This window comes from Mesoplodon mirus (genome assembly GCF_964341445.2).
Source record: "Mesoplodon mirus genome assembly, chromosome: 19".
Taxonomy (NCBI): domain Eukaryota; kingdom Metazoa; phylum Chordata; class Mammalia; order Artiodactyla; family Ziphiidae; genus Mesoplodon; species Mesoplodon mirus.
The window spans coordinates 350,615-913,232 of record NC_138995.1 but is presented as its reverse complement, the minus strand read 5'-3'; the positions used below and the strand labels follow the sequence as shown (position 1 = coordinate 913,232).

At 54.8% G+C, this 562,618-nt stretch overlaps 14 protein-coding genes and 1 pseudogene across 31 annotated transcripts; 7 read left to right on the top strand and 8 right to left on the bottom strand.

Moving 5' to 3' along the window:
* Positions 1–35,213: 35,213 nt before the first annotated feature.
* LOC309795378 (uncharacterized protein) lies at positions 35,214–42,271 on the bottom strand. Of its 3 annotated transcripts, XM_082607659.1 has the most exons (7): positions 42,177–42,271; positions 41,781–41,876; positions 41,311–41,387; positions 40,130–40,278; positions 38,905–39,110; positions 38,412–38,598; positions 35,214–36,903 (listed from the first exon to the last, which is right to left on the bottom strand). In XM_082607659.1, the coding sequence occupies exons 2-7, from the start codon at positions 41,846–41,848 to the stop codon at positions 36,832–36,834; spliced, it is 759 nt and encodes a 252-aa protein (XP_082463785.1). In that variant the 5' UTR covers positions 41,849–41,876; positions 42,177–42,271; the 3' UTR covers positions 35,214–36,831. The 3 variants fall into 3 exon arrangements, 1 of the variants encoding a protein (XP_082463785.1); XR_014292244.1 differs by having other exon boundaries at positions 35,214–38,598; positions 38,905–39,153; positions 41,311–41,876; XR_014292245.1 differs by lacking the exons at positions 35,214–36,903; positions 38,412–38,598; positions 38,905–39,110; positions 40,130–40,278 and adding an exon at positions 40,286–40,360 and having other exon boundaries at positions 41,311–41,876.
* A 345-nt stretch (positions 42,272–42,616) lies between these two features.
* Positions 42,617–102,416, top strand: ACSF3 (acyl-CoA synthetase family member 3; the record flags this gene model as incomplete). Its single annotated transcript, XM_082607658.1, is given in 11 exon segments — positions 42,617–42,816; positions 48,862–49,561; positions 50,769–50,924; positions 63,951–64,105; positions 65,681–65,826; positions 73,220–73,332; positions 89,516–89,642; positions 97,117–97,251; positions 97,693–97,804; positions 101,115–101,238; positions 101,240–102,416. Coding segments are annotated over 11 exon segments (2,166 nt in total). The 3' UTR covers positions 101,438–102,416.
* Positions 102,417–115,181: 12,765 nt separating this feature from the next.
* Positions 115,182–135,386, top strand: CDH15 (cadherin 15; the record flags this gene model as incomplete). The annotated part of the gene is made up of 14 exons (XM_082607230.1): positions 115,182–115,223; positions 121,952–122,110; positions 122,274–122,429; positions 123,683–123,827; positions 130,026–130,186; positions 130,895–131,023; positions 131,431–131,616; positions 132,583–132,836; positions 133,472–133,614; positions 133,775–134,011; positions 134,238–134,477; positions 134,596–134,732; positions 134,831–134,998; positions 135,155–135,386. 14 exons carry the CDS (start codon positions 115,182–115,184, stop codon positions 135,353–135,355), a joined length of 2,358 nt encoding a protein of 785 aa, XP_082463356.1. The 3' UTR covers positions 135,356–135,386.
* Positions 135,387–136,057: 671 nt separating this feature from the next.
* On the bottom strand, positions 136,058–161,366 carry SLC22A31 (solute carrier family 22 member 31; the record flags this gene model as incomplete). The annotated part of the gene is given in 14 exon segments (XM_082608212.1): positions 136,058–136,237; positions 136,241–136,334; positions 136,705–136,822; positions 137,163–137,377; positions 137,493–137,846; positions 138,032–138,096; positions 138,098–138,153; positions 138,156–138,200; positions 138,477–138,640; positions 138,729–138,795; positions 138,798–138,831; positions 140,163–141,023; positions 141,251–141,372; positions 161,321–161,366. Coding segments are annotated over 14 exon segments (2,421 nt in total).
* An 18,500-nt stretch (positions 161,367–179,866) lies between these two features.
* LOC309794936 (small ribosomal subunit protein eS6-like) lies at positions 179,867–181,245 on the bottom strand (annotated as a pseudogene). Its single transcript has 2 exons — positions 180,764–181,245; positions 179,867–180,188 (listed from the first exon to the last, which is right to left on the bottom strand). The product of its transcript is annotated as a small ribosomal subunit protein eS6-like (transcript).
* A 4,893-nt stretch (positions 181,246–186,138) lies between these two features.
* Positions 186,139–351,768, bottom strand: ANKRD11 (ankyrin repeat domain containing 11). 9 transcript variants are annotated; one of them, XM_082606350.1, is made up of 16 exons: positions 351,469–351,767; positions 284,269–284,350; positions 272,767–273,988; positions 270,092–270,386; positions 217,181–217,322; positions 211,137–211,275; positions 204,133–204,229; positions 203,510–203,680; positions 203,194–203,397; positions 202,411–202,553; positions 199,654–199,801; positions 192,932–199,335; positions 190,718–190,816; positions 190,503–190,646; positions 189,052–189,144; positions 186,139–187,090 (listed from the first exon to the last, which is right to left on the bottom strand). In XM_082606350.1, exons 6-16 carry the CDS (start codon positions 211,161–211,163, stop codon positions 186,905–186,907), a joined length of 7,716 nt encoding a protein of 2,571 aa, XP_082462476.1. In that variant the 5' UTR covers positions 211,164–211,275; positions 217,181–217,322; positions 270,092–270,386; positions 272,767–273,988; positions 284,269–284,350; positions 351,469–351,767; the 3' UTR covers positions 186,139–186,904. The 9 variants fall into 9 exon arrangements, with proteins under 9 accessions (XP_082462476.1, XP_082462473.1, XP_082462472.1 ...); XM_082606347.1 differs by lacking the exon at positions 204,133–204,229 and having other exon boundaries at positions 217,181–217,325; XM_082606346.1 differs by lacking the exon at positions 204,133–204,229.
* A 13,640-nt stretch (positions 351,769–365,408) lies between these two features.
* Positions 365,409–395,180, top strand: SPG7 (SPG7 matrix AAA peptidase subunit, paraplegin). The gene is given in 18 exon segments (XM_082608213.1): positions 365,409–365,607; positions 367,783–367,885; positions 369,286–369,375; positions 375,625–375,866; positions 378,059–378,198; positions 379,200–379,302; positions 380,406–380,531; positions 380,786–380,948; positions 381,182–381,355; positions 387,380–387,504; positions 388,626–388,728; positions 389,321–389,431; positions 390,673–390,788; positions 391,918–392,074; positions 392,599–392,765; positions 393,300–393,377; positions 394,853–395,003; positions 395,006–395,180. Coding segments are annotated over 18 exon segments (2,385 nt in total). The 5' UTR covers positions 365,409–365,418; the 3' UTR covers positions 395,053–395,180.
* Positions 395,181–400,624: 5,444 nt separating this feature from the next.
* RPL13 (ribosomal protein L13) lies at positions 400,625–402,892 on the top strand. The gene is made up of 6 exons (XM_082606956.1): positions 400,625–400,728; positions 400,905–401,025; positions 401,151–401,292; positions 401,493–401,666; positions 402,136–402,192; positions 402,709–402,892. The coding sequence occupies exons 2-6, from the start codon at positions 400,922–400,924 to the stop codon at positions 402,865–402,867; spliced, it is 636 nt and encodes a 211-aa protein (XP_082463082.1). The 5' UTR covers positions 400,625–400,728; positions 400,905–400,921; the 3' UTR covers positions 402,868–402,892.
* A 27,527-nt stretch (positions 402,893–430,419) lies between these two features.
* On the top strand, positions 430,420–436,541 carry DPEP1 (dipeptidase 1). The gene is made up of 10 exons (XM_082607894.1): positions 430,420–430,565; positions 434,094–434,226; positions 434,441–434,573; positions 434,724–434,874; positions 435,010–435,079; positions 435,398–435,574; positions 435,664–435,748; positions 435,822–435,897; positions 436,028–436,163; positions 436,241–436,541. Exons 1-10 carry the CDS (start codon positions 430,462–430,464, stop codon positions 436,406–436,408), a joined length of 1,233 nt encoding a protein of 410 aa, XP_082464020.1. The 5' UTR covers positions 430,420–430,461; the 3' UTR covers positions 436,409–436,541.
* A 2,522-nt stretch (positions 436,542–439,063) lies between these two features.
* CHMP1A (charged multivesicular body protein 1A) lies at positions 439,064–445,989 on the bottom strand. The gene is made up of 8 exons (XM_082607904.1): positions 445,854–445,989; positions 444,091–444,110; positions 442,352–442,429; positions 441,601–441,747; positions 441,216–441,344; positions 440,756–440,943; positions 439,225–440,505; positions 439,064–439,193 (listed from the first exon to the last, which is right to left on the bottom strand). Exons 1-7 carry the CDS (start codon positions 445,858–445,860, stop codon positions 440,484–440,486), a joined length of 591 nt encoding a protein of 196 aa, XP_082464030.1. The 5' UTR covers positions 445,861–445,989; the 3' UTR covers positions 439,064–439,193; positions 439,225–440,483.
* Positions 445,990–457,263: 11,274 nt separating this feature from the next.
* CDK10 (cyclin dependent kinase 10) lies at positions 457,264–465,964 on the top strand. 4 transcript variants are annotated; one of them, XM_082607898.1, is made up of 13 exons: positions 457,264–457,352; positions 459,606–459,678; positions 460,324–460,395; positions 461,553–461,655; positions 461,795–461,876; positions 461,968–462,035; positions 463,118–463,170; positions 463,328–463,397; positions 464,014–464,073; positions 464,445–464,568; positions 464,643–464,782; positions 465,020–465,072; positions 465,274–465,964. In XM_082607898.1, exons 3-13 carry the CDS (start codon positions 460,377–460,379, stop codon positions 465,378–465,380), a joined length of 879 nt encoding a protein of 292 aa, XP_082464024.1. In that variant the 5' UTR covers positions 457,264–457,352; positions 459,606–459,678; positions 460,324–460,376; the 3' UTR covers positions 465,381–465,964. The 4 variants fall into 4 exon arrangements, with proteins under 4 accessions (XP_082464024.1, XP_082464022.1, XP_082464023.1 ...); XM_082607896.1 differs by having other exon boundaries at positions 457,276–457,390; XM_082607899.1 differs by lacking the exon at positions 457,264–457,352 and adding an exon at positions 457,427–457,875.
* Positions 465,965–466,035: 71 nt separating this feature from the next.
* Positions 466,036–470,262, bottom strand: SPATA2L (spermatogenesis associated 2 like). The gene is made up of 3 exons (XM_082607895.1): positions 470,170–470,262; positions 469,647–469,950; positions 466,036–467,803 (listed from the first exon to the last, which is right to left on the bottom strand). Exons 2-3 carry the CDS (start codon positions 469,947–469,949, stop codon positions 466,889–466,891), a joined length of 1,218 nt encoding a protein of 405 aa, XP_082464021.1. The 5' UTR covers position 469,950; positions 470,170–470,262; the 3' UTR covers positions 466,036–466,888.
* Positions 470,263–472,908: 2,646 nt separating this feature from the next.
* VPS9D1 (VPS9 domain containing 1) lies at positions 472,909–485,030 on the bottom strand. 4 transcript variants are annotated; one of them, XM_082607873.1, is made up of 16 exons: positions 484,495–484,719; positions 483,139–483,214; positions 481,641–481,733; positions 481,092–481,254; positions 479,669–479,780; positions 479,532–479,594; positions 479,100–479,152; positions 478,909–478,996; positions 478,713–478,798; positions 477,790–478,298; positions 476,623–476,752; positions 476,226–476,434; positions 475,876–475,960; positions 474,533–474,637; positions 474,161–474,246; positions 472,909–472,998 (listed from the first exon to the last, which is right to left on the bottom strand). In XM_082607873.1, exons 1-16 carry the CDS (start codon positions 484,591–484,593, stop codon positions 472,970–472,972), a joined length of 1,986 nt encoding a protein of 661 aa, XP_082463999.1. In that variant the 5' UTR covers positions 484,594–484,719; the 3' UTR covers positions 472,909–472,969. The 4 variants fall into 4 exon arrangements, with proteins under 4 accessions (XP_082463999.1, XP_082463996.1, XP_082463998.1 ...); XM_082607870.1 differs by lacking the exon at positions 483,139–483,214 and having other exon boundaries at positions 484,495–485,030; XM_082607872.1 differs by lacking the exons at positions 474,533–474,637; positions 483,139–483,214 and having other exon boundaries at positions 484,495–485,030.
* On the top strand, positions 484,790–500,173 carry ZNF276 (zinc finger protein 276). Its single transcript, XM_082607879.1, has 12 exons — positions 484,790–484,838; positions 485,112–485,596; positions 490,028–490,331; positions 490,589–490,635; positions 490,739–491,191; positions 492,136–492,214; positions 493,408–493,491; positions 497,763–497,873; positions 497,954–498,029; positions 498,194–498,311; positions 499,456–499,555; positions 499,629–500,173. Exons 2-12 carry the CDS (start codon positions 485,380–485,382, stop codon positions 499,867–499,869), a joined length of 1,830 nt encoding a protein of 609 aa, XP_082464005.1. The 5' UTR covers positions 484,790–484,838; positions 485,112–485,379; the 3' UTR covers positions 499,870–500,173.
* Positions 500,174–500,179: 6 nt separating this feature from the next.
* FANCA (FA complementation group A) lies at positions 500,180–552,795 on the bottom strand (the record flags this gene model as incomplete). Its single annotated transcript, XM_082607864.1, is given in 44 exon segments — positions 500,180–500,308; positions 500,488–500,580; positions 500,708–500,861; positions 501,000–501,075; positions 501,464–501,566; positions 501,849–501,911; positions 502,815–502,953; positions 503,648–503,760; positions 504,439–504,543; positions 504,676–504,732; positions 505,628–505,733; positions 506,220–506,383; positions 507,650–507,734; positions 510,156–510,284; positions 511,642–511,715; positions 512,802–512,978; positions 513,893–513,989; positions 515,284–515,471; positions 515,776–515,872; positions 516,218–516,288; positions 516,624–516,760; positions 518,392–518,505; positions 519,817–519,893; positions 528,444–528,493; positions 528,584–528,644; positions 529,266–529,354; positions 530,133–530,192; positions 530,286–530,381; positions 531,229–531,339; positions 532,597–532,730; positions 533,040–533,181; positions 533,448–533,524; positions 534,286–534,398; positions 535,768–535,834; positions 536,278–536,311; positions 536,635–536,717; positions 538,007–538,119; positions 543,410–543,483; positions 544,771–544,866; positions 544,957–545,099; positions 551,226–551,319; positions 551,678–551,787; positions 552,634–552,780; positions 552,783–552,795. Coding segments are annotated over 44 exon segments (4,434 nt in total). The 3' UTR covers positions 500,180–500,200.
* Between the last annotated feature and the right edge of the window lie 9,823 nt (positions 552,796–562,618).

Genomic DNA, 562,618 nt, shown 5'->3' with positions numbered 1-562,618 from the left:
CAAGAGCAGTGGAAGTCAGGCTCTTCTCTTGGCGATAATTATTGAAAAGTTCAGCGTAGACCGAGCGATGCTGTGAGGGGGAGAGGAGGGAGAATATTAAAATGCATGTGCACAGCTTGGCTTTGCAGCAGATGTTGGCATAATTAGAGAGGAAAAAATTATGAAATTAATTTGTGGTTCAATGTAAATTTCAGCGATGGGGGAAAGCTGGGCTCCAGTCACCTCATGTGCACGGATAGACACGCGCGCGTGCACGCACACATGCGCGCGTGCAGTGCGCCCCAGCTGCCAGGGAAGTGGTAATTGTCAGAACCCATCTAGGGGGGGAGACACGGGCATGAGCAACAGGGAGGGGGCTGAGGGTGGGATTTCGTCCTCTTAAAGGCGCAGCGGCTCACCTGCTCGATGGGCACAGGGCAACGCCCCTCCCCCCAGGAGGAGGCGGGAACTTGGTGGGGACCTTCTGGCTGGTCAGGCTCTGAGCTCAGGCCCTCTGACATCACAGCGGCCCAAGGAGGACCCTGCGGCCCTCAGCTGAGGATAGATACACCGGGCCCTAGCCCTGTGGGTGTCCCTGCTCCCATGTGTGGCCCATCCTCCCACCGCGGGAGGCGAGGTTGGGTGACACGGTCACACGGGGCCATCAGGGGATCAGAAGAGAGATGGTCCCTGCTTGGGGCGGGTGTAGCAGTAGAGCTGGTTCTGGGGGTTCAGTCAGGCAGGTGCAGGGACCCCTTGAGCAAAGGCAGGGATGCCAGCTCCAGTGCTGTTGAGGAGGCCCTGGGGAGCCATGGAGAGTTGCTGAGCAGGGGAGGGGCCCCTCCCGCCCAGCCTCCCAGCCTCTCTCTCTCCTTTACTCTCTGCCTGCCGCCTTCCCGGTTCCCTCTCACTTGTCAGCTCATCTCCGAACCTCTGACACTGGGTGGCACCCCCTTGCAAGGAGACTGGGGGAGAGGCATGTCCCTGGGGCAGGTGAAGGTGACAGAGACCCATCTCCCACTGCACCACGGCCAGCATGGGCAGCCTGGCCCTCCATCCCTCCACCTGCCAGACCAGCTGAGTGAGCCCCTGGCCTCGGTTTCCCAGTGAGGGCTGCCCGGGGCTCTCCACCTGTGCCCTGGGCGACTCTGCCCTCCCTCTGGCTGCCACCATTCCCCCCACACCTCCCGCAGCCTGCCAGTAATGACAAATGATTTGTAACTGCGGCCCCTGCCGCCTGCTCACTGCATCCCGCACGCTGAGGAACCACTCCCAGCCCAACTGGGAGGCTCCAGCCAGAGCCTCAGACCCCCAGCGCCTGCGTCCCCGCCTCCCATGGACCCTGAGCCCTCCCGTCTCCCCACCCGGCTGGGGCACATCCCTTGCAGGTGCTCTGGTGTGTGTCCCGGGGACATCGTGCCCTGTGCCCCTCATGAGCCATTCGTGCCTGCAGCGTGCCTCCCCATGGGGCCCCCATCACCCCCTCTGCCACCTCGTACACTGGCCTGGGTCACTGGCCTGATGTTCCCCAGGCGAGCCCTCTTTGAGGAAGCCCTCCTTGATCACCCTTTGTAGGCGTTGTCAGCGATGTCTGTGCCCCTCCCCTCAGGGCCACAAGCCTATTCAAACACCTCCAGGATGGGCTTCCCTGGTGGCGCAGTGGTTGAGAGTCCGCCTGCCGATGCAGGGGACACGGGTTCGTGCCCCGGTCTGGGAAGATCCCACATGCCGCGGAGCGGCTGGACCCGTGAGCCATGGCCGCTGAGCCTGTGCGTCCGGAGCCTGTGCTCCGCAACGGGACAGGCCACAACAGTGAGAAGCCCGTGTACCACAAAAAACAAACAAACCAAACAAAAAACACCTCCAGGTGCACTGCAGACCCAGAGCACCTGCCCACGGGCTCCTAGGCATGCTCCATCCTCCTGGGAGCTGTGTCCACACGTCCTAGATTCATCATCAACCTCACTGGCTCTCCTTTGACCCTTCTGGGACCTGAGGAGAAGGTTGGCCTCCCCAAGACTCAAGCATTGGCATCAGTGTGGGCTCTGGCCCACAGGCATCCAAGCTGTGTTTCCACGGGGCATCCGGCAGTGGCTCTCACCCGTTCCATGGGTGGTCACTGGTAGCAAAGTTGCCCAGTGGCAGCTTTGTCACAGTGCAGGGCAGAGGTCAAATGTGGCTCCAGGGAGCCCCCAGCCCCGGGTGGGTGTAGAGGAGACAGCTGGGTGGCCAGGGGGCCCTGTGGTTTGTCCAGGGCCATCAAGGCTGGAACCGATGTTTGATCCCACATCTGTGTGGACCCAGCGTCCATGTGTCTGCTGCCTCCTCTGGATGGGGACAGACCTTGCACAGGACTCTGGTCAGAGGCCACAGCCTCTCCTGAGATCGCTGCTGACTGCAGCCCTGCCCGGGACCAGGGCTCAGAACCCGGGGGCCAGGCTGGTCTCCAGCCCTCTCCAAAGTGCTGAATGACTGCCTGGCCAGCTGGTCAGCACAAGGCTGATGCCACCTCCACATCCTCAAAGGGCGAGGAGATAAAGGCAGGCAGACCAACCCCCGTGCTGCCCTCGCAGGACTGAGCCCTGTGCCCTGGGCTGACTGTGGCGCCCTTGTCTGCGGCCCTCTGAGATGCCGAGAGGAGGAGGGATGATGATGGGTTTGGACTCCTGGGGCCCAGGCGGAGGGGGTGACTCCCCCCCGCCAGCGCTCCCTGAAGTCACAGGGCAGGGGAGCGGCCCAGCCTCTTTGTTGCTCTGATTCTCTTCCTTTGTTTCAACGTCTAAACTCACATCCTTATTTATAAGGTGAGTAAGAAGCAGCAGCGAGGCTGAGGCTTGGCGAGAAATGTCTGTGTCCATCAGGAGCGGGGTAGATCCTGTAACGTGTGGAGGGGGCCCTGCGTGTGGAGGGCACGCGTGCGGCGGCCCCGGTCTGCGCACCCGTCCCGTGTGTCTGTGCAGCATGGGGACGTGCCTGTTCTGGGTTATTCCCACTAGCGCCACCCCCCACCCCAGCTCATTAGGGCTCTCCCATTATTCTGACATTTGTGCGCATCACGTACTGGCAAGAAGTAATTTACTTAGAAGAAATTAAAAGTTCATTTTAATTGAGCGCACACTGCACTATGCAAATGAGCACATTATGCACCCCAAGCAGAAGAAGTAGAATCAGCGCTTAACCCTCTGCGCGCCAGGCTCCTCAGCTCAATGCTGGGGTGGTCCCCGCCTTTCCGAGGTCTCCCCAGCCCCAGGTGGGAGAGGCGTGCATCCCTCCTGAGCCCTCCGTGAACTTTTTCCAGATGTAACAGCCATGTGAGGCCGGCACCCTGGGGGAGACCCTGGGCTCTCTGGGGGGCCAGCCTCACCCAGGCTCCCAGAGGCCCCCAAACCAGGGTGAGTGCAGCGGCAGAGAATCCCCAAGGCCCGACACCCCATCCCACTGCAGGAGAGCCCCAGGGTGGTGGGAGATCTCGGACTCCCCAGATCTGTGACCTGGGGCTGTTGTCCAGCATGTGCTCCGACCCTGTGAGCTGAGACCCCAAGAGCTGGTGCTTCGCCGCAGCCCAGGGCGTGGTCAGACAGGCCGAAGGCCAGTCCCCCAAGACGGGCCCTTCCCTGTGCCCGGATGGGATGCACCCACCCACCTATCGCCATTTATGGTTGTGGCTTCAGAGGTTCAGAAGGGGTGAGTGGCTCGTCCGAGTGATGAAGAATCTCCAAGAACAGGGCTGATGTCCATCCATGGTGCCTGCTGAGTGCCCACGGGGCTGTGTCTCCCGGTTGGGGTACTGGGGCCGCCTGTAGTGCCCTGGGAGAGGGGCGTCGGCTCCTTCCCAGGGCCCTGGGGACTGCCAACAGGCGCACGTCTCCCACCCAGAAGGGCAGGGAGGCCTCAAGTCTCAAGGACAGTCTCTGGCCAGAGGGCCTCTCCCAGGAGGCCCAGTGGAGGTCAGGGGCGGGTGTCGGGTTCCATCTGTGTGCCTGTGGCATGTGGCACCTCATTTGTAGATGGGGCGGTGTCGGGTCACCGCGGTGTCCGGCGTCCCACAAGGCGTGTACGTGTGGCCCAGGGCCGGTCTCTTTGCCCCCATTGGTGTGCCTTCCTCCTCCATTCCCTCCTTCTGCCTCTCTGCACCCTCTTGTCCTACCCTAACCCACCCCAGAACAGTGGGGGCAGGGCGGACTCCCCACCCTGGTTCCCAGAGGGCCCTGGCCTCTGGCCCGGGAGCTGGGCTTCCGCCGGAGCTGCGGTTGGTCCCTGGGGTGTTTTTACATTGGATTTTCCCTACCTGTCAGACCTGGGATTTTTAACGACAGTGAGGATGAGGCTGGTTCACAGACGCGTGCCGACAGCAGCTGCGGGAGGCACACAGCACCTCCAGACCCAGGCCGCGACGTCCACAGGTGCAAACAAAGGCGCCGTCGTGGCTCACGTGGACGCGCGGGGACGGCAGGGCCGAGCAGGCTGTTCCCAGCCTCCTAGGGTGTCCGGACGACCGCAGCCTGGCTGCAGCCCCTCCTGCCCTGCTGCTCGGCGTCCGCACACGCGGGTGCCTGTGCTCCCCGGGTGACAGCCCCTCACCTCTGCCGTGGCTCCGCCTCTCGAGTCCCTTGCTGTTTCACCTCACAGGTTCCCTGAAGGAAGAGAGCAGGAGGGGGAGGCTGTCGCCCCCATGTGAGGCTGGAGGGCACTGGGCTCGTGGACCCTGCGTGGCCAGTGACCCTGGGAGGACCGCAACAGTCAGGCAGTGGGACCCTGGAGGGTGGGTTGGATTCACTGGGCCAGGGCGTGCCAGGGAATCTGCATTCTCAGCAGCTGCCTTGGGAGCAGGTGAGGCTCGCTGGGACCACCCTGAGAAGGATGATGGGCCACTGGCCTGGGGTCCCCGGGCGAGCCCTGCACCAGCTCTCAGCCCCTGGGCCTCGTGGCCACCTTTTGTTGGAGGCACAGGGAGAGGGAGAGGGGGCTCAGCCTTGGGGCTTCTTCCCTCCTGGCTACCAGACGCAGCACTGAATTCCATCCTCCCAAATTATCTGGAGCAGCTGTCTCCGGGCCCCACGTTATGGGGGGCAGCTAGTTTCTCTGGAGCCGCAGGGCGACCCCGAGGGGCTGGGGGCAGGCAGCCCGCCGCTCGGTGCCGGCTGTGCTCGGGAGGCTCCTGCACCCGCAGTACCTGCATCTCCCACGCACAGACGCTGGTCTCGGCCGCTTGTCTGAGCGGAGTAGGCTCCGTGGAGGCCCACGGTGAGGGGCCCGAGGACTTGTCGGGGGGCCCAGATCCCCTGCGCTGGCTCTGGGTGCCTCGTTGCTGCGTGTGGCCGCCCCCTCCTATGAGCCAGCAGCTCCAGGAGCGGGGCGGCCTCTAGCCTGTTGGTGCGCGCCCACCACCCTCCCTCCCTGACCTTGGCCATGTCCTGTGTCCTCGGGCCTCCCGAACTGGGAGGTGCGCAGCCCTGTGTCCATCGTCGTGGCCGATGCCCTGCAGCTCTCGGCACTGTCAGCTTCACGTGTGGGCGTGTGTCGGTGCTTTACCGAGCACGTGCAGTGTGCCCCACGGAGGCATATCATCTGTGGCCCCATGGTCTGTGTTCTTGGTCACAGTGCGCAGCTCAGCAGGGACGGAGGCAGCGTTTGGCTGCGGAGATTCCCGGGGTAGAGTGCTGGGCAGGCCTCGCATTCACGCACCACTCACCAGCTGCTGGTGGGTCTGGCGGCTGCGAGGGAGCTTGGCGGGAGCAGGATGTTCACGGGTCTGTGCCAGGTCTCCACTGTGCTGGCTGCCACATGGGGCAGAGATTTACCCTGAATGGTCATCTTGGAGCTCATGCAATCCAGGTGGCAAACAGCTGGTGGATAGCGGCTTCCTGGAATTCCCGTGGGTTGTGGGAGAGGCTCTGTGATTGATTAGTGATGTCTGCCCTGGCTCAGTATGGCACCAGACCTCTCGACACAGACGGAGAAACTGGGTCTCCAGTGGGGGACGTAGCTGCCCTGACCCGAGCTCTCCCTGTGGGCGCCGGTTTGTATCTCTGAGGTCAGCCCTCCACCCGGGTCTCCCAGGTCTTGTGGCTCACAGGGGCCGTGGCAGCTGCCCTCAAGTCCCCTGCCTGCCCACTGCCTGACATGGGCACCCTGTCCCAGTTCTGCAGATGATGAAATCCTGCATGGCCAGCTGTGGTTTGGGTGGTGCCTACACACTTTACGGGTTGCTTCGTGTCGCCCCACACGCGGCCTGAGCTCCTGGTTGCCATCAGGTGCGTGACGGGGTCCGCTCTTGTCCCGCTCCCTGTGCGTGGTGGGCCGACCGGCGTCTGCAGTGCACACTAGGCCCGGGGATGTGTCCTCGGGCCTCTGACGAGGCAAAGAGCAGGCCTTCTGCGAGAGGTACACAGCCAGCCCCCCAGTAAACATCGTCTCTGGGGAACTGGAGCTGCCCGCACGGCTCTGAAGCATCACGCCCTTCCAAGCGGACGCGCTGCTGTCCATCTGAGTGGGAAACGTGACCACAGCTCAGGGCAGCTCAGGGCAGCGTCGCCGGAAGACACCAGCCGTACCACCTGTGCTGAGTGCTCACAGCACCTCATTCTACCCTGCAACAACCCTCGGAAGTATTATTATCCCCTACAGACCAGGTCCATCACCGGGGGCCCTGCACAATCCCTTCCAGCTTCTAAGACCTCACAACCCAGCTCTCCAAACGTCTCCCTCCCAGGTGCCCCCTGCCCCAAGGCCCTTCCTCTCGCCAGCTCCCTCCTACAGGGCCCAGGGCAAACGCCACCTCCACCTGGAAGCCTGTCCTCCCCTCTGAAGTCGGAGGACTCCCTACAGAGTCCCACCCCTCTGTGGGTACCAGCTTCTGGCTCCAGTGCGGGGCAGGGCCACCGGCCCCAGCACTGGGCGGAGACTGGATGCGGGGTGCCGTGAAGGTTATGGAGTAAATAAATAGGCGAAGGTGGCGAGGTGGCTCTGGGGACCTGGGATCTGCAGTCCCGGCAAACCACAGGTGAGGGTCAGTGAGGAGGGGAACTCGGGGTCACCAGCAGACTCCCAGAAACACCAGTTTCTGTGTTGTCTGGCCCCCGAGGAGCCCCATGTGGGCCCTGCAAAGAGAGGAAGCTGCAGCCTGGCACGTGCAGGGGCCGCCAGGGTGGGACACAGAGGGAGGCCTGGGGCGGGGGTGGGGGTGGGGGTGTGGGTGGGAGTTTGGGACGCTGGCCTCACCCCAGGCATGCCCTCCGGGTGAGGCTCCAGACAGCAAGCAGGAAAGAGTTAAGTCCTCTGTGAGCGACTGGGAGAAAGAAGTGGTAAACAATTTTTCTCTCCCTGGGCTAAATTAATATGCAAATTCCTAACCCCCCTCCACTCCCTTCCCCAGCCTTGAAATTAGTGAGGTAGGATGCTCAGGCTAATTATGCATTCAAGCAAGCGGGCTGCGCTGGGGCGCTAAGAGGATGCTGAAATGATTGTGAGAAGATGGGATGACATTCGAGCCTGCCCCCCTGCTGCATCTGGAGCCGCTCTCCTGTGCCGGCAGATGCGACCCAGCAGTGGCCACGGCCCCCAGGCTTAGGCAGGGCCTCAGGAGTAGCGTCCTCCACACCCTCGCCCCAGGCGAGGGGAGGGGCCGAGGGGAGACCCCATGCACTGTCCCTGTTCCCCTCTCTCCCGAGCCAAACCCCACATTCCCACCTGCAGGCAGCATCCCCCCGAGACCCCTGTGGGGCAGGTGCCCAGGGTCAGGACCGTGGGCTGGGGGGCTGCAGTGATGGCTGCCACACGACGGCTGGAGTGGACAGGGCAGTCAGTTCCGCTGGTGGACGAGGCCTCCGAGCAGGGCGAGCAGGGGTAGCTGAGCAAGCGGGACCCTCACCTCCAGCCCCCTCTCTACAGAGCTCTCACAAGCTGCTTTATATATACTGTGGCTGTAGGTTCAACTTCACCCCCAAAAGGTGTTTCTCTGCAACGTGGGTGTCTGGACAACAGGGGAGAACAGGGGACAGGCACCAGCGGTTTCCTGTCATCTGACAGTGTCAGCAGGAAGCGGACAGGCCCAGGAGCTGAAGATGGACCAGACCCCGGCCCCTCTCCTGGTCCTTCCTCTACTCTCGAGGCCCGGCGCTCTGCCCATCAGCCCCAGCCCTCCCGACCCACCCCTGCAGCCTCCTCCACACACTGCCCCTCCCTTTCGGGTGCTCACACGAGACCCCTCCTGCCTGCCTCCTCCCGGCCTCCACCTCGGTTACCCGCCAGGGCCCAGCTCCAGGTCGAGTGCCCGAGCCCCCACTCCCTGGGCCACTTCTCCTGAGAAGCCTCGCAAAGTCTGAGAGGTTCTCCCAGCTCGCCTCCGGGTCCCTGCAGGACAACACCTTGTGCTGGGCTCTGTGGCTCTCCTGGCACCTGGCCCTCGGCTCAGGGCTTGAAGATCTGCCCGGGGGAAGCGGTGAACGGGCTGAGCGGGTGCCCTGCTCCGCCAGACACACTGGAAGCACAGGGCAGGGAGCACCCATGTGGGGGTTTAGCGACTGCAGGAGGTTGGGAGACTAGAGTGGGCAGATGGGTGGGTGGGCACCGGCACCCTTGCCAGGCAGGCAGGACAGGGATACCCCAGGGCCCGGGGCTGTCCTGGGTTGGAGAGGGGTGCAGACCCCCGCTCTCCCCCACCTGGAAGCAGATGTGTGGGCCGGGCTCTGAAGGGCACAGGAGTGGGCAGTGGACAGAGCCTGTGGGTCATAGTCCTGGGGCTGTGACGTGGGTCAGGTCACACCCACTGTGCAGGCCTCAGTTTCCCCATATGGACCATTGGCTTAGATGCCCTCCCAACATCCTTCCTCGTGTACAGTTCCGAGTCCAGGACCTTGTCGTCCCACCTGTCCATCTGTCCTTTCATCCATCACCCCTTAAGTACTCACTGAAGCCCTCTGGGTGCCCAGCGCCTACCTCAGCAGCAGACGCACAGTTCCAGGGTGGCCCTCTTCCCCACAGAGGAGAGAAAACAAGTCGGGAGGGCAGAGGGGACCAGCAGGCAGGCAGACACCCCCGCCCTCCACACCTGCCCTCTCCCTGCCCAGCCCGGGGGCAGCCCAGGTGTCTGGAGTTAGAGGGTCAAGAAGGCAGGAGCACAGGCGGCAGGGAGGGATGGATGGATGGGTGGGTGGGTGGGTGACGTCAAACACTGATCAGATGCGACCAGGGATGTGGAGTGTGGTCCAGCTTTCCCTGACCCTGGAGGTGGGCACTCGCCAATCAGAGGGCCGTGGCGGCTGAGGAAGACAGATCCCCCGGGGGAGGCAGCGCGTCTCGGAGCCTCCAGTGTCGCTATGTCAATAGGAAGCTACAGCTCTGAGCAGCCGCAGCGGTGATAGAGCAAATGGACAGGGGCTAATTAGGCCAGGGTGGAGCGGACCCCCGGTGAGGGAGAGCCAGGAGGTGGGGTGTCCTCGAGGCTGCCAGGGAGAGGGGCCCAAGAGCACAGGATCCAAGGCAGGACTGGCTGCCTGCCCCACCAGGTGTGACCTGGGTTCCTGCAGGAGGGGGTCCAGATGGCCAGCCACACCTGACCACCCCCGGACCCCACTCCTGACCCAGTGGTGGGTGCTGGCTGCTCTGGGCAGGGATGTCCAGGACGGGGGAGGGTCTGAAAAGCCGATCCTCTCGCTTCCCAAGCCGGCCTCTCCTGGAAGTGAGGGCTGCCCCCGTCAGGGTTGGGGCTTTGTCCCTCTGACGGTGATGCATGGCCCCAGTAATTCACTGTGTGCGCGCGCGGCTGTGCGTTCTGGTGCAGCTGTTGCCCCCCCACCCTCAAGCGATCGGCAGGGCCAGGCTGCGGTGCAAATTAACACCATTTGTTCTGCAGAACATGCTTTATTTCTATGCTCCACACAGAGCTCATTACCTCGCGGCAGCTCCAGGAGGGGCGCTGGCCCCTCCAGCTCCTCCATCCCCAATCCACTGCCTGCACTGGGGAGGGCGCTGGTGCCAGATCCTTGGACCGTGAACTTGGAAGGCTCCTGGGCTCTGGGAATCGTTTCTGAGGGAGGGTCGGGTGACAACGCTCAGGGCTCTGGGCCTGACACTCCTGGCAACTTCATTCCTGCACCGCCCAGCTGTGTGGCCTCAGGGAGGTGATTTGAACTCTCTGAGTCCCCGAACCGGGCTCCCAGACAGTCAGACAAACCAGTTGGTGAAGCTGGAGCTCACCTCTCAGTAAAAGGCACCGAGTCTATTTTGTTACTGTAGGTGATGGTTGTCAAGGTCACAGCAGGCATTTAAGACAAAGACTCCACCCAGAGGCCAGGACAGGCGGGCGAGGCCTCATGCAGATTCAGGGGGAGCTGGGCGGCCCTGGAGCCCCTGGGTGTGGCTCAGGGGTGGGCCGCCTGGCTCTGATCCAGGGCAGAGTCTCCAGGACTGGATGCTGAGAGCATGGGGGAAGGGTGGGGGGGTGAGCGTGTGACACCCAGGGAAGGCCTGGGGGGTAGGACTCAAGCCCTGGGGGGCACAGCCACCCTGTGGCCACAGCCTGCCACCGGAGCCTGGGGTCTCACAGACCCCTCACAGGGCCACTCTTGCCATGATCCCCGCCTCCATGGGGTCTCAGGGGCAGCCACTTGCCCCACCAGCCCTCCCTCCAGACCTGGGAGACCCAGCTAAGCAGAGGAACCCAGCACAGGGAGGGTTTCGTTAAAGACCTGCCACGCGCCGGCTTCCCAGCTTAGACCTGGGGCCACGGGCCCCCCTCCCGTGGGACGCACGTGCTGGCCTCTCCCCACCCCCCACGAGCTTCCCTGGCCGCCTGCTCTGCCCCTCGGGGGCTGGAGTCCCAGGGAGGTGCGCCTGGGGAGCTCACGCTGCGTGGAGAAGCCGCTGGTCCCCCAGACCAGCCCCGCCCCCCGATTAGGGGAAACGCCATCGGTGTCTCCTCAGGGAAGGATCGTTGAGTCCAGAGTTCCGGAGGTTCTGAGCCCCTTTGCCTGCCAGTAGCACCTTCCTTCATGGAGGCTGCTGGACCAGAAGGTTCCATAGGGCTCCCCTGGTCCACCATGAGGATGGTCCCTGGGGGAAGAGGTGGCAGAGGGGTTGCGTAGACCCAGAGTGGCCAATGGCAGCGGCTGGCCTTGGCCGACTGGATCCTGGTCACTGCCAGCTGGCTTTTCCTGGGGGCAGTTGGGGCCAAGCACCATCCTTCCGTGAACTCGCATGTGGCTAGGACCGTCATCCCATTTTACAGATGAGGAAGTGGAGGCCCAGAGAGGACAAAGGTCACGCAGCAAGGTCGCAGCTGGGCTCAGCATCTGGCACCGCCACCTGCACCCCCCACTCCATCCCCCGCTCCTGATGAGCAGAGCGCCAGGCCACACAGGCACCAGCCACCCACCTCCCCCTCCTCTCCTCTCTGTCCAGCCCCTGCCTCTCACCCAACGACCCAGCCTCGAGGACCAGCGGAGCCTTGGCTTCGAGCTCAGACCCACACCCCGTGTATCCAAGGGTCAGGAGGAGTGCTGTACCGCCTGGGAGCGCGAGTCAGACCGGGGAGCAGGGGAGGGATGCCGCAGGGGTGGTCGCTGCCCAAGCAGAGCCGCAGAGGTGCAGGCTGAGGGGCCGGGCACAGGCAGCCAACCTCAGAGCTGTGTGGATGCACCTGGCACCATCGCAGAGCATCTGCCCAGGGCTCAGCCGGCAGGCGGCTTTTGGGGGGCGCCCGCTGGCACTGACAGTAGGGTGGTCCGCAGCCATCCCAAGGGGCTTGGCCGGGTCGGTTGGTTCTCCCATTTCGTGGAACGCTACAGGGGGCAGGGGGCCAGGATCCATGTGCGTGGAGTGCCTGGCCCACCTGTGTGAGCAGTGGCTGAGGCCACTCAGTGCCAGGCCCCGGTCTGGGACCCCCCCCGCCGTCCTGTACTTGCTCGCACCAGGCATGGCTGGGAAGGGGGCACGGCGACCGTGACGTTCTCCATTGCATCTCAGGCACCTGATGGGGAGACCTGGGGCCCCTTGCAGGCTGCAGACCGTAGTTGGGGTTCTCTACAGACTTTGCAAGGGTCTGGGGGTGCCCAGCGTGGCCAGCGTGGGTGATGTCAGTGTGTGTGGCCCAGAGCAGGGGGTTGGGTCTGTTTTGCTCCGTTATGAAGCCGCATCTCCACGCATAGAAACCACACATAGGTTTTCAACTGATACAGAATGGGCAAGAGGATAGGGGGATGGCAGATGACCAGAGTGTGGCCACCACACAGCCGGTGAGACTTTGTGGGCTGTGGATTGGTCTTGTTGGCATGGGGTCGGGGGGCCATCAGACACCAGAGCAAGTCTTCAAAGGAAGCTATAGATCCCTTTCCATCTGGGGCTGCAAAACAGCACAGCTTGTCCCCATGGGGCAGCTGGTGCCCACGAAAGGTGGCCAAGGTTTGATGCGGGGGAGGGGGGTACCCTGGCAGTCACCCGCTCATTCCCGGGACTTCTCTGGGAGGCTGGGTGCCGAGGCTCAGTTTCCGAGGTGTGGGCAGCTGCAGAGGCTTTTCTGTCAAGAAGCAGAAAGACTCCGTGAATATTTCATTAGGGGAGCGCCGTGCCGACCGCGAGGAACGTCTTGCAGGGTCTGCAGGGCGCTGGGAGCCGGTGTGGGAAGCAGGACTGTGAAATGTGGGGGAATGGGTTGGGGGGCTCGGAGGCAGTGGGTGGGATGCCAGCCTCTGCCACCAAGGGTGGCTCTCGCGTCCAGCCGCCCGAGGTCCCTCGTGCTCTGTCTGTCACCACGCTGGCTTGGGCCACCACCCCATTTCTGTGGACAAAGACCTGCTGGCATGGGGGTGGACGTCCTGGGCCAGCTTCCTCGTTTCCCCCCAGCACAGCTCCCATGGCCCATGCTGCTCCACTCGGGCCCGTGGCCAGGTCAGAGCTTCTTAAGGGGCAGGGGACTCCAGAGGGAGGCTAGACCTGGGGTTGGAACCTCTAGATGAAGCCACAGAGCTGGGGCAGCATGGGACTAGGGACGCCCAGGGAGGCAGAGAGTGCCCACCTGGAGCTTGAGGGGGAGGTGAGCTGTGGTGGGGCGGGGGTCCCTGCACCCTTCACTGGGGGCACAGTGGACAGGCACGGTTGCCCAAAGCCCCTGGGGTTCCTAAATCTGCTGAGAGCTGAGACCGGGGCTCACCTGGGCCAGGCCAGCACCTGCCCTGCTGGTGAGAGTGTCAGGGCCAGAGATGGAGAGGCCTGGGGGCTGGGACGGAGTGACACCTCCGGCCTCCAAGACCAGGGCAAACCCACCCCAGGGCTAGGGCGCGGCCCTGGCAGGGCGGGGAAGGCTCTCCACAGGCCCCCCGACCCCGGTCCCACTGGCCGCACACCGAGGGGCCGCCCACTGAGGCCGGGAGACCTTGTTCTCCCGCTGCTTCCGGGGGCCCCCGGGTGATGCCCACCCAGTGCTCGAGGCTGCGCACTGCTGGCCCAGTTCCCGGAGATGGGGATTGGGCTGGGTGCCCTCTTCAGAGCCCCCATTACCTGCCTGGTGAGGTGGGTGGCCCGCCGCTGGGACCCCTTCCCCCTGCCCGAGTGACTGCCCAGAGCCCAGACCCCTCTCTGCCTCCCAAGGCCAGGCATCCCCAGCCCAGCCAGACCCTGCACTTGGCTTTTCAGGCTCCTCCCGACTCGGCAACACTGGGACCGGCCACTGCCTGGGGCTCAGGCGCTGCTGGGGAACTGCCACACCCTGTTGGGCCACGCGCCCCATACGCTTTCTTTCTGGGTCTGTACTGGGAGCTCCAACCGTCAAAGTGGACAGTGTCCAGCCTCGGGCCCCTGGGGTGGCAGTGGCATCCCGTCTGCTCCTGTGCCCCCGGCCGAGGTGCTCAGAGGCTTTCCTCCCCCGGAAACATGGTTCTCACCCAGGGAGGGGTGGCTAGGCGCCTGCCGGCTGGCCTGGCCCTTTCTGCCCAGGAGGACTTTGTCCAGTGAGCCCCTGGCACGGGTCCTCCGCAGCCAGGCAGCTTGCCCCCACCCTGTGCCCTTGACAGCTGGCACCGCCGTCTGAGCTCCTCTGACGGGCACACTTGGCTGTGCTCCCGCGGGTCTGCACACGGCACTGCCAGGCCAGGCAGGCTGTGGGGCTCCGCGCAGACGGGAGGGAGGGAAGATCTTGGGATCTCCCAGCCCCTCCAGGTCTTGCCCTCCAGCCCCGCTTCCCAACCCAGTCCCCAGGTTGGTCTGCGAGAAGAAACAGACATTCAAGGACGGTTTGGGGACACATTCCAAAACAGGGGGCAAGAGGACCCAGCCCTGAGAGCCAGCAGGGCTTTGCAGGGTGGAGATGCCACAGCCACAAGACCCTGGAGGGAGGGCTCCAGCACCAGAGCCAGAGGCGCCACCGTGCAGAGCCAGGGACCCTGGGCGTGGCTGCTGGCATCTCTGTTCTCCGGTGCAGGAATGATTCCTGTGCCACCTGGACAGACAGGGCCCAGGGTGGCGGACCCTCGCCTGCACCCAGGGCAGTGCTCGGGGAACCGGGGAATGAGAGGGCCAACTGCGCTGGCCTGGACGTGGGAGGGTCCAGACCCGCGCTGGACGCAGCTGTTCCCCTGAAGCTGCGTGCCATGTCACCCGCGCCCAGGCCAAGACCCAGCCGCCTGCCCGGTGAGCCCCACGCGGCTGTTACCTGTGCCGCGCTGGCTGCCCGCTTCCAGCCGGTCCTCCGTGGCTTCTCTAACGAGCGGCTGGCGCCTTCGGGACAGGCTGCCAGCAATTTGCCGCGGGTTTTGTTTGTGAATTTTGGCCCCGAGCGCCCGCTGGCACCCGGGAGGCGCCAGCCCTACCGCTTGGCCATGGCAGGCGTCCATCTCCCCTCCGCAGCATCCGCTAGCCTCGCCCTCCTCCTGTCCCCGCGGCGCCAGCTCACACGGAGCTGGCCAGCCTCTCACAGCTGAGTGCAGCCACGCTTCCTTCTTCCACGTTTTGAACGCACACACATACTCTGGCACACGCGCATGCGCACGCGCCAGGCCCCCTCTCCTGACGACACGCAGCCCGTCTGTCGGGAGCACTTCCAGCCGAGGCAGCCCGGTGGTGGGCGCTGGAGACCCAGCCTCTGCATGGCTGCCTCTGCCATCGCCTCTCTCTTACGTCAACCTCGGGGAAGGAGACGGGCTCAGAGTCACACACGCTTCAGAGCCTCCAGATGGGTCCACGTCGTCCCCGGCCTGGCCTGTTCACGGCGTCCGTCCCACTGGCGCGGTGACTACAGCCACTCCCCGCCCTTCCCTGAGGGATGCTCCCTCGCGGAGGGCTGACCACGGCCTCGTGCTGGGCAGCCAGCCGGGCGAGTGCGGGGCGGCCTCCTGGAGCCCGCAGCGTAGCAGACGTGAGGTCTCAGGACGTGTGAGGGCAGCCAAGTCCGCCTGAGGGGCCAGAGCGGGGCCCCACGTGGCCGTGAGTGTCCAGGCCGACCTCAGCCCAGGACCAGGGATGCAGGACGAGGGGCCTCACCCCAGGGAGAGGGCGGCGGGGCGGACGCAGCTCTGAGCCCGCCGGCATCGCTAACGGAACCCGATGTGGTCGGCGCGCAGCTGCTTCTGACCCAGGAGACAGAGGCGGCCGACCCGGGGGTGTGAGCTGTGGACAGGTGCAGCTCCAGCCCCAACGGGGCTGCTCTGGAGGGTGGGGAGCAAGGAGCCGAGCCTCAGTGACGCCCAAGTGACCCTTCCACCCCCCGGACCTCCCACCTCCCCCTTCCCATCAGCAGGAAAACAACCCCTGCTGGGCCAAGCCCGCGGCCGACGCCTCCGGGAGCCCACAGAGACCGCTGCCCCCCAGATGCAGGTGGGAGGCCGGCAGCTCTCGGGACTCTCCTGCCCCTCTCAGGGACCTGGTCTGGCCGTCTGGCTGGGGGTCCGTTTGGGTCAAAGGTCACCCAGGCCAACCACCTGCCCTCCCCTGAGCGGCTGACCTCGGCAGGAGCCTCTCTGACCTTCCGTCTCTAGGCCTTGCTTTGCTCTTCTCTGTGTGAATTCTTTTCCTACCAATTATTCTAAGCACTTGACAACCGTAATTGGCTTGAAAAACTCCTTGAAGTGCCCCAGGTGGACAAGAAGGAAAAGTCGCCACTGGTCAGTCCTGCTCTGCGGGGCTGAGGCCCAGCGGCCCCTCTCCTCCACCTGGGCCTGGCCCTACGCACCATCCAGGTGGCTCTGAGGTGACCTCCAGGGCAACCTCTGACCTCGAGGCCACTGGGTCTCCCTCTCTGGAGGCTGAGCCAGGACCGCACGCCTCCATATCCTCCTCACTGCTCTGGAACATTCCGGAAGCTCCTGCAGAGGTACTGCTGTCCCCTCCCTTCCTGAGAGGCCCACGTGCCCCCTCCTCAGGGGGTCTTCCCTGACCATGCCTTTTTAAAAAATATATTTATTTATTTATTTCGCTGGGCCCGGTCCTCAGTTGAAGCACGTGGGATCTTTGTTGTGGTGTGCGGAATCTTTAGTTGCGTCATGCGGGATCTAGTTCCCCGACCAGGGATCGAACCTGTGTCCCCTGCATTGGCAGGCAGATTCTCAACCACTGTGCCACCAGGGAAGCCTTTTTAAAGTGTGTTCAAATACACATAAGGGTCACCATTGGAACCACCTGGGAGAGCAGAGGTCAGTGACATCCAGCACGTCCAGCACATCCACAGGCTGTGCGGCCACCACCTCTGTCCAGTTCCAGGATGTTTCTGTCCCCAGCCCGGCCACCACCTCCGCCTTCCGCCCGGGCCCCTGGCTGCTCTGGCTGTCACATGTGGCTCCGCCCGCACGCGGCTCCTCTCTGTGATGGCGCTTCGAGGCTGCTCCAGGCTGTGGCCCGCGGCAAGGCTGCCCTCCTCTGGGGGCTGATTTGGCTCCTTCTTCAATGGCCCTGCCTCCCCCTACGCGCGGTGGCTCCGTCCATGGTGACCGCAGGGTGCGACCGGGTGGGGCCAGACTCGCTTTGACGAGAATGAAGCTTTTTAGTGACTCAGGATGGTGTGGGACAGGAGGACACACAATTCCCCTAAACACAAGCCGGGTCCCCATCTCGGTTGGGCTGGGGGTCATCCTGCCCTGGCCCCCCACCCCGTGGACAGGACCACGCCACCACCCACTACGCTCTAAGCCCTGCTGGGCGCACCTGGGGCTGCAGGGCCCAAGGCCCACAGACACCCTAGCAGCTGCCGCAGCACCCAGTAAGGTGACACTTGCCATCCGGGCGTGGTTGTCGGAGCTGGGCCACGCAGAAGTCGGGGAAGGAAGGCTCCAGCTGTCCCACTAAAACGCAGCAGTCAGCTGGCTGACCTGAGCTGGGGAGGGCAGGTGTGGCCGAGGGACGATGAACGACCAGGTGTCCCCTGTGGGCCTGGACTGGCGTACTTAGGGCACGGTCAGCGGGAGCGCAGCCCATCAGGAAGGTGGACCCGCGGCCACGGTCTGACTGCCCAGCTGCACCAGGCAGAGTGACTCCAAGCCCTGTCCTCCTGGGGATGCCCACGTGTACAGCTGCTGGAGGCTCAGCCTCCCCCAACCTTCCCTGGGGCTCCACCTGTCACGCTGATGGATGGGCCAAGCCAGGGGACCCCCAGCTGGGGTCAGCACCCCACTGCCTGTGGGACTCATGCCTCATCCATCACTGGGGGCTGCCGGCAGGCCAGGCGCGACAGCTGCACGAGTGCCTAGTACGTGCCTTCAGAGGCTGCCGAGTGGATGCTAAGTGCCTCTCGCCCCCGGGCCCTCCCCAGCCAGGGCAGGTGGGTGGGTGGCCATGCCACACCCACCTCCCTCAGCCCCCGGAACCCTGGCCAGGTGCCACCTGGTGCTGCCTGCTGTGGCAGAGGGGCTTCTGGTGGTCCGGCTGCAGGAGGGGCGTTCTTGGGGGCTGTGCAGGGGGCAGAACCAGGCGCAAGGGGGAGGGCCACCTGCAGCTGCGTCTGGTGACCACACACGCAGAGACACGCTGACCAGCAGCCTCGGTCCAGAGCCAGCTCCCTGGGGTGCGGCCTTGCAGTGCTGTACCTTCTGTGACCTTCCGTGCCTTGGCCTCCTGGCGGATATGGCAGTGCTGCTCACAGGTCCCTGAGGCCTCGGCGGAGCTTGGACATAAAGGGGGGAGCGGGTGTAGGTGCGTGTCTGACCGCCCGCGAGTGCTGTGGACCCACGTGAGCACGTGTGCTGCGGGTGTGTGTGGACCCATGGGGCGCGTCTGGGGGTAGGCGAGTGGGAGAGGGGTCTTGAGTCCTCCTTCCACGGCCCCCTTTCCACCATTGGGGCCCCAGGGGTTGGAAGAGATCTCGGGGTCAGCCCTGCAGCTCATTGTGAGTCCTGCGGCCCCCGCGGCCCTCCCAGCTTTGCAGGGCTGACCAGCAGCATGTGGATAAGACACTGTCCCAAGCGCCTTGGTGCGTCCCGGTCTCTCCCACCCCAGACAGTTCAAGTCGGCCTGACTGTGTGGTCTTGTGTCCATTCCCGTCCTGATTTGCCCTCGACTTGAAACGTCTAGCACAGTAAGTCCTGGAGATGAATGGCAGGTGTTTCCTCTCCTTTCCTGCCTTCTCCCTCCGGCCCCTCTGGCCTCCATGCTCTTCCTGGAACCCACGCTGGCTCCTGCCCCAGGACCTTTGCACTTGCTGCTCCATCAGCTTGGAGGACGCTTCCTGCAGGTCTCTGTTCATACGCCAGCTTCGCAGCAACCGCTTCCCAGGGGGAGCCTTCGAGCACTTCTCACAGGCCCACCCCCACTTTCTTTTTCTCTGAAGTGCTGCAGCTAACGGAGTGCTGTGTTACTGACCCCCAGGAGACCAGCAGCTTGGTGAGGGCAGGTCCACGGTTGGAGAAGGAGCCGCAGGTGGTGGTTGAAGGAAGCAGTGGCGGCGAGAGAGCTCCCCGCCCTTCCCTGCCCATCCATCCATCAGCTGCCCTCTGATGGTGGAGGCCTCTGGTGCCCACTGGGGCTGCCCTGACGCTGGCCGGGGTGAGGCCCACAGGTTACCCCTTGGGGCCTGCTCTGAGGCCTGCTTGGCGAGCCCCGGGACTGACCAGAGGCGTAGGGCGGGCCTCCAGCGCCAGCTCCTGGGTGGCAGTTACCACCTGGGGTGCTCTCTGTGCGCCAGGCCCCTCAGGTGGTCGGTCGTTGCCTGCAGTCACTTCCCCAACAGCCCAGCGACGCCCACACTGCCGTCTCCACTTAAACAGACGAGGAAACCGAGCTACGGACACAAGGTGCCTGCAACTCAAACCCCGGGGGGCCTGACTACGACACGCCCCACGCCCCGCCTCCGTGGTGGGTGGGGCCACGCGGTCAGGTGCGCTGTGTCGGAGAGCGCGCAGGTTGGCCGGCCTCCGAGGACCACCAGGTGCTGCTTGGCGGTGCCTGCCAGGTTCCGAGGCCTCAGTCCCCCCACCTGGCAGGTGTCCGGCTGCACGTGAGGTCAGTGAACTCGGGGAGGGGAGAATGAACGCCACCCTTTCCGGAGCAGCTCGGAGTGTGATTGTCACCGTGCACACAAAGGTGGGATCGCCTCTTCTGGAATCTGGGTGTGAGTCTCTCGACCTTATTTTATGCCCGTCGGGAACGTTTTGTGGCTTTACCCTGGGCTGGTTCTGCAGTCATGCCGGTGCTGGGAGTTTAAGTTGTTGATTTTCATTAAGAAAGGGGGTGACGTAGAAGTATTTAGGGGTAAGGAGGCATCATGTCTGCAACGTAATGTAGAAGAGAACGACAAGCAAATGTCATCGAATATTAACAATTGAGGGAAGTGGGAAGAAGGTGTGTGCACGTTCTTCCTACGATTCCCCCAAATTTTCTGTCAGTTTGAAATTATTTCAAAATAAAAAGTTACAAAGTAACACACAAACACACTCTGCCCCTAGAAGAAGTAATGGATGATAATGCTGTTGAGTGGGATTTTCTCTTTTGGTGTGTTGATGTGAGGAATTCCAAAAATGGATCTTCTCACATGGAACTATCCTTGGATTCTGAATGAACCATACTTGGTCAGAGTGCAGTGTTCTTTCTTATACTGTGAGATTCAATCTCTAGTATTTGTTTCCAGTTGGTTGCTTTCAAAGCCATAGTAAGAGCCGTCTGTATTTCCTCTTCTTTTTTGTGTTATCTTTGGTTTTGCTATCAGGGTCAAGCTATCCTTGTAAAATAAATTGGGAATCGAGTTTCCTTGACTGTTTGGAAGAACTTGACTATAAAACCTTCTGAGCCTAGGGCCCTCCTTGGAAACTTTTAAATTATTTTTGCAGTTCCTTCTTTGGTTGTGTTTATTGGTTTGTTTGGATTTTCTACTTGTTTTTTATTTTTATTTATTTACTTATTTTGGCTGCGTTCGGTCTCCATTGCTGCGCAGGGGCTTCTCTCTCGTTGCCGCGAGCGAGGGCTACCCTTCGTTGTGATGCACGGGCTTAGCTGCTCCGCACCATGTGGGATCTTCCCAGATCAGGGCTCAAACCCGTGTCGCCTGCATTGGCAGGCAGATTCTTAACCACTGTGCCAGCAGGGAAGTCCTGGATTTTCTACTTCTTTAGGTCAATTTTGATCACATATATTTCTAGAAAATTACGTATTTCAATAATATTTAGAATATATTAGTATAGGATTATGCCTCTTGTCTTGTAATTTTTAAAGTCTTCTCATTGGTCATTATACCCCCTTTCTTATGCTTCACTCTATGTCCCAGTTTCTTATTTTCTGGATTAGATTAACTAGAAGTTAAGATATTTTATTGTTTGCTTGTTTAATCAAGAAGTATCGGGCTTCCCTGGTGGCGCAGTGGATGAGAGTCCGCCTGCCGATGCAGGGGACACGGGTTCGTGCCCCGGTCCGGGAAGATCTCACATGCCGCGGAGCGGCTGGGCCCGTGAGCCATGGCCGCTGAGCCTGCGCGTCCGGAGCAACGGGAGAGGCCACAACAGTGAGAGGCTGGCGTACCGCAAAAAAAAAAAAAAAAAAGAAGTATCTCTCAGGACTTCTCTGGTGGTCCAGTGGTTAAGAATCTGCCTGCCAGTGCAGGGGACACAGGTTCAATCCCTGGTCCGGGAAGATCCCACATGCCGCGGAGCAACTAAGCCCGTGCGCCACAACTACTGAGCCTGCACTCTAGAGCCGGTGAGCCACAACTACTGAGCCCACATGCCGCAACTACTGAAGCCTGCGCATCTAGAGCCCACACTCCGCAACAAAAGAAGCCACCGCAAGGAGAAGTCAGCACACCTCAACGAAGAGTAACCCCTGCTTGCCACAACTAGAGAAAACTGCGCGCAGCAATGAAGACCCAATGCAGCCATAAATAAATAAATAAATAAATAAATAAAAATTTTTAAAATAAGATATTTTTTTAAAAAGTATCTCTTAGCTGAATCTATCAATATGCATTTTTCTGTCTCCTAATTTATTTTTTTCAGCTTTATCTTTCATTCTTCTACTTTCTTTGGGGTTTTTTTCTCTTTTCCAACTTTTGATTAGAATGCCTTATACCCCACGTTTAATAATGAAAATATTTCAGGCCATGCGTATGCCTTTTAGTTCAGCTTGAACTGTATCCCATAGGTATAAAAATCTAGGAATTTCATTATGTTATTTTCTAGATACCTTGTAATTACAGTTTTGGTTTTCTTTTTGTTAAAGTAGTCAATTAGGTTATGTTTTAAATTCCAATTGGGAATTGTAACAGACTTTTAATTATTAATTTTAATGTGTTGTGGTTTCTGGATTCTGCCTGGATAGTGTCTGGGTGTCCAACCATCCTGGTTTTTCTGGCACTGAGGGGCTTCTCAAGACTCAAGTCCTTTGATGCCAGGCAAACCAGCACAAGTAGGTAACCCCAGTCACCGAGGCTTTCTTTGTCACCTAAAGTGTGACTTGTTTTAGCACTTGCTACAAAGGAACTTGAAAAAGGATATGTTTCCGGGTGCAGAATTTAAATTTAGATTTACTTAATTAACTTAATAATATTTCTCAGTTCCTCAATATCTATCTATTTGCTAATTTGATTAGTCAAAAATTGAGATAAGTACGATAAAGTATGTCACCACTGTTTTGTCTGTCAATTTTTTCAAACAGATTTTGCCTTACGTATTTCATTGCTTTTATTTTTCACATAAAAGTTTATCATTGTAAAATTGATAAACCCCTAGCAAGACTGATGAAACTAAAGTGAAAGAAAACTCAGATCACCAATATCAGGAATGAATCAGGTACCACCACATATGCTGTAGCCATTAAAAAGATAATCCAGGGACTTCCTTGGTGGTCCAGTGGTAAAGAATCCACCTTACAATGCAGGGGACGCAGGTTCGATCCCTGCTCAGGGAACTAAGATCCCACATGCCACAACTACTGAGCTCCTGTGCCTCAACTAGAGCCTGCGTGCCGCAAACTACAGAGCCCATGCGCCCTGGAGTCTGAGCATCACAACTAGAGAGAAGCCCACATGCCACAGCGAAGAGCCTGCATGCCTTAATGAAGACCCCACATGCCGCAACTAAGACCCGACGCAGCCAAAGATAAATAAAATAAATAAATAAATAAATCTTAAAAAATAATAAAATGCAAAGGCAAATAATAATAATAAATTTAAATTTTTTAAAAAAGGTAATCCAAGAATACTAGCAAGAACTTTACATGCACACGTTTGCCAACTTGGAAGAAATGGACACCACCAGAACTCAGCCAAGGTGAAGCAGATAATCTGAACAGCCCTATAACCATTCAAGAAATCAAAATCATAACCTAAAAACTCCCCAACAATAAATTTCCAAGTCTAGATGTTTCACTGGAGAATTGTATCAAGTATTTAAAGAAGAATTAACATCAATCCTTCTCAAACTCTTTCAGCAAATAGAAGAAGGAATACTCTCCCTCATATATTATAAGGCCAGAATTACCTGGTTACCAAAACCAAAGACAGTACAAAAACAAAAGCAAACAAACAAAAAAACTCTACAGACCAATATATCTCATGAACTTAGATCCAGAAATCCTTAACAAAATATTAGCAAATCAAATCCAACAATGTATAAAAATAATTAAGCATCATAACCAAATAGAACTTATTCCATAAGCAAGGCTGGTTCAACATAAAAAAATCAGTCAACAGGCTAAAGAAAAGGTTGTGTGATTATATCAGTAGATGCAGAAAAAGCATTTGACACTATCCAACACTCATTCATGTTAAAAAAAAAAAAACCTCTCAGCAAAACAGGATTAATGGGGGAACTACCTCAGTGGGATAAAGAGCATCTGTAAAAACCCTACAACTAAAGTCATACCTAACGGTGAAGAATGAATCTTTTTCTCTAAGATCAAGGACAAGGCAAGGATTCCACTCTTACCAATCTTGTTCAACATAGTACTGGAAATTCTAGCCAGTGAGATAAGACAAGAAAAAGAAAGAAAGGGCATATCGATTAGAAAGGAAGAATTAGAAGTGTCCATATTTACAAATGACATGATTGTCTGTGTAAAAAATATTCTACAAAATACAATTAAAACTAATAAGTGAGTTCAGCAGGATGCAAGACCAACATACAAAAATTAATTATATATACCATATATATATAAAAGCTTCATATCTTATATAAAAATTAACTCAAAATGTATCCAGAATAGGCAAATCCACAGAGACAGAAGTGGGTTTGTGGCTGCCAGGGACTGGGGTGGGGCGGGGGGGGATAGGAGGAATGGGGAGTGACTGCTTAATGGGTACGGAGTTTACGTTTGGGATGAGGAAAAAGAATTAGTTGGTGGTGATGGTTGCAGAACATTGTGAATGGATTTAATGCCACTGATTTGTGTGCTTTAATATGGTAAATTTTATATTATGTGCACTTTTCCAGAATAAAAAATATACCCAAAATGGATCACAGACTTAAGTGTAAAATTATAAAACTTTTAGAAGAAAACATGGGAGAAAATCTCTCAGGGCCTACATGAGAGTTTTTGCTGTTAGAGTTGCCACCAAAAGCACAATCTATAAATGGAAAAAATTGATAACTTGAACCTCATCAAAATTGAAAGTTTTCCCTCTATGAAATACCTTGTTAAGAGGATGGAAGGACAAGCTTCACACTGGACAAGGTATTTGCAAACCACAGCTCTAACAAAGGACTAGTATGTAAGATATACAGACAACGCTCAAAGCTCAACACTACAAGCACGATGCAGTTAGAAACTGGGAAAAAGACGTGAACAGACATTTCGCTGCAGAGGAAATGGCAAATAAGCACATGAGAAGATGTTCAAATCGTTAGTCTTAGGGAAATGAAAATTAGAACCACTGTACATGTATATGTCACGTATATATCAGAATGGTTAAAATAAATAGCAGCCGCACGGAACGCTGGTGAGGATGTAGAAAACCTGCGTCTCTCAGATGTCGCTGCTGGGAGCAGACACAGTGCAGCCTCTCAGGAGGGCAGTTTGGCAGTCCACTGTGAAACAATAAAATGAAACACGTGGCTTCCACAAGACCCAGCAACTGCACTCTCCAGCATTTATTCCAGAGAAGTGAAGACTTACATTCACACTAAAACCTGTGCGTGAATATTCACAGCAGCTTTATTTGCAACAGCCAAAAACAGAACTATCCAGATGTCCATCAGCAGGCGCATGGTGAAACCAACTGTGGTACGTCCACACCGAGGAATGCCACCTGGCAATGAAAGTCACAAACTATGGTGCACGCAGCACTGCGGATGGACGGTGAGGGAGTCCCCAAAGGTTACATACTGCACGGTCCATTGGTGCCTCACCCCTGAAATGAGAGACAGTGGAGATCAGACTCGCGGTTGCCAGGGGTCATGGAGAAAGTGGGGGCGGGAAGGAGGCTACAAAGGGCAACAGGAGGACCCCCCGCTGGGGTGGGGATGTTCTGGGTCCTGAGTGCATTGATGCCGGCATCCCAGTTGTGACGTTTTACCGTAGTTTTGCACATTGGGATAAAGGCCACACAGGATCTCTGTGTCATTTCTTACAGCTGCATGTGAAGCTACAATGATCTCAAAAACAAAAATGTTCATTTAGGTAAACAATGGCCTTAAGGACTAGAGAACCTCGAGAACAGTCCATTTGGGATGGTCTGGGGGCTCTGCTGTCAGGACTGTTAGACACAGGTGTGTGGTCCATGCAGCTCGTTTGTCCATTTGATATATATCAGTGAGCACCTTTGAAAGGGTTACTGTTGTAGATTATATGCTTCATCAATAAGAAGCGGTCTTTCTTATCCTGTGCGTGGAATTCCACTCTTAACACCGGAACTTTTATCTCCTGTGCTCTGCACTTCCTGGCCTGTCTTGTCTCACTTAAATTTTAACCTTTCTGATTTCCTTTCTTTTTTTTTTCCTCTAAATATTTATTTATTTTGGCTGCGCCAGGTCTTAGTTGGCAGCACACAGGATCTTTAGTTGCAGCATGCAGGATCGTTTTGGGGTTTTTTGTTTGTTTGTTTTTTTAGTTGCGGCATGTGGGCTTCTTAGTTGTGGCATGCGGGATCTAGTTGCCGGACCAGGGATTGAACCCGGGCCCCTTGCATCGGGAGCACGGAATCTTACCCACTGGACCACCAGAGAAGTCCTTGATTTCCTTTCTTTTAGGTGTTTTCTTACAGATTACAGTTAGATATTGATGTGTTTTTTTGTTTTTACCAAATCTAAGAGCCTTTGTCTTTTTAAAAAAGGATCAGATCTATTTCTAGTTATTGATATACAAACCAGTGATATGTTTGTCATTTCTCCTTCATCTCATCTTGGGGTAGTTGTTCTGGTTTTGTTTTCGCCACGTGTGTATGAGTGTGTGTGTTTGCTTATTTTCTTTATTTTCTAACTATTGGTAGGTTGACTATATTTTATTCAATTTCACTAGTTGCTTGAGAGATTTTCTTCCTGTTCTTAACGTTCTTGCGGTTACTGTATTTTAAAAAACGTATCTGACCTCCTGGGTTTCTGATTCGCTGCATCGGTTGTGAATCCTCTCCAGGTGATTTGAGGAAATTCACCCACGTCGCCACCTGCTCCTGCCCCCTCCCAGCCCCACCCTTCCTTGTTTTTATGGGCACACTAGGCAAAGGAAGGCCCCGTTGGTTGACATTATTTGTTTTAGCATATTAAATTTGCTTTTTAAGTTATTTATGGCCGTTGTATCCTGTTTTCTTAACCCCATCTTAATGGTTGTTTTGATTTGCCTCTAAGTGTAGATTTTGTCTGTCTTCAGCTCTCCCACTTCCTTATTCCTATGGGTACAACCTCTCGTTGGACTGGGGTCACCTGGGGCGTAATCTCAGAGCTTTTGCGTAAGTGGGAAAGTCTTCCTGCTGCTGCTACACAGGAGAACACCTTGGTTTTACATAAAATCTTGGACCAGAATCATTTTCTCTCAGAGCTCTCAGAGTGTACTGCCTATTCTCAGAATTTATTATTTTAAGGAAGTGATGAATTTAATGTAAATTTTTTCTTTCTGGAAGTTAATAGAATTATTTCTTTAGTCTCCAGATTGAAAATATTTTTTTCCTCTGAGAATCATCTAAGGTTTTTTTCCTTTCGTTAATTTCACCAGCTGCAACATGAGGGGTTTCACCTTGATGGGAAGTTTCCCCTGTCACCTGACAGACTCGCTTCTGCCCTTGCTCTTGACCCTTTCCGGGATGGCAGCCGCCCCACCCCGGACCTGCCCACCACCCGAGCTCCTCCGTCTCCTCCCTCACCGTTCTCCTGGCATCCCAGTTGCCTCCCCTTTGCTGTCCATTTTTAAAACAGCTTTATTGAGACATAAGTGACACAGGATAGACTTCACGTATTTAAAATGTGCGATTTAAGTTTTGACGTTTGCATTCAGTCATGAAACCATCACCACAACCAAGATACCAGACATGCCCGTCACCCACCAAGCTTCCTGTGCACCTTTGGGACCCCTCCCCCCACCCCCGGGGCGGGGGGAGAGGAGGCTGTGGAGGGGACGAGGAGAGAGTCCCGGGAGTCCAGGGCGCAGAGAGTCCAGGGTCCTGGGAGTCCATTCCCAGAGATGGGCACCACGGGGGGTGCCGTGGACACAGCCAGGTGGGACTAGCAGGACAAAAGTGGCCCCTGTGTATGGGCGTTGGGCCCATAGTGACCGAGTGGCCCCAGGAAGTCCAGGGAAGGAGTGAGCCTGGTGGAAGCTAGAGAGGGAGGGTCCGGAGGGCTCTGCAGGAAGGCACGGCCCGTGGGCGACCCAGGGCCCCTTGGTCTTCCCACCAGGCCCCTAAGTGGGCCCTGGGCAGGGTGGGGCTCAGCTGGGCAGGTGATCACTGGAGTCCAAGATCTGCGGCCTGCTGGCTGCCTGTGTTCCTCTCTGAACCTCAGTCTCTTCATCTGCGGGCTGGGAGTGGAGGTCCCTAACACAGCTGGTCCACCGGAGGTGCCCCTGTGCTGGTTCCTGTTCCGTCGCTGCCCCGAACAGGCTTCACTTCAGGGGCACGGGACGCTGTCCCTTCTCTCCCCGCCAGAGTGAACAGCCCCTTGGGGGGCCACGTGGTGATTCGAGGAGAAAGCATTTATGAAGCAGGCGTCCCCTCTGGGCCCATTACGTCTGACCCTCTCAGCTTTACAGACCTTCGAGTGTCACTGCCATGCAGTGTCACCAGTGTTATTCCTGAGACACCCACTCAGAGCCCTTTCAGTGGCCCCCTTTGCCAAGATCCCGCTGGCCTCTGCAGGGTTGGGGTCCCAAGGCCTGGGCGAGTTGACCTCTGGGTGGACGCTCAGCTCTGGGCGTCCCTGATCCTGTGGGAACAGCAAAGTCACAGCCTGGCCCAGGGGCCCCACCACTGCCCCCGGTGAGTCCAGGACCAAGGCAGCCAGCCTCCAGGGAGCCAGGCCTCTGCTGCCCCTCCCTGGTGACCGAGAGAGGGTGAGTGCTTGTCCCCGTCCCCAGCAGATCTCTGGCCACACCTGGCTAGGACCCAGCTTCCCTCTCACACAACGGTTTCCCTCTGGCTGGTGAGGCCCTCCTTCCAGTGGCCAGGAGGGCCTAGAGGATGCAGGAGTTTGCAGGAGTTACCCTGAACAGCCCGGAGGTGGCCAAGGCAGAGACCGGTGAGAGGGCTCACTTCAGGCCACGTTGCTCGGCCACTGCTTCTGGAAATTTCCATGAACTTGACGGCCTGTTCAGATGAGCCATTTGCCTTTCTGATCACACACTGAGCCTGCCCAGTGGTCCGAGGAGGGTGTCCCAGGCCCAGGGCCGCCCCTCCCCCAGTACGGCCGTTCTGCAGCTCGTCCGGGCCCTGGGGAGTGACCACCTGTGCGGCCGCAGCCCAGGCCTGTAAGAGCGGAGAGCGGCGCCCCGGCCCACGTGCTGGCAGCCGCTCCATCAGGCGCGGTGGGCTCCGAGGCCTGCGGCCCAGCTGCACCTGAGCGGATGCGGACTCTGCGTGGGCGCAGCGATGTTCCGCCCGCCGCGCCCCGCCCACCGGGACTGGGAAGTGAAATTGCTGGGCGGATGGGCGAGGGGCGGGAGGGTCCACGGGCGGGGCTGTCGAGGGCACCGTGGGGGCTGGTCTTCTGCCCAGGCACCGGGGTGGACGCTGGTGTCCTCGTCACGGGATCTGGAGGCTCGGACCTGCCAAGAGACCCCCATGCCACTGACCGCCTGCTCGCCGGCCAGGAGGAAGAGGTGACTCTGCAGCCGGATCAGTGGCGCCCGTGCACGAGCGTCCCCTACCGGTCGGGCCTCTTGCGTGGTGGGTCTAAGGGAGAGGGTCCACCTGGCCAGAGCCTACCTCGGTACGCAGCGCCCAGCACGTGACACTCATCACAGCCCCGCAGCGGCATCATTCCCCCACCTCTTCTGCAGATGAGGAAACAGAGGCTCAGAGCCGGGGCCAGCTACCTCGCTGTGCGGCCCACAGAAAATGAGCATTCGGGCACTTATTTAAAAAGTATGAAGCATTTCAGGACGTTGACAGCCGAGCATTAACCAAGGGCGGGCGCCACTGAGCCTTGCGGAGCCCTCAGTGCCCAGGGGCGAGACCCACTGCCAGGGACTCCCAGGCCAAACTGGAAGGGTCTGAAGTGGCCCAGTCCAGACATTCTCAGACTGGGTTCCCTAGAGAAGCAGGTTCCATGGGCCTCGCAGAGGCTGCCCTGGGGGGTGGCCAAGCAAAACCCCCAGGCTTCCCCACCCGACCCCCAGGAACTGCAATTCTAGTTTACATACTCGTGGTCAATATCGTTTGAAAAAGTGAATATTGAGGTTCCATGCTTAAAAAAATGTTTTTTGGAGTAAAGATGGTTCAAAGAGTTATATGTGTTGAAAATGCAAACCATGGGTTTCATCCAACCCCATATTTCAACATAAGGGAAACAGGCCCCAAGAGCAAGTGGGAGCTCCTGCAGGGCCGACCGGGAGTCCAAGTCCCCCGCCTGTCACTCAGAGCCTGGCTGGACAGGTTTGGAGCTGGTCCCGGAGCTGGGTTTAGGGGGCTCCCTGCAGGCCGGAGGCTCTTCAGGACTCACCCTCCAGCTCACAGCTGTAGCCCGACACCGGTCGGCCTTTGTGGCACTTCTACATCTGCACATGTGACTGCTGACGAAGGTCCCCTCCAGTGGGAGGGGACTGTCACTGTGTCTCGAGGTGCTGGTCACATTTAGGGGAGCAGGACCCGTGTGTGGAATTGCCCAGGTCGGGGAGGGGCAGGTGACAGGAGTCCAGCCCGTCCCTCACACCTGGCCGCTGTCTCCGTACCTGCCAGCCAAGGACCAGGAGCAGTGAGCGTGGAGGGGGCATGGCCAGGTGCAGACCAGGAGGTAAGTGGAGGTGGGGGCAACAGGAGGGCACACCCTACCAAAGAGATCAAACTTTACAGATGTCATTGTGTGCTGGCCAAGTAGCGGGTGTGGCCCGATCTGCAGCTCAGGCCTGCTCCTGCCTTGGAGGCCCTCCTTCCACTGCACGGGGACATGGGCATACCCCACCCACCTCTTCGCTGCCGTCAGCAAATATCTGCTGGGCAGCTGTGGGCAGCTGCCTTGAGGGTCTAAGCTTGGATCCCGCTCTGCCATGGGCTTGCTGTGTGCCCCTGGGCAAGCTGCTGGACCCCTCTGAGCCTCTGTGTCCCCACCTGTAAAATGGGGGCAGCATGCTCAGTGAAAGTAAGTGGATCACACGTGTGAAAGGCTGGCCCAGGGGAGGCTCATTCAAGGGGCATTTTGTTTTGTTTTTTGGGAGGAAGTGTCTCTCCATGAGCCTTGTGGCTAAAGCAAGGTGAGGAGGTGGTTAGGGGACAGCCTCTGGGGGAGCCCTGGGGGCTGACAGGCCATGCTAACGATGCGAAAGCAGTGCCCAGGCCCTGGAACTGCAGCTGCCGTGGAGGCTGTCACCTGGTGTGCATCCCCAGTGCCAGGGGGCCTGGCCATGCTGCTGCGGCGCCATCCAGGCAGACGTGGAAGGCAGCCGCCCAGCACTGACCCACGGCTGTGGCTCTTGTTTGCAGAGCGTGTTGCCCAGAGCAGTTGGGCCTCAGTGTGGCAGCCCTGCTCCCGATGGCCCTGGGCTGGAGGCTGAGCTTTAGTGGGCAGCTCAGCCCTTACCCACTGTGTTCTCTACTGGGGCTGCCAGGCCACCTCCCACACAGGAATTGCCAGCTGCTTACACAGCCCAACGTGCTGGCCAGTGAGGGGCGGTCACCGAGTTCCAGGTACGTGGGCGACCCAGGGAGGGGTCCGGGTGGCCCAGTTCCAAACCTGAGCTCGTGCGGGGCTCTCAGCACAGCCGGTGCACTTGAGAAGCACCGATGCCCAGGCCCAGCCAGAGCAGCCCCATCAGAACCCTTGTCACCGAGCACCCAGGCCCAGGGACATGCACTCAGAGCTGAGAATCACCAACAAGAAGAGTCAGGAAGGGGCACAAGCAAGTCCAGCTCTGGCCAGTCCCAGGGTGGTCTCCCGGCTCCACCACCCACTAGCTCCAGGGCTTTGGCAGATCTCTGCCTTCCCCCATCCTCAGTTTCCCCATCTGTAAAATAGGGATAGGAGTACTTCCACCCTCCTCGGTCCTTGAGAAGATCAGATGAGAAGACGGCCACCCAATATGTGTATGGTGTCATCGGCAGAGGTCAGGAGCTTTGATCCTCAGAGGCACCTGGGAATGGGTGTTGTTACTGCCACTTACGGGAGAGGGGACAGCACAGAGGTTCAGCAGTTCACCTGAGGCCATGCAGCCAGCAGAAAAGGGAGCTGGAGATTCGACTAGGATGGTGACGGTAGTGGTGACGGTGGTGGTGATGACGGTGATAGTGATGGTCATGGTGGGGGTGGGGGTGGGGGTGGTGACGGTGGTGGTGACGATATCTGACACTGAGATAGCACGTACTGCGTGCCAGGCACTGTTCTATCAGTTTATACATACTAACTCTTTTAATTCTCACAATCGGCCAATGATCATTTCCAGTTTACAGATGAGGACAGGGAGGCATAAAGAGAGAGAGTAACTTCCTTAAAGCTACGCAGCCAGGCAGTGGCGGAGCAGGGATTCAGAGTGACAGAGTTGGTTGGAGTCTGTGCCCCTAGCTGCCCCATGAAGCCATCCTGCCTCCCACAAGGGTACCTGGTGAGATGGGCACAGGGCTGAGCCCGGAGGAGACAGTGAGACCCCCGTGGAGGGCCTGCGGTGGCGCAGGAGGTGAGGTTTGAGCTGTGTCTTGAAGGACGCGTATAGGGGCCAGGTGGGAGGGTCTGACTGGTACGGGACGGGATCTCTGACTGACTGTCATGGAGGGAGTCCTGCTCCAGGGAGCTTCAGCGCCCCCTCCGCGACTTGTCCTGCTGACCCACGAGGTTCCCTCCTGGGCTTGGGCCTTAGGGCCTCTCTGCTTCAACCCTCCTATCTACCAAGAGTCTCGTCTTCAGGACTGAGCAGGGCTACACCTGGTGCCAGATGCACCAGATGCTATAGGACTCGGGGCGGAAAGCTAGGCCTCCTGAGGGGACACGGCCGGCTGGTGGGAGAGGGGCCCTGGGTCGGCAGCAGGGGCGGGGCCTGGAGCCCCTGCCTCGCCAGAGCCCTCGCTTGCCGCCTCCGCCCCGCATCCCCACTGCTCCCCCGGCCGCGCTGCAGGATGTGGCCAGGAAAGTCCAGACTTGGGAACGCCCAGACTCAAGCAAGCTGCACACCAACCCCGCCGTGGTTCCTTTCCTGGATATACCCCTGCATGCGGCAGACACCACTGGCTGTCCCTTTGTCCCTCACCAACGGGACCCAGACCTGCCCCCCTGGAGTGACCTGCCCTGGTTCAGATGGCAGTGTGGCCGCCGGCCCACCTGGCTGCTGTTAGGACTGGGGGGCGGCAAGGCCTAGGGGTGTCCACCGGGGGCTTCTGTCTCTCTGCTTCTGCAGGGAACAGTCCGGGGAGACCAGCTGCCCCGGGTGGAGGGGGGAACAGTCTCCCGGCCCTTGGCTCTTAGACCAGTGAGTCAGGCGTTCAGCTACTTGCACCCATGGTCACTCACGCCATCACTTTCTTGTCCTGAGGACCAGCTGAGACAGGAGTGGGACACCTATGTCATCTGCTCTGGGAGGCTGGGCCCTGCTGGCTTCTTCCCGGAGCTCCTCTTTTCCAGTGTGTCTCTGCTTGAGAGACAGAAGGAAAGACAGAGATGACGTTTGTCGGCCAAGCCTGCCTCTTCAGATGTTCTCATTCGATCCTCCCACCCCCGTGAGGCTGGTGCCATCACCGGACCCATTTCACAGTTGAGCAGACTGAGGCTCGGTAAGGCATCAGCGGTGAGTGATGGAGCCGGGACCCCAGCACTTGTGTTTCTCCGCTGCTGCCCCTCCCAGTTCCTGGGGCTGCTTTCCCTTCTCTGGACCCCAAGGGAGTCTGGGGCCACGGCTGCGGCTACTCCTGTCCAGCAGGGCTCCCTCCCTCCCTTCCCCCACCCACAGGGCCTGTCTGTGCTTGAGTACATTGGTACCCACGTGTCTCCCCATGCTTCCCTTACAAAGAGCGTCCACTGCCCATCACTCACCACGTGTGGCCCCCACCCCCGCTCCACTTCCTCCACTGTAAAAGCTCCTTCCATGGGCTTGAGAGGTCTGCCCTGGGCAGTTTTGTGGCATTGCTTGGCCCTGCTGACCCCGAGACAGAGCTCAGTGACTTACTGTTGTCACCACTGTTACTCCCACATCGTTGTCACCTTGCCTTGCCTTGCTTCTGCAGGCCCCCGAGGGCCCAGTCCATAGTGCCCTGGACCGTCATATGACGGCCTCCTGGGCCAAGAGTCGGCCTGACCCTGTGGCCTCTCCCAAGCGCAGGTGCCCGGGGGGCAGCTCCCGTCTGAGGGGACAGGACAGGGTCCTGGAGAGGAACCTGGGCCCACCTCCTGCTCTGCAGGCCGGGAGACACAGGCACCGAGGGGCCGGTGGGGCGGCGGGAAGGGGCATGAGGACAGGACGGCTGTGCTGCAGACTGGCTGGCACCGAGGCCGCTCAGGAACGCCCGGAGTGGGGGGCCCAGGCCGCTCAGCTGTCATTCTGATTAGACCCCGACGCCCCTCCTACCGGGGCAGATGTGCCCTGGGAGCATTTAAATGAAAAGCGCAAGGATGGGAGAAGAGTTCCCGGAAGCCTGCTTCGTGGGGAGAGCGGGCTGTGGAGTCCCCCGCTGCTCGCCCATGGCCAGTGGCCCCGTGCAGCGAGGGCCCTCCAGCCTCTGCCTGCTGGGAATGGGCCCACCTTGCCCTGCCCCAGGCTGCCTGGGTGATGCCTGGGTGGAGGCCGACCCCTGTCTTCTGAGGACTCTGCCCTGGGTCTGGAAGTGGGGCGTTGAGCCCAAAGCGACCTGAATTCGAATTTCATTCCGACAGAGAACAGCAGAGGAGACCAGGAGCGGAGGCCGAGTCCAGGCGCCAGGATGGGGACGGGAGACTAGGCCCCAGCAGGAGCGGCCGAATGGCCGAATGGACTACGGGGAGAGCTCGCACCTGTTTTTCTCAGGGCCTGCGCTCCCTGAGGGGTGGGGCGGGGCCAGGCCTCGGGGCAGGGCCTGGGTGGGAGGGGACGGGCCTGCCGGGCTGAGGCTGGGCTCAGTGGACCTCCTGCTCCAGGCCGATGCGGACGTGAGCCAAGCAGGACCCCCTCCAGGGCCAGCTGCTGGGTCCAGACTATGGCAGAGCTGGGCCCTGGACAGGTCCAGAACCTTGCCAGGCCTCTGGTTTTCCCGACAGTAAGCTGCTCTGAGGAGCTGGGACGAGCCTGGGGCCCAAGAGACACACCAGCCCCCCAGCCCCATGGCTGTGCCCTGGGCAACCCGAGATCTTGCTGGACCTGGGGGCACCGTGGCCTCGAGGACGAATCCCTCGGCTGCCAGCCTCAGGCACGAGCTCTCAGCTCGCGCTTGATGGCGGAGAAAGGCCCCCGCAGGCGTCCACATGCATTGTCTGGCTCACCTGCCTCGCTCCTCCTCCCCGCTCCGTCCTCCACAGGCGCCCGGCACCACTCACCCTGCTGACACCTGCCACCTCCGTCCCTGCAGGTTCCCGGCCTCCACACCCTGCTGGAGAAAGGGCTGGGCGCTGTGCACCCTGACGGCTCGCGTACCCTCTCTGATCTGACCTCAGGGTGATTTTTCCTACAAGATGGGGGGAGATAGGACATCTCCTGTTAAAAGACGGGACCTAAGGATGATCCCACCGGTGGGCCTGGCTCGTGGCCTTGGTGCCCTGTCCTCAGGGGCCCAACGCAGCAGGAGGAAAGGCTACAGGACAACTGAGGATGGAGCTGACTGGCTGGAAGCCTACCTCGCAGGCTCCCGCGCACCCACGTCCCGGCCAGCAGAGTCCTTCGGCTTCCCGGGACTCCTGGCTCACGCCTTTCTGTGCTGAGGCCTTCGGGAGACGTCTGATCGATCACAGGTGAGAGAAGGCAGGGGATCAGCAAGGCTGTGCACAGCCTGCCCCTTGCACCTGGGCTTGGGATCAGGGCCTGCACTGAGCTGCTCAAGTCTAGCTGGCTCTTGGGGGGTCTTGGGCTCCTTGACAGCCTTAAAAATCATCAGGGACCCCAAAAAACTTTAGTTTATGTAGCATTAGCTATCGATACATACATACCATATTAAAAATTTAAATGAAAAAGTTAAATATTTACTTACCAATTTACTAAAAATCACCATCAATAAATGTAATATAAATTACATTTTAATGAAAATAACTATATTTTCAAACACAATTCTAGACATTTTTACATTTATTTTAAATTATTGTTATATATTTTTATATTTCTATTTATTATTATGTATGTTTCACTATTATACATTGTTGGCATTATTTTACATTTCTGCACATTTCTGTAATGCCTGGCTTAATAGGAGACAGCTGGATTCTCACATCTGCTTCTGCATTCAGTCTCTGTGATACACTGTTCTGGTTGAAATATGTGAAGAAAATTCGGCCTCACACAGGTGTGGAGTATTTTATTAACAGAGAATGTTGGATATTTTATTCTTTGATGCTACACCCAAACTCAACAAGTAGTATTTTCTTAAAGGTTAGCTGTAACGTGGAGTCTGACACCAAATCAGTGACCCTTTTCTACTCTGTTCCATGAAAATCTACGGGTGTGTTTTGCACTCTGAGTGGATCACTCCCCGAGGAATGATTTCATAACATCCCACATGGGTCATTGGAAAATACTGGTTCATTGAGTTATGCATCCAAATACTGACACTTTTTAATGTAAAAGTTCACATTTATTAATATTATCCCTGCTCTCAGAAATGTCCTTAAGTGTTGGAAAGCTGTTAAGATTAAAGAAGCAGCACAATTTTTCCAAAATTAGAATTTTCTCTTGTGAGTTCAAATGTTACCATTTTTTTTCCTGGTAAATATCTTATTTTTTCCAGTAATAATTCTTTTTTTTAAAATTGGAGTATAGTTGATTTACAGTGTTGTGTTAGTCTCAGGTGTACAGTTAAGTGATTCAGTTCCATACATATATATATATATACCTCTGTCTATTTCTGTATAGATATTTTTTCAAATTCTTTTCCATTATGTTACAAGACAATGAACATAGTGCCCTGTGCTATACAGTAGGTACTTGTTGGTTATCTATTTTATACATCGCGTTGTGTGTGTGTTAAACCGAACCTCCTAATTTATCCCTCCCCCACCTTTTCCCTTTGGTAACCATGTTTGTTTTCTATGTTTATGAGTCTATTTCTGTTTTGTATATAAGTTCATTTGTATCATTTTTTAATATTCTACATATAAGTGATATCATATATTTGTCTTTCTCTTTCTTACTTCACTCAGTATGATAATCTGTAGGTCCATCCATGTTGCTGCAAATAGTATTATTTCATTCTTTTTTATGGCTGAGTAGTGTTCCACGGTATATATATATATATATATATATATATATATATACACCACACCTTCTTTATCCATTCCTCTGTTAATGGACGCTCAGGTTGTGTCCATGTCTTGTCAACAGTGCTGCAGTGAACACTGGGGTGCATGTATCTTTTTGATTTATGGTTTTCTCCAGATATATGCACAGGAGTGGGATTGCAGGACAAATTGCTACCATTTAAACAAATACTGTCAGGTGTTTTTCTTGAACTGGCAGGTTTACTTCATTCATTTTCAGGGAACTGTCTGCCAGGTGCCTGAGTCTGCGTGACGACGGGCCATCTGTGTCATTCTTTCCCATTAAAAAGGTGTCCCGGGAGAAGCTTCCCTGAGACCACCCTGTGCTCAGTCAGGGTTCCCCAGAGAGACAGACCAGTAGGGTACATATAGATACACGTGAGAAGAGATTTGTTATGGGAAGTAACACCGTGGTCACAGAGGCCGAGGGGCCCCACCATGTGCTGTCCGCACGGGTGATTCAGTCCAAAGCAGCACCTGAGAACCAGGAGCCCCAGCGTCCAAGGGCAGCAGAAGATGGATGTCCATCCAGCTGAAGAAGAGAGAGAATGTGACCTTCCTCCCTTTTTGTCCATTTGGGCCCCCAGCATGCTGGATGATGGCCGCCCACCTTGGTGACGGTGACCTTCTTCACTCGATTCCAACGCTGATCTCTTCCAGAAACACCTTCACAGACACACCCAGGAATAATGTGCTACCAGCCACCTGGGCCTCCCTGAACCCAGTCACGTTGACACACAAAATCAAACCCCAGAGCAAGACAAGTGGCTTATGTGGACTTCCCGCTTTGCTCCTGTGTGCGGGGGGGCCACGCCTGGGGTTCTCGCCACCTTCCCAGGGCTGACTCAGAACCAGTGGCTTCACTTCCCGCCAGCACCCCGGTCTGACCCCAGCCAGCCTTCACGGTCCCACCGCCTGTTGCCCGAGGTTACGCCGAGCGTGAACTGCCCGCGGCGGACCCTCCTCCCTTTCCCACCGTCTCCCCGGGTCCAGATCCTGCTTCTCCTTCGGGGGCCAAGTCAGACATTACTTTCCCACGAAGCCTCCCTTGAACCCACCTGTTTGAAGTGAGGTCTTCCTGAGCCCTTCGCATCTTGTGACATATTTATGTAAATATTTCATAAGAATGATGACAGCTAGTTTTTCAGCATTTGCTGTATCCCAGGCCCAATGCCAAGAGCTTATTTAATTTTTCTAACATCCATTGCAGGTAGGCATTCTCATTCTCGGGTGAGAAGCTGAGACTCAGAGATACTAATTTGCCCGCTGTCACACAACTGTAGCTAGCAGAAGCGGGGTCATGGCTCCCTGTTGCTATGTTCAAATCACCCCAAACTTAGCAGCTACAACAACACGTTTATTATCTCACAGTTTCTGTGGGTCCCGAACCCAGAAGTGGCTCGGCCCGGTGGCCCTGGCTCCGACTCGAGTGAGGCTGCAGCTGGAGTGTCGGCAGGGCTCCCGTTTCACCTGGAGGCTCCACCCGCCTCCAAGGAGGCTCCTCCCCCGGCTGTGGGCAGGAGGCCTCAGCTCCTCCCGTGCGGCCTCTCCCCGGGGCTCCCCCCAGGGTGAGCGATCCGAGAGCCAGGAGGAAGCTCAGTGCTGGTCACGACTTTGCCCAGAGTCACTCACATTCCTGCCCAGGTCAGCCCTCTTCGGCTGGGATGGGACTATGTGGGCACGGACACCAGGAGGCGGGCCCAGTGGGGCTGGACCTCCGTCGTGGAGGCTGGTGGCCAAAGGCAGGGCGGAACCCAAGTGCTGCCTGACCCTAACCCCAGCTCTGACCGGCACATCCTCCATAAGTGCATCCGGGGCCGACTCGGTGCCCTCGAGCCCCTTCTTTGTGTAACAGCCGTCCCTGTGAGGCGGGAAGCTCCGTGCTCACAGTCTGCAGAAGTTCCGCTCCTGACCACACTGCTGCCAGCGCATCTGTGTTTTGCTTTAATCAAGTGAAAGGGTGTGACCCAGACGCCCCCAGCACTTTGGGCTCATTAAGCCAGAGGTGTGAACAGAATCGGTGGAGGGAAAGATTCCTACCTGGTCTCCTGCGGCTCCTGGCTGCTCCAGCTGGAAGGGTTTCCCCTGGGAAAGGCTGGGGGTTGGGAGTGGACAGGGGTCCTCGGGGCACGTTGTCAGGTGGGGAGGCCACCGTGCTCTCATCTGCCTTCTGGAGAAGCCGTCCCATTCATTCCACTTCCACTGGCCGAGCACCTGCTCAGGGTCTCTGTTGAGGGACGGGCGATAAAGATGCTGATGATGACGGTAGTGATCACAGCTAATATTTATGAACAGCTTTAAGCGTCCCAGCTCTTTGACCTTCCCAGTGGGATTAAGCTGGGAACCGTGGTGGGAGCTACTGCCCATTTCATAGACAGGAGCACGTGGACCCCAGCGTCCCACAGCCCTGCCGAGGCCACCCCCCCAGACCCCCTCCCGGGGACGGCTCTCCTCCCAGGGTCAGATCCAAGGGCAGCTGAGGTCCGGAATGGCAGGGCTCCCCCGGGTGCCCCAGGAGCAGGGAGGCACTCACCTCCTGTGGCCTCCTGGCTCTAGGGCCTGCCGTGCCAGGCAGCCCCAGCACTTTACATGCAGGGCCGCTCCCTCCTGGCCGTACACGTGGCCGTGGGAGACCAAAGCGGCGGTGATCCCAGGAGCCCGTCTCTTCAGAAGACAGTTGCCTCCCTCCTTCAAGCTGTCGCATCCTTCTGAGCTTGTCTGAGTACACGGCGGGAAATCCTAGTGCACGTGGTTTTGAGTTCCAATTTTTCAAAGGTAGGATCTAGGAACTTATTTTATGCTATTTTTATTCAAGCACAGACCGCTGCGAGCACTTCTAGCGTGTCTGTACAGCTTCACTATCGTACCTCGCGGGGCCCTGTGGTCTCGCTATTTCCTCGGTCCTAACAGCCCCCGCGGAGCAGCGCTCAGGTTGCTTCCCGGCTACAGCAGTGCGCAGCACTGCTGGGGACGCCTCTGAGGACGTCGCCGTGGAGACCATTCGTTCTTGTCGGGAGGAGCTGTCTGGCTTTGTGTGGGGGGAGTTTTGGCCTTAAGCACAAGGACACACGTGTCTGCTTGTTCGCTCAAGAATCTCAGAGCCATGAAGAGGCGAGGGCACGAGGCGGGGAGCAGGGACCAGAGCTCCGGGTTCACACCCTGTGGCTCCGTCACTTTGTCAGAGCGACAGGCACTCGGAGCCTCAGTCTCCTCATTTCCTGTGGGCCCGCTGCCCAGCCAGCCTCGGACACCAGCTCTGCGCACCCCTCTGAGGGCCCCCGTCACCTGGCCTGGCTTGATTTTCCTCCAGACCACTTGTCTGTCTCGGCTTGGACAGCTTGAACGACACATGGCTCTTTCTCACACGCCTGGAGGCTGGATGTGTCTGATGAGAGCCCACTGCCTGGCCTGTAGACAGCCGTCCTCTCACTGTGTCCTCACCGGCCGGAGAGCAGAGAGGGGAGCAGGCTCTCTCGTGACTCTCGTAAGGGCACTAACCCCATCCTGGGGACTCCACCCTCATCACCTCATATAACCCCGATTGTCTCACCAGACCCCACTTCTTTACACCATCACATTAAGGGGCAGGGTTTCAACATGTGAATTTGGTGGTGGGGGGGGGCGGGACAAAAACTTCAGTCTATAATGCCATCGATGGCATATGACTTGTCTAACTATTCCCTTTCCTTCTCCCCTACGAGCACATAAGTGACCAGAGGGCAGGGGCTGTGTTTACATCTCCGGTGCCTGGAACACACCTGGGGACACGTCAGCACCTGCACAAACACCCAGCTGCCTGCCGTGAGCTGCAGGAGGCTGTGGGGTCCTGGGTTATTCAGCAGAGGTGGTGGCGCGATGATAAGGATTTGCCACGGCTGCTGATCAGGCTCCTTTTCCCATTGTGTGCCTGGTGGAAAGCAAACCCCTTGGAGTGTTCGGGGCCAGAGGCGAGAGAGCAGCCAAGGAGACTCAGTGATGGGCAGGGGCTCCTGCAGGTGGAGAGGAGCCACGTCCGCGTGGACATCCTCGAGGTGTTTCCTGTCCCCTCCCCCTTTAAAACTTACTTTATAGTCTAACTTTTATCTGTATCGCAGGTACACACAGTTATCCAGCCACACAGTTTAAGGAACCCCCCTTCCCTTTCCAATCACCAGAGACACGGCTTTCAATTCCTTTGATATTTACCTCCACGTGTCCACCCTGGCACTCTTTGCTCCTGTGATGGACACCCGGCCTCAGTGTCTCTCTCCACCCCACACCCTTCCTGTGCCCCCATCCCTGCCCCAGAGAGGGGGAGAGGGGGAGAGGGAGGGAGAGGGAGGGAGGAGTGGGGAGGGGGAGAGAGAAGGAGAGAGGGGGAGAGGGAGAGAGAGGGAGGGGGGAGAGGGAGGGAGGGGGAGGGAGAGTGGGGGAGAGGGAGAGGGAGTGGGAGAGAGGGAAGGATGGGGAGAGAGACGGAGGTAGAGGGGGAGGGAGGAGAAGGAGAGGGAGACTGCCTAAATTCGTTAGACCAACATCAATGTCTGCATTATAAGTGTTTACATTATTGCAATTCTGTAAATGCTTGTCTGAGCCAAGTCTCCTAGAGCCACACGATACTCTGCCTTTGCTGCTGTTCTTCCAGTATTTAACTATCGCCTATTTTTCTCTTTTTAAAAATATTTACGTATTTATTTAGGCTGCGGAGGGTCTTAGTTGCAGCACGTGGGATCTTTAGTCACAGCATACAAACCCTTAGTTGCAGCATGTGGGATCTAGTTCCCCAACCAAGGATGGAACCTGGGCCCCCTGCGTTGGGAGCGTGGAGTCTTACCCACTGGACCATGAGGGAAGTCCCTCACCTATTTTCCTCTTGATCAGTTTTCTAGGTATTTATCCTTCTTCTAGCCCCAAACTCTCCCTCAGTGGTTCAAATCTCCTCTCAATAGAGCAAACACACCAGTTATTCCCCCCGTTTCATCTTCCTCAGGATGACTGCTCCTGTCTGCCAGGTGGGGGACCCCAGAGTCCAGGATGCTAGGATGTGACAAGAGTGGTCACTGGGACACCCAGCTGCTGGGCTGGGGACAGACTGACGGGGCAGGGAGGTGCAAGCAGGGAAGCCTGGAGGAGGCTATTTTAGTAATCAGGGTGTGAGACCAGGGTTTCCCAGCACCCTCCCCACCGCCCGCTGGTTGCAGTGGTGATGGTGGGAAGTGGCTGGTTTCTGAAAGATGCTGAAGGAGAAACCAGCAGGACTGGATGTGAGGTAAGGCAGGAAGCAAGGAGGGGAGTCTGCACGACTGAGCCCAGGAATGAGGGATGGGATGGGAGCGCTGACGGACGACCTCAGGGGCGAGACGGAGTCCAGCTGGGCTGCTGTGACACGTGCCACAGACGGGGGGGGGGGGGGGGGGCTTGAGTTCTCACAGCTCTGGAGGCTGGAAATCCAAGATCAGCGGAGTCGATGTCTGCTGAGGGCCCCCGTTCTGGTTCATGGACCGCGTCTTCTCGCTGTGTCCTCACCTGGAGGAGGGGAGGGGGGGAGCCTTGTGGGGTCTCTTTTCTAAGAACACTAATCCCATTCATGGAATCTCTGCCCTCGTGACCTCATCACCTCCGAAGGCCCACCTTCTAACACCATCATATTGGCGGAGTCAGGGCTTCAACAAGGAATTTTTGGAGGACACAGGTACTCAGACCATAGCAGAGAAGAGCCCACGTTCAGGTGGATGTCTGGTCAGGTGGGCGATTAGGATCGTCCCCACACCCACGCTCGGGAACAACCCCGCTGCTTGCCAGGTGCTGTGGGCCCCTGCCACTCACTCCAACAGGGAAGTTCTGCTGATTTTCTTGAATTTCTTCGATGATTCTCCCCCTCTGTCTTGTCTGCGGTCCCTTCCTGAAACTATTACACTTTTCTTACTGGACCGAACGGAGGGCCCTGGGATCTTCTCATCTTTTTTCCATCTCAGTCGTTTTGCTGCTCCTCGGATATTCCCGGCCCCTGTTCCCTCGGGCGCCGCGTCCTCAGCCCCCAGGAGGTTCACGGCCGACACCGGGGGGGGGGGGCGGCCCAGCTCGGGTTCGGCCCAGCCCGCGGCGCCCCGGGAGGCGGGCGGGAAACGCGCTGGCCCGACCCGTGTGTCCGTGGTTGGTTTGTTACTTCAGAGAAATCTCACGTTTCGGCCGAGTGGACTTGTGCCCGGCTCCGCCCAACAGGGAGTTAGAACACCTGAGGCGCCCGGTTCCCAACCCGCTTCGGGATGGGAGCGGTTAACACGCAGCCGCCCGTGCCCCGGGGCCGCGACGACCGGCCGTGGGGAACGTTCGCGCCCGGAACCCAGGGCGCGGTGTCGCGCCGGGGGACGCGCTTGGGCGCCGGACGCGGGGTGCGCGCGCAGCCGCGGTTCCGGTTCCGGTTCCGACCCGGCAAGGAGGAGGAGCGCGAGCCCGGCCTGCGGAGGTAGAGCCCGCCCCCTCACCCCTCACCCCAGCTCCTCCACCCCGCGTCCCGCCCCGCCCCCTCCCTCGCAGGGGCTGCGTCAAGTGGGGACCCTGCCTGCCCTTCGCGGAGCTGGCGGCGACATCCAGGCCCCCGGGGTGTGGGAGTGAGTCAAGTCCACGTTCAGCCATCGTTGGAGGGAACTTGATCTGTCTTGTCGGAAACAAATCCATTTCCGGCCTCATTGGGCTGCAGGAATCCTCCTTGAAGCACCACCCCCCTCCCCCCAACTTTCTTTGTTCGCTTTGTGCACTAAAGAGGAGGTGATACTCAGCCGGGCTTTGAAGGATGATTAGGAGTTTGCCAAAAGGGGGAAGGATGACAATTAGAAGTGGGAGCAGGAGTCCCGTGTTTGGGGAGTTTGTGGGCTTCCATCCCGAGGAGGGGCATGTTTGTCTGGAGACCTAGGCAGGGACAGTTGGGGGTAGGGGGCACCGGTGCTGGGCCCAGGAGCACAGACATCCCCAGCAGGCTTCAGGGGCCCCCCGGAGGTTCTGATGTGAAACGTGAAAGCCCAGCGAGTCTAGTGAGCTTTCCTCAGTCCCTGCTGTGCCCCCACCCCATGTCCCAGACCACTCTTCAAGGCAGACGGCATCTGTGGATTAAGCCACGGCCCGAGATTGTAAGCTTCATCTCTCCAGATGGCATCTTTAAAATAGTATTTTACGTCCTAATATGGATATGGGTTTAAGCGTTTGTTTTTCCCTTTTGGTTTTTTTGATTTGAATGCAGTGTGAATGTCTGTTACTTAAAAATGTAACTTTGAAAACAGCTCCCCAAACCGCAGGCAGCATGCTGAAACAAGTGTCCAGCACAGAGGGAGAGTGTGGTCCCCTTGCCCACTGCGCACCTTCACCAAGCCTGTAGACAGTGGGCAGGGTTGAGGGCAGGTGGCGCTGATCCATCAGGTGCCATTTTATTCATTTCGAAACCAGCCGCCTTCATTTGAATGCAAGTATCATTCTTATCGAGTAATTTTTGTCACATGGCTCCGTGGTGAGCATGGTGCTGAGGATGGCTGGGCCGTTTGCTTCCCACCATGTGTGCTGGGCGGTTCTCACAGGAACCGAAGGCTTAGACGGCTGAGGAAAACTCGGAAAAACCAGTGAATGTTCCAGTCTGGGTCTGTTTTGACTCTAGAATCTGTGCTCTCAACCAGCACCCTGGTTAGGACGTGAGAGATGTCATCTTCCTCGTGTTGGGTGTATGTCCTGAGAGGGCCGTGCACCTAAGTGGTCTGACCTGGGAACCTGATGGTCAGAGCACTGAGTGGCTTCTGCTGGGTCTCTGCCTGGGCTCTGGCCTCGGAGGGAGCTGAGCGCGGCGTGGCCTTCCCCGGAGAAGGCGTCTGGTTCACTGGAATTCAGGTTTCCGTGCTCTTGGCTGGGATTTTGTCACCTTGCTGCACGGTGATGCTGACCTCATGACATTGGTTAATCGAGACAGGGAAAAATCCGTGGCCAAATTGCATTTATTGGGTGGCAACATCACTCCAGGCTGTGCCACCGGCAGTGATGGGGGGCCCCGTGACCAAGGGGGCCGGTGGTTGGAAGGCGTGGCCTCTTTTCCTGAGGTAGCTGTTGGTCTTTCTGCACCTGGACCTGCTCAGGAAACAGTCATCTGACCTGACCTGATTCTTTCTGCTTGTTCACGGCAGGGCCTTGCTCCCCTTGTTCTGAAGGGGTGGCCCCATGTTCCCACATGTTTGGTGGGAGAAAAAATGAGTGCAGCTTCTCTGGAGGCCACTCTGGCAGTATTTACCCAATAAAAAGCCATTTGGGTGGTGAGGCTCCGTGGTGAGCAGGCAGGGCCCCTTCTCAGCATCTGTTCTACAGACGCCCCCGTGTGAGCACAGCTACGTGTCCCTGAGCCTCCTTCCCTGCAGGTCACCTGGCAGGCTCCCCATCCCCCGAGCTCCAGCCACCTGCCCCACCCTGCCTCGGGACCCCCGTCCCCACGCGGAGCCGGGCGGTCTTGCCACCTCCCAGCACCGGGACACTGGGGCCAGGTCACTGCTGCGGGACGCCAGCCCTGCGGTGCTCTGAGTGCCAGCGCAGCGGGCGTGCCAGCTGCTTCTGTGAGAACTTCTTCATTGTCCCCATGAGGCTTCCGTGAACCACTAGGTTTAACTGAGAGAAGAAGGCGATCTCATTGTTATTTGCCTCTGTCATTTTGAGAAATTAAAGAGCTATAGAAAATTACAGACACCCTGTAGATCCACCATCCAGAACAAATAATTTTAATATTTTCCTCTTTTTTTCTATTATTTTTCCTTTTTCTTTTTTGTACCAAAGAAAATGTTAATGCTGAGGTTGAAATATCTCCATTTGTAAATATAAATGTCATTTATTAGACTTTTAAAATCTGATTACAAAAGTCATACGTGCTTATTGCAGAAAATCTGGAGAAAATTGAGAAGCGCTAAGAAGAAAACAAAAGCCACCTGTGGCCCCGCTGCCTTGTGTCCACCTGGAGGTTCACCTTCCTGTCTCTGGAGGGACGTCCCTCCCCTGAGCAGCGCTGCAGGGGCTTGTGCAGTCAGGCCGTGGCCCAGCCCCACACACGTGTGTGTGCCCTGGCCTCCTCAGACCTTCCGGACCACCTGGCTTAGCCCCGGTTTTTCAATATCAGAAATGGCCCTGCAGTGAACACCCCACAGTGAAGCTTTATGTACATCGCTGATTATTTCCTTAGGATACAATTAAAAAACAAAACCGTGGGAACAGAGGGCTTGCATTTCCTATTTTCATGTCGCATCTAGAAGGGACTGCTGAGTGTCCTCTTGGACGGCTGAGCCGTCACTAGGCTGGGGGTGCCGCCCAGTTAACGTGTGGTGTCTCTTGGGGCAGCTCCCAGCACGGACTTGGCCTTCACTGCCCAGGACCTGCCTCACCACCTGTGGTGTCTCAGAGTGGGTCGGTGTGCTGCAGCCAGCCGGGCCTGGGTCTGGATGCTGTTTCTCCAGTTGCTCTGCGGCCTTGGGCAGGTGGCTTCACCTCTCTGTTTTCTTGGAGGTGCTGCTCTGACTGCCTGCCCCCGGCATCCGTCCCCAGCCCACTGTGGATTTGCTGCTATGGAGTCAGAAGTCAGCTAGCCCTCCCACCCCCGGCCAGGAAGGGAGGGAAAGTGGGGGTCAGCCTGTCCTCCAGTTTTCCGTTTCAAGTTCTCAGACCCCAGCTTCTCGCTGACTGACCCCCCTCAGTGTGGTACAGTCCCTGGGGCCCCAGGGGGAGCAGGCAGAAAGCTTGCCCTTCCTAGGCCCCTCATGGGGCGTCTGGACAGAGGAAGGCTGAGCCGGTGGGTCTCGCTGGCAGCAGCCGTGACATTGCCTGCGAAGCCCTGTGAGGCCTGCCAGGCAGAGGGGTGGGAGCAGCAGCCACTCCTGGCTGTCCGTCTGTCCTCTGCGGCACCCAGTGCCTGAGTGCTGTGCTCCTCAGCACCCCAGAAAATGCCGTCACTTCAGCGGGCACCCCCGAACAGCTCTCTTGCGTGGTCACCAACAAGAGTCAGGCCTCGGGCCGTAACCCAGAAACGTTGTGCGGTAGGTTTTCTGTTTATAGATTCTCTTTGTTTTAGTCTCTCCTGCCTGTAAAGCAAATAGAGAAAAATTTGCTAGAAGTGAGAAGAGGAAGCACTTAAAGCCCCCTGGTTTGCTTTTCACTAGCTCATTTTCTTTCTGAAACTGGCGCATCTCACATGTTTATCACATTTCTTATTTTCTCTGGTCAAGCCCAGCTGTTTTCTTACAATTTGTCAGGTTTCTTTATAGTAAGAGAAATCCAGAGGTGTGCAACCAACTGCGAGCCCGCCTCTGAACCTTGCGTAGAGGGCAGAGCCCAGGACGTCACAAGACACCGGCCTCCTTCATCTGGAAGGGGTGTGGGCCACGTGTCCTGGAGAGCCCGCCGGTGGTGGAGGCCCGGAGCTTTTGGGAGCATTTCCACAGGACCTCGGAGCAGCCGCTGGGGAGGAGATGGGGCTGCCGAGGCCCCTGCAGGCAAGAGGGTCGGGCAGGCGGGCATCTCCCTGGTGCCAGGTTTCCGCCTGCTGGGCCGGGAGGCTGGGAGACCTTGTGTCAGAGCCCTTGCCACCCAGGGCAGCTAGCGCGTGGAGGATCTCAGGACAGAGGAGAGCTCGGTCCCGACCGTCACTGCTGTGGGCTGTTTGTTTTGTTGGGTAATTATAGAGTGTTGTGTGTAGTCTGTTTTTTAAATTAACAACAGAGAACAAAACTGTTTGGTACATGTAACAAACAGCACATTTGTTTTCCCCTGTAGCAAGTTAATGAAGGAGGCGGAAAAGTGAGGCTTGTCAGGGAGAGGATGCGCTGAGCCCGGGAGAAGCAGCCTCCTGGCGGCAGGTGTGGGGCTGCCCGCCCACCAGTCCCCACCTTCCCTGCTTTGCTGGGCCCGTTGGAACGGGAACGAGAGTTACAAGGTTTATTTTATGATGTTGTTGGACAGCCTCTTGGAGGCGTCCTCGTCAGCCTCTGACACTCAGAAGTGCCCTCTAGGGTCCCTGTGACGTCTGCCCACCGCCCCCGGCCCCCACCCCAGTAACAGGGAGAGACACGCCCCCCCGCCACGGCATAGCCAGCATCAGGCCATTTCCTTGTGCTGTCGTGGGCCAGGGTGGCCGTGGGCGTCTGGCGTGATGACTCGTGGGGAGCAATGGCTGGGGGTGGGAAGGCTCCGGCTGGGCTCCTGGCTGTGATCGGGGGGGGGACTTTGAATTTTCTCCTGGGTGAGGTAGGGTTAGCAATGCTTGCCTTGCTTTTTGAACAGGGGTCGAAGGTGAGAACACACCGTAATATATTAAGTGTGTTATCAAATAATACGCATTAAAAATCCTTCAGGAACAACCGGGACAGCTGGTCCATCCATCAGCTCGCCATCAGGGACGCTGCTCTGGCTGAGAGCGCCCAGGCGGAGCAGAGGCAGCAGAGGCTGCGGTGGGGAGGGCACGGCAGTGGGGACGCCGAGCCAGGGCAGGTGGTGGTCCGTGGACCTTGCTGGCCGCCCTGGCACTGGGAAGGAACCATCTTCCGTGGTCCTGGGGGTCAGGAGGGCTCCTGACCTCTCGAGTGGAGGGGCGGCAGCGTGGAGAGGGTGCGCCCGGCCACCCTTTCCCAGGCCGCCTCCTCTTGAGCACGCTGGAGAATTCCAGGTGCGTGTCGTGGGTCACGGCCTTTCTGGGGAGCCCTCCTTCTGGCGGACTGTTTTGGTCATTGTTTAGTAGTTAGGCTGTGGGGAAGAGAGGGAAGAGTTCTGTTTTAGCTTAAAAACCAGAGTGACGCTTTGCAGACGTGTGAACCTGCCCTGTTGGAGCGTCTGCTCTATTTTAGACAAGTTCCTAAGAGTCCGTGGCTTGGCACGTGTTCCAGAGCAGAAGTGAGCCCAGTGTCTGTGCTCTGCTCGCTGGAATCTCCAGGCCCTGCTGCTGGCGGGGAGGGAACACAGTCGACCCTTGAACCAGGCGGGGGTCGGGTGGGCGTTAGGGGCGACCCCAGAGCTGAAAATCCGAGTGACTTCACAGCCGGCCCTTCCTGCACATCCCCGCCCTCCGTGTTCACACTCGTGTAAGTGCCGCAGTGCAGATCAGTGAAAACAACCCACGCGTAAGTGGACCCGCGTCGTGCAAACGGTGCTGTTCAAGGGCCCTCGGTACTTACTTCTCTCGGCTAGTATTTCTCCGGGTTCAGGTTTTTGAAAACCGTTATTCAGAATTTACCTGAAATGCATTGAGTTCTGTTTGTTTCTCCTTGGCTTCACCTAGTTTAGTTCATTGTTTTAGAATCTTGCATGTTGTTAAAACCTTTAAAGCAATGAGATTGAATAAAAAGCTGAAACTTGGGCCATTTAAGTTCCAAAGGTGTGTGTTGTGAGATCGTTAGCGTTTCCGGTCTCGGGATGTCCCCCCATGATTGGAAGTGAGGCCGCCTCTCCTGGCCGCCGTGGGGGTCCAGCAGGACAGGGCAGTGACCGTGGTGCCCTCTCTTCCTGCCAGGTACCAGCAGCTGGCGTCTGCTGCTGCGACGCTGCCCCGCGTGGGGATGTCCCTCCGGCGCCTGGCCTGGGCCTGGCCTGGGCCGTGTTGGTGGCCAGCCCCCCGGAGGTGCCGAGGACGCGGCGCCCTGCACACGGCCCCGGCCGCGCGCTCCGACAGCAGCGCGCTGGGCTTCCGCCGCGCCCTGGGCTTCGGGGACAGGATCGGCCTCATCGACCAGCACGGCAGCCACACGTACAAGGAACTCTACTCCCGCAGCCTCTGCCTGTCCCGGGAGATCTGCCGGCTCCGTGGGCGTGCCGACGGGGACCTCCGGGAGGAGAGGGTCTCCCTCCTGTGCGGCAATGACGTCTCCTTCGTGGTGGCGCAGTGGGCCACGTGGATGAGCGGCGGCATCGCCGTCCCCCTCTACAGGAAGCACCCCCGGGCCCAGCTGGAGTATTTCATCCAGGACTCGCGCAGCTCCGTGGTCCTCGCCGGCCCGGAGCACGTGGAGCTCCTGAGCCCGGTGGTCCAGAAGCTGGGGGTCCCGCTCCTGCCTCTCCCGCCCGCAGTCTACCACGGGTCAGCCAAGGACCCCGGGGAGGACCAGGTGCCAGAGTGGAACTGGAGAGACCGGGGCGCCATGATCATCTACACCAGCGGGACCACGGGGAGACCCAAGGGCGTCCTGAGCACCCATCACAACATCAGGGCCGTGGTGAGTGCTCTTGGGGCCGCCACAGTCGGGAGGTGTATGCTGTGTCCCAGCAGGCCAGTCCCGGTAGCAGTCACGGCAGGTATAAGTGCCTTCCCAGGTGGCCTTCTGTTCATTCTGTAGGGCCAGTCACAGCTCTCACCATCCCACCCCCGGGGCCGTGTGACCAGCAGCCCCACTGGCCGTGTAGGGGGGTGCAGTGCCCAGGTGCCGGGGGGTTTACAGGCCCCCTCGGGCTCCTCCAGAACCGTGGCGTGTGGAGCATAGAACGGGCCACTATATGTGACGCTGAGGTTTTAAAAGAAACCAGCCACAAAGCGAATATCCAGAATGTGCCCTCAGCAGCTAGAATTGCGGCTTATTTTGGAAACAAGAAAGCAGGAACTCACGTGTGCCACGTCTTAGGTGTTACTTTGTGTTCTGTGGCCTCAGTTACCGTTTTTGTGAAACTCGCCGGCCGCTGTGTTTATCTGCAGTGGATACTTTTCTTGCTTCCCAAAAGCATTTGCACGTACAATGAAGACTCTTACGCAGCAGGAGTGGGAAAATAAGAGACAAGTTCAAACCCACAAAGAGAGAGGTCAGAGGTCAACGCCATCGACTCAGGCTAATTCAGTCCATAAATCAGCATGAGCTGAGTTGGGCCGGCTGCAGGCAAGGCATGATTATACGTTGTCTCTGTCTCCGAGGAGGAGACGTGCTTTTTGTCTGGAGAGGCCACCTCTGGACCAGTATCTCTGCGGGGTGGGCATCTCACTTGTGTTCGCGCATGGCCGTCACTGCGGCACGCGCCAGGACAAGCTCGGCCATGATGGGGGATTTTTTGGCTAAGCCGGGGCGAGGGTGATGCCAGAATAGGCGTGGCTCAGACAGACAGCCGGATTCAAGCCTGGACTCTGGTGAGGCCAGAGTCCCAGGGCCTGTTGGAGCCACCTGAAGGGAGAGCCGCCCAGAGGCTGCAGAGGCCTTTGACCCCAAATCAAAGGCCCTTTCAAACTGGCTGAAGCCCCTGACTGCATGCGGCCCTGATCTCTAGCAGGAGGGTAAGTGGTGGACAGACGGCCCCCCGGTCAGACCCCAGGTCATTTTGTTAGCATCTCCTCGCCGCGCCATCAAGGGCGGGGCCGCAGCCGTCTCCTCCTCCTCTTCTCGGCTGGGGCGCCCGGCTGTGTGCACCCTGCTGTTCTGAGTCTGTGCTGCCGTCCTACAGGTGACGGGGCTGGTCCGCAAGTGGGCCTGGACGAAGGACGACGTGATCCTCCACATCCTCCCGCTGCACCACGTCCACGGCGTGGTCAACAAGCTGCTGTGTCCGCTCTGGGTGGGCGCCACCTGCGTGATGCTGCCCGAGTTCAGCGCTCAGCTGGTGAGTCGGGGCCGGGCTCTCGGCGTCGCGGGCTCTGGGCCTCCCCGGGCTAGGTCCCTTCTCTGGGGTGCAGAGTCCCAGCGGCGAGTTTCCTGTTACTGCTGGAGCGGAGGGTCCCCGCTGGGGCTTCGCACAGCATGAGTGTGTACTCTCAGTTCCGGAAGCCCAAGTCCAGGATGAGGCTCGCGGGGCTAAGGGCCAGGCGCCGCAGGCCTGATTCCATCTGGAGGCTGCGGGGCAGAATCTGCTCCTGCCTCTTCCAGCTGCTGCAGGCGCCTGTGTGCCCTGCCTTGTGGCTGCATGGCCCCAACCTCTGCTTCTGTGTTCTCGTGACCGCCGCCTCTTCTGTGGCCAGATCTCCCTCTACATAAGGACCCTGTGACCATGTCAGGCCCGCCCAGTGTCCAGGGCAACCGCACCATCTCCAGACCCTTGATTTCATAACACCTGCAGAGTCCCCTTTGCCACGTGAGGTGGCACATCCACGGGGATGAGCACGTGGATGTCTTGGGGCTGCTATTCAGCTGACTGCTGGCTTTCAAGGTCCCAAGTGGATGGCCCAGCTGGGGGCTCCGTGTCAGTCTCCCCACCGGTCCCTCTTTTCAGCAGGTGGTTCTTTCCCAGCACTGCTGTCCGGTCAGCGGGGGAGGGAGGCCGAGTGGATACGAGGTGGGGCAGGGCGGGCACTGCAGAGCAGAGTGCAGAAGGAGGGGAGAGACCTGGCCAGACGCTGCCCCTGCCCCCGGCACGTGGTGAGCTGCTGTGCAGCAGTCCCATCCCAGCCTCCGTGTCCCATGTACTGGTGGGGACAGGTGCCCGGGGCAGGTGAAGGCAGGGCTCTGAGGTGGTGATGGGCTGACTGCACGGAGAGGCTGCCGAAGTGACACATCCCCGTGGGGCCGCCAGGAAGCACAGGGCTTGAACGAGACCCTACCCTGTCACTGACTCATGCTATAACCTATACAGCACGGGAATGCGAAGTGGGAGAGCCCAGGAAGCACCTAGGCTGGGCTCCTGTGGGCGGTGGACTTCAGACGGGGGCTGGGCGCCAGGTGGGGGCTGGGCTCCTGTGGGGGCGGGGCTCTGGTGGGGGATGGGCTCCAGGTGGGGCGGGGCTCCTGTGGGGGTGGGCTCCTGTGGGGGCGGGGCTCCTGTGCTGGCTGCTGTCCCGCAGGTGTGCAGACCCAGGAGAGGAGTGGCTTGGAGACCTCTGCGCAGCAGGGCCGCCGAGTGAGGTCTCTGGAGAAGCGCCCAGGCTCGCCCTGCAGCACAGAGCTTGTTGTTTAGTCACTTTATTCCAGGGTGAATTTCCTCACGAGGGGTCCCTGAGGCCTGGGCTCCCTGGTCTGCAGAATCCACCGTTCACTGAACTCGGCCTCCTCTGTCTCCACCAGAAAGAGGCAGCTCTAGATAGATCGTCTCCGGCCCGTCCTCACGTCACGCCTGGAGCCTTAATCCACATCGGTGCTGGTGCCAGGTCAGAGTGAGAGGACGAGGTGCTACAGACAGGCTGGTCCCGGGCGAGCCCCGCACCTCCCTGACCTTCCGTCTCGTCCTCTAACGGAGGAGTGATGAGCCTGGCGCAGGGTGGGCACTGAGCCCAATCCCAGCAACGCAAAGCAGGGAGAAGCAGGGACCCTTTCTCCTCCTGTTTGCAAGGGTGCTGCGTGCAGACCAGCATCAGGGAAGCTGGGGAGCCTGTGTGCTGACAGGTGATGCTGTTGGCTTTGGAGGACATAGCTTAAAACCCGGCGTGAGCGCTGTGGACAGACCGGCGAGCCGAACAGTAGAGGTGGCAGCCCGAGGGCCAGGGCAGCCCGTTCAGACCCTGCCCAGCCAGCCAGCCCCCTTCTCCGCCCACTACCGCAGCTCCGCCCCCATCCTGCCGTTTGTTTTTCAGCTGCAGGGCCTCAGGATTTAGACAGTGGGGTCTACAGAGGGCTGTCTGCCTCTTAATACAAGTCCCAGTGACTCTCCAAAGGGGTCGGTCCGGCCCGGCACACATGGCTTCCTGAGGGGGCTCTGACTGAACTGACTGGGCAGTGGGGAGGGGGAGAAAGGGGGGCCCTGAGGCTATCGGGAGTGACTGCTAAGGGCAAGTGGGGACAGCCAGCTCCTCCCCTGGTCCCCGGGGAGGTTTTGTGACTGTCTGGGCTTGTGCAGCAGGAATGCAGGAGTGCCCTGGGGTCTCCAAAGAATGCAAGTTGCCCTCCCCCGCAATTCTTCATTCACTTGGAGGGCCTCCCTGCAGGGCACCGCAAAGACAGGCGGAGGGAGAGGTGCCCCACCCTGAGCTTAGATCAGGGACCCAGACAGGCTGAGCCGCAGTGGCTGACCAGCCGGCTACAGTCCCAGCTTCCTGATTTCCTTGTTCCTGATCCATGTGAGTGCCTGGTGGGCGAGGCAGGGGTGCAGACAGGCTGCTGGCCTGCAGACTGAGCAGGCCTTTCCTTCCCCAAAGCACAGACCCAGGAAGGTAAAGAAAGAGCAGGAAGTGTGGCCGCCTCGTCCAGGAGGGGAGCCCCGCCCCTGCTGGCCTCTTCCACCGCCACCTTCTCCTCCCCACCTACCTCCATCACCCTGGGCCTGCAGGCTCAGTCTCTGTGCATCTTGGCCCCCGTCCTGGCCTAATCTGCGCTACTGTTCAGTGTAGCACTTACCACCTCCAAGCCACGTAGACTCTGCTGTGGGTCCTCATTCTCTCCCCGTAACATGTCACCTCCGAGAGCATAGTTTTCCTCCTGTTTAGGGCCTGTCCCCAGGGCCTAGAGCACGTGGCTCAGAGCTGTTGTAGATGAATGGACGGTTATCACTTACGGGCCCCACGGGCCACGAGGGAACGCTGGCTCCTTGAACCCTCTCCACAGCGTCCCCCTTGGCTTTTGTCATCGTGACCGTCTGGACTTGTGAACAGGCCTCTGGGGGGAGCGTCCCTGAAAGTCACTTAGGGGCGTGGTTTTTTGTTTAATGAAAACTTTACTGTATCAGCTCCTCAGGGATCAGAGCATAAGCAGATAAACATAACAACATTCCACTGAAAAACCCACCACAAGGTTCCCTTAAAGGGATAGACTTCTCTGCACACTTTGGGTTTGTAGACGTGTATAAAGACCAGGACGGGGACTTCCCCTATGGGGTAGTGGTTAAGAATCCGCCTGCCAATACAGGGGACCACGGGTTCGAGCCCTGATCCAGGAAGATCCCACATGTCATGGAGCAACTAAGCCAGTGCGCCACAACTACTGAGCCTGCGCTCTAGAGCCTGTGAGCCACAACTACTGAGCCCATGCACTGCAACTACTGAACTCCATGCGCCTAGAGCCCGTGCTCCACAACAAGGGAAGCCACTGCAGTGAGAAGCCCATGCACTGCAACAAAGAGTAGCCCCCGCTCGCCGCAACTAGAGAAAGCCTGCGCGCAGCAACAAAGACCCAACGTGGCCAAAAATTAAAAAAAAAAAAGACCAGGACGGCGGATGGGGCCTCTTGTGCTCACAGCTCAGCTCCATCTGCCACTGCCCGTGGCCGCAGGTGGCCGGTTACGTGGGCGGGCTTGTCAGTGTCCGTGAGCCAGGGGTTCCATGTGGAATATCATCCTCGGGTGTGGGCAGCTCCACCTGTCGGCCTTGGTGTTCACCCTCCCGAGAGGTCTTGCTGGTGTAAAGCTTAATGGGATTAGCTCTGTTCCACATGTACCTGTGTAGCTTAGATACTGTGAAAACGAGAGCGGATTTTGGACAAGGAAGTGCTCAACAGGGAAACAAACGTCAGGGATTCCCACCTGCTCCCAGGCCACCAGGTCCCGTTTATTTTCTTTGGCCTCCAGCTCTCTCCCGTCACTCCAGTGGCCCCTCGCTGTCACTACTCAGCCTGCACCTCTGACAGCGAGACCCTGGGATGCTGCCTGTCTCCTGCCCGGGGGCTGGAGACCAGAGGCTGCAGGGTGGCTTGCCGGGACAGTCAGCTCAGACCTTCCCCAAACTAGGCGCTGACTTGGGGTTTCTCAGAACCATGCAGCGGGGCTGAAGAGTCAAACACACTTGCTGTGGTTGATAAAAGACGCAGCCCTGAGTTTCAGAGTTTTGTGAATCTACTTATACTATTGATAGGAAAACCCCGCCTTTAGCATTATTAAATATCGGGGCTTGTCTAAGCTTGTTTTTGAGAAATGCGCGTAGGGACTTCCCTGGTGGTCCAGCGGCTAAGACTCCTCGCTCCCAATGCAGGGGGCCTGGGTTCGATCCCTGGTCGGGAAACTAGATCCCACATACCACAAGTAAAGATCCCACGCGGGGCAACGAAGATCCCGCCTGCCGCAACTAAGACCCAGGGCAGCCAAATGCGTAAATATATTTAAAAAGAAAAAAAAAAAAAAGAGTGTTACCATTCATTGAACACAAAAAACGAAGAAATGAATGTAAAGAGGTGTGGGGCCCAGAAACCTGCACTGGTGTTGACACGGTCTCAGCTCCTGGCGGCTTCAGGCCCTTCTGTGAACAGTGGGGTGAGGGGCTGTCTGCGTCCCGAGAGGCTGACTGATGAGGTGGCGGTGACTCGGGGACGGCAGGAAGACTGAGGGCGGGCTGTCCGCCGTCAGCCCCGCAGAGTGAAGTCTGCTTGGTGATTAGGCTGCCTGGCCGCGATCGATTCCTTGTCGCAGATAACGTGCTCCGGTGACTTCTCGGTGGCTCTCGGTGACTTCTCGGTGGCTCTCGGTGACTTCTCGGTGGCTCTCGGAGAGGCACTGAGTCAGGGTGGGGCCCGGCCGTTGAGGCAGGAGGGCGCAGACCCCGGCACGTGGCGCTGCTTTCGGCTCGGCGGTGCAGGCCGCTGGGGCCACTGCCAGGGCACTCTGTAGAGACCAGCGCTCTGCTCGGGACTCCGGTGCCCATGTGAAGCCTGCTGCCTGGCACACCTGTGGCCGCAGAGGTCGCTCATTCTGGGCTTTGAGAAATCTGCGTCTTGTTGAAGTGGGTGGAGGTGTTTGCAGGCGGAGTTGGGGGAGGGAAGCAGAGCTCTTAAGCTCAAGTGCGTCTCGGATCTGACCCACAGCCTGGGGCCACTAGGGCGGGGCCGCGCACACAGGCCCCAGGAACGGGACAAACAGGCATCTGTTCTCCTGTCTCCAGCCTTTCGTTGTGGAGTGTCCTCTGTCTTTGCCAGATTTTGGCCAGAGCACCTTAAAAACAGAATAAGAGCCCTCCCGTGTGTTGTCAGAATTGCCAGAAACGGGTGATGGCTTAGCCCCTGGCCATGGCTTCAAGCTGAGGAGGCGTCCATGGCAGCTGTGCTCCAACCCTGTCCTGGCTTTTGCTGGGCAGGGCAGTCCTGCCGGGGGTCTAGCCCCAGGTTCCAGTCCCGGATGCTCTGTAGGATCACGTCGGGGAGCTGGTGCGTGAAAAGGCCCCGGACCCTCGCTCTGCTGCATCTGGTGTGGGTCCCTGTGTGCAGCCCGGTTGGGAGCTGCTCACGTCCGTTCTGGGCTCTGCAGTCTGGCCGCCGCAGGAGTGTTTTCACTGGTAGAGTGCAGGCCCTAGAGCGGCTGTTGAGAGGACCCCCCGACCTCCACCCTCTGGCGTGCGTGGATGTGTTGCAGCGACGGGGGCGCGGCACGGTGGTGGTGCTGCTGTCGCCCCTGCCAGTGTGGGTGAGCTCTCACAATGGCCAGGCCTTGGCAGCTGCAGGCAGTTCTCAGGAGGCAGCCCTGGGCAGACGCCGTCTGCGTGCCAGGGGTCAAGTGTCTGAGTTGATGACCTCAGGGCCGGTCCTCCCCCTCCGCTCGGCGGAGTGTGAGCGCTGTCCTCCCTCCAGCCTCCGGTGGGAAGCCTGGGCGGGGACCGCATGTGCGTCCGCCAGAGGCCTGGCCAGGACCATAGGTTCCCAGGGTGACGGCCACCTCACCCAGCCTGTCCCCGCTTCCTCTCGAGCCAGTGCCCTGCACCTCACCTTGGACGTGGTACGGTCTGTGCTGTTTTGTGTCTTCTTGTCCTAGTGCTCGTGGTGACGGGCAAGCCCTGGCGAGCAGGCTGAGGACCGGGCTCCCGTGAGGGTGTTGTCGGGATTTGCCAGGCTGGGTAGTGGCGGGGTCTGCACACCAGTGGAAACACAGGCGCTAACCTGTAAATGCTGCCTCCGTGAGTGAGAAGGAACGGGCTCGAGGCTGTTCCTGGTTAGCCACAGCGGGATACCCACGCTCCCGGGAGATGCCCGAGTGGTGTCCGGTGTGTCCTCCAAGGACCCATGCCTTCCCTGGTGCCAGGTGGCAGCGAGGGCACTGCCCTCCACCTCGGGGAGCGGCCCGGCCAGGCCAGCACGGACTTGGTGGACAGAGTTTCTTTAACAAGCCAGTGGGAAGTAGGATGCCCCGCAGGATTTCCAGCCAATCTGCATGTCAGAGCTTGGGAGGGACCTGAGGGGTTCTGTCCAGATTAACACAGTGGTGTGAGAAGACAGCAAGAAAGCTGCAGGGCCTGCTCAAGGTCACAGCCACAGCTGGGCGGGGAGGCCTATCAGGAGGTCTCTGTCCCCCGGGGATTCTCGCACGCACTTTGCTCTCAGCAGCTGGACCACTGCTCGTGCACATGGTTTTACTTCCTCAGTTTCTCCTCTGTCTTTTCCTCGCAGTTTTTGTTTATGAAATTAGGCTGTGTGTCCTGTAGACTTTCCCACAGTCTGATCTTGTGGATTACATCCCTGTGGTGTCGTTTAACATGTTTCGCTGTCCCTTATACTTCTTGGAAATCGGTAGTTAGGTCTAGAGGTGGGATGAGGTTCAGGGTTTTGTTGTGCTGTGGCAGGGAGGGGACTTCACAGGTAGCGTGTGTGTCTGTCCAGCGGGGCACGTAACGCCCAGTTGTCCCTCTCTTTCTGATGTCAGCATTGCTGAGGCTCATAGCCTAGAGCTGTCAACTCACCGGGGTTTGTAAAGTGGGGAATGTTGTCACGCTTCTTCTGTTTAATTGAGGCATAAATTACATACAGTGAAATGTATGTAAACTGAGTATGCATCTATGTGACAGTCACCACGCAGATAAAGACAGAGCACGTTTACGTGGCCCACAATGTTCTCTCCTAGTCAGGCTGAGTTTCACATGTTCTTCATATACGTGGACCCGATAGTATGTGTCCCTTTGTGCTTTTTAGTTAATCGTACTATTTTAAGATTTATTCCTGAGTTCCATCAATTGTAATTTGTTCTTTCTGTGTTGCCGTGTTGCATTCCTTTGTATGAAAGTGCCACAGTTTATCCATTCTTCTGCTGAAGGAGGTTGGATTGTTTCAAGTTTGGGATATTTTGAATAAAGCTGCTATAAACATTTGCATAAAGCTCTTTCTGTGGACATTTCTCTTGGATCTGTACCTGCTGGTGCTGGACACCCACTGGGCTGGATGTATATTTAATTACGATTGAAACTGCCAAAGAGTTCTGCGCGTGGGTGCATGTTTTATACTCCCAGCAGCGACGTGTGAGAGTCCTACTTACTCCAGATCGTTACCCACACTTACTGTGGTCAGGCTTGTTAATTCTAGCCATCTCAGTGAGTGTGCTTTTGTTCCCTTTTATTGAGTTTTAGTTTCCATGAAGTGAAATGCACAGATCGAAGTGTACAGTTTAGTATGCTTTGATGACTACACTTGTAGAACCCACACCAGGCTGGGAAAGAAAACATTCCCCTTGCCCAGAAGTTCTTTCATGACAACCCCCAGTCACCCCCCTGCAGGCAACCACCTCTTCTGATCTTTGTTACTATAAGTTAGCTGACCTGTTCTTGAAATTTGCATGTCATGGGGTCAGCGTTTGTAGGCTTTGTGTTTCCCTTCTTCCACTGGGCGTCCTTTGAGGTTTATCTTTGCTGCGCGTGTAAGCGGCGAGTTCCTTCCATCACCAAGGACCCACAGTTGTCATCCCTCCTCCTGCTGATGGGCATCTGGCTTTTCCCAGTTTTGGCTTTTATGAATGAAGCTGCTGGGAACATTCTCATATGCCTTTTTGCAGATGTACATTTTCATTTCTTCTGGGTAAATACCCAGGGTTAGAATTAGTGGGTCACAGGATCACGTATGTGACATGTTTTAAGAAACTCCCAACCCTTTCCCAAGTGCCTTTCCGTTTATGCTCCTGTGTGCAGCGTGCCCCACCCTTTAGCAACTGGGTCGGGCTGTCTAGGTTTCAGCCATCCTAGTGGGTGTGTAATGCTGCACCTCACTGGCCTTATAAGATTTGCGGTTCTCTGACGAGTGGTCGTGTTGAGCACTTTTCATACGCTTACTGGTCATTCAGGGATTTTCTTTTTATGAAATGCCTCTTCAAGGCTTTTGTCCATTTTTAAATTGAGTTGTCTTTTTATAACTAATCAGTAGGTGTTCTGTATATATTATGGATAAAAGGCCTTTGTCAGAAATACGTGTTGTGAATCTTTTCCCCCGTCTCTGGTTTCTCATTTCACTTTTTAAATAGTCTTTTGATAAAGAGAATTTTAAATTTTGATGAGTCTAATTTGGACGTGGTAATGGTGGACATCATTGACTTATTCTCAATCTTGGAGAAACATTAATATTTCACTATTAAGTATGATGTTACTTATAGTATTTTGCAGATACCGTATATTAGCTTGAGGACATTCCTATCCCTTGTTTTCTGAGAGTTTAATTATATGGTGGGTTGGATATTATCAAATGGGTTTTCTTTACCTCTTGAATTGATTGTATGGAGTTACCCCCTTTATTTGTCTCCCTCTTTATTCTGTTAATGTGGTTAGTTATACTGATTAAAGTTTTTAATATTTCTAATTTCCTAATCTTACAGTCCTTTAGTAAACTTTCTCGGCCATGGTGTATTACCCTTTTCATATACTGCTAGGTTTGGTTTGCTAATACTTTGTTAAGGGTTTTGCTTCTGTGTTTACAAGGAACGCAGGTCTGTAGTTTTCTTGTGACATCCTTGTTAGGCTTCCGTATGGGAGTTTTGCTCATTTGTGAAAGGAGTGTGGCAGCCACCCCTCCCCCCATCTGTTCTTTGGAGTTTATGTGTGGCTGAAAGTATTCTTTCCTTCAGCGTTTGATACAATTCCATTGAAGCCATCTGGGCCAACCTTTCTGGAAAGGTTTTTAATTAAGGATTCAGTTTCTTTAATAGATATAGGACTTCGAATATTTTCTATTTTGTTTCTCGTGTCGGTTTTGGTACTTTAAAAAAAAATAATTGTGCATTTCATCAGAATTGTCAAATTTATTGGCATAGGGTAGTTTATAATTTCTCTTCATTATCCTTTTAATATCTTTAGGATCCGTAGTGATGTCTCCTTTAAGTGCCTGATATTGGTAGTTTGTTTTCATGCTTTTTTCTCGATCACTCTTGTTTTAGAGGCCTATCAACTTTATTATCTTTTCTAAGAACCAACGGTGTTGATTTTTCTCTAATGCACCTCTGCTTTATACTCCTGTTCCTTCTGTTTTTATTATTCCCTTCCTTCATCTTCATGATACACTGCTACTATTGTGGCTTTAAACAGTCAGGGGTCCTTAAAATTTTTTTAAATTACCCATATATTTCCTTTTCTGGCACTCTTCATTTCTTCCGTCAGATCTGTGTTTCCCTCTTGGATCGTTTCCCTTAATCCTAAAGAATTCTTTTGATAGTTCTTATAGTGCAGCTTTAAAAATTTTTTTATTTATTTTATTTTATTTATTTTTGGCTGCATTGGGCCCTCGTTGCTGCGAGCGGGCTTTCTCTAGTTGTGGCGAGCGGGGGCTACTCTTCGTTGTGGTGCGCGGGCTTCTCATTGCGGTGGCTTCTCTTGTTGAGGAGCACGGGCTCTAGGCACACAGGCTCAGTAGTTGTGGCTCGTGGGCTCAGTAGCTGTGGTGCACGGGCTCAGTTGCTCTGCGGCATGTGGGATCTTCCTGGACCAGGGTTTGAACCTGTGTCCCCTGCATTGGCAGGTGGATTCTTAACCACTGCATCACCAGGGAAGCCCTGTAGTGCAGCTTTGCTGAAGACAAATTCTCTCAGCTTTGTCTCACTGAAAATGTTTTCATCGCATTGTCCTTTTTTAAAAATAGCTCTATTGAGATGTAATTCACACACCATAAAATTCACCTATCGCGAACGATGTAGTGATTTTACATAAATTTTTAGGATTTGTTCAACTATCACCTCAGTCCCTATTCCCACGCCCAGCCCCTGGCAACCACTGTCTGTCCTCCGTCTCTACAGTTTCCTTTTCTGGGCTTTGCATATAAATGGAATCATAGAACATGTGGTCTTTTGGGTCTGGATTCTTTCACTCTGTAGAACGTCTTTTTTTTTTTTTTTTGCGGTACACGGGCCTCTCACTGCTGTGGCCTCTCCCGTTGCGGAGCACAGGCTCCGGACGCGCAGGCTCAGCGGCCGTGGCTCACGGGCCCAGCTGCTCCGCGGCATGTGGGATCTTCCCGGACCGGGGCACGAACCCATGTCCCCTGCATCGGCAGGCAGACTCTCAACCACTGCGCCACCAGGGAAGCCCTGTAGAACGTCTTTGAGTTCTGTCCATGTTGTAGCATGTGTATTAGTAGTTTGTCACTTTGGAACCTGGGTAGTGCTTCATCACGTGGCCGGGCCACATTTGGTTCACCCATTTATCATTTATTGGGCATTTGGGTCAGTTCCAGTTTTTGCTGTGGACATTTACGTACAAATCCTGGGGTGGACACTTTTCATTTACCTTGTGTAGATAAGTAGGATTAGAATTGCTGGGGTGTATGGTAAGTTTATTGTTAACATTTTAAGAAACTGCCCAACTTTCCCACAGTGGCTATTCTGTCCCCGTTCTCATCAGCAGTGCATGAGGGCTCGTTTCCCCACACCCTCACCAACATTTGTTTTTGTTGGTTTTTAAAAGCATTATTATGGTCATTGTAGTGGATATGACATGGTATCTCATTGTGGTTTAAATTTGCATTTCCCTAATCACTGAGGACGGTGAGTGTTTTTTCTTGGTCTTATTTGCGTCCATGTATCTTCTTTGGTGAACTATCTATTGGGATGTTTTGCCCATTTTTAAATTGGGTTATTTGTCTTCTTATTATTGAGTCTATATATTCTGGATACTAGTCCTTTATCACATAGATGGTTTGCAGATATTTTCTCCCATTTTGGCTTGTCTTTTCATTTTCTTAATGATATCTTTTGAAGCACGCATGCTTTAAATTTTGATGAAGTCCATTTTATCACTTTTTAAATTTCATAGATGTTTTTGCTGTTGTATCTAAGAAATCTTTGCCTAACCAAAGGTCACGAAGATTTTCACCTATGTTTTTTCCTGAAAGTTTTTTAGTTTTAGCTGATACGTTTAGGTCTCTGATCCACTTTGGATTAATTCTTAGGTAAGGGTCGAAAAGTCATCCTTTCGGATGTGGATATTCAGTTGTCCCAGCGCTGTTTGTTGAAAAGATTATCCTATGGAAGTGACTTGGCTCCTCTGTGAAACTCGATTGGCCATCATCATATTGATTTGTTTCTGGGCATCTGCTCCGTTCGTCTGTGTGTCTGATCTTACACCAGCCTCACACGGCGTTGAATGCTGGTGCTTTGGAGTAAGTTTTGGGCCAGGAAGTGTGCGTCCTCCACCTTCCTCCCTCCTTCTCACATTTGTTCTGACTCTTCGGAGTCCTCTGCCTTTCCCTGTAAACTGTAGGGTCAGCTTGTCAATTTCCGGAAAACAGAGCTTGCTGGGGTTTGGGGAGAGCTGCCATCTTAGCAACACTGAGTCTTCCCACGTGTGGACGTGGATGTGTCTCCACTGACCGAGCACTTCTGTCTTTCCTGACAGGTAAGAGTGTGTCACCTTGTCCCACACGTGGTGACACTCTTCTCTTTCTCCTCTTTCCTGTCTGTACTTCGGTTTAGATCATTTCCATTGACTTCTGTCTTTGCTGCATCTAGTCTGTTCAGTGTATCCAGTGAATTCCTAGTTTCACGTAATGTACTTCCCAGCTTATAGTGGTTCTCTTGCAGTTCCACTTCTCTGATGAAATCCTTGATCATCCCCCATTTCATTCATCTTTTCTGAATTTCTTAACCTATTTATTAATTTAAATTCCTTGTATGATAATTCCAACATCCGTATTGAGGGTTTGCTTCTATTGACTTTTTTCTTAGTTATGGGTCACATTTTTCTCTTTTCATACATGCTTTATAATGGGGGTGGGGTTGTCTTTAAAAGAACGATGTAATTTTCTCCCCAGAGAGGAGTGCCTTTGCTCTGTCAAGCAGCTAAGGCGAGGAGCTAATTACAAGTATGCGATCAGGGACTGGGCCAGGCTGGGGCTGGCTGCAGCGTTTTGGATGCCTTCAGGGGGAAGGCTGTCTGTGTGGGGTGTGCTGAGCACGCAGCACGCCGCGCTCCCCGTCCCGCCCTGACCATGGGCTCATGCGGTGGCTGCACAGAGAGAGCCCCTTCTCCTGAAGATGAGGGCTAACACACGAGCACGTTCTCAGCATGAGCTGAGAAACTTGAAGCATCTTTATATTAAAACGCGAAACATCTGTTACAGAGTAAGATACAAAATTCACATGACTTCTTCGGATAGAACAGCAGGCGCCGTCCGTTCCCCATGTGTGCTTACCCGTCTGCCAGACGCTGTGCTGTGCTCAGGCCTGCCTGGCCCCTCGTGCAGCTTTGTCCACCCTCGCCCACGTGGCTGGAAAAGTCTGAGGTGCCACCTCTCCCCTGATGGCAGATCCGAGGCCAGTCCCCAGGCCCAGGGCCCACTCCTGCCCCTGATCCTCTTCCGCCTCACAGGCCACCCCTGAGGCCAGACGCCAGTGTCCCCTGCACAGTGACTCCATGGAAGGTCCAGGAGCTTGTGTCACCCTGTCAAAGTGAGACCCCCTTTGAGACAGGAGCTGCTCACAGACTCTCTGATGCTTAAGAAAAGGGGGGTCCTCTGCTGAGAGCACTGGTCCTGGAACCGAGGGTCCGTACATGTCTGTGCACGCGTGTCTTCTAATCTCTTTGCTGTGTGCTTCCTTTTTTCTTTTTAGGTTTGGGAAAAGTTCTTAAGCTCTGAAACTCCACGGATTAATGTATTTATGGCAGTGCCTACCATATACAGCAAGTTGATGGATTATTACGACAAACATTTTACCCACCCTCATGTCCAGGATTTCGTGCGTGCAGTTTGTGAAGAAAAAATCAGGTAAATGAAAATAGTCCACCTTCCATCCAGAAAGTCAAATATAACTTATTTTTAGTGAGTCAGTTCTACTAAGTTTTAGGAAGCAGTATTTTTTCTTTGCTTTAAAATGTGTATCTACATCTCTCTCTCTACGTATCTGTGCTCCCGACACAGCTGCCTGTATTCTGTATCCGTGTCTCTGTTCTATCTCTGGGTCTCTCCGTCCCTCTGTCTGTCTGTCCGCCTGTCTTCCGGTAGAGTCTGAAGGACGAGGATGGGGAAGTCCTTTCTGACCCCACACCTGCTGGCTCTCAGCCCTGCCCCCTCCCCGACCGCGTGCAGACACCCTCCCTGACAGACGTGTGGCTGTCTGGCCCCTTCGGTGGCATGGGGTTTGCTTTGCGTGTTCCCACGAGCCTGCCAACTGCAGCGCCTCTCTGCTCGTGGTCAAGCGGCTCATCTGCAAAGCACACGGAAGTGAGCAGTTTGGCGGGTCTTCACAGACATGATGACACGTGCGCCCAAGAGGTGTGACACGTGTGTCTGTGGCAGACACAGCCTTTAACAGGGCAGTGAGTTGGCGCTGGACAGCCACGAGCTTCATGGCCTCTGTGCATCTGATTCCTGGTCCTTAAGAGGAGCTCAGGACAGCCCTTCGTTTCCTGCAGGGAACTTCCAGTTGCCCAGGATGAGCATTTCATCGTTTTCTTCTCCCGTTCACCCGCTCTTTGCACCTTTTCTGTAGAGACGTTTTGATGGAACTAGAGCCCTTTTCTGAGGGTGCCACTGCCGGCACCTCCCTGGATCGGCCTCCCACGAGGCGCCATGGTGGGGCTGGGGTCCAAAGCCCAACCACCAGGACAAGAGTGGGACTGGTAGCACGATGTACCCAGATCTCAGGAGCCAAGGGCAAGAATGAGATCAGAGAGGGGAGGTCAGGGTGACTCTAGGTGACAGGCCTTCAGACCTCAGCAGCGGGCTCCTGGTGGGAAGGGTCCTTGTGCCTGCACCTCCGTGGGGGGAGCGCAGGGGTGGTCGTCGCTCCGGCCCCCACTAGAAGCAGAAACAGCTTCCTTCACGCACACAGTGCTTTCGGGACATGGTGCACGCCGAGGCTCTCAGATATCAGATCAATGTCATTGTCAGTGAGCCGTCAGCACCAGGCAGTGTTTGTGGAGGAGCCCCCGTGCGCCCCTCCCTGGAGACTGACTGCTTCCGCCTCCCCCTCCTCCTCCTCAGACCCGGTGGTGTTTTGTCCCTAAACCAGATAAACTGTCGTCACCTTACTCTTATCACTGCTCTTTTTGGGGGCTGTTTGTGGACAGCACGTTGATTGTTTGCAGAGCGTGCCACCAGGGACCCTCAAATCACTTTTCCTTTTACTGTGATTACCCCTTCCTTGTGAAGACCTATTTGCATTCTAAAACATACCCAAGATTCTTTCCAAAGAACAGAGTTAAATTTCAGCCCGAACTGCAGTTTTAGCCGTGAGTTAAAGGGTGATGTTGACTGGGGTGCTGGGCGCGTGTGGCTCTCACCGGGCTGAAGAAGCCATGTGCTCCCGAGAGCTCAGGAGCCTGTGGTTGTGCCGGGCAGGTTGATGGTCTCGGGCTCGGCCGCCCTGCCCCTGCCTGTGCTGGAGAAGTGGAAGCGCATCACCGGCCACACTCTGCTGGAGAGGTACGGGATGACGGAGATCGGCATGGCCCTGTCCAACCCCCTGACCGCAGCTCGCCTGCCAGGTACGAGTGGCGCCCGCCAGCTGTGTCCTCCCCCTGCTCTGGGTCCTCGGGTAGGCCATTCTGTGGAGGATGCTCCCCTGCTGGGCCACGGTCACGCTCTCAGGGTGGCAGTGTCCTTCCCAGGTGACCCAGACGCCGTGTGCTTGGCAGGGCGCCCCCTCCCCACCTCCCGGGCTGAGGGCTGCTTTCGTCCACACCAGGTCCCCCACGGCCCAGAGTCTCCCATGCAGGTGCCCTGAGCCACACAGGCCGGTGGCAGCGGGAGAGACAGCAGGTGTCGGGGGCAAGGGAGGAGGGACACCCCGCCTGTGCTCGGGGACCTGCATGCGTCTGGATGGCCTGCTGCTCTAGACGGGTTCCTGCCCTTTGGTCTTCCTGTCCTGCCTTCTCTAGGCCATTCCACATAAACAGCCTTCACGTCCCGGGTCCCTGACAGGGAACCTGCAGGCGGAGCCTGAGGCCTGAGACGTGAGCCTGTTATGTCCCGGGCCCTTTTCCAGCCCTCCCGGTCAGTCCCCTCCAGCTTGTCCAAAACATAGTAGGCGTCTGGAAATAAACGTTAAGTCATCGTGTGCCTGTACTTGCCTCGGTGCATCCACTTGTCTCGCACGACAGTAAAAGGTACCCTTCTGGTGGGCAGGTCTGTGAGTTTTCAGCGTGTCTGCCGTCATACTCAGGTAGATGAAGTTGAATCACCTCCAGACCTTCCCCCTTTCGTGGTCAGCACTTCCTGTCCCAGGCCGGCGAGCACGTCCCTGGTTCCTCTCCCTGTAGCTGTGCGTTTCCTGGAACGACACAGAGGCACAGCCTCCAGGACCTGCCTTTGGGTCTGGCTTCTCTCACTTGGCAGGACAAGTGTGAGACACATCCTGTGCCGAGCAGCATCTTCGGTGTTAACCTGTCCGCCACCGAAGGACGCTGGGTTGTGTCTGGTCTTGGACGGTTCCCAGTCGGGCCGTCGTGAAGGTCTGTGTGCAGGGTTTTGTGTGAATGCGTCTTTACATCTCGTGGGCAGATGCCTCAGAGTACGACTGCTGGGTCAGAAGGGGGTGTGAGCTTGACTTTCTAAGAAGCTGCAAACTGTCCACACGACAGCCCCGATACTGGGCTGATCTTATCCCTCTGATGGCCTTGGAGAAGTCACACAGACGGAGCAGGTGTTCACACTGTCGGACGAGGACACCCTCTGTCGGGCGGGGGCAAAGGCCCCAGGACAGAGGGACCTGCGCCCGTGCCCTAAACCCGAGGCTTCTGGGCACTAATTTTCGAATCTTAATTGGCTGCAGCTCTTCAGCCTCAGGGTTCTGCTGTGGCTGTGCGTGGTCTCTTCTCGACACCGGAACCAAGCGTCCGGGGTCTTTTCTCGCCCGTGAAGCAGGCGGCTCACAGTGGGTGCACGACCGGCTTTTTGGTTTAGAAACAGTGAAGGAACTAGCCCTCAACCTTAAATCCAGGAGTGAGTCCCTGAGCGCCGCTTCCGGAGCAATCAGGCTGTGTCCTCTGTGCCCCTGACTCCCGGGCCGGGCTCCTTCCAGCCGGGACTCTGGGCTGCTCCGGGGACACATCCTGCCAGCCTGGCCCATCACAGGTTCCCTGGCGGCCCGGAGGGACGTGTGGCCTGAAGGAGACTTTTTGCTCGGCTGAGGCCCCGGGTGGTGACCTGAACTGATGGGCCTGACATGCGCTGATAGGAGGTTGCTATCAGATGCAGGGCTTGCCGGACAGGCGCTCCAGGACGCAGTGAGGCACAGTCACCCGCCCCAGAGGCCAGACAGAGCCACAGGACAATTAAAGTCACCTGGCCACAGCTGACACCTGTTCTAAAGGGAGGCGGAAGGATAGCCTGCCCTTCTGACTGCAGCCAGCCTGTTGCCCAATGGACACCAGGAGGACACTCCGTCCCTGCGGGTGTGGCAGGGGCCCGTCCCGTGATGTGGGAGGGCCCGCGTCCACGTGGTCTGGGCGGGGCTGCATCACGCGGTGTGGGCGGGGCCGCGTCACTCAGTGTGGGAGGGGCAGCGTGTACGCGGCGTGGGCGGGGCAGCGTGCACGCAGTGTGGGAGGGGCTGCGTCACGCAGTGTGGGGGCAGCGTGTACGTGGCATGGGCGGGGCAGCGTCACGCGGTTTGGGAGGGGCTGCGTCACGTGATGTGGGAGGGGCAGCGTCACGTGGTGTCGGGGGGAACGCGTCCAACAGTCTGGGAGGGGCAGTTTCACGAGGCATTGGTGGGGCAGCGTGCACGCAGTGTGGGAGGTGCCGCGTCACGCGTTGTGGGCGAGGCAGCGTGTACGTGGCGTGGGCGGGGCAGCGTCACGCGGTGTGGGCGGGGCCGCGTTCACGTAGCGTGGGAGGGGCCGCGTCACGTGGTGTGGGCGGGGCAGCGTGTACGTGGCGTGGGTGGGGCAGCGTGCACGCAGTGTGGGAGGAGCAGCGTGTACGTGGGGTGGGCGGGGCAGCGTCACGCGGTGTGGGTGGGGCCGCGTTCACGTAGCGTGGGAGGGGCCGCGTCACGCAGTGTGGGCGGGGCAGCGTCACGCGGTGTGGGCGGGGCCGCGTTCACGTAGCGTGGGAGGGGCCGCGTCACGCGGTGTGGGCGGGGCAGCGTGTACGTGGCGTGGGTGGGGCAGTGTGCACGCGGTGTGGAAGGAGCAGCGTGTACGTGGGGTGGGCGGGGCAGCGTCACGCGGTGTGGGTGGGGCCGCGTTCACGTAGCGTGGGAGGGGCCGCGTCACGCAGTGTGGGCGGGGCAGCGTCACGCGGTGTGGGCGGGGCAGCGTGTACGTGGCGTGGGTGGGGCAGTGTGCACGCGGTGTGGAAGGAGCAGCGTGTACGTGGGGTGGGCGGGGCAGCGTCACGCAGTGTGGGTGGGGCCGCGTTCACGTAGCGTGGGAGGGGCCGCGTCACGCGGTGTGGGCGGGGCAGCGTCACGCCGTGTGGGTGGGGCAGCGTGTACGTGGCTGGGTGGGGCAGCGTCACGCGTTGTGGGCGGGGCCGCGTTCACGTAGCGTGGGAGGGGCCGCGTCACGCGGTGTGGGCGGGGCAGCGTCACGCCGTGTGGGCGGGGCAGCGTCACGCAGTGTCTGGGGGAACGGGGAACGCGCCCAGTGGTCTGGGAACCCGCGGCGTGGGCGGGGCAGCCTTACGCGGCCTGGGCGGGGCCATGTCCACGCGGTGTGGGCAGGACCCCATCTAGGTGGGTGTAGGAGGCTGGCCCTGCCTGGTTGACCCTGCTCTGTTCCACCCACTGGGGTAGGGGTGGGGGTTTCTGGGGTCTGAGCAGCTGCCCTGCCTTAACACAAAAGTCGCTGCCGTTTGTAGACCTCACTTTAACAAATCATAGGCGTTTCTGTGGAGATTTTTTTTTTTTTTTTGCGGTACGCGGGCCTCTCACTGCTGTGGCCTCTCCCGTTGCGGAGCACAGGCTCCAGACGCGCAGGCTCAGCGGCCATGGCTCACGGGCCCAGCCGCTCCGCGGCATGTGGGATCTTCCCCGACCGGGGCCCGAACCCGTGTCCCCTGCATCGGCAGGCGGACTCTCAACCACTGCGCCACCAGGGAAGCCCCTGTGGAGATTTTAATGCCACCGTTGTGGTAGAGGTGCTGTAATTCTGTCAGCGTTTTCTTTTTTTTTAAATAAATTTATTTTTTGGCTGTGTTGGGTCTTAGTTGCTGTGCGCAGGCTTTCTTTAGTTGCAGCGAGCAGGGGCTACTCTTCGCTGTGGTGCGCAGGCTTCTCATTGCGGTGGCTTCTTTTGTTGCAGAGCATCGGCTCTAGGCGTGTGGGCTTCAGTAGTTGCGGTGCACGGGCTTAGTTGCTTTGCTGCATGTGGGATCTTCCCGGACCAGGGCTGGAACCTGTGTCCCCTGCATTGGCAGGCGGATTCCCACTGCGCCACCAGGGAAGCCCTGTCAGTATTTTCTTTATAGACATTCTTAGCAGTTCAGGTTTCATTGAATAGGGTGGACAGTCCTGACTTCCTTAGGATGGGAGAGGGGCTGGAGGTTGAATCAAGCCAATGGCCAATGATTTAATTAATTGTACCTGCATAATAGAACTTTCATAAAAACCCCAAACAAGGCTGGTGAACACGGGTTGGTGTTAGAGTGTGATGTGCCTGGAGAGTGTGCAAGTTTAGAGACTCCCACCCACCCACATACTTGCTAGAGGCGTCTCTTCCATCTGGCTGTTCCCACCTTGTATCCTTTGTAATGAACTGGTATTCTAGGAAGTGACCTGTTTTCTTGGGCTCTGAGAGCCGCTCTAGCAAACCGTTTAATCCCAGGAGGGGCCCAGGGAACCCCCAGTTTGCAGCCGAGTTGTACAGAAGTTGTGGGTAAGTGGGGACATGCCCCTGTGACTGTCAGTCCCGTGGGACTGAGGGCAGCCACTCACCTCCCTGGAGGCCACAGCAGATCCCGTAGGGTTCCCTTCTCTACAGCATCTGCCCGCATCTCCCTGTGTTCCCAGCGCCTGGATGGAGCCGCTGCTTCCTCCTTTCTGTAAGTGTTACTGAACTGAGCCAATTTACTGACACTGGGTTGTGGTGAAGGAAAGTGCAGGATCCAAGCAAGGAGAACAAGCGGCTGGTGCTCAAAGGACCCAGACGCCTTATGGCTTTCAGGGGAGGGCTATTAAAGGCGACATTTGCGGGGAGGGCTGCAGGATGTGTGACATTCTTCTGATTGGTTGGTGGTGAGGTAACAGGGTGGTGTCCCAGGAATATCAGTCATCAGCCTTCTGGTTCCAACTAGTCTGGGGGTCTCAGCATGTAGTCACCATCCTCCACCCGGGTGGGGGCCTTAGTTCATGCAGAACAACTCCAAGATGTGCATCAGATTAGTGTGTACGTCTCTTGACGAGGAGGTACGACTTTGTCTTATTACCGATTTATTGTTTGAGCTCTGAGGTAACTGCTTTCTCTTTGTCTTTGTGTTCCTCTATTTCTCTAATTAGTAACTGCCTCAGTCTGCTCTCTGGATCTCAGGGAAGGTTTAGGAGACTAAAGTGTCTTTTTACAAACACAAAACGAGGGACATGGAGGGGCTTTCGTACTCCGAGGATCCCCAGGGCTCACACTTCAGGAGGCGTCGCTGTCTGGAGGGCTTGGGCCTGAGCAGGCGTCACAACCACTGCGGGGACGAGAGCTCAGAAGAAAGGGGAAGAAGAGCAGATTTCACTCCTGAGCAAGGTGGTTGCTCATGCTTAAGATTCTGTACTTAGTTTAATGAAGTGCCTTCTGATGAATCATCACATTCTGCCTGATGGCTCAAGGTGTGTTCATGGAACTCTTTGCTTCTGGCACATACTAAAGAAATCATCCTAACCAGTCTCAGAAAGTGATAAATCAATTCACAGTACATCTCCTTCACACAGCAAGAAATCCACTTACTGCCTGGGAACCCAGGAAGGAGGACCATCAGCCCAGTGGGCCCGACCGATGTCCTCTTACACATGGCCTTTCTCTTCTGCACTTTATCAACCCATTTCTTCCCTTAAACCTTTTGTTCTGTGGCTTTTACACACACACTGAGGACTAAAACCTAGGTCAGCCTGCTGACATTTGGCCATAAAATGGGAGCAGTTGGGAGTGATCTGAAGACCTTGGAAAAAATCTCCAAGATGCCTGGGCCTGGTCTATAACGAAGCAGTCAGAGCTGTGGCCCCGCCGGTCCTTACAGACCATGAGGTCCAAGGAGGAGCAATGCAGACGACGGGGCTAAGGCAGACTCTTCACTGGAGACAGATCCAGAGGGAAGCTACGGCGCTGAGGTCTGCCGGGAAACATCCCGAGTGTCGGGACTATGGCCGCCTTGGCCCCGGGTCCTGCAGAGCCTGCAGGAGGGCAGGGCTTGGACCCAGCTCATGTTCACAGCCTAGGTCTTGTCTCTGGTCCTCGTGTCTTGTCTGCAGCTGAGATGGAACACCTCCTTTTCCAGGCTGTCTCCGGTCTTGAGTATCCTGGCACTCGTGCAGCCACTGGCCCCAAGTAGATGACCAGCAGGAAGAGAGAAGGTTACATGCCTGGTGGTTCCTTTCATACACAACATCCAGGGGGCAAGTCCAGAGCGTGGGTTAGTGGTTGCTGGGGTGGGGGGAAGATACGACAGCTGACGGGGACAGGTTGCCTTCTGGGCTGATGGAAAGTTCTGGAGCTAGATGGAGGTGATACTGCAACAATGTTGTGAATGTGCTGAATGCCCCTGAATCCTAGGCTTTATAATGAATAGCTGCATCATATATGGATTTCACTGTAGTTTTTAAATCTTTGGAAGCAAAAGAGAAGGAGGGGAGGAAGGAGGAGGAAGACGCGGTGGGGGCGGCCCCCAGGACCTCAGACAGAAGACAGGCTGAGGAGGACAGGGCGGCGCCATCTAGCAGACAGAGCCCCGTGTCACAGACTCTTCCAGGCGTGTGGGTCCCAGAGTACTAAGCAGCTCGTGGAGTTTGCCAAGTGGGCTTCCCGGGACTTTTCTCCTGTGACAAGTCCTCATCGATAACAGTTAAAATAAAGGGCCTGAGGGGCTTCCCTGGTGGCGCAGTGGTTGAGAGTCCGCCTGCCAATGCAGGGGACACGGGTTTGTGCCCCGGTCCAGGAGGATCCCACATGCCGTGGAGCGGCTGGGCCCGTGAGCCATGGCCGCTGAGCCTGCGCGTCCGGAGCCTGTGCTCCGCAACGGGAGAGGCCACAGCAGTGAGGGGCCCGCGTACCGCAAAAAAAAAAAAAGGCCTGAGACCTTGAAGTGAAGCATTTGGCCCTGGAATCTCTGCCCCGCCTCAGCTATTCAGTGGCCACGGGGACTCCACTGCGGCCACCACCTGCCCTAACCTTTGCAGGTTCAAAAGCTGATTATAACCACACAGGGTTGAAGCCACTGAGCCAACAACAGGCACCTAACAACTGAGCCAGGACGCTGGCTACATCACCCCTGCCATGAGGACCCGCTCACCCTCTGGCATCTGTCCCACTCCAGTCCCTCACCAGCGACAAACTGCAGTCATCTGTGCCCTGACCGCTCAGCCAGGTGCTCCAGTGAGATAGAAGCGCCCTTGCATCTTGCCCTGGGTGCCGGGCGGCCCTCCCGAAGTGACCTGAAGGCCCTGTAGGGAGTTTGGAGCCCTGGCGGCTGCTCTGCGTGTCCTGCCTAAGGCTGTGCTCTTGGCTGCTGGGGCTTCGCCCCTCTGTGTGCACGTGACAACGGGGCAGGACCCCTGTGTGCGCACACCACGTCCATGCGGGATTCCCATGTGTGTGCACGTGACACCCACGCGGGATCCCCCCACCTCCGTGTGTGCACGTGACGTCAGGCAGGTCCGGGCACCGCAGTGTGCAGCTCTCTCCTTCAGAACCCCGCTGACCGCCTCTTTCCCTCGTGCCTCCCCGCCCCTTGCAGGCTCCGTGGGGACCCCGCTGCCCGGCGTCGAGGTGCGCATTGTGTCAGAGAACCTGCAGAAGGACGGCTACCCCTACGTTGTCCACGCAGAGGGAAATGAGGAGGACACCAAGGTGAGCGCCTGTGTTCTCTCCGGCGGCACGTGGGCATCACACGGCCACGACCACCCAGCAGGCCGACGGCAGAGGTTGAGTCCCCACCGCTCGGGGACGGCCCCTGAACTGCGGCGCCGCTGGCTGGCCTCGACTCAGGGTGCTGCTGGTGTTTTGGGCGTTGCCTGCCATGTGGACGGTGCAGAGCAGAGTGAGGCCCGGCAGGGCTCCCCGCGCTCAGCCGGGCTCCTCCCGGGCTCCGTCCTCTGGGCCACGTTGAGATGGGTCCTGATCGCCTCAGCTAGGAGAGCCCGAGTTAAAGCAGAGAACATTGTCGACAGGATCTTGTTAAAACTTCTGCGCTGGCGGGACGCCGGCGACCGCTCGGGGCGGACGCCGCCAGTGTAAGCGGCCCCCAGCCTTGCAGTCGCCCATTCGGACAAATTCACGGAAGCTGTAAATTGAGGTTCCCCACTTGGGAAGTCACTGTTGCCTGCTTTCTGTGTTGTTCTAAGATCCGGAGCGCAAGGGGAAGAGAGGACTGTTGTCTTGTTCCAGTGGGGACTTTCACAGCCCCAGGTCTGCTGGTCATAAGTGATCAGGGCCATAGCAGAGGTTCGGTTTTGGTAGGAAGTGGAATTTTGATTTAAGAGATTGTTTCCTCCACAGCGGATGTGCATTCTCTTGACTTCTGTCACGCTGAGAAGTTTTAAAACCTGAAAGTAGCAGCGATACTGCCTCTCACGTGTGCCAGGAGGGGCGGCGGACAGGCCCTGCCCCTGTGGGCCTCGGTCTGCAGTGGGAAATGGCAGCGTTCAAGAGATGGTTGTTGAATGTCTTAGCTCAAGACGTAGGTGGAACTTGGGTGGTTTTTACTGTAATTTTATGAAAAATGACATCAAGAAGTATGTGTTGGGCTTCCCTGGTGGCGCAGTGGTTGAGAGTCCGCCTGCCGATGCAGGGGACACGGGTTCGTGCCCCGGTCCGGGAGGATCCCACATGCCGCAGAGCGGCTGGACCCGTGAGCCATGGCCGCTGGGCCTGTGCGTCCGGAGCCTGTGCTCCGCAACGGGAGGGGCCACAGCAGTGAGAGGCCCGCGTACCGCAAAAAAAAAAAAAAAAAAGAAAAAGAAAAAAGAAGTATGTGTTTCGTTTACCCAACAACCTCTCACCCGGATCCTCGTTGCTGGGCTCGTGCCTCTCGGCCTCTCCTCCCAGATGTGATGGTCCTCGCTCCCGTCCACGTGTGTGGGCAGCTTTCAGGGTGGCCTCAAGGTCCCCAGCCATGGCTCTCGCTCCCTGGCTGCCTGCTGTCTGGGCTCTTGCATCAACCCAGCTGGTCCACGGCCGTCAGCCACGCCCATGGCTTAGGGCCCTTTTCTGGCTCTTGGCCTGTGCCCTGCGGTCCTCTCTCCTCGTGGACTTCTGCTCACACCCGAGTCACCTGTCCCAGCGTCCAGCCCTCCTGGCAGGAATGGGGCTGCTTCCCTCTGCTGGATGCTCAGTCCGCCGGTTCTCGGTGTCGTTCCAGGGACCCCGCTTGGGAGGAGGTTCCCAGCAGAGGAGTGTCGGGGGCATGTGGGTCCATCAGGCAGTAGCAGCACAGATGGCGGGGGGCCCCTGCACCGCCCTGCCTGAGCACCTGTAATGCTGGGTGTGGCAGGGATGCTGCCAGAGAGGAGGTGCGGGTGGACAGCGTCTCCCTCCTCAGGCACACTGAAGTTTAACAACTTGGGGCAAGCAGGCGCCCCCTCACCTGGCTCCTGCTCGGGTCTGTAGGGGTTTCCTCACTGAAACGCGCTCGGAACAGGAGGTGGCAGCCTGGCCCTGAGCATCTTGACAGTCAGAGAAGGAAGCGCGTGGTCCACGGTGTGGGGGCTCGGGGGCAGTGGAAACAGAGCAGGGATGACGATCCACTGGCCACAAGCCAGGCCCCATAAACGTGAAGGTAAGGAGACCTGGAGCTCGCGGCAGCGTGTTCTAGAACGTTTCCAACTCAGTCGAGGGGTCAGTGAGACACACGGTCCAGAAGGGAGCCATCTCCATGGCCGATGATGGCCCGGGGCGGAGAGCGCAATCACAGGCCGGTTGCCCCAGGGGGCTGGGGTGGGCCTGGGCCTGGGCTCGCTCCCCGGACTGGTGAGAGGCCACCGCCGTCCTCCCCCTCCCTGCTGCCGGGAGCGCGACAGGGGCACTCCCCCCCTCCCGTGCGCTTTCCCCAGGAGCTGCCTCCGGCTGGGGGTATTGCTCACCGCCCCGCCCCCGGGACTCTTAGAGGGGAACAAGGCCAGATTCCACGCTCAGGCGGGCGAGACCTCCGTGGAGCCTCCGCCTGGGTCCCCGTGCTGCGCAGGACGGGCCGGGATGGGGTGCGCCCCAAAGGCAGGAGAACCGGGCTCAGGCCTTGCTGAGGAAGCGCCTGCTCCCGGCTTCTGAGACCTCACAGGCACTCCCCATTGCTGAGGGTGGCCGTGAGGAGGACGCTGGCTGCTCGCCTGGCCTGGAAGGTGCTGGCTGTGTCCCTGACGGGACTCGCAGCCAAAACCCGCCCGCTCTCTTCTGATCGCCGCCCGCGCTCGGCAGGTCCGGACGCGGGGACTCTTTCATGTTCTGAAACCAGCGGGGCTGCGGGCGATGTGGTTCAAGGTTTTTGTTAACATTTAATTGGAAATCACTTCAAACTTACAGGAAAGTTGAAAAAATACCAGTGTGAAGAAAGCCCGCTCGCCCTCTCCCGGTGCACTTGTCCTCTGCCAGGGCACCTCGCGGGCCAGCATGGGCTTCCGCAGCGCCCTCCTCTCACTGCCTGGCGCTCCGCCCTCTGCCGCTATGCCCGCCCCCCCACCCCCACCCCCCATGACGCCGCGTGGCGACTCCCTCCACTGCAGGCTCTCTGGGGTCAGGGTCCTCTTTGCTTGTCATGAGGGCACATCTTGAACTTGGAAGTACCCCCTAAGCCTGATGGTCACAGGCCCTTTGATCCGAGTGGCAGGCGCAAGGTCAGCGCAGGCGCATTGACCAAGGAGACGTGTGCAGCGTAGCAGGCGTGCGCGCTGAGCCCACGGCGGGGCGGCAGGACTGGCGGTGGGCCAAGCCGTCTCTGGGCCCGACCTCTCTGTGGGGCCTGTGGCTGGGGCCTCTCCATCCTCCCTTCCTTACTTCTCTCCTCCAGCCAGCACGTGGGGAGCCCCCCTGGGCTGGAGCCTGGGGTAGGAAACGCAGCAGCGGTGATGGCGCCCACCAGGCGGTGCAGTGCTGCGGTCAGGGTCCTCCCGCCTCCGAAGCCTGAGAGCTCTTGCTTCTCTGGCAGGAACTGACCGCCGAGAATCAGGAGTAGTGACCAGGGGGCTCTCGGGCCTGTGTCTACCCCGCAAAGCGGAGGCCCAAGGGAGGACGGGAGCCCTGCGAAGGCACAGGGTACCTGGGCCAAGGGGTGCTCCCAGGCAGCAGGGAGAATCCGGTCCACTCCTGCCGGCCCAGAGCAAGGGCAGAGGGAGACTGTGGAGGCCGATGCCAGACGCTCAGGGGATGCTCCCTCGTCCTGGGTACGGTCAGGGTCACCTGCCCACCCTGCAGAGCACGGCTGCGCTCCTGCTGTGGAACCCCGTCTGTGTCTCCCAGTGTGCGGGTGCCCTGGCCGCGCTGGGTGGTCCGTGGTCGGCGGCCTGGGGGCTCTCCGGTGCCCCAGCCTCCACGGCTCTGCAGCCATCGCTTCCTGAGTCTTGCGCTTTGTCTGGCGGGACGTCAGGGGCTGGAAGAGCGGGCAGCCTCCCCACAACGTGAGGGTCCCCTGGCCCCGGTGAGGTGGTTCCAGCTTCACGGTGTCCTCTGCCGTCTCCCGTGAGGCCCTGGGGATGGGGTAGGGGGCTTTGTTTGCTGCGATGCTTCTTTTTGTGTGTCCCTCCTCCCAGCTGGCAAACTCTGCAAGCACGTGGTGTGGTCTCTCTTTTTTTTAATTTAGTTATTGAGGTGTAGTTGTCTCTTTATTTATTGTTTCAATTTGCTCGCTTACGTAAGAGCCAATGCCAGCCAGCAGAGACGGGTCCATTGACAGATACAGGCCACACTGCCATGTAACGCAGAGGTGGCCAGGCCTTACGTGGAAACCTCTTGTCTGGCAGAGGATGCAGACACCCACGTGGGGTGTGGGACAAGCTGGGGCAGGAGGACAGCGGCAGCGAGCGCCGCTTCCCTTTATCCCCTTAAAATCAGTTACTTCGTGTGGCCCACGTGCAAGCTGCCGCCCTGGACAGTGGGCTGATCTGTGGGTGCCTGTGCTCCCCCCACCACCCGCCTATTCCGTGCTCCCTCTCGCCACTTCCCCTGTCGCTGCCATGGACCATGGATTGCTGCACGGACCATGGAGGTGGGGACGGGGACAGGGGCCCTGTGAGGCCTGGGCACGCTCTGCTCTGCGATGAGTGGTGGGGTGCTGTCCCCACAAAGGCACTCACTTCAGACAAGCAGCTGACCATCGTCAGCCGTGTGCTTCTGCGTCTTAGGGTGAGGTGGGTCCACTACCTCTTTTCCAAGGGCCTGCTAGGAGGTGGCAGGACCCTAAATGAGGACTTTCACACGGGAAAGCGGGTCCAGTTGGCCCCCTGACGTGCCAGGTGAGCATCTGGAGCGCTTAGCCCCCCTGTGCCGCTTGCCTGCCCCCAAATGTGCTTTTAATGTCCCCCTGGAGCCACCCCGCCTCCTCTGTTGGCTTCATCCTCCGTGTTGTGAGGACCGGCTCCTGTCCTGGGGCTGGGCAGTGGGCAGTGAGCTACACAGCCCTCCCATCAGGACACATTGGGAGCGGGGCCCACGGCCCAAGAGGCACCAGGCCTTTGGGGACAGGCCCTGCGGTGTGTCCGGTCCCGCCCCTGCCCCGGTCCTGCCCCCTCACCTGGGCTCCCACACCTTCCGCCAGCTCAACTCCTCCTCCTTGGAGCTTGTGTCATGGTTCCACCGGGGACTTTACAGCAACTCCTGCCTCTGAGATGCTTTCAGATGAGGAAGCATGTGTTCTCACGCCGGCAGCTCTCGGGCACGACCCTGGCTGCCCAACGACAGAGTGGCCCTCGAACGAGGAGTACACGTGTCAGGTGCGGGTGCCCTGGGTCAACACGTTCCTATGCGCCCGAACGGGGTCCCCTGTGAGGACAGCCAGACTTTTCACTGCAGGGTGGATGGCAGGTGTGGTCTGAAGCCATGCAGTCGCTGGGAGTCCGGGTTCTGGATGCGTGCCTCGCCCCCTGCACCCAAGCTGGGTCCCCAGAGTACGGGGACTGCCCGCCCAGTCCCATGGACGGGTAGTGTAACTCCAAGTGGTTCTGAGGCATGGCAGCAGAAACCTGCAGCACCCTGGCTCTGCCTGTGACCTGGTGATACGCAGGACGGATTTTAGTCGAAGGCAGCGTTTATGGTTACGCACTGTTTAGGTTGTTTGTTATCAGAACTTCGAATCGGTGGTTCACGCTCCCCCTCCCCGAAGAAATGGAAAAGTGCCCTGTCTTTCTCTGGCATAAAGAAAATGGCGACGTGTCTTAGTTTCTTTATTTTAAAGATTTTTTTTTGAAGTGGACCATTTTTTTAAGTCTTTATTGCATTTGTTACAATATTGCTTCTGTTTTGGTTTTTTGGCTGTGAGGCATGTGGGATCTTAGCTCCCAGACCAGGGAACCTGCACCCCCTGTATTGCAAGGTGAAGTCCTAACCACTGGACCGCCAGGCAAGTCCCATGTCTTAGTTTCTTGATACTTGCTTTCTGTAGACCAGAGACTCCCTGGCAGATCTGTACAAAAATTAGAATTGGTGGGTGGGTGTGTCTTTCTGGCATTGAACCCATGATGGGTGTGTTAGATGAACCTAAGAACACGCTCAGGTGGAGTGTTGAGTGGGATTGTGCTGAGTAGGTGAGGGGTCTTGAGGGGATTCAGTTCAAAGAGTTGGTTTCGGTTCCAGAAGACCCTGACTGCTCTGCGTGTCTGTGGCCACAGAGCCTGCATGCCAGCAGCTCCTGTGCTCGGGGGCTGGTCTGTGTGCCACGGGAAGTGGCAGAGCAGTGTCCGTGGACAGTGGTCATCCTTGTCCACCAAATCCACGTCCCATCTGTAGTGAGGCACAGCCCGATTTCAGAGATGCTAAACGTGAAAAAATGTTCCGTGGGGTTCAAAAGTTCGTATCTTGCATTTCATGCAACTTGCCTGGAAGAAGATTGTGAATATCTTTTCTTACTGTATGAAATCAGAAATCTAGGACTCAGTGCTGGGGGTGGGCAGGAAGTCCTCTCTGACTGGATGAGCTATGGTCCCTGCTTCTTGCCCACCATACAGGCCTGCTCGCATGCGGTCAGCACGCACCTGGCTGTGGGTCCAGCATGATGGAGGAATAAAGGGAGGGTCCACAGACGACAGGAGGTGGAGTGAACGCAGCACGGGGTTGGGTGATCGTGTCTGTAGATTAGCACACAGTAGGTATCGTCAGGACGCAAGCACAAAATGATTTGAACAGGTGATGTGCAATACCAAGAATACCTGCCCTGAGACAGAAGAGTGACTGTGATAAGAGGTCTCTGTAGGGCACCCAGTGCTGGGGAGTGCTGAGGAAGGGGACACAGGGATGTGGATTTCTAAGGTGGAATGGAACTCAGTTAGAACTGCCCATTTCTCCCTTCAGTTCTGTCAGTTTTTTTGCTTCATATAGTTTGATGGTTTGTCCTTAGGTGTGTGAATAAAGTCTATTTTCTCTGATATTAGTACAGCCACCCTGGTCTGTTTGGGTCGGTTGCTATTTGCAGGAATATCTTGATCCATCCTTTTACTTTCCATCCACCTGTGTCTCCGGATCTCAAGTGAGTTTCTTTTTTTTTTTTTAAAGAAGATGTTGGGGGTAGGAGTTTATTGCTGTGTTGGGTCTTCGTTTCTGTGCGAGGGCTTTCTCTAGTTGTGGCAAGCGGGGGCCACTCTTCATCGCGGTGCACAGGCCTCTCACTATCGCGGCCTCTCTTTTTGCGGAGCACAGGCTCCAGATGCGCAGGCTCAGTAGTTGTGGCTCACGGGCCTAGTTGCTCCGTGGCATGTGGGATCTTCCCAGACCAGGGCTCGAACCCGTGTCCCCTGCATTAGCAGGCAGATTCTCAACCACTGCGCCACCAGGGAAGCCCCCTCAAGTGAGTTTCTTGTAGGCAGGCTATACAACTGACCCTTGAACAACATGGGTTTGCACAGGTCTACTTATATGTGGGGTTTTTTTCCAGTAAACATGCACTACCGTATTACACGATCCACAGCTGGTTGAATCCATGAATGTGGAGCCACAGACACAGAGGGCTGACTGTAAAGTTATATGCAGATTTTCAAGTGTGTGGTGAGTCTCTGCCCACAACCCCCACGTTGCTCAAGGGTCTTCTGTTGGTGGGTCATGGCTTTCTATCCATTCCACCAATCTGGCTTTAGACTGGAGAATTTAATCCATTCACGTTTAAAGTAATTACTGATAAGGATGGGCTGACTTCTGCTATTTGTGGTCTGTGTGCCATGTAGCTTTTTTTGGTCCCTAATTTCCTGCATTACTGTCTTCTTTTGTGTTCAGTTGATTTTTTGTAGTGAAATGTTTAAATTCCTTTCTCATTTCCTCTTGTGTATTTTCTCCCGCTAATTTCTTTGTGGTTGCCCCAAGGATGACATTTATCATTCTAAACATGTTAACCCTAATTTGGATTTACACCAGCTTAACTTTAATAACATGCAAAAACCTGCTCCTTTACAGTTCCGTCTTTACCCCTTTCAGCTGTTGATGTCACAAGATTACCTCTTTATACATTCTGTGCCCTAAAACATAAATTAATTCTTTTCAATGTATTAGTCTCCTAAATTATGTAGAAAACAAGATTTGGAGTTACAAACCAGAGTTTGTAATACTAGTTTTTACACTGATAATTTTTTAAATGTGTTAGTCTCCTAAATCATGTAGAAAACAATGTGTAATAGTGCATGTATGTACTTCTGTTGAGATCTTTCTTTCTCCATACAGCTTCAGTATACTGACTAGGTGCTTTCTTTTAACCTGCAGGACTCATTTGAGCATTTCTTGCAGGGCAGGTCTAGTGGTCACAGACTTCCTCAGCTTTTGTTTATCTGGAAGTGTCTTAATTTCTCCCTCACTTTTGAAGAACATTTCTAGTGGATATCGGATTCTTTGCTAACCTTTTTTTTCTTTTAGCACTTTGAATATATGGGTGCACTGCTTCTGGCTTCCAAAGTTCTGATGAGAAATCTGCTGACATAATCTTATTGAAGATCTGCGTCCATTTTGCCCACCCTGGCTTCCAAAGTCTGTGTGCAAGCTGCTCTAGGAATACATGCACAGCTGCCTGCGGGGGCAGGGGGAGTGGTAGCTGCTACAGTGCTAAGAGCTGAAAATGACCAAAATTAACCACAGTTTACCTTCCAAGCCTTCCCCTGGAAGTTGCAAGCCTTCAACAGACTCCAGGTTTCAAGAATAGTTACATCAGACAGACCCTGCCTGTGCAGTTGCTGTCCAGGTGGGAGCTGGATTCCTGGTGTTTCTTGCTCTCCCCACTTCCCCTCCGGTTCCTTTCTTACTGTTGGGTTTCAAGAGTTCTTTGTCGGATATGTGATTTGCCAATGTTTCCTCCCAGTTTGTGGCTTGTCTTTACATTGTCTTGTATTTCATAAAGCAGAAGTTTTTAATTTTCATGAGGTCTAATTTCTCTCTTTCTCTTACTTTTATGGATCATGCTTTTGGTGTTATCTCTAACTCCAGGTTACAAAGGTTTTCTCCCGAAAGTTTTATACTTTTACAGTTTACATTTATATCTATTGTGCATTTTGGTGAATTTTTGCATTATATATGAAATTTAGTTGGAGCTTATTTTTTTCCATATCCAGTTGTTCAAATACTGTTTGCTGAAAAGACTACCCTTTCTTCTTTGCAATTTTGTCAAAAATCAATTTTACATATTTCAGCAGGTTCACATATAGATGATATATTCTCTTCCACTGATACGTGTGTCTGTTCCTTTGCAATACAGCAGTCTTGACTACTGTGGCTTTATAGTAAGCCTCAGAATTGTAGTGTTTATTCTACGGACTTTATTCTTGTTCAGTTTTTTTTTTTTCTTTTGGTTATTCTAGTTCTTTTGCTTGCTCATACCAATTTTAGAAATAGCTTGTCTGTCTCTACAAAAACTCCTTTGGGTTCTTGGTCAAAGTTGCATTAAACCTATAGATCAATTTGGGAAGAATTAACGTCTTTACCTTGATGAATCTTTCCATCCATGAACATGGTGCCCCTCTCCATTTACTTAGGTCTGCTTTGGGGCGGGGTGTGGGGGAGTGTATGTGTGAGATTTTCAGCATGCTGATCCTGAACATGTTCTGCTAGGTTTATACCTAAGTATTTCTTCTTTTCTCCATCTCTTTCTCCTCCTCTTCCTCTTTTTTTTCAACGATTGTAAATGTAGAATTTTTTGGTTTTTTGTTTCTAATTGTTTATCACTAGTGTATAGGAATACAGTTGATTCTAGTGTATTGACTTTGTATCCTGTAGTAATCCTGGTAAATTTGTTTTTCAGTTTTAGGAGGATTTTTTTTAATTCCTTGAGATTTTCTACATACACAATTTTTTTTCTGCAAATAGAACAGATTTATTTATTCTTTTCCAATCTGTATGCCTTTTATTTCTTTTTCTTGCCTAATTGTCCTGACTAGGATTGCCAGTATGATTCCAAATAGGAATAGTGACAGTGGATGTCCTTGTCCTATTTCCAATTTATGAGGAAAGTATTTGGTCTTTCACTATTAAGCATGACAGTAGCTATAGGCTTTTTGTAGATTCCATTCTATTTTTGATATGCTGAGAGGTTTTTTTTAACATATAAATTTCTTTATTTATTTATATTTTATTTTTGGCTGCATTGGGTCTTCGTTGCTGCGTGGGCTTTCTCTAGTTGTGGCGAGCGGGGGCTACTCTTTGTTGCGGTGCATGGGCTTCTCACTGTGGTGGCTTCTCTTTTTGCACAGCACAGGCACTAGGCATGTGGGCTGCAGTAGTTGTGGCACATGGGCTCAGTAGTTGTGGCTCGCGGGCAAAGAGCACAGGCTCAGTAGTTGTAGCACACTGGCTTAGTTGCTCCATCTGTGGCATGTGGGCTCTTCCCGGACCAGGGCTTGAACCCATGTCCCCTGCATTGGTAGGCGGATTCTTAACCACTGTGCCACAAGGGAAGTCCGAGAGTGTTTTTTATCATGAATGGATTTTGGATATTTTCAGATGTCTTTTTTGCATTAATTGGGTTTTCTTCATTAGGCTGATGATACGGTGGACTGCACAGATGATTTCCCTAGTGTTTCCAGGACAGACCCCACTTGGCTGTGGTGGGTCATTCTTTTTATTCAGTACTGGATTTGCTTTACTAACATTTTGTTGAGGATCTTTGCATCTCTGTTCATGAGGGATTTTGGTCTGTAGTTTTCTTTTCTTGCAAATTCTTTCTGATTTGGGCATCAAGGTAATGTAAGCATCATAAAGTTAGTTGGGAGGTATTCCCTCCTCTTTTACTTTCTGGAAGAGATTGTATATAATTGGTGTTATGTATTTTATAGAATTTCCACTGAAACCATCTGGGCCTGGAGGTTTCTCCTTTTGGGAGGTTTTAACTATGAATTCAGTTTCTTTAATAGTTAAAGAACTATTCAGGTCATCTATTGCATCTTGGGTGAGTTTTGGTAGATTGTGGTTTTTGAGAAATTGAATACTTTATGCGCATAGAGTTTTTCACAGTATTATTCCCTTATTGACCTTTTAATGTCTGCATAGTCGGAAGTGATACGCTTCCCACAACTCATGTTGATAATTTGTGTCTTCTATTTATTTTTTCTTTGTTATTCTTGCTAGAAGATTATCCCTTTTTAAAGTCTTTTTTCAAAGAATTCACTTCAGGATTCATTGAATTTTCTCCATTATTTTTCTCTTTTCAATTTTTTTTCTTTTTTTAATTTTTGGCCGCAACCCGCAGCATGTGGGATCTTAGCTCCCTGGCCAGGGACCGAACCTGCACCGCTGCATTGGAAGGTGGAGTCTTAACCACTGGACCTCCGGGGATGTCCCTCTTTTCAATTTTTACTTGTTTTAGTTTTTATCTTAATTGTTTCTTCTCTTCTGCTTGCTTTTGGCTTATTTTTCTCTTTTTCTAGTTTCTTAAGGTAAAACTTTAGGTTATTGATTTGAGATTTTTTTCTTTTTTTCTAATATATGCATTTAATGATATAAACTTCCCTCTAAACATTGCTTGAGCTTTACCCCTGAAATTTTGATATGTTGTTTTTTAATTTCATTCAGTTCAAAATATTTTCTAATTTTCTGATTTTCCTTAAGACTTCTTCTTGACTCATGGATAATTTAGAAGTGTGTTGTTCAATTTTTCTGTTATTGATTTCCAGTTTAATTCCACTACGGTCAGAAAACATACTTGATATTATTTCAATTTTTTAATATTTGTTAAGCTGTGTTTTTTTGTTTTTTGTTTTTTTTGCATTACTCAGGCCTCGCACTGCTGTGGCCTCTCCCGTCGCGGAGCACAGGCTCCGGACACGCAGGCCCAGCGGCCACCGCCCACGGGCCCAGCCGCTCCGCGGCACGCGGGATCCTCCCAGACCGGGGCACGAACCTGTGTCCCCCGCATCAGCAGGCGGACTCTCAACCACTGCGCCACCAGGGAAGCCCATGTTAAGCTGTGTTTTATGGCCCAGAATGTGATCTTTCCTGGTGACTGTTCTAGTGCACTTGAACAGAGTGTGTATTCTGCTAGTTTTGGTTGGGGTGTAAATGTCAGTTAGATGAAGAAGGTTGATGGTGGTGTTCAGGTCTCTCAAAGCCATGCTGGTTTTCTGACTACTAGTTCAAGCACCAAGTGAGGAGTGCTGAATTCTCCAGTTATAATTATCTGTCTATTTCTCCTATCAGTTTGTTTTTTATAAATTTATTTATTTATTTATTTATGGCTGCGTTGGGCCTTTGTTGTTGCATGCAGGCTTGTCTCTAGCTGTGGCGAGCGGGGGCTACTCTTCATTGCGGTGCGTGGGCTTCTCACTGCGGTGACTTCTCTTGTTGTGGAGCACGGGCTCTAGGTGCACGGGCTTCAGTAGTTGTGGCACACGGGCTTAGTTGCTCTGCGGCATGTGGGATCCTCCTGGACCCCGGCTCCAACCCATGTCCCCTGCATTGGCAGGTGGATTCTTAATCACTGCACCACCAGGGAGGCCCCCTCCTATCAGTTTTTTGTTTCATGAATTTTGAAAGTCTGTTGGTTGGTGAACACACACTTATAATTACTATGCCTTCTTGGTGAATTGACTTTTATCATCATGTAATGCTGCTGCTAACAGTCTGCTGTTAAGTTTATTTAGTTTGGTACTAATGTAGCCACTTCCATTTCTTTTGACTGATGTTTGTATGGTATATATTGTTCCATCCCTTTGCTTCTAAGCTACCATGTAACTGTATTTGAAATGAGGTTCTTACAGACAGCACATAGTTGGATCATGTATGTTTTTTAATCTGATCTGAAGTTTGTCTTCTAATTGGCAAGTTTAGGCCGTGTGCATTTAATGTGACTATTGATATGTTTGAATTTAAGCCTCTCATTTGTTATTGGCTTACTGTTCAGTCCCTTGGTTTCTCATTGCTTGGCTTCCCTCTAACTGCCCTCTTTGGGGTCCATTTTTTAGTATTCCATTTTAATTTATCTGTTGAGGTTTTGAACACGTCTTCTAGTTTTTTAGTAGTTGTTCTAGGGACTACAAAATACATACTTCACTTTTTGAAATCTACTTAGACTCAACATTTTGACACTTCCAGAAGAACACAGAACTCCTACTACTTGTACTGTCAAAGAAAAATTAATCATCACTCATGTTAAAGATGATGAGGCCGACTCAGGACCATCACGATGGGTGTAGGAGCCACTGCAGTGGGATTTGCAGAAGGGGAGAGAGATTGAGCTCAACTTCAGATACAGCGTTGGCAAGTGTGGGTTCACAGCCAAGGAGCAGGTGGAGTCATTGGATGGAAATTTGCTAAGAGGAAACATCAAAGGTCAGGGGGATTCTGGCTAAACCGACCTAACAGGATCTTTGAAAGCCAGGTGGTCAGACATCAACTGCGAGATGGTGGGGGATGAGGAACCCGGCCAGATATGAGGGTGAGCAGATATCAGGGCGGAGGGGCTCTCACTACACTGACTTAGCCGAGTTCTTGCTAAAACTGGAGGTTTTTTTAAAGGTTTCTTTTTTTTTTGCTTGTCTTTATGGAAATGAGGTTAGTGGGTTTTTTTTTAATGTTTTATTTATTTTATTTATTTATTTTTGGCTGCGTTTCTGTGCACGGGCTTTCTTCTAGTTGCCACTAGTGGGGGCTGCTCTTCGTGGCAGTGTGTGGGCTTCTCATTGCTATGTCTTCTCTTGTTGCAGAGCATGGGCTCTAGGTGTGTGGGCTTCAGTAGTTGTGGCACACGGGCTCAGTAGTTGTGACTCGCGGGCTCTAGAGTGCAGGCTCAGTAGTTGTGCGCATGGGCTTAGTTGCTCCGCAGCATGTGGGATCTTCCCGGACCAGGGCTTGAACCCGTGTCCCCTGCATTGGCAGGCGGATTCTCAATCACTGCGCCACCAGGGAAGTCCCCTAAAACTGGATTTTATAGTAAGTGCACACATGGGCCTAGAGGAGGTTCAGGAGCCTCACTACAGTTGGGTGGAGCAAAGGACCTTTGTCACCACTCTGTGGGTCACTTTGCCCTCTCCCTTTTAGGTTGTTGTTGTCATACATAATGTCTATGTATACGGTAAGCTCCATTAAACAATGTTATAATTTTTGCTTTCAATGGTCAAAAATATTTTTAAAGTACTCATGAGGAAAAGAATAGTCAGTTTTATTCAACCAGATATTTACCAGTTCTGTTGCTTTTTCTTCACTTCTGATCTTCCAGGTTCATTCTGGTGTCATTTCTGTTCTGACTGAACATTCTGTAGTAATTGTTTTAGGTCAGATCTGCTGACAACAAATTCTCTTTTTTCTTCATCTAAGGATGTCCTTACTTTATCTTCATTCCTGAAGGTTATTTTCACTAGATTTGGAATTCTGGGTTGACAGGTATTTCAACACTTAAAAAATATATATTATTCCACTTTTTTCTGGCCTCCATTGTTTCTGCTGAGAAGTCAGTAGTCGTTTGAATGCCTCTAAGTTATGCTCTGCTGTCAAGATTTTTGTCTTTCTTTTTAGTTTTCAGTGATTGGATTATGATGTGTCTGGACTTGTATTTCTTTGGGCTTGTCCTGTTTGGGGTTCATGGAGCTTCTTGAATCTGTACATTAATGTATTTCACCAAACTTGAAGAGTTTTAAGCCAAATTTTATCAAATATCTTTCTGCCCCTAGCTTCTCTTCTGGGAATCCAGTAGCATGACTGTTAGCCCTTGTGGTATTGGTGTAGGCTTCTGAGACTCTGTTTATTTTTTCCAATAGTTTTTTCTCTGTTGTTCAGATTGGGTAATTTCTATTATTCTGTCTTCAAATTCTCAGATTCTTTCCTTTGTAATCTCCATTTTGCTATTGAGCCCATCCAGCAAATTTTTCTTATTTCTGTTGTTGTGTTTTTCAGTTCTAAAATTTCCATTTGGTTCTGCTCTATGTCTTTTATTTCTCTGCTGAGGCTTTATATTGCCACTTATTCGCAGTGTTTTTGCCCTTACTTGTTGGAGCACATTGATAATATGTGCTTTAACATCTTTCTTAGGCACTCCCAACATCTGTGCCATCTGATGGTGTCCTGCACTGATGGCCTTTTTCCATAAGAGTTGACGCTTTCTTGGCTTTTCATGTGCTGAGCAATTTCGTATTGTGTCCTAGACATTTTGAATATTGTGTTATGAGACTCTGGATCTTGTTCACATCCAGTGGAGGATGTTGGTATTTTTGTTTTCCTATTATCTAGTTGACTTAAGTCTGCCAGTTCCAACCTGCCATCTCTGGGGCTGGTTTCCATGTCAGATTATTTTCACAGCCTTTGCCTTGCCATGTATACCTGCCCTGCAGGTGTGCCACCCCATGGCCAGGCTGACCTTGGCAGTGGAGGAGATAAAGGATGGCAGTGGAAAAAAATGGTGAAATACAAATAAAGCCTGCAATTTAGTTGAAAAAACAAACACCTCCTCTGAGCAGGCTGATGGCAGGAACTCGGCTGGGTCCAGAACCTGCAGCCCGGTCCCCTTGGGTGACATCACTCCTGTGTGAGAACCAGGCTGATGAGTCGACAGCAAGGCTTGGGAACAGAGCTGCTGTGGGGCAGACTCTCCTCACCCTCTGCCTGCAGTGTCGGCCCCGGGGGCGTTCAGCTTGCCGTCCAGGCCTCAGACAAACAACTCAGACGATTTTACAGCACATTTCAAAGGGGCTCTGATTTTTTTAAAAAGAGGGGGTTATTCTTTCCCCAGAAAAGTTTCTCCCAGGTGGGTGCTGATGAGCTGAACAGGCCTGTACGGTGCTTGATTTCGTGGGTCACAGTTACTGTCACTGTCAGCCAACCTTGTGAGCACGGAGCCAGCGCGGGTGCACCTGGGGGCCTCGCTGGGCCCCGCAGCGTGTGGTGCTGCCCCGCCGTATCCTTTCCTGGCATCACAGACATCGACTCTGTGTCCTCTGACACGCAGCCCCCTTCCCGCCCTCGCTGTGCTCCCAGCAGGGGAAACGCTGAGATCCCTGCTTCTTGACCACCTTGCTCTCCTAGGTGCCCGGCTCTCCCTCCTTAACGGGCTGCCCTGTGGGCTCCCTTCCTACCCCGAGCTTCTCCAGCAGCCACGGCAGGTGTGGGCAGCTTGCCCTCTCCTCCCGTGTCCGCAGTCGGTCCAAGAAACACCCTGAAGACAGAGTTTCACGGGAGCGTGGCCCTTAGAGGTGGACAGGCAGGCAAATGGGGCCCAGCAGCGAGCTCTGGGGAAGGGAGGTGGACAGCCCCCCGGGCGGGGCAGGCGCGGAGGTGGCGGCCGGCGTGACCGAGGTGGGCATGGAAAGCTGCGTTTGCCGTCTTTCCCACCCAAGTGTCTAACTTCAGGAGAGCATGTGGGCCTCAGGAGGGGCGGGGGCAGGTGGAGACGTGCCCTGGAGGGGCGAGCTCTGACGCCCTCCTCTCTCTCCCGTTGCAGGTGACCCCAGGGTTTGAGGAGAAGGAGGGGGAACTCCTGGTCAGGGGGCCCTCTGTGTTCCGGGAATACTGGGACAAGCCGGAGGAAACAAAAACCGCCTTCACCTCGGACGGCTGGTTCAAAACAGGTAGGAGGGAGGGTCCAGAGGGGACGGGAGGGTCACCCGCGTGCCACCGCACCGGGACGTCCCCAGAATCCTCCCTAGCGGGCAGAGATGGGGTGGGGTACACTTTGTGCTCCCGTCTTAAAGGCTGCACCTCCCACACTGCACCCCAGCCCCCCTGAGGCCTCTAGAAGGAAGGTCCTGAGGCCATGACCCTCAGGGGGACTAGCAGCCCCCAGCCCTGTGGCCAGGCTCCCGTCCTGTCCCTTGGCCCAGCAGCCCTGCACGAGGTGGTCCCTCTGCCCCTCGTGGGTCAGGACTCCCCTTCCCAAGTGACCACTGCACTCCGCCTCCGAGACCCTCCTCGGTGCCCCGCCCTCCCCGCCGCTGCCCCCTGCTTTGTAGCCCCGCCCCCGTTTTCATAGAAGGAGGTTGGTTTGCACTTTGGTTTGGGTCCCTCGTTACTTGCCCTCTCCTCCCGTGTCCGCAGTCAGTCCAAGAAACACCCTGAAGACAGAGTTTCAGGTTACTACCTGCCCTGAAGCCTGCGCTGTCACCTGCTAGAGCGGCACGTGGAGCCAGAGCCCAGGGTCTGTGCGGGGGCAGGCAGGCGCCCACCCCCCAACCTCGGAGCCCTCTCACTGGACACGCTCCCAGGGCCCGCTCTGAGGAGCCCCACCCCTTCTGTCCCCCACACCCCCCTCCTCCTTGGTCCCAGCGGTCCCGTCGATGTGGACGATTCGGCAGGTACTGGGTGTATTCACGGTTGCAGCTGCATTGATTCACTGGTTTGTGTTCACACAGGACACACCGGAACAGCAGCTCGTGACAGCCGGAAGGTGGGGTTCTGGGGTTTCTCTTTTTCTTATTGCCTGTCTGTATTTCTAAAACTTTCGTACTGAAAATGCATTATTTCATAATAATAATCTTAAAGCAATATTTTCTGAAGAGGAAGGCCTGTTCCCCCGTCGTCCTGTGCTGGCCTCATAATTAGAAACGCACCTCTTGCCAGGTCTTCTGTGGACCACAGAGCTGAAGAGAAAGGCAGTGTGAGGGGGGCGGCCGTGACGGGGTGCCGGGCGCACCTGGGAGTGGGAAAGGAGGTGAGCGGTGGGTGTGTCCTCGGCCTGGTAACCCCTTGGGGAGCTGCTCCAGGCCGTTACCACACGCGTGTCTTCTCCACGGGCTCAGGCAGCACGGGTTAGTAAGGGCAGAAATCACCTCCAATCTGCTGCCGTCGTGGGCCTGAGGTCACCAGGTGACAGAGGCCACGTACAGACCCCCCAGCAGTCTCGGGGTGCTGGGGCTCCGCTGGGTGGGGCTTGAGGGGGAAGGGGCACATGAGGGGTTCTCCTGGGGGACCTCGGGGCTCCATTTCGGGCCCCCCCAGAGCAGAGGCCTGTGCCAGGAGCCCTGGCCAGCGCCAGCAGAGGGCTCTGTGGTTGAGGCCCAGGAGCCCGGGCCACCTGTCCGTGCGGCATATTCACACGCGCCCCGGCTTCCCTTTGTAAACTTCGCGTTCATAGGGGCCAGCCTGGTGGCAGCCAACCACTATTATTATCCTTCAAATGCAGTATTTAAGAAATACTACTTTTGAGCTAATCTTGCTTTTTTGTGGGTCCGTCCTGTAGCCCTCCGAGTGTCCTGACTTGGACATCTGACTTCTTTGTGGCCATCCTGTTTCATTTTAAAATTCAGCTAAAGAGCTGCAACTTATTTTTTTAAAGCACAGGAACCAAAGCCCTGTGGATTTTGCAGATAGCAGGGCTCGCGAAGTGCAGGGCAGGCAGCGGTACAACATTTCAGTCCCTGGTCGTGAGGAATATTTCAGTTGAAAGGAAGAGCTGCATTAATTATCGTAAAGAGATGTCTTTAGGAGAAAATGATTTTGAAATTCAGTTTAATTTCATTGTAATGCGCAGCAAACAGGAAGGGAGTCTGTGTGTTTAATTGGCTCTCGGGGGTGAGGCCTGGAAGCCGCGTGCCTTTGTCACAGGCCATTAGCGATACAGGCTGCATAATGAGCGCAGCAATCAGCTCACAGCTGCCGCTCCTGCGGGGCGAGCGTGGTATTAAATAGAAATCAGGATGAATTAAACTTAACCCTTTCCCTGGCCAGGCCTTCCTGCCACACAGACTGTGGCCCGGGCTGGGGAGGGGCCGCACCCCTCTGGCTTCTCCTCAGAGGCCTCCTCTGTGTCTGGACGAGGGGAAAGAGGCCTCCCTCGGCCATGCCAGCCATGGCCGCCCTCCCTGCCCTGCATGAAGCCTGGTTTCCGTCGCCAGGGAGCTCCTTGCCAGCCCCAGGGGTCCTGGCTGCAGCTCAGGCAGGAAACCAAAGCTCTCTATCCAGAAGCACCTCCAGCGGCGACCCTGGCCATTTTCCCCCTGAGCCCGCCAAGCTGGGGAGAATCCTCCACACGCACGTCGGCCAGCGCCGGCCGGGTGGGGAGAGGGCAGTGCCAGGACCCTCCCTGCTCAGGGCTTCACCTTGACCCTGCGCACGGAGCTGAGGACACAGGGAGCTGCGCTACAGCTCCTCCTGCCCTCTGGATATGGTAGAAAGACCGTAACTGAACACGAGGAAACAGAAATGGTATCTCTGCCTTATTCTAAAGAAGATCTCCTTACACCGTTTACTGTTAGAAAGTGACGTAGTAAACTGCACACACCTAAGGACAAATCAACGCACTTGTAGAAGAAATTTAGGAAACTGGGGAGAAGGGCTGTGCGAAAATCCCGCAGAACGTTAACGGGGTATCTTGGTGCTGAGTTTACTCCCTTTTCTTTCTTCTCTAAAGAGCACATGACCGTTATCAGGGGAAAACATAAAAGGCTATTTACGTAAGAAAAAAAGACTCACGAGCAGGAAACAGGAGAGCCCTGGGCGCACACGTGGCCGAGCTCTGCAGCCTCGGTGGGACGTGGAGTCCACTGAGAAGTCGGTGAGCGCACGACGTGAGGGCCACCTGGGGCCGAGGGAGGGGGTCCCTGAGCCCAGTCGCCCCAGTAGGAAAAACGAGCCATGGCCACGGGCGAATCAAGAGGAAGTGCAATTGGCCATAAAAATACGGAAAACGTTTTACTTCCTGGTGGTGAAAGAGCAAGTATGGAAACAGCCTCCTTCCACCAAATTGGCAGAGATTCTTCCGAAGTTGACACTTGGTGCTGTGAGGCAGGTGCTTGGCACCCGCGGGCGGGTTGTGTGTCAGGAGGGCTCCTGGGAATCCGTTCAAAGGACACGGGGTGCGGGGGGACGCGTATGATGTTTATAAAGTGGGAAATTGGAGTCCGTTGTTCTGCGCTGGGCTTGTGGCTGCCTCGTGGTGCGTCCAGACCACAGAGGATCGTGAGCCTTTTGCAGCCACGACTCGCGTGATCCTGGCCTGAGGGAGCCCCTGCTGGCGTGCACCACACATGTGTTTGTGGGGGGGCCGTCATGCGGGTTTGCACTGCCAAGCACAGACGCTAGCTGCTGTCTCTGTGTGATTGTCACCTGTTTCTTTGTTTTCTCTCTGCCAGTGTTTCCTCAGTAAGCTTCGTTCCCTTATAGACACAGAGAAGTATACAATCTTTCCAGTTCTCACGTGATGAAGGCCCCAGGGTGGACCCAGGCCTGAGCCCCGTCCTCTTGCCCAGCCTCTCACTCGGAGCCGCGCTGAGTTCTGATGTGGTTCTCCCGAAAGCAGTGCTTTTATTTTGACCAACAATAGTTAGGAATCAGGCAGCGTGTTGAAAGGAGGGGGCCCAGTGCTTCGTGTCAGGCGTGTGACAGCACGTGTAGCTGGAGGTGGCCGGCCCCTTCACGTCTGCTGACCGCGTACGACCAGAGCCCGGGGCAGGGCTCCCCAGGCCCCCAGGACGTGTGGTGTCGTCAAGCTGCCAAGTCCGCAGGCCCCTGCCTCCCCGCGGGGCTTGGGCTCTCTGTGGAGACGCCTTGTGAGCAGGAGGCCGGGGCTGCGTCGCGGTCCTGTCTGGTGGTCGTCCCTTTGTGTGTGTTTTACCCTTTGTTCCCCAGCGGTCGTCAAGAGCTGTTCCTCCATGTTCTTCTGAAACACCCGGCTTTGTTGGAGTTAAGTCTCCGAGGCACCTGGAACGGCTTCTGTGCGGACGGCGTGTCCCCATCCTGCGCGCTCCTGCTGGGCCTCTGCGCTGCCCTTTGTTTTTTGGTGTTGTTTGTTTTTCTGGGGTTTTTGTATTTTGGGTTTTTTTTTTTTTTTTTTTTTTTGGCTGCACCAGGTCTTAGTTGTGGCGTGCAGGATCTTTAGTTGCGGCCTGTGGGATCTAGTCCCCAACCAGGGATCGAATCTGGGCCCCCGCATTGGGAGCTCAGAGTCGTAACTACCAGACTACCAGGGAAGTCCCTACGCTGCCTTTTGGCCGCTGCGTCTGCCCTGGTCGGCCTCAAACCTCTGGGCAGAAGGTCTTTGTTTTTATCAAGGTCCCACGTGCGCAGCTGGAAGACTCCACGTGCGCAGCTGGAAGACTCCAGCGGTCTGTCTGGTTTGGGAAGAAGGACGCGTGGCCCTCTTACCCCAGCCGTGCCCATCTTGGCCACCTGGAGGCTGCCAGACGCCTGTGGACACACCGTCCAGGGTTGAGCCGCGTGGGAGCCGCAGTGTTTCCCGAGGCGGGAGGGCTCATCTGTTCTGGCCTCCAGTCCTCCTGGGAGGCCCCCCTGTGCTTGCCACCCATACCAGCGCACAGCTCCCGCCGGCCTCCTTTCTCCTCGTCGGCCGCATTCCCCAGGAGCCTGCTGAGGCTGGGCGGGTGGGAGGTGAGCTCTGGAGAGCTCGTGTCTGCCAGTGTCTTTGTCCTGGCTGGGCCGGGTACAGGAGTCTGGACTAGAAATCGTCTTTACTGGTGTCAGGCTTCCACGTGTGCTGCCGGCTGCAGCTGCGTTATTCCTGGCGCATCGTGACCTTTCCTCTCTTGAGGTCCTAGAGAATCTTCCCTTTGCCCTGGGAGCCCTGAAGTCGACAGGCCACGCACCCTGGGGGGCTCTGGAGACCACGTCTTGTAATTCCGGGGGTTGATGGCTGATTTTCTCCCCTCTGATGCCCAGCAGGGGTCCGGGGGCTGAGAGCAGGAAGTGGGGGTGGGGGGCCCAGCCACCGCTGCTCAGGGCCCGTGGGCTCCCGTGTCGCCGTCCACCCTCCTCCGTCCGCAGAGAAGGACCGGCGGCCGTGCACTGAGGGCCGGTGCCCCTGCTCCGCGCTCGGCCCATCCTCGCCACCTCCTGCGGGGCGCCTGCCACCCTGGCCGCAACCCGCCTCACACAGCCTCCCTCCAGCCCGCGGGGTCTGTCCGCTTGCTTTCCAGCTGCCAGTTTTCTCACCATCATGCCCTCTCCTGTCTCCCTGTGCACGGCTTTGTGCCTTGAAAACGACAGTTGCTGTTGATTTTATTTCGAGAGGGAGAGAACCAAGCTGTGTGCTCCGGCGAGGCTTCCGCTCTGGGAAGTTGTCGTGTCTTCGTCTTCCTTCTAGTGTCTTCCTTGGCCTTCTGCACAGCCATGTGTGAGGGGCACAGACCCGCTGGGGCCTTCTCCCTCCGTCTTCACGGGGCCTCTCCTGGGTCTTCCGTGACTCGAACATCCCTCTGCGCCCCTCTTACGAGGGCGTGTGTGATCACACTGAGGCCACTGGGTAGTCCAGGGCGGTGCTGACATCTGTCGGCACGCCCTGCCTGATGGTGGTCCCGGGAAGCAGCAGGGCTCTCCCACGGGGCTTTTCCTCACTCGGCACACAGACCCCCAGACCTCCCCCGGGACGATGTCCGTGTGTCCTCAGCACCATCCCTACCACTGCGGTGCCGGCTTTTCTCAGAGAAGATCCTAAGTCTCGCTGCTCTTCATCAGGCTGGATGAGGGTCAGTATAAGAGCTGGTGACAGGAGACAGTGCAAGGAAGCCGCCGTAACTGTGAGCTGGTGCGCGGGGAGGGGGCACCTGGAGATGCCACAGAAGTGATGTCTGAGCAGAGGGACAGCGAAGGGGGTTGGGCAGATGGAGAACCAGATGCCGCAGATGGGGTAGCGGGTGTGAGCACCCTGGGGTGAGGGCCGTGCCTGGGGGGCCTGCCGTCGGGCGTGTGGGTGCAGCTGTGGGAAACTCTCACCCTGACTTAAGTTGGTGTCACACAGAGCAAAGAGGGTGCAGCCGACATGGCCAGAGGCCCCGAAGCCATGTCGGCCTTGGTGTGGGCAATGGGGGCGTCCCTGGCAGGACCAGGGCACAGGGCAGTGACCCCCACCCCCAACACCGCTGGGTCTCTGGCCGGCAGAGGCCTGGCTGGGCCATGGGTGCATTTAAGGGGCTGGTGTCCGGTGGTTGGGAAGCCGTCGGGAGACCCAGTGGCTGTCCACTGTGGAGGGGACATGGCCGGAGCCAGGGCTGCACAGCAGGAATGGGAGAGGGGCCCCGGCGGGCCTCATGGCATGGGGGCAGACTGCGTCCTGTCCCTGCGGCCTGCCTTGTATTCCACGCCTGCGTCCTTTCCCGCCAGCCGGCCACCTGCCCCAACACTCTGTCCGGAGACCACAGAGCCTCTCCTTCCTTCTGCTTCCCATCAGGCAGGAGGCCCCGCACCTGCAGGAGCCCAGCTCCTGCTGCATCATAGCCCACCGCAGCCAGCCAGGCAGTGCCATCCGTCTTGTTTAATAGGCTGGGGCGCCCCGCGTGGCAGGTCGCCAAGAGTGCGAGCTGACGGATGGGCCTCCTGCGTTGGACGGTGTGACGCATCATGGAGTATTGATGATTTATTCCAGCTAATCACCCGTGTGCAGCGTGGGGTGTGTGAGAGCAGACGGTGAACCATCAGTGCAGCTCTCAGAGTGCGCAGTGGGCGTCCCCGCGTGCACAGGCTCACGTGTCCGTGCACACGTGTGTGTGTGCGCTCACACTCAGCCCCACCCCCCCGACCGCAATGCCCTGTCTGGCATGCGGCCCCGGCCCTCGCTGACCTCGTCGCCCCCCCTCAGGTCTCTAGCGCCTCCTGAGGTGGGACCGCATGGGTCCTTAGCTGGGCAGGGCTCCCACCAGGACCACGTCCAGGAGAAGTGGGTGGGGAAGCCCCGGCGCTGAGCATGGCGGGTCGGGGTGGGGGGGTCCCTCCCTCCTGCCAGACCCCCATGTGACACTGCGTATGGCCCGGAGCCCCGTTGGGAAAGGGCCTGCTGTGGCCCTGCTGTGGCCAGGACCCAAGGGAGGCCCTGATGCTCTTGTTTCCTGCCTCCGTGGTCCTGGGCTGTTTCACGGGGGTCCTGCCCGTCCCTGTGAGACGCCGCCACCTGCCTAGGGGCAGGGCGATGGAGGCGTCTGGCGTTGGCATCACGCGAGGTCCCAGCCGTCCGCCTGGTGCTTGCTGCCTTGTCCCAGAAAGGTGTTGACGCTCCCAGACGCGGGGCCCACACGTGCCGGGGAGGGCGGCACTCACTGCGTGTGCAGCGCCGACTGCGGCCGAGCCAGGTGCCTCCCACTGACCGGAGCCTCTCCCCAGGTGACACGGCCGTGTTCAAGGACGGCAGCTACTGGATCCGCGGCCGCACCTCCGTGGACATCATCAAGAGTGGCGGCTACAAGGTCAGCGCCCTGGAGGTGGAGCGGCATCTGCTGGCCCATCCCAGCATCACGGGTGAGCGGCCAGGTGCCCGGACCGTGACCTTTGGCTGACACAGCTGCACTCGGCCTCCCGGGCTGTCTCGGGACCGGTCCAGATGTGTCTTCCTGTGTGTGTGTTGTTGACAAAACAGGGACCAGGCACCCAAGGGGGGGCACAGCACCAGGGCCTACCTCCCATCCCCTCCCCGCCCCTCCCCACAGTCAGCCTGCTCCCCCTCCTCCCACATGGGTCCAGGCTGGCCAGGTGTAGGCCGGGACCCCGTGCTCAGGAGTGGTGGTGTCCTGGGCCGTCCTGGCCCCTCAGAGACTCCGTATCCCCTGTCTCTGGCCACTAGGCGGGCTTCTCTGGGGGCGGCGGGTCCCAGGTGTTTCCCGCACGTGCCCGCTGCCCTGCAGCCTGCGGTGCTCGTCCTCCTGTGCTTCTGAGGTCCCCCACCCTCTTCTTTCTCCACAGACGTGGCTGTGATCGGAGTTCCAGACGTGACATGGGGCCAGCGGGTCACCGCAGTGGTGACCCTTCAAGAGGGACACTCGCTGTCCCACAGGGAGCTCAAAGAGTGGGCCAGGTGAGGGCCGGGCAGGTGGGCGGGGTCTCGGGCTGGGGGCTGAGGGCCAGGTGATGTGGTCCTGTAGGAGCTGTGCCCCCCGCACCACTCACACACACACACACACACACACACGCACACACGTGAGCACATTCACAACACACACTCATACGCGTGTGCAAAGGGCCCCAGGGAAGCTGTGTCGTGACGATGGGAGCAGATGTAGGACCCCGACCCCTGACTCAGGTGTAAGCTTCCGAGGCCGGGTCAGAGGTGGACGGGGTCCCATGGTGAGTGAGTGCGTCCCCTCCTGGGTGTAAGAGGAACCTTGTCAAGGAAGGTCCGTTCCCAGGAGCTGAGCTCAGAGCCATCCCGACAGGACCCTGGGGCGTGGGCTGAGCAGGCTCGGGGCGCTGCTGAGCCGGAAGCACGTGCTGAGCGCAGGGCATCACACGGGCCCCTGGGTGCTCGCTGCTGGCCCCAGGCCAGAGCTCAGAAAGGAGCTGTTAGTTACATCCCCAAGGCCTTTATTTTAGATCCAAGAGGTCCCTCCTTCTGGCCCTCTCTCCCCACACCCCCTGCCCGGCTTGCCTCCTTCTCCTCTGCACTGAAGATATTTGTGGCTCATCCACCGTGATTTCACAAACAGGAGGAATCCTTGTTTATCAGGGCAGCACAGCTGGGCGATTAGATTCCCCTGGATTTGCAAAATCACAGTTGGAACTTTGCAGTTTCACAAAGGCACGAAGAAGATTCTAGTCGGCTTTGCCGCTTTGGTTAAACAGTTGCTTTGTTAAAAGAAAGAACCTGCCATCCTGTGCTGAGAGCAGGTCTCTCGGCCCTCAAACCTGCTCCTTCACGCCCGGGGCTCCCGTTGTCCCCTCACCGCAGGGGCCCGTGCTGCCGGCTGAGGGCCTGAGACCCCGGCTGGGGCGGCGCTGTGCTGTGTGCTGAGGCTTTGGGTCCCTGGGGAGATGCTCCCAGCAGGGCGGGCCTGGGGTGGGTGGTCAGCCTGCAGTCTCCATGCGACCGGTTCCCCGGGCTTTGTGTCCTCCCATGGGGCGGTCACTGGACAGTGACCCCGCGGCTGCCCACCCCCTGGAGGGAGGACAGGGACCTTCCTTTCAGAGCGCAGGGCTGGCTCCGCCCCCGCATGGGGGGGAGTGGGGGAGGGGCCTCACTCCGAGTTTTCCAGACGTTGGCTCAGTGAAGCTGCTCTTTCTTTCTGTGTCCTGTTCGTTGCCATTTGGGGGTCTTTTTTAAAGGTTTTTTTTTTTTTTTAAATAATGTCTTCCCTTTCACTGCCGTTTTTTTCATTTCTGAAGATTCTTGAATCTTACAAGACCCCCAAGCAAAAGTCTGTCCTGCGTCCTCCTGCAGACCCTGCGCTGTGCTCCTAGTGGAGTTGGGAGAGGCTGGCACCCCCGCCCCAGCTCAGGCACCGCGACACTTGGAGGGGCCGGCGTGGCCTCTGGGCTCCGTGGCAGCACCACGTTCCCGGTCTGGGACGTGGCCCGCCCACCAAACTGTCCAGTTGCAGTGGCCCACGTGGGGCTTACACCCCACGGGGATAATTCAGAAATCCGGTGTCCAGATGGAGCAGGCGCTGCCGTCCGATCAGACCGTGGAGGGGAGACGCTGCTGGGCCCCCGGGGCCACCTCCCTTCCCCACGGGGCTGAGCGGTGGAGCTGAGGCCACCGCTGTCCACGGGGCTTTTCCCACAGGGAAGCTGGCTCTGTAACAAACCACTCAGCCCTGCTGTGTTCCTGCTCAGGGCCTCAGTTTGCCTGGGAGCTGCTCTGACAGTTTCCTATGAGACCAGCTGCTAAGTTGACGCCCCTCATAGGAGAACAGCGTTTGTTCTCAGAATCTGCGGGTCTGCAGGCTTTAGAGCGCGTCCCTGCACGTCTGCAGCTTCTGCTTCTTCGTGGTGGCCGTGAGTTAGGCTTCCGGCTGTGTGTCCTGCCTTTGCTGTGACCCCACCCTCCCTGTGCACTGTCGTCCTACCTTTTACTTCTATGTCGTTACAAGCCCCACGCTACGTTCTTGAACACTTTTTGTTCAAACGGTTCTCTCTTAAGGAGGCTTCGCTAGTAAGGAAGATGACACGTGTCCTGTGTCTGGCACTCGCCCCCCATGGCGGCCCCTCCCACACAGACCCTCAAGTGTGGGGAGTGGGTCAGCTGCTGGGGACCCCAAGCTCCTGTGTCTGAAGCCTTTAATTTCATCTTCATCCTTGAAAGAGACCTTCTCGGGGTTTGGGATTCTAGACAGACGGGGCTTCCTTTTCCTTCGTGCTCCACTCCTGCCTCACCTACTCTTCACGCAGGGCCCTGCATCCTTGCGGCTGCCCCTTGACCTGCTCCACGCTGGCGGGCGGAGAGAGGGTGGGTGCCGCCTGGGAGGTGGTGCTGTGCAGTGGGGGGCGGGGAACGGGTGTCCCTGGTGGAACCTCCGTGACCTTTGGCCCAGAGCAGGCGATTTGCGCCAGAGCTGCCCCGAGGTAACAGCATTTCTCGCCACCTGTGGGCAGATGGACGTAGGCACCAGCTACTGAGGCCAAGGGATGGGGTTTCTCTGCCTGCCCTCGCCGGCCCCTTGCTGCACACGTCCTGAGAGGCCACGGCTGTCCCTACTCCTGCGGGCCCCGAGCAGACTTCGCGGTGCCGCTGTCCGGAGCCCCACTACCCGATGCCCCGCTGTCTGTGTCACTGGCAGCAGCCACAGAGCGTGGAGCCTTTGTGGGCCAGGAGGCCACGATGGGTGGCCCCTCTCCCCACCACCCCAGGCAGCATCCTGTGCACCTGCTGGTTCCTTACTGAAGGGCCCCGTGTGCAGCCCTCGAGCAAGGAGCAGGCAGCTCTGCTCAGGAGAAGCCTGGGCGTGGTGTGCACAGCTGCCTGGGGCTGGGCCCACCACGTGCCAGTTCACGGGGGGAGCGTTGTCTAATGGTGCTCCTCTTGGGGTGCAGCTACAGGCCAGCTGCTGGACCCAGACGGCCACTCCCACTGCTTGGGCACCAGGCTCTGGGTGGGAGGGGTGGCTCCAGCCGGCGTGTGTGGTCATGGCACCCAGGGGTCTGTGAGGTGTCCACCCACCTCCCCCGGCCGTCCACCCAGGGATGCAGTGAATGGGCCGTGAGGGCGGACCAGTTCTTTCCAGCTCAGGGGCTCCGGGGCGGGGTCTCGGGAGGCCTGGCCCTGGGTGAGGCTCCCCCTCTCCCCCAGTGGGCAGAGGGGCGTCTCCATGCCCAGGACCGGGCCCCGACCTGCTGCGGAGGCGCCACTCACGCCCGCAGCTCCTGCACTCAGGCCTGGCCTGTCTCTGCAGAGGTGTCCTGGCCCCGTACGCGGTGCCCTCAGAGCTCCTGCTGGTGGAGGAGATCCCACGGAACCACATGGGGAAGGTGAACAAGCAAGACCTTGTCAGGCAGCTCTACCCGCACGACTGGGGTGCCCCCGAGGCCGGGCGCCAGTGAGCCGGCTTCCCGCCTGGCCACACCTCACCAGAAGGAAACCGCTTCGTGCCCTCCGCCCCGGCCTCGTGGCCACGGCACGCCACACAGCTCCGTGTGCTCTGCAGTCCCCGCCCCCCAGGTCCCTGCGGGTCTGGAGGTGTCACAGGGGAAGCAGGTTTCCCTGGAAACTCAATAAAGGCTCCACAGAGAAGCAGACACCTGTCCTGCGCTCCTTCCCAGGGCCTGCGTGGTCCCCGCCCACGGCACAGAGAAGGTCCGGTCTGCCCGCATGTGCATGGTGTGCAGGGCGGGGGTCTCTCTGGTGGACTCGGACGATGGTCCTGGGCGTCCAGGGGAGGGTGTTTCCCACCACACGAGTGCCTTGCTGGGGTGTCCGGCACCCGTGGCCCTGGCAGAGGCTCTCTAGGCCTTCAGGGCCAGGGACACAGCTCATGTGACCAGAGGACCCTCGGCCCCCAGAGGGCACCTCCTGGACCAGGGGTCGGCACACTCTGGGACGGGCCAGGGGGCCAGCACTGGGCTCTGGGGCCAGTGTTTCTTGTCGAGGCCGCAGCCCGGGTCCCACGGACCTCATACAGAGTCCAAGGTGCTCAGTAGCCAGAGGCCGACCACGAATGGCCCCGCAGCTGCCCTCCTTGACCCCCATCCCCTCCCCTGTGCTGCTCCCTCCACGACACCCCCTGCCCCCTTTGGTCTTTGGATGTCTCCCTCTCCTTCCCAGACCCCCCCCACATGCCCCTGCTGCCCGGCCCCCAGGTTCCCTGCCCTCCCCAGCCAAGGGCAGAGTTGCCCTTGGAGGCCCAGGTGTCGTGGGGAGGATGGGCAGGAGCCAGGACACAGCCGAGGACCTGGTGGGCAGCACGTGGGGGCCAGGGCTGCTCCCCCACCCTGTGCACGTGGCCTGTGACTCCGCGAGGCCGGCCCCGGGCACGGCGTTTGCTCGGAGGAACGTCCACCCCAGCGCCCTCCTGCCTGAGCCCTGGACACGCACTGGTCACCCGCCTGTGCAGCGGGCCAGCCTTCCGGGCTCGGCGCTGGCCCGCAGCCCAGAACTCTCAGGGCAGCGCTGGACACTCTGGCTCCTGCTGTCCTCGTGTCCTGGGACCTGGGGACCACGAGCTCCTGGCAAGAATCAGCTCCCACGTCCCCAGATCTTTACTTCATCCCACTGGTTTGACTCTGTGTCTGTCTTAATACTGAAAATTTGATTCCTGAAAACGTTCACGTCATCATCTGCTTTCTGCTAGCGTCTGTACAAAATACTTTCCGAAAAATAATGGTCATCTTTGACCAAGAACAAGACCGGGCTGGGACGCTGACAGGCTCTTAGACCATGTCCCTCAGGACGCAGAACGTGGCCTGGCCCCTGCCCGCCCCACCTCCTCGGCACCCTCGGGCCAGGTTCATCCTCCACTGCTCCTCACGTCGGTCCAGCCCAGCCTGGCGGGGGCCCTGGTCTGGCCCTGGAGACAGGCAGAGCCCCACTTGCTAAGCCAGCATGGCTGAAGGTCCCGAGGCTTTGGGAAAGTTCCCATGGCTGGAAATGCCTCAGCCTGGCGGCTCCGTGTTGCCCTGCACTCAACTCCCAAACCAAAGCTGGGGGTGGGCACCCTGGGCTCTGTCAAACCCGTAGTGCTTGGATCTCGCTTGGAGGGGCTCCTGGGCACAGCGGGAGTGCACTTGTTGAGAGGCAGCGGGAAGATAAGGGCACCTGGCAGCGGCTGCCCCTCGGACGCCGCTCCCTCGGGGGCAGGGGGAGGGCCGGCGGTGGAGGGTCCGCACCTGCCACGTCCCTCCCTCCGGACATAAACCTGCCGAGCGTTCAGGGCTCTGCTGCCGTCTGCCTGCATTTATTCACCAGAGCTCAGCATCCACGTGGGATGCGCAGGGGGCCCGCTGAGGAGAGACCCCGGGGGACGGGCGGGCTTGAAACGGCCACAGAAATGTCAGGGCTGACACCGCGACACCTCAAGGCCCACGCGCCCCCTGCGCGCCCCCCCCCGTGACGTAAGGCTGCTGCCCCCTCAGGGCTCCGACCAAGGACGGAGGCCTGAGCTCCCCGTGGGAGCCAAGGTGAGCAGCTGCCGGCAGGACCCTGTGCTGTGAGGGGGCGGAGCCTAGGGAGGGCGTGGCGCGGAGAAGGGGGCAGCCCAGGCCCCACGGGCAACGACTACCCATCTCAGGGAGGCCCGGACCAGTGTCCCCGGACAGAGAGCCCACCCCAGGGCTGGTCAGGAGCGTGGACACCACAACAGCTGGGCTGTCCCAAAGGAGCCGGGCCTGCCTCTGCCAGTGCCTAAGGCCCCCCAGACGCCCTCGGATGCTGGGACCACCCGTGAGACCCCCAGAGTTGTCCACGTCCTGGCCCCCCACGCAGGCCCTGTGTCACCCCCGTGGAGAGGGGCAGGAGTGCAATAATGCGCAGCCCTTAGCACGCGGCCACTGCTGCGCACCTTTACCGCGCAACCCTAGTTACTAAGCAACAGTTACCGCGAGACCGCTAACGCGGGCTGTTCAGAGCCGCGGTTAGAGGTCCAGCTAGGCCGGCGGTCGGCGGGCGGTGGTCCTCCAGTGGAGAGCGAGGTAAGAGGCGGATGGCGGCCTTCTCCCCGGGGCTCTCCAGGCCCTCCGGCCTCGGGCTGGCGGCTGGCGGGTGAGCTGAGGGCCTGGGAACAGGCTGGGGGTGTGCCCTGCAGGGCTCCAGAGCTCTCGCCAAGGCTGCCCACTGGCGGGGCGGAGGCCTTGAGGCGGCCGTGAACCTCTCCGCCATCCCCGCCTCTGCGACCTAATGGCAGCGGCGGTCTGCATGGGTCTCAGCCCGTGGGACCTGGCACCCTCCCCCCCCGACTCCCATTTGGGCGGCCTGAGGAGCCTGAGGTCCGGCTGGGTCCTGGGCGCCTGGCTCCCTCAGTGATGAAGGCTGGGCAGGGTCTGGGGACCCGGCCCTGAGGGTGCCGCCAGCTGAGATCGGCCTCTTCAGCCTGGGCACTGGCGGGAGGACCCAGGCTGGGTGCTGGACGGACGCTCTGGGGCAGGGTAACCGCACCCCTTATGGACCCCCTTCTCTTAGCCCAGACCTGGACCTCGGAGGGTGAAAGTCGTGCCTTGGGACCTTCCCTTTTTCTTGTCAGAACAGGGAGTAGCATTTGTCTGGTGGAGATTTACAGGATCATCGTGACCTGACTGACCTAACCTCAAGAACAAAGGATCTGCAAATCAGAACTACAATGAGGTGTCACCTCACACCAGTCAGAATGGGCATCATCAAAAAATCTAGAAACAATAAATGCTGGAGAGGGTGTGGAGAAAAGGAAACCCTCTTGCACTGTTGGTGGGAATGTAAATTGATACAGCCACTATGGAGAACAGTATGGAGGTTCCTTAAAAAACTACAAATAGAATTACCATATGATCCAGCAATCCCACTACTGGGCATATACCCTGAGAAAACCATAATTCAAAAAGAGACATGTACCAAAATGTTCATTGCAGCTCTATTCACAATAGCCCGGAGCTGGAAACAACCTAAGTGTCCATCATCGGATGAATGGATAAAGAAGATGTGGCACATATATACAATGGAATATTACTCAGCCATAAAAAGAAATGAAACTGAGCTATTTGTAATGAGGTGGATAGACCTAGAGTCTGTCATACAGAGTGAAGTAAGTCAGAAAGAGAAAGACAAATACCGTATGCTAACACATATATATGGAATGTAAGAAAAAAAATGGTCATGAAGAACCTAGGGGTAAGACGGGAATAAAGACACAGACCCACTAGAGAATGGACTTGAGAATATGGGGAGGGGGAAGGGTAAGCTGGGACAAAGTGAGAGAGTGGCGTGGACATATATACACTACCAAATGTAAAATAGATAACTAGTGGGAAGCAGCCGCATAGCACAAGGAGATCAGCTTGGTGGTTTGTGACCACCTAGAGGGGTGGGATAGGGAGGGTGGGAGGGAGGGAGACGCAAGAGGGAAGAGATATGGGGACATATGTATATGTATAACTGCTTCACTCTGTTATAAAGCAGAAACTAACACACCATTGTAAAGCAATTATACTCCAATAAAGATGTTAAAAAAACAAAAAACAAAACAAAAAGAACAAAGGATCTGACACCAAGAAGTCTGCAACAACTACCCACGCCCCTCTCTCACCTTTCCCATAAGAGGGCTTTGCTGAAAGCTTTCCAGGAGTTGGAGGCCTTTTAGGGCTTGAGCCACCCACCGGCCCTGCAGCAAACCTTTCTCTGCTCCAAACTCCGACCGTTTGGTATTGTCACTGTGTGTCAGGCACATGGACTGGCGTTCGGTAACGGGGGTGGAGTCAGAGTGACGGGGTGACTGAGGTTGGCTCTGCCTGCTTCTCCATTGCGAGCAGGCTGGCTGACGCGTCACATGTTCTCTTGCCCGTGTGGTCTCCTGCAGGATTGCTAAGGGGGCTGCTGGGGTAGAGAGCTGGTCATTCTTCAACTGCTTACTTCTTCATTCTTCTTTTCTTTTCATCTAGGAAAGGAATCCGCGCGGTGGACAAGGCGAGGTGTGCGCTCAGGAGAGCACAGGTCAGGAGTTAGTTTCAGTTGCCTGGTGATCTCATTCCTATAACTAGGTTCTTTGAAGGGTAGAAGTGGGCAAACAGGAAAGGGGGAGAAGGGCTGCTTTCCATGTGCCAAACATCTGGAACACTCTGAATCCCAACACGCTTCTCGCGGGGGCGTTTGGATGTGGGACTGGGCCCATCTTACTTAGGGCTCGGAAGGAGGTGGAGACGGGCCCTGGGACCCTCAGGGCCGGCAGCTTCCTCGGGCCGGGCTGTCTTTGGTGACCAGTTTGGGCTCTTCACTGGTTACTGGTTTATTCAAACTCGTTACTTCCATTTGATGACCTGGGATCTTCTGTAAAACCGTGCACTCCATCCAGGTTTCAGGTTTATTTGCACAGTCCCTTATCAATCCTGCCTGTGCGTCTGGTTAAATTACCCTTTTGTTTAGCTTCTCCTTTCCTGGTGGCTGGCTGGACCCGCCCTCACGGGCCTCCACCTAGCTGTTCTCCTAACGCCCACCTGGGCATCCCCGTCCTCACCCAGCTCCAAACTCTGGGTCCTTTCTTCTTTGACTTAATCTCTTAAGCCAGGGGTGATTGGAGCACGTTGTCTGCTCCCTGTTTCCCCACTGGTCTCTGCTACTACCCCGAGAACACGGGCCAAGGGGTTCCAGAGCTTTGAAATTTGGGGCCCTCCTGTGCCCCTACACAGCGGCTTTTCTTTCCTCAGAAGGCAGCTCTTCCTTTGATATTCCAGTGCTAGGTGCCCAGGCCCCGGTTATACCTTATTATTATCTATTCTGATGGATTGTTATTTGCGTTTTCCTGTTAAATCACATGTTCTCTGAGATCAGTACTGCTATCCAGCTTCTGGGGTTGGTATTTATTTATTTATTTGTTTATTTATAATTATTTTATTTATTTATCTTTGGCTGCGTTGGGTCTTTGTTGCTGCACCCGGGCTTTCTCTAGTTGCAGCGAGCGGGAGCTACTCTTCGTTGCGGTGCGCGGGCTTCTCATTGCGGTGGCTTCTCGTTGTGGAGCATAGGCTCTAGGTGCATGGGCTTCAGTAGTTGCAGCACACAGGCTCAGTGGTTGTGGCTCGTGGGCTCTAGAGCGCAGACTCAGTAGTTGTGGTGCACGGGCTTAGTTGCTCCGCGGCATGTGGGATCTTCCTGGACCAGGGCTCAAACCCATGTCCCCTGCATTGGCAGGCAGATTCTTATCCACTGTGCCACCAGGGAAGTCCCTCTGTCTCTCCTTTAGTGAGCAAATGTAGTGCATTTATTGTGATTGTTGATGTCTTCGGACTTCTTTCTACAATCCCCATTTATTGTGATTGTTGATGTCTTCGGACTTCTTTCTACAATCCCCATTTACTGTGATTGTTGATGTCTTCGGACTTCTTTCTACAATCCCCATTTATTGTGATTGTTGATGTCTTCGGACTTCTTTCTACAATCCCCATTTATTGTGATTGTTGATGTCTTCGGACTTCTTTCTACAATCCCCATTTATTGTGATTGTTGATGTCTTCGGACTTCTTTCTACAATCCCCATTTATTGTGATTGTTGATGTCTTCGGACTTCTTTCTACAATCCCCATTTATTGTGATTGTTGATGTCTTCGGACTTCTTTCTACAATCCCCATTTATTGTGATTGTTGATGTCTTCGGACTTCTTTCTACAATCCCCATTTATTGTGATTGTTGATGTCTTCGGACTTCTTTCTACAATCCCCATTTATTGTGATTGTTGATGTCTTCGGACTTCTTTCTACAATCCCCATTTATTGTGATTGTTGATGTCTTTGGACTTCTTTCTACAATCCCCATTTATTGTGATTGTTGATGTCTTCGGACTTCTTTCTACAATCCCCATGTGCATTTTCTGCCACCACCTTAGGGATATGGTGTTTGTTGTTTTACCTTCTCTTCCATTGTATTGATAAACTTCTCGGGACTTTCCTAGCGGCCAGTGGTTAAGACTTCACCATCCAATGCAGGGGGTGCGGGTTCGATCCCCGGTTGGGGAGCTAAGATCCCACATGCCTCATGGCCCAAAACCCAAAACATAAAACAGAAGCAATATTGTAACAAATTCAATAAAGACTTTAAAATTTTTTTTTTAATTCTCTACTCTTTTCTCTTTGCTTATTTGGAAATTATAAACTAAATTTCTGTTCTTTGAGTGCCTTAAAATGTTTAGATACGTGCTATAAAGTCTAAGTCATTCACAGGAATGCAGCACGGGGCTCCCCTACGGCTGGGATGAGGCTCCCAATGCCTGCCCCTCTGCCATCTTTTTTTTTTATCTTTAATTATTTATTTTTTGGTCATGCTGTGCAGCATGTCGGATCTTAGTTCCCCGACCAAGTATCGACCCAGCGGCCCCTGCAATGAGAGCTTGGAGTCTTAACCACTGGACCGCCAGGGAAGTCCCTCCTCCGCCGTCTTGATGTTTCTGTAGCATTTCAGTTTTGTTTTGTTTTGGACACAAAAATTAATAGGCTTTGTTTTCACAGTCAATCATTAAATTTACTGACATTTGATCAACTTCTTGGCTCCACGGATTTCATTTTAATGAATAATTCTCTGCAGTAGTTGTTTCAGTAACCGCCGCTGTGTGTGTATCCGAGTCTCTACTTTTTCTCACTCGAATGACAGGCTTTCTGGGCATAAGATGCGGCGCTGCTCCTCCAGGCCGGAAAGGTTTTCTTTGTCCTCGACACCAGTAAGTGTCTGCCTCACTCCCATGCCCCCAGGACAGAGCCCCTAGGGCCTGGGGCAGGGGCAGGGCCGGAGCACTTCTGGAAAGGTCGCAGGACCGGGGAGAGGACTGGCCAGAGGGGGAGCCAGAGTGCACTCGAGTCTGCAAGGTCGGGGTTCCAGCTCAGCAGCCTGGATGGAGAGCATGGGGGGAGGAGCGGGGGCTCGGGGGCACCTGCCAGGTGCGCACAAGCTCCCAGCGTTCAGGAGAGAGCCGGGCATTAGGACCAAGGAGAGTGGCTGAAACGTGCGATTCTCCCCAAAGAAGCGTGGAGGTCGCAGGCTGGGCGAGGCCCGGCCCTCCAGCCCCCGGCCTGTGCAGGCCTCTCCCTGGCCGTCCTGCCCAGGTCCTCTGTCTGGAGGAGAAAGGCTGGCAGGGAGGGCCCAGGCTCCTGAGCCCACCAGCCCACCCAGCCCGCATCTTCCTCCTCAGCCCGTCCCTGGAGAGGGACGCACAGCGGGCCCAGGAAAGCCTGCGCGTGGGCAGTGCCTGCTGAGTGCGCTTCCCCTGCCCACAGTGGGTGGAGGGGACGTAGATGCAGCAGCGTGTCTGTTACAGCGCCTGATCTAATTTGAACGGTCATTAATGTGATTTATGCGGCTGTTTCGGATTCTTTGCTCCCAAATTTGTCGCCAGCTCCCTTGATGTTGATTGAGAGACAGTGGTGCTGGTGCCCAGCGGGGCTCCTGGGGAATGGGCGGGGGCTGTGCTGCCTGGGCGGGCTTGGGGACACGTTCCTCCTGGAGCCCCCCTGGGGCCCCACATGTCCCCCTCCCCTGCCAGCACCCCTCCACCCCTCCCAGCTCTCACCCACTCTGCTTGGGGAGGTGCCAAGGAGCAGCTGTGCTGGCGGCATCTCTGGGCCACATGGGAAGAACCATGAGGCAGATGAGGGGGGCGGTTGTCCTGCAGCCCCCAGGAGCCAGCAGTGCCGGGAGCCAGCCCCCCGCCTTCCCTCCCCTCCCCTCCCCCCAGGCCAGGAAGGACCAGCCGCTGGGCGGCCTCATTTGCCCGGAGCCCATCCCCCCAGCTTCTTCCAGACAAGGACCCTCCCCAGCCCGGGCTGTGCACCAGGGTGCAGTTGTGCCTTGGCACATGAGGGCTGTGACATGACATGTGTGCGGGACACAGGCTCACTGAGGCCTCTTCTACGGCCGCAGGAGCCCCACATCCAAACCGAGAGCTGCCAGGTACCAGGCAGCTCCGCGGGTCTCCCCGACGGCATTCCCGCATGCCCTGCTCCACCAGTCACTGCCGGCGCCCACGGGCACAGGCTGCCTGTCAGGCCAGCTGGGAGTGAAGACGCTGGTGACCGCGTGAGGATGGAGGCCCAGGCTGGTGTGCACGCCCCGCGGGGGTCTCACACTCACCAGCTCAGGGGCAGCCGACACAGCCTCCTCTCCTGGTCCTCAGCACCCTGAGACTCTTGAGTGAGCAGGACGGGGGCCTACATCCCTGCCCTGGAGTCTTGGGGTGCGTGCGTGCCTGGGCGCCCTGGCCCCGGCCCATGCTGGTGAAGGTTTTTACTGGAGTGGGTTTTCCCACGAAAGCCACCCTCTGGGAGTGACAGTTACGCTTACAAATTGCCTTAAAGCTTGACTCTGAGCCCGGAGACCTCTGATTTCTGCCCTGCCTGAACCCCCGTCAGTGGGGCCAGGCCTGCGCCCCTGAGCCTCGCGGGTCCTCGCCGTGGCCCGGGGCCTGGACGGACCTCAGGAACCCGGGATTCCGGCGGGGCAGCCTGGCTCAGCCAATGAAGGTGCCACCTGGCCGAGGCCATGCCCCCAGACCTCAGGGCCAGCACGTGGGAGGACCAGACCACTGTCTCTGCCCGGCCTTCGCTGGAGCCACACTGCCCTCTGCTGGTGCCGCCGGGCGTGACGAGAGCCGCTAGGACCCCTGGTCTCCTGCTGCTCCGGTGCCTGGTGGGACCCTCCATACCCCGTGTCAGGGCTGCTGGGCAGGAAGGGACCCCGCCCCAGCACGTGGGGGCTTGGAGCTCAGGGACAGCCCTGGGGGAGGCTGGGACAGAGTCTGCCGCCCCAGGGCCTCCCAGTTCTCATGGCCGCAGGGCCGGTGGGAGCTGCCGGGAGCCCCAGCTTCTCTTCTGTCTCTGTCCATCTGTCTGTCTGTCGGTCCATATTTTTGAGCACCCAAGACTTTAGAAGTGTAGTTTGAGAATGACTGTTCCGTGTGTGTGGTTGGGGGGGCATCACTGGGCTGCTGAACAGGCAAGGCCCCCAAACCTGACGGCAGCTGCCCAGACCTCTGCTGTCCTGGGAGGCCCTGCCTGGCTATGTCCTAGCCACTAGAGGACCCAGGCAGTGCCGCTCTGCACTCCCCCCCGCTCCAGCCCATCCCGCCATCCCCTCTGACCCTGGGACCCATTTAAGGGACAGGAAGCCCTCTGCAGGGCCCCACTGCTCCATCCAAGCCATGGGGGCCAGGCGGGGATTCAGGGCCCCTCCAGATCCGCCCCACATTTGCATGCCTCCACGGAGGACCCCCGCTCGTGCCGCTTCATCACGTTAGGGTGTGTTGGTGCCTGACTCCCGTGGGAGGGCAGACTTATGAAGGCTGATGCCCCAGGGCCTGGCAGGGGCCTGGCAGGGGCCTGGCACAGGGGAACTGTGGAAGGGGGGAGGGAGGGGAGGGGGGAGGAGGGGAGGGAGAGGTTGTGGGGGGAGTGTCTGCCTCCACCCAGCCTCTCTCCTGACCTCCAGACCAGGCTTGAACTTGGAAAGGGCGTGGGCCCTGCAGCCGCTTGCCCAGGCTCCTGGCCAGGCCTCACCTGTATTGGCGGTGTCACCTTGGCCTCTGGGTCCTTGCCTGGTAAAATGAGGCCCCAGAGGGACGGGCCACGTGTCGGGTGAGATCAGTGCCTGGGCCTCCCGGAGCACACTGCTACCCTTGACTGTGGTTACCTGCGGCTGCCCACTGGGCATCTCCACCTGGATGAGCACAGGCACCCAGTTCATATCTACGAGGAACCTGTGCTCCGCCCAGGCCAATGCCTCGTGTCCGGGTCACGTCCTTCCTGTCCAGTCCTCCTGAACCCCCAGGCGTTCTGCTCCCTCCCTTCTGTGTCCCATCCTGGACACGGGAGCCTGAACCCCGGGTGGGCAGGCGGACACCCCTTCGTGCAGCCCGAGAAGCTGCGTTCACCTTGCCGTCCCCTGGCCACACGACGCTAGCTGACCCTCGCTTGCACAATGGACATGTGCATGGGAGCCCCGGGCGGGCTGTGCTGGGGTGTGGGGTCATGCGATTATCCCAGTGAGCCCAGTGAGCAAATGCCTGCTGAATACCAGCCGTACGGCCCCGGTGCACACCCGGCTACACCGCCAAAACAGCTACTGCAGACTTAGCGGCTGAAACAACACGACTTTATCTCACTGTTTCTTTGTTTTGGCTGCGTTGGGTCTTTATTGCGGTGAGCGGGCTTCTCATTGTGGTGGCTTCTCGTTGCGGAGCACAGGCTCTAGGCGCGTGGGCTTCAGTAGTTGTGGCGCACGGGCTTAGTTGCTCCGCGGCACGTGGGATCTTCCAGGACCAGGGCTCGAACCTGTGTCCCCTGCATTGGCAGGTGGATTCTTAACCACTGCGCCACCAGGGAGGCCCCTCACTGTTTCATAGGTCAGTCGTCTAAGTGGGCTCCATCGAGTCTTCTGTTCCCGGTCACATGGGGTGAAGGCTCTGGGTCGGCCGGGCCGGCTCTTACCTGGAGCTCAGGGGACAACTTTCTTCAAACTCCTCCAGGTCCTTGGCAGACTCAGGCTCCTCGGGGTTGTAGGACTGAGGGCCCCATTTCAGCTGGCTGTGGGCCTCCCGCCCCTGCACCCACGTGTCTCTCTGCCTGGCACCTGAAATCTCTCTGGTTTCCTCTCTTGCTGCATTTCTCTGGCTCCAGCTGACCATTTAAGGGACAGGACGTTCTCTGCTCTTAAGGGCTCCTGTGAATAGACGAGGCTAGTCCAGACAATCCAGGACCCCCTCCCCACCTCAGGGCCCTCTGTCAAGGAACGTGACATTTCCACAGGTTCAGGGAGGCCATCTCTGCCACGCCTGCTAGGCCACAGTGTCCTCACGTGCACATGGAGAGAGGCCCCTACGTCATAGGACTGTGGGGACTAAACACCGGGCCTTATTGGGGGTGTGTTTGTGTGCAAGTTTATATAAACCTGCATACTTTTACACATCATTCTTTTTTTAATATTTATTTATTTTTGGCTGTGTTAGGTCTTAGTTGTGGCACGCGGGCTTCTCTCTCGTTGTGGTGCAGGGGCTCAGTTACCCCACAGCATGTGGGATCTTAGTTCCCCGACCAGGGATCGAACCCATGTCCCCTGCATTGGAAGGCAGATTCTTAACCACTGGACTGCCAGGGAAGTCCCCATAATGATTCTTATTACACTATAATTATGGTATTGTTCTAATGTAACTGCATTTTTTTTCTAAAGTTATAGCAGCTTCACTTCTCTGCTGAAAGCCTCGGTGCCCCCCTTTTATCAAGAGAAGGTTGAAAATCCCTAGATGGGTGGATGAACCTCCAGGGCTGGAATGCCCCTCCCCTCCCTTCCCCCACCCTCCCCACCCTCCCCCACCCCTCCCTCCCCCTCCCCCAACACTCCTTCACAACCCTACCCAGGTCCAGTGGAGCCGCTGCCCTCCTCCCAGCTCACAGGTGCCCAACGTGTCCCACCAGAGACAGAGGAGGTCACCCAGGGAGGGGCGGTCATGGCCCCACTGGGCTGGGTGGCGGGACCCGCACCTCAGGCCCCTCCCACTCGCACAGGACCCGAGGGAGGGTCCGCTGGTGGTGAAGGGTTGAACCCTGGGGTTTGTGGCCTGGTAAGGGGAGGGGGCACCTGGAGGGTCGGTCACCCTGAGTCCACCAGGAAAAAGGGCTCTTCTGGAGGAGCCGGTCCAAAGGCAAGGCAGGCCAACTGGCCCTTGCAGCCGGGGGTGGACCAGCGCTGGACGGGACCTCAGGGCTCAGACACAAGAGGTCAGCGGAGACAACTTCCTGTGCAGGGTCCAGAGCCAGACTGGACCCCAGGCTTCTGCGTCCCCAGCCCCAGCTGCCCGGGCACGAGGCCGGGGGGCTGGGCCATGGGGGAGTTCTAACCAGCCTGGGGACCACGCCCCTCCCCCAGGGACCCCTCTTGCTCTCTGGGCTCCCCCATGACCAGACCCAGCTTACCCTCCCCCTTGGAGCACCCCCGCACCCGGGAGGTTGTTGAGGGGGACACAGATGGCTGAGAGGAGGGATGGCCTAGCGGGAGGAGAGAGTGCCTGAGGTTGGCCAGGGGGACTCGCACGCTGAGCCCCCGCCCCCGTCTACTTCACCCCCTACCCGTTCAGGGGGCAGAAACCCAAAAACATTCAGAGGGCTCCTCCATCCGGGTTTGGGGTCTGACCTCAGAGGCAGGACGGTGGCCTCCAGGAGCTGCTCAGCCCCAGGGCCTCAGAGCCTGCAGCTGGAAGGGTCTCCCGCCCTCCACCCCCACCTTGGAGCGGTGAGTGCCAGGGACACAGTCACTGCCGGAGCCCCTGCCCTCACCCCTACCCCCGGCAGCCTGGCCTCCTTCCAAGCAGGCCTAGGACACAGATGGCGCCGCACCTGCTCAGCTGCCCTGCGATCTGGAGAGGAGAGCAGAGGCCCCCGTGCCTGCTCCCGCTGCAGAGAAGACCGGCTCTCAGAGAGGACGCTCCCCACTCCTCTGCCCAGAAGACGGCTGAGGTCCGCAGGGCGCCCCCCTCCCCGCCCTCCCCTGGTTCTGAGCCACAGGCTGCCCAGGAGCACAGGGGCTCGGAGGGGAGAGATAGCCTCCCCCTTCCACCAGGTAGTTACCAACCAAGTAACTGCCAACCGAGGAGGAAGGAAGGGGCGGGTAGAGCTGGGCACGGGGCCAGGTCTGTGCCTGTCCTTCCTGTGTGCTAGCCCTGGGGGTCAGCAGTGGACAACCTGCCCTGGGGGGCTCCACCCCAGAGCGGGAGACAGTAAAGGAACACAGCAAATGTGATCCAAGCCCTCAAGGCAGCGAGCGGCAGTCCTGGCGAGGGCACGGCCGGCCGGTGCAAAGGCACTGAGGCAGGAGTGAGCCTGGTGCTCAGAATGAATGAGGGAATCCACCCTGCTCCCCAGCCCCCACCCACCGCTGCCTTTCTGACAGCTTCCTTCCTGGAGCCCCGCATCCAGCCTGGGACACTGCCCGACCCCTGCTCCGCCCCGGGACACATGCTGTCTGTCAGCCCCAGGCCCTGCCCCTCACATGTGCTGTCACTCAGCCCCCCGCGCCCCGCCCCGCCCCGCCCATGTGCTGTCACTCAGCCGCCCCCACGCCCCGCCCCGCACACGTGCTGTCACTCAGCCCCAGGCCCCGCCCTGCACACGTGCTGTCACTCAGCCCCAGGCCCCGTCCCGCCCACGTGCTGTAACTCAGCCCCACGCCCCGCCCAGCCTCGCCCCCGCACACGTTATCACTCCCTTACCAGGCTCGCCCCGCACACTTGTGCTGTCACTCAGCCGGGTCCTGTCCCAGCAGAAGGCGTCGCTCCCGCCTCCGGACACTCGGCCCGCTGCCCGCCGCCGGGCCATGGACGCCGCGCTCCTCCTCGCCCTCGGGCTGCTGGCCCAGGTAAGGCACGGGCGCTGCGCGGGCGTCTCTGGCCCCTGCACTGAGCGCCGGCGTCTTAGAGTGGGGCGTCCCGGCCTCGGGGACCGCTGGCCCTGGCCGCCTGGTGAGCGTCCCCCCTCACTCCCGCAGTCCCCCAGCTCCGGCTCGCCAGCTCGGGTTTCAGCCCCTGGCCCGAGAGCCGAGGGTTCTGCGTGGGGCAGCCCTGTCCAGGGGGGAGTGTAACCGCCTCCGCTGGGCCAGACGGGGAGCCAAGTTCGGGGACAGCCGGGAGAGCACCCAGAAGGCGGGCCCTCACTCCGGAGGTGCGCCCCTCAGCCCTGCTGGGGTCTGGGAGTGTTCAGTCTCGCGGGAGGCGAGGGAGAGGGGGCGGCAGGAGCACCCCCAGCTGGGAAAGCCTGGAGGCCTGGTCCCTAGGGACCCCCGCGAGCTGGCAGGTGATTCTTCTTAGTCTAGTTGGGTGGAGTCCAAGCCCCCGTGTGTCCGGCCGGCAGGGGCAGCTGTGGGCTCTGCCCTCCAGAAACCGCCTATCCCTGGGGAGCCCTGTGCCCGGCACGCACGGCGGCCGCCCTCCGCACCTCCCCGTGAGCCCTGGTCTCCCTGGTGGGAGCAGGACGGGTGGCAGGAAACACAGGCTGCCCCACTCGCCACACGGGCACCCCTGGGTGGGTGGGACCACATCCTCTCGGCCCTTGGCTGCTGGGCAGGTGCTAGGCTGGGGCCAGGAGTGGAGCGTGTGGCCTCAGTGGTCTCCGGGCTTCGGGGGACCGGGCTGAGCCGTGGTCACTGGTGAGGGCCGGGGGCCAGGAGGACGGCCTCAGGCCTCTTACACCTGACAGGAGATGAGCACAGGGCCTTGCCCTGCACCCACGAATCACTCACTGTTACACTTCCAGACCCATCACGCAGCGCTGGACGCTGGTGAGCGTCCCCCCTCACTCCCGCAGCGCCCCCAGCTCCGGCTTGCCAGCTCGGGTTTCAGCCCCTGGCAGCTGACTAGGTGCCACCAGCCCCCCACCCCAGCTACCCACACCCCTGCCTCTGGGCCTTCATTCACTGACCCCCATGGAGACAGTGCCGGCCGCTCCCCACTGCCATGTCCAACTGACCCAGAGTGAGGCCGTGGTCACCCTTGCCCGGCACAGCTTGGCTGCCCACGGCCTGTGCCCCTCGGCCCGCTGCTGGGAGCCCACCCGGGGCAGCGGGCTCTCTGCCCCCACCCCAGGGCCTGGATGCCCCCATGCGCTCCAGAAGGCTCCAGGCTGCAGCGCCCCCTCCCCACTCTTCCTGCCCCTGCCCCGCATCAGGCGGCATGTCCTCGGAGGCCCACTCCTGGGTCTGGGGGTGTCATCCTTTGACTGGGCCCAAGGGGGACTCTGCTGCGGGGGAGGGGACTAGATCCCTCTCAGATGCCTCTCCCCTCCCCCAGGGTCATGCCCAATGCACCCGCTCCCAGACAGCTGGGCACTGCGGGAATTCTGGTGGCGCTGGGAGACCAGCCAACGGGCCTGGCCACTCATGTTCCCGCACTCCCCGCGGCTCAAATTAGCTCCGGTGTGAGGGGAGCGACTTCGGGATTGGCCGACATGTGTCTGCGTCAGGACCTCGCACGGCCCTCCCCCATCCAGCTCAGCTTTCAGACTTTTGTCCTCCTGTCCAGCCACACGGGTCCTGCGGCCGCTTCCCGGACACACCTTCCTCCACCTCCGGGAGCCCCCCAGCAGGGCTGTCTCGGGTGGGCCCCTGGGGTGGGAGCCTGTTGACCAGACTCCGCACAGGCCCGTCATCTACTTGGTGGCCTTGGATGAGTCTCACCCTTCCCTTGTGTTGCGTGAAATCTCAGCCAGGGGGCTTAGCGTGTGTCTTTTCGGAACTGGCCTCTATCGGCCCCTCACCTGTGCCCGTGGTGTCCCCAGTAGCTGGGCCTTCACTGGGACCCCACCCTGCCTGGGGGTGGGGAGCCCAGATGGAAGACCCACGTGCTGCTGGAAGGGGCCCCAAGGCTGTGTCCGGCTCCGCTGAGACACGTCGCTGCCCGTGCACTCACGTGCAGGGACACCCCTCCAACGTCACTTCCGGGCCTGGGTCCCTCAGATTCCTGGAAGCAGGTGGGAGGCCTGGAGCCTGGGGGAACGTGGGTGGGGTTTGCTTGGGCTGAGGGAGAGGCCCCACAAGCTCCCCAGGCCTGAGCCCCTTCCCCACCTCCCGGCTGGAATCCAGGCCACCCTGTTCCTGGACGGCCTGGCAGGCATCAGGCATGCCAGGAATGGACCCAGCTGTCTGCCTGGCCCAGAGAGGCCCCTGGGGCTCTCCCTTGAGCCCCCCTCCAGCTGTTGTGGGCTTCAGAGGAGGGACGAGGATGTCGAGGCGGAGGGACAGCTGTTTTCTCCAGCCTCCCCACCCGCACCCCCACCGACTGGGGCAGGCGCCATGCTCCCGGCCGTCCTGCCCACCTTGAAAGGACAGCGCCCCGATCTGGCTTCCCTCCGCGGCCCTGGTTACTGTCACACCGATGTGGGGCTGACTCCCCTGCCCGTTCTGGAGAAGACCATGTGTGTCTGCCCTGGGGACTGTCCTGTTCCAGGACTTTCCCGTTGCCTCAGGGGGTCTTCACGGTTTGCAAAGCCCCCAGGAGTGTGGCTGAGGCTTCCTCCCAGAGGCCACGTGGCTCAGCAGAGCCCCAGAGCCCCTTCCCCAGCCGTGGCAGCCTCCGAGTTGTGTAAGGGTTGCCCAACTGCAGGGAGATGGAAGATGCTCAGCCTTCAGTCAACCAAGATGCACCCGGGTCTCCTGCCTGCCACTCACAGGGGCCACTAGAGGCCGTAGTGCCAGGAGCTGAAGCAGGCTCTCCTTGCTGTCCCCCTGGCCGCCCTGGTCACCAGCCTGTCTACCCAGGGCAGATGAGCGATCAGCTTTCTTCCCAGGAGACGGGCCGTACCTCGGGATTCTTTGTTCCGAACCCACCGAGGGCTGGTGAGAGAAGCAAAGAGCTCTGCAGGCTGCCCCCAGGCGCCCAGGCTGGACAGACCCCTGCAGAGGGCAAGGGCGGCAGGCATTCCCTCCAGGGCTCAGGCACTTGATCGCTTCTGAACAGTTGATGGCGGGGTGCATGCACACGCAGAGCCTCCGAGGGGTGGGGCGGGAGCCAGGTCAGGGCTGTGTGACCATCAAGTCCCGCGTCTCAGCCCTGTGCCTGCCTTGATTCCCAGATGTTCCCAAGAATCACCTGGGGGCTCCGGGACCCCCTGGGAGTTCTAACTCAGTGGGCCTGGGGTAAACTGGTGGAATCCGTATTTTTTACTGACCTTGGTTGGGTCTGATGATGAGTCAAGTGTGGAAGCCCCAGCCGGTGGTGAAGGAGCCCAGCCCCACTGCGGGGGCCGGAAGGGGAGGAGACGCCATCACAGATCCCAGGGGACGGGAACCATTCAGAGGCCAGAGAGGCATCCGGAAGGAGGTGGCCAGCTGCTCTCGGGCACAGGGCCTTGCCCACCGTGGCCTGCAGCTAGACAGTATCACCCACTCTGGCCCTTGCCTGGGTCTGGGGTGGGTGAGGCCACTCCTGCCCCTGCAGTGGGTTTGTAGAGTGCTCACCGCGCAGCTGGGCCCCACGAGCTCCGAACCAGACGGGGAGCTCTCTTACTCTGCAGCCGTGGGGCTGGGACTACAGGGAGGGGGCAGTGGCCCGGCATCTCTAGGGCTTCCAGGCTGTTCTCTCAGGCTCTTGGCTAAGGGAGCGGCGGAGGGTGAGCATGGGGGTGCCACCGGGCACCCGCTGGGAGAAGTGGGTCCCTGATGCCTGTTGGTTCTGTGTGGTGCGGGGGCCGTGAGGGTGACAGCCTTTGTGAGCCATGTGCGCTCAACGTCCACGGCTCTGTGCACGTGGCTTCGTCCCGGCTCCAATGTCCTGTGATTCCCAGGCGGCTCCCAGGCCTTCCCCGGCCACCTGCATCTTCTGGGAAGGGGCTGGCGGGAGGACAAAGGACAAACTGAGAAGCGGCCCCAGGGCCGGAAGTCGGCTGCAGCCCAGTCTGGCCACGCCACCTACTGCAGCCTCTGATCTGGGCGAGGGGCCCCTGCCACGGCTCTGCGGCCTCTGCTGACCTCATGACCTTGGGCCGTGGAGCGTCTGGGGCCCAGGACTCGCAGACTCTGCCCCGGCCACATGCCCTGTGCCAAGCCGGTGGGCGTCCTGGAGTGTCAGCAAGGCTGCCGGGAGGGAGGGGGCAGCCGGAGGCTCAGTGGGGGGCTGCAGGGGCGGAGGGGCCAGCCCGGCTATGGACAGGGCAGTGTGTGTCCCCCAGTGCCTCTCCAAGAGCCTGAGGCCCGGGAGCACCTGCAGGCTGTCCCTCACCCCCTGCGCAGCCCCAGGCTCCCCCCCTGCTGAGGTCAGGGCGGTGCCTCTGTGTCCCTGGGCATCACAGAAATGCTCCCTGCGATGGAGGTTTGGTGCTGCTGCTCCCTGAGGGCTGAGAGGGGCTGGGGAGGGGCGGGGGGAGGGGGCGGGGAGCGGCGAGGGTGGGGGCAAGGGAGCTGCTGCCCCAAGATGCCCAGGAAACAGACGCTATCCCACCGAGCCTGTGACAAAGGCCGGCGGGTCTCCGCCTGGCGGGAACACCACGCGGGCCTGTGCTGGGCCGTCTTGATGAGAAGCCAGCTGCCCGGGAGGCTCGGAGGCAGTGCTGCCATCTGTCGGGCCACGGGGAGCTTGGGGGCCTGGTGAACCGCCCGGCCCTTTCTCCAAGCCGGGTGTGCTGCTACCTGGACCCCAGGCCCCTGGCATTTCAAGTGCGGTGGCAGGATGAGGACTGGGAGCCAGGGAGGTGGCCCGGGGACCTCCAGGGAGGCTGACTTTAGTTTGGATGTCAGTGCCGTTCTGTCAGCAAAGTGTACAAGGACCCAGGGGGGCAGAACAGGGAGGCCATGCAGGGGGGCACAGGCCAGAGGTTGCCCAGGAGAGCAGCCTCCTGGCTGAGGGGCATCTCCTCCCTCCCCTGCCTCCCAAGTCCCCCCACTCACCAGTCACCATGCCCCCCTTCCCTGAGGCCACCAGCCCAGGCCCGGTCCCTCTACCGACTGCGATGGGGAAAGGGATGGAAACCTCAGGACCCGGCGGCCGGGGGCGGGGTCGAGGGGTCGAGGAGGGGAAGGGCCGTGGGGGGGGGGAAGCCCCCTCCCAAAGGGCCCAGGGCCAATCCCGCAGCACAGAGAGCTGGGGAAGGGCCTGGCAGGAGCAGCTCCACTGCATCTCCCGCCGCCGCCCTCCTTGGATTTGGAGGGGGGCTGGGCAGGGGGCAGCTGCAAACGAAGGGGGATTGGGGGGTCATAACAGCCGTGGAAGGTGCGTTGCTCACGTTCTCCTATAGCCAAGCTGAACTGGGTCCCAGTAGCATCCCTGCCCCCGCCCTGGGCCCTGACAGCCCTTATCCAAGTCCAGCCAGGCTCTGTGCCCTCCAAGGGTGCCCCAGCGTCGGCCCCACTCATGGCTCGGGGAGCACAGAAGGCCCCCAGTGCCCGAGCCCACGCTCAGACCAGCCACTGCCCGATCAAGGCGCGGGATACAGAGACCACGTGTTTGAAGCAGGGCTGTCCCAGGAGACTCTGGGTGTTCACTGGGGCTGCTGCCAGCTCTGCCCTCCCCCCGCCAGGTGGCTTTCTTCTCTGGGCCTCAGTTTCCCTGTCTGAGGGGTGGTGGGGGGGACGAGCTGACGGTGGGTCTGGGGAGGGTTTCGGCACCGCGGGCGCCCTGCCCCCTGCCTGGTTCCTGACTAGCCTCAGTGCTGAGCCCAGAGCTCAGCGGCTGGTGGCAGGGCGGTGGGTGCATATCCCTGGCCCCGCCTGTGGGGTAGCGTCGGGGGACACGGCTGCCCCCCACTCCGTCCTGCCTCTGCAGCCCCACAGGCCCCGAGCGCTGGGTTTCGGGGACATTGCACACCGGGTACCCCTGTCCTCTGGGCATGCGGAGCCGGAGACAGCGTCCCGGGTTCCAGGTACTAAAGTGTTGGTCAGACGGTCACCCCTGGTTCCACGGTTCTGGGAGGAAAACAGTACGGGCTGGGTATGGGCCTTGGGGGATCGGGGTCCGGAACACTCCGGCTGCCCGCCCTCCCCGCCAGCCCCTCAGCCTTACAGCTGCACACGCCCCACCCCACCGGTCCCTAGAGGCAGGGGCAGCGGGCCGGCCGTCCCAGGGGGCGGGGAGCTGGGAGCTTAGCTACGTTTCATCTCCACAAAGCAGCCCTGGGACAGACAGCCCCACTGCCTGATTCCCAGAGGCGTGTGGAGTGTCCCTCTTCCCAGCCTGGCAGAGGAGACCTGCCGTGTGAACAGCTGCCCTGGGTGCGGGAGGGGTGGGCGCTCTGGCCCCCCAGGTGGCCCCCCTCTCTGGGCCTCTTAGGACAAAAGTGCTGGCCTGGTCAACCTCGACCAGCCCTCAAGAGTTCAGGTCATGAGGAGGCCTGGGATGGCCGCGTGTTCCCCGCCACGGCCCCAGCCCAGCTGTCCTTCCTCTTCAACCCACCTTCCCCTGGGCCTCGCCTCCCACCCCTGGGCTCCCGGGAGCCAGGCTGCCTTCTGTCTCCCTGAGCACCCCATGCCCCCCAAGTCCTGGCACCCGAACCTCCCCGGGCCACACAACGGAGGGCTTGGCAGTCAGGGAGGGGACGTCCCGGCCCCGGTGGGGGAGCTCTGGGCGCTGCTGTGGTGGTGATGGAGGTTTTTCTTTGTTGCAGAGCCTGTGCCTGTCAGTGGGGGTCCCCGGGCTGAGGAGGCCCCGCACCCTGTACCCCTGGCGCCGGGTGCCGGCACCGGGCCGCGTGCGGAGGGCCTGGGTCATCCCGCCCATCAGCGTGTCCGAGAACCACAAGCGCCTGCCATTCCCCCTGGTACAGGTGAGGGGCCGAGAGGGGCCCCACAGCCGTGTGCTTCAGGACGGGGACACCCCTGGGGCCACAGGCTGAGCGACCCCCTCCCAGCTGGGGGAGGGACCGAGGGCTGCAGAGAGGGGAGACCCCTCCCCTGGGGCACCTCCCCAGCCCATTACCTGTCCCACAGATCAAGTCGGACAAGCAGCAGCTGGGCAGCATCATCTACAGCATCCAGGGGCCCGGTGTGGACGAGGAGCCCCGGGGGGTCTTCTCCATAGACAAGTTCACAGGGAAGGTGTCCCTGAATGCCATGCTGGACCGAGAGAAGACAGACCGCTTCAGGGTGGGCCCCTCCCCCTCCCCCTCCCCTCCCCCTCCCCTCCCCTCCCCCTTCCCCCTCCCCCTCCCCTTCCCTTCCCCCTCCCCTTCCCCTTCCCCCTCCCCCCTCCCCTTCCCTTCCCTTCCCCCTCCCCTTCCCCTTCCCCCTCCCCCCTCCCCTTCCCTTCCCCTTCCCCCTCCCCCTCCCCTTCCCTTCCCCTTCCCCCTCCCCCCTCCCCTTCCCTTCCCCGTCCCCCTCCCCCTCCCCTCCCCATGGGGGCCATGGCCACACCTCCACCAGCAAAACCCAGCATCTTTAATTGGGGGGCAGGGGTGGGGTTTGGGACTGGCTGCCCAAGGAAGCAGGTGTTCAGGATTGCAGGCTCCCTCAGCAGGTGGGTGAGCAGACTGAACGCTGGGCCCTGCCCAGGAGGACTGGGCAGCCAGCATCGGGGTGGGCGGCAGCCTTCCCAGGAAGGCAACACCAGACACTGGTGTGGCCGCTTCTCCCCCGAGCCTGCTACGTGTGGTGAGGACGGGGTGCCGTGAGGAATCCCACGGAACTGGCCGCCCCCAGCGGCAGCTGCCCCGTGACTGTCAGGGTGGGGGTGTCAGGGGAGGTGGGATGGGATCTGCCCATCGGAGGCCTTGGGGTTGTCGGGTCTGGAGGCAGGGCAGTGGGGAGGGGGTGCGCAAGGGGCCGCGGAGGGGAGCCTGGAGCTCGCCTGAGCCCCCTGCAGACAGATGATCAGCCACCAGCCTGGCCTCCCTAAGGTGATGTTCAAACTTGCCCCGGGGGCGGGGGGGGGCTTCAGCCTTTGCCTTTCCTGTGCCCTGAGCCTCCCTCAGACTTTGAGAACGAGCTCTTGGTTCCCTGACGCAGACAGAGGGTGTGTTTCCCCTGGAAGTTGTACCAAGTCTGTTCTCCAAAGGGGCAGGAGATGGTTGAAGTTAAAATTTCACGTGTGGAGAGGAAACTTCAAAAGCAGCCAAAACCGTTCACAGAAAAAGGGAGAGAGACCAGGAGCGCTAGGGAGAGAGTCGCTTCAGGCACGCTCGAAACATAGCTGTGGGCTTCCTGGTGGCCCAGGCAAGAGGGGAGCGTGGTGGCCACCCTGCCTGCCGGGAGAACCCAGGCTCCCCTCGAGGGAAGCCCCACCTGCCCGGCACTGCCCCCTCCCACTTCTCACCTGTTTCCAGCAGGACACAGTCCGAACTCACTGCCGCGCTTGCCCTGGTGGGGGCCGCAGTGCCAGCCCCTGCTCTCTGCTTGACTAGCTCAGGGCCTTTGCTCTGGACCTGGGGGGGTCCACCCTGGAGGAGCCCACGGACCTGGAGATCGTGGTTGTGGACCAGAACGACAACCGGCCTGTCTTCAGGCAGGAGGTGTTCACTGGCCAGGTGCTGGAGGGCGCTGTCCCAGGTGAGCCGGGTGGGTTCCTGGTGGGGGAGGGAGCTTCGCGAAGGGCTCTGGGCGGGTCAGAAGTCCAGGATTTCCCTTCAGCAAGGACTTCAGAGGTTCTTGAGAGAGTCTAAAAACATGGAAACAGTCTCCAGGACGGAGGGAGTTTCCACAAGTCGACTCAAGCCTCTTCCCGTTGCAATATAAACGTCAACCCCCAAATCTTGCAAAGTTCAGGGAGGATTCCTGGATGGCGAAGCTCCGGTGGTTTCTGTTGCTCTCCCCCTCCTCCCCCCTCCTGCCCCCTCCTCCCCCCTCCTGCCCCCTCCTCCCCCCTCCTCCCCCCTCCTCCCCCCTCCTCCTTCTAAATAGAGGTGACATTCACGTAACATAAAATTAACCGTTTTGAAACGGACTTTTCAGTGGCATTTAGCACATTCACAGTGTCGTGCAGCCAACACCTCTGTCTCCTCCATCCCCCCGAGAGGCGACCCCCCCCCCCGCCCGTCATCAGCCGCTGCCTCTCACCGCTTGTTAGTTCTGCACTGGGTGCACACACCGCTGACCCTCCATCCGTTCTGCGTCCTCACAGGGCAGACCCGCTGGCCCGATTCTGTTCCAGGCAGGACAGACATTCCACACAGCCATGTGCTCCCTCCCTCCCCACCTGGTCCCTGGGGCTCTGGTCAAATCCCGGGCTGGTTGCAGACCAGAGGCCTTCAGAGCACACCCGTGACTCGGTGTAACTTCAGAGTCAGGGGGTTAACACTTAACACATAGGAACGTCTCACCTGCACACCTGTTCAGCCTCAGCTGCCCAATCAAGCCTCTTAGAGCAAAGAAGGTCCCGCCTCTGTCCACAGTCCCTGCCTCTTGTCTGAGCCTTGTCCGTTCCTGCATGCCGTCCACCTTTTCCTTTAGGGCCTTTTGCACACGAGCGTGGTTGCTTCCGTTCTGTCAGGTGAAAGCCCAAGTGTCTGGTTGGCCGTACATCTGGTTCTGTTGGCTGTTTAATCACTAGGGTGGAATTTTTCCCTCTTCCTCTGTGTGTAAGAGCACAGCAGAGGTGGGGGCCAGCCCGCTGTGGGGAGAGGGGACGGGCCTGGCCTCTGCCACCGCTTGAGCTCAGCTCCCGGGGCCTCTCTGCGTTCTCGCCACGGCAGCGCAGCCCTGCATACAGAGGGGCCCCTAGCAGGGTGACAACCCTTGTGTGCTACCTGGCAGGGCTCCTGGGGTGCTGGGGGGTGGGGGTCTCAGTCGTAGGTGGTCCCTGAGCCCCAGGGGTGGGGCTCCTTCAGGGTCCCTGCTCGTCCCCCAAAGGCGAAGCACCATCCCTCCAGCCCAGCAGCCCCATCCTCACCCTGTGATCGTGGACCACCAATGGCCTTCCCCATCCCCTGGGCCACCCTGTGGCCTGAGCCGAGGGGCCCTCCCGGGTCTCCTCCCGCCCCGCCTTCCCTGGGGGCACTCAGTGGGCGCGTGGGAAAGGGCACAGACCCCCGTGTGGGCTCCCAGGGACCGCCAGCAGCTGTGCCAATCTCGGCCCCTCTTCCTGCTGCCATGGGGTCACTGTACCTGCTGCACCAGGGGAGCCCCAGTGTGTGCACCTCCTGGGGGGTCACAGCCTGGACTCTGGGGTGTCAGGTCGCCTGTGCGTCTCCATCTGACGGGCTCACACAGGTGTGATCTTGATTCCCCTTTTTTCTCGTCGTGGTGGCAGGACTGAAGCCCCCACCCGCTCACGCTCCCTCACTGGGGTTCATGGCACTGACTTCTGTTCTGCCAAATTTCATTGTGGCAAAATACATATAACAGAATTTAGCATCTTGACCATTTTTAAGTGTACGGGTCGGTGGTTTTAAGCCCATTCACGTCGTTGTGCGACCACCAGCAGCATCCGTGGAATTTTCTCATTTCCCCAAGCTGAACCTCTGTCCCCATTAAACACTGACTCCCCACTTCCCCATCCAGTGCCTGGCACTCACTGTCTACTTTTTGTCTCTCTGATTTGACTGCGTATGAGTGGAATCATGCAGTACTTGTCCTCCTGTGTCTGGCTGATTTCCCTGAGCATCCTGTCCTCAGGGCTCGTCAACACGGTCGCCAGGGTCAGAATCACCTTCCTTTTCAAGGCTGAATAATACTCTATTGGATGTTTATACCACATTTTGTTTATCTGTTTATTCTTTAGTGGACCCTTGGATTGCTTTCACTTTTTAGCTGTTGTGAATAGTGCCGCAGCGAACATGGGTGTACAAATGTGTCTTTGAGACCCTGCTTTCAATTCCTTTGGGTATGTACCCAGAAGTGGGGCTGCTAGATCAAATGGTAGTTCTTTTTTAATTTTTAAAAATAAATTTATTTATTTATTTATTTATGGCTGTGTTGGGTCTTCGTTGCTGCGCGTGGGCTTTCTCTAGTTGTGGCGAGCGGGGGCTACCCTTTGTTGTAGTGTGCGGGCTTCTCATTGCAGTGGCTTCTCTTGTGGTGGAGCATGGGCTCTAGGTGCGCGGGCTTCAGTAGGTGTGGCGCACGGGCTTAGTTGCTCTGTGGCATGTGGGATCTTCCCGGACCAGGGCTCGAACCCGTGTCCCCTGCATCGGCAGGCGGACTCTCTACCACTGCGCCACCAGGGAAGCCCCCTTTGCCCATTTTTGAATTGAGTTGCTTGTTGGTTTTATTTCTGGTTGAGTTTTACGGGTTCTCTGTATATCCTGGATATTAGTCCCTTGTCAGATATATGATTTGCAAATATTCTCTCCCATTTCGTGGGTTGTCTTTTTACTCTGTTGATGGTGTCTTTCGATGCATTTTTAAATGTTCGTGAAGTCCGGTTTGTCTGTTTTTGTTGTTGTGGCCTGTGCCTTCGGTGTCATATCCAAGAAATCATTTCCTTCGTGACGTCACCAGTGTCGTGAAGCTTTTGCCCTGTGTTTTCTTCTAAGAGTTTATAGTTTTACGTTGTACACTTAGGTCTGATCCATTTTGAGTTGACTTTTGTATATGCTGTTAAGTAATTACGGGTCCGGCTCCATCCTTTTGCATGTGGATGTCTTTCCCAGCACCATCTGCTGAGGAGACTCCCCTCTCCACGTTGAACGGTCCTGGCGTCCTGTGTAAAATCACCTGCCCGTGGACGTGAGGTGAGGTTTATTCTTGGGCTCTCTGTTCGGCTCCATCGGTCTATGTGTCTATCTTGAGGGCAGGTGCACACTGATTACTGTACTTTTGCAGAAAGTTTCTTTTTTTTTTTTTTGGACTGTTATTATTTCCAGTTTTTTTTTTTTTTTTTTTTTTTTTAAACCCACATTTGTTTATTTATTTATTTTTGGCTATGTTGGTTCTTCACTTCTGTGCGAGGGCTTTCTCTAGTTGTGGCAAGCGGGGGGTCACTCTTCATCGCGGTGCGCGGGCCTCTCACTATCGAGGCCTCTTTTGTTGCTGGAGCACAGGCTCCAGATGCGCAGGCTCAGTAGCTGTGGCTCACGGGCCCAGTTGTTCCGCGGCATGTGGGATCTTCCCAGACCAGGGCTCGAACCCGTGTCCCCTGCATTAGCAGGCAGATTCTCAACCACTGCGCCACCAGGGAAGCCCTTGCAGAAAGTTTTGAAATCAGGAAGTGTGTCCTCCAGCTTTGTTGTTTTCCAGGATTGTTTTGGCTATTCAGGGTCCCTTGAGATCTTATAGGAATTTTAGAATGATTTTTCTGTTTATGTAAAGAAACTGTCCGTAAGATTTTGACAGGGATTGCACTGAATCTGTAGGTTGCTCTGGGTGGTACTGACATCTTAGCGACAAGTCTTCCAAGCCATGAACATGGTCTGTCCATTTATTTGTGTTTTCTCAGTTTCTTTCACTGATCTTTTGTAGTTTTCGTTGTGAAAGCCTTTCACGTCCTTGGTCACGACGCTGACATCCTGAGGCTTTTAGGCAGTTGTTGTGATGATTGTCCCTGCGTGAGTCTGTGTGGCTGGAGCCCCCCCAGGAGGCAGGCACATCCCGTTCCTGGGGATGCCGATTTGGGTCTATAGTTCGGGGGTGTCCACCAAGCTTCTCCACTCTGGTTTTTCTCCTTTCCCCTTTGTAATTAATAGGTGTCTTGTGGGAGACCCTTGGAGACCGTGCAGGTACCCTGCTACCCCTCAAGCTGCCACCCAGCAGCGTTAGCATCCCTCCCTGGCGGCTCTTGCCTGCATCAGGTGTTGTTCTAATTCACTGTTTCTTCTTCGTCATCGCTTGGCTCTCTATTATATGATAGGACTTTCAGTACCCCTATATATGAATATACGTGTGTATGTGTTACCCACCAGGGTTCTTGGCCTCCTTAATCAATAGAAATTGATCAAAGGCCAGACAAGAAATTCAGGCAAGGCTTTGTTGGGGCCCCTGCTGCAGCAGTGGGGAGTGAGAACAAGAAACAGCTTCCCTTGCTAGCTTGCTCCCTGAGCGGGGGCGAGCTTGTTCCTTATATGGGGTGTGTCCAGGGGTCACGGGTGTGTCCAGGGGTCACGGGTGTGTCCAGGGGTCAGGCCGGGGGGGTTGGCTTAGGGGGTTTGCTGTAAACAGAAAACTCATTCTAAAATTCCTATAAAATCTCAAGGAACCCTGAATAGCGAAAACCATCCTGGAAAAGAACAAAGCTGGGGGACACACTTCCTGATTTCAAAACTTTCTCCAAAGGTACAGTAATCAGTGTGCACCTGCCTTCAAGACAGACACATAGACCATAGACCAATGGAACCGAATAGAGAGCCCAAGAACAAGCCTCACAACCATGGGCAGGTGATTTTACACAGGACGCCAGGACCGTTCAACGTGGAGAGGGCAGTCTCCTCAGCAGATGGTGCTGGGAAAGACATCCACATGCACCACCTTAGGTGGTGTGTGCACGGGGCACGCACAAGTGCCCTGCTTTTGCTCCCGGCCGGTTTTTTGCTCTTCAGAAGTGGCAGTTGGGCTTTTAGAGTCTCTTTGTATCTCGTCCAGAATTTGCTCTAACTGCCACGTACATAGTTATGTTTAGTCCCTTGTAGTTTCTTTGTATTCTGTAGCTCGAAGAGATGTGTGTCCAGGCGCAAGCCCTGCAGCAAAGGGTCCCAGGTTCCAGCCTGTCTCGTATGTGTTTTGTTCACATGGATCTGGACTTACGGAGTCTTGCTTCATTCAGTGGGTTATGATTCTTTGCACCGTAGTTTTGAAGCTCAAATCGTCCCAGATATGGCTGATCAGAAGCTCATCAAACCGGCCCAGGCCCTTTCAGCAGCCGGAGCTGGGAAATAAGCTCACACATATACAGACGTGTGTGTGTGCGTGTGTGTGTGTGCGTGCTCTCCACAGCTGTGTTAACGTGTCTCTACCTTCATCACAAGTCACGAGTCCTCTCTGGCACCTCCACTTCTGATCCAGCTCTGCAGGGTTCCTTTGGGGTCCTCTTCTCTGATGGCGAGAAGCCGGGCTCCAGTCACCCCAGGAGTCTGCGCACTTGCTCAGTCATAGAGAGCCTGGCAGGTGCCTTTGGAAGCGCTTGCCTGCACCCCGGTGGCACGGTGCCTATTCTAAACATTGTTTTTGGCTTTAGCCTGGGGTCCAGCATCATGCCAGGAGTTACCTGCTAAGGTAGCTTCCCACCTTCTAAGGCTGGGTCAGTGGCCGGGTCACTACCGTTCATCAGACACCAGCATGACACTCAGCTGACCCGTCAGGGCCCAGGAGGGGCTGGGATGAGCCCAGTCACAGGTGAGGGGGCGGCCAGCTCCTCGGGTGGCCTGAGGCTGGTCCACCTCACCAGGATAACTTTTAGTACACCTCATCTGGGCCGGTGCGGGGAGGGGTGGTCAGACCTGAATTGCTCCAGAAAATAGGTGGGCACAGGTGCTGAGGCGCCTCCAGGACCCCTGCGGAGGTCCTTACTCTCCTGAGATTCAGGGCCTTGTTTGCCCCAGAGCGCAGGTGCAGCCCTGGGCACTGCTTCGCTCCGCCTGGGGCTGGTTCCCCAGTGGGCTCGCCTGGTCTGTCTCGGGGTTCTGTAGGAGACAGGTGTCAGCTGTGTGCACCGGACACCCAACCTCATCCCCACAAGCAACACAAGCCAGGACGCCGGCACGCTTGCACGTGCAAGGCTGATCGGGGGCCTGGACCTGGTGCGGCGGGCCGCAGGGGAGCGGGTGACACGCCCTGGCGTCCGTGGGTGTCACCCCCACATGTCCCCGCCCTTCCCAGGCACCTATGTGACCAGGGCTGAGGCCACGGATGCAGACGACCCAGAGACGGACAACGCGGCCCTGCGATACTCCATTCTGGAGCAGGGCGGCCCCCAGCTCTTCAGCATCGACCCGTACACGGGGGAGATCCGCACGGTGCAAGTGGGCCTGGACCGCGAGGTGAGGCCGTGCAGCTGCACCCTGACGGCTGAAGCAGGGCAGCCCCCAGACGGGACAAGGGGTCCGGGTGCGGCGGACGCTGTCCGTGGCCCTGCGGGTAGTTGTGCAGTTCGGTCCAGAGGTGGTGTGAGGGGCCCTCAGCGTGTTTTCTGCCGGAGACCTCCCCCACCCTGTTGCCTGCAGAGCAGTAGGGCTCCTCGGCCTGGGGTGGGCCCACAGCAACCACGCATGCTGCAGAGAAACAGTCGCCCTCCAGCCGGCCGTGCCCGCTCTTCCCCTGTGGGGCCCCTGCAGCCCCTGGCTGCTGGGCTTCTGTGTGGCATTGGCACCTCACCTCCAGGAAGCCCTCCTTGGTTTCCCCAGGGCACTCACTGTGTTAGTTGATCTGTGTCCCCTGTCTCGGCAGCTGCACCTGGCTCCCCAGGGCAGGGACCCCACACCCCAGTGCAGCAGGTGCCCCGTAAGTGCTTATCTGACTCGGCAACTGACCTCTTGCCCACTCACAGGCTGGGGCAGAGTCTGGGGTCGACAGTGGTGCCATCGGACCTTGAGAGGCTAGGCAGCCTGTTTTGCCCCAGAGCTTGGGGGCAGGGCAGGTGCTGGAGCCTCCTGGGGTCTGCCTGCCCTGCCCCCAGGCCCTAAGGTGGCTGACCAGCCCCGCCCTGCGCTCCACCTGGGTCTCCTGACCCCATGTCACTGTGCTCCTAGGTGGTCGCCGTGTACAATCTGACCTTGCAGGTGGCGGACATGTCTGGAGACGGCCTCACCGCCACTGCCTCGGCCATCATCACACTGGAGGATGTCAATGACAACGCCCCCGAGTTCACCAGGGCTCAGGTGCTGCACCGTCCTCACCTCCACCGGCCGCTGCTCAGGGCTGACCTCCCCCGCCATCCTGGGGCTTCTGGTGGGTGGGAGGCTAGGTGCTCCACAGAGGAGGCATCCTGTGTGGATCGTGCAGGATACCCTGCCAGAGGCCAGCATGGGGGGACTGTGAGCATGTCAGGAGCTGGAGGGCCCTGGGGGGAGGCCACCAAGACCCTGGGGTGTGACCTGTCCCCAGGCTTCCTGGGTGGGAGGGAGCAGCAGCCCTGCCCTCTGGGGAGGATGTGCCCAGCACGTGGCTGAGCCTGGGAGGGGGCTCCTGGGGTGCCCTGGACTCCTCGTGGGTGGGCAGTGGGAGGGTGACCCTGCAGGGGACTGTCCCCCACCCACCCGTGGGTAACGGGGCCGAGTTCCCACAGTTCTTCCTGGAGGCCACAGAGGCCGTCAGTGGAGTGGACGTGGGGCGGCTTGAGGTAGAGGACCGGGACCTGCCCGGCTCCCCCAACTGGGTGGCCAGGTTCACCATCCTGGAGGGCGACCCTGACGGGCAGTTTGCCATCCGCACCGACCCCAGGACCAACGAGGGCGTGCTGTCTGCGGTGAAGGTGAGCTGAGGAGGGTGCCCCTCCCCACACCCTGGGACCCCGTTTGGATCCTCTGTGCATCCTTAGGAGGGGAGCCAAGGGGACCAAGAACGCTAGGACTGTGGGCTTGGGCCACGCTGACCACAGGGGGACAGGGCTGGAAGGAGGGGGCAAGCCCACGTGTGACTTCCAGTGTCTTTGCCGCTTAAAGCATATGATCAACACGCACAAATACAGACCTCACGTGTTGGCCAACCTGAGACCAGAGACAAAACCAGCAGGAGATACGTGTGCACACATACGTGTGCACGCACACAGGTGCACACACACATCTGTGTATACACGTGCAGAGAGATGCAGATGAGCTGTCAACACAGGAAGAGCTTTATTGCCAGAGACTGGCTCACGCCAGCCGTCGTGCAGGCGGCTGGCGAGGCCGGAGGCTGTGGGGCTGCGACAGGCTGCACAGTCAGGAGCTGAGGCTGCACCTGGAGGTGGGGCTGCACAGTCAGGAGCCGAGGCTGCACCTGGAGGTGGGACCCCTTCTTCCCCGGGGCAACCTCAGGTTTGCTCTCAGAGACTCTCACCCACAGATGAGACCCACCCAGGTTCTCCAGGACCATCTTCTTTATTTAACGTCAGCTGATTGTACAGGTCAGTTCAACCACGTCCACCAAATACCTTCTTAGCGAGACCCAGGTGAGTGTCTGCTTGAGGCACTGAGGAGGGTGCCCGGCCAGGGGAAACTGACCTCACGACGCCCGACAAAATACGTTTGCGTGATGCGTAGCCGTGATTTCCACGTTATTTTTTGTGCCTTCTTGTCCTGCATGATTTTTGTTTTTCTGAGGCTATAAAGCGGAAGGAAAGAAGGGGCTCTGAGGACAGACCAGAGGAGGCCCCTCCGGCCCGCAGCCGCCTCTGGGTTCCCTGAGTGGGGGGGAGGGTCCGGAGTCCTGACGGGTGGCCGCCCCGCTTCCCCTGCAGCCCCTGGACTATGAGAGTCGGGAGCGCTATGACCTCACGGTGGCGGTGCAGAACGAGGCTCCCCTGCAGGCGGCTGCCCCCAGGGCTGAGCGGGGCCAGGCCAGCGTCAGCGTGCAGGTGCGGGACGTCAACGAGGCGCCCGTGTTCCAGGAGAACCCGCTGCGGACCAGCCTGGCCGAGGGGGCGGCCCCAGGAACCCCCGTGGCCACCTTCTCTGCCCGAGACCCTGACACACAGCAGCCGCAGAGGCTCAGGTGGGGGCCCCGGGGTGAGCAGGGGGAACTCACAGCCCCAGTCCACCTCCCAGCCAGGGTAGAAGCACAGCTGAGGGTGCTGAGCCCTGTGTCCCGAGGTTCCCATCAGGGCCCCGGTCAGAGGGCAGAGAGCTCATCTGTGTGCATCACCGAGAGCCTAGGGGCTCTCAAGTACCGTGCGTGTGCGCGTGCGTGTGTGTGTGTTCACATGACCTCGTCCTGTAGGCAGGACTGGGCTGCGTCTGGCACACACTGACACGGCCCATCTGTGTTGGCTAGCCTCCGAGCGTCCGGCCCTGTCCGTTCCAGGGAGCCGTTGCTCCCCTAGGACTGGCTGTTACTGTCTTGGATTTCACCCCCTGCCCTGGTCCTATGTACCCTTGTCTGTCAACGTGGTGCCCACCGTTGAATCCTGGCTGTCACTCTGGCCACGGGGCCCTGGGTGGCTCACCTGCCCTCCCCGAGCCTCAGTTTTTTCATCTGTTGATTGGGATGGAAAACACCAGCTTAGGACTATCCTTAAAAGCCTGTGTGTGTGTGTGTGTGTGTGTGTGTGCGCGCGCACATCCACACGTGACCACACCTCTGGGGTCCGGCTCAGGCTCAGGGCCACCCTGTACCCTCCTCGCCAACAGCTACTCCAAGGACTATGACCCTGAAGACTGGCTGCAAGTGGACGGGGCCACCGGCCGGGTCCAGACCCAGCGCGTGCTCAGCCCTGCATCTCCCTTCCTCAAGGACGGCTGGTACAGGGCCATCATCCTGGCCCGAGATGATGGTGAGCGTGGAGCTCGGCCTGGGTTCCAGGGCTCCCTAACCCTGGCTGGGGCCCCTGCTGCCGCCCAAGGGCTGAGAGCGGGCGCTCCACCGAGTAGACTTAAGGGGTGGGCGGGGGCTCTGCAGGGGCAAGGGGCCCACCAGGCCTCTCCTGCTTGCAGCCTCCCCACCCAGCACAGCCACAGGGACCCTGTCCGTTGAGATCCTGGAGGTCAATGACCACGCCCCTGAACTGTCCCCACCGTGGGGCAGCCTGTGCAGCACGCCAGAGCAGGGCTCCGGCCTTCTCTTGGGGGCCACGGATGAGGACCTGCCCCCCCACGGGGCCCCCTTCCACTTCCAGCTGAGCCCCAGGCTCCCAGAGCTGGCCCGGAACTGGAGCCTCAGCCAGGTTAACGGTGAGCTTGCCCCACGCCCCCTGGGGGTCCAGAGCCTGGGGCAGGTCCCCACTGGTTCCCACCTCAGTGCACTGCATCTTCAGGCCCGCAGGGATCGGTTATCATACACAGGGGACAGGTGGGGAACCGAGGCCTAGTCTCTCAGGATGCCCGCCCAGCCAGCTGCCGCCGGAAGCACAGGCGCAGAGGGGCGTGGCCGCCCGCTGACCGCCAGCACCCTCCGCAGTGAGCCACGCGCGCCTGCGGCCCAGGCTCCAGGTCCCGGAGGGGCTGCACCGCCTTAGCCTGCTGCTCCAGGACTCCGGACAGCCGCCCCAGCAGCGCGAGCAGCCCCTGAACGTGACCGTGTGCCGCTGCGGCCTGGATGGCACCTGCCTGCCCGGGGCCGCTGCGCTGCGGGCGGGTGGCGCGGGCATCAGCCTGGGTGCCCTGGTCATCGTACTGGCCAGTGTCATCCTGCTGCTCTGTGAGTGCCCGCGCCTGCGGATCCCTGCCCCCGCCCCGTGCCACCTGGCAGCCCCGCCCGCCTTGCCCCGCCCCCACCCCACACCGACCTCCGCTGCCCCCCCTCCCCCCGCCCCCAGTGCTCGCCCTGCTGGTGGCCCTCCTGGTGCGGTGCCGGCAGCAGTCGTGTGACAAGAGGCTTCTGCACGGGCTGCAGGACGACCTTCGGGACAACATCCTCAACTACGACGAGCAGGGGGGTGGGGAGGAGGACCAGGTGAGGGGGCGGGGGGTGCTGACGAGTGCTGGGGGGACGCCCCAGGGGCCCGCGACGGCTGCGGCTCACCCCCACGTGCTCCGTCCGTCCCGCCTTAGGATGCCTACGACATGGACCAGCTGCGCCACCCGGCAGAGCTGGCGGCCCTGGGCGCCCCCCTGGGACGGCCTTCTCTGCGCAGAGACGCCCCGTTCAGCCGATCGCACCCCCAGGCCCCCCGTGTGCTGCCCACCAGCCCCTCTGACATCGCTGACTTCATCAACGAGGTAGGTGCCCCAGGGGGGCCCCGTTCCCCCACCCCACAAGCCTGAGGCATCGCTCTGGGGCCGGACAGAGGGGTGGTGGTTCTTGCCAAGGAAGGAGAGTCGCCCAGAGAGAACCTTGCTTCCAGCCCGTCTCCTGAGCCCCAGGCCTCTCCACAGGGCTTAGAGGCTGTGGACAGTGACCCCACCGTCCCACCCTACGACACGGCTCTCATCTATGACTACGAGGGGGACGGTTCCGTGGCGGGGACACTGAGCTCCATCCTGTCCAGCCTGGATGATGAGGACCAGGACTACAGCTGCCTCTGGGACTGGGGGCCCCGCTTTGCCCGGCTGGCCGACTTGTACGGGCCCCCGTGAGGACACCAGGGAAGAGGCTTTCTGATGGGGACCTGCACCCACCCTGCTGAGGGCACGGCCTCCCGGACGCAGAGGGCAGACCACGGGGGCCTGAGCGGACACGCCGGACTTGGCTGTGTGTCGAGATGGACAGAGGGCCCTGCGCCCCGCCCTGGGGTCTTGGCCAGCCTGGTCTCCGCCAGGGGAAGTCAGGGCCCAAAGCCTGGAGTGGAGTGGCCAGAAGGAGGCGCTCCTCCTGCCCCGTCAGTCGCCTCCAATGGGGTCAGAGGCCCCATTCCCAGCTCGGCTTCCCACCCACGCTGATTTCATCTCTGTATGAAAGGAAGCAGGTCTCGGGCAAACATGAATTAAACACGTGCTCATCTCCGATGCACAGTTGGCACGGCGACTTGCAGGGCCTTTCTGCACCTCAGTCACCCCAGAGCCGCAGCAGTGGGCTGGCCCCCGAGGGGGTGGGGGCAGTGGGAGAGGCTGCGGAAGCCTGGTTGTGAGGGGGAGGTGGACACCAGAAGCCCCCTTCAGCCAAGGGTGCAGCCTGAGGGAAGAACCAGCGAGGGTGCCAAGTTCCACGGACGCCTTTCTGCTCCCCACGTGGAGGGGGAACCAGGGCCCCCGGCAAAGAGGCCCACTTCCCACTGCCCTCCCGTTCCTTCCCAAGACCCGTCTGCCCGTACTGGAGGGTGGCGTGTCTCGGCAGCCTGGTCACCCCTCCTGCACCAGCTGTGTCCCGGCCCTGGGGAGGGAGGCTGGCAGCAGGGGCAGGTGGTCCTGGCGGGGGCCGTCGGCGTCCTGCAACGACTGGGGCAGCGCGTGGCCACAGCTCTCGGGCAGCAGCAGGACGCAAAGCAGGGCGAGGACGGCAAAGAACGTGAAGACCATGTGTTACAGGAAGAAGCCGTGCCGGCCACGCGTGTCGGTGAGCGGGGCGGCCGCCTGGCCCAGGAACCCAGCTCCCAGCACCAGGCCCAGCCCGGCACCCCTGCCAGAGGGGGCGGTGGGACACGGCCCAGCGGGGCACCCCACGCTCCTGGGTGGGTGGCCCTTAGCGGGCCCAGGAAGACACCTGCAAAGGCTGGGGGGGAAGCTGCCCCGGATCAAGCGTTGTCCTTTTCATTAGAAAACTGAAAGTCGATTTTTGCCCTGGACTCCTACCCTCTCTGGGGTCTCTCACTTCCGGCCACCCCCTCCTCCACTCCTGAGCTGATACGCAGACCCTTCTGCGGCCATTGTCCCCCTCGCCACCCAGGAAGAGACACCTGAACTCTGGTCCCGATGGCACGGACCTGGGGATGTGGGGAGCGCGGGGTGCACGGGCAGGGCCCTGCCCTCCAACCCTGCATCCTGCTCACCTGCTCACCGTGAGGAAGACCTCGGCTGAAAAGAGGCTGCTGAGGGCGGACGCTGCCTGGGAGGCCAGGAGCCCCGGGACAGAGACGGACAGCACCGTCCAGCCAGGCAGGTCCCACGCTGCCCACACTTCCTCCCTCCCCTCACCAGGGTCTCAGGGATCCGGGCCTCCCCAGCCTTCCACCTCTGCTCCTGCACTTGGGGTCAGTGGTTGCAGGCTGCCCCCCGTCCAACCCAAGCCCTTATATTAAGCTGCTTCACGTAGAATCTTTTTGGCCCTCACCTCTTTGGGCCTCAGTTTCCCCGGGTGCACACTGGGGAGGTGGGTGGGGAGAGAAGAACAGCAACCTCATCTGAATGCCTCATGCCCTGTGCCTGCCTCTCCGGGATCCCCACCACCACTGGGCAAACCCCCAGCCACACATGACAACTCTGCCAGCCTGCAGGGCCCTGCACTCACACTGGGCCCCTGCAAGGAGCAGCAGGGGTGCCAGGCCCAGGACCAAGGTGCCCAGCAGCAGGACTGGGCGGCGCCCCCAGAGGTCTGCTGTCAGGAGCTGGAAGACGGCGGCCGCTGCCTCCAGGCTGGCCTCCAGGAAGTAGGGCCAACAGAAGGCGGGGTCACGTGTGGCCAGGTTGCGCAGGAAGCTGGCTCTGATACCCGCGCCGATCAGCCTGGGAGGCACGGCAAAGCTGCAGGCCCAGCCAGAGTCAGGGACTCTCACCCCATGGGGAAGGCCAAGATCCCTCCCTCCCCTTCACCCACCCACACCCTCCCTACCCTCCTCACGAACTGAAGCCCAGGATGAGTCCATTTCTCCAGGCGACGCGGGTATGCTGGAGTACCAGGACCGAGTGGTGCCGGGGCTGGGGGCTCCCTGCACACAGCACGTCCAGCTCTGTGGCCCCGGGGACATAATGGGGCATGGATGAGGGGATGACACCTCTCCTCCCTCCTCCAGCACCCAGGTCTCCCTTCTCCCTGACTGGTCCATTATCCATAGCAAGGGAGCGTTCCTCCTCTGAACTGTCTTTGGGGTCCACACCGCTGGCTTCTGCAAAGCGCCACAAGATCTTCCTGGCTCGGGCCAGCTGCCCTGTGGCCAGCAGCCAGCAGGGAGACTCGGGGAACAGGGCTGGAAACCTGCGGGTTTTGGGTGAGGATGCCAAGGGACCTCCCGGTACAGAAGGACACAGTGGCGAAGCACAGTGCATGGCTCTTTGTGTCCCTGTGTCCCTGTCCCATGCCCATCTTCCTGGTGCTCCATGGAGGTCAGAGGGAAGCAACACACGTGGCCTCCACAGAGGATGTGAACCCCTCTCACTCACCCCCAAAACAGCAGCAGGAGTCCCGTTGCCAGGGCGCTCAGCCCCTGCAGAAGGCGCCAGTCCTCCTAGGAGCAGGGCCAGGCCGGGCAGCAGCAGCATGCCCGCCACAGAGAAGAGGCCGCCCCCATGGAGAATGCCAGGCGGTGCGGGGCGTCACACAGCTCCAGGCCTGGGCAGACACAGACGGCCTGAGGCCCAGGCCTCTCGGGAGGGCTGCTCTGTCCAGGGCTGTGGTGATCAGTCGCTGGCCTGCCCAGGACCTGGACATCTGAGGCCAACGCGCTGCTCGCTCTGGCACCCGGGCCTGCCCACAAAAAGCAGAGCCCACAGAGCAAACAGTTCCCCGCTCACCATCTGGAGAAGGGCCCTCAACTGGAGTGCCAGAAAGGCACCTTCCAGCGGGTCAGAGGCCTAGCCTGAGTGGGCACCCCCCAGAGCCCCCCACGGTACTCATGAGCCACACAGAGGGCGAGGGAGGCCCCTGCTGAGGCCCCCCCACGAAGCAGCCGCAAAACCAGCAGGGCGGGAAAGCCAGTGGCCAGGGCCTTGCTGGTCCCCAGGCCCATGGCCAGCACCAGGGAGCCCACAAACACAGCCCGGCGGCCAAACCTAGTGGGCAGCAGGGGACACACGTGGATTTGGGTCAGGAGGGCTCAGGGGCGGGCTGCCAGGGCAGAAGGCAGGGGCAGCACCTCACCGGTCACAGCCTGGGCCCAGGAGGACACAGCCCAGCAACCAGCCCAGGAGGTAGTCCACCTGCTCCGGGGCACCTTCCAGCTGTCCTCACACGCGAGGTTCCACTGTAGGGGACACCAGTCACCTGTCAGCTAGCCAGGACCCCTACCCCGCTGGAGTTCCCAGAACGTCACGCTGGAAGGGACCCTAGGTATCCTGTTCCGATTCCTCCCTGGAGACACGGGGAAAGAGGTAGAGAGAGACAAGGGACTTGCTCAGGGTCACACAGCGTGGCCTCCTGACCCTGGTGGTCTTCACGTGGAACTGGACAGTTCCTGGTCTGAGCCCCCAGCGGGTAGAGGCCTGGGGTCCCCAGGACACCCGCATGGAGCCCCACGTCTGGTTTCTCCTTTGCTCTGGACGGGGTTGCACCTGCCTTTCTCCGGCCATCACGTTGCTGCCAGGCTGGCCCCAGGGCCTCTCCCGCCCTCCCCTCGCCTGTGCACTTCCGGAACAGGCTGCAGGGCCATGCCCACCGGCTTTTCCCGGCCAAGGGCCCTTGACCTCAGCTTTGCACCTCCCGGCCTACTCTGTGTCTTCTCCTCAAGCTTCACACACCCTTTTGGGTCACACTACGTCAGAGTTTTTATTTTAAAATCCGACTGCTTGTGAAAGCTGGTGGGCGAGGATCCATCACTACACCAAACAGGTGGCCAGAAGGAGGAAGCCCAGCCGGTTCAGGGCCCCAGATGGGCCTGGCAGGGATGTGGCAACCCTGTCCAAGTTTCCACCCGGGGCCCTTCCTCCCAGGGGCAGAGGGTGGGGCTGCGGGGCAGAGGCTGCCAAGAGGAAGGCAGGGTGGGCTGGCCTAGCCAGAGGGTGGGGAGGGAGGCCCCGTTACCCTCTCCGCTCCTGGAGCCCTGGGACAAGCCCTTGGCGTCCCTGCCCCTAGGCCAGCCTGCACACACCTTACAGGTGGGAGGTCTGCTCTTCAAAAATGGAAGTGACTCAATCACTCTCTTGATTCAAAGTCTTGGGAGCCCAGTCTGAACACCTGCATAGCCCAAAGCCACAGGTTGCTAGAATGTTCATGGCACCGAAGGGAACTCCAGGCCCTGCTGACCGCTGGGCACCTACCTGCTCAAACCTTCAGCTTACCGCTTCCCTCCCGGACTGCCTGCCCACGTTGGCAGCCCCCAGCCTCGGACTCTGCCTTTAGGCCCGGCACCCTGCCTACTTGGACACCTGCTGCACCGTCAGACAGGAGGGGGCTGGGCCCCCCGCAATCGAAAGCCCCAGTGCCACAGCCCTGGTCGATCAAGGGCCGAAGACGGAGGCGGGACTGGAGGAGGGGGAACAGAGGAAGGGCGCTGAGGGCAGGGGGACGGCGGGAGGGGGAGACAGAGCAGGGAAGCAGAGGACGAGGGAGGGGGACGGAGGGGCAGGTGCAGAAGACCTGGGTGACCGGGCTGCGCAGCAGGCCGGCGGCGGGCATCGCGTAGCGCCAGCCGCGCGTGCAGGACCGCGTGCCGTTGGGGCGGACGCGGGGCGCGGGCTCGTGGTAGCTCAGCGGCAGGCAGGGGCCGGGGGCGAGCGCGAGGTCCGGCCCGCAGGGGTTCGCGGGCAGCGCGATGAGCAGCAGCTCCGAGCCCAGCGGCAACCCCAGCGCCACACACGGCAGCCACGAGGTGGCGGCCAGCAGGCACCGGGACCGGCCGAAGCCGCCCGCCGCGCGCAGCAACCCCGCCTCCAGCTCCACCCCAAGGCTCTGCACTCCGGATGCCGGCGGGGCGGGGCCTGAGAGAGCGAGGCCCCATAGGGGCGGTGTCTGCGCTCTGGAGCCGGCGGAGCGGGGCCCGGCCGGGGCCCGGAGAGAGGCGGGGCCGGAGAGGGGCGGTGTCGGCTGGGCGGAGCCCTGGAAGGCAAAGCAGGCCGATGGGCGGGGCCTGGGCCGATGGGCGGGGCTGGTGTGTGGCCTGGAGCGGGCGGGGGCGGGGCCATCGAGGGCCGGGCAGGTGAGGGGCCTGTACGTGGACGCGGGGGCGTGGTCAGCGAGACGTCCTAGCACGGAGCGTGGCCTGGGGGCGCGGCCTCCGGGGCGCTTTGGAGCGCGCGAGTTCCGAGCGGCGTCGGAGCAGGAAGGAGGTCGGGAGGCAGCGCCTCGGTCGCCCCCGCGGACCCCGGGCTGACGCTCCCTCAGGCGGCTCGGGGCCTGGAGAGGTCGGGGAACGCCGGATACTTGCAGGACCCCGTGCCGGCCTCGGGCCAGGCCTGCGGAGCGCGGGCCACCACTGCTCCCCGGCGGCCGGCCGCGGCGCTGCAGCCAGGGAGGGAGCGCCTCCGGCCGTCCAGCTCGGACCGTCCAGCTCGAACCCTAACCCGTCCAGCTCCCGTCGTCCTCCGGGGACCGTCCTGCGTGGCCACCGGTCTGCAACCCCGGCGGAGCGTGGTGTCCGAAAAGGAGAGGCCCCATTCGGTGCTGCGCGTCCTCAGAAGTTTGAGGGTTATCGTAGGGTAATTCGGCAAAACGAGCTTCCAAGTTACTTTATCCCGCGCTGGTCCTCCTGTGAGCTTGGCTCGGAATACGCTGCCCTTCTGCTTGGCCGACACCGTCACCCTGGAGGGTCTTCCATCCCAGGAACAAGGTAAGTCGCGTTTGTTTTTCACTTTTTTCGCAGGGAGGAAAGTTAAAATAGGTCCTGTAGATTATGCTTAATTTTTTTTTTCTCCAATTCGCGCTGTCTCGGCGCACGTACGTGTCACCGGCTCTTTTTTTTTTAATTTTTTTTAATTTATGGCTGTGTTGGGTCTTCGTTTCTGTGCGAGGGCTTTCTCTAGTTGTGGCAAGTGGGGGCCACTCCTCATCGCGGTGCGCGGGCCTCTCACTATCGCGGCCTCTCGTTGCGGAGCACAGGCTCCAGACGCCCAGGCTCAGTAATTGTGGCTCACGGGGCCAGCTGCTCCGTGGCATGTGGGATCTTCCCAGACCAGGGCTCGAACCCGTGTGTCCTACATTGGCAGGCGGACTCTCAACCACTGCGCCACCAGGGAAGCCCCTTAATTTTTTTTTAATTGAAGAAAAATTCACATAACATGAAACTAACCATTTAAGGTACCACCACCACCTGTATCAAGTTCCAGTATTTTATCATCACCACGGAAGAAAACCTGGTACCCATTAAGTAATGATTAAGTGATCACTCCCTAGTCCGCCTCCTTCAGCCACCTGGCAACCGCCAGCCATACAACACGTGGCCTTTGGGATCTGGCTTCTTTCACTAAGAATAATGTTTTCAAGGTTCATCCACATTGTAGCAGGTGTCAGGACTTCATTCTCTTTTATGGCTGAATAATGTTCCATTATATAGGTATGTCACATTTTGCTTATCCATTCTTCTGCTGATGGACATTTGGGTTGCTTCCACTACTTGCCTTTTGTGACTTGTGTACAAGTGTTTGACTCCCTATTTTCAGTTCTTTTGGGTGTATACCTAGCAGTGGAATTGCTGGGTCATGTGGTGAGTCTGTTTGATTTTTTGAGGACTCACCAAGCCATTTTCCACAGTGGTTGCCTATTTTGCATTCCCACTAGCAATATATGAGGGTTCCAGTTTCTCCACCTCCTCGCCAACACCTGTTTTCTCTTAAAAAAACAAAAACCAAAAAAAAACCAAAACAGAACTAGCCCCATCCTGGTTGGTGTGAAATATCTCACTGAGGTGTGTGTTTGTTTTTTTGTTTTTTGCCACTCAGAAAGGCTTGTGGGATTACAGTTCCCCTAACAGGGATCGAACCCGGGCCCTAGCAGTGAAAGCTTACTCAGGTTTTGATTTGCATTTTCCTAATGGCTAGTGATGTTGGGCATCTTTTCATGTGCTTGTTGGATGTGTGTTTGTCTTTGGAGAAATCACTGTTCGAATCCTTTGCCCATTTTTTACTTGGGTTGCATGCATTTCTGTTGTTCAGTTGTAAGAATTCTTTAGGTATGCTGGATACTAGACATCATTAGATACATGATGTGCAAATATTTTCTCCCATCCTATAAGCAGTCTTTTCATTTCTTTTTTTTTTTTTTTTTTTTTTTTCGGTACGCGGGCCTCTCACTGCTGCGGCCTCTCCCGTTGCGGAGCACAGGCTCCGGACGCGCAGGCTCAGCGGCCATGGCTCACGGGCCCAGCCGCTCCACGGCATGTGGGATCTTCCCGGACCAGGGCACGAACCCGTGTCCCCTGCATCGGCAGGCGGACTCTCAACCACTGCGCCACCAGGGAAGCCCACACAAAAAAAAGTTTTTAACGCTGATGAGTTTCAATTAATTTCTTCTTTATGCTCATGCTTGTAGTGTCATATGTAAGAAGCCATTACCAAATTCAAGATCATGAAGATTTACACCTATGTTCCTTATAATCGTTTTATAGTTTCAGCTCTTAGATGTAAGGCTTTGATCCAATTTGAGTTAATTTTTATATGGTATGTGATAAGGGTTCAACGTCATTGTTTTGCATGTGGATATCCAGATTTCCCAGCACCGTTTGTTGAAAGGCCTGTTTTTTCCCCATTGAATTGTGTTGGCACCCTTGATGAAACCAGTTGTATGGTTAATATCTGGACTCTCAATTTTATTCCAATGATCCCTATATCTGACCTCATGCCAGAAGCATAATGTCTTGAAAACTGGAGCTTTGTAGTATGTTTTGAAATTGAGAGGTGTGAGTCCTCCACCTCCGTTCTTTTTAAAGATTGTTTCGACTATTTGACTATTTTTCACTAGCAACTCCATAGGAATTTTAGGATCACTTTTTCTATTTCTGCAAAAAAGAATGTTGGGATTTTAGTAGGGATTGTGTTGAATCTATAGAATGCTTGGGGAATATTGCCGTCTTAACAATATTAAGTTTCACAAGATGTCTTTCCATTTATTTAAGCCATCTTTAATGTCTTTCAGAAGGGTTTTGGGGTTTGGGATATACAGATCTTGGACTTGATTGAATTTATTCCTAAGTATTTTATTATTTTTGATGCTATTGTAAGTGAGGTTAACTTATAAATTTCCTTTGCAGATTGTTCATTGCTAGTGTATAGAAGTACAAGTCATTAAAAAATACTGGTCTGGTATCCGACAATTTTGCTGAATTTCTTTATTAGGACTTTCTACATATGACATCAAGTCATCTGCAAATAGAGATAGTTTTACTTCTTCCTGTCTAATTTGAATGCCTTTTATTTCTTTCTCTGACTAGAACTTTTACTATAATATTGAATAGAAGTGGTGAAAATGGACATCCTTGTCTTGTTCCAGATTTTAGAGGAAGAATTTTCAGCCTTTCATCACTGATTATTATATTAGCTTTGGGTATTTGGGATATTAGCTTGGGGCCTGCTGAGGTATTCTCCTTCTATTCCTTTTTTTTAAAGATTTATTATTTATTTATTAATTTTTGGTTGCGTCTATTCTTAGTTGCGGCACGTGGGATCTTCGTTGAGGCATGCGGGACCTTTCGTTGTGGCGCGTGGGCTCTTCATTGCGGTGCGCGGGCTTCTCTCTAGTTGTGCTGTGCGGATTTTGTCTCCTCTGGTTGTGGCGCCTGGGCACCAGGGTACATGGGCTCTATAGTTTGTGGCACACAGGCTCTCTAGTTGGTGCTTGAGCTCAGTAGTTGTGGCGCGCGGGCTTGGTTGACCTGCAGCATGTGGGATATTAGTTCCCTGACTAGGGATCAAACCTGCGTCCCCTGCATTGGAAGGCGGATTCTTTACCACTGGACACCAGGGAAGTCCCTATTCCTGGTTTTAAAATGTTTTATCATGAAATTATGCTGAATATTATCGAATGCTTTTTCTGCATTAATTGAGATGATCATGTGGTACTTTTTCCCTTCCTTCTATTCATGTGGTGTATTACATTGATTGACTTTTGTGTGTGGAACCACCCTTCTAATTCCTCAGATAAATCCCGCATGATCATGGTGTATAATCATTTTAATGTGCTGCTGGATTCAGCGTATTCAGTATTTTCTTTCTTTTTTTTTTTTTTTTTTTTTTTTTTTTGCGGTACGCGGGCCTCTCACCGTTGTGGCCTCTCCCGCTGCGGAGCACAGGCTCCGGACGCACAGGCCCAGCGGCCATGGCTCACGGGCCCAGCCGCTCCGTGGCATGTGGGATCCTCCCCGACCGGGGCACGAACCCGCACCCCTTGCATCGGCAGGCGGACTCTCAACCACTGGGCCACCAGGGAAGTCCCCTTTCTTTTTTAAAAAATATTTTATTGATTTATAGCTGATTTACAATGTTGTGTTAGTTTCGGGTGTACAGCAAAGTGATTCAGTTATACATATACATATATCCACTCTTTTCCAAATTCTTTTCTCATAGAGATTATCACAGAATACTGAGTAGTGGTCCCTGTGCTATACAGTAGGTTCTTGTTGGTTATTTAATATATAGTAGTGTGTGTATGTTAATCCTAAGCTCCTGATTTATCCCCCCGCCCCGTTTCCCCGTTGGTAACCATAAATTTGTTTCCAATATCTGTAAGTCCATTTCTGTTTTGTAAATAAGTTCATTTGTATCATTTTTAAAAATTAGATTCCACATATGAGTGATATTTGCTAGTATTTTCTTGAGGATATTTGCATCTGTATTCATAAGATACGGGTCTATAGTTTTTTTCTTTGGTGTGTTTGTCTGACTTTGGAATCAGGATTATGCTGTCCTCATAACTTAGGGCATGTCCAATAACTTCAGAGGTGTTCCTTCCTCTTCTGCTTTTTGCAAGAGTTGGGAGTGGATTAGTGTTAATTCCTTAATGTTTGGTGGAATTCACCTGTGAAGCCATCTGTTCCTGGGCTTGCTTGCTTGGGATGTTTTTGATTACTGACTCAGTCTCTTTATTTCTTACAGATCTATTCTTATTTCTTCTTGGGTCAGTTTGGGTAATTTGTGTGTTTCTAGGTATTTGTCCATTTCATATAGGTTTTCTAATATACTGCCGTTGTTGATTGTATAACCTTTCCTTATTTCTGCAAAACCCATAGTAATGTCCCCTTGTTCACTACTGATGATAGTAATTTGACTCTTCTGTTTTTTCTTAGCCTCCATAAAGAACTGTCCACTTAATTGATCTTTTCAAAGAACCAGCTCGTTTTGCTGATTCTGTTGATTATTTCATGTATCTCCACTCCAATCTTTATCCTTTAAACTAAACCCAAAGCCTCACTTCTACTGGCTTTGGGTTTAGTTTTCTCTTCTTTTTCTTGTTCCTCAAGGTGTGAAGTTGGGTTACTGATTTCATTGTTTTTTGTGTAACAGGCGTTTACAGCTATAAGATTCCCTTGGAGTACTGTATTCACTGCACCCTATAAGGTTTTCATTTTCTATAGTCTCCAAGAATTTCCAAAATTTCCTTTGCGACTTCTTCTTTGACTCATTGATTATTTAAGAGTGTGTTCTTTAATTTCCACGTGTTTGGAATTTTCCACTTTCCTTTCTGTTACTGATTTCTAACTTCATTCCAGTGTGGTCAGAGAAGATCATTTGTGTTATTTCAGTCTTTTCAAATTTACTGGGATTTGTTTCATGGCCTAGTGAGTTATCTATTCTTGAGAATGTTCCATGTACACATGAGAAGAATGTTTATTCTGCTGTTGTTGGGTGAAATGTTCTGTGTATGTCTGTGAGATCTAACTAGTTTATAGTGTTCAAGTCCTCCATTTCCTTACTGAATTTTTGTCCAGTTGTTTCATCCATTATGAAAGTGGGGAATTGATGTTTCCAACTATTGTAGAACTATCTATTTCTCCCGTCAGTTCTGTCAGTTTTTAGATCGTATGTTTTGGGGCTCTGTAATTTGGTGTGTATATGTTTATGATTTTTATATCTCCTTGACGGAGATATATATATATATATATAATCTTAAAAATCAATATATAATGTTTTTCATTTATTCTTATAACAAATCAATATATAATGTCTTTCACTGATTCTTGTAACAATTTTTAAATCATCAATATATAATGTCTTTTTAAAAATCAATATATAGGGCTTCCCTGGTGGCGCAGTGGTTGAGAGTCCGCCTGCTGATGCAGGGGACACGGGTTCGTGCCCCGGTCCGGGAAGAACCCACATGCCACGGAGCGGCTGGGCCTGTGAGCCATGGCCGCTGAGCCTGCACGTCCAGAGCCTGTGCTCCTCAACGGGAGAGGCCACAACAGTGAGAGGCCCGCGTACCACAAAAAAAAAAAAAAAAAAAAAAAAATCAATATATAATGTCTTTCATTGATTCTTGTAACAATTTTTAAGTTACGTTCTATTTTGTCTGATAATAGTATAGCTGCCCCAGCTCTCTTTTGGATTTACTTCTACGTTCCTTTGTTTTGTGTATGTCTTCTGTGTGTGGGATTCCTTCTTGTTGTCGTTCCTTAGTTCTTCCATTACTGTCTGCTTTTGTATTTAGTTAATTTTTTTAAGCATGCCATCTTGATTCCACTTTCTTTTTCCATATGCTTTTTAGTTATTTGTTTGTGGTTACTTTGGGGATTACAGTTAACATCTTACAACAACCTAGGTTAAACTTATTTAAATAATACCATTTAAATGGCATTTAACAATACCATTTTTGTATTATATAAATAATACCAATTAGTTTCAATAATATACAAATACCCTGTTCCTGTATATTTCTGTCCCTCCTTTATTTTATTTTTTAAATTATTTTTTAATTAATTAATTTGTTTGTTTCTTTTTGGCTGTGTTGGGTCTTTGTTACTGTGTGCGTGGGCTCTCTCTAGTTGCAGTGAGCGGGGGCTACTCTTTGTTGCGGTGCCTGGGCTTCTCATTGTTGTGGCTTCTCTTGTTGCAGAACACGGGCTCTAGGTGCGTGGGCTTCAGTAGTTGTGGCATGGAGGCTTTAGTAGTTGTGGCTCGCGGGCTCTATAGCTCAGGCTTAGTAGTTGTGGTGCACGGGCTTAGTTGCTCCACGGCATGTGGGATCTTCCTGGGCCAGGGATTGAACCCGTGTCCCCTGCATTGGCAGGCGGATTCTTAACCACTGAGCCACCAGGGAAGCCCCTCTGTCCCTCCTTTAGTTTGTTATTTGCACAGATTACATCTTTATATATTGTGTTCAAAGATTTACAATGATTATTGTGTGCATTTGTCTATTAAATAATATTAGAAACAGTGGAGTTATAAACCAAAGTTCAATAATAGTGGCTTTTATGCTTACCTATGTATTTACCTTTACTATTTGCTATTGGCTGATTTGTGTCCCCCAAAATTCATGTGTTGAAGCCCCAACTCGCAATGGGATGGTATTTGGAGGTAGAGCCTTTGGGGATGATTAGGTATTGAGGGTAGAGCTCTCAGGATGTGATCAGTGGTCTTAATAAGAGGAGACACAAGAGAGAGCTCTTCCTCTCGCTCCACCATGTGAGCACACAACAAGAAATGGACCTTTTGCAAGCCTGGAATAGGACCCCCACCAATCTGCCAGCACTTTGATCTCAGGCTTCCCAGCCTCCAGAACCGAGAGGAGTAAATGTTGTTTAAGCCCCTCAGCCTGTGATAAAATGTTGTGGCATCCGAGTTGACTAAGACACTGATGTTCCTTATTTTACTTATGGCTTTGAATCGCAGTCTAGCATCCTTTCATTTCACCGTGAAGGACTCCTTTAACATTTCTGTAGAGCAGGTCTGGTGGCAGTGAACTATTCCAGATTTTGTTTATCTGGAAGTGTCTTAATTTCTCTTTCATTCTTTTTTTATTGGTTTATCTATCTATCTATCTATCTATCTATCTATCTATTTTTTTGGTATGTGGGCCTCTCACTGCTGTGGCCTCTCCCGTTGCGGAGCACAGGCTCCGGACGCGCAGGCCCAGCGGCCATGGCTCACGGGCCCAGCCGCTCCGTGGCATGTGGGATCTTCCCGGACCGGGGCACGAACCCGTGTCCCCTGCATCAGCAGGTGGACTCTCAACCACTACTCCACCAGGGAAGCCCTATCAATATATTTTTTGTTGAAGTATAGTTGACTTACAGTGTTGTGTTAATTTCTGCTGTATGGCAAAGTGATTCAGTTATATATATATACGCACACACGTTTTTTAATATTCTTTTGCACTGTGGTTTATCACAGGATGTTGAGTATAGTTCTCTGTGCTCTACAGTAGGAACATGTTGCTTATCCATTCTACATATAGAAGCTGACATCTGCTCACCCCAACCTCCCACTCCATCCCTCCCCTAAACCCCTCCCCTTTAGCAAACACCAGTCTGTTCTCTGTGTCCGTGATTCTGTTTCTGTTTCATAGATAGGTTCATTTGTGTCATACTTTAGATTCCATATATAAGTGATATCACATGGTATATGTCTTTCTCTTTCTGACCTACTTCACTTAGTATGATCATCTTTAGTTGCATCCATGTTGCTGCAAATGGCATTATTTTGTTGTTTTTTTACAGCTGAGTAATATTCCATTGTACAGATGTACCACATCTTCTGTTCATCTGTTGGTGGACATTTTGGTTGTTTCTGTGTCTTGGCTGTTGTAACTATGCTGCAGTGAACGTTGGGGTGCATATATATTTTCAAATTATAGTTTTCTCTGGATATATGGCCAGGAGTGGGATTGCTGGATCCTATGGTAATTCTATTTTTAGTTTTGTGAGGAACCTTCATACTGTTTTCCACAGTGGCTGCACCAGCTTACATTCCCACCAACAGTGTAGGAGGGTTCACTTTCCTCCACACGGTCTCCAGCATTTGTTGTTTGTAGACTTTTTAATGGTGGCCATTCTGACTGGTGTGAGGTGGTACCTCGAAGTTTTGATTTGCATTTCTGTAATCATTAGCAATGTTGAGCATCTTTTCACGTGCCTGTTGGCCGTCTGTATTTCTTCTTTGGAGAAATGTCTATTTAGGTCTTCTGCCCGTTTTCCAATTGGGCTGTTTTGTTGTTGTTGTTGAGTTGTATGAGCTGTTTGTATCTTTTGTAAATGAAGGTCTTGGCGGTCACATCATTTGTAAATATTTTCACACATTCTGTAGGTTTTTTTTTTGTTTTATTTATGGTTTCCTTTGCTGTACAAAAGCTTGTAAGTTTGATTGGGTCTCATTTGTTTTTATTTCTATTGCCTCGGGAGACTGACTTAAGAAAACATTGGTACGATTTATGTCAGAGAATGTTTTGCCTGTGATCTCTTCTAGGAGCTTTGTGGTGTTAGGTCTTATGTTGAAGTCTTTAAGCCATTTTGAGTTCATTTTTGTGCATGGTGTGAGGGTGTGTTCTAACTTCATTCTCCAGCTTTCCCAACACCACTTGCCGAAGAGCCTGTCTTTCTCCCATTGTATATTCTTGCCTCTTTTGTCAAAGATTAATTGACTGTAGGTGTGTAGGTTTATTTCTGGGCTCTAATTCTATTCCCTTGACCCATATATCTGCTTTTGTGCCAATGCTGTTTTGATTACTGTAGCTTTGTAGTATTGTCTGAAGGCTGGGAGGGTTATACCTCCTGCTTTGTTCTTTTCCTTCAGGATTGCTTTGGCAACTCTGGGACTTTTATAGTTGCATATGAATTTTAGGATTACCTGTTCTAGTTCTGTGAAACATGTCATGGGTAATTTGATAGGGATCACATTAAATCTGTAGATTACTTTGGGTAGTATGGCCATTTTAAGAATATTAATTCTTCCAGTCCAAGAGCATGGGATATCTTTCCATTTCTTTGAATCATCTTCAATTTCTTTTATTAATGTTTCATAGTTCTCAGTATATAAGTTTTTCACCTCCTTGGTCAGGTTTATTCCTAAGTATTTTATTTTTGGAGGTGCTATTTTTAAAATAAATTTATTTTATTTATTTATTTTTGGCTGCATTGGGTCTTTGTTGCTGCGTGTGGGCTTTCTCTAGTTGCGGCGAGCGGGGGCTACTCTTCATTATGTTGCAAGTGCTTCTCATTGCGGTGGTTTCTCTTGTTGCGGAGCACGGGCTCTAGGTGCACGGGCTTCAGTAGTTGTGGCACGAGGGCTCAGTAGTTGTGGCTCACGGGCTTAGTTGCTCTGTGGCATGTGGGATCTTCCCAGGCCAGGAACCAAACCTGTGTACCCTGCATTGGCAGGTGGATTTTTAACCACTGCACCACCGGTGAAGTCCCTGGGGGTGAGATTTTAAATGGTGTATATTTTTTTACATTCCCTTTCTGATATTTTATTGTTGGTGTAAAGAAATGCAACCAATTTCTGTATGTAGGCTTGTATCCTGGTACCTTGCTGAATTCACTTATTAGTTCTGGTAGTTTTTGTGTGGAGTCTTAAGGGTTTTCTATATATAGTATCACATCATCTGCATATAATGACAGTTTTACCTCTTCCTTTCCAATTTGAATATCTTCTGTTTCTTTTCTTATCTCATAACTGTGGCTAGGATTTCCAATACTATGTTGGATAGAAGAGGTGAGAGTGGGCATCCTTGTCTTGTTCCAGATTTTTGTGGGAAAGCTTTCAGCTTTTCACCATTGAGTATTATATTGGCTGTGGGTGAGACTTCCCTGGCGGTTCAGTGGTTAAGACTCTGCGCTTCCAAGGCAGGGGGCATGGGCTCGATCCCTGGCCGGGGAACTAAGATCCCGCATGCTGCCTGGAGCAGCCAAAAAAAAAAGTCATCATATATTGGCTGTGGGTTTGTCATGAAGAGCTTTTATTATGTTATGTTCCTTTTTTACCCACTTTAGTGAGAGTTTTAATCATGAATGGATGTTGAATTTTGTCAAATGCTTTTTTTGCATCTATTGAGATGATCGTGTGGTTTTTGTCTTTTCTTTTATTTATGTGGTGTATCACATTGATTTGCATATGCTGAACCATCCTTGTGAACTTGTGATGAATCTCACTTGTCCTTGGTGTATCTTTTTTTATGTGTTGCTGGATTTGGTTTGCTAATATTTTGTTGAGAATTTTTGCATCTATATTCATCAGAGATATTGCCCTGTAATTTTCTTTTTTGGTGGTGTCTTTGTCTGGTTTTGGTATCAGGGTGATGGTGGCTTCATAGTATGTCTTTGATAGTGTTCCCTTCTCTTCCATTTTTTTTGGAAGCGCTGGAGAAGGATCGGTAGAAGTTCTTTTTTATATATTTACTAGAATCCCCTGGGGAGCCATCTGGTCCTGGACTTGTGTTTGTAGGGAGTTTTTAATTTTAATTTTTAATTTTTATTTATTTTGTTTATTCGGTTGTACTGGATCTAAGTTGTGGCACGTGGGCTCCTTGGTTGCGGTACGTGGGGTCCTTAGTTGTGGCAGGCAGGCTCCTTAGTTGTAGCTCAAGGGCTCCTTAGTTGCAGCTCGTCAGCTCCTTAGTTGCGGCACACGGGCTCTCTAGTTGTGGCATGTGAACTCTTAGTTGCAGCATGCATGTGAGCTCTAGTTCCTGGACCAGGAATTGAACCCAGACCCCCTGCATTGGGAGTGTGGAGTCTTAACCACTGCATCACCAGGGAAGTCCCTGTAGGGAGTTTTTTAAAATTACAGATTCTAGGGAATTCCCTAGCGGTCCAGTGGTTAGGATTCCATGCATCCACTGCAGGGGGCACAGGTTCAGTCCCTGGTTGGGGAACTAAGATCCCGCATGCTGCATGGTGAGGCCAATAAAGAAAGAAAGAAAGAAAGGGAAGAAAATTACAGATTCTGTTTCTCTTTTAGTGATCAGTCTGTTCACATTCTCTGTTTCTTCTTGATGCAATTTTGGTGGGCTGTATGTTTCTAGAAACTTGTCCATTTTTTCTAGGTTGTTGAATTTGTTGGCATATAATTGTTCATAGTATTCCCTTATGTTTTTTTGTATTTCTGCAGTATCAGTTGTTATGTTTCCTTTTTCATTTCTTATTTTATTTGGGTTCTCTCTCTTTTCTTTTTGGTGAGCGTGGCCAGAGGTTTGTCAATCTTGTTTATCCTGCCAAAGAACCAGCTCTTGGTTTTATTGATTTTTTTTTTTTTTTTTTTTTTTTTTTTTTTGTGGTACGCGGGCCTCTCCCTGTTGTGGCCTCTCCCATTGCGGAGCACAGGCTCCGGACGTGCAGGCTCAGCAGCCATGGCTCGCGCTCAGCCACTGCGCGGCATGTGGGATCCTCCCGGACTGGGGCACGAACCCACATCCCCTGCATCAGCAGGTGGACTCCCAACCACTGCGCCACCAGGGAAGCCATCTATTGTTTTTTAAATCTCTATTTTATTTATTTCCTCTCTGATCTTTATTATTTCCTCTTTTCTGCTGAATTTAGGTATGTTTGTTTTTCTTTTTCTAATTCTTTTTAGTAGTAGATTAGGTTATTTGAGTTTTCTTGCTGTTTGAGGAAGGCCTGTATTGCTCTGAACTTCCCTCTAAGAACTGCTTTTGCCGCATCCCATAGATTTGGTATGGTTGTGTTTTCATTGTCATTTGTCTCAAGGTATTTTAAAATTTCCTCTTTGATTTCATCATTGACCCATTGGTTTTTTAGTAACATGTTTTTTAGCCTCCATGTAATCATTATTTTCTCATTTCTTTTTCTGCGGTTAATTTCTAGTTTCATGCTGTTGTGGTCAGAAAAAATAATTGTGATAATTTCCATAGTCTTACATTTGTTGAGGCTTGATTTGCACCCTAGTGTGTGGTAATGTTCTATATGCATTTGAAAAAAATGTGTATTCTGGTTTTTTGGATGTAATGTCAGTTGAGTGTAACTGCTCTCTTGTATCACTTGGGATCTCTCTTGCCTTACTGATTCTCTGTCTAGAGGCCCTGAGTGGGGTGTTAAAGTCTCCTCCTCCTACTATTGTATTCCTGTCAGTTCCTCTCTTTATGTCTGTTATTTGTTTTATGTATTTGAGTGCTCTTATATAAGGAGCATATATGTTGACGAGTGTAATATCCTTTCCTTGTGTTCATCCTTTATTAGTATATAGCGTCCTTCTTTACCTTGCTTTATGGGCTTTGTTTTAAAGTTTATTTTGTTTGATATGAGTATTGTGACCCCTGCTTTCTTGTCATTTCTGTTTGCGTGAAATATCTTTTTCCATCCCCTCACTTTCACTCTGTGTGTGTCCTTTGCCCTAAAGTGGGTCTCTTGTAGGCAACACATTGTAGGCTCGTTTTTTTTTTTTTTTTTGCGGTACACAGGCCTCTCACTGTTGTGGCCTCTTCCATTGCGGAGCTCAGGCTCTGGACGCGCAGGCTCCGGACACGCAGACTCAGCGGCCGTGGCTCATGGGCCTAGCTGCTCCGCGGCATGTGGGATCTTCCTGGACCGGGACACGAACCCGTGTCCCCTGCATCGGCAGGCGGACTCTCAACCGCTGCGCCACCAGGGAAGCCCTCTTCTTTTGTTTTGTTTTGTTTTTATCCAATCTGCCACTCTGTGTCTTTTGATTGGAGCATGTAGTCCATTGACATTTAAGGAAATTATTGACAGATATGTATTTATTGCCATTTTAAATTTTGTTTTCCCATTGATTTTATATTTCGTCTTTGTCTCTTTCTTTTTCTTTTTCCTTTTGTGGTTTGATGATTTTCTTTTGTATTATACTTGTGTTCTCTTCTTTTTGGTTTTTCTGAATCTGTTGTATGTTTTTGATTTGTGGTTACCTTGTTTTTCAAGTATGGTACCCTCTTCCTACATCTACTTGCCTTAGACTGGTAGTCATGATACTGACCAGGGTTCTTAGCCTGCTTAATCAATAGAAATTGATGTGAGGCTAGACAAGAAATTCAGCAAGGCTTTTCTGGGGCCCTGCACCGGCTGCAGGGGGGAGTGAGAACAAGAAACAGGTTCCCTTTCTCACTCCTTACAGGGGTGCGAGCTGGTTCCTTATATGGGGTGAGGGCAGGGGTGTGTCCAGGGGTCGGGCTGGAGGGGTGGCTTAGGTGATTTGCCCACTTCTTTGTGGTGCTGAGTGCAGGGGGGCATGCACAGTACTGGGCTTTTGCTCCCAACACCCAGTTTTTGCTCCCGGCTCTTCAGAAATGGCAGTTGGGGTTGGGTTTTTTTTGTCTTTTATATCTTTTGGGTCCAGAATTTGCCCCAACTGCACATGCACCCAGTTATTTTTAGTCCCATATGGTTTCTTTGTATTCTGTAGCTTGAGGAGAGGTGTGTCTAGGTGCAAGCGCTGCAGCAAAGGGTCCCAGGCCCCAGGCCTGTCTCATTCCTCCCAAGAGACTCTACACCCTTATTCTTAAGGAGTAAGGGCCTCAAGGTCTCTTCTTCTAAACTTCTTCCTGCTGGACAGGGGCCACAGAACGTAGCCTACCCTAGAGGTGTAGCAGTCCCTCGCTGACTGTCCCAAGGACCTGTAGGGACCTAGGCCACCCTCCGCTGTAATGGGCTGAATTCCTTGAGCCATCGTGAGCCTCACTTGAAACCGTTGGAGCCTAGAAGACACAAACTTAGCCAGAAGGTTAAACAAACAAGGGCTTAAAAGGAGAAGAACAGGGCTTCCCTGGTGGCTCAGTGGTTGAGAGTCCGCCTGCCGATGCAGGGGACACGGGTTCGTGCCCTGGTCCGGGAGGATCCCACATGCCGCGCAGCGGCTGGGCCCGTGAGCCATGGCCGCTGGGCCTGTGTGTCCGGAGCCTGTGCTCCGCAACGGGAGAGGCCGCAGCAGTGAGAGGCCTGCGTACCGAAAAAAAAAAAAAAAAAAAGGAGAAGAACAACAGTAGCCATTAAAGGGCCTAGAAAGGGAAGGAACCAGGTTAGCTTTGGGAGGGCTTCCTTAACTGTTGACCAGACAGGGGGTGATGTTGCCCCGGCCAAGAAGCCATTCTGCTTGGGTGTGTATTTTTGTTAATCTCGGGGTTAAAGTTTAACATGTTTCTCTATTTATAGAATAGAAGGTCTGGACCTCTTGGTCCCAGGTCTCCTTCCTGGGCTTCAAAGTCTTAGTCACAGTTTTAGAACAGTAGGGAAGACAGTAGAGCGCTAGATGAAATATAGCATAAATCAGCATGGCTGAAAAGGGTTATGGGAAAATGAAAACCTCCTGCTGGAAAGTTTTTTACACCTTGTGAGAGCCAAGAGAACAGACTAGAGAACCAGTTTTCAGTTTCTCCGCTCATATTAAATAGCAAGGATTGTTGGTTAACTGTCTGCTGAAGACACGTGGCTTGTTGTCGAATTTTCTCAGCATTGGTTTCTACCTGGGAAGAGGTGTTGACATATGTGCCCCAAGAAGTAATGGGAATGGGGACTGCCCTGGTGGCGCGGTGGTTAAAAATCCGCCTGCCAATGCAGGGGACACGGGTTTGAGGTCTGGTCCGGGAAGATCCCCCTTGCTGTGGAGCAACTAATCCCGTGCGCCACAACTACTGAGCCTGCGCTCTAGAGCCCGCGAGCCGCAACTACTGAAGCCCGCACACCACAACTGCTGAGCCCGTGCGCCTAGAGCCCGTGCTCCACAGCAGGAGAAGCCACCGCAATGAGAAGCCCGTGCATCTCAACAAAGAGTAGCCTCTGCTTGACACAACTAGAGAAAGCTCGCGTGCAACAGCAAAGACCCAAAGCAGCCAGAAATTAATTAATTAATTAAAAATAAATAAAAGAAGTGTCAGGGATGGCGCAAACCCTTCCTTGTTCTGCCAATAGATAATCCAGGGCCAGTCAGTTGTCAAGTGCCACCTTGGCCAAGGAACCTAGAGACTCTTGTAAAGTAGTAAGAGATTTAGCAGTCTCATTGGCTAGGATGGTGAGGGTGCGAGACAAGTTTCAAAGGACATGTTGGTGGGCAGCTACCCCCCACCATGGTAGCAATGTGTACCCGAGGAAATAGGTATCTCCATCTGGAATGTTTCCGGGTAAAAATGTCGAGTTAATTGGGTGCACAGTTTTAATGAACTAGCCCGATGCTTGGGCTCCTTTAAGGAAGGAATCAAGAAAGGGAAGGGGTAATTAAAGTTCCCAGCATACATTGCGTGGGTGTGGAATAATTGTGTTAGGCAATTAGTAGCCCACAGTTGTTTATCTACCTGGCATACAAAAACATGTCCTGGCGGGGCACAGTAGACCAGCGGGCCCAAGGTTTTAAGTCCTAGCCACCTAATCCTGTTGTGGCAGTATTCTCCCGCGTGCACCCAACACGTTCCATCCATGTCCGGTCTGTCAGTGTCCCCTCCCTCCGTCAGGGAGCGGGCTGGGGTTTGAGTGCAAATGGGCAGCTGGAGCTCCGACTTGGGAGGGGCCCCTGTAGCATGTTGGGGTGCTGTAATGCCAGTTCTTTATCCCCACATTTTGACTTCATACTTTGCTTCTCTTGCTAAGGGAAGAGTTAAGCAAGAGATAGTAGAATTTTCTTCAGCAGGAAAAAAACAATTCTGACTGTGTACGTTACCGCACTGACCCTTGGGTTTTCAGTGGAAAACCATTTTCCCTCAGAAACTTGGCTCAAATCTTTTACAGGATGGACAAAGGGGTCTCTGTGGTCAATGACAGACTTAGCTCGAGGCAAGCAAACCCAGCGTTCAGTCGGCCGAGTGGAAGAAGCGTGAGTTTGAGCAGTGCGAACCAGGGACTTACCCGTCCATCCTGCAGATGAGGGAAAGAGGTAGAGAAAGGGGAGAGTAGCTAATAGCTTCGAAGTTGCACCAGTCAGAGTTTTGATCTTGAGAGATAACCAGAGAGCAGGTAGCAAAATAGTATTAAGAGAAATGCTAGAGTGACTTAAAACGCAGTGCTAAGTATGGGGTCCTGAGGTTTTAAGGTGACTCACATTAAACCACCCAGCGTGGGCAAAGAAGTTCCCTCTGGGGTATACGTGCCGGACTGTAGTGACACTCATGGAAAATCCCGAGAGCAAGGAAGACAGTAATTACCCAGATCCGCCAGAGCCTGTTAATTATTTTGCGAGTGGGCTGGAGTATTGGCAGGCGGAAAAGAAAATAGTGGTTATGGGTGCTCAGCCTTGGGTTTGTGAAGTTTCTTGGTCTGTCCCGAACAAGAGCTTCAGGTCTTGAAGAGCTTCACTTGTCCACCTGGGTTTTTCAAGTTGCCCAGGGTCCTCTGTGTCTTGTGCGGACGCAGAGGGGGGCAGGTTCGTAGGGACAGCTGGGACGGGTGCCTCTGGGTTCCTGGGACATACTGGTGGAGACAGGTTTAGGCCTGGACACGTGTACCCAGCTCGTGAGTCCCTGGAGTTCAGGTGCTCCGGGGTGCTCAGCAGACTTGGTAAGGGCCCCTCCATTTTGGGAGCAGCTGGTCCCCGGGGGACTCGTCTTTCCAGGTCTTTAAGCGCACCCAGTCCCCAGGTTTACAGTGGAGTGACTGGGGTTGTTACCTGGGGGAGGCCTGGACTCTTGCTGTATTCCTGTATAGCCCTCAGGATTTGGCGTAGGTGCGTGATGTATTCACGATGGGCTTGGGTTTCCAGGTCAGTCAGCACGTCCAGAGTGAGAAATGGCCTTCCGTATGTCATTTCAAAGGGACTCAACTTACTAGTTGTTCCAGGGGCTGCCCTGATGCTTAAGAGAGCTGTTGGCAGCGGCGATACCACTGCTCACGTTTCCTGACAGTTTGCTCCAGGTTTTCTTTAGAATCTGACTGGCCTGGTCTGTCTTTCCTGAGGACTGAGGTCTCCAGGACGAATGGAAGTGGTGTTGAATTCCTAAAGCCTGCAGAAACTGTTGAGTGACCTTGGCTACAAGTGGAGGTCCATTGTCGCTCTGGAGACGGCGGGGCAACCTGAACCTTTGAATAATTTCTTTTAAAAGCACCTTCACCACTTCAGTTGCCTTCTCTGTCCCAGTGGGAAAGCCCACTATCCATCCAGTAAAAGTGTTTCTAAAGACTAGTACGTATTTGAAGCCCTGGAAAGAGGGCGTCTCAGTGAAATCTACTTGCCAGCCCTCTCCTGGGTAAGTCCCACGTCACTGGACTGGGCTAGCAGGAAGGCGAGGCTTGAGGTTGCCCCCTGGATTATGGGTGTCGCAAAGGGCACAGGCTCGAGTAACTCTTTTAATTGTCTCTGGGAGCCCTTTTCCTGTAAAAAGCCGGAAAACGATGGTAGACATTGCATCGCTCCCCACATGGAGAGAATCATGTAGCCCTTTAATAATTTTCCATTGGTCAGAGAGACGTATGAGCAGTTTCGGATCTGTGTGCCACCAGCCATCCGTTCCCTGAGTTCCCCCTCTGTTTCGTGCCCAGTTCTCTTTGGAAGTCGAGTACCTGGGTGTAACGTTAGAAGAGGTGGGTATGGGATTAATGCCATTTCTGGGATGGGCGTCAGGGCTGCTTTCTTTGCCTCCCGATCTGCCCTGTTGTTCCCTCAGGTAATTTGAGAAGTTTCCTTTCGGCCCCCACGGCGGTGGATGACCGCTACTAGTTTTGGTTTTTGAGCCACTTCTATGACATGTGACATCTCAGCCCCATGTTTTACAGGGGAGTTTACTGCATTCAGAAGTCCTTTCTTTCCAGATAGCCGCGTGGGCATGTGAAATAAGGAAGGCATATTTCAAGTCTGTATATATTTATAATTTCTCCTTCCCCAAGGTTGGGGCTCAGGTTAGGGCTGTTAGTTGAGCTCTCTGGGCTGAAGTGTCAGGTGGCAACGGTTCCGTGAGTGCTCGTGATAGCCTGCCCTGCCCTCCCGTCCCCATCTTTAACGAAGCTACTGCCGTCAGGAAACCAGTCTTCCTCGGGGTTTTCTGTAGCCTGGTCTGTTAGGTCAGGCCTACAGGCATAAACCCGGTCAAGGGTTTCAAGGCAGGGATGTGTTAGTTCTGGGCCTTCAGCAGGCGTCCGTGTAGCCGGGTTGAGGGTGTAGCAGGTTTTGAGGGTTACCTCTGGGGGGTCAAGGAGTAAAGCCTGGTACTTAGTAAGGTGGCCTCCAGTTAGCCGGTGGTGGCCTTTTATCTCCAGAATCCCTTGCACTTGATAAGGAGCCTGGACTTCCAGTGGCTGTCCAAGGGTGAGCTTGTCAGCTTCTTCCACTAATAAAGCAGTGGCAGCTATCCTTCCCCAGAGGCCGCCAGGCCAGCCTCGGGCCACGGAGTCTAGTTGTTTGGAAAAATAGCCTATAGGTGGAGGAACTTCTCTTAGCTTTGTACAAGGACTCCCAGAGTTGTCCCCTGCTTTTCAGCTACGTACAAGATAAATGGTTTTATTTTCAATTAGGGAGACCAGAGCAGGATCTCTGGTGAGGGCCTGTCTGATATTATTAAAAGCCGTTTCTTGTTCCCCTGTCCAAAGTAATGGTTCTGTATCTGGGCCTTTAGTGGCTTCATATAGGGGCTTAGCCATTAGCCTGAATCCTGGAATCCAAATACTGCAAAATCCGGCCATAACTAAGAAAGTGTGAAGATTTTTTTTTTGTCTTTGGGGTGCTTAGGCCTAAGGTAGCTTGTTTTCTATCTGGAGATAACTGTCTACTTCCAGTGTTTATAATATATCCCAGATATTTAACTTGTCGCTTTGAGATTTGTGCCTTTTTCTGGGAGTCCCTGTAGCCCCGGGCCCCAAGGAAATTAAGGACTTCAATGGTATTTTGATCTGAGGGCTCCATGGTGGGGCTACATATTAATATATCATCCACATACTGTAGAATGGCCCCCCCCTTTTTTTTTTTTTGGTGGTACACGGGCCTCTCACTGCTGTGGCCTCTCCCGTTGCGGAGCACAGGCTCCGGACGTGCAGGCTCAGCGGCCGTGGCTCACGGGCCCAGCCGCTCCGCGGCATGTGGGATCTTCCCGGACCGGGGCACGAACCCGCATCCCCTGAATCTGCAGGCGGACTCCCAACCACTGCGCCACCAGGGAAGCCCTGCCCCTTTTTCTTAGGTGTATTTCCCTTAGTGCTTTTCCTAGGGCCTGGGAGAACAAGTGTGGGCTGTCCCGAAACCCCCGAGGCAATACCCTCCAGGTATACTGTTGCATTTGGCCTGAGTGGGAGTTAGTCCACTTGAAGGCAGACAGGGCTGAGAGGAGGGGTGAACTGGGATACAAAAGAAGGCATCCTTGAGGTCAAGCCATCTCCAGGAACCTGGACTAATATAAGGATTGGCCACGAGGCGACGTATAGGGACGGCCTCAGTTCCTGATCTGAGGGCTGTACCGTTCGATATTCCCCACTTGGTTTAACGACTGCATGAAGACTGACAGGGCACTAAGAGGCCATGTTTTAAGAATTTATGGGGTTGCAAACGTTTTCTTGCTCCCACCTTTATGGGGTACTGTCTCTTGTTAGGATAAGTGACTTTTGGCTTAAGGCTAATTTTTACAAATTGGGCACTTACAGCCTTCCCAGGGATTCCTTTGTCCCAAACTGCAGGGTTTACTGCGTGTAGAATGTGGTTGGGAATAGGCCCGTGTTCTTCCAGCTGATTTGTCTTAGAGTCAAGAAAAGGGGCTGCTTGGGGCCTCCCAACTGTAATATGGCCCCGAGGAAGCCCAGAAGGTCTCTCCCCAGTAGTGGGGTAAGACAGTCAGGCACAACCAAAAAGCCACGTGAGATCAAACCCTGTTCAACAGTGAAGAAGCGGGTGTGAGGCTTTGCATTGACACCAGTCACTGTGCAGCTTTTGAAGGAAAGAGGTCCAGTGTGAGAGATCAGGACAGAGGAAGTGGCTCCCGTATTAATTAAAAAATGATTTTCTTACCTGCCGCATCAGGGACCACCCGGGGCTCCTTGATGGAGACAGACATCTTGTTGCGGGGAGCCGCCGGAATCCCCAGGCCACCTCAGTCGTCCAGCACGGCCGTCTCGGGGGCGGGAGCCCCCCTTCCCCTTCGGGACTGGGGACAGTCCCACTTCCAATGACCTGTTCGCTTGCAGACCGGGCGTGGACCAGGGGGTTCTTTTTGGCACTTTTGGGCCCAGTGGCTGGTTGGCTTGCGTTTGAAGCATTCCCCCTTGCTGGGTTATACCTCTGGGCGGGTGGTGAAGCTTCCTTGGCCCCCTTGGGTTGTCCTAAGGTTGCAAGGCACGGCTGACAGCCACGGCTGTCAGTTTAGCTTGAGCCCTGCCTGCCTGTTTTCACGTTGGGTTCTCACTTCCTCCTCAGCTTGATCTCGATTATTAAATACCCCAAAGGCCACCTCTAGGAGTTAGAACATAGGTGCTTGTGGGCCTAACTGTAATTTTTGGGGTTTCTGCCTAATATCAGGGGTGGATTCGCTGATAAAATGTTGTCCCAGAAGGGATTTACCCTCGGGAGTGGAGGCATCAATGTTAGTAAATTTTCTAAAAACCTCCACAAGCCGTCCCTGAAAGAGGGCCGGATGTTCTTTTTCTTCTTGCGTCACTCCTTTAACCTCTTAATAGTTAACTGGCTTTTTGATACTCTCTCATCCCTTCCAGTATACGTTGGATCACGTGCTTCCTGGCTTCTGTTCCCTCACGGGAATTGTAATTTCAGCGGGGCTCCTGACTGGGGACTGCGTCTCCACCCACAACAGAATGTTCGGGTTGGTCCCTGGCAAGCTGGTCAGCGTGCCCCTGCGCTGCTCCCCAGTTCTCTGTTTTTCCTCAGGGGTACAGCAACTAGACAGGACTATCTGGACATCCTCCCAAGTTGAATCAGAGGCCAGAGTTACGGCCTGAAACCCTTCAGTGGACTCGCTAGGGTCTTACGAAAACCGGCCCAGTCTCTGTTTGCATTGGGCTAAGCTGGTTAAAGAGAACGGCACACGTACTCTGATTGTCCCTTCGCCATTGCCACTTCCCTAAGGGGGCATAATTTCCCTGATCCTGGGTGATGGGAGGTTCTACCGCGAGCTACCCCGGAGGGACTAGTGTCACCCTCCTGGGGTAACGGAGGGTATAAAGGAACATAGGGAGGTGGAGTGTAGATTGCTCAGAGGCATCTGAAGAAGGAGGTGGCTCCGGAGGCCTGGCTTCCCCCCTGAGAATTGGGGAAGGTTAAAAGGGGATCATCTAAAATGTCGGAAGTGTTTTCTGATTCCCCTGGCTTTTGATTACAGGAGCAGCATACAGTGGGGTTTTGGTAAAGGACCATGAAGGCTTGAAGACAGGGAACCTCAGTCCATTTTCCCATCTTGCGACAGTGAAGATCCAATTGCAAGATGGTATTGTAATTTAGAGACCCGTTTGCAGGCCATTTTTCTCCGTCCCCCAACCTATATAAAGGCCAGGCAGTGTTACAGTAAAGTTTAAGTTTTTCCCTTTTCAGCCCACTTATTTTAAAAAATTTCCAGTTTTTAAGGATACATTCCAGAGGTGTTTCTTCTGGCTTAGAGGATCCTCCCATGTTGAGTAACCTGCAACTTAGAAAGAGTGCTTCTAGAAATAAAGTCCACCGTCTCAGAGACATTTACGAGGAGGCTTTTGTCGGAAGGGGGTCGGAGTGTCCTCCGAATTCCCTCCTGACTTAATGGGATTTTGAGCATCCTGTACCATTGCCTAACCAGGCGTCTCTGGTCAACCCCGTCTCTCGCTCGAGGGGTCCCCAATAGGGGACGTTTGAACCAGTGTCAGAGCGTTGCCAGGACTCTCCCTGAGGGGGATCCGTGGTCTATGAAGTTTCCCTGTGCTGGGGTGTATTCCTCGAGATGGAGCATCTATAAAGCCTGGGATGTGGGCTGCTTGGAAGCGGCCGGTCCAGTAGGTAGTCTGGAACAGTGGATGGGCTGCCAAGGCCCATACCCCCTGTGAAGGGGGTCCTAGAGGTACAAAGAGAAACTCCTGGAGGAATTGGAGTGGGGAGCAGTGGAAGACGCCACAGGGGTCAGGACATAGAGTAAGGTGAGAGACTAGACAGCGGAAGAACCCCAAACCCTTTCCCCTACCTGTTTGGTGTCTGTGATAAAATTGGGGAGAGCCTGATGGTTCCATCTGACACAGGCAACAGCGAGTTTGGACAGTGTTTCCCATGTAATTTAACATACCAACCCAGTTAGTTTAGGATCTTTCTTTGGGATGCTCCAGGGGCTTTTGAAGCACCCCAAAGTTAGCTGGAGATCAAAAGAACTTTAGTTAGAATTTGATATTTGGGAAGTCTGTCAAAAGTTTTAAAACACCTGGTCAGACAGAATCGTAGGTCGCTGTGAAACAATTATGCCTTGAGCTAAGTAAGGTGAAAAAAAGATTCCAGACGTTAATACAGATCACTTAAAGGCACAGAAACTCACACAATCTGTTATCAAAAACGGCATTCCAGGAAAATTTTGTTCTGAGAGAGAGGAACCAAATCCAACCTTGCATCAGCCTACTCATAAAATCCATTTACCTAAAGAAACTTAATCCAGCCTTAGAAAATCCTGACCACATACAAAAGTCTTTTCCCAGTGGTCCTTTTCTGCAAACCTTCTGCAACTTTCTGTAACCATATTTTGTCCCTTATTTTTTTCCATTCAGAAATAACCAGTTTTAGTACAAAAATCATCCTTTTCCTTTCAACAGAATATATTTCCGTTCCTCATACCTCTTCTGGACACACATGTCCTACTTCCCTTATGCAACTGTGGACTGTCTTCTGCACTGGCATTCTGCAGATGGGTAGAGAACATCTCAAGGTGGCTCCAAACATCTTTGGTTTCTCTCTTGCAAGAAGACAGAAGTGGGTAAATTTAGACCCGTTTAGCAATTAATGTTCCAATATTTCATCTTATTTGAAATAGCCTGAATAGTCAGGGAATTCCTATCATTTAACTTAATTTAGTTTCAAGTTACCAACATTTGAGGGACTGTTCTATTATTTATTTATTCATTTAGGCTGTGCTGGGTCTTAGCTTCGGCACGCAGGATCTTTTTTTAGTCGTGGCATGCAGACTTCTTAGTTGCGGCATGTGCATTCTTAGTTGTGGCATGCATGTGGGATCTAGTGCCCCGACCAGGGATGGAACCCAGGCCACCTGCACTGGGAGCGTGGAGTCTTGCCCAGTGGACCACCAGGGAAGCCCCTGGAGGGACTGTCTAGATGGACACTTCCAAAACATAATTATTCCTATAGCGTTTACCAAAAAGCACTCATCTCAGTTACATTTAGTTAAAAATTTAATTATATCAAGTTATTTTCCTTCTTGACAGATTTTATAACAGAAACAGTACGCTCTTGTTGACTTCCAGTAACTGTAGGTACGATAAATGCACTATACTTAACGTCGATGACTCTAAAAACAGGTCTGTATTGGGAATTCCCAAATGAGGACTCGGCGCTTTCACTGCCAGGGGCCCGGGTTCAATCCCTGGTCGGGGAACTGAGATCCTGCAAGCCACGCAGCACAGCCAAAACAAAAACAAAAACAAAAACAAACAAAAACAGGTCTGTATTAATTAAACCCACAAGCTTAAGCTAGCTCTAATACCAGATATTAATTTAATATTGAATATTTCCCAGATCACATGAACCTGAAGTGTATTCTGGTGAGTTTTCTTTTATATTTCTGAGAATGTTTATAAGTGCTCACTTTCCTTTAAGCCAATTAAATACAGCTCATTTATAAGTTAATTTTTACATAAAGACAGAATCGGAGATCTCAGTTTTCCCACTTGGATTTAGAAAGGCCTCTTTTTTGTCCTCAGTCTGGGGAACTACAGATGGATCGGGTAGTTCCTGAGAGTCCAGGCAGGATAGTTGCATTGCAAAGGCAGAGGAGAGAGATGCAAGCTCCTCTCCCTTTTTTTCTTTCTCTTTAAAATCCCACTAAGTAACCCAAGGCTGGAGTCTCAGGCCATGTGGGCTGCGTTTCAAGGCTTCAATGCTCCATAGTGCCCACAACGTCAGCAGAGGCTTGTAGGAGCAGTTGGACAGACAAAATTACATAAAACAAAAACACCAGTGACAAAAACTTAAAGACACAAATAAGAAGTTATCAGGGTAAAGGGGACAGGAGTGCAGGTATAAGGGTCAAGGGAGAGGTACAGGGAGGAGGGACAGAAAAGACTGGAAGGGAGAGACAGCAGGAGACTAAAGGTGAGAACGCTGGGATGAGTGGACGTGCAGCCACCGCACGATATGAAGTTGGAGCCTCTGTCACTCTCACGGATCTCCGGTCGGGGGAGCCCGCTGGACCAGGGTCTGCACAGGGTACGGCGAGCCTCTGGCCGCTCTGCTTGTCACCCGTCAAAGTGAGCCGTGGCTGGCCAGAGGGGAGCAGGTCTCACAAGCTGAGAGGAGTGATACTGTAGCTGCCGGCTGTCCACTGTCTCGGAAGGAGAGGACACAACTACGAGAGGACAGAGACAGCAGGAGAGGGAAGAAGAAAAGCGGGCGGGGCTTCCCTGGTGGCGCAGTGGTTGAGAGTCCGCCTGCCGATGCAGGGGACACGGGTTCGTGCCCCGGTCCGGGAGGATCCCACACACCGCAGAGCGGCTGGGCCCGTGAGCCATGGCCGCTGAGCCTGCGCGTCCAGAGCCTGTGCTCCGCGGCGGGAGAGGCCGCGGCAGTGAGAGGCCCGTGCACCGCAAAAAAAAAAAGGGGGGGTGGGAGGGGAAAGCGTTGCCTGGATGAGGGTCCTGAGGCCCCCAGAGGCCAGGAAGTCAGACTTACCAAACGTGGTGATGCTGAAGCAGGAGATTCAGGTGGCCATTTGTCAGCCACAGGGAAGCTGCATTCGGTGGTCCCCGAGGTGCCCAGATCCTCTCCCCAGAAGGGGACAACTGCCCCACGATGGGCACCACTAAGTCTGATACCGACCAGGGTTCTTGGCCTCCTTATCAATAGAAACTGATCAGGGGCCACAGAAAAAATTCAGGCAAGGCTCCAACGGGGTCCCTGCCACAGAAGGGGGTGGGGAGACGCAGTAGTAACAGGTTCCCTGGCTCTCTCCCCGGGGAGGGGCAAGCTGGTTCCTTCTGTGGGGTGAGGGCAGGGGTGTGTCGGGGGGGGCCACAGGCGTGCCTTAGGTGGTCTGCCCACCCCTTTGTGGTGCTGAGTGCAGGGGGCACGTGCAGTACCCCGCTTTTGCGCCCGACCTCCTGCTTTTGCTCTGGGATCTGTAGATGTAGCAGTTGGGTTTTTTGGTCTTTTTGTATCTAGTTCATAATTTGCCCCAACTGCGCATGCACGCCGTTATTTTTAGTCCCTTGTAATTTCTTTGTATTTGTTGCTGGAGGAGACGGGTGTCCAGGTGCAGGCCCTGCAGCAGAGGCTGCGGGTCCCAGCCTGTCCCAATTCCACCTTTAAGTACGTTACTGTAGCTCACTTCCATTTCTCCCACACTTTTCTTGATCTGTTGTTGTTAACAGTTTATGTTTCTTGTGCTGTAATCAATAAGTGCATTGTTGTTACTTTTTAAACAGGCAGTTATGTTTTAAAGGAATACATGAGCTATATCTTATCTGTTTAGCCATGTAGTTAACAGTTCTAAAAATCTTTGTTTCTTTGCGTAGATGCAGAATTCTCTGATATTATTTGACTTTTGTCTGTAGGACTTCTTTTAAGACTTCTTGTAGTGTGGGTCTGTTTGAGACTAATTATTTTTACTTTTGTATTACATGAATGTCTTTATTTCACTTGAGGTTTTCTTTTTTTTTCTTATTGTGTTAAAATACACATAACATAAATTTACCGTCTTCACCGTTTTTTAGTGTACAAGTTCAGTGCTGTTAAATACTTTCACATCATTGTGCAGCCGTCCATCACCACCATCCACCCACATGACTCTCTTCATCTTGTAAAACTGAAGCTCTATACCTGTTAAATAACTCCGGATTCTCCCCCCGCCCGGGTGACCACTGTTATATTTTCTGTCTCTCTGACTTTGACTACTCACAGTACCTCCTATAAGTGGAATCGCGCAGTATTTGTCTTGTTTCATTTAGCATAACGTCCTTAAGGTTCATCCATGCTCTAGCGTCTGACAGTGTATATCAGGTATATGTGCCACCTTTTCTTTATCCATTCATCCGCCAGTGGATAGCTGGGTGTGTTCCATGTTTTAGCTGTTGTGGATAGTGCTGCAATGAACATGGGTGTACAGGTATGTCTTGGAGACCCTGGTTTCAATTCCTTTGGGTATGTACCCAGAAGTGGGATTGCTGGATCATATGGTGAGTATATTTCTAATTTTTTGCAGAACCTCCATATTGTTTCCACAGTGGCCGCACCATCTTACATCCCCACCAACAGTGTAGGAGGGTCCCAGTTTCTCCACATCCTCACCAGCACCTGTTGTTTTCTGTTTTGTTTTGTTCTTGTTGTTAGCAGCCATCCTAATGAGTGTCAGGGGGTATCTTGTGGTTCTCATCTGCATTTCCCTAATGATGAGTCATGTTGAGCATTTGTTCATGTGCTTATTGACCATTTGTATATCTTCTTTGGAGAAAGGACTATTCGAGTCCTTTGCCCATTTTTTTTGTTTCATTTTGGCCATGCTGCACGGCATGTGGGGTCTTAGTTCCTCGACCAGGGGTCAAACCCGTGCCCCCTGCAGTGGAAGCTCAGAGTCCTAACCACTGGACCTCCAGGGGATTCCCTCCTTTGCCAGTCTTTTTAAAAATATTTATTTATTTATTATTTATTTATTTTGGCTGCGCCAGGTCTTAGTTGCAGCACGCGAGATCTTCATCGTGCCATGGGGGATCTTTAGTTGTGGCATGGGAATTCTTGTGTACTTCTTACTTGTGGCCTGCGGACTCTTAGTTGCGATATGCATGCGGGATCTAGTTCCCAGACCAGGGATCGAACCCCGGGCCCCCTGCATTGGGAGCACGGAGTCTTACCCACTGGACCACCGGGGAAGTCTCCCTTTGCCCATTTTTTTTTTTTTTTTTTTTTTTGCGGTACGCGGGCCTCTCACTGTTGTGGCCTCTCCCGTTGCGGAGCACAGGCTCCGGACGCGCAGGCTCAGCGGCCATGGCTCACGGGCCCAGCCGCTCCGCGGCATGTGGGATCCTCCCGGACCGGGGCACGAACCTGTGTCCCCTGCATCGGCAGGTGGACTCTTAACCAGTGCGCCACCAGGGAAGCCCCCTTTGCCCATTTTTGAATTGAGTTGCTTGTTGGTTTTATTTCTGGTTGAGTTTTACGGGTTCTCTGTATATCCTGGATATTAGTCCCTTATCAGATATATGATTTGCAAATATTCTCTCCCATTTCGTGGGTTGTCTTTTTACTCTGTTGATGGTGTCTTTCGATGCATTTTTAAATGTTCGTGAAGTCCGGTTTGTCTGTTTTGGTTGTTGTGGCCTGTGCCTTCGGTGTCATATCCAAGAAATCATTTCCTTCGTGACGTCACCAGTGTCGTGAAGCTTTTGCCCTGTGTTTTCTTCTAAGAGTTTATAGTTTTACGTTGTACACTTAGGTCTGATCCATTTTGAGTTGACTTTTGTATATGCTGTTAAGTAATTACGGGTCCGGCTCCATCCTTCTGCGTGTGGATGTCTTTCCCAGCACCGTCTGCTGAGGAGACTCCCCTCTTCACGTTGAACGGTCCTGGCGTCCTGTGTAAAATCACCTGCCCGTGGACGTGAGGTTTATTCTTGGGCTCTCTATTTGGTTCCATCGGTCTATGTATCTGTCTTGAAGGCAGGTGCACACTGATTACTGTACCTTTGGAGAAAGTTTTGAAATCAGGAAGTGTGTCCTCCAGTTTTGTTCTTTTTCAGGATTGTTTTGGCTGTTTGGGGTCCCTTGAGATTTTATAGGAATTTTAGAATGCGTTTTCTGTTTATGTAAAGAAACTGTCCTTACGATTTTGGTAGAGATTGCACTGAACCTCTAGATCGCTGTGGGTGGTAGTGACATCTTAGCAACATGAAATCTTCCAACTCATGATCATGGGATGTGTGTCCATTTATTTATGTTTTCTTTCATTTCTTTCAGCAGTCTTTTATAGTCTTCACTGCGTAATTCTTTCACCTTCTCGGTTAAGCTAATTCCTAAAAATTTTATTCTTTGCGAAGCTTTTGTAAAAGAAAATTTTTAGTAATTTTCTTTTCAGATTTTCTTTTTCTTTAGTTTTCACTAGTTTGATTATGATTGGTTTAGGTATGGCTTTCTTTCGGTTTATCTTCTTTAGGGTTTTCTTGCTTCTTGAATCTGTAAGTTTATATCTTTTGCCCAGCTTGGAATGTTTTTCAGCCTTTTATTTCCTCAATTTTTCAGCACCATCTTCTTTCTCTTCTCCTTCTGGTGCTCCGGTCACATGAATGTTAGACTTTTTGTTTATGTCCCCCAGGTATCTGAGGATCTGTTCATTTTTAAAATTTAATTTTTCTCTTTGTAGTTCAAATTGAATAATGTCTATTGATCTCTCTTCAAGTTCACTGAATCTTTCCATTCTGCTGTTAAGTCTATACAGTGAGTTTATTGTGCTTACTTTATTTTTCAGTTCTGAAATTTCAAGTTGGGTTTTCTTGATATCTTTTCTTTCTTTTATGAGATGTTCTATTTTTAGCCTTTGTTTGAAGAACGTTCGTGATTGCTTCTTGAGAGTATTTGCATAATAAACATCATATTTGTCAGATAATTCCAACATCTTTGCCATTTTGGCACTGGTATCTGTTGATTGTCTTTTCCTATGTGAATTGAATTTTTGTGGTTTTCATATGCTGAAGAATTTTTAAACTGTATCCCAGATGTGTGAGACCCTGGGTCTTATTTAAAAACTATGGAGACAGGTACTTATGTTTTATCAGGCAGCCCACCTAGATAGATTCAAGCAGTAAGTTCCAACCTGCTTCCGTGAGTGGTAGTTCCACTGTCAACTCAGTTCAGAGTCTTTGTGGTTTTCTTCTGAACTGTCCCAGGTGTGCATCACGTAATGACAGTTTGTGATCTGGGTGTGCATGGTCTGTGTGTTCCCAGAGTTTGCGTGCTAATTAGAAACAAATCCATGCATGTATGAGTGGGGCTGAGCCCTGGAGTAAAAAAAGACATTTTATGGGATCACTTTCCCGAGCTGCTGTCTATCCACGATCGCCTGGTGCTTTCTGCGCCACCCCTTTTTTGATCCTCTGGGCAGAAACTTGGGCCTCTAGTTACCCTGCTCTGCTTGAACTATGTTTGGGTCCACATCCAGGCCCACGTAGTGGGAGGAGAGAGAGGGAAAAACGCAGTGGGAGTTGACCCCGCCCTCTTGGTCTGAGAGCAGCTCCTCTGATCGGGAAGAAGTTTTCCTTCCTCAGAACACTGACCCGCCCCCGCCCGTGCACCCGCTGCAGCCAGTTCTGCCACAGAATTGCCTGGACCTGGCACCTGAGAGGATGGAGGGGGAAAGGAACAGAGGGATTTCCACGCTCACTCTGAGCAGTAGGAACCCCCTTTTCACTCCTCCAGCCGGAAGTGAAAGTTTTCTCCTGGATCTCTGTCTGCGCCACTTACTGCCTTCTGGATTTCGGACTGTATGAAGTTGAGGCTGGATGACACTGGAAGAGAAGACGGTTGTGAACTCAGTGCTGGGTCAGCAGGACCGCAGAGTTTGGTGTCTCCCAGTTGCACTTGGTGCTGTTTACTTCCCCATCCTTAACTAGCTGTACTGTCTTTCTCCTCAGGCTCAGTGCTGTATTCAGCTGCAGAGACGGGTACAGTGTGTCTGCTCCATCTCATGGGACTGGAAGCCTCTGTTCACCGTGCTGGCCCCAAGGACGTCCTCCAGCCCGGGTCCTGCTCTGGCTGCCTTGTTAGCTCAGGGGTCTCAGTGGGCACCCCGCCCACATACTTCTTTTGCTACTTATGTGGTGAATTAGCTCAATTTTTTTTCTGTCAAATTACCTCGAAGTATTTTCTAATTTCCCTTGTAGTTTCTTCTATGAATATTTATGAGTGTGATGTCTAATTTCCACATATGTTTTGAATTTCCCAAATTCCCTCCTTGATTGATTTCTGATTTTATTCCATTGTGGTTGGAGAACATACTTTGTATTATATTATCTCAGTCCTTTTACATTTACACAGCCTTGACTTATGGCCTAGCATACGGTCCTTCCTGGCACGCATTCCATGTGCACTTGAGAAGCCTGTATACCTGGCTGCTGTGGGTGGGGTGTTCTGTAGACGTCTAGTTGGTCTATGGTGTTCAGTCCTCTGTTTCCTCGTTGATCTTCTGCCTGCTTACTCCAGCCATTATGAAAAACGAGAGGAATGAAGTCTCCAGCTATGACTGTTGTCTGTCTGGTTCTCCTTTCTAGACTGCCAATTTTTGCTGACTCTCTTGTAGGTAGCATAGAGTTGAGTCATATTCTTTTTTAAATCAATTCTGTCAATCTCTACCTTTTAATTAGAGAGTTTAATTCACGTACATTTAAAGTAAGTCCTGATAAGACTTCTGACATTTTGCTCTTTCTATGTGTTGTCTGTTTTCTTTGTCAGTTCCTCCACCACTGCCTTGTTTTGTTAGATATTTTCTAGTACTCCATGTAAATTCCCATTTCTTTTACTATATGTTAAAAAAAATTGGTGTGGGGCTTGCAATTAACATCTTAACTAAAATAACCTAGTTTAACTGAACAGTAAGGGAATTTCAATAGTATCCAAAAACTTTGTTCCAACATAGCTATCTCCTTCCTACCTTTGTGCTGCAGATGACATACAGATTACATCTTTATACATTGTAAATGCATCAACAGTTTTATAATTATTGCTTTATGTGGTTTTCTTTTAAGTAGAACAGAAGAGTTTAAAACAAAAAGGCATTTACACTGTCTTTTGGTTACCTGTATAGTTGTCTTTAGCAGTGTTTTTTATTTCTTCATGTGAATTCAAGTTTTTATTTGGTGATTTTCATTTGAGCCTGAGCGGCTCTTTTTAGTATTTCTTGAAGGGCAGGCATGCTAGCAGTAAGTTCTCTGGTTTTGTTTATCTGGAAATGTCCTACTTTCTCCTTCATTTTTTGAAGGATGGTTTCACCAGGTAGAGAATTCCTGGTTGACAGTGTTTCAGCACCTTGAATACGTCATCCCACTGTCTTCTAGCCTCCATGGTTTCTTCTTTTTTTTTTTTCAGTTTTCTTTTTTGTTATGTGGACCGTTATTTTTAAAAAGTCTTTATTGAATTTGTTACAATATTGCTTCTGTTTTACGTTTTGGTTTTTTGGCCGCGAGGCATGCATGTGGGATCTTAGCTCCCCGACCAGGGATCGAACCCACACCCCCTGCACTAGAAGGCGAAATCTTAACCACTGGACCTGCAGCGAAGCCCCTGGCCTCCACAGTTTCTGACGAGAAGTCAACTGTTAATCCTACTGAGTGTCCATCCGGTCGCCTGAACTGATTTCTCTTGCTACTTTCAATATTCTTTGTTTTTTGCTTTTGACAATAAGATTCTGATGCATCTAGGTGTGGAGCTCTTTGAATTTATCTCCTTGTAGTTTATTGAGCTTCTTGGAGAGAGATGAATGTTTTTCATTAAACTTGGGTAACTTTTGGCCATTATTTCTTCCAATAATCTTTCTGCCCCATTCTCTCTCTCCATCTAGGATTCCCACAATGCATAAGTTGGTACACTTGAGAGCAACCAACAGATCTCTGAGGCTCTGTTCACTTTTACTGTTTTTCTTTCTTTTCCTCAACTTAGACTATACTAATTGATCTGTCTCCAAATCTGCTGATTGTCTCTTCTACCAACTCAAATTTAGCTTTTCTACTTTTCAATTATGGAATTTCCCCTTGTGTCTTTAAAAATTTTTGTTCTCTCTCTTTATTGGTGCCGTCTTTGGTGAGATACTGTTCTCTTAACTGTCATATTAATTCTTTAGACATGATTTCCCTTAGTTATTTGTACATATAAAAGCTGATTTTGTCTTTGTCTGATGTATTAGGGTTCTCCAAGGAAACAGAATCATTAGAAGATATATAGCTGGATGGATAGCTCGATTGTTAGGGCTTAGTTTCTCTGATTGTGGAGGCTGGCAAGTCCAAAATCCACAGGTTAGGCTGGCAGGCTGAACCCAGGGCCAGGGGATGCTGCACTTGAGTCTCCAAGCAGTCTGGCTGGCAGAATTCCCTCCTCACTGGGGGACATCAGTCATTTTTTGTTAAGGCCTCCAAATGATTGGATGAGGCCTTCACGTGACCTCCATAATATGGAGGATAGTCTGCTTTACTCAACTTCTAGTGATTTAGATGTTAACCACATCTACAAAATACCCTCACAGAAACAGCTAGAGTAATATTTGACTGAAATTCTGTGTACTGTGGCCCGGCCAAACTGACATAAAATTAACCATCTTTCTTCCCGTTTCTCTCTCTCTTTCTAGGGCTCCGTTTAAGCATCACTGGTGCCCTTGATCATACCCTGCTGGTCTCCGAAACTGTTCATTTTCCTTCATTCTTTTTTTCCCCCGTTCCTCACACATGATCATCTCAATTGACGTATCTTCAAGTTTGCTGGTTCTTCGGCACACTCAAATTCATTTAATATACTTTTCAACCACGGAATTTCCATTTTCTTTTTGAAATAATTTTTTTCTTTACTGGTATTCTGTATTTGGTGAGAACCATTTTGTCATATTAATTCCTTAGACATAATTTCATTTAGTTCTTTGAACATGATTTATGAAAACTGCCTTATCTCGTATGTTTAACATCTGGGCCTACTCAGAGATAGTACCTATTAGTTGATTTAAAAAAAATAATAAATTTACACACACACACACACACACACACACACACACACACACTTATTTATTTATTTATTTATTGTTGGCTGCGTTGGGTCTTCGTTGCTGTGTGTGGGCTTTCTCTAGTTTCAGCGAGCAGGGGCTACTGTTTGTTGCCGCGTGTGGACTTCTCATTGTGGTGGCTTCTCTTGTTGCGGAGCACGGGCTCTAGGCACGCGGGCTTCAGTCGTTGTGGCTCGTGGGCTCTAGAGCGCAGGCTCAGTAGTTGTGGCTCGTGGGCTCTAGAGCGCAGGCTCAGTAGTTGTGGCACACGGGCTAAGTTGCTCTGCTGCATGTGGGATCTTCCCGGACCAGGCCTCAAACCCATGTCCCCTGCATTGGCAGGCAGATTCTTAACCACTGCACCATGAGGGAAGTCCCCTATTAGTTGATTTGTTAAAACGTTCCCCAGTTTCTGGGTCATACTTTGTTACTTTGCATGTCTCCTAATTTTCTGTCCAAAAGTAGACATTTTCTTTTTTCTCTTTTTTTGGGGGGGCCGTGCTGTGTGGCATCTTAGTTCCCTGACCAGAGATTGAACCCATGCCCCCTGCACTGGAAGTGTGGAGTCTTAACCACTGGACCACCAAGGAAGTCCCCAAAGTGGACATTTTAAATAATCTAATGTGGTGACTCAAGAAGTCAGTTTCCTACTCCCCAGACTTTCTGCTCTTGCTGTTGTTGGTTGCTCTTGCTGCTGTGGTTAGTGACTTTCCTGAACTAATTCTGTAAAGTCTGAGCTCCCTGTTGTGTGTGGGTTGTGAAGTCTCTGTGCTCTTAGCTTGTTACTCAACTAATGATTAGACAGATTTCCTTAAAAACCATGATCCAGTAAGTCATCTACCCTTTACCCAAAGGCTCTTCAGTATCCCAGCAGGTTACAGCTCTGCCTTGGCCTTTACTTCCTGCTTCCACAAGGCCTCACGGTTAACCAAAAATGAGAAAATAGGATGTTCTCAGTTATTTCCTACGCATGCACACAGACCTGCACGTGTGCATGGACTTCTGTGTCCCCAGAAGTATGTCAGAGCACTTAGGAGTATTCATGGGCATTTTATTCTGCAGGTCTTCCTTTTTTCCCCCACTTTATGTGTGTATGTATTTTAATTGAAGTATAGTTGATTTACAATGTTGTGTTAATAACTGCTGTACAGCAAAGTGTTTCAGTCATACATACACATACATATTCTTTTTTATATATTCTTTTCCATTATGGTTTATCATACGACACTGAATGTAGTTCTCTGTGCTGTACAGTAGGACCACGTTGTTTATCCGTTCTGTATATAGAAGCTGACATCTGCTCACCCCAACCTCCCACTCCATCCCTCCCCCAGCCCGTCCCCCTTGGCAAACAGCAGTCTGTTCTCTATGTCCATGAGTCTGTTTCTGTTTCATAGATAGGTTCATTTGTGTCATATTTTAGATTCCACATATAGGTGATAACATATGGTATTTGTCTTTCTCTTTCTGACCTACTTCACTTAGTATGATCATCTCTAGTTGCATCCGTGTTGCTGCAGACCGCATTACTTCATCCTCTTTATGGCTGAGTAGTATTCCATTGTACAGATGTACCACATCTTCTTTTCTGTTCATCTGTCAGTGGACCTTTTGGTTGTTTCTGTGTCTTGGCTATTGTAACTATGCTGCAGTGAATGTTGGGGTGCATATATATTTTCAAATTATAGTTTTCTCTGGACATATGCCCAGGAGTGGGATTGCTGGATCCTATGGCAACTCTATTTTTAGTTTTGTGAGGAACCTCCATACTTTTTTCCATAGTGGCTGCACCAATTTACATTCCCACCAACAGTGCAGAGGGGTTCCCTTTACCTCACACCCTCTCCAGCATTTGTTATTGTAGACTTTTTAATGATGGCCGTTCTGACCGGTGTGAGGTGGTACCTCATTGTAGTTTTGATTTGCGTTTGTCTAATCATTAGCAATGTTGAACATCTTTTCATGTGCCTATTGGCCGTCTGTATTTCTTCTTTGGAGAAATGTCTATTTAGGTCTTCTGCCCATTTTTGCAATTGGGTGGTTTTTTTGTTGTTGAGTTGTATGAACTGTTTGTAACTTTTAGAAATTAAGCCCTTGTCGATTGCATCACGTGCAAATATTTTTTCCCATTCTGTAGGTTGTGTTTTCATTTTGTTTATCGTTTTCTTTGCTGTGCAAAAGCTTGTAAGTTTGATTAGGTCTCATTTGTTTATTTTTGTTTTTATTTCTATTGCCTTGGGAGATTAACCTAAGAAAACAATAATACGATTTATGTCAGAGAATGTTTTGCCTGTGATCTCTTCTAGGAGTTTTATGGTGTCATGTCTTATGTTGAAGTCTTTAAGCCATTTTGAGTTTATATTTGTGCATGGTGTGAGAGTGTGTTCTGATTTCACTGATTACATGCGGTTGTCCAACTTTCCCTGCACCACGTGCTGAAGAGCCTGTCTTTTTCCCATTGTATATTCTTGCCTTCTTTGTCGAAGATTAATTGACCTTAGGTGTGTGGGTTTATTTCTGGGCTCTCTATTCTGTTCCATTGATCCATGTGTCTATTTTTATGCCAGTACCATGCTGTTTTGATTACTGTAGCTTTGTAATATTGTCTGAAGTCTGGGAGGGATATGGCTTTTGCTTTGTTCCTTTTCTTCAGGATTGCTTTGGCAATTCTGGGTCTTTTATGGTTCCATATGAATTTTAGAATTGCTCATTCTAGTTCTGTGAAAAATGTTATGGGTAATTTGATAGGGATCACATTAAATCTGTAGATTGCTTTGGGTAGTATGGCCATTCTAACAATATAATTCTTCCAGTCCAAGAGCATGGGATATCTTTACATTTCTTTGAATCAGCTCCACTTTCCTTTATTAATGTTTTATAGTTTGCAGTGTATAAGTCTTTCACCTCCTTGGTCAGGTTTATTCCTAAGTATTTTATTTTGGGGGGGTGCAGTTTTAAAAGGTATTGTTGGACTTCCCTGGCAGCCCAGTGGTTACAACTCCACGCTTCCACTGAAGGGGGCACGGGTTCAACCCCTTGTTGGGGAACTAAGATCCTGCATGCCAGATGGCGCAGCCAAAAAAAAAGTTTTGTTTATTTAAATTCCCTTTCTGATATCTCACTGCTGGTGTACAGAAATGTGACCCATTTCTGTGTGTTAATGTTGCATCTTGCTACCTTGCTGAATTCCTTTATCAGTTCTAGAAGTTTTTGTGTGGAGTCTTCAGGGTTTTCTATATATAGTGTCATATCATCTTCATATAATGACAATTTTACCTCTTCCCTTCCAATTTGTTTACATTTTATTTCTTTTTCTTGTCTGGTGGCTGTGGCTAGGACTCCAATCCTATGTTAAATAGAAGAGGTGAGACTGGGCATCCTTGTTTTGTTCCAGATTTTTAGCGGGAGAGCTTTCAGCTTTTCACCATTGAGTATTATGTTGGCTATGGGCTTGTCATAAATAGCTTTTATTATATTGAGATATGATCCTTCTATATACCCACTTTGGTAAGAATTTTTATCATGAATGGATTTGAATCTTGTTAAATGCTTTTTCCGCATCTGTCGAGATGATCATGTGGTTCTGTTTATGTGGTGTATCGCAATGATTTCCATTACGTTGAACCATCCTTGTGAACTTGCGATGAATCACACTTGGTCATGGTGTATGATCTTTTTTATGTGTTGTTGGATTCGGTTTGCTAATATTTTGAGAATTTTTGCATCTATATTCTTCAGAGATACTGGCCTGTAACTTTCCTTTTTGGTGGTGTCTTTGGTTTTGTTATCAGGGTGATGGTGGCTTCATAGCATGTCTTTGGAAGTGTTCCCTCCTCTTCCATTTTTTTGGCAAGAGTTTTAGAAGGATCGGAATAAGTTCTTTTTTGCATGTTTGGTATAATTCACCTGTGAGGCCATCTGGTCCTGGACTTGTGTTTGTAGGGAGTTTTTTAAAATTACAGATTCTATTTCACTTCTAGTGATCAGTCTGTTCAAATTATCTATTTTTTCCTAATACAGTTTTGGTGGGCTGTATGTTTCTAGAAACTTGTCAATTTCTTCTAGGTTGTTGAATTTGTTGGTATACACTTGTTCATAGTAGTTTCCCTTACAGTTTTTTATATTTCTGTGGCATCAGTTGTTATGTTTCCTTTTTCATTTCTTATTTTATTTGGGTTCTCTCTCTTTTCTTCTTGGTGAGCCTGGCCAGAGGTTTGTCCATCGTGTTTATCCTTCCAAAGAACCAACTCTTAGTTTTATTGATTTATTTCTTTTTTTTTTTTTTTCTTTTTGCGGTATGCGGGCCTCTCACTGTTGTGGCCTCTCCCGTTGCGGAGCACAGGCTCCGGATGCGCAGGCCCAGTGGCCATGGCTCACGGGCCCAGCCGCTCCGCGGCATATGGGATCCTCTCAGACCGGGGCACGAACCCGTATCCCCTGCATCGGCAGGCGGACTCTCAACCACTGCGCCACCAGGGAGGCCCTATTTCTATTTTTTTTAATCTCTATTTTATTTCTTTCTTCTCTGATCTTTATTATTTCCTTCCTTCTGCTGAATTTAGGTTTTGCTTGTTCTTCTTTTTCTAATTATTTTAAGTGGTAGGTTAGGTTGTTTGAGATTTTTCTTGTTTATAGAGGAAGACCTGTACTGTTATGAACTTCCCTGTAACAACTGCTTTTGCTGCATCCCATAGCTTTTGATGGTTCTGTTTTCTTTTTTCTTTTTTTTTTTGATTTTGTATGGTTGTATTTTCATTTTTTCAAGGTATTTTTAAATTTCCTCTTTGATTTCATCGTTAACCCATTGGTTTTTTAGTAGCAGGTTGTTATCGTTTTTTTTCCCCATTTCTTTTTTTTTCTAATGTCTGATCTTATTTGTTAGAACATCTCATTTTTAAAAAAATTTGGTTAGTTTCATGTTACATAATGAATATTTTCTCAGTTTTATTTCTTTTAAAAAATTTTTATTTTATTTATTTGGCTGCATCAGGTCTTGGTTGTGGCATGCGGGATCTTTGTTGCAGCGCACGGGCTTCTCTCTAGTGGCATGAGGGCTCTCTAATCGTGGCGCATGGGCTGCAGAATGCACAGGCTCGGTAGCTGTGGTGTGTGGGCTCTCTAGTTGTGGCGCACAGGCTCCAGAGCATGTGGGCTTAGTAGTTGTGGCATGTGGGCTTAGTTGCTCTGTGGCATGTGGGACCTTAGTTCCCCAACCAGGGATTGAACCTGCATCTCCTGCATTGGAAGGCGGATTCTTTACCACTGTGCCACCAGTGAACTCCTAGAACATCTCATTTTTTAAAAAATAAATTTATTTATTCACTTTATTTTTGGCTGTGTTGGGTCTGCATTGCTGCACACAGGCTTTCTCTAGTTGTGGTGAGCAGGGGCTACTCTTTGTTGCAGTGCGTGCGCGGGCTTCTCATTGCAGTGGCTTCTCTTGTTGCAGAGCACAGGCTCTAGGCATGCGGGCTTCAGTAGTTATGGCACGTGGGCTCTAGAGCACGGGCTCAGTAGTTGTGGTGCATGGGCTTAGTTGCTCCACGGCACGTGGGATCTTCCTGGACCAGGGCTCAAACCCGTGTCCCCTGCATTGGCAGGCGGATTCTTAACCACTGCACCACCAGGGAAGTCCGAACATCTCATTTTTGACTGGACTCAGAGGTAGAAGCTCTCAGAGAGGACAGCCTCCACCTCTTGACAATCTGTTCCCAGCATTTTTCTTTGGCCTTCTTCGTTCTCTTGGCCAAGAGTTTAGCATATTCTGCAGTCTCTGCCTTAGTTTTCCTAGAAAGTTGTTTCTTCAGAGCAATACACCGACATTTGTGTTGCAGAACACATGTAGTAAAAAGACACTGAATCTTGTGTGCTTTGGTCCTAGATTTCTTACCTTTGTTTAGGGGGTTTCTCACAGCATACTGGTGGACGTCATCTTCTTTAGAGAGACTGAAAAGTTTATGGATTCTGCTCGCTCTTTTTATTGACTGATTGATTGATTTTTTATTTTTTGGCTGTGTTGGGTCTTTGTTGCTGCACGCAGGCTTTCTCTAGTTGTGGCGAGCGGGGGCTACTCTTCGTTGTGGTGCGCGGGCTTCTCATTGAGGTGGCTTCTCTTGTTGTGGAGCACGGGCTCTAGGCGCATGGGCTTCAGTAGTTGTAGCACGCGGGCTCAGTAGTTGTGGCTCGTGGGCTCTAGAGCACAGGCTCAGTAGTTGTGGTGCCCAGGCTTAGTTGCTCCGTGGCATGTGGGATCTTCCTGGCCCAGGGCTCGAACCTGTGTCCCATGCATTGGCGGGCGGATTCTTTTTTTTTTTTTTTTTTTTTGCGGTACGTGGGCCTCTCACCATTGTGGCCTCTCCCGTCGCGGAGCACAGGCTCCAGACGCGCAGGCTCAGCGGCCATGGCTCACGGGCCCAGCTGCTCCGCAGCATGTGGGATCCTCCTAGACCAGGGCACAAACCCGCGTCCCCTGCATCGGCAGGCGGACTCCCAACCACTGTGCCACCAGGGAAGCCCCAGGCAGGCGGATTCTTAACCACTGAGCCACCAGGGAAGGCCCTCTGCCAGCTCTTTTGGGTCCCAGGCGATGAGGCACAGTAGTATCAGTGAGTCCAGTAATATTTTTCTCCCTTTTTTTTTACGAAGACCAAATTGAGACCACTCAGATTGGCATCCACAGTGCAACCCCATACAGATTTGTGAATTCTTTCTCCAGTCCTCCTTGGTCTGTAACAGGACTATCCCTCATTCAGCAGCAGGCGTCCACGGCCGTGGGTCCAGACACCCTGCTTCATGGGGAAACCCTGCTTGTCGTTCCCACCACTGATTCGGATCACATGACCCTTCCATTCTTCACCCAGAGTGTCAGCAGCAACTTCTTCGGCCGTACGATTCTCATAAATGGTATGAAGTTTTCATTCATCATCCACTTCAATGAGTTTCTGGCAGCCAATGGCCAGGAAAGAAATGTTCAGCTTCATCCTTAAGTGACCAGCTGCATCCAAGGCACCACGTAAAAGAGCTCTCATTTTTTCTTCTGTGGTTAATTTCTAGTTTCATGCCATTGTGGTCAGAAAAGATACTTGATATAATTTCTCTACTCTGAAATTTGTTGAGGCTTATTATGTGGTCAGTCCTATATAATGTGCCATGTGCCCTTGAAAGGAATGTATATTCTGGTTGTTTTGGGTGTAATGTCAGTTAAGTCTTACTGCTCTCTTGTATCACTTGGGATCTCTCTTGCCTTACTGATTCTCTGTCTAGAGGCTCTGAGTGGGGTGTTAAAGTCTCCTCCTCCTACTATTATTGTATTCCTGTCAGTTTCTCTCTTTATGTCTGTTATTTGTTTTACGTATTTGAGTGCTCCTATATAAGGAGCATATATGTTGAGAAGTGTAATATCCTCCCCTTGTATTGATCCTTTTATCATTATATAGTGCCCTTCTTTATCTTTCTTTATGGCTTTTGTTTTGAAGTCTATTTTGTCTGATATGAGTATTGCGACCCCCACTCTCTTGTCGTTTGTTTGCATGAAATATCTTTTTCCATCCCCTTACTTTCAATCTGTGTGTGTCCTTTGCCCTAAAGTGGGCCTCCTGTAGGCAGCATATTGTAGGCTCTTTTTTTTGTTTTTAATCCAATCTGCCACTCTGTGTCTTTTGACTGGAGCATTTAGTCCATTGACATTTTAAGGTAATTATTGACAACTTTTTGTTTCTCCTTTTGTGGTTTGATGATTTTTTTTTGGCCATGCCACGCGGCTTGAGGGATCTTAGTTCCCCTACCAGGGATTGAACCCGGGCCCTTGGCAGTGAGAGCTCGGAGTCCTAAGCACTGGACCGCCAGGGAATTCCCCGATGATTTTCTCTTGAATTATACTTATGTCCTCTTCTTTTTGGTTTTTGTGAGTCTATTGTATGTTTTTGATTTGTGGTTGCCCTGGTTTTCGAGTATGTTAACCCCTTCCTATATCTGCTTGCCCTAGACTGGGAGTCATATGGGCTCAAACACATCCTAGGAAATGAAAGAAAGGTCTACATTCTCTTACTCTCCTCCCCCCACATGTTAGGATGCTGACATCCCTTCTTACATCTTCATGTTCATCCTTTTGCTCTTCACTCTGGTTATCATTCAGTTTCACAGAAATTTTTTGATGTTTAAAAAATCTGTGTACTGGCTTATTTAAGTGATTTATTTTCCAATTGTGATTTTTCTCTTTCCTATAGATTCTTAGTTCTATTTAGAGAAGTCCTTTCAGTATTTCCTTTAGGATAGGTTACGTATTGCTGTATTCTTTTAGTTTTTGCTTGTCTGAGAAATCCTTTCTCTCTCCTTTATTCTAAGTGAGAACCTTGCGGGGCGGAGTGTCCTGGTTGTAGATTTTTCCCTTCCAGGACTTTGACTCTGTCCTGCCACTCCCTCTGGCCCGCAGTGTTTCTGTAGAGAAATCAGCTGATAGCCTAATGTGGGTCCCCTTGTCACTATTTGTTTTTCTCTTGCTGCCTTTAGAATCCTCTCTTAATCTTTAACTTTTGCCATTTTTATTATAATATGTCTTGGTGTAGGTTTGTGTGGTTTGGGACCCCCTGTGCTTCCTCTACCTGGATATGTTTCCTTCTTTAGATTTGGAAAGTTTTCAGCCGTAATTTCTTCGGATACATTTGTGGTGCCCTTTTCCCTTTCTTTCCATTCTGGAATCCCTATAATGTGTAGATGGGCACGCTTTATATTCTCCCATAGGCCTCTTATATTGCTTTTTTTTTTTTTTCATTTGGCTTTCTCTCTGCTTTTCTGATTGGGTCATTTCCTCATTTCCATTGGTCTACCTTCACTTATTCATTCTTCTGCATTATTCATTCTGCTATTCATTGCCTTTAGCTCAGCTTTTGTCTCTGCAAATGAGTTTTCTAATTGTTTTTGGTACCCTTCAGAGTTTGTTTCTTTTTTTATAGTACTCTGCATTTCTGTCGATAGCCTTTCTTTTTTAAAATTAATTAATTAACTAATTAATTAATTAATTTATGGCTGTGTTGGGTCTTTGTTGCTGTGCACGGGCTTTCTCTAGTTGCGGTGAGCGGGGGCTACTCTTCGTTGCAGTGCACAGGCTTCTCATTGCGGTGGCTTCCCTTGTTGCAGAGCATGGACTCTAGGCACGCGGGCTTCAGTAGTTGTGGTGCATGGGCTCAGCAGTTGTGGCTTGCAGGCTCTAGCGCGCAGGCTCAGTAGTTGTCGCGCACAGGCTTAGTTGCTCCGTGGCATGTGCAATCTTCCCGGACCAGGGCTTGAACCTGTGTCCACTGCATTGGCAGGAGGATTCTTAACCACTGCACCATCAGGGAAGTCCCCGATAGCCTTTCTTAATTCCTTAATTTCCTTTTTGAACTCAGTGTCTGTTGGAGTGAAGAGGTCTGTGTTATTGTTTCTTTCAGCAGAATTCTCTTGGTCTTTTAACTGAGAGTGGTTCCTCTTCTTATTTCTCTTACTCTGTGTGTTTAGGAGAAGCAATTATCAACTGTGGCTTTGGAGGGCTGTTTACATGTGGGGGCATCCCTGTGTAGCTCTCGTGGGTGTAATATATTTGGTACCAGGGCTGTTTTTCGTGTGGATGCTTGTCAGCTCTTTCCTCCGTGTGTGCTGGTTGTCGTCCCCTTGCTCGGGGTGTGCAGATGTGGCAGCTGCTGACCGGTCCTGGGTTTCTCGGCAGTGGTGGCAGCTTAGGCACACCCCTGAAGGATGCGGCGGACTGGAGGTGGCTCGCGGCCACTCCTGGAGCCCGTGCGGTTGGTGTCCCACTCTCTGCGATCACACACGCCAGGGAAAAGGCTACAATTGCAGGTCCCGCTCCTCCTCTCACGCACCCCCCAAACAATGGTGCCCGGCCTCCAAGGCACCCCAGGCTTCCTCTGCGTACACCCTCAGTTGCAGTTGCACCAGATTCCAGCCCCACCCCCCAGGCTGTTTTCCGCACAATCAACCCAAGTTTCCTCCCCAGGTCTGACCTCCGAGGCCCGAATTTCAGCACCCATCCCCCCCCGCCCGGGTGACCACGACCACTGTTATATTTTCTGTCTCTCTGACTTTGACTACTCACAGTACCTCCTATAAGTGGAATCGCGCAGTATTTGTCTTGTTTCATTTAGCATAACGTCCTTAAGGTTCATCCATGCTCTAGCGTCTGACAGTGTATATCAGGTATATGTGCCACCTTTTCTTTATCCATTCATCCGCCAGTGGATAGCTGGGTGTGTTCCATGTTTTAGCTGTTGTGAATAAGTGCTGTGATGAACGTGGGTGTACAGGTATGTCTTGGAGACCCTGGTTTCAGTTCCTCTGGGTATGTACCCAGAAGTGGGATTGCTGGATCACATGGTAAGTATAGTTGATGGACCTCCATACTGTCCTCCACAGTGGCCGCACCATTTTCCACTCCCACCAGCAGTGCACAAGGGTTCCAGTTTCTCCACGTCCTCACCGAGTGCTTGTTGTTTTCTGTTGCTGTTAGCAGCCATCCTAATGAGTGTCAGGGGGTATCTTACTGTGGTTCTCATCTGCATTTCCCTAGTGATGAGTGATGGTGAGCATTTGTTCATGAGCTTATTGACCGTTTGTATATCTTCTTTGGGGAAAGGACTATTCAAGTTCTTTGCCCATTTTTGAATTTTTTTTTTTTTTTTTGCAGTTGAGTTTTACGGGTTCTCTATTTACATCCTGGATATGAATCCCTTTTTGTTCTCTGGGGCCCACCCCTGCACAGCCATGTGACGAGAGCATCCGTGCCGTTGTCTCTCATGGCAGGAAGTCACACGCAGAGCCAGGAAAGGGACGTCCTGATGTCACAATGTCATTGTGGTGTAGACGCGCCAGAGCATGGGGTACACCTCCAGACGCGCTTGGTGCAGCGGGACCAGCACCTACAACGGGTGGGACCTCTCTGAGTGCGGGGTCTCTGCCGGGTGGCCTGAAGTTGCTGATGCTAGGATGTGCCAGATGAACAGGTGCGACCTAATTCATGCTGCTTAGAAAGATGCTGGGCAGTGAAGGCTCTGGCCCCGCCCCAGGGTCACTCGAGGTGGGACCGGCTGGGGCTGGGGGGCGGGGGTTCGCACAAAGGGGAATGCGGAGTCGGGGCGTCTCTGAGGCAGAAACCGAGAGCCTGGGTCGGGCCAGGCAGCCCAGAAAGAGGAAACCACCTCCAGCTGGTCTGGGGCACCGTCAGGGCCGTTCTGTGGGGCCTGCTGGTGGCACAGGGCTGGGCTGTCCCTCCCAGGTGGGGTCACGTCTGCAGCTCCCACCCCCACCAGGCACAGGAATCACGGGGGGGCGGGGAGCAAGGTGCCCGAGGACTCGGGCCAGGGCCAGGGCCACCCCAGACCCCCTGCCTGGCCCCGCAGCCTCCACCCCTTGCCGTCCGGCTTGAGCCACAGCCGTTGGGCGGGAATTGTGGATGGAGCGGGCAGGACGGATGCCTCTGCTCAGAAGGGGCCCCCGGCCTCGCCCTGTGCGTGCCCTCCTTGGAGAGGAGCACAGACCCCACGTCACGCTGGGCTCAGATCTCCGACGCCTGCCCCGCGAGCTGGTTTTCAGGTGCAACACACGGCCCAGGGGGGGACTCCCACGTGGCAGCCCCACGGGGAGTCGGGAGACCGTGGTCCGTCCACAGCCGCCACCCAGGGGACCTGCTGCCCCAGCGCATGCCCCCCCTGGTCTCCTGCCCACTCGGACGGGCGCTGGGAAAGAGCCTCTGGGTAACCCCTGCCGTCCCGGCCAGCAGCCCCAGTCGTTTGTTGAGTGGAGGGCAGGAAAGGGGGCGGGGCGGGGGGAGTATGTTTGTTTCAAAATTAATTTCCAGGGCGGGAACCCTCCCCTCACAGCCACGTCTACCCTCCTGAGGGGCCTGTGGTGTACAAAGAGCATTTAATTAATTTATTTGTTTCTTTACACATAACTGAAGTGACGTTCGTTACAGTACATAAGTTATTTACAACTGTGCAGTAATGTGTTGCAAAATAAATTATCTAGAAGGCAGCAAAAGTACATTGTGAACGTGTATAAAACTGTACAGCGTTTACGGGTACACTTTTTATATGATTATTGGCTCTGTAGTGTTTCAAGTTATGTTCTCAGAAAGAGAAACAAAATGCCCAAGATTAAAGGAAAAAATATACAAACCACGTGGATTTGACTCCATTAAAAACACAACCCGGAGTCCTGCCTGCGTGTCCCTGTGAGGTGGGCGGGCGGCACAGCCAGGCCCTCACCCGGCCCGGCGTCCCAGCCCAGGTCTCGGGCCGGCACCGTCGGCAGCTTCGTGGCGACAGGACGGCAGCCGGCCCGAAGCTCTCCCCACCCTCCGACCCGGAGGCCGCTGTTGCTGAGGGGTGGTCGCCTTAACTTTATTCTCTTTAGTCGATCAGAAATGGAACGAGGAATTTTAAAAAGACGCTCTCCATCCTGCAGCTCCTGAGATGCCCGTGCAGCCGCCGGACGAGCCCGAGGCTGCCGTGTCCGTGTATCCGGCTCCGCGTCCTCCTGCGGCGGTGGCTGTGAGAGCGCCGCGTGCCAGCGGCCCAGCGCGGGCTTCTCCCTGGGTGTCCCCACCGGGGACGTGGTCTCCTTCCACCGCCCGGACTCGGTGGCGGACCGGGGGGCTCGCCTGTGAGCCGGGCGGCTGTGCCAGCGCGTCAGGCCGGGAGCAGCACGAAGTCGTCGTTGACGTCGACCATGGGTACGTAGAAGGAGGGCACCTCGTTCACGCACAGGGCCTTGTGCGCGGCGGGGTCCAGCTCCTGCGCCTTCAGCTGCCACTCCATCCTCTGCACGGCGTTCAGGGCCGCGGCCTCGTGTTGCTGCCGCATCAGGAGACACGTCTGCGCGGGAAACGCAGCGGGTGAGGGGGGCAGGCGAGACCCCGGCCGCCCCCGCACCCACGCCCCCGCCGCAGCGCCTCCCGGGACGTCGGGGCGGGGGACCCGGCCGCGCTCTGGCCTCAGCACGACCTCTCGCGCCTGGGCCTCGTCCTGCGCGGTGAGTGGCTTTGCGGACCACACGGGGGTCTGTCCATCATCCCTGCTCTGTGCCCCCACCCTGGGGGTTTCACCACAGCCTCTAGTCGGGATATGTAATAGCTTTGCTCTTCTGTTCTCAGTTTCCATTTATCTTATTTATGGTGGGTGACATTGGCTCCATGTGCATTCACAGTGGAAGTTATGCCTTTTAGAAATTCACGTGTTTACTCTTAGGTGGGTGCTAAGTAAGGTAAACAGTTACACGACTAAAGGCGTACTCTGTATTTCATGTTAAGGGAGAATGTTGAAACTGAAATAATGATGGTACCTGGGTTACCAACAGCACGTGTGGGGGGGTGGCGTTTGGGGTACAAGGCGGGCGACACAGAGCACAGTGGGCGGAAGACCAGCCTTCAGGGGAACAGAGTTAGCCGCGTGGCAGTGTGCAGGAAGATCATCTTATTTTCTTCGATGTGCACACAAGCATGTAGGGCCAGGTATCACAATGTCTGATCTGCTTAAAATAGTTCAGTTTAAAAAAGTGTTCTGGAAACAAGCCCCACGTGCTCCATGGCCAGCCGTGTCCTCCTCGGCGTGCCTGGGCTGCTCGTCATCCTCAGGGAGACTTCAGCAAAAAGCGTGACAGCTCAGACACCCTCAGGAGTCCGGCTGCTTTCACCTAATTTAAAGTGTTACACCATGTTTCCATCTCTTGACTAGAACTGTACTTACCCCTGAGCTTTCAGTTACTAAAATGAAATTGTTTGTTAGGCTAAACCCCGTGAAACATGCAGCATGTCCGGAGAGTTGTCCCAGGGCTGCAGGAACAGAGAGAGGGCAGCCTGTCTCCTGAATAGGACCTCGTCCACCCTGTGCTCTGAGACCAGTGGCCACGCGGGTGGCCGTTTCGTGCCCCTGCACTCTCCGTACTTCACCAATTCCTTTTTCTATCCGTTTTTCTTATTGGTTTGTAAGTTCTTGGCACATTAAGGAAACGGGACTTACGTTGTCTTTGTAATGTACCAAATCTAACTTTTACTTGGGTCAGAAATTATTTCTCTCTTTATAGGAAAGTTTCCCGTGCAGCTCCCTTCAGGCTGGCTGGTGGTGGGAGGAGTGACCGTGGGACCCCCCGAGCGGTCACCCTGGAGCTTGTTAGAAATGCGGCCTGCGCCCGGCCTCAGCTGGGCCTGAACGCCCTGTAGGCTGGTTCCTCTCTGCTCTGGCCTCCTGGCCGCCCCTCTGGGTGCGCTGCCGCAGTGCCGGAGGCAGGGTCACTGAGGCAAGGGGTGAGGCTGGCAGCCCAGCGCGGGAGCCTGGGTCACGGCTCCATCAGCTCCACGCAGCGGGCCCTGCCTCCTGGGGCTTCCCGGTGGTGCCGGCTTCTAGGTGTTAATTCTGTAACGGGCACGTCACTGCCGGTCAGTGTTCACGGGGGACCCCGGGTGCAACCCTCGCACCCCTGCAGACAAGGACTTGCTTCTTACTTGCTAATCTCTCTCTATCTCCCCCCCGTCCTCTGCCCGCTGCACTGGTCAGCACAGCCAGGGCAGGGGTGATGGGTGGATGCTGTGACCTTTGAGGAGGGCTCAAGGTGGGGTCCCACAGAGGTCTGACCGCCAGCTGGTGACAGGAGCTGCTCCCCGCACACCTGGACAGGAGGGAAGACACTCTAAGAGGCAACATGGGGGCGGGGAGGCCTCGGCTCCCTCACTGCCAGCTGGGCTCAGAGCGAGTCTGAAGCTGCCTCCTCCGAACACGGCCCTGCCGCCCCCGCCCAGAAGAGCCCTGGCCCCGCCGCCGCCGCCGGGGCCGGGGCTCACCTTCATGCGGTCGTACTTGTCGTCCACGTCCTGCAGCCAGGAGATGAACTGGCGGGCGTTGAACCGGTCCCGCACCGACTTGTTCTCATCGCCCTGGCGGGAGAGTGAAGCATGTGTGGGCGTCCGGGAGGGGTGGGCCTGCCTGGCATGTCAAGCCCCGTGTCCCCCGGTCAAGGGCCGACCAGCAGGGCCCTCCCTCCCCCACCAGCTCTCCACGCTGTCCGTGGGGGGAGCTGCCCTGTGGTGACTCGGGACCCCGGCAGCGCCTTCAGGCTCCCCTCCGTCTCCTGGGGAGGCCCCAGGGCAAGCCGGCGAGGGTAAAAAGCGACAGTGACTTTTTCTTTGAAAGGACGTCTGCGAGGCCTGGGGTGGCTGCAAGGCTGCCCACGGTGGACTGTGGTTTACAAGCAAGGCAGCCTCGGGAACAGTAGGTCCCCACAGGCTCCTGCCAGCTGGGTTTGCAGGGCCTCCCGGGTCTCAGGGCAGTAAAGTCTCTCTCTCGCCCACAGGCAACCACTTGCCTGGGGGAAGCCCAGGCCCCACTACGAAGGGGCTTGAGGGGAGGAGGCTGCAGCCTGAGAGTCCTGTCTCCTTGACATTCAGAGGAAACCCAGCAATCCCTTGAAGGTGAGCAGATTCTTTTTTCTTTCAGATGCAAAAAGCAAAACTTCCACCCAATCCCTAAAATACTTTGTGGACAAATGTTTTTGCTTTAGGGAAAACTCGTTGCTATGCATACGCATAGTATGTTAAACGTAGACACTTTTAAAGATGTATCCTTAAAGGTTATTTGTAAGGACTCTTTTTTAACGCACTAAAAAGAAATAAGGTTTAACTGAACCACCGTACGTCACCACGCGGCCAACCTGGGAATGCTGCTCAGACACCCAGGGGTCCATGTGATCCACCTGTGGGCCTGGGGTCACTAGGGGCCTCTGTCAGGAGGGAACTCAGCACCGAGGCCTGGCCCAGAAGGACACGCTCTGGGCTGAGAGTCACAGTGGCTGCGGGGGAGGAGAGAACATCAGGGAGGACGGGAATCGACTTGCTTTCTGCACATTTTAGATTTTCTGCACATTTTAGATCTCCCGTGTGTCAGCGGCGGGTGGGGCCCTTAGGGGCACAGGTACCACGGGGACAGGGGTCGGCTGGGGAAGGGTGTGACCTCATGGGACAAACACAGCCCTGGGGGTGGAGGGAGGCGGGCTGGACTCTGGAGTGGACAGACGAGGCACACTGTGTGTTCCAGCTGCTGGGTGTGCCCTGGGCCCGCATGCCCGTCAGGGGCAGCAGCACCGTGGTCCCCGGCGTGACAGCCTGTCTGGGGCCTTTGTTGAGTTAGCCCTGCTGCGCGTGCAGGTCGCACGTGAGTTTCAGGGGGAACCCTCAGTAGAGGCCCAGCCCGTGACCCCGGCGCCGCTCCGGTGCCGAGCCGTCCCCCGGACACCCACCTGGCTCTCGAGCGGCATGTTGTACACCTCCGAGTCCAGCAGCATGGTGCAGGCGCTGAACGGCACCGCCTGGTTCGCGATGGTCCTCGCCGCCCGGCAGTGAACCCGCAGGATCTCCTGTTCGCAGGAGACGATCAGCTTTTCCTGGAGGAGAGGGGCTGGTGAGCTGAGCCCCACCCGGGCCGGGCGCCCTGGGCCCGCGGCTGCCCGCTTACCCGCTCGATGCTGTGCTGCAGGCGCAGCTTCCCGCGCACGGCCTCCTGCTGCTTGAATAGCTCCTTCAGGGGCTCCGCCAGGGAGGGAGGGGGCGCGATCTGCAGTCACAGGGGAGATGGGGGTCAGCGGGGACCGTGAATCACCCCGGAGACCACGGGCCCGTGAAGACGCGGATGCGCTAGGTGATGCCTTTCCCCAAGAGTAGGTGAGTGAGCGCCTGCCCCCCCGCGTGGCTGGTCCTCCCAGAACCCCCATCGGCAGAGATGGGGGAGGCGAGGGAAGCTAAGAACAGAGGGCATCTGCACCGCGGCCCTTGCGCGGCCAAGAGGGAATGGAGGAGGGGCAGGGTGTCCCTCTGTTTGCCGCGGGCTTCACGCACCCTGAGTAACCATGAGGCCCACTGGGACACAGCTGCCCAGAGGCCACACGAATAGGACAACTGGGCCTGCCCATCTTCCCAGGGCGTCAGCGAGGGAGAGGGCTCGCCCGGGCACTACCATCCTTGAACCCGGGAGAAGCCGCCGGTGCTTCCGACGAAACACACAGGAAACGTGTCACGTGTCACAACAGCACCAGATGGGCTGGAGCCTCTCATGGGGCCAGGAAGCACGGGACTGCCGAGGAGCCCCTCCCTGGTGACCGAGGCCAAGTAGGGTGCGGTGGCTCGTGTGGCCACGACCTCGGGCTGGAGGGGAGGAATAAATAGCCCACGGTACAGTGGCCGCCACAGACAAGACCCTCTGAGGGGCTGGACTCGAGGCCCAAGCTCAAGGTACATGCTGTCTTCCAACTTTTCGGTCCAAAATCTCAAAACCCGAGATGAAACCACCCAGCCGGGTCTCTCTGGCCGCACGTCCTGCCCATCACGGCCCCGGGGCCCAGGGCACCTTGCCTCTTGGGTGCCTGCGGTGGTCTCTGTGCAGGGGTCTTGTCTGGGGCTGTTGTGGGTGTGAGGTCACCTCCGTTTTGCCCTCCCCAGCTCTGGAGGGTGTGGGAATGAGGCCTGGGCCTGGCTGCGGGGTGACAGGCTGTGAGCCAGAACCCCGCCGCTAGAGAGGGCTGAGCTCCAGGAGACACGCAAGCTGCTGCGGGGTGAACTCGGGTGGCGGGGGTCCAGGGGGAGGCAGGAGCACAGCTTTCTCTCTAGTTTGCTAATGTTCTACGGTGTTCTACGGTGGCCACGGTGCTGTTTGTCTAAATTTCAGTTACTGAAACCAAACAGCAAACAAGTCTCACTGACCAGGGATCCCAGGCCAGGTTCACCCTGAATCCAGTGCCTCGGGCTCCCCCCTCAGCCCTACTTCCTGCCTGGGAACGGGCAGTGCAGGCCGAGGCCTGACCGCAGGACCCACGCGTGACAGTAGCCCCACGGAGGGGGCCCGTCCCGGGCAGCACTGACAGCTGTTACAGGGGCCTCTCCCGGGCCCGAGAGGCGGAACAAGCAGAAAGCTGGGCTTTTTTCCTCACGGGGGTGGGGTGGGGGTGGGGTGGGCTGGTCAAAAAATGAGGCAAGTCCGCCACACGGGTGTGGACGGGCAGCACCTGGGCGGCTCTGGCCACCACTGAGCACAGGTGGCTGCAGGCAGCTTTACTGGCCGCGACACCTGTGCCTGCTGCCGGGGGGCCCGCGGGCAGCAGCCCGTGGAGGATGCGCTCTCCCCGCGTGGCTCCGCGTGGCTCCGCATGGCTCCGCGTGGCAGGACCTGCCAACGGCCCGCATCTGGCCGTGAAAGAGGGGTGGGGTGTGCGTGGTGGGGCTCGGACAGGTCACATCTGCACAGACGTGGGGCGAACCACCCAGTGGAGGGGGCACGCGAACAGACGGCCGAAAGGCGGGGCGTGGGCCTGACTGGGCAGGTGGGAAAGCCCGGAAACCCAAGGAAGGGCCTGTTCTGAGGAGGCAGGAGAGGTGCCCTCAGGCCTCTGGGGGAAAAGGACTGGGCTCTGGCCTTGGGTTGGCACCGTCGGGCCGCTGGGGGCCAGGGGTGGAGTCTGGGGAGCCCTCAGGCTGTTGAAGGGGGTGGAGGGGGCACTGAGCCAGAGAGGGGGCCAGGCGTGCCCCACGTGGGTGGAGCCTGGGTCAGCCGAGGTCCAAGCACGCGGACTGGGTGGCAACCGACACGGGGCAGACGGGGAATGACAGGGAGGACAGCGCAGCGGGTCCCGGGTGCTGGGCCTGGGGGGCGCCCCCCCCACGCCGGGCAGGCACTCACCACGGGGATGTGCAACTTGCTGAGCGGCTTGCCGTCCAAGAGGTAGGAGCCGGTGTAAGTGACGTACTCGGCGTAGCACTGGGGCGCCTGCGGGCTGATGTAGCAGAGGATCTTGCGCTTCTCCTCAATCTTCTTCCTGATCTGCAGGTACTCGAAGTACGGGTTGGACCTGTCGCTGTGGTAAGGCTCAATGGCGTCCAGCTTGATGGCGTCCACGATGGCAGCCAGCGTCTGCTGGATCACCTCCCGCGTCTGACGTGTGGACGTGTGCATCTGCTGGGCCAGCTGCTGGCTGGAGCGCTGGAAGCGGCGTTTGCGTGGGTGCTGGGCCTGGGGGTCGTCATCCTCAGAGCCCCGGCACTTGGCTCTGGGCGTGGGCGCGGCCGCAGGCTCCTTCTCGGTGGGCGGCGAGCTCTGCTTGTGCTGGTTGGCCAGCATCTGGGCCCGGGTCCTGGTCATGCGCTGGGGCATCTCCTCCACCTTGGGTGCCTTTGGGGCTTCGGCTGTCGGTTTGGGTTCTGGTTCGGGGGCTTCAGGCTGGACGCCGTCCGGAGGCTCCTCGAGCCCGGCACTGTCCTGGGGGCCGGCCCCATCCACCGCGCGGGCCTGGGCCGAGCCGTCCCCGGGGGCTTCGGGAGCACTGTGGGGCGTGGCCGAGGGGTCTGGGCCCTCGGCCTGCTCGTCCCCACTCCCCGGTGGATGCTGCTCTGAGGGGGCTGGCGTGGGCCCAGAGCCAGGGTCGGAGTCCTCGGGGGCCCTCCCCTCCGGCCCGGCCTCCACTGTGGCCTCGGGCAGCGCGACCGGCTTCGGCTCCTCTGGGGGCTCAGGCGCAGGCTCGGTTGTGAGCCGGGCGGCCACCTGGTCAGGAGGCAGCACCAGCTGTTCGTCAGCAGCTGCCACAGGGACATCCCCGCCGCTCGGGAGCGCGGCGGCGTTGTCCAGAGGAACGAGAGGACTCTCCTCCACAGGCTCTGCTTCGACGTCGGAAACATCCTTCGTCTGGAGAGGAAGCTCCGGCAGCGAGAAAGGTCCCAGGTCGAGGTCATCCTCGGTGGCGGGGAAGGCACCGGGCCAGGGCACCGGCTCCACCTGGCCGAGGGCAGACAGGTTGTGACCACTTTCCAGGAAGTTATTCTCCAGGGGACCCAGGGCCTCCACCTGAGCCACGGCCGTCACACACGCAGGCTCAGGGGGCGCGTCGGGGGGTGCCTCCGGAAGGGACTTGCAGTTACTGAAGAAGGACTCCAGCCTAGAGGGAGGGGCAAACGCGGCTGGGTCTTCTGAAGCAGAGACCGCGGCCGGGACCGCTTCCCCGGCCTCGTCCTTGACTTCCAGTCCTGGCTCGGGGACTGACAGAGGGTATGAGACGGGGGACACCGGGTAAGGGGGCTCCGGGTGGAGAGACTCGGCAGGGCAGAAATGTTTCGGGGACTCCGGGAATCTCTGTGGGGACTTCAGCAGGAGGTCCGACCCCACGGGCCAGCTGGCGGGGTTTTCGGGGGTGCCCCCGAGGAGGCCAGAGGGGAGGCCCTGCTCCACAGTGGCGGGGTGCGCCCACTCGACCGGCTCCTCTGTGATGACGGTGCTGAAAGGGCCCTCGTCCAGGGGCTCCAGGAAGCTGGGCTCCGGGGGGATGATGGCCGCGGTGGCCTGCTGGTCCTCCGTGGCATCCAGGGGAATGCCAAGGTCAGGGGGAAGGGCCCCCTCCATGGACGGGGCCAAGAGCTCGTCTCTGTGTGAAGGGGGGGACTTTGTCGGTAAGCCGGAGAAGGCGCCCTCTGGGGACGGGGTGATGTTGGCTGCGGCCGCAGGCGGGCAGTGCAAGGCATCCGCTTTGGGGGAGGGGATGCCATAGTCCGGGGAGTAATACCCCGGAGACAGGCAGGCGAACTTCTCGGTGGGTGCTGGGGGCCCCGGGGCCTTGTCCTCCGGGTGCCGCCCCGGCGAGCTGTAGCTGGGCGCCGCGGGGACGCTCTGCTGTCTGAACAGCTTGTCCCCGAGTCCGAACTCTTCCTCAGGGGTCCTCCTGATGTCCACGGACACCGAGCGGTAAAGGTTCGTGCACAGCGGCCTCGTAGGCGTCTGGCCCGGGGTTTCTGAAATCCCCCCGCCGGCGGCCACAGAGAACCTGTCGAAAAAGGAGGGCGAGCAGGCGCTGGCGGACGTGCTGGACACGGGCTGGGGGTCTGTGCAGTCGAACATGAGGTCGGGGTAGTCGTCGGCGCTGCAGGACGGGGTCCGGGGCGTGTGCATGGCCTCCTCGTAGCTGGGGCAGGACACCACCGAGGCAGGGGTGGGGACCCCGGTGGGCCGGCCGTGGTCCGGCCTGGGGGAAGCGGGCAAGACCTCTTTCATGTGGGGGCCTGCCAGCCAGTCTCGGGGGTCCACCGCGGGTCCCGGGTGGGGCTTGTTCTCGGCAGCAGGGGCAGCAGGGGCTGACTCCTTGAGCTTCCTGTCCTTCGGGGCAGGGTCCAGCCCCAGCGGCTTCTTCAGCGGGCCGTCCAGGCCCTTCTTCCTCCCGTCCTCGGCGGGCCTAGCCTTCTCCTTGAGCTTGGGGTCACCGGAGCGGTGGCGCAGCTTCTCCATCTGCTTCATCCTCTCCTTGTGCCGTTTGTGGCGCTCCTCGATCTCCAGGTCTTTCTGGGAGAGCATCCGCTCGAAGCTCGTCATCATCAGGTCCCCGTCGCCCAGGAGCTTCTCCCGGGGCCGGACGTCTTTCTTCCCTGGGTCCCTGACCGGGAGGAGCTTGTCATTCCCGTTGCTGAGCTTCACGGGGTCGCCCTTCTCTTTGTCCAGGTTCTCCTTGAGCTTCTCCTTCAGCTTGGCCTCGCCAAGCTTCCCGCCCTCGTCCTTGGGCCTGTCTCGGAAGCAGCCGGGAGGGTTGTCCTTGTCCCGGGCCGTGGACTTGAGCTCCTCCCGGTGCTGCCGCGGGGGCCCGTCCCCGTGCCGGTCCCGGTGCCGCTCCTTCTCGTCCCGCCACCGCTCCCGGTGCTTCTCCCGCCGCCTCTTCTCCTTCAGGAGGCTCACGCTGCTAGAGCCGTAAGGCCTCAGTTCCTTCTCTACCTTCTTGGGAGGTTCTCTTTCAGGATCATTTTTCTCCTTCTTTTCAGCAGAAAACAACTCGATGGTTTTCTCCAGCTCGTCCTCTGCGTCGGCCTTGAGGCTGTAGGAGAGGCCGTAAGCGTCGGCCTCCAGGACCTCCTTCTCGTACTGGCCGCTGTCCTTCCGGCCGCCCGCGTCCTTGCAGTCGTCGCTCTTCTCCTTCTTCTCGGGCTTGTCCTTCCTGACCCGCTCTCGGTCGTGGCTCTTCTTGGAGGAGGACGAGGCGTGCCGGTGCCGCTCCCTCTCCCGCGCCCGCTCCTCCAGGGGCTCCGGGAAGGGCACATCCAGGAGGGCGCTGAGGCCCGGGTCGTGGCCGCGGTCGGGGAAGCCGTCCGACGACGCGTCGCTGGCCTTGTCGTTGGAGTCCTCGCGCACGTCCTGCAGCGCCGCCTCCTCCAGCCGCTCCAGCAGGCTCTTGTCCGCGTCGGTGCCCTTGCTCGCCTTCCGCTCGCGGTGCCTGCTCCTGGCCTTGTCCTCCGCGGGGGCCCTCCTCTCGCCCTTCTCGGGCGGCCTCTGCCGGCCCCTCCTGTCCGGGGGGGGGTCCGCCGGCGCGCGGTCCCTCCTGTCCTTCTTGTCCCTGGGCCTCTCCGCGGGCTTCTCCTTCCTGTCCTTCCCCCCGTCCGCGGCGCCCTTCTCCTTCTTCTTCTCTCGCATCTCTCGGTCCTTCTGCTTCTCCGCGTGCTGCCTGTCAGCCGAGTGCTTCCGGTGCCTGTCGGGGGGGTGCGGCTCCCGCCCGTCCTCCCTCTCGGGGGGGCCGTCCCCCCGCCCCTCGCTGGCCTCCCCGACTTTGAAGCCGCTCGCCGTGTAATCATCCTTTTCATCTTCGCTTTCATCAGTGAATATATCTGCAATGTACCAGCTTTTCTCTTTACCCTTCTTTTCATCTTTTTTTTCAGAGAAGTCCTCGGAGAGAATTCCGGGGAAACTCTTCTCCCGTTTGTCTTTGCCTTGGTCGAGAGATGCCTTTCTCTCTCTGTCTTTGCTATGCACGTCTTTATGCTTCTCCTTGGCGTCCTTTTTCTCTTTAAAACACTTATCAAATTCTCTGTCCTTCTGACACTTTTCAAGGATCAGTTTTTCGTTTCTGTCCTTGTCACTGGACTTGTCTCTGTACTTCTCTAGCTTGAGCCTCTCCTTCTTCTCCTTCTCTCTCGCCGGGTGGTGCCTCTCCCAGGGCTCCAGGCTCTTCCCGAAGTCACACTCGGGCCTGTCCTTGAAGACGCCCTCGCAGCCGCACTCCTTCAGGTCCTCCCTGTGCGCCTCCTCGGGCTTTGCACGGCCATCTCTCCGCTCCTTGGCGGCCTCGGGGGGCTCCTTCCTGTCCCGGCCGCCTTCCGTGCACTCCCGCCTCCTCCTGTCCTTCTCACATAGGTAGCCGGGCACGGCCCTGTGCCTGTCGGCGGCGTGCTCCCTCCTCCGCTCCGAGCCCCGCTCCAGGCAGTCCCTGTCCTTCTTCCGAGAGAAGATGTCCTTGTCCGCACGCTTCTCCCGGGCCTTGTTCTCGCGCCTCTTCTCCTTACTCTCCTCTTTCACCGTCTCCAGGATCAGCCTGGCCACAGACTCGCTCTTCAGGTCCCTATAGTCCGTCACGGGAGAGTCCCAGCTGTCCTCCCCTTTGAAATCGAAGGATGAATCTGACAAGTCAGAGAACCACCGATCCTGATCATCAGAAAGACTGAACTTAGTGTCCTCGCTCTCCAGGAACTGGCCTCTGTTACAACACTCGTCCAGGGCAGAGCCCTCCCTGTGCGCTTTTCTGAGCTTGTCTTTATCCTCTCTGAAGGTTTTCTCCTTAGAAATTTTATCCTCTTTAAAGTCATTCTTTTTCTCTAATTTTGAGGGCCTGTCTTTGGACTTCTTCTTCCTTTCCTCTTTGTAGAGCCTCAGCTTCTCCTCTTTCGGAGACTTTTCCTTCAGCAGTTTCTCCTTGTCGGCTTTGCTGGAACGGTCCTTCTCCTCCCGGAAGGCCCTGCCCCCGTCCTTGTTCAGGTCCCTGATTCTCTTGAGTGACTTGTCCTCTCTGGAGACTTTGATCATCTCGTCCTTAAAGAGCCACTCCTTCTCCTCCGACTTCATTTTGCCGAGTTTCTCCTCTTTCTTACAGTGGTCTCGCTCGTGCTTCAGGCCTTTCAGCTTGCTCTCAGCCGGCACGTCATCCAGGAGGATCGCCTTGTCTGCCCTCTGCTTGGAATCCTCGTACTCGTAGGTGAAGCTCTTCAGCTTCAGCTCCTGGCTGACGGAGCACAGCCCCTTCTCCTTGCTTTTGTGTTTATGTTTCGTCTTGTGTTTCTTGACGACTTTGCCCTCCTTGTCCAGCTTGGGGATGGCGCCATCCCCGCCAGGATGGAAGGAGTTCTTCCTATCAGGCAGCGTGCCCTGCAGGCTGGCCCTCTTCCTGTGCTCCTGCCTCTTCCTGACCGGCTTCAGCGACTCCACGCTGGAGCCCTCGGAGGAGCCATCAGACTCGCTGCTCAGTCTCGTCCTCGTGGAGTCTGATAAGGAGCTGACCTCGGACCAGGCTGGAGAGGAGACGGTTTTCCAATTGTCTGTCCGCCAGTGCTTGGTGTGCGGGTCCGCGTGGCTGGGGTTATGCTTCTGGGGGGCGGAGCTGCCGTGGGATGAGGTGGAGGAGGCGGACAGGGAGCTGAACAGGGCAGGGTCCTTCAGCACCAGCGGGGACTCCTTGAGGCAGCCGGTGCTCCCCGCCGAGTCCCCGCCATCCTCGCCGCTCTCCGAAGACTCGCTCTCGGACTCGGAGGAGCAGAACTTGTCGCTCCTCTTCCCAAACCGCACTTCTTTGCCCTTGATTTCTTTCTTCCGCTTCTTTTTCACTTTATTTTTCTCCTTCTGCTGCTTGGAGTTGGAAGGCTCCCGTGTCTTGTTGCCAGGCAGCAGCGTGTGAGCCGAGAGCCTCAGCTTCTCCCCGGTCCCCACGGCGACACTGACGTCCTCCTCGTCGGACGTGTCCGACACGACGCGATGCGACGCCTTCTTTGGTGCAATCGAGCTGTTTTTAGTGTAACTTTTCACTTCCATTTTGGGTATAGAAATGAAACTACTGGACTTGGCTTCCTTCCTGTAATCCTTCTTCAGCAAGTGCTTGTCGTCCACGGGAGGGACCCGGTCCTGCTCGTCGTCCTCGTCAAACTCGTACTCGTCCTTGACGGGGGTCACAGCTTTCTGGGGCTCCGCGTTCTTAGCCTTGTGCTTCAGGCCTTTCTCAAACTCGGAGTCCGTGTTATTGCCGTCGACGGAGCTGGAAGGTGCGAATGATGGGGCGTCGTCCTCCTCCTCGGAGCTCTCTGCGGGGACAGGGGGAGGAGGTCAGAGGTGCTTCAGGCAGGGGCTGCGGGTGCCTGGGGAGGGGAGGGCGGCCGCCGAACAAGCGCGTCACCTGGCTTAGTGCAGGTTGGGGCCGGCCCTGGGCAGAGGGGTACAGAGAGGTCTGCACAGACACGGGGCTGGAGGCCCTGCACGGAAGCCCCCCATCCCGGCTCGGCGGGGGGACTCCTCACAGTCCAGAAGCTCCCATCAGCAGCAGGTGTCCAAGCAGGCTGCCAAGAGAGCCCTGCTGACTGCGGTGACGCCACCTGCCCCGCCCGCACCCCCGCAGCACTGACCGGCCGAGCTCTCCTCGCTGGACGTGTAGGTGCCCTTGCCCAGCAGCAGGTTCACCATGGTCGGGGAGCTGGCCACCTTCAGCGGCGTCTCGCCCTTCCTGTTGCTCTGCTGAGGGTTCCCTCCATACCGGAGCAGCAGCTTCACCACCTGCGGAGCAGTGAGAGGCCCGTCAGGGACCCTGAGAAACACTGAGCGGCCACCGCGCCGACGCCCAACTGTGGCCCCTTCGCAGGGCCTGAGCACGACCAGGCCAAGGGCTGGAGGCTGTTCGCGCTGCCTGCGAGGCCTCTCCGACCACAGACCCACCACTCCCACAGGCTGCTCCCCTTGCGCCACCAGGTTCCTGCAACTTGGGGGGAAGGCTTTTATGGGGGGTGGGGGTGGGGGAGGCGGGGGCGTGTTACACAGTAGAGAAAACAAAGACCAAACTTGTGGAAGCAGGTGTATTGCATGTTTTCGTTTATTGCAGGAAAGTAAGATCACCTGTCTCTAATCCATGCCCAGGACCCAGTGAACAAAAGGACAGCAGACCTCACTTTACTGCGCTTCAGATGCCGTGTTGTCTACAGACTGAAGGTCTGTGGCGACCCTGCACCCAGCAAGTCTACTGGCGCCATTTGCTCACTTGGTGTCTCTGTGTCACATTTTGGTAGTTCTCGCAGTATTTCAGACCCTCCACCAGCAAAAAGATCACGACTCCTGGAGCTTCAGGTGACAGTTACAATTTTTTAGCAATAATGTATTTTATTTATTATTTTTTTTTAAGGCCGCATGGCACGGCGTGCAGGATCTTAGTTCTCTAACCCGGGATTGAACCCATGTCCCCTACAGTGGAGGTGTGGAGTCTTAACCACTGGACCGCCAGGGAGGTCCTGCAATGATGTATTTCTTAACGAAGGAGTGCAAACTGTTCACAGATACTGCTATTGCACACCTAACGGCAACTGTCCAGTGCAGACGACGTTCAGATGCACCAGGAAACCAAAGAGTTCCGTGTGACTCACTCCATCTCGAGCCTCGCTTCACTCGGGTGGCCAGGGCGGAACCCACAGCCTCCCCCAGGTGCCTGGCAAACGGGACGGCGGCCTCCACTTCAGCCTGGGCTGCACACAGCTGTACCTGGGTCTGCATGGCAGGAGGACACTGCTTCCTGGGCAGGCGCTCCCCTGCCCTCCGACAAATCACCACGGTGTTGGACAATCCTGGGGCCAGAGTCAGGGCTCTGGTCCCGTGTCCTTGCTGTCTGCCAGCCGAAGAACACCCCAACTGCTTGAGGCCACCACGTTCCCTGGCTACGGCCCCTCCCTCTGAGACCAGCAACACAGGTTAAGTCCCCTCAACGCTGTCCTCCCTCCGGCCGAGAAAGGGTCTCTGCCGTATGCAGCCCTGAAGGCCACCAGCCCGCCCAGACACTCCCAGGTCATCTCCCGTCTCCCGGCCCTTGGCCCTCTCCCCACTGCAGAGCCCACGCCTGAGGCCCCGTGTCCCCTCTGCAGAGCCCGCCCCTGAGGCCCCGTGTCGCCCCTGCAGAGCCCGCCCCTGAGGCCCCATGTGCACGCCTCTCACTGCTCCCTAATAACAAGGTAAAGACAGTTACACAAGCGGACATTCAGGCAGCGGCCCTCCCCCCCGCAGCTCCATCACCTACCAGCCAGCCAGCCTCATTTCACCCACACCCCATACCTGCCCACTGCCCCGGGTATCTTTTTTTTTTTTTTTTAATTTTTGGCTGTGTTGTGTCTTAGCTGTGGCAGGCGGGACCTTTTTGTTGCGGCGTGTGGGCTCTTTGTTGCGGTGCGTGGGCTTCTCTCTAGTTGCGGCACACGGGCTTAGTTGCCCCATGGCATGTGGGATCTTAGTTCCTTGACCAGGGATCAAACCTGCATCCCCTGCGTTGGAAGGCGGATTCTTAAGCACTAACCACCAGGGAAGTCCCTGCCTGCCCCGGTTGTTTTTAGCAAATCCCAGGTATTTCATAAAGTTTTTCAGCTACTTCTCTAAACGGTTCATAAGAAACGGTAACAACAAAAACCCCATAATGCCATCGTCTTCCCTAAAACGTTAACTGATTCCTGACGTCAGCTCTGTCATCAGCGCTCAGGGGTCCCAGGTGTCTCGGCATCCTGAGCTCAGAGCACCCCTCCCCATCTCTCCCTGTGCCGACGTGTCATTTTCACACTGGCCACGCCGCCGGTTCCCTGACACCTGCCTACAGTGACCAGCGGGGCCGCCATGACAGACCACACGCACTCAAACAGCTGCCACGTGTCCTCATCACGCGCGCCATCCCATCTCTGGCCAGGGGCCTCTTGGACAGTGTGGTGATGACCGTGGCCAGAGCCTCACCTACACGTGCAGCTCCTGCATTGGACCTAAGCGGCCGTGCCCCAGCTGCTCGCGGCTCCTGGGCTGCACACCCCATGTTGTCCACCCCCGTCCAGGCTGCCGGCTCTGGCAGCAGCACAGGGACGAGGACAGACAGAGCTCCCCTTGCTCTGGGTATGACCACTCACCTCCTAAGGGCCGACCACACCTGAGTGGCCAGAGCAGGGCCCTGACACACAAGCCACAGCCGGCACGAGAGGCCATCCAGGTGCTGACCCAGGATGAGAAAGCTGGGCTGGGGGGAGGCGGGGCCTCTCAAAGATTCACTTCCTGGTCCCCCCGCAAACAGGAAGGACAGAGAAACAGGTGGCTACGGACCAGTGCACAGCCTAATGGCAGGCCTGCCGTGGGGTCTGTGGGGAGGCGCCCACCTTGTAGTGCCCATTGTTGGCGGCGTCGTGCAAGGGCGTGTCGTCATCCAGGCCCTTGGTGTTCACCTCGGCGCCGGCGGCCAGCAGCTGCTTCGCGACATCGTAGTAGCCCCGGTTACAGGCCTCGTGCAGCGCAGTCCAGCCTGGAAACAGACACTCAGCACGTACGTGATTTAACCCTCAGGAAGGTCACTCCCGCCTCTGGGTGGCACTCAGGAAGCGCTAAGGACAGGACAGAGGCCTGGTGGGCACCCAGCCTAGAAATGCCGAGTGGTCTTTACTTGGGCGCCTCTGGGTTGCTTGTGACCTCTAGCGGTTACCCCTACAGACTAAGAATCTGCGAGGGTGACGCGGCCCACCGAGCTGACAAGGATACAGGATCAATGAGAACACAGGGTCACAAGGGGCAGCCTCAGCCCAAGTCACCTGTCAACACACAGGGAGGGTGTGCCCTGTCTGCAGACAGGGAAGCAGGCAGAGCGTGGCCGCGGGTCTGGAAGGGCCTCTGTGAGCGTGCGCTGAGGCCTCTCGGGGAGCAGCTGCACACGTCGGCAGGCACACAGAGCTGCCCCGTGGACAGATCCCAGGGCTTTGGAAAAATGCAACTTAGGAAAATTGCTTTAAAAAAAAAAAAAAAAAGGTGCTAAACTAGGTTGGGGTCCAACACCCAGGGCCGTGGGAAACCCTAGGACTCCACACGGGAGGGCCTGCCGGTCTCTCAGGGCACAGCTCTGGACACACACATGTAAGAGGCCCGCCCCGCGGCCTGCCCTCCGAGCTCACCTGCGAAGTCCTTGACGTTGACGTCCGCCCCCTCGCTGATGAGCTCCTTGATACGCCGGGCGTCCCCCCGGATGGCTGCCCGGTGTAGGCGGGTCTCTCCACGCTCATTTCTCTTGTTCACTTTATCTTTGGTTTTTGAGGCAGAATTGGGCGTCCCCTTCTGACACACTGTCGATTGGGAGGGGTGCTTTGGTGTCGTGTCCACTGCAGGCCGAGGAGAGGATGGGCGGAGGTTACTGGGAGGGACCCGCGGGGCTGGGCCACCGTCCCGAAGGAGGGCCTCCCAGGCCCCGGGCCCACCCGCGCCAGGGCTCACCCGGGCTGTTGGCAGACTCCTCGGCCGTCATCTGCATGAGGAGAGCCACCTGCTGGCGCTCCGAGAGCGGGTAGCCGGCGCGGATCCCGGGCAGCCCCATGCCGAACAGCAGCCCGGCCTTGCGGGTGACAGGCTCCTTCTTAACCCTCTTCCGCTCAGGACCCTGCTTCTCTGTGAGGCGTGGAGGAGAGAGGGGAGACTTCATGCCACGGAGCCCTCCGACTCCGGAGCCTCACCTGGCAGCATGGGGGCCCCCGCCTCACAGCCTGCGGGGGAGGGGAGGGACAGCTGGCCGCACACACGCCGCCCGTCATCACCTCTTCCGGCAGTAGCTGTGCTGGGGACACGATTCCGACACCTCGTCACCAGCCACTGAAGCCAAGCCTGGCCCCCACCGACCATCCACTGCTCCAGGTGCCTCCCCAGACTGTGCCCTGCACGCCAGGCGGCGGGACAGACGCCCCCGAGGCCCGGCTCACACAGGACGGGCCTCGGTCTAGCAACTCCGAGTGTCTGTGATCCAGGTCCTCCTCCCCACCCCGCCTCCAAAGAGTTCAGATGTAAAATGCAAACACAGCTTAGAGACCCGCGGAGAGGTCAAGGCTGACTGGGCGGTACTGTACCTTTCTTCTTGCTTCTAGGAGCCTCCATCTCATGCCATGGCGCTTCGAGGAGCGAACCAGCCTTGCAGTACCACGGCGTGGACTGAGCTGGAGGCATCTAAAGGCATCAACACAGAGCACTAACGAGATACGGGGCCGGCCCGGCGCCCCTCAGCCTCCGCACGACCGGCGTACTGTGCTCCTCTGGGCCCTCACCTAACACCCTGCCGGCCTCAGGCAGAGACGCTGCGCCGTTCCTTTCACAGGGGCAGGGGGGACGGAGAGGAAAGACACCCCGACTCCACCATCAGGAGCCAAGAGCTCACTGTGCTCCACACTCACCCTCCTGCTCACAGGAACGGGGACTCCGTCGAGCCTCAGACCCCTCCCCGGCTGCCCTGTGCGTCCTGGGGAGCCCGGGGATGGGGGGGGGCTCCTAGGTCACGGGTGCGGACCACGGGGAGGGCAGCTGGGTCGCCACGGGGCCCGGGGCTCCGAGGGGCCCTCCGTGTCCCGGCGCTGGGGCGGCCTCTCCACTCCCACAGCTACACCCCTGGGCTGCTCCCACCTCGGGCCCCACAAGCGCGTCACGCTGTCCATTTTCTTACAAAGCGTTTTCTGTAAACTGTTATTTCCTTAAAAAGTACCTTAAACTGCCTGTTTAAAAACTAAAGTTGTGATCTGCTGACAGTGGTGACCTGTGCATCTTAGGTGATAACCCCCAAGCACCACAGGCCACCCCGCCAGCAACAACTGGTTTTTAACCTACGCACGAGGCATAGGCCCAAGCAAGGAGGAAATTCAGAAAGGACGCTCCTCAGGGGTGACGAAGGACCCTGCTCGTCTTTGCCCCCGCCCCCAATTCCCCCACGACCCGGCAAAAGCAGTGAGGAAATGGCGGCACATGGCCCCGGCTCTTCGAGGAGGCCTCTGCACAGGGCACAGCCGGCACCCAGCAGCTTCAAGGAGCCCCGAGAAACAAAGCCACGCTGGGGCAGTGGCCGGACCTGGGCAGGGGCCTGTCTCAGAAGCTCTCCCACAGCTGAGCGCCACGTGGACGGGTCTGGGCGTCGGGGCAGGGGGAGGCCATGTGGCCCTGCCTGTGGGCCCTGCTCTGCCCAACTTCCCGGGAAGCACAGCCTGGCCTCAGACAATTGGGATGTCTGGCCTCCCAGGGGCTCCCCACTCACCCCTGCCCAGGGGCGGTGGAGACACAAAGCCCCCAGAGGACGGAAGAAGAACCTCAGCGAAGCGCATGACCCCGCGGCCTCCCACCGGGCTGTGGGTGGCATCTGCTGAGTACACTGGGTCACCTCAGGGGTGGAAGCAAGCAGACCAGCCCCCCTCTCCGCGGTGCATGGGTCTTCAGGACAGACGCTCCCGTGATTTAAGATGCCGGAGGAACCGGGCAGAGGGCCACAGCCACCTCTGTCTTCAAGTGACCGTGCAGGAAGTGGACGCCCAGGGCCAGGGAGGTGCCTTGAGGGTCTTGGCTGCGCTGCTGTTGAGTGGCAGCGAAGAGGCAACTTCTACCCAGAGACTCTGACGCCAGCGGCAGAGCTGGGCCCTGTGGCACTGGCCTGTGGTCTCAGGAAGGGGCTGGGAGAGCTGTAAGGCTCAGGCAACCCCAGCACGAGTCCACACCTGCCCAGGGGCCCTGCTCACCCCATACGTGGAGGAGAACAGACTAACCCTCTGGTCTCCCCAGGCTTAACCCAGGAAAAAACCCCAAATGTAATCCCAGCTCCTGAGATGCCAACTGCTCGGTGGTGGAGTGTACTCTTCTACAGGTGCCGCGGCTGCCGGGATCTGGAGAGCCCACGTCTGGCCGGGCTGGGAGTCATGGGTGGAGCGGGTGCCCACGAAACCCTGGCCACAGAGGAGCGGAGGCCAGGGCGCTGGTGCTGCAGAAGGGCCCTCCTGCCCAGCCACTGTGTCCTGTCGGCAAAGGCCAACACAGGGGTCAACCCAGGTGAGACCTGCAGAACCTCCTTCTTGCCCTGCCCTGAGGTGGGCAACGGCCCCACCGGCTAGCGCAGGGATGGGGACACGGCAGAGGAGGTGCCCGGGCAATGGCCCAGCTCCCTCCGTGCTCTGCGAAGGTTTTGTTTCTCACTTCCAACTGGAAGAACAGAAGTTACACAAAGCCCAGGCGGCATGTGTCAAGTTGTAGACTAGAAAACTGGCAGGTCCGTGTGAGTGGCGAGTGAGGCCAAACGGTGTTGTGGAGGCGCAGGGGCTGGAGCACACCCTGCCCCCTCGTTGCCCGGGGATGCCAGCCATGCCGTCTTCCCAGGGTAATGGGGGGAAGGCAGTCTCATGAGCCTGGACAGTCCCTCACCATGAGGAAAGCAAAGCACAGCCGTGTGATTCGGCCTGTATGTCCACGGCGCCTTGATTCTCGTGCTTGGTCACCTCGCTGGTCCTCTGTGAAATCGGGGCCACGTTTATCATCTCTTCCTGGGACACGGTCACCCAGCTAGCAGATGCAAGGGTCCCCAGCCCCCAGGCCATCCCTGGGTTTCCCCCTAAATGCCGTTCCTGTCGCCCCGGGAACACGCCTCTGCTCTCCTCCCACAGCCCCCGTGGCCTCTGCTGGGGCTGGGCCTGCGGTGGGTGCAGCCCTGAGGGCCTCTGTTTCAGGACCCAGCATCCAGAGTCCACTCCCCAGCAAAACTGACGGCATCCAGTGGAGAACTTCCCCGAGTCACGGCGAATCCTGGCAGCAAAGACACAGAGTGAGCTTCTGGGAGAAGGTCTCCTCTGGCTTCCGGGACGTGGTCTGCAGACACCCTCCCGGCCGCCTTCTGTGATCCCTTGGGCGGTCCCGTGGTTCCACACGACGCTCTGCGTGGAGCCTGCACCCTGCACAGACACCGGCGGCCCCGTGTGCTCCTCCTGGACCCCGGTCGGCAACTCTCCTGCTTCCTCCTGTGCCTCAGCCAAGGCGGCGTCTTTAGGTTCAGCAGCTTCCAGCTCGCTCATCCCGCTTGGTGGACCCGGTAAGCGCTAGAACCCGGCCCCTGAATGCTTCGTTTCAGCAGTCATTTCTGCTGCCTTATGCTCTGTTTTACGTTGTAAAAACCCTGCCCGATCTTCTGGACGCTGTTCTGTGTCTGCTCGGATGTCTCCCTCCCGCCGCGGCCATCTCTGGGTCCAATCCTCGTCTCCGCTCTGGGGCCTAGGAAGGCGCACAGAGACCCAGGGAGGGCCAGCCCCACGGGGGCAGGACGGCGTGAGCCTGGGGAGCCCTCTCGGCCCCGAGGCTGGAGGACGTCATCTTCCAGCCGGAGGTGTCGGCGGGCATGGCTGCCCTCAGTCCGTCCACTGCCACCAGAAGCCCCGTGGCTGACAGCCAGGGCATAATACCACGTTGCCGAAAGTGGGAAATCTATGACTCTCCTCAGATGTCAGCATCATCAGGGCTCCGCCCTGTGGTGGGGACAGGGCGGAGGAGGTCCTTGGTCTCCCATGAAGTTGCAGGGCTCGGCCCACGGCAGGCTGATGGGAGGTGGGTGGTCAGCACTGGGACCTGCTGTCCCAAGCGCGTCCCGTCCCTTGGCCTCAGAGCACACCTTCCACACCACACAGGGCCTGCCCTCCACGATCAGTCACAAACACAGGCTTCTGACCAAGAAGCCGGCCCAGGCACAGTGCACGTGTGACAGATACCCCGTCAGGTGACGGGCTGCACGGGGTCCTTCCCGCATTACACTCCGACCCTCCAAGCACCACTGGACCCACATGGGCACCATCATTCAGGCTGTGGTGACAACCGGCTTCACTTCTGGTTTCCTGCTCTGTTTCTCCTGCTCTGTTTCTCCTCCTTTTCCTTTTTAAAAAAATTTCCAGCGTTGATCATTTAAAGAAAGAGCGGTCTGTGTGGCCTTCAGCAAGTCCCTGGCCTGAGAGGGACAGGCTGGACCCCCCCCGCCGTGGCTGCTCCAGCTCCAGGTAAGGGCGACCACAGAGCCGTCCCACAGGTGACCGTGATCAGGAGGCCAGAATCTACGGAGGTGAGGTTGGCATAAAGGGCCTGGACAACAGGGGTTCCCAACCACTGACCCCAACTTTCACTACAGCAGTAAATCAAAGCCAGTAAATCATAATCTAGACCGCCAGCAACGCACGAACAGCACCATTCATCCCGCTGGTCCCAGCCTGCCTGGGGGCCTCCGACCACCCCTCGAGCTCCCCACACCCGGGAGTTCATCTGGTGGAGCAGCCACCCTGACCCAGACCAGAGAGAAGTGGGCCCAGCCACGGCCTCCCGACTTGGCCTGGGATGGAGGTGGCCAGCGTCCTACACCAGTCCTGCCCGCTCTGGGGTCCCGAGAGCTCCAGGGTCACAGTGTGGGTGGCTTGTGCCCTCCCAACCAGCGACTCACAGTGTGTCACGCCTGGCAGGTGGCCAAGCCCCTGCATAGTCACCCACGTGACCTCCAGCACTTGGCAGGGGGTGTGCTCAGAGCCCAGCGCCAGTGAATCCCTGCACACAGGGCAGCCTTGAGCAGGAGTCCCGACAGGCCCTGCCCACCAGGGAAGCTGCGTGCCCACCGCCTCCGTCCCCAAATCCCAGCCCTAGATGGGTGAGCTGCTCACATATCCTCACTGCAGAGCCAGCACAAAGCACAAGCAAAGAAACGTTGGGAGCTGAGAACAGGCCCCTCTCTGAAGGGCCCTGGGGGCCCCAGGTGGGAGGCGGGAGGGCTGCTGTCAGACTGAGCAAGAAGCCTGCAGGGCTTCATCCACACGGACCTCGGCAGTAGGTGTGTGTACATTTATGTTGCGGGGAAATTAAACACATAAGAAGCAGACAGCAGAGTATAATTTGAAGCAGGTCCTGGTCCCACCAAGACTGGCACCGGGCAGGAGGGCCCCCTCTCCCTGCCCACAGGCGCCCGCCCGCTGGTGGCCTGAGCTCCAGGGAGGACGCCCCAGCCCTGACTAAGCGCTGCGGGCCTCCTGGGGACCAGGAAACAGGAGGATGCTCCTAGGGAGCCCAGGGGTCTCTGGGGGATGCTCACCAGCCTCCCCCTCTCAGGGAGCACAGCCGGAGAAACTACTGGCCACTTGGAACCGTCGTGTGAGCGCCAGGCTGCATCTGCCCAGCAGGGGGCGCTGGAGGGACACGGCAGGAGCCAGCAGGCAGGGAGGGAGGGGACGTGGGAAACACAGGGACCTTCAGCCTCCCTAGCTCGGCGCTCACCTGAGTTGGCACTTCTGTACAAGAGCCTCCCCATCTGCCCTGGGGCGGGCGGGCAGGCGGCACCTGGTGGAAGCATGGCCTCTCAGAGGAAGAGCTTCACTCCGCCCGGCCAGGCGGCCGCTCACCAGGAAGGGCAGGGAGGGGTCAGTGACCAGGGCTGCAGGCGAGGTGCCCAGTCCTGGCCCGAAGGATGAGACGCTCCCAGTTACTGGAGACCGGTTCTGCCACATGACCAAAGCAGATGTGCAAGAAGGCTGCACGGTCAGCCCCTGAACCCCGGGGGTGGGGGGGCGTGGGCAGGACACGGTCGCCCCGTCGAAGGCTCCCCTCCTCCCACACTGTGCGCTACTGCAAACACCGGCACATAAGCGGAGCCACGCAGCTCACACCTGTGCTGTTCAAGGTCAATGGTACAGTAAAACCGGCCCCCGAGGGATAAACAATAAACAGGAAGAGGACAAATGCTGTACTTTCCATGTATTCAGACTCTGTCCCTGCCTGGAAAAATCCACTTGCAAAACATTCTTCAGTTTCCCACCTGCCTGGAGCCTCGTGCTGAGATGCCAACTGTCCCCCAGGCCTGCTGGAGGCCGCCTTCACGGCCAGCACACCGCAGACACGCACGAGGACGCCCCGCCCGCCTGTGCTCAGGCAGCAGTCTCCCAGGAGCGGGCAGGAACATCCCAGAGGAGGACACTGACCTGCAGACCCCCAGCATCCAGGAAGCCCGCAACCAAACAGCGATGCCACACCCTCCAGTACCAGAACTGGCTCGGGCACCCAAGCCTGAGCTTGGCCTGTCTCTTCTGCACCCAGAGCCCGAGGCACAGGGTCCCTGGGAGGACTCCCACCTCCTCTGCCCTCCTCCCTGGCCCACCCCCTCCCCTTGCGAAGGACCCTGTGGAGGTTGAGCCGCCTGCCCCGGACCCCAGTCATATCCCAGCCGGCACCACCAACCCCGCCAACCTGCTTCACCAGCCTGCAACTACCCCAGGTCTCTGCTCAGTGGCTGCGGGCCCGGGGCGCACCCGCCTGGGGGGCGCCCTGTGCAGGAGGCGTTGTGAGTGAAGACGTTCATTCCAGGCTGTTCCCCCTGCCATTTCTCCCAATTCTCTCACATTTATCTCATTCCTGTACCTGCCATTTTCCTGAGACCTGACACAAACCCTCACGTGCAGCGAAGCCCCCGCCCTCCGCCCGATCCTGGCAGGACCGCTGCTCCTTCCCCCGTGGCTGCATCCTGGGGGACCCAGGCCCCCTCGCTGCTCTGCGGGTCCACCCCACACCTGCCCCTGGCTTAGGGGGTCTGCAGTCAGGTGACCGGCAGGCGGGGAAAGCCCAGGACACCAGGACCAAGAGGAGGAGTGTGAGCCGGCTGGCAAAGGGGCCGGGTCCTTGCCTGGACCCAGCATGTGTCCCTCCCTGCAGGCAGCTCAGGTGGAACCCACGTGCAAGTGCGCACACCACGCGGTGGTGACCGGCACACCGCAGTGCACGCGCAGGGGGACTGCACGCCTCCTGCTCGTTCTCACAGCTCCCTTTGGCCTCCGTTTCAAACAACCGAGTTTAATTTATGTGCTTCTGTAGCCCTGAGGGGACACTTGTTTATCCTCCATGTAAAGCTCTCCAGAGGCTCTCCGTGAAGGAGAGGAGCCCGTGGTCACACGCACGGGAGGCCCCTGGGCGGCTGGGCTGGGGGAACACGGCTGCTCTGCACGCTTGCGGGAATTCTCTGCCCGGGAATCTTCCCTGGCGGCTCTGAGTCACCCGGCCCGGGTCTGCGCGGCAGGCCTGGGGTGCGGGGCGGGGCGGGTACCTGTGTCCGAGTCCTTCTGCTCTCCATTGGCGCCCACGGTGAACGGCAGCTTCCGCTTGGTCGCTCGCTCTCTCACCTCCTTCCCGCCATCGCTGCGCTCCAGCTTTGGGGTCTTGGTTAGAGAAACTTTATCTTTATCCTGGAAAAGAGAGGGACGCTTTCAGACGTTGGCCCCAAGTTAGACTCTCAAAGTCCTCAGGTCTACCAGGACTTCACGTGCCAGGAAAGCAGGTCTCTTATTTGCGCAGTGGAGACCCCTCCTGCCCACCACCAGCTCAGAGGCACCCACGGCCCTGCCCCCTCGCTGCCTCCTGCCTCGTGTTCCCAGAGAGGGACTCAGTAACGGGGAAAACGCACCTTCAGAGGGGCCCGCTGACAGACGGAGCCCGCCCTCCACTGGAAACTCTCCCCGTGACCGTGAACGAAGGGGCCCGGCCTCGCACCGAACGGGAGAGTAGGTCTGCCCTGAGACGCCGGCTCCCCTCCAGCGTGTCGTCCCTCACCTGCCCTGTGCCTGAGCCACCTCTGGCCACCACAGGCCTGTGACGCTGCGGGGCCGTCTTTGGGACGGATCCTGCAGCCGCAGCAGCCCCAGAGCAGAGCCCAGTGCGGGCAGCCCGGCCCAGAGCAGGAGCTGGCTGGAGGGCGGCCGGGTGTGGCCATCGCTCCCGGCCCTGCTGACCTGTAAGGACCCAGGAGCCCAAACTCCTGCCTCAACCTGGGAGGTCCGGCCGGGCGTCTGCCTCGCCTGCCACCGTCTGCAGAACCGGGGGAAGCGCCACCTTTGGGGGGTGGGGGGCTCAGGATGTGACACGCCCCACCCAGAAAGGGCACCACGCAGAGCCCTGAGGGTGGGGTGGGGGCGCTCAGCGGAGCCTCAGGCTAACCAGCGCCCCGGCTCCTCTGCCCGCAGCGCACCGCACGGGCCAGCCAATTTGCGTTGCTGACATGGAGGACGGCACTGCTACCGCCAGGCGGCCCCTTCTCCAGAGGCAGGCTTTCTTTCTGGAATCCACCCCAGGGAGGCGGAGGCAAACACACGGCCCTCACAGCAGCCCTCACGGCACTGGGGCGTCGGGTGCTCCTGGGAGGGGACGCCCAACCCTGAGTGGCGCGAGTCCTGTCTCCCGGGGCCCTGAGAGTCCTCCGCTTGACTGCCACGCCGTGCCCTCCAGTCTCAGCAGGCAACGAGACACCCTTGGGTGACCAGGGGGACCCCGCCACAACACACCGCCAGCTCAGAGGGCACCTGGATCGCGAAGAGGGACCAGCAGGCAGAGCCCGAGCCTCGGCCGAGCCGGTGCCAGGGGCACCAGGACACAGGCCCGCTTGTCACCACCTGCATGCACCTCCCCCACCCCGCCGCCCCTGCCAGGAGAACAGCACCCACCAGTGAAAGCCCCAAGCTGTAAGAAGCAACTTGCCACCAAAAAAACTCCTGGCCCAGTTGGTTAATCTGATCGACAGACACAGAAAAAGACAACACAAATCACAGTAACAACGTATTCAGAAATGCAAGAAATAAAAAATCAACGTAATTCACCACACTAAGGAAATAAAGGACGGGGACTTCCCTGGCAGTCCAGTGGCTAAGACTCCACGCTCCCAATGCAGGGGGCCCAGGTTCGATGCTTGGTCAGGGAACTAGATCCCACGTGCCGCAACTAAGAGTTCGCATGCCGCAACTAAAGATCCTGCATGCTGCAACTAAGAGCCGGCACAGCCAAATAAATAAATACTTAAAAAATGCTTTTTTTAAAAAAAAGGATGGAAAATTATGATCATCTCCACAGCTGTAGGAAAGGCCTGAGGTCCTGAGGCCAACTCCCGGCACACTGGGGAGGGACGTCCCCACCGACACAGGTTTGGTGCAGAAGACAGGGTGCTGCCCCTGAGGGGGGGTTCAAGGCAGGAATGCCTGCCTATACTCACCACATCTACTGAAAAACTAAACCTTTTTTTTAATGAGGAGAAGATCTGAACACGCACTTGTCAGAAGAAAACATCCATACAGCCAGTTAACGTTTGGAAAACGCAAATCAAAACCAGGAGGCAACAGCAGTACTCCCACGAGAATGGCGGACTGGACCGGCAGAGCAGTGGGCCTCGGATGCTGCCTGGGGCCACTCAGAGCTCCTAACAAAGTCTGGGGAGTGAGTGACGTGCCACACAAACTCACAGTTTTGTTCCTAACAGTAAAAGAAAGAGCGAGCAACCGCCCATCAGAAGGCAAATGGGTGCATCCACTCCAGTGCAGCCGTAGACGGAACATTCCACAGCTGTGGGAAGATGCCGGCGGGCTGCGCCCCACCGCAACAGCACGCCTCAGGAGGGCGGTCTCCTCCACGGTCAGACCGGGCCAGCCCCGCCCCCCTCTTCTTCCTGAGGGATAACAAGGAGTATTCATCTTACGATGCTGTGATTTTACACAGGAAAAAAACCCAGAGGAATTTATAATTAAACTCTTCAAATTAGTAAGTGCATGAGAAGCTCAATCACACAGAAAGTGATTGGTTTCTATATACTATAAACCATTAGGAAATCATGCTGAAATATGACATATTAATACCAAAAGACATGAAATACATAGGAATGAATCTTACAAAAGGTGTTCAAGCCCTCTACATGGACAATTACAAACATTACTGAGGAAACAGAAATTAGACTGATAAAGATGGAGGCCCACTTACGGGACACTGTGCAATAGTTAGCACAGCAAATCTCCCCAAACTCATCTTTACGTTCAAAGCAATCCAAGCTAAACCCAGCAGGCCTTTCGTGGAGATCAACCAGCTTTTTCCAAAATGTACATGGAAATGCAAAGGGTCAAAAGTAGCAAGGACAATTCTGAAGAACAATGAAGATGGGCAAATTAAACTGCCAGGTATCAAGATTGTACAATTATAGAGTCACAACAGGTGGTCCTGGACCCAAGGGCCAAAGGTTCAGAGCAAAGAGCGGAAGCTGAGCCCCACCTGACTGGTGACAAGGGCTCCAATACAACCCAGCAGGAAAGGACAGTCTTCCCAGTGACAATGACCATGTGGACATCCACAGGGAAGAAAAGAAACCCTGACCCTCTCTTACAGCACAAAACAAAAAATGAGTCCAGCTGGATCACAGACGGAGAGCTTGTAGAGGACGGTACAGGAGACCAGTAGACGACAGAAAAAAGCAAATTAAACTGACGTCACCAAGTGTGAGCACGGGTGGGTCCACCTGACCCAGGCTGTAGGGGTGCAGAACTGTGCAGTCACTTTGACGAACTATTAAACCCTACCTGCTGCCTCCATAGAAAACCCCCAATGTATGTATGTTCACACCACACCTGGACTGGAAAGAACCCAGGTATGTGTCAGCACAGGAATCGGCAGAGAAGCTGCCTGAGCGTCCATCCGATGGACACCACACAGCCACAGAGGAAGAGCCTCCTTCCAACAGCAAGGGCCTGTCCATGGGAAGGAAGCAGAGATCCCCGCCATGAGTCCGCATCCCCTGTGGGTGGGGGCGGGGTGTTACCGCGGGGGCTGCTTGCGGGGGAGGGGAGTGTCCCGAGAACCTGATCTGGATCATCGTGATCCCAGGTTCTAGAAAGGAAATGTGCATTTCTCCTTCACTAAAAGTGCTCACAGAAAGCTTTTAACCCTCAGCCAGAGAGAGTAGGGCAGACATGGCTGAGCCTCCCTCACTAGTACCCAGGCACCGTCACAGGGACCACCGTACACACTCCACAGTGTGTTTATTTCCTCAATGCTAAAAGGATATCTAGACGTCAAGTTCAACCTCTATCACTTCAACCTCCGTGTCAGACCCTGGCACACCCTGACAACTGCCGGGGCGGGGACACAGGTGCAGCCTGCGGCCCAGCAACCAGTGTCCCCCACGGATGCTCCGTCAGCTCCCACACACACGTACAGGGAGAGGAGGGCTGGCTCTTACCCGCACCCCACACACCTGCCCTGGACCCACCTCGACTATGATGAACTGAGTCTTATCTGTAAACGACCAAGGACGACAGAAGCCAGGAGGAACGAGGACTCCATCACCACCAAAAACAGCACAGATAGGCTGATCCGACTGTCCCACCTTCGTTTGCTGAAAAGATGATCCTTTCCCAGTGGAGCAGCCTCAGCGTCTTGGAGACAAGCAGCTGAGCACACACGTGGGTGCCTGTGGGGACCCTGCTCCCCAGGACAGGTGTGCACCTGTCCCCACCGCCCCGCAGCTTCACAGCCAAGGCTGAGGGCCTCCGACTCCCTCCTGCCTTTTCAAGGTGGCTGTGGTTGTGCCATGTCCTTTGAATTTCCATACACACTTTGGAAGCAGCTTATCAGTTTCTCCCCGAAAGCCCTCAGGGCCTGGACCCGCATCTCGCATCTCGACGGCTCTATGAGACTGGCTTGGGGAGCGCTGGTGTCTGAACACTATGGAGCCGCCCATGGCCCGCGAGCCCTGCTCCTCTCCAGCGGCTCGGATCTGCCTGAATTCCCCACAGCAAAGTTCTGCAGGTTTCAGGGTGCACATCTTTCATCAAATTAATCCCTGAAGAGTCTGTAGCTTTGATGCCACTCTACCACACATGTGTTTTTTAAACTTCCACGCCCGACCGCTGGCTAACAGCGCTCAGAAAAGGCACTCTGCACGCTGCTCCGGCCACAGCCTCGCTGCGCAGGCCTCGCGCCCCGCGGCTTCCGTGAACACCTCCTGGGCCTCCTGCACAGACGGCCCTGTCGTCTGGGGGAACGCAGCTGCCCTCTCCGCCCCAGTCAGGGCGCTCCTCTCTCTCAAGGCCTGACCTGTCCCTCCTCTGCAAAACCTGCGTGGACACCTGCCGTGTCACACAGCCATGCCCGGGAGCGCCCAGGGTGGGCAGCACTGCCCTGTGGAGGGGAGGGGGTCGCAGCGGGTGGCGCGTGCTTCAGCCGGCGTCCCGCAGAGAGTGGGGCGTGGTGCGGGGCTGGCTCCTCGGCCAGGCACAGCTTGCTCCTTGGGCCTTTTTCTCCATCTCCCTCTCTGCAATCCCCAGCGTCACCGGGACCACAGGAGTCCACCTGGGACGGCAATACCCCGACCCCTTCGCTGCCACCAGAAGGCTTGTCTGGAGCCCCAAGAGGAGCCGGGGCTCCCAGGGGCTTTGGATCCATGGACCCCTGCCACCCTTCCTGTGAATTCAGCATCTGGACGCGGCCTCCTGCTCTCTCCTCGGTGAATTCCTCTGGGATTCCGGGAACCGGCGCTCCCAGAGTTTCCCAGCCCTGGGAGGAGCAGGGAGCCCAGGGCCTCTTCCCAGACCTGCTCGTAAAACCACGGGACAAGGCAGCAACGAGCCACATCCAGCTTCCACACTGAGGGCTTCTCTGAACCTCCTCCTCCTGGATCAAGGGGGACCGGGCACGGGCCACAGCACCCCACACAGAGCACAGGCAAGGCCACCTTTGCAGGTGGGCCCTCCTTCAGGAAGCCTGTGAGTCTGTAACTCCTGCAGACCAGCCTGGGGGTCCCTCTAAGAACAGTCTGGAGGGAACACTGGGTGTCACAGCTTGTGGAGCACGCAGCACACACCCCTGAGCCCAGGGCACCAGCACATTAACAGGACACAATGATGCAGATTTACAACCCATTTTCCTATTCACATTGGCAACAAGCAGACGGGGAGTACAATTACCCAGCAGCATTTCAAGTCAGCACCACTCGCACGGCTACCGTCAGATTCGGTCTGCCAGCAACCATATGGCAGGAACCCATGGTCCTGAGGGACAGACCGTGGGGCCGAACTGGGGTTCTCTCAGACAGCAATTTCTGTCCACGGACCTAGTGGTTAAAGCTCCACTTTGACCCCCAAATAACAAACATCCTTAAAAAAAGCCAGACGTGTCCTCCACTGGACAGCCACCCAGACCACAGCAGTTCCTCCACTGCCACCCGAAGAGGGTCTCCCGGCACAGACATCGCCCACTGCAGAGGAACAAGCGACAATGACACCCCCAGCCCTCCCCCGGGCCCGGACGAGGTCCACGCGGAGTGGTGGGGGAGGACGAGCTCACCTTTTTCCCGGGCTGCTTCTCCACCATGTCGCTGCTCAGGGAACGCTCTTCCTGCTGTGGGGTTCTAGAACACCCACCCTTGGGCATCGTTTCCTCCTCACCAGGACTTCATTCACGCCGCCATCGCTTCATCGTCAACCGTCTGCTTCAAAACAGAGGACACGGGGTTAAGGTCCGGTGACCCCACATGAAACCCAGGGGCCACCAGTCGGCGATGCACAATGCATGGACGTAGCAGCCTTCCGAAGGGGCCGCTCCTGATGCGCCGGCCCAGCAGGCAGCCCCGGCAGCGGCCCGTCTACCTTCCACGATGGAGAACAGCAGAACCCTGGGGTGCACGCGGGGCCCTGCTCCGGGGGTCGGGCGCCAAAAAGGCCCGGCGGCAGCCCCCCCCCCCGCCCAGCACAGGGTGGTGGTCACACCTCGAGGGCCAGGGGTCACGCCCACCACCTGCTCGGCCACCTGCTGTCACCTGCGCAACAGCCCCCTGGCCCCACCCCCAACAGGAGATCAGGATGAGGGCTCCTCTGTCACTCAGAAAGCACCCAGCACCCCGAACTCCCCAACTCCCGCAAGTAAAATGTCCAGAAGGTAGGCAAGTGACACCGCTGGGGAACGCCCGGAGGAGGTCAGGCAGCTTTGGCGCCCAGTCCTGCACGTGGCCTGAGGCCTTGGCCCCTGCAGTTCCCAGGACACACGCCGTGGTTATCATGTTTTCTGTATTTTATGATGTTTTGGCATCTTCAGTTTGCTTTCTGGGGACAGACCGCCTTCCCACCAGGGCCAGCCCTTTCTTGGCAATGGCTAAGAGCCCCCCACAAAACCACCCACCACCCCACCTACCTCTCACACACAAGCCGGCGACTCCCCCGAACAGAACGCAACCCAGCTACCACGTAACCAGAGACCACCCCACAGCCCGCAGAACTGTCCACTCTGCCCACCGCCTTCCCCATGGAGACCCCAGCGGAGACTCGGGCCGACTCGCTTCTCAACCCCGTCCGCTGCTCCTGACAAGTCTGGTGCTTCCCTGGCGGCCGTGCCGGCACAGCCAGGCTCTCTGCACCTGTACGTGGAGTCTTCTCTGCCTGTGGCCACACTGACCCGCCCCTGCCTGACGTGGACAGCTCTCCCCGCCCCCTGTCCTCCTGTGCTTGCTCCACGCATCACATCCGGGGTGCGTGTGCGCTCAGCAGAGGAACAGGGAAAAGCGTGTCTGCTCCGTCCTCCTGAAAGCCTTCCTCGCAGGCATCCTCCTCAGAGTCAGGGTCAGAGAGCAGTTCACACAGACCGAATCACACCTCTGGCGCCTCGCCGTGTTGGACGAGGTGTTTTGTAAATAGCTCACCCGGAATTAAACAGTCTCTACTCTGTGTGGTTTTGGAAACACACTGTCCAGAAGCGTTCTGGAGTGGCAGCTCCGACCCGCCCTTCACCAGCCTCCGGAGAACCTGTCTCCTTTTCCACGTTAACGGATAAAAGGTTCCCAGAGTGTCCCCTTGGTTCTTCACTGGCCAACACACATCTAACTGTAGGCAGTGGAGGGACCGCGCCACCTCCTGACACCGCCTCCGTGGCACACCACACAGGTGGGCCGGGCTCGGCCTCCACACGTCCCCCACGGCTGCGGCCGGAAATGATGGCTCCTATCTGTGCTTGAAACTGTGAACGCCAAGCTCTCTTCCAGCTTTCCACTACCAGACTGGGCTGTCTCAGCCTGAGGAATGGCATGTCAGAGCCTGACTCAGGACAGCTGCTGAATCTCAGGGCTACCTGGGAACTCATCAGCAATGTTTCCACAGAAATTCAAAGATTATCCGGAAGCGAATGTTTTAAAAACCTCCTGACTGCCTGCTCCCAAGATGGAGACTCAAGCCAAGGAGCCATGGGACGCGCGACCCTCCCGCTCCCAGACGTGAATGCCCCGAGTCTGTTGAGCCCAGGCAGTGGGCACCGAGCTGACCCACGAGTCCTGGACCCTGACCTTGCCGCGTCCAAACCAGGAGGGTGAGTGGAGGGCCGGTCCAGGCCTCAAAAGCTGATGTCACCAAGTGCCCCGTGTCGGCTCTGGCCTCTCCTGGGAAGCCCTGCACGAGCTGCCCAGAGGCTGGGGGCAAGAGGGGGGCCCACTCCTCCAGGGCCTCGGTACCCACGGCGGCCCCCCGAGGCGCACCCCCAGCTTCTGGAAACACCGGCAGACCCTGCGGCTCCTCTAGAGCCTCCTGCTCCACTGCTGTCGTCGGCGTGAAATTTCAACACTACACCCACGTGCACATCTCTGACCCGGGCTCTGGCACATCCCTGCCACCAGGAGACACTCACCACTGCCGTCATTTTGGGTGCAATCCACCAGATGACGGAGGAGGCCCACGCCTCAGCAGGACGTCCGTGTTGGCAGCTGGCCCCGAGTGCCAGGTCTCCACTCTCCGGGGGAGGGACGGCTCGACGGGCCCAGGTCCGCCCCAGCTGTGTCCCAGTCTCACGGGCACACTTCTGGCCTCTCCCCTACGTGCCCAGCAGGACCCTCCCTGAGGCTGCCCAGTCCCTCGGGCTCTACACCACCCTGCGCCCCTCCGCTGGGCAGCCTCTCCTTCCCGCCTGCCTGTCCTGGGCCCGGGGAGACGTCCATTCAGAGGGGCTGTCGGGACAGACAATCTTGTCAAGAGGCCTCCTGTCACAGCGAGGCATGTCCCTCCCCAAAGGCGCTCTGAGCGCCACGGGCACACCCAGCCCCGCGGGCACCGCAACAGGCGACTGCCCCGACCACGGCACCCTCCTCCTTCCCGACACAGCACGGCCCTGCGAGTCCCTCTCCGTGGGCAAGAGGCGCATCTCTCGGGGAAGAGGCTCCTTCCAAACTAACCCTGAGGAAGGTGGGTGGCTGCACACCCGCCGTTCAGCAAACTCCTGCCTTTGCGAGTGACAAGCTAAAAGCAAGACATGAGGAGGAACCTGAAGGCAACTTTACTGGCCTCGTGGGGATCAAAGCTGGAACCTGAGTGGAAAAGGCCACGGCACCGTGGGCCCCAAATCCACGGACAGGGAGAGCCCGGCCCAGCAGCTCCAGGAGGGAAGGCGCAATGGGGCGGGACGAGGGCCCACCGCCTGCCGACCTGTGCCAGCCACCCCCACCCCTCCACCCCCTACCCCAGCGGCCTCGTGCCCGCAAGCTGCAACCACAGGGGCAAAGGAGGCAGCCGGGAGGGAGGCCGAGAGTGCGACCCACAGCAGGAACCACCACCCCGGCCTGCCCGCTCACAGCGGGACAGAGACTGCACCCAGAGCACTATCCTGGGCTCCACAAGGGACACTGGGGCCTACCGGTGTCACCCGAGGGTCCCAGGACGCCCCAAGCCCTCTCCGGCCGGCGTGGCCCAGCACCCGCTGTCACGTGGCCGCGGTGAGCCAGCCGGCGTCCCTAGCGCTGCCTCAATAAAGCAGCAAATGTCGTCCACTGTCGCTCTGCAAACCCTACTCCCTGCCCTCCTGACACTCTGAGCAGATGGACGGTGGGGCTGGCGGGACCACACTAGGCTCTGGAAAAGCCCCTGCAGCAGGGCTGTGGCCACACCGGCTGCGTTTCCATGGGGCACAACTGCTACTTGAAAGACTCTCTCAGACAAGCTATGATTATTAAGGACTGGTAGGTGTTTTCTCAAAAATGAACAAACGGAGGCCATCGCTTCAAGGAAAACTAACAGTAGTTGTGGCCAGCAATAACATTTGAGCTTTCACATGAATTCTGGGAAACTTGTATCCCTTCCATTAGCTTCCTAGCACCCAGCCTGAAGACGGGTCAAACCAGGTTGGTGGTGATCATGAACGGTCCACATTTGGGAAACCCACACACCTCAGGGGACCAATGCTTCACAAGGGAGCCCCCAGGGTCTTCAGATCCCCCAAGTCCAGTCGGAGGAGAACCCACCCCTCAAGTGGAGGCTCCCAGGAGACTCCTGTTCCCTATACATGTCTGTGAGAGGCTGGATCGTTTTCACAGACTTTAAGGAAAACTGCAGAAGAAAACTGCAACAGACGGAGTAAAGGTGCCAGGTATTAGAAAGAGCTGCAGCTATATGAGACAATGCCACTCTTCTCACTAAACTTGTTTTCTTTTATGAGATAGTTACTTTTCAGTAAAAGTTCAGTAAAGTTTACTGTGGGGTCCTCACTGCAAACCCCCAGGTATGTAAGGGACTCAGGGCCCAGCAGCTGAGCACCAGTACAGAGGCTCCCGGGCAGAGGGAACCCAGCTGGAAGTACTTGCTGTCAGGAAACAATGAGTGCAAACCAGGAGCAGGGGCTGGGAAACCATAAAATGATTCCTGTACAGAAGCCCAAATTGGCATAAGAAAAAAAAAGAAAAGGTCTTTAGAAAAGAAAGAACTTGGAACTTCCCTGGTGGTGCAGTGGTTAGGAATCCGCCTGCCAACGCAGGGGACACGGGTTCGAGCCCTGGTCCGGGAAGATCCCACATGCTTCAGAGCAACTAAGCCCGTGTGCCACAATTGCTGAGCCTGCACGCTAGAGCCCGCGAGCCACAACCACTGAGCTCGGGAGCCACAACCACTGAGCCCACGTGCCACAACTACTGAGACTCTGCTCTACAGCTCATGTGCCACAAACTACTGAAGCCCACGCGCCTAGAGCCTGTGATCCACAACAAGAAGCCACCGCGATGAGAAGCCCGCGCACTGCAACAAAGACCCAACGCAGCCAAAAACAAACAAATAAATCAATCTTCCTTCCAAAAAAACAAAGAAAAAAAGAACTCATGCTAATAAACTTAAAATGAAAAGGAAAGGACCTCAAATTGCATAAATATTAATTTAAAAACTTAAAGTCAAAGTTAAAAAGCTGAAGAACAGTACTGGCACAGCCTGATGCTGACAAGGGCCGACCGACAGGCCAAGCGCATGTGCACGGTGACCCATGTTCCGACCACGGAGCCCCCAACCTGCGCCCCTGGCAGAGTCCATGCAGAGAAAGGAAGGTGATTCCCACTCACCCCCACACAGAACCCAAGTACAGACACCGCAGACCAGAGGAGAACAGGCTGCTGGACAACAGGGTGGAGAACACCTTCACAGCCACAGCCTCAAGGTAAAGAAAGAGCCCGCACAACCGGAAACACTGACCATAACGGCAAAGTCTGAAAATTCTGACACTTTATTTTTAAATTTTATTTATTTACTTATTTTTGGCTGCGTTGGGTCTTCGTTGCTGGGCGCAGGCTTTCTCTAGTTGTGGCGAGCGGGGGCTACTCTTCATTGTGATGCGCAGGCTTCTCATTGCGGTGGCTTCTCTTGTTGCAGAGCACGGGCTGTAGCCGTGTGGGCTTCAGTAGTTGTGGCACGTGGGCTCTGTAGTTGTGGCTCGCGGGCTCTAGAGCACAGGCTCAGTAGTTGTAGCTCACGGGCTTCATTGCTCCGTGGCATGTGGGATCTTCCCGAACCAGGGCTCGAACCCGTGTCCCCTGCGTTGGTAGGTGGATTCTTAACCACTGCGCCACCAGGGAAGCCCAGATTCTAACACTTTAAAAACAACAAGTTTTGTTCATTAAAGGTCACCTTCCCACAAAAGAGAGTATTTTCTACACACGTAACTGACAGAAATCTCTTATCCAGCATCTATAAACAGCTCCCACAAATCAGGAAGGAAAAGAGAAAATGTCCACTACAAAAAAATGGAAGTGAGACTCAGGCCTTTCACAAAAGAGGAAATCCAGATGAAAAAATGATCAGCTTCTTTAACCAACAGGAAAATGCAAACAAAAACCAAAATAAGCTATAGAGCATCAGCGAAGATGCAGAACAGAGGAAACGACGCATCCTGATGGGAGCGCGAGCGGAGCCACAGGACCTACCGCGCACGCGCGCCCAACAGCCCACAGCTCCTGGGGCGACACCCAGAGGCCACGCCAGCGCAGGACGCAGGCCAGTACCGCATGCGCCAGCAGCCCCTGTGGGAGCCTGCAACAACCCAACCATCTCACAAGTCAAGGCAAAAAAAAGTTACATTGTATGTTTCCCTAAGTTTCTGAAAACAGTGCTGAGGGATGCTCGCTCAGCTGACAAGACTATTAAAAACATCAAGCAGTGACTATTGTAAAAGTCTGGAGGAGGGTGGGATGGGCAGTCATGCCTGGGAGTGTGACCTGGAGTTTTCTACACCAAGGTCACATGCGTGTATTCTTTGTGAGAATGAAATTGTACATTTTTATTTTGCAGACTTTTGGATATTATGTTACCTTTCACAATAGTAAAGTTTAAAACGCGGGGTATGGACCTGCTACACCCTGGCAGGCGCTCAGGAAGTGGACGGCTAGTTACCAGACCCTGTCCCAGGACGGTCTCCCTGCACGGGGCCCCATGCCCTGTGCAGAACTGCAGCTCCCTGGACACAATGGCGCAGCAGCTCAAGGCTCCCAGCCTGTGGCGAGACCCCCCTCCCTTGCACAGAGCACACAAGCCACTGTAACTGCGCAGTCAGAATGGAAATGAAAACCCGATCAATTAACGGTGAACTAGGAAGGTTGGGGGTGGGGGTTAAAACAGAGGAGGAAAAAGATGTCTTACAGAGAAGGGACCAAGCTGCAGAATAAATGGGAGAAGACAGGGACAGGCCGGCACCCCGAGAGCCCCACAACCTGGTGACCAAGAGCACAGCAGGGGACGAGTCCACACGCCTCCACGGCCGCTCCACGGAGACAAAAGCACAAGCCAGAGAAAGAGCAGACTGAGAACCCAGAGGAGGACAGCCCTGGGGAGGGACAGGATGGGAAAAGTGGCCCTGGGCGGGCACTACACCCACACACCAGGCGGCTGCAGGACAAAAGGGGGAAAGATCCAGCACTGGGACCAGAGGGGGCCCCACAGGGTCACCACATGGAGCAGGCAACTAGAGAGGCCGGTGCAGCTATGCTTGTGTCAGAAACATGCAAACCTGGCTCTGTGTTTGAAAACCGATCCACGCAACCCACCACATTAACAGGTCAAAGAAGAAGAATCACACAATCCTAACAACTGGTGCAGGAAAAGTATTTAACAAATATCAAGGCTCACGATGGAGACTCTCGGCACAACACGGGTCCAGGGAGCCCCTCAGGGTGAGCAGGAGGGTGGACAGCGTCGTCGGCCAGCACCATCCCTAACAGTGAGGCACGGGACACGGCTGCCCTCCCACCACGGCTTCTGGACACGTTACTGGAAGCACTGGCCAGTGAACGAGGAAGAAAGGAAATAAAAGGCAAACAGACTGGAAGGGAAGAAATAACACTTTCTATGTGATAACAATGTGACTGTCTATCTAAAAAATTGCAAGGAATCTACCAAACTCCTGGAAACAGTGAGCTCAACAAGGTTGCCGAATACCAGATCAACACACGAAAATACACCACGTGTCTACGAATTAGCAAGAACATGTGGAAATAGAAATAAAACACAATACCATTTACAAGTGCGTCAAATAAAAATGAAGTGCTCAGGTATAAATCTAAAAAAAAAAAAGTATGAAAACCTGTACAAATTGTAGGAAAAGAAAAAAGAAGAAGAAAATCTTTAAGACCTCGGGCTAGGCAAACAGTTCTTAGACACGACACCAGAAGTACCATCCATTCACAAAGGGAAAAACTGGTCAACTGTATCTCAGCAAAATTAAAACCTTCTGCTCAGTGAAAGACCTAGTTCACAGGATGAAAAGGTAAACTGCAAATCACAAGTCAAAGGACTTGTATGAATAAAAAATAAACAACAATCAAAACAACTGTGAACAACAAACATCCAATTAGAAAAGGGACAAAAGACGTGAAGAGACATTTCATCAAAGGAGAAACATGAGAGTGAGAGCAACTCTGGGAACGTGCCCTGCAGACACAGCTCACCTCCTGGGGGTTTCCAAAACCACACTCAGTCCCACAATTGTTTTAGCATGTTCAACAGCCACTTGTTGGAAAGTGAAATAACACAGAACAGAAAATATCAGGAGGCATCACACACATCATCTCATGAAGAGTTATTCTGTGAACATGTTTCCAGGGTGTGTTAAGGGCAAAGACAGAAATAGACTGTTTTCCTAAATGATGAGAAGCTGTCAGGACACTTCAGAAACAATGGCCTAAGTAGTTAAGGACACAAATCTGTTGCTTTTCTATACTAATAATGAACTATCAGAAAGAGAAAGCAAAAAAAAAAAAAAATCCCATTTTGAATTGCATCAAAGAGAATAAAATACTGGGTTGGCCAAGAAGTTCATTCAGGTTTTTCCATAACATCTTACAGAAAAACCCGAACAAACTTTTTTGCCAATCCAATACCTAGGCATAAACTTAACTATGGAGGTGAAAGATCTATACTCTGAAAACTATAGAACACTGATAAAGGAAATTTGAAGATGACGCAAAGAAATGGAAGGATATCCCATGCTCTTGGGTTGGAAGAATTAATACTGTTAAAATGGCCATATTACCCAAAGCAATCTACAGATTCAATGCAATCCCTGTCAAAATATGTCTGACATTTTTCACAGAACTAAAACAAATAATCCAATCCTAAAATTTACATGGAACCACAAATCTTGCCTAATTGCCAAAGCAATCTTGAGGGAAAAAAGAACAAAGTGGGAGGTATCATGCTCCCTGACTTGAGACCATACTATAAAGCTCCAATAATCAAAACAGTATGGTACTGACACATAAACAGACACTTAGGGACTTCCCTGGTGGCGCAGTGGTTAAGGATCTGCCAGCCAATGCAGGGGACACAAGTTTGAATCCTGGTCTGGGAAGATCCCACATACCGCAGAGCAACTAAGCACGTGCACCACAACTACTGAGCCTGTGCTCTAGAGCCCGCATGCCACAACTACTGAAGCCTGCTCACCTAGAGCCAGTGCTCCACAACAAGAGAAGCCACTGCGATGAGAAGCCCACGCACAACAATGAAGAGTAGCCCCTGCTCACCACAACTACAGAAAGCCCGTGCGCAGCAACAAAGACCCAACACAGACAAAAATAAACTAATTAATTGATTTTTAAAGAATAGACACTTAGATCAATGGAACAGGATAGAGACCCATGCACCTGTGGTCAATTAATCTACCACAAAGGGGCAAGAATATAAATGGAGAAAGGACAGTCTCTTCAATAAATGGTGCTAGGGCTTCCCTGGTGGCGCAGTGGTTGGGAGTCCACCTGCCAACGCAGGGGACACGGGTTCGTGCCCCGGTCCGGGAGGATCCCACATGCCACGGGGCGGCTGGGCCCGTGAGCCATGGCCTCTGAGCCTGCGCGTCCAGAGCCTGTGTTCCGCAACGGGAGAGGCCGCAGCAGTGAGAGGCCCGCGTACCGCAAATAAATAAATAAATAAATAAATAAACGGTGCTAGAAAAACTGGACAGCTACATATAAAAGATGAAAGATTAGAACATTTCCCCACACCATATACAAAAATAAACTAAATATGGATTAAAAGATCTAAGCATAAGACCATAAACCATAAAACTCCTGGAAGAAAACACAGACAGAACTTTCTTTCACATAAATCACAGCAATATTTTTTTTGGATCTGTCTCTAAAGGCAAACGAAATAAAAGCAAAATAAAGGGGATCTAATTAAACTTAAAACCTTTGCATAACAAAAGAAACCATTAAAAAGACAACCTACAGAGTGGGAGAAAACACTTGCAAATGATACAACTGAAAAGAGGTTAATATCCAAAATACATAAACATGAACTCCCTCGCAGTCCAGTGGTTAGGACTCTGCGCTTTCACTGCTGAGAGCACGGGTTCAATCCCTGGTCGGGAAACTAAGATCCCACAAGCCTCGTGGCGCGGCAAAAAAAAAATACGTGTCTGTGTGTGTGTGTATATATATGCGCACACACACACACACACACACACACCATGTAGATACAGCTCACACACTTAAATATCAAAAAACAAACCAACCCAATCAAAAAATGAGCAAAAGACCTGAATAGACATTTTTCCAAAGAAGACACATAGATAGCCAACAGGCACATGAAAAGATGTTCAACATCGCTAATTATTAGAGAAATGCAAATCAAAACCACAATGAGGTATCTCCTCACACCGGTCAGAATGGCCGTCACCAAAGCCTACAAATTACAAACGCTGGAGATGGTGTGGAGAAAAGGGAACCTTCTTTACACCGTTGGTGGGAATGTAAATTGGTGCAGCCACTATGGAGGACAGTATGAAGGTTCCTTAAAAAACTAAGAATAGAGCTACCATATGATCCAGCAATTCCACTCCTGGGTATATATCTGGAAAAAAATGAAAACTCTAATTTGAAAAGATACATGCACCCCAGTGTTCACAGCAGCACTATTTACAATACCCAAGACATGGAAGCAACCTAAGTGTCCATCAATAGATGAATGGATAAAGAAGATGTGGTGTTTATACACACAATGGAGTATTACTCAGTCATTAAAAAGAATGCAATTTTGCCATGTGCAGCAACATGGATGGATTTGGAGGGCATTATGCTAAGTGAAATAAGTCAGACAGACAAAAACACACACTGTATGAGATCACTTATATGTGGAATCTAAAAAATACAACAAACTAGTGACTATAACAAAAAAGAAGCAGACTCACAGATACAGAGAACAAACCAGTGATTACCAGTTGGGAGGGGGAAGGGAGAGGGGAAAGATAGGGAGAGGGGATTAAGAAACACAAACTACTATGTATAAGATAAAGAAGCTACAAGGATATATTGTACGGCACAGGAAATTATAGCCAATATCTTATAATAAATTTAATTGGAGTGTAATCTGCAAAAATACTGAATCACCTGAAACTTATATAACATGGCAAGTCAACTATAGTACTTCAATGAAGAAACAAAAGAGCCCTGGGCTTGTGGTTGGATATATCTGTTTCTCTATCTATAATATATGGAAGTAAACCTTCCTCATGTTAAGAGCTCAGGATGATACCTGACACCTGCCCAGGGCTCTATCAGTGACCGCTGAGTCTCTCAGGCTGGGGAGGTGGGGGCTGAGGATGGAGCCCTTGAAGCCAGTGTTCCTCCAGGGCACTTCCAGATGCTTCTCCTGAAGGAACACCTGGTTATGGGCTTCTGCCTGAGAGCCAAGGTGTGCCCCCCTCTCCTCCTGCCATCACCTCCCTGCCCCCAAAGGGTGAGGTCCTGCCACTTCCGGCGAAGAGCCACAGCCACGGCAGTGACAAGGGGTGGCAGGCACAGGCTCCGCCCACTGTCCTCTCGGTGGTTTATCGCCCACGTCTGCCCCAGGCCTGCACGTGCAGATGGTGGGGAGCAGACACGCAGCGGCGGGTGGCTGGACGCTGCCTCTGCCGTGCATCTCTGTGAACGCAACCGTGGACGTGTTTCCCTCTGCCTGATGACACCGTGGGTAGATCTTTTATCAGTTTCTAAATTAAGAAGCGATGGCGACGTCACAGGAAACTCGACACATTTCCTGCCAGTTGGTTCGAAAAAGCCTTAATTGTTACTTCGATAATGGGTTTCTGGCCACGTGACCATGCAGCCAGGAGGCTTGAAGACTCAGAACCGCCATCCTCAGGGGCGGTGAAGGCCCAGGCCAAGGACACTGCCTCCACCAGAGCCTAAAGCAGCCTGGCTGAATACACACACACGCAAGAGCACACAGCGCACTCACCCCTGAAGGCTGGACGGCCAGGCCCCGTGTGAAAATGCTACCCCCTCCCCACTTCCTGGCACCGTCCCGCAGGGCTCAAATAATAGCCACCACCACCGTGGGAACCCAAACTTCCACGAGGCTGGAGGCACCCTGCCTACAAAGGTGCCTTCCCAGGAAAGGGAGGGGGCTGTGGCTGACGTGGCCCTGGGGGTCCTCCCACTCTGCACAACCCTCAGCACCTCCGTGTCCCCCGAGGATGGTCTATGTGGCCAGAAAAACCAAAGGACCGGTGACAAAAGGATTTCATACAAGTGTAACGTTTTGCATATAAAGGGACATCTTCCCATCAGGAAACCGGACAAATGGGTGGAGACACCAAGCAGAGCATCAAGGTCAAAGTCGAGGGGCTCGCACACCTCCTGCTGCGCAGATGCATCCAGGAGAGGGACCCCAGCTGTCTCCTCCCTCCTGCGGTCTCGGCCCAGTGCCCACACACGGGCAACTCTGAGCAGGGGCTCGTGTCAGGAGACCGGGGCGCCCCATGTCCCATCCTGCAGCCCACACCCTGCAGTGTGCCCCACAGCACATCCTCACCGAGGACGGGAGGCGCCCAGGCCCCGCTCCTCCGAAACTGCTTTTTAAAAAAGCTTGTTGGGCTTCCCTGGTGGCGCAGTGGTTGAGGGTCCACCTGCCAGTGCAGGGGACGCAGGTTCGTGCCCCCGGTCCGGGAAGATCCCACATGCCGCGGAGCGGCTGGGCCCGTGAGCCATGGCCGCTGAGCCTGCGCGTCCGGAGCCTGTGCTCCGCAGCGGGAGAGGCCACAACAGTGAGAGGCCCGCGTGCAGCAAAAATAAATAAACAAACAAATAAATAAATAATAAAAAAGCTTGTTCACATCAGCCTGCTGGGCCACACGCTCTTACGGACACACGTGGCCCGTGTGGCTGGCGGCCCCGCAGCTGGTTATCGGCTCCGCACGTGCAGGCGCGGGTGTGTGCGCGCACTCGCAGCGTCTTAGGAAGGACTGCAGCTCGGCCTCTGAGCCAGCCCAGGAGGGCGCCCTGGCCGGCCGCCAGAGCCGGAGAAGGCCTCCTCCCCTCCCCTCTGTTCTCAGCCCACAGCACAAGCCCGGGCCCAGCGACTGCAGCCTCCGAGGCGCACCTGCCGCCGGACATGCTCAGTGCAGCAGCACCACAACGTGGCCCCACGGTGTCACAGGACCAGCACCAGCACCTGCCACAGGGTGGGCGGTGTCCCCAGATGCGTCCTCCGCTGGGCCCCATGACACACTGTCCCCTGTAGCCCTGCACGTGCACCTGTCCAGGCCGGGCACCGCCGAGGCTGCTCACCCCATCGTGTGCTGCTGAGGTTTCCCCGGGACACAGCCCACCCCAGCCCGGTCATCTGTCACAGGGGACACAGCGGCTAAACTCACACAGCAGCCTGGAACAGAGCTGTCCGTGCTGGCAACACCGTGTCCACCCTACTCTCTGGTTCCTGAAACAGTCTTTTGCAGAAAAAGGCGACCAGAAGAACGATCCTCTCTGCTTCCCTTACGTTTAAATAATCGGCTGGTAATTTCACTCTTTGAATGGCAAGCTTGCCAAGGGGATGCTTGGAGCAAAACAAGCCTGATGAGTAACAACCAAGTCATCCAGAAATAAACCCATAATGAAGCCACCTCCTCTGCCCCAGAAGTCACCATCACCTGGCCTGTGCCCGAAGTCTCATCAGACTTGGGAATGAAAAACCAGGGAGGGACGCGTGTCCACGGTTCCCGACGCTTCACCCTGGAACTTGAGCAGAGGGACGTTCCAGTAACTGCTTGGGTCAACTACACGCACTGCGACCTTCTTCTAAACAGGTTTCCCCGCACCAGACACAAGTAACTCTAAACACACACCCCAGTCGCAAGTCCTGTTTGTAGCGATGGTCGGCCACGTTTCACGTGCTGTTGCTGGGTACCTTTGTGACAACGGGGAGCGCGGGCCCCGTGGCGGGCAGGTGGAGGTCATGGCCTGCCGCCTCCAGGGTCCTGGGAGCACAGGGCACCACTCCCAGGTCTCCCAGCCCTTCCTGGGCACTGGCACCGCCCACTTGGAGCGCAACACACGCTAACACTCGCCCTGGACCCGCCTCCTCCCTGGACCCGCCTCCTCCCTGGACTGCTCACTTTGGCAAAACCCAACAAAAAGCCTCTCCTGGATGGAGCAGCGGGGCTCCTGGAGAAACTGAGCGTTTTTTTCCTTAGTAAGAGGGCACTGAGAGAATATATTGAAAATGCATTTACCCAGACACCCTACTTCCTGTGGGAGGGAGCCTTGTGCACGACAGCCGCCAACTGCAAAGCACGTGTCCACGAGCGAGCGGCGCCGGGTGCACCGTGCCCGCAGGGCAGCGCTGCTCAGGGGAAGGCCCCCCACAGGGGGTTCCCCGCCGCGTCACAGAAGTGCCCTCTCAGTGGCGCTGAGAGTCCCAGGGGTGGGCACACTTACACTGTACACCTAAGACCTGTGCATTTGTTCACGTCTACATTACATCTGAAAGAGGAAAGAGAAAAGCTACACAGTTACCTCACGGCAATACCAGCGGAGGGCTGAACGGCGGGCCCACTCCCAAAGACCCTGCCACGCAGCACCTGTGTGACCTTATTTGGGATAAGGTAACTAAGTGAAGGACCTCAAGGTGAGACCTTCCTGGATGCTCGGGGCAGACCCTCACCCCAACGGCAAGCGTCCTCGTGTCAGAAGGGAGACAGTGCCGCGGCCACGCGCCGAGGAAGGCGTGGGCCGCCAGGAGCTGGAGGAAACGGCGGTGCTGCCCAGGGGTCTGGGGAGGGAGTGTCCTGCCAGCACTGCAACCTAAAATTCTGGCCTCTAGAACTGTGAGGATGCACTTCTGCTGCCTACACCACCCAGTGCGTGGTGACTATTACAGCAGCCGTAGGAACCAACACAACATCTACGCAAGATAAACTCGTGGAGTGCCCTACGACTGGCCACTTGCTCCCCGAAGCCAAGATAAACGACCTCCCCCTGTGTCCTGCAGACCAAGAGAGGCTGCACCCCGCTCTCCACCCTGCTTGGTGTGACCCCTCGGACCCCTAAGGGAAGGCGGCACACCAGCTTCAGGGGTCACCTCCACCCCGAGGAAGGGCCCCAGGCCTGGATCGCTGGCTGCTCCCCTCACCCAGGGAAATGGACTCTGAGCATGGTGGCTCCATGCCAGGGAATGCTCACCACAGAAACCGGGACTTGTTCACAGTAAACTCAACAAGGGCTCAGTTGAGCCGAAGGCAAAAAGCTGATGGGCACTTGCTGCCCCTCCCTGGAGAGGAAGATGGCTGGGATGGGACCCAGAGGGGCCCTCCTCACAGTCCTCACATTGCCGGCGCAGGCTTTCCTCCCTGCTGGGCCCACCCCGGAGCCACCGACAGTGCTAAGACCTGTAAACGGCGATACAAGTACCCACGTGACACCCTCAACACTGCCCCTTAGGTTGCGATGCCTGAAATATGTATTCTCTGGCCCTTTGAGAAAAAGACAGCCAACCCTGTGCTAAACCAAGGCACTGACAGACACAGTAAAAAGCAGGTCACATCAGCAGTCACAGAGAAAAAGCCTGTTTCCACACAACAGCTCTGAGGTCTGAAATGGAAAGGTAAAACCAGTTACAAGATAGGAGGATCTCATTTTTGCTAAAATATAACATGTAATAATAAAATACAATTAATCCACGAAACAAGACTCCAGAAGCTAGTAACACAGGGACCCCCGCGGGAATGTGCTTTCAGTCTTCTTTGTATTTTATGATTTTCCACCATGCATATACACTGCCTCTATCATCTGATTATAGAATCAAACATATGGAACTGCAAACTGCATCCTCAAACCTTATTTAACATTTCATGTTTTACTAATCATTTTACCTACATGATCTGGAAAAACCCTACGAGTTTTGTCCTAGGACAGATATTTTACAGGGTGAAAAACGAAATCCGCACGGTGGGAACAACACGCCCAGAACTAGCAAGCAGGATGCTCGGAGAGTCCAGGGCAGAACCCACGTCCCACCTAGAAACTCCCTCCAGGGCCACCGTCACAAGTCCCGTTCACTCAGGATCAGAACAGAAGGTGACGTCTGACCACTGTGGTGAAAGCCTGGACTGGATCATGAAAGGACCCGGTGGCCTTCCCCTGGACACAGCCAAAGGCATGCCAAGTGGCCAGCTCGGTTCAAACCCTACCATCTGCCAATTAAACACAAAAAACAGTCACAAACAAAAAACCTCACCTATGAAACTGTAATAAAAAAATTACAGACTGGGCAGGCCAGTCAACAGCAGCAAACTGAGGTTAAATTCTAAATTCCCAAAGCCCACGGCACACATTGTTTGAGTCACATTTTCACAGTGTTGAGGGTAAAAGCAGTTCTTTTTCAAACCATTCCAGGAATCCGGAGGCCCCTAAATATGTTTAAAATGGGTTATTACATTTTATGATTTCCTCACAGCAAATATTTTCTATCCTTGGCATTTTATAACAAAGTAACAATGGCTAATAATTTCATTAAAATGTAGAAACATACAGAAAAGTATGAGAAATAACGTAAGAAACATTCATGTATCCATCGTCTGTTCATTTTGCCATATTTGGTTTGGAATTTTTTTATATAAAAATATTACATACATAGTTGGAGCCCCTATGAATCCTGCTATCATTCCTCCTCCTCCTCCTCTCCAAAGATTTTGGATTTTGATGCTAATCATTACCATACATGTTTTCACACTCGTGCTACATGCTACACTGTAAACCTATAAACATGATATGTGATATCTTTACAAGAAACATGTTGCACGGATCTTCATACACCGTTTCCCCTCCAGATTACGCTTTGGGGATTTATCTATGCTTCTGTTAAATATAGTTCTACTTTATTATAACTGCAGCGTGGTATTCATTGTGTGAAAGGAAAAAAAAAAAACCTCTTATTGACGGGCATTTACTTTGTTCCAGCTCTTTGGCAGTACAAACTGCTGCAATGAACATTCGTCTTTACGCTTCTGTACATGTGTACCTAAGAGTTTCTTTTAGGGTTCACAGCTAGAAATGGAGCTGCAAGAAACTAACTAAATTCTTTTAAAACACCTGATGCAGCTTCACACTGCACAGTCATTCACACCATGCCCTCTGTTACTTCTGATGCTGGCATACGTCTTCAGTTGTAAAATTATCAAGAGATCTTGACAGAGAAAGGGGGAAAGGTATTTTGCATGTGACAGAGTTCTTTGTGGAACGCGAGTAGGTTCTACCCCAAAAGTCAATAACCAGGAACTTTCATCTAAATAGAAATTGTAAATTCGAGTGATGATATGAGGCTCTCCCTGGGCCAAACCTCTGAGACGCAGTTCAGGGACAGCTGAGGTGAGGGGACAAGGGTCTGGAGAGCCCTGAGGCTCCAGAAACCGTGCAGGGAAAGTGAGAGGACCCACAGCTTGTAACCCGACACCCAGGGAGTCCATGACCCAAAGAAGGTTGACAGTTTTCTCTTCCTGGAAGTGCACAGTGACATGGCAGGTGAATAGAAGGCGGCCCCAAATGAAACACGAGGACGCTTCACTGTACAAATTCAACCTTCAGAGAGACGGAAAAGTCACCAACACACCCGGAGGAGCATCACTATAATATACATGACTTCAGACTTCTTTAACCCAGGGGAAAAAACCCATAAATCATAACCCAGATCATATGACTAAAATTATTTATATGCAATATTGTAAAAACGTTTAAATGGATATTTCCACTGACAAACATATGAAGCTGAAGTCGGTCATTGTATCTCTAAGGAGGTCGGCTGAAAACAACCACAGAAACGAAGCGGGTCCCCTTCTCTCCATGGGAAACACACTGCAGGGACAGCAACCAGGCAATCAAGCTACAAGGGGGCAGACAACGTGACTGCAACGGGACAGCCTGGGGACCCTTGTGTGAACAGACCCCGCCAGGCGTCCCCCGCCCGGAAGGACTGTGTGGGCAGCGAGACGAGGCTCGTCACCTTGGCAACAGCTCTAAACATATGTGCAGTGATACCAGATGATTCCTGAAAGCTGTAAATAGAGGATAATGGCATAAGAATTCCAGATTAAAGCAAGGACCACCCACCCCCTCCCCTCACTACCCTGCCCACAGCTTAAACCCCACTGGTACCACTCAGAGCAATTCCATGTATGCAAACGTGCTTTTAATTCCCGGATATACCAAACACTGCAAAATTATGTACCTACAGAAGCAAAATATAAGGTCCCCGGATTAATCAGCTTTGCGCAAACTCGTGTACGGACATGAAGTGGCCACGAGAGGCAGCGTCTACAGCAGAGGGCGTGAGCCCACAGCGGCTGCAGTCACTTCAGGGATCTCTGGGTCCTCCCCACACGGTCACCTGAGCCTCCCCGCGCCCTTGGGGCCAAGGTTCCTAGGACCAACTCAGACCTAGCTTCGAAGGAAGAGGCGGAAGTGGGGGCAGGCCCGCAGCCGGAGGAGACCCGAGGGAGGGTCCAGGCCAGACAGTGCAAGATTTCCGGCCTCTGAACCCAGTTCCAACTTGGTTTGAAAAACACAGTCCATTTCATCTTTGGAGAGTTTGAGACTCTGGAACCACATCATGCAGCCCAGGATAAACCAGCATGTAAGCAGGTGTGCTCTTGACAGGCTCGCAGAGAGATGGCTGACATACGCCCAACCGAAGGTGCAAGGGTGTGACTGGGCAGGACTGCAGCACCACCTCCGGGACCGTCAGCATTCACCCCATCACCTTTGGTCTTCTTCCAGCACGTGATGCGGGGAAGAAGAACATGCTTTTCCCCTTTTTCTTCCTACCACATTTTTAAACCATCGTACAGAAAACTAGGCAACTAAATCCTCAATCGTGAGCTGACATTTTTAAGAAAAAAAACAAACTTGATATTTTGTGTTGCAAAAATCTATTTATGGGCCCTACAGATACACTTCTCAGGACAGTCATCATTAAAATTAAATACTAAATATTCCAAGGAAAAAACCAATTGCATGTTAAAACAGAGATGTTAAAAATGTTCCGAGAAATTGTTTTTACAGAATAAGCAAACTTTCGTTTACTTGGAGCGTCCCCCGCACTGATTTCCACCCATGTGGCCAAGGGGTGGAAGAAAGGGAGCAGGTGCGAGGCGAGGAGGCCTGGGCCATCACATGTTTAGAATCCTGGACTCAGGATGCAAAACCAGGAGAAACTGCAGTCACGCCCGTTTGCAAATCTAACTTCCTGAACAGATATACAAAACAACATTCATAAACTCCAGTGCTTTGTTTTAAAGATCCAGATATTTAAACTGCATCTGTGGCAAATTCTTTCAAAGTAAATATCAACTCAGGGCCTCCCTGGTGGCGCAGTGGTTGAGAGTCCGCCTGCCGATGCAGGGGATACGGGTTCGTGCCCCGGTCTGGGAGGATCCCATATGCCGCGGAGCGGCTGGGCCCGTGAGCCATGGCCGCTGGGCCTGCGCGTCCGGAGCCTGTGCTCCGCAACGGGGGAGGCCACAACAGTGAGAGGCCCGCATACCGCAAAAAAAAAAAAAAAAAAAAAAAAAAAAAATCAACTCAGATTTGTCTTTTTGTGAACTTCCTTAAAAGTCACAGTATGCAGGTCCTCTTCTGCACAGGGCTGGGGAAAGGGGGCGGGTGCAGGCAAGCCCCGTGTCTCCTCTCGACAACCTGCTACAGAGGGAGGACCTGGCCCCGAATCCCCTCCAGGGACTAAACTCACATGAGTGAAGATGTGTCCATAGGTGCTACCTGACGAGAAGCGTCCGATAAGCCCTGCACCAGGGTCATTCCCAAAGCTCACTGCTCCTGGTGTTCAAGGAAGCGCCTTGGGCCCTGAGAAAGGGACCCCAGGGCCAGGGAAGGCTCCCTCCCCCGTTCTTGCTCCAAAGCTGATGTAGTAGAGGGAAGGCAGGCCTCCAGGAAACTACGATGACAGGGCTGTTTCTGGGCTGTTTCAGGCCAGGGCATCTGCAAGTCAGACCCTCACAACCTGCGGTGTGGTGTGGCCGTTGACCACGCGGCAAACAACCCGTGCTCACCGGCTGAAATCGTGAGCAAGCCCTTTAATCCGCATCTCGGTCTCCTTGTGTATAAATCAGGAAAAGAACCACTGTCCTGCAGGGCCACGTGGAACCCAGGCAAGTGCCCCGTACACACAGCAACTGTAATTAACGACAACGCCCCACCCCCTTCAGTAAGGGACTGGGTTTAATGATCCATTTCCAATTACATTTGCACTGTGCTTTACTCTCATATGTCATTTTATTTAGAACCCCTAACTAGCCTCAGTTGAACAGATGGTATTGTTTCCACTTTACAAAGGCAGTCAGGGGCTCAGATAATCACGGGGGTGCCCCGGCAGGGCCTCTGAGGACCATCTCTCAGGGTCACGGCCACAGGGTCAGCAGCTCCAAGTGAACCAACCGACACAGATTTTATCCTCTCGGGGATAAAATAATTCCATCTTCCAAAATCACCCCCTGAATAAAGGAGTCTTGTCCTTCCCTTGTCTACAAGCTGCTTCAGAGTCTTGAGGACAAATGCGGGCACTTCTCCACAGCCCGGGCAAGGTGTCTGGGAGACATCGAGAACCACGGGCAGGAGCGAGGGTCGTGGGCCAGCGGAGGCTCGGCCAAGGCCTGCACACAGCAGAGGCCCCAACCCTCAGCCCCATCTTCACCCGCAAGAAACACCAAAGTCCATTTCTCCGGTTTCATTACAAAGGTCCTCATGAAAGATACCAGTAAAGAAGATCATTCGGAAGAAGTGGCAGTTATAGGTGAAAATATATAAACACACACACAACGCAACTGAAACAAGAATGGACACGAAGCGCAAGGAAAGGCAACCTGGGGGGTGTCCCAGGTGGTCTGAAAAGGCTGGCTTGCTACACATCACTCTAACGTCCAAGGTGACCACAAAAAGTGTGTAATTCCCAAATCTGTAGAGGAAATAAAAAGGGAACAGAAAAAGATCTAAAAAGGCAAAATAGGAGAGAAAAAGAGAAAAATCAGAATAAACAAGTACAATGTGAAAGAACTAAATGTTTATTAAGCACAAAAGTAAGAGGACTAAGAAATACAGCTAAAAGACGAAGTCTGTCAGACTGGAAAGGAAAAAGCAATCCACCTAGCTCAGAACGAGCAAGGGATATCAAGAACATAACAACCTAGAAGGATTTCGAGAGAAGGAGAGAAAAGATACATTGCTTAAATGGCGAGCAGAGGAACTGAGGCTGCCACACGACCCAACCCAGAAGGTGATGAAGTGTGTCACTACCTCACAGCAGAGGCTCCTTTCACGAGACACAGAAGACAGCCTCAGAGTAAAGAGCAAAAACTGACACAACAGGGAAGACAGAGCCACAATCACAGGGACAGGCTTTAAAGCACCTTTCAGTAGCTAACGGGCCAAGGAGACAAGCCCAGCAAACACTAGAACACAAGAGACTGGAACACAATAGCCAGCTTGATCCAATGAGCACACACAAAACATCCCGGTCAGTAATCGCACAATGCCCATTCTTTTCAAGGACACGGGACAATTGGTCATGAAAACTGGCCACACACAGCCCAGAGAGCAGTCTAACAAATCTGAAAGGACCAACTTCTTACACCACAATACAGTTTAGATGGGGGTGGGGGGGTGGAGAGACCACGGACACCTTAAATCTGAGAATTAAGAAATGCACTTCTAAGGACGAGGGTCAGAAAGGAAATCAGAGTGGGAATTAAAAGCCTTCAAAACTGGGGATGACAAAATGCTACACAGTAAACTGGGAAACACCAGTATAGTGGTTCTTAGAGGAAAATGTATTTATTTTCAACAGGTATCTCGATAAAGAGGCTTTCAAATCAGAATATACCTAAAAGCAGAGAAGGAACATGTGATAAAGGTAATTACACAAAACCAATAAAAAGCAAACGTGTAACAGAGCCCAAACAAAGTCAAAGGTGGATTTTCATGTTCATGACCCATAAAATAGGCAAGTTGAACGGCACAGGACGCGGTACTAGCGCAACAGGAGAGCAGGAAGGCGGGACCAGAGAGGGCGGGCTCTGTGGGCAGGGGCAGGGGGTCTCTCCGTGGTCCATGCAGTAGACAAGACAGGGCTCCCTGACACGGAAGGCGGCAGTCACTGGCTGTAAAGAGGAGATTCTATAAAGTTAATAAGTGTACATTACACACTCGTATCAGGTCAGTCAGGGTCAGCCAGAGACACAGACACACATATTAAGAGACTTACTGCAAGCAATCGGCTCGCAGGGTGGCAAGCACGGCCCCCCCGTGGGATCAAGCCACCTTTACTCCAGCCACTGACCACTGGCCACGGGGCAGGCGCCCCACAGCAGCACCTGGACCGCGTGGGCTACCTGGGCCCCAGAGTCTCCCACACACACTGCATGCATGCACACATGTAAGCACACACACAGAGAAGATCTCTTCTCCCGGCAGTGAAAACACGTTGTATGCTCTATCTTTTCTTATCAGTATTTCCTAATTTTCCACAATGCAGAGTATTGCTTCAGCAGTAAAGGTTATTCCTAAAAAGAGAACAAAAGAGACGCCAGCAGCAACCTATTGCACTTGGCATTAGGAGAGGACTCAGCTGTTCACACTGCAGTACCTGCAGCCACTGCGGGGACCCCTAAAACCTGCTCATCAGACTGAGGGAGCGCCTTCCGTTCTCACTTTGTAGTGTTTTATATTGTGAAGGGGTATGGAATTTTGTCACTTTTTTTTTTCGCATCTTTCGAGAAGATCTCACGGTTTTTCTTTTTTATTGCGTCAATATGGCACGTTACAGCGATTGATTTTTGAATGTTAATCCAAATGTGAGTTTCTGAGATAAACCCTACCTGCATTATTATCCTTTTAAATTGCTAAATCAATTTTGCTCCAAAGTAAGGATTTTCACAGCCATATTGACGTGGGAACTGGCTTGTAGTTTTCTCATCACATCCTCCTCTGATTCTGGTATCAAGGTTATCCTGCCTCACGGACAGGTGGAGAAGCCTGTGTATGACAGACATTCCCTGTTCTCTAAGGGGTGGTAGAAATCACCAGTGAGGTCACCGGGGACTGAAGGTCTCTTTGTGTCAAGATTTTAATTAAAAATTCAATTTCTTTAATAGATACAGGGCTACTCAGGTGATCCATTTCTTCTTGAGTGCGCTTAGGTAGTTTCTGTCTTTTAAGGAATTTGTCCATTTCATCTAAGTTGTCAAATTTATTGGCATAAAGTTGTTCATAAAATTCCCTTATCCTTTTAACAGCTACAAGATCATACTGATGTTCCCTCTCTTCCCACTGCGCCACCAGGAAAGGAGGCCCGAACGTATTTTTTTTTAAAACATATTACAATAAGTGAATTTAGCAAATTTGTAAAACAGGTCGCTACTGTAAAAAAATAAAATAAAATAAAAAATCAATTATATGTATATGCAGTACCAACAAACATTGGAAAATTGAAATTTTAAAAAAGCAAGATGGGGGCTTCCCTGGTGGCACAGTGGTTGAGAGTCCGCCTGCCGATGCAGGGGACACGGGTTCGTGCCCCGGTCCGGGAAGATCCCACATGCCACGGAGCGGCTGGGCCTGTGAGCCATGGCCGCTGAGCCTGCGCGTCGGAGCCTGTGCTCCACAACGGGAGAGGCCACAACAGTGAGAGGCCCGCGTACCGCAAGCAAGCAAGCAAGCAAACAAATAAATAAATAAAAGCAAGACGATTACAATAGCCCCCTGAAATTACTTAGGGATAAAATATGTGCAAGTCCTCTCTAAATACACGTAACATCCCATGTTGTTAAGATACTGATTCTCTCCAAATTCATCTACAGACTTAACACAGCCTCAATCAAAATCCCAGCAACTTTTTTTTTTTTGGTAGAAACTGATGACCTGATTCTGACCTGAACATGGAAAAGAAAAGCACACAGTGTAGCCCCAGCAGGGTTGACAAGAGCAATGTGGAAACACATTCACTACCTCATTTCAAGACTGACTACAAAGCTCCAGTCATGAGGACGGTGTAACACTGACCTAAGGCTGACATGCAGATCAGTGGGACAGAATGGGGAGCCCAGAAATGGACCCACGTATACATGCAGCTGATCTTCAGTAAAGGCACAGCCACCGCGTGGCAGACAGTCAGCTGGTCGGCAGGTGGTGCTGGAATAAGTGGATATCCTCACGTGCAAAAAAAAAAAAGAACAAAAACAAAAAACCTTTACCCTTATGCAAAAAGGATCTCAAAATGAATTGTAGAACTGAATATAAGAGCCAAAACCACCTAACTTCTAGAAGAAAACATAAGAGAAAATCTTGTGACCCTGGGTTAGACAAAGATTTAAGACCCCAAAAGCATGAAGTATCGGAAGAAAACTGTTAGCTTGGACTAAAATAAAAACTTTGGCTCTTCAAAAGATACTTAAGAGAATGAAAAGACAAGACACAAACTGGGAGAAAATATTTGCATGACATAAATCTGGTAATGGACTTGTGTCTAGAATATATAAAGAACTCTCTAAAGTATAGAATTATAGAGGATTCTTAGTAAGACAACCCAGTTCTTAAATGGACCAAAAAAAATTGATATGAAGGAATAGATACTTCACCAAAACAGCATACAAGGAACACACACACACACACACACACACAAGAAAAGACAGTCAACATCATTTGTCATTACGGAAACAGAAATTAAACCCACCACAGGGTACCACTAGAATAGCCAGAATTAGAAAGAACGACCACACCCAGTGACAGTGAGGCTACGGCGCAACTGGACGGACTCTCATTCACTGCCAGTGGGAACACAAAATTGTACAGTCACTGTGAAAAACAGCGTGACAGGTTCTTTAAAAGTTAACCATTCCCCTACCGGAAATCCCAGCTCTGGGCATTAACCAAAATGAAAGGAAAACACAGGCACAGTGTCTGTAAACAGCTATTCACAGCAGCTCTGATCATAACAGGTAAGAACTGGAAACAGTGCAACGTCTGTAGACATTGACAGGTGCCACGTGGAACCCGTGGGATGGGCGCTGAGTGGAAGGATGAACGGAGCAGCGTGGTTCCGTTCACAGCAAAGTCTAGAGAAAGAAAACCTATAGTGACCAAAGCACACCGGTCATCTCCTGAGCCGAGGGGATGGGACGAAGGTGTTGGCTTTGAAGAGGCACTTTGGAATGACAGAGATTTCTGCGTCAGGATTGTGGTGGTAGGTACGTGGCTCCGAAGATTTGTTAAACTCTGCGTACTGTATACTTAAAACTGGTGCATTTCGTTGTATTTAAACTGTGTCTCAACAAAGCACGCAAAGAGCGGGGGCAGGAGAGGCTCTGAAGACAAAGGTCCAACCACCTCTTTAAGAGGACTTTTGCTGTGAAGGGGAAAGGGTGTAGCTGGCAGTGCAGTGGGTTTGGAGGGTTCGGTGAAGAAGGGGAAAGGACAGCAGCTTGCGTGCCCATGCGCACTCCACGCTCAGCCCTCCAGCGACAAGCAGGGGGCTCGGGGAGGGGAGGGGGCTCCTGGAAGCCCCACAGGAGCGGGAGCCAGGGTCCGGGGCACAGCAGAGGCCCGGCCGAGGCCTGGGGGGCTGGGAAGGAGGCCACCTCTCTCAGCTCAGCACGTGAATGGCTGCTGCTACGAGCACACATGCAGTCTCACTTAAAACAGGATCAGACCACACTTCTTAAATGAAACATCAGATATAATCTCTTTAACATGGCTGCAAGTTACGTTCCGCACACCTGGGTTCTTTCCGTGTTTCTGCCGTCACAGACAACGCATTCCTGACACATGCCCAGGTGCACACGCGCGTGTTTCTCTGTGGTAGCAGAGTGTATGATTCCAGCACACGCAGGATCCAGAAGAGGCAAATCCTCAGAGATGGAGAGCAGATGGGTGGCTGGCCAAGGGCGGGAGAGGGGTGGGCAGCCATGACCAAGGGGCGCGGCTTCTTGCTGAGGTCGCGAGAATGTGCCCAGGCAGCCATGGGGACACAGAGGCTAGGCGGGGCTGTGTGGTGTGCCGACTGTATCTCAGCAAAGTTGTTACCTTCTTCAAAAATAACCACGAGACGAGGATCCCTAGAGATGGATGGGTCAAAGAGACAGGGCTTGTGACCGGCGGGCCACCGCGCACCTCAGCAGAGCCCCGGCGCCCGCGGCCCCTGCAAGAGGGCTCCTCGCACTGCCATCAGGGCAGCCCCGCCGACACCGCACAGCCATGCCACCACCTCCCCCCGGGGCTGCAGAGTGGCCGGCGAGGCCTGTGGCCGGGGCCATCTCTGCCCCACCTGTCCGGACCACACGGCAGCTGATCTTCGGAAAGCCCAGCTCCGGCCACGCTACTCCTCAGCACGGACACCTCCCGTGGTGGCCCGTCCAACGGATGACCAAGCCTGCACGCCGAGCCCCACCGGGCCACACAGGGTGCCAGGCACTCAGAGGAGCCCGCTGGGTGGCCACCCCCACCCCGCCCCCGGACCCCAAGCCTCTTTCACACCCTGCGGCTGCTCAGCAAAGGGGACCATTGGAACCAGCTTACTTTTAATCGCGTGTTTGGAGGAAGGAGGTGGAATGATTAAACCTTAAGTATAGAAATATTACTGTTACAGGGCTTATTTACTTCATGCGAACACACACGTACAATTATAAAACAAGAGAAAGTAAACAGGAAGCTTCTACCTGTCTCTGAAGAGCATCTCGAAGGGCCACAAGCGCTAGCAGGAGACTCCTCACAAACGAACACCAGTCCCGGGCAGCCAGACAGCGCTGGGTACAGGCGGCGCTTCTAACACCAGACACACGGCCAACACAACGGCACACCCGGCGGCACTGCGACACCAGAACGAGGCCCTGAGCGCGCTGCCAGGCCGGCAAGATGTGCGGGGGCCGGGCGGGGCCTCCTCAGCTGGGCGCCCCTCTGTAAGGACAGGCAGGGCCCCGCGCCACCCCCGCCAGGGGACAGCCCGCCCCCGCCCTCACGGTCCACCCGCCGCGTCATTTCACTGCTTCTCAGTAACACGTGGCACCGTGGCTGAAACACACACCTCCCCTCCCGCACGTCCTGCGAGGCGTGCCTCTTCAAGGGTTAACCTCACGTGCGGCAAACAAACAAACGCTCTTGTTGAAGCACGATGTCTGACCCTAGGATTTGACAGCGTCCTGTTGCCTGCTCCCTCTGAATTTAAGTGAAAGGAAACTCTGAGAAATGACTTCATGACTTCATGAATATTAGACAAGTCACCAAATGCTTCAGAGGCTGAAGACGGTCAGTATTTCAGCAGGCGGAGCCTGGCCGAGCAGCACCGACCCTGTGAGGCAGCTGGTCTCCTGCACCACCAGCCCCATCACCAGGGAAGGTGCCGGGGCCACCACAAGCTCGGACAGAGGGCCGGGTGGGCCCGGGCAGCCCACCGCGGGGCTGTAGGAACCAGGTGGTTGATCCACCTGCAGCTGCTCTGTCATCTAGGTGTGGCAGGGTGACATGGCAAGGTCCGTTCTATTTCCTTTAAGAATGAAAAGCCCCGGGCTTCCCTGGTGGCGCAGTGGTTGAGAGTCCGCCTGCCGATGCAGGGGACACGGGTGCGTGCCCCGGTCCGGGAAGATCCCACATGCCGCGGAGCGGCTGGGCCCGTGAGCCATGGCCGCTGAGCCTGCGCGTCCGGAGCCTGTGCTCCACAGTGGGAGAGGCCACAACGGTGAGAGGCCCACGTACCGCAAAAAAAAAAAAAAGAATGAAAAGCCCCGATGGCAGGAGGGGGCAGTGGGGGATGGACCCTCAGAGTTCCAAGGGGTTCAGAGAGCGACGTGCTGCAGATTCACTAGAATACATGAAGGAAAGCTCGGGGTCGCAGTTTGTTTCCATCTAACAACATTAGAAAAACCTAAAGGTTACCAAGTCTTCCCGGGCAGGTGGACACTGGCTGTGTGTGTAGCCGCCCGTGACCCCAAGGCCAGCACCACATCTGAAGGAGGCGTGAGGGGCAGCGGACCCCCACCCTTCCGCTCGCTCCCAGCTTCCTCCCAGCCCAAGCGGGACTGGCTGCCCCCTCGGCAAGCCTGCAAGGATCACACACAGGAGCAGCCACAGCAGGGAAGAGCTGATGGTTCCACTTCTGCTATTTTAAAAGCAAAGTTTCTGTTCCCACTTCTGGTATTTTAAAAGCAAAGGTTTGTTTTTGTTTTTTTCCATAATGAACAAAAGAAAAAGCAAAGACGCTTATTTTTACTTAGTCTTAGAATAAGCAGAGACACACTGAGAGTGGGTAGTTTCTTAAGGACCGATTCACAATGAGCACTCGTGCTCCACTCAACGGGAGGCAAGGCCCCTTGTGGAACTGTCTCGTGGAGCCATTAAATAACCCCAAGAAATCAGGAGACGGTGATCAAAGATCATTCTCATCCACAGCAGGGAGATCCGTGACTTGCCCAAGATCACAAGAAACGGAGCTCAGAGAAGTGGCCAGGCCTCTCCTGGCTAATGCCTCCGCACTGGAGCTGGTGCGCACTGGCCCTGAGCAGAGGGGCAGGCCCAGGGCAAAGACGAGAGCCAGGCTGACCCCGCCCACTGGAGGGGCGGCCCCACCCACCAGAGGGACACAGCCAGTGTGAGCCTGTGTGGTGAGCTTTTAATAAATAATTCAAGGCCCCGCACGTTACTGCTGCAGAGAGCAAACAGATGACGGCAAAGGCATTTTGAAAACCTTACCATGAGCTGGGGCTGCTTTTCACTAACAAAGCACAGTATTTTTTTTATTCTCAAGTTTCTGATCCTTACCTTTTAAAAAATATGACATTATAGATTGCAAATAACAGTCTGTTGTGAATTTTTAAAAATTACTTATTACTGATTCTCAACAACTCCACATGAGACGTCTCCTGTTAAGGGAGTGAAATGGAAACTTCCAGTGATGAGCACAGGCTTCCCAGGCCGCCATCGACTGGACCCGGGGCCACTGGCTGTCAGCTGACCTTGGTCAGAAGAGGAAACAAGCTCAGGAAGCTGGAAGGACCGGAACAGGCCTTACAGCCAGGACGCAGTCAGGAGTCAGGAGCACGGTCCCAGAACGACACTGCTGATTCAAGTGCCAGCTCTGTGAGAAAGGCACAGTGCAATTCTGGAGACCTCCCCAAAAGGACATTTTGCACATAACAGATGTCAAGAGAAGCCAGGGTGCCACTTCCCAGGGCTGCTCCGAGGCCCTTCAGCCGTCATCTCCAAGGAGTCAACTCCTGGACCCCTGGTACACTGCTGGTGAGAATGTAAAACAGTACAGCTGCTGTGCAAAACAATATGGCAAGTCCTCCAAGAGTGCAGCTGAGAACTACCACGCGACCCAGCAATTCCACTTCTGAGCATACACCCTCCCCCAAACGAGAGCAGGGTTTCAGAGCGATATCTGCTCCGCCATGTTCACAGCAGCGTTACTCACAAGAGTCAAACACAACATGGAAGCAACCCAAGCGTCCATCGACAAATGAATGGATGGAAAAAAATGTGGTTTATCTCTACAATGGAATATTCATTATTCGGCCTTAGAAAGGAAGGAAATTCTGCAGTGCGCTACCACACAGACTTCAGAACACTGAGGACGTTATGCTCAGTGAAATGAGCCCGTCACAGAAAGACAAACACTATAAGATTCCACGGATGTGAGGTCCTTGGAAAGTGTCAAACCCACAGAGACACACAGTAGAGAGGATGACAAGGGGCCGTCTGTAACCGCTGGCATCACAGCCCATCCCGGCCCGCCCCCTTCCCCCCGAAAAGATGGCCCTCTCCTCCTCAGAGGGGGAGCACAAACTCCAGGCAAAGGCCTGCCGTACCCACGCTCAGGTCCTCTGGCCCCAGGTCCTCACCAGGGTGACCCCTGCAAGGGAGGCAGGAAGGGGCCATGCCCGTGACAGAGTAAACCAGGGGTTCACCGCAGCCAGCCCCCTGGACCCCTCTGTGGGGAGGGCCCACGGCTGTTCCTGCTTGTGGCGGCATCTGGGAGGTCAGAGCAGAGAGCAAGCCTGGCCGGCACTCCAGGGGAGGGGGGCCCTGGGGTGGGGCCGACGACACCTCACCCCTCCCCCAGCAGCCCTCTCCTGCTCGCCAAGCTGGAGGCTCCATTCAGGGCAACCTTCCTTTCTATTCTTTTTGTAAAGAACACTGGGGTGATGGGACTTCCCTGGTGGCACAGTGGTTACGAATCCGCCTGCCAATGCAGGGAACACGGGTTTGATCCCTGGTCCAGGAAGATCCCACGTGCCGCAGAGCAACTAAGCCTGTGTGCCACAACTACTGAGCCTACGCTCTAGAGCCTATGTGCCACAACTACTGAGCCCGCACACCACAACTACTGAGCCCGCACGCCACAACAACTGAAGCCCGCATGCCTAGAGCCCGTGCTCTGCAACAAGAAAAAGCCCGCACACTGCAACTAGAGAAAGCCTACACATAGCAATGAAGACCCAATGCACTCAAAAAAATAAATAAAATGAATCTAAAAATAAAAGAAGAAGAAGAACACTGCGGGGAAAGTAACGAGAAGCAGGAAGTCCTTTATAACACAAGTCAGGCATCATTACTACGCTCAGCTTCTGACATCTACCTTTAAAAATGGTCCTGTGGGGCTTCCCTGGTGGCGCAGTGGTTGAGAGCCTGCCGATGCAGGGGACGCGGGTTCATGCCCCGGTCCGGGAAGATCCCACATGCCTCGGAGCAGCTGGGCCGTGAGCCATGGCCGCTGAGCCTGCGTGTCCGGAGCCTGTGCTCCGCAGCGGGAGAGGCCACAACAGTGAGAGGCCCGCGTACCGCAAAAAAAAAAAAAAAAAAAAAAACAAAGGTCCTGTGGACTTCCCTGGTGGTCCAGTGGGTAAGACTCCACACTCCTAATGCAGCGGGCCCCAGTTCAACCCCTGGTCGGGGAACTAGATCCTGCATGCCGTGACTAAGAGCCCGCAAAACCAAATAAATAAACATTAAAACAAAAACCCAAACAAAAACCGGTCCTGTGGCTGGTTCTTTTCCTCCCGTGAGACCAGGCCCACTCCCACCATCACAGGCCCCCGGGACTTCTCCAGGCAGGGCGCCCAGAGCTATGTGCCCTCCTCGAACACCACCAGGGACAAGCACATCCACAGCCTTGGGTCCCAAAGACCGCCACCCCCACCCCTGCCCACTGCTGGTTTTCGCGACGAAGAAACTGAGGGATCAGATGCAACTTCTAACCCCTCGTCATGGGTCACTACGAAGGGCTGAGCTCTTGCCCACGTCAGCGCGGGCTTCACGCCACCCACACCCGCTTCCTGCTTCTACGCGTGTGCAGCGCAGCAGCGGCGCGGGTGGCAGTGCAGGTGCGCCTCGGCCACCGGTACTGGGTTTCCACGCTGGGTTCGTCACTGGCACCTGGGAGCGACCTGGGTAAGACCTTCCCGTAACGACTGTTCCCGCGGGCCTCGCTCAGAGGTCCCGTTTCAGCTGAAGTGGGTGTTCAGAAAGCCTGCCTCAGCTTTACCAGCAGGGGGACCAGCGGGGGCACCTGCGTGGACGTTCTCTAAACTTCATCTCTTAAGGCAAGAGCAGCCCGGCCCAGAGGCTTCCGTGCTGGGAGGGCGCCGCGCCCGCGCCCCCACCCCCGCCGACACCAACGCTCGCTCCCTGCAGGTCTCAGAAGGTGATGCTCTGAAAGCCCCAGAGACGGAAGAAGAAAGGCAGCCTCGGACAATGGACAACCAGACGGCCTGACACCAAGGCACTTTCCCGGGTCGATCGCCAGCTTAACTACCTGGACACACGGGTGCCGCCCGCAGCCAACTTCACAGACATCAAACGTGCCCGGCGTGCTCTGCCCGAGACGGGCGCTCGCGGCCGACACGGGCGAGCACGCGGCAGGCCTGGACGCCAGCCTCCCTGAGCCAGCAGACGCCATGTCTCTCTGAGAGTTTTACTTTTAGGGTTAGTATCTGCACCCCCCTCCTTTCTTTAGACTAAGATTCTGGAACGTTGTTCACAGCCATTTAAACCTCTGCTAGTAAAACACAAGAGGACGGCCAGCTGAATGAGGATGCAGGTGCCATCAACTCTGCTTCTCCGAAATACCGCAGACGACCAAACACGGCATACAAGGAAACAACGGTGACCGGATGTGCGTGACCCTCACAGGCAGCAGACGGCACCCCCTCCACCTGCGATGCAACACCCGCCCAGCTGTCCATCCACAGGCAGGAGGGCTGGGCGATGACGGGAGGCCCGTGTCCCACACGCGAGCCCTTCTCCACGCGCCCCGAGGTCCCCACAGCGCCACTGCCCGTGTCCTCCCTTGAGGACGCCTCCGGAAAACACAGCCTAGAGACCAGACCACGGGCGCAGCCCACACACACCACCGTGCCGCCAGGAAGCGAGTGCCAGGCACCAAGGGCTCAGGATTCTTTCTTATTTTCAGCGAAGACCAAAGAAGATCACCTAGGAGCCCGCTACTGCGGACACCGCACCAGACCTTCCCTGCCAAGGGCCTCCCACCTCCTCCCTCGGGTCCAGCGTCTGGACGGTCCGCTAGGCCCACACCCCAAGGCCAGGCCGCCAGAACCCTTCCTTGTGTTTCAGCGCCTCCTATGCCACAAAGGCCACCGTCCGCCCCTCCGCCCCTCACCCTGAAAGTGTAGCTGGACGGTAATTTCTCAAGAGCCACCTGCATCCACCTTCACACCCACAGGGAAAGGCACAGCACCCCCTCAGTGGTGGAGAGGAAGATGGGACGGCACTCACCGCGGTTTTGCGTAAAAGCCACAAAATCCCAAAGTGCGTGCCACAGATGCCAAAAGCAGCATCGTGGATTTTCGCCACCCCGACCAGCAAGCCTGGAGTGAGCAGCAGTTATGCTGCGCAACAAGACTCCAGAGCTGCGCCTCAAACCAAAGGCCCGCAGGCCGGGGTCCGCCTCTGGCCGGTGCTGGCACTCCAAGAATCCCCGTCCCTCCGGGTACAAGGGCAACACAGCTTGAATGGCAGTGAAAAGGCTTCCAGGGACAGCCACCCTCGGGCAAAATGAACTGCAGAAAGCCTAGAGTATGCACGTCACCAACATTCAGCTGCCTCATCTAATGGACAAGGGGTGTGTGTGTGTGCGTGTGTGCGTGTGCGTGTGTGTGTGTGTGTTGAGGAGCTATGGAGAGAAGAGGAACAGAGTCACATACACCAAGAACTCCCACAAGAGAGACAGGCCTAGAGCCTGACCCACACAGCAAGGCCTGTGGCCAGCCTCACGGCACTGAGCTATGCCTCCCGGGGCAATGCAGCCCACTACGGCACAGAGTGAGTTATTCCAAGCCTGGGCCCCATGCCTGAGCTGCTCAGCACCACCCACTCACCTCCTCCCTGTGGGCCTTCCCTTCTTCCTCCAAGTCTGAGGCCCTCTCCACACAGGTGGGGAGCGCCGCCTGAGGCCCGCCCAGGCCCCAGGGCACACCCCCACAGTTACAGCTGAAAACATTTAAAGTGTTATCTTCTTTACTTACACACAGGTCAAATCCCATGGTATCCTCATCAGCAGGGAAGCGCCCACCACCAGAAGGCTCCACCCAGCAGCACCAGGGCAGTGTCCTGTGTCTATTTAGAACCAAATCAAAGAGATAACAGTCGCAAAATGAAGCACAACACTGAGGCCTGAAGGAAATGAAACACAATAAATATTCACCACACATAACCCAAATCCAATTTGGGAAAATATATCTATCAATATTTATTTAAGACATACAATATTTCCAGGCTAAAGAATTCTGGTCAGAAATAGGTAGATTTTCGGGATTTCCATGGGGGCGCAGTGGTTAAGAATCTGCCTGCCAACGCAGGGGACATGGGTTCGAGCCCTGGTCCGGGAAGATCCCACATACCGCGGAGCAACTAAGCCCGTGTGCCACAGCTACTGAAGCCGGCGTGCCACAGTTACTAAGCCTGTGCTCTAGAGCCCGTGAGCCACAACTACTGACCCCACGTGCCACAACTACTGAGCCTGCGCTCTAGAGCCCATGCTCCGCAACAAGAGAAGCCAGCGCAATGAGAAGCCCGCACACCACAACAAAGAGTAGCCCCCCACTTGCTGCAACTAGAGAAAGCCTGCGTGCAGCAACAAAGACCCAATGCAGCCAAAAATAAATAATTTTTTTAAACTTAAAAAAAAAAGGTAGATTTTCATTCCAATTTTTTTCATTCACTCTACAATCTGAAGCATTGTATAGTGAATAAAAAAATCTCTAAATTTACCCTGTAATTTGACAATGCATACAAATTTGTTAATATGCTTAAATGCCAAGCAAGGGTTAAGACAGTCTTATAAAGTTTTGAAATCTCTTTTAAAAAAAAGAAAAAGAAAGAAAGAAAGAAGGCAAGAAAGAAAGAAAGAAAGAAAGAAAGAAAGAAAGAAAGAAAGAAAGGGAAAAACCACGCTTACGTTGTCTACAATTCTGTGTCCAGAATTTAGGGAAATCAACCCAAATTTTCTTTGCGTTCTATTAAATTCACATGCAATCTCTGTGCCAAGCCTGGCTCAATACTTCTACACACCAAACAGCCTACACTTACTTCTGTCACACACCCCAGCGTAGTCTGGGTAACGGGCCACCAGGTTCCCACCCCTGCCCATCAGGGAGGGGAGGGAGCCTCTTCCCCAGCGCCTGGGCCCCAGAGGTCTCGGGGGACACTCCGGGCAACCCACCAGCTTTGTCACTGCAGTGACCTCTGGCAGGACCAGCAGAAAGACCACCCAGATGGGGTGACCTCTCGGGAGGGCGGGGTGTCTGCCGGCCAAGAGACCCTGCAATGCACGGTGGCTACTGGACTTTCTGGAACTTGCCTTCCCGAACACCCCAAGCTCGTGCACGGTGTGCTTGCCCCCAACTCCTCCCGCTCTGCGTCCGCGGACACAGGGGACCGTGCTCAGGGGAGCCCAACACAACCCTGTCTTTGTGACAAATCAGCTGCAACTTGCCTGCAACCAGCAGACTCTTGCTAAAGACTGCGGCTCCCAACCCAGCCCCTTCCCAGCTGTGCCACGTGGGTGCTGGCACGTGCTCACAGGCAGGTCAGTGACACTTAACGGGACAGAACCCACGACGCCAGTTTAACAGAGCAAGTCCCCGGAGCTGGCCCCCCAGCTCTGGGTACCCCACATGCCAAGCCTGGTCCCGGGAGGCTGACCCTGGGGAGGGCCAGACGGAGGCCCTTTGGCCTCTGCAAGCTGCGCTGTTGTGAACAACTCGTTATAAACGTGGAAACCACCCGTATCCATCTGGCTGTACAAACTCAGGCCACAAATACAAACGCTGGCCTGTGGCCAACCAGCGTGCAGCCCAAATCCCTCACCGCCCCCCACTGGGGCCCTCCACCAGGAGACCCAACAGAGCCCGCTGCCACCGCGGGCCTCCAATGGCCAGGAGCACCTCACTCCCGGCACCGTGCACAGGGACACTGAGAGCACCCAGCCCGGCCCAACATCCAACACCACCCTGGGGTCCCAGCGTGTGCGGGCTCCCCAGACTCACGGGCCGGGGCTGAGCCCAGGGCCCCTGCTCTGCAGAGTGAGCTTCCTCGGGGGCCAAACCTGAGACCGCCCTGCACGGCAACCCAAGGAAACCAGAGGGGGCTCCGGCTTTCAGACCAACCCCCCCAGATGCGTGGCTGCCCGAGGCAACCCACGGCCCCCGCACGCTGCCCTCAGGGGTGCCTCCCCGCCCACCAACGTCCTGATGACGACAGGTGGCTGCACACGTGTCACACCCCCATGCCACCTCCCTCAGACCCCAGTCCAGAGCTTAGAAAGCACCTCCTAGACACACATCGTACGCTACTACTCACTCCTTATTTTGGACTAAAACCAGTTCTCTTTGAGGGAAGTAACATTAAAACAGTAATCCAAAGCTAGAGAGCACTTGTAAATTCCTTGTTTCATTCATACGGAAGCAGACAGACTTGTTGTGTGTTAGATGTTCCTCATCTGCTACTGGGCGCCCCGCTGGGGCCCAACAGTGAGCCCCACATGGAGAGATTTCTCTGGAAGATGCTGCACCTGCAGCAAACATCTCTGTTCACCAAGGGGCCCTTCCCTGGCTCCCAGTTCTGTTCACAAGGCCTGCGTTCAGCGGTGTCACCAACAGGCCCTCAAACCAGCTTCCGACACCCCTTTCAACACACATCTTGTCCAGGCTTTTCTCTTTAGCACTGTATCTTGCTCTCAAATTAATTCCTTGCTCAACAGGAAACTTCCGAGCAACGGAAACCCACAGGCCAGGGGCAGCAGGATGGCAGCAGAGCAGCCTAGTGTCTTCCAGAAGGACGTGGCCGCCGGCGGGCGAGCCCCGGAAGGCCTCCCTCAGCCCCCTCGGCCCTGGCAGCGCACGCCGGACTCGGCAAGATGCGCAGGCACCCCAACCTCCACGGGCTTCCCCAAAGAGAACGTGACTCTCTCACCACCAAAGGCTCCGGTCACAGTAAAGAGCAGAGCGACATGTCCACTCCTGGAGTAGCCTGAGACACACATGCACGCACACACAAACCTCTGTGCTCGTGTCTGCAGCTGCACGGTTCACAGCTGCCAAGGGGAGGAGACGATTCAGGGGTCTGTCGACTCACGAATGGATCCCCAAGGTGTGGTACTGCCACACGGTGAACTACGCCTCGGCCACAAAAAGGAACGGCGCCCCGCTACACGAGAGGCGGGTGAACGACAACACGACGCTCGCGGAAGCTCCCAGACACAGAGGACGTTCATGGGCAGATCCACAGAGATGGGAAGCAGGGCAGCGGTCACAGGTGACAACAACATCAGAAGGTCCCCGTGGTGCGGGAGCTGCTCTCGTGTCCTGACTGTGGCGCTGCACACAGGGGGCCCAGGACACACACACACACACATCTAGGTGACAACAGGGCGGTCTGAGGAAATCAGAGGACTTGACCACAGCCAGTATGCTACCCTGGTTGTGATGTTGTCCCGTTTTGCAAAATGTTGCCATGAGAGAAACCAGGCCAACTGTACAAGGCTCTCTGTGTTATTTCCTACGCTTGCATGTGACTCTACAAAGATCTCAAGAAAATCAACACACACACACACACACACAAGCCACAAGGAGCCAGTGCATCTCGACACCCAGGCACCACGAGCACACAACCCCCAGCCCCACCAATAGGTCCCAGCTGAGGGCTTGAGCTCTGAGAGGCTGGGGACGTCCCCCAGGCTCAGCCCACGCTATCGAGAGCAGAAAGCAAAACCTTGTTTAGATTCAAGCGTCAGGAAGAGCAGGGAAAGGGAGGGGCCATTTCAATCAGGTGTGGTGAGAAGGGATTGGTGGTCAAAGCGCTATAATCAGTAAAACCAGCTTCTCTCCCTTTGCAAGAATCCATGTGCTTGGGCTTCCCCGGTGGCACAGTGGTTAAGAACCTGCCTGCCAACGCAGGGGATGTGGGTTCAAGCCCTGGTCCGGGAAGATCCCACATGCCGCGGAGCAACTAAGCCCGTGTGCCACAGCTACTGAGCCTGTGCTCTAGAGCCTGTGAGCTACAACCACTGAGCCCACGTGCCACAACTACTGAGCCCACATGCCTAGAGCCCATGCTCCGCAATGAGAAGCCACCGCAATGAGAAGTCCACGCACTGCAACCAAGAGCAGGCCCCGCTAGCCGCAACTAGAGAAAGCCCACGCACAGCAACGAAGACCCAACAATTAAAAAAAAAAAAAAAAGAAAAGCAAAATGAAACGATAAAAAAAAAAAAAGAATCCGTGTGCTCCATCACAGGCTTTCTTCTCAGGGCTCAGCACACTCAACTGAAAGGACCTGCACCCCAGGGTGGCCAGCGTGCATCCCCACAGCAGCTCTGAGGACATGCGTACAGCCGTGGGGGCCCACGTGGAGAAGTTTCCCGAAGGGCCTGTTGCCACATCTGGCAGTCTGATCCGCTCCCTGGCCTAAGGGTGCTCGTGGGACAGCAGCTCCTGCCCCCAGCCCACAGAGCGATGCCGAGTCTCCATGTGGTCCAGCCATCACCCTGGAGCCCCTCAACAGCCGCCGTGGGGTCTCAAGGGCATTCCCATGCCCTACAAACCGGGCCATACGCAATGCCAAAGGTGGGTCACTGAAAACCACTTTTTCAAAAATCCTATTAAAGCTCTAAAGGTGAAACCAGAGGGATGATGGACTCACAAACGCAAAGGCAGGAGAGAGGGTCTGCACGGAGCCCAGGGCCCCTCCCACCGACTCCTGCCGCAAACTGAAGGAACACGAAGACCACCAATGATGGCACCTGACTCTCACATAAATAAAAGATTTTAAATTCAGTTCTGAGAAAAGTTACCACTAGAGTTCACACCCTTATAAGGAAAAAGCAACTACATGCATTCCAAGCCAGACCGTAACACTCGAAGTCTAAGGAAAAGGCCCTGCACCCCGTCTGTGGAAGGTGCGGCTCCAGCAGGTGGGCCCGCGGCACAGCGCCAGCAAGGACAGGATCACCGACCCCAGCCGCTCTCACCAGCCATCGCTAGAAGATCCAAGGGGAAGGTTTTAAGTCTTTAACTATTAGACTTACTACGGAAGTATGTGCCGGTAAAGTGATATGATATCACAGATTTACTTTAAAATACTAAAATTTTAAATTTTTTAAAAAAGAAGGAAAACAAAGATGGGCACAAGCAGAGAAAGAAACAGAACCAAATGCTGGTAATTGCTGAAGCTGTACACAGAGTGTGTATGACTGTCTCAGGTTCTGGGAGTGCTGGGAAACGGAAGGTGAAATAGAAACGTTACCTTCACGTGTGCTGTGAGACTGCACATGCCGGGGCTCCTGACAGGGCGCCGTCCGCCTGCCCTCAGGCGGCCAGAGCTCTGTCCATCCCTAGACTTTTCCTGAACGACCCAGTCCCCTTCAGAGTCATTCACAGAAGGGCCGCGTGCTCACTCCTCCGTGCACACGCATGTACACACACACGCGTGCACGCCTGTGGAGGAGCAGAGAAGCCAGTCCATGTTCTCACTACAGGAGATGAACTCTAAGGTCCCAGCCATGCCCTCCCTCAGCGTCACAACCGTCAAGGGCTCTCCTGCCCCGCCTCCAGATCACAGGCAGGGGACAAGGCACTGTCACACAGTGGGGGTGGAGAAGGCCTTCAAAGATCATCCAGTCTAACCCAAAACAGTTCAGTTACTTTCCCACAATCCTAAAGCAAGCTAATGGTCAGCCTGAACAGAAAAACTGTACTTCCAAAATCACACCAAAATAAGTCATGTGGTTGTGAGGTAAACGACAACACCCACATCACGTCAACCCTGGGTCTGGGCCGCCGGAACCCTCACGGGCCAGCCCTGCGTGCCACATTGGCAATGACAGCAGCGGCCGCAGGAGGGTGTTCTGGTCCCTAAACACGTGCGCGGACAAGTGGCACCTGTACCTGCCATGGGCACCATGACCACAGCCATGCTCCCCCAGGGGCTTCCTGGAGAGCAGGAGGAGGGCAATCTGCAGATACGGGAACCTCAGTTCCCAAGTCCAGGCGCGTAATTGGGGGGGCGGGGGGGGGAGTCGGGGGGAGAGGGATGCTGAACTGCCCTCCTGGTCACAGGGCAACACCGCGGCCACCCCCGACAGGAGACATGGCCTTGCCAGAAACCAGCCACTCCGGAAAGAAAGAAACTGGCGTGAGATCATACCAGCACCTGACATTTGTGTTCCCATGAGATGCTTCACTTAGCAAAAATCAAAACACTGAGTAACTCTCACATTCACCCAAGACCCACAGGCAAGCTCGGAGTACACACGTGTCCACCTGCCTGCACACCTTCTACAGTGACCAGATCGACACGGTCAGTACAGTTACTTGTGATAAAGTCTGTTGATTCCGTGCATTTCACAGAAACAGAGGTGGGGCTCAAGTCTCGGGAGGCGGTACCAGCTGGGCAGGAGGCCTGAGTCCCGGCCCAAGCGGCCTGAGTGCCCATGCTGGCCCATCAGCCTCTGGAGGAGAGCGTCAGGGCCTCTTCCCTGCCCTGGACAGAGGCTTTCGCGGCAAGCAAGCACCTGCTGACCTAGGACACGTCCCCGAGGGCACAGTGCTCCCTGAGCAACCTCTCACCTTTCAGCCACAGACACCTTTTCTCCACCCCGTGGCAGAAAGGCTGAACCAGGACATGGGGCGCCCAAGTTCAGGGTCTTGAAACTAAGGGGGGCTCAGGGTGAGCTCTGCTGCCACCAAGGCCCTCACACCTGTCCATCCGGACCCAGCGGGCGCACCAAAGGCGACCACTCCTGCTTCCCGGCAGGGCTCCACGCGTTCCCATCTACAGAGGAGCGCTGTGCGAGCCATCCCCCAAACCCCTGCCTACTTCCAGCCTGCGCTCTCCTGGCCTCACCCACGGGGGTGGAGTCGGCTCTCTGCCGGGCAAGATACACCTCTGGTGGCTAGGGCTCCAGCATCCAAAGTTCCCCAACGCCCCCTCTCACCCCTTCCGTTCCCTCCCCAAGCCCTCAGGTCGTCTCTGGAAATCCCTTTCCTCTGAACTTCTATTAACCGTGTTTACTATTAGTATACTTATTTAGATACCTGTATTGCTGATATTTTATGTCTCATTTCATGAACTAATCTGTTGAACCATGAGAATCCGGGGCCTCAAAAAATACTTAACACGGCACTTAATACTCAGCAAGTATTCAGGAAAAGAACAACCTTGATGACTGAAGGCTACATAACACAAGTCCTGGGTGCTGGTCCTCTTGAACCCTCTTACTTCGTTGTGCTTTGCAACAAACTCAGACTGATACGTGGTCGTTTTTCTACCCACACTTCTACAAAGTTGCAGTGAGAGACTCATTTGCTTACAAGTGAACGATGGGGGCAGGGGGTGCAAGAAAGACAAAACTCGTAAATAATTATTTTACTGGTAACTGCCTCCACCTTCTCTCCTCCCCGTGACATCCTTTAAACGTAAAAACTCTATAAAACATGAATATCAGATTTCGCAAATGTACAGTATTTTAACAGAAATCATCCGGATCTTGTGCTTCTGATGCTAGTCATTCTCTTCACCAAACGAGTCCCTTTGGAAGCAGGGTCGGCAACCCCGGCCGCCGGGCCCATCTGTGAGCACAGTTCTAAGGGACAGTGCTCGCCAGCACACACATCACCATGGCCGCTTTTGTTCTGCACCGACAGAGACTTCACGGCCAGCAGAGCCAACTGGCCCAGACGGAAAGGGCGTGCTGGCCTGCTCAGGGCTGCCTTCCTCAACAAGGTTCCGTGAGAGAATCAGACACCACCGTGTGTCCTGAGCTGACCTCTCCCTGTGCTTCCAGAGCGTGCCATCCAGGCAGCACCCTCACCAGGAAAACCAGCACTCAGCTCATTCGGCTTAGATGGGAAGAGCGCTTCAGGAGCTCTGTCCAGACAAGGCACGGGACACACCGATCCTTTCAAGTCTAAAGCCACATGATGAACATGTAGACATGCATGTATATGATGATTTTACTGGAAAGGTAAGTCCACCATCTTGACCACAGTGATTTAGTGCCAATTCTTGAAACTAATTTCAAATCACGACACTTAAGCTTGACCACCATAATGACCTCCAGAGAAAATCACAAAAATGTAGAGCATAAGAAGATATCAAACTAAGTTTATGTATTATTAGGCCACAGACAAAGCAGGTTAAAAATAACAGTAACAGGATTATAAAACCTGGTTAACTTGCATATTTTCTCAGGCTTTCTTTAAGACGCTGGTGTATACAAAGATCCTGAATATTAACAGGCCAAGCAAAATGCATCTAAATTTATTCATAAGCCTGAGTTATAAGCCTAAAAATATGCAGAAACAGTCGGAGCTCAGAAGTGGCTAGAAGCTCAGAGGGGCTCAACCAACCCACCGCTGAATCACTTTTCTAAGGACTACGCCCCGCTGAGCCTCCATGCACACAGCACCCCCGGGGCTCCCCATCACACACAGGTCAGGGACCACGCATGCCACAGCCTCTGATCTGTGGCCACCCCACTATGGTCAGGAATCACTTGTGCGACAAGCACAACTTGGAAAAGCAGAACACAGGAGAGCAGGTGCAGTCAGGAGACACAGGAAGACGGAGGAGGCATTCTCACTCAGGCACTGTTTTGGTTTTTCTCCTTTTGTGCATGTTTTTTGGGAGGGGTAGTGGGTGGGGAAGGATTGTGTAAAGTTTAAAGTCTGTTCAGAACCAGACTGGATGGCACCCAGGAGTGTCAAGGCACCCGTGGAGCCAGAGCCAAGCCCAGACCCGGGTGGGGTGGCGGGGCTCACTGAAAACCCTGCTGCTCCTTGACTATGACCAACACACAGAGACAGACTCAATGCGTGGGCTCATCCGTGCCCACCAGTGTCCTTAAAACAGCTGGCCCCCAGACGTGCAAGGGCAGGACATGTCTGGAAAGCCTTTCTGACTGGTTACAGGAAGGCGGGGCAGCCCCCACACCTGCCCCACACTAGCCACGAGGCAGTTCAAGGAGCGCCTGCAGTCGGCGGGGCACAGAGGAGGACGACCAGTTTCTAAGTGAAATGGAAAAAAAAAAAAAAAAAAAAAACAACAGATCAAATGTCAACAGTGAACGGGGCTCCCGATATGACCTGCACACTGAACGTGGGGTTAGAGGGCGCCAGACCAGACAGGCACAGCCTGGACGTGCTGACCAAGCGCTCCAGACGCTCGGCCTCTGAGCAGGGCAGGCTGCTCCACCACTGCTGGCCCAGGTGTACGTGCGGTGTGCGCACTCACGCTTCAGGAGGTGGGGACCAAGGTGGAGGGCAAACGAGGCGTCCTTTGTTTGCTCCACTCACATTGTGATTGTTTTCAATAACTGCCCAAGAAGTATTCATCAAAAACTTTTGTAAATACAGAAAAATAAAAACTTTAGATAGAAATGACCTGCTGCAGACACTTGCCATTTCACAGTTTCCTCATCGCTCACACACATGCACCTTCATCTTTATTCACCAAACCCTCTCTTTCCTGCGTCTCCACACGACTCGATCCGAGTCCCAACATACACGGGTGTGTACGGAGCCCCTCCTGTCTCCCACGCCGTTCTCTCTCCGGCGGCTCAGGTGCAGGACGCCAGCGCGGTCGTACCTCCTCTGCTCCCAGGCGGCTCGAGGGCCGCGACCTCCAGGGCCAGCCACGGGCCACCCCAGGGCCCTCCTGGCCACACCTGCGTCCTCGGGGGCCCCGGAGGGAGGCGCTCTGGGTGGTGGAGAATCAGCGTGTGTGCTGGAAGCCAAAGCCGTCTCTGCTGAAAGGCAACGACCCGGTGCACACGGGCTCACGAGCAGGCAATCTAGAGAAGACGGCCGCAGCCATGAACAGGGCACTGAACCGACGCTGCAGGTGCCGCCCAGCGTGCTTTCCAGGGAGGAGCACAGAACCCGGGAAACACGCCCACCCGTCTCCACGCCAAGTGACCAGCACGAGGCCTGGTGTCTAAAGGAGGAGAGAGGCTGTGAGGTTCTGGCCCCAAACGTCCCCCTAGTGACAAATACCCACAGCTCCCCTGCACGGGCTCCAGAGGAGAGCTTGGCACAGACACGCCAGGCCCGGCACTGACGGGTCCCAGGGCCCAGCCCCGAACAGAGGGCAAGTCATCAACCTAAAAAGCAGGGACTGCAGGAAGAAACCCGCCAAGAAACTGCCAACACGCCTGGGTGTGCGGCCTGAAGGGGCAGCGTCTCTCGCACTGCACGACCCCCAACCCTAAGCCACCAACAAAAAGCCACATGTGACAAGCGTCCTGCCTATAAACCAGGTGAGAGGACTCCATGGGGTGACCCGCTTCCAACTCCAAGAAAAAGATGGACTTAATCCTGTGCCGAGGCCCACGGGGGACAGTGAGCACACAGCCCCGGCTTCCAAGAGATGGCGGACGCCCGCCCACAGCCCCTCCGCCCTCGGTCCTGTCCGTCTAATCTCCACAGCTCCTCTGCATTGGCAGCTGGTTCCATGTGAAGCAGCCTCAGGATGTGTCCAGTAGAAGCCTTTTGGGCAAAGAGGAAACCGCACCTGAACCCAGATCCTCTGCCCTCGACTGCCAAGTGCCCAAACCAGGGACTTGCTCCAATGTGCCCAGCAGGACTCGGGTTTGAAACTGCACACAGCAAAGGGCCCGAAGCATGGCCCCCACGGTCTGGTTGCACACGAGGGTCCGAGGGGCCCTCCGGACAACCTCGGCCCTTGTCCCAACCAGACGGAACCCTGCCCACAGGCTCGTCAGGACACACGGTCCACAGAACCAGACCTTCAGAACTCTCATGGCAAGAAACAAATGGCCTTCAGCTAGTCAAATTCAGCCTGGAGGATATCTGCCAGTACACATGTATGTACGTACACACACACCCCATATTTACTCACTTTTATCATCCAGCGTTTAGTGAACATTTTTCAGCCCCACAAATGGATGTGACAGGGCGGGGGGAGAAGACTGGGCTCAGGACATACTGTCGGCTGGCCTGGGTCATTCACTTGGTGACCACAATGCAGCCACGCAAGCTCTCTGGGCCGTGGCCTCCCAGCAGTGCTCACACCGTGTCTGTTCTCTTCCCCCAGACAACTCAAGACCTTTCAAGTCCAAGTGCCGTGCAGCAGTACTGTGGAGGACCAGGAAGGCAGCAGTAGGCAGAGGCCCCCTGCTCTGACCCACCTCCTCCGGCCCCTGGAACCCAGCAAGCTGGCCCAAATGCTTCGGACAGTGCCCAGTGCACGGGAGGCCCAGGCAAAGCTGAAAGCAATCTGTTACTTCAGCCTCTGCACACCAGGGCTCTCCAAGGCTGGAAATCAACAGTTTGCCCCTGCCTTACAGCCTAACAAAGAAATAAGAAGTGCAGTCTTTAAAACACAAGTCCAGGGCTTCCCTGGTACCACAGTGGTTAAGAATCCGCCTGCCGGGCTTCCCTGGTGGCGCAGTGGTTGAGAGCCTGCCTGCCGATGCAGCGGACGCGGGTTCGTGCCCCGGTCCAGGAAGATCCCACATGCCGCGGAGCGGCTGGGCCCGTGAGCCATGGCCGCTGAGCCTGCGCGTCCGGAGCCTGTGCTCCGCAATGGGAGAGGCCACAAAAAAAAAAAAAAAAAAAAAAAAAAGAATCTGCCTGCCAATGCAGGGGACATGGGTTCGAGCCCTGGTCCGGGAAGATCCCACATGCCACAGAGCAACTAAGCCCGCGCGCCACAACTACTGAGCTTGCGCTCTAGAGTCCACGAGCCACAACTACTGAAGCCTGTGCGCCTAGAGCCCGTGCTCCGCACAAGAGAAGCCACCACAAGGAGAAGTCCGCGCTCCACAAGGAAGAGTACCCCCCGCTCACGGCAACTAGAGAAAGCCCGCACGCAGCAACAAAGACCCAATGCAGCCAAAAATTAAAAAAATAAAAATAAACTTATTTAAAAAAAACACACACAAGGCCATGTATTTATTCAACTATGCCCTGTCAAATAACTGTTTCTTGTCCGGATTTTCAACTTTCACACCACTGTCAGTTATTTTAAAACAGTTAATAAAAGTTACTAAAACACATTCGATGGACACACTAACTCAGGCATGACTCTAACCCCCATCCCCCTGCACCACAGTCCAGGCTCCGGGCTCAGGGGTTGGGGACAGGACGAGGGGTGAGGCAGGGTCTGTCTTTTTTTTAAACAACCATAATGTGAGCAGCATGTTTTTCTTGCAAAAATGTAAATAATACTGATATACTAAAAGAAACAAAAACTAAAAGAAAGTTTAAAAGAGACAAAAGAAAACTAAAGACAAGCCCCCGCCATCGGGTCTCCAGCCCAACACTGAATCGATACTCCCCCGCCTCCGTTAAGATGACAAGTGCTCCCCGTGAGCTGACTTACCCTAACTTCACACAAAACCCACGACTGATGCCCCACACCTGCTGTGTGTGGTCCCACAATAATCTATAAAACTGCGGGACCTGTAATCAGAGCCTGTCTTCCCCTACTGCTCTGTTTAGGAGCAGAAAAGCGGGAAGTCACAGACGGGGCTCACCTCCTGCCTTGCAGAGCAGAGGGCGCAACAGTCAATCCAGAACGACCACCTCAGGGAACGCTCCCTCCCAGGGAAGGGGGCACGCGGGCCACACAAGCCCAGCCCTCCCTCCTGGGACCACCCCCGTTCTGGTTCTCTTCTCTTTGGGTAGCTGCTAAAGGAGACGGGCCAGCAGCCTCTGCCCCCTGGAAATGCATACCTATGACCTAAGGCAAAAAAGACGCCATGGTGCTAAGGTCCGAGACAGACTGAGGACCACGGTCTCCGGGAATGGGAGCTGGGAGGAGCCACGGAGGAAAGGGTTAGTCTGTGGACGAAAGGTTCAACAGGACAGAAATGTGCCAGCAGTGAGCCCTCCCCTTACTGCTTCCTGAGGGACCACGGACGTCGCCACCTCTGCTGGAACAGCGGGGACAAGACGGCACTGCATCGGCCCTTTCTGAGAGCTGCTTTCTGTCTGATTCCAAACCTTCGCGTCCCGCTCTGTGGACACCTGCTGATTACTGTGTGTCTGCAGTGACAGAGTCGCCACGGAACAAGGTGCACCAGAAGCAGCACAGTCCAGATGCAGCGGGGGGACAGCCCCATGGATGAGAGTCGAGGACCCGACACGAAGTGGGCACGTGCGTGGACCGCACCGACCCTGGAGAGCTGCCTCCACCCTCATCCTGCCCGCCCTCCCCGCTCGGGGGCCACGGGGAAAGGGGGCCGTGGTCATACCCGCCAGGGCCCTGCAGGATCTCCACTCCCGCGGAGGGCGGTGCTCCACCGTAAAGAATCTAAAACACCCTCCTCTGTCCTGAGTCCTGAACTCCCCCCTCCGTAAAGAGAGTATTCTCTGAGGCCTGTCCCACACCCTCAGACCCTGGGACAGGAGGCTTACAGAGGGACCGGCCCCACGGCTGGACCCGTTTGCAAATCCAGCTCTGAGCCAAACACAAAGCCTGCCTGCAAGGGTCAGGGAGTCACCAGGCACAGGCTTGCAGGCTGCAGGGCTGCCGGTTCACACAGGACAGAAGGCCAAGCACCCCTCAGGAAGCAGGCGAATCCTGCCTGCAACATCTTCCCCTTGTGTGCAGGAGGCCACCTGCTCTGAAGTTGTTCTGAGCCAGTGAGGCTAAGGGGTGAGGCTCGGCTCTGTATCGAAATCGAGCTGAGATCCAGAACACAACATCTACACACACACACACACACACACACACACACACACACACACACACACACACACACACACACACACACACACACACACACACACACACACACACACACACACACACACACACACACACAGTCAATTATGTCTCAATCACACTGGGGGGGAATAAAACATAAAAAATGTTTAAATTAGAAAGGGACAGGGAATGATTTTTTTCCTTCCTTTTACCTCAATCAGGCGGCCTTTCGATCATACAACATTTTACAGTAACCCACATTTAATATCAACAGAATTCAATCCTAACGACAGCCCCGTGGGGGCAGTGAGGACTTTGTTGGCATATACGTGAGTGCCTGTGTGTGAGCACACACGTGAGCACATATACACGAGTGCACAGCAAGAGGCAGCTTTTCATGGCAGAGTCTGTAAGAGAGAAGAGAGCTGCCAGGCCATAAAAAGGAAACTCGGGACTTGTCTGCTCATCAGTCTTCACAAAAGGAGCAAAGAGTCCCGTGTTCACGTCCTCCGGCACCAGGGAGGCGTGTGACGTGGGAATTACCGTGGCCGGAGCCCTCCCCATGGTGAGGACCCGCCTTCCCAGGGAAGTCGGGCTGGTTTCCAGCAAGAGATGAACCAAGTAAGGGAAGGCGATAGCCCCCAGAGCCACCCCCAATTCTGCCTGCAGAAATGCAGTTAACTCCCAGCTATTGAGCAACACACAAAACAGATGCTTTATGCTATCTATAAACTTTTATCTCTTCATTATTTTTCAATTGGACCACTGAGTTGAGAAAACACCAACTAAATGCTGTGTAGGCGGCCCTGAAGCTAACACCTTATAAACCAAACCTTTCTATCATCCTTCTGCTGTCGCTTTTTTGAAAACAGGTTCCGAGAGAAGCTTCTAAGGAATTCCAATTCTCCACGGCCGAGACTCAGAACGCCTGAGTAGACGGCACCGTGACAGACACAAGGACCAAGAACTTCCCCAGTGACCACGGCAGCCAGGGCAACGCAGGTGGCACTCGCACTGCAAGGTCTCGGCCTTCGGAGCCCAGCAGAGGCCCCCGCTGGCCCGGAGACGGAGAAGTCCCCACCCACCGCTCTCCGTGGCGAGGAAGGAGGCGGAGCGACCAGTCCCGACAAGAAAACAAAACCAAAGGACCGGGTCTTCACTCCTCAGCAATTACATTCGCTTTAGGTACAGCCTACCAACCACAGCCTGGAAAGAAGACCACGCCCTGCGGCGGCGGCGCTGTCTGCCCGTGTCACAGGAAGCCCTCCTCCAGGCCATCATGCGTGGGGACACCGGTCCCCACTTAACAGGCAGCTGTCGTATCCCCCGAGCCACCGCCTGGGCCCCAAACAGGCATCGACAAACCACGGAAGGTAAATTTTAATACTTAACGAATCCTTGGGAGATTGGGATTGGCATAGAGACACTCATATGTATAAAATAGATAAGTAATTTAAAAAAAATTATAAAAAATCCTTATCCAGGGCTTCCCTGGTGGCGCAGTGGTTGAGAGTCCGCCTGCCAATGCAGGGGACACCGGTTCGTGCCCCAGTCTGGGAGGATCCCATATGCCGCGGAGCGGCTGGGCCCGTGAGCCATGGCCGCTGAGCCTGCGCGTCCGGAGCCTGTGCTCCGCAACGGGAGAGGCCACAACAGTGAAAGGCCCGCGTACCGCAAAAAAAAAAAAAAAAAAAAAAAAAAAAAAAAAAAATCCTTATCCAATCTTATTCAAGGAGGAAGTCACTCTAAGCTCGCAATCGACTTTAAAAACTTAAGGAACACAGTCGTATTTGTCAGCAAAAGAAGCAAAGAGGCTGCCGGGGTCTCTCCTATTTCTCGGATTATAATTGTTGAAGTAAAACCCTTCCTGATTGGAAAACATAATGTGGGACTTTATTTTTTTTATATAAATTTATTTATTTAGTTTTGGCTGCGTTGGGTCTTTGTTGCGGTGCGCGGGCTTCTCATTGTGGTGGCTTCTCTTGTTGCGGAGCACGGGCTCTAGGTGCGCAGGCTTCAGTAGTTGTGGCACGTGGGCTCAGCAGTTGTGGCTCGTGGGCTCTAGAGCACAGGCTCAGTAGTTGTGGCGCACGGACTTAGCTGCTTCGCGGCATGTGGGATCTTCCTGGACCAGGGCTTGAACCCGTGCCCCCTGCATTGGCAGGCGCATTCTTAACCACTGCACCACCAGGGAAGCCCTAGAAAGTCACATTTTTAAAAACTTTATTCAACTGTAGTTGATTCACAACGTTGTGTTAATGTCTGCTGTACAGCAAAGCAGTGTGTCGCACTGTTAACAGTGTGACCAGCAGGACGGTCCACGGAGCCCATCCGCCTCGTCACAGCCGCACAGCCGGTTCCCCAGACGCAGCGTGCCAGGCAGCCACTCTACCCTCCACCCCAGGAAGGCCCGGCCAAGAGGTCACAGCCACACACGGCCACCCTGGATGCTCGCAGCCCGGCCTCTCTTCTGGGCTGTGACGGCGCAGCACAGCTCCCGGGCAGGGCGAGGCTTTCTGAGACCAAGGTCTGGTCTAGATGGCGGCCCCCCAGAAGGAGGGCTGCAATTCGGGGGGTGGGGGGGCTCAGAGCTGCTGACACCGTTATCCCAAAAGGTACCTGCTAGGGAACAGTGTTTCTGAAAGAACTTCAGGACACAAATAATAGTGATAAAACTGCAAGTCATGACCTGAAGCAGTTTACCTCTTACCTCTGGTGGGTGGAGAAAGCAGATCCTTTCCCCAGTGACAAAACATTCATTTAAGAAAATAATAATCTTGACAGCATGGATGACATCAAGCAAAACAAATGCTTCAGACGTTCTCACGTGATGCAGTGAACGCTTCATAAAATGGAAGCCTGGAGACGCTTCCCCCCCGACGGGACCGCAGGCGTTCCTCACCCAGGCGGCCGCGGGGCCAGCCAGCAGCCCGACTGGGCGTGATAAGCAGGCACTTCTCCTCTGTGGTCATGTGCCTCCCAAACCACAACCCCGTCTAAGGAGAAAACGTCAGAGAAACCCACATGGAGGACATTCTCTAAGAAACAGCTCACTGGTGGTCCTCGAAACTGCCCAGGTCATAGAAGAACAGAAGAGACTGAGGTGACAGGACCGCTGAACGCGATGGGGGTGTGCTGGGCAGGGCCCTGGGACAGAGGGGGCGCTGGGCAAGGAGTGAGGCTGAATAGTCTGAGTGCAAGTTAATACAACGCACCGGGGCCACTTCCGGGAGGACACACTGCCAGCGCCGACCCGACGACGCAAACAGGCCTGTCGACAGCCCCGTGTGCAGGGCTGCCGAGGAGCCCACAGCCCGCGCCTCCGAACCATCAAACTCCTGGAGCAGAAAACTGCCCAGGGCTGCTTTCTTCTGAATACCATGTCAGAGCAGAGGAACACCAGAAACAGATTCTAAGCAATTCCACTGCAGAAGAAAGGAAACCGCTTTGAGTGAGCCTGTGTCAAATCCCCACCGGGGACCCTCCTCGTCGCCCTCACCCAGGTGCACCTTCCTGTCCACGGAGTCCTTCTCTTGTCCCCAACTCACAAAGTTTAAAGCCAAGGAATCCACAAAGTGCTCCCACATCAACTGTGAAGACCCGAGAGGCAGCGATGCCCAAGCCCGAGTCAGGCAGAGGCACCCGATTCCGGACCCCCACGCCACTCCACAGCCCTGCCCAGCCCTTCTGGTGCCCACTCTGCTCGAGCCGGCATCACGGAGAAGACGAGTGAAAGTGCACCTTAATCTACACGGCTCTGCAAATACTAACATCTGTTCTTGGTGACACATAAATGTGCCAACTGAATTAGAAAAGGGACGTCCCCAAAGGTCTGAAGCAGCCCCAGCAGAGCCGTGGGGACTGGAGGCTGAGTGCGCTCTGCTCTGCGGCCACCTGCTCCACCTGGCACAGCAGCCCAGGGGAGATCCCAATAAACCTGCAGTCTCTAGGCTTTGGGGCAGAGCTCTCAGGCCTCTGGTCCTACCTGCCTGCGAGTGCTCGCGTTCACTCGTTTTGTTGTTTTCTGGCTCACCTGGTCTCACCCTTCACACTCCCCCAAACTGAAGGAAGTCAGCTTTACAGGAGCTTTACAGGAGGCAGGGAGGTGCTTGATAAAGAGTACAAACCCATTTCAAGTTGACGCAAAGAGCAACCAGTACATGGGGCTTCCAAACTGCTTAAGCCTCACCACAAATATCTAGAAATTAAACCACACTTCCTGGATTCTTCTCCGGAGAATTCAGTCTAAAGCACATCATCGTTATTGGTCCTTCAGACCATTTAAAAACCCAAAAATTGCTAGTAAAAAAAGTAACACGAAGTCCATGCGAGCTATGCTTACTATGAGGTTTAAATACACAATAATGTACAGATTAGAACATAAGCCACTTTATTTCCCAAAACAGGAACGTGACCTAGACAACCACCCATCATCCATTCCAAGAACCTACTGCTTACAGTGGAGAAATCACTTGCAGAGAGGCTCTTTTCAGTTTTTATCTTATACAAGGCAAGCCTGCCCGCTGAAGACTACTGTATTACGCCCGGGTCTTCCTGCTGGTTTGCTCTGTGCATCTTCTTCCTCCTGCCCACCCGTCTCCCGGAGCGCACGCACCCGCACCCGTGGGGGACCCCGGCCTCAGCTGCCGGCTGGGTGTCCCAGGCACTCCCCTCCCGGCACCTCAAGTCCCTCGTGCCCAAACACAGCTCCTCCCATCAGCCCCTTCTCTCTGGGTCCCCCGTCTCCGCAGCGACACTGCCATCCCTCCAGTTACCGAGTTGAGGACCTGGTTCCCCACTTCCCAAGCCCCAGAGCAGCCTTGGAGGTGGGTCTGCGCCCGCTCGCTGGGCTTCCTCCCCGCCCCCCTTCCAAGACACCCCTTGGTCTGGTGGCCCAACCTCACCTGCACCCCAACCTTTAGACACACTGGACTCGCAGCTCCAGACTCACTCTGATTCCTTCACCCGAAAGCCCTTTTTCAAACACACACTTCTTACTCAAAGCCCCCCCCAAAGCTGCCTCCTCAGCTGAGCCTTGGGCTCTACTCGATCCACAAGAGAAACCGACTGCCCCTCCCCACACACCCCGTTCTCACAGGTGCCTCTAGGGGGCCTCTCTGTGCGTCTGACATCTTTCTGCGAGACTCAAATGCCGTGAGATTCACTCGTGCTCACAGGTGACGTCACAGCCTCATGGAAGAGCACCCGCTGGAGCCGCTAGAGTCCCAGGCACACACGAGACTCCACCTTCCTTCTGCAGGCAAAGTGAGAACACCCACCACAGAGGCCTTTACGGATTAACAGGGGGAGCAGCTGGCCCAGTGCTGATGGGCAGTAAGCAGTCCAGCTAGGCCATTACTCTTCATGCTGGAAATTCAGCTGAGTGTTAACATGGCATCTCGCACATACAGATGCTAAATATTTACTAAATAAAAGGAAATACGTCAGACAGTGAGAACTACCATTCTGATTTGCATAAGTTTGAAGTTTATGCCAAAAAAGAATCACCAAGAAAGTTATGGCACAGACTGATTTAATTCTGAGGGCCAAAAATAAGGGAAGCTCCAACCACAGTGTGTCAAAAGTGGCAGTGGGTCCTGACACACAGCTGTGGTCACACAGATCCAGCAAAGCCACAGCCCACAGAGCAGGAGCCAGTCCAGAGCAGAAGGCGCTGGGCAGGGCCCGCGTGGGGTGAGGCGCTCCCGGCCCGGCTGTCCCCAGCGCAGGCACGCTCTCAGACTACAGTCCAACCGGCTTCCGTGTCCCTGGACACAAAGGGCCTCGACTCCACCAAGCTCGCTGCACTCCTCTCAACAATCAGGAGACCCCTCCCGATACAAATACATCTCTGACGGACAGTTAAAGAGTATTTTCCCCTCCTCATCTCAATAAAACCTGAAGAAGACCACTTTCATATACAGGAGCCGTGTTTTATGATAAAGAACTTCATTAAAGATGCTTACCGGGCATACATCAGAGTCTCACAGTAAACGGCCTGCAGAGTTACATCCAGGAGGTTACTGAGTTCTGGGGCAAAGGCCCAGCGTCCTCATTTCCAATTAAAGCAGATCGGCCCCAGCATTATTAGAACGTCAGTCTCAAGGTCCCTTCACAGTCAATTCAGAGACAGCAATTTTTTAGGAGACTAATAAAAGTTGAGTATACAGAACTCCATAACTTTAAAAAGTTCTCCAAACCAGCAAATGCGTACCGATCGATATATTTCGAGTCATTGCAATCCAGATCATCTTAAAAGGTCTGCAAAATTTGGAAAAACAAAGACACATTTTTAGATCAAGTGACCAGGCTGAACTACAGAAGACAAAACCAAAGTGACCCAAGAGGAAGCTACATGGTTCAAGTGATCCAATACAATCAGAGTCTAAAACTATGAGATGCACCATCAGTTTAGTTTGGAGGCAGTGTCTCAGCAGGAAGAATTACGCAAGGAACCTGGATGAGGCCCAGGGAAGGCCTATGTGCTGCCAGAGGAGTGGGCTGGACCTCGCCCAGCAACCTGTCCTGGGAGCAGAGTCCACACCGCCAAGAGCAGCTGGCACACAGGAAGCCTGGCCGCACAGCACTGCCTCCTGCTGCTGGTCTACACCGGAAGAGGAAATCAAAGGAAGGGGAACCAGCTTAGGGCACCGACACACAGCTGAGGATGTGTGCTGAGTCTGTGAGCATGCGCCAGAAGACATGCACAGACCTACTTTAAAGGCGGGGACCGATGTTCACATTTCTGTGAGAACTACAGGAGGGGTGCTTACTACCAAGGGTCCACCAAGTCAGGAGCCCTCTGAAAATGCACACGAACTCGTGAGCTTACGCACTGGGGAGAGGTCATGGACACCATCGGATTCTCCTAAGGCTGTGGAATTTTTTTTTTTTTTTTTTTGCGGTATGCGGGCCTCTCACTGCTGTGGCCTCCCCCGTTGCGGAGCACAGGCTCCGGACGCGCAGGCCCAGCGGCCACGGCTCACGGGCCCAGCCGCTCCGCGGCACATGGGATCCCCCCAGACCGGGGCACGAACCCGTATCCCCTGCATCGGCAGGCGGACTCTCAACCACTGCGCCACCAGGGAGGCCCAAGGCTGTGGAATTTTGAGAGACCGATAAGCATGTAGGCTGACCTGATTTGTTCAACTATGGTTTCTCATACATGATGAAGAGCTCAGTACAGCCGTTTACAAAATGTGGTCCAAGGACTCTTAGGAATTCCTGCAGCCCTTTTGAAACTTTTTTCATAGCAACACTGCCTTTTTAGCTGGGGTGATATCTGCACTCATGATGCAAAGGTGATGGCTCAGTTTGCTTAAGAACCTCCATGATGAACCATTAATTAATGAATTATTAATTTCATTAAATACCAAGCCTTTCCGTACTTGTCTTTTTCATATTCTATGTAACAAAATGTGAAATATACATGAAGCATTTCTGCTGTGTACCTAATAACAGCTGTTTCCAGCAAAAGCATTTTTATATGGAAGAATGACTGATATACAAACTCTACAAATGAGGGTATTTGGCAGACTGTTTCTAGAAAATGAACAAAATGAGACTGCCACTTCAAGGAAAACACCTGACCTAATTTATTGATTTTTGGCCACGACGTGCAGCATGCGGAATCTTAGTTCCCCAACCAGGGATCGAACCCAGGCCCTCAGCACTGGAAGCTCAGAGTCCTAACCACTGGACCGCCAGGGAAGTCCCAGCACCTGACCTGTTTTATTGCCAACGCTAAAATTCAAGCATTTGGTCAAATATTAGAATTTTTGGAAAACGCCATGAGCAGATAGCTTTTGATGGCTTAAAGGCTCTTCTGATGAGACTGGTGGTAACAGAAACAAAAGTAGCAAAATAAAATACATCAGCATCTAGAAGACGGAAATAACTGAGCAAACCACAGTTGACCAACTGTCAATGCACAACGCTGCAAAATCCAACACAGGTAAAAGGTCCAGTTACAGTGCAAGAAAGACCAGTGGGTCGAATACAGCTGAGAAGAAACACCTGTGACCCAGTGGAGGACGCACACTGCCAACGACCATCACCACATGACCATTTGTTGGGTTTCAGTGTCATATCAAATAAAACCTCCAAAATTATATCAAAAAGCTATTGAAGGGAATTCCCTGGCCATCCAGTGGTTAGGACTCGGCACTTTCACTGCCGGTGCCTGGATTCAACCCCTGGTCAGGGAACTAAGGTCCCGCAAGCTGTGCGGTGAGGCCGAAAAAAAAAAAAAAAAAAAAAAGCTATTCAAATATTCTTCCCTATTCCAACTACATTTGTGTGGCGGGGGGGGGTATACTTTAACCAAAGCAACATAAGACAGTTTTTCATTTTGGAAAGTACAGTGATCTAGAGTAACATGCAGTAGGTTTATTCCTCCTACTTTTAAATGAAATTAGTAAATAAGCAGTTAATTGACAGATGCCCCTATACAGACAGAAGTGTTCTGGGCCCCTCCGTGTTTACAACGTGAGGAGCTCCTGAGATGACAGGGCCCAGGAACATGGGCGTGTAGGAGAGACAGCTACTCCAGGCCCCCGCTCCATCACAGACCCCGCCGAGACCTCACCCACGACAAGACCCTTTAATGCGTGTCCCACTCCCTGGACCCCACCATGATCACCGTCAACTAGATGAGAAGAGAGAAAAGATGAACATATACAAAATCTGAGCGTCTCTCTCAAAGAAGCACTGGCTTTCTGTCTGTCTCCCTGGTGGCAGCCGACGCCCAGGGCCGCATGGTTCCACGTCAGGAGCACAGAGGAGACTGGAACAGGGTGGCCGGCCTGGCCCGCCTGGTGGGCCTGTCTGTCCATTCAGCTCCACGTGAGACTTGTGGAGGCCAGCAGAGAGTGCCCGCTGGCTGCGGGACGAGGACACTGACACGAGGGACCCATGCGCCCCGGGTTGGGGCATGACTGGGACTTTGTCCTTTTTGCTCGGCAAGAATAAGATGCACTATTCCAGATTTTACAGCAATCTCTTGTAGACCCTGACCCAGTACTATCCTCTGAATGTCAAGATGAAAAGGATCCAAACTCATGTCATTTACAGACGGGGAAATGAAGGCCTAGCGGTGAGGCTGCACCACAGGGGCGAACGGACCGGGTCCAGGTCCAAGAAGCCCCCAAGCTGGCTACCAGAACCTCCGGGCGGGGCTCTGCTTCAGAACGTGGCTCAGGGCCCTGAGCGTCAGTCCTACTGCTGAGTCCAGGGGCAGAGCTCACTCTCAGAAGTGCAGTGTGTGGGCTGCGTTTGGAGAATTTGGCGGCATTCTGAAATAGCTACAGACCCCATGACACTCTACGTGTTCTAAGCCCAGGTTAAGGACTACTGGTCTTGTCTCTGAAAGGAAAATTAAGTGGTGTGGGCAAAGGCACATTGGCTGGACGGGCACACAGACTTCCCAAGGAGCCCAGCGAGGGCCTTGCACCGCCTCTGGACTGGGGTGTGCACCCTCGGACCCCAGGAGACCACAGCCCGAGGCCATCCTTCTCCCCGTCGCCCATCACCAACTCCGCAGTGTGTCACCGCTGTGGGGATGGTTTCCACGCGAAGTGTTTCAGGTGTTCCCTGAACAGAAGGCTGCATCGTTCTGGAGCAACATCCTGCACAGTCCAGGGCTCTCGGAACTGGGGGACAACACGGCACAAGCGTCCGGGCGGCAACACCCCCTCTTCCAGGCAATTCACAGAGAGGTCAGAGGTCAGCAGCTGGCTTTGTTTACTGTCTACTTCCCATCAGAGAAGACCAGAGAGACAATTAAAAGTGATCCAAGATGCCCTTCAGTAGGTGAATGGATAAATAAACTGTGGGACATCCAGACGATGGACTATTATTCAGCGCTAAAAAAAAAAAGAGAAATGAGCTATCAAGCCATGAAAAGACACGGAGGCACCTTAAATGCACATTCCTAGGTGAAAGAAGCCCATCTGAAAAGGCGGTACGAGCCCAACCACATGATATTCCGGAAAAGGCCAAACTGTGGAGTCAGTGAAGAGATGGAAGGGTGAACAGGAGGAGGGAGAGGGTTTCAGGGCAGCGAGATGAGTCTGTGTGAGGCCGTGATGGCGGAGACGCATCATCACACTCGTCCAAACCCACAGGACCCACAGCACCGAGAGGGAAGCAGAATGCAGACCGTGGACTCTGGGTGACACCATGTCTGTGCAGGTTCACTGCTTCCAACAGATCAACCACTCCGCCGGGTTGGGAGGGTGGGGGTGGAGTGGATATGGGAGATCTCTGTACCTGCTGCCTGGTTCTGCTGTGAGCCTAAACCTGCGCTAAAACATAAAGTCTGCTTCATAAAAAAGGTGACTGAACTGTCACAAGCTCACCATGCTGGGTCGGGAGGCCCCCAGGAACAGAGCGCCTGGTTTATGTAACAAAGGCAGCCACAGCAGGCTGGGCCACCAACCCCCAGCCCAGTCTCCCACCTCCTGAAGCCCCTCCCACCTCACCTGCTCCCCACCCAGTCCCCAGGCTCCGCTCAACAGGACCCCCTGCTGTGTGAGGGCGGACTGTGTGCAAGGGGACAAGGCCCCTTTTCCAGAAAACGTGAAAATCATAATTTCACCAGGCACATTATATACACTGCTCTCTAGACTATGTAGTCACCAGAAGTCACATTTTGAAGTTTCATGTCATCGGAAGTTAATGGTAGGTTTTAAAGTGCAGAACACGAAAGTTTATATACAATCTGATCCCTGTTTTGTGAAATGTAACATATTCACGATTTTTAATTTGTATGTTTATCTTTGAGGGATAGGATTACACATGATCTTTATTTTATTCTTTATATTTAATTTTATTTACTGGTAAGTGTTATTATCTAAATTGTGTCCCCCCAAAAAAAGGTTATTTTGGGATCGTAACAACCAAGTACCTCAGAATGAGGCCTTATTTGGAAACAGGGTCTTTGCAGATGTTGTCAAGATGAGATCATCAGGGTGGGTCCTCACCCAGTACGACTGGTGCCCTTATAAAAGGGGGAAATTTGGACACAGACACGCACACGTGAAGATGGAAGCAGAGATGGCGGTGAAGCTTCCGTGAGCCACAGAACATCAGAGGCGCCAGCAAATGCAGCAGCTGGGAGAGGCCTGGGGCAGATTCTCCCTCGGCCCCGGCAGGGACCAGCCTGGCCGGCACCTCGGTCTCGGACTTCTGGCCTCCGGGGCTGTGGGGGAGTCTGTCTCTGTGGTCTGAGGCCCCCGCTCTGTGGGTTTGTTACGGCCGCCCCAGCAAACTGATACACTGAGTTGTGGTCAATGTGCACGAACTACTTCCATCACGGGGAGCCCTAACTTTTCTCTAAGACACGGAACAGCGTAACTCTTGGAACAAAGAAAAGATTTCTACACTTCACTGCACTGAGAAACTACCCTTTCAACAAAAGGAAGCAACGTCGTGTACAACTATGTTCGGCGACCTACACTTTACTGGAATCCGCTCTTTGTGGAAAAGGTAGTTTCCCTGCAACCTCAGCGAGTGCAACACAGCCCGAGACCGAGGCTGCTGTCAACTGCCAGGCAGGTGTGTGCAGGGGAGCGTGTCAGCCGTGTGGTGAGAAGACAGAGCTCATTCCTGGGAGCAGCTCTGCCCCGCGAGCCCCAAGTTCTCCTTCTGCCTCAGACTCCACCCGCCCCCAACCTCCCATCAGTACCCAAAAACTTATTTTTGTTTTAAACGCGTAACAACTGGGAACAGCCTGAGCAAACTGCAAAGGCCCTGGCACGTGAGAAAGAAGCCTCGGGAGCAGAGATGAGGCCGAGGGCGGCCCAGACGGCGCCCCTGGAGAGGGATGGGAGCAGCGTCAGGGAAGGGGGGGCCCACGGAGGGTCCTGCTCGCTCCCCACTAAACCCCCAGCACCTCTCAGCTGAGCCGCTGTGACTGGGCACCGGCCCAGAAGGACCCCGACGGCCGCGAACAGGCACCTGAAGGGGACCTGCCCCTCAGGCCACACGGATCCCTGTGCAGCACATGCTCAAGGGCCGTCACTCTCCCAGGGCAAGCACCTCGAGGCGACCCCACGCTGAGAGGCAGAGCCCTCACTCCTTCTGCGTCAGACCGCAGACAGGACAAACGTCTGCCGGGTCAGCTCCGCCCACCACCCGGCTGGTCTCGGAGCCTGTCCATCCTGCCACATCCAACGGCGGGTGGCTCCGGGGACCGAGCACGCGCTCCGCCAGGCTGACCCCGCGCCCACGGGTGTGGTCTCTCCCCGCAGCCTCCCATCAAACGTTAATAGTCACAGAACACTACGCTGTCCTCCTAGTGTCCTGCAGAAACCACAGCCTCAGCTCGAAGGGTCTGGGTGACGGGGAAGCGAGTGGTAGCAGCCCTGAGCCGCTGAGCCTCAGGCCGGGGTGGTCACCACACCCTTTCCTGGGGGCGCTTCCAGAGAGCGAAAGCCAAGCCAGCACCCGTCTCCCACCCTCGCGGGGCTGTCCTAGGACCCAAGACTCTGTGCCGCCCTGTGGAGATCCACTCCTCAAAGCGCAGCCCACCAACAGCCACCCTGCGCTCGCACCGCCAACGCCTGCCCACGGGCCCGCTGGGAGGGGGGACCGAAGTCGTGAGCCACCGAGTGGAAACCACACACCATAAACACAGTTTGTTGTTTTAAATAAAACCGAAATCGAACTTCCAAAAAGAAACATCTCACAGCCTCTCCTCTCCAGACACCAGCCCAGGGTCACGGTTAAGACCACTGCCCGAGGCCACTGTCACAGGCTCTCGGGCACGACCACCCACCGGTTGGCCTGGTGAGGCTGCTGGGAAAAATGCTCTCATTTAATGTTTTTCTATGGCTACTTCTAAATGAGTTTCAGAGAAGTTCTTCCCGCCAGAATCTGTGCTCTCAAATAACTTCCACTAGCTTATGACAGGCGCCCTACTTAAGTAATAAGGGGAAGAGAAAATATTTTGTAGCACACACTTGCAAAACAGCCCTTGGCAGGAGCCTGTCCTCACACAGTGACTTTCCAAGCAGCTTCCCGAGCACAGACTTGATTACGTCCAAGGCCAGGCTGCCCTGAGTTCCTTATCAGGAAATGCACTACTGGAATTCCAAGAGTCCTCAGGACCCATACAGAGCCCACACCCAGGGCTCAAATTCCTCACGTGATCTCCCGGGACCGATCCAACGCACAGGATGCACCACAGTGAAGCTCAACGGATCTCCAGCAAAACTTCAGCCAGACAATCACCAAGGTCCTGAACCCAGTCATGCACTGTGCTTCCCGCTTCCTGACTCGCTGTGAGCAGGGCACCCTTCAAGACCAGGTGTTCTGGACTGCAGCTCCCACGTAGCGGGCTCCAGGCGCACACGTGCGTGCCCACTCTGAGCACCAAGCAGAAATATCCCCAGGCTACACACAGGGGCACAGGTGCACACGTCACACCGGTAACTCCCTGCGGGGAGGGGCCCCAGTCCAGAAGGCCCAGGCCGTAGGCACTAGCAGGTGGTCCTGGAGAAGTGAAGGTTCGCAGTGCCCCAAAGAACCCGAGGGGCTACATGAGGTGCCACATGAGCCATGGAAAAAGGACAGCTGCAGAGACGGAGACAGATGCGCCCCGGTGCGGGGGGCCTGGGGGACAGAACAGACAAGGAGAGCAGGGGCGGAGTCGCCAGGCGCAGAGTCTGCCTGGATGGAGAAGAAGGACAGAGCCTTCCTTAAAGACAGGCCTCCACGTCTCTCGGAGCTCCGGGGGAGACCAGCAAGCCTGCCCTCCAGCCACAGCCCCACTCCTGCCCCAAACCCGAGGGCGGCAGTGTCCGCCTCGCCAGCGTCTGGGCCACCGGGCAGTACAAGAGCACCAAGCCTATAACTCCTTTGTGCATACTACACAACTCCATCTTCCGCCGAGTTGACAACTTATCAGGTCACAAACGAGGGCACCGACAGCGGCGTGGGAGTTGTGGCTGTCCTTTCCCGGCCACCCCAGCAGGGCTCCCTGGCACTGCCCCACTGCCAGGGCGCCGGGCCTCACACACTGGTGGCCAAGCAGCCCCGAGTGGTCACCAGCTGGGAAGCCTCTACCGGCCACCTTCTCTGGGGGATGCAGGCCCCACGACTCCTCTGAGGCCACTGCCCTCGGGACACGGACCGCAGTTCACTTAAGTCTCAGGAAAAAGTGTGAAAGGGTCGAGAGTGAACAGAACAGCAACTTCTTCCTTGGACAAGAAAAGGACAAGGATGGCAGGTGCGAGGAATCTAGAAAACAGGCTCTGCTGTCGACCTAGAGCAGTGGACCCAGTCCTGTCTGTACTGTGCCCAGGCCTTGCCCTGCACCGGGCACAGTGCAAGCACATGACCTCTGCCCCGGAGCTGAGCACTGGGTGACGGCCGGAGGCGCCCCCCCCACTGCATGCACACCAGTGCCACACAAACACCCCGCCGCACACACTCCACCATAAACCCACACTCACCCCCCCACCCCCCACACCCCCACACCCCCTGCAGCACGATCATGGTACAGGTGTAGAGTGGGGCCCAGGGAGCGCCATCGCCCGGAGCTGATACACCACCACGCCACTCCACCCACTCCCTGCCCCTCCCCTCAGGTCAGACGCCAGCACGGTGACCTCCGGCCTTAGCGTAAGAAGGACCTCAGGACGCACTCAGTCTGCCGCTGATCAGCTACGGAACCTTGAAAACCCTACTGTTCAACATCTTCGAGGCCTAGAATATTTTAATAAAAATGTGGAAAATGCCACCTAATTTCTTGCGTTTCATTGGGGAAGAAAAAGAATGTAAGGGAAAGTATCTGGAGAGCCCGTGCCTCTCGTGCCTCTCACAGACCTTCAGGGTTCCTGGAAGATGCAATCCAGCAGCCAGTTCCCTTCCTTCCTCCCCTGTGCTCCGGGCTCCCGCCCCAGGGCCTCTGCGTGGACAGAAGCAGGCAGCAGGCGCGGGGCTGAGACAGGAGGCGCGTGTGCACTGCCTTCCCTGCCTTCCTGCCGGCAAGCCCTGGGGCCCACGCTGCCCCGCGCCACGGTCGTGTACACATCCAGGGCCATGGGAGCAGACTCTGCCCTGCCCTGGGCGGGGACCAGACCGCTGCGCTGCTCCGCTTTCAAACTCGCTACCCTGGCCAGCCCTCGGCTCCATCTGCAGGGTCCCCCACGCAGCTTGGGGGAGCCTCAGCGGCAACCACGAGATGGTGCAGACGACGCTGCTGGACCAAACCCCGCATCCTCACCCTCCGAACGCAGTACACCGCAAACCTCACCATCACCTTTCTTTTTTTGGCACTAATAATAGACCCAAATCCCTATTCCCAGCGGGCAACACAATGATCAAGGTACATGTTCTGTGATATACACACAGTACTACACATAAAATAGATAACTAATGAGGACCTACCGTAGAGCACTGGGAGCTCTACTCAGTACCCTGTAATGACCTATACAGAAAGAGAATCTAAAAAACAATGGATACGTATAACTGAGTCACTTTGCTGTACTGCAGGAACTGACACAACATCGTAAATCAACTACACTCCAATAAAAATTAATTTAAAAAAAAAGGTACCTAATCTAGAGTGCACAAGGCCAAGCCATGAAGGCGCCTCCCAGATTCTGTCCTGGTCGACCCCACAGAACAGCCCACCGGCCCGCAGCCCCCTGCATCGCCTTTCCCCTGCCTTCTTCCTCCTCCCACCAAGATCCAAGTGGGCTGCACAGGAAGTCCCCGCAGCAAACATCCATAACTGCACAGACCCCTCGTCCCCTGAGGCTAAGCAAGGAGCAGCAGGAGGGAAGGTGGGATTTCAGGTTGGTCCAGCAGTCAAGTTCAGCTCAGTTTTAACAGAACCTGTGGAGCTCTACTCTGAGCCAGATACAAGCAAATCTCTTCACCCTCAAATATAAAACTTGGAGGAAATCCCTTTAGCCAGCTTTTAAAATTGGAAGGTTATTAAAAATAAAATGGGGATGGGCTTCCCTGGTGGCACAGTCGTTAAGAATCCACCTGCCAATGCAGGGGACATGGGTTTGAGCCCTAGTTGGGGAACATCCCACATGCTGCGGAGCAACTAAGCCCGTGTGCCACAACTACTGAGTACTGAGCCTGCGCTCTAGAGCCCATGAACCACAACTACTGAGCCCGTGTGCCACAACTACTGAAGCCCGTGTGCCTAGAGCCTGTGCTCTGCAACAAGAGAAGCCACCGCAATGAGAAGCCCACGCACTGCAACGAAGAGTAGTCCCCGCTCGCCGCAACTAGAGAAAAGCCCTTGTGCATCAATGAAGACCCAACGCAGCCAAAAATGAATAAGTAAATAAATAAAAATTTTAAAAAATAAAATGGGGAGTTCCCTGGTGGTCTAGTGGTTAGGATTCGGCACTTTCACTGCCGTGGCCCAGGTTCAAGCCCTGGTCCAGGAACTGAGATTCCGCAAGCCTCACGGTGCAGGCACAAAAATAAAAACATAAAAAACAAGTAAAAAAAATAAAATGAACACTGGCTCCATGAGAATCCTGTAGCTAACGATGGAAGGAGAACAATGGCAATATTATAAGCAACAAATGAGGTGCTACAAACAGCCGACAGACGCTTCCAGCAGCAGCAGAACCTCCACATGCCTTCCTGCCCAGCACACCTGAGGCACCAGAGCCCAGAGGCCAGTTCAGCTAGAAACGTCCAGAGGGAAAGGAGCTGGGGCACAGCCTGGGCTCAGACCTTCCCTCTTCTGCTCTGCCCTGCCTATTTTCCAAACCCTGTTCTTGGGCATGTGCACTCTCCAGGCAACTCCAATGTCCTGGAATAAAAGGACCCAAGTCCTACTGACCAACAAAGGCTGTGGTGGGGAGAGCAAGAGCTTCCTGAGGAAGTGTGTGAACACAACTGCCAAATTTATATGAACAAAAAGCATGCATTTAATGAAATCTAATTTAAATGACATCTAATATTCCATACTTTGTATGTATTTTAAGGGAGCCTAGCCAATGAATAGTCCCCAGAACTCTAAAATTACAATAAAAATTTACTCAAAAATCCGGAATACCTAAGTTCTATTGGTGTAAGTAGCTGGACATCTTTCTTAGAGAAAGAAGCAGAAGTGTGCTGTGTTATCTAGTTTTAAATCCTGACAAATACCCTTGTTAAAAAGGCAAATGTATCATTAGCATTAGTATCTACAAGCTCCTTACCACCTGCAAATCCAACCCAGCCTTCTGCCCTGCAGCCAAGGCACAAGACGGGAGTCCCCCCAGCCACGTGTGCTGTGACCGTGAAGTGCCACAGTCACTAGTGGCCGACCACTAGCCGGGTGGTGGCAGGGTCAGCAAATCGCCACTCCCACCATATGAGGGGCACGGAGAGATCTGCCCAGAAGAGCTGCATCACCAGAGGGCAACACATTCCCCGTCACGAGGGGCCCCAGGCACAGGACGCCCTCCCCCACGTCCCCAGCCCACACCCGGACAGCAGGTGGAGGGGGACTTGGTTCTGCCACCAACAAGACCTGCAGTTCCCGTGCTCACAGCTCCACGGTGAGCACAGCCTGCTCCAGGCGCCAGGATGCCACACACAGGGCGTGTCACTGCTCTGCACACCCCAGCAAGTCAAAAGAGATCACTCTGCAGTAACTACAATGTAACGTTTAAATTTGCGCATCACTATACTGTAACTTACTACGTAAGTGTTATATACTACACGTCAACTGTACTTCAATTATAGAACGTGATCCCTTTTCTATTTTTTATGGAGGTGTTCAATTAAAAACGTAAACCATTAGATCCAAGCCTCCATTCAGACAGACACACTGCCTTTATTACTCTAACAGCCACTTCCAGAAGCCACTCTGTTTTTGGAAACATCACTCAGAACTCTTGTCCACAGGAAGCGACGGTACCACCATGCGCTGCCCTGGGGTCCCTGCTGCTGACAACCCTAGGCGGCGGCAGCCACACCCGCACCGAACCCTGGCGGAACGTGCGCCATCGAGAGCCATTTAAGGCTCACCTCTCCCCCGACCACTGCGCTTTACCAAGAAAGATGTTAACACAGCAAGAATTACACCAGCCATCAGGTGAAACTAGTGTTTCATGTTAGAGAAAGGAAAGCAAAGACTAAATCTAATTATTTTAAAGCTTCTATTTTCATTGAGCTTTACCTCCATAAACAGTGTCACTTAAGCTCTCAGGAAATCTTTCAGATGAGTATGGCCATCACCGCCTCACGGGGCGGGGAGCCGAGGCCCAGCAGGACCTGGGCCCACGGTCCAGAGCTGGCATTGGCCCGCCCCCTCCGGGACCCTGGAGCCACAGCCACACCTGGATCACCTTAGGGCAGGGCCGAGAGCACAGCAGTGTGCAAAGCCCACCTCTGTCAGAAAAAGTGATCTCAGATGTGATCTAATGGTTCATACTCCACCTTACGTGGTCAAAATGAAAATTAAAAATAATGAATGACATAAATAACAATGAACAATTATTAGAGAGCCTGCAAAGTTATTCTGTTTTTATATTTGTGCCTTTTGATGCCAGGGAAGGTCATGGATCGTAGACCCCGGCACCTGTGCCCACACACGCAGGCCCCGGACCCGGGAGGTGGCCCACCTGGTGATCAGTCACAGTAGCACCTTTATCTCTATTCCTTCCATACACTGTGGATTTTTTAAAGACAATTACAATCAATATTAACTGAATATTTATGGTACACAAAAGTGATTCCACGGCATTAGACACCGTGGATTATTGCCATGGGGTTAATCGCCAAAGAGCCAGCCCTTCACATGTCAGAGAACTTCCCAAATGCTAACACACCTACTGCTCACAATCCACCAGGACAACTGGGCCAGCCCCAGAATCTGCCAGCACAGTTGCTGACAACTTGTTTCCTTTTAAGCAGCGATCACCAAATGCTTGTTAATAACCTAATTTAAGCAGCATCTTGTTTTCCCTCGTTATAAATTAAGGCCAATGTTACCGTTTCCAAACAAAGGCCAGGATCAAGCCTGCAGCGTGGTTGGGCCTGGCTGCCCCTCCACGCCCAGTTCACCCCTGCTGGGCTGAGTCTCTCAATGGCTGCCCCACAGCCCGTGACAGCCAAGCTGAATGCATGGGCTCATCCTGGAAGACGGCCGTGGGGGCGCTCCCAGCATGCTACAGGGCCCACCACGGCCCCGCACCACCACAGCCCACTGGCCAGGCTGGCTTCTAACCCCAGAGCACCCTGCAGACTAACATCTTTCCATCATACCTCAGCCCCATTGCCAAGGAAACACTTCCTCAAGTCAGAGTCCAGCCAGGTGCATTTCAAAGTGGCCGGATACAATGACGGCCGAGATAGAGGACGGGGTCTGTGAGATTAAGTAGCAAGAAAGGTTTCTTTCCTGTCTGCAGAAACAACACAAAATAGAAAATACACTTTGGCACTGTTTGCTTTAAAACACTAACTAATACCTGGCCATGGTAGGAAACATGCAAAGGAGCCAAGAGTTTTCTTTCCAACGTGTCCCAGGGGAGGAGGGCTCTGTCCTAGAGCAACGAGTGCCAGTCAGGCCCCAGGTTGCAGGAGGGCAGCTGCCCCTCCGGCCACAGCCGTGCTAGGAATTCCCGGCGGGAGGCAAGGCTCAGGGCAAACGAGCCAGGAGCCCACTCCACACCCACCAACCACACACGCGGGCCTCGGACTTCAGGAAAACCACGGTGGCTACCAGCTGGCCCACACATGGGACACAGAGCAGAGCACAGCCAGGCAGCCTGCTTCCCCAGAGGAGGAGGGACAGTTCTCAGATGGCGTGTGTGCAACACGCCCAGAGCACAAAACAGGCCCCGCAAGCAGGTCCTACAGGCTCCAGACCACTTGGGGACACAGCCAGTAAGACAGCAGAAGTTGACAAGAAACCAACTTCCTTCACAGACCAGGCTACCAACCTGTCTTAATTTGTCCACAGAACGCCTCTCGCTGGGGCACCACACAGCTCACCACCGCCCTGAAGCACCCTCATTTAAGTGAAATCCAGGACAAAATCCAGAACACTTAGCCAAAACTCTATCAAGCCCAAGAAAACCAATGTGAAGACTTAAGAAATATTTTGATACTTCTTTTTACAAACCAATGAAAATAACACAAACTGATGAGAGAAGCAATACAATAAAATATTTACCGAGTCCATTGCTAAAAGCCGAGGTTGATGACTGTAAATTAAATCCAACAGAGGCGTGTCCCAGAGCAGCGCTGAGGGTATTCTGAAAGAAGAGAGTAAAGTTAGCTCATGTAAATAGTAATTTCTACTCAGTTCATTTTATAATGTCAGTCTCTCTCCATCTGGACCACACTACAAACTTCCTTTACTTCACGCAACTCCAGACGAGCAAGAGGTTTTTAGGATGTCTGGCTGGCTGCTTTGGGCTGTAAAGGGAGAGGACAGCAGGAGAGGCACTCACACCTGGTGGTCTGTGGGAGGACGCTACCCAGGTGGAAGTCTCTGCTCTTGATCATGGCTCCTGGACAGCAGTGCCCAGAAAGGCCCAGTTAAGGAAAGAACACTCCAATGGGCCAGTCATCCTCCCCAGAGAAGGGGCTTGAGGACGGGGGCCCTGGAAGGGCCGTCCACAGACTTTCACCTTACTTGGAGTGTGACAGTGAACCTTGGTTGAAGTTACGCATTTGCATCTTCTACGGACCCTGTCACACTCAGAGTAAAATGTGAACTCTCCCTTTGGCTCACAAAGCCCTGACGGCTGGCCCCTCCGCCTCGCTCCGCCTGGAGGCCCTCTCCCAGCCTCAAGCTGTGCTCCTGCGGCGCCCGGATGGGCCCGGGCCCGGCCACCCTGTATCCTCTCCACTCCTCTCTCCATCCACCTAGGGATCCATCCTCAAAGGCAAAGGGCCATAATTCAGACCACATAAGCTTCCCGGGATCCCAGGTCGGAGACATGCCTCCAGCGTCCACGGCAGGAGAAACCGGAGGTTTGGGGCGGCCCCACAAGGGCTGGCGCACTTCGTCAACATGACGAAGAGATATTGTCTGGGGGTGGCAGCACACGGGGGCCTCGCGGGCAGGCCAGCCACGGGCAAACAACCCCCTTACTCACGTGTAAGCTGCAGCTACACGTATCAACATCAGCGAATCTCAAAAACCACAACAGTGAGTGAGAAAAGGTCTCAGAGGAATATACTGAATATATTGTGTGTCTTTCAAAAGTACATGAAACTTAATATATTCGATTTACTATGTATGCAGTAAAAATCAATGAAAAGGGACTTCCCTGGTGGCGCAGTGGTTCAGAATCCGCCTGCCAACGCAGGGGACACGGGTTTGAGCCCTGGTCCAGGAAGATCCCACATGCCGCAGAGCAACTAAGCCCGTGCGCCACAGTTACTGAGCCTGCACTCTAGGGCCTGCAAGCCACAACTACTGAAGCCCGCGAGCTAAAAAGCCCATGCTCCGCAGCGAGAAGCCACCGCAACGAGAAGCCCGCGCACCACAACAAAGAGTAGTCCCCGCTCGCTGCAACCAGAGGAAGCCCCCGCACAGCAACGAAGACGCAATGCGGCCAAAAATAAATAAAACTAAATCTTAAAAAAAAAATCAATGAAAAGCAAATAATCATAAACTATAAATCTCAAAATAACGGTTCCTCTTGGAAGTCAGGGTGGGGTGGATACCAACAAGGAAGCACACCCAAAGTCTAAGCAATACTGCTCAAGCCAGGCAGGCCAGGGCCCAAGGCCTGGAGAGCTGGTTCTCACGTTTACACCGTGAGTCTTCCCCGGGTCCAGCAGCGACCTCGTCCCCTCTGCTGCCCTGACAAGGACCAGAGAGGAGGATGAGAGGGCCATGCCCGCTCCCGGGACTGTGTAACTGGGCACCCTTCCATTTTGCCATCAACTGAAATAATTTATTTCCATCATTCAAAACTAGGAGTTTAAAGGCACAGAGACAACTAAAAACATCTTTTCTCCATCAAATATTTTTACATCAAAATGTAGCAATTTCAACTATTTGAAAGTAAACCTAAAGTACAGTATCAAAATAAAAGCAAATGGCACAATATACAATCTTCCAAAATCATTATAAAAAGAAGAGGTTTTACTGATTGAAAAGCCTCTCCAAAGACCTACATGTCCGAAATCAAATCAATCAATCAAGTAAGCCTGCGGCCTGGCCATATGAACACAGTGACACTGCAGGGTCCTGAAGAAAACAGACTGAAGAGAACTGTAAACTTCCAAGAGAAGTGTGAGATCCCAAGAATAAAACAAACCAGTATGATTCCAGTCACACCTATTTTTCCACAATCCCATGGGAATTCCACAACCCCATCAAGCTCACTCCCATCTCCACATGCACCAGCCGTGCAGCATCAGGACCGGACATGCACACGCAGACAGGAGACAAGCACAGCTGCCAGGACACGGTGCTTATGGAGAGCAGATTTCCAAGGTCTGCACTCGGTTTCCACAAGATCTAAGTGGTTTCCTGACCTGTGCTTACGGATGTGTATGTGTGTTTTGCAAAGATGGGTTTAGATTTTTCTGTCCTTATGTTGCTGGTACAGGGTTTTTTGAAGCTGACATCATTAACCTCAGGGACTGGAAAAGCAGCTTCCAATCACCACACCTCAGTTTTACTGAAAAGCAACAAGTCACTAAGCTTTTCAATTTCCTATAAAGACAGTGACGGAACAACACAGAGTTTATGATGAATGTCTACACCCGGAATGCAACAAATAATACAACTACTATTCAGTTTTGAAGGAAACTTGAGTTTCTCAAACCTAGCACAACTTACCAACTGGGACCACATGATCCTCTGCCGTCCTGGGCACCGCAGGGTGCTGGGTATCCCGGCCTCTACCCACTGCATGCCGGGAGCACCTCCCCAAGCTGTGGGGATTTTGCCCCTGAAGGGCAAAATCACATGGGTAGAGAACCAGTGCTCTACTGGGCCCAAGTTAAGTGCGGTTAAAACATAATAAATTTTCAAGTTGTCTGAGGTCATGCAGGGAATTAAAAGCCAGTTGGAAACAAAATCCAGGGCTTCTAAATCCTTGTCTAAAGGTCTTTTCATTTTAACAGAAAATACTTAGTAACTGACTCAATTATTCCTAGAAGACAACACAAATTAAGAGCCTCTAAAATATTTATACCTTGTGACAGAGTAATCCCATTTCTGGGGAATGCACATTGAAGAAATATCCTAAAATATGAAAAAAGCTTCGTGTTGCACACACGTTCACATCAGAACCACCACCACAACCATAATCAAGCCACATATTCACAAGGAAACACAGCAGACTACACTTTACTGTCAGAGCGACAGCGTTCAAAGAGCACGTTCCCAGCCCAGAAGCAGAGACCAGTGGGGACAGAGTGCAGACGCGGACGCTGGCAACATGGAGGCAGTGTCAACCACGGCTAGGCCCGTGCGCCACAACTACTGAGCCTGCGCTCTAGAGCCCGTGAGCCACAACTACTGAGCCCACGTGCCACAACTACTGAAGCCCACGCGCCTAGAGCCCATGCTCCGCAACAAGAGAAGCCACCGCAATGAGAAGCCCGCGCACCGCAACGAAGAGTAGCCCCCGCTCGCCGCGCAGCCCGCACACAGCAACGAAGACCCAACGCAGCCAAAAAAAAAAAAATTAATTAAAAACAAAACAAAACAAAAACCTTAAAATGTAACCGAGAGAACTGAGGGCACTGTTTGAAGAACACAGAGGTAGCCAGGCCTCAGTCACAGAAGGACAGGACAGGCTGAGTTCTATCTGCAGAGTTACAAAGCCTCCCCACCCCAGCCCGCCACAGTGCCCAGAGCCCAGAGCTCAAAGAAAGCCGCACTCTGCCAGGGAGCGGGAGGGAGGGCTGATTTTTGGTGTTGCTTTAGGATGGGTGCTATCTGTCACTGCTTCCTTGGCTAGACTGGAGAGAAGGCTCAAGGGAACAAGGGGAGGCAGGAGGGCGCGGGGCATAACTGAGGCAGGTGGGGAAGGAGCTGGAGGGACAACGAACACCCTATGTACAACTTCTCTCTTCAACTCCGATGCTTCTTTTCACCAGAGGACAAAGCAAGCAGGAAACAGAAAATTAATGTTTCCAGACAGTTTGCTTTTTGCCCCTGAAAAGAAGAAAGCGCAGAATGAACAGACACGGGCACACAGGGAGGCGGGAGAGCCTGAGCTGCTGTCCAGGGACCAGTGCCCACTGAGCCGCCAAACTAGGGGAGGACAGAAAGGGGTTTCTCAGATAACGAGCCTCACAGCTATGAAGAGAAACCCCAGGGAAACTGTAAACCAGGGCCTGGGCAACTCCTGAAAGCTGGGATAAGAGCGCAGAATCAAACTAGGGGAAGTGGGAGCAGACTATGAAAGCAGGCCCCTAACGACCGGAGCAGGGGACAGTGCTGCGCCTGGCAAAACAAGCTGTCCCTTCGCGGCAGGAGGGGCCTGGACACCACCGAACCTTCACCAGCCTGCCTCTGGGTCAGCAAGTCCACACTCAAGTCCACAGGCTCCTCGGTCCCTACGCACCGTCCACACAACAAGCCACATGGAGAGCAGTCCTTCGGACATCACAGGCACGCTTGAAATCCTGACTACCAAGACGAAGACTCCTTTTCTGAGGGTCTAAGTCAGGACGCAGATGACCAGGGTCTCGAGCTCTTAGCAAACTCAGACTTGCCGGTCAGCATCACGCTCTCCAGAGACAACAGGACGCTGTCACCCACCGTGGTCGGGGTGCACTGGGACCCCAGCAGTGGAGACACGCAAGGTCACAGGAACCAGGGCTGTGGCTTCCCCACTTCACTCGTGTCAACAATCACGATGGATCTCAGGCTCTCACCGCTCCCACCTGCTTTACTTCTACAAAAGGAACCGTCCAAGGAGGACAGCCCATAGGACACTGGGCACCAGCCTGTCTTCTGTTAACGGGAGCGCGGCGTCAGTCCAGCTCCATGAAGTCGCCATCCCCGTGCCCCACGAGTCTCACCACAAGCATCCACACGACAGTGCTTAACAGAAGCGGTCCACCGACCACTCAGGAACGCAGACAGAAATCACAACCTACCACAACAGGACACAACTAAAGCTTGAACTCAACCAGGTTGTCCAGGTGGAAAACTGACCTTAAAAAGCAACACAGAGACTTCCCTTGTGGTCCAGTGGTTAAGAATCCGTCTTGAAATGCAGGGGATGCTGGTTCGATCCCTGGTCAGAAAACTAAGATCCCACATGCCGTGGGGCAACTAAGCCCGTGCGCCACACCAGAGAAGCCCGCACGCCTCAAGGAAAGATCCTGCATGCTGCAGCTAAGACCCGATGCAGCCAAAAAAATAAATAAATAAATATTAAAAAATAGAAGAATATAAAACCCTAGAAAATCTATAAGAAACCCTGAGAGCTAACAAAAGAGTGCAGCAGAGCAAAGCTGCAGGACACAAGATCAATGTGCAAAATCAGAGGTACTTCTAACATGCCAGCAGGGAACACTCTGAAAGAGAAATTAAGAAAACAACATCATTTACAACAGCATCAAAAAACATATACATATATATATAGGAATGGATTTAACCAAAGAGATGCAACACTTCTATACTGAATGAAAACCCACAAAATACTCGTGGAAGAAATTACAGACGACCTGAACAAGTGGGAAAGCCCTGTGTCTGGGCTGGGAGACAAGACAGTTACGAGGGCAGCCCTCCCCAAGGAGGAGCCCACACTGCCTCTCCCAAAGCTGGCCCAGGTCCTCACAGCCACACCCAAGTGTCATCAACGCTTTCCTTTAAATATCTCAGACGCTTGAAACTTACAGATCTACAGAAGCTCCGTGAAAGGCTTTTTGAGAGCAGGCAAGAACGACACGGCTGAAACGTCTAGAACTCCTGAGCTGCCAGTTTTTTCCCCTAAAAGGGTAATTTAAAAAAAAAATTGACAAATTCTTAGAAAGGTATAACCTTCCAAGACTGAACCAGGAAGAAATAGAAAATATGAACAGACCAATCACAAGTCATGAAATTGAAACTGTGATTAAAAATCTTCCAACAAACAAAAGTCCAGGACCAGATGGCTTCACAGGTGAATTCTATCAAACATTTAGAAAAGAGCCAACACCCATCCTTCTCAAACTCTTCCAAAAAACTGCAGAGGAAGGAACACTCCCAAACTCATTCTACGAGGCCACCATCACACTGATACCAAAATCAGACAAAGATACTACAAAAAAAGAAAATTACAGACCAATATCACTCATGAATATAGATGCAAAGATCATCAACAAAATACCAGCAAACAGAATCCAACAACACATTAAAAGGATCATACACCATGATCAAGTGGGGTTTATTCCAGGAATGCAGGATTCTTCAATATACGCAAATCAATCAGTGTGATACATCATATTAACAAACTGAAGAATAAAAACCGTATGATCAACTCAATAGATGAAGAAAAAGCTTTTGACAAAATTCAACACCCATTTATGATACAAACTCTCCAGAAAGTGGGCATAGAGGGAACCTACCTCAACATAATAAAGGCCATATATGACAAACCCACAGCAAACATCATGCTCAATGGTGAAAAACTGAAAGCATTTCCACTAAGATCAGGAACAAGACAAGGATGTCCACTCTCACCACTATTATTCAACATAGTTTTGGAAGTCCTAGCCACAGCAATCAGAGAAGAAAAAGAAATAAAAGGAATACAAATTGGAAAAGAGAAGTAAAACTGTCACTGTTTGCAGATGACATGATACTATACATAGAGAATCCTAAAGATGCCACCAAAAAACAACTAGAGCTAATCAATGAATTTGGTAAAGTTGCAGGATACAAAATTTATGCATAGAAATCTCTTGCATTCCTATACACTAATGATGAAAAATCTGAAAGAGAAATTAAGGAAACACTCTTATTTACCACTGCAACGAAAAGAATAAAATATCTAGGAATAAACCTACCTAGGGAGACAAAAGACCTGTATGCAGAAAACTATAAGACCCTGATGAAAGAAATTAAAGATGATACCAGCAGATGGAGAGATATACCATATTCTTGGATTGGAAGAATCAATATTGTGAAAATGACTATACTACCCAAAGCAATCTACAGATTCAATGCAATCCCTCTCAAATTACCAATGGCATTTTTTACAGAAGTAGAACAAAAAAATCTTAAAATTTGTATGGAGACACAAAAGACCCCGAATAGCCAAAGCAGTCTTGAGGGAAAAAAACGGAGCTGGAGGAATCAGACTCCTTGACTTCAGACTATACTACAAAGCTACAGTAATCAAGACAATATGGTACTGGCACAAAAACAGAAACATAGATCAATGGAACAAGATAGAAAGCCCAGAGATAAACCCAAGCACCTATGGTCAACTAATCTATGACAAAGGAGGCAAGGATATACAGTGGAGAAAAGACAGTCTCTTCAATAAGTGGTGCTGGGAGAAATGGACAGCTACATGTAAAAGAATGAACTTAGAACACTCCCTAACACCATACACAAAAATAAACTCAAAATGGATTAGAGACCTAAATGTAAGACGGACACTATAAAACTCTTAGAGGAAAACATAGGAAGAACACTCTTTGACATAAATCACAGCAAGATCTTTTTTGATCCACCTCCTAGAGTAATGGAAATAAAAACAAAAATAAACAAATGGGACCTAATTAAAAGCTTTTACACAGCAAAGGAAACCATAAACAAGACGAAAAGACAACCCTCAGAATGGGAGAAAATATTTGCAAACGAATCAACGGACAAAGGATTAATCTCCAAAATATATAAACAGCTCATGCAGCTCAATACTAAAAAAACAAACAATCCAATCCAAAAATGGGCAGAAGACCTAAATAGACATTTCTCCAAACACGACATACACATGGCCATAAAGCACATGAAAAGCTGTTCAACATCACTAATTATTAGAGAAATGCAAATCAAAACTACAATGAGGTATCTATCACCTCACACCAGTTAGAATGGGCATCATCAGAAAATCTACAAACAACAAATGCTGGAGAGGGTGTGGAGAAAAGGGAACCCTCTTGCACTGTTGGTAAGAATGTAAACTGATACAGCCACTATGGAGAACAGTATGGAGGTTCCTTAAAAGCTAAAAATAGAACTACCATATGAGCCAGCAATCCCACTACTGGGCATATACCCTGAGAAAACCATAATTCAAAAAGACACATGCCCCCCAATGTTCACTGCAGCACTATTTACAACAGCCAGGTCATGGAAGCAACCTAAATGCCCATCGACAGACGAATGGATAAAGAAGCTGTGGTACATACAGACAATGGAATATTACTCAGCCATAAAAAGGAACGAAACTGGGTCATTTGTAGAGACGTGGATGGATCTAGAGACTGTCATACAGAGTGAAGTAAGTCAGAAAGAGAAAAATATCGTACATTAACGCATGTATGTGGAACCTAGAAAAATGGTACAGATGAACCGGTTTGCAGGGCAGAAGTTGAGACACAGATGTAGAGAACAAACATATGGACACCAAGGGGGGAAAGCGCGGTGGGGGGGGGGGATGGTGGTGTGCTAAATTGGGCAATTGGGACTGACATGTATACACTGATGTGTACAAAACTGATGACTAATAAGAACCTGCTGTATAAATAAATAAATAAAATTAAATTTAAAAAAAATACCAGGAAACAACCCTCAGATTATTAATCCATAAAACAAGGGGCTTAGGTTTGATAATCCCTAAAACACCTTTCATTTGAAAACTTTAAGGTTCTTCGATATCCAATGTAAAATTGTTTCCTTTAAAAATACATCATTTTCCCTAAATGTGTGCTACTCTTTTCATTGAGAATGTGAGCTCACACCAATAATCTGTACAGGTTAACATCTAAAATGCAACGAATGTGACTGGTGGGGGGCGGTGTGGAGCAGGCAGGGATGAGCAGCCCTAAAACTGCAGAACCGATGCAGCGGGGGCAGGCGGCCCAGCACAGAACAAGGACAAAGTCTAGGAACTGCTGAATGGACGACTTAGTACCAGGTGTCCCACACTGCAGGCCCCACCCCAGTCCTGCTGGACAGGCCCACCCTCTGCCAGCTCCACCAATGCACCAGCTGCCCAGCCAGGAAAGAAAGGGACAGCACCCAAATGAACTGAACAGCTCTCTTCAGACAGACAGAAGGCAGTGCACGCTGTCTGGAAGCTCTCCAGCGTCTCTCAGGAGATCAGGACGGGAGCCGGTGCCCACCACACCTTCCCATGTTTGAGGGCATCACAAGCAGGGCACCTGCAGCCGCTGGGCAGGGAGGTGTAGGCGAGAACCTAGCCCCAGCCCAGCCTCTCAGGAGAGCTTTCCCAACGGCGGACTGACACCCAGCCCTGTCCTCCCAGGGACCCGCAGTGGTCACAGAGCTCTCGAGCAGCGACGGCGGGTGGAGGGGCCAGCTGGCCACGCGCCTAGCACGTCTCTGTGCCGTCCACACACACTCTGGCACGCGTCCTGCACAGAAGGGGAGCCCTGCCGCCCCACAGCTGCCCACCCCTGCCCTGCATCTGCTCTCCCTGCACTGGCTCATTTAACCCTCATGACAACCCTGACAGTAACAGGATAGGCTCCTTTTTTTCTGTTGAGAAACCAGATTCTGAGATGTTGAATCAATTGCCTCAAAGTCAGGATCAAAGTCAGGTTGCAGAGCCTGTATGCACGAAGGTCACTCACACTACCACCCGCAACCCCACTGTGCACTCACAGCTTCCGGGACGCAGCTGAAGTCTAAAAGTGACCAAGCCCTTCTGACCCAAAATACCAACACAAGGCTGGTATTCACAAGACAGTTCTCAGCTCAGAAACCCAGGGCACGCTGAGCTCCTCCTCCCTCCAAGCCAGGATCATAACTGATGCTGCCCTGCCTTGGCCTCTGGGCAGCACCCATCCCGCCGGGCAGCACCCCACCCAGCCTCTCTGCTGTCACTCCACCCGTTCTTGCGGTGTGGGTCTTCCCGGCTCTCCCGGGGCCATCCAGCCTGCCTCTGAGGCTCTAACAACCACATGGGTAGACCCCAATTCCCATTCTCCAACTCGGAGCTCCCCACTGAGCTCACAAAGTCCAGCCACACCACAGACACATCCACAGCACACACAAGGGCACAGGTGGAGCCCCAAGGCAATTATGACTGTATTTCCTGCCCTGGTTCAGGGTACCACTTTCTAGACGATCCTACAAGCCAGCAACCTGGCATGCCCCCCTCACAATCAAAACCCAGTCCATTCCAGCTCCAAATCATCACTCTCTCCCCCTCCCTCCGCACCGGCCCAACTCCTGACTCAGGCGCAGTATTTCTCCACCTGTGTCATCACAACAACTTGATTCTCTCCATTCCCACCACACTGCTGAGAAGTGAACGTGGCACATTAGATTCACCCCTATGCACACCTCAGTCTGACCACGGGAGTCACTGAGCTCATGAGGAATAGATTCGTGTTCAAACTTCAGACCCCATCATGGCACAGCACATGCGTACATACACACACACAGCTGAGGAAAAGGCCTCACGGGACAGAAGCTCCGTCCTGCACGGCAGGCTCCCCAGCATTTCCTGCCACGCTCCCGGAGCTGGCGGGGGTCGGCTCTTGCTGCAGGTGCACCCACTAAAGGTGACCTCACACCCCTTCAGTGCCACCACCCTGGTGGACAGCCCCAGGGACACAGGTGCTGAAGGATGCTGTCCCCAGCTGCCACCCTGGCAACTCCAAATCTCTCCAAGTTTCTTGGAAACATCCTGTGTCACTCACAGGAGGCTGCCTCTCCCCCACTGCCCATCTGGGCAGGTTCCTCTCCACCCTCCAACAGCATACTCAGGCCCTCGCTTTCTTCCTTAACCTGTCGCTACTGTCCAGGACGGCTTTCTGTTTTTACGTCATGTCACGATCATGCTGCAGGCCCCACGCTGCACCCTGGTCACCGGCAGGCACGTAACGGGAGGCCCCGTGTGGAGGAGACCCTGGGCCTCAGGGGCAGCAGAAGAGCACAGCTGATCAGGGGGCAAGCAGGTGTGGAAAGGAGGCCGCTTCCCAGAGGCGCGGTCAAGTGCTCGGCCCCGCCCCTCCGAGCATCTGTGCCCTTTCAATCCACCCAGCTCACAGTCACCCTTTGACACAGATAAAAATTCACCTCAAATCCGTGTGGTTCACGGGCAAAATTAATCAGAGGTAAAAATACGGACAATAAGAAGCCCTCCCCGGCCAGCGTGTGTCCCTGCAAGCCCCAGCCGAGCGGCCACGCCTGGTGGGCTCCTGAGCAGCCGCTCACGGGCGCTGGCTCGGCGCTGCCTCGCCTCCAAATCAGTGCGCTCCAGGATGAAGTGTCCACGTGCTCCTCTGCACGGTCACCAGTCCCTGACGGCACCGCACAGCCCTCCTGTGTGCCACCACTACATCCCTCCTCCACCTCACTGCTGCCGTGAGCCTTTCAAACTAGATTATCATCGAATGTAAAACAAGTTTTGTTCACTAGCCCCAGTTCAAGCAAGATTAAGCGCTCAGATTGACAGCTGTCCCTCAGGGAGCAGTGAGGGGTGGTGTGAGGCGAGGGGACACCGCCTCCGGCTCAGCCTGCAAGGACTGGGTAAGAAAACAGCTACTTAATATGTACCTGTCCTCTTCTCTAACCACAGTACCTGGGGAGAGTGACACAAGCAGGACACTGGCCTCTAAACGCACGAGGCTCCTCTCCCACCACTTACACCGCATCCCACCTACCAGGAATTTAAGATCCTACCACCACCTGGCCTCTTCCACACTCCAGGTGTAAGCACGTGGCCCAGAAGAAAGAACGGGGCTGCTCGGAAGATACGCCCTTGTATTTCAAAGACTTAAATCACCCGTCACTTGTCTCCTACACATTCCCACCCCCGAAAGATGCTTCAGATTTTGTGTGTCTGGGGTAAGCGTTGCAAAACTGTACTGTTTTGTTTTTAATGCTTTCCAAGCAAATCTAATAAATAGTCACTGATCTAGTCTCATTTGCCCGTCCAAACCCCCAATTACAAAACTGTGGAGACAGTCACCAGAAAGCGGTGTTTCTTAGCCTTGAGACTTCTTACCACCCTCACTCTCTAAAATAAGCTGGAGAGGACTAGTTTAAGAAGGAAGACCGCAGAAATGAGAAAAGTCGCTGAAGCAGGAGTAGCAGGGCTGTGAGAATCCACACACTCACAGAGCCCAGGCTGTCCCAAGCTCAGAGGTAACCACAGCCCCGTTTGTCAACACAAGGACACGGGGCTGCTAGTTGCTGGTCCACCAACCATGCTGCTTGGCTAAACAAAGGCGTATCCAACAGCCTAACACTACACATGCCACGACAGACACCTCCTGGGCCCAAAGTCTGCGTTGAGGGGCAAGATCCAATCCTTCCTTATTAAAGGGTAGAATGTGGACGGGCTAAATAGACTCCTTACGGCCAAACCACTCATGTGAAGTTAGGACTTGAATCGAGATGGACTTTGGGTTTCCAGTGATTCAATGTGTGATGAGTGATCTATGCTGTGGTCCCGGCATGAGAGGGTGTCCCCACCCTGACGACTGCACAAACACACAAGCACAGCAAGAGCACCCTGAAACGCCTCTGCACAGGGCTGCAGGGTACGGTGCGGTCTGATCAGCAGGTGTGTGTGTGAGCAGGGTGACCCGCCCCCGGGAGCCCAGCGCCCTCCCGCCAGCCCCTGCACAAACGAGCTTTCAACTTGTCAAGTCACGGAGTGAGGGGTCTTCCTCACTGCAGTTTCTACGTTTCGTGCAGTGCTGGCGATACCCCTCGTCTCTGAACCACCTCTGACTTCCAGAAGAACGGCTCTGCTCTAGTGACAGTGCTGCACCGTAAAGTGATGTGCTCATCAGCCAGCGGGTCAGCTACCAAGCAGGGAGACGCTGGCCCTCGCCCGCCACCCCAGTCTCCCAGGAAACCCCTCAAGCAAAGAGTCTCCATTCTGAAAAGTGGAGTAAAATTTTCTTCTGTTAAAACATAAAAATCCAAGTTTCTTTCCTGGTAGATGACCCTCATCAACAAGAGAAACTCCAGTAGAAAACACACTGAGTTTCCTAACAAGAAGCATTATTCAGACCTGAGTAATGATGATCATCCCGCAAGAACCTACAGGGACTTCCCTGGTGGTACAGTGGTTGAGAGTACGCCTGCCAATGCAGGGGACACGGGTTCGAGCCCTGGTTCGGGAAGATCCCACATGCCGCGGAGCAGCTAAGCCCGTGCGCCACAACTACTGAGCCTGTACTCTAGAGCCCGCGTGCCACAACTACTGAAGCCCGCGTACCTAGAGCCTGTGCTCCGCAACAGGAGAAGCCACCACAATGAGATGCCCGCACACCTCAGCGAAGAGTAGCCCCCACTCGCCGCAACAAGAGGAAGCCTGCGCACAGCAACGAAAACCCAACGCAGCCAAAAATAAATAAATAAAATAAATTAATTTAAAAAAAAACAAAAATGACACTTACGTATCCTGTGAGCGAGAATACAAGAGAAAGGCCGCCCAAAGTCTTCCATCATACACCAAAACCGGAGCACTGTCTGCCTTGGTGCCTGCCTTCCTCCCCAGCAGCAGGCGCCAGGGCCGGAAGTGAGGCGCTTCCCCCAGGGCCTCCTCCCAGCAACTGCTCTGTCCTCCACCAGCCCCCCGCACACCCCCACCAAGTCCCCACTGGCACCTCTGAGCAAGCAGACCCTCCCGGGAGGTCCCAGTCCCTCCCAGTCCGGCTACACACCTCCACTGGCTTTGCAGACGAAGAGCTCGGACCCAGGCCTCCCGGCCTGTGGGCTTCACTTCCACGGCTCTGCTGCCCCTACACCTCTGTGGGCGCCAGTTTGTACCCTTCCTACAAGTCTCCTTCCGATGCCCCTTCATGCTGCAGCCAGCTTAATTTCCTGAAGATCAATGTGGGGCAGTGCATGCAAGCTCAGACCAGGGACAGTGGAGTGTGATGGCTGTCGTTAAAATTCTGACCCTGCCACTGTTTTGGCAGTGACCTTGGGTACATTATAACAGCCTCTGTCATTCTTAAGTTTTCTCATCTGTAGAAAGAGAAGTTCTTGGATACAAAATATAAAATGAATATACACAAGCCAACTGCATTTCTAGACACCAGCAACAATCAAAACTTATGATGGGGGCTTCCCTGGTGGCGCAGTGGTTGAGAGTCCGCCTGCTGATGCAGGGCACGTGGGTTCGTGCCCCGGTCCGGGAGGATCCCACGTGCCGCGGAGCGGCTGGGCCCGTGAGCCATGGCCGCTGGGCCTGCGCATCCGGAGCCTGTGCTCCGCAGCAGGAGAGGCCACAACAGTGAGAGGCCCGCGTACCGCAAAAAAAAAAAAAAAAAAAACTTATGATGAAGACAGGGGACAGTGTCACCAGGATAGACAAGCTGACCAATGGGACACACAAAAGCTCCAACACAACGTGGGCACACATGGGGAGACCTGATTCATGACAGTAAGCAATGCAGGTCAGCGAGCAAAGTACAGCCCAGTCACGGACAAGGCTGGGCCAGCTGGCTTCCGCAGGGAAGACTGCGAGCAATCGGCTCGTACTCAGACCTCAGTCCGGGACAGATTAAAGGCTCAGGTGTAAAGAGCAAAAGTACAAAGTTTTCAGAAGGTGCAGGAAGCCATCCCTATGTCCTTGGCACAGGAAAAAATCTCTTAACTAGGAATGATGGTGCATGATCCACAGTCTGAAGACACCGTCCTAGAGGATGTGGCACAGATCCTTCTAAATAAAAGGATTCATTATTGTTGCCAGTATCTTAGGCAACAAATCTAAGTACATTTTTCTGTTCATGTCAGGGGTAAATATCACGACAGAACATCACCTTAATGCATGACAGATGTTGTTCAAAATGCACGTATATGCACAACAACAAAACTCTTATCTTTCCTACTTAGCACTGAAGGTTCAAGTAATTCCCATTGTTTTTGGTAAACAGAAAAGATTTTTGAAAAAATGGACAGTATTTAGATATAAGCACCTCTATGTATCAGTCATGAGCACAATTATATATGACCTCTGCGTATATAACACTAAGTTAATGGATTTATTTCTAAGAAGAAAGAATCAAATACATATGCCCTTTTAGTGCTAAAAACTGCACCAAAGGGAAAAACAAGTGACGAAGGTCTCCATGTAAAACAGTGATTTACGAATATAAGTGAGGGGAATTTCCTGGAGGTCCAGTGGTTAGGACTTGGCACTCTCACTGCCGGGGGCCCAGGTTCAATCCCTGGTAGGGGAACTAAGATCCCATAAGCTACGCAGTGCCAGGGTGGGAGGGCGGGGTTTGGCTGCTGGCCCAAGTTTGGGTTGACATGGTTACTAAATTGTTAGTAATAAAATTTTTAAAAGCGGGGGCGGGGGGGGGATGAGAAAACCCATCTAAAATGCAAAGCAAGATGAAGTTGAAACCTACAGGAGAGAGCCTCAGGTACGCAGAACTGCGAGAATGACCACACCGTCCGTGAAGGAGTACCTGTCCTACTCGGCACCCACGTCGGCCACACGCAGCGCCAAAGGCAAACCCAGCCCTGTGCAACGTCCACGCCACGTTGTTACACACGGACCCCAGTCAAGCTGAGCGGTAACCACGGCACAGGTCAGCTGAGTCTGGACCCACAGCCAGCCTGAGGAGGAGGGCTGTGCAGCACCCCACACGGCTTTCTGACACCGCACCACGGCCCACGCCCTCTGCTCGTCCTTGGTTTGGGAGCTCAGTCAAGTCCACCATTCCAACTCTGTGATCTGTGACTTTACTCTCAGAAAAAGAGCCGCAGAGGGATTCACTGCAAACCAGGACCAAGGTCCACAACGTAAAAGTACCCTCGCTTCCAGCCCTGCGTTCTTTCTCCTACGTCATTCTCCCAGCCTCCTTCTACTCTCTGGTCTTCAAGGGGACAATGGAACGATTCACACCACAGGCCTCCTCCAAAGAATCCAGCGTGCTGCTGTAGAACAATGGGCAGCTAACAAATACATTAATATAAAATGTGGGAACATATGTATATGTATAACTGATTCACTTTGCTATAACGTAGAAACTAATACTCCAATAAAGATGTTAAAAAAATAATAATAATAAAAAATTTAAAAAGTCAATGGTCCCGGGGGAGGGGCAAATGGGAACAGGAGAACTGAGAAAAGACAACCACCAGACAACAGCAAGCCAAACTAAGGGCCCATAAAAGTCGGACCCAAATAGCCGCAGGGGCAAAAGCCCTGGAGAGGGCTGCAGGGGCCAGCAAGAGGGCTGCCCATTCCGGGGGCTGCGGGGCCCGCCAGCACTTCCTGAAGTCTCGCCAGAGCGCTGCGCATGTGCTAAAACTCCCTGGGAGGGAGGTCCTAAAATACTTAAATGAGTTTTCATTCTGAAGAGACTGAAGAAATTCTCAAAACAGAGTCTACCACAGATGTTTTTAATATCTTGCAAATCCAATGTCAGAATACATTCTGCCACCTGACAACAAATGCAAAGTCATAAAAAAAATCAATCTTCAAACGAAGGATTATTTCAAAGATGTGCAAACCTGATTCTAAACAATTAAACCTACCCTGCATAATTAAACAGAAGCCGCACACAGCAATCTATGTAACCCAGTGTTGCCATAGTGAGCCCTTGGCGCTGGCCAATTACAGCCACTCACGGAAAGCTGCCTTTCCCACATCCTCTCTGCAAAATGCTTTCCTAAAATCAGCCGAGATCTCAGTCTGACAGTGCATTTGTTGGAAGATTTCAAAACAATTTATTCTAGTTTAAATAACTCCAAATTAAAAGTCTGTCAGTTACAAATCCTTGCACTGGAAGCAAAAATCAAGATGAGTTGTGACTAATATCCTAGAAATACACTTTTTTTTAAGGTGATAAGCATTAATGCACCGATCTGTGAAGGGTTAGATAGGCCTGAATGCCCTTGGTGGACACCACGAGGGCACAGCACAGGACAAGGGGTGCAGGGACCGTAAAGGACAGAGCAGGGAGGGAGGCGGCTGGGCAGACGCAGGGCCCAAGTGACACCCGCAGATGGTGGTGCCGGGGGAAGGTGCCAGGCCCTGCCTCTGTCCTTCTCACTGGGGCTTAATCTCAACAGTCTACAATCTCCTCTAACTCTTTAAAACATAATTTAAAACTATGTTTTTGGACATGACAGATCTCATCTAGACAACGCTTTGTAAACTATCTCAGAAAGCTGCCTGTTAACAAGACACCAAGACTTCTAAGACTCTTCCTTTTCCTTTCCCTAGAGTTTTGCTCAAAACTGATGCTGAATATAGAAAATTCTAGGGAATTCCCTCGTGATCCAGTGGTTAGGACTCAGCGCTTTCACTGCCATGGCCGGTGTTCAATCCCTGGTCGGGGAACTAAGATCCTGCAAGCCTGTCTCCATCTCTCTCTCTCAATTCCTCTAGGTTTTTGGCCAAAACAAACCCATTTTTACTGAGCTGGAGCGTGTCATTCAGGAGTGGTTTTACACACCCTAAGACTTGTTTCCAAAAGACGCCTGTAAGCAGCTCGCGGAGAAGGCTGCATCGGAAAAAGGGCCGACTGGGGCTGCTTCAGCCCCTCCCCCCACCCCATCTCCCAGGATTGCTGGAGGATTCCAGACTCTCATGGGAGACCCGCTCTGCGGTGCTGGCGTGTGCCCGCACCACCCCACCCCTAGCAGCACGAAGGCCTGGGCTCCCAGCAGCCTCCAAGCTGTCACCACCACTCCTCCCCGCTGGCTCTTGGCCACTGTTAGCAGCACTTCACCACGAGAGCCAGTCTCTCTCCCTCTTTCACTAGAAAGATAAATAGGAATTTTTACTCCAGCCAGGAAATGTGTCAAATGTGAAGCATCTGATACTAGGCTTGTTCTTAGTCAGCAAAAACAAACAGGTACCTGGCACGCCAGGGCATCAGGTGCCCTCCAGTCAGTGGGGGGATGAGCAGGTGGGTCCCCAAGGCATACACCCTTCCCCAGCACCGCCCCGCACGTGTGTGAGAATGCAGCCACACACCCTACCTGCCCACTGCGCAGGGAAACTCTGTAAGCAACACCGTCCCCACCCAGGGCCTACCAGACCTGTTAAGACCTTGCAACAAGTTTTGCAACCAAGAGAAATGAATTAAGGACACTGTAGGGATAAGTGAGAAACACCCTTTTTTTTTTTTTACATGTAAAGATATACAAATGGGACGAATTAAATGGGGGCACAAAACAGTGACCTATTACCTCGACAAGTTCAGAAGCAGGTCTGCACATGTGGTGAGGGACCTCGAGCCACATGGGTGCAGAGTGAACGCACTCTGAGAACAGAGGGTCTGTCCCTGGAGGACAGTATGAAGCAAAACTGTGCTAACGTGTAACTGCTGTGCAGGGAGTAAGCAAGGACACGGCACCTGCCAGGCTGGACAGGTGATCCAGGCTCAGGGTCAGGTACACGGCCTTACAGGGACATTCAAGGGCACCAAGGCTGGGTCAGAAGTTGATGGAAAGTTTACATCTGAAATCAGTCAAAATCGCTTAGATATTTTACCAAGGAAAGTAGTTAAATAAGCTTTATACTCCTGCGTGAAATAGTAACAAGACTCGAAAAAGATAAATAGAGCTGTGAAACTTTTTAAATTACAAACAAAATAAACAACACACACTTGTACTGCAAGCCTCCACGTCAAAAAGCAGTGAGCACAAGAATTTATCAGTAAAAAAGGTTTTCGTGCCTAGAGATACTCTAGTTATAATTCCCCCCTGAAATATAACTCTGAGCAGACGGAAAACTGCAAGTGGCTGCTTGCCCGAAATTTGTTGTGCATAAAAGGCTTTCTGCTGGAAAGGGCAGCTGAGCGTGAAAACATGCTTTCTTCAGACAGCCTGCTTCTGGGAGGGGGGTGCAGGGGGGCCAGCTGCCAGCATCAGCAGCTTTACCCACTACGAAAGCCTGGACCTCGGCCCAGAACCCCGTCCGTCTCTGGACTGCACCTGAAATCCGACCAGACCGAGAGCACCAAAGGAGCCAAGCAACCACCCTCTGTCCACTGCCTCTTCTCCCAAACGCGGGAAAAGAGGAGGAGGCTGGTTGGTGTGGGCCGCCAGGGGACTCAGCAGCATGCAAGCCCTTTTCCCGAACTCTAACAAACCGAAATCAACCACGGAGCACCGACCGGAGACCCCGGCTGGACTTGTCCCTGCAGGGCACGCATGGGCCGGCCGAGGGGGTCCTAGGGACGTCCATGGGAAGACGGACCCCGGACCACGCAGGCACCCGCACGGCACATACCAGGCACCGGCCGAGCTCCGAGGCCGGGACGCGGCACAGGGCGCCCAGGCACTAGCTTCCCGAACCAGGATCTCTGCACAGTGGGCTGGGCCCAGCAGAGGAGACTGCGAACGACCGACTCCTCCCTGGAAAGCTGAGACCCTATCTGTGTGGCTTGCTCGCCAAAGGAAACCCGGGGGCTTGGACAGGGCGAGGAGCACCACGACTCCACCAGACACCCGGTAACCGCTTTGGCTCGAGCGCTCCAGCCGCACGGAGCGCCGGCCTCGCAGGCCCACGCGCACAGGAAGCGCGCACCCCACACGCGCCTGCGCACACACGGCCAGGCTGCCGCCCCCCCCACCTGCCAGCTGGGGACGCACCTCCCCCCACCCCGAGCAGCGAGAGCACAGCCTCTTCGGTCGAACACGGGGACAGGCAGGGACCCAGGGGGACAGGACATGGGGCAAACGGCAGGACACAACACGGAGAACAATGGGAGTCACGGAGGGAGGCCCCGGCAGAAGACGGCTCCGGGGCACCAGGGCCGCCACGCAAGTCCCACCGCTGACTCCGCAAGCCCAGGGAAGAACCGACCAGCTCTGTGGAGCCCAAGATGCCGCCCCTGGAGCCATGGCCTACCACCCACGGGCAGCCCTAACCCCCCAAGCCTCCCTAGGACCACTGCCCGAGCCCCCAGTGATCACCCCCGCCTCCTCCAACTGCCAGAAACAAAAGAGAAGCCATCACAGGCACAGTGACGACAGGTCACCTCACATCCCATCCCCACTCTAGGCTGATATCCTGACAGCCTCTCGACTAAAATCAGTAAACAGGTGTGTGTATATGTACGTATGTATGTATGTATGTATGTACTCTGGCTGTGTTGAGTCCTCGCTGCATGTGGGCTTTCTCTGGTTGCAGCGAGCGGGGGCTACCCTAGTTGCGATGCGCGGGCTTCTCGTTGCGGTGGCTTCTCTTGTTGCGGAGCAGAGGCTCTAGGCGCATGGGCTTCAGTAGTTGTGGCACGTGGGCTCAGTAGTTGTGGCTCGTGGGCTCTAGAGCACAGGCTCAGTAGTTGTGGCACACGGGCTTAGGTGCTCCGCGGCATGTGGGATCTTCCCGGACCAGGGCTCGAACCCGTGTCCCCTGCATTGGCAGGTGGATTCCCAACCACTGTGCCACCGGGGAAGTCCCCATTTTTTTAAGAAAAGAAAGATTTTTTAAAAGATTTTTTAAAAGGAAGCACTAGCCTAACCTAGCATATGTTCTGCAACAAGTGAGCAGCAAAGAGAATATGAAGTTTTGTTTCTGAGAAGCGTCTATCTAAAACCGCTGTCCCGAGGAACAAGGCCCTTACAGCTTTACAGTAATTTTCAAAGGGCCTCCTAACCGCATCTGTGGAGGATGTAAGAAGCGCATGGTCAGCTCCTAGTCGGACAGGATCTCAAAGAATGCACCACCAGGACGGAGAGCCAAGGCGAAGCAGGCAGAGGCCCCCCAGGCTGCACTGACCCTGGAGGGGGCACCGGAAGCCAGACCTGAGGTTTCCAGGTACAACAAGGGCTGAGATGTAGAAAAGGTCTAACACATGAGCTCTGAACAGTCCCCTAAAGCTTGGGCGAGAATCACGAGTGGTGAAAATAAGGAAAAAGAGGTGAGGTTTTCCTTGGCACTCGTGCCTAAAAGGAACTTTTAAGACAAAGTCGATCCAGAAACCAGGTCACTAAGGGCTTCAAGTGAGCTCATGAAATCCTCTGGCAGGAGCGTGGAGGTACACTGAGGGCACCCGCGAAGCTCTGCCCAGGCGGAGCCCCCCACACCGGGCCCTGCACGCGGCCCCTGCCCACACCCATGCTCTGCACCTGTGCGCACACGTGTGCACCGCCAGCGGCCCCTCCTCCTGGCCCCCGTCCTGGTTAAGGCCTCCGGGGAGCAGAGCTTGGGAAGAACACAACGTGAGGCCCGGCCCACAGTCCAGCTGCCACCGACGACAGCACCCGACTGGGCCTGGCCCCAGCTTGGCCTGAGCTGTCCCCACAGGAAGGGCGCGTCCAGCTGGCCACGGCAAGCTCCGTGCTCAACTCCGGTGACCCGCCCACCTCCAGTCCACGCTCCTGCCCTCCCACCCAGCATCGCCCGTGCACTTTACCCCGGTGGACCCTTACCAGCAAACACCCTGAGGTCTCCTCTGCCTGTCACTGAACCGGCACGAATGCCAACAACGGGGACTGGCAAAGGGCTGCAGGAACGTCACACAAGTGCAGACTGCAGCGTCCACAGCGTGCGGGCGCCCACACAGGAGGACTCCTGCTGGCCCCAGGGCCCCTGTCATGCCTCAGCAAGTCCCAGAGGCATCGCCCTACTCGGCCCAGGTGCCGCCTCTTCTCCCACTTCCTAAGCAAGCGGCATGCAGGCCCCCGGCTTCCACGACGGCCCACCCTGTGCTCTTCCAGGAAGGACAGGGACCCTTCCTGCCCGAGGCCAAGCCTCCCCAGCAGCCTTCTCTGCCAAGCTTCGCCTTCTGTACCTCGTGCTACACATGCACTACCCTAACGCGTGGCACCAGGGCCTCTGTAACTAACTCCATCCTCTCCACAGTCCTCAGAGCCCGCTGTTTTGCCTAGGGCGCCTCCCCCGCCCACCAGCACCCACCCCCCTTAGCGCTCACCACACTGTCCCCTTCTCCATGCTGACCAACCTTGGTCCCTTTGCATGCTTACGCCCCTCGGCCATTCTGTCCACTGGTCACCTCCTTACTCATCCCACAGAGCCCAGGTCAGGAGCCCCTGTGCTCAGGACACATGAGGACAGCCCCTAAGCTGAGGCGATCGCCCCTGCCTTGGGCCACTACTCTGCCTTAGGCTCATTTCTAGGACATTTCTAATGTCACACCACATGCATCTGTCTGAAGACTCCATCGAGGATGTGGCTGCCAATCAAGCACAACCAATGCCCTCAGGACGGTCCCGCTGGGCCTCTGCTCCCCTCACCCACCCCGAGGGAAGCGGCTGTCTCCTCCTGTCCACGGCGGTGGTCCTGGGGTGTCACAGGCACTCTTCAGTTACAAAGTTCAGCAAACATTGGTTAATGGGTTCCATAAAGCGCTCAACTGCTGCTCTGTAAGACACAGAGAATTGCCGTCATCAGGCCAGTGCTGCCCGGTGCCTTGCTGGCAGGAACCGGCGCCTTTCTGCACACACAGGAACTTCCCACTTCCAGGCCCAATCTTCGTGTCATCTTTCAGAAGACATTCCAAAATCAACTGTACCAAGAGTTTTACTACCAAAATATACATAACAACTAAACTTAAGCAGTTTAAACAGCAATGACGAGGTCCAGCCAAGTGCAGGGAATTACAACTAGTTAGGACCGCTGTGTAAAAAATCACACATCTTGGAATCAACATGAAAAGACAGCAGTGATGGATTTATAAAAACTGTTTTCTGATAACAGGCCAAGAGTTCCTTAAGGGCAGCACCTGAGCACTGTCACCCAGGGCCTGGCACCTAGTGGGCTTTCAATACATACTTGATGAGAAGCTAAGCAAAGCAGAATCTCAAGAGGTGGAAAGTCCCTTCACGGTCACTCAGACCAAGAGCTCTCATACTTTTCCACACACAATCCATGGTGAGAAACACAACTGACACCCTGACCCAGGATATACCACACCCAAGCAAAACAAAAACAGAAACAGTATTTCCATATAGTATGTGTGACACTGTGATGTTTTCTAGTCTTAAACTTTTAAAAACTGGCAAGACCCACTCGGCTGTGCTATCCTCTGCCCTACGCAGTCAATGTTTGCAAACTCACTCATCTAGGTACCGTATCCCTAAGTTTTTGCTATAATCATGCATTCATTACCCAAGCCACCATTTATCTAGTTTTTTTTTTTTTTTGGCTGCACTGGGTCTTTGTTGCTGTGCACGGGCTTTCTCTAGTTGCAGCGAGCGAGGGCTACTCTTCGTTGGAGTGCGCGGGCTTCTCATTGCAGTGGCTTCTCTTGTTGTGGAGCACAGGCTTCAGTAGTTGTAGCTCACAGGCTCTAGAGCACAGGCTCAGTAGCTGCGGCACACAGGCTTAGCTGCTCCGCGGCATGTGGGCTCTTCCCGGACCAGGGCTCGAACCCGTGACCCCCTGCACTGGCAGGCGGATTCTTAACCACTGCGCCACCAGGGAAGCCCCAGATCTAGTGTCTTCTTTAAACAGAGTAACTTTCTTATCTTAATGCAAGTAACTTCCCTTTCATAAGTGCCGTGAGGAACGGGAGATGAGCACCACTCTGTACAGGGACGGAACTCTGCACTGCGCGTGCGCCTCCCCTTCACAGCCACGCCCCCTCCGTGGCAGCAGCCCTGAGAGCCCTCCCGTTCCCTTCAGGTGAGCCCCTTGGCCCCAGGCCCCAGGACCTCCACGCCCCGGCACGGCCTCAGCGTGCTCCAGAGCTGCACGAAGGAGTGCAGGGCTGCTGAGCCCTGAGCCCCCATCACCACCACACACAGTGCCCAGGTGGCAAAGGCATGCGGGCCTCCAAGACTCACCCACCCGGCCCAGGGGTCCCCACAGCCCTGTGCACGTCTCTCCTCATCCTTCCCAAACCTTCCAGCTGTCTGGTGTCAAGTGCGTCTCCACAGGCAGGCGGCCAACTCCTGCAGGTGGAGAACTGGGCCTCCCCTCTCGGCGGGCCCCACGCTGAAGCACCACGGCACAGCCACAAGGGCCTGATGCCCCACTGCGCGAGTCCAGGCGGGCCCACCGACCAAACATCCACCCTACAGGTGCCCAGGGACTCACGCCGGGTTACGTTTGGACTTAGGTAGCAAATACGTGCATATACTGCACAGAAAACACAAACAAGACAGTCTCCTTAAGACCTTCTCAACCACAAAACTAACATACACAGTCCTCTCAAACCAAAAATTGAAATTAAAAATATATATAATAATATCTAGAAAATACTAGATATGGGACTTACCTGGTGGTGCAGTGGTTAAGAATCCGCCTGCCAATGCAGGGGACACGGGTTCAAGCCCTGGTCCGGGAAGATCCCACATGACGTGCAGCAACTAAGCCCGTGAGCCACAACTACTGAGCCTGCGCTCTAGAGCCCACGAGCCACAACTACTGAGCCTGCATGCCACAACTACTGAAGCCCACACGGCTACAGCCCATGCTCCGCAACAAGAAGCCACCACAGCGAGAGGCCTGCTCACCACAATGAAGAGTAGCCCCTGCTCAATGCAACTAGAGAAAGCCCACACACAGTAACGAAGACCCAATGCAACCAAAAATAAATAAATAAGACTGACTCATGATAATAAATACATAAATAAATAAACAAAACTGATTCTTAAAAAAATAAAAAATAGAACTGTACACACATACACAGCACACATACACTCACATGTTACATACATACTCCACATGTGTTCCATATACACCCACACGTGTGCTACATGCGTGTTCCATATACACCTGCACACGTGTGCCCACACGTTACGTCATTTACTTGCAGATGTGTTACATGTACATCCACACATATGCACATGTGTTACATGTACACCCACGTTGCGTATACACTCACACTGCATATACACCCCACACGTCATATATACACCCACAAGTGTTACATGAACACTCACATGTGTTGCATGTACACCCACACACGTGTTCCGACACGTGTCGGAAAGGAAGTGAGCGTCTTTTAAGGAACAGCACATGTCCTGCACAAGGTCAGTCATGAAGTGAAGCAGAGAGAGTGGGTGGTGGGCTCAGCCCAGGGACGGGCTGACCAGGCCGCGCGAGGAGCCCTCCTGGCTCCGTCCACCTGCTGACCCACAGGCTGACCCCTGCCATGAGGGTGGGGAGCACCTGGCTGCAGGCTTGGTCCACACTCATGCACTTATTCCCTCCTTGTTACAGGGAAAGCAGACGGCTGATAAAACAGTGGGCGATTCTAACTGGATCCCTTTCCTCTTCCCCTCCACGCCCAAACCTTGCATCACACAATCACGGCAGATCTGTCACTGTGACCCAGCCCCACACATCTCAGTCACTGAGCTATCACAAAAATTTCTACCTGAAGGACATGAAGTAAATTATTTTTAATCATTTAAAATTCAAATACTTAAAAAATTCATCCAAAAGTTACAGTGTTACCTATCAAACTTAAACTTATTACAAACACTGTGGGGCCGGGATCGGGCCTCAGTATCTGTCAAAGCCATTTTTTAGCTCCATGCATCACCTTGCTGTTTCCTTGCATTACGGGTTCTACATAACTGACCTCTAGTTCACCGATGAACAGTAAGATAATCCCATCTTACTGCACTGACAGAACCACAACCCTTCCTCACTTGTGCTGTCTTCCAGGGGCAGGCGGCCGCGATTCCGAGAGAGGATACGCTGGTTGATGCCAGAGGGCCTACGAGTAGCGCACACATCGCAGAAAGCTCTGCTCTGGTGAGGAGCGGCATCACTGGCGGCGCCCAGGAGGACTGCCTATGTGCTTTCATAGAAATCCAGGTACAGACAAAAAACGGGTAAAGGTCACTTCATCTTCTTCCTGCAGTTCCTTAGACACAAGAAGTTATCCGAAGGGAAAAGTTAAAATATTTGAATTGCATCAGAATAGAATTAAATTCTGCCCCCAAAGAAGCCCCAGAAAATCCCAAAGCAAGTCTCCATTCCACGGCGCACAGCCAACTGCCCCAAGTCCCACCTGACGCTGCCTTATGCATCAAAGAGCAGAGGCAAACCAGAGTCAGTCAGGAGCCCACCCAGGGCTCCAGCCACAAATGGAAGCCGACTTGCACAGGGCCCTCGCGGTCAGTGCTACTCCCAACGTCCTCCAGACGCCACATTAAGAAAAACAAAGGCCAGAAACCTAACACCCTGAAATGATGGGGGCGGGGGGCGGGTGACGAACGTGGAGGTCTACACTCTCACTTCACTTCCTTCATCAAAAACCCCTCTAGAAACACGGCTCAGCAAAGCACTCCTGCAGGAAGTGGCTGCAAAGAGCCCCAGCACCTGGGAAAGCATAAGCGTGTGCATTAAAGCGTAAGTCATGTCCCATGGCCTGTGTGTCCCAGGAGCCACCAGGCAGGGGTGGGAGGATCACAGGTTGGGGAGACCTCCTCAAGGACCCAGCGCCCTGCAAGCAGGGGTCGCTGCCCCAGCACCTGCCAGGGGAGACACCTGTGAGGTGAGGAGGGGCACGCTGCACTCCCTGACTTTAAAAAAAATCCTGTTTTTAATGCTAGCCTGGGAAACCTCTGTATTCTTTCCTCAGATCCCAACTGAATGTCTAGCAATTCAATATGTGGTGAAGAGATGTGCACAATATAATAAGATTGGAAAGAAGAGAAAACAGGGTGTCTTAGCATACAAAGGCCTGTGACCTTCGTTCACATTTTTTAACTTACATTTTAACATATACACACACCCGTTCTCATGGGCCCGGGATGGGCACTGCAGCCTCCACAGGAAGACACAACCAACCCCCCTCCGCGCCCTCTGCGGTGGGACCACGTGTGCACAGCCGGGGTGTGCGATATACGCCTCACTGTTGCTCAGAACACAGCACTGTCACAAACTGGAGAAGGGAATTTTTCCACTTTATAAAAAGTAAATATAAACTGAGGACTCTGAGACAGATCAAGAGCACACCCGGCCGGTGGGGCAACTCCCACAGCGATGACCCTCCCCCGGGAAGAGGGGCTGCAGGCCCAGACCCACACTTGACAGCCCAGAAGGGCTTGTTCTCCCAGTTAGATGTGACTAAGCAATATTCAAAAGTAACAAGTTTGGGGGACTTCCCTGGCAATCCAGTGATTAAGATTCTGCACTTCCACTGCACGGAGCGCGGCTTCGATCCCTGGTCAGGAAACGAAGACCCCAAATGCCACAGGGCGCAGCCAAATTTATTAATAATAATTAATTAATAATAAAATGAACAAGTTTTAAGTTCCAGACCCATTCCTTTTCACATTTACTGCTGATGAGTGCTTGCTTATGATCCTACAAAACCCAAGTCCTTTCTCTTGATTATCATTTACAAATTCTCTTTCTGAAACTTACCACTATACATGCACTCCTAAATTCCTCATTTCTCTGAATCGTCAAGACCATCTAAATTCTTGCTTGATCTTCCCAGATATCCTCACATTTTACACAATTTCATATATCCCCCAGAAACTAAGTATGCTCTCCACCAGCCACCAACATGTCACATGACTGGAGAAAGGTCCAGGCTCGGCTTCTGCAAGAAGTCCCACTGGCCCACCCCACCTCGGACGTGTGACCAGGATCAGGGGCGGCCAGGGCCTGGCTCTGTAAAGGGCTTTCCTGGAACACGACCACACTCTTGCCCTCCCCCATTACCCACGTCTATCCTCGTGGTTCAACGGCAAAGCTGGGTACCTTTGACAGACACCTGTGGCCCACAGAGTCCAAAATACTGAGCATCTGGCCCTCTATGTCAGATCCCAAGGTTTTACTCAACCAAAGGTAAAGTGTGTCTTCGTACAGACAACTGAGGAAGATGCTACTGCTGCTTTTAAGGGTGCTTAAGGGTTTTCTTTTTTTTTTTTTTTTTTTTTGCGGTACGCGGGCCTCTCACTGTTGCGGCCTCTCCCGTTGCGGAGCACAGGCTCCGGACGCGCAGGCTCAGCGGCCATGGCTCACGGGCCCAGCCGCTCCGCGGCATATGGGATCCTCCCAGACCGGGGCACGAACCCGTATCCCCTGCATCGGCAGGCGGACTCTCAACCACTGCGCCACCAGGGAGGCCCAGGGTTTTCATTTTTAAAGTTAATTATCTGTAAACACAAATCTATAGAGATGGGAAGTAGACTAGCAACTGCCTGGGGGTGGGGGCAGAAACAGGAACTAACTGTAAACAGGTAAAAGGGATCTTACTCAGTAAACTCAAGAAAAAATCACTAAATTATACACTTAATATGAGTCAATTTATGCTATGAAAATTACAACTCAATAAATTAAAGAAAAATTTTAAGTTAGTTATCTGTTTAACCGTGCTTTTGTCATCTAAGACTGAAGCTCAGGGTGCAATTCACAGTAATTCTCTACAGATTCCTCCCAAACATGTGTCCTAAACCTTAACCCCGTGACAGCATGCAGCTCACTGTGGCTGGAGGGACAGGAGCGTACGTGTGCCCTCGTCCCAGCCAGGCAGGCTGTGCATGGCCCACCCCGGTGTCCAGTGCTGCCGTGAACCCCCATTTCTCCACCCTCCACCCACACGAGTGCTCGAGGGCTAGGGTGTCCACGTTCTGGACCCGGCTTAACCAGATAACGCCTCGTTCTTACTAACCACAGAGGTGAACACAGCTGTTTAGCTGTCACAAGTCAAGAATACTTCGTCAGGAGAAACACATCTTCAGCACATTTTAAATATTCTCTATTGTATTAGTAGTTAAAAAATCATCCTTTGTCATCAAATTTTGTTTTACTTTGCTGACATCAATGTTTCAAATCCAGGAAATAAGATGATTACCATTAAAGGTAAATACTACACTTTTTTTTTTTCTTTTTGATCACGTTGCGTGGCGTGTGGGATATGGGATCTTAGTTCCCCAACCAGGGATTGAACCCACGCCCGTGAGGTGGAAGTGTGGAGTCTTAATCACTGGAGGGTCAGGAAAGTCCCAATACTCCACTTTTTTTTTTTTTAAGTCTTTATTGTATTTGTTACAATATTGCTTCTGTTTTATGTTCTGGTTTTTTGTCCACAAGGCATGTGTGATCTTAGCTCCCCGAGCAGGGACTGAACCCACACCCTCTGCATTGGAAGGCAAAGTCTTAACCACTGGACCACCAGGGAAGTCCTCCAATACTCCACTTTTATATCAAAAAATTCTAACTTAAAACTGAAGCAGGCCCACACCTCTACGGTCAATTAACCTATGACAAAGGAGGCAAGAAAATACAATGGAGAAAAGAGAGTCGCTTCAGCAAGTGGTGCTGGGAAAGGTGGACAACCACATGTAAATCAATGAAGTCAGAACACTCCCTCACACCATGCACAAAAATAAACTCAAATGGCTTAAAGACTTAAAACATAAGACATGACACCATAAAACTCCTGGAAAAAAACACAGGTCAAACATTCTCTGACACAAATGGTACCAATGTTGGGACTTCGCTGGTGGTCCAGTGGCTAAGGCTCTGCGCTCCCACTACAGGGGGCCGGGGTTCAGGGAACTAGATACCACATGCATGCCGCAACTAAGAGTTCACATGCCACGACTAAAGATCCCAAGTGCTGCAACTAAGACCCAGCGCAGCCAAATAAATAAATAATTTTTAAAAAATTTGTCCCAATGTTTTCTTAGATCAGTGCCCCAAGGCAGAAGAAAAAAAAGCAAAAATAAACAAACGACCTAATCAAACTTATAAGCTTTTGCACAGCAAAGGAAACTGTAAATAAAACGAAAAGACAACCTACAGAATGGAAGAAAATATTTGCAAACGATGAGACCAACAAGGGCTTAATTTCCACAAGATACAAGCAGCTCATACAACTCAATAACAAAAAAAAACCCAATCAAAAAATGGGCAGAAGACCTAAATAGACATTTCTCCAAAGAAGACATACAGATGGCCAAGAGGCACATGAAAAGATGATCAACAATGCTAATTATGAGAGAAATGTAGAAAAACTACAATGAGGTATCACCTCACAAAGGTCAAAATGGCCATTATCAAAAAGTCTAGGGGCTTCCCTGGTGGCGCAGTGGTTGAGAGTCCGCCTGCCGATGCAGGGGACACGAGTTCGTGCCCCGGTCCTGGAGGATCCCACATGCCGCGGAGCAGCTGGGCCCATGAGCCATGGCCACTGAGCCTGCGCGTCCGGAGCCTGTGCTCCACGACGGGAGAGGCCACAACAGTGAGAGGCCCGCGCACCGCAAAAAATATATATATAAAGCAAATAAATAAATAAATAAAAACTAAAAACAGAGTTACCATATGATCCAGCAATCCCACTCCTGGGCATATATCTGGAAAAAATGAAAATTCTACTTTGAAAAGATACATGCACCCCAATGTTCATAGCAGCACTATTTATAATACCCAAGACATGGAAGCAACCTAAGTGTCCAACAGATGAATGGATAAAGAAGATATAGTATTTATACACACGATGGAATATTACTCAGCCATAAAAAAGAATGAAATAATGCCATTTGCAGCAACATGGATGGACCTAGAGATTATCATGCTAAATGAAGTCAGAGAAAAACAAATACCATGATATCACTTATATGTGCAATCTAAAAATTAATACAGGGACTTCCCTGGCAGACCAGTGGTTAAAGACTCCGAGCTTCCACTGCAGGGGGCATGGGTTTGATCCCTGGTCAGGGAACTAAGATCCAGCATGCTGTGCAGCATGGCCAAAATTAATTGATTAATTAATTAATACAACTGAACTTGTTTACAAAACAAAAACAGACTCATAGCAAATTTATTATTACCAAAAGAGAAGGGGGGAGGGATAAATTAGGAGTTTGGTATTAACAGATACACGCTACTATATATAAAATAGATAATCAACAAGAACCTACTGCATAGCACAGGGCACTATATTCAGTATCTTGTAACAACCTATAATGGAAAAGAATCTGATATATATATGCATATCTGCATCACTTTGCTGCACACCTGAAACTCACACACTATTGTAAATCAACTACAGTTCACATAAATAAACAAACTGAGGCAGGAATCCCTCAAACAGCACCTATATCCCTGTTAACATTTCTAAAAAGAATTTATAGCTGAGTTAAAGTCCTAATCAGCCCAATAAAAGTTCTCTCCCTCTACAAAAAGACCCTTCTACAAGCCAAGCTGCCTTCCCCTGAGCAGGAACCGGCTGCTGAGGACCCCCTGGGCCAGTGTCCCCAGCAGCTCAGGGCAGCAGCACCAGCTACGTCCACAAGCATGGCCAACCCAGGCGTCAAGAGATGTTATGTTACTTCTGTAAGAGCACAAGTCGTCCTTTCGCCAGCGAGAGTGTAAGTGGGGAAGCACGAGACCACAATGTTGTGAGAAGACGTTTACTCGGCGCCCTGCTACCCGCTGGAGATACAGCTGCCAACACAACATACGGTATCCACCTGTCCAAAACAGGGCGGGGAGGGGGTGGATTACTACAGAACGTGGCCAGAGGTGGGGCTCTGGAGCCAGGCTGTCCAGGGCCCAATGTCGGCCTTGCTACTCATGAGCTGTGTAACCCCAGGCATGTGGTCCAGCCTCTCTGTGCCTCAGTTTACTCACCTCGACAACAGAGAGATGAGTGGGTCTACCTATGCCTCAGGAGTTACCAGGATTAAATGAGCTGGTCTTGTGAAGCACACAGAACAGCACCCGGCAAGGAGTGCATGTTTTATAACTGTTCCTTCAATAACGAACAGAAATGACGTGCTCACTAAATGCACAAGGTACACCGCTTCACAAAGGCCTGGACGCAGGCTGCCACGCGGACACGTGGAGAGCTGCTCTCAGCCACCCACGTCCAGGGGCCAGAGGTCAGGACGTAGCGCAGTGCCACCGGGGGCAGATGGAGCAGGCGGCCCCACGGCCCCGGCCCCGGCCCCGGCGTGGGGAGCGGGCCTGCACCTGGCCCGGAGCTGGCCGCACCTGAGAACCACACTTCACCCGGACCAGAGCCCAATCCTCCCATGAGCACCCTTCACAAACCATAACCCGACCTGCTTCAACCAGCCTCTACAGAAAAACGCTCCAGGCAAGACTCCTCAGCAATGACCAGGATCACAGCGTCCTCAAATCGGCTCCACGTGAGCCCCACAGCTATGTGTGTCTCCTCAACAAGAAAAAGTCACAAAGTACCAACACAGACGCATCTCAGAACACAGGCCAGGTGAAGATGTCACCACAAAGGCAGAACAGGGAACCCAACAAGTCCCTCCCTCAAAAGAAAGCAATGGACAAGCCGGCAAAAACCATCAGAATCAACTTCTTCAGAACTATGTAACCATGGGATCCAATCAAAAGCTTCCACCTACGGGGACACATACTGAGAAAGCTCCTGAATTTCTGTGGCAGAGCACGGACAGTGGTGGGACGGACCCACTCACCACACTCCTCGTGCAGGCGGCTGATGCCAGACAGGGCACCACACACCCGATCCCCAAAGGACTGTGGTTGTACTTCTGACCTGTATGGTAGGAATGGAAAACGGTGCAACTGTTGTGCAGAAGAGTTTGGTGATTCCTCAAAAAATTAATAACATCTATAAAAAATTTAAAAAAAATTTTTTTAATCACTAGGGACTTCCCTGGTGGTCCAGTGGTTAAGACTCCACGCTTCCACTGCAGGGGTTGCGGGTTCAATCCCTGGTTGGGGAGCTAAGATCCCGTATGCCACTCGGCACAGCCAATAAATAAATAAATAAAAATTAAATTTAAAAAATTAATCACAGAGCTGTCACATCACCCGGCAATTCCACTCCCAGGCACACACCCTACATGGTGTTCAAACAAAACCTTATACACAGTTGCTCACAGCAGCACTATTCATTATAGCCAGAAGGTGGAAACAGCCCACATGTCCATCAACAGATAAATGTAAACAAAATGTGTATATCAGTACAATGAAATACTTTGCAAACATAAAAAAGAATGGAGTTCCACTACCTGCTACAACAAGGATGAGCCCTGAAAACATCCAGATGCAAAAGACCAACCTTGTAAGATTCCCTTGACACGAAATGTCTAGAACAGGCAAATCCACAGAGAACCAAAGGACATGAGTGGCTGTGAGGGGATGGGGGAGGGGAGCATGAAGAGTGACTGTTTATGGGAAACTCTAAAACGGGCAACACTAATCTATGCCAAAAGCAGAAGAGGTGGTGGCTTGGGCTGGGCCTGGGGCATTAAGTGTGACAAGGAACTTTTGGGGGTGACAGACATGTTCTACATCAATTTTGACTGTTGGCCACACGAAGTAATACAACTGTCAAAATGCACCTAGCCAGGCTTCGCTGGTGGCACAGTGGTTAAGAATCCGCCTGCCAACGCAGTGGACACGGGTTCGAGCCCTGGTTCCGGACGATCCCACATGCCACAGAGCAACTAAGCCCGTGCGCCACAACCACTGAGCCTGCGCTCTAGAGCCCGTGAGCCACAACTACTGAGCCCGCGTGCCACAACTACTGAAGCCCACACGCCTAGAGCCCGTGCTCTGCAACAAGAGAAGCCACCTCAATGAGAAGCCCGCGCTCCGCAATGAAGAGTAGCCCCCGCTCGCAGCAACCAGAGAAAGCCCGCGCACAGCAATGGAGACCCAACGCAGCCAAAAATAAATAAATAAATAAATTTGTTTTTTTTAAAAAATACACCTAGGTATAGATTTTAGGACGAGCACTGTTACTGTCGAGACTACACCTGTAGAAATGTCACTAAAACCATCACATGCACACTAGTGATTACCCTGAGAAAGACAAACCCGTGCCGGATGGACATGAGAAATGACGCACTCTGGTCAACGTCGGATCAAGCGAAGGACCAGAGGCCCCACCTGAGAACGGCCGCTCCCCCAGAACGCTGCCCGCCAGAGCCCTGGAGACTCTCCTCCGTGGAAGACAGCCCAGCAGCACAGCTGCCGCCTGTCCTGAGAGGGACACCACTGCTGCAAGGCAACCACGGGAAGACAGTGATGCTAACAAAAGAGTTTTCTGAAAAGTTGGTGTTTGGGGTTTTTTTTGGCTCTGCTGGATCTTCGTTGCAGCGCGCAGGCTTCTCTTAGTTCCCTGACCAGGGATCAAACCCGGCCCCCTGCATCGGAAGCGCAGATTCTTAACCACTGGGCCACCAGGGAAGTCCTGAAATGATGTATCTTTTAAAGTTTGTTCAAAATAAATTCCAGTCAACTTCGTTCTTCAAAGTATATCCCCCACTCCTGCTAACACTCATGTTACGTAATTCAGGTTGCGGCAGGGCTTTCACTGACATCACAATTCCGCCAGAAGACACAACATCACTCTGCTGGGTTCAGACATCTTCCACTCATCTCCAAAGCTGCCGCCACAAAGAAGCCGCTGCATTCAACAACACTTCTTCCCACAAAATCCAGACTTGTCTTACCTAAGGTAGCAAAACTTGATTAAAATTCCCACAAAGGGAAATAAACCTACAGTATATCTTCTCCATCTTAAAAATATGTCAAACCCATCCAGTCCCTCAGCTGTACCACCAGCTCTTCGTGGTCCAGTTCCACCATTACTGCCTCTAGACACGGTCTCACCCACGTGCCCCAGGCGGGAGCTCTGAGATCAGAACTAGGTCAGCGCAGAAAGGACTAGTCTTCTCCCTGGAGCCAACACCTGCCAGGCAGGTGCAGCGCTGCCGCTCTGCAGTCGCAACTCTACGTGCAGTGTCACTTTACAATCACAACACCTACTCTTCTGGATCTATCAGTAAACGTTAACTTCGTTAAACTTCTTAACACCGTGACAGAACTGAAGAGGGCGCGAAGCGCACCTCCTGAGGACACGGGCAAGGGCCCCCTGAGCCAGGCCTGCGTGCCGCTGTCTGAGCTGCACCTCCTCGTGGGGAGCCCAGTCTGACTCCAACAAACAACTGACAAACTCTAGCTTTTCAAGTAAACAACTGTCGTCAGTATCTGTTGTCAATTATAAAATCTAAGCTTTCAAGCAAAAAATATTAAAATTCTGGAAAATTTCTATCCCAGCTTCCACTCTGACCAAGATGGCATAAAAGGAACACATTCACCGTCCCCTTAGCCCTGGACAAAAGTACAGTTTCCAGACTCTGGACACCAGCTGGTGAGGAGTGACCCCCCAAGAGATGAGAAGCGGGGAGGGGGAGAGGGAGAGGGCGCGGCAGGGGCAGGAGAGCCTGAAGAGGACGGAGCTGGGTCCAGGTGGGCACGTGGGGGACCTGTACAAGGACAGAGCTCCAAGGAGCAGAAAAACCAGCCCTGGACTGATCGCTGCTCTGGTCCCACCTAGCAAAGCTGCAAGTAAAGAACTGAAAGAAGCAACTGCTTCAAAGGAGCTTAACTACCCCCAAGAACAAAGCCCACGGATGTTTACAGTAACACAAAAATATCCAGCAACGACAAGGTACCATTAACAATGCCTGGCACACAATCAAAAATGACCAACACGCAGAGGAGCAGGAGAGTGCGGGCAACAACAGAGGACAGCAGCCACGCACAAGGGAGAGGACAGCCACGCCGGATGGACCCGGAACCGGACGCTGAAGACCCGTGTGCTGATCAGACAGAGGAAGATCTAAAACGACCCAAATCAAACTTCTTGACAAAATAAAACTACAATGTATGAGGTAAATTTTCTGAGACAAGAATGTGTGTCACAGTAGACATCACAGAAGAAAAGCAGTGAGCTGAGAGACACAGCAACAGAAAGTGCCCCAAATGAGAGAGAGGGCACGGGGCACCACCGTGCTGGGTGACATTTTAGGCAATCCCATAGAAATGAAAGTGGAGTCTCCAAAAGAGAAAGGGAGGGAAAGAAAATTATTTGAAAAAATAATGGCCAAGAATTGATGGACACTATAAATCCACAGACCCATAAAGCTCAACAAACCCCAAGCACAAGAAACATGAATAAAACTGCTCTACGCTGCATCAGAAACCAAGTGACTTGAACTCTGAACAGCTTCAGAGGAAACAGCCGCATTCCACACAGAGGTCTGAGTAGCAGGGGGACAGCAGATTTCTGGCTGTAAACAGTGCAAGTCAGAATCAGTGAAGTGAAAGGACTAAAGCACTCGGAACACAGGGTCAGCCTCCAAAACACCTCTCAAAACAATGGCAGAAGAAACACACAGTGAGGCAGACAGAAGCTGGAAGAGCTCGTGCCTGAGTCCACTGTGAGAATACCACATAGAGGAATGAAGAACACCAAAAAACAGAAACCATCCAGATTCTCCGCAGTTTTACTCCTTAAACTTACCAATCTGCAAACTATACCGTATGATTTAGGTTATCTAAGAAACTCTTCAGGTCTAGGTTTTAAAGTTTTTTCAACTTATTATTTAAATCTACTTAGAAGAAAATTAACCATTAAAGTAAAAATAATGTAGCATGTATTCTATAACACGTAGAAGATGTATCACAGCAATAACACAGAGACCTACAGGGGAAGAATGAAGTACAGCACACAAGAGCAGCAGAAGCACTGCTCACGACACCGACGGCCCACGGACGGACGACGGACACACTCCACGCGGTCCCTCCGCACGAGGGAACGCTATTCTACAGCCGGGACGAGCCTTAGCGGCAGTACACTCGGTGAGGTGAGCCAGACATGGAAGGACGATGCCATCTGACCCCACTCACACGAGGTCCCTGGAGGAGTCACGTTCACAGACGCAGAGCAGCGTGGGGGCCCGGGTGGGGGGCAAGTTGACAGTGTCCTGGGGACAGAGCTTCAGTCAGGGAAGATGAAAAAGTTCTGGAAATGGAGGGGGGTGACAAGAACTGCACAACAAAATAAGGACACAAAACTGTACACTTAAAAATGGCTAAAATGGGCTTCCCTGGTGGCGCAGTGGTTAGGTATCCGCCTGCCAATGCAGGGGACACGGGTTCGAGCCCTGGTCCGGGAGGAGCCCACAAGCCGCGGAGCAGCTAAGCTTGCGAGCCACAACTGCTGAAGCCTGCGCGCCAGGAGCCCGTGCTCCGCAACAGGAGGCCACCTCAATGAGAGGCCCAAGTACCGCAACGAGGAGTGGCCCCGCTCGCCACAACTAGGGAAAGGCCAAGTGCAGCAGTGGAGAGCCAATGCAGCCAAAAATAAATTAAAAAAAAAAAAAACGGCTAAAATGGGTTGTTACGTGTACTGTACCACAATAAAAAGAAAACTCAAGTTGGCAATAATCCAACTTTAATGCAGTTTTACTAAATAAAGAAAAATTCACAGAACCATGCACGGTACCGTCCTATTTTAGTTGCCTAAATTCTCCAAACTTTTTCCCCTAATCTAGGAAAATAAGGACAAATGCCTCCTCTAACTAATTACCGTGGTCATTTCTACTACACTATAAAGCTGTAAACACTAGGGCTCTCCTCTACGCCATGGTCACTGACCAGCAGTGCAGCTCCTAGATGCCAGAGGACCGAGTCCCAGCCCCTCCCCCACAGCCGTCCAGTCGTGAGGCGCTGCCCAGGATGTGCAAAGGCCCCTCAGCATCTCTGTAATCAGTGGGATACTCCGCTCACCACAGCTTCACTTCACAAGCAGCCTCGTTAGTACCAACTCCATCATCATAAATACTTCACCCTATGTGTTACTCCACAGCAAAGTGTTCAGTTCACATTTAATTCAAAATTAATTCCTTAGGCTAGCATACATGCATGATGACTGTTACTAAGTTTAATATTCCCACAGCTTTCTACTTAAGGAAAAAATTCATTTCTTCTGTACAAGTCAAAACGCACTTGGGGAAAGTGCTTCCTGTTCAGAGCACAATTGTGTTTACAAAAAGATCAATATTAGTAGATCACGATGGTGGAATGTATCCCCTTAGCCTAAAATTTCTTAAAAGTGACAAACATCTTAGAAAAAATAAATCTAAAACAGCACTGAAAAACAATGATGTATCAGTAGCTGACCAAATCAGACGGACAAATAACCCACATCTAGGGAAACCACAGATCAAACTATATAGAAAGACCAAAGTCAAGACACTGCTGCAGTTAAAAGAAAGCTACAAGGACAAAAATCAGTGATATGCACTTCCAAATTCATCTGGTATGACAGGGCTCTCTGCACACTGGGGCCAGAAGGCCGAATCTGTCCCACTGCTGTTTTTGACACAGTCCACAATCTAAGAATGGTTTTATATTTGTATCTGATTGAAAAAGAACAGAATATTTTGTGACAACAGAAAATTACATGAAATTCAAATTTCAGTGTCAATAAATAAAGTCTTACTGGAACACAGCCAGGCTCCTTTGTTACATATGGTCTATGGTGCCTTCATGGCAGAGCTGAGCAGGTGCAATGGAGACCATGCAGCCCCGAAGTCTGCAAGTTACTATCAGGCCCCTTATAGAAAACCTTTGAGAGATAAATACAAAAAGACAAGTTTGCATATTCAAAGAGCTACTAAATACTGACAAGATGAAGAAGTCCAATCCAAGCCCTAACAAAATAAGTGAAATTTCAGACTCCCACAAAAAGGCAGAAAACCCTACAAGTTACCATAAAATCCTAAAAGGTTACCTACAGAGAGGATCATGAATCAGACTGGTGTCAGATGCCACATGATACAGAACAGGGGTCTGGAAAGCTCTGACGTTCAGGGCACCGGTGCTCAGCCACTCAGGCCGCAGAGCCTCGTGCTGGCCCGGAGAACAGCCGCCCCAGCAGGCGGGCGGGCAGCCGCGCTCCCGCTCCCCGCTCCTCCAGGATGCCCGGATCCAGCAACCACCACGTGGCTCCTGGTGACAGCTCCAGTCACCAGCCACACTCCCAGAAATGTCAGGATGCCAACGGAGGATGAGCCTGTACCTGAGCCTGGCCAGATGCCGGCAGAACCTCCCGCTGCCTGTGGGGCAGCCACATCATGTCGCTACACAAAGGACATCCTCATGCTCTTCCTGTAACGAGCCCAACTTTGCTGACAGTTCAATTGACTAAAGAAGAAATGATTCTCTGATTTATCTAAAACCTGAAAGCCTTACTCCTTAACCTCTTCACTAAGCTTCGGTTTGGTCATCAGTCAAGCAGAAATCATCCTGCCAACCACACAAGATCATCAGGGGATACAGAGTACTTGGATGATGCCTGGCACACAAACAACTAAGCACCTGACAAACGCTAGCATTATGTGTTGGCTAAAAGCTAAGTAAATTTTGGAAGAAAATCACACTGACATCAAAGGGAAAAAAACAAAGCTTAGCTGCTCCCTAAGCTTTGGAGAGCCAGACTAAGGCCCTCAATGAACATTCTGACCTCGATAAATTCAGCATCAAAGCAGCTATCCGATTAGAAGTAACAGTGAGCCTTGCACAGGGCCATGAACAGCGCCTGTCCCCACCAGCCCACCTGCACACACACACATGTGCAAACATACACATATCCACACATGGATACACAATGCAGGATAATACTGTATGTTTATAAAAGTCACACACAACAACTGAGTTACTTACTACCCTTGTTCTTTTGGCCATGCTGTGCGGCCTGTGGGATCTTAATTCCCCAACCAGGGACTGAACCCGGGCTCTGGCAGGAAGAGCGCCAAGTCCTAACCGCTGGACCGCCAGGGAAGTCCCGCTACCCCATGTTCTTTAACACCCCTGACTCTGTAGTCATGAAACCTGGCAAGAAGGAACCGTTAGTGTTAACCTGAAAAGGAAGACCAAAGCAGAGAACTAGACAGTTGTTAGGAAAACTACGGCAAAAATGAGAGGATCTGGGTGTGGGCCATTGAAACGACTGTACCCCACAGCGGACTGTGCACAATGCACCTTCCCTGCCTCGCCATCCACACCTGCAGGGTGACTCCCAGCTCCTCCCGTCAAGAGGCGGCGTGGCCACAGTTATTTCACACCCCTTAAACCTGGGCTGGCCTCACGAGGAGCTGGGCCCAGCAGGACGGGGCCGAAGTGACATCGTGCAGCTCTGGGCCTCGGGGGTCACACCGTGCCTGCCCTCTGGTCCGCTGTCCTGGGCAGGGTGATGAGAGGCGCAGCCCGGTCACCTGTCAGCCAGCCACCAAGATGGCCTAGCAGCACACAGAACCAAAGCTTTAACCCTAGAATACAAGACTGGTTTCATGCTCGAGAAACAATCCATGTAATCCACAGAATTTACGAACTAAAGCAGCAAAATCTTAGGACCAACTCGACTGGTGCAAAAAGTTTTTGCTAAAATCCACCATTCATTCCTGATAAAAACTCAGCAAATCTGGAATAAAAGGGAACTTCCTCAACCTATGAAAACCCTACAGCTAGTATCCCAGTTAATGGCGAAAACTGATGGCTTCCCCACAGTCAGAAACAAGCCTCAGGGCTTCCCTGGTGGCGCAGTGGTTGAGAGTCCGCCTGCCGATGCAGGGGACACGGGTTCGTGCCCCGGTCCGGGAAGGTCCCACATGCGGCAGAGCGGCTGGGCCCGTGAGCCATGGCCGCTGAGCCTGCGCGTCCGGAGCCTGTGCTCCTCAACGGGAGAGGCCACAACAGTGAGAGGCCCGCGTACCGCAAAAATAATAATAATAATAATGAACTACTTTAGGGGAAAATCTGACAAAACATGTACAGTATTCTAACCCTGACAAGTGAAGCCCCGCTGAGGGAGACTGCAGGACAAAATCAGCAGAGAGAGACCCAGTGTCCAAGGCCGCAAGACTCCAGTCTGCTCACCCCGAGAGCCAATGCGGCCCCAACCAAAACCCCAGCAGGTGGGCTTCCCTGGTGGCGCAGTGGTTACAAATGCACCTGCCAATGCAGGGGACACAGGTTTGAGCCCTGGTCCAAGAAGATCCCACATGCCACGGAGCAACTAAGCCCGCGTGCCACCACTACTGAGCCCTCATGCCACAACTACTGAAGCCCATGCACTTAGAGCCCAAGCTCCCCAACAAGAGAAGCCAACGCAACGAGAAGCCCTCGCGATGCAACTAGAGGAAGCCCGTGCACAGCTACGAAGACCCAATGCAGCCAAAAATAAGTAAATAAAATGAATTTTAAAAGAAAAAAAAAAAACAGCAGGCTTCTCTGTGCAATGTGACCTAAGACAAAAAATAACCGAAACAAGTCTGAAAAAAGAAAAACGAGTCTGCAGTACTGACACCCCAGGACGGCAGGCCTCACTGTACACCTACAGGAACCGTGACGGGTGCTGTGGTGCGGGGACAGACGAAGAGATCAATGTGACAGAACAGAGTCCAAAAACAGACCCACCCACACACAGACAACCGATTCTCTACAAAGATACCGAGTCAGTGAAGAAAAAAGATTACATTTATATAAAATTCTAGAATATGCAAAGCACGCTACAGAAAATCAGGAGCAAGGGAGGGCTGTGGCGGGGGGGATTATGAAGGGGTCCTAAACTTTGGGAGGGTTGATAGATATATCCGTTATTTTGAGTGTGCCAAAATTTATCAAATCGTACACTTTAATAAGGACAGTTTATTGTACGTCAGTAACACCAGACTAAAGCTGGAGAAGAAAAAAAAAATAGCAGTTACCAGGCATCAAACGTCACCCTTGACCAAGCAAAATGGGGGGAAAATAAGTAAAATTATTGCTTAGGGCTTATGGGCTAGTCACTGTGCTGGTTGCTTTAACAGTCATCAGCTCACTGAATCAGAGAAAAAAAAATAAAAAAGCCCTGAGAGGCAGATGAAATCTCAATTCTCATAACAACAACAAGAGAGATGCAGTGACTTGCTCTCAGTCCTGGCTCTGACCTTGCCTCTAACTCCTGCAGAAGGCCGAGATGCCACGGCACACGGCACAGGGCAAACATGCGCCGCGATTCCAGCCACAGCTGGCGCACGGCAGTCTTAGGACAGGGCACCGAGTGGCCAGGCTGTGGACAGGCAGCCATGGGCTTTGTGTGTCCAGACTAAACGCAGGTAAGGGAAACTGGTTAATCTACGAGATGGAAAAGCAAAGGCAGAATATCAGCCTCTAAGGACCAATCGTCTCTCCTCTACATCCTAAATTTAAAAGCACTATTGAACTCCAAACCAGAGACTCTATGGAAATTCTGACAATTTCCATGTCATAGCCTTCGAGCAGCTGAACACAAAACTTAAAGGACTGGTAACCTGAGTCCCTGAGTATCCATATTTCATACGCTCAGAAACACAAATCTGAGACAGGTGATTACAGCAAGTCAAGGAAAGCTCACAAGACAGCAAGAACGCACCAAACTGCCCCAGAGGCCTGAAGGAGCCCTGCAGGAAGGGACTCTCTGCCAGAGGCTGCTCTGAGCAAAGCATGCAGTCACGATGAAGCCACCGGGGAGGTGTTAAAGGTACAATTCATCATCCAAGTCACACACTCAACTCCCATGCAGCACCACACAGAAGAGGGAAAAAGGAAACACACTCCTCCCACCGTGTATTTTAAGGACTTGGCACCCTAGCTGCCAGTCCCTGTCCACCATGCACGGGGCAGCTGGCAGTGTACACAGTTCCCTGCCAAGCGCTAGGACACTCACTTTATCTTGATTTTTATAATAATTTTTCTTAATTATTATTATTATTATTGCTGCATTGAGTTTTCCTTGCTGCGTGCGAGCTTTCTCTAGTTGCGGGGAGCGGGGTCTTCTCTTCGTTGCAGTGTGTGGGCTTCTCATTGCAGTGGCTTCTCTTGTGGAGCACGGGTTCTAGGCGTATGGGCTTCAGTAGTTGTGGCTCACAGGCTCTAGAGCGCAGGCTCAGTAGCTGTGGCGCACTGGCTTAGCTGCTCTGCAGCATGTGGGATCTTCCCAGACCAGGGCTTGAATCCACGTCCCCTGCATTGGCAGGCAGATTCTTAACCACTGCGCCACCAAAGAAGCCCTATCTTGATTTTTTAAACTCTCTGCCAAAAACCAGCTGAGTGGTAAACTGAAAATAATTAGCACTGTTTCCCACTTACCAGGCGTACGTCATCACTCACAGAAAGACAGACAAATCTCTGTAAAAAAAGAGGCCGGACGACCCAGGCTGAGGCCTCCTCCAGCTGTGCCATCTGCCCAAGCAGGAGTGAGCACGGGGATGGGGACAGAGATGGAAAAAGGCACCTGGTCCAGATCCAACGGCAGGTTTCCCACCTTCTGAGGCTGAAGCTGCCACGTGAACACACCCAGGGCACAGAAGCGACAGCTCAGCAGGAAGCCAGAAGGCCATGAGCTCCCTTCTCCACGTGCCAAGTCTGAGCACAACACACATTCTTATTTGTGCACAAAAGTGGGAAGAGGGTAGCAACATCTCTAAGTTGGGTGCAATATTTAGAAGATGAGGACAATAACTAAAAGAAGAAATCATTTTGGACCCACACAACAAACCCAGCAATGAAACAAGGAGCCTAACTGACACACGAAGCGAGTGAGCGGCAAGGCGGGTCCAGACAGCCAGAGCCGACAGGCACGGCAGCTGGCATGGCCAGGAGATGCGGGCACCTGCTCTAGCAGGAACCCACCGTGCTCGCCAAGACAGCTTCATCGGGTGGGAAGACAGCTAAGTAAAGGACATTTACAACATAGGACAATAAACTATGACCAGAGAGGGGAGCAGAGACATCCCCCTGGAGACGGAGGATGAGAATCTAGCCAACAGGGGCCGAGGGCACACCCGACAAAGGAGCAGCCGTGAGATGGAGAAGGCTGCCTGGGGAGCTGAGGCCTGAGGGTGAGCGGGCAGCGCCAGGCACCAGGGAAAGTGGGGAGAAGGGACTCCTGGGCAGGAAGCACCCCATTTAAGACCTGGAAGAGGGCAGTTTCCTTAAGGAAGGGAGTAACAGAGTCAGATCTTCATTTCAGAAAATCACTATGCAAATTGTGTGGAAGTGCCAGTGACTGGTGACAAGAGGGAAAGAAGGACCCACAGTAACAGAGGGACGATGGGGACAGACCTAAGTGGACAGACGGGAAGGAAGGTGTTTACGAGGGAGAACAGGGAGGCTTCAGAGAACGCCCTGCGCCGACCCCAGCTGGAGGAGCGGGAGGTGTGAGAGCCACGGCTGGGCAATCACCCTCCACTGACTCCGGAAAAGGACCAACCACAGCCAGGAGGACAGAGGAGGGTTCAGTCCAGAGCCCCGCCCGGGGTTCCCTGACACACCCCATCACCCACCTGTCTCCACCGGCCCTGCGAGGTGTACACTCGAGCCGCCCAATCCCACGTGTGTCAGCAGGCCCAAGAGGGCGGTGAGAACAGGCACCAAGGCCACAGTCAGATCCAGGGAACCAGAGTTCTCGAAGGCCCCCATCTCAGGGCAAGGCGGCTGGCCTGAGGCTCGAGCTACGGGCTCGGGAGGGGGCTCCAGGGCCAGGAGCCTGCAGGGAGAGGTGGCACAGAAGCAGGGACTTCTCAGACACAGGGAGGGGACCGCTCCCCACGCTGCCCGGCCCGTGACCAGGTGAGGCCCAAGCAGAGGACCCCAGATGCCGTGCAGCAAGCAAGCCAGTATCTGCAGCTGCCACCTCCTCACACACACAAATGACCAGGCAGGTGCTGCCAGAAGCGTGCGGGCCTCTCGGACGCTAAGTTCAAGACCAGAACGTCAGAACCAAAAGTATTCTCGACAGCCTGTCATTCAAAGGGAGACCAAGGTCTTTACAACTGACCTCGCAGCTTCCAATGGCGACCATACCGCAAGCTGTGTGTGACGGAACAGAACACTGCTCTCCAGGGGGAAGCAGGCCACCACCCCCAACCACAGAGTGACGCGTGGCGGGCCGAAATATACACACCCGTAGTCCACAGAAACCCCAGTGAACCCAGCTTACGTCTCCAGTGTAGCCGCGCTGGCGCTGTCAGGCGGTCTCCCCCACCGCCACCCCCAGCAGCATGTGAGGCCATCCCCACCCTCGCTTCCTGCCCACTGCTGCAGTGGCACAAGGACCTCAGTGAGGGCTCAGCAGGGGAACCTGCACAATTCAGGACAGATGTGAACACTTCTTGTTCAAGAAGTCACTGAATGCTCCCTGGGAGGCAATCTTCCAGGCCAGGCCGAGAGGCTGGAGGGGTCTCGGGCAGCAGGTGGGGTCGCACAGATGGACTCAGGTGGGAAGGAAATCCACGAGCACTGAGCTGAAGAACAACAGCCTCTGGCACTTAAGCTGGAGGGAAAGAAAGTCACGCCGTTCTAACCTCCAGAACCTGATGCTCTCATGACCAAGCAAGACAAGAACAGCGGACAATCCAGGGCCTTCCCCGCGGGGCTGCGCCATGGCTGCAGAGAGCCCGTACTGAAGGCCTGGCAACTCAGCACTCGACTAGTACTCACTACCAAGCTGGACTGTTTCCACAGCAACCAGAAAGGAACTCTAAATCAACTGGTTTTACATGGAAATTATTCTCCGTTACAATAAAATATTGCAGTCAGGAAAAGCATTTGGACAAACAACTAGGTAGGCAACATCAATAACATTAATGCTAATTATTTATTCACCATCCGTACAACTTTTCCTTAAATTCTAAAATGCTTTATATTATATTATTCACACCAGAAGTTTGAAAGCCATTTTATGAGCACTAAATATTACCATCAATAAAGCACGCTGGGTCTTCCATCTTTAAATCAGGAAAAAGTGGCAGAAGATATCACAAGAGCAAGTCAACAAGTACAAAAATACAATCAAATCAAAGTTCTGATCTTTGCTCTAATATCTACATCAAGCAAGAAATGCCCTCAGAAGTCTGAAGAAAGATCAGGAACATAAAAACGCTGAGCAACACAAAGATGAAAAGATAGAAACAAGTAAATTCTGAGAACAAAACCACCTTAGCCAAGGCCTTCTCACATCAAAACCACCAAGTTCCAAATCCAACTGAGGCGCATCAACCCATTTTCAAAACCTGGAATCAAATTCAAAAGCCCCTGTCTGCCTTCGACATCCCCAAAGCTACTGCTAACGTGTCACAACCTGAGGAACTCAGCACCGTGGGGACGGTCACGCCGCCCTGGACAGAGATCAGAACGCTAGTATTTCACAGGACCCTCTGTTTACTAGGTTGTTCACAGAACAGAAAGTGATTTGTTTTGTAACGATAAAATGATTATTTACACATTAACATGAGGAAGAAATACAAAGCAACACCTAGGCACACCAGGAAAGGGGTCCAGGCCCTGCTGGGCCACGCCTGCCTCCAAGCGGCCCTCCCCACCGTGGCGGCTGACGGGGGACTGGGCTGCCCAGAAAGACGCTTCTCCCCGATCCCCACCTGACTGGGGGTGACCGGTTCTTCCGGAAAGAGGCTCTAGCATCTCGCCTGCCAACAGCACCGTGACCACTGCCAGTCCGCACACAGGCCAGAGAAGAGGCCAGGGCCACCCACAACGCCCTTACCAAAAACAAGGCCCACCACCGCTCTCTGACTGGTATTCCTCCCCCAGACCCACCTGCGCCTCTGGAATCTCCCTGACCCAAAGAGAACAAGGTACCTGCGAGATGCCTTCCCCTTCCTCCTGACCGACATGCTGGTTTAAAGGTGACTGAATCTGGGAGGGGATGAACCACACACCACTCACCATGGTTACACGCTCTTTGTGGTCCAAAAGGACTTTCACGATCTGACACATGTGCAGATGCTGCCAGGCGTAACTACAAACTAAAACCATGATGACTTTTAATAAAATTAACTGTCTAACCAGTAACTTTTTCAGCCTTCTCTAGACAGAAAGAGAAATCTCTGTAAGATACAAACACCCACCAAACAGCAGTCCCTCAATGTATGGAAGCTTTCTACCTACTCAGAAAGGCTGGCCATCCTGACGCTCCTCTCAAAAGGTCAGAACTGCGCTGCTTTAAAAACAAATCAAAAGCACTCAGACCTCACTGGTGAGTGTGAGCCAGCACAGTCTCAGCAGAGAGCAACCAAAATGTCAAATGCCCATGACCCTGACCTTGGAATCCTAGGGACGGAACCAACAGATGACACTTACACCAGAAGGATGCACACGGATGTCATTCCGTCACAGTGATATGCTGGAAACAAGAAAACGTCCGTCAGGAACAGGCAGGTTAGCTAAGGTGTGGCACATATGTGTTATGATGATAGAAAAACTTGAAGCAGCTCCCCAAGTATTAACACAAAACAAACTCAAAGAATAAGTGGAAAAAAGCAAAGTACAGAAAAACATATATCTGCCACTCATGTAAACCACTCTGCACAGACTCATACACTTGTATACGCAGGGCCACCCCTACAAGGACACCCAAGGGATGGGAAGGAAGCGGCCTGCAGCTCGGCACCAGGGGCCAGGAGCCAAGGCTTCCCGTGCCAGCCTACAGAGAAAACCACTGTTCTCAGTGGAAAACCAAGCATAAAGACAAAAGCAAAACCAAACTGTGGGAGGATAAAAGAATGTACAGTTTTAGTCATCACAGCAGGATCAATCTACTCCATCACCATGGATCTTAACAGTCCGAGGCAGAGAAATTTTTTTTTCTCCTATTTGACCTGAAAATCCTCGCGAACCTCTACCTGTCCAACTGTTGGAGTTACTTACATGTTCCCTCTAATGACACAGCTGACACACAGCCTGAAGTGTCCCCAGCTCCTCACAGCAGAGCGGGCCTCAAGTCCCAGGGAACTGGGGTTTCTCAGGGCATTAGCAGAGCTGGGTGGACACCAAATGTGGGTGCGCACTTCAGAGTCATTCATTCGTTCATTCATTCATTCATTCATTTATGGCTGCACCGGGTCTTCGTTGCTGCGTGTGGGCTGTCTCTAGTTGCGGCGAGCAGGGGCTACTCTTCGTTGCGGTGCACAGGCTTCTCATTGCGGTGGCTTCTCTTGTTGCGGAGCACGGGCTCTAGGCGCGTGGGCTTCAGTTGTTGTGGCACGTGGGCTCAGTAGTTGTGGCTCACGGGCTCTAGAGCGCAGGCTCAGTAGTTGTGGCGCATGGGCTCCATTGTTCCACAGCATGTGGGATCTTCCCAGACCAGGTATCAAAGCCATGTCCCCTGCATTGGTGGGCGGATTCTTAACCACTGCGCCACCAGGGAATTCCCCAGAGTCTCTTTGGGCAGACACAACACGCACGCACATGGGTGCACAGGCTGGCAACTTGCACCACACGAAGCCAGTCAAACGGGTGCAAGTCTGCCCCCTAAGTGTCTTCCCTGGCCTCCTCCACCACAGACGGGGCAGCAGGTCAGCACAAAGCATGTCGCAGGGTGTGGACGCAACATGACGTGGACAAGCGTCACCTACAAAGGGCTTTTGCCAGCAAGGCCCACACACACACAGCACAGTCCCCTGCCAGACTTCCCCGCCTACACATCATGGGGGCAAAGAGTAATCTACAGACCGCGAAATCATTCTCACACCTAAGCAGATTAACACTTCCCATTACCACCTGACATCTGGTTCACATTTATATGTCCAAGTGTCCCCAAAACACCTTTTTAAATTGAGACGTGACACTCAGCTCGACACGTTTTTTTAAAGCCCTTCTGCCCGCTCCCCCCAAACCAGGATCCAAGCGAGGTTTCCTCACTGCCTGTGCTCACTAACACAGATGCAGGATAAACGTCAGTCAGAACAGTTCACAGACAAAGCCCTGAGTTGGCATTAGTGATGCTGAGTTAGATCACCTGGCTAAGGGGGGACCAGCAGGTCTTCCTACTATACCGACACACGAGTCCTTCCACAACCAAGAAGTCATCGGTGGGGTGACCCTTTGTCAGTACTTTGAACCAAAAATTTTACCCATAGGTAAAAAGGTTTAATCCAACTCTAATCCAGCCTTTCAACCTAACTTCCAGTTAACAGGAAACACAGGACAGAGGAGGAACCAGTTAAGACCCCCGAAGCCAGACAACTCAAGAAGGCCCTTCCATCTACGGGTGACTGGTCTCAATTCAGGAAGAAGAAACAAAGGGGGAGGCTGACGCTAAAGACCCAAAGGAAAGGTGCAAACACAGGATGGAGTCTGCCAGGACCTGAGCACGGCCCCGCAGGCTATCCCACGGCGCACGACGCTGCTGCTCGCAGGAGACTGTCATTTTTTGAAGGCGCTCCTGAGGGGGACATGTCAGGAGGCTACATCTTGCTTCCAAATTGTCGGGTAGCACACACACCCACAGATGAAGCAAACAGGGCAAACTTAGCAAGCGCTCAACCCAGATGGTAGCACGTGGGTGATCATGGTGCTCTTCCTGCCTCTCCATAGTTCTGAAAATTGTCATGTTAAAAAACTGGAGGAAAAACTAAAACCTTCATTTTTTGTGCTCAAGTTTGCTGGACTAATAAAAGGTACTTACAAAATCAACTAAAAATACTCTTTATGCTAGGTATTAGGGACTTCCCTGGTGGTCCAGTGGGTAAGAATCCGTGCTCCCAATGCAGGGGATCCGGGTTCGATCCCTGGTTGGGGATCCCACATGCCGCGGGGCAACTAAGCCCGTGTGCCACAACTACTGAGCCCGTGTGCCTCAACTAGAAAGCCCTCATGCCGCGAAGTACAGAGCCCACGTGCCCTGGAGCCCACGAGCCACAACTAGAGAGAGAAGACCCACACAGCACAACTAGAGAGAAGTCCACGTGTTGCAACTAGAGAAGCTCGCCGCAACTAGAGAAGCCCGTGGGCCACAATGAAGAGCCTGCACGCTGCAACAAAAGATCTCGCATGCCACGACGAAGATTCCACATACCGCAACTAAGACCCGACACAGCCAAATAAATAAATACATATGTATTTAAAAAAATAAAAAGACTCTGCGCTTCCAACGCATGGGGCACGGGTTCAATCCCTGGTCAGGGAACTAAGATCCCACATGCCACGGCGTGCCCAAAAAGATTTTTTTTAAAAGGGTAAAATACTTCAAGAAAATAATAATAAAGCAAACATGGCAAAATGCCGACCATTCAACCTGATACACAGGGTGTTCATTTCACCATTCTGTCCCCTTTTCTGCACTTTATAACAAAAAGTCAAAAGCAAGTGTTCCTTTAAAAAAAAAGTGTCACTGGTACAGCTGCTGTGGAAAACACTCTGGCAGTTCCTCAAAAAGTTAAACATAGAATCACCACATGATCCACCAATCCCATTTCTGGGTGTGCACGCAGAAGAACTGGAAGCAGGAACTGGAACAGATATTCGCACACCCATGTTCACAGCAGCATTACAATAGCCAAAACATGGAAACCTAGCCATCCATCAACGGAGAAATGGGTAAACAAAGCTTGTTATATACATACAGTTCAGCCTTAACAAGGAAGGAAATAATGCTACAATATGGATGAACCATGAGGACACCACACTGAGCCAAAGAGGCCAGGCACAAAAGGGTAAATATGCAGAGTCCATGTCCAGGGGTCTCTGTGGACAGACGGCTTCTGTGAGGGAAGGTTAAAGAGTCTGAAACGGAGAGGAGTAATGGTCATTAGAACAGTGTGGATGTAATTAATGCCACTGAACTGGACACTTACAAGTGGTTAAAATGGTCAATGTCATGTTATTTACATTTTATCACAGTAAAAGAAGGATGAGAAAAGTTTAAGAACATATAGATCAAGGTAACACCCCCAGCTCTGCACCAAAGAGTGCCTAGAGAGGACTGCAGCTAACTATGAACACATACAAGGCAAACTCAACACAGTACGCAAGCGCTTCCCAAGCCGCTCCCAGAAAACACGGTTCAGGGCTACAGTACCTAAGACGAGGGTCCCCCCTTTCCCAACGAGCTTGTTTCCACTACAGCTGAAGATGCCTCTTCACTGAATCCACACGCTAGATACAAAAAGTGTCCTTGATAAGGAGGACCAGGAACGACTGCCTCCAGTCACTGTACCCTGACCTCCCTGGATGTAGGGGAACTGTGGGCACAGAGCCAGAATTCCTTTCTCTCTCCAACTGGCATTTCTTTTCTTTTTCCTTCACCAAGTTTTCAGAGCACTGGTGATTGTACATCTTTGAATATGATTAATTGTGCTCCATGGGAAAACAGGTCACAGTAAAATAGTTCTGGAAATAGTAAATATGGCTGATATATTTTAAATGTTAAAAAATTAGACCTCGGGACTTCGCTGGTAGTGCAATGGTTAGGAACCCGCCTGCCAATGTAGGGGACATGGGTTCGAACCCTGGTCTAGGAAGATCCCACATGCTGCGGAGTAACTGGGCCCGTGAGCCACAACTACTGCAGCCCGCACGCCTGGAGCCCGTGCTCTGCAACAAGACAAGCCACCGCAACGAGAAGTCCTCGTACAGCAACGAATACCCAATGTAGCCAAAAATAAATAAATTTAAAAAAAATTAGACCTCATATTTGTCTCTTGGTATGTATTCTTCTATTTCCAATTTATTATGGCTTCAAAAGAATCCAAGGAAAGGGGGGGAAACGGCTTATTACGGGGAGTGCTTGATACGCTGCTTCTGCGTCTTCCTCTTTCGGGAGTAGTTCCTAAGCTAACTTCAGTCTTCATTAAGACACCAAGGACAGAGCACAGCAGCGGCGGCAGCCTGCTTGGCCAGCCTGGATGTGGACTCTGGGGAGCAGCATGTGCGGGGCCCTCAGGGCCGGCAGGTCTCCATGACTTGAGGACCTTATTTTTACGGCCAAGTCTGACAAACAGGAGGGCACATATGAACAATCACCCTAATGCACACTCTGACTGCAAAAATGAAAGAGAGGAATAGACAAAAACTGGAAGATAAGTAAAACCAAAGTTCTAGAGTTGGTTTTTCTTTTGAAATCCCTCAAATCTGTCTAAAAAGAAGACATCCTATCCCAAATATCTCAGTAGAAAAGACAGACCCTACACCCTTAACCAACCTGCTGCCTGCATCCCACATGGGAACTCACGGCCTGGCTGCCCCCTGGAAGCAACCTGGATGTCCTGCCCCCACGAGCAGCGAGCAGCATCCCTGCTGACAGGACAGGCACAGCGGCGGGGAGCTGCACCCTGGCCCCCTCCCCTTCCCCCGCGGCTGGTGGAGAGTGGCGCTCACGCGCACCCACTCCTGGTAAAGTCTGCCAACAAGCAGCAGCTGCTTCCTACCTTTGTCATCAACAATCCTGGAGGCTTATTGAAAACCCCTTATTATAACTATAACTCTAACCTCAAAGGACCACACCTCAACAGAACGAAACCTTGATTATCCTGAAGTTTTCCAGGATGAGGTAGCCTGGAAAGCTCGACGTGCCTGAACTGAGACGTCCCACACTGACACACTTGAGCCCTCGCATTCAATGACTCCAAGCAGGTAAACATCCCACCACCGGTAACTGCATGGATACCGCGTCCCCCGATCCCCGTGTGTCCCCCACCCAACACTCAGTCCCTGGAGGATCAGTCCTTAAGGGTTTTGGTGTCAGATAACCAACCTCGGGAAAGTGTAGGGTCACTAGAAGGCAGGTTTGCTCCCGCAAGAAACAAATATGACCTGATACAAAAAGTATCTCACTACGGGCTTCCCCTGGTGGCGCAGTGGTTGAGAGTCCGCCTGCCGATGCAGGGGACATGGGTTCGTGCCCTGGTCTGGGAAGATCCCACATGCCGCGGAGCGGCTGGGCCCATGAGCCATGGCCCCTGAGCCTGTGCGTCCGGAGCCTGCGCTCCGCGACGGGAGAGGCCACAGCAGTGAGAGGCACGCATACCGCAAAAAATATATATATATATCTCACTACTCAGAAGTGACTTTTAATGAAACTGAAGGCTATTTAAAGCAGCCTACTTCCCTAGATTAATCAGCACTTGATATTTGCTTTTCTGTAAACTCAGTTTATGAACTATTTGTGTTTATCTTTTATCTTTTTAAGTGAATGCAGGTACAGATACACTAACATGCCAGCAACAAGGACTGGGCAGCGGCAGAGTGGTCGTGGGGCACCATGGGGACAGTGGGGGCAGCGGAGCGCTGAAGGGCCTCACCCTGTGCAGCAGGTTTCAACGGCACTCCCAGGCTAGATCTTGTAGTGAACTTCTGTATTCTTTTCCCGTTTTACTGAAAAATAATTGACTTCCATCACTGTATAAATTTAAGGTGTATAGCCAGATGGGTGGATTAACATACATTGTGAAATGATTGCCACGGGTTCAGCTGACATCCATCTTCTCATACAGACACAATAAAAACAAAAGGAGAGAAAAGGAAAACAGCCTTTCCCCTTTTCATGAGGACTCTTAGGATTTAGTCTCCTACCAACTCTCCTGCAGCCTGTTCAGCAGTGGCAGCTATAGCTACCAAGTGGTGCACCACCCCCCCAGGACTTATTTGTCTTGTAGCTGAAATTTGTACCTTTTGACCACCTTCCTCTAATCCCCCTCTCCTCACTCTCTGCCTCTGGTCTCATCTCTTTTTCTATGACTTTAGTGTTGTTTTGTTTTAGATGCCACATATAAGTAAGATCATACAATGTTTGTCTTTCTCTGACTTACTTCACTTATATAATACCCTCAAGGTTCATCCATGTGGTTGCAAACGGCAAGATTTCCTCCTTTTTTATGGCTGAATAATATTCCATTGTATATATGTACCATATTTTCCTTATCCATTCATCTATCAACGGATATTTAAGCTGTTTCTATACCTTAGCTATTGTAAATAATGCTTCCATGAAAATGGAGGTACATATATCTTTTCAAACTAGTATTTTCATTTCCTTAGGATAAGTACCCAGGAGTGAAATTGCTGGATCATATGGCAGTTACTTGATTGACTGATTGACTGATTTAGGTCTTAGTTGCAGCACGCAGCATTTTTTTACTTGCGGCACACAGACTTCTTAGTTGCGGCATGCCTGTGGGATCTAGTTCCCCAACCAGGGATCGAACCCGGGCCACCTGCATTGGGAGCGCAGATTCTTACCCACTGGACCACCAGGCAAGTCCCCATATGGTAGCTCTATTTTTAATTTTTTGAGGAACCTCCATATTGTTTCCGTAGTGGCTGCACCAATTCACATTCCCACCAACAGTGTAGGAGGGTTCCCTTTTCTCCACATCCTCACCAACACTTGTTAGTTTTCTTTTTGATAATAGCCACTCTGACAGGTATGAGATGACATCTCACTGTGGTTTTGATGTGCATTTCCCTGATGATTAGTGACGACGAGCACCTTTTCATGTTATCTGTTCGTCATTCATTATATTCTTTGGGAAAATGTCTACTCAGGTCCCTTCCCATTTTTTTATTTGGGTTATTTGGCTTTTTGCTATTGAGCTGTATGAGCTCTTTTTTGTATTTTGGATATTAATCAGATACATGGTTTACAAGTATTTTCTCCCAACTCCATAGGTTTTCTGTTCACTTTGGTAATGGTTTTCTTTTGTTAATCGAATTATTAATATAAATTCACTAACATCTAGAATGAACGTGACTTTTACATCCCAAAGAGTAGTTTTCGTTATGTAATCAGTTTGTAACATTTGCAGGAGAGGCCCATGGGCATGAAAGCTACCAGCACCGCCTCACCCACACCATGTTCTACCTACCTGGGCCCCCAGCGCACACAGGCTTCTGGGCGAGAAAACTGGCGTGCTCTCCCCTGTGAAGGGGGCCAGGAGAGCCTTTTCTCCCCTTTGATGCAGTGACAATACCAGGAGAATCTATTCAGCAGACAGTATCAACAATTAACAATGAGGGCTTACTTCTCTGAATGACACGCTAGGCTTCCAAGTCAAATTGTGAATTTATTTCAAGGGCAAAAAGCATTGCGCTGTGTCTCATCTATGTGACTATCACCTCTAAATCTTATTAGGTGACAAGTTAGTTATATTTTCAGCCGTAAAGCTACAGTTTAGGAAATGTAGCCACTAACGAAAGATATTACTTATGTGGGAAGTTTAGAAAGTACCCTAGCTTTTGATGAGGACACGGGTCCAACTCCCAAGTGGCTGCCCTGTAAACAGAGGTGTGGCTGGAGCTAAACACGCAGACACCAGGCCGCGCAGGAAATAAACTCATTAACATTAGTCTGTTTGCTACAAATCTCTCCGCCTCCTTATAGAGGCCCACAACGCACTTCCAGCCTCCCCTAAGAGGGATGCGGCAGAGCTCGGTCCCCCAGTACTAGATACCTGGCACCCCCGCGGCTGTTATTTACTGCTCTCAAGACTGCAACCTGCAAGCAACTCAGAAAGAGAAGAGTCTGAGAATGAGGGGAGCACAGACTATTTCCCTTCTTAAACCAACAGCCCACTTGCAAACACCTGGAAACGAAGTAGCCTTCGCCTGTTAAACTAAGTTACTTTTACAGAACCCTCTTAGCTCTCAAAAGCATCCCTGGGGCTTCCCTGGTGGTGCAGTGGTTGAGAATCTGCCTGCCAATGCAGGGGACACGGGTTCGAGCCCCGGTCTGGGAAGATCCCACGTACCGCGGAGCAGCTGGGCCTGTGAGCCACAATTACTGAGCATGCGCGTCTGGAGCTTGTACTCCGCAACAAGACAGGCCGTGATAGTGAGAGGCCCGCACACCGCGATGAAGAGTGGCCCCCGTTTGCCACAACTAGAGAAAGCCCTTGCACAGAAACTAAGACCCAACACAGCCCTAAATAAATAAACAAATACTTTAAAAAAAAAAAAAAAAAAAGCATCCCTGGACAAAGAAACCGTACTAGGCCAGCCTCAGGGAGGGTGAGAAAAGGCCAGAGAGTAGCGCAGCCACTTGAGTCCCTGCCCTATCCCCAATCCCCCATCCCCGTGGTAATGGGGCAGCCATCAAACACTGCAGTCAGGGTCACAAAAACAACTATAGCAACTTGTTCTCTCCCTCAGGCGCAGGGCAGTTGTCAGCCAGTAAAATGGTGAAATGCTTTAATGTTACGGGGGGTGGTAACAAAGGGACTTGGCAGAGCTACGAGCGTTTAAATGAGTGAACGTTCAAAGCCAAGCACCACACAGCCAAGCGGCCCAAAACATCCACTTCTGCTCTCCACTTCTCTCTCCATCTGCAATTAGACTGCATGCAATTTGGGGCCCTGACTGTACTGCTGGCCCAGGAAAGCCTACAGAGACCATCCCCCGCTGAAGGCTCCAGGGCCAGACGCCCTGAGCGTAACTGCTGCCGCCCACAGTCCGACCAAAGGACGAAGTCCTCGTGACACAGCACATGACAAGCATGCAGTGACAGAGGCTCCGTTCTGATGGCCTGAAGCAAACTGCACCGACTCTCACGCGAGCAGACACCGGCGCATCTTCACTGGACAACGAGCTCCAGGCACACAGGGCTGTGCATGTCCTGCCAGGTGCCACTCCTTCCTCAGCCTAGAGCCTAAATTTTTTTTTTTTTTTTTTTTTTTTTTGCGGTACGCGGGCCTCTCACTGTTGTGGCCTCTCCCGTTGCGGAGCACAGGCTCCGGACGCGCAGGCTCAGTGGCCATGGCTCACGGGCCCAGCCGCCCCACAGCATGTGGGATCTTCCCGGACCGGGGCACGAACCCATGTGCCCTGCATCGGCAGGCGGACTCTCAACCACTGCGCCACCAGGGAAGCCCGAGCCTAACTTTTAAGATCCGTCTTTCAGGCAAATACTGACTAGGTATCTGATCATACGTGCACAACATATGCGTAGAACTATGGGAAATACAGACAGCGTGCAAGAGAAGCCTAAGATATCGTGGCCTTTCTCCTCTCCACCCACCCGCCTTCACCGCATGCTGCTTCTCCAGCTTCAAGTTCTCTAGCTCCTCCTACCCAGACTCAGAGCTACTCTCCTTGGCCTGCAGTTTAACTGTCTGGGAATAAGACGTGTAGGAGCCAATCACAGGCTCCTGGGGAGCTGCCCACTCCTCCCTGCAGGGGGCAAGCACCAGAGGCTGGGGCGCCTGGGTCTGTCACAGCTCCACAAGGCAGGGGACCTTTTATATAACTGGCCATCCCTCTCAGCTGACCTTCAAGTATCTACATCAACACTTGTCAGCCGGGACTTACCAGGTGGCACAGTGGATAGGACCCCACGCTCCCAATGCAGGGGGCCCGGGTTCAATTCCTGGTCAGGGAACTAGATCCCACATGCATGCCGCAACTAACAGTCCGCATGCCAGAGTTGAGAAGCCCGCCTGCCACAACTAAGAACCCCTGGAGCCACAACAGAGGAACCCGCCTGCCACAACTAAGACCCGGTGCAACCAAATAAATAGTCTTCGCATCTTGTCCAGGAAGCCCACTCTCAAGATCCCCAGGTGCTCTGAGAGCGGCCTCAATGGGAGGCCCTCCCAGCCTCGCCTCAGGCCAGGCTCTGGCAGACACACTTCGCTCCTCAGTCACTTCCCTGGGACAGCACCTCTGCCAGTCATTTGAACTCAGGCATCATTCCTACAACAAAATCTCAATCCCATCATCCATTTCTACTGCTCATCATACACTTCCCTAGAAAATGGTGTTCCCACTTCCTGTAACAGTTTCCACTGAGACCTTTCTAAACCAGACATCATCCAAAAGCAGAGGATGGCGGGGCTGAAAGAACAGGCCAGAAAACAAGGCAGGGGCCCCTCAGGAGCAGTGGCCACCCTGGCTGGCACTCACTCCCTCCACCCAAGCCCTAGACGCCCCCTCTCTCCTGGCAGCTCAGATTCAGGCATCGCCAGGCACTGGCCTTCCGCTGGCACCAGCAGACCCCACGCACGACCTCTGCCGTCCCTCAGCAGGCCATGGCCACGGCCCTCATCCTAAGTCCCACACACTCGGGCTGTACTCCGTTTCCCTGGCTTCATCTGCTACCACCTTCTTTCATGGGCTCCGTGTTCAAACAGGCCAAGCTGACATTCTCACGTTACAACCCGCCCTCCTGGCCCTTGTCCAGAGCCTTCCGGCAGTCTGCCGGCCTGACCCTGCTCTCTGCACACCCACCGACGCCCACCATGCTTCCGGAGAACTTTCTGCATCACCCCCCAGACCCAGAGCCAGAAATGCCCTCGCCCCTGCGTGCAGCTCCTGCCCCACATCTTGCCTTCATCTCTGTGCTTCCCCCACAGTCCTGCACACAGTGAGCAACCAACAAACATCTGACTAAATCAGTGGGATGTGGGGAAAGCTGTCTGTTTAGTCTTAGAAGCCCCTCCCTAAAGCATGTTACGCATTCCAGTTACAAAAAGACACCAAACTGTTCTCCCCGTATACAGCAGGCCACATCCAGGAAAGCACTCAAAGAAACCAGAAGTCAGCTACACAACTGCCTATACACAGTTGCTTTACAACTGTGCCAAATGGTTACAAAGACAGAAAAAACAAAGACTGTACTCTTCACAACTGCCAAGGTCATGAAAAACAAGGAAAAGACCGAAAAACTGTTACAGATAGGAGGAGACCAAAGAGACAGGCAACTAAATGCCATGTGTGATCCTGGAGCAGTGAAAGGACATTAGTGGGAAACAAGTGAAATCTAAAAGAATCTGGGATTCAATTAACAGTATAACGCATCAATGCTTATTTTTTTATTTTCAGCCACGTTGGGTCATCGTTGCTGCGTGCGGGCTTCCTCATTGCGGTGGCTTCTCTTGTTGCAGAGCATGGGCTCTAGGTGCATGGGCTTCAGTAGTTGCAGCTCACAGCCTCAGGAGTTGTGGCTCGAGGGCTCTAGAGCGCAGGCTCACTAGTTGTGGCGCAGGGCTTAGTTGCCCCGCAGCATGTGGGATCCTCCCGGACCAGGGCTCAAACCCGTGTCCCCTGCACTGCCAGGCGGATTCTTAACCACTGCGCCACCTGGGAAGTCCTAATGCTAATTTCTTAGTTTTGCCAACCTTACCACTGCTATGTAAGATGTTAACCTTAGAGGACCCTGGGTAGAGAATATAATGGAACTCTCTGTACTACTTTTGCAACTTTGCTGTATATCTAAAATTACTCCAAAATAAAAATTTATTTAAAACAAGACCTTGGGACCTCCCCGGCAGTCCAAAGGCAAAGACTCCACAGTGCCACTTGAGGGGGCGCCGGTTCAATCCTTGGTCGGGGAACTAATATCCCCCATGCCATGTGGTGCAGCCAAAAAAAATTAAATTAAAAATAAAAATTAAAAAGAATAAAATAAAAATTAAAAAATAAAACAAAACCTTGTCCAGGACATGTGTTTCCACACCATATCCACTAGTCCCCTATCAATGCCAAATGATGCTGGCTGACGGACGGCACTGAGCCTCTCCAAGAGCCGAGGCAACTCTGGGGAAGCGAGGCCTAGCGCCAGAGCCTGCTGCACACTGACCCGGCCCAACCTCACGGGTTACGACGGCACCGTGGACTCCCGGTGTGGCTGGCAGAATAATGTCCCCAAGGGGTCCACGTCCTAATCCCTGGAGCCTCTAGATATCTCAGGCTACTCATCAGCAGACGGAGGATGAGTCTGCATCACCCAGATGAACCCCACATAATCACAAGTGTGTCTAACAGTGGAAGATGGAGGCCGAAGACAGTCAGAAGAGAGCTACGTTCTTAGCTGTACTTTTAAATCTTTAATTTTATATGAAGGTTTATATAACACTAATGAATGTACCCAATAAGGCAACAGAATGAAGACACTGACCTGCGATAAGTTTCAATGAATTATGAAAAGTAACAGTTTAAATAAACGTGTTGTGTTTTAAAAACAAAACAAAACAAAAATCCACCTTGGAAGGTCAGAGAGACACAAGGTTGCTGGCTTCAAACATGGAGGAAGGGGCCATGTGAAGAGCCTCCAAAAGATGGAAGATGCAAGGAAATGAAGTCTCCATGGAGCCTTCAGAAGGAACCAGCCCTGCTGACACCTTGCCTTCAGCCTAGCACGATCCATGCCAGGCTTCTAAACTGCAGGACTGTAAATAAGAAAAAACCTGTATAGTTGTAAGCCTTTAAATTTCCGGTCATTTGTTACAGCAGCCATAGAAAACAGTGACAGCACTGAAATATAAAAACCACAAGGGTTTCTCCAGATTGTGAGAGCATGCCTTCCTTCCAACCTTCACAGCCTCCTGTGGTACCTCTTCAAATCCTCCATCTCCCTTCTGTTTCCCATCTCCCTCTAGACAACATATTTGGAGCCTAGAAGAAAACTATCAAGGCGAGGAAAACGAGATGCTGTGGGTTAAACTCTAAGAGATTCCCCACCCAGTGTTCTGAAACTTCACTGTGCCCTTTGCTTAAATATCTTTTTTTTAAAACATTAGAGTTATTGCTTAAACAGTCTTCTTTAAAAAGTTAGTCATCTGATGAGAACCCAGGTTCAGCAGAATCAGATCTAATCACTTCACCAAAGAAAAACAAAGTTCACACGTAAATCTCATTAAGGTTATATCTGCTGAAAATTACTTCAGCTGTGAGTGAAAGCACATATCACTCTTCTAAACTTCATACTAAAAGATAAGAGACACAATTCAAAGATCACCTTTCCCAAGTATTTAGGGGAAATTTTTCCCTTAAGAAAACATTCTGAGCTTTAGCATATTTAATATATTAACTTCTAGACTAAAACACTTCAAATTCCAGATGGACTCTTCTCAAAGTAATGGAAATACCTATGTAGGTAAGCTAAAGCTAAACGGAACAAATCATACCCCTCAGCAAAGAAAGAATTCACAAAGTCTATAAATTCTTTGAAATCAGAATCACCAGAGGGCTACAGTTTCAGACCCCCTAAAGACTGGCTTTTCGGGACTTCCCTGGTGGCACAGTAGTTAAGAATCCGCCTGCCAATGCAGGGGACATGGGTTTGAGCCCTGGTCCGGAAAGATCCCAAATGCTTCGGAGCAACTAAGCCCGTGCGCCACAACTACTGAATACCGAGCCTGCGCTCTAGAGCCCACGAGCCACAACTACTGAAGCCCACGCGCCTAGAGCCTGTGCTCCACAAGGAGAAGCCATCGCAATGAGAAGCCCGCGCACCGCAATGAAGAGTAGCCCCCGCTCGCTTCAACTAGAGAAAGCCCGTGCGTAGCAACGAAGACCCAATGCAGCCAAAAATAAATAAATAAAGTTGTTTTTTTTTTTAAAAAAGACTGGCTTTTCTCCTCTGTAAGCATCCAAAAAGGCAAGATTTCTTACAGCGCTCTGCACATCCTTTAATTAGTCCAGTGTTTTAGTAACTTTTTTTTAAAGTTAATTCCTTCAAGACTGCTGCTTTGGGGTTTTGTTGTTTTTTTATTTTTACTTCCTGTTTTACAGGATGTAAAACCGCATTCAGAAACATAGTACATAACAGCAAGGCTTAATTTCTAAAGAGTAATAAGGTTCTTCTCTGCTCTTCTCATGCTCTCTATTTTAGATAAGTTTACACAGTACAGCCATAATATTCTCGTCTACATTATCACCGAGAATTAAATGAAAGTCTTTTTTATTTTACTGGATATGAATGCAGTTAAAAAAAAAAACCCACTATTCCTAACTTTAGCCCAAACCTTATGAACAAAGCACCTTCCCGAAATGTTCTCATTATTTAGAAACGTTCATTATTCCAGGACATTCGCATTCTGGGTCTGAAGACTGCCACTGGAAGGGGGAGAGGAAGGGACACTTTACTAATGAGCTGAGAAAAGTCTATTTGCTGCATTTTAGATGAAAAGTAATCTCTGATATCACAAAGTTATTAAGCATTTACAAGTTAAATTTCAATCCCAGCCATTCTTAAAGGTCACTTTTTTTTAAAACAGGTAACTAAAAAAGGGGAGATTTTATGAATTTTATTTAACCTTGACAAAATACTTTTCTTTGACCTAAGTGATCAAAATTGTTTTAAGTTGAGCAAAGGCCAACATTCTTATTTTGTGAAGAGGTGCACACTGGTTTCTTTGCAAGTGGAAAAAGAGCACCTACAGATTTTCAGGATAATAAATAATTCAATGCACAGATGCCAAAGGCAGGACTGGACACGTGGGTCTCGCCCTCAGCCAGCAGCAAGGACGCTCTAACTCAGCACTGCTCCCGACGGCCACCTACTTCCATCCTGGCGGTGGAGGGGGCAGCACAGAAGGATTTTCAGTCCTTTCAGTCTTGGAAAAATCTGAGCTGTATTAATAGGCCAGACGTCTTGTCTTCTATTTTCACATTGAAAACCCACTTAACTCTTTATTCAAAGGACCAGAGTTTGAACTGCAGGATTTCTCAAGTTCTAGAATGTCTTTGAATGTTTTCAACAACCACCAATTCCCCTCACCCCTTACCACCTAAAATGTTAAAACCACACAAATCTACTGTTATCTAAACCAAGAACTCAAGACTTTATCACCCAAATTATACCCATGATGAGGCTTTTCAATAACAACCTTTTCCCAAATACGTAAGTTACATTTTTAAAATTTTAGAAAACAGAAACATAAGGGGGGAAAAAATAACACACAACTCCATTTTAGTGTATTCCCCCCAAAGAGATTTTTTTTTCTTCATTAAAATGCCAAAACTAGGGACTTCCCTGATGGCGCAGTTGTTAAGAATCCGCCTGCCAACGCAGGGGACCCGGGTTCGAGTCCTGGTCCGGGAAGATCCCACATGCCGCGGAGCAACTAAGTCCGTGTGCCACAACTACTGAGCCTGTGCTCTAGAGCCCGCGAGCCACAACTACTGAGCCCATGCACCACAACTACAGAAGCCTGCGTGCCTAGAGTCAGCGCTCCGCAACAAGAGAAACAACCATAAAAAGAAGCCCGTGCGGGCCTCCCTGGTGGCGCAGTGGTTGAGAGTCCGCCTGCCGATGCAGGGGATGCGGGTTCGTGCCCCGGTCTGGGAGGATCCCGTGTGCCGCGGAGCGGCTGGGCCCGTGAGCCGTGGCCGCTGGGCCTGCGCGTCCGGAGCCTGTGCTCCGCGGCGGGGGAGGCCGCGGCGGTGAGAGGCCCGCATACCGCAAAAAAAAAAAAAAAAAAAAAAAGAAGCCCGTGCACCGCAATAAAGAGTAGCCCCCGCTCTCCCCAACGTAAAGCCCACGCACAGCAACAAAGACCCAATGCAGCCAAAAATAAATAAATGAATTTTTAAAATGCCAAAACTGGGCAGGGGTGAGGCAAAAATGTTAAGGGGCCCGCCTCCATTCTGGAGATTTTATATTGCTTTGGCCTTTTTTTATTACAACCGCTTAGGAAATAAAAAACATAAATCAAAAAATGCTAAACCTTTCAAAAGACTCCACACTGTTCACATGACACGCGGCCAGCAGGTGCCTGAAGTTCTCATCACCATGAGCAGCAGTAGCAAACTACACCTGGCGAGCCTCTGACTGTGGCCCCCACATGGCAGTACTACTAAGGCTGCTTTCACAGAAAGCATTCTTCTTCTTCCACAAAGACAACTGTTACTTTATTTCCTGTTCTGTGCCAATTTTAAAAGCTATGCCCCACACCTTTCGCAAGTAAACTTGTAATAAAAACAAATAGGAAAATGGCTAAAATGTACATAGTGTAATTCCTAGTCAATCAAATAAATGTTCATGATGCTAAGTATATCCTTTCAAAATTTCTCAAACACTTCCATACATTGCCTTTAAACAATTCAACAAATACTTCCTGAGCCAATTCTAAGCCCAGGGTCATGCGTAGGTTGGGCCCTGGGTGACAAAGGGACCGTGCCTCTCTTCATTCAGCTTAGAGCCCTGATCACACATTTGATCAACTGTGTTGATGTGGGGTGGGGGCGGGGGTGAGGATGTGCAAGGGAGACAATGATGGATATTCAGCAAGACCCTGGTCCAGGCAGAGGGTCACCTAGGAAATGAAAGGCCAATGGAACCAGAGCATGAGGAGTTGAGAGGGCTTGAGTGAAGGACATGGCGGGGGGGGGGGGTCACACAATGAGGGTTAAGCCAGTTAATAATCCTTTGGGACACTTTCATAAAAATAATACTTGTAGGGCTTCCCTGGTGGCGCAGTGGTTGAGAGTCCGCCTGCCGATGCAGCAGACACGGGTTCGTGCCCCGGTCCGGGAAGACCCCACGTGCCGCGGAGCGGCTGGGCCCGTGAGCCATGGCCGCTGAGCCTGCGCGTCCGGAGCCTGCGCTCCGCAACGGGAGGGGCCACAACAGTGAGAGGCCCGTGTACCGCAAAAAATAATAATAATAATACTTGTAGTTCTAGCATATATATAAAACACTATTTGGTTGAAAAGTGAATTTAAAGAAAATTTTAAATATGGGGAGGGAGGAGCAGGAGTTAAGAAAAGCACAGAACGCTAACAAAAACATACTTACATACACAGCTGAGTCTGATCCTGGCTTAAAAGATATCAAGAATAAGATGCATCAAACAACAACAAAAAAAAGAACCTCTTAGAAAGAGAAACATCTCTATAAGAATTAACAGGAAAAAAAGAGGAATTAACAGAGAGTTGTTGAAGTGGATCATTTCCTAAGCCTTTTTAAAGAGGCTTTCTATACCGATCATCTCTAACTGCCTGCGTTCCAGGTGCTGGGGATTGACGCCATCTTTCAGAGAGTTTAAGATAAAACTGAAAAAGTTGAATTGCACAGAAATTCCATTTGAAATTCAAATTAACAGAACACACAGGAAAACATTTCAAGACAGTAACTTTTATTTGCATTCATTCGATTTTCGTACAAAGTTTATCCAACAGGCCAAACTCAGTCCCCACAGAGCACTGACTGAACAGCAATAGTGAACTGACCCAGCACACGGCCAGGCAAGCAGTGCAGCGTCATTCGCACCTATTAACTAGCAAGTGTCTTGCTATTCAAGGAAGCTCATCCATTAGACTTACATATGAGAGATGAAGGGACTTACATGGACTAATGGACAGATCAAAACACTTATTTTGGCAACAAATGCAGACCGTGCTCTGAACCAGCATTTACCGACGCTCTCTAATTATGTTATTTAGTTGATGATGGGCTCATTGCCATCCTATGCAAAGTAACTCTCCTCTCATGTTGGATGAACCGTAACCTTACTGTGTCAAATGTACTTAAAGACTCAAGGCACGCAACGCAACGCCTCTTGAAAGATATTCTCCAGTACAAATAGCACAGCTTCTTTAACTCTACTTGTAGAAAGTTCTACTTGTCACTGTATCAACACTGAAATTAGAGCTAAGATGACAGCCACTAGTCACAAGCAGCCCATCTGGTTTGGAGAGATGAAAGGCCTGCTGTGCAGTGTGATTATCATGGCTGGCCCACAGCACGCCCAGAGGAAAACATCCAACAGTGGCGGCACAAAGGTACAACTGCACAGGAGGAATTCAAGACTATGTGACACCTTTAAAAACAAACTTCTGGTAAATTTTGTTACGTATATTTTCCCACGATAAAAAAAAAAACCTTTAGAAGAAAAAGATCTTTTCAAAGTTTCAAAGCTGGGTCAAATTTGGCACTATGCGTGGGTAGCTTTTTAACTAACTCAAGAGGCACACACAAAGGACAGAGGAAAATGTCACAGCAACTTGGTCTTTGTTTCCTCCGTTCAGAGAGCCAGCCTATCAAAGGCGAGCCCGCTCCTGAGCGTGACACCGCAGAGGGAGGACAACAGCTGAATGGAGGGCGGGGGATGAAGGGTCACAATCTAAGTTGAGCAAGATGTGTTCCCTTTTTCCTTTCTAACTACAGCTTCAAAGTAATACCAGAGTACTTGTGCAATCGTTCTAAAAAACACAAACAGAACTCCAGGTCTTCCAGGACAGCGACACTGAGTAAGCGCAATCAAGGTCCTAAAGGCATCAAACAGTCTCAGGGTCTCTGATTTAGAACTATCCAAGTTATGCCATTGACTGGGTTTGCACAAACCAAAAATAGTAACTGTTTCAATGGCACTTCTTCTACAAGCAGTATCATCTTACATCTTTTGGCTGAGAGCATTTCATCACCCCCCCAATTCAACAACTGCGCGCACTCTCACTGCTCAGTGCAAAAGGAATGTTAAGAACACTGCAAATTCACTTCAGAATACTCTCTCACCAGTTAAGAAAGCCTGAAATTTGACTTCTCTGCTGAGAAATCCTGTTCTTGCAAATGAACATAAAACTTCTCATGACCTACAGAAACCATGAAACCTAAGCCTGCTGCATCTGAACTGTTAGAAAGAAAATGGGTTTGAAAGCACGGGGCCCTCTTAGGACAGCTTAATCTCCCAAAGCCTCTTCCAAAACTCTTCGGAAGTTGGGATACAAGACTAGCTTTCACAACACAACAGAAGCAGGAAACCTTGATGGGACACGAGTAAAAGAGCAGGCCTCAAGAAAAATTAAGACTCCCCCCAAAACGGCAGAGATACAAGATTCAACAACACAATCCCTCTTTGAAAGGGGACTGAATCCATGTGGCAGGGCCAACCCTACACACACACACACACGCACCACACCACACCACACACACACACACACCACACACACGCACGCGCTCTCACAGCTACCGCCCTGCCAGGGGATGATGAAATGAGGAACGGAAATTAACATTTCAGGCAACGTCTCACATTGTTCCTTGAGGCCAAGGGCTGCTGTTGCAGCCGCCGCCGCCGCCGCTTCCCTCCCACCCGCCCCCCAGTCCCGCCTACCCTCCCCCCGAAACACCCCCGCACCGCTGCCCCGCATTCCTGCCCCTCCGCGGGCCCACGCGCCTCCTGCGGCCCCAACGCCCCCTCTCCCTCCAGGGCCCCGGCTCGCCCTCCCCCTCCGGCTTGGAGCCCGAAGCCGCCTGCTCCCATTTCAAAACAGCGATAATAATAGGACGCTGGGAATAACAACTACAGCCTACACGGCGAAGGCGCCCCTCCCGCGGGTCAGAGGTCGGCGCCCTGCTCCCCAGGTGCCCGGGGCCCTCCACAGCCCACGGCCGGCCTCTCAAGGCTGCCCGGGCCCCCCAGGCCCGCCCGGAGCCCCCAGCGGCCCGCCGTCTGCCCCTCACTGCTGCCCCGGGACCCCAAGGTCCCCACGCCCACCCGGAGCGCCCCGTCGGCCCCTCCGGCTCCCCAGGCTCACCCAGAACCCACCCTCAGCCCCGTGTCGGCCCCCAGGCCTGCCCAGAGCCCCCGTCGGCTCCTCAGGGCCCTCGAAGACCCCCGTCGGCCCCCGCCCGTCCAGAGCCCTCCCTCTGCCCCTCAAGGCTGTCCCAGGACCCCGGTAGGGCCCTCAGGGTCCGAGGCCCACCCGGAGCCCCCCGTCGGCCCTCTGGGCCTCCCAGGCCCACCCAGAGCCCACCCTCAGCCCCTGTCTGCCCCCCAGTCCAGCCTGAAAGCCCCGTCTGCCCCCGGCCCCCAAGCCCGTCCGAAGCCCGCCGTCGTCCCTCCCGGCTACCACCCAGGCCCTCACGCCCTCAGGCCCACCCGGACCCCCCACACACAAGCCCGCCCGGAGGCCCCGGAGGCCCGTCACGGCTGCCCCGGACCCCGGACCCCAGGCCCGCCGAAGCCCGATGCGCTGCTCCGCCCGGCGCGGAAGGCCTGCAGGCCGCAAGGCCGCCCCGCGCCCCGCGCCCGCCCCAACCCCCGCACGGCCGCGGCTCTCACCGGCTCCGGCTCCGGCTCCGGCTCCGGCCCAGGGCTCAGCGGCGGCGCGCGGGCGAGGCCATGCAGCCCCGGGCCGTCCCCGGCCCGCGGCCCGAGCGGGAAGGCGGCGCGGGCTCCGAGCGCCGGCGCGGCGGGCAGACGCGAGCCCGCCCTCGGGTTGCGCCGCGGCGGTCGGGCGCTCACTGAGGGGGCGTCGGGCCGCGCGCTCGGCCGCGCCTCCCCGCCTGGGGCCCTCGCTCCATCGCGCTCCGGCTCGGGCGGCCTCTGGCTCCGGGACCCGGCGGCGGCTGCGGCGGCGCGGGCCGCATGAGACGTTACCTCCCATTGGCCCGCCGTATCCACCACCACCATTGGCCCGCCGCCGTCGGGTACAGGGCTGCGCACGTCACGGCGTCGGGAAGGAAGTGCGCGCGGGGCCACGGGGGACGGCGAGATTGACAGCTTCTAGTACAGGCCGGGGCGGGACCAGAAGCACGTCCGGGGACGGATTGGGCAAGGTCTTGCGTCCAGGCGCACGGGACGCTGGGGTAGCGAGCAGCTGGATTGGCTACCTGCGTCGCGGAGGAGGCGGGTCTTTTGTTCTCGGACGTGACGATTGGCCTTCCCAAGTGCCGGAAGCGGCGAGGGGAACGGTCGGGAGCGGGTCTGGGCGGAAGGCGCTGGAAGGCGCGGTGTTGCGGTGCGGCCGCGGCGCCAGCTGGTCCGGAGGCGCGCCTGCGAGGACAGGGCCCGGGTTTGGGGCCTTCTGTGCTCTGTCCGCTCACAGCGAATCCGTCCTGCGTTGGCTGCACCTGCCGCTGTCCAAGGGGTGCTGGACCAACCGTCCGCCAACCGAGTCAGCTCTCAGACTTGCTTCCTTACAGGAAACTAAGATCTGCAAGCCGCGCGGCGCGGCCTAAAAAACAAAAAGAAAAACACTGACCTCAACCAAATAGAGAATTGAAAGTAGGAAATACGAATAAGGAGGCAATTTGCCTTGAAATAATCTGAAAACATTCTAAGGCAAAAGCGAAGTTCCACAGAAGCAGAACCTATGGGTAAAAATATACAGTAGAGGAAAGGAAAGAATTAAGCCACTGAATACATTAATTCACAAATGTTTACTGAGTGTCTGCTGTGGGCCAGGCACTAAATCAGGCACTGAGAACGACCTGGAACAGCCGGTAGTTCATCAAATAGCCATACAAGTATCTAATTACAGGCTGTGATAAGTGCTTTGAAAGAGAAGTGTAGGGAGTTAAGAATACTGAGTGAAAATCAGGCTTTGATTGGGGAGCGGCTTGCAGGTTTCCCTACTTAAGTATTGACACTCAAGGTGCTGACAGAAGGTTAACGAAGAACTACCAAGTAAGATGTGGAGAACATCCAGTGAGGCCGCCCCAGCCACATGTGACAAGTCCAGGTTGACATGGGCTGTGAATATAAAACACTGGATGTGGAAGACTTAGTACTAAGAAGAAAAAAATGTAAAATGTAAAAAAGTAAATTTTGGGGACTTCCCTGGTGGCACAGTCGTTAAGAATCTGTCTGCCAGTGCAGGGAACACGGGTTCAACCCCTGGTCCGGGAAGATCCCACATGCCGCGGAGCAACTAAGCCCGTGGGGCACAACTACTGAGCCTGCGCTCTAGAGCTCATGCATCACAACGAGAAGCCACTGCAATGAGAAGCCCCCGCTCGCTGCAACTAGAGAAAGCCCGTGTACAGCAACAAACACCCAACGCAGCCAAAAATAAATAAATAAATTTTTTTAAAAAAAGTGAATTTTTTGTATTTACAACGTGTGGAAATGATAGTATTTGAGACAGTTGCATTAAATAAAATATAGTGTTGAAATTAATTTTACCTGTTTCTGTTTTCTTTTTAATTATGGCCACTGGGAAATTTTAAATCATACCCTGGCTGCATTCTGTTTCTGTTGGACAGCCCTGGGCAAAGGGGCAGCCTAACCCGTGTCCTGAAGGTGGAGAGAGGGACAGCACCTCTCCTCTCGTGGTGTCTGGAGGGATAGCACTCATTGGTTCAGAACACATTGAGGGCTTTTAAGTGCCTACTATGTGCCTGGCACCATTCTAAGGCCTGTATTAAATGTGGAGTAATGGGGGCTGGGGAAGGACTCAGATAAGATGACCTTTGAGCTGAATCACAGAGTGAGGAAGCAAGGCAAGTGGACTGAGGAAGAGCACTCCAGGAGGGGGCAGGAAGGAGCCCCGACAAGCACAGAGCAAAGTTGGATCAAATGAGATGAGGGAAGTGGCTGGTGAGGCTCCCAGTTCAGAGTTAGGGTTTCACTCTGAATGAAAAGTAAGCCACAGCAGGTCCCAGGGAGGTGAAGGGACCTACTGTTGAAAGGGTCGCCGGACGTCCCTGTGGTCCAGTGGGTAAGGCTCCACGCTCCCAATGCAGGGGTCCGGGTTCCATCTCTGGTCAGGGAACTGTATCCCGCATGCCGCAACTAAGATGCCCACGTGCTGCAAAGAAGATCGTGCGGGCCATAGCTAAGACCTGGCGCAGCCAAAGAAGGAAAGAAAGGGTCTCTCTGGAGACGATGGGAGCACAGAGGAGCTGGCAAGAGGTGGCAGTGACGTCTGGAGTGGCGAGACAGTGTGACCTGGCATGTGTTTTGAAGATAGAGTAGGCAAGGTTTTGTGGGCTGTGAGAGAAAGAGAGGTGTCTGGGATGGAATCGACATTGGCTGGAAAAACATGGCGGGGTAGAGCTTAGTTTTGTACAGTTAAGTCTGAGATGCTTGGGCCTCCTTGTGGGGCTCTAGGGGGACAGCAGCAGAGAGGTGGCCAGGGCCTGCAAGGCGTCCGGGCACAGGGGTGTGTCTTAGCCTGCAAGCGGCCCCTGCAGTGAAGGGCTCAGGAGCAGCACTGCTGAAACAGTGTGAACAGGACAGGAGGCCAACAGGGAAGCTGTCATAGTAATTCCAGAGAAAAGAGGCACAGGAAGAATGACAGGGACCTAGTGAAGGCGGACGATGGCAGGGTGGTGGGACGGGGTCAGGGGCCAACCACCTGCTGGGGCATGGGGACGGAAGGGGGCTGCCAGAGCCAGCATTGCCATGTCTTCCAGTTTTTTATTGGAAATTAAATTTTTATTGGACATTTCAACAAAAGGAATTAATTTGCCAAACATCGTGTGGCCAAGCAAAACATCAGATCTACAAATTCCTGATTTTGATCCCTAAAGAGGAGTTCTCCAGCCCTTGCCTGGGAAGCCTGCTTTCCTTAATGCAGTTACCTGCGCACACCCAAAGATTCTGACTCGGAAGCTCTGGAGTGAAACCCAGAGCGTGCACCCACGTAGTCCAGGGGCCATCCTCCGTCTCCAGAGCGTCCCCCAGCCCAGTCAGGAAGGCCTGGCCCCGACAGTGCCTGTGCTTGGACATCTCTGATACTGCTCCTCGACTGGATTCATCACAGCCCATCCGCACCCCACCCAAAGCTCCTGGATTCATCTTGCAAACACTCGTACAGGGCCTACTGTTTGCCAGGCACTGACCTGGGTGCTGTGGATGTAGCCATGAACAAAACCAGGTTCCTGCCAAAGGCACGCACGCTCCAGCATGTCTGTGCCCCTGGAACCAAAAGGAGCTAATTGTTGACCAGATACAAGCCATTCATGGCTCCAGAAAGGCCCAGTGATGCTGGGCCTCCCGCATTAGAAATGATGCGTCCTACCTGGTCCCCCCCTGGGCGATGGCACAGATCACCTCTCCACGCTCCCCTGCCCACCCACACCCCTGTGCCGTGGCCTGGGAGAGCCACGAGGCTGCTGCACCTGCTGGGCTCCTCTCTCCCTTGCCGAGTGGCCAGAGCAGCCCCACAGTCTGGCACCTCCCTTCTTTCTCTTCCCTGAGGCCATGTGATAAGAACTGACATCTGGGTTTGGGCCCAGCTGGCCCAGCCTCAGCCCTGTGCTCGACCCCAGCTTGCCAGCATTCTCAGCATTAGAATCTGGAACCCAAGCTCATTTCACAGTAAATTATTATGCGTTTTGCTTTCCAGTTACCATAGCTCTTTGGTGTGTTTTCCCCAAAACCTCAAGAGGAGGAGGAACTGTGGCAGAAAGCAGGATTCAGATATCCCTGGGGCCCCTGACCTTGGGACCACCAGAACCACCCACCAGTTTTTAAAACTCTGTACCCAGTACTTTTCCTGTAGTCCTACCTGTTTTGATGTCATGTTAGAGTCAAAATGTCATGATGTATTCTTTTCTTTAATGAATTCATCACAAATCCAAGTAGGAAGCTTGAGAGTAAAAATGTCTTCCTAAGACTTTTTTCCTAGTAAGGCTGTCCCACACGTGCACAATGTGTTTTATGTGATGAATTTCAGCCTGCAGAAGGCGGGGGGCCTTGCTCAGCTGGGAGACGAACTTGAACTCATTCAGAAAATGATTGGATGCCTGCTATGTGCTGGACAGTGTTACAGCCACAACAAAACACGGAAATCTCTTAACACTTTCACAGTCAGTCAGGACTTGAAGCACCGTTTTGTGATAACGTTACTGGAGTAGAATACGCCAGAAGCTTTGCTAGGCAGACACATTCAAGTAAGTGACATGACACCGCCTGCAGCCCCTTTCCTTGGATTTGTGAAAGAGCCACAGACGTCCCTTCAGGGAGGCCGTGTTCCTCGCCATCCCTGGAAAGCAGCCCTTGGAGATGCAGCTGAGCTCTGCTGCTGATGGTGGATGGGACAGCAGCCCTCTGGCTGGTACCAGTTCTGCAACTAACTACAGTGCTTATTTTCCAGGATGGTAAATTCAGAAGCTTTTAGTAATGCTGAATTCAGTAAAGACTTTATATTAAAAACAAACTCCCCAAATTGTCCCTTGGTACTTGAAGTTGTCTTAGCTGAAGAAGGGCCCAAAAGGAACAATCTTTCTTTTTTTTAATGGTCTTTTTTTTTTAATTGAAGTATAGTTAATTTACAATGTTGTGTTAGTTTCAAGTGTACAGCAGAGTAATTCGGTATACATATATATACATATACATATTCTTTTTCAGATTCTCTGCCATTAAAGGATATTACAAGATATTTTATATACAGTAGTGTGTATGTGTTAATCCCAAACTCCTAATTTATCTCTCCCTCCCCCCCAGGCCCTTTGGTAACCGTAAGTTTGTCTTCTATGTCTAGGAGTCTTGTTTTTTCGTTTTGTAAATAAGTTTATTTGTATCATTTTTTAGATTTCACATATAAGTGATATCACAAGATGTTTGTCTTTCTCTGTTTGACTTACTTCACTTAATACGATCATCTCTAGGGGACACAAGTTCGAGCCGTGGTCCAGGATGATGATCGCACATGCCACGGAGCAACTAAGCCCGTGTGCCACAACTACTGAGCCCACGTGCCACAACTACTGAAGCCCGTGCGCCTAGAGCCTGTGCTCCATGAGAGAAGCCACCGCAATGAGAAGCCCGCGCACCTCAACGAAGAGTAGCCCCTGCTCGCCACAACTAGAGAAAGCCCGCGCGCAGCAACGAAGACACAACGCAGCCAAAAATAAATAAATAAATAAATGAAATAAAATAATGCATAATGTGTATGTAATACGTGAACGGCAAGATGACCGTGACTGCGGACTCTGGAGCGGGCGTGTGCTCTGTCTTTTGTAGACAAGCTCCCACGGATCCCTCTCCCACGACAGCAGTCGTTAAGAGCACACACTCTGGCCCCAGACTGCTTGGGTTCAGACCCCAGCTCTGCCCCCTATTAACTGTGACCTGGGGCAGCACGTTCACTCAGGGCCGCCTCGGTTTCCCCACCTGCAATGGGGGATGAGAGCACCTACCTGGCCGGATTCTCACGAAGAATAACCCACTCAGGGGCTTCCCTGGTGGCGCAGTGGTTGAGAGTCCGCTTGCTGATGCAGGGGACGCGGGTTCGTGCCCCGGTCCGGGAGGATCCCACGTGCCGTGGAGCGGCTGGGCCCGTGAGCCATGGCCGCTGAGCCTGCGCGTCCGGAGCCTGTGCTCCACAGTGGGAGAGGCCACAACGGTGAGAGGCCCGCGTACCACCAAAAAAAAAAATAAAGAACAACCCACCCAGCACGGTTCACACAACTCAGCTGACACCTGTTAACCATGACCACAAACCTAAGGAAATGCTCACATTAGTGCTGGGAGCGTCCTTCCGTATGTGATTTCTAGAGTTACCGTGCATCAAGCTCCAGTTCTCAAATGCCCACAGGAGCGAGCAGGGTGCACAGATGCTCGGCAGCCTGGGGGCCGTGACTGGGCTGTGGGGACAGCTGTTCTCAGAGTCCTGGGGTCCAGAAGACGGAGCTGTGTGCCACCAGACGGGCAGGCGGAGGCACAACAAGGAGGGAGAGAGGAGGCTCAGCCCTGGAGATCACGGGGAGATGGGAAACGGTGAAGCAGTGCATAAGGATGGAGCTCAGCCCAGCCAGTGTGGCTTGTGGGCTTTTGCACATGGCCCCGGAGCTGTCCCGCGTGTCACTCATGCACCTGCCGATGGGTGTGCTGTGGAGGACGTGCCCTGCCCAGGCCCGGGCCGCAGGGCCTGGACGCCAGCCGCCCAGCTCCTGCCCTGACCTCAGCCTAAGAACCGGCCTGTGCCTGCTTCTCGGGGTCCTGGGCGGGTGCTGTGCTCGTGCACCTAACTCCCACGATATGGTAATCTGGGGACAGCATGGGCATTCGGTGTTACAGGAATTAATACAGTTTGTCACTGAAACCCAGATTTACTTCACAACTTTAAAGGGGATTCTAAAAGGACAGATGTGCACGTAGAAGTGCTCTGGCCGCCCCTGGGCTCCTGTGTTTGGGGCTGTGACCCCTCTTGCATCCGCGAGGTCCGGCCAGGCCAGCTTCTCCCCGTCCACCCTCAGGGTCCTTCAGTTCTTCCCTTCTGCCAGTAGAGACGGATTGTAAACACAGTCTACGGGGTTTGTTTTGTTTATTCTGTTTATTAAACTGTGACCTCATATAGGATTGCCTTAGGGCCCAAGTAACAAATAAACTGTCAAACGAAATAAAACATAAAGCAGCGGGGGTGGAGACGGCAAAACCCAAATTGCACACTGCGATCGGAGGCATCTGTGAAGGCAAAGTACCCTCCTGTCTCCAAGTAATCTCCAACTTGACCTGATCAACTCTTGTGCCCTCTCCAACCAGGGCTGGCTGGAAGGGGCACAAGAGGAATTCCAGAAACACAGGACCCCTCAGGGGAAGCTGCTGGGAGATGCTGGTGCCCAGCCTCCTGTGCTGGTCTATCTTTTCAACGGTCCACGGAGGAGGGGGGGTATGTGAGCCATGGTTGAAATTCTATGTAGAAGCGGCCACCTCTTCCTCTGTAAAATCAACCCCGTCAGTCACAGAGAAAAGGCAGCAGTGCCTGTACCCCTGAGCCTCGTGGCCACTGCCGCAGCAGCTTGTCCTGGAGGGAGGCCTGTCTGAGCACTCAGCCCTCACCTTGTGCCGCATCTGCGCTGAGGCTGTCCTGTGTGCTGACCCTGTGCTCGGCCACCCTGGCCTCCCTGGGACTGTGAGGCAAGCCAAGCAGCCAGCCACTGGGGGAAACTGGAAGCTCCCCAGGTTTCCAGGGCCTCCTGCAGACCAGCCCCTGTCACCGCACCTCCCCTCCACCCACGCAGGGTCCTCCTGCCCTCCCCTTCCCCACCTCGCATCTGTCTAGAGTCTGCTCTCCACAAAGCAGTCCAAATCATGCTTATAAAACAGAGCAATTGGTCCTGGGCTCAAAACCCTCCAGCCCCTCCAGCACAGAGGAAGGGTCCTGACCACTGGGCATTCTGGCCCTGGCCTGAGCCCAGCCCTGCCTCCCTCCTCCTCCCTCCACCCAACCCGGCCACAGAGCATCTCCCACCTGCACATTCCCAGCTTCTGCCTTCCCTTCCCCTTCCAAGAGAGCAGATTTTATGTTATGCATATTTCACCACAATTTTTCAGATGTTCGCTTCTCTGTGGAGCCTGATCACCCCGCCTCAGGGTTTGTCACTGGAATGGGAGGCCACTGAGACCAGCCATCACTTTGTTCACGGCTGTGTCCTCAGCACCCAGGACACAGCCATGCAGCAAACATCTGTCAAAGGCACTTTCAGTTTATACCGCAAAAATCTCCCTTTCTCTCCAGTTCCTTGCTTCTCTGCAACTGCTTCGGAGGCTTCTCTCCAACCTCCCCAGAACCTGCCCCCAGAAACTCCAGCCTCCTACCCCCTCTGCCCACAGCTTTGCTTCGGACCAGTAACAGCACTGGTGTCTCCTCCCCATCCTCTGCCGCTTTCATCCTTCCTGTTGAGCTATTTTTGTCCTTTGTCTTTCTGTTCTGCCGTACAGAATATCGAGAATGGGCCAGCCACCTCTGAGTTTGAGGGAACGGGACAGGAGGTCGGAGGAGGGCAGGTTTTCCTCAGTGGGCTGGCAGGAGAGGCCAGGACCTCTGCAAGCACTTGCTTGTCACTGTCTTTTCCCCGTTTTGCTGTGACTGTCCAACTTCAATGTGGTTTGTGGAACATCTGCAGAGGCGGGCCCACCACTGATGTGCTGATAAACTGTTAACAGCCACAGACCTCTGGAGTCCAGAAACAGCCAGCCGGTGGCCACTCTGTGTCTTAATATGGAAAAGCACAAAGGCCTAGGACCGTCCTCCTTCCGGGAGACGGCATGCGCTGTCCAGCGGGTGAAACGGAGCCTCTCTGTGAAACCTGCTAGCTGTGTGTTATGGGCACACAACCTGACTAGTGGCTACAGGATCCCAGAGCATACTGTTGGCTACAGGGCACGTCCAATGGGGAGCTCCCGGGAGACAAAACACAGAACAGCAAAGCCTTGCTTCTTTCCTTATCCTATCATCCCCCAACAGGTAACCTGAGGGACCAGAGACGTATCAAGCCTGTAACTTTCAGATACTGCCTATAACATGGACATCCAGACACGATCCCTCTTTCCTGCCAGCGGGACCCAGACAAGGCTTCTGAACAGGTGCCAGGGCATGGAGGTGAACCTTGGGTGTCTGGCTGTGGCTCCCCCGTGGCTAAAGGACCTGGACAGGCAAACCCCAATTTGAACAGACAGAAAACCCACTGCAAACTCGCACTGTAGGAAAGGGGTTGGCCCCTGACAAGGGAACGATGGGGGTGCCCACTCACTGTGACTGGATCTGGGACGCACACCGGGCTGTCTGGAGGCTCCCTTGCAGCCTCCCCCTTTGCTGTGGGCGTGCCCACTCCAACCACAGCTCGGAGGGTGCTGGCAGCATTGTCAATTCACGCCTCTACTCCGTGAACCCAAAGGCAAAGTCCTCTCCCCGTCTGCAAACACGAGTCCTAGGAACTCCCTCACGGTCCAGTGGTTAGGACTCGGAGCTTCCACTGCCGGGGCCCAGGTTCAATCCCCGGTTGGGGAACTAAGATCCCGCAAGCCATGTGGCTCGGCCAAAAAAAAAAAAAAACTGTGAATCCTAAGGAAGGACTTGGGGGATGACTGTCCTCTCCCTGAACTACCCAATGTGGTGACTAGTGAGACGCTACCGAGGGCTAGGGCCACACGATGGGTAGTGAGGAACCCGGCAGATGGGCTTTACTGAGCAGGTACGAACAGCAGACATCTTCTCCAACCATCACTACGGGCAGCAGCCTCCAAGCCGGCCCTCGATGACCCCTGCCCCCTGGGATTCATACCCTTGGGTTGTCCCTGCCACGTGGCACCACATTACATGAGAAGCCCATGGAGTCACACGGTGAGGGGCTGCTGCCACGTGCCAGGAGCCAGGCAAGGGCGTCACCTTGGACACTTGGCAAGTTTCAGGTGACCACAACCCCAGGCGTCACCTGCACTGCAGCCTGGTGAGAGGCCAAGAACTCAGGAACCATGTGGCAATAAACACTGGTTGTTCTAACTTGCTGAGTTTAGGGTAATTTGTTACACAGCAATGGATAACTGATATAATCAACAGAGCAAGTGGTTAAATTAATGAATTTGGCATGTGCTGTCCAGAACTCTGGGTGTTAACACAGACCTGCCCTTTCCAGGCCCCTCCTAAATGTCTGTTCAGAATCCCACGCCCACGTCTGGAGAACTATTGAGGAATACATAGCTACTTAGTCATGTGCGAGTTCCTGGACAGGTTTTTTGCTAGTAATAATGGACTTTTCCCCTTTCAAGAACAAACCTGATATTATGAAATCTTGTTGTACGTGTGAGTAAAAGCCAATTAGTGAGCCATACGAGAAGAAATCGTTTCCTAAGAAAGATGTGCAGTCCAGAAACAAAATTTACCAAAATTCAGATGATGACTTTATTCAAACATTCCACAGGGGAGTGTATTTTATAGATGACAACGTAATATTGGGCAAAGATCTAGGTAGAGGCCAGGTCCTTCAAAGCTGCAAGGGAGCCTCAGCCCAGCAGCTCACCATTATGGGTACAGCTAGTCATTACCTTATGCAACAGCCAAAGGGTTCCAAAGACCAGGCCCAAGTGTGGAGTCACTATGCTTTTTAAAAAATTTTTATTGAAATATAGTTGATTTACAATGTTGTGTTACTTTCAGGTACACAGGAAAGTGATTCACTTATACGTACATATGTTTGTATATATATATATTTTTTTTTCTATTTTTTTAATATTTATTTATTTGGCTGTGTCGGGTCTTAGTCTTCGTTGTGGCACTCAGGCTCCAGAGCCCGCAGGCTTAGTTGCCCCGAGGCATGCGGGATCTAGTTCCCCAACCAGGGATCAAACCCCCATCCCCTGCATTGGAAGGTGGATTCTAAACCACTAGACCACCAAGGAAGTCCCTATCCTTTTTTTAGATTCTTTTCCATTATAGGCTATTACGAGTTACTGAATATAGTTCCCTGTGCTCTACAGTAGTTCCTTATTGGAACTGTGATTTTTTAAAAAAGGTTTAGCACGTTAGTTGCAGCCAAGCTGCCTAATTTGTGAAGAAGCAAATAATTATTTGCTCTGATATTAATAACGGAGCTTATATCTTAAAACCAAAGATGACCCAAAAGATCAACCTCTGTCCCAGACTGCTAAAGTGTTACTCCTATTTTACAGACAAGGGGACGGACAGATGTCCTCAGAGCAGCTTGCCTGAAGCCCCTCGGCTGACAGCTGGCGGCACAGGAGCCCAGCAAGGGTCAGAGGGACGTCAGCAGGACGAGGCGCCTCGCTCCCCTGGCCCTCCCGCCTGATGTCAGGGAGGTGATACAGAGGCCTAGACAAGCCTGGGCCGCAGCCAGTTCACCACGATGGCCTCTGACACAGTTAAGGGAAGCCAAGCCCAAAGGTCCTGATGTGCACGGGGTTCCAAGAGCTGAGGAAGTAGAAGTGAGTAAACACAAGTCACAAGGTACAGAAAGAACAGAGAGCAGGTGACGGAGAGGAGTGGCTCAGGAAAGTGAAGGCGGTGCCTCCGGAGTGGGGCCCGGGAGGAGCCGGGGCTGCTAAGGCCACCCCCCCACCTCAGGTCCTTCTCTGCCAGGGTCCAGGCCACTGGGCGTCTGAATTCTCTAACTGAACCCCCATCGCCCAAGGCCACTGCAGTGGTGGGACTGAGCAGGGCGGGGTTCAGAGTCAAGGTCCACCTCTCACCTGAGGCCTGGGTTGCAGCCAGCTCTCAAAGCACAGTTGTTCAGTAAATGTGTTTGGATGAGTGAATTAATATTTCCCAGAACCTCATTTCCCACGACATCCTGGATGTGGACGGCCTCCCAGCGGATGAGCTGCTTTCATGTATTCTTATTGCATTTTATCTTTACAACAACCCCGTGGGACACCCAATATCAGCCTCACTCTGCAGATAACTTTATCCCCATTTTACTGATGAGAAAATTGAGGCTTGGAGAAGGTAAGCACTTGCTCAAGGCCACAGACTCAGAAGGACAGAAGCCAGCACTCCTTTCCCAAAGCCCAGCTCCTGCTATCACCCTGCACTGCTTCCAAATGAACCTCCTGCAAAGAGCTTAGATCCCAACAACACTTTTTACTTCAAACAACGTTAATAGGACTGCATCTTACACTCTCCTGAAACACGTTCAAATTTGTTAGAGGCTGTGAGTCACAAATTCTCTGTGCTGGGTGAGAAGGGAACCGGGTGAGGGTGGGGCTCAGCCACTTCCTGTTAGGGCGGCGTTGCACAAGCTTTGATAGGGTGCAAGGGGGCAAGAAACTACTTGGAAGCCTGGTCATGGTTACGGGACTGGTCTGGGGAGAGTGGACAGCAGAATGTGGGTGGGACAGTTTAACCAGTGAAAGAAAAACAGTGAAGGAGGACACCGGGGAGGATGGATGGATTGTTCAGAGAGAAAGCGAGAAGGCAGGCAGTCCAGCTGTGCAGGTCAGGGGCAGCCCCCTCTCCACAATCAACCACACTCAAGACCCTGGCTGCCAGAGCGGGGACCTATAACCAGGATGCTGCATTAAAAAAAAAGTCTCTAGGGCTTCCCCGGTGGCGCAGTGGTTGAGAGTCCGCCTGCCGATGCAGGGGACACGGGTTCGTGCCCCGGTCCGGGAAGATCCCACATGCCGCGGAGCGGCTGGGCCCGTGAGCCATGGCCGCTGAGCCTGCGCGTCCGGAGCCTGTGCTCCGCAACGGGAGAGGCCACAACAGTGAGAGGCCCGCTTACCGCAAAAAAAAAAAAAAAAGTCTCTAAACGTTTGCAGCTTCAGGACCGAGGCGGGGAGCACATATGACCTTTGCAGCCATACGGAGAAGAGCACAGGCCCTGAAACCAGTCAGACCATCTCTAACACTCTGCGCCATTAATGCTTAGCTGTGACTGTAGAAAGGTTCCTTTAAAGTGTTCTGAGTCTGTTTCCTTATCTGTAAAATAGATGTAAAAGCATTTACTTCGCACACTTGTGAAGATTAAAAGAATGTTTGACACACAGCCAGGCACTAGCTGGCACTCAGTCAGACTGGTTATCATCTAATGACCGTAGGAATTCGGAGATTACAGAAAAACACACAAACTTAAGTCACCATAACACAATGAGCAGTCTCAGCGCTAAGGGTTCAAGCACCAGACCTCCCGGGGGCTGGGAAAGAGGCGGGGACCCTGGGGTCCGGAATCCCAGGGATACAACCACAGACTCCCCTCCGCCTCCCAGGGATCGAGCGGACTACGTCCCCCGGGGTGTGATCCTGGTCTCCAGAGCTGGGCACGACTTCCAGAGGGAGTCAGCCTGCCTCCAGGAGAAAACAACAGTGGACGAGATGGTTACGTCTCCAAAACTAAGCATCTGTAGGCCAAGATTGCCAGCCGCCTGCGCCGGGGGGCTCAGCTCCCCTCTCTTGAAGTCCTTGCTCTTACCCTAAGCCCCTTCCTCGTCCGCTCCGTCCGCAGGACCCTCCGGGCACCACCCGGGCAGGCTCTGCGGCCAGAGCCCGGACCAGCGAAGCCCTCCTCCCCTCGGCAGCACCCTCTTCCAAGACCGCGCCGGGGTCCAAGGGTCGGAGTAGGGGTTAGGGTCCAGGTCTGAGGGTCGGAGTCGGGGTCAGGAGTCGGGGTCAAGATCCGGGTCTGAGGGTCGAAGTCGGGGTCAGGGCCGCGGGCGGCCCTGCCATCTGCGCACGCTCCGCGCCCCTCGGGCTCCCTCGCTCGCTCTGAAGTCCCGGGACCCGCTGCGCCAAGTCCCTACGGGAGCGGCGGCTCGGCGCGGCGTTCCGATGCCCTCCTTGGCTGCAGCTCTACTCGAGGCGCTCCACATAAGGTGGCACCTCAAACCGCTAGAGAACTCCAGTAGGATTAGGGGTGCAGCTGACGCCGTGGGCGGCGCCGGAATCCGCGAGCAGGTGACTGACGCTTGGCAAGCCTGACCGCGCAGGTGCCCCAACAAGCCCCGGACAGCGCAGGCGCTCCGAGGAAACCACCCCCCCACCCCGCCCCCGACCGCGCAGGCGCCCCGACGAGGCCCCGACCGCGCAGGCGCCGCTTCCGGGTCAACATGGCGGCCGTGTATCTGCTGCTGCGCGCTCTCCGCCTGGGACCGGGGCCAGGGCCAGGGCCGGGGCGGCTGCGGGGCCGCTACTCTGGCTGGAGCCCAGGCAGCTCCGCCAGGACCGGGTGGAGGTGGCCGTATGTTGTCCACAGGCCTCTCATGGGTGTCGTCGGGCCTGGAGGCCGAGTCCTGCAGGTAATGTGCGGGGAAGATGCCCTCCCGCCGCCGGGTCTTCGTCGTCCGAGAGGCCGCTCCGGCCGGCAGCCCGGGGGAGGAGCGGGGGCCGAGGCGGGCGGGCGGGCAGCCTGGGGAGGGGCGGGGGGCGAGACGGGCGGGCAGCCCGAGGGAGGGGCGGGGGGCGAGGCCGCACAGTTCCTGCTTGGACTTTTCTAGTCCTTGTTTCGTGTGTTGGTATTTTCTGCCCGTCTTCCTGGCGTTTTGAAATTGAATCGAGTAAGAGTTTCATCAATTTCTGGCAGAGAACTATCAGCTCGTATAGATCAGATCCCACCCAGATGAATTCCAGCACCTTCCAGATGCTCTAAGTGGGCTGTCAGAAAGGTTTTTGTGTGAGCAAAGTACTTTGTAACTGTGTTTTGCTTTTGTCGTGTAGCTTGACATGTTATGGATTCAAATTCACAGACCCTATGGGTGAAGGGTGTGTTCCAGGCACTGTTAACGTTAACATTTCACTCTGAAAACAAAGACCCTAAGTTCTAAGCTGAAAAATCAGCCTTTTTCGCTGATTTTTTTTTAGCCCTCTCTTAGGACCTCGACTCTCAGATTTTAGGTTATAATGTATTATTGTTATTGTATTTTACCGTAACTTGAGGATCAATTTCATATCATAATCCTATTCTAGATTCCTGGCCACCTTTCCTGAGTCTGAGGGCAGCTATGGCTGCATTACACTTGTTTCTGTTTTTGCTGTTTAGTTCTACTGAGAAGGAAAATTATTATTTTTAATCAGATTCTTTGATTATTCTATGTAAATAAATAAGGACTGAAGTAGGCATTCACACATACTTGTGAAGTCTAAACAGATAACCTCACCAGTGGCTATAATAGTAATAAAACAAAGTCATCTGGTTTAAACAAGCAGTGTTTAGGGCTGACTTTGAAGAATGACTTTTTTTCCCCCACTATATCTAACACGCTGATGTTTCTCAGTTATTGGGCCCAGTCCACACTCTGTGGTCCTCCCTTTTATGCCTCCTGGTCATCCCTGAGCCAAGAATAGTAGTATTAATTAAATGGGACAATGATTGTATGGACGAGGAATTTTTAACCTGCTGCTAACAGGAAATTACATGTAACATACTTCTTTGGTAAGGAGTTACTTTTCTCCATAATAACAGCAGACCAGGGATGAACTAAGGGGAAAAAAATTAAAAATAAATAAGTAAATAAAACAGAAATGAAGAAATTGCCACCCCAGAGATAGAAGAAATTAAGATGTACCGTTGACCATAACATAAAACACATTCAAGTGGGACACTGGTGGACTACCTGGGAATGTTCTACAAGGAATAGTCGTCTGGAGCTGTGGGGAGCAAAGGGTCTGGGCAGCCACTGTGGCCTTTGCTCCTTGGGTCCTGCAGGAGAGCTGTGAGCCTTGGCTCACAGGATGGCAGCCACTGTTCTGCACCTTGGGGTCAGCGTTTCTTTGACTTGCTCGCTTGCTTTTAAGGGTTTTTTTTTGTTGTTGTTTTTAATCAACATCCCCATTTTATTGTATTTAGTTATTTTTTTAACTTTTTTTTAACATCTTTATTGGAGTATAGTGCTTTACATTGTTGTGTTAGTTGCTGCTGTATAACAAAGTGAATCAGCTATATGTATACACATATCGCCATATCCCCTCCCTCTTTCGTCTCCCTCCCACCCTCTAGGTGGCCACAGAGCACTGAGCTGATCTCCCTGTGCTATGTGGCTGCTTCACTAGCTATCTGTTTTACATTTGGTAGTGTATATACGTCAGTGCCACTCTCTGACTTCGTGTCACCTAACCCTTCCCCCTCCCCGTGTCCTCAGGTCCAAAAAATATGGAACACTTCGCGAATTTGCATGTCATCCGTGCGCAGGGGCCATGCTCATCTTCTCTGGATCGTTCCAACTTTAGTGTATGTGCTGCCGAAGCGAGCACTGCTTTTAAGGTTTTGATGCTGTTGTTTGTTTTTTTCTTTTGATGTTACGTTAAAGCTTTGCAATAATGCTCAGACTATTGGTTCCTATTTCAGGACAGTGTTAATATTACGAGTAAATAAATATCAGAGCTTTTAGGAGAGCTTTTGCAGCAGGGAGTTAGTCTGCATTGCCTGGGTGTGCTGTGGTGTTGGTGCGATTGATTCTCTGTATCGCTCTTTTCAGAGTTTCCAGTTGCGACTGCTGACCCCTACGTTTGAAGGGATCAGCACATTGTTGGTGAAACAGCATCTTGTCCAGAATCCAGTCGGACTCTGGAAACTTCTAGGTGTGTATCTTTTGAAGACAGAGGTGACAGGCAGAGCCTGTGGCATTTGTGAATAAATTCAGAGAATGTTGCTTGTTTGACATCATCAGACAAACGAAATCACGAAGAGGACCGGCTGCTACTCATTGTGAGCCCCCAGATGCTCTGAAACGAAGTTTATGAGGAGGAAATTTGTCTAAGGTCTGAACAAGCCATTTTTGCTTCTTTTGAGTTGTCTCTCTTTTTTTTGTTTTTAATTCTGGTAATAATTGGGCTGCTTGACAAAGGTTTTCATGTGCTGTAGCCAACTCCAGGGACGTTTAGTAAGGAGCTGCAAACTGGCTGTGTGTGTCTTACGTGCAGAAGGCACGTAAACGCAGCCTACAGATAACGTGCTTTCACACTGGAGTGGCACCGATTAATGGGATCTTGGGACATCCTGCTGTCTCTGTTGATCTTAGGTCAAAGGACCATAAGGGTTGACACCTGTACTTTTACTCCCCCCTTTATTCAGTTGGAACAGGGAAAAAGCAAAATCTCCCACTGCTACATACGTACCCACCCCGGTCATGGCAGCCTGCACGTGCCCCCAGTGGCACAGCCGTCACCTCCAGACACCCCCGTGTCAGGTGGACATCGAAGCAGTTTTATTTGTGATTCTCTTAATGTGTATGAAGAAAGGTGCAGCCCAGTCACGTTGTGAGACGCTTTCCCCCGTTTTAAGCAGTGGTTGGTTCAGACCTTGGACAAGTCAGATCCTTTGGTGTGAGGAGTGGTCCGGGGGCGCGTCTGGGTGAAGGTGGTGGCCCGGGGCTGCTGTTGCTGCGCCCTACCGAAGCCGCTCGCCGCCGCTCGCCGCTGTTCATTTGTTTAAATTCATTTAAAGTGACTGCATGTCTTGAAAGGGCTGTTCTCCAACAATTTCATGACACTTTCTCAAGTTTGTGTTCATCATTTTTTTTTTTTTTTTTTTTTTGCTGTACGCGGGCCTCTCACTGCTGTGGCCTCTCCCGTTGCGGAGCACAGGCTCCGGACACACAGGCTCCGCGGCCATGGCTCGCGGGCCCAGCCGCTCCGCGGCATGTGGGATCTTCCGGGATCGGGGCACGAACCCGTGTCCCCTGCATCGGCAGGCGGACTCTCAACCACTGCGCCACCAGGGAAGCCCTGTGTTCATCATTTTTATTCCCTCACGTTGGCTAATTTAAATTACAGAAACACTTACTTCAGTTGAAGTGGTTCATTATTTATAATGAGTAGATATTAGAATAAGAATGATTACCCCAGCGTCTAGATCCTGTGCACGTAGCTTTCAGATAGCTTCTGTTTTGTTTGGTTGTCTGGGAATACGCTCTTCTCCTGAGGGTTCCCCTGTAGTTGCAAGCCTGATTGTTATTAAACACTTTCCCTATTCCTTGTAGGAGGCACGTACTACTTTAACACCTCAAGGTGGAAGCAGAAGACGAAAGGCAGCGATAAAGCCAAGGGGAGGAGCCCTGAAGATGACGAAGGTATATCCATCAGATCTTAAGCGATGGCTGCCTTGGTTGTCTGCACGTGTGTGCTCTAGTCTAAGGAATAAGAAGCCCATCCTAGGATCACACCTGCCCCCGTCCCTAATGCAATAGCTGGATTCTTCCTGCACATCCTTTTAGGGACGGCTTCATCAGCACCTGTGTCCCTTGTTCAGAGTGCCTGAAGGCGGGTGGGGTTGCTGTGCTCTGTGTGGAGAGGGTGGACCTCGGATCCGCCCTGGACTCAGAGCTCTGGGGGAGGAAGGCTCCAGGACTCGCCGGCCGAAGCCCCGCTCTCGTGCACACCTGACTGGTGTTGGCACTGCCTCCAGGCCTGAGGAGCAGCCCCAGAGGACAGGATGGTACGGGGCATGGGCTTGGGGAAGGAGTGGGGCCCCAAGCCTCAGGGCACAGCGAACTCACTTGCAAGTCTCCTCTCGACTCTGGAATTAGGACTCGATGATTGTGTGAAGGGGAGGGAAATGAAAAGGGAACTTCGGACTGGATTGACGTCTAAGATGCCAGCTGGCTGCGGGGAGCTGATGCACGTGGAACTCGCTAGGCCTTAGGAGTGGTTGGAGCGCGCCCAGCACTGTGCTCAGTGACTTGTGTGCACTCTCTTCAGAGTGACCCTGTCACTGGCCCTTTCTACATACGAGGACGCTGGATGCCTGCTCTTTGCTGGGTCCAGGGAGGGACACACGCGTGGGGAAGTGGCGCTGATTTTGACGTGGCTGCAGAGGGTTGTGGTGCGGGACCCGAGGCCCGGGGGCCCTAGAGGAGGTACTTTACCCAAAGTCCAGCCATGCTCAGAACCAGGCTCCTGTGAGCCCCAGACGCCTCAGGGGGGACGGCAGCCTGAGAAACACTTTCTTTATCGGACCCCGGGCCTGTCACCAGAACTGCACACAGACTGGTCCCGTTCCCCAGGCCTCATCTTTCCGGAAGGGCGCAGCCACCCTGGCAGCTTAGTTGGGACAAGACGGCTTCCCGACCAAGTTTTGGTAACCGTGGGGAGGACCTTCCTCCCTAGTCTGGTCCAGAAACGTCTTCAGGAGCTGGGGGTCTGGAGGTTCGGCCCCAGAGCCCACTGGTTATGGGGTGAAGCCCCTTGTGCTCGACTTTCGAGGAGGAGCTGCGTTTTCCTGATGCTCACGTCCATCCTTCGCTGGCGGCCCCTTCGTTTACCTTGAGAGGAGCTGTAACTTTCCATTGGTCTCGACTCCCATAGTGCCCTTGGTTGGGTTCAGATTAGATGTTTCTGGTTGTCGACCTCCTGGCCACAGGCTCAGGCAGTGTGGGTGCTGCAGGCTTCCTTCATCATCACCCCTGGGGGAAAGCCCCCAGGGGACTTGGCTCTTCTTTTTTTTTTTTTTATAAATTTATAAATTTATTTAGTTATTTATGGCTGTGTTGGGTCTTTGTTGCAGCACGCAGGCTTTCTCTAGTTGTGGCGAGCGGGCTTCTCATTGAGGTGACCTCTCCTGCCGCAGAGCACGGGCTCTAGGCCCACAGGTTTCAGGAGTTGTGTCATGTGGGCTCAGCAGTTGTGGCTCGTGGGCTCAGTAGTTGTGGCTTGCGGGCTCTAGAGCACAGGCTAGGTAGTTGTGGCACATGGGCTTAGTTGCTCCACGGCATGTGGGATCTTCCCGGACCGTGGATCGAACCCGTGTCCCCTGCATTGGCAGGTGGATTCTTAACCATTGTGACACCAGGGAAGTCCCCCCATGCATTTTTAAGCATTTCACTGCATGACCTTTGACCATGGGTATTTTTCTTTATTTTTCCTACTTTTTTTCTTCCCCCGGCTGCACCGTGCGGCATGTGAGATCTTCATTCCCAGACCAGGGATCGAACCAGTGGCCCCTGGCCTCTGGGAGGGCCAGGGAATTCCCTCCTACAATTTTTTTTGATATTATTTTTTTATATTTTTCCTACAGTTTCATTGGTTTTGTCAGCAATTCCAGGTGTCTTACTCCACACGTTTCCGTGTGAAATTACTTGGCAGATTATACTTCTTCTACCTTCCTGGGGTGTAGCGCTGGCAATCCCAGTTTTCCCCGAGGTTTGTAAGCACCTGGCTGTTGAAGGAGATCCCAGTCAGGAGCCCTCTGCTCGGCGTTTGGCAGGTAGAACTTTAATAGTAATAACTTGTAATTTATCACCGAGATCATAGTTTTCCTTTAAAGCTGATTGTTTGAACACGTGTGTCTTCATGTTCTGAGATATGTGCTGTGTCTTCAAGTGTGTCATTCATTCAGAGACATTCTGAGCTGGAGGAGGAAGGTAAGGGCTTGTTTCATGAGAAAATACGCAGGGTTACGGAAAACAAACCCTGAGGAGGCTGATACTGGCAGATGTGAACATTGTTTCCTCCCAACAAGTCAGTGCTGGGTCCAGTAACACATAGTTTAATGGAACAAAGTAGGAAATCCAGAAGCAGAGTCTAGTTTGTCTAAGAATTAGCAAGTAACTAAAGTGGCATTTCACACAGTGTCAGAAAGGGTGGATTGTATAGAAATGGTTTGGAACCGTTGCTTAGTTGTTTGGAAGGAGATTAAATTAGACTCTCATTTCATTTGCCAACATAAATTCTGAGTGGATTGAATCGTTAAATTTAAAAAGCAAAACCGGAAAAGAATTAGGAGAAAATAGAGGGGACCATTCCTTAACTTGAAACGGGCAAAGCCTTTAGAAGGAGAAGGTAGGTGGGCCGGAGCAGCTTCTGCGTCTGCCTGGCTGGTGTCGCGTCGCTCAAGCTGGTGCGTGGTCCTGCGGATACTGATTTCTGGGAGGAGTGGCCATGGCCGCTTTCTTTCTGCAGCTCCTGACCTGCCGTGGCTGCGGACACGTGTTCCCCCCGCTAAGCCCATCGCAGGTAACCGTCGGGCACTGTAGCGCCGGGGACCAGGGGCAGAGTCAGTCTGGGGAAAGGGTCGCGGCGGCTCCTTCCCTCCGCCCGTGCCGCCTGTACACCTGGTGCACACCCGACGAGGCGGCGGCCCTGGGCTGGGGCTGTGCCTCCCCGCCTCCTTCCTGGGGTGGTTGTATATTTGTTCATTTTGGGCTGAACTGTAGCTTGCCTTGAGAAAACGGGATAAAGTTCATGTCCATTATATTTGCATTAGACGATAATTGCTTGCTTAAGCAAGATTTTTTTTCCATGAGGGTGTCTTCTGGACTGTGAGGGAGTTGACTGGCCCGTGAGCTCTCAGCTCTGTGGACTGCATGCAGGCAGCACAGCCCAGTGTCCCGCTCAGACCTGCCCTCTGAGAGCCTTGAATGAGAAAGGCCAGTCCTGAAAGATTATTTACCGTTCGATTCTCCAAACACAAGATTACAGAGCTGGAGAACAGATCAGTGGTTGGAGTGATGGAGTTGTCATGTCTTGACTGATGATGGATACGCAGACGTTGACCTGTGATGAAATCGCACAAAACGGAAGCCACACGGGAGCGCGGGTCACAAGGGGTGGCTGTGTCAGTATTGTCCACGTTTTGGTTGTGATGTTGTTCCCGGTTTTGTCAGATTGACTGTTGGAAGGCCCTGAGCCCAGTAGACGCGGAAGAGGGGCCTCTGTTACTTCTCACGAGTACGTGGTGCCTACAGTTACCTCATTGTGAAAGGTTAACAAACAGCGATGGCTGGCATTTCCAGAACACGTTTTGTGGACGGTGCCCCTTTATCCTCTGTGCGGTGCACCTCGTCTCCATCTTCAGGTTTCTCTCCGGGCTGTGGGTCAGGACCAGCCCCGTGGTGGTATTAACGAGAGCCAGGGTATGGCTGCATCCTCCCTGTGTTCACGGCACAGAGCTCACGGCTGGGGTGGACACGTGGAGGGCCCCTGCAGCGGTCTGCACGTTCAGCAGCGTCGTAACTGGTTCACTTGTCTTCAGGCGGCTGGTTCAGGTGACTCACCACATCAGTTGACATCCTCAGACCCCCGAGAAGGACTCGTGGGACCACAGTTTTCCAGCGGTCCAGCGGGTAGACAGTCTAACGGCTTAGGAAGCAGCAGCCTCTCCTGGGTGCCCCGGGCAGTAGAGATTGTGGGGTGACCCTCAGCTCTCCGTGAGCTGCATATACGAGGAGCAGCCGGCGGGAGGAGCTGTGCTCACGAAGGCGGGTTCACCCCCCGCAGACAGGACCCAGGCAGAGGCGCCAGCCGGCAGCCTCGTGTCCCCGAGTCTGGAGGGATCATGGACTTGGTGGGGAGGAGACAAGGGGGCCTTCTGAGTGGAGGGAATGTCCTTTCTGCCCAGGGCATTCACATGCCTTTTCTATGTAGAGTCTCAGGGTCAGATCTTGTTTCGTCTCCTACACCTCAAGAACCTTCCATCTGTTAAGCCGATCCTGTGTCTCACTTTTGTATCTTCCCTTACTGTTTTCCCGTTGTCTTTCTTGGAGCGGCCCACATGATTTCATACCTGATCAGTACTATGGATGTATGTTTTGTTACATTTGGTTTCCTTATGTTAAAGTTTCAGAAATGGAACTAGTTCAACCAGTTCAGGCTGGCATGGCAGGGCTGTTGGGCAGTGCGGCTGCCAGGGTTGATTGCCCCCCACAGGGTTGTTAGCGAGGCTGAAGGTTAAATATTTGAGAGAGATGGCTTCTCACGTGAGAACATGAATCTGCTGTCCACAGTCACAGTAAGTGGTCGCCTTTATGAGCTTGAAGTATCAGATACACTGTTATAATTTATAATATCAGATACACTGTTAGAATCTATAATATCAGATACACTGAAATATCAGATACACTGTTAGAATCTATAATATCAGATACACTGAAATATCAGATACACTGTTAGAATCTATTGTAATAAGATAGGGTGATACCTAAAATGTACCTTCGTGTTTTCAACATGGCTGCTGTGACAGTCTTCTCAGGCTTCAGATTTTTCCTTTTATTTACTTTTTATTTTTTAAATATTTATGTATTTGGCTGCGTCGGGTCTCAGTTGCGACACACGGGATCTTCAGTTGCAGCACGTGGGATCGAGTTCCCTGACCAGGATCGAATCCGGGTCCCCTGCGTTGGGAGCTCGGAGTCTTAACCATTGGACCACCAGGGAAGTCCCTCAGGCTTCAGGTTTCTAAACCGATTTAAAATGCTTTCGAATTCCTCCAGGCCGCCGTTGGAGGAGCAGGTGGTGTGTGTGGGGGTGGCTGCACCTCCAGGCTGTGCCAAGGGCAGGGGCCCTGCCTGAGCCCCTCCACAGTCTGTCCTTGGAGAGGTGACCACGGCCAGCCCTGCTGTGTGTGCCGGCGTGGCCTCTGGGGAGGGTGATTGCTCGGTGGAAGCTTTGGTTGCTGAGACAGGTCTGTCTTGGGCAGAGCTGGTGAAGAATTGTACACACATTTCTCAAGAGGCGTTGTTAACCGCAGGTCTTGCAAAAGCTGCATGGAGTGTTAGGAAGGATGGGCCCCCCCTGCACAGCTGAGCGAGGCCGGTTGTTCCACGGCCTCCTGGGGTGTGGATGAGGTGTCCGGTGGGTGCAAGGGCTGGGGAGGTGGGCTCCTGGGGACAGTGGGCTAGCGAGACCATGTGAAGTGCTGGGTGGACAGCAGCCGCTGCCCCCATGTGGTTGGTGGGAGGAGCACTTGGCCTTGCCTTTGCTGGGACTCTTTCCCGTCTGTGCTGTGGGCCGGAGGGAGGTGACGCCCCAGGAGCTCCTATGTCAGGTGTGAATCGGGGGAATTCACCTGATGGTTCAGATAAAGAACGGGTCTCCAGACTCTGTTTTACACTTCTAAGTGCGCTATTTTCCCAGTGTTTCTGTGATGAGTGCTGTGCAGCTCGCTTGAGTGTCAATCCCAGGTGTTGTGTGGGGGGAGGGCAGGTGGTGGTGGAGAGGCTGTTGTTATCAGGGACCTGGGCGTGTGCCACAGGCACTGGGGATGGGTGGGTATCTGGTCAAGCCTGGAGGGCCCGCGAGGGTCGTAGTTGGGCAGATGTGCTGTCAGTGAGATGTGGCGTCACTGTGGAGCTGCGCTGGTCCTGGGAGGCTTTTGACTTTAAAAATGGTTTCATGTTATCCGAGCAGGTGGGGCCTCAGGGAGTGGGATGTTGGTGCCCTTGAACGGCGTGGCGTGTAAGCAGTCACTGTGTTGAAGAATCGGCTAAGATGCAGGATCACACTGGAGACAGACGCCGGCGCAGGACATGGAGCCCCCCTGACGTGGGGGGCGGGGCAGGGGCGGGGCTCCGCCCTGGTCTCACGCCCGCTCCCCCTCCCCGCAGAGGCGCGGCGGCGCCGGGAACGCGAGGACCAGATGTACCGCGAGCGGCTTCGCACGCTCTTTGTCATCGCTGTGGTCATGAGCCTGCTCAACGCGCTCGGCTCCAGCGGCGGCAGCATCTCCTGGAGCGACTTCGTGCACGAGATGCTGGCCAAGGGCGAGGTGCAGCGGGTGCGGGTGGTGCCCGAGAGCGACGTGGTGGAGGTGTACCTGCACCCCGGCGCCGTGGTGTTCGGGCGGCCTGTGAGTGCGGGCCCGGCGGGGACTGTGCAGAGAGGAGGTGGGAGGGCGGCAGGGGCTCTGGGCTGAGGGAGAGGGGGCAGCGGGCGTCCAGGCTCTGCCTGGCATGTGGCTGGCTGGAGCCCAGCAGGCGGGGGAGGGAGGGGATGGGGCTGTCCGGGTGGAAACCCCTTGGGGCCGGAGCAGGTGGCTGAGAGACGGGTGGGCAAGGGCCGGCCCTGGGCAGGAGCAGGAAAGAAAGGGGACGGAGGAGAGGGGCCCTGCGAGGGGGAGGGCAGGCTGCAAGCTTCGTGCCAGGTAGAGGGTTTGGGCGTCAGGGAGGGGAGAGACGCCCAGTGACAGCGCTGCTGCGAAGCAGGTGGGTGGGTGCACGGAGAGCGCCTCTGCAGACCCTCCTGTGAGGAGGACTCACTGTCCAGCCTGCCTTCCCATCTCCGACCCCTCTCATTTACCCCCAGGAACACACCGCCAGCCTGAGGCCCTGGAAAGGTGACATCGATACCAGAATATTTTCTTTTTTTCCTTTAGTATTTTATTTATTTATCTGGTTGTACCTGGTCTTAGTTGCGGCAGGCGGGCTCCTTAGTTGCGGCATGTGAACTCTTATTTGCAGCATGCATGTGGGATCTAGTTCCCCGACCAGGGATTGAACCCGGGCCCCCTGCATTGGGAGTGTGGAGTCTTATCCACTGCACCACCAGGGAAGTCCCCCAGCATATTTTCTAACACACTTACCCTGTTTGTGTTTCCCAGGTGCCTCTATACTGGCCTGAGAGCCTTTTGTGTTAATACTTTTAATCCAGGATCCAATCAAGGATCATGAGTTATACTTAATTGTTGTGTTTCTTTAGCATCCTTCTCATCTTCTGTTAAAAGTTTAGACAGTGGGAAAACCAGGCCCCTTTCTCCACGCCGGGAGACAGGGCTTTCTGGCTGGACTCGCTCTGCTCGCTGCAGCGCAGGTTTGCTCCCGTGGGCGGAGCGCTTCCTCCCTGATGGCTCACTCCCATGGGGCCCCAGAGCATGCCTCGCGGGCACCCCGGGCGCTGCTCTGCTTCTGGGCTGGTTGGGTGCTGGGGTGAGGGGGCTCATCCTGCCCGAGCAAGCGCTGCCATGGGCACAGCCCAGCCCTGCGAGCCTCTCCTTCTTCACAGCTGGGCAGATAGTAGAAGTTAAATTCCAGTGCGCTTGAGAGACCAGGGGCAATGGTGGCCGCTGCCGGCCCAAGGGTGAGGGGCCTGTTGGCTGCTGCTGAAGCGGCTGATTTGGGCCCAGGGGATCAGAGAAGGCTTCACAAGACGCGGGGTTGAAGGGGCTTCTGGAATCATACGTTTTGCCTTTGGATATTGAAATAGAAAGAGGGTCCTTTCTACATTTTTCCCTTCCATCCAAATTGGCCAGGGCAAGTGTTTGAGTGATCGAGGATTGATGAAGTTCAGACCAAGCGTTTGGGGTCTGTTAGGTTAATCCAGCCACTAAGGCCAAGAGGCGTTCCAGTGCAAAGCTTGGTTGTGACTGGTGGGTCCCCTGTGTGCCCCTCCATCTGGGCTTCTTAGCCCTCTAAGTGGAGCCTGACTGGCCACTCATAATGATGGTCATCCAGGGCAGGGGGAAGTCTGGTTGCTCCATTTAGATTCCAGGAGTGTGCTTAGAATCGGAGCCTGGAACAGTTTAACCCTGGAAAGCATGGGCCTGGCTGCCAGAACGATGACTGACGTGGGATTGGGGTGGAGGTGACGGGACTGTCCCACCAGCTTCCGGGAGACGCCGCCTGCTCCCTCTTTCTTAGTCTCTCGTCTGCCTGAGGACGGAGGAGCTCACTCGGTTGACTGTCAGATCCAGCCGGTAGTTGAACAGGGAACCTTCTCAGGGTGACTGTAGGTGTGGTCCAGCACCGCGGGTTCCTTGCTGAGGCTCTGCTGCGCCCTCACGGCGGGGTGCGACCCGGGTGCTGAGTTCAAGGCGCACGTGCTGCCCCTCGTTTGCTTACAATGTTTCTTCGTGAACGTGTCACCATCACTGTGTTTGGGAGAATGAAAACTCCCTAGACGTGAGGGGGTTTCTGAGCGGCAGGCCTCTGCCTCTGAAGCCCCGCCGTTGTCCACACGCTGTGGCCGGGGCACCATTCTCTGTCCTCAGGGTCAGCGGTCTGACCTGTTCATCACTCTCGCGGTCCCTCTGCTTTCTGCCCCCAGCGGCTGGCCCTGATGTACCGAATGCAGGTGGCAAATATCGACAAATTTGAAGAGAAGCTTCGAGCAGCTGAGGATGAGCTGAACATCGAAGGCAAGGACAGGATTCCGGTTTCCTATAAGCGGACGGGATTCTTTGGAAAGTAGGTTGGTCATTTCTGTGTGCCTCTAAACTAAACCAGGCTTGACTTTGTAATGTGAGAAACAAACCCCAGTAAAAATCTCACACTGGCCGTGCCTGCAGTGAGCTAGAGCCCCTCGTGGGAGGCGGGCGCGTGCGGGGCGGCATGAGGTGGGCCAGCTTGGAGTCACGTTTAGGCACCACTTCCGCTGTCTGTGGTGTTTCCGAATTCAGCCCAGGTTGGGTTTGCTGTCGCCTGCAAACAGGAAGATGAGGCGGGAAAGGGAGAAGCAGGGTGTCCGGTGGAACTTCTTGGCTCTGTGCTGGAGAGAGACACAGAGACCGTGCGGGCCTGTGGGCGGCAGGGGCTGCAGCCTCCTCGGTGGGGGCACGTCCATCAGCGGGTCGCGGGCCATGTATCTGGGTGCCACTGTGTGCAGAGGTCTGCGTCCCCTCGTGGCGACCAGCGGCGTCTGTGAAGTGCTGTGTGTCTGTCCCACAGCCTCTGTCTCCTGAGGGTGCAGGGCCCCTAGGCTGCACCTCTGCTTGTTGTAGGGACTGGGGGGGCACACCTGGATGGGTCCCCCTCTTCGTCTGGGGGGTGATGCCCTACGGTTTTCTCTTTTTACTGTTACACCGATTTTGCCTTAGTGACCAAAATTGACGGCCTACTTCTGAAAACAAAGTACGTGGAAGGTGAAGAGCTGCTCTTGGCAGGCATGAGTTACCCCAGGGCTCTGGATGGCGGGTGACGTTCTGGCTTCATGCCACGGTCGGGTTCTGCGTGCCCAGCACTGCTGTGCTCCAGATCTGAGACTTCGGGAGCACTTGATGCAGGAGGGGTAGTTGGTGAGAATGGGACAAGGAAACCCCTTTTCAGTGCTGGTTCCACAGGTTGATCTCAGGGTGAGGGAGCCCTTCTCATCTTGGGAGCGTCTGCGGGCCCCAGCCTGTGTGAGGCGTGTGTGTCGGCTGCCCGGCGGCCAGGCCTGAGGCTGTGCCCACCTTTCTCTCTCATGCTAGCGCCCTCTATGCCCTGGGGATGACAGCCGTGGGCCTGGCCATCCTGTGGTATGTTTTCCGTCTGGCTGGAATGACAGGACGGGAAGGCGGATTCAGTGCTTTTGTAAGTTGTACTTATCGTCTCCCCGAGCTTGTGGTCCTGGGATTCGTCTGTTTGTGCTGACCCTTTCCCGTCACCTGCGGGATGAGTGCACAGTGGACGTCAGCCTGGACGTCGTCTGGCAGCTCTTCTTTCCTTCCGCTTGGCTGACCTGGGGGGCACAGCACTGGCTCCAGCCGAGGCCCCTCTCCTGGCATGTGGATGGCTGAGCCAAGGGGTTTACGCTGCCCTGTGTTCTGCATTTTGCACTCTCAGCTGGACGTGACTATTTGGGGGGTTTCCCTGCTAGCTGAGACAGCTTTAAAGGTTGTCTTTAAAAGGACGACCTTTATGGACTTTAGAAGTCTTCTGCTGTCATGGCATTCGTTGTAACGTGCACTTTCCCTCCCCCTCAAGTCGTACCTGGCCTGTCAGCCACATCAGCAGAGGGCCGTGGAGGAGCCCCTCCTGGGAACCGGCCGGGGGGACAGAGCGCCCCAGTTTTCCCCCGGACTGGGGCCCTCGGTCGCTCAGGACGTGCACGCACAGTGTCAGTGGCAGCGTGGTGTCTCGTGGGGTGCGCCGTACCTGGCTCAGCCAGTTTCATAGTTCTTGGACACTTTGGGCTGTTTATTGTTGTATTTAAATAATACTGGGGCGAATCCCACGCAGCTGCATCTTTTGAGAGACTGTCCTGAGGGAGATCGTGGCTGAGGTTGAGCCCCTCACCAAGAGCTTGTCTGTCCAGCCAGATTGCACTCCAGAAATTGACCAAGTAACTTTTTTACCAACACTCCCCAGAACTGCGTGTTGTTACATAGCTTTTATAATCAGAAAAAGAAATCACACGATAGTGGGGAAGGTCACACAGAGAAATAAGATGGCTCACGCAAAGACATTGATTCACCTATTTGACATGGGGAGTGTTTTCCTTTAAGGCAGATTGCTGGACGCCAGGCAGCTTTCTAGCTGTCAGTGCACTCGTGTGTCTGGACCGTGCCCTTAGCTGCCATCTGAGTGAGTGGGGACGGTGGGGCAGGACGTGCAGGTGAGCCGGCACCCAGGGCTCCTCCGCCCTGCCCTACTGGGCTGCACAGGGCTCCTCCGCCCTTTGTCTTTCTGCCCAGAATCAGCTTAAAATGGCTCGCTTCACGATTGTGGATGGCAAGACGGGGAAAGGAGTCAGCTTCAAAGATGTGGCAGGAATGCACGAGGCCAAGCTGGAGGTCAAGGAGTTTGTGGATTATCTGAAGGTGAGGGGGGCGCGGCGCAGGGGGCGGGGCGGACTGCCCAGCCGGTGCCGCGCTACACGGTGAGCCCCCTGCTTGGCCGGCACCTAAGTGGTGGCTTCCGTGACCACGGTGCCCTGCGCTGCCTGTTCCCCGTCACCACAGAGCACTCTGCTTTCCCAGAGCCACATGGACGTGACCCAGGGCCCCCAAGAGTCATGTCCCGAAGGTTCTCTGGAGCGCCGGGGGTCAGTGCGTGTCCTCTGCTGCTTTTCTAGAGCCCAGAGCGCTTCCTTCAGCTCGGAGCCAAGGTCCCGAAGGGCGCACTGCTGCTCGGCCCCCCCGGCTGCGGGAAGACGCTGCTGGCCAAGGCGGTGGCCACAGAGGCCCAGGTGCCCTTCCTGGCGATGGCTGGCCCGGAGTTCGTAGAGGTCATTGGAGGTGGGCCCCCCCGACCATGTGTCCGGGGCGCACTCTTTCTGCAGTGGCTGGGTTGCCTTAGGGAGTCGTGGGCGTGGAGGGAACGGGGCGCTGACGTTCTGGGGAGCCGTGGTCTGGGCGGTCCAGGAGGGAGTGGGCCGGCACACGTGCAGCAGGGTCCGCCTGCTGGGGTTTTTCCGAGAGCAGGGTCCGTGCCCCTGACCCGCCCGCTTCCCCATCCCCTGTGTCCTCAGGCCTCGGCGCGGCCCGCGTGCGGAGCCTCTTCAAGGAAGCCCGCGCCCGGGCCCCCTGCATTGTGTACATCGACGAGATCGACGCCGTGGGCAAGAAGCGCTCCACCACCGTGTCCGGCTTCTCCAACACGGAGGAGGAGCAGACGCTCAACCAGCTGCTGGTGGAGATGGACGGTGAGCGCTGCTCGGGGCCGGGTTGGCAGGGATGCTCGTGGGCCCTGAGGGTTTGTCAGCACTGGGAACTCTTTCTCCGGCAGGTGATAACCAGAAACACAGCTTTCACTTTCCCAAAGTTAGGGCAGTAGTACAAAAAGAAAAAAGAAGAAAAGGTGGGAATACCGTGTCGGGTTGGGTCACGATGGTGGTGGTCAGTCTCAGAGGAGCCCAGGGAGCCTTGCTGCTGTGAGAGTCTCTGTGTCCGACGTGGGTGCAGCTGGTGCCTCAGACGCACAGCTGGGGGTGCTGTGTCTGCTGCCCTTGAGATGACCTCTGGACTGGCTTCCACACAATTTTTTTCTTTTTAATGGAATTGGTTTTTTTGAGCTACTCCTGTAAGATCCTCTTTGTGTGTGTGTGTGTGTGTGTAGATATTGTGTCTGTTTTCATTGTAAAATATACGAAACATAAATTTTACGGTTTTAACCATTTTTAAATGCAATGTTTAGTGGCAGTAAGTACATTCCCCTTGTTGTATGACCATCACCACCATCCGTCTCCAGACCTTTCTCATCTTCCCAAACACAAATTGTCCCCATTAAATAACAACTCGGCATTCTTCCCTCCCCCAGCCCCTGGCCCCCACCACCCTCCTGTCTGTGTCTGATTTAAGTGGGAATGTACAGTGTTTGTCCTGTTGTGACTGGCTTATTTCACTCAGCATCATGTCCTCAAGGTTCATAGGGTCTTAGTTCCCTGACCAGGGATCGAACCCACACCCCCTGCATTGGAAGCACAGTGTTTTAACCACTGGACCGCCAGGAAGTCTCAGAATTCCCTTCCTTTTTAAGGTTGAGTAACGTTCCCAGGTGTGGATGGACCGCAGTTGGCTTATCCACTCATCTCTCGATGGACTCTTCTGGCTGTTGTGAATAATGTGCTGTGAACATGGGCACACAGATATCTTTTCAAGTCCCAGCTGTGTAGGATCCATTTTTAATTTTTCTTTAATCAGAATTCTGGTGTTGTTTTTAGGTATGGTAGATCAGGAAGACACTTTTTTTCTCAAAGTAGTTTTGGTCTAAGAGAACCATTTATTTATTTGTTTGTTTTTTTAATATTTATCTTTTATTTTGGCTGTGCCAGTCTTAGTTGTAGCATGTGGGATCTTTAGTTGCGGCATGTGGGCTCTTAGTTGTGGCGTGCGTGAGGGATCTAGTTCTCTGACCAGGGATTGAACCCAGGCCGCCTGCATTGGGAGCGCGGAGTCTTACCCACTGGACCGCCAAGGAAGTCCCTATTTGTGTATTTATGTTCCTCTTTAAAGTATTCTCGGTGTTTGGGATGGTGGATCTGGTGGCCAGTGTGTGGCCAGTGGAATCTGATTGTATGTGGCTAAGGGTGAAACTTTTTTATTTAGCCTCTCACTTTCAAATAGTTTCAGACTTACAAAAGCAATGGAAAAGCAGTCTATTCCCTTACTGCACGCAGCCCAGAGGCCGACGTGGGTGAAGCTTGACGCAGGTGTCCAGAGGTGCCTCTGACCTGCAGACGCGCCCTTTCTGGGCCAGGGTCCAGTCCAGCCTCATGTTGCTTACCTGTCCTGTCTCCTTGGTCTCCTCCAGCCTGGGCCTGTCTCTATGTCCTTGTCCTCGTGACTGTGGCACTTCTTCCAGGCCAGGCCTGGGGAAGGACGTCCCCTGTGAGGCTGCTGTGTCCTCTGAGTGAGGTTGAGCCCCGCACGTGTGGCAGGAGCCGTGCAGCAGCCTTGGTGGCGTCACTGTGCACGGCGGTACCCCCGTGCCCTGACTCTGGTGCTGGGACGCAGGCCTGCAGCGCTGGGCAGGTCGGGGCTGATGCAGGGGAGGCATTTCGTCATCTGAAAGCTCTGCAGGTTGAAGATCAAAGTGTGATTTCTCACGGCAGAGGAAAGGGCTGCCTCGTTAGGTCCTGAGAATGGTTTGCGTCTGGAGCTGCCCCTGGAGACCTGCATCCCCCTCTCGTCCGGGTGTCCGTCAGGATGGCTCGGGGACTCTGACCCGTGGTCAGGGTCTGAGGAGCACGCTTCCCGGGGAGGATGTCCCTGGGAACTCGGTGTCTTGTGCACCTGAGATGAAGCTCTGGGGGTCGCTCCCTGGAGCGGGGCCCCCCTGGGGCCCCTCACCCACCCCTGCTGCCTCCGCCCTGCCCAGCCCCTCCCCGCGTGCTGGGCTGTGAGCAGCTGGACCCTGAGCGCGCCGTCTAGTCATCTGCAGGTCAGACCCCGCGTCTCCGGAGACCCCGTCGCAGGGTCTGAGGAGCCTGCTGTCAGAAGTGCTGCGTCTCAGCCGTGGCCTCTGGTTCTCTTCAGAAGGACGGGCAACCGTGGTGATGCCGTGGAACAGGGTAGAGCGTCTCTGGAAGCCACCGTTGAGCTCCACGGCCCAGGCGGGTGCCGGACTCGTTGTCCTGCAGCTGCCGCCCGAGTGCTGGCCCCGGGGGGCTCGTGGGCCATGAGGGGCACGCGGCAGGGTGCGCGCCCCTCCCCTCCCGTCCTCCGAGCCGGAGTTTCCTGACGTGTCGAGTGAGGCTAAAGCGTGACCTCACCCATAGTTGTGACTTTGTGTGCGTGACGGTGGGGCTCCCTCGTGGCCCGCTGTGGCTGCGCACCTGGGCCCCGGGAGCAGTACCCGCCTCTCTCTGCTCCTGTTGCTTTTTACGCTTGAAGCCAGAGACCACCCTTCCGGGTGATGTGCACCCCCAGGAAGCGTTCCCAGCTGGCGCCTTCTCTGACGGGCCCCTCTGTGCCAAGGAGAGGAACAGCTTCCACCAGCTTTGCTGCAGCCATGGGCCCCCCAGACCCCTGAGCACCCCCTCAGAGGCCCTGGCAGGGCTGGATTGCCGCCAGCGGGCCTTTGTGCACAGACACAGCTGAGCGTCTGAGGAGCCTCTGTCACCCCTCAGGGAGGAGCAGTGTCTGCTCATCCAAGCGCAGAGCATGCCGTCGACCTGGTGCCGCAGCGGGAAGCCGGCCGGGGCGGGGAGCAGGCCCACTGCACGGGCAGGGCGGGGCGCCTGCGCTCCCTCTCACAGCCCAGTGGGCGCAAGGAGGCCTTTGCTCCTTGCCCCCCACCGTGGGCGTCTCCGTCCACACCCCTGTGACCTCGATTCTGCCTGGAGCCCGTAGAAAGGCCCGGGTACCTAACCCACAAGGACCTCCTGGACAGCATAGGGAACTGTAGTCAGTATCTTGTAACAACTTCTGATGGAAAAGAATCTGAAAAAGAATGTGTATACATATATACGTAAGCATAATTGAATCCCTGCGCTGTGATTCAGTGCTATACCTGAAGCACTATAAATAAGCTATACTTCATTAAGAAAGTAAAAATCAATTAAGGAAAAAGAGGAAACTGCAGGTAGCGCTCACACGGCCTTTTCCGTGTCAGTCTGTGACCCGTGTTAAGTGAATTTCTGTGTGAGGCGTGGTCACAGCTCGCTTTGCGTGTGGACGTCCAGCCGCTCCAGCACCTCTTGAAGTGCCGTCCTTCCTGCGCTGAGCCTTCACTGTTGCGTGAGCCCAGCCGGGCGCCTCTGGAGAGCGTGTTCTCGGCCCCCGGAAGCTGGCCCACGACTGTCCCCCTCACACACACGTCCCTGTTACTTAGCTGTGCACTCAGCCCTGAAGGTGGAGTCATTCCTCTCACTTCATTCAAAATAGTGGCAAGAGCAGACGTGAGGATGTGAAGAGACTGGATCCCAGGTCTGTGCGTGAACCTGGGCTCTGATCTGAGTGAAGCAGCTGGGAAAACACATCTGTGAAGCAGCAGGGGAAGCGAACCTGACCCCCTGCGGCGGGAGAGGGAAAACGTGCGGCCTCCCGGGAGACAGCTGGGCGGCTCTGAACACGCCGAGCACACACGGCGCGTTGACCCACTGTCCACGAAACATGCGTGCGCCAGTGTTCACTCACTTGTAACGGCTGAAACCTGGAAAGAGGCCGTGTGCCCTGCGGTGGGTGCGTGGCTGCGCCCTGACGTGTTCTCACAGGGGCACCAGGCAGCAGGGAAGAGACGGACACTCGCTGTTGTTATGCCCAACTGCCTGGCTGGACCTTGGGGTTTATGCTGTGTGAAGAAGGCCAGCCTCAAAAGGCTACAGACCGTATGCTTCCATTTATATCAGACCGTGCAAATGACAGTTCTGGGCAGGAGAACACGCGAGTGGCGGGGAGGGGGCGGGGCTGTGCAGGGAGGTCTTTGTGGAGGTGGGATCTGCCTCAGTCCGGGGTGGAGGCCAGGCACCGCGCAGAGAGATGCGTGCCCGGCAGACGGGGTTGCGGCAGCTTTGGCTCCACGAGGGAGTCACCTGACACGCAGTCACGGGGACATCTGTACAGTTTCTGCCACTTGCGGTGTGCCCACAGCTATGCCAGTCCCTAAACAAGCCCTGTGGGCCACTTGCTGACACAGAGGTGATCGCCGTCCTGCGAGAGTCCCCACCTGGAGCTCCCAGCTCACGCTCACCCTGGCCCAGCTGCTGCTTTCTTCTCACCTGTTGTTTCTACTGTTTTTCAACGTTTTCGCACTGTTGTATAATCTCAGGATTCTGTGTTCACAGCCCCGGCCTGTGGCAGGCAGGCGTTTGGGGAATCTGAGTGGGGGTTCCCGGCAGGTGTCCCAGGTAGCGCTCTGGGACTCGAGGCAGAGGTGTTCCTCCATCCCCAGGTGTCCCGGCAAGTGGACCCGGCCAGCTCTGCCCAGGGCCCCTCCCTCCAGCAAGCCTGTCGTTTCCATATCAGAGTTTCGCTTTTCCTAAAATTGAGCGTAGGCGGTTGGGGCAGAGGGGCTGCTGCATCACGTATGCTGGGTGGTGCTTGCTTTTGTCCGAGTTTATTTCAAAAGTCTGAGTTATTTTAAAATGCCGCCTTTGTGTTGGGAAGCAGACGCTTTTCTGCACTGTCCACTCTCGAGCCGTGAGTGGGCCCAGGCTCCATGAGGTGTCTGGGCTCACCACATCCCACAATGCAGAGCCCAGGCTGGGAGCCTGGTCTCTGGGAGACATTTCTTTGAAGTTCTGGAGTGATTTCCTTGGGGCTGGGTGTGGTTTGGGCTGTCCTGGTGGTGTCAGCCCCTGGGCGAGGTGGGTGCCCTCCCTGGGTCGGGGCTTGCTGGGCCCCTGGCCACTGTCCTGGGATCGTGCAGTGGAGTGAAGGACTCTGATTTCTCTTCCATTGAAAGACTTTGTACAGGTGATTTGAAATTGTATTTGTCAATGTCAGTTTATTACAGATTAAGTTAGCAAACGATGGATCGTGGCATCTTTATTTTTTAAACTTTGTGTTATGGAACTTTTCCGAAGCAGGGGCGAGCCTGCTTTGAGTGCCGTGCCCCAGCCCAGCCTCGGTGCCTGTCGTGACTCCGGCCAGTTCTGTCTGCCAGCACCCCAGCCTCTTCCCCCGTGGGTTACAGCAGACCCACAGTTCCGCACCTTCTCTAGGAGAAGTACCTCCGTATCATTGTGACACTTGTTCTTACTAGCGTCGTACGTCCATTCGGGGTCGGATCCCTCCGGCTGCTTCGTGGGGCATTTTTGCAGTTGCTTTATTCAACTTAGCATCCAGCCCAGGTTCACACATAGGTGTGGGCCGTTAGTGATGGTTTCTGGACTTGCTTTTAAATTCTCATGAGAGACCTGGGGCCCTCAGTGCCAGTGTTGGAGGGGACATGTCCCCGATGTCCCTGGCAGTGGTGTGGGGAGGTGCCCCTTGCACCCCGGGAACACTCTTCCTGCAGGGCTGCTGTCTGGATGTGGAGGATGGCCTTGGAGGGCAGAACCGGGTTCCAACCTCCGGTTCTGCCTCTGGGCCGCGGCCTGGGAAGGAAGCGGTGGGTTCTTGCTCTTGTGGTTTTGGTGGAAGCGCTCAGGAGGGACGGGCCCAGGTGGGTCCACAGCTCTGCGTTCAGGTGCCCCGCCTCTCCCTCCCCATGTCCCTCAAGGGGGTCCGTGGGGAAGCTGCCGGGTTCGGGGCCCCACCCTAACAGCTGCTGTCTGTTCCTTCAGGAATGGGCACCACCGACCATGTCATTGTCCTTGCGGCCACCAACCGAGCTGACATTTTGGACAACGCTCTGCTGAGGCCAGGCCGACTGGACCGACACGTGTTCATCGACCTTCCCACACTGCAGGTCAGTGCGGCCTGGCTGGTCTTTCCGGGCCTCAGCTCCCTGCTCTTCTGGGGTTTTTTGTTTGTTTGTTTGTTTGTTTATATATATATATTTTGGCCATGTTGGTTCCTCGTTGCTGTGCGTGGGCTTTCTCTAGTTGCAGCAAGCGGGGGCTACTCTTCGTGGGGTGCGCGGGCTTCTCACTGCGGTGGCTTCTCTTGTTGAGGAGCACAGGCTCTAGGTGCGTGGGCTTCAGTAGTTGTGATGGGCGGGCTTCAGTAGTTGTGGCACATGGCCTCAGTAGTTGTGGCTCGCAGGCTCTAGAGCGCAGGCTCAGTAGTCGTGGCGCACAAGCTTAGTTGCTCTGCGGCATGTGGGATCTTCTGGACCAGGGCTCGAACCCGTGTCCCCTGCATTAGCAGGTGGATTCTTAACCACTGCACCACCAGGGAAGTCCCTCTTCTCCTGGTTTTGATCCTTGTTGTTTTCCTCTTTGTCCTGAAACGTCTGGGCCGAGTTCTGCGGCACAGTCTTTGCAGAGCCTCAGAACCGTGTGCTGCGTGGCTTTGGAGCACGAGCTGCATGGCTGCCCTGATGGGGTGGAGGGTGAAAGCCCCAGGGACCTCTCGGCCCCCCTGCCTCAGGCCTCTGCTTGGACGTCCACCTCCAGGGGGTTGGCCTTCGTGGTGGCCCCCGAGGGAGCAGGAGCCTAGCGTGGCTGAGGGCCCAGCAGAGGCAGGGGAGGGCTTGGAGGGTGAGCGTGGCAGGTGGCTGGTGGGTTAACATTCCCGCAGAGACCGACGTGGGGGTCAGGGCTGGGCCCAGGAACACCCAGCCTTGTCCTGTCATAGGTTGTGCCCTGCCACTGCTTCCGAAGGCCTGGATTCCCGTCTTCCTGACATGTCACACAGGATACAAAATAACCTTTGCTACCTGTGATGTGTAACGTGCTTTATCTTCTCTTGTCTCCTTTTTTCCTTCCGGTTTTGAAACGCCGCCTGCAGCCCTGAGTTGGTTTCTCAGAGCAGAAGCTGACCTCACGGCCGGTGGCTCCTGCCTGCAGGGCAGGCCTATGGGCTCCCGAGTGTCAGCTGGCGGGAGCCTGCACCCGTGTCCTTTGACCCGTGTCCCCTGTCCCGCAGGAAAGGAGGGAGATCTTTGAGCAGCACCTGAAGAGCCTGAAGCTGACGCAGGCCAGCAGCTTTTACTCCCAGCGGCTGGCGGAGCTGACGCCGGGCTTCAGCGGTAGGGGCACTGGTCTTTGTCTGGGGCTGGAGAGGGCGGAGGGGGCCTCCCCAGGGACCTTCCACCCCTGCTCTGGGCCCATGGCCAGCACAGCCGGGGTGGGAGTGAGGTGCACACGCAGCAGACAGAGGTGAGAGGACTCTCCTCTCCTCACAGGTTCTGTCGCCTGTGCACGCCCCACCCCCCGTTAGGCCTGGTGGTCCTGCCTTTGTTCCCTGCTCCCCACTGGGGGCTGACCTGCAAGGCCGCGTCTCCTCCCGGGCCCCCCACTGCCCTCCCCCACGGTCTCCGTGTTGTCACAAATCTGGTTCCGTTTCTGTATGGCTCTCGTTTTACAGGGTAATACAAGTAGAAACCCCTTGTATCGTGGGATACGTTTCTTCCCTTTGGACTTTAACGTCCGGAACTAGAACCTCGGGTGTCCGAGAACCTTCTCATCCCTCGACCTGCGTGTGGAGCACTGGGTGGAAGGGAGCAGCGGGGTCCAGAGAGGCGGCTGAGCTCAGCCCTGCGGCCGCTCGAGGGGGTGGGGCGGCCCCTCCTCCCGCCCCCATCTCGCCGCGTCTGCTTGAGTGCCACCCTGTGCCCACAGGCGCTGACATCGCCAACATCTGTAACGAGGCCGCACTGCACGCTGCGCGGGAGGGGCACACGGCCGTGCACACGTCCAGCCTGGACTACGCCGTGGAACGCGTCTTGGCCGGTACACGGGCCCGCTCGCAGGGGGGTGGCAGACCCAGACGCCACGCGACGGAATTATTGCCCAAGACGGAAGACAGGTCACGTGTTCCCGTTTTTACGTCAGGCCTTAACAGTGTGACCTACTCTTGTTAGTTTAAGATACTGTGCAAACAGAAATATAATAGGGTGTCACAAGCTCACATGTGAGTGTCCTCAGCCCATCGGCCAACGTGCGGGGCCTGAGCGCCGGACAGGCCCCTGCCCTCGTCGCCAGGGGTTGGCAGCTGCCCCCCGGGCGAGGAGGAGGCCTGCTCTGCGGGAGGCTCCGCGCGCTCTGTGTTGGGCCGGGGCCGGCGCCTGCGGCTGTGCTCACCTGCTGCCGCTGCACGCCGGGTCCTTGGCCTTCTGTGAGGAGAGCAGGACGAGCTCCCGTAGCCCGGGGGCAACACCAGAGGCCGTCAGTGTGCCTCGTCCTCCCACAGGGTTTAGACCAAGTCAGTGAGGGTGACACCAAGGAGCAGGCCCCTCCCACACATGGGCCCGCCGCCGTCAGTTTGAGTTCAGACCTAGGACAGGTGCCTCTGCAGCCTGGGCACAAGCCAGCGTCACGGTCTCTCACTGTAAATTTCGTGTTGTGTAAGCCATTTCTCCTACGTGGAAAGTGATGCGCTTACAGCGAGAGTATCCGAACAGGAAAGACTAGAGAAAACCCGTCCAGAATCCTGCTGGGTGTGCGCTGCCTCGAGCGGGGCACTCCCGAGCTGCAGCAGCCGCTCCTGGGCCTGGCTCTGGGTGGGGCGACCCGACTGCCACAGCCAGTGCGTCTCAGGACGTGTCCCCTCACAGCAGGCGCTGGGGGTGGTCCCGGTCGCGTGATTTACCAAGTACCCTGAACCTAGAGCTTGTTCAGGGTGCAGAGGTGGAAACATGCGGCTGTGTGGATGGTTGGGGACAGCGGACAGGACCTCAGCAGTGACTTGAGGGGGATGCGTGTAAGGTCGCGAGATAAGGGGTCAGCTACTCGGGCAGGAGGACCGGAGAGCGGGGGCTGCGGCTGCCCTGCCAGGTCGGGGGGCCGGCAGGAGACCCGAGCTCGTGTCGTCGGCCCCCCAGCCCCGTGAGGGCCTTGCTGGAGGGGCTGCTGTTGGCAGCGTTTATACAAGTGAGGTGAGCGAGGCCTCGCTTTGGCGCCACGAGCACGCGCCAGGCCGCGTATCTGGGGTGGCCGTGCGCCTGAGCTCACCTTCCCGGGTGTTCTTTCAGGGGCCGCCAAGAAGAGCCAGGTGCTTTCCAAGGAAGAGCAGAAGGTGGTCGCGCTGCACGAGTCAGGCCACGCCCTGGTGGGCTGGCTGCTGGAGCACACGGAGGCCGTGGGGAAGGTGGGTGCGGCGGCCTGGGCCTGGCCGAGCCCGCTGTGGAAGGCCCACGCGCTTGTGCGTGGAGGGGGTGCGGGGTCGGCAGCCCAGGCACGGGGCGGGATGGCCGCGGTCGCCCGTGGAGCTGAGGATTGCCAGAGTTGCCGTCGGCTCCAGGACGTGCTGATATCGTGACTCCTGAGTCTAGAAAGCAGTGAGGTGAGCACACATCGTGTATTTGGCAGGCGTACCATCGTAACGCCTTCTCAGCTGTGTGCTTTCGTACCCGGGGCCCCTGAGTGGCCCCTGCGGACGGTGCCCGTGTTTGGGGCGTGGGTGCCCCGTGTGGAGGGTTGTAACTGTGCCCTCCACGTGGGCCTGAGCCGGAGGCTTGGTCCCCCTGGCTGAGGAGGAGCTGCCTTGTTCCGTGACCCCCAAAGACGGGGCTGTGCGGCAGCTGCAGCCTGCGTGTGGTGCTTCCCGGGGGTGACGGCTACAGCAGCGCGTTGCTAGTCGGGCTTCGTCGGCCGGTGTCCTGCTGCTCAGGCCGGTCCCCGCTGTGTCCTGGGCAGAGGGCTGTGGCGAAGACCCATGTGTGCAGGAGCCGCCCGCCGAGAAGAGCCAGTGATCGAGATAAATACTTTCATGCAGTATCTCGAAAAATTAACATGGGAAAACCCACGGTGAAGTAAATACCCTGATTTAAAAGTGCCTGTTCTTAGGGTTTTCCATTCAACGACAGAGAGTCAGGCAGGCTAGTCGTGCCGAGAAAGCCCCCTTGCCCGTGCTCGGCACTCTGCCAGGCGAGGTGGGGACGTGTCCCGCTCGGAGCCTTGGGGTGGCCGCCAGCTGCCAGAGCCCTGCCCCGTGCGCCCAGCAGGCGCGGGCTGTGGGGGGGGGCGCGGGCAGCGCAGGGCCCTCGGCGGGTCGTCCCGTCCTCGTCACCTTTCCTGCCCTCACGGACGCGTGCTCGTGTGCAGGGGCCTCGCGCCCCGACCGTGTGGGAGCCCTTCTCCCTGGTGCTGTTAGAAACATGGGGACGGTCACATGTGCTCCCTGCTTTGAACCCTCTGATTGAAGACTGTCTTACTCCACCCCCCAATCTCTGAGGCCTACGTCCTGCCCACTAACTGGGGCCACCTCTGTTCTGCAGGTGTCCATTGCGCCGCGGACCAACGCAGCCCTGGGCTTCACTCAGATTCTCCCAAGAGACCAGCACCTCTTCACCAGGGAGCAGCTGTTTGAGCGGATGTGTATGGCCCTGGGCGGCCGCGCGTCCGAGTCCATCTCCTTCAACAGGGTCACTTCCGGTGAGGGGCTGGCGCCCACACGGCTTCCACGCCCTTCAGCCATTCTGTGTGGGGCGGGGGGTGAATCCGATGGAGGGGTCTGAGTAGCAGGTGCAGATGCAGTTCTGAATTTCATTAAGTGTTTCTGAAAGATGAGCTGTGGTCAGAGGAGGTTTGGAACTAAGCAAGACTTTCCAGACGACTTAGCTGTTCCAAAAGCTTTTCCCCACGTGCAGACTGGAGCGGAGCTCCGTGGTCTCGCTGGGCCGCCAGCAGCTGGAGGAGGTCCGGGAGACTCAGGGCCTGTGCTGTCAGCTGCCCCGCGGGCCTGGGTGGTGCCGGGTCGCTGCCGGCGCCCTGAATCCAGAGATGCATCCCGAGGAGTTGTTTTTTAAACAAAAGAGCATTTTTTTAAGTTTTAAGGACCAGTGACAGGATACAGTTGTCCCCGGGTACCCTCCTCTGCTCTCAGGGATCGGCAGGGCCCCGGGTGCCCTGACCTGCACCTCCAGGAAAGAACCCCCTTTTCTGACCCCTCACTCCAGGGGCGCAGGACGACCTGAGGAAGGTCACGCGTATCGCCTACTCCATGGTGAAGCAGTTCGGGATGGCGCCCAGCGTCGGGCCTATCTCCTTCCCCGAGGCCCAGGATGGCATCCCAGGCATCGGACGGCGTCCCTTCAGCCAGGGCCTCCAGCAGATGATGGACCATGTGAGTCCTCCCTGGTCCCGAGCTGCGTGCGGGTGGGAGACGGGCCTCGTGTGTGCTGGCTGTGTGCCCAGAGGAGTTGGGCGAGGGCCTGCCGGCGCCCGGTGGGACCGTGGATGACACGGGACCGTGGATGACACAGAACTGTGAGGGACGTCAAATAAGTGCATGTCTCCAGTGACGGAGCCACAGCACCCGTGAGCCCTGCCGCCGCCCACGGGAGACGGCCGCAGTATCGCTGACACGTAGGCAGCCGTGGGCGTGGACGACAGATGCGGGTCCGGGGCTCCAGGAGCTGGCAGGCTGTCTGCTGGGCAGGCCCCTAGAACAGGGCATTCCCGGGGCTGGGGTGGGGGCAGGAGGCCCTTGACAGCCTTGCTCTCCTGTTCGTTGTAAGACACAAAAGGCCGTGTTCCTGAACCCGTGTTTCTTCTGTGTACCTTAGCGCCAGGGCCGGGCCGCAGGGGACCCCGCGCACGGTGGCCAGCCGCCCTGACCCATCACAGACTCTTCTCTGCCCTTCTCTGCCCTTTGCAGGAAGCGAGGCTGCTGGTGGCCGCGGCCTACAGGCACACCGAGAAGGTGCTTCGGGACAACCTGGACAAGCTGCAGGCGGTGAGCCCCCGCCACCCCCGGGCCCTGCGCCTGCCTGTCCCACCAGGGGCTGGGCCTGCCGTCACTGCCCTGCTGATGCAGCCGCTCACCCCTCCCGTGCACAGGACTCCAGAAAACGACATAACCGGCGAGGCCCACCCAGCTCAACTGAGCGTGCCTCGTTCAGCTCTGTACCATTGAACCTCTCAGGCCAGCTCCTTCAGAGGAGACGGAGGGACATCGCCAACCCTCCTGGGCCCGTTACCCAGTTTCAGCCAGTAGTGGGGTCTGGTCAGTGTTGTTTAGTCCTTTTCCAGCTCTTAACTTCTCCTGGAACTTCTAAACCAAATTGTACAGCTGAGCATAGCTTTCGGTGCCCGTGGAAGCGCCAGGTACAGCACAGAGCCCTCTGCCCCCGGCTGGTCCCCTCGTGGTAACATCTCCCATCAGTGGGGCACGTTTTCCACAACACAGTGACCAGCCGACACGGACACGGCGGCGTTAACCGCAGTCCACGCTTCAGCCGCCTCGCCCAGCGCTTACCCTGCCTTCCGGTCGGTCCTCATGTCCGTCAGGCCCTCCTGGCTGGGACGGCGCCCCTCCTGTTGCTGATGGCAGTGCAGGAGGGCTGGTCTGGTGTGTGTGGAACGTCCCCCAGGTGGGCTCTGTCTGGTGTCCTCATCACGAGCCTGGGCTGTTGGGTTTGGAGGCGACCGCAGAGGTGAAGCTTCCGTGGACCCGGAGGCGGGGCAGCTCTCTGTGGACGGGCTGTCCTTCCTTCAGCGTGACGTTGTGGGCATCGTGTCGTGGCGTCCCGAGAGCAGCAGCGCCTGCCCGCCGGGAGCCAGGAGCCGTGTGGAATCCGCCGGGACCGGCCCGCTGCTGTGCGGGGCTCCCATGTGCGCTGGGACCTGCTCGCGCCGTCCGGGCGTGCCTGGGCTGAGCACCATACAGCTGGCTCCTGAGCGCCGCCTTCACAGCCGGCCCTCCCTGCCCGCGATTCTGCATCTGCGGGTTGTGGGTCTCATAGTCCTGCAGTCACGTTCACTGAAGAAATCCGCGTAGGAGCGGACTTGCGCAGTTCAAGCCCGTGCTGTCCCAGGGCCAGCTGTCGGAGCAGCCGGCGTGGGAGGGATGGGAACCCCTCAGCAGTGGCCGTGGCAGCTCTTCGTGGGTCCCTCCCCTGGTCCCATGGAGGCGGTCCTGCACGCCAGCTCCACTGCCCGCATGCTGATGCTCACACGTTTGTGAAAGAAATTGAAGTTGCCCAAAATAAACACGCTGGGAAGGGAAGTAGAAAACTTAATGAGGCTGGCAGCTGGCTTTGTCTTTAAGGTGGAGTCAGGGAGCGATTCTGCGCTCAGCCGGCCGGCCGCCCGGGCCGGGGTGGGGGGTGGGGGTCTGGGGGCTGGGCCCTCCCTCCACTGCACTCTGCTCTCAAAGGGCTCTTGTCCGGGCGCTCGTCAGCCGCTCACACTGCCCTCTTGTTCTTCCAGCTGGCGAACGCCCTGCTTGAAAAGGAAGTGATCAACTATGAGGACATTGAGGCCCTCATCGGCCCGCCCCCCCACGGGCCCAAGAAGAGGATTGCGCCGCAGAGGTGGAGCGACGCCCAGAGGGAGAAGCAGGAGGCGGGGGAGGCGGAGGCGGCCGGCAGCAGCCCCTGCAGGGGGAGGAGCCATCCTGGCCGCGGTAGCTGGACCACCTTGCTGGTCGCCTGAGACGGTCCCTCCTCTCAGCCCTCGCAGGTCTCAGCTCAAGGCCCCTGAGATCTATTTATTGACTTCCCTGCCCGGGACAAGTAAATGTCTCTGCAGAGACGTAGTTTCATTCGTGTTTGTGGGTCGTTCTCGCCTGTGGGAGGGTCACCGGTGTGCACGGAGCGGCCCCATCTTGTGGGGGCCCTGAATGGCCTCGTGGTGCGGGGCCTGGGCCAGGCTCCTCCCGGCTCCTGTGACTTGGTCAGGATGCTCAGGGCTCCGCCGTGACAGGGCTTCCAAGCCCCTCATTGCTCGTCCTCCGCGGGCCCCTGTTCTGGGCTCGCTCATCAGTGGGTCACAGGGACAGGCACTGGGCCTGGAGGAGTAAAGCACCGTCACCTGCTGCCGCGTGGACGGGTGCACACAAGGGGCTCTGGGGGGACACCTGGGAACTGTGACACTTCACTAATAAATGCTGTGGATGGAGGCCTGTGTTTCTTGCGTGGTCAGCTCTGCCCCAAGGGCCGTCCTGGATACTGTATTCACAGGGTGTGATGTCAGCTGCGAGGTGACCAGTTGGGACCCCTCCCTGTTGTAGGACTCTGGGAGGGAGGGTGTGGGACAGACGGACGGGTTGCAGTCGGCCCCCGAGTCCCCGGCAGTGTGACCCACTTGGGGGCTCCCCCCTGCTCCTCGTTGCTTCCACCTCCCCCGTGCATCAGCGCCCCGAGGAAGCTCATGGGGGCGGGGCAGCCCAAGAGATGCTTCACCATCTGCCCCAGTTCCCCAGGTTCCTTCCCAAAGATCGGCCGAGGGTTCAGAGGGTGAGGCTGGCGTCTTCGCCATGGGGCAGCCGCCTCTGTAATCTCACACGGATGAGCCGTGCTCAGCCCCTCGTAGTTTACCATTAAAATGGCCCACGTCTGGTGACGCTCAGCCAGGAGTAGGATGTAAGTGGCGTGAAGCGGGCTGCCTTGCTATAGTGGAGGAAGGTGCAGCCTGGCTTCCCAGGGCTGGCCAGCGAGTGGGCTCACGGCCGCCCAGCAGGGAGGGCTGCGGGGACGGTGCTCTGATGGACAGAAGGGAGTTGTTCTAGGTGACGTGACCTCCTGGTCCTCAGACACGGCACCCGGGGAGCACACTGGGCACAGGGCCTGTGCACCTCTGCTGCCTCTCACGCCTCCCTTACAGGGCTCCTGGAGGTGAAGGGGATAACTCCCAACAGCAGCTCGGGGTCCCCTGGAGCAGCCAGACTGCGCTGGGCAACCTGCCCCTGCCCAGCAGAGCGGGTACATCGTGGCCTGACGGTAAATGTACATTTAGTACAATCAGAGCCCCAGAAGAACAGCAAAGACTATTAGATGAATTAACTTAGAGTTCTTACATCATAATACAAGTTGTTTTCCACTCTCGTCTATGCTCATATAAGCATGGGTTTTTTGTTAACGCTTTTTAAGTTTGTTTTTTAAATTTTTTTGTCGAGGTATATCATGTTAGTTTCAGGTGCACAACACAATGATTCCTGTTTGTTTGTTTTGTGCCATGATCACCACGGTTAGTTAACACTGGTCACCACACATAGTTACGGAAGCTTTTTTTGTGTGTGATGAGAACTTTTAAGATCCACTCTCTTGGGATTTCCCTAGTGGTGCAGTGGTTGAGGGTCCACCTGCCAAAGCAGGGGACACGGATTCGGTCCCTGGTCCGGGAAGATCCCACACGCCGCGGAGCAGCCGGGCCCATGTGCCACAACTGCTGGGCCAGCGCTCCGGAGCCCATGAGCCACAACTGCTGAGCCCAAGTGCTGCAACTACTGAGGCCTGTGCGCCTGCAGCCTGTGCTCCGCAGCAGGAGAGGCCGCTGCGATGAAAGGGCCTCATACCGTGGCGAGGAGGGGCCACTGCTCGCCTCAGTTGGAGAGGGCCCGTGCGCAGCAGCGAGGACCCAACACAGCCAAAGATAGATAGATTAATTAATTAATTTAAAAAGATCCACTCTTAGCAACTTTCAGATATTTGTGATTATAATAACGTACTTCCAGGTGCTCACTTACATTAGGTGTCCCTCATATTACAGGACTCTCTCAGCCTCTATCAGGTTTACTTGCTGGCTGCGACTTTGGTAAGTTGAGAGGCCGGGTGGTTGAGTTCTGTGATGAAACACCGTAAAATTATCCTGTCCCCTGCTGAGTTGTTCGGCTCCTGCTTTTCCTAATTCAACCAGCAGCCCATATTTATGACACTGTTAGTGTGCTAATTTTTGCAAAGTGCTCTAGGAACATGACGTGTGTGTGTCAGAACACAATAAAAACACGTTGCCGCTGTGAGATTAATTTTTTTTTATTAACTAATTTTTTTTGGCTGTGCCCAGCGGCTTGTGGGATCTTAGTTCCCCCACCAGAGATTGAACCTGGGCCTTTGGCAGTGAAAGCACACAGTCCTAACCACTGGACTGCCAGGGAATTCCCTGAGATTAATTTTAAAAAACAAGACTCTGTGTCAGGGACTTCCCTGGTGGTCCAATGGCTAAGACTCCGTGCTCCCAATGCAGGGGGCCTGGGTTCGATCCCCGGTCAGGGAACTAGAGCCCACGTGCTGCAACTAAGAATTCGTGTGCCACAGCTAAGACCTGGTGCTGTCAAATAAATACATAAATAAAGACTGTGTGTCAAAGGGCTCCAGGAGCTAGTGTTGACTGTCTTTGGAGGGGGCCAGTCAGGTGTAGGTGTGGGGCACGATTACAAGGCAATTCTGGGAGGCTGTGCATACCCCACCCCTCCAGGGCGCTCCTCCAGGAACCCTGACCCCAGTGAGTGCTGAGTCCAGTGGTGTTAGCCAGTCCTTTCAGGGGCCCTTGCAGGCCCCAGCCCGGGACAAAAGCCCCTTGGCAGACTTGTGCCGTCGAGTTCTGTGGCAGTGAGGCAGGGGCTGTCCCTCTAGCTGAAGACCTTTTTATGTTTAATTTATTTTGGGCTCCGTTGGGTCTTCGTCGTTGGGTCTTCGTTGCTGCGCACGGGCTTTCTCTAGTTGCGGCGAGCTGGGGCTACTCTTCATTGCGGTGCGCAGGCTTTTCATTGCAGTGGCTTCTCTTGTTGCAGAGCATGGGCTCTAGGCATGTGGGCTCAGTAGTTGTGGCTTGTGGGCTGTAGAGCACAGGCTCAGTAGTTGTGGCACATGGGATCTTCCCAGACCAGGGATCGAACCCGTGTCCCCTGCATTGGCAGGCGGCTTCTTAACCACTGCACCACCACAGAAGTCCCTAGCTGAAGACTTTTAAAACCCTGAGCCAACAAGCCGGTGTGTCAAGAAGGATGCCTACATAACAGTTCACTTCTTTAATCTTCCCAGCTGGGAAACTGAGCTCTCAGCAGAATGTCACATGGGAACTTCTGGCCTTGCTATTCTGCATATTCTCCAAGGATGTAAGTATGGACTATTCAGGCATCTAAAAACTGTGTGGCCGGGTGGCCGGGTTGTGTGCAGCAGACCGAGGTCCTCGAACTGCAGCTTCAATTTCTTACCACTAACTCCAGACTTCAAACCCTCCCCGGTACCCCAGGCAGCACCCTATGAGCAGACAGAGCTGCATGAGTCTGTGGGTCTGAAAGGGGGGATGGGGACAGGAATGTGTTTGAGATTAGAAAATAGCAAGGTATCCTGGTCCATGGCGGGATAACTGAAAGGCGTCTGAGATAGACATGGGAGGTGTGGGCTAACGTTTGTGTCCGAAGAAATACGTCCCAGGCCAAGGCAACCGTTTATTCAACAGACATCTCCAGGGCCTCTCTGCTGCAGTTAGGCTGCCAGGTGGAGTGAGTGTGGGTTCAGTTCCAGTGGACAAAGCGATTTGAGAGGCAGATGATGACCCCTTGCTCTCCCCCCCGCCCTTCTCACCTGCACTGCCTTCCCTTCCCTGTCACCTGGAAGCAGAGCTGTGTGACCTTGACTTACATGCACTGGGCACTGCGCTGTGTTCTGTGGCCTAACAGCAGCTTCTCCCATTTCACACCAATAACTTGCCCAAAGTCTCAAAACTAGTACAAAGATTTTATACTAGCTAACTCCACAGCCACTTAACTGTGGGTCACTGACCTTCCGGTTTAGCCATCTGTGTCTGTGAAAGGATGCAGAGATTTTTTTTTTTTTAATTTTTATTTTTGGCTGCATTGGGTCTTCGTTGCTGTGCGTGGGTTTTTCTCTAGTTGTGGCGAGCAGGGGCTGCTCTTCATTGCAGTGCGGGGCCTTCTCATTGTGGTGGCTTCTCGTTGTGGAGCACGGGCTCTAGGTGCATGGGCTTCAGTAGTTGTGGCGCACGGGCTTAGTTGCTCCGTGGCATGTGGGATCCTCCCAGACCAGGGCTCAAACCCGTGTCCCCTGCATTGGCAGGCGGATTCTTAGCCACTGAGCCACCAGGGAAGTCCCAATGCTAATTTCTTAGCTTTGCCAACCTTACCATTGCTACGTAGGATATTAATATTAAGAGGACCTGGGTAGAGGATGTAATGGAACTCTCTGTACTACTTTTGCAACTTTGCTGTATATCTAAAAGTATTCAAAAATAAAAGTTTATGACCCTAACTTCACAGATAAACACCACTTCCGAGTTTACCGAAAAGTGCTTTCTTGCATTTGCTAACAACTGTCGGCCAAGTAGGACTGACACCACCCTTGCTTCAGAGCTGAGCGGGTACCTATGAGATGGCAGGGCTCCAGCCTTCCACACGGCCTTGGCACTTAGGTGTTAAAACACCTCCTCTGCCCTTCCACATGTTCTGGTCTCCCCAACCATAACCCTGTAATTCCTCAATGAGTCCCAACCTGATTTTTCTAATACCCGAGGGTGTCTCAACAGGGCAGAAAGCTATCAGCATCAGTATCAGCTACCTGTTTACTCAGTGTAGGACACAGGCCTCCAAATTTCTTATTTTGTGTCATGAAATTCATAAAACGTTGATCAGGTTTCAGGGGAGGAAGCTTGGTGACTGGGGTGAGGCTGGGAAAGAAAAGGGGTTGCTGGGTGTCAAGGCTTACAGATGGCAGGATGTGTTGGCGTCGTCCCAGGCTGTCCCAGGAGCTGGAGGCGCCAGAGCCCAGGTGGCCTGGCTACTTGGTGTTTTTACGACGCTCAGCTACGTGGGTGGCAGTGTGCACAGCGGAGTGCGGGACAGCCGCGATCCGCCACGCGGTTCTTAGTTCCACACTCGCTGCCGGGCACTCGCCACCAACGGCCCGACCGCCGTGCGACACGCGCAGGGCGCTCTGGAAGGCCCGCTCCTAAGTGTGTGCTCCGCCCACAGGGAGGGCAAGCAGGCTCCACGTGGTGGCCGGGGCCGCAGACCAGGACGCGGAGGGCGAAGCCTACCGTGGTGCACGAGCAGGTCGGCCAGCCCGGGCTTCGCGGGACCCAGACCGTCCGCGGGCCGGGGGCGCGGGCGTTGCGGGGGGCGCGGGCGTCGCGGGGGGCGCGGCGGCGCGGGACTAGCGTAGCATGGGAAATGCGGCGCCATGTCTGTTCGCGCAGCAAGGGCCGCCGAGGGGGGGGCTTACGTCACTCGGCGTCCCTGGCTCTGATTGGTCAGAACGCTCCGTTGCTTCTGATTGGCCGGGTCCAGTACCATCCCAGGATGCTCTGCGGTGCCCTTTCCTTTCCGCGTCCGTGAACCGGCGGAGGAGGTGAGTACACCGGAGCGCGGCGCCATCGCTGCTATCCGACACCATCCGGCCCCATCTACCGTCCCCGGGGTCCGCCCGACGCCGACGGCGTCGGGCCGTGGCCCGGGCTCTGTGCGCGCGCCGGCGGGCCACTGCGCCCGGGCCCTAATTCGCTCCGCGTCTTCCCTGCTCCCTAGGCCAGTCGGCCTCAGCCATGGCGCCCAGCCGGAATGGCATGATCCTGAAGCCCCACTTCCACAAGGACTGGCAGCGGCGCGTGGCCACGTGGTTCAACCAGCCGGCGCGCAAGATCCGCAGGTGAGCCGCCCCGGGGCGAGCGCGCCCCTTTCTCTCCCCGCGCGCGGAGGGCGGCCGGGACTCGCGCGCCCGGCCCGCTGCGGGAGGGGCGGCCGGTGACCGCCGCTCGGCTTCTGTCTGCGCAGACGCAAGGCCCGGCAGGCCAAGGCGCGCCGCATCGCCCCGCGCCCCGCGTCCGGCCCGCTCCGGCCGGTGGTGAGATGCCCCACGGTCAGGTACCACACCAAGGTGCGCGCCGGCAGGGGCTTCAGCCTGGAGGAGCTGAGGGTGAGTGTCGCCAGCCCGCGTCCTGAGTCCCACGGGTTGTCCCTCGTGGCCCACAGCCAAGTGATGACATTCTCCGGAATCGCTGCGCCGCTGTGATGAAAGTGTGCTTGAACCCTTTTCCATCTGACGGCTGGGCTTTCCCGGCAGGGGGTGGGGACCGGGGAGCCCTCGGGGCTTTATCTGTGTCTGTCTCGGGGCAGGTGGCCGGCATCCACAAGAAAGTGGCCCGGACCATTGGGATCTCGGTGGACCCGAGGCGGCGGAACAAGTGCACGGAGTCCCTGCAGGCCAACGTGCAGCGGCTCAAGGAGTACCGCTCCAAGCTCATCCTCTTCCCCAGGAAGCCCTCGGCCCCCAAGAAGGGAGACAGCTCTGTGAGTACCGGGGTTCCTCTGTGCCCAGCCGGGTGAGGGCGTGGAGGTCTCACTGTGGGTTTAGCTGGGCTGAGAAGAACACGTATTTGTCTGTAGCTTTTTATCCCCCAAAACTGGGTCCTTATGCGAGGTAGTAGAGAGGTGGTAGACGAGTAGAAGAAAGCTGCTGAGAATCCACAAACTAATCGCTAGGACTGCCGAGATTCACTGTGGGCTAGAGCGGTGGGCCTTGGAGCCAGCTGTTCTAAAGTTGGGAAAGTGTTTTTCCTGTTAACTGACCTTTGTGTGAAGTTAACAGTCCATCCGTATGGGCTTCTGCGAGTTGTCCTACCTGTGTCTCTGCTTCACACGTGGGTGGCTCTTTTTCATCTGCCTGTGCCTGCCATCGGCAGACGGGGGCACCCGGCCAGGGGTTACAGGCTTGGGGAGATGAGCTGAACCCACCCAACTCCCTTCTCACTGCACACAGGCTGAAGAGCTCAAACTGGCCACCCAGCTGACCGGACCAGTCATGCCCATCCGGAATGTAAGTGGGCGTGTTTGGAGGGGGCAGCTGACTGACCGGGTGGGGGGGTCAGCCTGGCGGCTGGGCCCGTGCTGAGATTTACAGTTTGTGGAAAGGACCTTGCTTCCACCCTGGGGAGAGCCTCCTGCATCTTAACAGATGGAATTCTCGAGGGAAGCTTTGTGGACCCTTACTCGTCACCACTCCCTCTGTTGGGTCCTTTTTCTCTCCTCACTGTTTGGAAAGGCCAAGCTGTAGGCAACTCTGGGCGTGTTTGGTGATCCTGTAACCTGAGTGGCAATTGACCAGGCCCTTGAGGCTCCGAGTGGGGCGTGGGCCTGAGCCTCCCCTTCTGCAGGTCGTGTCCAAGCACAGTGCCCCGCCCACCCTTCACATGACTTGGGGTTGTTTTAAATCCACAGGGGATTGCTGTAATCTTTTGGTGGCCTCCCTGTAGCCTTTCTTGGGTGGGCAGATGCCCCTCCCAAGGCGTCTCAGTTTGCTGACAGCTGCTCCTGGGCCTGTGTTCCCTTCCAGGTCTACAAGAAGGAGAAAGCCAGAGTCATCACAGAGGAAGAGAAGAACTTCAAGGCGTTCGCCAGTCTCCGCATGGCCCGTGCCAACGCCCGGCTCTTTGGCATCCGGGCAAAAAGGGCCAAGGAAGCTGCAGAACAGGATGTTGAAAAGAAAAAATAAAGTGCTGTTGGCAACTTGTGATAAACCTGCAGTGTCCATGTGACCTTCGTTGTGTAAGGAACCGGGGCCTGGGGAGCCGCCTCCTTGAGGGGAACCTGGCGCATGTCCTTGTCCCTCGTCACAGCAGGCCTGCTCTGAGGGAAGCAGGTTCGGGGCCTGGGAGGCTTGTGCTTAGTGAGTTTCCTTGTTGGAACCCTCCAGCCCTGCAGGCGCTGTGCATTCGGTGCCAACTACCCCAGGCAATTTGGAGGACTATTAAACCACTTTTCTTACCTCTCATTCTTCTCAAACCCTTTATAAGGTGCTGATTTGACATCCGTGCTCACTCTGTGTATTTGGAAGTCATGACCCATAGAGAGGTCAGCTGGTGCGGAGGCCTGGGGGTTGGAGCCTGATGAGCCATCTGTGAGAGAGGGCACATGGGGGGCTGCCTCTGGACAGCCTGGAGACACTGGCTCATTTGCTCCGTACTCAGAGACCTGGCAAGGAGTTTAAGAAGCTACCTGAGGGCAGGGTAGCTGCCTGTCTGCCGGAGCCCCGGCTGAGGTGCTCACAGGCTGGGGGGCAGAGAGGCCTCTGGGTGTGTGTGCAGGGCCGTGGTCCACTGTGCCAGTGTCCACCTGCGCAGAACTGTTGGGGTTGTAGGTACATACCCTGGACGGGTAACCAAAGTACGTGTGCTGGCGTCACCCCCAGTGCCCGCCGTGGCCACCAAGGGGGGCTGGGGCATTTGTAGGAGACAAGTGTTGGTCTGGGTAGTTACAAATAATTTTTGTTTAATATTCAAGTTACATGGTATTTTTTATTTTGGAGGGAAGGTATACATCTCTGCATTTTTACCCATGGGAGTGTCACCCCCTCCAGAATGAATTTTAATTTGATTCTGTATCCTGTAGCTTTGTTAAAATGTAGATAATTGTGATATTTTTTTAAAAATTGAAATTCCAATCCCCAGTTGATTCAAATTGTTGTAGTTTATAGGGAAACTATAGTCATTTTAGGTTGTTTAGGTTTTTTTCCCACTTTACTCAACTTAGTTCAAGCCAAAGAGTAGACCAAGGGGCAGCTGTGCGAACGATCCTCTTTTCTTGATGTCTCGTGTAGGTGGTTGCACTTTCTTTTCCTTTTATGTTTTCTGGGTGTTACAGGAGAAAAATACGGTCTTTGCGTCACAAAAGGTCAGAGGAGAGGAGAGGCAACGATCTGCCCTCCCTAACCCTGGGCTCTGTCCAGAGCAGTTCATGCCCAATTCCAGGAATTTCCCAGTGTCATTGTTCTTTTTTGCTCCCTCAGCTAGAATCAGTTCTCAGTTGCTTAGAACTAGACCAGAGGAAACTGACCCACCTCTGGCCCAGGGCCTGCCTGGCATGGACCGTCCTGGGGACCTGGACGGTGGAAGCTGATGATGGCGCAGGTGTGGGTGGGCCAGGGAAGGTGGAAAGTGATGTGCAGAGAATTGTCCAAGAATAAATTGATGAAGAGAGAATGAGTACTCGTTCAAGTATTTATTGAGTATCTACTGTGTGCCAGGTACAGTCACAGGCTGCAGGGACATGGCAGTAACCAAAACAAGCTATCTTAACTTTGTGGAGATTTCATTCTGAAAGACCTCTAGCTCTGATTGTAGCGTGTTGGGTGTATGTCAGCCTTGGGTAGCAGTGAGGACTGCTCAACAGGAGGACCATGGTCCAGGGCCTGGTGAAGGCCTGCAACCCAGGAAGAGAGGGCTGGCCTTCCAGATTATCTCTGGGCCCACCCTCCTGGGAAGGGCTCAGAGCTTTCTCGGGGTTTACATCTGGGGAGCCTGAGGACCTGAGGGGCGGTGGGAAGGTGTGTGTTAGGCCTTGGGGGCCCCCCCCCCAGCTGTGGTGCTCCCCTCCTTTGTAAGCCCCGGTTGCACAGTGCTGGGGGACGAACCGATGAAACTGTGTGGTTAGGTCCTGCCCTTTTGAAAATTTCCCCAGGAAGGACGGTGCCTCCAGCAGAGGAGGTATAGCTGGGTCACTGTTGAAAGGGACTGAGGGTGGAGGGGCTGGGAGCACCATCCAGGCGGCTCCGGCCAAGGGTATCCTCAGAGCCCCCAGATGAGCCAGGCACGAGTAGAACCAGGCCTCCCTCAGCTGGACGGCCCATCCGGTGGACACTGCTGCCGCCTGCCTCCCTGGCTGCACTGCCATCACCCCTTTGGGGACTTTGGGCAGGTGTCCTCGTGGTCTCTCCCTCCTGCCTTGGCCTGAGGTCCCACCTTTGTGTCCTTGTTTGTGCTGTCCGTGAAGTGTAGGCTGGACCCAGCAGCTTGCTTCTGCTGGAGTGGAACAGAAGTGAAGGCTGGCGGGCGGAGGTTGGGTTATGAAAGATTTCACTCCCCCAGGGAGGCAGGCCACCATCCTGGGAGCAGCAGTAGTGGGTGCCCAGGGCCAGCCCTGTGCAGAGTGGCTCCTGGGCAGGTGTCCTGACTGACTTCACAGGGGCTCGGGCGGCCCTGCCAACTTGTGAGCAGGGGTTGGTGCAGCAAAGCTGCAGAGACACGTGGGGCCTGGAGGGTCAAGGGAGGTGAGAGTACTGGGGTCCAGGTGGGATCCCCCTGCTGAGTGAGTGACCTCACACAGGCCCTTGGACACCCCCTCCCCTCTGAGCCTGCCTGCCCATCCGTGGTGTGGGGATGAGAAGGCCCTCTGTGGGGGCCAGAGGACTGCCTTTGTTTCAGGGAGGGAGGTGCCCAGGGGTGGGGCAATGACCCCCTGGGGTGTCCAGATACCTCGCAGCAGCAGCAGGTGGCAGGCGGGGCGAGGGGGAGGGGTTGTCTCCCCACAGCAGGGCCTGGAAGCAGGTCCTTCAGGACCACCCGAGGGCAGATGGGTGGGAGGGGGGGGGACCCTGAGGGCTAGAGCCGGGGCACAGGGCTTCGGGGAGTGCTCAGGTGGTCAGATCCCACCCCCACCCCGGGGGTCTGCTCACCCAGAGCTGCTTGCAGGTGGACGGAACCTAGGTGGTCCGGAGCAGCCTGCATCCGGTCTTCTCCGAGGTCTTCACACTGGACTACTTTGAGGAGGTGCAGAAGCTGTGCTTTGAGGTCTACGACACCCACGGGCCCAGCAGCCTCAGCTGCCAGGATGACGACTTCCTGGGGGGCATGGAGTGCACCTCGGGGCAGGTGGGCGCCCGTCCCCTTGGGAGGGAGAGGGAGGAGGGCAGCATGGAGGCCTCAGCTGGTTCTGGGGGCTGGTTTGATGGCAGTGGTGGCCTGGGGACAGGGTGATGACACACAGACTGTGTACCAGGTGCTCTGACTCCATAGCTCGTTCTCTTAAAAATTTTTTTACTTAAAAAAATGTAATTTTGAACTGGGTAATACGTTCACATGGATCTAAATTCAGAAAGTATAACAGGTACACCCTGGACCATATATCTCCCTCGTGCCCTGTCCCCAGGTTCGTTACATCCTTCTGGAGAGATTTATTCTTAGCAAAGAAACATAGTTTTTTCTCTGTAGATACACTTTAAAAACACAAACGGCATCTACTGTCCTGCAGTCTGCTTTTCTTCACTTCCATGGCATAAGGGAGCCCTTCCCTTGTCTCTCCCCGTGGCAGTGACCGGTCTGAGGTCCAGCTGCCACCTGAGGGACACTGCATCCTCTGGTGAGGTCATTCCCAGTTAGCTCTCCCGTCGTCAGTGTAACGGGAGCTCTTGCCGCCAGCCACCAGCCAGACTGCTCAGCGCAGGCTCTGGGCCAAACACTCAGTGTGCCACGCATTAGATTCTCGTGGGTGCTCTGGGGGTGCTTGTTTTTTGTTGAGGTGTAATTTACATACAGTAAGATGTGTAGACCTTGAGGGTTGCGATTGATGGGCTTAGACAGTTGTATACACCTGACCATCACCCAGATCACACAGGACATTTTTGTCATCCAGCAGGTCCCCTGCTCCTCTCAATCCCCTCCCCCAGTCGTTTTGCCTGTTCTAGAATTTCATGTCCATGAATCACACAGTGTGTTCTCATTTGTGTCCGACTCCTTTTACCCAGCATGAAGCCTGTGTGACTCATCCCCATCGCTGCCTGGGTCGAAGCCGGCAGGGTAGAGCCTTCCATCAGATAAGAGGACCAAGATTTAGGCAGGGCACAGCCCCATGTGAAAGCAACAGGGAAGGGTTCTACCCAGTGTTGGCCTCTTACCTGCCCTCATGAGCATGGGAGAGGAACACACAGGGACACACGTGCACGGACACACGTGTATCGGCCTGCATGCACGGACAAACATGCACATGTGGGTGCAGATCCATGGACACAGATGCATGTATGGACACACATCTGGACATACATGTAAACTTTAGATTATGGAAAGGCCCCCCCCAGGACTCCCAGGTCTGTGGGGCCATCAGGGGCACTACTGTCAGTGGCCAAAGGCTAGGACCCTGTCTTCAGATTCCAGTGGTGCACCCTTGAGCAAGTCCCTGACCTCTGCTTGAACCTCTACTTCATTTGGGAAATGGGGACCATGACAAGGCCACCTCCGTGGGAGCTGAGGGACCCACAGGAAGCATGGTCACTTGTCAAACCAGGTAAACCAACTATCTTATTACTCCTAATAGGAGAGCCCACAAGTGAGTCTGCAAATGGGAGAATCTGGGGGGCCTGGCACGTGGCCCTTTTTGGCCTCCGCTTCCCCCACCTGGGATGGGTTTCTCTTCTGCACAGAATGTTCCTGTGTGCTCGGAGCTGTTAGCCAGGCACATCCTGTTGGGGGCGGGGGGGGCGGTCCTCTGTCCCTTGTGTCTCAGCTTGTCAGACAGGAGCCTGTGTGGAGCAAGGCGAAGAGGGTCAGCACTGCCATCACCCACCACGGCCATAGCTGAGGACTCTGTCTTCGCTAGGCAGTGGAAGGCGGGGAGTCCCCACACATACGAAGTCCCTGGTCCTCCAGCAGCCACGAGGGTGGTCGTCCTCTATCTTGTTTGCAGACCAGTCTGAGAGCCGCCCCTGGTGAGCCGGTGTTGCTGGCTGCACACAGCATACCCGGGTCAACTCTTAGCCCAGTCAGGGGCTCATAGCCCAATGGGGAATGCAGCCCTGGGGGTCCTGCTGAGAGGAGGGGGAGGCCTGGGCAGGGGGCTGAGACTCCAGGGAGGGAGCAGCCCGGGGTCCTGGATGGGGCTGGGAACCCCCATGGTGCTTGCTCTCTGGCCTTAGGCTGTGGTAGGGGCTGCGCTGTCCTCGGCCTGGCCCGTGGAGGGTGACGGCTTCCCAGGGCGCGGCTTCTGCTGCACGTTGTGCACACGCGCTCACCAACGTGGCTCTGGGCGGCCTCCCTCCTCCCTGAGCCTCCCTTTCCTCACCTGTTGCGCGGGCGGTGGGAGGGCCCAGGAGGCGGTGAGGTGCGCTGAGCTGAGGGCCTGGTGGAGCGAGAGGGCCACGGGCTGGCTGCTGCCAGGCGCCAAGGGCGTGGTGCCCTGGGTGGTAGGTTTGGGGAACCTGGCCACCGAGGGTGAGTGGGGGCGTTGGGGAGGAGACAGGGAGGCCCAGGGCGGGGTTAGGGTCCTCAGGGGAGCAGGTGCGGACCCCTCCCTGAGCCTCTGACTTCAGATCGTGGCCCAGAAGAAGGTGACCCCAGCCCTGTTGCTGAAGGTCAGCAGGAACGCCTGGCAAGTCCCCCATCACGGTGAGGCCCCGCCTTCCACCAGCCCCGCCCCCTGCAGGCCCCGCCCCCTGCAGACCCCGCCCCTTCCTCGCCGAGGCCGGGGCGTCCAGACACCTCCCCCGAGGCTGGGCTGCAGCCGGGCACGGAAGGGTGGGGTCAGGCCCCTCCTGCCCAGCCTGGAGAGTCCCTCCGCCCAGGTGATAGCCGGGGACATCTCTGGGAATAACGGCCATGCGGAGCTCACCCTCCATGCCAGGAAGCTGGATGACAAGGTGAGGGGCGCCCCCCTGCGGCCCAGCTTTCCCTCCTGTCAGGAGGTGTAAACAGAGCTACACTGTGTCCACAGGGAGACAGGTGGCTCAGAGCCGTGGGTGGGGCTGCCCGTCTAGGTGGCTGTGCTGCTGTCAGGGTCCTGTATGTGTCGCTGCCGTCAGCTCACCCTCAGCTCCTTATGACGGGCACTGCCTCCCTCCCTTGCCATGTGGCTGAGGTGGGACCCAGGGATTTGGCTTCGGAAACTGGACAGAGCCCAATGCCAGGTCGAACCAAGCCAGAGAATTGCAAGTTACGTCTTAAGGAACAGAAGTCACTCCCTGCCAGCCACGGCCCAGCCCTGGGTGCTGGCCAACCCCCTCCCAGGCCCTATCCCCGGACATTGCAGTCTGGTCATTCTGACACTTCAGCTGGACCAGCAGAGCCAGACAGGAATCTATATCTGAATTCTCGCCCAGGAAAATCAGAGGAGACACCGCGCTGTGGCGCCCTCGGCAGCCTCTCTCCAGGGATTTAACTTCCAGGGGCCCTCATGAGGCCTGATGCTCCGTGGAGGCTCCTGGAAGCCTGGGACCCCGAGAGAGGGCAGCCGGCCACATGCAGGCTCAGGTGGTCCCAGAGAGGAGCCCAACTCCCATCCCACCCTGGCAGTCAGCCACAAACCAGGGACGTGGCGGTCCTGCCTCTTGTGGCTGCGGCGTGAGCCACCAGCTGTCAGCCCTGGCGGGGTGGGGCAGACCTGTGGCATCATGACCGCCACCCGCCCCAGTCGGTGGGTTTTTCAACCATGGGCCCCTCAGGACCCCACTCTGCATTCTGGGAGAAACAGTGGGTGTGGCTACGAGCTCTGGACTTGGAGGCTCCAGGTTCTCACCTGCTTCCTCACTCTATGTGCAAACGTGGGCATCTCCTGTCACCGTCCCCCACCCGTGTCTGTCTGTGGAATGAGTGGGCTGACCCTGCAGGGCTTCGAGGATGAAATAAGACAGCGAGCGTGGCCCACAGGGAGTGGCACTGATGTTCAAGCATCCATTCCCCCCCGACCCCCGATCCCCATGGCTCCTGTTACTGATTCCAAGCTCGCTGCTTGACAGGCCAATAAATCAAGAGGTGAGGTGAGGGGCAAGGAATAGGGGGTTTATTCAGAAGCCAGCAGCCTGAGAAGATGGTGGACTCGTGTCCCAAAAGACCATCTTCCCTGACTTAGAATTCAGGCTTCTTTTATAGTAAAAGGGGGGAAGCGGGGAAAGCCTTGGTTTTGGCCAGGCTCAGGAGGGATGTGAATTTCTTTCCTCACAGGTGGGCTGGTCAGGAGGTTTCCTGAGAGCTAAACAAAGGTATTTTAACTTAATGCTCATTACCTGGGGGGCAGGGTTCCCTGGGATGGGCCATCATGTATAATTTAAGCTATAGACAATGTCCCTCTTTTATTTTTTTAAAAATAAATTTATTTATATGTATATTTTTTGGCTGTGTTGGGTCTTCGTTGCTGTGCACGGGCTTTCTCTAGTTGCGGCGAGCCGGGGCTACTCTTTGTTGCGGTGCGCAGGATTCTCATTCTGGTGGCTTGTTGCGGAGCACAGGCTCTAGGCACGCGGGCTTCAGTAGTTGTGGCACGTGGGCTCAGTAGTTATGGCTCGTGGGCTCTAGAGCACCGGCTCAGTAGTTGTAGCGCACGGGCTTTGTTGCTCTGTGGCATGTGGGATCTTCCCGGACCAGGGCTCGAACCCGTGTCCCCTGCATTGGCAGGCGGATTCTTATCCACTGTGCCACCAGGGAAGTCTGGCAATATCCCTCAGAGTGATTAACTCATAATAGAATAAAGGTTCTTCCCCCTTACATGCCTCCAGGCTGACGCGGCTGTACTGGTGGCCCCAGAGCTTGAAGGTGACATCGCCACAGTGTCCTGTCCTGCAGAAAAGAGGTTCGGCCTTGGTTCCTTGAGGGGTGAGCTTCCCATGGGTGACAGTGGGGAGGGTGGGGTCCTCAGAGCCGGCCTCCCCTCTTACTGTCAGGTCCAGGTGCAGGCCAGCACTGAAGGCCCTGGCTGGGTGGCCAAGGGCAGGCCAGGAAGAAGCAGGTTGAGGGTCAGGGACGGGGTCAGTCTAACGTCCAGGGGAGGTGGAGGCCGGGTCGTCCATCTCGGCCCTTAGACAGCACTGAGTTTCGAGCTTGTGCTGGAGTAATGTGTTCAGTCCGCACAGAGGTGGGAGGGAGGGCAGATGGAGGAGAAAGCTCATGTGGTCCTGGGGGCCCTGGGCTCCTCGGGGGGAAGGCCAGCAACCGTCCCCCCCGTCCTTAGGGGACACGTTCAAGTCCCAATCCCGGTCCCGCGGATGGGGCCTTCTTGGGAAATAGGATCTTTGCAGGTGTGATCAAGGTCAAATGAGGTCATGGGATGGGCCCTGAGTTCAGGGATTGGTGTCACCATAAGAGGAGGAAAGTGCCATCCCCGCCCCCCCCCCCCCCACAGCAGGCTGTGCAGGGAGTGTGACCCGACACCTTAGTTTTGGACTTCCGGCTCCAGGACCGGGAAAGAGTGAACTCCTGTTGCTTGTGGTTTTGTGCAGCAGCTCCCAGGAGGTGGGGAGGTTGGGGACCCAGGGGCTGCCTGGGCTTTGGTGCGTCAGAGGCGTCAAGGGACATACGTGTTTTGTCTTATTTTTCAAATTTTCTAAAATAGTTTATTGTTTAAACAGAAAGACTCCATAACCGCACTTTGTTTTGATACACTGGTTTCTCATACCAGGCACACGGAGCTGTGATGTGGACCAGTTGTGACGGACTCTCCCTCCCAGCCCTGCCGGCCCTGGGGGGCGGCCACCTCTTGGAGTCCAGGGCCTGGGGTGTCTCAGGAGCTCCGTCCACCCCTACACTCAACGCTGCACAGGGCGCGAGGTGTCAGGACGCTGGCTTCCACTAGGGGCGCCCCAAACCAGGCGCTCACAGGACCCCGTTCTGCGCTGACAGCAAATCTGCAGCTTCTTCCCCAGCTTTACTGAGACGCAACTGGCAGGTAATGTGTGTGAGTTTAAGGCGTGCGATGTGATGATTTGATACACTTACACATTTAGGGACAATTCCCACAACAAGGCTAGTTACCACCAGCATCACCTCCCACAATCACCTCTTCTTTGTGTGTGGTGATGAGACGTAAGATTACTCTCTGAGCAGCTTTCAGCTATACACACGGTATTGTGAGCTGCAGTCACCATGCTGTACATCAGATCCCAGAGCTTACGACTGGAAATTTCTGCCATTTGACCAACACCTCCCCGTTTCCCCTCCCCGACAGTCCCTGGCCACCACCCTCTACTGCTAAAAAGAAAGTCAAATGGAGTGAATGTATTAATGCAATTAAACATGTTTATAGGAGCTTGTCTAGGTTTATAAATGGAATCAAACGTGAATCAGAGACTTTAAAAGTGATGAATAAACAGAATATTAAACTTCGTAGACTGAATGTAAGAAACTGGGATTGAAAGTTTATATCATTAATAAACTGAGTTTTATTAAATGGTAAAAGGTACAGTGAACCACATGAAAGCCACCAAATCTCACAGGTGACATCAGTTTTGGGAACCGGAACCATCCCTTTCCCAGGACAAGTGACTCAGGCGTTTACCCCCCCCACCCCACCCAATGAACTGGCAGCCAAAGCAGGGGCTCCCGCATGGACCCTGCCTCTGAGGTCAGGTTTCTGCATGTTCGCCCCCCAACCCCCTGTCTTCTGGGACTTGTGGATGAAGTGAGACCCCAGAACCCCCAGACTCGGCTCTGATTGGGCTGCTCGGAGGCCGGCCCCTTCCCCAGCCTTGGACTCCTGCAGAGCAGGGCCAGGGCCCTGCTGGCGGTGGGTAGTGAGCGGGCGATGTCCGGAGGGTCCAGCAGCGGCGGGGGACAGGGGGCGATGAGGACTGGGGGCGTGCGTGCTGGGCAGGCCCTGGGGTCCTGCCGCTGCTCCGCCTGGGGCCTTCTTCGCCCGTGGAGCTGGCTGCAGACTGGGAGACAGGCCATGGGCAGCTCCGGGCCGGCTGGCGGCGGCTTCCGCCCTCCTGGCGGATTCCTGAGTCCTGCCCGCACCTCGTGGGCTTCCCGGAAACCTCACCCCACCCCGAGGGGCCTCGATCGAGGCCAAGGAAATGTGGACGCTGCCTGGAGACCCTTCGTCTTCAGGTCGTGGGGGCAGGGCGGCGGCGCCCCGTGTGAAGGGGGAGACGTTCAAGTTCAGCCTGCCTGGCAAATGCGCGGGAGCTACGGGAAAACACCCCTTGGATGTTGCCGCTCGGGGGCAGCCTTCCGGCGGGTCCCGCAGTCACTTTTGACCCCCAGAGGAGCGCTGGGAGCTGACCGGGCAGGTAAGGGCACACTTAGAAAACGCTCTCAGCCGCGCTCGGGCGCCGGTGAGACGGGGCCCGACTCGGGGCTCCAGGCCCCTCCGTATGCCGCAAACACCCAGCACCCACCGTCCTGACAGACAGCAGGGTGCGTGAGGGCGCACGCGCGCACACACGCGCGCGCGCCTGGCTGAAGAAACACGAGAACACGCACAGAGCGCTTGTACGGATGAAGTTCCCGTACCAGGCGGGGAGTGAGGGTGGTGTGGCACCAGGGACGGGGGCGCGATCTCCCGGCGTGTCTGTGGGGACAGAACGGCCCCTAGAGCTGTCACCCCTGATTCCCAGAACCTGGCGCAGGAGCCCCAGGTGGGCCGGATGGAGTCGTGCAGCGTTAACCGAGCGCTTCTTCCAGCTGGTAATCAGGAGTCGACTCACGCCCAGCCGCAGAGCGGGGCCCGAACCCGCTGCTCTTCCCCAGGGCCTCCGGGTCAGGGCCGCCTTGGTTTGGCCTGTGAGACCCAGGGCAGGAGAGCCGGCCAGTGCCCCTGGACTCGGACCCACAGAACCAGGTTCCGGCAGCCTCAGCGTTTGTGGTAGTTTTTCGGCGGCGACAGAAAACCCCTGCAGGTACCGTTTAAAATCATCTTGATTGTTTGGAACGCTGTGAATGTATTACCCGCTCAAAACAAAAGAGGCAAACACAAAAACCAAAATTAAAAAGGGAAGCCCTGCCGAGGAGGGGGAGCTGGTGCTCCGGGCCATGGACCCCTGCCAGGCAGGGTCCTCCTGGAGTCTCCCTCCCGTGGCCGCTGGTAGGAGCCACGCTGGTACTGAACTCCGGTGGTTACCCCGAAGCAGTGGTGGCAGTGGGCATGGGGGTAGCAGCTCTGGGACGTTTTGCCCAGAGGCCCCGCTGACCGGGCAGAACCCTCTAGCCAGCCTGCACCACCCCCTCGGTCTCCTACAGCAGCCAAGTCGACCTCGAGGCCGCGGGGCCTGACCACCCGGCCCAACCCGCCTACGTTTGTTTGCGTGCACATGTATTTGTGCACATGTGTGTGCGTGTGCGTGAGCTTCTACGCCTGCGGAGGGTGAGTGTGGCTCAGGGGCAGCTCCCAGCCCAGGGTGAGGTCTGGGGGAGCCCTAAGGGAAGGGTGGAAGTGAACTCTGGACCAGGCAGAGGAGCTCGCAGGGCAGGGCGTCTGCTCAAGGCCCTGAGACAGGCTGGTGAGGGGGCGGTTCCGGGGCCAGGACCAGTCCCGTTACAGCCACGAGGTGCCCTCAGAGGGCAAGAGCCTACATTTCCCGGGCCGGCCAAGGAGGAGAAGCAGGGGCTTCAATGTTTATGCTCAACGTTGACCACACTCGAAACACAGGACAATATAATTGTGGCCGTCAAAAGTCTTTAAGGAACGTTTATAACAAGTGTTTCTGTACACGGCTCAGCAGGGGCATGATGGGCCCTGAGATCCCGCTGAAAGGGCTAAGATGAGTCTTTTTCGTTCTGTCTGACGACTCCCAGCATGAATAGCCCACCATAAAGACAGAAGTCTGGGAGCATGAATGGTGCTCCCTGGGTCTGGGGTCCCTGAGAGGCCCGCACACCCTCTGTAGCTCCAGGGGGAAGAGAGAAGCCCCAGGCACCCCCCAAACTGTCTGAGACACCACCCACCAGGAAACTCTCCTGGCTCTGCCTGTCAGCCAGCCTTGGAGGATGCCTTACCCACTCAGGTTGGCCCAGAAAGGCCCCAAACTGGAAAATTCTGGGCTTGCAGCCAGGGGCCTGGGACTGAGCTGTATTTGGGGTCAGATGACAGAGGCGGGCCACCCAACACCCCCCTTCCGGCCCCCTGGGTGTGGACTCTGCTGTGCAGGGGAGGTGGGAAAGGGCCAACCCCGCCCCCACCAGGACCCAAAGCGCCTGCAGCCCCTTCTCGAGGATGAGCGAGAAGGGAACCATGGCTCCGCATTCCCGTCACGAAATGCTGCGCGGGGGGACGGGCACAGAGCCAGCTTCCCTGTTGGTCTCAAGAACAGAAGAGGACAGGCACGTCTTTACCAACTAAAACCATGGCTGTCACCTAATTAAAAGACATACTTGTTGTAAGCAGTGAGCACAGTGACACCCTCACGTGGTACAAAGAAATCCGAGTCCTGGCAGGGTGTGTCTGGACGTCCTATTGGTGGCCTTCCAGCCACTTTGGGCATGCAGCCAGGTGCCATCATCTGCAGTAACTAATTACAGGTGCGTCCACCCCCCCTCTGGACCGTCCTGCTGACTTCTCATCAGTATACAGAGGGCATCCTCATTTCTCAACAGCTGCAGAGAATACTTCAGTTTTTAAATCCTTCTCGTCCAGGTGGACATGGGGCAGTGAACCCTGTGGCAGAGACACGATCTTGTGTGTGTGTGTGCCGTGTGTCTGTGGGGTCAGCTTCCCAAAGTGGGGCTCCTCGTTCACAGGGCAAGTGCAGTTTGATTTTAACTAACTTTTGGGGTTTGCCAGTCAGATTGGTACAAGAATCTTGCCATAGTTTTAGTTGCCTTTTTCTCATTCAGCTTTTTTTTTTTTTTTGGTCATCTCTTTGTCCATGCCCTTTGCCTGTTTTTCTGTTGGATTGCTTCTTTTTAAAAAATGACTTATTAAGGCCTTTTGTGCTGTAAGCATGATTAGAAATGTGTTTTCCTAGTTTGTCACTGGTCTTTGATACTCCCCTGGGGTGTGTTGGCTGTGCGTCTGTATTTTTCTCTAATGCCCTCTATCTGCTCCCTTCCAGTGCTTTCTGATTTGTAGAACATGAGGCGGGGAGTCCAACCTGACCTGTTTTTCAGATGGTTCTATCCTTGTCTGCATACAGTTTACTAAAGTCCCACGGGATTGATGGGCTGCTATCTCCATGGGCTGACCCTTCTCGCGTGTTCTAAGCAGGGCAGTGAGTCGTGAGCTGCCGCTGCTCAGCCAGCACCCACCCAGCCCTCTCACGCAGCACGGCACTCATTAAAGAGGCAAGCGCTGGGTCTGGGGTTCCCTGGTGGCGCAGTGGTTGAGAATCCGCCTGCCAATGCCGGGGACACGGGTTTGAGCCCCGGTCCGGGAAGATCCCACATGCTGCGGGGCAACTAAGCCCGTGCACCACAACTACTGAGCCTGCGCTCTAGAGCCCGTGAGCCACAACTACTGAGCCCACGTGCCACAACGACTGAAGACCGCCCGCCTAGAGCCCATGCTCCGCAACAAGAGAAGCCACCACAATGAGAAGCCTGCGCACCACAACGAAGAGTAGCCCCTGCTCACCGCAACTAGAGAAAGCCTGCGCGCAGCAACGAAGACCCAATGCAGCCAAAAATAAAAACAAATAAATAAATTTATAAGAAAAGAAAAGAAAAGAAAACCCTGGCTCCATCCCCCACCCCTTCCCTCACTTTTGGACATTTGGTGGATAAAAAATAGCACAAATTTTCCCACAGATACTCTTCCACGTGATAAAGTGGTAACCAAAGCTGTTAGCAACCTGTCCACTAATGTTTCTGGGCTGTATACTTTGTGCCTGGTTTAGAGTACAGTTGTGAGCAAGACAAATACTGCCTGTGACGTTGGGGGGCTCGCCAGCGAATGGGGGTCAGGCCACAGCAGCAGACGCGCACCGAGGAGTTGGAGGGAACTTCGGGGCCTGTGGAGTCAGAGGTCAGGATTCCTGCTGAGCAGTGGCGTTTGCTCTGCGTTAATGTCTGGAGAACAAAGCAAACAAGAATTTCTTCTATGTGGAGAGGTCGGGCTGGGGAGCAGTACCTCCTTCTTGCACCCCAAACACCCTGCCCTTCGCCACCTCCCAAGGCCAGTTCCTGGGGGCCCCTGCCCGCTTTTGTAGATTCCTGCTCCCCCAGTGGCTGAGCCCGGCTCACCCCCCAGCCCCCTTCTCGGCACAAATGCAGTAACTGCCACGTGGGATTCTTGCCCTTTCGTAGTAGTTATCACTGATTGAAATCTGGCTTCCACAGTTGGTCGGTGCCCCGTTGACTCGGATTCAGTCCAGCTGTTTCCATTTAAAGGGCCTGGAGGCCGAATTCCATTCCAGCCTTATTTTTCCTGAGCCGACCCTCCTGTGGTGACCCCAGAGAGCCAGCCCCTGGCCCCGCCTTGATCACTAGCTCGCGGTGTGACTCGGATAAGTCACTCCTGGGCCTGGACAGTCCCACCAGCCGGGCCCTGCAAGCAGGGGGTGGAGGTTTGTCCCCTCCGGGCCCCCAGCGCGGACAGTGCCGCCCTCCCCCCGCCCACCCTCATCTTCATAGAGAGGCCACAGGCGCGTCCAGCACCCCCGTCCTCAGGTGTCCTGGGGAGACGAAGTGCTCCGGAAGATCTATCTGAGATAAAACGTGGAATCTGATGGCAACTTTCCGGGACGAAAGGAAAAGAAACAAACAGAAAGTCCCCAGAGCAAGTGGGGAGGACAGGGGTGCCCCGCTCTGGCCTGGCTGCAGGGCTTCCCTCGGGAGGTGTGGGCAGCAGCCCAGCTCTTGGCTCCCGGAGAGAAGCACCCCCATTGCTGGCCCCCACCCCCAGATCCCTGACACCCGGCCCGGGCTGGTCCATGCGGCGCCTCGGAGAGCCCGGCTCTGTGATGGAGGTGCCAGTGCAGGCCGGCCTCCGAGGCTCCCCGGGGGTCTCAGCAAGTTCTGTCCCCCATCAGGGGCTGCTCACCCCTCCCCTCTGTCATGCTGCTTTGCCCTTTTCCTGTGACATCTTCCTCCCATGAGAAGGACGTGTTAGGGGTCTCCTGGGCCTGGCATTTCAGGGCCGGTGTGACACCCTCCTGCGTGGAGGGCAGGGCAGTGTCCCAGAGTGACCTCAGGGCACACAGCCCCCTCGTGCCCCACCTGGATGAGGCACACGTCCCTGCGAGGGGGGTCCCTGCACTGTTCTCTGCACCCCCTGGTCTGAAGCTCACCTGCCAGCTGGGTGGCCTCTGCAGGCCATTTGGCACCCATGAGCCCATCTGTGAAATGGGGCACTAATTAGACCCACCTGCAGTGGGTGGGATGGTGGCCTCCAGAGGTGTGACCTCCAGGTCTGTGAATGTGACTGTGTTTGGGAAAATGCAGGTGTAATCAGGCCGGCGTGGGCATCCCTGGGGGCCTGGCTGGTGGGGACGGAGGGAGTGGGTGACTGGGTTTGTGGGGTGGGGGGAGGCCAGCCTTGCGAGGGGCTGCGGGGGGCGGGGGGCGGGGGAGGACTTGGGCTCTGACTGGACCTGCAAGCAGCCCTGGGGCGGGGCCCAAGTCCAGAGCCACTCTGCCTCGTGTGGGCCCTTTTTCCCCCTGGCTGGCGTGGCCCGCAGCGGGCCCCTCGGCCTCCCGGGGCCCCGGGCAGGCGCAGGCCTCTAGGCTTTGTCTTCCTCGTCCACCAGACTGCAAAGCGCACCCTGACCTGGCTACTGCCTTCTGAGCCCGGTCCTTCAGATTTTCCTGGAGAAAATCAGCCCGTGACCCTCAAACCTCCAGGGACAGAAGTCCAGTTCTCTGAGTTTTCACTTGTTCACACGTGACACGACCATTACGTAGATGAGACATGACACGTCTCCCCCAGAAACTTCCCTTGCGCCCTCACCAACCCACAGCCCCTCCCGACCATCCCACCGCCCGGGTTACCCATCCCAGGACCCTGCACCCAGGGACTAAGGCTGAGTGTCCGTCTGTCCTTCACGGCATTCAGCCATGTTGTTGTGTGCCCACAGTCCCCGTTCATTCTGTGTCACGCTCCACGTGTGGACGCGCTGTAATCTGTGGGTCCGTTCGCCTAGGGGTGGAGGTCTCGGCTGCCCCCTGTGCTACGGTTGTGACCGCCTTGTTGAGATACAGCTTGCATGCTGTCTGCTATGCACTGAATGTTTGTGCACATCCCCCCTACCCCTGACAAACCGGGCTTGAGTCAGTAGCCCCTCTGCTGTCCTTACGGTTCGGTCCAGACCCGCTGAGGCCGGTGAGGCCCCTGCCGGCCTCTGCAGCTTTCTCTCTCCCACATCTCTGCTGTCCTCTGCCTAGAACCTTCCTCCCTGGCCACCTGCCCTTCAAGATTCAGCTAGCTTGTCTCCTCCTCCAGGAAGCCTTCCTGTTCTGCAATTCTGCCTGGCTGCCCTGCTGTCTGCCCTGCCCACTGCCATCCAGGAACCTGCAGCTCTGAGCCATGTGGCCTGGGTGAGTGTGGCCCGCGCCTCGGTTTCCAGGGCTGGGAAAGGGGGGCCGCACCTGTGCTGCCCTCCGGACCCTCAGAGTATGCAGGGGGCTGCTCCACAGGCATGACCTCCAGGCAACACCGCGTGGCCCGACCGGCCACCAGAGGGTAGCAGTGGAGGGGCAGGGGTGGGGAGAGCTGCCAGGGCCACCTGGGGCCCATGTCGCGGGGTGTGGGTCTGAGGACCACGGGTGGCCCTAGGGGGACCAGAGCCCCTGGCCTCACCCCCGAGTGTCCACCAGCCTCAGGCTGAGCTTGGGGCTCCAGGCCTGTTTCACAGACAGGACGGGGCGGCCCTCACACAGCGCTTAAGAGACCCTGAGCATTTTCACACAAGCATCTCCTTCAAATCTAGAGGGTCCCTGTGCTGGGCACCATTGTCCCCATCTTACAGTTCGGTGGGGAGGCAGGCCCCAGCGGGAGGCCCTCACCTGCCCTCCCCTGGTCCAGCCCAGTGACTACCCTGCCCTGGGGTGGGGCGGCCGGGCCACGGCTTCCCTGTTGCCATGCTGGACGGGGTGTAAATGGGCGGCGCCCCAGGACGGGGGCCTCTGCAGGGACAGGGATCTGTTGAAGGAACAGCGGGCGGGGCCCCCAGACCTACCCCCCTTGTGGGAGGCGCTCCCAGTCTCGGGATTGCCTGCGAGGCCCACAGGGAGGGTGGCCTGGCAGCCCTGGGCAGGGCCCTCGGGCACTGTCTAAATGTTCCTGGGATGTCTCACGCTCAAATACAGAAGCCCACCAACCAACAGGAGACCCGGTGTCCCTCGCAGGAGCTCATCCACTGGCCGCAGGCGCAGGAGGGGAGGAGCCCGGAGGCCAGCCTGGAGGAGGGAGCCCACTGGACGCTGCCCCCACCCCGTGCCGCCTTTGCTTTGCCGTACACTCTGTGGTCCTGGCTTGTCCTGGGAGCTAAGGACACACCAGGGAGTGAGACAAACCAAACCCAGTGAGGATGGGGGCTCAGGGGCAACAAATGGGGAGTCCCTGCCTGTCACACACCCTGCCAGACCGTGGCAAAGGCAAGACTAAGACTGTCAGCGAACGTCACACAGCCCGGTGCTTACCGCCTGGTGCTGACTGCCCCGTGCTGAGTGCCTGGTGCTGACCGTGCAGTGCTGACCGCCCGGCGCTGACCGCCCGGGCTGACCGCCCGGCGCTGACTGCCTGGTGCTGACTGCGAGCCACGCGGCCTCCGTCGGAGCCTGGCAGCCCTTCCCAGGCCCCAGCAGCCACCTTGGGACAGATGGAGATCTCCCCCTGCCAGGCCCTGGTGCTGGCTCTGTGAGCTGGACCATGCTGGCCAGTGTTTGGGGGCCCAGGGCACCCCAACCCCAGAAGGAAGGCCGGCCAGCCGAGGCGGTGTGCGCCCTTTGACCCCAGGCCTCCTGAGGAAGCCTCTCCGAGGGGCATCCCCTGGAGATTACTGTTGACTCACCCATCTGAACGTTCCCTAGGCTCAGCCTGACTAGGCGTGGTTTCTCTCTGGGGACTTTCAGAAGGACAGATGTGTCCCCCAGGGTCACAGGTGTGAAAGCAGGAAGGGTGCAGTGTAGCAGATGCGGTTCCCGTGTCCACACACTTGCTGGCAATCCCTGAGCCTCCTCCCTTGGGGACTCCTGACCAGTCAGCTGCACGGTGGTGGCGGCGGAGGGAGAGGGGAGCCTGAGCCAGCATGTAGTGTCTCACCTGACACCCCCGTGAACGGAGGGCTCCGGGCTGGGTCGGGGCCCTAAGGTGCCCAGACCCCCATCTCTGTGCAGAGCCCGCTTGAACCCTCTCTTTCTGGTTTAATTAATTTGACTTTTCCGTGTTAACGCACATGCTGAAATTTTCAAACAGCACAAAGCGTAACAACATCAAAAGCAGAAACTCCCTCCCACACCCGTCCTCCGTGCCTCTGCCCCCCGCCGTCCGGCTATGCCAGGGCCCGGGCACACCCAGTGGGAAGTTCTGCTCTCCAGCCCTCGTGCCCCCCAGAGCGCTTACCCACATGTGGAACTGGGGCGGCGTCCTCCAGGGAGGGGCTGCACCTGGCCGCCTCCCCCGCCTGGTCCACAGTGCACCTGGGCGGGGGAGGGTCAAGGGAGGGGATTTCCTCCGGAGCCGCAGCAGGGCGCCTCCTAGCTCTGCAGCCTCTGCTTAGATCCCCACCCCCTCCTCACTCTGGATCCCCTTGACCTCTGAGGTGGGGCGAGCCCCCGACCAGGCCCCACGGCCACGTCCCCTTCCTCGCAGCTCTCGTATCTGAGCTCTATCACAGCAGTGCTCCGACTAGGGGGCTGTCCCCACTCAGAGTCAGCGTCTGTGGCCCAGGAGGGGGCCAGGGCAGCGGGCAGGCGGGAGTGCGGCTGTGCACGCCCCACTGTGCCCCCGCCCAGGCTTCGGGGAGCCAGCGTGGGCCCAGCTGTGTGTGCTCTCCCCGGATGGTGATGGGACTGCCAGGTGCCCGCCGGAGCCCACCGGGCTGCTCCCCACCTCCCACGCTAACCTCAGAACCCTGAAGCCAGTTAGCGCAGCCAGCCCCCAGCCGGGCCGGGTCACCACCCAGACCTTCCCCTGGGTTTGGAAGTCCCGTGTCTCTGCCAGAGGACATTCCGATCCCTGACGGCTTTTGATCCTCCTGTAGCTGGGAATGTTACATATATAGAAACCAGGGCCCCCAGCCTCTGGGCCCGGCTGCAGCCGAGGATGACTTGCAGCCCTGAGACACAGCAGTGTTCCACCCCAGCAGTGAGGGTGGTGCGCAGGGGTGGAATCCCGGGCCCGCAGGTGCCAGGCTGCTCGCTGCCTGGTGATGCTGTGCGCCAGGCGGGAGGGACCCGGGCCCAGGTGTCCCCCGCGAGCCGCCTCCCAGCAGCTCCTAACTCAGCCCTCCCACCGAAGCCAGCAGCCTGCCCGAGGCGGCCCCCACCCCCGACCGCAGGAGCCCAGCCCCGGCCCAGGCCCGAGGCCCAGCCCGAGGGTCAGAGGGCGCTGAGACCCGGTGGGCCGCCCGGGCACGCCTGGCTCACGTGTCTGCGGAAACCGAGGACCAGCTGACACGTGTGCGGCATTCAGCCCTGTGTCCCGCGCTCTGAGGTGTGTCGAGAAAGCCCCCGGGGGAGTTGCTGTTCTGTGTGAGGGAGGTGAGGCCGCCTGCGGAACTCAGGGGTAGAAGGAACTTGAGAAAAACAGAAACAAACCCCCAGGCCTCGCGGGGAGCCCGGCGCTGTGCTGTCTGGGCTGCAGGACGGCCGTCTCCTCCTGCCACCGTGGGCCGCCTGGGTCAGGGAGCTGTGGAGAAGCTGGTGGAGAAGCCACCAGCCTGAAGGCCACTCCCGGGGGCTGGGTGGACGACACGACGGGGTGTCGTCCATGAGGAAATCGAGCAGTGAGGACCTGGGGGCAGAGGTCCAGGTGGTGGCTTCATGGCTGGGCGTGGATGGTTGAGGGGCCTGAGGACAGCCCAACCCAGACATAGCCGGGTCTGAAGCTGTCTGTGCCCCAGGGCCTCCTAGGACACACCCCACAACCCACCAGGGGCGGTCGTGTGCCAGGCTCTGTGGGTGGTCATGGGCTGAGGGCATGGCTGCCAGCCCTGAGGTGGGCATGGGGGCCGGGTGGGCACAATGACACAGAGACAAGGGCCTCTGCAAGGCTAAGCATGTGTGTGTTGTGTGCTGCGTATGTGACAGGACAGGCCTGGTAAGAGTGTGTGTGTGTGTGAGTGTGTGATCATATCTTTGTACTTATGTCTGAGTGTGTGTGAGTGTGTCACCTCTTTGTACTTACGTCTGAGTGTGTGTGAGTGTTTGTCACCCCTGTGTACTTACGTCTAAGTGTGTGTGAGTGTGTGTCACCTCTGTGTACTTACGTCTGAGTGTGTGTGAGTGTGTGTCACCCCTTTGTACTTACGTCTGAGTGTGTGTGAGTGTGTGTACTTACGTCTGAGTGTGTGTGAGTGTGTGTGAGTGTGTGTACTTACGTCTGAGTGTGTGTGAGTGTGTGTCACCTCTGTGTACTTACGTCTGAGTGTGTGTGAGTGTGTGTGAGTGTGTGTCACCTCTTTGTACTTACGTCTGAGTGTGTGTGAGTGTGTGTGAGTGTGTACTTACGTCTGAGTGTGTGTGAGTGTGTGTGAGTGTGTACTTACGTCTGAGTGTGTGTGTGTGTCACCTCTGTGTACTTACGTCTGAGTGTGTGTGAGTGTGTGTCACCTCTGTGTACTTACGTCTGAGTGTGTGTGAGTGTGTGTGAGTGTGTGTCACCTCTTTGTACTTACGTCTGAGTGTGTGTGAGTGTGTGTGAGTGTGTACTTACGTCTGAGTGTGTGTGAGTGTGTGTGAGTGTGTACTTACGTCTGAGTGTGTGTGTGTGTGTGAGTGTGTGTACTTACGTCTGAGTGTGTTTGCTTATATTTACGTGCTAAGTATGTGTGTCTCTGTATGTGCACGTCTGCATCTCTGCATATGTGCTGATCACGTGTACAAGTCTGCATGTGTGTACTTGTGAGCATGTGCTGTGTCTGCACACGCAGGTATGGGACGTGTCTGAGCATTCTCGTCTGCGATGTTCAGGTGCGTACGTGTGCAGGTATGGGGGTCACAGGTAGGTGTGTCTGCACGTTCTCTGTGTTGGTGTCTCTGGGGGCACAGGCGTCTGCACGCAGGTGGTTGTGCGTGTACACCTGTGTAACTGTGCATTGGATGTGGGTGTGCTCTGTAGCCTGGGTGGGTGTGTGGTTGGCTGTGTTTGCACGTCTCTGTGTTTGCTCACGCACATAGCGTGTGTATTCCTGAGGGATGTGGGCTGTGGACTCAGGCCCTCTGTGCTGCTCTGGGCTGTGTCGGGGCCTGGGCTCTGGTCCCTCCTGGCTGGTTGACAGCCCGGCCCACGTGGGTGGGGGCAGTTTCGGTGGACCCGGTCTCGGTCCTGGGACCTCGAGTGAGTGCCTGGCCTGCCGTGCAGGGGCCTCGGGCGTGTGAGGACCCAGTGGGGCCTGACTGCTCCCCGGAAGCGGGATCTGCTGTCTCTTCATGGGCCGCCTCTCTGCGGCTCTGGCCGAAATTTAACAGCACTGTTTAGTTTTTGTGTGTTTATTTACTGTGTTCCTTCTGTTTATGGCAAGCGACGTTGATGTTTCCAGTTAATAATATTATTCTCCTTATTTAAATAAAAAGTGATAATGCTTTAAAGCAAACTATTAAGCGGCTCTCCTGAGAGCTGAGCTGGCTACAAGTCTCGGGCGTCCTCCCAGGGACCCGCTGGGGAGAGCACGTGTCCTCGGCCGCCACTGATGTGGGGCTTCTCGTTACTAAGGCGACTGTGGGGTGCAGCCACCTCCAGCAGGCCGAGGCGGTTCGGCTTACTCACCCCATTTTACATACCAGGACACTGGTCACCGGCAGCGGGAGAAGGGCCAGCGGGTCAGCTCCCTGCCACCGCACAACACGTCCTCGACGGTCTCCCATCGCTCACGTTTCCAGTCCCGGCGGGGCCAGCTGGTCTCTGGCCCGCGGAGTCCGGCCTTGGCCGGGAGCTGGCAGGGGGGCCGGCGGTCAGCCAGCCGGCGGGCAGCTGGGCTGGTGGCTGCCTTCCCGACAGAGTGTCTGGCACAGGAGCCAGGCGGCAGCACGGAGGTCACGCCCGCCACCTTCTCTCTGCGGGTCAAGCCAGGTGCCCCTCCTCTCGGCGGACAATAAGGAGGGCGTGTGGATGGAGACGCGGGTGCTGCCGGCTCCGGAAAACGCAGTTGGCCACGCGGGAGTTTGAACCCAGGGTGGCCTGGTTTCCAAGCTCGTGCTCTTAACAAGGCCTGTTCATGCCTCCTGAGAGCCAGTCTCTGAAATCAAAGGACCTGGGCCAGGCCGTCGGGCCGCGGCTCCGTCCCTGAGGCTCACGTCCCTGGGTGCCAGCTACCAGCACAAGAGGAAGAAACAGGAATTAGAAGCAGAAACCCTGTGAGAATCCTCCGTAGCGACACCCACTGCATCCTCTAAGTCAGAAGGTCGGCCTGGGATGGACATTTCCTCGCCATGTCTGTCAAGGTGGGAGGACTTGACTCAAGCAGAACCTGCCGTGTCAGAGAAAGGAAGGATCCTCCGCAGGTAGGCTCAGCCTGTCTCTGGGGATGAGAAGCTGGACGGAGGTGGCCCCTTCGGGAACATGTACAGAGGGGGGAGCAGGGGGGCAGGGGGCAGCCACCCAGCAGAAATCGGAGAGGAACTCGGTTCAGATGTCACGGGAGGGGGTGGGAGTGAGAGACGCGGCTGAAATTGGGCTTGTGGACGGCTGGATCGTGGACCAGCTGACCCCCAGCGCCCAAGTACACAGACGCACAACCCTGGTTGGCCCACAGCCAGGCTGACTCTGGGGGAAAAGACACCAGTGGGTCCTTCCCTAAAAAACCATTTGTTTTGAGAATCAGGGTTGCTACTGACATGCTCATGTTAGATGCTGACATTGAGGGCCCCCACTGTAACGGCGGCCCCCCTCTTGAAGCTGGGAGGCTGCCCGTGTATCCACAGCACACCTGGCTACTGCTACATCCTTAAATATTACGTATGAAGTGACAAAGACCTCCAGCTGGTTGAGGACAGCCTGCACATGCAACAAAATGTCCAGATAAACAATGGAAAAAAAAAAAAGGTCCAGAGGAAACGTTATCATCCAGTAAACAGGAGAAAACAAAACTTCTCACTGATATCAGACAATATGGCTTCCATAACAAGAACAAGGTGCAAAGGAAGAAAAAAAAAACCCACCACCAACAGAAACACAAGAAAGCACTCTTGGGAGATTAAGTATATAATTCCTGAAAGAAAACTTTGGATAAAAGTGCTCGAATTCAGAACTGAGGAAATTCATAGAATAAATTCAAAGAACAGAATTTCTATTCTATTCATAAATTCACAGAACAGAAATGCATAGAATAAAAGCACGAGGAAACCTAAAACAGGAGAGAAAAACACAAGAGACAAAAAGGATCAACACAGGATGTCCAGCATCTGACTGACTGCCATGCCCAGGAGAGTGGGCAGAGAGGACGCAGGAGAGAAGGGATTCCAGGGCGTGTCCTGGGACCAGAGGTAGAGCTGGTGAACGTGGGTGCAGGGCGGTCGGATGAAACAGCCTCCAACAAGGCACGACACCGAGAAAGTACAGAGCCCACGGAGGAAGAGGGGATTCAAGGAGATTGTGCAGGAAAGCAACAGGCCGCCTACAAAGAACTGGGTTCCTGGCAGTAGTGCGGTGCGGATGGGCCCAGAACCTTCACTTTCTGAGAGGAAGCGGTTTATGACCCAGAACTGCATGGCCAGTAAAACTGCTGCTCAGTTATGAGGGCATAATAATGTCATGTGCAAACACTCCAGGACTTGGAAATCCACTTCCCGCACACCCACTGCTAGGGGTGGTTTGGGGACCAGCTCTACCAAAAAGGACATAAACTAAAAGGCAGAGGGCTCAGGGCAGAAATTAAGTGGGAACCATAGATCCGAAGCCAGGGGCGGTGAGGTAGGAGGTCCAGAGCTTGGAAGATCGTGAGGACATGGTAACAGCACCCAGTGGGAGGGAAAAAAGGCAACCAGAGACCCCAGGATGGACAATCAGACTCCAGAGCATACAGGTTCAAGGGTGAGCTCGGGGGCCGGACCCGCGGGTCCATAGGGTGGCGATCCTAGCAGGAGGTACCACGGTGACTTGTGTTCCAGACAGATGCTGCAGCTGAGAAGTGTGAGCGCTCACACAAGCAGCCCGACCCTGAGCACCCCGGCCAGCCGCAGGCTATGAGTCACCAGAGAGAGGGTGTGAACAGACGCTGCACAGCACGAGCCCTGCTGGGCATGGACTTGGGCCCTTTGGGTGTCATAGTCCAGGGCCGTCGTCCTGGACATCCTCTCCTGTTTGAACAAGGGTGTACCCAGCCTTGAGTCTTCTCGTGCTCGGGTCACCCTGGGAAGTGTGGTCACGCCCTCAGCTTAGCTCCTAGAAACACCAGCCTCTGTCACCAACTTGAAACAGCGTCCTGCAGCTGATGTCACGAAACCTAATGTGAATGACCCGGTGAGACCAGTTGTGCGGAACCGCGGGGAGAGCTGGGACCAGAGGAAAGGTCAGATGTGGCCTTGACTCTATCTAAAAGTTTCACATTTTGTTCATCATGGATTTGGGGGGGGGGCAGGAATTTTTGATTTTTAAAAATATCGCGTTAAAATACTAGTTACCTCCATGACTGAGGTTCCTAGTGTCCCCACTTTCAAATTTGCCCCCGAGACGGTGCCTTGCTCTCCCTGCCCTCGCCCGGCCCGGGCACCTGAGCTGCAGAGGTGGGAGGCTGGGGCCAAATCTTACCCCAGGGAGCAGAGAGTCCGTAGGTGACGTGCAGAGTGGATGGTGGGGGGCCCGTCCCTCGGTGACACGGCGACAACGAGGAAATAACCCTGAAAGTTCCCCTCCCGCAGTGCAACTGGGCCGTGGGCCCCTCTGCTTCCTTCCTTTCCACTGGGCTGTTAAACTAATGAAGTATTACGGAGGAATGAGCAGAGAATTTAAAATCCTTTAAGCAATTAAATAAATTCTGGATTTAAAATGAAAAGAAGGTCAAAGCCAAATGTCTGGCAGATTTAAAGAGACAAACCCATGGAGCCACCTGGGGAGGGTGGAAGGGGTAAAGGAGAACTGGCAGACCAGGAGGGCCCGCGTGCTCACAGAGGAACAGTCAGTCTGCCGCGGGGGTCGTGACTGCAATGCTGAGAGATGACCCCTCAGCCACGGAAGCAGAGACACGTGGATCACACAGGATGCCACTATTCCCAGGGAAATGGCCGAGGAAGCGCCGCAGACAAATGAGAAAGAAATCAGAATGAATATCTCAAGAGAGGAGGAGACAAAGTATACAAGACACAGCAAACCTAGGAAAATGTATGGTTACATTTAAATGAATGTCATGCCCCGTGGGCTGTAACTCCGGCGTTAAGGAGTTTATATGTTGAAAGAGACACACAGACTTAAATACGACTGTCACAAGGTATGAGGGAAGACACTAGCAAAGTAGTGACACGCAGAGGAACTTTCTAACCATGGTAGGAAGGGAATCAAAGTAACACGAAGAACAGGGCAGAAGCGAGAAACGGGCGGAGCCCGGCCGGCTGTAGCTTGGGAAGCAGCAAGGCTAAGGGAAGATGCAGTGCTGTCACCGTCGTACTGGCTTAAACGGTCACATTTACAGACAGAGACGCTCAGATGAGGTGAAGACGTAAAATACAGGTTTATGCTCTTGCAACTTCCCTGGCGGTCCAGTGGTTAAGACATTGCCTTCCAGCGCAGGGGGTGCTGGTTCCATCCCTGGTCCGGAAGCTAAGAGCCCACGAGCTGCTTCTCAGCCGGAAAAGCAAAACAGAAAACAGAAGCAACGTTGTAACAAGTTCAATAAAGACTTTAAAAACGGTCCACGTGAAAAAAAAAAATAAAAAAAAATACAGTTACATGCTCTTAAAAAAAGCCAACTCTGAAACAAAAACGATAAGGGGAAAATGTTGAAAATATGTAGAGACAAATGGAGCAGGCCGGTGTGAACAAGGGGGGACGTGTGCTCACAGCCGTGTCAGAGAGGAGGGTTCCGGGGAGAAGCCCCCCAGCTGCAGACGGGCATCGCCCACCACAAAGCAGCAGCGTCGGGTCACAGAGACAGGCCGGGGAGGTGGAGGGGGCTGGACACAGAGCACGGAGGACCGTCGAGGTGCTGGGGCCGTGGGGACAGTGAGAAGGGCAGACGGGGTCCTGGCTCGGGGCAGCAGAGGGACACACTCGGCTTTAATGCCCGCGTCCTGGCCCAGCACCTGCTGGGCAGCGTGGTCGGAGTCCTGGATTCCTCACCCTTCAAGGGGGTCTTTTCTGCACAGAGTGGTGAAGAGGGTGGAATCCCAGGGCCTGGCACTGAGGGTGCCCCGGTGGGGCGCGGGGGCAAGTCCTCGATGGGGTCTGGGGCCGGTGGCCTCGTCCCCGGGCATCTGGGTGGAGGACGCCCCGGAGCCCCTCCTCCCAGGGTGAGTGATGGGTGGGGGGAGGGAAGGTAGACGGCTCCCACCTCTGCTCAGTCTCCCCTGCGGGCTGCCGTTTCAACAGGAGGGAAACGGGGCTGGAGGCCCAGGCCCCGGGATGCAGAGCTAATGATGGCAGAGCCAGGGTTCGGACGTGACCCCCCTTCCCAGGCGGGAGAAAGGGCCTGGAGCTGGGCCCATCCTGTCCTTGGGGCCGGGTCGGGGCTCGGGGAGGCCACCGGCCTGGGACCTGGGCTCCAGAGGGCAGGTCTGCGTGCGGGTCCAAAGCCATCCAGGGACAGAGGTGCCGGGGAGCCCAGCGAGGGGGTAGGGTCTCCACAGCTCAGCAGCCCTGAGGATCCAGAGCGGGCTGGGGTCACCCAGCTGCCCAGCAGAACCCTGAATGCTGGCCCGGCCCTGGGATCGGGATTCATGATTCACTGGGCCCGGCGCTGCCTGGGCATCCGGTTCTCAGAACCGTGCCCCTCACCCTCCAACCCCTGCCTCCCCCGGGAGACCTGAGTGTGCACCCCCAGCTCTCAGGAAATGCAAACGCTCCAGGCTTCCGACCCCAAGCCCCGGCATCCAACGTGCTCGGTCAGAAGCCTGCAGCGGGAGCGTGGGTCACTGTGCAGACGCCCCCAGCACTGCGGTGGGGTATGGTGGGAGTGCCCCTGCCGGGCTGTGCTCCACCTTCCAAGAAAAGTAACAAAAAACTACTTTACAGGCAAACAAAGGGGTACATTCAAGGACACAAAATTGAATCTTGTTTGTAGACCTCAGACCCCGGGTCCTGGGGGCAGGACACGACAAACACTTGCGGCCCTTTCCCTGCGCTAGCCCATCCTCCGTCCCACTTCTGGGCACCAGCCCCGCCCCTGGGGTTTTACTACATTTGGCCTGGCCCAGACGGCCACGCCCAGCCTCAAGGGCTAGGAACTCCCATCTATCCACCCTTGCGGGGAATGTGCTGATTACTGATAAACAGGGGAGGTCCTGGCAATAATCACCTGGACCAAAGCCCTGTCTTCTGTCGCCCAGGACAGCCGCAGGGGAGCAGCAGGGGAGCGCATCCCTGGGGACGTGCCATGTGGACCAGCTGGTGGTTCTGGCCCCTGGTGGCCGTCTGCACTGCGGACCAGTTTCGGGACGCAGCGGTGAGGATCATGCAGGGCACGCCTGTCATTGACGGGTAAGCAGCCACCCATGTGACGGGTCCGGGGGAGCTAGGGTCGAGGCTCATGTGCCCTTGACCTGAGACAGGAGCTGCCCTGTCTCCAATGGGACTCAGTTTCTCCAACTGCACTATGGCCTTTGCCCTTTGCTGGACTTGGGTTTTTGTGGGCTCTCTCAGGGCCCCAGAGACTTCAATAGATGAGGGCCTGTGGGCAACACGGCAGGAAGGAACGGAATAGTGAGGTCCCCAAGGCCTCAGCAGCTCCCGGGGCACCCCACAACCTGGACCCCTGGGGGCTGGATCCCAGCTCAGAGTGGGGCTGGGGCTGGGGGCCGCTGGGGCCTGGCCCAGGGTCCTATGTCACAGGAAGTGCAGGTAAGGGTGGTGTCTGCTGTGACCCTTGGGGGACCCTGTCGGCCCTCTTGACCCTCCTTCCTGAGACCCTCTCATCAAGCCCACCCCTCGCTCCATCCACCTGGGGTGACCCCATCAGGCCGTGTGCGCCCGGCTTGACCTCACCGAGGCATCTCACGCTTCAGTGCCCCAGGCCAAGCTCCTGGGTGTCCACTCCCCCTGCCCCCCTTCCAGCCAAGACCCTGGTGACACCTTGTCACTCTTTCCCTGATGTCACAGCCAACCTGGCCGCGCCTGTCCCCTTCACTTACCCTCCACCCCCACCCCTGTGCCTCTGACTGCCCCCTCCTGCCACTGGCCTGAGGTCAGGTCTCCGCACTGCAGCCAGAGGAAGTCTTGGAGACACAAGCACCAGCCCCTGCCCTTCCAGCTCCACCTCCCACAGAGCTCAGAGCAGTAGCCGGAGTCCTCCCAGCGGCCCCCAGGGCCCCTTGACGCTGTACGCAGGCCTGGCCCTGCTCCCGCCCCCAACTCCTCGGGGCTCTCCCAGCCCTGGGAAGGACGCCACCTGTACACACACACTCCCGCCCCGCCTGCTCTTTCTCACCGGGTGCTGGGAAAGTGGGGTACCCACTTGCCCAGGCTTTATGGGACAAAAGCTCTGCAAGAAAAGTAGAGAAAACGGGTGTCTCATCACATAAGACTGGCCGGGAAATGAGGGGCAGCCCTAGATAAGGGAGTGGCCATCAGGGGTCAGAGTGCACCCTTCCCTCCCTCCCTCCGTCCTCCCCTGGTCCCTCCCCTCCCCCTCCTTCCTGGACCTCCCATCCCCCTGCCTGCACCTGAGGGTCCTCACATGGCTGGGTCTCCTCACAGGCATCGGAAGTTTGATGCAGAGGCCACTGTCCTTTGCTCCCATCCTGGAGGCCCTGCTATCTGGCAGGTCTGGGCTCAGGGACCAGGCATCCCAGGCCAGCGAGGGCAGGTAGAATATGCCAACAAAATGAATGTTCCTTGCTTTGGGGGTCTCAGGGCAGCTGGGCGCAGGGAGAGGGGGTCCGAGTTTAGGTGCTGGGAGCTGTCCAGAGGTCCATGTGGGGGTAAGGTGGCTCAAAGAGCCCAGACAGCCAGGAGTACGCAGGAAGCTGGGATCTGGGGAGCTGGGATTATCCAAAGTCTTAGAAAGCCAAGACTAGGCTGACAGAATCAAAACCAGTTAGTATTAGCTACTCCTGTGGGTAAGAGAGACCCAAATAAGTAGCTTCAACAACAGAGAAGTCCAGACAGAGTCCTGGCATGGCATTCCGTAATGGTGTGGCCACCATTCCCAGTTACCTCATGATTTAACGTGGCTGCACCAGCTCCAGCTATCACATCTGTAAGCCATAGCTGGCCTAAGTGTGTGTTTGGCTGTCGTTTCCAGCATTTCCCAGCACTCGGAATCCTCCCCTCCCCTCTTTGGGTAGGATGGCAGGGTCCTCTGTCACAGCTGAGGATGCTACCCAGGCCACACAGATAAGGAGGGTAGATCCATCAGGCTCCAGAACAGACTCCAGGATGTGGTGTTGACCTTAGCGCGGATACCTACAAAGGGAGGACAGGCTGAGGCGAGGAGGGAAGAGCAAATGGAGGCAGCTGAAGCGTGGGGCTGGATTTCCTAGAGGGGCAAAGGAGTAAAGTCCTGCTCAGCGCTGCCTCGGGGACAGTGACCAGGGCCAGCCCCCCCTACCCAACTCTGCCGTGAGGCAGTGACCTCGCCTCCCTGGAGTTCATCCACCCCTCAGTCAGCAAAGGCGTCCTGACCACCAGCCCATGCCCAGCAGTCAAACCTCACAGCTGGGGCAGGAGCTCCCCAGGAGACCAGGGGCAACTTCCAGGATCTGGAGCCCTGCGTGGGGCCCAGGGAGCCCTCACTTCCCACCGGGAGCCATGGCCACCTTGCTGTGGAAGAGCCCACCTCAGGGGGCCGGACGACCTGGGCCATTACCGTGTTAACATTGTCAGTGACCCTCACAAGGCAGCCCCGTGTGTGTTACATATGAAGAAACAGACACCGGGGAGGGAGCCAGGGCTGGGGGTGGGAACTAGGTGTGGGTGAGGGTCCTGGGGAGAGTGGGCGTGGCTGCTGGGCTGGGGAGGAGGGGTGGATGGGAGGGCCTGCAGTGGGAGCAAAGCCCCCTCCGGGCTGTCCTCACAGCCCCCTTGTCACCAGACTAGGGATCCGCTGGTCGGCTCCCTGGATGTCCCGTGCGTGTGTGCCCGTTGGCTGGTAAAAGCCAGATGCCGACTGGTGGGCCAGGGCTGGGCCTGAGACTCTGAAATTCTAATCAGCTCCCAGGGGCCGAGGCCCCTTCCAGCGCCTGGAGCTTATGGTTCCCAGCGGTCTCTCCCCTTGGGGCTGCTCCTGGTACCCCTCGGACAGTTCCTGGATGCAGGGAGGAATGTGCCCCATGGGTCCTGCCCTGGAAGACCCCCACCAGCTGCTGACAGCCCTCCCTGTCCCCTGCCCCTCGTCCTCCCTGTCTAGTCCCCTCCTCTCCTCTCCTCGCACCTCACCTCCTCCTGCAATGCACTCACCGCCTACCGGCTCCTGGGAGAACTTCAGAGGGCCTGTCCTTTGGAAGCACAGAGGGATCTTGGAAATGGTGCAGGACTGTCCCCAGGGACAGAGGCAGCAGGGGGCCTCTGGGGCCCCCAAATCCCACACTGGTGCCCTGCTCCCATGGCTGCCCCCCAGGGTAGGCCACGCCCCACACTTCCCCACCCTCTCCCTGCAGCAGAAGGATTTTATCTTTAATCTGTGAATCTCCCCCAGGCCTACACTCAGCAACGCCATGTCAACCAGCCTTGTTCATAGAGATTGTTTCAACTCCAAGCTCCCCCAACCTCCACGATTTTGAAGACAAGCCGGCATCTGCCCTCCCTCTCCCCCAGTGAAAGGCTCCAGGGGGGAAGACCTGTCCACTTAGGGCTCAGCTCAGTGACCTGGCCTGGGGGTGCGGCCAGCTGAGAAGCTCACCTGTGCTCAGGTGTGTTCAGATAACAGCAATCACCCTGTGACCTTCCTAGTCCTCGGCCCACGAGAAGAGGAGCTGGAGAGGGGACAGCCTGCCCGGGAGGGAGCTCGGGGGGCCCGGGTCCAAGTGGCCATCCTGACCTGCCCCTGACCCCTCCGCCTGGTCCCTCCAGGCACAATGACCTGCCCTGGCAGCTGCTGAAACTGTTCAACAATCAGCTTCAGGACCCGAGGGCCAACCTGACCAGCCTGGCCCACACGCACACCAACATCCCCAAGCTGAAGGCTGGCTTTGTGGGTGCCCAGGTATGGTCCGGCCCGGAGCCTGAGGCGCTGGAGCCCATCGCCTCCTCCCTTGCTGCCCCTCCCTGGTGGCGGCGTACAGCCCCGGGCCCTTAGAGGCGGCTCTGATAGCCACTCAGGTTGCGGGGAGGGCCTCCGTGGCCGGAGGGAAGCCAGAGCCCATGTGCCTGGGGCCCAGCTCCTGAGCTCCCAGCGCCTCCCCCCATGACCCCCCCAGTTCTGGTCTGCATACACGCCCTGCGACACCCAGAACAAGGATGCCGTGAAGAGGACGCTGGAGCAGATTGACGTCATCCACCGCATGTGCCAGCTGTACCCCAAGACCTTCCTGTGTGTCACCGACAGCGCAGGTGGGTGCCAGCGCCCACCAGCCCCGGTCCTGAGCAGGGGCTGCTGCACCGCTCTGCGCTTTGTTTCACGTGGAAGCCAGTCCCCACACCCGACACCCAGGCACACGTGTCGCCCGGTGCCCACTGCCCCTGGCCGGGCTCTCCTTGCAGGCATCCGGCAGGCCTTCCGGGAGGGAAAGGTGGCCAGTCTGGTCGGCGTGGAGGGCGGCCACTCCATCGACAGCAGCCTGGGTGTCCTGCGGGCGCTCTACCGCCTGGGCATGCGGTACCTGACTCTCACCCACACCTGCAACACGCCCTGGTGAGCAGCCCTGGGGGGGCCGGCGGGCGGGAGGGTCTCAGGGCAGGGGCCGCCCCGGCACCCGTCTCTGCTCCTGAGGTGGGTGGGCCCGGGCAACCACTCTGCCCCTTGGGCGCCTGCTCTCTGCTCTCCCAGGGCCGACAACTGGCTGGTGGACACGGGAGAAGACAAGGCCCGCAGCCAAGGCCTGTCACTCTTTGGGCAGGTGAGTGGTGGGGGCGGGGCCTCGGTCACCCTCAGAGGACCCGGCACGTCACCTGTTTCCTCATCTGTGAGATGGGCCAGCAGGATGGGCCTTCCACTGGAACCCACTGGTCATTAGAGTGGCCTCCAGTCTCCCAGCCACTGAAGGGCTTGTCAACACCTGGCCAGTGCCCTTCCCCACACCTGGACTTCCCAGGCGGCCGCCAGAAACCCCAGAAGGTCATGTGAACCCAAGCGTGCACGGCACAGCCTGCCTGGTCCCAGGATGCTGCTGAGACCCTCCAGGCTGTGCGGGTCCCTGAGCCCCCTCCCCCCTCAGAGCGTCGTGAAGGAGATGAACCGACTGGGCGTCATCGTCGACTTGGCCCACACGTCCACGGCCACCATGAAGGCCGTGCTGCAGCTGTCCAAGGCCCCCGTGGTCTTCAGCCACTCCTCGGCCTACAGTGTGTGCCAGCACCGGCGCAACGTGCCCGACGACGTGCTCCAGCTGGTGGTGAGTGGCTGGGCCGGGGCCGTCTGCTCCTGGGCTGCCCCTCGCGGCCTGGCCACCCTGCTCACGGTGCCACCCTCTCTCCCGAGCAGAAGCAGACGGGCAGCCTAGTGATGGTGAACTTCTACAGTGACTACGTTTCCTGCAAAGCGGAGGCCAACTTGTCCCAAGTGGCAGGTGGGCGGGGGTGAGTGGCCGGGGCGCCGGGCCGGGGCCTCTCGCAGGGCCCTCATGAGCTGCCTCTCCGCAGATCACCTGGACCACATCAAGAAGGTGGCGGGGGCCGGAGCCGTGGGCTTGGGTGGGGACTACGATGGTGTGTCCAGGTGAGGCGAGACCCCCTCCACGTGCTATGAGGGGCGGGGTGGGGGCGCCGAGGACTCCGGGGCTCGGGATGGGGGCCCCCAGGCCCTGCCCCCGGGATGCAGAGCCTGGCTCTCTCCACCCGCATCTCAGGCTGCCCTCGGGGCTTAAGGATGTGTCCAAGTATCCAGACCTGGCCGCCGAGCTGCTGAGGAGAAAGTGGACCGAGGCAGAGGTCAAGGGCGCCCTGGCAGACAACCTGCTGAGGGTCTTTGAGGCGGTGGAGCAGGTGAGGGGCCCCGCACTCCCCGCGCCGCCGACCACCTCCTGCCCTCAGGCAGGCAGCCGACCCGTGTCTTTCCCCAGGCGAGCAGTCACACGCAGGCTCCGGGTGAGGAGGCCATCCCATGGGACCAACTGGAGGCCTCCTGCAGGACCAGCTACGGCTACTCAGGGGCCCCCAGCCTCCACCCCCAGCCGGGGGCCCTGCTGGCCTCCCTCGCGCTCCTCGTCCTCTGCCTGTGTCCCCTCTGACGCCCTGGGTGCTAGAACGGCCACGACTCCCTGTGCGCTCAGACTGGCCTGTCCTGGGCAGGCACCTGCGCTCCCCTGGGCAGCGCAAAACACAGGCACAGAGGGACCCTCAATAAAGTTGCCGATCCTTTGAGTCTCGTGTCATCAGCACCCTGGCCCTGGAGGGGGCTCCTGGCTGGACACCAGACACAGGAGTGCCTGAGCCCTGAAGGTCAGGGCCAGAGGGGTCAGGGTCTGAGAGGCTTTGCGTGGACGTTGCTGGAGGGTCTTTAAAATAACACACGGTCCAGGCTCCAGCTGCCACCTCCCCACGCACATGTGTACACAGGTGCGTGCACACAGACGCACACATGTGCACACCTGCACCCCACGTCCTCATACCGGTGCACACCCACGCACGCACATATACACACCCACACGCACTCACACACCCGTGTGCCCACGGCCCACCCCTTGGGCCAGCCTCTCTTGGCAAACAGGAAAGCAAGGTCCGGAGCAGGGAGGAACCCAGCCCTGCTGGGTGTCCTCACACACCACGAACAAGGACCCTGCAGGGCAGTGCTTCGCCCAAGGGGGGCTCAGTAGCGTTCCCCCTGCCACCGGTCATCCGGTGCATGTGTCTTGAGATGAATAACTTAGTGGGTGACAGACCCCGGACAAGACCCCCAACACATCCCTGCTGGCCCCTTTCCAGGCCACAGCCCCTGAGGATGCTCCTCTGTGCCGTTACCCACCGGTGCCTGCCAGCCTGGGCCCTGGGAGCCAGCGACGGCCTCTGGGCTGGGGCCCTGCCTCTCTCTCCCAGCAGGCACTCTCTCCAGGGAGACCTAAAGCCACCAGCAGGGACATTGTGGGTATTTGCTGATCACTTAGGATCAGTTTAACGTTAAAGGAGAAAAAAGCAAGTTGAGGGTTTCTGTCCTGAGTTGGCCGAATCCTGCCCAGCACGCCAGCCTGCCATGGCTGGCTGATTTATCTGCCGGGGCTGTTGGCGGCTGGAGGGCCCCCTGGTGGGCGGCAGGCGGGCATGCCTAATTTTACTAACTGGGAGGGATTTTCCCATAAGAAACGCTTTAATATTCGTCTGAAATAATCTTAACCACGTTAGAATCACACCAGAGTCCACACCTCAAGTGCCTGCCATCCCCAGAATCTGGTTCTGGGGACACTTCTGCTCACCCCTCATTCACCCTGGGAGACACAGGCCTGCAGGCCTTTCCTGGGGGTCCTGGTAAGGGGCTCCAGGGAGGCGGGTGCCACACCCGGGCCCACCCAGCAGCGTGGAGTCTGCTCAGGAGCTCCTGGAGGGCTGTCTCCCCAGGCAGGGCCCACAGATACTCCAGCCAGGCAACAAGCAGCCCCAGGCCCTGTTCAAACCCAGACGTGCTCAGAGGGGACAAGGGGGTGCCCAGAGCCACAGGTGGTCACTCTGGCAGGCGGGCTAGGCACAAGGGGCAGGGACCCCACTGTGGTTCCGACTCTACAGCCCTGGCCACGGTTCACACGCCCAAAAAACCGATCAAGACCAGCCAGGCTGCGAAGCACCGGTGTGAAACACAAGCCAAATAATCTAACAGAGAGGCCAGCCACTTTGAAGATGGCGTGGCTGAGAGAGAGCCTTCTGACGACACATCGAGGGGCCCCGGCAAGACCTGCGACAAACCCAGTCCTCTGGTGGGTAAGGGCGTCTCTCGGGGGTGGGGGCAGCCAGCAGTGCCGAAACTAGAACTTTGTGCAGGGAGCAGGGGCTGAGAACCTGAAAACGGGGTTTTCTCTGCCCAAGGAGTAACAGACCAGAGGGGGAGGCCTGACAAGTGCAAACTTGTGGTTCCCGTGCCCACGGGGTACGTGTGTGTGTGTGTGTGTGTGTGTGTGTGTGTCGGTGTGTGTCCGGACGTAGTTCCCGTGAGCACAGAGGGGGGCCCACAGACGTGCTTCGTGTGAGCGGTGGGTTGTGGGGAAGGTGCCCGGACGTAGTTCCCGTGAGCACAGAGGGTGGCGCGCCAACATGGTTCCGGCGCGCACAGAGGGGGCGCACTGACGTGGCTCACGTGTCCAGAGAGGGGCGCACCGACGTGGTTTCTGGTGCACACAGCGGGGTGACCAGACGTCGTTCCCGTGAGTACAGAGGGTACCCGGTGGTAGTTTCTGGGGGCACGTAGGGGTGCGCACGGATGTAGTTTCTGGTGCACACGGGGTGGGGGGCGCCCGGATGCGGTTCCCGCGAGCACACCGGTGCAGACCCACTGGCCTCGAGACCGTCCCAGTCACGTAGAGAAACAGGAGGGCCTGTGCCACATTCGGGGCTGGAGGGACCACAGGGTAATAACGTGAGGGCGGTTTCCTGATTTGGTCGCTTCTACGGTAGCTAGAAGGTTGACGTGAGGAAAGCTCCTACACAGAAGTATACAGAAGTTGTGTACTTGGTTTGCAGCTGTTACATAAGTTTAAAAGTATTTCAAGGTAAAATCGTAGAGGAACTGTGGATCTGATTCGGCCTCACCGAGCAAGGCCTGGGAATCCCAGTCCTCACACCACCCCACCTGCCCTCCTTCAGGAACCTGTCAGCCTCCTACTGGAGGGCTGGACCGCAAGCCGACCGTCCCCTTAAGGCCCCCGTCCCACCCCAGGCCACTAAAGCAAAGATGGAGACAGTTCTCAGGCATCAATCTCTTTATTCACAACAGCATTTCAGGAAAAGGCAAACTTCGCCTGCTGCCCTTTGATGCAGTGTGGCCTCTGCCCCCAGTGGGCGTCTCTGTGGAGCTCTGCACCCCCTGGGGACCTTCTCCGAACCCCCAGCACCCCCTGGGGACCTTCTCCGAACCCCCAGCACGTGGGAGCCCCAAGGGATGATGGCCAGGGAGTAAGGCGAGGTCGGCATCACAGAAGAAAAACCAGGTGGCTCTTCAACCCCATTCTCTCCGGCCTCACACCACAGTGCAGAGCGCCAGGCAGCCCACGGCACAACTTACTGTACGGAGCACCCAGGGGGTCCAAGTCCAGGAAGAATCAAATGCAGAGAGCCAGGGCAAGCTCTCCCACGTTTCTGTCCATGAGAGCCAGTGCTGTGAGGACAGACGGCCAGCCAGAGGCCTCTGGTCAGCACCGACCAGTGCTCTCCAGCTGATGCTGGGGAGGGGCTCATACCAAATGCTCTGCTCCCCATCTACTTGCTCCTTCTCTTTTGGCAAAAAAAAAAAAAAAAAAAAAATCCCTGGAAGCTTCAGGAAAATGAAGTAAACTTCAGGAATTGGAGAAAACAGAAAGGTGCAGGCTGCCTGAAGCTCCCCTCAGGCCAGCCCAGCACGTCGTCAAAAGTACTGCCACTGCTGGCCCCACTGAGGGCGGCTCTCGCATCAGCCACTCCAGCTTCAAGGTCAACAGCGTGAGCCCGCAAGGCGGCAAGAGCCAGATGGGGGGGCACCCCATCATTTGTAGTGACAGGAGAACAGCATCCCACCCAGGAGGCGGAGGTGCCTGCTCCTTGGATGGGAGGGGCCTCAGCGTAGACTCTAGCTTCCTAGAGGAGACGCTGCAGGGCCCGAGCCCTCCAGAGGCGCAAAAGAGTGAGGATGCAGACCCCCAGGGGGCCGCTGGACGGGGAGCTAGGCGCCTTACACTGGGGAGCCCGAGCGGGGCCCATCCAGCTGGCAGGACCAGGTTCTAAATGGAGTGGGGGGGGCCCCCAGGGGTCCCTAGCAACAGCCTGCAGCCCTGACCCCCACTGGCTGACCACTCCCAGCACATCGGCCATCACATGGAGTCTGAAAGCCCCCAGATCCATGTGGCAGCCACCAGCCAGTCCCTGGGGGTTTCTCAGTGGTGGTGGATGGAGGGGAGCCTGCATATCGCCCAGCTGGTGGCCCGAGTCACAGAAATTACCCACAGAAGTCAGAAGTTTGTGCACACTTGCCCAGCCGGACACAGACCCAGACCCACACCCGTGCTCAGAGGAGAGGCGGAGTCCCAGGCCTGGCAGGTGAGAGGGTGAGAGCAGTGGGGAGGGGGCAGAGGCGGCCTTCCCAGCCCTCCCCCATGAGGCTGGGATGGAGCGTGCTGCCACTGGGCTCCGCTAGTTCCTCAGGGCGGCCAACCTGCAAAGGACAACAGGATTCCCTGAGGCCCCGGCAATGGCTCCACCCCAGCTTTTCCAGGCCCTTTTCCAGGCCATCCTAGTCCTGTTCCTCCGCTTCTAGGGAGAGCTATAGACGGTGAGCAGGGTCTGAACAAGGGGCGGGGACTGAGCTGCTTCTGGGCCTGCAGGCACCGAGGCCGGGGTTTCTGCGACCCGCCCAAGCTCCCGCCCAGCACGCTGCCCGCCCAGCACAGGTGCCCCTGGCCCACCTCCGAGACAGCTGGTCCTCCTGGCTGCGCACGGAGCTCTCGCCCACGGCAGAGGCACCCTCAGGCAGCTGGCTGAGCTGGTCCAGGACCTCTAGGCCATTCTCCTCGGCGATCTGCATGATGAGGCTGTCCACCTGCTCCTGTGGTGTGGTCAGCGTGGTGGCCGAGCTCATGGAGTCCTCCATCACCTGGGGGTCGTGTGCCGGGCGGTCAGGGCTTCCTGTGGCTCCCTCCCCCCGCCAGCCCCCTTGTGGCGCTCTCTCCAGCGCACTCCCTCTGGCGTGCTGGTCCTGGGGCACAGCTGCCTGCACGGGCACCCACCCCCGGCCCCAGGCCCCCCTCTCCCCTGCTGGACCTCTGCGGGCCGGTCTGGAGTCCCCACGAGAAGCCAGGCTCCCGGGAGGGGGAGGGGGCACACGCCTGGCCGTCATCCGCACACCCGGGCCCCAGGCCGACGTACCGACGTGTGCACGTCCAGGTTCTGCACCTGCTGCTCAAATCTGTCCATCACCGCAGAGACCTTCTGCAGGTCCATGGTGCTGAGGGCCCGGTCCAGGGCTTTGGTCACCTGCGCCATGTTCTTGGTCACCTGGCAGAGGTGGGAGTAAGGAGGCAGGCAGGGCCTTCAGGATCCCTGCCCCCCCGCCCCCAGCATGGCACGTCCCCAGATGGCGCCGTCAACGGAAGGACGGACACTGGAGAGAGCCTTCGGGGTGCGTCTTCCGCTCTAGCACCGCCCTTACTGTAGGGAGGGAATCCCGGCCTGACCCCCTGCGCCGGGCCACCCCCTCGACTCTGCCAGCAGAAGCCGGCCCCGGGCACGTGGCGCCCGGCCTAGCACTCACCCCCTTCATGGTCACGGCCGTCTGCACCTTGGAGGCCACAGCATCCACGCGGGACGCCATGCGGAGCCAGTTCACACCTTCGTTCTTCTTGCGAATGGCGTTCTCGGCGTACACCCGTGCACACTCCACATTCTTCTGCTGAAGGGCCTGAAATGCAGGGGGAAATGCCAGCTGGGGCCCGGCCCCGGCCAGTCCTGGGGCGCCGTCTGCTGCTGTGGGGCAGCCCCTTCTCAGCCTCTCCGCAGGGTTTCTCATCAGAAATGTCTCAGGAGTGAGGGTGTCCAGGGGCAGGGCCCCCGACCAGCCCTCAGAGAAAATCAGACAAGAAAGCCGGGCTCAGGAAAACACGGCCACCTTCCCAGGCCTCTCCACTCCCACCGACACACTCAGCTGCCCTCACACAACATAGCTCCGCCTGGAAGAAGCAGAGCTTGAAAAGCCAGCGCAGGCCATGCTGATTCCAAAGGAATCACGACTGTGGCGGTGACATGGCTTCAGACTGGCGAGTTGACTGCGTTTCCTTTCTGCCTTGGGAGCCTCAGACTGGCTGAGGAGTCATCCAAACCCAGCACCCCGGGAGCTACTCTAGCCGCTAACCAGCTGTAAGAAAGCCCTCCCCATGGAGAGCACGGCCACCCCAGGAGCCTCCAGCCCTGCCCCGCCCCACAGAGGGGTTCGGCCTCTGCCCAGGCCCGAGGAGCACCGGACCCACAGGAGGAAAGGCCCACCCGGCGGCAGCGCCCGCACTCACCTTCTTCACCTTGGCCTGCTCCGCCTTGGAGTCCTTCTCCGCCTTCTTGGCCAGCTTCTCCAGCTGCTTTGCCGTGAACTGACGGACAGGAGGCCGGGTCACCACCCGGCCTAACCCCCATCCCGCTCCCCGCCCTCCTGGGCTGTAAGTTCGTTCCGAGGGTGGACATCACTGATCCCTCACGGCTGCTGCCTCTGCTGGACAATCCGCTGCCCACTAGGACGCCGGTGCCCGTCCGTGCGCTTGTGCCCCCTCCACACAGCCCAGCTCCCGGCGGCCCAGCCCCTCCTTCCAGCAGCCTGAAGCGCGCGCACCGGCTCCCTGTTCCATGGGTCAGCAGCTGGGGGCACACTGAGAAACTGCCCACAGGCCTTGGCCACCGTTAACCCCTCCCTCTTTGACCGCCTTGGTGTCCAGGCCTCAGGCTAACGTCTCCCCTGCTCCCGTGGTCCAGCCGCTGTGCAGATCAACGCTTCCCTAACCTCAGGCTCATGGGCACAGGGCGCTCTCTCCAAAGTCATCCCCGATTCCCGGTCATCAGACTCAATTCTGAGGGGCCTTTAAATCAATGTCTGCAGCACCTGACTCTCTGACCATTTTTTCTTCCTGCACCGTCCAGTGCAGTAGCTACTAGACACATGTAGCTACTTAAACTTATATTACCTAAAATTAAGTGAAAGTAAAAAATCAGTCCCACAAGCCACATTCCAGGTGTCTGATGGGGCCGGTGTCAGGCATTGCCATGTCGGGCTACCCTAGCCGGGCTCTGCGCCCAGAGCCCCACTCCTGCCCCACCCACACGGGGCCCCTCACGTCGGAGGCTCCGTGGCCTGCTCTGTCCTCTGCCTTCTGCGTCCAGCCTTGCCCAGCCCGCGGCCCACTGCCCTCCACACACAGCCTGAAGTACACACCGGGCCACCATCCACCACCTCTAAACAAAGTCCACCACTCTGGCCAGGTGCCCTGGGACCCGCCGGTCAGCTGCAGCACGGACCGCCTGGCATGACCTCGCACACCCCAGCCCTGGTCAGTGGCCCTCCACAGGCCTCAGCTGACCAGAAGCTGGCAGGGAGAAGGCTCAGATGACCCAAGGGAACAGCAGCCTTCCAGAGGCCAGTTTCCTAACTCTGGTCCTGTCAGCACTGTTCTCTCAGCCAACGTCACTCACCCACCAGGGAGGGTCCCCAGCCCTGGGTGCCCCCATGCACTTGGGACGCTTCGTTGTGGAGAAAAGGTTTCTTGTCTGTCCACCCCCACCAGCTACGTTCCTCAGGGGAAAGTCCAGATTCTCCTGACCTGGGAATCTGGCCTGGAGGCCCCACAGCGGAGCCGGTGCAGCTGCTGCAGTCGGGGGCCGATGCCCCGCACTCCTCCCGTCCCTCAGAACCCACCGTGGATGGGTACCTAGGAGGCCCCTCCAGGAACTGGGGCAGCTGCTTGCCGACAGCACCCCAGGCAGGAGGACCGCCCAGCTGCCCAGGATGCTCTCCTGCACGTGTTTCTGAAGGGCTCGACGCAACCGTTTTAAATGCCTCGTGGAACATTAAGGGACGCACACACTCGCGCTCTCATGAATGAGGCCAAGTGATCTGCTTCCGCGCAGCCCAAGACAAGCTAGTACGCCACCTCTCTGACCCCTCGGTCATCAGTCTGAGCACTACCCTGAGTGTGACTCACACCATCTGTCCCCGCTGACAACCACCAGGACAGGGTGGGGTGAAGGGCCATTCAGTACATACCTTCAGCTGGAACAGGGTATCTGCAAAGAGAGATGATTTGAGGATTGTAAGAAATGTGAGAAGCAACGCTCCTAACTAGCTGGTGGGGGCACTAAGACACTCCTGGACGTGAAGAGCTGGAATGGAACTGGGGCCTTCAGGGAGGCCTACTCACACCAGCTCTGCCCCTCCGTAGCCTCCCTGACTCTCCAATTCAGGAAAACACCAGGATGGCACCAGCTGACCTTAAGGGTTAGCGTGCAGGGGAATGTCATGGGTGCAGCGTGTGGCCCATGGTGAAAACTTGAGATGGTTTGTAATCAGTGCAGCTTTACAAAGGACCCTTGGGAGTCCTCCCCAATTTAATAAGGTTTACTACTTGACAGTCTATTCTTTATGGATAAAAACAGCAGGGCGATGACTCTTACGCCATAAAACAGCTGGCCCACAGAGGCCACTCTCCATGGGAGCTGCCATTTCTGAGTCATCGAATCAGGCTCAGGTGCCCCCCTACCCTCAGTGAGGAACTGGAGACCTGTGTGTGTTACTGGCTAAGTCCCTTGGTATCTGAACTTGCTACTCACTTACCCAAACTCAAGAGCTCGGTAGATTCAGCTTCATCTTAAAACTGTCTCAGTGTATATCCCATTCCTAAATTTGGGGAATGATTTCTGAAAGGGTGTACCACACTAGCCCGGAATGAAGAAACGAAATCCTGCAGCCGGAATCCAGAACCACAAAGGCATGTGAAGGCTCCCAGCTGAGAGCCCAGCGGAGCTCCGTGCAGCTTTCACCTGTCACTGCGGGGCCCTAGTCAAGGCCAGAGCTGTCTCCGTCTCTGGAGAAACAGGTGGCAGGCAGTGTGCTCACTGCAAGGAAAGCAAGGCTGGGCTGGGTGTGGCCCAGACTTGAGTGGGAAGGACGGACTCTGAAGGGCAAAACCTAACCCTGGAGAAAAGGGATGCGGGCAAAACAGGATTCCCTGGAGAGCTGAAGCTGAGTGAGCTGTGAGGCAAAACCCAACGTGTGTGTGTGTGTGTGCGCGCGCGCGCGGGGTGGGGGTGTGCTCTTCATCTTCTCTCTGAGGCAATCTGCATAGGATTTCCTTCATGACAATACCATTGCACAGCCTCTCTATCACACGAGCACTTAAACATCCTGGCAGATGTAGGTATCTTCATTTTATCACGGATGCTCCCTGTTCTGGAGCAGGGCAGGGCAGAGGGCCCTGAGGGGGTGCTGCAGGCCATGGAGGACCAGGCCGCCTGGGGCCTGTGCCTGCACGGACTCCTCAACCTGTTTTCCCATCTGCAGAATGGGCGCATACGGTTCCTATCTCAAGAGCTGTTGTGCCTGTACATAGTGAGGGCTTTCTGCCAGAGCTCTTCATGTTTCTCTTAGCGGTGTTCTGGGGGCAGTGGTGCAACTGTCTCCTCTTCGGGTGCCCTCTGACCCGGCATCCCAGGGCCCCAAAGGTCGATGTCCCTCCCCAGTACCGCAGCTTGGCGGGGCAGGGGCAGACGGTCGCTGAGGAGGGCCGGGGAAGGGGGTCGGGAATCAGGGAAGGGGATCGGAGTCCTGGGTCGAGGCCCCGGGGTCGAGGTCGGGGTCCTGGGTCCCGGGGTATGGTGTCGGGGATCGGGGTCCCGGGTGGAGGCCCCGGGATCCGGTACAGGGGATGGGGGCCCAGGGTCCCGGATCGAGGCCAGGGGCACCCGCCTGAGCCCCGCCCACGGGAGAGGCGGCCCCGCCCCGCGCGGCCCCGGAGAGCGGCGGCCTCTCACCGTCCATGGCCGGTCCGGCAGCGGCAGCCCTGGCAGAAACGGACGGACTGGATCTCCCGGCGGCGTCAATCGAACCGACCGGCGCGGGCTGGCGGGCTGGCGGGCGGGTACTGCCGGATCGCCGCCGCTTCCGGCGGCCGGGAGCTCTCGCGAGAGGACGGGCTGGTCTCGCGGGCGGTGGCGTTGCCGTGGCGACCGCGCGGGCCACGGAGGCGGTGGCCGGGCCTTTTGTGAGTCAGTGGGCTGGGCTCCCACTGAGGTGCAGGGGCCGGGGCTGCGTCGCGGGGCAGTCACCTATGGGACTTTCCAAAAGCAAACACAAACTGCGGAAAGGTAAAGGGCCGCCGCCCCGCAGTCTCCCCGGCGCGGCCCCGCCCCCACAAATCCTCCTGCGCCGGGTCCTCTCTGAGGATCGTGCCTCGGGGACCTTTTCATCCCGGGAATATCCACGTGTAGGGAAATGGAGTGACCCAAGTCTTTCAAGCTATCTTATTTCATTCGGACCAAAGCAGGCAACTGAAGAAGGATGGAATCCTTTGCCCTAGTCTCAGTAAAATATAGATCTAATTAATTACCCATATATTTCAGGTGAGGACCCAAAGTCGGGGCGCACCTGTTCAATCCCAGAGGCTACGGAAAGGCCGGTGGACAGGCCTTCACAAGAGTCTGAGGAGCCTCTAGACACCGAGCCTGCAGAGAGCTTCCATGAGAAGAAAGGGGCAGCTAAGTGGGAGTGGCCTTCATCTGAAGTGGAAGGTAGGACACACCCAGGCGGGTACAGAACCTGAGGTGCGTTTGGGGATGGGGCGCACAGGAGCCTGTGGTGGGATGCCAGTAGCAGGGGGCGTGCCCTAACGGTGGAGGGGGTTTTAGGACCTTTAGTATCAGAGTTCTAGTTGGAAGATGTAATAAGTTTAGTAAAGGTTTAGGTGAGCTCCAGTCAAGAGGGCTAAGCAGCGCGCAGGTCCACGGCAGGCCTGCTGTCCTCCGAGGGCTGGACGCCTTTGGCCCCAGTGTCGTTCCTTCGGCATTCCACAGACTGGGACGGAGCCTGGGAAGCTGCTCCCCTGCGGAGCACGGGCCCGTGGGAGCCCTCTGCCTGGCCACAGAGTTCACGGAGGGGATAGGATGTTGGTGAAACAGCTGGGCAAAGTTACTCACCGTAACAGCCTTTGGGTGGGGGTCGGGGTTGAAGCCACAGAAGCAGCAGAATGTGAAGTCTTTCATCAGTTTTATTATGTGGGTCACGGAAACGGAACTGTTAGGTAATTAAACCAAGGGAGGAATGATAGGGTTTGTGTCTCCAGAACAGAGGTCTCTCACAGGCCCATTGCTGTAACTGGGTAGGAAGCAGTGAGGCTGTGGCAGCGGGAATTGCCGAGTGATAGGGTGTGAGGGCAAAGCAGGGAGCCATGCCCGTGGGCTTCGGTGACTGTGAGGACGCATGGCCGGCGGGTCAGACAAGGAAGGGCAGGATGGATGCCCGCCTGGCAGGGGAGAGGAGCTGGGCACAGAAAGCTTCAGATCGAGGCCCCTGGGGGTCATCAAGGGCAGGAAACGTTTGAGATGAGGGTGCTTGCCTTGGGAGCCAGGCCTGGACTTCAAATCCCAATTTAAGAGCCCTTACTTGAGGGCTGAAGAGTGCAGGCAGGGCCAGAGTCCTAGGGGGGAAGTTCGGAAAACTGCTTCTAGTGTGTCAGGAGGCTTTTGGCTGCGAGTCACAGAAAAGCCATCCATTCACGGCTTTAGTGCTGAGGGGCTCGGTATCCCCCAAATAAAGGAGAGGTCAGAGGTAGGGCCCTCGGCGTGGCAACATCAAGGGTTGTGTGTTTACACTTTGCCATCCTCAGTGTCCACGGTCCGCAGAGGGCTGGACGGCTCTTGGTGTCACACACATGGGACTGCGTCTAGTTTGTGAGAGGCGTTACTTCTTGCTTTGTATCAGCAAGGAGAATCTTCCCCCAGAAGCCTTGTGTGCCCGGTGTCTCCAGGATGGGCGGGACCTCTGCCAGCAAGGGAAGGTGTGGGCAGGGGACTCCACCAACAGTGTCTGTCACACTCTCACTTCGGGGGTGGAGTGAGGATGGAGTTTCAAGAACGCGAGTGAAGACTGCAGTCACGAGGAACGTGCTGCCCTGTGTACGACGCCCGAAAGCGTGATGCGGGTGAAGGAAGCCAGACATCGATTCCTATTCCATTTATATGAAAAGTCCAGCAAAGGCAAATCCATATGGAGGGAAGCCAGGGCTAAGGTTGGGCACGGGGATCGGTCACAAGAGGGCACAAGGGCCCCTTTGAGGGTGACGGAAGTAGTCTTAAAACTTAATCAATGGTTGCCCAACTTTGAAAGTTTACTGAATTCCATTTAATTGTATGCTTTAAACAGGTAAATTTTGTGGTGTTTAAGTTGTACTGAAGAAAGCTGTTAAGAAAGGAGAACTAGCTGGCAGTGCTGAATGCTGCAGCAGGTGGAGTAAACCCAGAGGAGACTGTCGGACGAGACCAGCAGCTGGTCTTGCTGGCCTTGCAGAGAGGCACTGCGAGTCGGGAGTGAGGACAGGACCTGGTCTGCCAGGAGCAACACCTCAAGTAGGGCGAGAGCATCTTCTCTTCAACGTTCTGGTTTTAAAGCTGAGGAATCCCCCTGTTAGATTTGGGAAAGTGAGAACTTTTGGAAGTCACGTTTCTTTAAGTCATCCTAATACCATAAAAGCCTCAGAGAAATAGAAATTTCAACAAGTCAAAAATTCTGCGTATTATACAGTTAAAAAAGTAGGTTTTACTACTGTTGGGTAGAAATCAGAAAATGATTGCTGGGCTGGGGCCGGGGCAGGCTAGCTGACTGGAACAGGGCCCATGGGAGCTTTGTGGGGTGGAGGAAAGTTCTGCATCTCGTCTGCGGGGTGACACGGGCGCGTGCGGTTGTGGAAAACTCTCCCGCTGAACAGTAAGGACCCTGCGTTTCGTCTAGTGTGAGTTATGCCGTGGAAAACATGGAATTTGCATGCGTCCTTGTCTCTTAGAGCCGCACCCGAAGTATTTTAAGGGCAAATGGACGCACTGGGTGGGGATTTGCTGCCACGGGAAGGGGTGCACCTCTCTCTGCAGGTGCTACAGCCCCTGCCAGCCCACGGGTCCTGTGGTGTGACCTGGGGGTCTACGTCCCATCTCCAAATCTCTGCAGGCCTGACACTCTCCTGTAACCAGTGGAGTGGTGGAAGTGACTTGTGGGCTGGGCGGCCTGGCCGGGCTCACGGGGACGCTGGCTGTGCTGGGAGCCACCGTGCTGGGAAGTGCTCAGCTGCTGGGCAGGCTACAGGGGAGCCGCAGCCCGCGGTCCTGATCTCGCAGCCCGTCCAGCCCAGGTGCCGGGCCTGTGACAAGCTTGTCGTGACTCCAGCCCCAGGCTTGGAGTCTCCCTAGCCGAGCCACTGCACAGCACGTAGCAGCCCTGCGAGTGGACATCCATGTGTCCAGCCCAGCTGTGCCTTCAGACAGCATCTAACTGCAGCCCCTGGGAAACCTTAACTGCCGGTAGAAACTTTCCTGAATTCCTGAGCCATAAAACGGTAAGAAAATGGTTGTTTCAAGCTGCTAAGGTCTGGGGTGAGTCACTACTCAGCTGTAGTAGTAACCAGAGCACAGGGTGAGAGCTGGAGTGGAGATCAGGTTTGGCTGGGGTTTATGAGGATTTGGGCAGTTGGGCGATGGGTTGTGTTGTACTGTTCCCGCTGCTTCTGTCTGTGCTTCAAATTTCGCATTACAGGATCCACACACATTCATTATACAGACCGGACACCACAAGTTGGCAGTCAGCCAATTCCAAAATGCTGTAGATTCTTCTGAAAAAATAACTCTGATTTTTCTACAAATAAATGACTTGAAAAAAAGGTGGTGTCTTATAAGTCTGCTCAGGTGGCCATCACAAGTACCGTGGGCTGGGGACTTCCCTGGCGGTCTCGTGGTTAAGACTCCACGCTTCCACTGCAGGGGGCGCGGGTTCCATCCCCGGTCGGGGAGCTAGATCCCACGTGCTGCGTGGTTCTGGAGGCTGGGGAGGCCCTCAGTCTGGCTGTGCTCCTGTGAGGACCCCTCCCTGGCCCGCAGACAGCTGCCTGATTGCTGTGTCCTCACGTGGCCAGAGAAGGAGGGCTCTGGCCTCTCCCTCCTCCTGGTCCCTTCCCGGGGGCTCCACCTTCATGGCCGCATCTAAACCTGATTAATTCCCAAAGGCCCCACTTCTGAATACCAGCACATTGGGGACTAGGCTTCCAACATATGAATTCGGGGGATACAGACTTTCAGTCACAGCAGAGAGGACTGTTAGAAGGAGCCTTGAGAGACCTATGAACGAAAAGCAGTGTGTGGATCTGGGCTGAGTCGTTCTTGAGATGATCCAGTTGGGTATTAGGTGATAACAAAGGATTGACGATAATGTCCTTAGGTGTGACAGTGTTGTTGTGGTTGTGCTGAAACATGTCCTCATCTGACGGAAGTACTGCATGTTTTGTTTGCTTGCTTGTTTGTTTATACAGCAGGGTCTTATGAGTCATCAGTTTTACACACATCGGTGTATACATGTCAGTCCCAATCGCCCAATTCAGCACACCACCATCCCCACCCCGCCGCGGCTTTCCCCCCCTTGGTGTCCATACGTTTGTTCTCTACCTCTGTGTCTCTATTTCTGCCCTGCAAACCGGTTCATCTGTACCATTTTTCTAGGTTCCACATACGTGCGTTAATACGATATTTGTTTTTCTCTTTCTGAAGAAGTACTGCATTTTTTTTTTTTTTTTTTTTTTTTGCGGTACGCGGGCCTCTCACTGTTGTGGCCTCTCCCGTTGCGGAGCACAGGCTCCGGACGCGCAGGCTCAGCGGCCATGGCTCACGGGCCCAGCGGCTCCGCGGCACGTGGGATCTTCCCGGACCAGGGCACGAACCCGTGTCCCCTGCATCGGCAGGCAGACTCTCAACCACTGCGCCACCAGGGAAACCCAGAAATTATAATAATTAAAATAACATGATTCCCATATAAGAATAGCAGGTCAATGAAATAGAAAACATGGACAAGAGTGTGTGTGTATGAACATTATGTATATTTATATATAATTAGAGTACAATAAAACTGACACCAAAAGCAAGTGGGAAAAGGAAGGATTATATAATAAATTGTGCTAGAAAAACGGCTTAACGTTTTAAGAGAAAACGTAAGCTGGATTGTAACCTCCTGCTATATGCTCTGATAAATTCCAGATGGTTTAAGAGTGGATATAAAAAAGTGATTACATGTACATCAACTACACTTAAATTTTGTAAAAAGGTAGACTTACTATCAGCTGATACAGGTGACTCAAAGGGTAGAGGGAAAGAACGGCTAGAACCATCTTCCAGATGACAGTGTGTGGGCATCTAAACAAAATGTCCTTGCTGGAAAAAAAAGGTGGCTGCAAAAAATAAGACGTAAAAGATGTTAAAAAAAAAAAAGACGTAAATTTTATTCTGATTCCTCAAAGCAGAGATATTACAGAGCAATGTTGAAGGATCTGACTACATTAAAATGTAAAACATCTCCCTAAGCCCTCTATAAACAAATGTAAAACAAATGGTAAGCTCAGAAAGTATTTGCAACAAAAACGAGAGGCGAGAGAATAACACATGATAGACGGAGAGCCTGGACACACTGTTGGTGGAAGTCAGACTCCTTCCTGAAGGCAGTGTGGTAGCGTGGAAGGCAGCATTCCAGAGCCCCATCACTGCCCTCTGAACAAGGCTGTAGGAGCCCCTCCCTTACATGTGGGCAGAGCCTGTGAGTAAGATGGGCTGGGCTCCTGGGATCAGGGTAGTAACCGGTTGGTTTTGACTTAATCAAAATGGAGCTTCTCCTGAGCACGCCTGACCTCGTCAGAGAGGCCTTTGAAAAAGGTGAAAGTGTCAGAGACGTGGCTGTGAAGAAGTCAGCTCCCATGGTGTGAGAGCCGCCAGCCAGCAAGGAAAGGGGCTTCGTCCTTGGCACACAAAGAAAGAAACTCTGCCTACAACCTGAGTGGCCGTGGAAGGTCCCCAGGTCCAGATGAGGGCGCGGCCGGGCTGACAGCTGGATTGTAGCTTGGACTCCAGACACGTGGAGCCCGAGGTGATGTGTGCGCTGTTTTAAGTTGGCCACTAAAATGAGGTAACTTATTAGGCAGTAATTGAAAAATAGTACAGGTCCTGTGTATTAAGAACCCTAAAAGGATTCATGTTTCTTATTTTATTTTTACTTTTTATATTTATTTATTTATTTTTTGTTTTTATTTTTGGCTGTGTCAGGTCTTAGTTGCGACACGCGGGATCTTTGTTGTGGCATGTGGGCTCTCTTGTTGCGGCATGCGGGCTTCTCTCTAGTTGTGGTGCACGGGCTCCAGGGCGCATGGGCTCTGTAGTTTGCGGCACGTGGGCTTAGTTGCCCCACGGCATGTGGGATCTTAGTTCCCCGACCAGGGATTGAACCCGCATCCCCTGCGTTGGAAGACGGATTCTTTTTTAATTTAAAAAAAATTTATTTATTTAATTTTGGCCGCGTTGGGTCTTGGTTGCTGTGCACGGGCCATCTCCAGTTGCGGCGAGCAGGGGCTACTGTTCGCCGAGGTGCGCAGGCCTCTCACTGCGGTGGCTTCTCATGTTGTGGAGCACGGGCTCTAGTGGCGCTGGCTTCAGTAGTTGTGGCTCGCAGGCTCAGTAGTTGTGGTGCACGGGCTTAGTTGCTCTGCAGCATGTGGGATCTTCCTGGACCAGGACTCGAACCCATGTCCCCTGCATTGGCAGGCGGATTCTTAACCACTGCACCACGAGGGAAGTCCTGCATGGGGTCTTAGTTGAGGCACGTGGGATCTTTGTTGTAGCATGCGAACTCTTAGTTGCAGCATGTGGGATCTAGTTCCCTGACCAGGGATCGAGCCCGGGCCCCCTGCATCGGGAGCATGGAGTCTTAGCCACTGGACCACCAGGCAAGTCCCAAAATTGATATAATCGTTATGGAAAACAGTTTGACAATATTTGCCAAAATTTTCCTAGTAACTTACCTGACAGATAAACCTCCACAAGTGTATAAATACATAAATGCAGGAATGTTCATTGCAGCATTGTTCAAAAAAAAATTGGAAATAACCTAAATTATGTTCATCAAAGGGAGCTGGTTACGCACATGATGGGCCCCTGACAGTGAACTGCAGGCTGCCGTGCAGGAGGGGCCGCACGTGTGTGGATGTGGGGCTCAGCCGACTGCGTGGTCACTGCAACACTCAGCCTTGCCCAGCGTGATCCCAGCTGCACGTGTGCGTGTGTGTATGAAGTGTCCGCAAGGAGGAGCATCATTCCATGTGCAGTCTCTAACCAACATGTTTTATTTTTATTTTATTTTATTTTTAAATTATTTTTTTAATTTTATTTTTTTATACAGCAGGTTCTTATTAGTTATGTATTTCATACATATTAGTGTATATATGTCAGTCCCAGTCTCCCAATCCATCCCACCCCCCATCACTTTCCCCCCTTTAACCAACATGTATTATTTTTAAATTAAGTATTCATAACCTTTTAAGTAGTCTTAACATGTAAAAATGCTGGTGTAAATCAACATGAAAAAATGATCTCAATTTAAGTTAAATTCAAAAGGGACTTCCCCGGTGGCACAGTGGTTAAGAATCCGCCTGCCAATGCAGGGGACACGGGTTTGAGTCCTGGTCCAGGAAGATCCCATGTGCTGTGGAGCAACTAAGCCCATGAGCCACAACTACTGAGCCTCTGCTCTAAAGCCCGCGTGCCACAACTACTGAGCCCCTGTGCCACAACTACTGAAGCCTGCGCGCCTAGAGCCCGTGCTCCGCAACAAGAGAAGCCACCGCAATGGGAAACCCATGTACCGCAACAAAGAGTAGCCCCGCTTACCACAACTAGAGGAAGCCCGCCCTCGCAACAAAGACCCAATACAGCAAAAAATAAATTAATTAAATAAATAAATCCAAACTACGATGAAATGCACATTTGGCTTAATGATAAAAATGAAAAGAAAGGGTACTGTCAGTGCTCAGTGCAGGCCGTGGGCCGTCGGCAGCGGGTTAGAACGTCTGAAGCCATGCTTGCAGCGCTGAAGGTCGAGGTGGCTCTGGACCCGAACGCCTGGGACCCAGCGTCTCCCTCTGCCCCCAGCCCTGGGCATGTGACTGAACCAAGCCTCTGTGCCTCAATTCCTTCGTTTGTAAAACGTAGGTCTTAAGAGGACCTACCTCAGAAACATGTGGTTGTTATTCTAGGGCCCAGAGCAACGTCTGGCACAGGACAGGCACCTGTTCATCCCCCGTATAGCTGAGTTCCTGGGGTATTCAGTGTTCTAATTCTGTGCAGTACACGTGTATGCACACGGGGACACACAGGCCTGAACTGAGGGAGCAGGCCGGGAAGGGAGGCGGTGGAGGCAGCGAAGAGGCTTCTGCTTTGGTACTTTGTAACGTTTCACACGTCCCGTGTGTTCCTGGTAATCCTGACAAGTTTGAGAAAACGCTGTGGCGTCCATTTCTAGAGTGCCCTGCCTGATGAAGCTCTGTGCAGAGAGCTTCCACCAGGTTTAGAATCCTTTGCACGCTGTGTGTCTGAACCTTTACCTCTGGGGCAGACCCTGCCTTTCCCAGCTCTCGCTCCTGGGCCTGTCACCCGGGCTGCCCGGCAGCTCAGGCTTTCCACGGGGATGGTGCGGGTGCCTGTCCCGTTCCCCTCCTGGAAGGAGGCCTCCAGGGTCACCACCGTGTGGCTGCGTTGCCGGTTGGTGTAAGCTTTGGAATGTTCACTTATGGTTTTGACTGCTTTCAACCTCACCCATTTCTTTTCCTGAGCCACGAAGCTAGTTCCTTTGCTCTGGCCCTAACACAGACATTGTCTGTTTTACAGAAGAGTTTTTCCACAGACTTATGAAATACCCGGATGTTTTCTTCCTTCTAGAGAAATCTGATGTAAATTCAGAAAAGAAGAAGTTGGCCATCCCCCAGATCGTCATCACCACAGCCTCAAAAGAGACTCTGATCAGCTATGGCTCCACAGGAATGGAGGAGCGGAGGACCATTTGGGAAAGGGCTGAACCGGGCCCGTTCTACCGACACAGGAACCCCAGTACAGTAGACGCCTATAATTCACAGACCACAGAATAAACAGGCACCCCAGTAGCTGCAGTCACTCCCTGTGCTCTGAGTCTCAGGGGTGATGGCAAAGGGCTGCCCTATCCTGTGGAAAGCTGCAGGTGCCCCTTCAGTAAACAAGGCCCTCCCCAGCTTCTCCAAAGCTGCAGGCAGCTTGGCAGAGGGCAAGAGTGCCTCTGGGGTAATCGCTGAAGAGATGACCCTGTCGGAGCTGTCTGGCTGTGCAGAGTGATGAACCGGTAGCAGGCAGCATCTCTTGCTGACTCTGGATGGGCATCAGAACCCTTCCCGTTCGCTTCTGAAGGAGCGTGGTGTAAGCACTCAGCAGTTACAGTGGAGGAGGCGTCCCCCACCCTTGAACAAAAGGTCGGACTCTGAAGACGAAACCTTAAGGTGTTAGGTCCCAGAACAGGAAAGTGCACAGTCACCTTGGAGGGTCCAAGGGCTCCTAGCTTGAGTGTTAAGGATGCAAGGTATTACAGGATCCAGAAGAAGAATGTGGATGCACGAGTGGGGGCAGCCATGGCACTTAGAATTGTGGAAGGGGCTTTGCCAGAGCTGCCCTGGGAGAAGGTGAGTTGAACGGACGACTTCCCCTCTTTCTGGCTGTGTTTGAGGGCTCCTGGTGGGGAGGGGCCGTTCAGGGGACCCCCAGCCTCAGCTGACCATCCTCACCAGCAGCCCTTGCGTCAGAGTCCACTCTCCTCCGGGGTGGCTGCAGAGAGTGCCCTGCCCGTCCGAGCTCATACGTTTAGTCTGATGACAGTATATGTCAGCTTCCTTCCTTCCTGGAACGATCAGCGGGCCGTACATGTGGTCTGTCTCTGTCTACTGATGAGGGTCATATTCTTTAGTAGTAAATAGTACAAGTGACTTCCAATCCATGAGTTTTGGTATAACCCAAGAAAAAAGAAATCTCATATTGACATTGTTTACTAACATACTACAACATCCTTATTTGTATTTATTTAGTCTGTTTATTTATGTATCCTGACTGCCACGATTAAATATTTATACAGAAAAATCAAGCCCATACAAAGGTGAATTTGAACCCGTTGGGTCAGCATGCCTCTCCTTCTCTATAAAGTTTCTAGTAGCTGTTGCATTTCTATTATTTGACCTAGAAATTGCCCTCCTCCTACCCCTGCCCTGAGCATCTCAAATAATCCCAAAACTATACTTACCATGGCATTAATTCTAATCTCATTATTAGCCATGAGCTTAGCTTATCAGAATCCAAACACCACCAGAATGAACTGAATGTGGTAATTAGTTTAAAGACTTGTGACTCACGATTATTTAATTTGATAATTATCAAACGCCCTGAACTTACATTCGCGTCATTTTAGCATTTACAGTACAGTCCCCGTGACGGAGAAGCTGCACACCCCCCCCCCCCACCCGGGCCACTCACCGCCCTGCCTCGTTCTTCTCCTTAGCACACCGTCTGCTTTACTTACCTTGTGTACCGCCTCCGGTTAGAATGTAAGGTCCGCCAGGGCAGAGCCCGACAGGGCCGAGCACGTAGTGGGTGCTCAACACGGATGTGTTAGGTGACCCTTTGGTCCCACAGTCCCCCCGTCGCCGCGTCCTGTCAGTTCTTTCCACAGCTCTCGGACGCGCCCTCTGCTCTCGGTCCCCACTGGCCCTGCCCGAGCCTCCTCCCTCCCTGGCTCCAGGTCAGCCCTCCAAGTGCTCCAAGGGAGAGCTCTACAGCACAGCTCCCGCGGCCCCGCGGCCGCCACGGCCCCTGCAGCCACCCTCCAGCCCACTGCAGCCCCCCGTACTTCGGCGGCCGTTACTCAGCGCCCCAGCGCGGTCACGTGCCCGCACTTAAAACTAAAACTTAAAACTAAAGGGCTTCCTTGGTGGCGCAGTGGTTGAGAGTCCGTCTGCCGATTCAGGGGACACGGGTTCGTGCCCCGGCCCGGGAGGATCCCACATGCCGCGGAGCGGCTGGGCCCGTGAGCCATGGCCGCTGAGCTTGCGCGTCCGGAGCCTGTGCTCCGCAACAGGAGAGGCCACAACAGTGAGAGGCCCGCGTACCGCAAAAAAAAAAAACAACAAAAAACAAAAAACAAACCTAAACTAAAGCTAGAACCTTGGTAGTCCGAGTGCATCGTAGGAGTTGAGGTCCTCGTGGGTGGGGTGGGGTCTTCGGGAGGTTTCCTTGGTAACCGATGCAGAGGAGGGGACGCCCCGGAAGTAGACCACGCGCTTGCTCCGAGGAACACCCGTCTGCGCCTGCGCACACGGGAAGTGGGAGGTGGGGCTGAGCTCGGCATGGGGGAACCGGAGCCGGAGCCGGAACAGATCCGTCTGAAGTGTATCCGTAAGGAAGGCTTCTTCACGGTGCCTCCAGAGCACAGGGTGCGACGACGTGCTGCTCGGGGTAGTTGTGTCCTCGCTGGCGGCAGGGCGGAGCCGAAACGCACTGGGGCCCTCAGTGTCGCGCTAAAGCGCCAGGTTTCCGGCAAGAGCGGGAACGACAGTCCCAGAGCTCCTCGCGACAGGCGCGGAAGCCGGCGGCGGCCGCCCGGGACTCCGGTCCCGACCGGTTCGCAGACCCCGGGGCGTGTCACGCCCGCGCGAGGGAAGGGTCGGCTCCCTGGCCGCCGGCCGCCTCGGCCAGAGCGCGCTCCAGCGCGGGCGTTTCTTAGTTTTGTGCCGGGGACGGGCGCCTCGTGTCGGGAGACAGTAGCCATGGGAAGAGTTGGAGGCGTGTCTGCCACCAGGGTGTGGGTGCACCGGGCGCGGGGCCCCACCTGTGACCCGGCAGCTTCGTTTGTGCCTTGCTCCGTGGGGCCTCTGCGTGTGTAATTGTCACGTAGTCCTCTCGGGGACCCTTTGTAGAGGTGAGGAGGGTGAAGCTTAGGGGCGTTGGGTGATTTCTCCAAGGTAGACGGCTCGTGCAGGGGCAGGTGTGAACCCTGGCGGCGGATTGTTTTAACCACTTGCTGGTGCTCTGAGAGGCCGCCTCAGTGCCCAGTAAGGGTCCTAACAGACTGGCTGAGTGAGCGCAGGACCCTCCCCCGCCCCTTGAGCCGTCCGCCGCCGTCGTTCGTCACCAAGACACGCAGTAGCTGCGCTCAGTGGGGAGTTAAGACATACCCGGACGAGGACAGTGCACAATAGTAGGTGCTGCGAGACGGAAGTGTCGGGATTTTTCAGAGAAACAGTGTTTTCAGCTGGGGGCCAGGAAGCAATTTTGAAAAGCGGTAGCATCTCTGCTGGGCGGTAAGGGTGAGTGCGTGTTGGACACGCGGAGACGAGGAGGGTTCTTGCCAGACCTGGGCAGCAGCAGGAGCAAAGTCCCGCGAAGCACAGAGCGCACAGGAAGCACCAGGGGGTCACGGGAGAGAGAGGACAACTAGGCTGAGCTGAAACCGTGGAAGGGCTTCAGTACAGGCCAGGTGACTCTGACTCCGTTCCCCAGGATGGAGGGCGAGGTACGCAGGGGCACGGAGTCCAGAGAAGGGCTGTTAGAAGTTGAACCTTGCCGCACGTGCTTCTCCGACCCAAGGGGAGGTGCTCATTCAGTCTGCTACAACTGAAGGTGTATCAGGGTACAGGCTCTCTGCTAGCATATGGAGACCCCAAAATACAGTGGCTTAAGTACAGGTCTTTATTTCTGGCTCCCCTAACGTCTCACAGGTGGGCCAGGCACTCAGGTTGTCTCTTTGCTCCACCTGTGCCCCACCCAAATCCCAGCCTACCTCGAGGGGCTGGAAGGAGTGAGCGGCAAGCAGCCTCCTTTGATCAGAAAGTTGCACTTGTCCCTTCTGCTCGCATCCCATTGGCCAGGATTTAGTCACATGGTCACACCCAGCTGCAAGGGAGCTGGGAACTATGGCCACCAGCTGGGTGGCTATGTGCCCCTGGGCAGTTTCATAACCCAAAGGAAGAAGTAGCATGTGGGTGATTGAGACAGTTTTTGCCGCAGAAGTGTTTCCGCTGTGCTTGGTAGATGCTTCGTGAAGTTCTTCAAGCTTTTTCCACGTCCAGAGCTTGCTTGCTTCTTTATTTATTTATATATGGCCTCGCCCTGCAGCTTGTGGGATTTCAGTTCCCTCAGTCAGGGATTGAATCCAGGCCCTCGGCACTGAGAGTGCGGAGTTCTAACCACTGGACTGCCGGAGAAAGCCCCAGAGCATAATTTAGAGCGGTGCTGCTCAGTGGACTTTCTGTGATGGTGGAAGTGTTCTGTTTTCTGAATCGTCCAGGATGGTCACCACAAGCCGCGTGGGGCCATCGAGCACTTCACATGGCTTGTGCGGCTGAAGAAATGCACTTTTAGTTTCATTTTAGTTAATTTTAACCAAATGTGGCTGGTGGTTCCTCTTTTGGGGCAGCACACATCTGGACCATGGAATTGAAAGGGAGTGGTTAGACCGTCTTTGATATCACATTCAAAGAGGCCAGTATCATCACCCCATTTTCTCACCTACAAACCCAGGTGTGTGGTCACCTTTCTGTTTGGTGAGCAGGACATGAGCTGGCTTTTTGGTACCAATTGCGTGTCCATATCCATCTCTGGTTCCATTAGCTGCCAGATGCCCTCACCGCCAGCACCTCTCTCTTTCAGCTGGGACGGTGCCGGAGCGTGAAGGAGTTTGAGAAGCTGAACCGCATTGGGGAAGGCACCTACGGCATTGTGTGTGAGTGGCCATGGTGGGAGGCCTGGGGACCCAGGGACTGTCCCAGCAGCAGCTGTGGCAGGGCTGGAAGGAGGGGACAGGTGACCTCTAATCCCTGGTGTAATTGCCGTAGATTTCACACCACTCCTGAATAAACGCAAGCATCAGATTGCAAATATGTAGCCGTGAGTAGAGAGAGCTATTATAGCCATAAAGTATACCCCGCGGAAAGCAGCCAGAGCTGCATCCACAGCAGCTGGGACGTTGGTGTGCGTCAAACTGCTACGGGTTTGGAAGATGCACAATTTAGCGCAGTGCTTTGGGGAGCCAACTTTGACAAAATAAGAGTTCCTTTTTCAAGATAAGCTAGCTTATTTGCTGTTAGAACATAGTAACTGCAAAGCACAAAGCAGTGATCTGCATACCAGCTCTAAGAAGGAAAACTTACAGGGAGCTTCTCACAACCAGGGGCCCTGTACCAGCTCAAGCCAGAGGACTCCCCAGGGAGCACATCTCGCAGGGTCGGGTGCTGCTTGCAAGGAGTGTGGAGGGGCTGTCACAGGGTAGCCAGCAGTCAAGGGGGAAGAGAAAGGGAGCCCCCGTGGGGCAGGAGGCCACACGGTGGGGTCGGGCTTGGATCCTCTCCTGGAGGCGTTTCCATTGCAGATAGGGCCCGGGATACCCAAACAGATGAGATTGTGGCCCTGAAGAAAGTGCGGATGGACAAGGAGAAGGATGGTGAGTGCGGAGGGGCCGCCGGACCACTCTGAGCTCACGTGGGAGGGAGAGGAAGATGCGAGTTGCCTGAGGCACCCCCCACCAGTCGCGCCTGCTTTCCCAAGGGTGTCTGCATGATGGTCAAAGGAGGCTGGTCTCTGGGGGCTGCCGCCGGGCCCCCCCAAGGCCTGTGCAGTGGATCCCCTTCACCCCCCCAGCGGGTGACTCTGCCTCATCTTCTGTCCCAGCTCAGCGTCACCCCTCCACGGGGCTTTCCCACCCAAGACTGAGCCGGCAGCGCCCCTGTGCTCCACGCCCCACTGCTGACAGCCCCGTGGCTGCCTGTGCAGGCAGGGCTGTGCTGGGCTCACTGGGGGCCACCTGCCATGCATAGGGGTCAGTACCGAGTGCTGCTTGCACTTGATGAAGGAGGGAAGGGTTAAAGGTGCTGGTTAGGGTGGCCTTGCTTCTCCCTGAGGTAGCAGGCAGAGCCCTGGCAGCGGCGGGCACGGGGGCCCCTGAGAGGTGATGTGGACTGGGGTTGGGGGCGCACTGAGGTAGCTGGCTGTCAGGGGTCCCTGTCTGCAGGGCTGGGCGTCACAGAGGCTGGTAGAGGTCCCGGTCTGCAGGGCTGGGTCACAGAGGCTGCCAGGGGTCCCTGTCTGCAGGGGGGAGGGTCACAGAGGCTGCCAGGGGTCCCTGTCTGCAGGGGGCGGTCACTGAGGCTGTCAGGGGTCCCTGACTGCAGGGGGGGGTCACAGAGGCTGTCGGGGGTCCTTGACTGCAGGGGGGGTCACAGAGGCTGTCGGGGGTCCCTGTCTGCAGGGGGTAGGGTCACAGAGGCTGTCAGGGGTCCCTGTCTGCAGGGGGTGTCACAGGCTGTCAGGGGTCCCTGTCTGCAGGGGGTGGTCACTGAGGCTGTCATGGGTCCCTGACTGCAGGGGGGGTCACAGAGGCTGTCAGGGGTCCCTGTCTGCAGGGGGCGGTCACTGAGGCTGTCAGGGGGTCCTGTCTGCAGGGGGCGGTCACTGAGGCTGTCAGGGGGTCCTGACCACATTGGGGGTGCTCGCTGAGGCCGGGCTGGGTTGCAGGGGTCCCTGACTGCAGGGGTGGGTCACTGAGGCTGTCAGGGGGTCCTGACCGCGGGGGGTGCTCGCTGAGGCCGGGCTGGGTTGCAGGGGTCCCCATCAGCAGCCTTCGAGAGATCACGCTGCTCCTTCGCCTCCGCCATCCGAACATCGTGGAGCTGAAGGAGGTGGTTGTGGGGAACCACCTGGAGAGGTGAGTGGTCTGCTTGCTGCCCCCGCATCGGGTCCTGCCCGGCCCCCTCCCTCTTGCCCTTCCTGCTGCCCCAGGAGGGTCCCTTGGCCCACTTGGGAGGAGGTGGGAGGTGGCCTGCGTTTCCCCCTCTTCTTTTCAGCATCTTCCTGGTGATGGGTTACTGTGAGCAGGACCTGGCCAGCCTTCTGGAGAACATGCCTACACCCTTCTCTGAGGCCCAGGTTTGAGGCTGGGGGTGGGCTTCCCAAATCCTTGTTCGGCACACCGTGGCAAACGCAGGCTGCCCTGACCCTGCATCCTGGCCCTCTGCAGGTCAAGTGCATCGTGCTGCAGGTGCTCCGGGGCCTCCAGTACTTGCACCGGAACTTCATCATCCACAGGTGGGCTGGGTCCACGGGCCTGGAAGGGGGCGGGGCCTCAGGAGACATTTTTCCAGAGGAGTGCTGGTTTGTGACATGGGGGAAGTGTGACTGCCAGTACTGACCCAGTGCCAGTTGATGTTGCCCAGTATCCAGGAGCGGAGCAGGCGCAGCCTCGATGCAGTAGAGGTTCTGTAACTGCTCCCGGGGGGCGGTCCAGGACCAGATAATACCTGTTTTCTCCTTTGTGGGGCTGATGGTGTGAGCGAGTCAGGCTCTGAGAAGTGCTGCCTTGGAGAGAGCCTTACTGGAAGGCAGGCCAGGAAGGGCAGAGACTGGAGGGGCAGAGGGGAGGGTCTTGCAGGCAGCAGCTCCGTGTGCCCTCGGTGGCTCCCCAGGGGTGGGGATCAGACACAGCACTGGAAGTCAGACCTGGGCTCAAGGCCTCCTCTGCCAGTTTCTCAGAAAGTTACTGGGAGCTCTCTCTCGTGTTCCCAGCTGCCACATCACCTTGCACTGCCTGCCGTCCTTATTTTTAAGAAGTGCGGGGACTTCCGTGGCAGTCCAGTGGTTTAGACTTCGCCTTCCAACGCAGGGGGTGCAGGTTCGATCGCTGGTCGGGGAGCTAAGATCCCACATGCCTCGTGGCCAGAAAATCCAAGGCATAAAACAGAAGCAATATTGTAACAAATTCAGTAAAGACTTTAAAAATGGTCCACATAAAAAAAATAAAAAGGGACTCCCTGGTGGCGCAGTGGTTGAGAGTCCGCCTGCCGAAGCAGCGGACACGGGTTCGTGCCCCGGTCCGGGAAGATCCCACGTGCCGTGGAGCGGCTGGGCCCGTGAGCCATGGCCGCTGAGCCTGTGGGTCCGGAGCCTGTGCTCCGCAACAGGAGAGGCCACAACAGTGAGAGGCCCGCGCACTGCAAAAAAAAAAAATAATAAAATAAAATAAAAATAAATAAATAAATACAATAAAAAAATTAAAAAGTGCAAACAGGAGGAGACGTATGGGGAAATGTTCTAAGTATCACTGCGATGGTGACAACCTCTTTACCCCATGCAGCTGCCTGGGAAGCACTGGTGTTCTCTTTCTGTCACAGGGATCTGAAGGTCTCCAACTTGCTCATGACGGATAAGGGCTGCGTGAAGACAGGTGGGTGCAGGTGCTGGCTCTGTGGTGGGGACCTCCGTGAGCGCCACCTCGACAGGGCGGCAGGCCGGTCCCGATAAGCACCCTGCACACTACAAGCTGGTTGCAAACGTCAGTGGGCAGCCTTCACTGGGTGACACTCTCCCTCCCGTCTGTCCAGCGGATTTCGGCCTGGCCCGGGCCTATGGCATCCCGGTGAAGCCAATGACCCCCAAGGTGGTCACCCTCTGGTGAGTCCCTGGGGACCATGGGAAGTGGAGGGCGGTCATGCTGAAGCTGCACAGGGACCTTGGAGGTTTTTACGCTGTGGGGCTGCACGCAGAGGCTGGGTGTGGATGGCTCCTGAGGCGGAGCAGGGCTGTCACCGGGAAGGACCCGCCCCGTCCAGGTGGGGCGCTGCTCTGCCCTGCGGCAGCCAGACCCCCAGCCTGGCTCTGAGCTGCTCGGAAGGGGCGGTGGCTTCACCAACGGGAGGACGGGAACAGTGATGCCCTCTGTAAGTATTTCTCACTCGACATTTTTGAAGAACGGGGTTGTAGTTTAGGGCAGGATGCTCTCTGCCGTGTGTCCCTCAGCCGCAACCTGTATAGGACGGGCCAGCGCAGGACACTGCTGCTCGCGGGGGCCGTCCAGTGACAGCACCTGCTGCCTCGTGTGCCGTCGTGTTTGTCGGGTTTAGTGGAAGGGACGGCCGAGCTGGGCTTCATGCGCCATCGTCCAGGCTGACTCTGGCTCTCAGGGACGGTGGTGGCCGGTAGGTGGGCTGATGCAGAGCCACAGTGCCTCGCGGAGGCCGGGCCGGAGGAGAGGAACTGCCAGACCCAAGGTGGGGGCTTCTGTTCGCAGGTACCGAGCCCCTGAACTGCTGCTGGGGACCACCACGCAGACCACCAGCATCGACATGTGGTGAGGGGTGGATGTGCCCAGGGCCTTGGGAAGGGCGGGGTGGTCTTGTGGGAGCTGGCAGGGCAGGAGTGGGGCTGGGGTCTCGCCAGCCTCCCAACTCCCAGGAAGGTGGGCCTACGCCTGGGGTCCTGAGAGGCAGTGTAAGACGGCTTCGGCGTTTACGGCCCGTCACTGAGGACCCGCCTCGTGGCCACTCAGAGAGGCTGGTGCCAGGTCACATGGCCCGGGAGGAGAACCCAGTGGTCACCTGCCCTTCCCGTCGTGGCAGCTCTGCCCCCATCCTCTGAGCCCAGCACACGGGGGCTGGGGCCTGGCAGAGCGGTGCTCTGCCGGGCCTGAGGACCTGAGGCGAGGCCCCGTGCTCCCTGCAGGGCCGTGGGCTGCATCCTGGCCGAGCTGCTGGCCCATAAGCCCCTTCTGCCCGGCACTTCCGAGATCCACCAGGTGGACCTGATCGTACAGCTGCTGGGGACACCCAGCGAGAACATCTGGCCGGTGAGTGCCAGCCCTGCCCTCCCCTCTCCTGCCCCTGCCGGCCACCAGCCTGCAGCTGCCGCTCCCCCGCACAGGGCTTCTCCCAGCTGCCACTGGTGAGCCAGTACAGCCTGAGGAAGCAGCCCTACAACAACCTGAAGCACAAGTTCCCGTGGCTCTCGGAGGCCGGGCTGCGCCTGCTCAACCTCCTCTTCATGTACGACCCCAAGAAAAGGTGCTGAGCCGGCCTGTGGCGGGCAGGGGTGCTGCGACCGAGAGGGCCCCTCCCAGACACGCCTGTGAGGGCCGGGCCTCTGCCCGCCCGGGTCACGAAGCCCTTTCCGAGGCTCCTGTCAGTTTCTGGGCCCCCAGTCCCTATCTGCCACCCAGCTGTCTGCTGTGCGGGGCGGGTGTGAGGGAGATCGACCTCGGCCAGGCCTGGGCCCCACGAACGGCAAGGCCTTCTCTCCAGGGCGACGGCCGGCGACTGCCTGGAGAGCTCCTACTTCAAGGAGAAGCCCCTGCGTGAGTCTCCCCTGCCCCCTGGCCGGCGCTTGGCTGGGGGCCCCTGTCCGGGGCCGGGGCTGGTGTTAGGCAGGTGGGCGGTGGGGCCCGAGCAGGCACGGGCTGCTCGTGCCGCAGAAACCGCGTGCAGGACCAGGAGGGGAGCAGAGGGAGGCGTGGGGGGCCCTCCCCACCCGGTGCTGAGCAGCCCCCTCCCTGCAGCCTGCGAGCCGGAGCTCATGCCCACTTTCCCCCACCACCGCAACAAGCGTGCTGCCCCGGCCACGTCCTCAGGCGCTGAGAGCCAGAGCCGGCGCTGCAAGCCCTGAGGGCCGGGGCCCCTGGGGCCCGGCCTGTCCCTTGGCCAGGACCGACCAGCTGCTCCAGCTGACTGCACCGCTTCCTGCCCCTCTGCCCACCGCTGCCCCAGAACAGCAGGGTGTGGACACGGGGGATGCCCGTGGGTGCACTCTGCAGGCCCAGACACCCTGAGGCTGGCCTGCCGGGCGCCACTTGGTGGCTCTGCCATCTGGTGGCTGGGCTGGGTCCACCTGTTGCCAAGCCCTTAGACCCTCACTTCCCAGGAGGAAATATGGCTGGGCCCATCTCAGGAGGTGTCTCTGGCTTGGGACGAGCAGACCCCATGTGGTCACTTTTGTCCCCACTTGATCCCCAGGGTCTGCCTGGGAAGGGAGAGGCTATAGTGACCGCCCGCTGGGGTGCAGGACTCAGAGTGGGAAGGAAGGGTGGGGTGTGGGGTGCCGCCAGCTTGGTGGACTGGAGTCTGGGCAGCTCTGAGCCCATCAGAGGGACCGCCTTGGGTTGGGGGCTGTGCCCTGTCCCCACTCCCCACTGAGGTCCCTGGGGAGGGGCATGGTTGGGCCTCGGTGAGATAAACGCTTTCCTCACAGACGCAGCTGGATCCAGCGTTCTTTAATGTACTTTGAGGTTGTGATTCGCGTGACGGACAGGTATGGGGAGGAGGGGCCACACACAAGACTGGCCCCGCCCCAGGCCCAGGTGGGCAGACCTACCCCCTCCAGCCCTGTAAGCAGGCTGGCGGCTGGCAGCTGGTGCATCTTTACCACTGGACCCAGGTGGGCTCTGGGGTGGGAGGGAGTCTTGGAGATCTCTCATCCTGCCTTCCGAAACTGGACAGCAGGAAGATGTAGCAGGGAGGCTGCTGGGGTAGTGATTGCTCAGAAGCCCCCATGCTCCACCCGGAAGTTGGGTGACAGCCTCTCAGGCTCCGTGGCTCCCCGTCTCCTGCCTGCTGTTTTCTGGAACTCTTGGGCACTCACTCTGGTTGGAGACTAGATCATTTCTCTTCTGTCCTTGGGTCCAGCTTCCCCGCCCAGCTCTGACTGGAGCCGATGGTGCTGGTCTCAGGCCAGCACTCACCTCATTCAGTGCTGGTCTGTGACACCCATGGGGGGGCCAGGTCCCCTCAGCCGGGTCAGCCATGCACCTGGCAGAGCCCCTAGAATGGTCTTAGCAAAGCTCCAGGGCTCATGAGGTCACCTGAGCCCCCAAGGACACTCCTCTGTGGAGCACCCCTTTGGGCACTTGCAGGGAGCAGGTCAGGAGCTGCGGTGGTGGGGCCGGGGAGGGGTGGGAGAGGAGGGAGAGGGTGCTCCCTGGGGGTGGGTCGGCAGTTTTCCGAGGAAGACGGCCCCCACCTCTCACGTAGCAGGGCTGAGACTCCATTCCCCCCCGACCCGCCACTGTGCTCAGCACCCCTGGGGGGCAGGAGGGGCAGGGTGGCCAGTGGCCCGGGCCTGAGGAGGGATGAGGCCCAGAAAAGCACCGCGGAACATGTCTCCAGAAAGCCCCGAGCCTAGGGCCAGGCGGGCCTAGGGGCATCGTAGAGCAAGGCGTCCACCTGGGCTCGCTGCAGCCACAGGCGCCGCTGGTGGTTTCCGTGCAGGGCACGCAGCGGGTGGCCAGGGCGGCAGGTGGCCAGGGCGGCACAGTGGGCAGTGTGCAGCTGGCGACACGTGTCACAGCAGAGGGCAGGGAGGGCGCCAGGGCCCAGGCAGCTGTGTGTCTGGTAGCCAGGGGGCTCGGGGACTCGTGGGGGGCTGGCCTGCTCAGGGGTTCCAGGGGCTTGGGGGGCGGCCAGGTCTCCGGGCCGACTGAGCAGCTCTTGGCGCAGTGAGAGGAGGGAGAAGGCCTCGGCCTCGGGCTCCTCCTCCGAGGCCGGGCTGCTGGCCTCAGCCTCCCAGGCCCCGCCCCCCGGGCCCCACAGTCTGGCACTCTGCTCCCAGAACAGAGGCTGGCAGGCGAGCTCCGAGGGGGGTGAGTCGGGGCCTGGCGAGGGTCCCCCGTATAGGCTGGTCTCGTCTGAGCCCTCATCCTCCTGCAGGTCCCGGTACAGGTCCAGCCGGGCCTGGCACCGGGCCGGGGAGCCACGAGGGGGCACAGGTGGCGGCTCCTCTTCGCGGGCTAGTCGCTGCTGCAGCCAGGCCACGCAGGAGGCCACGTCCGCGCTGGCCCGCCGCGCCTGCAGCAGCTCCTCAGCTGGCAGCACGCTGGTGCCCAGCTGCGCCAGCACCTCGCCCAGGATCTCACACTCCAGCCGCAGGGCAAAGCAGCCCAGGGCCACCTGCACAAGCTGGCGGGCGGGGGGCAGGGCGGCCACCATGAGGCGGTGGTCGTCCCTGCGCACATAGCCCATCTTCTGGAAGCTCTGGATGAGGAGGTCCTCCGAGAGTGCGCCCTTCAGCACGTGCACGTAGCCCCCTGAGAAAGTCTGCAAGGGAGGGGGCCGGTCGGCGGCAGGCCACCCTCCTGCAGACCTGCCCCGGCCTCGGCTGCACTCCGGCAGTGGCTGGCTTTGGGGGCCACCATCATCACCCCAGGGGGTGGCAGGGCCCCAGGCATCTGGGATGTGCTGACACTCCCTCCAGAGGGGCTGTTTAAAAACAGATATGCTGGGAGTTCCCTGGTGGCCTAGTGGTTAGGATTCGGCGCTTTCACTGCTGGGGCCTGGGTTCAGTCCCCGGTCGGGGAACTGAGATCCCGCAAGCTGCGCGGCCAAAAACAAACCGTAGGTGCTCAGGGCCACCCCCAGAGACTCTGTTCTCACTGGCTGAGGTAGGCCCAGGCATCACAATTTTTTAATCTAACACATTTCACCTGGGTCATAGAACAAAATAAAGAGCCCCTACGTTGAGAAATCTCGCTGCCCTCTGGGTCCCCTCCACCTCCTCTCACCTGTGGGGGTTGCTACTCTAGTTAGTTTCCTGTGTACCTGCAGAGCGGTCATACAAACAAAAAATACAGGTGCTTATTTGCTCTGAGCAGGTAGCCTCCTAAACGCCTCATTCTAAACTCTGCTTTTCCAGTTTCTGAGAGCTTTCCCTATCACGACAGAGGCCTAGGTATTCACTTCTCCAGCTGTGCAGCTTTCCACCACACGGATGGAACATCTGTTGTTTTTGGAGGCTCCAGGCTGCAAAGGAACTAGAAGCGTTCCTAGGATGGTGATCACTTGTCTCTCACGTGTCTATAGTTCCTTGATTCTGGGACCCTGTGAGTGTACCTCTGCTTACAGCTGATGAGAGTACCTCCACAGATGGGGCACTGCTGTGTGTAAGATTGTTCTCAGGGCTGTGCCTTCACCCCTCACAATGGACCTTGCACTGGACTGTTCTCGTGTTTGCTTCATGGAGGAGGGGATGGATTGCAAAAGATTAGGTAACTTGCCCCAAGCCACAGAGCCGGCAGAAGCAGACCCCATCCAGGTCTGCCCAGTGCTGAAGCCCATGAGCATCTCAAGATGAGGCCTGTCTGTTCTCTTGGCCCCCCATGGGGCTGCATCCTGCCCTCTGGTCTGAATGGATGAATGAAAGTCCTAGAACCTCAGAACAGCAGGTGTCCCAGTGGAGCAGTGGGCTCCAAGGCTCACCTCACTGAGAGGCTGCTGCTGCCATGGCAACCAGTGGAGGCGGACGCCCACGTGCCCAGTGACATCATTACCTTCCCACTCTTCTGAATTAGCTCAGAGCACAAGGCAGCCTGCCCACTCCTGCCAGCCTGCAGCTCACCTGGAGGGGCCTGGCCCTGGGCTCAGCTCTACCCAGGCTGGGGGGTGAGCTAGGTTCTTGTTTAGCCCGGCTCCACTAGGACATGCAGGGGCACCCCCAGCCCCTGCCTACTTCATAGGGCATAACCCATCCCATGTTCTCTTCCACAAATGGAGCCACAAATCTCTCCTAGAGAGATTAGGGTGACCCTGGTATGCCCAGTCCTTCCCGTGTGCCTGTCCTAGGATTTCTATGGTAACTGGGGCCACAAGGCCACTTGGGGGAGGGCAGCAATGCAAGCTTTAAGGACCAGGATCCCCCTTGGAAGGCAGGTATCCAACCAGGTGACCTCCACCCACCCCATGTTCTCAGCCCCAGGAGTACAAAGGGGAACCTCGGCCAAGAGATGCTCCAACACGCCCAGGACCCCTCAGCACACCGAGCTCTCTGAAACCTATCAGCCTCTGAGGACACCTGAAATCCCTTATGCCCACGGTAGCCACCGTCCCGATGGTGGCCAGCCCCCAGGAGCCTGGGCAGGGGCCCCCGCTCGGCTCGGCGCCCTACCTTGATGGTGGTGAACTCCTTCCTCCAAGGCAGCAGATACAGGTGCACGGCGGCCAACTCCAGCAGCTCGAAGGCGCGGGCCAGGCCGCGCAGCGCAGGGGCCAGGTCGGCGCGGCCCCACAGGCCATCGGTGAGTAGTGCCAGCGCGTCATCCTGCAGCGCCCCATGCAGGTCGAAGTCTTCCACCAGGATGTGCCAGAGCACGGCGCGCAGCGACGGGTCCCCGCACACGCCCGCGCGGCCGTGCCTAAGTTCGCGCTCCAGGCACAGACGGTAGTCCTCGGACAGCGAGCTGCTGCCCATGCTGGCGGGCGGGAATAGGGTATCAGGACCCAGAGACCCCTCCCTGCCCGCTGCGCGCCTCCAGAGCCCCCGCCTGCATCCACAGGTCCTCCACCAACTGTGCGCCCCGGGTATCTACAGCACCCCCTTCCCTGGAGACGTGCGCCACCTGAGTCTCCCTTCCCGAGCAGAGACCCCCTTGCCCACATCGTGCTGTGGGCCCGGAGGACGACAGCCCTACCTGCCTGTCACCAGCAGTCCCCGAGCACCCGCTGCTCTGTTCGAGCCTCTCCAGCAGCAACTCGCTTCCGCCGGGGCCGGCACCGCCCCTCGGCCGTGACGTTAGGGGCGGGGTCTCTTCGGGCACCGCCCCCTCCGCCAACGCGGACAGGGCGGGGCCTGGTGAGGGCCCGGGAGCACAAACTACGGCCTGCGGAGCCGAGGACAGGGGGCACACCGCGGACGCTCCCACCGAGGCGGGCGCCGACCTCCCGAACTGGACCCTCGGGAACGCCAGGGTGCCGAGGAAGCAGGTACCGTGGCTCTTCGTGCGCCTGCCGGGAGCGGGGGCCGGACGCAGGGCGGGGCCATCTCCTGGGGGCGGGGCTACCCCAACAGAGGCGGGACCCTTGTCGTTGCCTAACGGGATTGACCAGATTGGGAGGAAGGGAGAGGGGTCGAGCCGCCCTCTGGCGGGGCCCGCGCTCCAGGTGGAAGCCGGCCGGGTGTTTCAGCGTGATTTAAAACTGCAAGCCCTGGTGGCGCAGTGATTGGGAGTCCGTCTGCCAATGCAGGGGACGAGGGCTCGTGCCCCGGTCCGGGAGGATCCCACGTGCCGCGGAGTGGCTGGGCCCGTGGGCTGTGGCCGCTGGGCCTGCGCGTCCGGAGCCTGTGCTCCACGCAGCGAGAGAGGCCACGGCGGTGAGAGGCCCGCGTACCGCAAAAAAAAAAAAAAAAACAACCTCAGGGGACTTTCCTGGCGGTCCAGTCGTTACGACTCCGCGCTCCCACTGCTGGGGGCGCCGCACCCTCCCCCCCCCAAAAAAAAACCAAATCAGCACGCCGGGCCTCTTTGAGGTGGCGTGAAGGCGCCTTTCTGCCTAGGTCAGAGTCGCTTCCAGGCACCGGGTCCGATGTTCCGCTCTGTGTCCAGCCCTGCTTCTCCGCTCCTGCTCTGAGCGCTGTTTGCGTGGCCCCAGGTGTTTGCTGTTAACTGTTGTGTGCTACTCCAGGGAGCATGTCTCTGTCTCAGCGCCACTCGAACCTGGGCAGGTCTTCGCACCGTCCTCCCGTAGAGGAGAAGTCCCATAGAGGACCCGTTGAATGGAAGTGACGTTGCCTGACTTTCCAGGTTAAGTCGTAAAACTGCCTTGTTGTCTTGAGACGCTCAATTTTGGGACCTAGCCACGTACTGGGAGGAAAGCAGCTGCATGAAGGGGCCGAATAATGAAGGCTGAATAATGTCCAAAATCCATGGAACCCGGGAATGTGAGCATATTTGCAAATAGGATCTTTGGAGATATAATCAAGTTAAGATGAAGTCAGACTGGATTAGGGTGGACCCTAAGCCCTGTCAGAATGATGTCTTTGTAAGGAGGAAGGTTACATACTTTGGGAGGAGGCATACGATGGATGCAGAGACTTGCAGCTACAGGCAGAGACTGCAGGAGCCCCCGGAGCTGGACGAGGCAAGAAAGGGTTCTGGTCTAGCACTCTGCTGGGCCACGGCCCTGTGGACGCCTTGACTTCAGACTTCAGGATTTTGAGAGTAAATCTTTGTTGTTTTAAGCTCCCCGGTAGCTAGTTACAGGAAACGAATGCAGGCCTCCCACGGCTGTTCCCACAGCCCTGAGGCCCTCGCTGATGGCAGACGTGTAGACAGATCTCCAGCTGACCCCAACCCCTTGATCTTGGGTCACCCCAACTTGGAAGCTGACCTAGCTGATGCTGCAGGTGGGGCAGAGACAAGATGTCCCCACTGAACCCTGCCGAGGTGGGAGTTTCACAAGCAAAGCAAATGGCTGTCGCATGTTTAAGCCAGTGAGTGGGCTGGTTTGTTACACAGCAGGCGGGTGGATGCCACACTGCCTCAGCGCCAGCTGCGTAGGGGTCCTCCTGTGACCCTGGGCTATAACCGGGCGGAGCAGATGGGTGGGAGGGTCAGTTAATACCTACCTCGGCCAGGACTGCAGCTCCCTGGACCACTGCCCAGCACGCTGCACACCGTGCGGCTGCGTCCAGTCTCCCAGGCAGCACCACTCTCCTCATCCAGCTTTCTCATCCTCACCAGTTCAGTGCAAGGGAAGGTCTGTCTTGTGTTTTAATTTGCATTTCTTGATTTTTAAAATGACTTTAAACACCTCTTCTTATGCTGATGAGCTTTTTAAAGTTCTTCTGAAGACAGCCTGTGCACAGCCTTTGCTATTTTTCTGACTGGGGCTCCTGCCTTTTTCTTGTTGATCTGCAGGATTTTCTGTGTGAAGAACCCATCACTCACCATCTTACGGAAGGCTGTAGGCTGGGAGAGGCTGAAGGACTGGCCCAGAGTCAGCAGCAGGAAGGCCGTCTGACCAGCGCCTCCAGAGAGCTCCCCAAAGCCAGCAGGAGCGCCCACGGTCAGGCTTCACTCCATCGTCCACCTGCTCTATGAAAGGGGGCTTAAAATCCCATCCTTGAGACCACCAGGGCCTGGAGCAGGGGGGTCATCCTCCCCAGGCTTCATGGCTGGCTGGGCCTCGTGTCCAGGACTGGGGGGCTTCCTCTGGAGAGGGCAGGCACTCAGGGACTGAGGGCTTTGAGGGCAGGGCAGGGTGAGTAGGCGGGTGCCCGCCTGTCGTTCCTGGGGTGCTGGTGGGCAGGGGATCCCTGCCCACAAAGGCTCCCAAGAGGCAGCTGCCCCCGGAACTCGGGTTGGCCTGCCCTTGGGGTCACGTCCCTGGCCCCCTCTGGCCTCCGGAGTCAACCTGCTGGGCTCTAAGAGAGCTCTGCCACCGGGAGGTGTGGCCTGGAGAAGGCGTTTCCCCTTCTGTGCCTCACTTTCCTCACGAGGTTCCCGCACAGCCTTGGGACACTGCGTGCACAGAACACACAGTCAGGTCCAGCTGGGCCTTCCCCGGGGACCCACACGCTGCTCCCACACCACCTTCTGCCGTGGTGACAGATGCTGCCTGGGGCTGGGGCCGGGCCACCTGCGTGTGTTCCCCACCTGGAGAGCAACATGACTCCTGGGAACCCTTCGGGAGAAGTGGTCCGGGCTCAGATCCTGCCCAGTGATGACCTCTGACCCTGCCAACCTGCTAGGCCCCCCAGAGTGTGTCCAGTGCTAGAACGAGCAGCCCCACGGATCCCACTCCTGGGCAGAGGTCTGGGAGGCGGGCTGGGCTTGGCGATGGTCCCAGGGGCCTCTGGGACCGTCTGGCTCTGGCTGGTTGGCTGGGAGTGGCTGTGCTGCCCAGGCCTCCGCCCAGCCAGTAGGATGGGGAGCAGGTGAACCGCGCTGACCGAGACACCAGTGACCTCTTTATTTCCAGCTGGGTGAGTGGTTGCCGAGGGGCCTGTAACAGTCAGGGTGGGCAGGTGGTGGGGCTACCGGCAGGCTCCGACCCTTGGCTTCACACCGACCCTGAAGGGGCTGAGCGGGGGAGGGGATTCTCCAGGGGTCTCAGCATGTCCATGCCCATTGCCAAGGGTGGGAGTGTGGCTCAGAGCTCCCACACATGGGCAGGTGCCCTGGGGACGCCTGGGTCTCCGGGACAGAGTGGTCAGTGACCAATAAATAAACAGCACAGTCTAAACCCACCTGGGCCCCAGGCCTCTTGTGGGGTGACAGGCTCTCTTCTCGACTCAGGCAAGAACCTGGCTCAGGGAGCTCCGCGTGTCACGGGGGACGGGAAGGGAGAGAAGCAGACCTGCCCTCGGTCAGGCCCACGGCCCCTCTGTTCTTGGGCTTGCGGGGCCTGCAGGGCATCAGCGGACTGAGCCGTTGGAGTGCGTAGGCCCCAGGGGAGCCCAGTTTCCCTGCACAGGGCCTCTCACAGGTGGGGACAGGAAAGAGAAGGGCCTGGTTCCTGGGAGCTGACTCGGGTCAGCCCCATCCTATCAGGAGCACAGGGGCCTCCTTGAGCCCTAGGGGCTGATGTCAGGCGGGGGCGAGAGCCCCACCTCGGCCAGCCCACCGCCCCATGCAGGTGCCTCCGGGCCAGTCCTCGGCCAGCCCGTCCTCTGCTACTTGCCCAGGGCCCGCCGGGGCAGCAGCTCCACGTAGCTCAGGGCGCTCTGCAGTGACGTCAGGCAGTAGCCCTCCTCTCCGATCAGGTACCTGCACGGAGGCGGCACAAGCACCTGTCACTGGAGGGGTGCAAGGAGACCCCGATGTTCTGGAAGGGGCACCTGCCCTTGCGGGGCAGAACCTGGTTGCTGAGGTCCCACGGGCTGTCAGGGTGCTGGGCTGGGGGACGGCCCACTCCCCAGGCAGACGCTGCTCAGGGGATGGCCCCCTGGCTCCTCTGGGCGGCGTGCTGGGTGAGGGGCAGGGAGAGGGGCCGTGGGCCCCGTGCATGGGTGGGAGCCCGAGCTCAGCCCCCACGCTGGCCCGAGGCTCCCACCTCTCGTGGATGAACTCCTCCAGGGCTGCACACTCCGACACCAGCTGGGGGAGGCCACTCCTCAGCGCCACGAAGGACAGGATGGGCAGCAGGTCGTCAGCGCCACTGTTGGGGAGACGCAGAGCCGGCCAGGAGGCTCCAGGGGCCGGGGGCGCTGCTCAATCCCCACAGCCCTGGAGCCTCCCAGCTAGGTCCCTGGAGCAGCCTTGGGCTTGCTGGATGCTATCCCTGTGCCTCTCCTGCCCGCCGGCCTCAGGGGGCTGGGGGATCGCTGAGGCCATCCTGAACGGGGACCCTGTGCCGCAGAGCCCAGGGCTGGACCAGGGAGGCCCCACAGTGAAGCTCTCCCGTGAGCTTGCCCGAGCCCGGGGACGGGATGACGGAGAGGATAGCCCATGTCCCAGGTAGCCTGCTCACTCCTGGGGTCAGGGTCACTCACGTGCCACTCCAGGTACCCCAGACCCTCCGCAAGAGGCACCTAAGTGAGCGAGGGAGGCCCTGGGGGATGCTCAAAACCCTGGCGAAGGGCCCAAGGGGCCAGTACTCTCGGCAAGGAGCACGGAGGCAGGCTGGTTTGAACCTGATGACCAACCAGGGACTCCTGCCCCCACCTCCTTGGGTGCCACACGCCTGCAGGGACACATAGTGCCCCCCCGCTCCTTGGATGTCCTGAGGAGAGAGCTAGCGTGGGGTTGCAGCTGGGACTCGGAAACACTTTCAGTCCTGGGGCCCTTTCACCTGCTGCAACTTTTTCGGAGACCAGATGGTACAACAGTGATGGTGGCCAGTGAGAGCCACGTGGGTCCCCCGACCTGACCCCGCAGCCCACCCAGCCGGGTGCAAGGACAGGTGCTTTCAGGGCGACCCCAGTCTCTGGCACAGGGTGAGGGTTTGCCAGCCCCAGGTGGGCGCCAGGGCCAGGGAAGGACGCTGCTGGCTACAGGCCCGTCCAGGTGAGATAAGGCAGGACCCAGGTGGGAAAGACCCCCGCCCACCTCAGGAGGCTGGGGCAGGGGCAGTGCAGGAACCCCAGGCTGGGGCTCAGCACAGGGGACGGGCTCTTCCCCAGGACAGGACCGGGGCGGCTTCCCCAAGTGTGCACCTGAGGGGGTGTGCACGCTACCGGGTTAGCAAGGGGCTGGACCGTCTCGTCAGCAGGGCTGGAGCCTGGGATCTTTGGTGGAAATGGGCCACACTCAAGGAGAAGCAGGGCCAGGCGCCGGGCGGGAACCCGAGGTCCCAGTGCCAGGGCCTGGGTGGAAGGGTTCCCGCTCCCCTGGCCTCTGAAGGCGGCCCCTCCCGCGCCCAGTCCCCACCACAGGCCGCGGCCTCCTGGGACTCACATGGCGGCGATGCCCGGCTGGGGCGCAGCCTCGCGAGCCCGGTAGTAGTCCTCCGCGCAGGCACAGATGACCCGCAGGGCCCGCACTGCGTCGCAAAAGCCAGGCTTTGGGTGAGGGGGTGGGGATCTCGTCCCGGTACGGCCCCGGGCACTGCCCCACCCCCATCGCGTGCAGGGCTGCGCAGAGCCTGGACGATCACCACTCATGTCCCACGGGACACACCCCCAGCGGACAGGAGAAGGGCCTGCCGCTGAGGGGTGAAGGCGCAGGCTCCAGTCGCCCTCCGGGACGGGACTCTGTCTGATCTGACCCCCTTCTCCCTTCCCTCCAACCAAACCGTCCCCCCTCACCAATGCACTCCAGCTTCTTCTGGGGGCAGCTCTCCAGGACCAGCAGCCCTAGCTCCTGGGCGGCGGCACAGTAGGGGTAGGCGCCGGCTGCCGTGGCCTCGGGGTCCCGGGGGAGGAGCTTGGTGGGGACGCCGACGGCCGCCGGGGGCGCGTTCCCGTACAGCTCCATGCTCCTGCTCAGTGCGGCCTCCCGCAGGCGGTGAACGCTCCTGGGGCAGAGAGAGGCCAGGCTCAGCGGCCCAGGGCCCCGCCCGGGAGGGGACAGGGGCGGGGCTGGGGAAAGCTGGCCACGCCCCGAACCGTGGGAGGGTGCGCGTGGCACCGCCTGCACACGCGCAACACCTGAGGAGGCCTGGGAGGAAGGCAGCTCAGGGATGCACACGCGGCAGGGCCGTACCTGTACACGGCCAGCAGCAGGGGCCACAGCGGGGAGAAGAAGGGCTCCTCGATGCAGGCCAGGCAGCGGTCTTTGGAGGCGGCCGTGTTCAGGCCTTCAAACGCCAGGAGGGTCAGCGAGAGCAGCCTGTCTGCCGGGAGCACAGCCGGTACAGCTGGCAGCCCCTGGAGGCCTCTCCCACCCGCAGCCAACCTGGGGTGCCCAGGCAGGGTCCCCACCTGCTTGCCCCTCCCTGCCACCCCAGAGCCAGCCTTGGGATGGGCTGAGCCACACGTAGCTCCCGGCTCAGCTGGAGGGGCTCTGCCTGGCCCTGCCCCCCCCACTTCAAACGCTGCGGCGCAGGGTGGTGCAGGGAGTCGGGGCCCTCATCCCTAGGGGGTCACAGGGTCATATGCAGCTCCCCCAGGGGGCCAAGGAGACAAGCCTGGAAGGGAGGGCATAAGACAGCTTCTTTCTGAAAAGGGTCTGTACCCCAAACTGTGGCACCCAGAGGAACGTCAGAAGCATATCTGAAGACAAGAAATCTGAGGCCCAGAGAGATGAGGGAACCCGCCCCGCACCGGGGAGGAGGGGGTGCTCACCCAGAGTCTCTCAGACAACACGGGGCCCTGACTGCTGGGCCTCTCTCGCTGGTTCTTAGGAAACCCTGACAGCCTTCCTCCTTGGAAGGGACGTGAACCCCCTGCCACCCTGGGCTCCTTACGGAACCCACACACTCTTCTCAAATGGAAAAACCTAAGATGAGCCACCACCAGGCCACACACACCTAGAGCCCTGGGTTTGGAAGGGTGGGGGTCGGACCTAATGGGGCAGCTAGCACCACCTGGCAGCCAGAGGCTCTGACGGCAGACCCTCCCCCAAACACAAGACTGAAACGCACCCGGCTGTCCTCCCCGTGTGGCCCCGTGAGGAGACAGCCAGGGATGGAGGGAGACCCTGGCCACTGCCGGCCCCAGCTGCTCTCTGGGGCAGGGTGTGTGCCTCTCTGCTAAACTGGACACGTGGCCCCAGGGGAGGGCTCTGCAGAGCAGGGCCGGCCTGGATGCCACCAGGGGAAGGCTCCGCCGGACCGGGCCCATCCGAGGCCTCTGACAAGCTTTGCGAGGACGTGGGCTTCAGACGGCGCAGTTCCCCCACCGCCCACCCGGCCCGCGGCACGGGCCTCACCGATGGCGTCGTGTATGTCCTGCACGGTGCCCTTCAGCTGCTCCAGCAACGGCTCCTTCCTCACCCCTGGGGGCTGGGGCTCAGGCCGCCCCCCAGGGCCCCGGCCTCTCCTCTCAGGAGTAGCCAAGAACTGTTCCAGGTCCCCGAAGGAGCTGTCCTTGCCCGGCAGGTCGGATGAAGTGTCCGCCAGGGGTGAGGGAGGCCCCGCGGGGCTGCCGTCTGCCCCTCTGTCTGGGTTGCCGGGGTGGGGTGGGGGGATGGGGGCGCTGGCGGAGGCGCCGTCTGTGGGCCTTGGGGCTGGGCTGGGCTCCGGCGGGGAGGGCATGCAGTAGAGGCTCTGAGAGGGCCGGAGCCGCCGGCTTCCAGGAGCCAGCAGCCCGTCGGCGTCGGGGGGCAGGGAACGGCAGCCCAGGGCCGAGGCGGCGCCCCTGCTCACGATGGGGTACAGCGCCCGGTACACCGCGCACTGGAGCTTCTTCAGGAGCTTCGAGATGGGGTGGTCGGGGACGCTGTGGGTGGGGGGAGAGGCAGCGTGTGAAGGCAGCGCCGTCGGGCTGGGGCTGCAGTCCCCTCGCTGGGTGACCCGGGGGCTGAGAAGGCCCGCCGGCCTGCGAGGCCCTTATCTGACCCCCACCCAACGGCCACGTGGCCCCGCCGTGAGGGATTTCAGAGAAGGGACGCATGGACTATTCCTCGCGGCTGAATGTTGCAGGTAAGGCCTGTCCCACCCCTCTGAGAAGCCAGAAGCCCCATGAAAGGCCATCCGCGGACAGGCGGCCCCGGGGTCACAGGCGGGGGCCTCCGAGAGAGCCAGCGTGGCCTGCTGCCCGTGCGGTCACCCCAGACCGCCTCGCTCCTCTCTCCTTCTTAATCCTTTCCTCTGCCATCAGCCTGCAGCCGGGGGAGGGGCTGACGGCCGGTACCTGAGCAGGTGGGAGACCAGGCTGGTCACCAGGGACAGGTCCCCTGGGCTCCTCTTGAGCTTAGCCTTCCAGCGCTTTGGCCAGTCCTGCAGGACAGGAGACCTTGGGGGAGAGCCCGCGGGAAGCCCCTCCTCCCAAGCCAAGGCCACGCCCAGGGGCCCAGGCCTCCCTGCGGACGCCCGCCCCGCCCACTCACGTGGTCTTGCTCGTACTCGAGGATGGCGGCGTAGAGGGTCCGCTGCTCCCGGTCCTCCGGGGTCAGGGCAGCCTGGCTGCAGAACCTCCTGGGAGAAAGGACAGGTCTGGGGGCCTCAGGGCTGGACAGGCGGGCGCGGGAGTCCCCACCTGGCCCCCCCAGTAGTCCCGGGGCCGAAGGCGGAGACGCACCTGTTGGCGGCCTCCTGGAGCCGCAGCCGGCGCTCCTCCATCTTCCTCTGCAGCTGGGGCGGCAGAGTCAAGGCCCTTCTGACGCGGCGTGCACGAACCCCCCGGCGTCCCAACGCCCTGCCGGACACGGGGCCCGTTGGGATGGGTGGGAGGAGGGGCTGGGCCAGAGGACAGGCCCGCTCAGGGAGGGAAGGCAAGTCCTAGTCGACCTGAGGGGTGGAGAGGAGTCTGTGGGTGCTGGGAGGGGCAGGGTGGCCTGTGCAAAGGCCGGGAGGCGAGAAGAAGCGGGGCTGGGCAGGAACCACCCGCTGAGGACAAGCGTCTCCGAAACTGGAAGACCTCTGTCTCCACACCTGAACCCTGGCATCTTTACTTCCCTGCCCCCTCCCTCAGCTGAAGCCTCTGCACACTAAGGATGGACGGAAAGGATACTGTCTTCTCCCGGGCTTCAGCGATCACCAGGTTCTCCATCATCTGCCGCTGCAGGGACAGGGTCTAGGACGGGAAGGGTGGAATAAGGCCTACTCTCCCCGCCGCCCTCACTCCAGACCCTCCTGGGCTCCTCTCACCAGGGATGTCTTCTGCATGGCCTGGCTGGGGTCCAGACGGGCCATCCGGGCCTCATAGGCAGCCTTCAGCTTCTGATTCTGCAGGGAGGCTTCCTCCAGGGGTGTCAGCTCCCTGGAATGGTGACAAGCTGCTGTCCAGGCTCCAGGAAGCCCAGGAACGCTCTGGTCACCTGAGGTCCCTTCCTGGCCCTGCCCTGAGACCGGAAGGTGAGGAGGTGGTGATGGGGGCAGGCGGGAATGTAAAGGAGGGAGGAGGTCTGGGGTGGGCGGGAGGCACCTGCCTCCCTGAAACATGGCCCTACTGCCTGGGTTCCAGACCTTTATGCACACCAGTCACACGTGTTTATTAACAGCATGAAACTCTGTGAAGGCACCATGTTAGCCAAACAGCTAGATTAGTTTGCAACCCATTAAAGTGGGGTGGGGGTGGGGGGTGTTTCACAGCTACTTGGTAACAGCCACCAACAGCCCCCTCACCATCAAAACTTCTGGTCCCACGTCTTCCTGCTTTCATGGGTGGGAGGAGGTAAGTCGTGGGGACACAAGACTATCCTGGGATGGAAGTCTGGTGCCTGGCCCTGCCCCAGAACTGCACATGCAGAGACAGGGTGCAGCTGTGGCTCAAGGCCTGGCAGCAGCAGCAGGAAGAGCCCATCCTCTTGCTTATCCTGCTGGGATTCTGGCATCTGTGTCTCAGTGTCTTTCACCAGTTCTAGAAAATTGCTTTTATCTCCTCAAATAATGCTCCTCTCGCATTTTCTTTCTCATCTTCCTTTGGAATTCCAATAACCCGTTAGACCTTCCATGTCTTTTTGTGTGTGTGTGAGCCATTCAGGGTATCTTTTAACCTTTTATCCAATTCTCTGTTTTCAGCTGTGTCTACTCTGCTGTTTGAAACTTGTCCCCTTCTTTTTGTGTGCATGTGTGTATGTTTACAGGAGAATATAATTTGTTGTTGTTTCTGATTAGTGTTTAAAAATAATTTCAGTATTTTTAATTTTGTTTCTACTTGGTTCTTATTTGACCCCTATTATAAACTCTATTTGACCCCTATTGTAAGTCAGATTTTATAGTTTCTTGTTCCCTGCAGGTATTTTCAAACTTGCTTTTTATTTCTCTAAATACAGAAAGCGTGATTGTATTATAATCTGTGTCCTATAACTCTATCTGAAGACTTTGCAGGTCTGTTTCTGCTACCGCTCATTTACAGTTTCTTGGTTCTTTCTGTACTTGGTTATCTTTGACTGTGTACCACTCATTTTATGAAAGTTGAAGGTGCTTTGCTCCAGAGACAATTTGCATTTGTTTCTGCCAGGCACCAGGTATTTCCATTCTGGGATCCCTTTTGACTAAATCCACCGTGGTTAGCTCACTTTGCCTCCAAACCCAGGCTTAGCCCACCTTCTGTTCTGACCCATCTTACTTCTTAGAGCTTTGTGACTCTACAACCTGAAGCTTCTGGAAGATCTCAGGCGGCAGAAATGGAGAGAGCTTCCCTCCCTCATCTGAGTACACCCGGCGGTGTCGGCTGGTAGGAGAGGGGACGGGGGCAGCCACAGGCATGGCTGGCCTCAGGCATGTTTTCCCTGTAAGACATACATAGCCAAGGGTTTGCACAGGGGCCTGACATTCCACAAAGGAGATGCAGACTTGGGACTTCCCTGGTGGCTCAGTGATTAAAAATCCGCCTGCCAATGCAGGGGACACAGGTTTGAGCCCTGGTCCGGGAAGATCCCACGTGCTGTGGAACAACTAAACCCGTGTGCCACAACTACTGAGCCTGCGTGCCTAGAGTCTGTGCTCCGCAACAAAGAGTAGCCCCCACTCACTGCAACTAGGGAAAGCCTGCACAGCAATGAAGACCCAACGCGGCTAAAAAATAAATAAATTAATTAATTTAAAAAAGAAAAAAAAAAGGAGAAGCAGACTTGGGGGAGGGATGTCCTAAGAAAGCTTTCTGCTGGACACCCACCAAGTTTGGCAGCTGTCGACTGGGCCCTCTCCAGACACTGCTCAGCCAGCTTCAGCATCTTCGAGGTGTCAGGGGTCACAGTTTCCCCAGCTTCTGGGGAGCAAGTGACAAGAAGGGTGGTCACCATCACCTCTATCGCTAATCAGATTCTTGCTGGGATGGAAACAAAGGTGAGCCCACTCCCTCCTCATCTCTGACCACCTGCCCTGGGTTTACCTGCTGGCCCTGTGTGTGGCTGTCCTGTCCTCTCGCCTGGACCATCAGAGCCTTCTCTATAACTAACTGGGCCTTTTCTCCTCACTGACGGCTTCACCTTACTTACAGCCCCTCCTCCAGGTGGGCCGTGCCCTGCAGTCAGCACGGCTGTTTCACAGAGACAGTTTCAAAACCCACCTCCCGCCCTCTGGCTGTGTCCAAGCTCACCCCTGGTGCAGCTGGAGGACTTCTGTTCTGCACTCCCTCTGCAAATCGCTCCTATCAGCACACTCGTGGTGTAGGAGCTGCCACCTGACACTCTCTCCTGGACCCCACCAGCCCCAGCTCCTGATCCAGCCCTGCTCCCTTCACGGCCAGACCCTCACCACACCCTTGTTCAGCCACATCACTCCCATTGCGGTGGCCCTCACCCACTCAGTCCTGCCCTTCTCTGAGGGCTCCCTGACCTCGCAGGTCCCTCCTCTAGGACGACCCCTCGCGGCTGCTCCCGCCGTGCCCTCCTCCCAGTGCCCAGAGCTCTGCTGAGCTCCCTAGCTCCCCAGGGTGGAGACTCCCACCCCTCCCTGACTGCTGTCGGGCTGCTGGACACCTCGAGCAGCAGGTACTCCTGACGGAGGCCTCAATTCTTCCCCCACGTCTGCTCCCGCCACCTCGGGCACTGCCTCCTGTGCTCCCTGGCCCTCCACCCCCGACTCCGGGCAGCTCACTGTCCCCTTAGAGTGTCTGGTGAGGCCCGTCTTTAGAGAACATGCCCCAAGCCCTCACTCCTTCTACCTCCAGGCAGTCCCACCGCTGCTGTCCTCACCGTGGGAGCCTCCTGGAGGATCTGCTCCCATGCCGGCCTCTCCCCACAAAGCCTCCACGAGCTTCGCCTCGTGCCAGAACCACCCCAGGCCCATCCCAAGGACCTGCCGCCCCCAACTGCACCTTCCCCTCTCCAGCCAGCCTACCCTTGTGTCGGGCACCCACTCTCACCTCAGGGCCTTTGCAGCGCCCTCTGCTGGGATGCTGCCCCCAGCCCTCAACCATCGTGCAGCTCACTCCTCCCTGGACTGGGGTTCAGTGTCCAGTCTTTGGTCACGTCCCAGCCCATCTCCATCCCCTCAGTCACAGCAGCCGGCTCTTTCTGCTCCCTGTCGCGCTCATGCTTACCGAGCGCTCAGCCGTCCACCTTCTACTAATGGCCCGGCAGGTAAGACACAGGACACCCCCAGGCCTGGGGCCCTGGGACCCATCAAAGGCTAAGCTGTCCACAGTCCGCCCGGCCTGGGAGGAGCTGTACCTTTGGAGGCCTCCACTTCTTCTAGCAGCACCTGGGAGATGTAGTGGACGCTCCTCAGGTATTCTGTATATGCCTCCTATGCCCAGGGAAGAGAAATGGCAGGGGTCAGGCCAGTAGAGGCGCATAATTCCATCATGCCTGCTCGGTGCCCTTGTGGAAACACAGGAACAGTGGTGCCTGCTTATCTGTGAGATACACCTGCAGTGGCCGAGCTGGTTCACTGGTAACTGCTCTGCTGGGGCATGGAAAGTACCCCTCTTCTCTAGACTTGAAGCTGGCATCACTGCCTTTCTCTCCAGTACAGGAAGGAACGGAGGTTCTCTGTCAGTGGGCCAGGGTAAGGAGCCTTGGCAGGTGCTGCCATTTTCCACTCTATGCAACAAGTTATCTTCCTGTGTAACTCGGGGGCCATTCACTCAGTGGGTTTGAAAAAAATATTTCCTGGGAGGTGAATCAGGGAGTGTGTTGTAAATCTCAGAATCACTTTCTGACTCGGATTCTGGGAAATCCTTTCCCGAACCCCAAAATAAGTATTCCCTGGGCACGCAGCAGTCTGACATTAGAATGTCAGTATTTTCAAGAGGGTGACCCTACCGTCCTGTTCAGGGCTCCCTAACAGAGCTCAGGGCGTTTGGAACCATAGCATGGTGCTTTGCTTTTTGTTTGTTTTGCTGCATCCCAGTTCTCAAATTACCCACCTTTAAGTCTACACCTCAGATAGGGATAAAATGGGTTCCGGGAAGGATTTCTGACTTGGGGGCATTTGCTGCCCTAGGATCCCGACTTGGGGAAGGCAGCGGATGGAAGACCGGAATGCCTTTCGGAAGCACCCGCGGCCTCCTCCCCTCCTTGGGCGGCCCGGTGTGACTCAGCCGGCTTTTCCACGCGGTCGCCACCCTTAGGATTAACACTCGTTCTTGGGAGACAAGCCACACCCCTCCCCCGCCGGCATTTCCTTCCAAACAAGCTCTGAAGGCGACTGGAAAGCCGCAGCTAACCTCTTATGGATACCGTCCCCTTCGGGAATCTGACTAAAGCTACAGGGCCCGCCCCCAAACTATACAAACACACGGGATTGTCTGCCAGATACACTTTGGAGGGCTGCTTCACGGACCCTCCTGAGTCCCCTTCACAAATGAAAACACCTCTTCTCATATTCCCGACTTGATGAACAGACGGGAAAACTGAGGGCAGGAGCCGGCGGGAGCTGTCCAAGGTCACGGCCGAAGCCCGAGCCCGCGCCCCGGAGCCTTCGGAGAGGCCTGGAGGCGCCCACCCCGCAGCCCCGCCCTCGCCCACGCCCACCGGGCTGGCCGCGGGTCGGCGACCGCCCCCGCCTCGCCCCGCCCGCCTCACCCGGGGCCGGTTGCCGGTGTCCAGCTCGATGGCCCCGTTGGCCAGCTTCATGGCACATTGAAGCGGTTTCACCGCGCCGTCCCCGACCGCAGCGGCCATGGCGCCGGCGGGGGAGGCGGTGGCGGCCGAGGGGCGGGGCGGGCGGCCCGGATACCGGAACGCGGCGTGCACGGGCGCGGGTGCTGCCCGAGCCCCGGACCGCCGGAAAAGGCGGTACCGGCGTGGGGCCACTTCCGGCAGCCCCGCCCCGCGACGCGCGGCGCCGTCCGTTCCTGGAGCCGAAGGGGCGGAGGTGGGGGTGACGGAGCTCTGAAATAACCTCCTCCCGCAGTTGCCACGACAGTGTAAGTGCAACTACCGATGCCATCACTCCTTGTCGGTGACAGGGCAACCGCGAACGCCTCGCCCCTTGCTCTCGTCATGCCGTGCTGCCCCGCCCTCCTCACTCCGCCCCTCCCCTCCTCACTCCGCTCCTCCCCTCATCGCCCCGCCCCTCCTCGCTACGCTTCTCCCCTCCCCTCCTCCCTTTCCTCGCCACTCCCCTCCCGCAGTCAATCCGTCCAATCCCTGTTTCCTCACCCTCCTCGCCCCCATCACTCGCCCCGCCCCGCTTCCAGTGAGTCCAGCGGAGCCGAACGGCGGAGTCGAACTGAACGAGCGAGCACAGTCCAACCTAGCGGACGAGAGGCTCCGGGCGGAGCAACACCTAGCCCTGCCTCTTGGCCCGGCTAGCCGAGCGGGGCCGAGCGGGGCCGAGCGGGGCCGAGCGAGGAGGAAAGGGGCGGAGCGCCGGGCCGAGCGGGGCCGGGCGGAGCCGAGCTGGGCCGAACGGAATCGGACGGGGCGGAGCGCCGGGGCCGAGCTCAAGCCGCCGCCGCCACAGCGATGAAGCGGGACCGGCTCGGGCGCTTCCTGTCGCCCGGGGTGTCCGGACAGCGCGGGAGCTCCGGTGGCGGCAGCTGTGGCGGTGGCCGGGCCCGGGGCCGCCCCTCCCGCAGCGGTCCCGACGTGGCCGAGGCGGCGGCTTTGGTGGCTGCGCGGCTGGGCTGGGGCCCGACGCGGGCCTGCGCGGACGCGGGCGAGGACGGCGCCGACGAGGCAGGTGGGTCCTGCCGTGCGGGCTCGAGGGGCGGTGGGCCGGGGCCCCCGGTGACCGCCGAGTGCCCCCGCGATCCCTCCGGCTCCCGGTGACTACCCAGCCCCCCATGACCACCCGTCTCTCCGCGACCACCCGGCCCCCGGGGAGCACCGGCCCCCCGTGACTCCCCGGCCCCCCGCGACCACCCGCTCGCCCCCGCCCCCCGCGACAATCCGGCCCAGGGTGCCTTGGCTCCTCAGAAAGCGGACTAGGCCTCCCCGGCGGACGCCGCAGCTGCGCTGGGTGATGTTTCGCAAGACAGCTGTCCTTTCGGCGCCCACTCTGAGCTCACTGAGTAATTAGTGCTCAAGTCCTGCCGTCTGTCGGGCAGGCCTGGGTTTCAGTCGTGGTTTTGCCCTGTGCTCTTCGGATAATGGCTTAATCTGGTCTGGGCCTCAGCTTCCTCTTCGTTAAGACAGAACTAAGAGGGTTGAGTGTAGGAGTGCCGGGGCCCCCTCCTGGCAGGCGGTATGGGCGTTAATACGCACTTTGCCTTCGTGTAATGTTTTTGCCCCCTCGAGAGGACTTCACGCTTCTCTCATGTAGTCCTCCCCCGGGGCAGAGAGAGAGGTGGCATCATCTACACTTGCAGACAGGAGGCCCCCGGAGAAGCAGAGCATGGGCGTGGCTCTGTCAGTTCTGGTCGCAGGAGGGTGATGTGAAGAGGAGTGAAGTTTCCAGCTTCGTTTAGGAAGTTCCATAGCTGTGGAGGCATTTATTTATTTACTCAAACTTTCTTTTTTATTATTATTTTTTTGGGGGGGGATTTTTTGAGGTATAATTGGCACATAACATGATACTGGTTTCAGGTGTACTAGGTAACATCCATCACCACTTGTAGTTAGAAGTTGTTTTCCCTTCTAAGTTCTCTAAGATGAGAACTTTTAGGATCTACTTTTAAGATCTCAGCAATTTTCAAATATACAACGCAGTATTATACTGAAGTATCTGTAGTTACCATACTGTATAGCACATTGCCAGGACTTATAACTGGAAGTTGGTACCTTCTGACCACTTCAGGCATTTCACTCAGCACCCCACTCCCCTTCTCTGGCAACCACTAATATGTTTTCTGTAACTATTAGTTCAGGATTTTTTCTATTTTTAGATTCCACGTATCAGATCATATGGTATTCATCTTCCTCCATCTGACTTACTTCACTTAGTGTAATGCCATTAAGGTCCATCCATGTTGTTGGAAATGGCAGAATTTCCTCACTTTTTCATGGCTGAGTAAATATTCCATTGTGTATATGTACCACAGTTTCTTTAAACATTCACCCATTGGTGGACACTTCGGCTGTTCCCATACCTTGGCTGTTATAAATAATGCTGCAGTGAATATAGGGGTGCATATATGTTTTCATTTCCATAGGATAAACACCCAGCAGTGGAATTGCTGGACCGTGTAGTAGTTCTGTTTTTAATTTTTTGAGGAACCTCTATACTGTTTCCATAGTGGCTGCACCAATTTACATTCCCATCAACAGTGCGCAAGGGTTCCCTTTTCTCCACACCCTTGCCAACACTTGTTATTACTTGACCTTTTGGTGATGGCCATTCTGACAGGTGGGAGTGATATCTCATTGTGGTTTTAATTTGCATTTACCTGATGATTAGTGATGTTGAGCACCTTTCCACGCACCTGTTGGTTATCTGTTTGCCTTTGGAAAGAGGTCTCTTCAGATCCTGTGCTCGTTTTTAAAATCAGATTATTTGTGCTCTTATTATAGTGTTGTATGAGTTCTTTACATATATTGATTATTAACCCCTTATCAGATACATGATTGGCAAACTTTTTTTCCTCTTTCATTTTGTTGATGGTTTCCTTTGCTGTGCAGAAGCTTTTTAGTTTGACGTAGTCCCATTTGTTTATTTTTGCTTCTGTTGCCTTTGCTTTTGGTGTCAATCCAAAAAATCATCTCCAAGACCCATGTCAAGGAGCTTACCTTTATGTTTTCTTCTATGAAGGAGTTTTATGCTTTCAGGTCTTTCAAATCTGTAATACATTTGAGTTTACTTTGAGTATGGTATAAGGTGGTGGTCTAGTTTCATTCTTTTGCATATGGCTGTCCAGTTTTCCCAACACCATTTTTTTTTGAATTTTATTTTTTTATACAGCAGGTTCTTATTAGTTATCCATTTTGTACATATTAGTATAAATATGTCAATCCCAGTCTCCCAGTCCCAGCACCATTTATTGAAGAGTCTGTCCTTTCCCCATTGTATGTTCTTGGCTCATTTGCTGTAAACTGATTGGTTCTATACGCATGGATTTATTTCTGGGCTCTCTATTCTGTTTTATTAGCTTACGTGTCTATTTTTATGTTAACACTGTACTGTAGCTTTGTAGTATAGTTTGAAGTCATGCCTCTGTGATCAGGCCTCCATATAGTTCGAAATGATGCCTCCAGCTTTGTTTTTGTTTCTCAGGATTGCTTTGGCTATTCATGGTTTTTTTTTTTTTGGTTCCATATAAATTTTAAGATTGTTGTATTTTTGTGAAAAATACCAGTGGGATTTTGATAGGGGTTGCTTTAAATTTGTAGATGGCTTTGGGGAGTGTAAACATTTTAGCAATATTAATTCTTCCAACCCACGAGCATGGACTGTTTTTCTATTTATTTGTGTTTTCAGTTTCTTTTTTCAGTGTCTTATAGTTGTCAGTGTACAGGTCTTTCACCTCCTTGGTTAAATTTATTCCTAAGGGTTTTATTCTTTTTGACACAATTATAAATCTGGTTGTTTTCTTAATTTTTAATAGTTTGTTAGTATTTAGAAGTCAGCTGATTTTTGTATGTTGATTTTATATTCTACAACTTTACTGACTTTGTTTATTCTAACAGTTTTTTTGGTGGAGTCTTACAGAGTTTTCTATATATAATATCATGTGCAAATAGAGGTTGTTTTACTTCTTTCTTTATGATTTGGGTGGTTTTTATTTTTCTGGCCTAATTGCGCTGGCCAAGACTTCCAGTACTATGTTGAATAAAAATGGTGAGAATGGGCATCCTTGCTTTGTTCCTGGTCTTAGAGGAAAGCTTTTAGCTCTTCACCATTGAGTATGTTAGCTCTGGGCTTGTCATATATGGCTTGTATTACGTTGTGGTACTTTCTGTCTGTACACAATTTATTGAGGTTTTTATTGTGAATAGATGTTGAATTTTGTGAAACATTTTTTCTGCATTTATTGAGATGATTGTATGATTTTTATTTTTTGTTTTGTTAATGTGTGTCACATGGATTGATTTGGGGAGGTTGAGCCAGCCTTGCATCCCTGGAATAAACCCCAACTGATCATTGTGCATGATCTTTTACATATATATATATATATATATATATATATATATATTTACTTATTTACTTACTTATTTACTTACTTACTTAATATATTTTTTGCTTTCATCGGGTCTTGGTTGTGGCACACGGGATCTTTCGTTGTGGTGCGTGGGCTTCTCTCTAGTTGTGGCATGCAGGCTCCAGAGTGCATGGACTCTGTAGTTGTGGCACGTGGGCTTCAGAGCGTGTGGGCTCTGTAGTTGTGGCACCGGGCTCAGTAGTTGTGGTGCGCGGGCTTAGTTGCCCCGTGGCATGTGGGATCTTAGTTCCCCAGCTAGGGATCGAACCCGTGTGCCTTGCATTGGAAGGCGGATTCTTAACCACTGGACCAGCAGGGAAGTCTCCATGATCTTTTAAATTAATTGTTGAATTCAGTTTGCTGTTATTTTGTTGAAGATTTTTACATCTATATTCATTAGGTATATTGGCCTGTAATTTTCTTTTCTTGTTGTGTCCTTGTTTGGTTTTAGTATCAGAGTAATACTGGCCTTGTTGGGCTTCCCTGGTGGCACAGTGGTTAAGAATCTGCCTGCCAAAGCAGGGGACATGGGTTTGAGCCCCGGTCCGGGAAGATCCCACAAGCTGCGGAGCAACTCAGCCCGTGTGCCACAACTACTGAGCCTGTGCTCTAGAGCCTGCAAGCCACAACTACTAAGGCCACGTGCCACAATTTCCGAAGCTCGTGTGCCTAGAGCCCGTGCACCACAATGAAGAGCAGCCCCGGCTCGCTGCAACTAGAGAAAGCCCGCGCACAGCAGCAAAGACCCAACGGAACCAAAAAAAAAAAAAAACTGGCCTTGTTTTGGAGGCATTTAGAATTTTTTGAAAGGTTTTCTAGCCCAGAAGGCCCTCCACTGGCCATTTTCCCCAAAGGCTGTGTATTCGCCTGGGAGACCGGAGCCAGAGGCCTGCCTTTGGCCCAGACCTGTGCCTGTGTTTAAGGGGCATGTCTGGGTAGGCCCCGCTCCGGGGGCTGGGAGGCTGGCGGAGTGTGGGCCTCACCTCCCCTGGGAGCTGTCTTGCATGCCTGACTTCATGTTTCCTGTGCTTGCCCAGGAACGGCCCGGGCCCTGGCCATGGGGCACTGTCGCCTCTGTCACGGGAAGTTCTCCTCGCGGAGTCTCCGCAGCATCTCTGGCAGGGCGCCTGGGGAGAGCTCAGAAAGGCCGCCCCCTGGGGACCGTGTTTTTGTCCGGGACTTCCAGCGCCTCCTGGGGGTGGCCGTCCGCCAGGACCCGGCTCTGTCCCAGTTTGTCTGCAAGAACTGCCACACCCAGTTCTACCAGTGCCACGGCCTCCTCGCGTCTTTCCTGCAGAGAGTCAACGTCCCCCCGACAGGCCGCCGGAAGCCTTGTGCAAAGTAGGCGCCCTCCCTCGTTCGCTGGGGGCGAGCAGGAGACCCCGCGAGCGGGCCGAGTGGGCACAGGGCGGCCCGGGTGGGAGCCTCCGCATGGGGAGCCCATCATGCCGGGTGAGGCAGACGCTCGTGAGCACCAGTGCGACGGGTGTGTGGGCGGGGGGCCCGGTGGGCGGCCTCGGAGGAGAGGGCTCAGCCTGCACGCGGAGCGGCCGCTGGGCCCACTCCTGCTCTCAGTGGGCGGCGCTGCTCCTTTGCAGGGTCGGTGTGCAGCCTCGGACAGGGGCGGAGGAGGGAGCGTGTGTGGGTGAGTGAGTGCACCCCCGGGGTGGGGTGGGGTGGGGTGGGGCGGGCGGGGTGGGAGGTGCAGGTGCTCACGGCCGCGGGCTGGCCTCTCTGCCTCTCCTCAGTGGACCTGATCGCCTCGAGCCCCCAGGGCCTGCGCAGCTTGGTGGGGTGGGTGCACGGACACGCGGCCAGCTGCGGGGCCCTGCCCAGCCTCCAGAGGACCCTGTCCTCCGAGTACTGTGGCATCGTCCGGGCCGTGTGGGGCTGCGACCGAGGGCACGACTACACCATGGACATGGACGCCGACTCCAGCTGCGGGGCCCTCTTGCTGGACGGCGCCTTGGGTGTCAGGCGGACGTGGGACAAGGATTCGGCCCCGGGGCTCCCCCGGCATCGGGGGTCCAGCCCCAGCGGGGCTGCCCCTCAGAGCTCCCAGGGCAGAGCGACCGCGGCCGGGGCCGAGACCGAGACGCTGCCCAGCATGGACACAGCCCGGCCTCCTTCAGATGGCGACCCGGTGGGGCCTGGGCCGGGCCCCCCGCCTCGGCCAAGCCTCCCCCAAAGCGGGGCACCAGGTAGGAGGCGCTTCTGGGCTGTCTGACCAGGATTCCTAGTCCTGGGCCAGGCTCAGCCCTCGACAGGAAGCGTGTGTTGGGGCGGTGGCTGCGGTGTCGTGTGTGGAGGGGCCGGGGTAATGCCGGGGGCCGCCTCACGGCCGTCTGACAGCAAAGAGAGGCCGAGGACCCTGTTCCAGCGCTTTCTGTGACGGCACACTCGTCTGCCCTCCAGGCTTCCTCTAAGCCTGCGTGGGCCCAGGGCACAGAGGGTGGAAGAGGATGGGGACCTCGTGGGGCATGACGGCGGTTGGTGTCTGAGGCTGTCCTGAGCCAGCTGCAGGTCACTCCCTGGTCCTCAGCCAGCGCCCAGTGGGACCAGTGTGGACAGGCTGCTCTGGGCGGCCCCTTCTTTGGGGCCTGATCCCATGGCACTGTGGGTTGGGCGCAGCTGTTCGCAGACGTCGTGTTAGGAGGGCCAGGCTGGCTTCCGGCTGCGTCTCTCGGCCTCCATGTGGGCGCCTGTTGCCGTGTGGGCACCAGGCTGCCCCGTGTGCTGACCCTCCGCCACCGGACGGTTCAGAGTGAGGGCGACGCTGGTGCCGGAGGGGAGAGACTTGTGCTGCACGGTTCTTAGAATTGTTGGGTTTCTAAACTGTGTGCCTGCAGTACTTGGATAACAGTGATTTTTAAAAATGTCCCAAAACATCCACAAAGTACAAGTCATCCCATCCCAAAGCGGCTGGATCCGAACCCCTGGGGAGGGGCTGGGCTTGCTGGTTTTGCTACTGTTGGCTGGACATGGGGGGTGGCCTGGCGCTGGGGCCACCCCCATGTGGGGGATGGGTCGGGAGGTGAGTGACTTGGAGGCAGGGGGACCCCAGGCTCCCCGTTGTCCTCGCGGGGAGCACCACCTAGCTGTCTGGGGGTGACGGGTGACTGGAGTCTTGTTCTTTGTTTCTCAGGGCAGTTGGGTGAGAAGCAGGTTCCATCTCCAACCTCGGATGATCGGGTAAAAGACGAGTTCAGTGACCTTTCTGAGGGGTGAGAGAAGAGTGGGTTTACATAGCCTAAAATTCCTCCTTGGAAACAAACGCCGCCATCCCAGGGGCTGGCAGCCTGGGTCTCAGCCGGCCTCCCCACTTTCTCTGTTGGGAGGAGGGGAGCAGCGGGGGGTGCTTCTAGGCTTCCGTTCCTGAGTGGGGGCTCCTGGGTCCCCGCGGCACCTCAGACCTGATGGAGCTGCAGGGGGCCTGGCCAGGGTGGTATGGAAGTTACTCTGCTCAGATGGTCCTCTGGCTGGTCCTATGCTCCTGCCGCTTGTCTCGCCCTCCAAGGCCTGAGTTTTGAACCAACCCCAGACATTACTAGAACAGAAGCCAGCCTCTGGCCCTCTATCATGATGTGTTGGTGACATGGGGGTGGAGGCTCCCTACAGGAGGACAGACCTTCCTGGAAGGGGCACCTGTTTGCTCCTGGGGCCACCCCCCGGGCTCCAAGACCAAACCTCTCGGGATGGAGGCCGCACGCTAGCCAGCCTTCCCACCCTGCCCTGCGAGCTCTGGCTGGACTGCAGATGCACTTTTGTCCAAACAAGTAGAAGGACAGTGTGATTTTGGTGCCAGTGACGGATGACCCAGTTGCTGGAAGAACCCCAACGTGTGCGCCACAAACTCCCCCGGGGTCAGGAGGCCGTGGCTGTTCCGTAGCCACCAGCCAGCCTTGGGCCTTTCTCCGTGGGGAGTGTGGCAGCTGGGCTCTGTCTGCTGCCTAGCAGAGCCTGTGTAGTGACTCACACTTCAGGGTAAAGGTTATAGACGTACAGATGTTTTTTTGGCCTTTGTGACCTTTGAGATGACTGACAGCTGACCTCTCATCTGGGCAGGTGCTCACGGTTACCGGGGTGAGGTGACATTGTAAAAGCCCACTTCCTGAGAAGCCCACCTCTTGTGAGGGTCTTCACCCCCTGCCTCGGGCCCCGGTAGAGAGGCTCTTTGGGAGTTCGGGGTCCTGGTGTCATGATGAGAAGTGTGGCTTACAGGGGATCGTCAGCTTGTGACCCTGGCTCGCGTGCCCTTTCTGTTAGGAGATGGGATTGGAGACTTAGGAATTTTAGGCCTTTTGAGGAGAACTGAGACGTGCAGTGTGGGGATCCACATGGTGTCTTTAGACAGGAAGTTTCACTGGCTCCGTCGCCGGCCCCGGAGCTTTGCTAAAGGTTCTCTCTTCTTTCCTAGAGACTTCCTGAGTGAAGACGAAAATGACAAGAAGCAGAACGCCCAGTCCTCAGACGAGTCCTTTGAGCCCTACCCAGAAAAGAAGTAAGGGGGACAGTGGTGCTGTAACTCGCGGGGTGTGGGAGGTGTCCAGTGGGTGACCTGGAGACGTGCGTCTGCCCTGGGGGGCAGCGGGGACTGGACGGAAGCTCGCTGCCCCCGTCTGCCTTGCTCAGCACATGCTTTCTGCTTCTCTGTTGGCCTGACCTCCCAAGCTCAGCACAGTGTGGCTTCTGGGTGAGCTGGGAGGACCTGCCCAGTTCAGCGCAGGGACCTGGCCTGGCATCACCCTGGGGGGCAGCAGCCAGCTGTGCGAGGAGCCCTGTGGATGTGACCCCGCCACCCACCCGCGTCTGCTGTCGGCCCCACTTTCCCGGCTGGCTCATCATCAGCTCTCAGGTCCGCCTCTGGCACTGATTCCCACGCCACTTCCTCGTTGAGGCAGCCTGCCCCCTGCAGGCTTTGTGTTCTCTCTCCATTAGAACACGGGGGCGTGGCAGAGAAGGCCGATTGTCACTTGTGTCACCCTGTGCCCAGGAACACCCCAAACACCTCCAGTTAGTAGATGCCCAGCCTGGGCCTCTGACGTGGAGCACAGGAGCACCACAGCATCAGCCAGGGAAGCACAAAACAAAACAGAAGCAAGCATGACTTCCTTTTCTCCTTTAAGTTCCCGTGTGGGCTGTGTGGGTAGAGAGACAGGAGAGGCGGCGGCTCAGGAGATCCCAGTCGGGGTGTGGGGCTGGCTGAGTCACGAGCCCTCGAGCAGGCCTGAGTAGACAGACACTGCCTGGGGCCAAGAGGGGGCATCAGGCGGGCTAGGCTGGGGAGACCACATCTGCTTGCACGGTGCCGCCCGGGGCTGCGGCAGGAGCTCCCGCTCCCCACCCTGAACTCCATGAACCCACCTCTTACGTCCTGCTGCCCAGCAGGCCTGGGGCCACTGGTGTGGGGACGGGGACACCTGCCGTGTCCCTGGGTCTCCAGGAGGCCCCTGGGAGGGCACACGGACACATGCTGTAGGACAAGACACACAAGGTATGTGTTCAGAGGCCTGTGGGAGGTGGGACTGGGTGGCAGTGGGCTGGCGGAAGCTCTGGGCTCAGCCCTGACAGCCACTTGGTGCCTCAGGTGCCATGATGTGAGTGCCAGCTGACGTCCTAGGATGGGGCCTCTGATCAGCCGTGGTCCATGTGACCTTGCAGCAGACGTGCCTGTCGGGGTCTGCAGCCGGGCGGCAGGGGCCGGGGCTCCAGCAGGAAGCGGGAGGGAAGGAGCCTGAGCGGTGATGGGAAGGAAGGGTGCTGGCAGCCCCGAGTTGGGCGCTGTGAGCACGGTCCTCTTGCGTCTGCAGGGACCTCAACACCTCGTCCTTCAAGGACTCACCTGAGACACCCGTGGGCTCTCTGAAGCCTCCTGCTCTCAAGAAACGCGTAATCCTGTGCAAGCACTGGTTACGGTTCAGCTCTGACTGGGTGTCCAAGCCACAAGCAGAGGAGGAGGGTGGAGGCCAGGACCGTGGCCAGGCTGGAAGAGCAGTTATTAGCCAAAAGGAGAAGCAGCCTGTACAGCTGTTGAGAAGGTTCTTGTTAATACACTGTTTAAAGAGGAGGACAGCAGCTGTTTATGTTTTTAATTGTGGTAAAACATACGTCAGAAAATTTACCGTTTCACCATTTTTTAAAGTGTACAACTGGCATTTAAGTGCTTTCACAGTGTTGTGCAACTGTCGCCACTATTTCCACACTTTTACTATCCCAAGCAGAAACTCTGTCCCCATGACGCGACGACCTCCCCTCTCCTCCCCACGGGCCCTGGCAACTCCTAATCTAGGTATCCATTCTGGGGACTTCATACAAGTGCAATAACACGTTATGTGTCCTTTTGCTACGGGCTTCTTCCACTTAGCATAATGTTTTTGAAATTCATCCATGTTGTGATGTGTCAGCTGGATTCCTTTCTATGACTTGAGTAATATTCTATTGTAAAGGGACTTCCCTGGCAGTCTCGTTGTTAAGACTCCACTCTTCCACTGCAGTGGGCATGGGTTTGATCCCTGGTCGGGGAACTAAGATCCTGCCTGTGGCATGGTGTGGCCAGAAAAAAAAATTCCATCGTATGGATGGACCACGTTTTGTTGATCCATTCATCTGTCAATTTTGGTTGTTTATACTTTTTTGGCTATTGTGAATCATGGTATAAAGGCTGTTGTAACAAGTATCTGTTTGAGACCCCGTTTTCAATTCTTTGGGTCATATGGTACTTCTTTAACTTTTTGGGGAACTGCCATACAGTCTTCTACAGCAGCTGCACATTCTACATTTCCTACTAACAGTGTACAGGGGTTCTGATTTCTACACATCCTCACCAATATCTGTTATTTTCTGGGTGTGTGTGTGTGTTTTACTAGTCATCCTAATGGGTGTGAAGTGGTATCTCATTGTCATTTCCCTAGTGAGGAGTGATGTAGCGCATCTTCTCACATGCTTGTATCTTCTTTGGAGAAGTGTCTGTTCCAGTCCTTTGCCCACTTTTTCATTGAGTTGTCTGTTTCTTTGCCATTGAGTTGTACGCATTCTCCCTTTTTTCGCTCTCTTCATGGCGCCCTTTGGTGCACAAACACTTACTTTAAAGCCCAGTTTACCTGCGTTTACTTTTGTTCGCTGTGCTTTCGGTGTCATGTTTAAGAGAAACCACTCCCAAATCTAAGGCCACAGAAGACTCACCCCTAGGAATGTTAGTTTTAGATCTTGGATCCATTTGAGTTAATTTCTACGTAGGGTGTGAGGTAGGGATCCAGCTCCATTCTTTAGTATGTGGATATTCGGTCGTCCCAGCACCCTTTGTTGAAAAGACTGTCCTTTCCCCAGTGAGTGGTCTTGGCACCTTGGTCAAATCAGTTGATTATACTTGCAAGGGTTTATTTCTGGTCGCTCAATTATTCAGTTGGTCTGTATGTCTGTCTTTTTGCCAGTACCACACAGTTTTGATTATTGTAGCTTTGTAGTAAATTTTGGAATCAGGAAGTTTGAACTCCCCAGCTTTGTTGTCTTTCAAAATTGTGTGGTTATTCAGTGTACCTTGAAATTCTATGTGAAAATTTGTTTTGTTGTTTCTGTAAAAAAACACCATTGGGATTTTGATAGGGATTGAACGTATAGATTGCTTTGGGGGATTACTGCCATCTTTACAATCCATGGGTATGAGATATCTACTTATTTAGGTCTTTAACTTCAGCAGCATTTTGCAGTTTTCAGTGTACAAGTTTTTCACCTTGGTTTATTCCTAAGCGTCTTATTCCTTTTGATGCTATTAAAAATTGTTTTCTTAATTTCCTTTTTGGACTGTTCATTGTTAGTGTATAGAGATAGAACTGGTTTTTGTGTGTTGATTTTCTACCCTGCAATGTTGCTGAATTTATTTTTCTGTGTGGGTTCTTTAGGGTTTTCTACATATAAGATCATGACATCGTGAAGAGGTAATTTTCTTTCCTTTCTAATTTAGATGCTTTTTTTTTTTTTTTGCCTAATTGCTGTGGCTAGGACTTCCAGTGTTCTGTTGAGAAGTGGTGAAAATGAGCATCTTTGTCTTGTTCCTGATCTCAGAGGAAAAGCTTTCAGTCTTTGACCACTGAGCATGGTGTCAGCTGTGGGCTTGTTGCTATGGCCCTAGAAGTTTCCTTCTATTCCGGACAGATTTCCTTATACTCCTGGATCTAGAAAGCAAAGTGTGCATGTATCTTTAAGTCTTTGAAGGACACCACAGTGGGGGGTGCTGTGTCTGGCCTGGTCCTCTGGGGCCTGCAAGACTGGCTGAAATGCACGACCCCACGACCCCACACGTGTGGAGGACAAGGTCCCCGCTGACCAGGGGCTGCGGAGTGGGGGACGGCAGTGGGTGCAGAGCTCTCTCCTGGTTGCCGTGAGTCTCCCAGCAGATTCCAGAAGAGTGGATCCTGATCTTTTTTCCAGCTTAACGATAGTTTTGTTGAGGGACTGACCCCCTGAGTCTCCCCTGCCCCACCATTTTCCATGCTGTCTCCAAAATTATGGTGTTGATGTTTCAGACAGGGAGTGAAAGTTGTCATGAAGGCCCACTCCTGTGTCCCGAGGGGGCAGTGCAGGGCCTCCACCTCCCCGAAGAACTGTTCTAGCTTTGGTGGCCAAGGGTCAATTTGAGGGCCAGCCAGTCAGCAGGGGACTGAAGCAGGTTAGCCCTGGAGGCCCGAGGAGACCCACCTCCCGTTTGAAGAAAAACGAGCAGCGCATAGCAAACAATCAGAAACATCACTGACTGTTGTCCTCTTTCTCCCCCAGGATCTCTGGTAAGAAGAGTGAAAGCAAAGAAGCCAAGAAGTCAGAAGAACCAAAAATTCGAAAGAAACCTGGGCCCAAGCCGGGCTGGAAGGGCAAGCCGCGCTGTGAGAGGTGAGGGGCCGGGGCCGCACAGCCCGTCGGGGCCGCACAGCCCATTGGGGCTGCAGCTCCACGTGTGCTCTGCATTGCAGGGAGGAGCTGCCCACCATCTACAAGTGTCCTCACCAGGGCTGCACGGCCGTGTACCGTGGGGCTGACGGCATGAAGGTGAGGCCCCCGGCCCGTGGGGGAGGCCGGACAGGCCCGCAGTGCTGGGATCTGTTCCTCTGGGGAGAGGAGGGTGTTGAGCAGGGCCTGTGGGAGGGAGGCACGTGCTGTGACCAGGGGTGTTGGCCAGGACGAGGCCCTCAGGTCCCCGGTCCCTCCTGCAGAAGCACATCAAGGAGCACCACGAGGAAGTCCGGGAGAGGCCCTGCCCGCACCCCGGCTGCAACAAGGTGTTCATGATCGACCGCTACCTGCAGCGCCACGTCAAGCTCATCCACACAGGTGCGTCCACCCACCCGCCCCCGGGGACAGGGCTGCCTCCTGGGAAACCGGCGCCGAAGAATCCTGGTACCTCTCTGTGGGCTTACTGTCGTGTTTAAATCATTACTTTAAGAGACGTGTGCTTTTTGGATCACAAGTGACCCGCATTCATTGTAGAAACTGGGGGAGGAAGCACGGTGAAGACAGTGCCCTGGTCATCACCGCCAACAGCACGTGAGGCCCACCGCCCCCTTCTCTCTCTGAACACACGTTCACACCTTGGACTCGCGTGTGCCTGGTGCACATTGTCACTGCTTCTGCACAGAAGGCAGCTCTCCCAAACCACACCCCCTTCTAGATAGATGTTACGTCTGTGTCTATTGCTAAGAGAGTTTTTCTTGTTTTGAACTTCGTAAAAGTGATTTACTTCACTCAGATTTGACGGTTTAATTGTTGGCACACATTTACTTGTTGGTTCCACAGCGAAACGGTTTTCCTGTGTTTTTTGCTCCAAGTGTTCTTGTCTGTGTCTCCTAACAAACACAGTGATTCTCTTGGGTTGGGTCAAGCTGTTCTCAGTCTGGATGCCAGTGGTCGTGGCCACAAGCAGTTTTTGTTTTTAACACAAAAGAGGCTAGATCGAGTGCTATCGGGACGGTTGCCCCTAGTGAGGGAGGAGCCTGCCTGGGAGGCTAGTTCGGGTACTGATAGATGAGCAGTGGGACGTGCAGTGACGTGGGGCGGGAAGCGTGTGGCAGCTGCCCCACTGGCACGGCCTGCAGTGGAACCACTGGTGTGGGGCATGACGGTTCAAGTTCTGTTCAACAGCGTTAAGACTGCCTTCGCAGTGGGTACCCTGCAGTGGGCACCCCGCAGTGGGCCCAGCGTGGTGGTGGGTCTTAGAGTAGCAGCAACTGTGATCAGTCATCTATGAAACCGTACTGATTTGGCTTCCTCTAAAAATTTGTGCTCAAGGAAATCGGCCTAAAGGGCAAGAAAACAGGCTCCAGATGAAATGTACACAGTAGTTGGAGAGGAAGCCGCAGCCAGGTGACAATTTCAGGCGACACGGAGGGCTATGTATCAGAGCTGTGTCACCTGTAAGGCACTCGGGCACCGAGGGGAGGGTGTCAGGGCCTGTGGTCACTGCCTCTCTGGTCCCCAGAGGTGCGGAACTATATCTGTGACGAGTGTGGGCAGACCTTCAAGCAGCGGAAGCACCTCCTGGTCCACCAGATGCGCCACTCAGGAGCCAAGCCGCTGCAGTAAGTTGGGGGGGGGGAGCGGGGGTGTCTCTCCCACCAGTGGGGCCCTGGCTCACCTGCCCCCGGCCCCCAGGTGCGAAGTCTGCGGGTTCCAGTGCCGGCAGCGGGCATCCCTGAAGTACCACATGACTAAGCACAAGGCCGAGACGGAGCTGGACTTTGCCTGTGACCAGTGTGGCCGGCGGTTCGAGAAGGCTCACAACCTCAACGTGCACATGTCTATGGTGCACCCCCTGACGCAGACCCCGGACAAGGCCGCGGAGCCCCCGCCTGGGCCTGCGGCGGGGCAGGCCGTGAAGGCTGAGCCCACCTGAGGGCACGCCCACCCCCGAGCTCAGTGGGCAGTGACGGGGGTTCAGGCCTGACGGCACAGCTCTGCACCCCGACGAGCCCCCACCCCGCGTGCTGGGCGGCAGGGGCTCAGCACACAGCTCACAGGGCCTTGTGGCTTCTGCTCCGGGACCGGCAGTTTCTTGTCCTATAAACAGAGTGACGGGGCCAGAGGTAGACTTCAAAGAATTGATTCCTCTTCCCTGCTAATGCAGTCGAGGTTTGTAACCCACTTTTCAGGGCAACGAGAGCTCCACGTTACGCTTGTAATAAATTATTTACCGAGGAGCTGGGCTATGCCCTGTGCAGATCCTGTCAGAAGAGACGGGGTTCCTGGTAGAGGTCAGGGTCCAGCACGGCCTGCCGCCTGCTGAGGAGGGCGGCACGCACTTCCGGGTCACAGTCCGCACTGACGCCCAGCAGCTGCAAGAAAGCCAGTGTGCTGGGCCTGTGCTGCCCCATGGCCCCCAAACACCCAGGGCCCGGGGAGACGCCAAGTGCTGGACGCCACATGCTCATTTTCCCGAAGGCGTTCAGCACCCTCACAGTGAACAGTAATGGGGACGTGAAGACAGACAGCAAGGCGAGCACCTGGGCGTTACCTCTGCCATGTCTGAGAAGCTCCTTTTCGGGCACCGAGGTATCAACTGCAGCAGAAAAAGACGAGCGTTTGTTATCAGGCTTACAGGGTCGCCCTGGAGAGAAGACAGGCAGAGCCGCGGTCAGGGTGCTCACAGCTGCGCACTGCGCCAGGAGGGGCTGCCCGTCCCCAAGAGCTGGCCGCCCGGGTCCGTCTGGAGACAGGCCTGGCCCTGCACCTGCCTGGGCCTGGAGGTCCCCACTGTGGGCCAGAGTCCAGACCGCACCAGTTTCCCCAGCCACGAAGAGGCCCACGAGCTTCAGGTACATGTTAACAGCAACGTGCAGGAAGGCGTCTTCCTGGAGGAGGGCATCCTCGTCAAAGTAGGACAGGAGGCTGAAAACGGAGACGGACGTCAGGTGACCCGGACCTCACTGACCTCACTGAGGCCAGTGCAGGCAGCAGAGGAGCAGCCTTTCCCATCTCGAGGGAGCCCCGCCGCCCCTCCCCTGACCAGCAGGCTCCGGGGGTTACCTGTAGAAGGCGACCGGCAGCAGCCTGATGTGGTGGTCGGGGGCCAGGCGGAGGAGGGTGCGCCCCAGGCCGGCATCTGCAACACAGAGGGGCTCTGTCAGCAGTGTGGGTGCCTCCCTGCAGGGTCGGGGTCTTCACGGGCGTCGTGTGCCTGGTGACGCAGGGGTGATGTCCTCGTGCTGCAGAGTAGAGCTTGGGGGCTGGCGTCCCTGGGATCCTCGATACTCCACTAAATTATTTTGCTTAAATGAGTCTATATACTTACCAAGAACAGAAACTTGAGAAAATGAGTTTTCAAAGTGAGCCCCAAGGAGAGGCTCATGTTTAACCATCTGAAAGTCGCTTCTGAAGAGAAGGACTAAAGAATGGGGCCACAGTCTGACCCTGCCGCCCCCTGTGCTCCCGGCAGAGGGCCGGGAACCAGGACAGACACAGGCTGGCCGGTCGGTCTCCGGATTTCTCACCCGTCTCCGTCAACTGAAAGAGCAGCAGCCAGGAAATCCTCTTCCTCTGCAGACACCCCAGGACCTCGGCACAGACGTTCAGAGCCTTCAGGGAGCCAATGGCCTGTTACCCACAGAAGAAGAGGGAGAAGGACCCTAAGGTGACAAGTGTGCAAGGAAGAGGTGTCCACCTGGGGCCTCTGGACAGAAGACACCAAGAGGCGGGCCAGCGGCCTGGGGTTTTCTCTCCTGAGAAAGCCTTCGACACAAAGGTCCCAGGTGCCCCCCCCCCCCACCAAGAGACCCTAACTCAGGAGGTCTCGGGGGAGACCCATGGTTTCAAGTGCCCTGGGGGGTCGTGCCAGCTGCTCGCTGCCCTGCCCACGGCAGCAGAGGGGTGACCTACCTGCAGGGTCAGATGTGAAGAGAGCAGGCCCATCAAGGAAAAAAAAAACAGGAAAACCAACAGCTGCAAATAAAAACAGGTCCACTCACAACATAAAGCTACCGGTGCTGTGTTCCCTTAAAGTAATTCTAAATGAAGAAAGAATACATTCCTTGTTAAGAATTTACAGGCCTAGGTTATAAATCTCTTAAGTGGATCTCCAGAGAAAGAAAATTTTCCAGTCACTCTTAAAGAGAGAATTTAATGGGTTATAAACTATTACTGCTTGGGGACCTGTCTCTGCTGATCCCCCAGGCCAGAGTGTGTGGAGGTGACAGTGGCCTGGAGGCTCTGGAGCCACTACAATCCTTCCAGCAAAAACAACCTGAAAACTCTTAAAAAATAGACTCTCTCTGGTAGTTTCTTACTTTAAATTATGATCGCCAAAAACTCACAGCTCAGCAACTGTTCTCAGGCAGGTGTGTACGGCCTGAGCTACTGGGGGACCCTGGCTTTCATAGAACCAGGGATTCAGCTGGGGGAGACACGGGAGCACGCCACAGCTCTGGGTAGGGGGCCCTGGGGGGGTCCCACAGCTCCCAGTGGGGCCACCAGCCTGCCATCCGAGCAGCCCTCTGTCCACCCTTGGTCTCTGCCAGCAGCTAACTGGGGTGCCTTGAGGCTACGAAACGGAAGGTCCCGCTGGACAGCTGGCAGCCAGCCCTAACCCCCCCCCCACCCCGGGGTTGCGTTGATAAACAGGCCAAACAAACGCACTTGAGACTGAAATGTGAAGTACCCTTTTTATCAGCAAACCTGAGAATCTAAGTCTTACTAAACCTACAAACCCACTAAGTTTTTGCTTCCAAATAAAGTTACAGGCACCCCAAAGTCTTGTCTGTCCTTGAAAAGCACAGTGTGGTCAGAACCCTGAGAAGCAGTGAGACTGCTGGAAAAGGACACGCAGGGCAAGGACCTCATTCTCACCTCCTCTCCTTGGCCGTCCAGCCGCCCCAGCTCCCGCCGGACGCTCTCCTTCCCGGCCCGTCGAATCACAAAGTGCAGGGCAGCCGCGCAGAGCCAGGCCGGGCCAGGGGCGGGGGGTGCCGCAAGTGGGGAGAGGACGCTGCCGTAGACGGAGGTGTGTGTCACCGCAAGAGCCCCCCAGCCCGTCACAGCCAGAACCCAAAGCGCACCCACCCCGGCCCTCCAACCGGTCTCCACAGGCTGGCCCTTGGCCGTCAACATGCCCCTCTGGCCCGGACGCAGGAAGCGGTATGCCTGGAGGGGGTGCCTGGTCCCGGCAGCCTCAGCTTTGCAAGGAGTCCTCCCCCCAGAGTCTGCACCTGCCTTCCACTCGGCCCCCACTCCGACTGCAATGTGATGTTCATGGTTCTCCAGCAGGTTAAAACTGGGCCAAAAGTTAAAAATGGAATATAATGCAGTGATATAAGAAAGTTCTCTGCTCTTTGCAGAATTAGACTCAGTGGGCAGACTTGCTTTCCTCGTTTTGAGATTTCAAGCATCGCTGACCCTTGGGGGGGGGGGACACAGGTGCCTCGGATAAAAACGGGTCACAAAGGAAGATGTAGGGAGGCTGGATGGGGCCAGCAATCCCTGTCGTGACCTCCAAGGACAGCACCTACTCGGATGTGAGAGGAGACGGGCAGGTGGACCCCGGACGCCAGTCTGACGGGAACGTGTCCACTCGGCTCTCCTTCCCCCTTCCACACATGGGCCTCACAGAGCCTCCCCAGGGCCCCCTCCAGCTCCCGAGACACCATGCAGGTAACCGAGTGGGTCCCGCTGCCCGCACTCACCTCCCGGCAAAGTGCTGGGCCTCCTGCAGCCTCTGCAGCTCTGCAGGCAGCGGGCTCTGGGAGCATCTTCTCCACCGGCGGTGAAGCTCGGGCTCCAGGTGCGGCCACCACAGCTCACGGGAGAGAACGGGCACCGACAGGTCAGTTCCCCCCCCTCACCAAGAAGATTGGGAAGCCTCGGGTGACGCTGGCGATCTGCGCGGGCAATGTCTGCCCGCAGGCCGACACCCCCAGAGCCTGTCTCCTGCTCATCAAGTGCTTCATAACCGCAAGGACAGCGTCTCATTTAAGGCCCAAAGCAGCTCCGTGAGGCATGCTCATCCTCATCCGCGGAGGACACGGGATATGGACAGAGGAGGGCCCGGTCCTTGGACGGCCCTGCTGAGCTACAGAGCCATGAGCCAGAGGCCACAGCCGCCCAGGAAGCTCAGCAAGGGACGCGCTGCGTCCTCCCTCCTGACAAAGCCGAGAAGGGGTGAGAAAGCCTGCGTGGGAGCCCCACCCGTGGAACGTCACGAGAAGGCCGGGCCAGCAGGGGCTGGGGCGGCAGCCGGGCCAGCAGGGCAGCAGTCCCCACTCGGCTCCAGTCCCCACTCGGCTCCAGTCAGCACAGAGCAAGTAGGAGTATGAACGGCTCCGGGCACAGACTCCTGAGGAGCCCCACCCCGACTCCTGTGGTCTGTCCCCACTGCTCCTGGCACAGCTTCCCCTGAATCACGCTGCCAGGAAGCCCTAGGCGGAACCTGGCTGCGCCAGGTCCAGGAACACCCCTGAGAAGATGGGGAGCCTACCAGAGCAGAGGTCAGAAGCAAGGGGCACTGGGTCTGGCAGGCAGTCAGGGTCAGGTCAGCTGCCAGGGAGGGGTCTCTGCTTCGTGAACAGGCGTTGAGGAGCCCCTGTGGGGAGACACGCCCGCACGCAGGGTTTGCACGTGGACCCAGGCCCCAGGAGCTGCCACGCACGCAAGGGCCCAGCCCTGGGGTCTGAGTGAGCAGCGACGCTGGAGGGGCAGAGGGAAAGGAAATTACCCTGAAAAAGTGGGCCGTGATGTCGTGGGTCAGGGCGCCGTCGTGGGAGAAGTTTCTCTGCAAAACGGTAGAGGCCAGTGAGGAAGGCACGCACAGGACAGGGCGGGCAGCTAGCTGTTGGAGGCTCCACCACGTAAGGACACGCGGGAGGATGGCACTGCCATGGCCCACGGAGGGCTGGCTCCATGCGGCTTCGCGTCCACCCCCATGCCCGCCAGGCGTGGCGCAAACCCCGTGGGCCCAGGCGGGCAGGCCAGGTGCTGTCCCCGCTGTGTCCTCACCTGGCTGCTTTCACAGGCCGTTCTCAAGGCTCGAAGGAAAACAACAGCCTTTAGAACGAACTTAAAGAAAGTCTCATCTCATTTCTGCTGCTTCCCCAGTTACCTTTTAAAGTTCCACACAAATGAACAGAACCTCAGGTCAAGCTCTAGTCACGTGTGCATTTTTAAAAAGCGGGAACCCATGTTTGGTGTAGAAGCCCTTCCCCTGCAGTGGGCAGGGGAGCATTTATGCACGGCACCTCCCTGACCCTGACCACATGCAGGTCACATGGATGTCACCCTTTGGAGCCCCTGACAAGAGCCAGGGCACCATCTGGCTTCCGTGCCCCCAAAAGAAACCGACGGAGGGGAGGCGAGGCGGGCAGGATGGTCTGCACATGCGGGGCCCAAGCTGGTCACCCTGGGGAAGGTTCCGTGAAGGAGTCGTGCTCCGGAGGACGGGGCTGCCCGGTCTCTAGCCTCGCAGGCTGGTGCCGAGCCAGGTGAAGGGCTCACCCGCGGCTCCGAGCGCCATGTCCTACCCTCAGAGACCCGGCGTGGGCAGGCAGGACACGCACTGAGGCCGTCGGCTCCACGTGGCCACGGATGCGCTGGTGAGTTTTCCAGAGCCAGCCTGAGGTGCCCACATGGTCCCTCAACCCCACACCCCAGCTCACTTGCCCTGCGCCTACCAGCTCCGAGTTGACCAAGTGGAAGAAGTCACTGCAGTCGGGGGCGGCCAGCTGCTCCAAGCGGGGGCTGCCGACAAGCACAGAGGGGGGCAGGCCGAGGAGGATGCTGGGAGGAGGGAGGCATGGACAGTGACCCCGAGAGCTACGCTCGGAGCGCAGCCAACCCTCCCAGCCCGCTCGAAACTGGCCCCGGTCTGCGGCCTGTTGCCCTGCTGGGCCGACGGACACTCAATGTGTGTCCCCAAACCAGCTGTGAAGCTACACGATGACCAAGGGCAGGGAGCAGCACGTTAACCAACCAGTTCACAAGACCGGGAAGGACATCACGGCTCAGCCGTGATGCAGTGAGGACCCCGAGCGCACATTCCACACGAGGTCTTTGAACTGAGGGGTTTCTGAAGCCCAGGAGGAGAACTTTCACCCCCAGTTGCTTTCACACCTCTAGACCCTGCTCTCCAGGGGACCCGGGGAAGATGCCGTCCCAGGCGGGGGCGGGGGCCAGAGACGAACGACTAGTGGGAAGAGAACCCAAAGTGAAGACAGACCCTGGGGCACGAGCCGTGTTACCGTTCTGGGGCACGAGCCGTGTTACCGTTTGCACATGAGCAGCTCCTGCTGTCGCTGCAGGCGGCTGGCCACGTCCCACCCTCGAGCCAGGGCCTGAAGGCGTCTGCAGAAAACTCCAAAGAGGAAGTGGCCCCGGGGAGCAGCATGGCCGAGGGGCGCTGGGCCCTGCTCCAGATCAGCAGCCATCTCCTGGAGGAGAGCACGGCCAGAGGCAGAAATCCTGGGGCCTCTCACTCCCAGCAGGGCCCTGAGGTGGGGCCAGCAGACTGAGTGCAACTAGCTTTTTCACTTGGAAATGACTGAACAACTGCAGGATTTTGCAAAAATGAAGAAAGAACAGTGCAAAGAACACCCCTCCCCAGACTCTCCATGGCTAACGCTTGACCCGTTTATCGTCTGCTCCCCTGTGCAGGTGGGGGTGTGTGCACAGCCTGAGGGTGAATCACACAAGTGAGGCGCACACACAGCCTGCAGGCACACGTGTGTTCTCACCCCCCAGATGCAGAGCCCCCGTCTCATCGTCGCCCCGTCACGTGTGACCCCAACCCCACGTCTCCCGCTGTGTCTGCCCTCACAGGTCATTTTCTTCCACGTTCAGTTATGACGGACGTGGAGGACAAAGGTCAAGATGAGGGCTTGGGGGACTCGGGTCCTTTTCTTGTGGATGTTTTACTCATTCGTAAATGATTCTGGAGCATCTTCCCAGTGCTCCAGACCACATCCTCCATGATTTCTCTTTCATTCCCCACATGTTCTAAAGTTAGGCACTTTTTTAAGAGTGACAGCGGGAACACCGAATCCTATTATACAGAACTGCAAGTACTCTTCCAAAGTTACAGACCCCCAGTGCACACAGTGGACGAGGATGCAGGGTGGGGCCTTGCTCTGCACTCTGACCCCAGAGTTCACTCTCGAGATCTGGGGAGAGCAGGATGCTGACAGAAATGCACCTTTCATTTCAGCATGAGAAACAGTTTCTGCACTCTCCTAAAAGTGCTCCTGCCTTGGTGCCAAGTGACCCGGGAAATGGGAGAGTCTCCCAGCCTCCATTATCTGCAAACTCTTGATCCTCGGCCAAGTGGAGGGTTATTTATATCAATTCTCAGGGCCTGACCTCCCAATGCAGCACCAAGAGTTAAAAAGCAGAAAACAGGAGTAGCAACCATGTTGCTACCAAAGTCAGTATTTTTACTTCCTGTTTTCCAATTGTAGACGTCCTAAAGCCTGGAGATGCTTCCCGTATTACAATTTTCGTCTCCATGTTCCTGTGATGCTCACAGTGAGGTGGGCTCACCGAGCACGTGGCCTCTCTAGTCTAAGCCATTGTGTACGTGACTCAAGCTTTCATTCTGGTCAGGTTCCTTAGGACTCACTGTGGATGTTCATAATAAATATCTTAATAGCACGTGGCTTAAACGCAGTGGACACACTTGAGTTTTACATCTTCTAACTCACCTGCAATCTGGAAAAAATATCCCGATTTCCTGTGCAGCCCCCAAGAACCAAATCAGAATTCTCTGAGTGATCATAACTTCTTGAACTGAAATGAAAACACAGTGAAAGCCTCCTAAGTGTCTCCTACCTGTGCTGGGCTGCCTGCTTCTCCTCCTGCCTCCAGAGTGGCCTGTGGTCACAGGGCCAGGAGGTACCCGGAGACTGCAGGACACTCACGGTGTCCCAACAACAGCAAAAAGCCAGCAACCAACTCAGGCAACACATCAAAACAATTACGTGCCACGACCAAGTGGGATTTATCCCAAGAATGCAAGCTTGGCTCAACATGCAAGAAACAATTAATGCAATAAGCATATGAGTAGAATAAAAACCCCAAAACCACACAGATAAAGCATTAAATTAAATGCTATACCTTTTCATGACTAAAAAAACAAAAACAAAAAAACAACAAACTAGGAGTAAAAGGGACCTTCCTCAACCTGGCAAAAGGCATCTATGAAAAACCCACAGTTCACACCGTACTTAATGATGAAAGACTGAAAACTGTCCTCCTAAGATCAGGACCAGGACAAACTGTCCGCTCATACTACTTCAGTCAACATTGCCCTGTAAAGTTCTGGCCAGGATAATTCAGCAAATAAATAAATCAGTACATATAAGGCATCCAGATTGGAAAAGAAAAAGTTAAGCCATCTCTACTGGCAGATTTCAAGACCGTATATATAGAAAATCCTAAAGAATTCACAATAAAAAACATCAGAGTAGGGGCTTCCCTGGTGGCACAGTGGTTGAGAGTCCGCCTGCCAATGCAGGGGACACGGGTTCGTGCCCCTGTCCAGGAGGATCCCACATGCCGCGGAGCGGCTGGGCCCGTGAGCCATGGCCGCTGAGCCTGTGATCCGCAACGGGAGAGGCCACAACAGTGAGAGGCCCGCGTACCGCAAAAAAAACAAACAAAAAACAAACAAAAAAACCCCATCAGAGTAAATAAGTGAAATTAAAGCAATGAGCCTATGGTGCTAAAAAGAATTAAATACTTAAGAATAAATTTAATCAGGGTGATTCAAGAGTCGTGTGCTAAAAACTATAAAACATTGTTGAAAATATTAAAGATGACCTAAATAAATGGAAAGCCACCCCATGTTCATGGATAGGAAGATGGCAGTGCTACCCAAACTGATCTACAGATACAACGCAGTCATTATCAGAATCTCATCTCATTTTGCAGAAAGTGATAAGTTGATCCTAAAATTCAGGTGGAACTGCAAGGGACCCAAAATAGCCAAAAACAATCCTGAAAAAGGACAAAGTTGGAGGATTCACATTTTCCAATTTTCAAAATTTATTTATTTTTGGCCACGCCACGTGGCTCGTTGGAACTTGTTACCCGACCAGGGATTGAACCCAGGCCCTTAGCAGTGAAAGCGCAGAGTCCTAACCACTGGACCGCCAAGAAATCCCCACATGTTCCAGTTTTAAAACTTACTACAAAGCTATAGTAATCAAAATGGTGTGGTCCTGGCACAAGGATAGACGTATAGATAAGTAGAATAGAATCAGGAGTACAGAAGTGAACTCTCTCATGTATGGCTAATGGACTTTCCACAGGAGTACCAAGGCCATTCAACAGGGAAAGGACAGTCTCTTCAACAAAAGGGGACAACCGTATATCCACATACAGAAGAATGGGGCCAGATCCCTACCTCACACCATATAAAAAATTAATGCAGAATGGATCAAAGGCCTAAAAATAAGAGCTAAATCTAATAATAGATGAATAAGGCTTCTTCAAAATTTAAAACTTTTGTGCATCAAAGTACCCCTTCTAGGGAGTGAACCGACGACTCACGGAATGGAAGAAAATATCTGCAACTCATATATCTGGTAAGGACCAAGTATCTAGAATCTATAAAGAACTCTTATGACTCAATCAACAAATAACCCAATTTTAAGTAGGCAAAGGATCTGATTAGACATTTGTCCAAAAAAGATAACATAAATGGTCAACCAGCACATGAAAAGATGCTCAACATCATAAGCCATCGGGGAAAAGCAAATCAAAACCATAATGAGATAACACGACGTACCACCTCGACACAGCAACCACGAGGACGATGAGAAAAACAGGCCACGTCAGAAGGCCACACCTGGCAAGCCCACGTGGTACCAGGAATGCCTGCCTTTCATGGTCCACGCCAGTGCTTCCTGCACGGTGGGTGACAACAGTGGCGCCCACCACTTGCGTGACCTTTTATTCTCGTCACGTTTGCCAATAACCCTGACACCAGGAGACAAAGTAGAAAGACCGAGTCACTGCCACTGGCACATCTATGCACAGAGAGAAAGCTGATTCCAGAAGCTTGCCTTCATCTCGAAAACCCAAGCTTGCGATCAGGATATGTTCAGCTGTGCTCTGTATAACACAAACTGGACTGAGAGAAATAAAAACGTTCTTAGAGCTACCAAAATCAAAAGACAGACTCCTCTGGGCGCTAACGTTCCTAACCTTTGGCAGAAGTCCATGAGCACATCGACAAGCGTGGCACAGGCGACTTCCAGGTCTCCGTCGCAGCCCCCGGTGGCAGAGGGCGCCGGGAGGAAGTGCTGGTGGATGGCCCACTGGTGGAAGTCCTGCCTGCGATGCAAACGCCAGGGTCTGTGCTGAGGGAGGCACAGGCCAGGGTCCGCCTCAGCCAGGGGTGAGGGAGACTGCAGGTCCACAGCTGCTGAGCTGGGGGTGGAGGGGGTGCCTGCACTGTCCCAGGTCCACCAGCAAAGCATCCAGATATGGACCAGGCTCCGTGGTGCTGAAACCGCAGCACAGACAGCCACCAACACTGCAGTCTGTTCCTGCAGGAATAAGAGGACCCAAGCAGGACCTCCCCGTGTGACCACGAGGGGCAGGGAGCGAGCCGCCGAAGCCTGTTTGGAACTGCAATCAGGAGAGAAGGAAGGAGGCCCTGAACAGGACCGCACACCATCAACACACAGCAACCTAAGGGTGAGTTAAGAAGGGGTCCTATGGATCTGCAGGCCAGAAAACTGGTTCCTTCTTTCCCTCCTGGCAAGGAAGGAAGCCCGGGCTTGTGAGCGCATGAAGGAAGCGCACAGGAGGCAGGCCGTGCACAAACCTGAAAGGTGGAAGCGCCCACTGAGCTGGGAAAGGAAGCGGGTCGTCCCTCCCCTCGCCCATCGCTGTCCCTCCTTATTCTACTTGTTCCGTCAGAATCTGACACCACGACACGGCACCCCCGTGTTCAGGGACGTCTCTGACCACTCCAAGTACGGTGGCTTGAGGACAGCCCCCTCTGGCTCCTGTGCCCCGACCCACCCCCAAACCCACGGCCTCTCAGCACCTGCTCGAGGCCAGGATAGCACACCTGACGTCTTGGCAGTCTCCGTCACCAGCCCCGGGACTCACATGGGGCTCAGTCTCTGATTTGCTCACCCCTGGTGCCGTGCCTCAAAGCCAGCACTCGGCAAGGCGCTGCCCACCCTCCCCTCTGCTTCCCTGGTTGGCCGACACCAGCTGAGACCCTCCAGGGCTTCCCCACTGTGGCCCTCCACAGGCGCAGCTCCTTGCCCGCCGGCACCAGCTCCCAAAGCCCCGTCTGGTGTCTTCAGTGCCCTCTAATCCGCCTTATTTATCAACCTGCCCGCCCCCAGGCTCACACAGGGTCCGGTTCTGCACAGTTCCTCGGCAGAACGGCTTAGGGGCATTGCGGCAGAAGTGCAAGTGGGAAGCCCTGTATGTGCCTCGTGTGCCCCATCTGTCTTGTTCACACTGCATCCCCAGCTTCTAGAACATTCTAGAAGTGTCTGGCAAACTGTAGGTCAATAAGTGTTTCTCGAATAAAAGAATGAATAAAACTGTACTCATACACTTATGTTAAACTGAACATTAAACTGAGGATATAATGACAAAACTTAGACTTAAGACAGTGTAGAAAACTGTATTAACATTTTAAAGGGTAAATCCTTTAAACACTTACCTTTCTGTATCTGAAAGAGAATCAACTTCAGGCTGAATTTCTAGTTCCAGCTGTAACCAGTCTCTGTAAGTCAACTGAGAGAAAAGGACCAAGTGACCACCACAGCAAGGACAGCACAGAAGCCACCGGTTGGGGCTGTGACTCTGCCCTCTCATAATAGCTGGAGGTCTCCTGTGTGTCTGTCAGAAACATCGTCCTACGGCATCTCCCAGGGTTATACTGGGAGGCTGGCACCAAGCCCAGATGAAGAATCAGTCATTTAACTCTGAACGTGAAGCTAACCAAAACCGTTCAAACTGTTCTTTAAACTCAGTCTTCCACACTGCTGCCTGGTCCAGGACAGCCCGCGGCATCTGCACAACAATCACTTCCTAGCTCACCGAGTTGTGCAAATAACCAAAAGATGAACTTGACGTGAGAACATGCCTCCAACAGTCACAGCGCCACATGTCAACACAGACTAGCCTCAAAACCTCACAACGCTGACACAGAGGGGGAAGGTGTAGTACATGCTGGGAATTAGGAGCCAAAGAAACACTAACCTAAACGCACCAAACATGAAATGCAGCCGTGTCGAGACACCATGCTGTGTCTGACTAATTTTTGTGCCGATAAATGACATCAGAACTAAAAAAAAAAACCAAAAACCTCACACTGTGTGTAACAACGTGTCCCAGAGACATGCATGCAGCACACGCAGTGTGTGTAAACGCCGGAGCTGTGCGGCACCAGCAGAGACGTGTGTGTGGACGGTGATCGAGGCCCGGCTGCTCCTGCCTCACTGCTCCTGGTGTCAGACAGATGGTCAGACCTACTCTTGTATGACTGATTATTAACAATAAAAGAGTTGAAAAAAATATACAATAAAACGACATAACTTTTTCTCTAAAGACCAAAACAAGCAGGCAAACATCCAAGAAATAAATGGAAAGTTATGAAGAGGTGGCAGAAACAGTCACATGGGCACGTTGTCTGAGCGGCCAAGCTTCCCGTGACTGTGCTTGGAGACGCCCGGCCCCAGCCTGCAGCCTGGCAGGCGTGTTTAAAGTATGACGATCCCAGGAGTGATTTCTGTTGGGTCAGGCCCGCCGCCCATGTCCTGTGCCCACAGAGCCCAGAGCTTGGAGGAGCAAAGCAGGGGAAGGGACAGTGGGACCTACATGGAGTCCCTCCTGCTTCAGCAGTTCCCGCAAGGTCCTCTGCTTCCACAGGCAGAGGGCGGCTCGCTGCCAGTCCACGGAGGGCAGGCACAGGGGCCTCCAGGGAGAGCTGGCCGGGTCTTCCCAAGAGGGAGGGTCTCGGGTCTCTGAGAACCATCTGAACACGAGGAACTGGAACTGAAAAAAGACAGTGGCGTGTGTGCTGTGAGACTGAGGAAACACACAGGGGCCTGGCTGCGCTCGGCTGGCAGTGAGGAGCCCCTGGTCTCAGTGGGAATCCAGCCCTGACCACACATCTCTGAACTGCCACGTCCTGCAGCCACGCACGGCCGTCCCCCGCGACCCGCCGGCCCCGGCATTCTCACTAAGTGTGCTCAGTGGCTACAGGAGATGCTCCCTCGGTGACGCACTGAGCCGCACATCTTTGCCTGAGGAGGTCGGACCCCCGCCCTCATGCTGACAGAGCCACAGGCTGCTCGAGGGGACCTCGGGGAGCTTGGGACACAGGGCGAGGACTTCCTCTTCTGGGCCACTCCTCCAGACCTCCATCCCACACTTTAAAATGTCAGCACCTGGGACCGGGAGCACAGGGGCACCCGGACCCCAGGCTGCTCCTGACGCGGTGGAGCTCCCAGCAGCGCCCAGGACTCTGACGCGGGGCCTGGAACTATGAACCAGGCTCAAACCTCAAGGGAGACGTTCCCTAAAGCTCTGCAGGTGCAGCAACACTGGTTCCCGCTGTGACGGCACCGCCGCCTTTGACACTGAGGATTCAGTTTCCCAGGCTGTCTTCAGAGGAGGGGCAGGTGCTTCCTTAAATGCTGACACACGTTCTATAACATCAATCTTTTAATCTGCCTACTTCACAAATAAGGAGGGACATCTGTAGTTGTCACCTTCCAGCCCCTCCTCTTAACTCAGATGGAAGGAAAAGGCAGTGTTGGACCCAAGCAGACGGCGGGGTGGCACCAGGAGACAGTCTGCTACAAACGAGGCCGGTGCTGAGACGGAGGCCACACAGGCTTCAGGCCAGAAACCTGTACAAAACTGGAACTTAGAGGAGAGCAGAAAAAGGAACCCAGGAGACTCACCTTTTTTATAAGGCCTGGAGACAAACAGCTGTACAAGATGTCATGTGACTGGGAAGAAAACTTACACAAAGAATAAGAAATTGCCGCTGTACAAAATCTGAAAATAGAAAACAGAAATTATAACACAGAAATGGGATCCATGCAAAATAACAGGTGGAAGAAGAGCATGAACTGCACAAAGTGAACTGAGAGCCTCCCAGCCCGACGGCCGCTCGGTGCTCAGCCTCAGGCCCAGCCTGGCTGGCTCCTCCGAGTCCTCGGGAAAGAGCCCCCCAGTCAGGCCGTCTGGCCTGAGCCCTTTCCACGTTGACGAGAGACTCAGAAAACACATGAACACACAGGCTCTGCACGTAAGGGCTTGCTTTCCCAGCGTGTCAAGAGCCACGGTCAGAACAAAGGGAATGAAGTGAGGAGGTGCGAGGTGGGTGTTCCTTGTGTGATTGCATAAGGCTCTCGTTCACCTGCGTGATGGCAAATTATTCACTGTTCCGGCCTAAAAGAACCTCAGAGCCAGAGTGAAGCACATCCAGTTTCCAACTCAGCCTCTGCCCGCCCATGGTGGGCTGTGACGTGTGGGAGGGAGAGGCTGCCGAGAACAGAGGTGACCATGAGGCCCAGAGTCAGGACTGTGGCGAGGAAGGGGCCCGACTCCCACTGCGGATTTGTCAGTGGTGCTGCTGTGGATGGCGCGGACAGCTGGCGGGCACTGGTCCCAGGCCGCGCTCCTGTGCTCAGCTCTCCCTGTCTCTCCTAATGCCAGCTCAGTCCGTGAGCCACGACCCTGGTCCCAGCCAACATCTCCCACCGGAGCCTCCGGCTTCCATCCTGACCTCAGCAGCCACAGTAAGCCCTTCTGGCCTGAGTCGCACGTGGACTCTCCAGGGCTCTGCCCGTGGGATGGCCGCTCTCACCCAGCCCCCGCCCATCTCTCACACCCGCCGACCCCAGGCTACGGGCTCCCTGCGACTCACTGGGTCCCGGGAGGGGCCTAGCACGCAGTGTGCAGTGAGTGGGTGAGCACGTAACTGGACGATGGGTCTCAAAGCCCTCTGGATGGGGCAGCTGTGTGGGTAGAAACGTCCCCCAGAGAAAGCTGCTCACCACAGGGAGACCCCGGAACCTAACCTGAGGGGCAGGTCCAACCAGCCGCTGGCACCTGACCTGGAGAAGGGCACCTGCAGCCCCTTGTGAGCATCTTGAAAAGCAGGTAGCAAAGTAGGGTGATCTCACTTTTATAACCGAAGATACCAACACACACACAAATACACCCAAGATGAGGTTCTGGAACGGTACAGACCAACACGGTAAAGAGTGGTCATCTGTAGAGCATGTGTGTCTGTGCTAATTTTGTCGGATAAACGTGTGTTACTTTTGACAAGAGGGACACTCACTTCAGACACAGGGCTGAGGACTCCTGGGTCCTACAGGGCAGGAGGATATCGAAGAGCTCGGGGACGGGCAGGCCCCTGGCAGGGGTGGGAGGGCCCACATGCACCTCCGGGAGGGCAGACCTGGACTCGCCAAGGTGGACGGCCAGGGCAGCCAACCCCACCACATGTGAGGCACTCAGGCTCGGGCCCTAAAATAGGAAAGAAGAGTGGTTCAGGGACTTCCCTGGTGGTCTAGTGGCTAAAGACTCCGTGCTCCCAATGCAGGGGGCCAGGGTTCGATCCCAGGTCAGGGAATGAGATCCCACATGCCACAAGTAAGAGCCCACATGCTGCAACTAAGAGCCCGCATGCCGCAACGAAGACCGGGCACAGCCACATGCATACATACGTACATACGTAGATAAATACAGAAATATTTAAAAAGAAAAGAGGTTCAGCGTTGGGGGGGCAGGAGGAAGCCCACCTCCTGGCTGGAGGAGGTGGCAGCCCTACCTGGTGATGGAGCAGTTGGCAGAGTCTGCTGAGCAGAGCCGGCAGGAGCCTGCGTCTGCACAGGGTCCTCACGAAGTGGGCGGCCCAGGGGCCCTGCCTGTAGGGACAGCCACAGAGAACAGTGGCAGCGGCCAGGCCTGGCCCTGCACTGCCCGCCTGGAGCCTGGTGGACGAGCAGTCAGGCACCAGAGACTGAAGAAAGAACCAGGCTGTTCCCCAAACAGGAGGGTCTCCTGTTGCAACGCTGACCGTCGCCACATCCCTGCTGGATAAGTCCGCCCCCACCCCACCCAGGCCCTTCCCCAGTGCAGCGCGAAGTCGGGGAGCAGGACCAGGGCCCAAGGCTCAGAGCTGGACCAGGATCGACAGCCACTCTCATCACGAGCACCCAGGCCGCCCCAGGACAGCTCCAAACCACCCGGTGAGACCGCCTAGCCTCTACCTGTCTGGTGGGGCGACGCTGGAGGCCGCCATGAGGTTCTGACAGAAAGACGTCAGCAGGAGGTCCACGACCTGAGAGAGGAGAGGTCTCAGGGCCGCAAACCCACATCACAGTGTTTCCACCCTGGACACACAGGGCCACAGTGGAGCTGACGAGACCGGAAACGGGCCCCCGTCCGGAGAAGAGGCTGCAACGCCTCGGCACAGGAATCCCCAAACCCTGGGAGGGGCCCCCAGGGGTCATCACGGAGCTTCTCAGCAGAGAGCAGGGTCAGCAAACCTGCCCACAAAGGGCCACGAGCAGCCTCTGCCACAACTTCCTCCCAAACACAGAGTCTGTAAGCAAACGGCAGCACCGGCCCGAAACCCTCGACTCACATGTGGTCTCCCTGGCGCCCCACACTCACCCTCTGCTCCCACGGCTGCAGCTTGGGGGCCCGGACGCTGAGCTGAACCGGGGCCCCCTCGACGTCGCTGTCATCCTCGCCCAGGCCCAGGGCGGAGTGGAGCTGTTCAGAGATCACTGCCATCCGAGCCAACAACGCTGCAAGGCAGGGACCGGTGCCATGAGCAGGGGCGCCACCCACCACCACAGGGGCCACACTCTCAACTGACCCTGGGGCCGCTCTCGTCCCCGCCCGGCCAGCAGTGGAATCACTTTTCTGCGGTGCAGGTGGCCAGGCTTCTCCGAGGGGCTGGCATACCTCTTCACATCACCACGGCCCGTGTCTACACCCTGCACCCCTCGCCCGCCAGCCACCTCTGCACACACTGACGCCCACTGCGGCCGCCCGGCCCGGCCTCGGCGGCTCTGCCAGCACAGGGACTCGCAGGCCTGGCTGGCTGACCATCTTGCGGCAGCGCTGGGGCCCCACACGGGCCTTGACCTCCCCAAGAACCACGTGCTGCAGGAGCAGAGTTTGGAAGGGCCACGCTGGCCACGAGGGGATATCCTGGGCCCTCAGGACGACCACGGTGGAGGCAGAGCTGGGGCTGCCGACCCTCCACCACAGGTGAAAACCTGTGCATAACTTCTGACCCCAGGCTTAACTCCTCACAGCCTGCCATGTAGTTTGCATGTCACGTGAATCTACGTATATTTTATGCATTCACGACATACCTAATTTTCTCAATATTTCTAGGCAATGTGGTTTATCTGAAATTTTTGCAATTGTCATTTATTTCCAAAAATTTTTCAGTATATTTACTGAAAATAATCTGCATATACTGAGTCGACACAACCCACACTGTTAAAAACTGTGTTGCGGACTTCCCTGGTGGCACAGTGGTTAAGAATCTGCCTGCCAATGCAGGGGACACGGGTTCGAGCCCTGGTCTGGGAAGATCCCACATGCCGCGGAGCAACTAAGCCCCTGTGCGCCACAACTACTGAGCCTGAACACTAGAGCCCGCGAGCCACAACTACTGAAGCCCGCGTGCCTAGAGCCCGTGCTCCACAACAAGCGAAGTTACCGCAATGAGAAGCTCGCTCACCACAACTAGAGAAAGCCCACGCGCAGCAACGAAGACCCAACGCAGCCAAAAATAAATAAATTAAAAACAACAACTGTGTTGTTCAAGGATCAACTGTATTTCCTCCGTGAGACTCAGAGGAATTAAATGAATTAATAATAAATAAAAATCTACTGAAGTTACTAGGTAAAAACATGCCTTATGTATTTTTGTTTCTGCATTTAGCACAGCAAAAATCTAAAAACATTGGAACCTAGCATTTTCTTTTGTGGACCACTGTGGCCACTGAGCGCTCTGAACTGCTCATGCTTGTCCTCCAGACCCCCTCATGGGATACAGTCCCAGAAGCAGAGGCCCAGTGCTGAAGAGCACAGCCACCCAGGCAGTAAAGGAAGGAGAGAAGCCCCACAGCCAGCAACGCAGCTTTCCTCCTCTAGGTCTCCTGTCCCACAGGGATGCCAAGTAGCAGAATATCCATATTCTACCCAGACTTTGGGACAGCCTGAGTGTCAGAAAGGAGGCATGCTCCACACCCACCAGGCTGTGGTCGCGCTCACTACCAGATGCTGAACTGCAGGGAAGATGCACCGACCGCTGCCACTATGGGCAACAGAGCAGCCACAAGCTCTGAGCACGTCAGGGCTGGCCTGGGCACCCACGGACACCCACTGCGGAGGGCCCGCTCCACAGCCCCGTCCTCACCGTCATGCTGGGTGGGATCTGTCACTGAGGCCCTGAGCTCTTGCAGGGCAGTTGTGAGCAGGCCCAGCGGCTCCTCCGCACAGCTGGGCTCCAGCTCCCTTCGCGAGGCTGCATCTGAGAGACAGGAGGTAGTTTTAACAATTAAACAGGTTAGATCAGATAGGAAGCACAGGGAACTGACGCTGTCCCTGGCTTCTCCGTGCAGAGGGCACACGGAGGACGGGGCCCTATGAGGAGGGACGTGCAACGCTCTCCCCTGACGGCGGATGTTAATGTCCTATCGAAGTTAAAACATTCATAAGGAAGTTTCAGAAAAACCATGGTTCTGTACACACTGTCACCACAAATGTAAACAGCAGGTACGTAATGAATAAAGACCACATGCATGTGGAGGGAGGCTGGGCGGGGAGAGCAGAACTGTGGACAGATGATGGTTCAGTCCCTGTTTCTCAAACTTTTAAGTAACACTGTGATATTGTTTTTTACAACAGGATGTAAAAATCAGTGTATTAGAGGGCGTTGCCAGTCCTCAACACACATTTAACAGGTTTACTAAAAATACCAGCCCCATGAGATACAGCATTAGAAAACATTCTAGAAGCCCCCAGAAGCAGGACCATGGGTTAGGAGAGGAGGGCAACGCCTCACTCAACAGTGGACACAGCCCTACGGCCCCCTTGGCATCCTGTCTGCAAGATGTTTCGATACTGGTCCAAATAGGTGTGGGTCTCCCTGGCTGTCAGAAACTGAGGAAGATCGTGCAAGGAGGGTCTCACAGACAGAATTAGAAAACAGAGCTGCAGTTGCTCATGCAGCCTAACTGGCCCTGCAGGCGTCAGAGGGATTGACCAGCAAACAGCTGCACCATTTCAACACCGAGAGACCAGGTCCTGTCCCGATGGCGCCTCGTTTCTGGGGCGATGGGGTGCGGACAGCCCGCCCAGCTGCTCCAAGCAATGATGCACACTTTCACACACTGGCCCAGGTCTACATCACTGTCCCCTAGAAGCAGAAAGATCCCCAACCGTCCAAACGGCCAAAGAGCCACGGCAGACCCCCTACTAGGACACGGTGCAGAACAAGCACCACGGGCCTCGGGCCTGGCTGGTCACCTGACTTTAAGGCTCAAATTCAGATCAGCAAACAGAAACCACATCACAACCTCAGCGGGGCACACAAAGATGAGAAATGGTCAAGTGGATTTTGTACTGCATGCGTGTTCAGGGAATGACATCATAGGCAGCCCTCCTGGTGTCACAGCTGTCCCAGGGCTGGTGCTGGGCAGTCTCTGAAGCCACAGCTGTGACCAGACCCAGCATGACAGAACCAGACCAGATGGACCAAGGTGCCACCGACACGTCTCGTGATCAGGGAAGTGGAGATGAGATAGGCACGTCTGGGGACCAAGCAACCCACTGACCTTACCTTCTGGCTTCTTCTCTCCGACAGTGGAGCAGGCTTGGCGGTAGGTGGAGTATAAGGAGGGGGGAATTTTATCTGCTCTGGATCAGAAGAAAACATTAAATAGTCAACTAGGACTCAAATTAATTCTCAAGCTTACAATCCCAAAGACTATCATAAAACAGAAATATGCAACAGAGTAAATCTAAATAAATTATACAACACCCCACAGCATGACCCTATGTTTAGGAAAAACATTGTCCATATGGACTTAAACGGTCCTGACTACTTCATACCTCCTATATAAACATCTACCAACAGTGGGTTTTGTTCTGTAGTGAGATTATAAATGATTTTTACTTCTCTCATTCAAGTTTTGGTAATTCACAAATTTTAAAGGTGAACTTATATTACTTTTAATGAAAAATGCCAACTAAGGAAAACATCCAATTAATGTCATTAAAAATACAAGTCTTGTGATGAGGACACGGGGCATCTGCAGGGCACGGACACGGCTGGCACGTTCTCATGGCACAGCAGCAAGTACAAGGACAAGAGCCACAGAGCATCACCCCCCCAACAGTGCTGCAAACCGAGACAACGAGATTCAAGTAGAAGAACAGAGACATGGCTGTGGTCCAGAGTGAGAATCCACACCAAGACTGGAGGGAGGCAGGGAACTTGGCTGGAGACTAGGAACTGAGGGCACCACCCACTGCCCTAGGGACTGGAAAGCCTTGTTTAAAAAACAGAAACCAAAAAGGAGAAAAGAAAAAACAGAAACCAATGCAAATAAAACGAAAGAACAGGGACTTCCCTGGTGGCGCACTGGTTGAGTCCGCCTGCCGATGCAGGGGACACGGGTTTGTGCCCTGGTCTGGGAGGATCCCACATGCCGCGGAGCGGCTGGGCCCATGAGCCATGGCCGCTGAGCCTGCGTGTCCGGAGCCTGTGGTCCGCAACGGGAGAGGCCACGTCAGTGAGAGGCCCGCGTATCGCAAAAAAAACCAAAACAAAACAAACAAAAAAAAACGAAAGAACAAATTCAAGGAAACGGAGAAATCCACAGAAAAGAAACTGTCAGTCATCACTTTTATTAATATCTTCAGAGAGGTAAGACAAAACACTGCAGCTGTGAAACAAGAATGGACCGCTGGGGGCTTCCCTGGTGGCGCAGTGGTTAAGAATCTGCCTGCCAAGGCAGTGGACATGGGTTCGAGCCCTGGTCTGGGAAGATCCCACGTGCCGTGGAGCAACTAAGCCCGTACACCACAACTACTGAGCCTGCGCTCTAGAGCCCACGAGCCACAACTGCTGCAGCCCGCACGCCTAGAGCCCCTGCTCTGCAACAAGAGAAGCCACCAGTGAGAAGCCCGCACACCACAACGAAGAGTAGCCCCCGCTCACCACTAGAGAAAGCCCATGTGCAACAACAAAGACCCAACACAGCCTAAATAAATAAATAAAATTAAATTAAAATTAAAAAATAGACTGCTGTACAAAGGAATATCTGATGGCAGAAATGAAACACTCAGTAAAAGAACTTGCAAATAAACTTGAAGAAATCTCTCAGAAAGGAGAGGAAAAAACAAAACAAAACATATGCAAAATAGGACAAAAGAGAAAAAAAATCAGAAGACAATACAGGAGATCTAATATCTAAAAAATAGCAGTTCTAAGAAGAAAAAGGACACAAAGAGGAAATCTGCAATGAAATAAACCAAGTTGAAATAATCAGTGTCTGGGATTTGCTTCAAAATAATCCAGAATGGTGGGTGGGTAAGTGAGTTTGAAGGCTATAGATGAAACAAGATTGCCCATTTATTGATAACAAATCTGGGTGATAGATTCTATTCTGCTTTTCTGTCTTAAATTTTTCATTAAAAAAAGGTTTTCAGTATCCAAGAAAATTCCTTAGTACTGAAGGGTATGAATTTCCAGAGTAAAAGGCCCACCATGTGCCCAGCCCAGAAATAAAATTAGACCCACAATGAAGTACACTGCTATAAAATTTCAGAACACAGGGAACAAAGAAAAGGCACTACAGGCCTCCAGAAAGAAGAACACAGATTCCCACACAAAGAGTCAGAAACTGTAAGTTTCTAACATCTCAGTAGCAATACTGGAAGCTAGAAGTCAATGGAATGACTCTTAAAAATTTGAGGGTGGGCTTCCCTGGTGGCGCAGTGGTTGAGAGTCCGCCTGCCGATGCAGGGGACGCGGGTTCGTGCCCCGGTCCGGGAGGACCCCACATGCCGCGGAGCGGGTGGACCCGTGAGCCATGGCCGCTGGGCCTGCGTGTCCAGAGCCTGTGCTCCGCAGCGGGAGAGGCCGCGACAGTGAGAGGCCCTCGTACCACAAAAAAAAAAAAAAAAAAAAAATTGAGGGAAAATAATTTCCGACTTAGATTTCTATACCCAAACTACCTATCAAATGTGAGGGCTAAATCAGGTGTCCAAACATCTACCTCACACCCATCCTTTTGTAAGACGTTTCAATAGGATGTTTTCCACCAAGACAAAGGAGTAAACCAAGAACGAGGATGATCTTGAGCACAGAAAGGAGAAGCCAGCACAGGCCAGAGCAAAGGACGTCCGTCCCCAGGTGACGCTGAAGGAAGGTACGAGGGCGACAGCAGTCTTGGAGGCATGAAACACGAGTGGGCCCGAGCGACGCAGCTCAGACGGCTCTGGAAGAGAGTTCCCCAAGATATGACTGTTGGAAGACGTGGTGATTCTGAACAAGAGAACATGGAGACAACTGGCAGAGTGTCCAGTGAGCCATGATACGTACAAGGAAAACTAAGACGAAACAAAGGTAACTGTGAACTCCAGAGAAAACAGAAAGTAATGATTCCTAACGACCAGCTCTGAATAGTGTTCAGACAGCCTTAAAAAACAGGTTTTTAAAACTAACACAGGAAGGGCAGCTATGTGTATCGGTAAAGGAAAGAAAACTAAAAGAGAAAAAGTCAATACCAAAATGATAATGTTGTTTGGAGATTTGGGGCGAAATATCAAAAAATCAGTTGAGTTGAAAATGCTTGCTTCCAGAAAGAAAGTGAAGTGGCAGGGATGGGTGGGGGAGTGGCTATTTCTCTCTCTTTTTAAAAAAAATAAATTTATTTATTTTATTTTATCTTATTTTTGGCTGCGTTGGGTCTTCGTTGCTGCGCACGGGCTTTCTCTAGTTGTGGCGAGCGGAGGCTACTCTTTGTTGTGGTGCGCAGGCTTCTCATTGCAGTGGCTTCTCTTGTTGGGAGCACGGGCTCTAAGTGCGCAGGCTCAGTAGTTGTGGCCCACGGGCTCAGTAGTTGTGGCTCACGGGCTCTAGAGCGCAGGCTCAGTGGCTGTGGCGCACGGGCTTAGTTGCTCCGCGGCATGTGGGATCGTCCTGGACCAGGGCTCGAACCTGTGTCTCCTGCACTGGCAGGCAGATTCTTAACCACTGCGCCACCAGGGAAGCCCCTGGCTATTTCTCTTAATAAACTTAATAGAAGTATCTGACTCTTTAATCTAACTTAAAAAAAACTTTTGGGCTTCCCTGGTGGCGCAGTGGTTGAGAGTCCGCCTGACGATGCAGGGGACACGGGTTCATGCCCCGGTCTGGGAGGATCCCACATGCCGCAGAGCGGCTAGGCCCGTGAGCCATGGTTGCTGAGCCTGCGCATCTGGAGCCTGTGCTCCGCAACGGGAGAGGCCACAGCAGTGAGAGGCCCGTGTACTGCAAAAAAAAAAAAAAAAAAATTTTATGGGCTTCCCTGGTGGCACAGTGGTTGGGAGTCCGCCTGCCGATGCAGGGTACACCGGTTCGTGCCCCGGTCCGGGAGGATCCCACATGCCGCGGAGCGGCTGGGCCTGTGAGCCATGGCCGCTGGGCCTGTGCGTCCGGAGCCTGTGCTCTGCAGCGGGAGAGGCCGCAACAGTGAGGGGCCCGGGTACCACACAAAAAATAAATAAATAAAAATTTAAATAAATAAATAAATATTTAAAAAAATTTTTTCAAGTATAGTTGAATTCCAATGTGTGTTAATTTCTGCTGTACAGCAAAGTGACCCAGTAATACATACATATGTATTCTTGTTCCTAGTCTTTCCCTCATGGTTTATCACAGGATGTGGAATATAGTTCCCTGTGCTGTAAGTGGGACCTCGTTGTTTATCTGTTCTCTATATAATGGTTTGCATCTGCTAATCCCAAACTCCCACTCCATCCCTCCCCCTCCACACCCCCGCACTCCCCAGCAACAAGTCTGTTCTCTATGTCTGTGAGTCTGTCTCTGTTTCATTTGTGTCATAGTTTAGATTCCACACATAAGCGATATCATATGGTATTTGTCTTTCTCTGTCTGTCTTACTTCGCTTAGTATGATTATCTCCAGGTCCATCCATGTTGCTGCCAGGACTCTTTAATCTATATCCATATTTAATTCTGACATAACTCTTTTTTAAAGACTAGAAATAAATATGTCAAAAAATTAGGGACTTCCCCGGTGGTGCAGTGGTTGGGAATCCACCTACCAATGCACAGGACATGTGATCCCACATGCCGTGGATCAACTAAGCCCGTGAGCCACAACTACTGAGCCCATGTACCAAAACTACTGAAGCCCATGTGCCTAGAGCCCATGCTCCCCAACAAGAGAAGCCACTGCAATAAGAAGCCCACGCACTGCAACAAAGAGTAGCCCCCGCTCTCCACAACTACAGATAGCCTGCGTGCAGCAACAAAGATCCAACGCAGCAATAAAAAAAGAAGCTATACCATGCAAATACCAAAAAAAAAAAAAAAAAAAAAGCTGGTTTTAACAGCAAACAAAATAGAAATTAAGGTAAAAAGCCTAACAGAGACATTACATAATAACAAAGGGAAAAACATCCAGCAAGAGAAGCCTGTATTTTAATAATTACGAACTTTCTTGCAACAAGACAAATCTGACAGAATTATAAGGAGAAACTGACAAAATCACAACCACCTCCACAATAAACTGATAAACCAAAGACGCAGAAAACTATTCAGGATACAGAAAACTTGAGAATAAGCACAATTTAACAGACAGACCCTACAGTCCAAAACTGAAGGACATGTGTTGTTTTCAAGGATGTGCGGAATGTCTGCAAATTCCAAGCAAATTCTGAAAGAAAGTCTTGACAAGTAGAAAAAACTCCATACAAAGTGAATCATATTCTTTGTGAAACACGCAATTAACATTGGAATTCAACAATAAAAACTCATGGGCAAATACCTAAATGTTTAAAATTTTTAAAAATTTACTTAAAACTAACTTACAAATTATGAGAAAATCATAGCACAATGGTTGAGTATTTAGAACTGACCGACAGTGTAAGAACTACACATTGAAACTTTTGGAAGGCAGCTGAAGTGATATCTGGAGGTAAAATTTATTAAAATATGCCTGTTTTAAAACACAAGAAAAGTTATAAAACAATAAATTAAACCACCACTTTAAGAAGTTATAAAAAGAACAACATAGTAAACCCAAAGAAAACAAAAAGTAAATAATAAAGTTAAAATCTAAAAACAAATAGAAGATGTTTTTAAAAACAGCAGGGAGGGGCTTCCCTGGTGGCACAGTGGTTGAGAATCCGCCTGCCAATGCAGGGGACACAGGTTCGAGCCCCAGTCTGGGAGGATCCCACATGCCGCGGAGCAACTAAGCCCGTGCGCCACAACTACTGAGCCTGTGCTCTAGAGCCTGCGAGCCACAACTACTGAGCCCGCATGCCACAACTACTGAAGCCCGTGTGCCTAGAGCCCATGCTCCACAACGAGAAGCCACCGCAATGAGAAGCCTGCACACTGCAACGAAGAGTAGCCCTGGCTCACCACAACCAGAGAAAAACCCACATGCAGCAACGAAGACCCAACGCAGCCAAAAATAAATAAATTTATTAAAAAAAAAAAAACAGCAAGGAGGGGGCTTCTCTGGTGGCACAGTGGTTAAGAATCCGCCTGCCAATGCAGGGGACATGGGTTCGAGCCCTGGTCCGGGAGGATCCCACATGCCTCAGAGCAGCTAAACCCATGCACCACAACTACTGAGCCTGAACTCTAGAGCCCGCGAGACACAACTACTGTGCCCACGTGCCACAACTACTGCAGCCCGTGTGCCTAGAGCCCGTGCTCCGCAGCAGGAGAGGCCACCTCAATGAGAAGCCCCAACTCACCACAACTAGAGAAAAGCCCATGCACAGCAGCAAAGACCCAATGCAGCCAAAAATAAAAATCAATAAATTTATTTAAAAAACCCCAAACAGCAGGAAGGACACAATATTAAAAGCTGGTTATGTGATACAATTAATAAAACAGACAAGTCTTTAAGTAATGAATGAGTCATAAAAAAAGGCAAAATTAACACTAGCATGAAAAAAATTTTAAGAAGGGATGAAAAGTACAGATGAGGTAGACAAATTTTTTAAATCACAATAGAATATCATGAAAAATGATACATCAACAGATCTGCAAACTTAGATGAAATGGACAATTTTCTAGAAATATACATAAAAGCTAACTCGAGAATAAAAAACCTGACTAAACCGATAACCATTCAAGAAACTGAGTCAGCAGCCAAAAGTCTTGCCTCCACAAAAGACACCAGGAACAGATGATTTTGCAGCCAGATTTTACCAAACCTTCAGGGACACACGATCCCTGTGTGACACAAACTATTTCAGGGGACAGGAAAGAGGGAAGGCTGCCTGGTTCGTTCCGTGAGGAACCAAATGCCTTAATAGCAAAGCAGCCAAGGTGAGTCTAACAGAATGAGACACAGATGCGAGAATACTAAATAAAGTATCAGTAAACCAAATTCAGCAGTTTATAAAACAAAAAACTGTTACCAATTAGGGGGTATTCCAGGAACGCAAAGACAGTGGAAAAACCTATCAATGTAATTATCGCATAGCTGATGACAGGAGAACAGCACAATCATCTTAAGGGATGCCAAAAAAAAGCATGAATTCCTGCTAAAAGTCCTTAGCGAATTCACAGAGGGAACTCTTTTAACATGGTAAGGAGCATATATATATATATATATATATAAAACTACAGCAAACAGCATTAACGGTAGAACTCTAGCAGCAGTCCTCTCTCAGCCAGGAACAAGACGCGAGGCCAGCTTTCACTCCTGCAATGCTCATTATACTAAAATGCTACCCAATACAGTGACAGACACTGAAAGGCACAATAATCAGACAGGAGGAGGCAAACTTGATCTTGTGGACAGCGTGACTGCACAGAAAATCTCACCACGCACCGGGAGTAAGTTCAACAGTTAATGGAAACAAGGGCACCTACACCTCAGCAGCAGCCGATGAAGAAGACAGAAAAGAACACGCAGTTCACAACAAAAGCTAGGTACCGAGTAGCAAGGCTGCCAAAAATTTACAAGAGTTGTATAAAGAAAAACCACAAAACACTAGTAAAAGACTTGAATAAACAAAGACGTACCATGTTCCTGGAAGGAAAAACTCAGTACCATAGTAAAGCCAAATATCCTCAAATTAATCTATAAAATCAATGAAATTGCACTCAAAATTTTAAAGTTTTCATGGAGATATAGCCAAGGATGTTCACTGAAGCACTGTTAACAAAGCATAAAAGTGGAAATAACCTCAGGGTCCAACTCCAAGGTGGTAAGTTAATCTATTTATTCCGTAGGCATGTGGCCTGCACCCTGGGGTGTGCGACGTGGCAGTTTGCAGACACAACAGAATTCCACACAGCATTAAACAAACCAGAGCACACGACCAACGGGGGTAGTGAAAATGCAAGTCACAGAACAACACACACTGCTATCAAATCCACTTTGAAAACACGGAAGACCACACTGTGTGGTGTGTTTGTGTGTGGACATAATTTACAGTTATAAACATATAAAACAAAAGGATAAAAAATAGAGGAAAAATTTATGCACCAACTTCAGGATAATGATTTTCTGGGAGGAAAAGGTGAGGGGATCAGAGACCTGGGGTAAGATGTATCTGGACTATTTCAAGAAAAAAAAGGAAAGATAGCAAAAATATTAATGCGAATGGGGCATAGGGGTGTTTTTTTTTACTGTTCTCTTTACTTTTGGAATATCTTATGCCAAAAATAAGTAAAAGTAAGGATCCCAGAGAATGGCCTAATCATAAGATGAAAAAGCTTATTTTTACTTTCTAGGCCCTTTATCTTTTCAATCTTCTCACAGGACCCATCACTTCCCATAAGACACTGGAAAACGGTTTATACTTCTCTGTTTCTGCCACCTCTCTGCTCCTGGAGGTCCTCAGTGTGAGCCGGGGGATGGGACGCCCCTCCTACATGTGGTCTCCTCTCCCCCCAGATCGTCACAGTGGAAGGCGTTCACCTCCCCCTTTTCCTTCTTTCCTTAAATTCTCCTCCTTTCCCAATGATTATGTAGCAAAAACACTACTTTCTTTAATTCTCAGACTAATCATCCTAAAAGTTCATTGAAAAATGCTCAGTTGTGATATTCAGAATCAAAGAAATTTTCTTTTTAACATTTTAACTAATTTTGAGCCAACTTTTTATAAGTAAAGCATACATGTGACAAAACACATTTCTCTACAGAAGAGCCACAGCTCCTTGCGCCGTTATTCCCCAGACGAGCCGCGCTGCCATGCGTACCTCCTCAGGGACTCTATGAGAGCAGCCCGGGAATCAGGGACCCTCGGGAGCTGAGAGGGAAGACAGGACTTGGGTGAGATGCCAACAGGGACCCCGCTCTCTGCCGACCCGGCCTCACGTTCACGGCGACGTGTACTGACCTCTCGCGGTGTGAGCAGGGCGGGGAGAAAGTGGGACAGGTAGTAGGACCTCCGGAATATGCTGCAACAGAAAAGGCCAGGCTCAGGGGTGCCCCACCTCGAACAGAGGACCCTCAGTGAGGGCAATGACTGTCTACATCCAGGGCCATCCCTGCAGGCCAGATCGTGGGCCATGTGGTGTCACGTTTCAAGGCTATGACATTATATCACATTTTCAAGTTTTCTTTCCCACTGTTTTGGGACACTTCACACAAAGGGAACTCTGTGCTGGTGACCACCTGCACCCAGAGTCTGGAGGATTCCAGATGCATGGCCCTGGAACCTGGCTTCATCCGCGGCCACGAGGTCGACCATGGGAGCTGGAAGCGGTGCGTGTTTCTCAGAGGCAAAGCCTTAAGAAAGCTACGCCACAGCTACCCCGTACTGGTAGCAACCAGAATTCAACGTGTTTTGGCGTCACACCAAATTCAACACAATTTTGCTATTCAACTCCCTGTGCTGGCTTCACACGGTCACCGTTGAAGCATGAACAAGAAAAGCCATCATGGCCAAAGGGAGGGCCTGTCTGGTCCCTCTGAACAGTCTGTGCTGCGGGGCACCTGGGCTTTCCACAAGGGAGCTCATGTCACAGCAGGGGCTCGGCAGCACCTGCCCACCAGCCCTTCCGGCAGCGTAACCCCACCTGGCCTCCAGGACGGCGGCGGGAATCTTCCCCGTGTGTTCAAACACCGTGATGGCCTTCTCAACATCCTGGGACGTTTGGCAGTGGGGCTCCAAGTGGGGAGGACGGAGAAAAAACAGAAGATTTAAAAGAAAAGGCAGGAGCAGAGCCGGGCCGCGGCTCTGTGGTCGGGCGAGAGGCATGAGAGAGCAAGCGGCATGCAGACAGACTCCCTGATACCAGCAAAACCACAAGGAGGGACCAGCTGCTGCCCCGGCCCCAGGGAGCTCAGCACCTCTGCGGAGCCACAGCCGCCCCCAGGTCCCACGTGTCTATGCCCTCCACCCCGCTCCCTGATGCCCTTCTGGGAGAGACAAGAATCCCAATGCAAGACTTTCAGGTGGGAAGGTGCCAAGACCTAATTTTTGAGATTTAAAAAAATTATGAAATGGCAACTTGTGAACAGCAGTAAATCTTAAATAGAAAACTTAAAGTATTCGCCTAACAGTCCAACAGCAAGGGCTCTCCAGAGACTCGCAACTTTGAAGTACAAGTGTCTTAGGAAAGCACACACACACCCCATACGGCCATCCAACATTTGGTCTACATAAATATAGTTCACACTTTTTTCTGTAATTCCTAGAAAAACATGACACCGCCTTTCCCCAACTGTTTTACAGACCACTTTGTCCGTGAAACCACGGGAAGGGGGACCTCCTGGAAGAAGCATCCCTGTAAAAGGTGACCCATGCTGCTGCTCTGAACAGTGTGGATACGACAGGACAAGCACTGGAGCATAGCTCACCCCGGCTGCCGCACACGCACTGGGGCCCAGACAGAAAAGGTTCAGACACGCAGAGACGCTCAGCGACGAGCCCGGGACGTTACCTCAGTGACATCCCCAGTTGAAGACAAATCCTCATAGAGCCCCATGTTTTCTATAGAAACCTGCAAAGACACAGGCGCATGTGAGGACCCAGACAGGCACTGGCCTCTGCGGAGAGAGAGGAGGAGCAGGCAGCAGGGGAGGCTGGGACTCGCCTTGAGGTCGGCCAGGCGCGTCCTGGCCAGCGCCACGTAGTCGGTGAGGAGGGCGCGGTACTTGCTGGGAACCAGTGGCGGGTGGAGGACGTGCACCTGCAGGCAGAGGGCGGAGCAGGTCCATCAGCCCATCAGCTGTCCTGACTTTCTGGGGGAGATACTCATACTGACGGCAACAAAGTTGAAGAATTAGCCAAAGACTCCAGGGCCACAGCTGGAGGTGGGGCAGACGGAGTCCTGGGTGAGGGTCTCTGCACGGGGCCGGGAGGGGCGGCAGGGGCCCTGCCCCAGAGCCGGCCCCACCCCCCCCCACAGCCCTCCTCCCCTCGGAGGGAGGCGTCGGGGCCCCAGGGGGAGCAGGGACTGAGATGCACGGGGAGACCGGACTCCAGGCTGCGTGAGTTACGTCACGTGTATTCTTTGAAATGAAATATGCATTTCTTAATTAAAAAAAGAAGGTGAGATTCATTTTCCAAGTGCCCTACCCCTCAAAGCGAATGCTGGTTATAGTCATCTGATTACAAAACAAAGCTCATTGCAAGGCACTTGCTAATCATGAGACTAATGTACATGGTGAGAAAGAACGTAAACTGGAGCGTGAAGTCTTCCACTCCCAGAAGGAACGTCCACAGCCACTGGGGGCATATTCTTCCAGATCCTTCTCCTTCAATATAAAAATATATCATTTTTAAAAACCAAACATGGGACCCAGGACACTTGCTGGCCTCGGTGTCCGTGGTGTGGGGACCCCTTTCTATGCAGGCACCAGGCCCCCTTTGCTCACTCACCAGCTCCTAGGACCACATGCGGCTGGTTTCTGGGCATTTACTATAAGAAACATGCCTCCTCAGGAGTGCACCGACACCCCAGGATGGCGTTTGCATTCTGTGACTGTCACTTGCGGGGCTGCCCTGAGCCGAACGTGCTGCCGCCGGCCTCTCACCTGCAGGTACCGGGGGCCCTCGAAGGGCACGAGGTCAGACAGGAACTTGAAGAGGAAGACCAGCGCCTTCTTGCTGCAGCTGTGGAAGCCCCTTGTGCTCCCGAAGGTGGCCTGTGGGGAGGATGGGCATGAGGTGGGGGCGATGGGAGGACCCGCCGTGTGGTGGCCATGGCTACATCCCGGCCTCAAAAACAGCAGAAAAAGGGAAGCAAAGCCATTTCAGTTCATTTGTCTTTAGGACAGCATGGCTGTGGCCTAGCTAAACAGATGGACTGAAAATTTATTTTGAAAATTAAAAATATATTACTGTAGAAAATGGTAAACATGGTGCCTTTCTATTAACGTTAGTGACAGGATTTGTTAACCACCCTGCAAGAGTCCCTTCCTCACAGGTGAATTCATTCCACTCCAGCCCCAAGCCCGTCTGAGTGGATGAGATCCCTTCAGGGGTGGGCCCTCGGGCAAAGTGCCCATGCCACAGCAGGAGAGTGGACTCTTATAGAAACCAGGGCAGCCAGGGGTGCCTGGGGGTGCCCAGGGCAGGGAGGTTCTGAAGAGGTGTCGGCCCTGAACATGTCCCGATGAGCCTGCAGAGACCAGCACTCGCCTCACGCCAGCCACAAGAGGCCCGCCTGCCACACCACGAGGCCCACGGAAGCTCCTCCTCCAAAGCACACCCTGTGGTTCTTCTGAACAATTGTGCTGTCAGACAGACGACAGGCACGAAGTCATCAGAACGAGCACACAAGGCCGACAGCACTGGACCTACTGTCGGAGCACTGAGCGCACTCTGGTAAGTCTCTCAGTGGCAGGAGTGTGGACGCCGTCACTGAGTCCACGTGCGTCCAGCAGGAGCCCCTGGCCCGTCGTGTGGAGCTGGGGGAAGCGCGGGGCCAGGAGGGAGCTCATTCCGCGAAAGAAAGAACCACGCCTACCATCTCTACGGCACACCAGGCACAGAGCCCGGTGGGTGCAGAGAGGCAGGCTCTCCAAAGAGGCCATAGCTACACCACCCAAAGCTTCTGCAAAGAACAGGGCTCGTAAACCCAAACCCACACATGCCCAACCTTCAAAGCTGATGTCCCAAAGATAGCCCCCCAGGCCCGGCCAGGTTCAGCAGCCTGGGAAGAGGGGCAAACACGCGCAGGTGGAGGGAAACAGGGAAGAGAGGAGGGTGCTCCCTGACAGACGTGAAACCAATCACAGCGCAGCACACTGTGCAAAAAAAAGGCAGCTGTGTTCGCTTTCACCCTATCCTGCTGGATTTCACTCATTTTCTTGTGAGAGACGGCAGGAGGCCCAATGAGGCAGATAGGAAGCTGAGCAGTCTCGGCAGAGTCGACCCCAGCGGGAGCGCAGGCGGCTCACCTGGAACCAGGCGGCATAGGACGGGAAGGCAGCTGGGCCCTCCAGCGCAGCCTGCCGTGCAACCAGGAACGCCAAGACCATGCTGTCCAGGTCACCACTCTCGAACGCACGAGCCAGCAAACGCGACACCCAACCTAGGTGAGAGCAGTGGTACTGCTGTGGACGGGGACTGGAGCGGGTGTGGGGGGGCAGGCAGGACAGTCCGCTCACCCAACACCGACCCCCGAGCCCTGGGTGGCGGCCCGCACGCAGCCTAGCAGCGGGTACACGGGCAGGCCGACAGCAGAGGGCGGTCCAGAGGGCAACGGCTGGGTAGGCAGGAAGGCTTCCATCCTCACTGAGCCAGACACGGCGATTCCGCCCGCAGGCTCGCCCCAACGCCGGTCCACGGATCACACGCACACACACGCACGGAACACAACGGGGCTCCCATCCCCGCGCACCATTAACCAGCTGCTGTGCGTCTGGCAAGCAGATCACCAGTGTGGACACGCAGGACAGCACGTGCTGCCAGTTCACCTCCTGTGTCTCCAGAACCTCTTGCAAGTGGCCCACCAGCTCCTCTGGGCTCAGGATCACGAAGAGCTGAAACCGAAGTGTCAAAGCTGGGCCCCCACTCCCTCCCACTCTGCATCGGGCCCAACCTACACTCGAGACACCTGCCGTCCTGACCCCCACGGCCAGCAGTGGCTGTAGGGAGTTCTCAATCTGAGGACAAGGTGCTTTGCCCAAGTGACAAGTTCAGTCTGTGGACCCGGACGGCAGTCCAGCCATGGACGGCCGTGGCTGTGGCATCTCCTGGGACCCACAGAGCCCGTGCAGCAGGCCTTGGACCCCCCCTGTGCACTTACCCTACGGTACAGGCCACTGAGCAGAGGCGGGGTCCTTGCAAAGCTCCACTCTCTCTGCATCTGAACAGCGTCGGAAACTTCATTCAGGAGGAAATACACATAACGTCACATCAGTAATCATCAAAAAGTTCAGTATCAATAAAGTACCTTGTTTTAATTTGCACTTTCCCAAATGTATGTGAACTTCACCATTTCCCCATTTTCCAGCCATTTTTTAATGTCATGAAATGTCTGTGTCTTCGGTAACCCTTGATCATATCTGCTACAAATATCCTCCAACCCATCGACTACACTTTAATTTTGCTGCTTTTAAACTTTCACTGTGAATAAGCAGTCAGTGAGGACGTGTTGAAAGGACACAGCTGGAAAGCATGCATCAGCCAGGCCAGGCCCTCCGGAAGGGCAGGAGCCTCTGTCGGGGCCTTCCGTGCGCCCCTGGATGCAGCACCACAGAGAAGGCACCATCAGGAGCCTCGCAGACCGCCCAGCCCTCACGGGACAGTGCGTCAGGCAGAAGATGACTCGGGTGTTGGACACCCTTCAGAAAGCCATGCACCCACACAGAAAATGCTGACGTGAGCCGCAGAAACAGAACCTTGAAATTCACAGTACGAGCACTGTTTTAAAAACCTATCTAGAAAAGACAGGAAGGGCTTCATATTAAAGATATTCTACTTTGGCAATAATGGGTGACGTTTCTTTAATTCTAAATTTTCTTTACGGGAAAGTGTTGCTTTCCAATGAGAAGATGTTTAATGACAAACAGACTGTCCTACCAGCGTTAACATCCGCGGCCCGAGCTTCTGTCAAGGGAGGCACCCAGGGCACCAGGACCCACCTTTCAGCACAGGCTTGTGGGTGAGGATCTGGGTCAGAGTGTGACAGAAGAACCTCTTTGGAGACTCGGTTGAAATTATACTTCGATACACGTGTCCACTGAACACACCGAACCTGCAGGGGCAGCAGAGGATCTCAGGGGAGGAGACCCCTGCAGGTTCCCGCCACTCAGCAGTGTCAGCACCTGGCGGCAGCTCACACACGAGGAGCGGCTCGCTGGCGAAGCAGATGGGGACCCGCTGGCCCCCGACTGCAGACCCCAGCGCAGGCTCACAGGCTGGCCCTACCCACGCTTCCCCAGCCAGGCCTGCAGCCAGGCTGCCGTGCCGCAGACGGAAAGGGAATCCAGGGGAGCGTCGCTTCAACAGGACACAATCAAAGGCAATGGAGTGGCTGTCACATGGAGAAGCTAGAAGGTCAGAGTGAGGTCAGAGAAGGTTGGGCCTCGCAGGAGGTGACGGAGGCTATGGTGACGACAGCCAGTGGCTGGACCCAGACCCAGCACAGTCGCAAAGCCTCGGTCTCCCCATCTGTGAAATGGGAACCAGAGGTGGCAGGGCCATGGTTCCCACTGAGCACCTGATCCTGCCCCAACACGTGGAGGCTCTCAACCACACCTGGAGCCAAGGATGTCCTTCTCCCGACAGGAGAAGCGAGAAAAGGAGAGGGAGCAGGATGTCACTGACAGGTCAGGAGGGACAAAGGGAGACCGGGTCCGACAGCGGGGTGTCATGATCAGCCCCACCCGACCCCTCAGGGGAGAGAATCCGGGGCCCTAGCAGCCATGTGAACTACCCATGTCACACGTGCAGTGAGGAGGCTCCAGGCAGGATGGCCACCCAGACTGGGAGGGGACGTCTGACTTTACTCTAAGTGTTGGCAACTAATTGAAAATCGTGAAAAGTCGTGATCTGACTCCCGGAACAAGTCTGAGCACGGACTCAGCACATCGTGAAACTGCATAAAACACAGAACAGAGCAGTGTTCTATATGCTCATCAGTAAAGTACTCACCCAGCAGGTTTGAGGACCATTAAAGTAATCGTGGAGAAGAGGTAATCAGGAGCAAAATAATTGAAAAATGGGAAGAGTAACAAAGCCTGGAAATGCTGGGAAATCTCCCGGGTTCCCAGGAGAGAGCCAAGGTCCAGGTGGCCTCACCCCATGTTACTCCGAAGCAAACCTGACACCCCAACGTTCGGTCCCCAAGTACCTGGATGCGCCTCCACAGAACCAAGGAGAGCAAGTGGAGGGTCCTGTGGGGGCAGGCATGACAGGCAAGGTCTCCCTGGCTGGGACCCCGAGGACCCCCTCCCCTTAGACCCGGAGGTGGCATGGTTCCCACAGGAAGGGCCTCATCTTCAGAGGACTTCTAGTGCTTTCCAGCTCCTGATGTCACCACAATGGCAAAGGATCACTGGGCCTTCGGGGGCGACCAGCATACCTGGGACCACTCAGCCGGCAGGCCCACCCCCAGAACTTACCAGCAGCTCACTGCCTTGTGTGCTATGGACGCCTCCTGTATCCCGGCCGCCAAAGCTTCGAGCGCGGCTGAGGCAGAAGAGAGACATCAGCACGTCGTCATCGTCCATCATAAACAGCCCCGACCAACTGCTTCTGGGCAAGTCAGGTAACGGACACCTTGCCATCACAGGCCTCCTAGGCCCCCGAACCCCCCGACGCACAAGCCCTGCAAGATCCCAAGTGTCTCAGTGGTACCAGACTTAAGCCTTGAAAATCAAGCACAACATGTAGGCAAGAAAATGCTTCCCTAATGAACCATTCAACTGGTCACCTCTGCTGCTCTGGAGATCAAATGTGAAGCCACCAAAACTGACAGCAGGAGAAGAACAAGTAAGTTGGTGAGTTTAGACCCAATCACAACCGTGAAAGAGGCCTCCCAGGAGCAGCACTGAGCTGGAAAGGCGGCGAACCACAGGAATCCCTAACCAGCAAGGGAGGCCATTTACAACCTGGGCCACAGAGCCACTCACAAGCCAGCATCCTGTCGAGAACAGCAACGGCCACCTGTGGGGACAGAACACTGCAGTTACACAGGGTACAAGCGAGCCAGCCGTCACCCCCAGTAAACCAAGACTCGACTTTACAAAGAGCTTGTCTCCAGACTCTCCCTCAGGCACAGCCCAGGATCTGGGCCGTGGGGAGGGCTTTACCCTCAAGAGCCGTGGGGGAGAGACCACCGCCCAGGCCCATGCCCGTGCCCTCACACCTGCACTCAGGGAGCGCCCTATGGTGACAGCAAAGCGGACTTCCCCGCACAGAGCTGACAACTACAGCGTAGGCCCCTCGTGCTGCAGCCGCTGCCCCACGAGGCCTGGTGTCCTCCCCACCTGGGACATCGACTCCGGCTCCATGGTTCCTCTCACATCCACATTCTTCTGGAATCCCCTCAAAACAAGCATTTGTACAAAATCTGAAAGCCACAAAACCAAAGCATTTACATACACTGTGCTCTCTGAACAGCCGTGAATCACACAGACCACCAGCTTCAGAGGGGCCGGCAGAGTGAGGACCTGCATGGAGCTGGGGGGACACCGGCTCCCGGCCCCAGGGAGCCCACCGACCACACCAGCGAACCCAGCCAAGCAGAGCCTCTTCCCCGAGCCACACTCTATGCGAAAAGGAAACACAATCCATCAAGTTTATAGGAAGGATTTTCTCACTGAAAACAAAAAAGTATCTTCTAAGGGTTTTACTGGCCTGCTTCTCAGCCAACCTCCTACACCAACCATACACGGACACTTCTAGGGCTTGGAAGCACTACATTGTGGGGGACGAGGCAGGAAATGGACTCATACCTTCTGAAAAGGTTACGACCAATGGGACTGGAATTAAAAAGATTCTGTCAAATTTTAATTTAATCTGGGACCAGATTACAGGATTCAGGAATTGGAAATAATTCACATCACCAAGAAAGTTTTAGGAAAAAGGAATGCACCTTTTGCAAAGGAAAACAGTCCACAAGCCAACTAACTGCAGGGAACCCCTCTCATCGAGGTTTCCGTTCACTTGTGGACTGCATTCCTTTGGTATGACTGGTGACGGCGGGCCTGCTGACTCGGAGAGAAAGGGAAGGTGCCAGAAGAACAGGGTGTGGCGCTGCCCAGCCGTCCACAGCAGGGCAGCCCTGCTCACCCAGAGTCCCCACATTCAAATAAGGATTCCTGCCCAAGCTCCCACTTTGCTTCTCCCGGGCATCCTGTAAAACCACCACCTAGAACTGAGCCGTGGAAAGCCAGTGGCCACCATACAAGCACTGGTGCTTCTGCTGTGCTCTCTCCTGCTCGCTTGTGACCTGGACGGAGGACGGCCCATCCCCAGCTCCCTGGGATCTGCAAACAACCAATCTGTGACCCTGCGTCCTTTGCGCATCGTCTAGGAACTGCGTCTTCAGTCAACTCAGCCCTGGACTCTCGCTTCCCCACGGTGGGAGCTGGGGTGCCGGGGGCGCCGCCTACCTCTGCTCGCAGGTCACGAGGTGCACATCCTGAACACACCAGCTCCGGCCCAACCCATCGGGTCAACAGGCTGACATTTCCACAACTCAAGCTCAATGCAAACCCACAACGACAGGTACGGACTGCAATGACTTCCTGTTGGAGTGTGTGGGCCGCTCTGCTTCCCACAGATCATCACAGCAGAAAGCATTCCCACTGGTCTAAAGCAATTGTACCCAAGAACCCACCTCTGCCGTGAACTTACCAGCAAGCATAGCCCTGGCGACATCGGCGTGCTGACAGGGTGCCTCTGTCTGCTCACACAGCAGGCGCAGGTCCCTGGAGAGCCAGGCCACCATGGCCTGAGAGTCGGCATGGCTGGGGGAACAAGCACACAGCTCACCTGACCCCATTATTCCACTTTCACACTCACTCCACTGACAGCGAGCTAGAGACTACCTCAGTCTTCCCGTCCCAAGTCACAACGGGGCCAGCAGATGTACAAGGGGCATCAGGAATGGCTGCCACTGATGTTAAAAACCATCCGTTTTTTCAAATAGTTTATTTATTTGGAGTAGCTTACTATTCTTGGGGGAAAAAAGAAATTTCAGTAATAATAAATAGTGAGAGTAGCGATAATGGGCTCTAGACGTCAGCAATGCAGCAGCCCTGCAGGACAGTCCTTGTCTGGGCACAGAGCAGGGTGGGGGAACCCTCACCTGCCTCACTTGTCAGATTTGTACTTCCCTGGAGAATAAGGATGATGAGCATCTTTTCACGTGCTTGGCTATTTGTAAATCTTCTTTAGAGAAATGTCTACTGAAATCCTTCGTCCATTTTTTAATTGGATTATTTTTCTTCTTGTTGAAGTTTAAGAATCCTTTTATTCTAGATAGTAGGTTCTTATCAGATATATGATTTGCAAACAATTTCTATGCACTGTCTTTTCATTGTTTTGATAGGGCCAACACACTGAAGTTTTAAAACTTGCTGAAGCCTAAAGGACCTATTTTTTCGGTGTCATATCCAAGAACCCCCTGCAGGATCCAAGGTCATGTAGATTTACCCTCAGATCTTCTTCTAGGAGGTTTATGGTTTTAGCCCTTGGGTTTAGGTCTCTGATGCACTGAGTTAGTTGCCATCTGCAGTGTGAGGTAGAGTCCAACACCATTCTTTTGCGTGTAGATGTCCAGTGGTTCCAGCACCATTGTTGAAAAGACCGTTTTTCCCCATTAAATGGTCTTAGCACCGTTGTCAAAAATCAACTGACCAGGGCTTCCCTGGTGGCGCAGTGGTTGACAGTCCACCTGTCGATGCAGGGGACACGGGTTCGTGCCCCAGTCTGGGAAGATCCCACATGCCGCGGAGTGGCTGGGCCCGTGAGCCATGGCCGCAGAGCCTGTGTGTCTGGAGCCTGTGCTCCGCAATGGGAGAGGCCGCAGCAGTGAGAGGCCCGAATACCGCAAAAAAAACCCCAAAAAACAGGATGTGTGAATCTTCCAATTTTTTTCCTTCTTTCTGAATAATTTTTGGCTATTCAGGGTCCCTTGCATTTCCATATCAATATTAGGACAAGTTTGTCAATGTCTATAAAAAAAGCCGGCTGAGATTGTGAAGGACCCTGAGTTCACAGATCACATTGGGGAGCAGGGTCATCTTGACAATATTAAGTCTCTAATCCACGGACATGGAACGTCTGTTTATTTAGGTCTTAATTTCTTTCAATGATGCTTTATATGGGCTTCCCCGGTGGCGCAGTGGTTAAGAATCCACCTGCCAATGCAGGGGACACGGGTTTGGGCCCTGGTCTGGCAAGATCCCACAGGCCGTGGAGCAACTAAGCCCGTGCACCACAACTACTGAGCCTGCACTCTAGAGCCTGCAAGCAACAACTACTGAGCCTGTGCACCTCAACTACTGAAGCCCGTGTGCCTAGAGACCGTGCTCCACAACAAGAGAAGACACTGCAATGAGAAGCCCACGCACCACAACGAAGAGTAGACCCCACTCACCACAACTAAAGTCTGTGTGCAGCAACGAAGACCCAACGCAGCCAAAAAATAAATAAATAAATAAATAAATTTATTTTTTAAAAATGATGCTTTATAGTTTTCAGTGCCCAAGTCTTGTTCTTCTTTAACCTTATTCCTAATTTACTCTTTTTGATGTGCTATTAGATGAAATTATTTCTTAATTTCACCTTCAGGTTGTGCACTGGTATCATGTAAAAATACAAGTGATTTCTGCGTATTGGACTTGCATCCTGCAACCACACGGAACTCATTTATGGCTCCAGAACTTTTTTATGCTGTGGATTTCTCAGGATCTTCTGTATGGAAGATCACGTCATCCGCAGAGAGTTTTACTTCTTCCACTCCAATCTGGATGCCTTTTTTCTTCCCCCTTGCCTAATTCCCTGGCTAGAAACCCCAGTGATGTTGAACAGAAGTGTTAAGAACATTCCTGATTGTACGAGAGCCTTCAGTCTCATGACATTGATCTGAGCTGTGGGTTTTTCACAGATGACCTTTATCAGGTTGAAAAGTTCCCTCTACTCCCAGCTTGCTGAGTTTTTATCATGAAATAGTATAAGATTTTGTCAACTGCTTTCTGCTTCTATTAAGATTGTCCTTTTATTAAATATGTTAATTAATTTTCAGATGTTAAACCAACCTTGCATTTTGGGGATACATCTCCCTTATTATGGTGTTTAGACCTTTTTGTATGTTGCCGGATCCAGTTTGCAAATATTTTGCTGAGAATTTTTGCATCTATATTCATTAGAGACATTGGTCTGTAGTTTTCTTGTTTTGTGACGTCTTTGTCCAGCTTTGATATCAGGGTATTACTGGCCTTGTGGAGTAAGGTGGGAAGTATTCCAGCCTTCTTTATTTTCTGGAAGAATTTATGAAGGGATAGCACATTTCCTCTTTAAGTGCTTGGCAGAGTTCACAAGAGACGCCAGGCCCTGAGATTTTCCTTGTGGGAAGCCTTTATATTATTAGTAACTCAGTTTCCTTTCTTGTTACAGATCTATTCAGTTCTTTTCTTTTTAAGCCAGTGCAGTCTTTTGCATTTTTCTGGAAATTCATCGATTTTATCTGTTTTCTAATTTATTGGCAAAAAACTGTTCACAGGGACTTCCCTGGTGGTGCAGTGGTTAAGAATCCACCTGCGAATGCAGGGGACACGGGTTCAAGCTCTGGTCCGGGAAGATCCCACATGCCACAGAGAAACTAGGCCCATGCACCACAACTACTGAAGCCCGCGCACGTAGAGCCTGTGCTCCGCGACAAGAGTTGCCACGGCAACGAGAAGCCTGCGCACTGCAATGAAGAGTAGCCCCCGCTCGCGGCAACTAGAGAAAGCCTGCGCACAGCAACCAAGACCCAATGCAGCCAATAATTAATTAATTAATTAATTAATTAAAAATTGTTCACAGTATTACCTTAAAATGCTTTTAATTTCTGTATGGTCAGCAGTGATAACCTTTCTTTCATCTTGATTTTAACCATTTATGTCTTTTTTCTTGGTAAGTCTATCTAAAGGTTTATCAATTTTGCTAACCTTTTCAAAGCACTTTTCTTTTTTTCATTGATTTTCTCTATTATCTTTCCTATCTCATTGATTTCTGCTCTAATTGTTATTATTTCCTTCCTTCTGCTTGTTCTGGGTTTGGTTTGCTTTTCTCTCTCTAGTTTCTTATGGTCAAAGTTTAAGTCACTGATTTGAGGTCATTCTTTTTTCTCATGTAGGTTTTTGCAGCTGTAAATTTCCCTCTAAGCACTACTTTAGCAGCATCTCATAAATTTTCGTGTGTTGTTCTCCCTTTCATTTGTCTTGAGGTATTTTCTAATTTCCCTTGTGATTTTTTTCCCTGACCCATTGATTATTTAAAAGTGTATTGCTGGGTTTCCCTGGTGACGCAGTGATTAAGAAGCCGCCTGCCAATGCAGGGGACACGGGTTCGAGCCCTGGTCCAGGAATATCCCACATGTCGCGGAGCAACTAAGCCTGTGCGCCACAACTACTGAGCCTGCGCTCTAGAGCCCGCGAGCCACAACTACTGAGCCCACGTGCCACAACTACTGAAGCCCATGCGCCTAGAGCCTCTGCTCCGCAACAAGAGAAGCCACCGCAACGAGAAGCATGCACTCCGCAATGAAGAGTAGCCACCGCTCACTGCAACTAAAGAAAGGCCTCACGCAGCAACAAAGACCCAACGCAGCCAAAGATAAAAATAAATAAAGAAATTTATTTTTAAAAAAAGTCTATTGCTTAATTCCCAATATTATGGATTTCCCAAATTTTCTTCTGTTGATTCTATGCAGTTCCTTTGTGGCTTGAGAACATGCTTTGTATGGTTTCAACCCTTTTAAACTTATTCCAACTTGGTTTACGGCCTGAACCGAGTGACCTATCCTGGAGCTGGGCACCACTGGGGGGGACGTTCTGTGGGCATCAGGTACGTCCAGCTGCGAGTGCTGCTCTCTCTCGTCTCCGGGTCGTTGCTGGTCTGAACAGGTGATCCACCCGTTACTCAAAGTGGGGGACTGAAGGCTCCAATGATCATAGTTGAAAGTCCATCTCTCCCTTCAGTTGTCAGGTTTTGCTTCATGTATCTGGTACCTTGACATCAGGCGTGTATGCTAGGAGATACGGTTTTCACGCAGTCAAACTGATCAATCTTTCACGACTTCTGGATGTGACCCACGAGTCAGGCCACCACTGGTTTCAATACAGCATTTTCAACTGTGCTTGACAGTCCCCCAAACCAGACATTCTCTGTTTTCCCTGACCAGAGAATAAACACGTAAACCTCCAGCCTTCTGTCGACCAGGGAAGGACTGATTGCCTGGCTGCCTAGAGCAGAGCAGACAATCCACCTACAGCTCCAAATGCTTCTCATGTGTGTTCTCAGTCAGCTCATTCTGAGCCCCCCTCCCCTTCACCCCCTCACCCAGAGGCAGCCGGCGCCATCGCACCGCCAGCTCACTTGCTAAGTCATTCACCACCCGTCCCTCCACCTCCTGCTTCTCCTCCCCTAGACTCTCCCAACCGTATAGGGTTAGGGTTATTCCTTTTATAAAACCCCCTTTCTGACTCTTGGTGGGATTTCAGGAGGTAAGAGTTGCACACATTCTATCAGCCACATTTACCTTAATGTCTCTTTTTTAGTTTTTAAAAATACTTTATCGCACTGTACATCTTTTATTTATTTATTTTTTTTGCGGTACTCAGGCCTCTCGCTGTTGTGGCCTCTCCCGTTGCGGAGCACAGGCTCCGGACGCGCAGGCTCAGCAGCCATGGCTCACAGGCCTAAACGCTCCAGGGCATGTGGGATCCTCCCAGACCAGGACACGAACCCGTGTCCCCTGCATCGGCAGGCGGACTCTCAACCACTGCGCCACCAGGGAAGCCCCCGCACTGTACATCTTATACAAAGAAAACATTACCAAGTCTGTACATGATGAAGACTTCAATTATAACAAATGTTCTCTTTAAATAATAAAGCAACTGCTTCTCTACGTGATTTTCGGCTTTACATATAAATAAATCATATTAGATCAGAAAAAATAAATCATGTAATATTAATTAAATTTCATGTTACATAAAATTTTAATTTAAATGTTCAATTTACTTTAATGGTAAATAATCACTGGTATACCTTTCCAGCAGCTCTTGGAGGCTTACAATGTTTTGAACATGAAGGCGCCACACAGCTTCAAGCAGCAAAGAATTCTGCAGAAAATGACAGAAACTATGAGTCAGTCCTTCATGCACACATTTTCCTACAAGACGTTCAGCCTATGTGCTTAACCACGTACTCTCCTGAAAACCAAGCCTCCCAACACTCACATCACCACCTTCGCCCCCCCACCACTGCCACCATCGTTCCCAGGTTCAGGTTCAGGCTTGCTCTCTGCCCAGCCTCAAGCTTAGTCCACTTCCAGGCCTTTCTCCACTACGGCCAACACAAGATTCCAAAATGTAACTGGCCAGGCCAATCTCTCCTCTTCTTTAGAACCCTTCCGTGGCTCCTCCCAGCTTTCAGGACAAAGTTCAGACTCTGGTCTGTCCTCCCAGGGAGGCCCTCCAGGCTATAGCACTGATGCGCCCACCCCCTCGAACAAGGAGCCCCAGTCGGACTCGGCCCCAACGCCCACAGTGCCCTCCTCTTCACCCAGGAACTCATGCCTCACACCCCACGAAACTTCCTTCCAGGAAGCCCTTCCTAACCACCCAATCAGCCACGGCCGCCCACTCATCTCTGCTACCTGCAAACACCGGGACCATCCCAATCCACGTGCATTTAGCTAGTTACCAACGGCGCAGGGGCCATACCAACGCCTGACAGTCAACTGAGCTCTACACTGTATGCTGGATAAAAGGGGGGAAAAAACCATGAATGCACCATCATCTTGGTTTTTTTCTTTCCTTCTTCTATATACTTAACTGATCTCATTTAGTAACTAAGCGATAACTTTGAACTGTTCAAAAATCAGTAAATCAACTACACTCCAACATAAAATTAAAATTAAAGAAAAAACCTATAGGCCTACTGAATTCAAAATAGAACAGATAAGGGAATTCCCTGGCAGTTCAGCAGTTAAGACTCCACTTGCTCCCAATGCAGGGGGCCCGGGTTCAATCCCTGATAGGGGAAATAAGATCCCAAAAGCCACGCAGCACAGCCAAAAACAAAAGAAAGATTTTAAATCACTTTAAATCACGTTTTTCTAGTTTACTATGCTACCCTGGGAAATGGTTCATTATAATATACCTAAGAAAGCAAAGCATGATGTTTCTATGCATAGTCTATTCTAATAAATATTACTAATGATGGGTGAATATTGACAAACATCATGATTGATGGTCCTTCTTTCCCATCCACAGAGGCACCCCAGTCTCTGTAATTAATACGATGCTTGCTGGAATTCCTAACAAAACCTGGGGATTTTACTGGCTCCACCAAAATCAACAGAAAGCTTGAAAACCCTAGAGTCAGAGTTACAATCTCAACTTTACCTGTACTTTCCGTAATTCTTGACAGAAGGAAAGACGGGAGAACATGCTTTGTGCTAATAAATTCTGAGCGATCTCAAACAAGGAAGACAGTTTCTTCTGAAAAGAGAGATTAAGTCTTTTCTAAGAAACGGTATTAAATGTCCAATTTTCCCAAACAGCTGAACAGCAACTCGTGCTGTGTCTTACCCTCTGGTCCGGTGTCAGCAGCACCTTGGGAGGGGGCCCCGCATCTGCCTCACAGACCCGCACGAGGCCAGAGGCCACCACCTGGCTGGACAGGACGGCCGCTGGAACACCCAGCTGCGCGGCTTGGTCGCGCAAAGCAGAGCCTTAAAGATGAGACAAGACACGGACACACACAAAATGTACAACTGAAGTAGATTGGTCAAATGTCTTCTCCGAAGCTCTAGCACCTCAGAAAATTGCCTTTTGAAGCGGAGAAGAGATCTGGGGGGAAACACGGTGTATGAAAGTAAGGCAACTGCAGTCTGAGCGAAGAAGCTCACGAGAATCAGGGCAGCACCTGAAGCCCATGGTCGCATGTACATATCTGTGCGTTTTGTACGACAAAAACAAGGGAGCTTGGCAGATACATTCTGACCAAGAGCTTTAGCAACTCTTTCCAAAGGAGCACAATAAATTGAGGACTTTTAACAAATTTCAGTTTTTTATAGTTACCACTCCCACAACCGTATGACGATGTTTGACTGGACACGCGGTCTGGCTTCCTGATGCCAGCCACACACATGGTGGGCACTGCATGCCACAGATGTGCCCGGTCCCTGGGCTGCCAGGTGAAAGCTGGGCCCACAGGCAGCCACCTGCCTCCTAAGGACCAGCCCCTGGTCTGCACTCAATAAAAGGAGAAATGCTGGGCAGTCTGGAAATAGATGATGCCAACAAGAAAACTGTTTTCTAGCTTATTTGACTTCCAAAACTAATTGAAAAAAAACCAGGAAACTGTATCACATGACCATTCCCTTCAAGGCTTTGAAACACAGACCACTACAGAAGTGAAAACACGTGCAACAGTTGTAAAGGTTCCAAGTGACAGTACTAGATACTATCCACCACTGTGGTCAAGAAATAACTCATGGCAGAACTGTAGAAAATGCTCATTTCTAGCCATTTATTTCCAATTTGTGTCCATGGGAAAGTTTATCCCTGTTTTTATTTACAAGGCTTCTATTTTTATACAAATATGAATACGTATGGTAGCCACCACCTTCAGCAGGAAAAACAACTGAAAAATTCATGAGTTGAGTCTACTTATATTTCTGTGGTCAAGGTGAAGAGCTTCTTATCTAAGTTCTTATGCTCTGATCCAAAAGTCCACACAAGGAAGTGTGTGGCTGAGCTGGTTCCCTGCACCCCGCACAGTTTGTGAAATCCAAGTACAATTCCGGCCGAGAGAAGCAGCACTGTGACCTTTAGGCATCAGCTGCCAACGCAAGCCTGGGGTGTAAGATTACCAGAGTAGAAATTTAAAACAAATTAGTGAATTAGTTAATACAGTCGTCCCTCAGTATTCCAGGGGGATTGGTTCCAGGGCTGCCCGTGGATACCAAAATCCGCAGTTGCTCAAGTTCCTTACACAAGATGGCGTACTGTTTGTATATAACCTACACATATCCTCAAAGACACTTTAAATCATCTCTAGATTACTTATAATACCTAAAGCAATGTAAATGCTGTGTAAGTAGTTGCTGGCACACAGCAAATTCAAGTTTTGCTTTTTGGAACTTTGTGGAATTCTTTTCCCCCCTGAATATTTCCATCCAAGGTTGGTTTAATCCACAGATGTGGGACCCATGGATACAGAGGGCCGACTGCATCTTTCTGAAATGACAGTCATTACATAATAAAAATGTGAAAGACCAGAAAATAACTTATTTTGTTATTCCCACAGAACTCTCCTTGTCTCATATTCTCAAAGTGGGGTGGGGGACCTAGAAACATACAAGCAGACCTTGATTTATCACTTTGTAGAGATTGCCTTTTTTTTTTTTTTACAAAACGGAGGTCTGTGGTGACCCTGCACCCAGCAAGTCTATCAGCACCATTTTTCCAACAGCACTTGCTCACTTGGTGTCTCTGTGTCACATTTTGGTAATTCTCATAATATCTCAAGCTTTTTCATTATTATCACATTTGTTACGTTATCGGTGATGCATGATCTCCGACGTTACCACTGTAACTGTTTGGGGGCATCACAAACTACACCCATAGATGATGGTAAACTTAATCCACAAATACCCTGTGTGTGCTGACTGCTCCAGCTCTCGGCCACTCCCCTGTCTCTCTCCGTCTCCTCGGGCCTCCCTCTTCCCTGAGACACAATACTGAAATTAGACCAATTAATAACCCTACAGTGGCCTCTAAGTGTTCCAGTGAAAAGAAGAGTTGCACATCTCTCACTTTACATCAGAAGCTAGAAATGACTTAGCGAGGAAGGCATGTCGAAAGCTGAGACAGACCTAAAGCCCCTTGCACCAAACACTTAGCCAAGCTGCGAAGCCGAAGGAAAAGTTCTTGAAGGAAATTAAAAGTGCTACTTCAGTGAACACACGAATGATAAGGAAGCCAAACAGGCTTATTGCTGATATGGAAAAAGTCTGAGTGGTCTGGACAGAAGATCACACCAGCCAAAACATTCCCTTCAGCCAAAGCCTGATCCAGGGCCAGGCCCTAACTCTCTTCAATTCTATGAGGGATGAGAGAGGGGAAGAAGCCGCAGAAGCAAAGTCTGAAGCCAGGAGGAGTTGGTTCATGAGGTTGAAGGACAGAAGCCATCTCCACAGCACGAAAGTGCCAGGTGAAGCCACAGGTGCTGATGGAGAAGCTGCAGCAAGTCCTCCAGAAGCTCTAGCTCAGATCATCCATGAAGGTGACTACACTGAATCACAGATTTTCAATGTAGAGGAAACAGCCTTCTACTGGAAGAAGATGCCATCCAGGACTTTCACAGCCAGAGAGGAGAAGTCAATGCCCGGCTTCAAAGAAGAGGCTGACTCTCTTGTTAGGGGCTAATGCAGCTGGTGACTAAGTTGAAGCCAATTCTCACTTACCATCTGAAAACCCTTGGGCGCTTAAGAATTATGGTAAATTAACTCTGCCTGTGCTCTAAAAAAATGGAAAAACAAACCTGTATGACAGTACATCTGTTGACAACATGGTTTATTATTTTAAGCCCACCGTTGAGACCTACTTCTCAGAAAAAAGAGATTCCTTTCAACTGCTCGTTGACAACGCACCTGGTCACCCGAGAGCTCTGTTGGAGATGGACAATGAGATTCATGCTGTTTTCACGGCTGCTGACACAACACCCATCCTGCAGCCCATGGATCAAGGAAGAATTTCAACTTTCTACTCTTATCATCTAAATAATACACTTCGTAAGGCTATAGCTGCCGTAGATGGTGACTGCTCTGGTGAATCTGGGCAAAGTGAATTGATGGCCTTCTGGAAAGGATTCACCATTCTAGATGCCATTAAGAACATTTGTGATTCATGGGAAGGATGTATCAAAATCAAAATGTTGACATTAACAGGAATTTGGAAGAAGCTGATTCCAGCCATCATGGATGACTTTGAGGGGTTCAAAAATTCAGTGAAGGAAGTAACTACAGATGTGGAGGACATAGTAAGAGAACTAGAATTAAAAGTGGAGCCTGAACACCATTTACAATAACCTAAGCAACATAAGTGTCCATCGACAGGTGAATGGGTAAAGAAGATGTGGTACATATACTCAATGGAATATGACTCAGTCATAAAAAAGAAAGAAATAATGCCATTTGCAGCAACATGGATACACCTAAAGATTATCAAAGTAAGTGAAGTCAGACAAATGTGGTATGATATCACTTACATGTGGAATCTAAAAAAATGATACAAATGAACCATTTACAAAACAGAAACAGACTCAAAGACATAGAAAACTTACGGTTACCAAAGGGGAAAGGGGGGCAGGGTGGGATAAATTAGGAGTTTGGGATTAAAATACACACACTACTATATATAAAACAGATAAACAGGGCTTCCCTGGTGGCGCAGTGGTTGGGAGTCCGCCTGCCAATGCAGGGGACACGGGTTCGTGCCCCGGTCCGGGAGGATCCCACGTGCCGCGGAGCGGCTGGGCCCGTGAGCCATGGCTGCTGAGCCTGTGCGTCCGGAGCCTGTGCTCTGCGGCAGGAGAGGCCACAACAGTGAGAGGCCCGCGTATCGAAAAAAAAAAAAAAAAACCAGATAAACAGGGACTTCTCTGGCAGTCCGGTGGTTAAGATTTTGCCTTCCAAGGCAGGGAATGCGGGTTCAATCACTGGTTGGGGAGCTAAGATCCCACATGCCTTGGGACCAAAAAACCAAAACATAATACAGAAAAAATATTGTAACAAATTCAAGAAAGACTTTAAAAATGATCCACATCAGGGACTTCCCTGGTGGCACAATGGTTAAGAATCCACCTGCCAATGCAGGGGACATGGGTTCGAGCCCTGGTCTGGGAAGATCCCACATGCCACGGAGCAACTAAGCTTGTGCACCACAACTACTGAGCCTGCGCTGTAGAGCCTGTGAGCCACAACTACTGAGCCCACGTGACACAACTACTGAAGCCCACGCGCCTAGAGCCCGTGTTCCACAACAGGAGAAGCCACCGCAATGAGAAGCCCGCGCACCGCAACAAAGAGTAGCCCCAGCTCACCGCAAATAGAGAAAGCCCACGCGCAGCAATGAAGACCCAACGCAGCCAAAAATAAACACATAAAAATAAATTTAATTTAAAAAAATGGTCCACATCAAAAAATCTTAAACAAAAGTCAAAAAAACACAGATAAACAACAAGGACCTACTGTATAGCACCGGGAACTATATTGGATGTCTTGTAATACCCTCTAATGGAAAAGAATCTGAAAAAGTGTATCGAGAGAGCGCGCGCATGCGCTCGCGCTATCTATGTATGTATAACTGAATCACTTTGTTATACACGTGAAACACTGTTAAGTCAACTATACTTCAATTTAAAAAATTACAGAAATTGAAAAAAAAAGTAGAGCCTGAAGATGTGACTGAATTGCTGAAACCTCATGATAAAATTTGAACGATGAGGAGTTGCGTCTTGTGTCTGAGCAAAGGATGTGGTTTCTTGAGACTGAACATGCTCCTTATGAAGATGCCAGGAAGACTGTTGAAATGACAACAAAGGATTTAGACTATTACATAAACTTAATTGATAAAGCAGCAGCACGGTTTGAAAAGACCGACTCCAGTTTTGAAAGTTCTACTGTGGGTAAAATGCTATCAGCTGGCATTGCAGGTTACAGAGAGAGAATTTGTGAAAGGAAGATACAGCAGACTTCATTGCTGTCTTGTTTTAAGAAATGGCCACAACCCCCCAGCCTTCAGCAACCTCCACTCTGATCAGTCAGCAGCCATCAACACTGAGGGAAGACCCTCCACCAGCAAAAAGATCACAGCTCTCTGAAGGCTTAGATGATGGTTGGCATTTTTAGCCATAAAGTAGTTTTTTTTTGAAGGTTTCTTTGTTTTTTATTTTATTTATATTATTTATTTATTTTTGGCTGCATTGGGTCTTCGCCGCTGTGCGCAGGCTTCCTCTAGTTGCAGAGAGCAGGGGCTACTCCTCATTGCGGTGCGCGGGCCTCTCTCGTTGCGGAGCATGGGCTCTAGAGCGCAGGCTCAGCAGTCATGGTGCACGGGCCTAGATGCTCCATGGCATGTGGGATCTTCCCGAACCAGGGCTCGAACCCGTGCCCCCTACATTGGCAGGCGGATTCCCAACCACTGCGCCACCAGGGAAGCCCCAATAAAGTAGTATTTTGAATTTTAATAATAGAGCATTTTTAAATTAAGGTATGTACATTTTTTTAGACATAATGCTGTTGTACACTTAGTAGACTACAGTATTTATTGTGTAAACATAAAGTTTATATGCATCAGGAAACCGAAACATTCGTGGGACTCGCTTTCCTGCAATATCCGCTTTCTAGCAGTGGTCTGAACCCAAACCACAGTCTCCCCAGGTCAGCCTGTATCTCTGGCTGCCTGCTGCACTTCCCTACCCAGCAGAGCCTGTTCTCACCACTTCCAGAAATGAGGGGCATGTTTCTGTCCCATTTTTCCAAGGGTAACTTTGGTTCCTACTGCTTCTGAGTCCGAGGCTGAGTCACTGTTTTTAAACAAGAGCCTCATAACAAGCCTCAAGCAAGTCACAAAAACTTGTGGCTGGGGACCACACATATAAGCAGAAAACCATTACCTGGGGGAATTTACACGTCTGCTTGTTATAAGCAAATCAAAGTCACTTTACGTACAGCAAAAACTAACACAACGTTGTAAAGCAACTATACTGCAATAATTTTTTTTTTAAAAAGTCACTTTACATAAAGCTCTTCCATAACTCAATCTGTTAAGAAAATGAAGCTCTAACTTACCTATCAATGAACTGGAAAGGTCAGTGTGGGCCCCAGGACCATCATCATCAATCAGCCGGCTGAGACACAGCTGTTTATGGGGAGGACCTTCTACCTAGAAACCAAACACCAAGCACTCCATTTTAAAATTCAAGCCATGTCCTGAAAACAACCAAAATGTACACAGTGCTTGCCTACCACGCTATTCCCAAATATTCCGAGGTAAAAAAGCATTTTAAAAGGTGAAACTTACTGAAGCCTTTGAGAACTACCAGATTCCTCTCTGGACTGTTTTACCTCCAAATAGATACATGCTCCCGGTTACTTTTCTCACCTGGACAGCAAACTTAATGGCTGCTTCTCCCAGATACTCACGAGGCTTGCCAGGTGTCTTTCATGAAGATGATGCTTGGCTGGGCTCAAAAGCCCCGAACCCAAGTGTGCTCGCAAAGGCAAAAGCAACTTCCACTCACCTCAAGCACAAGGTCACCCAGGTTTAGGTGGCTCCTCAGGAGGCGCACAGCCGACTCCCTGACCTTCTGCTCACCTTCAGGACCCCATTTCTGCCTCTTGACTCTTCCCGCTAGGGGAGAAAATCAGTTTCAAAAAATTACAGCACTCTTTAAAAACTCAGGCAAGGAGACACCGTGACACCCTGTACCCCTGGAGGTGACGCACCCGGGAATGTCACTTCCATGGGATTCCTGTCAAAACCACACAAGCTTAATCTACTCCTGAGACACATCAGACACATCCAGCTGAGGGACTCCTCCAAACACCCAGGTCGGGAAGACCCAGGAACTGTCACCCTCTGGAGGAGACCTAGGAGACGGGAGTAACTACCACGCGGGAGACTGGTCAGAAAAAGGACATTATGGGGAAAACTGGTGAAATCTGAGTAAAGTGTAGTTTAGCTGGCAGGATGGTACCAACGCTAGTTTCTTGGGATTGATCCTTTCAAAGAGGTTACGTGACTCTGGGGCTAAGCTGAGCTGAACAGTCACTGTCATCCAGGCTACTGGGGGCGGGGGGGCAGTGAATCTTAACCCCCTACCTTCTGGAACCACCCCTCTTGGCCACTCGTTGGACAGAGTGGACAGAGGGCTGCCAGGAGGGGAGAGCTCGGGGTGGGCGTGGGGGAGGAGAAGGGCGGGGGGGGTTGACGCGGGGCGGGCGGGGGTCGGGGTGAGGCGGGAACGGGTCGGCGTGAGGGGGGGACGGGTCGGCGTGAGGCGGGGACAGGCCGGGGTAAGGGGGAGACGGGCGGGGGTCGGGGTGAGGCGGGAACGGGTCGGCGTGAGGCGAGGACAGGCCGGGCGTCGGGGGTGAGTGCGGGACAGGCCGCGGTCGGGGCTCAGTGAGGGGGGGACGGGGACTGGCCGAAGGAGGCTGAGGCGGGAAGGGGTCTTGGGGCCCCGCGCCCACCTACCCAGCAGCTCTGCCCAGGCCCGCCTGCGGCTCCCGTGCCCCGGGTCCGAGGCAGCGTCCCGCGCCCGGAAGGCCGACATGCCACGAACGAACCACGGGCGACGTCTCTCGGCTTCTGGCCCGCGTTGCCTTCCCATTGGCCGCGGAAGGCGCGCGCGCCCATTGGCTGCCAGCTGCCCGGCCACACCCTGCAGGGCGGAGCCTAGGTGGCCATCTTGGTGGCGCCGCACGGCGGCCATCTTGGTGGTGGCGGGAACGCGGGATGACTGACACCTGGGCCAGGTAGGTATCACTGACGTTGGAGGTTTGCGGTGCTGATTCAAACGGCGTCACGGGCGAGAAAACTGTGCCATCCCTTGTGCATTATCCCTGTCGAGATGACCCAGAGCTGGGCATGAAGAAACAATCCGACAAACCCAAATCCAGGGAGACGCTAAAACCGCGCTGACAGTTGGAAACCGTGTAGGACGAGGCTGCGCCCTCGTCTCCCGCGGAGCCCGGGGCGGCGGTGTTACTGCGGAGGTGAGGCTTGCTCTGCCTTGACTTCAATTAGGTGTAAACGAGAGGCCGCCTGGTGGACAGCGCAGCTCACCCCGGCCGAGCACACCCAGGGGTCGTACCCACAGGGGACACAGCCAGGGGTCACACCCACAGGGGTCACACACGTGAAGTCCATTTCCAGCCCCTCTCCCCTCTCTGGAGGATGAGGGGGAAGGAGGGCTGAAAATCCCAGGCTTGTAACCATGGCTTGGCCTTTCTGGCCTTCAGCCCCTGTGTCGGAGCCAACCAGGAGCCCACCCAGTGTACACTTGTTAGAGAAAAAGATGCTCCTATTATTCTTCCCACTTAGGAATTTACAGGGGTTTCAGGAGGTCTGTGCCACGATAGGCACAGAGACTGACATACATTTCTGTTATCTCACAATCACTGTGCAGCCCCGTGTCTCAGTGTCCAGGTTTTCACACAACGTGGTCCCATCGGCCGTGAAGACCGTGCGGGTGCAGGATGCCCTCAGAGAGCACTCACTGCCACCTCCTGAACTGCTTCCAAGCGGCTGGAAACTCCAAGTTTGCATGCACGCCATGACCACCCTGCATAACTGCTGCTGCCCCACCCAGGTTGGGGGCTGCTAAACGTGGGTAAACAAGGGTCCACTGGAGGTGGGCCCTGCTAGACAGCACGTGGCCGTTGGGGATTGCAAAAAGCGGCCACGAGTCCTCCACGTCTCCATCCCTTCCGTTTGGGCTGGTAATGACACAGGAGTGACGTGACACAAACAGGAGTTTGAAAAGAGCTGGTGCTGAGAGCCAGGTACCTCCAAGGAACACACCTGAGCCAGCGTGCTGAGGACCACCCACGTGGAGGAGAGGTGGCCGCCCAGCCAGCAGTCCCATGCCCTGGCCAGCAGCCTGCCTGCTGCCAGAACCTGGAAATGAGGCCATCACAGGCCGTCCAGCTACTGACTACCCACCAGTGAGGTAAACAAGGGGGAGAGGCTGGCTGAGACCAGAACTGCCAGAGACACACACACGGCTGCGCACTAAGCAAACAGCTTAGGAGGGGAGGGAGCACCCACGTGGCCTTGTAAGCGCTGTGAAGGCCTCGGCCTCCACGCCAAGTGCGCAGGGCCCTGGCGGGTGCACATCATGAGTTATGCAGCTGGTTGAAAAGAGACTGTAGGGAGGCAAAGGCAGGGCACAGAGGCCAGGGAGATGGGCTCAGGCCATTATTCGGCAATGGACAGGGAGCTTGACCAGCGTGGTGGTCATGAGATGGAGAGAAGTGATGAGATCGGTTCCTACTTCGAAGGTTGATCTGCCAGGTGAGGAAGAAGTGCAGAGTTTTCTAACCCGAGCCATTGGGAGGGTGGAGATATACATCATACAAACATACATCATATACACATACACATGCATCACATACACACATACACATCATACATACATACACCATACACACATCATCATTCATACACCCACCATACACATGCATCATATACACATACGTCACACACACACATCACATACACACATACGTCATATACAGATACATATACATCATTCACACATACGTCATATACACACTGTACACACATGCATCATACAAACATACACACATCATATGCATACATACACTGTACACACACATCATATACATACATCCATATATACCCATGCATACATCATATATACATGTGCATCATATACATACACACATGCCTCACCTGAGAGGTGGAGACACTGGGAGGACGGTTTGAGAGACAATAACAGGAGAGGCTGAGTTCAAATGTGAGTGTGTCAGATTCAAGATGCCAGACCCCTGGATGGGGCTGCCAGGGGAAGTAGGTCGTAGAAGCTTCAACACACACGTACATACATACACCTACACACACATACACACACCCCAGGCACACCAGAGCTATCCCTCACTGCCCATCATCACAGTCCTCATCCTTCTGCTTCAAAGAACGATGAAAAGCAGCTATTTGAAGCACATCGAACATGCCATTGTCATGACCTGCGTGCCTCCTGTGCTGGGTGAGACCTTCTGTCAGACATGGGCCATAGCTCAGTGTTTCCAAAACATCACTCTTGCATGTGCCTTCCCAACATCCACTGATAATCAGCATTATTTAGGGACAATTTTGCGTTAAATGTAATCACTTCTTAAAAACCAAAATCTAATTTAAAAGAAAACTGTATGTGCCAATATAAATGGAAATCCATTATTCTCCTGTATCATAAACTAAATATGAAACAACTTAAAGAAATTTTTTTAAAATTTGCCTTTGTTTCACCTGAAATCACCTCGTGAATTTAACTTGCATCTAGGATGTGGAAAGCTGCAAAGACCATCACTGAGGCTGGATTGGGACAACAGAAAACACTGCTCCCATCACCACCAAGCTAACAAGTGCTGAGTGATAGCAACAGCAGCCACCACTCCGGGTGAGGCCAAAGTGTCCAGAGACAAGGAAGGCTGTAAGCGGAGAGTGGGCAGCTGCACTGAGAAAACCCCTCAGCAACCCATTCCCACCATAAGCACAGGGCAGTGCTGGAGGAGTCTTGTGTGGAAGGTGGCCAAAGCACACTGAAACGCAAATCCAGCTCAACTCCAGACCAGACTGACTCACCCCCCCACCCCACTAATGACCGAGCAGAGAAGGAGGCATGAACACTACCTCAGACTCTCCTGGCCCACACACAATGTTGGGCATGCAATCAAAAATTACGAGACAGACAAAAGCGAGAGAAAAAAAATCAACCCATCACTAAAAGGCAAGGTAGGTAACAGAACCAAACCCAGATGTGGCCCAGATGTTGGAACAGTCACACGGAATTTTTTTTTTTTTTTTTTTTTTTTTGCTGTACGCGGGCTTCTCACTGTTGTGGCCTCTCCCGTTGCGGAGCACAGGCTCCAGACGCACAGGCTCAGCGGCCATGGCCCAGCCGCTCCGTGGCATGTGGGGTCTTCCTGGACCGTGGCACGAACCCGTGTCCCCTGCATCGGCAGGCGGACTCTCAACCACTGCGCCACCAGGGAAGCCCTACACAGGGAATTTTAAGTAACTATGATTCATATGCTAAAGTCTCTGGTGGAAAAGGTGGGAAACGTGCATGAAGGAATGAGGACATTCAGCAGACATGTGAAAAGTATGAAAGAGAAAAACATGGTCACAGAGATAAAGAGTGCCTTCAGTGGCTCATCAGTGGGCTCAACACAGGTGAGGAGAAATAAAAAGTACTCTAACTGGAAAACAAAGAGGAACTCAAGAAAAAAAAAAAAGCACCTAAGAGCTGTGGGATAGTACCAAATGGTATAACATACATGTCATAGGACTCCCGAAAAAAGAAGAAAGAGAAAACAGTGCAGAAAAAATATTTGAGAGGTAATGGCCAAGAATGTTCCCAAAATAATGAGACAGCAAACACCACATCTGATAAGTTTAGAAGACACAAAATAGGATAAACATGGGATGAAACACACACACACACACACACACACACACCATATTCAAACTGCTGAAACCAAAGAAATAGTGAGTCCTGAAGGCAGCTAGAAAACAAAGGCGCTTTAAATGCAGAATAACAAAGATAAGAAATACAGCAGATTCCTCTTTAGAAACTATGCAAACAGAAGACGACAAAGTGACATATATAAAGGGTTGGGGGGGAAAATCAACCCACATTTCTATACCTAGCAGAGACATCTTTTTAAAAATAAAAAGCAAAATAAAGACTTTTTCAGACGCGAAAAAGTGTATCACCAGACCTGCACTACAATAAATATTCAAGAAAGCTCTCCAGTCAGAAGGAGTGTATCAGACAGACACTTGGATCTACACACACAAAAATGAATACATTGAAGGTAAATATATGTCACTCTGAAAGGTAATTGTCTGTTTAACGCAAAGACAGTAGCACTGTGTTGCAGGTTTATTGCACGATGTACGACTAACACGTATGCCGTGCTAGCCCAGAGGACCGGACACAAGAGCCGGAAGTGAGCAGTTGTAAGGGCCATGGGACATATCAATCGTGGCAGTGGTTATATGACTGTGTTTGTCAAAAGTCATTAACGCATGGGCTTCCCTGGTGGCGCAGCGGTTGAGAGTCCGCCTGCCGATGCAGGGGACGCGGGTTCGTGCCCCGGTCCGGGAGGATCCCACGTGCCGCGGAGCGGCTGGGCCCGTGAGCCATGGCCGCTGAGCCTGCGCGTCTGGAGCCTGTGCTCCACAACGGGAGAGGCTGCAGCAGTGAGAAGCCCATGTACCGCAAAAAAAAAAAAACTTTAACTCTCAAGGGGGATCACTGACGGTGGCAGAGCAGGAAGACCTGGAACTCCCCTCCTCCCACAGGCGTTCCACAATCACAACTACCTACAGAGCACCTACTGATGAACAAGACGGAACCACTAGAAAACATCTTCCACGACTAAGACATCAAGAAGGAACCTCAACGAGATGGGTAGTCAGGCGGGGTCGTGTGTTAGCCAAGACCCATATCCCCAGCTGGGCAACCCACAAATGGGAGGATAATGACAACTGCAGAGGCTCTCCCTAAGGAGCGAGGGAGCCCCACATCGGGCTCCCCGGTCCAAGGGTCTATACTGGGAAGACAAGACCCCAGAGCATTTGGCTTTAAAGGCCAGCAGGGCTTATTTTGGGAGAGCCAGAGGGCAGTGGGAAAGAGAGGCTCCACTCTTAAAGAGCTCACACAAGGGCTTCCCTGGTGGCGCAGCGGTTGAGAGTCCGCCTGCCAATGCAGGGGACACGGGCTTGTGCCCCGGTCCGGGAAGATCCCACATGCCGCAGAGCGGCTGGGCCCATGAGCCACGGCCGATGAGCCTGTGCGTCCGGAGCCTGTGCTCTGCAATGGGAGAGGCCACAACAGTGAGAGGCCCGCGTACCGCAAAAAAAAAAAAAAAAAAAAAAAAAAAAAGAGCTCACGCAAAACCTCACACACTCCAGGATCCAGGGCAGAAGCTGTAATTTGAAAGGACCCCGGGTCAGACCCACTGGCTGATCTTGGAGATTCTCCCGCAGAGGCAGGAGGCACCTACAGCTCACCCAGGGGACACAGACGCTGGCTGCGGTCGCTGTGGGAGCTCATTCTACCGTGTAGACTCTGGTGCTGCCAGATGCCATTGTGGAATCCTCCTCTAGCTTATTAGCCTCAGGACCCAGCCCCACCTGGGCCCACCAGCCTGTAGGAACCAATACTGGCCAAGCAGTTATCTAGGCAGGGACATGGCTCCATCCACCAGCAGACAGGCTGCCTTATGACCCCAAGCCCACAGCCGCCCCTGGACACATCCCTGCCCACCAGAAAGCCCAGGACTTGGCCCCGCATACCAGTGCACAAGCACTAGACCTTATACCCCAAAGCCCTGCAGCCAGAGAGCCTGGGACCCAGCTCCACCCACCAGTGGGCGGGCACCAGCTCCAGAATCCCCTGGGCCCAGGCCCCGCCCACCAGTGAGCCTGCTCTAGACTCTGGACCAGCCTCACCCATCAGTAGGCAGACAGTGGCCACAGGACAACTGCAGCCCCACAGCCGGCCTTGGTAGGATCGAGCCCAGCTCTGAGACACCTTAGGCCCCTCAACTAACCACCTAGGGATCCAGCCCCACTCTCCAGCAGGCACAAGCTTCGGGACATCCCCGGACCCTGCAGCCAGCTGTGTCAGGAACTGGCCCCATCTATCAGCAGCCCGACACCACCTCTGGGACCCCTGGGCCCTGCAGCCAGACCCAAGAGCCTGGCTCTGTCCACCAGTGGGCCTGCACTAGCCCCAGGACCTGGCTTCACCCATCAGTGGGTGAAGGCCCGGGATCTCCTGGACCCTGCCCCTGCCCACCAGCGAGCCAGCACTAGACCCAGGTTCCGCACCCAGCCACCTCATGACCCAGCCCCGCCAAACACTCATTGGTGAGATTTCCAAACATAAAATGGTCTTTATGCGAATTGATAGTTCTTTTCTAGTAAGCTATTCCATGCAGGTCGTTTGTATTTGACAATGTATAACACTGATCAGACAAGAGTAGGGGGATGTTTATGTCACAGAAGAAGGTGATTTTAGGCAGTGTTCTCAGTGTGTCCAGACCAGCAGTAGCCTCAGCATCACCCAGGTTTTGTTAGACATGCAAATTCTCGGGCCACACCTCAGACCAAATGAGACAGAAAATAATCTGGGAAGGGTTCCAGACACCTAGGTCTTAACAAGCCTTCCTGTGGATTCTGATGCATGCTAAAGTGTCAGAGCCATTGCTCTAGGAATATAAAATAATTGTGATGATCTGCAAACCTCAAGTGCAATGGTTAACATAAAATAAATTTTACCCGAATGGTCAGGGTCATCACTAAAAATGTGCTGTTGCTTTGTGAATGAGGAAAGGTCAGGTTTATTTAATTCACTGTTATACCCCTATCAATTAGAACACCGTCCAGCATTTAGAAATGCATTGATAAATACTAGTTGAGTTAAATAATTTTTTAAAAGAATCTGTTGTTCAACTTCACTCCAATAAGAGAAATGCAAATTAAGCCATTTTTCACCCATCAAAGATTCAAAAGTTTGATCACACTCTGCGTCAGGGGAGCTTAGGGAGATAAAGACCCTCAAACATTACTAACGGGCGTGTATATTGTACAGCCTCTGTGAAGGGCGGTTTGATAATATTTATTAAAATGACAGATTTGCATATCCTTTGCCCCAGCAAGTCCATTCCTTAGAATTTATAGTGCACAAGTATCAGCTGTGCTCTTACACTGTCCAAGATACTTGGGGCAGCAGTGATTAAGCCAACAAAATCTATGCCCTCACAAAGCACTGTGTACAAAGTTATCCATTCAAGACTGGAAAAAAACCTACCCCCCCCCCAGCAGGGATATGCAGCTGTACAGAGAACGCAGAAGCTCTTCACATGTCGATACGAGCCATTCCCCACCGCCCACCCCCACTGATGAGTAAATACACAGAGCACAGGACAGGGTGTATGATGTGCTGACCTCAGTGTATAAAGGGGACGTGTGTTTGAAACAGGCATATGACAGTTCTAGAAGGATAAACAAAAGGCCAGACACAGTGACTGCCCCTGGGGCCAGTGTCTGGTGGAAGATTTTGCAGTTTATATCTTTTTGTACTTTTGAACATCAACCCATGTCAAATTAGCCAACAATTTACACAGTTATTTCTACAATCTTACCAAGTTCAGGCCCCAGCAAGCCTTGAGGCTCACCCTACCATCCAAGATCACATGTCAGCTCTGAGGTAAAGCTTGCTTCACTCCAGTCTGTGCAGCGGAAGACATGGTACAACAGAGAAGTTCATACAGCAGCTAGCGTGTGAGTGTACATTTGGAAAGCGTTTGATTAATTTTTAACTTCCCTGCATTACCTGTTCAAAACATTGTTGACCTAAAACAATGAAACGGCCAGTTATTTTACCAGCAAAATGGGTTTACTCAGGAACAGCAAAGAATTGCAATTCAGGACACGCAATCTATGGCGAACCCCAGGCAAGTCCAGAGGACAAACGAGAGGAACTTCTTTTAGAGAGGAGAGAAAGGCGTTTGGGGAGGGGATGTTGTAAACAAAGGGTCCATTGGAGGAAACTGGGACTTGGAAGTGTAGTGGCTTTTCATTGGCTGAGCTGTGGTGGTCTCTCATTGGCTGGGCTGTTGCGGGCAGGGAGAAATTCTTCCTTTCCCCGATGGGTAGGAAAGTAGTAAGCTTCTTCCTGTTCGGTCTGCAGTTGAGGTGGGGTCGTAGGGTGTGAGTGTTCCCCCTTCTGGCCTCCCGACTCCATTTTAAATGAGGCTTCTGTTAATTTTCACAACATAAATAAAATTGCAAATGACCGCCAATGTCATCGATGGGGAGCAAACCGTGTTCTCGAGTATTTTCTCGGCTCCTGATCAGTAATCCAGGGTGAGCATGTAAGTGCTCCTCGTCCCCTCCCTCACAGGACAGCCCTGTCCGCCTCCCCTCCTCTTCCCATCATCTTGTGGGATATCCTCTCATCGCCTGGGCTTAGCTCTGGGTCCCCGCCTCTTCTCCTGTCTCCACCTCTTCCTAATAGCAGCCTAGAAATCCTGCAGCCATGCCAGTCCCAGAGCCCTTTCCCCAGAGCTGTACTGGGCTCCCTTTTAGAGATCAAGCACAGCCTGGCCCTATCTGGCATCCCTGGGGATTCATGGGCTTTATCATTATCCCAAAATAATCCTAAAGCACAAAACCACAGCCTCTCGAGTTTCAGCTTTTCCTCCCGGACCCCTGAGCCCTGCCTCGCTGCAAGGATCGTGACAAAGACAGCATTCAAGGGCCTCTGAGTCGTGGACACAAGGGCCTGGTTGCTCACAGCGTTCAGTGTGCACAGGTCCCTTGGGAGAAGCCGACCTGTTTTTCAAGCTGAAGTGGAATTCGGTGCAGGCTGAGAGCCCCCGCCTCCCCCTCACAGCAGGGGAAGTGGTTCTACCTGTGTCTAGGGGAGTCGAAGGGCCTTTCCTCTCTAATTGTCTTTGATGTTTAACGCAATTGCTCATACGCCTGACTCACTCTGACCTTTGTCTCAAAACCCTCAGCATGCTGTCGGAGTGGTACCTTGGACCCTGGAGCCCCACACCCTCCCCTCCTGGAATCAGGTAACTGTATTCCACAGGGCACCTGGGCTTCCAGTCCTAAATTATCCTTTTGGCTTCCAGGGGCCAAAAATTAGGATCCTTTAGTTTCTGTGTCCGCAGAGATGCTCAGAGGTATAATTCCTGGAGATCTGAATCTCTGGCCAATGGCAGTCATAAGCCAACCACCCCTCTGATTGCACTGCCCTGGCATGGACATGATCTGTAATTCCCTCAAAGCATCAACCACAGAGCATGGGAAAAACAAACATAACCAGTGGGGTTCTGTAGCCACCTGTAGCCCTTCCCTGACTGCAGAGACTGTGTTTCCTTGTGGCTGTTTCCCCCGGAGAGACTGGTGGACCCTTGGGGGAACCTGGTCAGGTGTTTCACTGGTCTTTCCCAGGCATAAGGCATCAACGCCCAGTGCTCAGCAGATACGTGTGAATGAACAGCCTACACTGTAAGATGAATATTTGGGGAGTGTGTTTGCTAATGTGATAACTTGAGAGTGATTCTCCAACTCCAAGCATTGGTGGATTAGTCACATCCCTAAATGTTTCGATTCTGTTTCCAAGCATAGCCTCCCTTCCCCGGGCCTTCCTCATGTACTGGAAATGAAGGATAAAGGACATGGCTTCAGGAGTCAGCTACTGATGATCCCGTCATGTAGAAATGACCTGGATCCAATGCTTTCCAGGTTGGGTTCATGACTGACCATCAATTTCTATCATGTTTCTCTGTTGAGACTCTGAACAGCTGGAAATACCCTGTTTCATTTCTAAAATCCAAGGGGCAACTTCAAGTAATGGAAGAACTAACATCTCTTTGACGCTGATGTTCTGTGTTGCATACTTGGTGGACAA

What these genes read in the sequence shown, in the direction of transcription:
- LOC309795378 (XM_082607659.1), bottom strand. Translation starts at nt 41,848, where the DNA reads ATGAACCAGAACGGGGGCCCTCAGCAGACATCGACTCCGCTGATCTTG. An exon ending in GAGCCAGGAGGCCACAGGAG is followed by an intron (nt 38,599 to 38,904) that starts GTGAGTGCCTCC and finishes GTCCCTCAACAG; the next exon opens with AGACCCTGAGCAGGTGCTCG. An exon ending in CAGGAGCCGCAGGAGACCAG is followed by an intron (nt 36,904 to 38,411) that starts GTAGGAATCTTT and finishes TCTCTTCTTCAG; the next exon opens with CTGGATGGACATCCATCTTC.
- CDK10 (XM_082607896.1), top strand. Translation starts at nt 457,304, where the DNA reads ATGGGGGAACCGGAGCCGGAGCCGGAACAGATCCGTCTGAAGTGTATC. An exon ending in GTGGGGAACCACCTGGAGAG is followed by an intron (nt 461,656 to 461,794) that starts GTGAGTGGTCTG and finishes TCTTCTTTTCAG; the next exon opens with CATCTTCCTGGTGATGGGTT. An exon ending in CTTCAAGGAGAAGCCCCTGC is followed by an intron (nt 465,073 to 465,273) that starts GTGAGTCTCCCC and finishes CCCTCCCTGCAG; the next exon opens with CCTGCGAGCCGGAGCTCATG.
- SPATA2L (XM_082607895.1), bottom strand. Translation starts at nt 469,949, where the DNA reads ATGGGCAGCAGCTCGCTGTCCGAGGACTACCGTCTGTGCCTGGAGCGC. An exon ending in AGGAGTTCACCACCATCAAG is followed by an intron (nt 467,804 to 469,646) that starts GTAGGGCGCCGA and finishes CCTCCCTTGCAG; the next exon opens with ACTTTCTCAGGGGGCTACGT.
- RPL13 (XM_082606956.1), top strand. Translation starts at nt 400,922, where the DNA reads ATGGCGCCCAGCCGGAATGGCATGATCCTGAAGCCCCACTTCCACAAG. An exon ending in TCAGCCTGGAGGAGCTGAGG is followed by an intron (nt 401,293 to 401,492) that starts GTGAGTGTCGCC and finishes GTCTCGGGGCAG; the next exon opens with GTGGCCGGCATCCACAAGAA. An exon ending in CAGTCATGCCCATCCGGAAT is followed by an intron (nt 402,193 to 402,708) that starts GTAAGTGGGCGT and finishes GTTCCCTTCCAG; the next exon opens with GTCTACAAGAAGGAGAAAGC.
- ZNF276 (XM_082607879.1), top strand. Translation starts at nt 485,380, where the DNA reads ATGAAGCGGGACCGGCTCGGGCGCTTCCTGTCGCCCGGGGTGTCCGGA. An exon ending in GTGGGGCTGACGGCATGAAG is followed by an intron (nt 498,030 to 498,193) that starts GTGAGGCCCCCG and finishes TCCCTCCTGCAG; the next exon opens with AAGCACATCAAGGAGCACCA. An exon ending in CGTCAAGCTCATCCACACAG is followed by an intron (nt 498,312 to 499,455) that starts GTGCGTCCACCC and finishes TCTGGTCCCCAG; the next exon opens with AGGTGCGGAACTATATCTGT.
- CHMP1A (XM_082607904.1), bottom strand. An exon ending in ATACCCTGTTCCAGCTGAAG is followed by an intron (nt 442,430 to 444,090) that starts GTATGTACTGAA and finishes CCTGTCCGTCAG; the next exon opens with TTCACGGCAAAGCAGCTGGA. An exon ending in CGGCCGTGACCATGAAGGGG is followed by an intron (nt 441,345 to 441,600) that starts GTGAGTGCTAGG and finishes CACCTCTGCCAG; the next exon opens with GTGACCAAGAACATGGCGCA.
- VPS9D1 (XM_082607870.1), bottom strand. Translation starts at nt 484,861, where the DNA reads ATGGCATCGGTAGTTGCACTTACACTGTCGTGGCAACTGCGGGAGGAG. An exon ending in ACACCGGCAACCGGCCCCGG is followed by an intron (nt 481,734 to 484,494) that starts GTGAGGCGGGCG and finishes CTTGCTCCCCAG; the next exon opens with AAGCTGGGGAAACTGTGACC. An exon ending in GTCGACAGCTGCCAAACTTG is followed by an intron (nt 481,255 to 481,640) that starts GTGGGTGTCCAG and finishes TATGTCTTACAG; the next exon opens with GGAAAACATGCCTGAGGCCA.
- ANKRD11 (XM_082606347.1), bottom strand. Translation starts at nt 217,267, where the DNA reads ATGCCCAAGGGTGGGTGTTCTAGAACCCCACAGCAGGAAGAGCGTTCC. An exon ending in CAACGTCAAGGACTTCGCAG is followed by an intron (nt 202,554 to 203,193) that starts GTGAGCTCGGAG and finishes GTCTGTTTCCAG; the next exon opens with GCTGGACTGCGCTGCACGAG. An exon ending in ACAAGTACGACCGCATGAAG is followed by an intron (nt 187,091 to 189,051) that starts GTGAGCCCCGGC and finishes TTTCCCGCGCAG; the next exon opens with ACGTGTCTCCTGATGCGGCA.
- DPEP1 (XM_082607894.1), top strand. Translation starts at nt 430,462, where the DNA reads ATGTGGACCAGCTGGTGGTTCTGGCCCCTGGTGGCCGTCTGCACTGCG. An exon ending in CTGGCTTTGTGGGTGCCCAG is followed by an intron (nt 434,227 to 434,440) that starts GTATGGTCCGGC and finishes TGACCCCCCCAG; the next exon opens with TTCTGGTCTGCATACACGCC. An exon ending in GCCTGTCACTCTTTGGGCAG is followed by an intron (nt 435,080 to 435,397) that starts GTGAGTGGTGGG and finishes CTCCCCCCTCAG; the next exon opens with AGCGTCGTGAAGGAGATGAA.